Source organism: Maniola jurtina, chromosome 19 (assembly GCF_905333055.1).
Source record: "Maniola jurtina chromosome 19, ilManJurt1.1, whole genome shotgun sequence".
NCBI lineage: Eukaryota > Metazoa > Arthropoda > Insecta > Lepidoptera > Nymphalidae > Maniola > Maniola jurtina.
This window is the reverse complement of record NC_060047.1, coordinates 720,293-1,277,899: the sequence shown is the minus strand read 5'-3', so window position 1 is coordinate 1,277,899 and position 557,607 is coordinate 720,293. Positions and strand designations below refer to the sequence as shown.

General features: G+C 37.0%; 6 protein-coding genes and 4 long non-coding RNA genes across 15 annotated transcripts; 6 read left to right on the top strand and 4 right to left on the bottom strand.

The window, feature by feature from the left end:
- The first annotated feature begins 1,731 nt into the window (after positions 1 to 1,731).
- On the top strand, positions 1,732 to 3,087 carry LOC123875288. The gene is made up of 2 exons (XM_045921036.1): positions 1,732 to 1,990; positions 2,669 to 3,087. The coding sequence occupies exons 1-2, from the start codon at positions 1,732 to 1,734 to the stop codon at positions 3,085 to 3,087; spliced, it is 678 nt and encodes a 225-aa protein (XP_045776992.1).
- Positions 3,088 to 5,209: 2,122 nt separating this feature from the next.
- On the top strand, positions 5,210 to 6,865 carry LOC123875287. The gene is made up of 2 exons (XM_045921035.1): positions 5,210 to 5,752; positions 6,455 to 6,865. Exons 1-2 carry the CDS (start codon positions 5,210 to 5,212, stop codon positions 6,863 to 6,865), a joined length of 954 nt encoding a protein of 317 aa, XP_045776991.1.
- A 51,601-nt stretch (positions 6,866 to 58,466) lies between these two features.
- Positions 58,467 to 181,056, top strand: LOC123875351 (nephrin-like). 4 transcript variants are annotated; one of them, XM_045921130.1, is made up of 20 exons: positions 58,467 to 58,640; positions 74,199 to 74,448; positions 74,912 to 75,124; positions 107,626 to 107,749; positions 134,298 to 134,506; positions 135,336 to 135,449; positions 136,049 to 136,234; positions 137,147 to 137,295; positions 138,713 to 138,857; positions 156,161 to 156,297; positions 161,542 to 161,701; positions 162,589 to 162,746; positions 162,891 to 163,053; positions 163,921 to 164,078; positions 164,701 to 164,896; positions 165,295 to 165,472; positions 165,903 to 166,081; positions 166,575 to 166,685; positions 173,032 to 173,035; positions 181,033 to 181,056. In XM_045921130.1, the coding sequence occupies exons 3-18, from the start codon at positions 75,037 to 75,039 to the stop codon at positions 166,661 to 166,663; spliced, it is 2,433 nt and encodes an 810-aa protein (XP_045777086.1). In that variant the 5' UTR covers positions 58,467 to 58,640; positions 74,199 to 74,448; positions 74,912 to 75,036; the 3' UTR covers positions 166,664 to 166,685; positions 173,032 to 173,035; positions 181,033 to 181,056. The 4 variants fall into 4 exon arrangements, with proteins under 4 accessions (XP_045777086.1, XP_045777084.1, XP_045777088.1 ...); XM_045921128.1 differs by lacking the exons at positions 173,032 to 173,035; positions 181,033 to 181,056 and having other exon boundaries at positions 166,575 to 166,721; XM_045921132.1 differs by lacking the exons at positions 173,032 to 173,035; positions 181,033 to 181,056 and having other exon boundaries at positions 58,468 to 58,640; positions 74,199 to 74,335; positions 74,919 to 75,124; positions 166,575 to 166,721.
- Positions 106,941 to 116,322, bottom strand: LOC123875354. The gene is made up of 2 exons (XR_006798132.1): positions 116,149 to 116,322; positions 106,941 to 106,997 (listed from the first exon to the last, which is right to left on the bottom strand). It is a non-coding gene; the product is annotated as an uncharacterized LOC123875354 (long non-coding RNA).
- LOC123875353 lies at positions 112,307 to 116,311 on the top strand. Of its 3 annotated transcripts, XR_006798131.1 has the most exons (3): positions 112,315 to 112,348; positions 113,232 to 113,234; positions 116,139 to 116,311. It is a non-coding gene; the product is annotated as an uncharacterized LOC123875353 (long non-coding RNA). The 3 variants fall into 3 exon arrangements; XR_006798130.1 differs by lacking the exon at positions 113,232 to 113,234 and having other exon boundaries at positions 112,307 to 112,352; XR_006798129.1 differs by lacking the exons at positions 112,315 to 112,348; positions 113,232 to 113,234 and adding an exon at positions 115,642 to 115,682.
- A 2,742-nt stretch (positions 181,057 to 183,798) lies between the features above and the next one.
- On the bottom strand, positions 183,799 to 184,533 carry LOC123875286. The gene is made up of 2 exons (XM_045921034.1): positions 184,212 to 184,533; positions 183,799 to 183,965 (listed from the first exon to the last, which is right to left on the bottom strand). Exons 1-2 carry the CDS (start codon positions 184,531 to 184,533, stop codon positions 183,799 to 183,801), a joined length of 489 nt encoding a protein of 162 aa, XP_045776990.1.
- A 9,174-nt stretch (positions 184,534 to 193,707) lies between these two features.
- Positions 193,708 to 196,708, bottom strand: LOC123875352 (G protein-activated inward rectifier potassium channel 4-like). The gene is made up of 3 exons (XM_045921133.1): positions 196,620 to 196,708; positions 195,588 to 195,711; positions 193,708 to 195,303 (listed from the first exon to the last, which is right to left on the bottom strand). The coding sequence occupies exons 2-3, from the start codon at positions 195,700 to 195,702 to the stop codon at positions 194,192 to 194,194; spliced, it is 1,227 nt and encodes a 408-aa protein (XP_045777089.1). The 5' UTR covers positions 195,703 to 195,711; positions 196,620 to 196,708; the 3' UTR covers positions 193,708 to 194,191.
- Positions 196,709 to 232,278: 35,570 nt separating this feature from the next.
- On the top strand, positions 232,279 to 526,257 carry LOC123875350 (hemicentin-1-like). Its single transcript, XM_045921127.1, has 20 exons — positions 232,279 to 232,633; positions 267,111 to 267,134; positions 311,658 to 311,689; positions 342,853 to 343,040; positions 493,834 to 493,966; positions 494,324 to 494,532; positions 495,206 to 495,316; positions 502,687 to 502,890; positions 505,033 to 505,184; positions 506,252 to 506,393; positions 507,531 to 507,661; positions 509,415 to 509,574; positions 515,030 to 515,186; positions 516,016 to 516,155; positions 517,594 to 517,730; positions 518,277 to 518,442; positions 519,967 to 520,120; positions 522,444 to 522,565; positions 523,341 to 523,495; positions 525,570 to 526,257. The coding sequence occupies exons 4-20, from the start codon at positions 342,935 to 342,937 to the stop codon at positions 525,708 to 525,710; spliced, it is 2,520 nt and encodes an 839-aa protein (XP_045777083.1). The 5' UTR covers positions 232,279 to 232,633; positions 267,111 to 267,134; positions 311,658 to 311,689; positions 342,853 to 342,934; the 3' UTR covers positions 525,711 to 526,257.
- Positions 379,674 to 396,311, bottom strand: LOC123875355. Its single transcript, XR_006798133.1, has 3 exons — positions 396,280 to 396,311; positions 380,023 to 380,025; positions 379,674 to 379,715 (listed from the first exon to the last, which is right to left on the bottom strand). It is a non-coding gene; the product is annotated as an uncharacterized LOC123875355 (long non-coding RNA).
- LOC123875356 lies at positions 399,489 to 412,895 on the top strand. Its single transcript, XR_006798134.1, has 3 exons — positions 399,489 to 399,610; positions 403,710 to 403,714; positions 412,883 to 412,895. It is a non-coding gene; the product is annotated as an uncharacterized LOC123875356 (long non-coding RNA).
- Positions 526,258 to 557,607: the final 31,350 nt, after the last annotated feature.

Below are 557,607 nucleotides of genomic sequence, written 5' to 3'. Positions count from 1 at the left end.
AGTTTTCCTAAGACAATAGATATTGAATGTATGATCCCTCATTAATCCGATTGAACATGACTAATGTTTTAGAAAAAAATCAAGTCAATGTATGAATAATAATAATTGTTTGTTTCGACCACCCTCAATATGAAGTTGTTGTACAGTCAAGATTTGTTTGTGTAAAGCGATCAGATTTTGAAATAATAATACATTATGTAATTTACATCTTGATTGTTTTATTTGAACACCTTTTATAAAACCAAATAAGAGAAATCTACCCTGGCTCAACTTATGCCCGAAATTATTACCTAGTTAATTTATCGTAAACTTTTTATACTTAAGTTATTTTTGCTAGTATAAAAAGGCCATACAATTTTTGTCAAATAACGTTTCTATGTATCGAAAGATTACAGATTTGGCTATCAATTTCGGTCAAACATGTTTCACCCTTCCTTGTCTTCAATTCGACACAAGTAGGACTCTATAACGGTGGATTTTTGATTTGGAATACAGCACCGTGCAAACTTTAATTAGTAAGGCTCTCTTGAATAGTTGGATTGCAACAGAAAAAGCAGTGATCAAAAACGTATTAAAGGGAACTGCAGAACTAAAGGTCGCTACTTTAAATCATAGTCTAATGTCGATAATGACTTTGAACTTAAAGTAAAAGTGGTTAACAACTCTGAACTTTAAAAACAACAGTTCATGGCGATAGAGAATCGAAAATTATTTATTCCGTAACCTATTTACCGCTTCAAATGTCAATACAGTGAAACAAAATGGAAAGGTTAGAGATCGCCAACATAAAAATGCTTAGATTAAAACAAATGTAAATTAAAAATTATAACACCCCCGACAAGTGAAGGTTATAGTAACTAGAAAAGAGTTGATAACTTACAACCGGCTGAACCGATTTTCTTGGATCATAGCTAAGAACATTCTCGATCAAGCCACCTTTCAAACAAAAAAAAACTAAACCAAAATCGGTTCATTAGTTTAGGAGCTACAATGCCACGACATACTTAAGATCATGTCTACCCCACACTATGACACCCCAAGTTATAAGTAGTTAAAAAAAATGTTCTTAACCTCTGATGTTTAGCTTTCATGAAATTATAATCGCGTTACGTCTCACCTCTCCATATTTTCCTATTTTCTTAGCATCTACGGACAAGTCGACAATTCAAAATGAGGTCTAAGATTTTTGTGAAATATTTATTTTATTTCAATTTAATTTCAACAGCATCTAGTGAAAATCCGTTTCTCAATGCAACGGGTGATTTTGAAAAGTTTGAGAAAATAGCTGAATGTGTCTTACAATTGACTGCAAAATATTTTGTAGACAAAAAAGCACTAAGTGGTAACATCATTGTTGTAGATCTACATTCGCACGCTTCTCTTAGAGAAGGGACGATATTAAAAGCGATGCATGGTGGCAAAAAGTTTTCCATAATGATCAAAAATGGATTCCGCCCTCATGCCAATGCCACGCATTTTCGTGAAAAAGCCAAGAATTACATGATGATATTAAAAACTAAATTTGATCCTGAAATCCACTTAGGTCTACTGAGTCATCTGCCTACATGGAATCCTCTTGCTAAAGTAGTAGCTTTCTACCAGCTTAGACCTAAAGAAAATGGTGAAAAAGTTGCGATGCGGTTGACTAACGTATATCGAAGTTTTAAAATACTGAGATGCATTATTTTAATCCATTCGCCATTGGATGATATAGTTACCGCTTATTCTTGGATGCCTTACAGCGATGTCAATTGTGCTGGGAAATGTAAATCAGTATACATCTTAGACAAATGCAAAGATAATAAAGTTTTTGAGTTCGAGCCGGAAAGAGAAAAGTTCCCATTGAATTTGAACGGATGCCCTTTAGTCACATATGCAGTTATATCAGAACCGTACGTGCTGCCTCCAGAGAAAAAGGCTCATAATCCAATATGGAACGATGTTTATGATTTTCAAAAAGGCGGAGAGATTAATCTTGTTAAAACCATAAGTAAATTTACAAATATGAGTCTTGTTATTCGAATGTCAGAGGAGAAAGAAAATTGGGGAGTCATTGATGCAGATGGTAAGGCAACCGGAGCTTATGAGATACTAAGAAATGATTCTATTGATCTCGTTTTCGGGAATGTTGAAGTTACTAGAACTCTCCGTAAATGGTTCGATCCTACTGTAAGTTATACTCAAGATGAGATGACTTGGTGCGTACCGAAAGCCAAGAAAGCTGCAGCGTGGGACAATCTCATAAAAATTTTTCATTGGTCGACTTGGGTCGCGACTTTGGCTAGTGTAATAATAATGGGCACTATTTTCCATTTCATGTATTGCAGGGAGCATCAAAATGTGACGAAATGGCCTACGAATTCCATTTTGATGACACTGAATATGTTGCTTGGATCAGCTTCAAAATTAAATCCGAAATCTTCTAAGTTCCGTATTTTGGTTTTTGGTTGGCTCGCTTTCAGTTTAAACATGATAATAACGTATGAATCATTCCTGAGAAGCTCTTTAATGCATCCGCGATTCCAAAAGCAGATAAGTAGCGAATCGGATCTAATACAATCCGGAATTCCTTTGGGAGGTAGAGAGATTTACCGGTCCTATTTTGAGACTAATAATGCAAGCGGATTTTATTTGTATCGCAAATATAACTCGACAACGTTTTCTGAAGGGATCAAACGGGCGGCATTTGGCCGGAATTTTGCAGTTGTTTCATCGCGAAGGCAGGCCGAATATATGGATCAAAAATTGGGGAAAGGCGAGCCCTTAATTTATTGTTTCCCCGAAAGAAATAATCTTTATAAGTACGGTGTTGTTCTTTTGACTAGGCAATGGTTTCCTATGTTGGAAAGGTTCAATAATATTATACGCAGTGTTTCGGAGAATGGTCTGATAGATAAATGGAATCAGGAGTTGTTTATTCACAGGATCAACTCTGAAGGTACTACCGTGGTGCCGTTGGGTATTCAACATTTGCTGGGAGCTTTTGTGTTAACTGGCATCTTGTATGCTGTGACTATCATTGTTTTTATTGGAGAATTAATTATAGGTTTAATGAAAAGTAGAAAATGGCTTGTAAAATTACTGTAGTTAAATAAAAGTGTTGAAACTAAGTCGTAACTATTTATTCAGAGTTAACTTGATTTAAAATATGCGCCTTGTAATATTGAGTAGCCAATTGTTATTCAAATACATTTGCTTCTATTTTAGATCGATATAATTCGTCTAGTAAGACGTCCGCCTCCTACTCGGGTTTCGATCCCGGGTACGGACCTCTAATTTTTCGGAGATACGAATAGTCCGCGACAGATCGAGATGGCAATCTCCCGCACGTCATCCGCACTTTCCCGCACCGGGTTAACGCGGGAGGCGTGCGGGTCGTGTCTACCACGATTGCCATCTTGACCTGTCGCGTAATATACATTATAAGCAATTAAATATCACTTGCTATAACGGTGAAGGAAAACATCGTGAGGAAACCTGCATGCCTGAGAGTTCTCCATAATGTTCTCAAAGGTGTGTGAAGTCTGCCAATGCGCGATCCACACTTGGCCAGCATGGCGGATTTTGGACCTAAGCCGACTCATTCTGAGAGAAGACCCGTGGAGATGGGTGATGATAATCGAAGTCTATTAAATGTGGTGAACACAATTCGTTAGAAGAAGCAAAATATTTCTGACTAAAGATTATCGCGCCCTTTGAGTTGATAAAAATACGGTTTTGACCTATAAAATAAAGTTTGATTCATTAAAAAAAATAGGAGTCAATGTTTTTGTACGTTTTACTTAGGTATAAAGTGGTAACGACTACTCTAAGTAGGTAGGTACACAAGAAAATGGCGAGTATCGCAAATTTACTAATGATTGGCCAATTTAACTCTAAATGTCAACAAATAGCAAAACAACGATTAGATTATGAGCAGATATCATCAACAGTTTCATTTTTTGATAAAATATTAAAGCCTAGCAATCTTTAAAAATCGTGTCAAGAAACACTATCTGTCATTTGGAGTACCTATTTATGTTCAGCTATGTATTATTTATTTAACTATCCATGCTAATATCATAAATGCGAAAGTGTGTATGTCTGTCTGTTTGTCTGTCTGCTAGTTTTTCACGGCTCATCCGTTCAATCGATTTTATTGAAATTTCGTACATGGCCAGCTTGCATCCCGGGGAAGGGCATAAACTACTTTTTGTCCCGGAAAATCAAAGAGTTCCCACGGGAATTTTAAAAATCTTACTCCACGCGGGCGAAGCTGCGAGCATCATCTAGTACTATATATTGACATAATAATATATATTTATGCATATGTATTAATATGCGTACATATTATATATGTTTTAGTATGTACTTATTAGAGTGTATGTATCATTGTGGACGAGGCAAGCACGGGATAGACTCGTTTGGAAATGCCTGGAGGAGGCCTATGCGTCGGAGGATGCGCTGATCGCAAAATAACCAAAGTGCGAGACTTAAGTTAATTATTGTAAATGTATTCAGCAATAAAGGCTTTATTTATTTATTTATTAGAGTGTATGTATATGTAAACCTATGCATTTAATTGTATAGTTGCATTGCTACTCCCTGTCTTACAGTTCTATATGTTCTTAAGTATGGGTTGCCTGGAAGAGATCACTACAGTCATAACGATTCCTTTGTTTTTAAGTCTATCCTGTATTTTATTCTTGACTTGAAGCACCCATATTCTCTTATTAATATACCTTTATTAAAAGTGGAGGAGAAAACTGATACCGGAAGGGCCTCCCATATCCGATACTTTTACCTAGGTAGTAATTCTTGGTCACATTATTTATTTTTTCTACGAGTAGTAAGAATCCCCATGTGAAACATCCCTGCCCTCAATTTTTCCGAACTTGTAATCACGTTAAAATCTCGCTCCCTCGCGAAATATCGCTATTTTCTTAGTATCTTGTAGTGAGTCGAGATGTGCTCTCAGAAAATTATACCACTTTTGCTCCTCATACATTTCATCAACTTTGCACTTAGCGATAATCCGTTTTTATTCGGCACTGAGAGTTCTGCACAAAACACAAAGAGTGCGATTTGCGTTTTAAAACTTTCGGAGAAATACTTTGTAGAGAAGAAAGCTTTGAGAGGCAGTATCGTGATAATAAACATACAATCTTACACTTCGACTACTGAAGCATTACTGTTACAAACGCTACATAGTGGCAAAAAGTATTCCATTATGGTGAAGAATGGGTTCCGCCCACACGCTAATGCTTCCCACTTCCCAGAGAAAGCTAAGAATTACATGATGATTTTAGAGAACAAAACTGATCTAGTGATCCATTTGGATCAATTAAGATCATTGCCCTCGTGGAATCCACTAGCTAAATCCGTAGCTTACTATCAATTAAAATCACAAGAAGATAGCGAAAATGCAGCAATCGAATTAATAAACGCATTTCGTGGCTTCAAAATCCTTAAAACTATAATTTTAATAAACTCTCCCATAAACGATGACATAACCGCGTATTCCTGGTCTCCATACAGTGATGATAATTGCGCGAGTGAATGTAAATCCGTATACATTTTAGACACATGCAAAGATAACAATATAAAGCAATTTGAACCTCAAAGGGAGATGTTTCCATCAGACTTAAAAGGATGCCCTTTAATAACGTATGCCGTCATATCCGAACCGTATGTGATGCCTCCCGAAAGAAAAGTAACGAACACAATATGGAGCGACGCTTATGAATTTCAAAAGGGTGGGGAGATAAACCTTGTGAAGATTATAAGTCAATTCACAAACATGAGTCTTATTATTCGAGTTTCAGATAAAGAAGAGAACTGGGGCGTGATCTATCCGGACGGGAGGGCGACGGGTGCGTACGGTATGTTAAAAAATGATTCCGTAGATCTCGTCATTGGTAATATCGAAGTGACACAAACGATTCGTAAATGGTTTCATCCGACTGTAAGTTACACGCAAGATGAAATGACTTGGTGCGTGCCTAAAGCGAAACCGGCGGCAACTTGGGACAATTTCATTATTATTTTTCAATGGACAACGTGGGTGGCCACTGCAGTCAGTATTATTATAATGGGGAGTATTTTCCACTATCTATACTATAAGCAGCACAATGAGAAGATAACGAAGTGGCCGACCAATTCGATCTTGATGACATTTAGTATGTTACTCGGCTGGGGTGCGAGGTTTGAACCGAAATCGTCGGCGTTCCGAATTTTGATTTTCGTCTGGCTCTGCTTTAGCTTGAACATGGCGATTTCGTACGAGTCGTTCCTGAGGAGCTTTCTAATACACCCACGATTCGAGAAGCAGATAAGCACCGAATCGGATCTAATTCAGTCTGGAATTCCTTTGGGAGGTAGGGAGATTTACCGATCCTATTTTGAGACTAATAACGCCAGCGGATTTTATTTGTATCGCAAATATAATTCTACAACATTCTCAGAAGGGATAAAGCGGGCAGCTTTTGGCAGGAATTTCGCCGTTGTCTCGTCAAGAAGGCAGGCGGTGTATATGGATCAGAGATTGGGTAAAGGTACGCCTTTGATATATTGCTTTCCTGAGAGTGATAATCTGTACAAATATGGTGTGGTTCTGCTAGCGAGGCAATGGTTCCCGATGTTGGAAAGGTTCAACAATATTATACGAAGTGTTTCAGAGAACGGCTTGATAGATAAATGGAATGAGGAAATGTTTACAAACAATATGCACGACGGAACCAGTACCATACTGCCTTTAAGTACCCAACATTTACTAGGGGCTTTTATGCTGATTGGTATATTGTATGTTGTTAGTGCTGGGATCTTTATAGGGGAAATAGTGTTGGGTAATTTAAAACGTAGACACATTAACTGCAAGGAATTTTAAGATTAAGTCATCAAAGATACTCGTTCGTAAGAATGAGATGGCAACCAGTGCGCGTACTCTATCTACCTATCTTGACTGTGCACGTCGGGGATTATAATACCTACTGTAAGATTATTCTAAAGCACACTTCAGCACTTTTTGAGATTAGCAATCACACAAACAGACAGAATGCTGATTTTTACTTGTAATTGATACAAGAACTACAGTAATAATAATTATGCATCAGAAAATGTATTCTTTATTTTAATTAACTTTTATAATTCACCTAAAATAATAGACGAGACAATATATAATGTTCCATTCAACTCTCTCTTTGGGAATTTTGTGATTTGAACTAAACAATAATTTCGTTCGTAACTATTTATTTGACTATTCGTTTATTGAATTAATAGAACTGCAATATTAATTCTTAACATAAAGTAATAAGATTTAGTTCAGCTTAACAAATTCGAGCATGAAAGGTGATAAGGGTTGTTAACGAAACCATAATTTGGGAGCTAATTATCAACACATTACTACGTGGTCCACAAAATGTATGCAGTCCTGAAAGTTCATATTAACATTTAATCTTCAGTTAATAAGGTGCATTTTTGCATGAAATCTACTTTCACGATTGTAATTTTTGGAATGTTTTGATAATAATATGTCTGGGTATTAGGTGTTTAGGTGTTACTAATTGTGTTTTATGGTTTTTGGTTTAATTTAAGTATTTATATGATCATAAAAGACAAATGTGATGAGCTGAAACGTACAGACTTTAATTATTAATTCGACGCCTATTGTTAAACCTTCCCTTATTATCTAGATATTTCAGGGTCTAAGTAACTAGTCCTAGTTATTATCTAGCCTCCAAAATACTTACAAATCTTTCATATTCATCATTATCATTTCACTAACATTCCACTTCACTGACTGAAATTTTATGGAGACGTACGAAGATATTTGCCTCCTAGTTTCTAATTCGAACCACTAAAATATTGGACGCCTTTCTGCCATCAGTTTTTCCTTTCCACTTTAATATAGGTTTAAATTACTTCAACTCGAGAGCGAATAGGCATCTTCTAGGCAAGCGCAGTCCATCTTAGACTGCAACGTCACTTGCTAGCAGATCTGCTAGCAAATGACTGGTGATTTAAGAGGGGTCTCTCCGTCACTCGCTTCATACAAACGTAGTTCCAATTTCATTTGAATATTAAGCAACCAAAGTCCATGAAATTTTGCAGACATATTCTAGAAACTAATATCTATGTTTGTGGTTTTCCAGATTTCTGTTAAAATATGCAATTTCAAAGTTACGCGGTTTTAAAAATTTACATACAAATCTTTGAGCCCCTGTAATTTTAAAACTACAAATAAAAAAAAAATCTCAAACACCACAGACACAGATATTAGTTTCTAGAATATGTCTGCAAAATTTTATGGACTTTGGCTGCTTAATATTCAAATGAAATTGGAACTACGATTGTATGATGCGAGTGACGGAGAGAGCCCTGTTAATATTAGCCTTGTTCATCTACACTCACACTATCATATAAAGAAGTAAATTTGTAAGTTTGTTTGCAGGGGTAATCTCTGGAACTACTGAACCGATTTTTGAAATTCTTTCACCAGTAGAAAGCTACATTATTTATGAGTAACATATGCTATATTTTACTTTCAAAAAAATTAGAGATCCCTATAAAATATGTGATATGCTACTTGTGCGAAACCGGAGCCGGTCCTAATAAAAAACATCTTCCAAACGTAAATAACATTAAGTAGACCAACTGTAGACTGTACTGTAGACTATTAATCTCAAGTAAACGCTTGCGAGTGATGCGCGGAACATGTCAGCTATTTATAGGGTTGCCACTCGTCCGAATTTCCTTCGATTTGTTCTAGTTTGGAGGGTGCCTGTGGAGCCTCCGAACCGGATTTGGCGTACTGTCCGAAATACAAATTTTCTGAAGTTAAACCTTTATTACTTACTCAAATGGACATAATTAATGCTAGGACATGTATGCCATACACCAGATGACTTGTGGGCAAAATTTGGCAGGCCGAGGATAAAATTAGATAAAATAGTTAGGTGGCTTGAAGAGGTCAAATAGGGAGTTGTGGAAAAATGGAGGGAGACCTTTGCACAAATGTGGGTAACTTAGATAAGGAATTTAGATATTTATTTTCTTGAATGAATGAAAAAAAGAAAAAAAATGAGAAATAGAAAAAGGTGGTTTAATTTTAAAATGATATTATTTACAATGTATGGAGTTATGAAAACCCGTGGATCTAGAAAGAAGACATTTTGCACTAAAGTTTATTTTATAATATAGAAGACAAGGACAAAGGCTGAAATTGCTGAGATTCGCACGGGATAAAGAAGATTAATATTTTCACCAAGTGAATCCGCTGGCGGCCGCAAGTTAACAAATAAAAATAAATGATAATAATAATAATAATAATAATAATCCTTTATTTGCATAATGTGTGTTACAAGATGTTGGTAATTATTACATAGTTCAAACACATTAGCCGTATCGGCGTACAAATATTTTGAATGTTAATTATAAATGAAGTGATATAATCATTATTTCATAAATGTAGATTTGCATGCAGTTTATATGACATGCATTAATTTATTATTATTAGATACACTTGGATACAAATTGAACTAGATTTTAACAAAAAAAATAAAACAAATCAGATCAGATATTAAAGTTAAAACAGATAAGTAAACACATAATGAAGATAGTGTCAAATAATTAAAATGTCCGATTAAAAAATGAAAAAGCCAGTCATGAACATGGATCAATGTCATGAACTCATTAATAAATAAAATGTCGTAAAGATGTCAATCAAATCAAAATTGTTTTTTATCATGTTGGAAATATTCTTCTAAAGAATAGAAATTTTTTCCTTGCAGCCATTTTTTCAACTTTTGCGTAAATTGTTTTATTGGAAGTGATTTTATGTTTGATGGCAATTTATTAAAGATTTTAACTGCCATGGCGTAGCAGTTTTTGTTAAATAATATTGTCTTTGGTGCTCTTGTAAGAATTAGTTTATTAGGATATCTTAAAGATCGAGTTTGAGTTGTTTCGCACATGGTCTTGAAAATATGTTTGTTCAATTTGACAAATTTTGAAATTTCTAAAATGTACAAGCATGGCAGTGGCAATACTTTGAGCTTTAAAAATACCGGTTTGCATGAATCGTAGGGTGCCATGCTTAGAATTGCTCTAAGGCATTTTTTTTGGACAATGAATACCTTATTAACGTTTGGTGAATTTCCCCAAATAATAAGTCCATAGCGGAGTACAGAAGAAACATATCCATGGTACGCTGTAAGAGCTGTTTGAATACTAGCTGTAAGACTTAATCTGCGTAGTACATACACGAATCTGTTTAATCTATTACATATGTTACTGACATGGCTTTTCCAAGAGCAATGTTGGTCAATTTGTATACCTAGAAATTTGCATTCTTCTACTTCATTGATCTTTTCCCCTTTGTAGTTAATATTAAGATTAGCACGTTTTTTATTATAATTCCTAAATTGAATGAAGTTTGTTTTATTAATATTGATATGTAAATTATTGCTTTCTAACCATTCTATTATTAATTTTATAGTATTGTTAATGTCAGATTCAAATGTACAAATGTCATTATTATTGCATGTCAAAATTATAGATATATCGTCAGCGAAAAGTGTCATATTATGATTGGTAATGTCAGGTAAATCGTTAATATAAAACAGGAAGAGTAAAGGCCCTAGTACCGTACCTTGTGGTACTCCGTATTTATTAGTTTCGAAAGTCGATTTAATATTAACAAAGTCATTATTTTCATTTATATTTTCAATTGCAACACATTGTTTCCTGTCTGTTAAGAATGATTCAATCCATTTTAATGCTGGCCCTCTGATTCCAAAATTATCAAGTTTGTGTAATAGGATTTTGTGTGAGACGAAATCGAAAGCCTTAGTCATATCAATAAAAATGGCAACCGTAAGTTTCTTTGCGTCTATATTTTTAATTATTTGGTCAACTAAGTTAAAGCATGCTTGAGTTGTCGATTTTTTAGATTGAAAGCCGTATTGTTCTGTTCTAAAAATTTCTAATTTATTTGCAAACTCTGTTACGCGTTTGTACATGGCTTTTTCAAATATTTTAGACATAACTGACACCAGTGTTATGGGGCGATAGTTGCATATTTGGTCTCTATCACCTTTTTTATACAGTGGTTTAACAATAGATAGTTTTAACAAATTTGGAAAAGACCCTTGATAAAATGATTGATTTATTAGGTGTGTAAGTATTGGTGCTAGTTCCTGTTTGCAATATTTCAGTATTTTTGTTTTTATATCATCTGGCCCTACGGCATTAGTATTGTTTAGTGACGCTATGATTTGTTCAACTTCTTTCACCGCATAAGGCTTTAAAAATATGGTGCTGAGTATAGTTTTTTTGTTAGTATTGTTACATTTCGGATTTTCCTTGTTCGTAAGGTTTATATAGTAAGTATTGAAAATTTGAGCCATGTCGCGTGGATTAGTTATATTTTGCCCGTTAATAGTTATCTCTTTAATGTGATCTTTGGTTATATTTTTATTGGCACACTCTGCAATGATGTCCCATGATGCTTTACACTTGTTTTTAGCATTTGTTATATGTTTATAGTTATTATTTTTTTCAGCCAATCTAAAACATCGTCTTAACATTTGTGAGTAATGTGAGTAACCGTCCCTAGTGGTCTTGGTTTTATTTTTGTAATATTTGTTCTGTAATATCCTTTTTGTTTTGCAGCTAATTTTAAGTCCTTTGGTTATCCATTTTGGACCAGATGATTCATTTGATATTTTTATTCGCATCACTGGGAAACATAAATAATATAGTAATGTAAACATACTATAGAAGTCATCAAAACCCGCGTTAAAGTTATCGTTGCTATATACTTCTGAAAAGGATATGCTTTGCAAATATTTGCGGAATTTTTCAATGTTATCCTTACTGTAATCCCTATTATATAAAAAGTAATGTTTTATAGAGTTTTCTTTATTATTTACTGGTACAGTAAGCATCTGTGCAGTGTCGTGATCAGATAGCCCTAAATGTAATAGTTCACCAAAGGCATTAGGTAAATTGCTTATTATGTTATCGATGCATGTATTTTTTCGCGTAGGTTTGTCAATGTGGACTGTTAGATTATAATTTTTTGTTATGTCGAGTAAGCGACTCGTATCCTTATTATTATTTAAGATATTTATGTTCAGGTCACCTGTAAGAATTATTTTCTTGTTCTTAATTTTTGTTACTAAAGTATGCAAGGCATTATCTAGAATATCTAAGAATGAGAAGACATTAGAGTTAGGTGTTCTGTACAAACAAATAATAGTCACGTTATAGCTAGGGAGATCGATACCGCAACATTCAAAAATTCCATCCGAAATATAATCTTTCAATATGTTTAATGGCTTAAAATGTATGCCTTTTTTTGTCAAAATGCAGACACCGCCACGTTTTTGTTTTTTTGCTCTACAATATATAGACGCTAGGTTGTATTCACTTATACTTATGTTTAATTCGCTTCCTACCTCAACAAAAGTTTCGCTCAAACAAATTATATCAGGTTGTTTACTATCTTCCCTAATTGAGTAATCGCAACTTCTAGAGCATTTTTTTTGCTACAAATACTTGCAATATTTTGATGAAAAACTCTAAAGTATTTGTTTTTTTTAGTCTCGAAAAAATTTTTTACCATTACCTGCAGTGAGCTTTGAACTTGAAGGAGTGGAAGAAATATGTTTGTGTTGAATTTTAGGTTTGTTTGTTTTGGCATCATTGCTCACAGTATTTTTTTTAACTATGGGGAAGTAATATGGTATTGTGCCAATTTTAGGGCCTAACTCCCGTTTTGACTGCGTTTCATAATTATTATTGCCATTAATTTTTTTTTGTCTAATCGTATGTGGGGATTGTTTCATGAAACTTAAGTATTTTGAGTCATAGTAGATCTGATCAAGAACAGAACTGACTTTTTTACATAATTGGTATACATTATTCTGAAACTGTTCATTGTAATCCACAAAATAACAATTTTTGTCAGAATTTCTACATACTATTTTCAACATGTTATTCAATTTCCACTCGTTTAAATAAATATTACTATATACACTTAGAATTATAATAGGACACTTAAATTGAGCAGATTTGAGAAAAGCAGACAACTCCGTCATTATTTTTATAGGGTTAGAATCATGTTGCCCGACACATAAGATTATTTTATCCTCCTGTGTAACTGGAAAAAGATTCAATGTTTTTATGATTTCTTCAGTGCTCGCACCTGGCTTAATAAATGAATTGATTTGAATTTGTTCATAGGTGTTATTTACTCTAATTTTCCTGAGTGCCTCCGACATACCTATGCATTGACTGCCACCCACAATATATGCAGTTTTTTTGGAGGGTACATTATAGTTCTCCTGATGAATAGTTGGCTCAATTTTGTCAATATTTGGGGTTTCTAACGGGTTTTGCAACTGTATATTCTCACATGCATTAGATTGGTAACTTTCTGCTTGTGCTTCCCTCTCCATAAAGCTAGATTTTTTATTTGATGAGTGCTGAGTACAAGATTTCACCTTCTTATGCTTCTTACCGCTAAGAGGAGTTTTTAGTTGCGGGGAAATTGGACTCTTACATAATGATTTTAGGCAGTTTACTTGTAGACATAAGTCAGAAATTTGTTTTTTTAAGTCCCCGTTTTCCAAAATTACAGTTTCTAGTTCAGTTTGCGTACTTTCTAGCAATGATGATAAGTTAATAACTTTTTCCGTCATTTCTTGAATTTTGTTTGATTCCATAGTCGATAGATCCAGACTTTTATGTCCATAATCAGACAGGAGTGAACAGTAAGATATATTAGTAGTTTCGCTGTCTAAAGATTCACATGATCGTGACTTAAAAAGTTTTTTTGGTCTCATAGTAACGTTATTTATCTCATCCATGGTTGAACAGAATAAAATTACAAAATATATTCAAAACAAACAAAAACGAAAAGTCATTCAGAGATCAGGTACGGCATTGCCATCTCTTGCAGAATTCCTGAACTATTTCGTGTAGTATATGTATCAGGGATAATAATATAATATTATGTATTTTATATTAAAAATTACTGGCGATATTTCAATATTCAATGCAGGTCACTTCTTTTAAGAGAAAATTTCGATCTGAGTACGATTTATTTACTTCAGTACTGACGAAACTATTATGATCAATAGTACAATAGCGCCATCTCTTGTAGATGTATAGCTTTATTGACACCCAACGGTCACTTTATAATATGTTATTTTATTTCCACATTAAATAACTTTAACAGGTAATATGTCGTATATCATTTACATAAATTATCACAAGCGATATGATTTTAATGTTTTTAAATCACTTCCGTCAAGAAATTATGTATTATGTATTCGTTTTTCACCGTCAAAATTTACGTCACTTTTTTAGTGATATCTCAATAATCACTTATTAGTTTCTTTTAATAACACTCACACTGTTGATTTATAGTAATATGAATAGTTTCCGCGTATTTTTTTATATAAATTATAATGTTTTACTTTTTTTTGAAAAATCCGCTCTCGATCAATGTTTACTTCGGTGCGCCATCTAGCGCGATCTCATAGTAAAGACGTGATGATAATTTATAAAGTGATGATAATTTATACTTAAAATAAATAAGGGGTTTCAAGCTCCTAGTTTTTAAATTTCACAGATGGCAACCCTAGCCATTTAAAACGAGGATACAGTGACAGTGACATCTTAAACTTCCCCGTAACACTGTGAGAAATTAATTGGAGGGTTTACTGAACTATATAGTACACCCAGATTACCCTAAGTAGGTATAACTACCTCACCATGCTCAACCCATCACCGGCCCACTACTGAGCACGGGTCTCCTCTCAGAATAAGATGAAGAAGTCCGCCACGCTGACCATCCCTCTTTTACTTTGACTTTGCTTAGACTTAAGTTTCAGTTAAAACGAAACAGATTTATGCTAGTGGCATAACGCTGTCTCGTTTTAACTATGTCTTAAGTCTGAACAAAAGTCCAAGTACGCTCTAAAGGTCTCAGGAGCACGGGATTTTCGACTTTTTAACCCCCGACCCAAAAAGAGGGGTGTTAATAGTTTGACGTGTATATCTGTGTATCTGGCTGTGGCATCGTAGCTCCTACACTAATGAACCGATTTTAATTTAGTTTTTTTTGTTTGATAGGTGGCTTGATCGAGAGTGTTCTTAGCTATAATTCAAGAAAATCAGTTCAGCCGTTTGAAAGTTATCAGCTCTTTGCTAGTTACTGTAACCTTCACTTGTCGGGGGTGTTATAAACTTTTAATTTGCACTTGTTAGGCCTATAATAATGATCCGATAACAATTAATAAACAAACTAATGTACCTACGCGACTTCGTCTGCTTAGATTTTGGTTTTCTTGAAATTCCGTGGGAGCTCTTTTTCTGGGGGTTTTTCTGGGTGGGTTTTCTGGTTGATGGGCAATATTGCAATGATGGGTAGTGACTACTGACTAGTGATAACAACCGGGATACACGGCCTTAACATGTTCACGAATAGAAGGTATCTAATTATAGGTATAAGTAGGTAAGTAAGTTTAGCCAAAAGAGAACAAATATAATGAAACTTCTAACAGAATCTACAAAACAACAACAAAGAATTAACGTTAAAATTGTTTGTTTATAACGCGAAATCGTCTGAAAAGTCTAAAATTAAAAACTGGCCAAGTGCGTATCAGAACACGCATAAATTAGGGTCTGTAGCGATGCTACTTAAAAATATGTTAAGTATGTCCAAAAATTGTCTAGAGCTGATTTTTCAATCGCTGGTTAATGTTTAACTCATTAACCCCCGACCCAAAAAGAGGGGTGTTAGAAGTTTGACGTGTGTACCTGTGTGTCTGTGTATATGTCTGTGGCATCGTACGCAGCTCCTAAACGAAAAATCCGATTTTAATTTAGTTTTTTTTTTTGTTTGAAAGGTGGCTTGATCGAGAGTGTTCTTATCTATAATCGAAGAAAATCGGTTCAGCCGTTTGAAAGTTATCAGCTTTTTTCTAGTTGTCTTATAGAGGTTATTGTGTCGGGGGTTTTTCAAATTTTGAGTTATGAATTAATTTGACAGTGTATGCGCCACTACGTATTCGGAAGATCTATCCTGAAAAATAACATGCGGAGTTTTTAATGCTGTATAAACGGGGTGTTAGTGTTCATTGTTTTACTACGGATCCCTAAAAACACGATCCGTGATATACGGCGTAGAGGGGAGCGTCTGTCTGTCACGGACCACCTACAGAGACAGTATCATTCATCTTTATATCCCGAAAACCACCGTTTTGCACCTTCATCCAACTTTAACACAACGGGATAGGATCGATTTCATTCCGCTCAAGTGATAAGTTAACTTTGCAATGTCGAGATGTTTCCTAATTTATGACATGCATAGCTCTTAACGCGTCGGCGTAAAGGCGATATTTGTGTTGAATGAAATATGCATACTGGTAAGTAATGTGATGTTTTTGTTACGCACGGAAAGGGGGGACGTACGCGTCTTGTTAGGAAAGTGACACTTTATGTTTCACGTATGTTCTTTTTGCATTCGGGATTTGTTAATGAGTGATGGTGCTCACTTTGTTTTAAGACTAGATTTTACCGCGACTTTGTCTATGTGATATAGTTGAGGTAGCATTAGCAACTAGCATGCAACGCTGCCAAGGCTGGTAAACTCAAATGTGTTAAACTCTGATTCATGATCAATCCATTTCCGCCCCACTACTGAGTACGGGTCTCCTCTCAGAATGAGAAGGGTTTAGGCCATGGTCTGCCACGCTGGCCCAGTGCGGATTGGCAGACTTCACACACCTCTGAGAACATGGAGAACTCTCAGGCATGCAGGTTTCCTCACGTTTTTCCTTCACCGTTAAAGCAAGTGATATTTAATTGCTTAAAACGCACATAACTGAAAAGTTAGTGGTGCGTGCCCGGAATCGAACCCCCGACCTCCAATTGGGAGGCGGACGTTCTAACCACTAGGCTATCACAGCTTATGATTATGTAGTTTTTTTATATAGTAAATACTTAATAAGTTTTACGATCGAATCTGCACTTGGCGAGCGTGGTGGACTATGGCTATAAAATTCTTTACACTCTAAAAGGAGAACCGTGCTGTGCGTGATGAAGTTTTATGATATAAATTGACCTTATATAGAAAGGTACAAGTAAGCATAGCTGTAAGCAATAAGTAATATATCTGCTCACAAATTCATTGAGGCATTGAATATAGCAGGTACCCAAGAGAGCAGTTTGGGGAAATGGAAAGCAATATCTTAGTTCTAATAGGCATTCTGTATATATCTTGTATAGGTGCGGGGTGTAGTGCTGTCGGGATAAAAACGGTCGATCTTAGATAATGGAACTAGAATAGGCCAATCCATCTATACTGTACTAATTAATGAATATTGGATAGTTAATCATCAAACAGGTGGAACTTTGTGGAAGTCCATGATTACAAGAATTAAATGTAATACAAATTACAAATAGGAACACCATATTACAACCAACAATACTATCATAAAGTGATATAGTGTATTATTGATATTAGTGCTATCTTGGGTTGGGTGTGTTAGATTTCATCGGTTCACTAACCTATTCTAATCCTACCCTTAAATATTCAAAATACTAGAGAATGCCCGCGACTTCATCCGCGTGGATTTAGGTTTTTAAACATCCCGTTTGATTTTCCTTGATAAAAAGTTGCCTATGTTAATTACAGGGATGCAAGCTTCCTCGGTACCAAATTTCATACAAATTGGTTAAGCGGATGGGTTTTTGGGAATCCCGTGTGAACTCTTTGATTTTTCGGGATAAAAAGTAGCCTATGGTCGTCCCCGGGATATAAGCTAACCCTGTACTAAATTTCGTCAGAATCGGGCAAACTGTTGGGCCGTGAAAAGGTAGCAGACAGACAGACAGACAGACACACTTTCGCATTTATAATATTAGTATGGAAGTATGGATATTATGGCCAAAATGCATATGCAAATATGCAATTGGATATAATCCAGTATCTAGTCATTATAGTTACCTACCTATATCATATTATTAGAATGTAACAAGTTAATGAGAAAGCGTAGACTGTGGTGTGGAGATGTATGAAGAATTCGGTGTCACAATGCTCACAAAGGCATAGCGGGACCTGTTAGTACTCGTAGGAGCACTGTTTTCCTTTACCGGCTTTTTGGTATGGCACAAGTTATGAACGGAAGCGATGAAAAATTACACTAATTAATTATTTTTGTGTAATTTTTCACTGATTTTCATAAAGAATTCGTAGCCTTACCTTCCACTTTTAATATGGGTACCTTCAAGTCAAGAGTGAATAGGCAACCTCTAGACAAGCGCGCTCCATCTTAGGCTGCAGGCTTGATAGCAGGTCTGATTGCAGCCAAGCGCTAGTCTGTAAATTAAAAAAAAAAGTCTTAAATTATGTATAGAGCGCAGGACCATGAGCACAGTTCAAGGGAGACAGTACTCCAACTCCTTTAATCTCGTGAAAAATGACACCCACAACGACTCTGCCATATCGGTCACGGGGGCCATCTCGGGTCACTCCTTTACCGCACGATTCCTCTGTCTAGATGGCTTAGGTTAACATACTATACTTACTTTGTGACCATGAGTGTAGAGATGTATGAAGAATGTAACAATGCTCGTAGTATGAGTATTCGTAGGAGCGTCGTCCTTTACCGGCTTTTTGGTATGGCGCAAGTTATGAACGGAAGCAATTTTGATGAAAAGTTACACTGAATAATATGAATGTGTAATTTTTCATTATTTTATCACAGGAATTCGTTTTGTTATAACTTACAAATGTTTAAAGAAGTAGGAGCAGCATATAGCGCGTAAGACCATGAGAGGATTTGTAAGAACATTGGCTTTTTTTTATAAATTTTAAATTGAAGGAATTCAACATAAGTATTAATTAGAATTACATTAATTAATTGTGTAATTTTTCAAGAATTTCTACACAAATGGATACACTCAGGATTATGAGAGAATTTGTAAACGCATTGTTTTCTTTTACCGGCTTTGTGGTATGGCACAAGTTATAAATGGAATCAATTTTAAATGAAAAATTAAATCAAATAAAATTGATGTGTAATTTTTCATTAATTGTTCACAAAAATGCATTGTCACAACTCACAAATTGTTAAAAATGGAGGTACTAGATATTGTGTACCAACTTAGGTCTATGTGGAAGACTATAAAAGGATGTGTAAAAACAATATTTTCCTTTACGTACGAATTTTATAGTGTTACAATAGTATGGTGCAAATTATGAATTATTGAAGGAATTTACATGAATAATGACACAAATTAACTGTGTAGTTTTGCGGTAGCAGGGTATAAAGGAGCACTGTTCCTTTCTGGCTTGATTGTTGGGCGTGAGTCATGAGCTGACACGATTTTTGGTAAGTAATGTTTTTTTCAGGTTTATTTTCAATTGCCCGCGGCTTCATCCGCGTGGATTTAGATTTTTTGAAATCCCGTAAGAACATACTAGAGGATGCCCGCGACTTCGTCCGCGTGGATTTAGGTTTTTTGAAATCCCGTGGGAACTCTTTGATTTTCCGGGATAAAAAGTAGCCTGTGTGCTAATCCAGGATATTATCTGTATCATTTCAAATTTCAGCCAAATCCGTCCAGTGGTTTTTGCGTGAAGGAGTAACAAACATACACACACACACACACACACACACACACACACACACACACACACACACACACACACACACACACACACACACACACACACATACACACATACACACAAACTTTCGCCTTTATAATATTAGTGTGAAGTGTGATGTGAAGTGTGATTCAATGCAAGTCATAGGTGCGTGCGAGGGGTCAAACCTCAGACCTCCTAAATAGGAGGCCCAAGTCTAACCTTTAAATTAACATTTACTTAAAATTATTTCTGGCTTTTTCTATAATTACCTATCGTAGTTCCAAATTAACGCTTTTTCTTTCTTTCATATTAATTAATTGCTAATTTATTATGCCATATTATTAATGGCTATTTTATTGCGCCATACCGTGTGATTTTAATTCTATAGATCAAAAGATTTGCCTCTTGAAGTTTCATCATCGCTCGACGCTTGCCGTAAAACTGTTTGTGAAACTTTCAACTTTTTCAGGACGCGTGCAAAATTTTTGCTGGAAAGCGCACGTTTATCATATTCTTTAATTTTATTGTCATTAGTACTTTAGTAGAAGTAAAAACGACATGGAAAATTCAACTGCATTTTTGTTTCGAGAGAAATTTTTATTCTCATTTCTTTGTGGTCGTTTCTTTTCAAAAAATAGTTTTTTCGTTAAAAAAATTACTTGCTCTCTAAAATTGCAAAAGTTTTTAATTTTACATATATTATTATGGGCTTATTGAATAAGCGATAGTCTAATTAATAAGTGTGGTACGAGGATTGACAAAAACAAGAAGATTTAGAAAACAAAACCGGCTAAGTGCGAGTCGAACACGCGCACCGAGGGTTCCGTACTCGGGTATTTTTTCGACTTTTTGCACGATAAATCAAAAATTATTACCTATGCATAAAAATAAATAAAAATCTGTTTTAGGATGTACAGGTAAGGTCTTTTAATATGATATACCATTCGATATAATTATCTTACTTTTAAATTTCAAACCCCCGGTTTCCCACCTCATTTAATTAAACTATTTTTTTTAAATTAAACTAAAGTTATTTCTTGTACGATGGGTACGGAACCCTTCGTGAGAGGGTCCGAATCGCACTTGATCGGTTTTCCCTTATAACGTAGACATGAACTTGAAAACTAATTTACAAGATACATTATTATGTTTAAATCCCTCATCAAGACAGTTTCTGTACAAATTCTGACAATTTAGGGGAACTAGGTAACTACTACGGCATAATCCATTGTTATATTTTAACTATAGATTAACTATACAATTTCCACGCTCCAGGCGGTTCCAAGTATAAAGGTTAGGGTTCACGTGTAACATGCACCCTTTATCGTGTGCCTGAAAGATTTGAGGGTTAAAATTGTATTTATCATATGACTAGCTGATTAGCCCCGTCATTCCTTGGATAGGTACCTAGAAATTCTCCCATACCCGAAGAGTGCCGACGGGACCCTATTACTCTGATTTAAGGTAAATAAGTTCAGTAGGTACTGGAACTAAGAAAGAAGAAACACTAGTTAGCAGTTAGCACCGATTTTTTTCATCAAGCTATAAAAATATTTTTATTACGTATTACAATAATCAACGCACGCCCCTAAAACGCAGTTGCTCTCAACCCCCACCGTCCGTCGGTCCATCCATCCGTCCGTTTGTCTATCTGTGGCTGTATCTCATGAACCTTGATAGGTAGAGAGTTGAAATATTCACAGAATGTGTATTTCTATTGCCGCTTTAATTTAAACGAGCTACGAAAATGGTTGAATATTCAGTGAACCAAGAATAACTACTATTATAAACGCAATTGTGTGTTCGTTTGTTGATTTGTCCTTCAATCACGCTGTAATGGAGCAACGGATCGACGTGGTTTTTTTGCACGAATATAGCAACGTGGAGAGTTACATAGGCTACTTTTCACTGTGGAAAATCAAAGAGTTTTCATGGGACTTTAACAACTTAAAGCCACGAGGGTGAAATCGCGAGCATTGTTCTAATCTAGTGGTTAATATGGATATGAATGACGTGATCATAAACGGATTCCTTCGTCGGGTAATGACGTAGACGTGCGACCGCGTTATTAACGCCGTCTGATGGGTTTAATGGTCGTGGGGGAATGAGAGCGATCAAATTTAATATGTATAGAGTCATTCCCGTACAACTACGGGATGGTACTAAATATTAAGGATCATTATGACATATCTTTAAGCGAGCTATGAGTATGAGGATTAGGGCTTGAAAATCGAACTATTTTTCAGCTCCGGAGTCGGGTTTTGATGCTTGAGCGTTCAAAGTCCGGAGTTTCGAAACATTTTTTTTAATAGTAAAATATTGGATTGCGACGTCACAAATAATGATTTGACTTCTTTTTTGGTTTAATCGATAATTTAAAATGGTTATTACTCTTAAAACTAACAAAGGATTTTACGTACTTTTGAAGACCTCCTAGTTAATAATCACTGAGAAATAATTTATTTTTGACATAGGAAACATCCCTATTCTTGTTTTAGAAGTTGAAAAATAGTGAAACCCTTCGAGTTTTAATTTAAAGTTCGCGAAACATTCTGCCTCTACTCGAAGCAGGCGAGCATGTGACGCAATGTTACCAACTTTGCAAGACAAAAAGAGGAAGAGTGGCGCGGACATAAAAGTTAAACTCATCCTGGTGGTCAGCAAATAGCAAAGACTATTACGCAGAGGGGGCTATTCTATTATAATAAATATCTTTTATTCAGCCAAATTACATAAAAATGATATTTAAATTACAAACAGATAGGGCGCCATAGTCCCTGGGGAACCAAGGAGCCGACCAATGTCCATGCTCCCTGCCGGGCGATTCAGAACACTCGATTCGGTAAGTTACCGTTCGATAAGACGTATCTACTCTTCATTGAAAAATACGTCTTATCGAACGATAACTTACCGAATCGAGTGTTCTGAATCGCCCGGCTGGTTCCCTAAGACCCAGGCACCCACTTCTTAAAACTAGCTTAATCTATTTTGGCTGAACGCGCTGCCTCAGCTTAATGCGGCAGTCAGTTGACTGCAGCGCTGATACAATGCGCAAAAGAAAAACAATTTACACATGCAATTTAAAAGTCTGACTGAATTGAAACTCTGGTCTAGAACCTTGAGGTTTAAAACCGATTCACACGCGCGCACGTACACGTGACACTTGCTTGTGACGCGCGTGAATCCGTAGACATAACTGTACGCATTACGTCTACGCGTCTCATACAGTTCCATACATTGCAACGCAATGGCACGCGCTACGTCTACGCTTACGCGACGCATACGCGGCCTGTGTGGCCGGCGCTTTAACTAGTAGTTTCCCTAATAAGTAATTACCTTTAAGAATATTAAGGAATCCCACATGAAACCCTGCAGGCGTTATTGCTGAATTGAATTGATCGATGTTTACCATGTTCTCGAAGGCATGAATGAGACAGGTTGAGATCTACAGAGTGCACTTTAGTTTTATTCAGACACAAAGCACTGATAAAACAAGACAGCGTTATATTGCTGGCATTAATCTGTCTTGTTTTAATTGAATCTTGCCTATTCACTCTTGACTTGAAGATACCCATATTAAAAGTGGTTCCATATCCTAGTGGTTCGGTATAGAAAGTATTATACTTAAGTATAAGCAAGTATAAGTGGCTAAGTATAAGTAAGTATAAGTGGCTAAGTGAGCCTGGTTAGCTGTTAGTTCTGCAAGTGTTACTCTTTGCCCGTCCGGCTTATGCATGGCGGTAAAATGTAATGGCTCACAATAAAGCGCTGTAACTAAGTCTGCCGCTATAACTCGCGCACATCTGCTCACGGCATAAGGCCACGGCCAGTTATTGGTGCTTTTATTATTGCCGAATAAGCGCAGCCCATTTGCGATCGCCCATAAAACTGCGCTTTGATCTCGAATGGCCGTCGTAAATTGATAACTGGACTAATTTATAAGGAATCTAGACTGTAAATCGCATAATCTAAGGAGAAAGAAAAACAAAGCATAGAGATAACTAAAAAAATTAAATACATTTAAAGTTTACAAGTGTAAATTAAAAATTTATAACACCCCCGACAGAAGACTAGACTCTGACCCTATTTGTAAGACCTATTTAACCCGCATTTAAGTAAATAAAATAATTTGATTTGATTTGATTTGACAAGTGAAGGTTACAGTAACTAGAAAAGAGCTGATAACTTTCAAACGGCTGAACCGATTTTCTTGGATTATAGCTAAGAACACTCTCGCCACCTTTCAAACAAAAAAAACTAAATTAAAATCGGTTCATTAGTTTAGGTGCTACGATGCCACAGACAGATACACAGATACACAGACACACAGATACACAGATACACACGTCAAACTTATAACACCCCTCTTTTTGGGTTGGGGGTTAAAAAGTGTTGAAACACCAAAATTCAAGTCAAAATAATTGTTTTTTCTTATTGAAGTTGCAAGGGAGCGAAAAACTTGCTGTTTTCAGATGTTTGGATTGTTATGGGTTCCATGCAGTTGCTATGGTTTCATACCCGAAGGGCGTCTGTCTGTCTGTCTGTCTGTCTGTCAGTGAGCTGTATCTCGTGAACAGGGAGTTGAAATTTTCACAGGTGTATTTTTATTGCCGCTATAACAACAATCTAAGATCGTGAATTTTAAAATTGTCCGCCATGCTAATTAAAAAGTACCTACAATATGTTACATCTTTTATACGGGACCCTTGGTGTGCGAATTATACACGCACTTGACTGCTAAATGAATTAATCTAGCCTCATGTCATCCGGGTGCCATTTGGAGGCCAAAATGGCTGCAAAAAGTATTCAACACATTCGTAAAAGAGTAAATTCCTTCAAAATAAATAGGTTGTATAAATTGGACACGGATGTCCTAATTGTGGCGTGCAAACGGACGAGACGTTTGCACAACAAATTGCCTCGTCAACCACGCGTTGACTGTTTGTGTGTTTGTTTTAACCCCTCATTCGGGCTAGCTTTCAGATGTTTTAATTGCATTGTGGACAGTGACGGATTAAGACTACTTGGTGCCCTAAGCAATCCATGCCTGTGGGCCCCCCTATCCGCATGTCAACTAGAATCGGTCTTTAAACCTTTACCGCCTAAGAACATTAGTTTTTTGTAAAATAAGATGATGAGATGTAACGTACTTTAGAAGTGGAGTAGTTAGGTGCGACAACAATAAAAAAACCGGCCAAGTGCGAGTCGGACTCGCGCACCGAGGGTTCCGTACTCGGGTATTTTTTTGACATTTTGCTCGATAAATCAAAAACTATTATGCATAAAAATAAATAAAAATCTGTTTTAGAATATACAAAGCCCTTACATATTATGATACCCCACTTGGTATAGTTATCTTACTTTGAAAATTTAAACATATTTTAAGTTTTTGTGATGTATTAAAAAAAAACTGCTGACTAGATCTCGTTCAAACCAATTTTCGGTGGATGTTTGCATGGTAATGTACATCATATATTTTTTTAGTTTTATCATTCTCTTATTTTAGAAGTTAAAGGGGACACACACACACACACATATTTTACCACTTTGGAAGAGTCTCTCGCGCAAACTATTCAGTTTAGAAAAAAATGATGTTAAAAACCTTAATATCATTTTTGAAGAACTATTCATAGATACCCCACATGTATGGGTTTGATGAAAAAAAATATTTTGAGTTTCAGTTCTAAGTATGGGGACCCCAAAATTTATTGGTTTTTATTTCTAATTTCGTGTAAAAGTCTTAATGCGGTTCACAGAATAAATCTACTTAGGTACTAAGTTTCAACAGTATAGGTCTTATAGTTTCGGAAAATAGTGGCTGTGACATACGGACGGACAGACAGACAGACAGACAGACATGACGAATCTATAAGGGTTCCGTTTTTTGCCATTTGGCTACGGAACCCTAAAAAGCATAATTTATTTATTTATTGAAATGCGCCTTGCGGCTTTCGGGGGCATTCGAATCCTTAGGACGGATTTTTTTTGTGCTTCTTCTGGTGCCCCCTCAGACGTGATGCCCTAGGCAATTGCTTAATTTGATTAAGGGTTAATCCGTCACTGATTGTGGAGGGGGTGTGTGTGTGGGTTTTGTTAACTGAAATTTTGCCATCCATATTAGATCACTTAGCGTTCATGAGATACAGCCCACTGACAGACAGATATTCCAGCTTAAAAAACTAGCCATCATCCTCAACTGATATGGGTACATCTACCTACTTCTGGAAAAAAAGAAAAGAGAATGGAGGATCAATCAGAAAAAATATTGCCGAAAAAATTGCCGCATTTTATGGAAATTGTTGCAGATTGCTCCACTGGTTACTCCAGTATGATCCATACGTGGTGCCAAGCAATTATTGCTTAAAAAGTTGTCCATTTATTTACCTTTAGAGGGTAAAATAAGGGCAACTATTGAGTTGCAGATAACAAATCTTAATTAATTGGCAGTGGGAAATTAATCCTCGGAGGCCCGAAGCTTGAACTAGTGTAGTTACTAGTAAGGTACGAACATTTAATTGTAAGAGTAATTAAACATGCACGCTGTGTGCGGGATTTATTGGCGAAGTTTAACAAGAGGTCCACGACGACATGGCTTGCTTCGGGTTTACGGGCATATGGATATTTAGGTTTGTCTTATCAGTAAGGACCTTTGATCGAATCTATACCTTCTTATCTAAAAATAAATAATCATTATTATTACAGGGTATAACGAACCAGAACCAGGGTGAATCAATATCATACCTTGTCTTGTACTAGTTTTAGTGATTTAATATTTTTCAAACCCGCATTCTATAGCCTGCAAAACTCGGGCCAATGCTGCACCTACGACGCGGCATTGACTTCGAGTGACTTATTTACGGAACGTTCGTTGACCACTAACGTCAGTCAGATGTTTTATTTGCAAATTGCAATATATTGTAAACTTTTAAGCATACTGGATTTTTAAATAAAATTTTCGTAGAGGGATGGAACTTCGTGAGGTTTTTAGTCGGTAGGAGTCCAATATAACCACTGTACCACTGTGTTCCGCCGTGGCAGGTGGTATCCATGACAGATTTTCCTCACAAAAAACAAAAGGTCCCCACCAATAGGCTTTTCAGAAAAGCTACCCAAGCAAAGTCGGGTGGGTCAGCTAGTACGTCATAGCTTCTCAGTATCTAGGTATAGTCTATGGTCATTGTGGCTCTTGCATTACTCTAAAGTCTAGACGATCCATATTCCATTCATGTCCATTCGTTTACACCCTCAGTTGCCGCTGGAATATCTGCTGGCGAACCACGCATGCGAGCCTATGGCGCGATTGTCAAACGACAGTCGGAATCGGGTTGATAGGTGTATGGTTTGAAATACAAGCTTTAGCGTGACACGGCTTTTTTCTAACATTTTTACAAGCTCAATTATAATACATCAATCATCTCTACATGATTATTTTATTAGTGTGAATGATGATTTTTTAATCTGAAAGATAAGGCTACAATCTCATCTGATGGCACATGATGATGACATCTGGCTAGGAAGCGTTAATTACAATATCACAATCACAGCCATATCACAATCGCCCTGTTCATTTTTCAACGCTGTTAGTAGTGCGCCTACTGCTACAATACTGGTAAATACTAAAGTAAAATTTAAAGGGCATTCAACTTAGGTGCGTGTGTATTTGACATTAATTATACTTGAGCACTATAGATTTCAACTGAAAAAGTTTTGATGCATAGTGTTGCTGTGGTTTCAAATTCATGTTCGACGTGAATATGTTATAAAAACGCTATAAACTTGGGCCTTAAACTCTGAAACGGTCATGCCGATCCCGATCGCCGGATGACAATCGCCCGTTGATTGCACAATGCAATCGGCCCCGCAGCGTAAAGGGGCGCAATTTAAAGGGAAACAATAAGAATGTATTCGCGGCACGGAGACCAAAATTGAAGGTATTATTGTCACAACGTAAATACATGTAGGGAGATGAAGCCTTTGAGGCCTTTGAGGTTTGCGGGCGAGCTGACTTTGCGGTCATGGCTCGGATATTGCGGCTATATTAAGGTTAACGTCAACGCCCAACAACGCCATAATTATCCCGATAATTGGCTACACTTGATCGGTTAACGTCTAATGCCAATTGAATTGGGGTTAAATCGTCTAACGCCAAACAGCATTGTGAGTGCCATTGTACGTGGATCGTGGCCGTTTAACATCGCGTTGTTAGCAATTAATGTGGCCGGGCACTTACACGATGAATATGACTAAAGAATAACTTCGTCATGAAATAAAAGGAAAAGACGTGCTGATGTTCACAATCACACTTATATTATAAAGGAGAAAGTTTATATGTGTGTGTGTGTGTATGTTTGTTACTCCTTCACGCAAAAACTACTGGACGGATTGGGCTGAAATTTAGAATGGAGAATGGAAATAGATTGAACCTTGGATTAGCATATAGGCTACTTTTTATCCCGGAAAATCAAAGAGTTCCCACGGGAATTTTAAAAAACCTACATCCACGCGAACGAAGTCGCGGGCATCAGCTAGTACAAAATAAATTACAGAAAAGTTTGTTCCCGTGGACTTAGGTTTTAAATCCCATGGAAACTGTTTGATATTCCGGGATAAAAGTAGCCTATGTCATTCTTCAGGTCTTTGACTATACCCATGCAAAAATCACGTCGATTCGTTGCTCCGTTGCGACGCAAACCAACAGCCTTGCATTTATAATATGATATGACATGCCACACGAAGTTAGACGATGTATGGTGACACAGAAAAGGCGGATAGGGTTATATTTTTGTGTTCATTATTCCAAGAACTTTGTGATTTGTCGCGCACATGCTTAAAATGGTATGTAAATGTACTGAGAAATAAAAGAGTCGATTAGATTACTGTGAGAAGATAACTTGTTGTTTTATTTGGGGGTCCTAATGAGTGCGTCACATTAGAGATCCGTGTTGATGATATTTTTATCAATTTTACGGTGCCGTACCCGAAAGGCGCCAACTGGACCCCATTACTACTGTCTATTCGTCTATCTGTCAGCTGGCTGTATCTCATGAACAGTAATAGGTAGAGAGTTGAGTAGAATTTACGACAGTTATAGTACGCGACAGATCGAGATGGCAATCGGGGTAAGAGACGGGGGGACGCCCCGCACACTCGCACGTTACACGCGCTTTCCCACACCGGGTAAGCCCAAGGCCTGTGCGGGTGTGCGGATCGTTCCCATCCTGATTGCTACTATAGATAATTTGTAACAAACGTCGAGGTTTCGACGTCACTGGCAGGCGTCAAATATTCCTACATTTGACGCTAGGTAGCCTATCAACCGCCTATTTTTTTACCCTCGACCCAAAAAGACGGGTGTTATAAGTTTGACGTGTGTATCTGTGTATCAGTGGCATCGTAGCTCCTAAACTAATGAACTGATTTTAATTTCGTTTTGTTTTGTTTGAAACGTGGCTTGATCGAGAGTGTTCTTAGCTATAATCTAAGAAAATCGGTTCAGCCGTTTGAAAGTTATCAGCTCTTTTCTAGTTACTGTAACCTTCACTTGTCGGGGGTGTCATAAATTTTTAATTTACACTTGTCTTTGATTTCACGTCACGCTAGTCTAATACTTGACATATCGTCGGTTCAGGTTAAAATCGAGAGTTGCCTCACTCTAGTTCACTCTGGTAATAGGTAATCGAATGGTAATAGATGGACTGTATCAAAGTTATACGGAACCCGTACTACACTAACCATACTTCGTAACTGGTCGTTTTATTTTATTCTAAATCGTTTCCTAAAGTCAAGGCAAGATTTATAAACTTCAGAACAGAGACCGCCGAAAACACGTGTACGCATGCGTCCACATGTTTTGATAGAAACACATTACGAAATAGATCAAAACGGATCCAAGATAAAAATCGTATTTTTTAAATAGGCGCTTAGACTGGTAGTATGATGACGTTTTATAAGGCGGTAGTTTATTTATGAGGCTTTTTTTTAGAAATTCATTATTAAAATGGATAAGTACTTTTAAAAAAACTAGTTTTTTTTTTGTCATTTTTAACACAAATATTTATTTACTAACGTCACGCTGTACGGAAGGCGATTAATGACGTCACAAGGCGTATGGGACAAATATTTTTGAGTTTTTTAACATGAAAGATATTTTACCCCAGAAACTATTCTATTTTTAACCTACTTCAAAAAGGAAGAGGTTCTCAATTCGTCGGAATCTTTTTTATTTTAAACAGGTAAACAATGATTTTTAGGGTTTCGTACCCGAAAGGTGCAAACGGGATCCTATTACTAAGCCTCCACTGTCTGTCCGTTCGTCCGTCTGTCCGTCCAGCTGTCTACCTGTCTGGCTGTATCTCATAAACCGTAATAGGTAGAGAGTTCTAATTTTCACAGAGTAGTTTTCTGTTCTATTGCCGCTATATAAGTTACTTACAGTTAATCGATTTAATGAAAGAAATGGAAAAAATTAGTTTTTGTTACTTGGCGTTTTACAATAAAGTTTTATTTTAAGGCTTACCGTAAAAGCGAGTGCGAACTTCGAAAACGTTTTGAAAAACAAAATGCCCTGGTATTTAATCCTGTCCCGAGTGCAGTGTTAGAATAAATCCAATCCCACAGTTGTAAAGCTGTACACACATTGGCCCGTACCGCACATGCCGAACAAAACGATGTAAAATAAATATTGATTCACGCGACACACCTGCCGAAATTCCGTCGCCGAAAGTCAGCCTGAATATGCTCGCAATATGTTTAAAGCTACATAATATGACACATGATGTAATAAATTTACGTCGCGATTGGCGTAAATTCTGTTTTCCGTTATTTTGGTAATGTGCGATGGTAAGCTACAACAAAAAGCATTATGTGCCGTTAAAAACCCCTATGTATAGTTTAATCGCGTAGTTTTTGCTTTTTTTCACAAAAGTTGGCATATCATACCATGCCAACCAAACTACGTATACAATCCAAAGGATACACCTTTTTTATTCTTTGAATACTCTAAAAATTAATCAAAATGCGGTGCGTACGGTGTACGTAAATGTGCGATTACCCTTACATGCCAATCCTTGTAATATGATTTGGAACTGCGAGGCGCGTTGTTTGTAAAATCCTACGAGGGTTTTTGTGGCCTCGTTGGCGAGCTATTGGCGCTATTGGCTTTCGTTCCCTGATTGCGAGTTAGATGAAAAACCAATATAAAGATTTCCTCTAAGCTAATACCAAATACCATTCAGAGATCAGTTTTGAATGGGATTTTTAAATGCATCCTTTATGATGACTCCCTCCTATATTCAGGAGATCAAGAGTTCGATTCCGGGCACGCACCTCTTTTTCGGCGTAATGTGCGGCATTTGGCCAGCGTGGTAGACTGTGACCAAACCCATATTCTGAGACATGGCCCGTGCTCGTTTTAAGTAAGTAATTAAATAATACTTGCTTAAACGATGAAGAAAACCATCATGAGGAAACCTCCATGCCTGAAAGTTCTCCATAACGTTCTCCAAAGTAAAGCCTGCAAATTCGCACTTCGCCAGTGTGGTGGACAAACCCTTTCTCGATCTAAGACAACATCCGTGCGGCGGTAAGTTTAAATGTTGATATAAAAACCGGCCAATCGCACGTCAGACTCGCGCTCTGAGGGTTCCGTACTCGGGTATTTTTTCCAACATTTTGCACTATAAATCAAAAACTATTATATGCATAAAAATAAATAAAAATCTGTTTTAGAATGTACAGGTAAAGCCCTTTCATATGATACCCCACTTGGTATAGTGATCTTACTTTGAAAATTGACACACATTTTAATTTTTTTTTAAATGATGTAACCACAAATTCGCGGTGTTCAGATTTATTCCTGTATTTGTGCTATAAGACCTACCTACTTGCCAAATTTCAAGGACAACGGGAAGTACCCTATAGGTTTTCTTGACAGACACGACGGACAGACAGACAGACAACAAAGTGATCCTATAAGGATTCCGTTTTTCCTTTTGAGGTACAAAAAATTACAAAAATATCTTCTCTAACGTGGCAATTCGTGTAATATGATTTGGATCGCGAATATTATTTGAGCAGGGATATTTTCTCGGTGATTGGTTGGTATTCAATATGCGATCGCAGTTGGAGGGGGTTCCGTATACGAAACATGCATGACGCGGTGTTGTTATGCTAATCCGATGCGAACTTGTGTTTGGGAGTCGGGATTTTTCATCGCTGCGAATTTGGGAGATGGATTTGACAGTTCGATAATTTATTTTTTAATATAAATATGGCTTTGTAATTAAAATGATTACTTAAAATGCAGCTTTATACAATTGTAAATTAAAAATTTATAACACCCTCGACAAGTGTAGGTTACAGTAACTAGAAAAGAGCTGATAACTTTCAAACGGCTGAACCGATTTTCTCGGATTATAGCTAAGAACACTCTCGATCAAGCCACCTTTCAAACAAAAAAAAAACTAAATTAAAATCGGTTCATTAGTTTCGGAGCTACGATGCCACAGACAGATACACAGATACACACGTCAAACTTATAGCACCCCTCCTTTTGGGTCGGGGGTTAAAAATATCGTGAAAAAGCTTGCACGTCTGGAAATTCTCCATAATGTTCTCAAAAGTATGTGAAGAGACAACGAAGGGATCTATGGCACTCACTTTTTTATTTTTTTATTCAGATACAAGCTAGCCCTTGATTGCAATCTCACCTGGTGGCAAGTGACGATGCAGTCCTAAGATGGAAGCGGGCTAACGGTATGGCAGTTTTATTAAACCCGTACGCCTCTGGTTTCTTCACGGTATCATACCTGTTTATAATACATCTGTAAGTTGATTTGGTAAAAATAAAGGGATTAGGGTTCCAAAACGCGCCTTTCAAATACCTTTGTAAAGAGCGCACAGACACACAGAGATATATACACACAAATAAAGATAAACAAGATACACAAAAATTAGGAAACAATGTAAGTTGAGTGTTAACTTAACCATAGATAGTTGTTGACGGCCATAGACCTGTCAGAACGAGAGCGGTGAAGTTACGCGACGACGTTCAAGTTCACGTTACACATGTGTATTTTCTTAATATTATCCTTATATTATCATGATTTATCATCTAGATATTATAGTTGAATCTGTTCAAAGGTGCCAGTTATTTCTAAATAGTAGAATATTCAATAGATGTGAGGCACGTCAGGATTATTCTATTATATTGGAAATATGCGCGATTTCGCATTGTCATGCTAACACGTCCCGGAATTGTGTTTGGAAATGGGATTTTTTATCGATAACAATTGAAGTGATCGGTTTGACAGCTGTATTTTGTTGAGTATTTGTATTTTCTTTTTTTTTATATATTTGCGTAAAGCTGGCTTTTTATGTACGGATATCACCTACATAATAAAGCCCTTGACAGCGATCACACCTGATGGTAAGTGATGATGCAGTCCAAGATGGAAGCGTTCTAACTTGGAAGGGTTATGGCAGTTTCCTTAAACCTATGACATTGAACTACTACGGTTTCTACGCGGCATCGCACTGGAACGCTAAACCGCTTGGCGGCATGTCTTTGCCGTTAGGATGGTAACTAGCCACAGCCGAAGCCTCTCACCAGGCCAGACCAGAGACAATTTGGAAATTATTAATTCCCAAATAGCTCCTGCCAGGAATCGAATCCGGGACCCGAGACACTTATGAGACCATAGCCACCACTGCATCAGGCACGTCTTTAAAAATGATATATAAATAATAGGTATATAAATAAACTAATAAGCAAGGGTTTCCTCCCAGAATAAGAAAAGAGTAGGCCATAGTTCACTATTAGTTCAGTAGGTACTAGACAAGTGCTAGGACTGGCTTCTCACACCTTTGAGAACATTTTGGATAACTATCAGAGATGCAGGTTTCCTCACGATGTTTTCTTCATCATTAAGGCAATTAAAGCCAGAGAGAGCAAGAGAGACAAAGCTATCTAATATTATACGTATAACAAACACATTATCACACTTCAGACTAATATTATGAGGGCGAAAGTTTGTGTGTATGTACATACCTATGTGTGGTACATGTTTGTTACTCTTTCACAAAAACTACTGAACGGACTTGGTTGAGAATGGAGAATGAACACTGGGCTACTACCCTGGTAAAACATAGGCCATTTTTTATCTCGGAAAATCAAAGAGTTCCCACGGGATTTTTCAAAACCTCATCCACGCGAACGAAGTCGCGGGCATCAGCTAGTTTTCCAATAAAAGCTTTTTCATAATGAATCTAATCGTCACAGCATATTATCGCTGATCTGCAATATGCAGAGTGGCAGACATATTGAATTTTCATATTCAAATATAACGCATCTGTACGTATCACTTGCAATTAAATTGGAATGGATGAATATCGTTTTGGATTGAATACTGTATGTAACGTGCATGTAATATGGAAATTGATGAAGCTGCCTATAACTGTGGGAATGGCGACACTTTATGTGTATTTCAAATAGTGCAAGCTTGTTTTTAACATCCGTCCCAAAAAGGGGGGTGTTATCAGTTTAACGTGTGTATCTGTGTATGCTGTCTGTGGCATCGTAGCTCCTAAACTAATGCACCGATTTTAATTTAGTTTTTTTTTGCTTGAAAGGTGGCTTGATCGAGAGTTGTCTTAGCTATAATCCAAGGAAATCGGTTCAGCCGTTTGAAAGTTATCAGCTCTTTTCTAGTTACTGTAACCTTCACTTGTCGGGGGTGTTATAAGTTTTTTAGTTTACACTTGTAATGGAATGAAATGTGTTTATTTCATTTATGAATCGATAATTATGAATATGAGCCAAGTTACGAGAGAATTGGTAATGGGCCAACTAGAAATCGTAGGCTTTTAAACCTACTTTACGGCTATGTTGTATTTCAGGGTCTTTGAATTAATTTTACTATTTTTAACCCCCAACCCAAAAAGAGGGGTGTTATAAGTTTGACGTGTGTATCTGTCTGTGGCATCGTAGCTCCTAAACTAATTAAAAAAAAAACGATTTTAACTTAGTTTTTTTTGTTTGAAAGTTGGCTTGATCGCGAGTGTTCTTAGCTATAATCCAAAAAAATCGGTTCAGCCGTTTGAAATTTATCAGCTCTTTTCTAGTTACCTTCACTTGTCGGGGGTGTTATAAAATTTACATTTGTACATAAATGTTTTACATATCAAGACAAAAGCGGAATTTACATTACGAAATTAGTGGCACGAAATCAGTGAAACTAATTTCGTGTCACTAATTTCGTAATATAAATTCCGCTTAAGTATGTAGCTGAAAGAATTCTCTCAATTGATGACATAACTATATAAAGATTAAAAAGTGTTTTTACGCTGGACGTTGGTAGTTACTACAACACTTGCTTCTAATATTTCATTACCTACGTCCGAAATAGTGAGACCAATATTTTAAAAGAGTCATGAAAGTCATAAAAATGACGCATTTCTGAGTATTCATGACCTTGGAAACACGAATTTATAAAAACTACATTGAAAAAGTTTAGAGTCGTCATCTTTCAATCTACATTCATGTCCACAGCTGGACAAAGATTTCTCGCAAGGATCTCCACAGAATACGGCCTTGTTCTGCTTGAGTCCAGCGGACTTTCTTGACGTCCATATCACTAAAATTACATATCTATGCTAAAATTATGTTGTGTGGTTCCGTCAATCCGTGGTTCCTCTATCTTGTCCTATTGGTGAGTCTTCGGTATATAATATACCCGCGGTCCCACTGTTGGGTCTAAGGGATATCGCCGTGTACCTTATCATGGCCCTACTAGATAGGTATATGAGACAATTTTTTTAAATAAGTCACTTAGTTTGCCAATTTAAGAATAGTTTTATTCGTATACTATTGATGATCAAACGAACTTATCTTTGAAGATTTATCATAATTATAATGAGTCGCTTCGTTTGAAGATAGGTAGGCTTCATTCTACGAGTACATAGTGGTGTTCCGCAGTCCCACCAGTGGGACAGCAAGCACATGGTGTTATCCCTTATATCCAACAGTGAGACCACGGGTATAATGTTGGTAGTACACTGTAGACCTAATAGGATCCGTTACCTGCAGCGTTCCACTGTACGCTTTGGCAGCCGAGTCCCATAACTTATATAAATTCTTATGCAAGTTCGACATCCGACTGTGTGTGTCATCGAAATTGAATTAAACGATTTATTGTAGTTCCCAAATTTCATATGGCATTAGTTTGGCTGGCGTGCCTCCAGGTTCCAACTTTCTTATTCCTAATTGAAATTTTGCTATTGAATTGTGTTGGACATGATTTATTGGTGCTCTTGGTATGTAATTCTATGCCATTTCTTGCTTGGGTTGAATGAGTTAGGTATTAGAAATCAGGTCACTCTAGAAAATGACTGTTCCTAAACATGTCAGACTTCGCCGAGATATTATAGCATTGCAAAAGCAGATTGTTGAAATTACTGACCGATATTATTTATTTATTAATATCAACAATAGCGTATTGTTAAAATTACCGAATCCATGATTACCGAAACCTAGATAAAGTTAGCCTTATCTAACTACTGTACAAATCATGTCGACGTAAAATGATGCCAAGAGTACTGGCTTCATTTCCGCGCTGAATAGTCGGGCTACTTCTTCATGCAGAAAAGCCTTCGTGAGCTAGCCCTTCTGTCACCAGATGAAGCAATCAACAGCGGTGAAACGTCTCGTAAGAATTTTTTTGGATTAAGACTCCACGGTCTCAGAATGCCTACGAACCCAGCGTCTCCACCGACCACGGTCCAAGGGTCTCCAGGGCATTATTTTAATCTGTTTGTTAAGAGGGCTCTCTCCGTCACTCGTTTCATACAATCGTAGTTCCAATTTCATTTGAATATTAAGCAACCAAAGTCCATGAAATTTTGCAGACATATTTTAGAAACTAATATCTATGTCTGTGGTTTTCCAGATTTCTGTTAAAATATTCGGTTTCAAAGTTACGCGGTCTTAAAAATTTACATACAAATCTTTGAGCCCCTGTAACTTTAAAACTATATATTTTTAGAAAAATCTAAAACACCACAGACACAGATATGAGTTTCTAGAATAATTCTGCAAAATTTCATGGACTTTGGTTGCTTAATATTCAAATGAAATTGGAACTACCATTGTATGAAACGAGTGACGGAGAGAGCCCTGTTAAGGGTTTAAAACACTAGCGAACTAAGCTGTAGTAATTTCACTTACTAGGTAGGTAGGTACCTCGCGTGCATCCATGCTAAACAATATTTAGTTTATAAAGCTGTTCGAATTTACCCCGTTTTTAAACTTGCTTAAGGCACGTGTCCCACCGCCGTAGATTAGCGAGACAAAAGTTACGCTGAATAATCGAAACGAGTTAGCGTGCGACGAGAAGCGAGTGTGTAGTTGGGATAGTTAGTTGCTGGGATATGAGCGAGTGTGCAAGTGTGAAGGGTGATTACTTGCACTAAATCGCTCGGATTGGCGGCCAAGTATACATATTTTAAACCTTGAGCAAACTGCAAGATTATTTCAACCGTTATGAGAGCATCACTGAGCGATTTTTTTCCTTTGTAATATATTTATCTCTTTTATTGACACATCGTAGGTACATCGATCGTGCGGTTTTTAACCCCCGACCCAAAAAGAGGGGTGTTATAAGTTTAACGTGTGTATCAGTGTATCTGTGTATCTGTCTGTGGCATCGTAGCGCCTAAACGAATGAACCGATTTTAATTTAGTTTTTTTTGTTTAAAAGGTGGCTTTATCGAGAGTGTTCTTAGCTATAATCTAAAAAAATTGGTTCAGCCGTTTAAGAGTTATCAGCTTTTTTCTAGTTCTCTTGTAGAAAAGAAGGTTAGATAACCGTTAGGTTCATAATATTATGTCAATAGACAAATGTCAAGCTGTCAAGATGGACGTTGCCTAAATACATAATTATTTATTTGAAAATGATGTTTTGGAAAACTCAGATACTTTGGATCGTCGGGGGTGTTATAAATTTTTAATTTACACTTGTTTAAATCTTTAATTTAAGGAGTGTTTTCCTTTCGGTACATCGGACTTCATAAGGCATCTACATGTATTAAATTACAAACAATAAATTACTTTCGTAAGGCCTTCTTGTACAACTGCAATAGAGGCTCATCCGACAGAGGTTGGGATAGGGCGCCGTTACATCCGCCAATCTGGCGAAGCATAGGAAATCGTTTCACTAATAGATTGTGCGATTCTTGAGCGAGAAAGTAGAAGACAGCTAGTCGCTTCCTCGCCGACGCGGTGGGACAAGTGTCTAATAAAATAAAGCTCAATAAAGTTCGCTCACGTGATTAACGGCAGAAAAAGTAAATAATAAATCCATTCAGAAAGTGCAAGGCAAACGAGCGGATCGCATGTCACAAATGTGACCATCCTGTGTATTATACAGCGTGCTCCAATTATACACGTCACGATCCACGAACTCGTTTCTTTGACCCACTTACTTACAATCGTAACAATTTGTGTCAGTTAATCGATTTTCCTCATTTATGTCGTAAGTATTTCTGGCTAACTTCTAGTGTTTAGTTAACTGAAACTGATAAGTGTTTAGTTGGTGAATTAACCGAATATTTATTTTGTACTAGATCATGCCCGCGACTTCGACCGCGTGGGTTTAGGGTTTTCAAAAATCCCGTGGGAACTCTTTAATTTTCCGGGATAAAAAGGCTATGTCCGTCCCCGGGATGTAAGCTTTTGTAACAAATGTTATCAAAATTGGTTAAAAGCTAGCAGACAGATAGACACACGCATTTATAATATTAGTAGGGACTAGCTTTTGCCCGCGAGTTCGTCCGCGTGGACTACAAAAATTTCAAACCCCTGTTTTACCCTTGCAGGGGTTGAATTTTCATAAATCATTTCCTAGCTGATGTCTACGTCATAATAGCTATCTGCATGCCGAATTTTGGTCCAAAGTTTGAGCTGTGCATTGATAGATCAGTCAGTCAGTCAGATTTTCCTTTTATATCTATAGACTACCTACCTAATAGCTGTGACTTCGTCCGCGTTGATTAACAGTAGAAAAAGTCGCCTATGTTACGACCCCGGGATATACTTAAACTGTTTCTGTGCCAATAGGTTGGACGGATGTGCCGAGAAAAGGAGAGACAGACAGGCACAAATTTTGCACCGCATTGCAGAAGTCAGTACTCCCAAACATTTTTAAAACGTAAACCAGACAATGTGATAAATATATAATGTGATCACGAAAATTAACAAAAAATCTTTGTAAAAGTGATCGCACATCGCTACAATGACCTGTAGAGAAAGACTTACAAGGAGCGCAAGAGACGCATTTTCAAGTTCTGAAAACATAACTTTTTGTACCTCTTCTTCTTCTTTCTTAGCCTTTGTTAATCCATTGTTGGACATAGGCCTCCTCACGTGCACGCCATTCCTCTCGGTGTTGTGCGAGCCTCCTCCAAGTCTTTCCCGCCAGCTTGGTAATGTCGTCTGACCAACGGGAGGGCTGTCTTCCAACGTTCCTCCTTCCGGTGCGTGGCCTCCATTCCAGCAGCAAACGAGTCCATCGCTCGTCTGTAGTCCTACAGACATGCCCTGCCCATCTCCATTTCAACCTGGACACTTTCAAAACAATATCAGTTAGTCTCGTTCTTTTCCTGATTGTGGCGTTTGGCACACGGTCAATGAGCGATATACCCTACCTACCTTTTGTACCTACTACTACATTTTAAGTTTTCTTTTGTAACCTGCCTGTTTTGTGGTGCGATAAAGTAAATACATACTTACATACATAACCGGAATAATAAGGGACCAATCTAACTAACTATGGACCTCATCAGAAAGCTCAGATTCACTTAGCGGACGATTGAGAGAGCTATGCTTGGAGTTTCTCTACGTGATCAAATGAAGATATCCGTAGAAGAAGAACCAGAATAACTTTATACTCGGAGTTCCAAGAACTGATAGACGCTAGGGCCCCAAAAATGGCAGGCACAGCGTTGCCAGACCCTCCACTAAGTGGACAAATGACATCATATGAGTCGCAGAAAGGGCCAAGTGGTGCAAGATCATGTATTGCGGAAGTACCTACACGAGATTAAAAGACTAACCAGTCTAATATCAACCGGTAGAGGTCTGTCTCTATTGCTTGATGAAAACGTCAACCATGACGCAGATAAAGCGATCGCTTAGAATAAGATTTTGTATCTCGCTATCGTTGATAGTATCGAGCGTCGAAGCACTTCAGTGTTAAAGTAAAACTGACCTTAACAGCCTTGTTTTAATGCTCGATTTCATCCACATAAAATCTACACTCTACGTTCCAAGCGGAAACGTTGCGAAATAAAAATCGGTGGTATTCAATTTTAAACATTAAATCAAGGAGTATCAGGTTAATTTTAATTTGACGCAATTTTTTTTCCTAGCACGATTCTATCAACATTGGTGAGCTAAAAAATCTCATACTACGTTAAACTACACCTAACAGGGCTCTCTCCATCACTTACTCCAAACAATCGTAGTTCCAATTTCATTTGAGTATTAAGCGACCAAAGTCTATGAAATTTTGCAGACATATTCTAGAAACTAATATCTGTGCCTGTGGTGTTTTAGATTTTTCTAAAAATATGTAGTTTTAAAATTACAGGGGCTCCAAGATTTGTATTTAAATTAAGACCGCGTAACTTTGAAACCGAATATTTTAACAGAAATCTGGAAAACCGCAGATATAGATATTAGTTTCTAGAATATGTCTGCAAAATTTCATGGACTTTGGTTGCTTAATATTCAAATGAAATTGGAACTACGTTTGTATGAAGCGAGTGACGGAGAGACCCCTCTTAACGTGAAACTAACGATATACGATCACCTTTAGAAATGCGATGTCATTGGCCCCAATAAACCCCCTTCGAGACCAATACAATGTATAAATCTAAATACCTAAAACTACCCACATTGCTTCGTAACATAAACACAGCGCACGTCGCACCGAAATAACAATATAAATAACTTTAAAAGGCATTTCTTTGTACTGATCGCTGTACCGACTGATTTGTGAACGGTTTGAAGTCTGCCCATAGACACAGCAATCTCACAGATTCGCCAAAGCTAATTTAAAATAAAATAGGTAAGTAAAATTTCAAAAACACTACTACACCTACATGACTCTACAATCGGTTTAAACAATTCAATAACTTCAATAAGTTAGTTTTTAAACTGTATTATAGATCAAGGTAACGAATCATTATAGATGATGTCCGCGACTTAGTTCACGAGGATTTAGGTTTTTTAGAACTCTTCGTTTTTCCGGGATAAAATGTACCTAACCTGTATCCGTGTCCGAGATTCAACAAATCTCTGTATCAAATAAATGATGCTCGCGACTTCATCCACGTGGATGTAGGTGGTTTTAAAATCCCGTGAGAACTTTTCTATTTTCCCAAGACATAAAGGAGCCCATAGTTCGTCCCTGAGGTGAAAGCTCTCTCTGTACAAAATTTTGTAAAAATCAGTTAAACGGATTAAGCGTGAAAAGGCAGACAGCCACACACTTTTGCATGTATAATAAACTAGATGATATCCGCGCCTTCATCCGCGTGGATTTCAGTTTTCAAAGATGACGCAGGAACTCTTTACAAGCTACCTCTGTACCCATATGAATCAGTTAAACGATGGGCCTTTAATGATCCCGTGGAAACTCTTTGATTTTCCGAGATAAAATGAAGCCTATGTCCGTCCCCGGGATGTAAGCTACCTCTATACCAAATTTCATCAAAATCGATTTAACTTTGGGCCGTGAAAAGATAGCAGACAGACAGACAGACATAGTATGGATTAGTATGGATAATGTGGATTAGTTTGGGTCAGTATGGATTTTCACGTCATTTTTAATGCTCTGTCTGAAAATACCAAACTCTGTGAAATCTACGTATTTATAGCAATGTAGGAGCATTTCAGGATTATTATTGGCGCGCATCGCATGCGACGAGGATTGTCCTTGAACGCGCACGCGCGACATATTTACATGCGCTGTCGATACTTAGCTACCGGTTTCAGACATGTTTATGGTACAAGTATAAATTAAAAATTTATAACACCCCCGACAAAGTATCTGAGTTTTCCAAAACATCATTTTCAAATTATGTATCTAGGCAACGTCCATCTTGACAGCTTGACATTTGTCAATTGACATAATATTATGAACCTAACGGTTATCTAACCTTCTTTTCTACAAGAAAACTAGAAACGAGCTGATAACTCTTAAACGGCTGAACCAAATTTTTTGGATTGTAGCTAAGAACACTCTCGATCAAGCCACCTTTCAAACAAAAAAAGTAAATTAAAATCGGTTCATTCGTTTAGGCGCTACGATGCCACAGACAGATACACAGATACACAGACACACAGATACACAGATACACACGTCAAACTTATAACACCCCTCTTTTTGGGGTCGGGGGTTAATAAACAAGCAATTTGGACTAATGTTCATTTTACGAACAACATCAATACATGTAAACGCTGTAAAGGGAGCCGCTGGATTTAGGCATTCTGTGTCATCATCATGATCAACTAACTCATTGCCGGTCCACTACTAAGCTCAGGTCTTCTTTCAAAATGACCATAATCTGTCACGGAGACTTCACACACTTTTGAGAACATTACGGAGAACTCTCAGACATGCAGGTTTTCTCACGATGTTAGGTAGTTTCTACATTTTATTGCTTACTAGCTGATGCCCGCAGCTTCGCCCGCGTGGATTTAGGTTTGTCGAAATCCCGTGGGAACTCTTTGGTTTTCCGGGATGAAAAGTAGCCTATGTGCTAATCCAGGCTATTATCTATCTCCATTCCGAATTTCAGCCAAATCCATCCAGTACTTTTTGCGTGAAGGAGTAACAAACATACACACACACACACACACATACAAACTTTCACCTTTATAATATTAGTGTGAAAATGCACTTAACTCTGAAAAATTACAGGTCGTACTAGGGATAGAACCGCTGACCTCCTAAATTGAAGGCAGAGGTATTAAGGATTTCTTGTCTTTGTCACTTGTATGGAATTACGTAACAGAGAGAGCCCTATACTAACTTATATCTGTAGATACTCGTAGAGTGTAGCAATATCTACAATAGGTCGATGTAAACAGTAAACAGCACATGGCCGGTGTAAAACGACTAGTCGATTGTAAACGACTCGCACAAAGGGGCTGCTTCAAAATAGTAGCTAATAATGTTTTGCAAATTCGCTTCAAACTCTATACTTACGTATAAAAGGTATCTAACTTTGTACCTATATTCACTGATCGAAATTATGAACTTTAAGCTCATCCATACTAATCCATACTAATATGATAAATGTGAAAATGTGTCTGTCTGTCTGTCTGCTACCTTTTCACGGCCCAACAGTTTAACCGATTCTGATGAAAACTGGTACAGGGTTAGCTTATATCCCGTGGACGGACATAGGCTACTTTTTATCCCGGAAAATCAAAGAGTTCCCACGGGATTCCCAAAAACCCATCCGCTTAACCGATTTGTATGAAAGGTACCGAGGTAGCTTGCGTCCCTGTTATTGACATAGGCAACTTTTTATCCCGGAAAAACAAACAGCTCCCACGGGATCTTTAAAAACCTTAATCCACGCGGACGAAGTCGCGGGCATCCTCTAGTATTTCCATATGGGTACTAATAGTACAATTTAGGTACAATTATTTGAAAGATATTTCATCAATTTTCCAGCACTTCTGCGGCCATCCTTACGTTCACCAATTTCGCCAGAGTTTTTGGTTTCTTTGCTTAAAATAAATCCAAAAAGTTAAGGGTCGAATCCCGCAACTCCCCGGTACCCTTATTTTTCTCTCTCGTCTGGCTTTTACAATGATTAGCCAATGTCAAGTTTGTATTTATTTGTAACAAGTTAGCTAAACTATACAAGTATGGACCCCGTCTGTGCCGGCGCTCGCCGACATACGCACGGCAACCCCTTAGAGCGCTTTCCAGTCAGTTTTAACAAAAAAAACACTCCAATAAAAAAAAGTTGAAAAAACTATAACCCGACTACGGAAAAAATAAGACAACTTCAACCCGACTTGGTACAAGTAAAATAAACTAAAAAGAAAGAAACAAGATTGTGCTTAGTGCTATCATCGTCTTGATTGAGATTCAACACAAAGGCCGTGGTCGTGCGTTGTCGACAGCGTATTTCTTATCCTTGATTGACGGAATTCCCAGTGATTTTATTTGTCTACCAAATTAGAATATTTTTTTTCGCCTATGTCACCCGGGCCATTACAAAGAATCGATTGACACCTCATTCATCAAAATCGGCCCAGTAGTTTAGGCGCTACGGTGGAATACACAAAATCTGGATACAAACATACATACATATTTACATACATACATACATACATAGACTGCTAAAATCATAACCCTTCCTTTCGGCTTTGCCGTAGTCGGGTAAAAAGTCACAACACTCGCGCCAGCTAACGCCACCACAGACAAAGTCCTCCCCGGTACCTATATCTTAAACTCTTCATTAGGCTATCACTGCTAAATCAGCAAATCTATTATCCGTATTTCAATACTTTGTGCAAACAATTGCGAAGAAAATTACCAGATACACCCAGCTTGGCACAGGAACGTTTTGCTCTACATTTTTTCGACATCTACAAAGAATTTCGTCCATTCAAACGTACCGAAAAACACGTTCCGAATTACGGCTAACTAGTTGTCAAAGGATTCTCGCATCGCACGTGTTTCCTCTGTGTAGGGTAGCCACTGAGGTGGAGAAGTTAGGATAAGTCCTAACTTTAAAGTTAACCTTCAATGCAAATCATCAAAATCAGAGGGCATGGCAGTCCAAGACGAGCCAAACTACGTACTTTTTCTGGAATAGTTTCGTCGTATTTTCAAACCCTCATAGCTTCGGTCTGGATGACGCCAGTAAGCTGAAATTTTCAGTATAAGGTGTCCTCAGCAAACTTATTGTCTAGCTTTTGTGGTTTCACATTTGTTTATATTAATGATTATGTGTGTAATGAGTGTGATAAAAGGCATGGCAATAGATTTAGAATTTTCATTTTTAGTTAAGAAATAGTGTAAAATAGAATTAGGCACTACATCCAATTAAAATCTAAAATAGAATCGAAATGTGAAGCCAGGAAAATAAACTTAATGATAAAATATCGACTCGAGGTATCTCTAGAGGGTAGGATTTAAAACTTGAGACAATTTTTCACTATTTTCATTAAACTTTTCACGTCGGTTAGCGGCTCCCGTAGAAATCCAGCGATGTAGGGTTGTAGTTGCAATACATGTATTATTCAGACCGCCTCATTGGTCTAGTGGTTAGCATGTTCGATTGCGGATGAAAATATCCTAGATTCAATTCCCGGGCCATGCTGAAAATAGGTGTTGGGTTTCCTCATAAGGAAGCTCAGAATGGAGAGAGCTGCTGTTATGATAGGAAATTCTTTACGTGATCAAATCAGAAATGAGGAGATTGAAGCTGAAGTGGCTGAAGTGAATGGGCAGGACGCCTAGGCGATAGACATTGGTTTTTTTTTTAAAGAATATTAGCCGTGCTAATCACGACTAATGCTCCCCTTTCCCCCCCCCAATTAAGCATAAAACTTGTGCCAGGAGTGGGTACGACAATAGTGCAACGGCTGGGGTTTGAACTGCCGACCTTTCGGAATTCAGTCCGCTTTTCAACCGTTGAGCTATCGACGCTCTAAACAATTGGTGTCCCTAAGGGGTAGAATGGCAAGTGACGACCTCCCACTGTATAGCGCAGCGTTGGAAGACCCTCCACTAGGTGGATAGACGAGCCGCTGAAGTGTCTAGATGAGCGGCTGTTTGATCATGAAAATTATATAGCCTCAAGTTTTTGATTGGCTTTTAAAATCGTGTAAGACAGACAGACACATTTTCGCATTTATAATATTAGTATGGATATTAATGGCAGGAAACCTTTAATTTTAATTTTGCCTTTTAACATACATGACGACATAATTAGCAATACTGACTCGTTGTTCAAAAAGGAATCATCTCAGAAAAAGCCTAATCTATGGTCAGTATATCCGTATTCTACTAGCCTTTTGGTTACTGGGCGTTGACCTTATTGGTTTCGGCCTTTTTGGGCAGCCTTTTGACTTTCTTTTTGCGCCGTTTTTGAGCGACGCCGCGTGAAATTGAGGCCGCGATGTATGCATTTAGATGAAACGCCGAAATCGCCCGCTATGAGAATTTTTGCTTTGATTTCTGTCATTCCACACTATTTGCATTGCTCCACTAGTCACACTTTAATTTTGCGCAAAACATTTTTTGACTTTGGAGGAAAATTTCTAAACTAGTTTGTATCATAGTGTCGTGGGTTGCCAATACTTGGCAATGCATGACGTGATTTCTAATACCTACTATTCCGAAGAACATCACACTAATATTATAAAGGCGAAAGTTTGTATGTGTGTGTGTGTGTGTGTGTGTGTGTATGTTTGTTACTCCTTCACGCAAAAACTACTGGACGGATTTGGCTGAAATTTAGAATGGAGATAGATTATACCCTGGATTAGCACATAGGCTACTTTTTATCCCGGAAAATCAAAGAGTTCCCACGGGATTTTTAAAAAACCTACATCCACGCGAACAAAGTCGCGGGTATAAGCTAGTAAAAAAATAGATTTTATAATTTGACGTAAGATTTTTTACACCTTTATTAGCTGTTGCCTCCCAAAGCCACCAAGATCCAAACTTCATAGTCGCTTATCGTTCCTCCCTGTGTTGGGGACAATACGCAGATAAACTTTCAGCTTTTATAAAATAACGAAGGTCTGGCACGCACTGGCTCTTAGTCAATAATTTTGATAGTTTCAAGGAATACGATTTTTTCACGATGATCCGTTTAGTGCGTACCTAGTCACACTAAACCCAACACCTAACTATTTTTAGCCCAGCCCGGCAATCGAATCACACTAATATTATAAAGGAGAAAGTTTGTATGTGTGTGTGTGTGTGTATGTTTGTTACTCCTTCACGCAAAAACTACTTGACGGATTTGGCTGGGAATGGAGATAGATAATATCCTGGATTAGCACATAGGATACTTTTTATCCCGGAAAATCAAAGAGTTCCCACGGGATTTCGAAAAACCTAAATCCACGCGGGCGAAGTTGCGGGCATCGGCAAATCACACTAATATTATAAAGGCGAAAGTTTGTATGTGTGTGTGTGTGTGTGTGTGTGTGTGTGTGTGTGTGTTTGTTACTCCTTCACGCAAAAACTACTGGACGGATTTGGCTGAAATTTGGAATGGAGATAGATAATGTCCTGGATTAGCACATAGGCTACTTTTTATCTCGGAAAAGCGAAGAGTTCCCACGGGATTTGGAAAAACCTAAATCCGCGCGGGCGAAGTCGCGGGAATCGGCTAGTAAGTACATAAAAGTCGTTGCAACCGACAACTGCCAATATAGCAACAGGCACAATTCACCGCGAAAATAGATTTCCCCGAAGTCAAAGATAAATATTTTTTTCTATGAATCATTTGGTAACGCAATTTGTAGGTAGTTTTGTGCGTCCGTTTGTTATTTCAGCGTCTCGTGTTGCGTAAAACGTAATTTACCTATACTATGTGTTTTTAGTACCCTGACTATTAAATTTTATTATACTCGTGCTAGCCCATGGCTGCTTCAGTATAGAAACCCACCTATACCTACCTATCCCATCATGATTCATAGAAAAAGTCTTCCCCTTCACTTTTAATATGGCTAGGTATCTTTAACTCAAGAGTGAATAGGCATCTTCTAGGCATGCGCGCTCCGTCTAAGGCTGCATCATGATCCAGCAGGTCTGATTGCAGCCAAGCGCTAGTCTATCCATACCTACTAATATTATAAATGCGAAAGTGTGTCTGTCTGTCTGCTACCTTTTCACGGCCCAACAGTTTAACCGATTTTGACGAAATTTGGTACAGGGTTAGCTTATAATATCCCGGGGACGGACATAGGCTATGTGTATATGACATATGTGATGACGTATGGAGCAGAAACGTGGACACTGACAGTTGGCCTCGTCCACAAACTAAAGGTCGCTCAGCGCGCTATGGAGCGAGCTATGTTGGGTATCACACTCAGGGATAAAATCCGGAACGAGGAAATTCGCAGAAGAACAAAAGCGACCGACATAGCTCAAAGGATTAGCAAGCTGAAGTGGCAATGGGCAGGTCATGTCTGTCGCAGAACCGACGGCCGATGGGGCAGACGTGTTCTGGAGTGGAGACCGCGTACCGGTAAGCGCAATGTGGGACGACCTCCTGCCCGCTGGACCGATGACCTGAAGAAGGTGGCGGGGAGCGGGTGGATGAGGAAGGCGGAGGACCGTGTTTGGTGGCGCGCTCTTGGAAAGGCCTATGTCCAGCAGTGGACGCATACAGGCTGATGGATGGACATAGGCTAAGAGTTCCCACGGGATTCCCAAAGACCCATCCACTTAACCGATTTGTATGAAAGGTACCGAGGTAGCTTGCGTCTCTGTAATTGACATAGGCAACTTTTATCCCGGAAAATCAAACACTTCCCACGGGATCCTTAAAACCCCAAATCTAGTAAATTAATAAAAATCTACCGCAAATGAAGTCGCGGGCATCAGCTACTATTATAATGTTATCATCTTTAGCTTCAAATTGACTCCAACGTTTTATTATGGTTTCATTTCCGGATTGGCTTAATAATTCCAACTGAATATTCCAAAGAGCCAATAATATCAATTAGGGAAATTTCACATTAATTTCGTACCCACTCGTACAATCATCAATTATAATTAGATTCCAGTAAAATCGTCTTTTATGGCGCTCTCACAGACTAAAGAATTATACAGACTTAATTGTAAATGCGTTTTAAAAAGAATTACAGGTAAGTTAAGTGCTAACCGTAATCTCCTGAGTAGAATGTACTTTCTAAATTGGTGTGAGTTTTGACAAAAACTTTGATTATAGTGAAATAAAGATTAATTTGACAGACGAGATTCTAACGAACAAACTTGTTTAAAAAAGTGAAGCCAGCATGTTGGCTGATAACGCTTCCCCGTAAGATTTCCTAGATAAAGTCAACAAACATATTATGTATCATGCATCAAATGCATTCTATGAAGTCTGACACCACTTTCTGCGTCAATGTTTCTTGCGTCAGCATGTTTTTATCTACACTGCATGGCGACCATAATTATTATTTTGATTATTGTCAGGTAATGTTATATATAAATCTAAATATTTACAAAGTGTTAATTAAAATTTTATATCACCCCCGACAAATGAAGGTTACAGTAACTAGAAAAGAGCTGATAACTTTCAAACGGCTGAACCAATTTTCTTGGATTATAGCTAAGAACACTCTCGATCAAGCCACCTTTCAAATAAAAAAAAAACTAAATTGAAATCGGTTCATTAGTTTAGGAGCTACGATGCCACAGACAGATACACAGATACACACGTCAAACTTATAACACCCCTCTTTTTAGGTCGGGGGTTAAAAAGGAAAAGCTGACTGATTGACTAACAAACTGAACTATCAGCGCACAGTTCAATCTACTAGATGAATCGGAACTACCAGATGTAATGGAGAGTTCACGAAAAAAGTTTTACAAATTCATCAAAGATCGTGCAACTGAGGTTCGCAAAAGCATTTTTAACTGAGAACTCCTTTGGACCGACTACATTTATTGGCAGTCTAGCTACTGTCTATCAGTTTCCCTTATTCTGTGGGTACTCGTAAGAAATGTTCAGCAATTCATTTGAATTAATTACGTTTACTTAATATGTATTAATACCAACGTCGTTATATTTCGAGAGCGTTGCCCTATTTGACGTATGGAGTTTTGAACCTGATATCTTATTAATCACCCAAAACCCTGGCAAAGGCTTGCAATTACATGAAATATAATATTATTTGCTGAATATTGGTGAAAATAAGCTGCTCCTCAGAATATACCTATGTATAGTCCGTACAGTATGACTTTTCACGCGCCATGTTGACTCTATGGGTCAACTGTTATGTCAAAAGTACGGTTTATATATATATGACCAAAATGTACTCACTCTACCTACACTTTTGAATTTTCACCAGCACTCAGTTGGACACCTTACAAGTGACGGCATAGTGCTGAATCTTATTATTGCATGGTCTTATATCGTACTATATACGTCATCTGGTGGTTCATATGACCCATCCATTTTTGAACATGGGCCTGTAGTCTATTACCTTTTAAATAATGACTAAAAAAAATAAATATAAACTAACTGACTGTTCTGTCAACGCACAGCTCAAACAACTGGATGGATTGGACTGTTTGGCATACAGTTAGCTAATATTACGCAGACATCCGCTCAGAAGGGATTTTTGATTTAACTTCTAAGGGGGTGAAATAGGGGCTTGGCGTGGTCCGCGCGGACGAAGTCGCTTGTATAAGCTAGTATATTATGAAAGGAAAATTTGACTGACTATAATATATATCAAGGTATAGCTCAAACGGCTGGAGCTAAAAACTAAACATTTTGCATGTTAATTCTTTCTATACCATAGACCCCCCCGATATGAAAGGATTTTCAGAAATTATATCCGAATTCCGAACGAAGCCTGGGTATTCTACATGTTACTTTAATAATTTAATCAAAAGTTGTTGAGATGAATTTGAGTTATAAACCAAAGAAATTAAAAATTGAATTTTTTCGGCCAGTTTTTGTAAACAAAGCATTCTTAAAATTTATTAATTAGCTTTTTCCCATTGTTCATTTTTCAATAGAAACAACTTTTTGTTCCTTAACTTTTGTTTTTCCGGTTTCCTATTTAACCTAAATATATTTTTTAATTATTTACTGATAATATAATAATTGATAATTTTAACTGTGCATAGGCGTATTTAGAGTGTAGAGTCAATCAATGGGCTATGGAGAGAACCATGCTCGGAATTCGGATTATCTCTTGGTAACTCTATAATCTAGAAAGTACTTAATCATAATCAAAAATAAGAAGATCCGCAGAACAACCCGATAACCCGACATAGAAATGAGTCGCGAAATAGGTGGCAATGAGTGGGGCACATAATATCATTATTTATATTATCTTGCAGAACAACTTACACCACTTAATTACTTAATAACACTTCGATAAAAAAGGGCGGTCTTAAACTAGCTGTTCTGTTTGGCAAACATTTTAAATCACTATCCATATACCTCTACGTCCATATTAAGTGTGTTTGTTTGTTGGTTTTTCCTTCAATCACGTCACAACGTAGCAGGGGATCGAATTGATTTTTGCATGGGTTTGGGTATGGAGTGACATACATACCTGGAGAATGACATAGGATACTTTTTACCCCGGAAAATCAAAGGGTTCCCACGGGATTTTAAAAATCCTTAATCTACGCGGACGCGGGCATCAGCAAGCACAGATATTATATTCTTTTATAACATCTGAGTTACTTTCTCGACTTCGTCTGTGTTGGTGTTAGCTGGCGGGCGTGCTCTGCCTTTTTGGAGTGTTTTTTTGATAAAACTGACTGGAAAGCGCTCTAAAGGGGTGCCGTGCGTATGTCGGCGAGTGCCGGCACAGACGGGGTCCATACTTGTATAGTTTGACCAACTTATTACAAATAACTACAAACTTGACATTGGCTAATCTTTGTAAAGCCAGACGATAGAGGAGTTACTATCAAATCGCGCCTAAATAAGTTTTTCATCAAAAGCAATGGTAAGTATTAATTATATATGTCACAGCCAAAGTAATAAATCCTGATATTATATATATTATCTAGTCATTATTTATAATGTCTACCCAATTTAGATAAACTGATAATTGACACAGAATTAATCACATTAACTAGCTATTTTATATAATTTCTTCGAAGACTTGGATGATGTAATAAAACAAGTAGGTACTTACAGGTAAATATTATAAAATTATATTTCAATTTGCCTTATGCATACCTAACTATATGTGTAGCAATATTATACTGTTTTGAGACTTATTTCGTGGTTTAATGACATAATTATGTATTATAACGGGTACATAGGTTAGGTTAGGTTAGGTTAGGTTAGGTTAGGTTAGGTTAGGTTAGGTTAGGTTAGGTTAGGTTAGGTTAGGTTAGGTTAGGTTAGGTTAGGTTAGGTTAGGTTAGGTTCAAAGTTAGACCGTATTTATTACTTTGGCTAACTTTGAACCGCTATTATGAATAATATCCGGATAAAGTGATTAATTTATTACATTGTCTAGTCAATTTTGATATTATACATAATGACCAGTCATTATGTATAATAGCTATTTAATCACTATGACTGTAACATATACATATAATATTTTCTTATACCCGTTTCACATGTTCCCTTTGTATTTGGTTTATTTTAGTACCATAGTTGGGAAGAGTTATAAATAAGGTTGTACTTACGTTTCCAATAGGCATTATTCAATCTCACACTGAAGTATACTGTTCTACGATTTGACGCAGTAAAAGCCGTTGATGGTGCGTTATGGATGGCTGCCGTAATAATGTTACCCATGAGGTTACAGTAGGAATTTATTTTCATTTACTCAAACATACTTTCTAGTATCGAAAAAGCGAAGTGTGAGGAGTACTTTTTATAGCAATCATTTGTATAGCAAGCTGTGATAGCCTAGTGGTTAGAACGTCGGACTCAAAATCGGAAGTCGGGGGTTCGATCCCGGGCACGCACTTCTAACTTTTCAGTTATGTGCATTGCTTTACCGGTGAAGGAAAACATCGTGAGGAAACCTGCATGCCTGGGAGTTCTCCATGTTCTCAAACGCGTGTGAAATCTGCCAATCCGCATTGGGCTAGTGGCAGACTATGGCCTAAATCCTTCTCACTCTGAGAAGAGACCCGTGCTCAGTAGTGGGCTGGCAATGGGTTGATCATGATGATGATGATTTGTATAGTACGCGCCAGGTCGAGATGGCAATCGGGGTAAGAAGCGGGGGGATGCCTCACACACGTGCACGTCACTCGCGCTATCCCGCGCCAGGTTGGTGCAGGGGCTGTGCGGGTGTGCGGGGCGTCGTCACCCCGATTGCCATCTCGCCCTATCGCGTACCTACTATAGAAATATTTCTTAACCCCCGACCCAAAAAGAGGGTTGTTATAAGTTTGACGTGTGTATCTGTGAATCTGTCTGTGGCATTTTATATATAGCTCCTGAACGAATGAACCGATTTTCATTTCGTTTTTTTGTATGAAAGGTAGCTTGATCGAAAGAGTTCTTAGAATCGAAGAAAATCGGTTCAGCCGTTTGAAAGTTATCAGCTCTTTTCTATTTTTCTTATAGAGGTTTTTGTGTTGGGGGTTTTTTGAATTTTGAGTTATCATTGCAACTTATCGACTGTCACTTGGAAACACACGATTTGCAAAATAAAAAGTTTACTTCAATAAATAACCTTTTTATTTCTGAACCCTAAAAAGGTTGTCAATTCAGTTAAAACAACCAGACCCTGTTTATAATTCCGGAAACATGCTAGCACGGACAAGATGGTAATAAGTGTAAATGAAATTTAGAGTAACATACAAAAGTTAGTATATGGGTTGAACACATGAGGACAAAGCAAAAATTAAAATTCCGAACGTTACATGGTTCACACGTGGCATCATAGCAGCTCAGAGCTACCAAGTACCATATTGTTCTAATTTTAGATTCTATTCTACTGTTTACTACGGAGTACTATTTGTGACATATTTTCTTTGCTTACTATGTAGTACGTTTATGAAAGAACGCGTGAACAAAGCGTACCTATATCTAACCAAGGAAAACTAAGATGCGTCAATGGACAATTTCCTAGTGTATAAGATAATTTATAAGCTTAAGGTAAAGTTAAACTACTGATTAGCCATAAATTAGGCTAGATTGTAGAGCGATTAAGTAGCTTATTCACACTTATAATAAGAAAAAAAACTATGTATCCATACTTTTACATTTCACGGTCTATCCGTTTAAACAATTTTAACGTAAGGGACAGATATGTATAGTTTGCCCCCTGGGGTCTTATGCTACTTTTTATCCCGAAAAATCCCAAAACTTTTTTTTTTAAAAAAACCTCAATTCACTTAAACAAAATTACAAGCACCATCTATGTATTTCGTACAAGTACAGGGTTAGCTGGCATCTCTTAATTCGTATTAAAAAAAATTAAAAATCAGAAGAAAAAAAATTGCAGTCACTTTCCCTCGGGATAATGAAAAGATTCTAATGATATCCCATGCATCCAAATCTCTTCAGGTAGGTATTTAGAAGTCATAGTGGAATAAAGACACACACACAAACATACATGAACCCTGAAAACATTTTTTTTATGAGCAGGAAAACACTCCATACAGTCTTTATGACAGTGACCCTTGGCAGGGGGAGTGTGTTAAATTATTTCCCACATTCGTAAGAAAATATTGAATTTAATAAAATAGGCCATAAACTAAATTTGAAACCACAAAGGCGAGTCGTTCCCCATAAAAATTACGACCTATTTATAACCCAAGTGTTTTACCCCCCACAAATCGCTCCCCTTATGTGGTAATGTTCATGGTGCAGTTAAGTTCTCTATGGGAAACCATAAATATTTCCTTTTACAATGTCATTCGCACAACTGACGGTGGAGTTTTACACTGGCGCCACGCTCGATAGAAAAAATATCGTAGCGTGTTTTTGACGCCTGAAAAACTTGGTATCGAACGTTGTTTTTTGTATCTAATTTTTGCTCACTCACTAAAAACACTGTTGGCACTGGCCAAGTGCGGTCAGACTCGCGCACCGAGGGTTCCGTATTTAGGTATTTTTTCGACATTTTGCACGATAAATCAAAAACTACTATGCATTTCATATACCATTAAAACTCTTTCATGTAATTCCCCACTTGGTACATTAATCTTACTTTGAAAATTGAAAGTACTACTTAATTATTTGTTCATGAACATATTTTAATATTTTTTTTTTGTAATATCACCACAAATTCATGGTTTTTGGTTTTTCCTTTACTTTTGCTATAAGACCTACCTACCTGCCAAATTCATGATTCAAGGACAATGGGAAGTATAGGTTTATACTCGTAGGTTTTTTGACAGATACGACAGACGGACAGACGGACACACAGACAACAAAGTGTTCCTATAAGGGTTCCTTTTTTCTTTTTGAGGTTCGGAACCGTAAAAAACATCGAAAAGCTCCTGAGCACACTCTCCGTAATATATTCCATAACACACTGATAAGCCGGCAACATCACAGCGGTAATCGAGACTGAAGTTTTGTCGGATAACTCAAAATTTAAAAAATCCTCGAGAGAAAAACCTCTATAAGAAAACTATAAAAGAGCTGATAACTTTCAAACGGCTGAACCGATTTTCTTGGATTATAGCTAAGAGCACTCTCGATCAAGCCACCTTACAAACAAAAAAAAAACTTAATTAAAATGGGTTCATTCGTTTAGGAGCTACGATGCCACAGACAGATACACAGATACACACGTCAAACTTATAACAGCCCTCTTTTTGGGTTGGGGGTTAAAAAGGAGAGTCTTCGTATAATATATGTCTCCTAACTCAACGATCAAAAGAATCTAGAGACCTAGTTGGTTGGTACTTAGCGGAGACCTCATAGAGGTGACTCCAAATCACTTTTGTTCATTCGGTTTACAACGAAAATTAAATTTATTCAGACCTAAAGCACAAAACCCAAGCCCTAAAGTAAAGTAAGTATATTATAAAGTGTGCAAATTAATTTGAAACTCAACACTCATTACGGTAAAACTCCTAACAATATAAAGTAATACAACGCTGTATGAGTTAACTGGGAAATTTGTAGCACGTTTACACTTTCACGAACACGACAAAATATTTTTAGGAATAAGACTGGCGAGTTAACGCAAAGCTGCATACACACTGCATTCAAAGACAAATTCGATGAACTAAGTCTTAAAATTGCTCACTAATTGCAAGAATACGTATGTTTCATTTTTATCCATCAATCCGTTTGATTCAATCCATATAGATTACTACATTTGACATTATTAACTATGAGTTATGACATTACCAAATCATTTTCCTTTTATCGCGAAAGCTCTATTGAGAAAAGCGTTATGAAAATTAATTTTATGATGAACTAGCGATTATCTTCACTTCCATAGCAGTTTGGAAAAATTCAGCCTTTTCCTTGTTTATTTTATAAAGAAAACATTTGTGCAAAATTTTAGCTTTTTAAGCTTATAGGTTTGGGGCTGGGTATTGATAGGTCAATCAGTGAGTAACGGACTTTTCGTTTAATTGTTTAAATATAACTAATAGTACACAAGAAGCAACTATATCTATTCGATTGCCCTCTGTTACCAAAGCTGCATCGAATTTACAAAAAATACTCAACGGCATTGACCGGATTCAAAATTGAAAATTCAAATCATTTATACAAAATAGGCAATATTTACATTTTTTGATAGTCAGTTGTTGGATTTGTAAGGTGATAATATAGTGGTGATTTTATCGCAATATAGGTCGTACGGGCAAAATGTAAACGTCCCACTGGCGTATGAAGACATTATATTAGGCAACACGATACCAAACGATATTAATTCATCACAAAAGTTAGCAAAGCACTTGTGAATTAATTACTACAGAGGATGAATGATCGTCGAACCGACGCCGTGTGATGTACTCTCCTTACAGTGTGTGGCGTGTGTGGTGGTTTTGTTGCTAACTTTTAAAAGTATATGAGAATATTCTCCGAATATATTCTGAGAAGAATATTTAAGAGGGGCCTCTTCGTCACTCGGTCCATACAAACGTAGTTCCAATTTCATTTGAATATTAAGCAACCAAAGTCCATGGAATTTTGCAAGCATATTCTAAAAACGAATATCTATGCCTGTGGGTTTCCAGATTTCCGTTAAAATATTCGGTTTCAAAGTTACGCGGTCTTCAAAATTCACATACATATCTTTGATCCCTTGTAATTTAAAAAAAAATCTAAAACACCACAGGCACAGATATTAGTTTCTAGAATATGTCTGCAAAGTTTCGTGGACTTTGGTTGCTTAATATTCAAATGAAATGGAAACTACGATTGTATGGAGTAAGTGACGGAGAGCCCTGTTAATAGAGCATCAATTAGTTAATAATATTAGTATGGATTACGGTATGTATGTATAGTGATATTTTATCCTACCATGACTTCTAAATGCCTCAACTTCGAATGTAGGGGTATCGTTAGATTCTTTATAAATCATCCCGAGTGATGTATGGCGCTATTTTAAAATGTGTTTTTTTTAATTTATGGCAGGACAGCTGTTTTGTTAGGGTTCCGTACCTCAAAAGGAGAAACGGATCCCTTATAGGATCACTTTGTTGTCTGTAGGTCTGTCTATCTGTCCGTCTGTCCGTCCGTCTGTCGTGTCTGTCAAGAAAACCTATAGGTACTTCCCGATGACCTAGAATGATGAAATTTTGCAGGTAGGTAGGTCTTATAGTACAAGTACAGGAATAAATCTGAAAACCGCGAATTTGTGGTTACATCATTAAAAAAAAAATGAAAATGTGTTTAAATTTTCAAAGTAAGATAACTATACCAAGTAGGGTGTCCATATAAAAGGGCTTTACCTGTCCATTCCAAAACAGATTTTAATCTATTTTATGCACAATAGTTTTTGATTTATCGAGCAAATTGTCAAAAAAAAAAACTCGAGTACGGAACCCTCGGTGCACGAGTCCGACTCGCACTAGGTCGGTTTTTTAAATTACGACTTCTTTCAAAAGTCTTCGTCTAAAGGCGTTAGTGTAAAAGCGGACAGTCAAAAGAAACATTAAAGTGACATAACGTGGTAATTCAGGGGTTTATGAAGGTCCCCATAAACGCTGACCGCTGAGTTGGCGTATCTCAATTGACGTAATGATGGAGATAAAACAATAAGATCCTTGTTGAAAAAATATGGGTGATGTTTGAGTAGGACAGGAATTTTTGGGTGATTTCGAAAATTATTAGCTTTAACATTGAATTTCCAAAATTATTCAGTTTGAACGAACGTCTAAACGCTAACAATTACTTGTCGACGCGTCGGACAAGAAATACAAACACATTTGAGAGCAGTATTAGCATCTCAATGCATGCGGTAAACGGAAATTAGACTGAAACTTACTGGAAACCTATTAATAACCCAAAAGAAACCTTTTCCACATGATTTAAAGAATGTTTTAGATGCCATAATTTGAAATGGCAGTTTTGAGTTTTGGTTGACCTCTCTTGCGCATATTTTAAGAAGATAAATGACTCTGATTCTGTTGTCTTTCTCTTAACTGAATTTGATTTTCTGGGATAAAAAGAATCCTTTTATCCCTCTCCGGGATAAAACCAATCTTCGTACGAAATAAATGATGCCCGCAACTTAAATGTGGATTTAGGTTTTTAAAAAAATTCGTGGGAACTTTTTAATTTTTAAGGACAAAAGGTAGTCTATGCCTTTCTCCAGGCTTCAAGGGCTTCAAGCTAAGTATTTTTGTGCCAAGTTTCATCTAAATTTGGTTAAATGCATGGGCTATGAAAAGCTAACAGACAGACAGAATATGGACAAACTTTTGCATTTATAATATTAAAAAAGGTTTATGTTTCTGCGACGCAAAGTACGGTTACAAAAGCAAAATAAGTAAAAGGACTTAACTCAAAATATGTTAGTATGTGAAAATAGCCGGAAAATCCATAATTTTAGGCCGTATTGTGTGGGAACTGAAGAAATATTGTCCCTCGCTACACAAGCAGCAGAAAATGTGTTAAAGCAATTTATTTATAGTAAAACGCTCCTAATAATCGTAAACCCAGTAGTTGTGTTACGGACGCGGCGCGCGCGCTCGTGTGCGGTTAAAAATCCAAGATGGCGGTGTTCGAAATTTGAAATGTGACAGATTTGTGTTGGTGTGTCTAATTTGTTTATGCGTAATGGATGTTGCCAATTTATTGAAGCTACGAGGTAATTGTTTGTTTTAAATATATTAGCATAAAATTGTTTTTGTGCAAATTTTTTGGATGCTACGTTCGTAAATAAGTTTGTTTTAAACCTGTGATTCAAGAAAATATTTTGCATATTTTTTAAACGTTGATGAAAAATAATGATAACTAGTTTGTAAGTCACTTTTGTAAATACCGCGTATGTTATAAAAATTACGCACTTTTTTTTAAATTCAGAAAATTCAAAAAGTTCAGGAAAATAGGCAATGTAAGTAAAATATTTTTAGATTTCCGTAAACTTTGACAAAACTAAAAACAGTTTTCAATACCACAATCGCCAGCTCACTACTGAGAACGGGTCTCAAAATAAGAAGGGATGGGAAGAAGGTTGTGTTTCAGAATTTTTTGAAATTTCCTCCAGGGGACCAAAATATATATTAATAAGTAGTATATGTATAGGGGATGAAAGATTGTGTAAAAGTCCGTACCTACCTATTTTTTAAGTAATATTAATGAAAACATTTAAGCTATCGGACAAAAATGAAAAAGAAATTTGCAAAAAACTTGGAACAAGTAGGTTGATCCAAGTTTTTTGAAAATTCCACCCCCTCATTTCAAAAATTCCAATCGAGTGCCGGCCGAATTTAGTCACAATCATAACATAATATGACAGGCCGGATATCAGGCATTTGCAGCCCCAGACCGTAGTTTGGAAACCGCTGATCTAGATTATAGCAACAAGTTAGCCTGGATTTAGTACGATCGATGTATTTCAAGGGCTTAGCGACGTCGCGAGACTTAACTGTGCTTAACGCAAAAACCTAAATTAATACCTCTTCATATAAGCTTCGATAAGCGCTGCTTAAACACTAGACTTGATGAGTATTATGAGCTGTATTGAATTTTAGGATAATACTTGCTAGCTTTCACTGGGAACAACATCGTAAAATTTTCTTCATATCCTGCTTCTAGGATACGCATTTTGAAAAAAATATCCTTTGTTACGTCAAAAACCCTGATGGCTAGATTTAGAAGCTAACCGTTTTCTCGAAATTGGACCTACCTAGCTCGATGTATACCAGTTATATAATATAAGAAAAGCAGTATATTTTATTGTATCCTTATGATATTTTCCTTATCTTCATTTACCTACACTATTACACTAATCACTAAGAGAATCGCATCTTTGACCAGGTATATACTCGTCTACAATTTCAAGTGCAGATCTCTAAATGAATTCTGGATGGGACGGGACATGAGCATTAGACATGATTTTCGTATTCATGTTCCCACCTTTTAAGAAACTCTGCTAAGATCAACAAAAATTGCATTTAAATCTTCTAGAGCCTCTACAATAATGACTCCACATGACAATACAGAGCCTCAATAGCTCAACCGGTAAAGGAGTGGACTGAAAACCGAAAGGTCGACGGTTCAAACCCCGCCCGTTGCACTATTGTCGTACCTACTCCTAGCACAAGCCTGACGCTTAGTTGGAGAGGAAAGGGGAATATTAGTCATTTAACATGGCTAACATTCTTTTTTTTTTTTTAAAAAAATAAAAGAAGACTATGTCATCGACAAATCGACGGTGAGTGATGTACTGACCATTGACGTCAATGCAAAGTCCGTTCCAATCCAGAAGCTTAAAGAAATTTTCCAAATCAGCGGTAAAGAGTTTCGGGGAGATTACGTCTCCCTGTCGCATTCCCCATAGTGTAATCTAAACAAGCTAATAGATTCCAGTCTACTGTACCAATTCAATGAGCGATCATAAAAGCGCAATATATCATGTGATAACATGACAGGCTGCCTGTCACAGCTATGTCATAATGTGATGTATGGTAGGTATACATAGTAGACCTTAGACTGACCACTGCTGTTTTACTAAAGTCCTGTACGACTTTTTACGTAACAAGTGTAAATTAAAATTTTCAACACCCCCGACAAATCATTTTCAAATAAATAATTATGTATATCTAGGCAACGTCCATCTTGACAGCTTGACATTTGTCAATTGACACTTGAATATTATGAACCTAAGCGTTATCTAACCTTCTTTTCTACAAGAAAACTAGAAAATAGCTGATAACTTTTAAACGGCTGACCCAATTTTTTTGGATTATAGCTAAGAACACTCTCGATCAAGCCACCTTTCAAACAAAAAAAAGTAAATTAAAATCGGTTCATTCGTTTAGGCGCTACGATGCCACAGACAGATACACAGATACACACGTCAAACTTATAACACCCCTCTTTTGGGTTGGGGGTTAAAAACACACTCGAAGCTGCCTCTAGTATTATCGGATCGCCAACGAAGAGCGAGAAAGCGAGGTCCTTGTCTTTTAGTATTTTGCGTTTTTGGCGCTATGTAAGTTAAGTAAGCTTGCACTGTCGCAAGACGCCGCAATTTTCAATCAATCAATCAAATAAATCAATCATATATTCAGAGGAATTCACTAACATAACTACAACATAAATTCTTGGAGTTGGCTGCATTCATGGTATTCTTGGTGTGACAGTAGGTAAATTTGGTATTTTGCATTTTTAACCCCCGACCCAGCGTTGTTATAAGTTTGACGTGTGTATCTGTGTATCTATTTGTGGCATCGTAGCTCCTAAATTAATGAACCGATTTTAATTTAGTTTTTTTTTGTTTAAAAAGTGGCTTGATAGAGAGTGTTCTTAGCTATAATCCAAGAAAGTCAAGTTCAGCCATTTGAAAGTTATCAGCTCTTTTCTAGTTACTGTAACCTTCACTTGTCGGGGGTGTTATAATTAATTTAGACTTTTTGGCGTTGTGACGATTTCGGAAAAGTAAATCATTAATGGTACAAATCGAAATATCAAATACAAGTACAGGACCTCCTACAATACGAATTGCTAGTGATGTCGTTATATGACCCCTGTGTCAACATATCGATACATTGACACAATGCATCGTTACATTACATTAATCATACTCTTATCTGCCGTGTTTCCGCTTTCGTACGCACTTTATTGATATTAATTGTGAGGGGCATAAATCCTCATTGGTCCCCCGTTTCCCTTGGGCTTCGTTTGTCGAAATATTTTCGTTTCCCATGGATAATCCGTCCTACGGCCTACCATCTATCATATCCACATATATTATGTTTGAAGTAAAAATCCTTTATATATTTTTTAAACCCCGACCCAAATAGAGGGGTGTTATAAGTTTGACGTGTGTATCTGTGTATCTGTCTGTGGTATCGTAGCTCCTAAACTAATGAACCGATTTTAATTTAGTTATTTTTGTTTGAAAGGTGGCTTGATCGTGAGTGTTTTTAGCTATAATCCAAGAAAATCGGTTCAGCCGTTTAAAAATTGTCAGCTCTTTTTTAGTTATTACTGTAACCTCCACTTGTCGGGGGTGTTATAAATTTTTAATTTACACTTGTTTTGAAGTTTAACACGTATCATGTGAATTCTATTATTTGTGTCTATTTGTTTATGAGCGAATAAAAATAATTATTTTGACTTGTGAAAACTTTTGTATTATAAATGAAAAGTGTAGAAGCTAGGACGAGAAGAAAATACTAATAGATAAAGTGAAGTGTACCAACCTAGTTGTGATTAACAGCACAGAAGTAAAAGCATTAAAAATACTTAGCATGGCTTAAGTTTTAGGGTTCCGTTCCTGAAGCGTGCTAACGGGACCCTACAAATAACTAAGCCTCAGCTGTTAGTCAGTCCGTCCGATCGTGCGTCGCGTCTGTCAGCGGGCTGAATCTCGTAAGCCGTAAAAAGTAGGTAGAGAGTTGCAATTTTCACAGAATGTGTATTTCTATTGCCGCTATAACATCAAATACCTAATAAAAATTTCAAAATGGCCACCACAAATAAAGTATTATTTGTTTACAATGCTGCGGAACCTTCGTGTGCTAGTCCGTCTCGCACTTGACCGACTTTAATTAGTTTGCTAGGTAACAGAGTTATCTACTCAATAGTTTAACTTAAAACTTTGTTACCTAGCATAATATAATATCTACTCAAACTCTGGCGAACTGGCCTATATAATATTATATTATGTAAAAACATGCAAATACGAGGTTGCCAAATTAACAAATACCTACTCGTAGCAATCAAAAAAGAAAATTGTGGTAGGCAATTTTTCAAAAATAAAAATACGACAATCATGTAGGTATGCGGTTTAAAATAAATAACTTTTCACACATTTATTTTAGTGTAATGTTCCAGCTAGTAATTTTTTAGGGTTCTGTACCTCAAAAGGAAAAACGGAACCCTTATAAGATCACTTTGTTGTCTGTCTGTCTGTCTGTCCGTCTGTCCGTCGTGTCTGTCAAGAAACCTATAGGGTACTTCCCGTTGACCTAGAAGCATGAAATTTGGTAAGTAGGTAATTTGTGGTCAAATCATTTAAAAAAAAAAATGTGTTTCAATTTTGAAAGTAAGATAACTATACCAAGTGGGGTATCATATGAAAGGGCTTTACAAATACATTGTAAAATAGATTTTTATTTATTTTTTTGTTTAATAGTTTTTGATTTATCGTGCAAAATGTTGGAAATAATACCCGAGTACGGAACCCTCAGTGCGCGAGTTTGACTCGCACTTGGCTGGTTTTTTTTACTTGACCACGCAATATCGTGGGCGTGATCATAAAATGGCGAGATGAAACAAGTTTTTTTAAAGTAAACACTATCATTTTAATGACTCTTTTACCGAATGGTTATTTTTACAGACAACTGTGAGGAGAAAAAATAGAAATACATTACAAAAACCTTTTCAAGGTCCCTGCAATGAATGGAATCATCATCATCATCATCATTATGATCATCTCATCGCCACACTACTGAACACAGGTTTCTTCTCAGAATGAGAAGGGCTTAGGCCATAGTCTGCCACGCTTACAAGTGCGGATTGCCTGATTTCACTCTTCTTTGAGAAAATTATGGAGAACTCTCAGGTATGCAGGTTTCCTGACAATGCTTTCCTCCATCTTTAGAGCAAACGATCGTCGCTTCAGCACTAAGACAGACAGATACACAGATACACACGTCAAGTTTATAACACCCCCCTTTTTGTGTCTGGGGTTAAAAATATCGTCACTGGCAGCAAGCAAACCGACAGGCCACGGTTTGCTTGCTGCCAGAATTGCCAAATTTCAAAAATTAAAAATCATTATAGCGCACAAAACTCCGAAAAGTTAGAACTGCGTACCTGGGATCGAACAAAATAGACACTATTAGGCTATTACCCCTTCACGGGCGGTAGTAATCACTTAACATTAGGTGGCCCGCTTGCTCGTATGCTCGCTATTTATACTTACTATAAAACTGGTCAAGTGCTTATCAGAATTGTAAGGGTTCCGTAGGTTCAGGTTTGTAAAAACCAACGACCTCTATATTTTAATAGGTACCTACTTCCAAGCAAAAATTTTGATAGACAGATAGAGAAGCAAACAAAAAGACAGACAGACCTGCTTTCGCATTTATAATATTAGTATGGAAATATGGACGCATTTATGGATTTATCACATTCAATAAACTCGCACCTACCTATTTGCCATCCATACATCCACGTGATAAAGTTTAGTCTAAACGCGATCTGCATTCAAATAGAGCACGTACCCTGCCATAATTTATAAAGCCAACCTGCTCATGATATAGTCCACAGCCTATAGAAATACTTCATACAGTTGGTTGATGGAGATATCTAGAAAGTATAAGCAGGCGTTATTTTGCGGAAGTCCACGATATACAAGGAACCAAATGCTTAATTTGCTATAATCTACCAGACAAATCTATATGGTGCAACATGCAGCAGGCGACATGCAACGCCTGCCCTCCCACTGTTAACATGCAGGAAAAGCCAGACCTTACAATGTTGAATGTCGCAGTATCATCGCTGTGCATGCAAAATCCACTTGTATTTTTTAGGATTCTCGTTTTTGATGTCATATTGTTTGGTTTTAAAAAGTGTGTGTCGGTACATGTAGAAGCCCGTTCTTTAATATGTGTGCTATGTGTTTTTCATCTAATAGTAAAGCATATTTTTACAAAAAAACTAAGTCAAAGTCATATTTTATTCAAATTGGGTATTACTGTACACTTTGTGATTGACAAGCGATGATGTAGTGGTGATATAATTAATTACGTTAACTTAGAACTAAAGCTACGAGGGTTCCAAACGCGCCCAAGACGGGTTTAAAAGTCTCCTGAAACGTTGTGATTTTCCACATAGCGCAATTTTCATGCCAGCGACGGTGTGCTGCGTAGGCGCCACTGGCCGCTACAGCGTCACCGGGTAGGGTGATGAGCGCGGACCTGCTGTTTTACCTACTGTATATGTTTACTCTGTGACATAGTCTAAGCTAGACGCTGGGTGCCCCCTCTCTCACGCATGCAATCTACCTGCTAAACTCGAAACTTCCTCTGCCTAGCGGTTCGCAACGATGTAACTTTGATAGCCTATTTGGACGGATTATAAACTATGATTTGCAACGTGAAATAGCGTTCTGGTTACTCATAGTTCATACCGCATTTCAATTTTGTGTTTTGACCACGAAATCGTCAGTTAGCGAAGAGGACGTTATATTATGACAAGATGACGGTCAATCTTTATTTGAAGAGAGGCATGAAAAGATGATAGTAATTATTATTATACATCAGATGTTTGACATACTGAGTAAAATTAGGCACATTATACTAAAACCTAGAAAACCAGAATCAATAAGTACCATTGTATGTCATTGTACCATTGTATCCAACATACATGATTCTGGTGGCAACTAAATTTTAGAGTATTCGCATCTTTTTCTTAGCAATGTAATAAAAAAAGGACGGACAAACTTAATTGAATTTAAATCTGTCAAACCCTCGTGAGTTAGGTAGGTGCAGTGTTGGACATGGTGTTTAAATAAAATTAGCACAAGAGCACTAAGAGGCTTTAATTTAAAGTTCACTTTCCGTCCTTTTTTAGCAGTAGTAAAAAGAAAAAGATGCAGTAACTTTGAATTTAGTTTAGAGAAAGACCTCATAAACGCTAGTTATCTCTGTAAAAGATGTTGAATGAGTACATTTTCAGCTCGTATCCTTGTCGGAACCTTCGCAGCGATAAACAATTCTTTTATAATGCTAATAGGTACGTAGTTATTGTCATCTAAATCGGTCGTGCTCAGTTGTAAGTGCGTACACAATTGTGGAGTAGATGGCTAATCTTTGTCTTACGACACTAGGTAAGTATTACAAAAATATTGGTGTTATTTTTAGGTTTCTGCATCTCTAGAGAAAAAAAGCAACTCTCATAGGATCTCTTAGTTGTCTGTCTGTCGATACCGTTCAAGGGATCGAAACATGAGTATAATGCGTAAAATTTAACTTCTTACGCGCCAATTTTAACCCCCGACCCAAAAAGAGGGGTGTTATAAGTTTGACGTGTGTATCTGTGTATCGATGTATCTGTGTATCTGTGTATCTGGCACCGTAGCTCCTAAACTAATGAACCGATTTTAATTTAGTTTCTTTTGTTTGAAAGGTGGCTTGATCGAGAGTGTTCTTAGCTATAATCCAAGAAAATCGGTTCAGCCGTTTGAAAGCTATCAGCTCTTTTCTAGTTACTGTAACCTTCACTTGTCGGCGGTGTTATAAATTTTTAATTCATCAAGCCACCTTTCAAACAAAAAAAAAACTAAATTAAAATCGGTTCATTAGTTTAGGAGCTACGATGCCACAGACAGATACACAGATACACTCGTCAAACTTATAACACCCTTCTTTTTGGGTCGGGGGTTAAAAACAACAGTCAAACTAATGGGTTGAGTGGATGGTGGTATAAACTCCATGGTATTGTACAATGTTACTGCGATGTAACAAATTAAACTTTATCTGCAAGCGTAGGTATCAGGTTCCATCGTAAAACATTGGTATTAATTTACTAACACTCGCACTACATCTAGTACATCTCAAGGAATTGTCCTACACAAATAATTGTTTATATATCAACTATAGAAAAAGAGCTAGCTTCCATATTTTCCCAGAAAAGAAAACAACATAATCTCTAAACAAAAAAAAAAACAGATAAGTCTAAATGTATTTCTCTCCTTTTCACAATCCGGGTATCTTTAAAACAAGAGTGAATAGTCACCTTCTAGGTAAACGCGTCCCATCTTAGACCACATCATCACTTTCCATCAGGTGCAATTTTGGTCAAGCGCTTGCCTATAGTGAATAAAAAAAAACAATGCTCCCTCCGGAAAAGGAAAGCACTGGATTCAAACCTGTAATTTTAGTTTAATTTAGAAATAATGTAGGTACAATTAGCTCTATTTAACCAAATCCGAAAATAAATAAAATATGATTTTAGAAATTACCAAATAAATAAAATAAATATTGGGTAATTTGGAAACTGAATAAACACTCGTAACTACTTCTAATCTAAAAACATTGTGCAATTCAGTCGACTTAAGCCGAGTAAATAGATACTAGCTTTATTCAAGTATCTAAATAGAAATAAAATTAATAGGTACCTACATATTATTTTCACGCGTAGCGAAAAAGGAAGACCAGCTTGATTTTCCCTGCAAAAACTTTTTGCTAAAATTTTACAATTGTGTTGATAGACCCCGCAACACCAATATTGCCGTCCTATATCCAAAAAGCCGTTAACTGCAAAAAATAGCGTAAGAGTCATTGCCAAATACGAGTATATTGGAATTTAGAAAAACGGATGTTTCTAAAAAGTTTACAACGTAGGACCAAACTTAAAACTAAATAAAAATCTTAGCTCTATCTCCTACGTAGCGTTTTTTTGAAGCATTAGTTTTTGAGAATTCCCACGTTTTTTGAATTACTTAAAAACTATTTTTTGCAATTAACTGTTTTTTAAGACGGCAAATTACGTCTAAACACGACACAAAGTCCACCTCTGTGCAAAATTTCAGCTTTCTAGGTCCAATAGTTTGGTAGGATTTAACTTTAATGAGTCCGAGTCTCCTGGAAGAGATAAGACCGCCTATTTGTACCGACATTTTAAGTTTTCTCTTTTGTAACTTGTTATTTGTGTTTTGTGGTGCCATAAAGTACATACAGTAAGTACATACGTTGGAGCCGGAAAGTCCTTGAATGGAGACCGCTTTTAAGCAAGCGTAGTGTGGGACGCCCTCCAGCACGATGGACCGACGATATAAAGCGGCTGGTGGGAAGTGGCTGGATGAGGAAGGAAGGCTGAGTACCAGGTGTGGTGGTGCTCTTTATCGAAGGTCTATGTCCAACAGTGGACGTCCACAGGCTGATGATGATGAAAGTATATACATACATACATACTGCGGTGGTCTCCTAGACTAGTGCTGTTTATCAGGGTGACCTCGCGCGGTGCATCAATTGTGATGGATAGGCCCACGTCATCGGCCGAGCAACTCCACAGTAGATCCGGGGGTGTATCCCGACTACTATTATTCTATTCACATCTAGTAGGTGCTTACTGCTTGGCTGTATTTATTAGCTTTTTAAAAGAGTACTTCTGCTGAGTTTCTTGCCGGCTCTTCTCAGTAGAAGCTGCTTTCCGAACCAGTGGTAGAGTCTTGATATCACATCACACTTCACACTTATATTATTAAGGCGAAAGTTTGTGTGTATGTTTGTTACTCTTTCATGCCAAAACTACGTGAAGGATTTGGCTGAAATTTTGAATGGATATCTGCAGATTATACCCTGGATTAACACATAGGCTACTTTTTTCCAGGTAAATCTGGATAAAAAGTATTTGGATCTGTTTGCGTGGATTTTAATTATTTTAAGATCCCGTGGGAACTCTTAAACTTTTCTGGGATCTATTTTTTTTTCGAAACTAAAACTGAGAAGAAGATCGTCGTCGACCAATCAGACTTGTAGGTGATTGTGATCATGGCCACGATAAACTGCTATTTTTAACTGACTTCCAAAAAGGAGGTGAATTGATATTTTACGTATCAAGCAATGACCACTTGCACTAAAAAGCTTCCAAGTAAAAAAAAACCGACTTCAAAAACCACTACAAAGTAAAAAAATAATGTTTGTGTCTACACGTGTGTGTACTATGTATGAAGTCGGGCGAGCTTCGTGCTTAGATTCTTCTATTATCACGTCCGACTCCATACATACATGTGTAGAAACAAAAATTATTTGTTACTTTGTAGTGGTTTTAGAAGTCGGTTTTTTAATATTTTTTCAGTCGTTTCTAATTACATGCATAATAATAGTTTAGTTCAATTATAAAGCTAATTCCACATTCATCCCGTGTTGTGACACCAACGGACATTCCGTTTGACTCATCCCTCTGATCCTGGCCTAATTGCGATGGCGCCGACAATCCAAAGATCTCGTGTATATTTAAAACAGCCCACACGTTGGTTCCAAGAATCTAATTAATAGATCGAGGAAAAAAGATAACCTATATTTAAGTCTGTAAATACATTTCCCCTCCAATGAGCATAGATCTCTGTATGGCTTCGATTCATTCTATTATTTAAAAAAAAATTAAAGCCCTAGATAAATCCTAGAGAAATATTTTTGTACTTTGATGAAAAATGTATCTTTAAGGTTGATACTAGAACATAATATAAAAACTTGTGCTGACTGACTGACTGACCTACGGTTAGAAACTTGAAATTATGACAGTAAATTCCAAACATTTTTGGAGATTTCATTAGAGGTTTTAGAGGGCTCATTAGAGTGAGTATTAGAAACTAGGAAGCAAATCGCTTCGTAAGAGTTTGTGGGTTGCCAGACCGCAGACCTTGGCGATGCCTCACGGTATTCTGATCAAAATAGTCCACCCCTAAAAATATCAGTCTTCATTATCCTAATATCACTTTCAAGTTCATCGATCTATCATGTCACATTTTTTCTAATACATTCCACTGTAAAATATACTCTCCTCAGTTTACACATCATTAGCTTCGTCAGAGATATCTATAATTAGTATAACAATAACTCTCACAGTATGCCGCACTTCATTCTCAGCCACCGCAAGTGCTACTACAGTGGTCCAAGATTCCAGTGCCGCCAGACGTGACTTATTTTTGAGACACGGGTGGTTATGATGTTCGACTGTGGATGAGAGGGCCTGGTTTTGATTCTCGGGCCGGGTCAAAAATAGGTCTCTATTGGGGTTTTCTGCTAAGAAATTCTTAGTACTAGTGCCCCGAGTCACCCCCATGTCTTAGACTTAGAGAGTTCGTAAAGCCGTCGGTTCTGCGCCTGATCTCTCTTTGGTCGTATCGAATTTCCGTCCTATCTGGCTATGAGAGTTGCATATTTTATAATATTGTTATTAAATAATTAGTATTCAGTACCGTCAGACACTTTCCGTCGTGTCCGGAGCTTTAAAGCTTGCTATAAATAACACATGAAATAAAAAGTTTAATTACCGTTCGAGTCGTAATTTTCATATTATGATTCTCAAGAAATTACTATGCATAAAAATCAGAACTCAGACTTTTAGAAAAGCAATTATAATGTTTTAACGTAACGTAACGTTTAAATTGACTGTCGGCACAGGCTAGCAAATATACACACTACTCTATCACATACATTTTGTTGCTCAGAGAATCAGTAACGTCTGGCGTCACTGGGATCTTGGACCATGCTACCAGGCGAGGCAAATCATTTTTCAGTTTACAAAATGTCACTCAGATCAAAGGGTATACATCAAAAGCTACTGGTAATGAAGTGCAAAGTTATATCTTCACTTGCATCAACCACAATTTCTTTACTTACCAACACTTTTTCGATTTCACCAGCTGCATTACTATCTTTGTAAGGATACGCGTCGTTCAGATTTATGTTACCTTTTTTTAACTTGATGACAAACTTGGATACGTTTTCGAAGCCCCCTTTTTAATGATACTAGGAATGTTTAGACATTGACGTTAATTTCTTAAACGTGCCGTTTTGTTTTGGTTCTGTTGATGTAATAAATTCATCTGGTTCTAACTGTGGGGGTACATTTTTAGAACATTTTTTGAACCCTCCGTTTAGCTATAAAATGTCTTTTTTTCTTAATGTTTCCTTAGTAGAGTTGGTTATTGTAAGGACAAATTCAATTTTTGAAATTATATTGTAAAGATCCCAAATTACTGGCGCAATCCAGAATATGGCTACATCTTTTCTTATCTACTCCTCGTAAATTATTATACGACTTGAGTAATACTTTACTATGTTTTGAGGTTTTTGATGATTATTTGATAATTTAAAAAAATGCTATGATGGCACATGACTCTCAATTTACTTTCTTACTTAATACCTACTTTCTTTAAAGTAAAGTAGAGGACTTACTATCAAAAATGAGAATTTGAGTATAGTCAGGGGATTTCGTTAAAAATAAAATTACCTAACTTGATAATAATAAGTAATTAAACACACTTTAACTAGGTAGTTAAGTTAAATGGGATTTTTATTTTTCCTGACACAACATCATTCAAGATAATATTTTTTGAGTAAATAAGGAACCCCTATGGTCCTTATCACAGATTCTCTTCACTGATAGGGTAAGTGACAAATTGAAATGGGCTTCAATGTGAAATTATGTATTCTTGTTAATGGTGGTAGTTATTTGTGTAGCGTCATTGAATACCCTACAGGGGTGATAACTGGTTAAGACGTCGGTCTCATGTTCGGGGGGTCGCAGTTTCGATACCGGACACGCACCTCTAACTTTTCGGAGTTGAGTTTTAAGCAATTAACCTGCTTTGACGGCGAAGGAAAACATCGTGAGGAAACATTAATGCCTGAGAGTTCTCAAAGATGTGGGATTGGCAATCTGCATTTGGCCAGTGTGGTAGACTTTGGCCAAAATCCTTCTCATTCCGAGAGCTGTACTCAGTAGTGGGCTGGCGATAAGTTGATAATCACCAATCAGATTATTATAAATGCAGAGCTGTGTATAAAAATGAGGCAGTTTTCAATTCAATTCGTTTTTTATTATTTTTTAAAATTTGGTTTTATTGGTTTGTCCTTCAATCACGTTTCAATCAAATTGAGCAACGGATCGACGTGATTTTTGGCATGGGTAAGTTGAAACCCTAGAAGGTGACATAGGGCTTTTGACTTTTTGATATTGGACTTTTTGTTCTGGAAAATCAAAGAATTTCCACGAGGTTTTTAATAATGAGTCCACGCGGACGAAGCCGCGGGCATCGGCTAGTAAATTATAAAAACGAATAAAAATTGTTTTATACAATATTTTAATCATGGATCAACTTTTACTTTGACTTTTACGGCCGTTAAAGTTAAACTAACCACTCGTAGTACAGTCAAAAACGTAATTTCATTTAATTACCCGAACAGCGGTAATTGGATCGCCCGATTAATATTTTCAAGGCGAGGGAAGCGTCACATCCGGAGGGAGATGGTATTATTAGATCGACGGAAGTGCGACTGGAGGCCAAAATGTTCAGAGCCCTGTGGGCTTAGCATGAGATTATAGATACTTCTCGTCAACGTTGATGGAATTCGAGTGTCGAAACATTCGCTGTCATTTGGACGCTTCCAATCACTACCTTTATAATATTATTACTACCCATATCACCCATATTATAAATGCGAAATTGTATTTATTTATTAGTTAGTCCTTTAATCACGCTGCAACGAGGTAATGGATTGACGTAATTTTTTGGATGGTTAACCATAACTATTCAAAAACTCACGTTGATTATAACGACCTGGAGAGTGACATAGGCTACTTTTTATCCCGAAAAATCAAAGAGTTCCCATGTGATTTTTATAATATGTAATTCACGCGAATGAAGTTACGGGCTAGTGATAATGTATATTATGTAAATAGAAGTAAATTGTATTACATACGACTCTAAAGTGAAGACTTAAAACAAGGAACTTGGTTACACCCGAAGAGCGCTATCTCTTCTACTCCTATGCGTTTTTGTCTTCTATCTTACGCCATGTGTTCGTATTCTATCAACGTTAACGAGATGTAAAATATCGTACTAAGCCTTCCGTTTGTAATAGGTGTTGTAATGAAATTGCGTGGATAGACAGATCTTGGGTGAGTGGTTTGGGATATTTAATTGTTTCCGATTGGCGGTAAACAGACATCTATTGCAAATTGACAAACAATATTCTACGACGCTTTAATATTACATTACTATCCTTCGATTTTCGAGGTGCGATTTTATCCTGAAATCATGGTAACTGAAAATCACTACTTCACTACTTAATATCAGAAATTCGACATTGTTTCTTTTTTGGTTTGACCTTCAATCACCCTTTGGATATGGCACTCTAAAAATTGGTCAAGTGCGAGTCGGATTCGCACATGAAGGGTTCTGTACCATCCTACAAGTTTTTTTTTTTTTAATTTTCATTGTGGCCATTTTTATTTTTTGAATATTTTGTCATTATAGCGCCAATAGAACATAATATGATGTGAAAATTTCAACTCTCTACCTATTACAGTTCATGAGATACAGCCCGCTGACAGACAGACGGACAGCGCAGTCTTAGTAATATGGTCTAGTTGGCACCCTTGGGTAACAGACCCCTAAAAAGTATTTTTCTTTTCAACGTAAATCGCGATGACAACGCCAAGTGAAATCATGCTAATCTAAATTGAAAATAAACAACGGATAAGACTTACGCGAGTTTTTTATTTATGACATCCATTTTGAAATACACGTTTTATTCAGTGAAAATGATGGTGGGAATAGGCTGAGAGCTTGTGTGTGAATTTTGCAATTGCCATACGCTTTCTATTGCTTTTAATATCAAAAGTATATATAATAATATTTTAATTTACCTGCAAGGTGTAACCAAAACGCTAGCAAAGACGAAGACAGCTCGTGATAGTAGGTACTGATGATTACTGATGAATGATACCACAAAAAAAAAGCGAAAAAAATAATTGAAAAAACTGTAATTATTTTTAAAGTTCACAGCATATTGCAAATAAAACATCTGACTGACGCTAGAGGTCAATGAACATTACGTAAATAGACCACACTAAGTTAATGCCGCGTCGTCGTAGGTGGGACTCTGGCTTAACGTTTCGTTATGGAGAATTCATCATTATGGGGAATCCTGCAGATGCAGATTTCCTCGCGACTGTTTTCATAAACAAGTGATATTTAATTTCTAAAATGAACGTAATATTATTTTTGTTTGAGATGCGTGCCCAGGATCGAATCTGGGACCTGAAAGGAGGCCAACATCTTAACCACTAGGCTCTCACCACCTCTCACCGTTTAGTTGTTTAGATATTGAAGCAAACAAGCTAAAGTAAAACCAAGTAGACATCTATTCCCAAAATTCAATAATTGCGAGTCCCAAATGCAAGTTTTCTCACGGTGTTTTCCTTTGCTGTTAAAGCAATTGATCGGTATACATACATACATACATACATACATACATACATACATACTATGGCTCTGAGACTCTTTTTAGATAAATAATCATACTTTTACACATTCGTGGCTCTTAGGTGTACCATGCCAAGGCCACATGTTTATATAAACGAAAAGAGGTTATTTACAAAGTGATGTCTATAAATCTAATCCCGCAAAGACCAGTGTTTACATTGTTAAAAATAATATTATGCATCTTTTCAGGTCCCGAGTTCCGGACGCAAAAAATTTCATCAACGGAAAAAATATCTTGGACACCCTCCAAAAATTGTGACACTTTCACAGTGGAAAATAGATTTATATTCCTGGAGAGGGATTAGGAAATAGCCGCTGGAACCGAAGTTTGTGTGACATTTCATTTGGACCACGTGTAGCGACGGAAAAACACGAAAACACGATCGAAGTTTTCATAAAATACACAAACAATATTTTTAATTACGAAGCTAATATAAAAGTAGGTATAACTAAATAATCAAGGCAAACGCGCTCCATCTTAGGCTGCATCATCATTTCTAGCTAGCTAGCAGGTCTGATTGCAGCCAAGCGCTAGTCTATAAATTAAAAAAATATTTAAATTCAATAGTAATATCTAAAGAAATAGGTACCTACTCGGAGTTGATATATTTGGTGAAACTTACAATGATATTAGGTATTGACCTTTTGATAGACAGAGGTAAAAATATCGTTTATTTTTGGATGAGAAACCGATGACTTGTTTATAAGTTTTTATCGGAGTAAATATTTAAACACCCTTTAAGTAAAAAAAATTATGCACAGCAAAGCAAAGCCATAAGTAAAAATCTTTGAATTTTGAAAAGTTGACAAAGAATTTGTACATACCTAATAGTTTTGGATATTTATACCTTCGTAATTACTTAAATATTTAATACTAAATGATGAATATTTATTACCTTTAGGTACCAGATTAAATAGAATTCAAAACATAAACGGGTAGTCGACAGAATTAACAGATCAATGAGTTCTAAACCCGACTTGATAAAAGTGAAGTGCAGTGAAGTGGTTTGGATGGGAATCAGTGAAAATGGCGACAGATACGAATTTATGTGTGCTAGTGAAGTTAGCGCTGCTACTGAGCCTGATTAGGACCAGCGAGGAGATCGTGGAAGCGAGTAAGTAGTTTTTAACTTCAATTTTTAACGCGCGAGGGTGATGGACGGAAGAGACAAAGAACGACACCCTAAAAAAATCAAAAGAAAACCGACTTCAAAAACCATAAACACTAAAAAGCAATAAACATTTTTTGTTTCTACACGATTCGGTTTTTTTTTTGATTTTTTTTAAAGTATTTCTCAATTTTTAGTAGCCCCACTGTACTATAATATGCTATGCCCAGTTAAAACCCTACTGCTTATTAAGCTTTTACACTGATCGCGATCAATTTGCTCATATCCATTGAGGAGTTCTGATGAATCCGCGATCAGTGTTTCCTACCAATTACAATCCGGGTATCTTTAAAACAAGAGTGAATAGGCACCTTCTAGGTAAACGCGTCCCATCTTAGACCACATCATCACTTTCCATTAGGTGTGATTGTAGTCAAGCGCTTACCTATGGTGAATTAAAAAAAAAAATATCTTCACTAAATTTATATGAGACCACCTGTATAATATACAAACAAAAAAGAATCCAAATCGGTCCAGGAGTCTTTGAGTAATCGGGGAACATACATAAAAAAAAGATTCCGACGAATTGAGAACCTCCTCCTTTTTTTGAAGTCGGTTAAAAACAGCTGCCGTCCTGACGCAATGCCTCGTGCCATACCGGGAAGCCGTGAGCGGAGATGTCGAAGACTGGAGAAGGTTTTTAGTCAGTGGGTCACTGCGCAACACCTGCAGTGGAGTCGGACATGCCAGACGGTATCCGTGAGGATTTTACTCCTCCACATTAAAAAACCTCCTTTACAACCTCTCGCTGACTAAAAAGCGCTCTAAGGGGGTGCCGTGCGTATGTCGGCGAGCGGCGGCACAGACGGGGTCCATACTTGTATAGTTTAGCTAACTTGTTATAAATAACAACAAACTTGACATTGGCTAATCATTGTAAAAGACGAGAGAGAGGGTGGGTTCCCAGCGAGTAACACCAAAACGGGTAACAGTGTGACTCGTTGGGAATTTTTCGAAAATGTTCTCCCAACCAATCAATCACAAGGGTCACTGGTAGAGATTTCTTATAGAGATAAGTATTGCCCTGTCCACTTTTTCTTTCTTTTTCTGTTTATTGTTACAACTTTCTGGTACAAAAAAAGTAATTTTTAATCGCAATTTGTTTCCCCAATAGCTAACCCACGAGCTCTCTCATTCATCGGTACACTTACACTTATCCAGAGTAAATTCTAGAGTAGAATAGAATATATTTTTATTGAAGTAAACTTTTACAAGTGCTTTTGAGTCTTTAGGTATTGATTCCGTGTATCAGCTAAAAAACGAGTCATTAACAAACTTTTTTTTTACCAGTTACTTCCCTATTCTAAACGCGAGTAAAGAAGCTTGCTTGGAAAAAAAATTGTTTTCTGATAGTTCTCTGAAAACAAAGATATTCATTATACCTTTTATTTAATGCACTTTCTCTGAAAACAGTATGTGTTCTAGAGTAAACACTGCAGTACGGAATAAACGTCACATTAAGGTCATATTATTATTGCACAAAAGCAGTAACTTTCGGTTCAATGAATGAACTTTTAGTAGCCATCGCTGCAGGCTTCGCTGTCGCTGGCAGCTCGCCAATTGTGAAGCGAATATACTTGGACATTATCGGTATTTTTACGGCAACAGCTACCAATGAATATTTGGCATCAATACCGATACTAAGTACCGGTACTGAGTACCGATATTGAGTACCGATGTTAAAATGCTTTCTACAGTTTTTCGTGTTGTTTTAAATGATTATTATTAGCCATAGGTAATTATTTTGGCTATCAAATATTCCTCAAACCAATACAGTAAGTTTGTAAGTAGTCACTCGACATAGTGTTTTCGAAACAATTCGTAGTCCAATGTCTTACTGTGCAATGTATAAAAACAGATCTCAGCCGAGCTTATGTGATTGATTCTTAGACTATGATCTGTGCAAATCGCCATGATGCAACAGATTGGACTCGCGATATCGTTATTATAGTCGTTGCTAGCTATAACGATATCGATACGGTACGGTAACGGTATTATTTTTGCTATAGCGGGTACATGCCTAGAAGGGGATATATATAGGAGAATGTGTTCGCACGGACGTCTCTGTCACACGTGCTGGCGATTGTGTATTTTTGAATAAACTGGGTTATACGGGTGACTTTATGTAAATTATCAAAGGTTTCAACTTTGAAGTTTACTGGTTTAAATTTTTATCTCGGTCGGTGTAATTAAAGATGGATTTAACTAATAATATAAATGCGAAAGTGTGTTTGTTTATTGGTTTGTTAGTTTGTCCTATAATCACGCCACAACGCACACAGTGGATTAGATAGAGTTAAAAGCGGTTCCCACAAGATTACAACATGGGGTTATTGAAGGGGTGGACCAACAAATTCCTGAAAGGCCGGCAACGCGTCGGCGGTTCCTCTGGTGCTGCAAATGTTCATGGGCGGCGGTAATCACTTAACACCAGGTGACCCGCCTGCCCGTTTGTTCGCTATTTTCTGTTTTAAAAAAAACATAAATTGTACAGACATGGGCTATTGAGACAAAAATGGACTTAGATACATTTTTGCATTATCTTTTTGATAGTATCAACATAATCTTGTTCTATTTTAAGATAACATTTAGATAATATTAGAATTTGTCTGAATCTTTTGACCTGAATAGTAAAAAAGAGTAAGTTAATAAATTTAAAAAATGGTATATTTATTGTTCACATTCAGTTTACACAATGGCACATAAAAATCTGCAATTTCATGCAAGGCTCATTGCACTGAATTTAAACCGCTATTAATCGTTTAAAAACAAAAGTATGTGATGCAAAAGCAATAAAAACAATAATTCCGCCCAAATGGAGAGAAAGGGTAATATTTTATTTGTAGGGATTATGCAAGTCGGGTAGACTCGGGTTATCGGAGGACATTAAAGTAGTTTATAGATATCGTACGACACAGCGTTTGGTGTAAGTTTGCTTAACAAATACATATAATTATATTATATTGCAGTCTAATTTAGTGTACCTATAATAGGTATCATACTAATATAATAAAGCGAAAAGTTTGTATGTATGTTGTATGTGTGTGTATCTTTCTTACTCTTTCACGCAAAAACTACTGAACGTATTTGGCTGAAGTTTATAGTAAACTAGCCGATGCCCGCGACTTCGCCCATGTGGATTAGGGGTTTTTGGAATTCCCGTGGGAACTCTTTGATTTTCCGCAATAAACAGTAGCCTATGTGCTAATCCAGGATATTTTTTCAGCCAAATCCGTCTAGTAGTTTTTGCGTGAAGGAGTAAAAAACATACACACACACACACATACATACAAACTTTCGCCTTTATAATATTAATGAGATAATGAGATTAGTGTGAAGTGTGATAATAATTAGTAGGTAAGTATCGGTAATATTATTAGCAAGTATGTGCAAGTAAGTAAGCGTATAGTAAGATATATATTTTCCCACCAAATTCAACCATCTCACTAATGAAGTAAAGAAATACAGGTAGAATAGCGCAAGGAAATTTCACTAAGCCGAACGAATTTTTAATTCTCAACAGCAACCATAATTATTGTCCCAAAGTCTTCTAAATCAGTATTGGAGTAAATTCAAATGGCTTAGTTTGGCTGCGGATAGCTTTACGACCGGTTTTTAGTCGGCTTGGCCGGGTGAAATTGGATTTGGATCCGGTTTCATTAATTCTGTAACTTTTAAGCTCCGAATCGGGTATTGATTTCTATCCGGAAACGCCGAAACAGGGGCAGTGTTGTGATTGATTTGTGGATGTAAAAATAGACTGATAAATTTTTAGACTACATAGATAAATGTTTTATTTATTGCAGCTGTCTATAAAATACCTGTATTTTTTGACCCGTAATATGCATCACCACTAGGCTATGACTATGAGTGAAAACGGTGACTAGGTTATGCACAAACCTGGAACTTTTCGCTGTAATGTGCGTATTAAATTTTTTTTTTTTATGTATGTTTCGCTGGCAATCCTCCGACATGGACATATCGGAGACTTATCACTTACTTTGGGAAGGGAAATGACATGAGGAAACCCGAAAAGGCGTGGAATGGCCTACCAGCGTCCGTGTTTCCTACCAAGTGTATCTTGAATACCTTCAAGCCAAGAGTGAATAGGCACCTTCTAGGCATGCGCCCTCCAACCTAGAATTCATCATTCTCTGTTTCGCAGGCATGATTATCATCAAGCACAAGCTTGTACCACAATAAAAAACTGGCCAAGTGCGAGTCAGACTCGCGCACTGAGGGTTCCGTACTCGGGTATTTTTTCCAAGATTTTGCACGATAAATCAAAAACATTAAATTGGTTCAATAACTTTATCGGTTTATCAAACAGGCGGTCAAATCCTCTTGCCAGATCAGACCTGAGAAAATTCATAAATTTAAAAAGCTATAAGCTTCGGGTTTACTTAGCTACTACAAGATATTATAGTTATACTACACAGCTCTGTTGCATCGTGATTGAAAGACAAACTACAAACGAATACACTTTCACATTTATAAGTAAGTACCAATTAAAGTGTTAGTTGGATATTTTCAACCCCTGGCAATGTATGGGAGAAGAAAAAACACTTTGGTAAATAAATTTAAAATATACTTCAGTTATTTTAACGTCGTACATAATGAATACTAAAGCTTAATTCAGCCGGTCCCCGGATAAACCGGGTAAATAAACTCCACTAAGCCATTAGGATTTTTAAGACCTTACGAGCAGCGTAATTGTCCTAAAGAGATCTAAATAATCGTACTCGTGAGCTAAACTCTATTTAGCTCTATTGTGGATTTGCAAACATGTTTTTTTAACCTCCGACCCAAAAAGAGGGGTGTTATAAGTTTGCCGTGTGTATCTGTGTATCTGTCTGTGGCATCGTAGCTCCTAAACTAATGAACTGATTTTAATTTAGTTTTTTTTGTTTGAAAGGTGGCTTGATCGAGAGTGTTCTTAGCTATAATCCAAGAAAATCAGTACATCCGTTTGAAAGTTATCAGCTCTTTTCTAGTTACTGTAACCTTCACTTGTCGGGGCGGGGGTGTTATAAATTTTTAATTTACACTTGTTGGTAACAGTTACTAGGTACACCATTTGGAACTTCCAAAACCAATTATTTGAAACCAATTTTATTTGAATCTAAAAAACTGATCTTATTGATAATAATTTTAACAGTAGCTTGTTTTTTATCGAATTGAAGCTTAAAGTTAAATTTTAATAAGTCGATAAATTGAAATTGAAATGGAAAGATGCGTCTAGCATCCAGGAGACAAAAAAACGCGTTTTAATAAGATAGTACGGGATAATTTGGGAGAGCATAAAGTGGTGATAAATGAATGGCATCGGTCGCGCGTGCTAACGAGCTGGTTGGATCGCGTCCACGCTGACACCTGTTATTCGTGTGTAGCGTTGATGAAACGGGTCACTCTATATCTGTTTGTATGGAAACTGTTCAATTCTATTGTAAAAGGGAACAAACTAAGTTAGCGTAACAGAATAGGTGATAGTTGGTACCATCAAATATGACCTTTAAACAGAATACTAACTAAAAATGATATTCGAAATATATTAATTAAAATATCCTATTTTTGTAATATATTTTATCCATTACAAGTTAGCCTTTGACTGGAATCTCACCTGGTGGTAAGTGATGATACAGTCAAAGATGAAAGCGGGCTAACCTACAAGGGGAATGGCAGTTTTCATTAAACTCATCCTCCTTTGGTTTCTACACGGCATCGTACATACCGCTAGGTACGCTGAATGGCTTAGCGCTACGGCTTTGCCAGTAGGGTGGTAGCTAGCCACGGCCGAAGCCTACCACCAAGACCAGACCAGAGAAAATTTAGAAACTATAAAATTACGAACTTCCAATGCTGAGAATCGAACCCGAGACCTGATAACACCACAGCGCTCACCACCATGCCTAGGAAGTTGTCAGACAACTTTAGTAGAAAAGCACTCTGCGCCACAGAGGTAGCCAAAAGGAATAAATCAAAGCATTTCACACATAATCCCAACAGACAAACAGACGCGCACTATTATTACACCCCAGGTGCTCTGGTAGATCCTTGTTTGCACGGATATAGATAGCGTGGTGACAAATTAGTCGCCCGTTGCCAATCGGGCTAACGACCTGTAGATCTGAACTATATTTGACCGAAGAACACCAAAGGGATAAATCATATTGTGATACTTCAACTGAGTTAGTTTATTAACCCCCGACCCAAAAAGAGGGGTGTTATAAGTTTGACGTGTAGGTACTATCTGTGTATCTGTCTGTGGCATCGTAGCTCCTAAACGAATGAACTGATTTTAATTTAGTTTGTTTTTGTTTGAAAGGTGGCTTGATCGAGAGTGTTCTTAGCTATAAAAGAAGAAAATCGGTTCAGCCGTTTGAAAGTTCAGCTCTTTTCTAGTTTTCTTATAGAGGTTTTTGTGTTGGTGGTTTTTTAAATTTTAATATTTTAAATTATAAAATTATGTACATTGAAGTGGCTATGGGGGCAGGGGCACATAGTTCGAAACACTTATAGTCGCTGGCATCCCAAGGTGCTGGGCTGACGGCTCAAAGCGGAAAGCGCTAGCAGACCCCTCACTAGGTGGACTTACGACATCAAACGAATCACAGGGCTTCGTAGAAATCAGGCAGTGGAAGTTTCTACAAGACACTTGTGTCCAGTAGTGGGCGAGAATGATGATGATGTTAATATAAACCCCTTCCAGGTTAGCCCGCTTCCATCTTAGAGTGCATCATCACTTACCACCCGGTGAGATTGCAGTCAAGGGCTAACTTGTATCTGTATCTTGTAACTTGTATCTGAGGGTGTGCTAGAACCATTGATTTTAGAGCCACCTATTCTGAGGCTACATCTATTCTGAGGCTACATCTATTCTGAGGCTAGAACGAAGAGAAAATTACCTATCGTATAACTAGGAGCCCAAACCTCGAAGGAGTCAAGACTAGAAACAAACTTTTCTATAGTAAGACAGGTTAAATTTAAATCTCAGCTAGTCATCGGGATACTATCGCAGTTATCTGCCACGTGCGCTGTCCTATCTTGGACAGACTATTTCCGTTTTCTGGCAAGACGCCAGAGCTTGTCTAAATACTTCCTTCTTGGGTTTATTACTTAAAAGAGCTTTTCTTTGTCACCTATTGCCAATTTTGATTCGGAAAGTTGTGCCAAGAAATTAGAGGTTTGAAAATGGATTTAGACTAAGCACAACAATAATATTGAAGTTAATATTTATTTAAGTTACAACTCACAACAAATTACCAAGCAGAAGATTTAAGTTACATTTAATTTACTCATTCTCTTCGGCCTTTCGGTCTCTTTTACAGTCAATTTCATGAAATATATATTCAATTAAGTAGTCGTGTTTTAGTTTTTGTAAGTTCATTTGTCTACAAACAGTTTACAAAATATTTTGTAAAATATTATCATTTTCGAAATAAAAGTTTCAATAATAATTAATACCCACAGGTTCAAACTGTTCGGTTTAGTAGAAACTAAACTGGGTTTGATTACTGGTTTAATGCGTATACAACGTGGCATGGTAATAGTTCAAAACCGACCAAGTGCGAGTCGGACTCGCCCACGAAGGGTTCCGTAGCATCGTACTAGATATTATTATAACACTTCAATTTTTTTTTCAAATTTTCAAGTCAGTACAAGTGAAATACAAGTGAAAATTTCAACTCTCTACATACAGTTCATGCAATACAGCCCGCTGACAGACAGACAAACAGACATACCGACAAACTGACAGCGGAGGCTTAATAGAGCCCCATTTGGCATCCTTTAGGAAGGTACGGAACTCTAAAAAACGCACTCGATTTTAAAATAGTAGAGGTTTCACAGAGTGTATTAGTAGCTAATGATTGCGGCTTTTTATTGGGGTGGCGCTTAGGTCTCTCTAATTTTATCGTTGATCTTTGGCACGACGCCAGAACATGCCGATCCCTAAATAAAACTGACTGTCGCATGCAACTCTGAATTTAGGACGCTCTGATGGGGGAGAAAGGTATTTTGGGATCATGGTGGAATGGTTCCATACATCATAAGACTTTTTGTTAGCTTCAAGTCAAAGGCAACTTTGGCGACATAGTGAATGTAAATTGTTACGGAGTTGTTATTGATATATTCTGCGACAGCTTATACCTACTATAAAAAAACCAATCAAGTGCGAGTGGAAATCACGCTCGAAGGGTTCCGTATCATCATATAAGAATAAAAAAATATTTTTTGACACGTAACCACAAAATTCATGGTTTTCGGATGTTTCCCCTTACGCTACGTGTGGTATAAGACCTACCTACCTGCCCATGATATTATATAGCCGTAACTATCGCGATCGTCATAAAAATTACAGCATTAGCCCAGACGTAACAAATCTCTTTTTTTGAAGCCGTTAAAAAAATATGACTCAAAATAAAAAAGCAGAATTAGATTATACACAGTACGTACTAGATCGAGGAATACCAGCGTACTGTATAATTCAGTCGTTTCATAAAAAGGCGCATATATTTGGGGCGATGTATGGAACGAGGCTTCATGCTTCAGATGTCACTAACAGCCTCTTAAATTGGCTAAAATGAACATACGTACGAGTATAAAGAGTATAACCCAAAAAGCCTTGGCAGTTTAGATACTTTGCTTCAACCATGTTTCAACTTAGCTTTTGTTAATCATCATCATCGTTATCAACCGATAGACATCAACAGCTGGGCATAGGTCTCTTGTTGGGACTTCCACACGCCACGGTCTTGCGCCGCTTGAATTCAGCGGCTCCTTGCGACTCGTTTGATGTCGTCTGACAACCTAGAGCTCTTTCCGGTGCGAAGTCAAACACCGTGGGATCTATTGGTTTTTCAAATCATGTGCCCTGCTAATTACTAGGTACTTCAGCTTCGCAACCTGTTGAGCTACGTCGATTATTCTGGTTCTCCTACGGATGTTCTCATTTCTGTCTCATATCATTCAGATCACATAGAGAACTCCAAGCAAAGTTCTCTCCATCTCAGAGTCTCTCTGCTGAGTGACTCTGAGCATCGATGTCAGTGGCGTGCCAAGGGTTTAAAGCCAGGGTAAGCATTAAGGTATGAACTTATTTTCTGACAGGTTATCATGGAAAATAAGTGTCGAGTTTTTACAACTAGGGTAGGCAGTACTTTTATACCTCTATGAGCTGCACGTTACTAATCGATGTATAGCTTTCTTATGAGGCCAATAGTTTATGCCATCTCTGGCAATACGCACTGTTCGAAAATTTTGGTCTTCAAGCACTGCTTTGGTTAATAGTATGTCATAAAAAAAAAAGATTCCGACGAATTGAGAACCTCCTCCTTTTTTGGAAGTCGGTTAAAAATATAGTTCAACATTGTTAAAGTCTAAGTCAAAATCAATAATATTATAGTCGAAAGTGTCTACATATCCGCAAGTAAACGTTAAATGAAACACTACGCGCGCATTACATAAACACTTATTTTTGTAAAGCGCACTTATCAGAAGTGGTAAACTAACTATTTTATCAAAAGTATGGAACATAGAGGGGCTTTGCAATTTCTGTAACACACCCTTCGAAGCACGTGTCAACCTCCCCATATCGAGTTTCCTAAATAATTCATCCCGGAAACCTTTGTCATACAAAACAAAACACACGCGTATTTGGCGGGTAGTTGGAAAAAACTGGCTAATATTTCGGACCGGTCGTTATAGTCGGCTGGTCCGGGACGCCGCATACATAAAACATACAGACTCTTTGCCGCATCGCGCCGCTATGATCTAATAACGTGGTGCGTAGTACACGGCGCGTTTCCATTACTACGGGCGACACGAGTTTTATGACCTGTGTCTACCTTTATTTCAGGATTTTAAGACATTCTTTCTACATTACTAACATTTGAAATGTTAAAGTCAATATTTTGGTCAGATTTACACCTTTTGGTCAGGTTTTAAACCATGTAGTGAACATAAATGCTTGTATTTGTCGGGTAGTTGGAGAAAAATCGGCTAATATTTCGTACCGGTGGTTATAGTCGGCTGGTACGGGATGCCGCATACATAAACATATAGACATATTGGTTTCTACACAGCAGCCTACTGGAACGCTAAATCGCTTGGCGACACGGTTTTGCCGGTAGGGTGGTAACTAGCCACAGCCGTAGCCCACTAGACAAAATAATAATGTTATGTATTCTAAAGTAACAATGGAAACGCGCTCCACCTAACTCAATTCGAGGAGCTCTTGTCTTTTGATGTAATGCTGTCTAGAGTAAAGTCGGGCTAATGCTTTATAGTTTCTTGGCTTACCTGCTATATCCTGCTATATAATCTAACATTATGTTATTTTGAAACACAAAGTAAAAGCAGGAAATTAATGTTCAAAATCTTAGGAGTGAATTTCTCTCATCATCATCTTCATCATCTATTATGCCCAGTAGGTAGCACCCTCCCTTCAGAATGAGAAGAGCTTATGCCACAGTCCACCGCGCTGGCCAAGTACAAATCGGCAGATTTTGCACACCTTTAAGAACACTATGAAGAACTCTTGTACAGGGTGCTTTGAATTCGCATAATGAACAACTGTTATTATGGCACATCTTATCTAGCGTACTTGTAATGTATATATCTGTAGTACAGTCTGTATACAGGGTGTTTGGTAATTAGTATATAGTGACGACACGTACCCATGCTACTTTGATCTGATAAATACAATGCTGAAGTAAAAATATGACGAAATAAAATTATAAAAATTACCATACAAAATTTTAATTTTTTTAATGTCCAAGTTTTCATGGCCCTAACGTGCCCTAACTCACTGAGATCGTTGGCCTTGGCCTATCTAAAGATGGCCAACAATCTCAGTGAGTTAGGGCACGTTAGGGACATGAAAACTTTGAAATATTTTTTTTTAAATTTTGTATGAAAATTTTTGTAATTTTATTTCGTCATTTTACTTCATATACACCCTGTATAAATGCCCCTGAATCCTGCCCCTTTCGGTCGGGCAGCGGCAAAGGAAGCGGTTCATGGAAGCCGTAATCTCGTATAGCATCGGTCACACAAGTGCTCGCTCCGAATCGCACAATCTCCCAATTAGAATAAACACATGGACGCTTTATACCTAACTGTGAACGCGTGAACTTATGTTTTTAAAATCACGTGATAACGCTTTTCTCTGAATAAAAAGCATATTTTATAAATTTCCAAGTTGTTGACTATATTAATGTAAAACAACACGTTTATCTGTTGCTCCGTTACGAAAATGTTGAAAGGATACACTCTGTATATAAATGCCCGTAAATCCTGCCCCTTTCAGTCGGGCAGCGGCAAAGGAAGCGGTTCGTGGAAGCCGTAATCTCGTATAGCATCTGTCACACAAGTGCTCGCTCCGAATCGCACAATCTCCCAATTAGAATAAACACATGGACGCTTTATACCTAACTACATAATAATATGACGCTCGCGACACGTTTTTTAAAAATTATTCTTGTGAGCTTTTTTCCTAGAATAAAAATTAGCATAAAGCCACTCTCCGAGTCTCTGCTATACAAAAAACCATTCAGTACTATATACTTCATTTATTCTGTCAATTATTGTTACGTGATTGATCAAACATGCTGTATATTTCATCGTTAAATTGTAAATACGGTTAGGTTATTATCTATCTTACAAAATTGAGAGCTGCCGAAAGATTGTGAACTATTGTGAGATCTATGTCGTAGCGAAATGGCATAAACTGGGAGTTTGTTAAAACGACAACTCAATTAGACCATTTCACTAAACAAATCTAGTGATGTCTAGAATACTGAGCATGGACTTTGTCTGTGTTGGTGTTAGCTGGCGGGCGTGCTCTGCCTTTTTGGAGTGTTTTTTTTTTTGTGAAACTGACTGGAAAGCGCTCTAAGGAGGTGCCGTGCGTGTGTCGGCGAGCGCCGGCACAGACGGGGTTCATACTTGTATAGTTTAACTAACTTGTTACAAATAACTACAAACTTGACATTGGCTAATCTTCGTAAAGCCAGACGAGAGAGAAAAAAAAAAAGAATACTGAGCATTATTTATGAAATGTAACGACGCTACGATATATAGATCTCACAATAGAGAGGTTCACAATCTTTCGACATGTTATAATCTCGCAAGATACATTATAATATAACCGTATTTACAATTTCACGGTGGCATAAGTATATAAGATGAATTAGCACACTTCCCCGAAGTTTTTTAATGTAAACAATCGTGCGACTAACTTTTTGCTTAGTCATTCTTAGCTAAATACCACGTATGGCGATGATTGATGTCTTAATTAGCGTATTAATTGGAACAATTTGGATGTGCGTTGTCTATTCTGAGAATATAGACATCTTTGTGGTCATTAACACGGACATTTTGAAGATTTATGCGGACCAAGTCGATGATCTTTGGGTACAGATTTTAATATATAGAAAGATCAGTTTTTTTTTGAGAGACATATCTACCTACTATATCTAACGACACAAAATAGATAACTTAAAATAAACTAGTTGACAGAAATCATTCCTTCTTTACGTTCGTTCACAAAAATAGATAAGAGGTTATGTGGCGCTAGTCACTTAACACTTTTATTACACTATTGCGATTAAAAAAATAGCTTTCATCCCTTCATCCATACTAATATTATAAAATGCGAAAGTGTGTCTGTCTGTCTGTCTGCTACCTTGACACGGCCCAACAGGTGAATCGATTCTGACGAAAGGTACAGGGTTAGCTTATATCCCGGAAAATCAAAGGGTTCCCAAGGATTCCCAAATACCCATCCGATTAACCGATTTGTATGAAATTTGGCGTCCCTGTAATTGACATAGGCAACTTTTTATCCCGGAAAATCAAACAGTTCCCACGGGATCTTTGAAAACCTAAATCCACGCGGACTGAGTTGCAGGCATCCTCTAGTAAGACCTGTATGGCGTTATTAGTAGTACTAGTAGTAGTATAAACTTGGCTAATATTATTTAAAAAAAATAACAAAATGTACCTATATATAGAAGATTTCAAATAAATCAAAATATAATAATTATCATGCTATAGTAAACGATGTTTCACACGAATATAATTATAGTATAGCGCACCCATAAGAACCAGAGTCATGAATTATTAACACACTAAATACTTTGAAGCAATTATATTATATTTGATGAGAGAAGTAGGTACGTTTTAAGGCCAGAACAAACAGAAAGCCGTGCGATTAATATTAAACAGTCAGTAAATTAGCCAATTAAATTATTAGTATCCATTTTTTAAACTCATACACATACAAAAATTTATTCAAATTGGGTACCATTGTACTTTTTGATTTTCAATTTGATTTTAAGCCTCAATAGCTCAACGGTTATAGGAGCGGACTGAAATCTTAAAGGTCGGCAGTTCAAACCCCACAACCGTTGCACTATTGTCGTAACCCACTCCTAGCACAAGCTTTACGCTTAGTTGGAGGGGAAAGGGGAATGTTAGTCATGATTAAAATGGCTAATATTCTTTAAAAAAAAAAAATTTTTTTTGAATTTGTAAAATAATGATGTAATGATGATAATTAATTACGTAAACTTAAAACTATAGCTTCAAAACTCGAGCTTCTTCCAACTATAGCTTCTATGCCATGCTGCGTGCCTCAAGGGTTGGAAAGGTACCTACATATTATGTTCAGTGGAGATGAAGTACCCTTTGAGGCAAATCTGTTGTTTCAATGCCCAGGAAAATAGACTTCAAGAAAAGTTGCCAGGGAGATAAGTACCACTTAAACTCATCAATCCAGATACAACCATAATTCGGACAATACCCAGTGGCAACGTCTTCATTGTGCTTGACCTATCTTGCTTATCTTGAAATACAAATTACCTCCAATAAACTGTATTTCTTGGAGTGGCTGTGAACTGCTAGATTACATACAGGTACATACAGCGCGTCACTGCAACGTGGGGTACGTTGCCGCGACGCGTTGCATGTACCCAAGTCTTTAATAAAACGTATTCGAAGCGCGAAATTCTCCCCAGGCCCGGCTTGTTCTAAGGAAATTGCGAGATGGGTCGCAGTTCTCTATTAAATTTAAATTAATATCATGTAATTTTACGTAATTGGAATTCATTTTGATGCTTGGTTGGACGAATGGGATGATATTATAAATTATAATAATTTATTTAGCTATATTTATACACTGTTATTACTAGATTAAAAATTAATTGATATAAATGTAGGTATATACTTACTAAGTAGTTTTAAACATTTGTAAACTAGCGATTTTATTAACCAACACTATACAAAACATAACATATGAACACACACACATACAAAACACAATTGTAGGTACTTACTAACAAAACTATCATAAAATAAAGGTAAAAATTGTAGAATAAATAGCTAGATAGTTGTAAGAAAGCCTATTGTACTTAAAGATAAGGAGTAAATAAAGGCTTAGTAATAATATTAAAAATTACTAGATTATACACGCGACTTCAACCGCGTGGTAGCTATCTGGATGCCAAACGACTCTATCTGTCCAGTAGATCGAGCTGTGCGTTGATATTATAATATTAGTCCTTTTATACGATTTACACGCTTTATCTTCTAAATATACCTACTATTTAGAAGATTAGAAGTTTGATAAATCCATACTTCCAATATAACTACTAATATTTTTTTTTATACGAAAGTGTGTCTTTGTGTTAGCTTTTCACGGCCCATCCGCTTTACCTATTTTGACGTTTCGTACAAATATAGTTTGCATTCTGGAGCAGGCTATTTTTTTGTAAAAAATAGCGAACGAGCAGACGAGTCATCTGATGTTAAGTGATTACCGCCGCCCATGAAGATTTGCAGCACCAGAGGAACCGCCCGGTGCGTTGCCGGCCTTTCAGGAATTTGTTGGTCCGCCCCTTGAATAACTTCATGTTGTAATCTAATGGGAACACCGCCGATGGGAGTTGATTCCACGGTTTGCAGGTGCGTGGAAAAAAGGATCCGGCATAACGGTTGGTCGAAGTGCATCAGAGACACAAGTGGTGAGGGTGCCGTTGTAGAAAAGGGAGGGTGAAATGTATGTAAGGTATGAAAAGTAAGTTACCCCATTTCCACTGGATTAAAAAGAAAAACTAAATCCATGCCGACGAAGTCGCCGGCATAATTTAGTAGCAAACATACCTACCATCTCGGCAAAATATCTGTCCGGCAATCCATCCAGTTTTCTGAGCAAACAAAGAGAAAGGAACGCACGCATCCTGCAATTTCCGGCCTTCCTATCTCGCATATTCAGATTTTAGACTCGATTATCCACCACACCCCAAAAATGAACTTTAACAGACATGTTTTAAGGGTGAAAATCTATTTGCAAGATTTGTAGTGTCGATTCAAATTTTACAAGCGTGCGAACTGCGAAGAGGCTAGCCGTGTCAACTATTTCAACAGAATTTCGTTTTCAGGATCTAGAATTGTCATATTTGTGTTTATAATGTCGTTAGAAATATGTCATTTTAGGGTACACTTCTTACGTGCTTCTCTATACAAAAGTATGACGCCTAATTATTCTATTCTTTGTTGTTCTAGAACTAAGCCATATATCGATTTATCTCACCACTATCCACGCCTTTAAACGATTAATGTAGTAAAATTGTGTATTTACGTATTTCAAAGTTATAGCCCTTGAAAAATTCCTATTTTAGGGCAAATTTTGTGGCGTAATACGTACGCTTTATTCGTAAATAAACTATATAAAAAAAAACTAGAAAATTAAAACAACTTCATGTCACGCTTTGCTTCATAATTATTTGAAATGACTTTAGTTTGTGTAAAAAAATGTTTTCTTTTGCTGAAATTCCAAGCGTCAATTATTGTCAGATTTTTTGACTAAAAATCATGAATACCAAGCAAAATTCATTTACTTGGCCTTGAAAAAGTAACAGACAGATAGAAAGACAGACACACTTTCACATTTATAATATTAGTATGGATTACGAAAAAATATGAAGAAACCGGTCAAGTGCGATCCCGTTTCTATCTCCCTACATTACGGTTCATAAGATAATGAAGTACAGACAGACCGATGGACAGATGGACGGACGACAGTGAAGGCTTAGTAAAAGTGTCCAGTTGGCATCCTTCGGGAACCTTGAAATTTATGAAAAGCAAATAATAATAAAAATAATTCAAATGACTTTCTAATTTGGGTCAACGTTCTACACGAAAAACCAAAATTCAAGTTTTAAACTCATTTAGACGAGCTAGAGACGCGAACAGACAAACAGACAGACAGCATTCCGTTTTCACCGTTTGTGTACGGAACCCAAAAAAGCGTTTATCAGCAAACCGTCAGTATTATAACGAATATAAAGTAAGGTGAAGTATAAGCGTGAATTTCATTTTCGCTACGGATTTTTAATTATACAATACGCAGGAACACGGCTGTATATCAGATTTCAACCTATATTTTTACATGCAAATAAAAAGGCGTGTATTCAAAAATTTCGTAGCAGACAAAGCATTTTCGAGCAGAAATCGTCGGAAAACTGCCAAGTGGTAGGGCACAAGTGCGGGAGAAAAACAGGGCGTATTGTCCACGCTAGCGTCACTTTTATGCTGCCTTTAAACGAGAAGCTACTGGCGCGAATTAATAGGAAGTCATAATTCTATAGCAGACTAGCCGATGCCCGCGACTCCGCCCGCGTGGATTTAGGTTTCCCAAAATCCCGTGGAAACTCTTTGATTTTCCGGGACAAAAAGTAGCCTATGTGCTAATCCAGGATATCATCTATCTCCATTCCAAATTTCAGCCAAATCCGTCTAGTAGTTTGTGCGTGAAGGAGTAACAAACAAACACACACACACACATTGTGTGTTTTTTTTACAAGAATTTGAGCACATATCGTCAGAGAACTGCCAAGACAACAAGTGCACTAGCATCACTTTTATGCTGCGTTTGAACGGCGTTACTATTGGTCTGAGTCGTTCTTTATAAAGCTTACTTTCATAACATTAGAGGACTGCCTACGGACAGTTATAATGGGGGCAAAAATGGGGGAAATATGGCGTATTGACCGTCACTTCTATGCTGCCTTTGGATGACGTGGTTATTGGCTTGTTAGTGTTTTCTTAAGAAATCTTACTTACATACCTCCAGTGAACGGTGTAGTGTGTAAACGCAGCACGATACAGAAAAAGCTTGGATTTAATGACGCCTAAAATCTTTTGTCGTATCCACCCTAAACACTCCTAACTCGATTCACACGTTTGAGGAGGCGTGGATCAAACGGCCTTATGTCTTTTGTCTGTCTCAATCAAAAAGCATAGCCTTCACCACGCGGAAGAGAAGACTTAACGATTCGTTCTGACTTGCCAAAGTACAAGACCTGTAGGCCTAAGGTCTTTTTCTTCTTTATAACACTCTTGGCAGAACGGTGTGGCATGACATCTTTCCCTAAGGATGTTATTTGTCCTAAACAGAATGAAATAGAATAGAAATATTTGTATTCAAATAAACTTTCACAAGTACTTTTGAATCATCAAATGTATTTACCACTGGTAGTGTACCTCTTGTAAGCATTTGCCACTTCTCTCATCTGGCTGACATCCTGGTCACACGTGCAAGAAACCGCCAACAGCAGACTGAACTTGGTCAATTATTGTTATTGAATTGAATTGAATTGGTTATCTTACTTTGATAATTGAAACATATTTTTTTTTAATGATGTAACCACAAATTCACGGTTTCCAGATTTATTCCTTATTTGTGCTATAAGACCTACCTACCTGCCAAATTTCACGATTCTAGGTCAATCGGAAGTACCCTATAGGTTTTCTTGACAGACACAACGGACGCAGGGACGGACAGACAGACAGACACAACAGACAGACAAACAACAAAGTGATCCCAAAAGGGTTCCGTTTTTCCTTTTGAGGTATGGAACCCTAAAAACCGATATACGGTTGGGGTCCCAAGGTGCTAGAAATGTGACCTCACAACGGGAACCGTAGTGTTGGCAGGCCCTCCCATTCAAGACACATGACATCAATAAGTCGTAAGGAACCGCTGGATTCCGTGGCGCGTGGAAATTCCTACAAGGGGCCTATGCCCCCTATTCCTATTTGATCGCATAGTATCTTCACCTAGGCGTGTAGCTTGTTGGTCTCGTTATATTATGTCGGTGCAGTTTGGCACCCCACTACAGTCTCAACTCAATTATATATTTCCTCCCACATAGTCTTTTGTTGTCTTCCTTATTTATTTTTGCTTTAATCTCTAAACAAAAATGGAAAACCACGTTTTCGCAAGTTAAAAAGAGGCCCGATGGCTCAACGGTTCAGGAGCGGACTAAATTCCGAAAGGTCCGGTGGTTCAAACCCCACCCATTGCACTATTGTCGTATATCTACTCCTGGCACAAGCTTTACGCTTAATTGGAGGGGAAAGGGGAGTATTAGTCATGATTAGCATGGCTACTGTACTTGTGCTATAAGACCTACCCACGTACCAAATTTCATGATTCTAGGTCGGACGGACGGACGAACATACAGACAACAAAGTGATCCTATAAGGGTTCCGTTTTTCCTTTTGAGGTACGGAACCCTAAAAACCAACAAACAAACACATTTTTGAATTTATAATATGGGTAGTGAATAGGTAATATGGGTAGTGATAATTAAGTTTATCCATCTGTCTTTCAATCCGTACTTGGTCAGCCTGGTGGATCTATTTTATGGCTTTACTTGTCATTCTGAGACGAGACCCATGCTCAGTAGTGGGACAGCGACATGTTGAGATGATGGCGATGAATTAAGGTTTTCTAAAACCTTATGCCTCCAAACTTTGATATTTTCGTCTGAATCAATGATCATAGTAGTTATTACAAAAAATTAGCTAAAATTACCTACCTTCAAATAACACGAAAATAAACAACTTTTGTTAAAATAATGCCCATTATCACAAATGGAATTTTCCAGTGTAATTCCGTTCATTAATAATAAATCACAATGAATCAAAGCTAATTAATCATAACGAGTTTAATTTAATATTAAAATAGAAACATTCACTAAAGTAACGTTTATTTATTTGTTAAATTTATTAATAAATCAAAGCAATAATTATTATTAGAAGACGATCGCTGAAGATTTTATAAATAGGCTTTGACGTTCAATTTAACACTCAAATACTCAAGAGTAATTTTTAACCCCCGACCCAAAAAGAGGGTTGTTATAAGTTTGACGTATGTATTGTGTATCTGTCTGTGGCATCATAGCTCCTGAACTAATGAACAGATTTTAATTTAGTTTTTTTTTTTTATTTGAAAGGTGGCTTGATCGAGAGTGTACTTTTAGCTATAATCCAAGAAAATCGGTCCAGCCGTTTGAAAGTTATCAGCTCTTTTCTAGTTACTGTAACCTTCACTTGTGGGGGTGTTATAAATTTTTAATTTACACTTGTATTATTACGATACTATACTCTGTCCACGGAAAGAAGATAGCATAGCGCTCCTATTACAAATGTTAGAGCCAAAAATCTCAGTGGGCGTTAACCATTTTGAGTCACCACTCAACCAAAACCAAGAAACCAGAAACTGGTTTTTTTCTGGTGCCACTAAAATAAGGTAACATATATAAACTAGAATTAAAATGAGATGCGTGGTGTGTGGTACCAAAATGGACCCACTCAGCATTTTGCGTCTGTGTCGGGAACGCAGGCACAGCGCTGGTCTTCCGTGAAGCCAGAAGTTTCGGATAGTATATACGATAGGATATAAGTAAGTACAAAGAATGTGGTTAATAGGTAGGGTTAGGGAAACACAAACATGTTTTCAAAAAACATTCGAAATTCTTTTCTAAAACATAGTTTCATTTTCATTTGTGATTAGTTGGTGAGTGGTATCTCAAAATGCTTAACAGGGTTCTCTCCGTCACTCGTTTCATACAATAGTAGTTCCAATTTCATTTGAATATTAAGCAACCCAAGTCCATGAAATTTTGCAGACATATTCTAGAAACTAATATCTGTGTCTGTGGTGTTTTAGATTTTTCTAAAAATATGTAGTTTTAAAATTACAGGGGCTCAAAGATTTGTATGAAATTTTTTAAGACCGCGTAACTTTGAAACCGAATATTTTAACGGAAATCTGGAAAACCACAGACATAGATATTAGTTTCTGGAATATGTCTGCAAAATTTCATGGACTTTGGTTGCTTAATATTCAAATGAAATTGGAACTACGATTGTATGAAACGAGTGACGGAGAGAGCCCTCTTAACGCCCACTGAGATTTTTGTCTCTGTCATTTGTATGGGAATACATAACAGAGAGAGCGCTAAACTACTTTCCGTGGATAGAGTATAGCTGTTACTCGGGTCTTATTCACTCACTTGTGAGTATTGAAAGTGTTAAAGGTTATTAAGGTTTTATTACAAGCGGAGACAACACAAATTTTCAAAGGAAAATACCCTTGTCTAAAGTAATCTCTCGATTTATACAAGCACTGGAAAAATTGTAAACGAGCGCGCCATCTTTGTCCATTAATGAGCCCTAACAGAAATAAGAGGGTACTTAGCGATATTGTGGGGCAAGTTTCAAGAGACGAGCAATTTATTCAACATTTTTACCCGACTACGGCAAAGCCAAAAGGAAGGGTTATGATTTTAGCAGTCTATGTAGATATATATGTATGTATGTACGTAGTGCCGTAGTGCCTAAACTACTGGGCCGCTTTTGATGAATGAGGTGTCAATTGATTCGTTGTAAAGGTCCGGGTGACATAGGCTACATTTTATACGGAAAAAAAATCGACCTGACGGATGTTAGATCCAAAAAAGAGGCTCCAAAAACTTCTTTTGCTATTGTATCGAGTGGGATATCAAATGAAAGAAGAAAAAATTCTGAGTTCTTAATGATAACAAGTGGAAATTAAAAGTTTATAACACCCCCGACAAGTGAAGGTTACAGTAACTAGAAAGAGCTGTAACTTTCAAACGGCTGAACCGATTTTCTTGGATTAGGTATAGCGAAGAACACTCTCGATCAAGCCACCTTTCAAACAAAAAAAACTAAATTGAAATTAGTTCATTAGTTTAGGAGCTACGATGCCCCAGACAGATACACAGATACACACGTCAAACTTAATATAACACCCCTCTTTTTGGGTCGGGGGTTAAAAAGCGACAGAAAATTAATTTTATACTTTATCATCTATTGCTATCTATCGGCAGTTCGCGGGTAGTAGTCGGTTTTTAGTGCTGTATTAAATCACTAGCTTGATGCCCGCGACTTCGTTCGCGTGGATTTAGGTTTTTAAATCCCTTGGGAACTGTTTGATTTTCCGGGTTAGGGATCTTGGCTGAGATGATTGTCAGCAAAAAAAATTGAAAGAGTAGGGAAGTACATGATATAATTCTTGTACCACGCAACTATTATCTTCTTATCGCAATAATGAATATATATGGGTAGTTTCTGCGAAATGTTTATCTGATGTATGGGGGATGCGTCCGTGACTGAGGACCATACTATTTGTCCGTAATCGCCATCATATATCATAATGTATTTGATGTAGGTATCTTAAACCTTTCCTCTGTTTCGTGGCGGAAGTTATCTGCGATGTTTTCTTTTTATAGATAACTTAAAAACGCGTCAAGTGCGAGTCGTACTGCCACACGAAGGATTCTGTACCATCGGATGAAATATACCACTATGTAATTTGTTTTTATTAGCATGGCGGCCATTGTTAAATATGCCATTTTGGGTTTTTATTACTTGTTTGTTGTTAAAGCGGCAATAGACATAAATACACACTCTGTGAAAATTTCGACGTTCTACCTATTGCGATTCAAGAGATACAGCCGGCTGACAGACAGACGGACGGACAGATGAACGAATAGCAAGGGCTTAGGTAATAGGTCCCGTTGGCACTCTTATCCTGAAAAATATAAATATCTCACAAAATGTAAAATATTTAGAAGTGGGTCCTATTGACCCATGTCCTCTGTCAACACTTTTTAATTAAAAAAAAATGAGTCTCATTTTTGTTTCTCAAATAATATAATTTTAAGAGTCATATTATTTTCATGTAAAATAAGTAATGTCGAAATATTTGAAGAAAAATGTAACATTTATTTAGTAACGTTTATGTTACTTCGCGAAAAACCTTTTATATGACAGATGGACAGACACAAGAGTGATCTGAGGGTTATACTTACCTTTTTTTGAGATATGATAAAAAAGGGAAAAATATTCGATGGCATCTTTTGGTCTGTAGCTAGCTTTTGCCCTCGGATTTCCTCGCGTGACCTTTTGATGCAAGTTCCCGCTATACAACGGTAGGTAAAGGACATTATCGTGAGGAAAGCTGCACGCCTGAGAATTCTCCATAGTGTTTCTCCATTTGGTTAGCGTGATGCAGCACATGGAGAAAACCCTTCTCATTCTAAGAGAAGATCCGTGCTTAGTAGTGGGCTGGCGATGGGTTGATGATGAAGAAACCAGGGTGGGTCAGTTAATCTATACTCTATACTATACTATCTATACTAATAAATAAAATTGGAGTGTCTGTCTGTAATTTCGAAATAACTACCGCATATTAAGATCATATGGTTATTTGAACGATACTATAACTGAATCACACGTTTTTAAAATTTTTGTCTGTCTGTCTGTCTGTCTGTCTGTCTGTCTGTTTGAAAAGGCTAATCTTGGGAACGGCTGAACCGATTTGGACGGGATTTTCACAGACAAGTAGAGAATTGACCAGGAAGTAACATAGGCTACTTTTTTAACCGACTTTAAAAAAGGGAGTTGTGTTTTTCTACCTATGTACACCGAAATCTCCGAGATTTCTGAACCAATTTGCGTCATTTCTTTTTTAATCGATAAAGGAACTTTGCGACATTGTTTCATAAAAAATTTGGAGTCCAACTCCTCAATCCTGATGCTGCAGGGGATCTGACCAATCCACGCGGGCGAAGCTGCGGGCATCAGCTAGTCTAAATATATAAAAGGAAAAACTGCCTGACTGATCTATCAACGCACAGTTCGAACTACTGGACGGATCGGGCTGAAATTTCTAATACAGATAGTTATTATGACGTCAGCTTCACTAATATCTACAGGATTCCTGAAAATGCATATATTTGAAAACACCCTAAGGGGGTAAAATATGGATTTCTTTGTGTAGTCCACGCGGACGAAGTCGCGGAATTAAGCTAGATCACACTAATATTATAAAGGCGAAAGTTTGTATATGTGTGTGTGTGTGTGTGTGTGTGTGTGTGTGTGTGTGTGTGTGTGTGTGTATGTTTGTTACTCCTTCACGCAAAAACCACTGGATGGATTTGGCTGAAATTCAGAATGAAGATAGATAATATCCTGGATTAGCACATAGGCTACTTTTTATCCCGGAAAATCAAAGAGTTCCCACGGGATTATGAAAAACCTAAATCCACGCGGATGAAGTCGCGGGTGTCAGCTAGTCTATTTATATAAACGGGTCACACGCTAACAAAACAATGTCAACACAGTGCTAATCTGCGCGTATTCAAATAAAAGCAAGTTCTATTGACTCTTGCAATTGAGGAGCGCAAACTATTAACTGTGCCCATGGTGTCATGCAATTAAAATTTCAACGAGATGATTAATGTTCTCATTAACTGTGGTAGATAAGGGCCTATGACATCATTATTACCATCATATGAACGGCTACTGTTGGACAACGTTTCTGATACGAACCGCTAACGAATGCCTTTCCGGGGCCTGTGTTTCCTGAAAAGTATAACTTGAATAAATAGGCATCTTATAGGCTAGCGTGCTCCAATCTAGATCTCACCATTGCTCTGTTTCTCATGCAAACAGAAATGCTTACAGAAAAAACCGGCCAAGTGCGAGTCAGACTCGCGCACCGAGGGTTCCGTACTCGGGTACTTTTTTCAATATTTTTCACGATAAGTCAAAAACTGTTGTGCATAAAAATAAATAATTCTGTTTTAGGATGTACAGGTAAAGCCCTTTCATAAGATACCCCACTTGGTATAGTTATCTATACTTGTTGGAGCTAACCGTGACGTTTAAGCCGAATGGAAACAGTCCCACAGTGTCGGTTAACGAATCGTAACTTAAAACCGCAGTTAAATGGGTTCCATCACGCGAATTGAAATCAACTGGTCAAATATCAATCTGTACTAATCTTTTAAAGGGACGTCAACGCACTTTGTTAATTTAAGTTGCGGTCTGCACCCGTGCGTACTTACTCCAAATTCCACGGACGCGAACGAAAGGATTTGCCTCCTCGTTTATTCTATTTTATTTTATTGACAAGTGTAAATTAAAAATTTATAACACCCCCGACGACCCAAAGTATTTGAGTTTTCCAAAACATCATTTTCAAATAAATAATTAAGTATTTAGGCAACGTCCATCTTGACAGCTTGACATTTGTCTATTGACATAATATTATGAACCTAACGGTTATCTAACCTTCTTTTCTACAAGAAAACTAGAAAAGAGCTGATAAGTCTTAAACGGCTGAATCAATTTTTTTAGATTATAGCTAAGAACACTCTCGATCAAGCCACCTTTCAAACAAAAAAAACTAAATTAAATTCGGTTCATTCGTTTAGGCGCTACGATGCCACAGACAGATACACAGATACACAGACACACAGATACACAGATTCACAGATACACAGATACACACGTCAAACTTATAACACCCCTCTTTTTGGGTCGGGGGTTAAAAAAAAGGCACACAAAACAGGTTGCAACTCTAAACAGTCTAAACATAAAAACAAAAGGTCAAGTGACAACCCCTAATAGGTGTACACAGCAATACTATACCTAAATAAATAGATATATGCATTAAACAAGATATACACAGAATTTGTAAAATAAAGGGTTAATAAAAATTTACAATAATATTTACAATATAAAACGGTTTACCTATATGATTTTAAGTATTCAAATGACAAAATATGCATGGAAGTTAAATATTATAGAAAAACGAACAGTAATTAAAACAAAATGAAAGAGTTAAAAAGATGAAAAAAGTTGATGAAATTGTTTTTTAAATAAAATAGTAATATTATTGTTGTTTCTAATTGAAACGCCCCTCCAGCATCAATATACCCGCCCCCCCCCCCCCCCCCAATTTTGATACGGGTACTTTTGGAAGACTCTATTTAATAATAATCACTGAAAAAGAATTTATTTTTGACATAGGCAAATACTGTATTCTGTGTACAGGTCTTCAAAGCTTGAACTTACCCAGCTAATTCCATTCAAATCCGTGCTTTGATACCCTTTTCCCGAACGTAAGGGATTAGGCGTACGAGTTCGTATGTAAATTGTACCTGGACTTACACTAACAGTGAAATGTATGACTGTATTGAACACGTTTGATCCCTGCCCTCTACTAAGTTAATGTATGAGAAAATTTTATGATGTTGTAGCTAATACATTGCTGGTTTTTGAATAACGGAAGATTTCGGGCATGACTATCACACTATCACACTAATATTATAAAGGCGAAAGTTTGTGTGATAGTGTGTGTGTTTGTTACTCCTTCACGCGAAAACCATTGGACGGATTTGACTGTTTGGAATGGAGATAGATAATATTCTGGAGTAGCACATAGGCTACTTTTTATCCCGGAAAACCAAAGAGTTCCAACGGGATTTCGAAAAATCTAAATCCAAGCGAACAAAGTCGCGGGCGTCAGCTAGTAGCATATAAACCATTGGAGTATGTTAGTCTATTGTCGTCATCGTCGTCAACAAGTTATAGATGTCCATTGCTAGACGTTAATTCAGCGGCCCCCTGCGTCTCGTTCGATGTTTGTCCATTTAGAAGGAAGCCAGCTAGTAGACCGAAGAATCTAAAGTCAGTGTGGTTAGTATAATAGTCTCTTCTCAAAATGAGAAAAGTTTAGGCCATAGTTCGCTATGGTGGCCGAGTGCGAATTGGCAGACTTCACACACATTTGCGAATAGAAAACCCTCAGGAATGCAGGTTTCCTCGCGATGTTTTCGTTCACTGTTAAAATAAGTGATATTTAATTACTTAAAACGCACATAACTCCAAAATTGTATTTTTACTTAGGTGATTATATGTACGGGCGTGCACATCTATTAAGCAGTAATGTATACCAAACTATTCAAACAAATCGCTGATGTAAATAATTTTTCGTATCGGTTGGTTGGAGACCGTTCCAAATGAAATTACCATCGCAAAGTCCATTTTTAATCGAGGAAAAGTCCTCTGTTTTTGTTAATAAATTTATTTTACGCTCTTTTATGTTTCCCGACGTCATTTCACAGAAAAAATAACATTGGAATTGTATTGTTTGCGTAGCAGCGACGTCCAAGGGAAATTCATTTACTTAATTATTTCATGAAAAATTATTCGATGCGAGATTAACTGGACTGTGAAATTATTTACTATTCATAATATTATTAACGGATAATTCTTGCGATGTGTTTATTATAAATTCGAAATTATAGACGTACTTTTTTACTAGCCTAACAAGTGTAAATTTATAATACCCCCGATAAGTGAAGGTTACAGTAACTAGAAAAGAGCTGATAACTTTCAAAGGGCTGAACCGATTTTCTTGGATTATAGCTAAGAACATTACAGATCTCGATCAAGCCACCTTTCAAACAAAAAAACTAAATTAAAATCAGTTCATTAGTTTAGGAGCTACGATACCACAGACACACAGATACACACGTCAAACTTGTAACACCCGTCTTTTGGGTCGGGGGTTAAAAAGGCGGTAGAAAGGTAACCACCAAGTATGGACGGGTTTATTTATCCTCAGGATTATTAATCCTTAATCTAAGGATATACTCTAAACTTAGTACATATCTACATCTTTTTCTTTTTAATATTGCTGAAAAAGGACAAAACATAATTTTACATTTAGTACACGCTACTCGCGACTGCCAGCTAAAGCCACGAGGTTTGACAGCTCTAAATTAAAAAAACTTTGAAACTGTGTCTGTCCTTTTCACATTACATTAGTAAAAAGAGGATGCGAATACCTACTCTAAAATTTAGTTGAGCTCAGAATCAGTACCATTGTCACATAGTTAGCAAAGCAAACAATGTTATAATTAAGGAACAAACCACAGCGCCACGTGGTCGCTCGCCGTAATTTATCTCGTTAAGCCAGTGGCGCCCTCAAGGAGAAAATTACAGGCGACTGTTGGATGCAACTTAATTATATTTGCCTTTGGGACAACGCGTGTATGTATGGAGGTCTGTACACTAGGTACCAATCCTAGAAATGTTCTAAATTGCTTCTTAATTAGTTTGTTTTGGGTAACACACGGGTATTAAAATCGTTTTATGACCATCGCTAATGATTGCACTGGCCACTAAGGATGGTAGTCCACTGAAGTAGACCAGTGATGTTTTCAGAACCAGTCTTCTTAGAATGAGAGGTTTGGACCAAAGTCTTACCACAATGACCCAGTCCGGTTTTATTTTTTACTAGCTGACGCCCGCGACTTCATCCGCGTGGATTTAGGTTTTTCGAAATCCCGTGGGAACTCTTTGGTTTTCCGGGATAAAAAGTAGCCTATGTGCTAATCCAGGATATTATCTATCTCCATTCCGATTTTCAGCCAAATCCGTCCAGTAGTTTTTGCGTGAAGGAGTAACAAACATACACACACACACACACACACACACACACACACACACACATACAAACTTTCGCCTTTATAATATTAGTGTGATTTTTAGGCTAGCGCTTGGCTGCAATCAGACCTGCTAGCAAATGATGGTGCAGCCTAAGATGGAGCGCGTTTGCCTAGAAGTAGCCTATTCACTCTTGACTTGAATATACCCATAATAAAAGTGGAAGGGAAAATTGAAAACTGATAAACTTCACATACATTGCCAGTTGCCACAGGATCAAACTCCAAGTTCCCCAAATAGGATGTGGAAGTCTTAACAGGGCTCTCTCCGTCACTCCATACAATCGTAGTTCCAATTTCATTTGAATATTAAGCAACCAAAGTCCATGAAATTTTGCAGACATATTTTAGAAACTAATATCTGTGCCTGCGGTGTTTTAGATTTTTCTAAAAATATGTAGTTTTAAAATTACAGGGGCTCAAAGATTTGTATGTGAATTTTTAAGACCGCGTAACTTTGAAACCGAATAACAGAAATCTGGAAAACCACAGACATAGATATTAGTTTCTAGAATATGTCTGCAAAATTTCATGGACTTTAGTTGCTTAATATTCAAATGAAATTGGAAGTACGTTTGTATGGAGCGAGTGACGGAGAGACCCCTCTTAACCTCAAGGCTAACACCACTTCAGTTTAACTAGCCGAAAACCATTCTCATGAATTGACCAAATATGACAAGCAAATTGAAATGAAATGCAAGAGAAACATAAGGAGACAGCTAGTAATATTATAAGGCAACGAGCAGCGAGCAGTAATCTATAGGTATACGATGAGGTTCATTTACTGAGATAGCATTCAAACTTACTCTATAGTCGATATCTTTGTACCCGTAGAACATAGCGTTGGAATACTCATAGACATGTCCATTGTTTAGCTAATTCCGGGACATGCATGAGAAACATAAGGAGACAGCCAGTGATATTATAAGGCAACGAGTAGAGATCCATAGGTATACGATGAGGTACATTTACTGAGATAGACACGTTTACTCACACTCATAGACACATTTACTCTCCATTTTAATTTAAAAAATGGGGCGTGATCTTCTCTTATGTTTCCCTCCTTTTCAAAAGTGTAACAATGCGAATAATATCCATAGTAAAATGAACACCCGGCTGAGTTTGTTATGAGCTTTTCTCAGACGTGAAGAACCCGCGTAGCTCTAGTTTTAAGTTTACATAATAACCATTCACCAATCAAACACCATTCTCTTACAAATTTAACTAGAGGCAATTAAAAAGTGTACAGTAGTACCTATCCATTTCTAATTTGTCTTTTAAAAAAATCCTCGACTCTCATGCATATTGATTTTATTCCATGCGCCATATTTGTAAAATTATCATATATTTGTTTATCAATTAGCTCTGTTTGTATTGTATATAAACAGCGTGTGATTTTCTCGACGTTACGTATCTAATCGTACAAGGAACCAAAAGCTTAATTTGCTATAATCCGCCAAACCAATGAAATCTGTATGGTACGCAACACCACACCAATTCCAACACCACTCGAGGCGCGTTTCGCCCCGACACCGGAGCATCTTCAGATGTAGACCTTACAATGTCTAATTGCAAAGTATCTAATCGTCTGTAGGTCTATGGCAGGTCCCCGATACGGTTGTTGCAAGCACTTCAAGTTGCGCATTCTATTTGCATCCAACAATACTGCAACACTCATTTTTGCTCTTAACAGGGCTCTCTCCGTCACTCGTTTCATACAATCGTAGTTCCAATTTCATTTGAATATGAAGCAACCAAAGTCCATGAAATTTTGCAGACATATTCTAGAAACTAATATCTGTGTCTGTGGTGTTTTAGATTTTTCTAAAAATATGTAGTTTTAAAATTACAGGGGCTCAAAGATTTGTATGAAAATTTTTAAGACCGCCTAACTTTGAAACCGAATATTTTAACAGAAATCTGGAAAACCACAGACATAGATATTAGTTTCTAGAATATGTCTGCAAAATTTCATGGACTTTGGTTGCTTAATATTCAAATGAAATTGGAACTACGATTGTATGAAAAGAGTGACGGAGAGAGCCCTCTTAAGTGGGACATTTCAATGAAGCGCTGTTGAAACAGTGTATCGATTGTTGACGGCTTTGTTGGGAGCGGTCCCGTTTTGTTGACGCATTGTTTGCAATGTCGCTGCAAGTGACTTCTGTGCGCCGTTGTTGTGTTAGCACATTGTTGTTTGGTGAAACTTTGTCGTGGAATTTTCTCAACATTTTCGCGCTTTCTATTTTTTATTGTGAATCTGTACTTAATATTATGAATGCGCAAGTGTGTCCGTCTGTCAGCACCACAGTCCATCAACCATTTTTGACAAGGTACAAAGATAGGTTGTATACCAAGGAAGGGTATAACCTACTTTTTGTCCCAGTAAATCAAAGAGTCCGCACGGTATTCTTAAAAACCTAAATCTATGTAGAAGAAGTTGGGAAGTATCTATGTATATGGTATCAATTATACTGCAACACTCATTTTTGCTCTTAAATGGGGCATTTCAATGAAGCGCTGTTGAAACAGTGTATCGATTGTTGACGGCTTTGTTGGGAGCGGTCCCGTTTTGTTGACGCATTGTTTGCAATGTCACAGTGCAAGTGACTTCTGTGTGCCGTTGTTGGTGTCAGCACTTTTTGTTGCATTGCAACATTGTTATTGATGAAACTTTGTCCTACAATTTTTTTAACATTATTACTATGCGAAAAATTGGGTTCATTAAAAACAACAAAATGTGATTCAAAAGAGTTTATAAAAGTTTATTTGTTTAAACAAATCCTTATTTTTATTTCTACTTCTAAAATAGAGAAGGTAGGCCAGGATATTTGAAATCAAATGTCCTGACCTTCTTCTTCTTTGTCGTAACACTCTTGGCAGAGCGGTCGTGGTCATCACATAATAACGTTTTTGGGAGCAGATGTTATACGCCTCACGAGCATTCGCCACTTCTCCCTGCTGGCCGACAGTGTGGTACACTCATGCAAGGCACCGCCCACAGCGGACTTCAATTCAGTAATTTGGTCGATCCGTCGCGTATGTGACCTTCCTCGCCCTCTGGTACCCTCCACCTTGCTCTGCACTACAAGATGCTCAATGGAGTCACTCTCACGCCAGGACACATGTGCGAAGAACTTCAGTATGCGACTCTATACTAATGCCAAAACACTTGTTTAACACCGAGGCCACTCTATTTTTACCAAAAGTCGATAGGCGTATAACCTTTACCTAAGCCCAAAATGTTTATATTCAAGTGAGATACGAAAATACTCAGGTATTTTGGGTATTTAAATTCACAAAATCATGAAACCGTCACAGGCACGACCCGTGACTTTAATTAAAAATATATCACTAACCCACTCCGTTCTAAATTGGCCCTCCTTTTAAATCATTTAATCCTTTTTAAGCTAATTATAGGATCGCCGACGGGTACCTACGTTTAATTAAAATTTGTCCCCCACATATCGACTTAATTAATAGAAAATACCTGAGAGTTCCTTCGCTTGTTGAAGGTCGTGTTTAAAATGGATACGTGATCATATTTTTAACCCCCAACCCAAAAAGAGGGGTGTTATAAGTTTGACGTGTGTATCTGTGTATCTGTCTGTGGCATCGTAGCTCCTAAACTGATGAACCGATTTTAATTTCGTTTTTTTTGTTTGAAAGGTGGCTTGATTGAGGGTGTTCTTAGTTATAATCCAAGAAAATTGGTTCAGCCGTTTGAAAGTTATCAGCTCTTTTCTAGTTTCTGTAACCTTCACTTGTCCGGGGGTGTTATAAATTTTTAATTTACACCTGTGAATAAATGTTTTGAGTTTCAATTTACCCAAAGTCCTTCCCACTGCGCGAGGGAGGTACTAGTAGTCAAAATCCGAACTTATTATCTCAATAAAAGAATCTGATGGCGTCACAGCAGTCGCAGCCTCATTCAGTGGAATGATGAGATTGAATAAGAGCCGTCGCAATATGACTCCGGAGTCAATTTCCTCAAGCAGATGTGTGCGAACCGGGTTTATGGACTCGCAATATTATGCTGAGTTTATATCGTTTCTTCAACGAATAAAATATTAAGTTCATATTTTACTGGCTGATACCCGCTGATTACTGACTTCGTCCGCGTGGATTTAGGTTTTTAAAATCTCGTGGGAACTTTTTGATTTTACGGGATAAAAAGTAGCCTATGTCACCAGTCCCCAGCTGATCGATTGTGGAAAAACTTGATCAATCATTGTAACAATTTAAATTGTTGTGATTGGCTGAATTAACAGGGCCCTCTCCTTAACTTACCTACTCCATACAATCGAAGCCCCAATTTCATTAAAGCCCATGAAATTTTGCAGACTAATCTAGAAACTAATATCTGTGTCTGTGGTGTTTTAGATTTTTCTAAAAATATGTAGTTTTAAAATTACAGGGGCTCAAAGATTTGTATGTGAATTTTTAAGACCGCGTAACTTAGAAACCGAATATTTTAACGGAAATCTGGAAAACCACAGACATAGATATTAGTTCCTGGAACGTTTGTACAAAATTCCACTGAGTATGATTGGTTAGTATTCCAATGTGAGACCAACTACGTTTGTATGGAGCGAGTGACGGAGATACCCCTCTTATCTAATTGTCATTATGAGAAGAGACCCGTGTTTAGTAGCCGGCGATGGTTTGATCATGATGATAATGAGCAATGAAAAATGAAAAATAATGAAAATGAAAAATAATGAACTTGCATCGAAAAAAAGCTGCAATATATTCTCTTTTACTCCCCAGGTGTGATCCAGGTGTGGTCAGCCCCAGGCGCGCAGACTCGCCTGCCATGCGACCTGGCTGCTTCAGTTCACGAGGTCGCCATGACGATGTGGTTCAAGGATGGAGACAGGATGCCCATTTATACGTAAGTTACGTATATTTATTCGTATATTTATTAACCCCCGACCCAAAAAGAGGGATGTTATAAGTTTGACGTGTGTATCTGTGTATCTGGCTGTGGCATCGTAGCTCCTAAACGAATGAACCGATTTTAATTTAGTTTTTTTTTTGTTTGAAAGGTGGCTTTGATTTGATCTATAGTGTTTCTAGCTACAATCGAAGAAAATCGGTTCAGCCGTTTTTAAAGGTATCAGCTCTTATTATCTATAAAACCAAAAAGATTTCTTGAATGATATTATGTTCTTCCATTGTTCTGTAATGTGATTAAGATAAAAATTAGTTTAATACAGCACCTAAATAAAAAATATTTAGAACGTTGAACATCGAAACCCGACTACGGAGCTGAAAAATAGTCCGACTTTAGTGACTTAACACTAAAGAACGTTATGGCAGGGTTCACGACCCTCAAGAATGAGTTATACGACGCAGATAAACAGAGATAAGCAAAGTATCAAATGCATATCGGCAGCGTTCAAAATTGGGAATCAACCTAAGCTGAGCACTCACAGCCTTGGCGTTAATTAATAAGGCCATTGTTTCCGTCCCTGAATAGCTTAATCAGCGGACAATAGACCCGATACGTGCCTCCCCGGGTTGCAGCCGGCAAATGTGGACCAGCCTTAATGAACTGCATTCTGATATGAGTTGCTACAATTCAGGGATGCTCCTGAAATGGTAATGGAATTGCTATAATAATTGAGGGATTTTTCGTCTAAGCGCAATATTGCCACAATTTTGTACTTGTATTTTTGCAGTATTTTAAATTAGATTGTACAAAGCATGTTTTTCAGATAGTCATGAACTGACGTCAGTATGAATAAGGAACATAGATACCAAAACCAAAGTCCTAACGGTTAGGAAGCAGATCCAAAAGCCAAGTGCTGAAAATGGTTAAAAACCGTTAGTTATTAGTAGGATATCTACAAAGCATAGCTGTACCTGCTTCACGCACTCATTTTGCCCTTTATTGCCACGTTCATTTGTCTCATTTTTTGTCTTTTATAGATGAATAAATAGGAAGAGAGATAGAAGTAATATATTAAAATAATCAACGTAGATCGTTCATTTGAAATCAACCTAAGCTAAGCACTCACAGCCTTGGCGCTAATTAATAAGGCCATTGTTTCCGTCCCTGAATAGCTTAATCAGCGGACAATAGACCCGATACGTGCCTCCCCGGATTGCAGCCGGTATATGTGGACCAGCCTTAATGAACTGCATTCTGATATGTGTGGCTACTGGCTATGAATCAGGGATGCTCCTGAAATGGTCGTGGAATTATTATACTAACTGAGGGACTTTTCTCTTAATTTATACTGCCCTATGCGATATTTTGAATTATGGCAATGCTGCAAGGCTTTCGGACAGTCATGGGATTCTCAAATTTTGATTTATCAGAATAACTGGAAAATGCAAAACCCCCATTTTTGTGAATTTTGACCTTGAAAATTATTTTTTGCTGATGTGGGACGGACTTTTCACAATTCATTTATATTGATATTTTCAACATTCGTACCAATTTGTAGCTCTATGTTTAGAATCTATGAATTATTGTATCCTTGAAAGTCTATTTTGGGGGGACTATAATCCTACCAATAATATTATAAATGTGAAAGTGTGAATGTTTGGATGTATTACTCAATCACGCAAAAACGGCTAAACAGATTTGGATGAAATTTGGCATGCATGTATCTTTACATGGAAAAGAACATAGGCTACCTTTTATCCCGGAAAATCATAGAGCTCCCGCAGGATTTTGAAAAACGTAAATCCACGCGGACGAAGTCGTGGGCATCAGCTAGACACACTAATATTATAAAGGCGAAAGTTTGTGTGTATGTGTGTGTGTGTTTTGTTAGTCCTTCACGCAAAAACTACTATACGGATTGGGCTGTTTAGAATGGAGATAGATTAGCACATAGGCTACTTTTTATCCCGGAAAATTACAGAGTTCCCACGGGATTTTTGAAAAACCTACATCCACGCGAACGAAGTCGCGGGCATCAGCTAGTTTAATATATATCCTATAGTGAAAAATGAGCTTGGGCGTTACAAACTGGCAAAATATATGCGTGCATTAGTACACAAGCACTACTCTATCCCACACGTTTTGTTTCGCAGAGAAAGGAAGTCTGGTGGCAGTGGGATCTTGTTAGTCTTGAAATCATTAGTTTTTAATCCCCGACCCAAAAAGAGGGGTGTTATAAGTTTGACGTGTGTATCTGTGTATCTGTCTGTGGAATCGTAGCTCCTAAACTAATGAACCGATTTTAATTTAGTTTTTTTTTTGTTTCTGTTGAAAGTGTTCTTAGCAATAATCCAAGATCGCTTCAGCCGTTTGAAAGTTATTATCAGCTCTTTCCTAGTTACTGTGACCTTCACTTGTCGGGGGTGTTATAAATTTTTAATTTTCACTTGTCTTATCTTAAATCAGTAGGTATAAGTTTCCAACGTCCGGCAACAGGGCAGTGTTCATCACAACGCAGAATCGATGCTCATACATATTCAGCGCGCGGCCGCAATTAGCCGCCCCGTAGTTTTGAGCCACCAATTATATTTTGAGGGTGCTCCAGGCTTTTTGCTAGGAGACCGGCAATAATCGGAATAACCAAGTACTTATAGTTATTGGACACTGGACAGTATTATATCAATAATATTGTTTTAGGGTTGCATACCTCAAAAGGAAAAAAGGAACCCTTATAGGATCACTTTGTTGTTTGTTTGTTTGTCTGTCTGTCCGTTCGTTCATCCATCCATTCGTCCATCCGTACGTCTGTCCTCCGTCTGTTCGTCTGTCCTTTCGTCTATCCGTCTGTCCGTCTGTCGTGTCTGTCAAGAAAACCCATAGGACACTTCTCGTTGATCTAGAATCATGAAATTTGGCAGATAAAGGAAAAAATCCGAAAACCGTGAATTTGTGGTTTCATCACAAAAAAAAAATTAAAATGTGGTTCAATTTTTAAAGTAAAATAACTAAGTATGCCAAGTGGGATATTATATGAAAGGGCTTTACCTGTACATTCTAAAACATATTTTTATGCATAATAGTTTTTGATTTATCATGCAAAATGTCGAAGAAAATAACCGGGTACGGAACCCTCGGCTGTGTCCTCGGTGCGCGAATCGGATTCGCACTTGGCCGGTTTTTTTTTTAATTTAACATGTTTAAACATCCAATTTAAAAAAAACTTGTCTGTCACGAGATTGAGAAATTGAGTAGCGCAATGTCACAAAGCAGGTAATTAATTAATCCGACATCCGATGCTGACATCTGCCTGCGTGATTGATGGTCCACAACACTACACTACACATGCAGAACCCAGTTGATGAAACTGCTGAATTGTTATGATTTCCGCAACAGATCACTGTTATGCGTCAATCATGGAGTCAATTATAGTTAGCAGGCGGCTGTTGAGGGTATAGATTAGTATAGACAATAAAAAAATTCAATAAAATAGACATAGTCAAATAACTAAATATGATTAATATTAACTTTTATGTAAGAAATAAATAATAAAGGCTTTGGTAGTTATTGTGTGGGAAATATGTCAACACATCAAATTACCTAATTCATGAGTTAAATTCGATTGAACAAGTGAAAATTAAAAATTTATAACACCCCCGACAAGTGAAGGTTACAGTAACTAGACAAGAGCTGATAACTTTCAAACGGCTGAACCGATTTTCTTGGATTATAGCTAAGAACACTCTGGATCAAGCCACCTTTCAAACAAAAAAAACTAAATTAAAATTGGTTCATTAGCTTAGGAGCTACAATGCCACATACAGATACACACGTCAAACTTATAACACCCCTCTTTTTGGGTCGGGGGTTAAAAATCAGCTTTTTATGTCACTATCATCGTCATCATCATCAACTCATTGCCGGCTCACTACTGAGAACCGGTCTCGTCTCAGAATGAGAAGGGTTTAGGCCACAGTCTGCCACGTTGACCAAGTGCGGATCGATAGACTTCATAACTCCGAAAAGTTAGAGTGGCGTGCCCGGAATCTAAACCCTGACCTCACGAATATGAGGTGGACGTTTTAACTACACTATAGTAGGTACACATGCAGAACCAGTTGGTGAAACTGCTGAATTGTTATGATTTCCGCAACAGATCACTGTATGCTATGCGTCAATCATAAGTCATTGATAGCTTTTCATGGCCCATCTGTTTAACCGATTTTGACGAAAGGGACAGACATAATTTGATAGTTTGCACCCCGAGGAAGGACATAGGCTACTTTGTGTCCCGTAGATTGATCCCGTAATCCCGTGATTTGCTCTCTAGATGAAAGTTGGTTGGTATATTCAACTGGCTGATGCCCGGGACTTCGTTCGCGTGGACATGGGGTTTTTAGAAATCCCGTAGGAACGTTTTAAATTTCCGGGATAGAAAGTAGCCTATGTGTTAATCCAGGTTATAATCTATCTCCATTCTAAATTTCAGCCAAATCCATCCAGTAGTTTTTGAGTGAAAGAGTAACAAACATACACACATACACACAAACTTTCGCCTATAAAATACTAGCTGATGCCCGCGACTTCGTTCGCGTGAAAGTAGGTTTCTTAAAATTCCCGTGGGAATTCTTTGATTTTCCGGGATAAAATACTTTTTATTAGGCTACTGCCTATGTGCTAATCCAGGGTATAATCTATCTCCATTCTAAATTTCAGCGCAATCCGTCCAGTAGTTTTTGCGTGAAAGAGTAACAAACATACACACACACACACACACACACACATACAAACTTTCTCCTTTATAATATTAGTGTGATTAGTGTGATGTGAAGTGTGATGTGATGTGATGGCTTGATCAGAGATATTAATGATTTTGATTAATTCCAATATAACTAACTACAATATAATTACTATCCTATTTAATTTATAATCATTATGTTACATAACTCAGGTTCCCCAGTTTAATTGTGCGAGGTATTCACGTGAAATACAAACGGCCGGACAAAGCTGAGTAGGTTGCGAGCATGAATTTATGCACTGTCTACATGATGTAATTAGTGATAGTGCGGGACTGCAGCGTGAACGATATTGTGGAAGGACACGTACAGAATACCAGGTGGTGTGTCTTAACCCTTAATTCTCTGTGAACGATAGATTGCGGCATTGTCTTGGTGGTAAATGTAGCTGTGAATGAAAACTGTTTTGTAAACGATATTGTATAAGGCACTTCGGTTACCAGGTCATCATATGATCAACCCATCGCCGGGCCACTACTGAGCACGGTTAGATGGATTCCCAACGAGTCACACTGTTATACGATTTGGTGGGACTCATTGGGAACCCATCGTCTCCTATCAGAGTGAGAAAGGTTTAAGCTATAGTCTGTCGCGCTGGCGAGTGCAGATTAGCGTTCACACACCTTTGAGAAAATTATGGATTCTGACATGCAGGTTTCTTCAAATGTTTTCCTTCACCGTTAAAGTAAGTGATATTTGTTTGCCTTAAACGCACATAACTTCGAAAAATTAGAGGTGCGTGCCCGGGATCGAACCCTCGACCTCTAGAGTAAGAGGTGGATGCCTTTACCACTTGGCTATCACGGCCCATTATAATGGTTCCTCTTATGGGTAAGATTCATGGGAAACTTACCCATAAGAGGAACATGGCTATTTATTACCATTTTTCTCATATAACTTAGTTTCTAAAAGTAACAAGATTGTGTGCGGTCGGAAGCCTTTTATTATCGAAAAATATGTTACATAGCAACTATACCTAACGTATTATCCTAAAGGTCAGCACAAACAGACGGACGGATAGAACCGAGTTTTTCAAAAACAACTTCAACTCAGTTACATTACGTACGTTGACATACATTCCGATCCTTCGGAAGACAATAATCAAAGACACTCTAATTTCTTCAAAGTCAAAGCCAAACCATTTATTCAAATTGTACTATTGTACACTTTCTGATTGTCAAACAATAATGTAATGGTGATTTAAATTACGTAAACTTAAAACTAAAGCCACGAAGGTTCCAAACGCGCCCAGGTCTTAGAAGAGCCCACGACAAACTCAGCCAGGTATTCTTTTTTTTATTATCACCACTTTACATATAAAATAAATCAAATTTCTTTCAAATAAATCTTATCAACAAGTGTAAATTAATTTATAACACCTCCGACAAGTGAAGGTTACAGTAATTAGAAAAGAGCTATTAACTTTCAAACGCCTGAACCGATTTTCTTGGTTTACAGCTAAGAACACTCTCGATCTTTCAAACAAAAAAAACTTAATTAAAATCGGTTCATTAGTTTAGGAGCTACGATGCCACAGACAGATACACAGATACACACGTCAAACTTATAACACCCCTCTTTTTGGGTCGGGGATAAAAAGATTATCTGTTATCTGTAATTCCCCGTGCCCCGGCTCCACTCCGTTCTGCTGGTGTGTGTTGCACCTATGAGTATTGAGCTGGTTTAATAATAAAGTTATTAATCTAAGACCCTTGTATCATAAATTACTTTGGAGATAGGAGCGAAACAATATCAATAACATAACTCGGTATAGTGTCCAATAAAATGGGTCACCATAATTAATGGGGAGCAAGATTGACGTCCGTCCAAGATATGACAACAGATAGAGGAGACAAATCATTTAGAGCAAGGTATTTTTTTTTTCGCGAGGAAAACATCGTGGTTTTCAGTACTACGTACAAACAGCAACCGCCGACTTTTTTGCTGGTTCTTTTCCATCGGTTCGGTTCCATCTGTAAGCCATTGGTAGGAAAAGCATTTCAAACCAGTGGCAGATGGATTTGACGACTCGAAAGTGCTTGTCAAAGTTTATTTGAATAGAAATACTTTCTATTCCATTGTATAAATTTGCTACACGCACGCACACATTTTGCACGCCATGCTTGGCAGAATATGCGGTTCCACATAATATGAAAGACCAATGTACTTGTATATTATACCATATTCTAGCAAATAAACACTTCTTATTCTTATTCTTATTCTTATTCTTATGTTACATATTTACCGCCCGCCCTCCCACTGCTAAACATGCACGAAAAGCCACCCACTAGCACCACCAGTTTTTGTGTCTGAAATCTATCAGTTTAACACGCGTTCAACATTTGTTTAAGCTTTTTGGGATAGGGCCGTTTCAATTATCCGCTCTATCTTCATTAGATCTCTATGACATATTCGTCAGGGTTATCTCTTATCCCTCGAGACAAATAGAGGTCAAAGTTCCACTACACTTTCGCTTTGTGTCGATAGTTTTTCGATATAACGCGTTAAGCTGTACTTGAGGATTTCCTTAGAGGAATAGTTATGGGAAAGTTCGCAATGGAGTATGGTGGAATTGGAAAAAGTTACTTTCTTCAAAATAAAAGGAGTGGTGAGTATAATCACTTCTTCTTCTTTGTCGTTACACTCTTGGCAGAGTGGTCGTGGTCATCATGAAGTGACGTTTTGGGGGGCAGATGTTACACGCCTCACGAGCATTCGCCACTTCTCCCTGCTGGTGGTCTGGTACACTCGTGCACGGCACCGCCCACTCACTATAGTATATTAGTGGTATAATCACTTACCATGTTATAAAAGTCTAAAGGGGTGTAAACCATAGGGCGTGGGTTTAATAAAAACTGCCATACCCGTTCCATCATCACTTACCATCAGGTGAGATTGCAGTCAAGGGCTAAATTGTGTCTGAATAAAAAAAAGTGTGTTTGTTGGTCCTATTGTTTGTTGGTCCTTCAATCACGCTGTAACGGAGACCTACAGAGATACCGGCTCAACTAGATATTAGTACCTATTGTTTGTATGAAAACGTAACCATGTTAGTCAGTATATACTATACAGGATCAAATTACGAGACCAATAGACACAACTAACTGATTCCCACGACTTTGTCCGCGTGGATTTAGGTTATCAAAAATCTCGTGGGAACTCTTTGATTTTTTGGGATAAAAAGTAGCCTATGTCACTCTCCAGGTCTTTAACTATACCGGACCCATGCAAGAAATCTCGTCGATCCGTTGTTCCGTTGCGATGCGATTGAAGGACTAACCATAAAACAACAAATAAACACACTTTGGCATTTATTAACCCCCGACCCAAAAAGAGGGGTGTTATAAGTTTGACGTGTGTATCTGTCTGTGGCATCGTAGCTCCCAAACTAATGAACCGATTTTAGTTTGGTTTTTTTTGTTTGAAAGGTTGCTTGATCGAGAGTGTTCTTAGCTATAATCCAAGAAAATCAGTTCAGCCGTTTGAAAGTTATCAGCTCTTTTCTAGTTACTGTAACCTTTACTTGTCGGGGGTGTTATAAATTTTTAATTAACACTTGTAATTATAGGTACCTTGTGATTACGTAGATTTAGGTATTTAAACATCCCGTGGGAATTCTTTGATTTTTCGGGATAAAAAGTAGCCTATGTCACTCGCCAGGTCTTTATCTATACCCATGCAAGAAATCTCGTTGATCCGTTGTTCCGTTGCGATGCGATTGAAGGACTAACCAATAAACCAACAAACAAGCACACTTTCGCATTTATTGTTTACTAGCCGATGCCCGCGACTTCGTCCGCGTGGATTTAGGTTTTTCGAAATCTCGTGGGAACTCTTTGATTTATCGGAGTAAAAAGTAGCCTATGAATAATCCAGGATATTATCTGCATTCCAAACAGCCAAATCCGTCAAGCAGTTTTTGCGTGAAGAAGTAACAAACATACACACACACTCACACACATTTCTTTATTGCATCTTTGCATTTCACAAGTTAGGTACATAACACCCTGTAAAGGTATGGCAAAAAATATAGAAAATTGTTACATCAAAATTCACATAAGTAATTCGGTAATATCGGTATTGATTGTAGCAGCAAGTAGATTGGATAGTCGATCGCATCTCTGCACCTGTAATCTTGAATCTTATGTAAAACACCGTTTTATTTGCATACCGAGGGGCTATTTTATTACCAAACTGGACCCCAGTGTTTGTTAATCTACTAAGTGCTGTATCGGTGGCCCACATAGTTGGGAAGCTGTTTCACCAATATCAGGAGAGGTTGTTTGGAGGATTAAAAAAGTTTCGGACGCAAGTTTTTTTGGGGTGCAGTGATTGGGAAGAGAATTAAATTGAAAACTAAGGCTGAGGTTTAGAGGCCTTGTTACTGAGTAGTTCATAATCCTTGTTGTAACATTTGAACAGGCAATGCGACTCTAAGAAAACGTCATGAGGAAACCTGCATGCCTGAGAGCTCTCCATAATGTTCTCAAAGATGTGTGAAGTCAACCAATCCACACTGGGCCAGCGTGGCAGACTATGGCCTTGACCATTTTTCATTCTGAGAGGAGACCCGTGCTCAGTTGTGGACCGCCGAGGAGTTGATCATGAGGCTGATGATGAGTTAATATTCTGTGCTTTTGCAGTGAATGAATGAATTATTCGGTCGCCTTCAGGATTCGAGTAGCAATTCCACGAAACTATTGCATCAAAAAACCTGTCGCACTTATAACCTTTTTCTATACAAACACGTCGAACACATCTAACGCATGTGCATAACCGTACCACGCGAATAATTAGTCAAAGTCAAAAGTCAAAGTCAAAATCATTAAGGTGCTAAACGACTTAAGGTCTTTGACTGTACACCACAAAATTAGTACTTACAGAAAACAATGCTTCGCGGTCTGATAATAAACCAATTTATATAAACTTCCAATCTCCAATTATTCAGCAGCCTCTCAAGAGATCAAACAGCCAGTAAGGGCCAGTCTGGCGTTCGTCCAAAAACAAACAGAACTCCCCAAATACAGATAGCATTGGCTCGCGAATCCAATATTCTACATAATTACTGGTATTGTATTGTCAGGGGGACTTACTTTCTTTTCGAAATATCAAAGTACTGTAAAATTAATAATAATCTTTTTTTATTCCATCACAATTCACAAGTTATCTCTTGACTACGATCTCACCTAGTGGTAAGTGATAATGCAGTCAAAGGTGGAAGAGGGCTAACTTGGACGGGGTATAGCAGTTTTTATTAAACACATTTTCTATAGCCCCATAAACTACCGCTATAGAAAACATCATATCATTTTTAACCCCCGACCCAAAAAGAGGGGTGTTATAAGTTTGACGTGTGTATCTGTGTATCTATCTGTGGCATCGTAGCTCCTAAACTAATGAACCGATTTTAATTTAGTTTTTTTTCGTTTGAAAGGCGGCTTGATCGAGTGTTCTTAGCTATAATCCAAGAAAATCGGTTCAGCCGTTTGGAAGTTATCAGTTCTTTTCTAGTTACTGTAACCTTCACTTGTCGGGGGTGTTATTTTTTAATTTACACTTGTATTACTACAGTCCAAGACCCTATTTATAAGGCAAGCATTTTCCTTTGAACCGTGAACTAAATTTTGCTACCATCCCATAAAATATTAATTACTGCATCATTCTACAGCCTTCGAGATACCAAATTAAATTTCGACAGAGCTTTTGCAGCTTGCGTGCGCTTAATTGCAATTTGTCTCAGTTATTTTACTTTCCTATTATATTTAAGCTCCCTGGTGCAGTCGTCAGTGCTGTGGGAGGTCACAGGTTCGATTTCTAATAGGGACAGTTTGGGAATTTAAAAATTGATAGATCAGTCAGTCAGTCATTCATACATCTATTCCTTTTTCTATAATACTACCTTATGCCTGCGACTTTGTCCGCGTGAACTACAAATTTTCAACCCCTTTATTCTACCCTCTTATAAAATAAATTATCACTTTTTCAAAAATGATTTCTTAGCGGAGGTCTACGTCATAATAGCTATTTGCATGCCAAATTTTAACCCGATATGTCTAGTAGTTTGAGCTGTGCGTTGATAGATCAGTCTGTCAACTTTTATTTTTAACTTCCGCCAAAAAGGGGGGGTGTTATAAGTTTGACGTGTGTATCTGTGTTGTGTATCTGTGTATCTGTCTGTGGCATCGTAGCTCCTAAACTAATGAACCGATTTCAATTTAGTTTTTTTTTGTTTGAAAGGTGGCTTGATCGAGAGTGTTCTTAATCCAAATATAGTGCCTATAATCCAAGATAATCGGTTCAGGCGTTTGAAAGTTATCAGCTCTTTTCTAGTTATTGTAACCTTCACTTGTTGGGGGTGTTATAAATTTTTAATTGACACTTGTTATATAAGTAGGTAAATAGATAATAAAAATGAAGTCGCGGGCCTACAGATATCTCTTACCGCACTTTTATCCCATCTAGATCGTTTATCAAGACGCAACAGCTAACAAAGCTTAGAAGTTAGAGCTCTGTATCAGGTGATCGTTAAGAACCGGGCTGGCACCGAACCCGCCACCCGCTGGACGTGGGCCAAGTCGGCAATGTTTCAGCGTTGCCAATTTATTGGGCCTTTTGTTCTGGACCTTGTTATTTAGACATTCGCCTTATGAAATTATGAATATCATGTGAATGTTTTATTTATTCAGATACTCAAAGGTTATCCCCTGACTGCAATCTCACCTGGTGGTAAGTGATGATGCAGTTTAAGATGGAAGCGGGCTAACCTGGAAGGGGTATGGCAGTTTTTGTTAAACTCATACTCCTTTGGTTTCTACACGGCATCGTAGCGGAACGCTTTATCGCTTTGCGGTACGGCTTTGCCAGAAGGGTGGTAAGTGGTAACTAGCCCCGGCCGAAGCCTCCTATCAAAGATTTCAATGTGGATTATTCAAATGGCGGCTGTACGAATTTCTGAAAAGCACTAGTATTGGCGGTTCCTGTGATGCTACAAATGTTCATGGGCAGCGGCGATGACTTTCCATCAGGTGTTTCCCCCAGCTCGTTTCCTAGCTATCATCTTCATGATCTATCCATGAGCTGAGCACGAGTCTCCTCTCAGAATGAGAAGGGTTTGGACTTTAGTCATAATCTACGACACTAGTCAATTGCAAAGTATCAGATTTCACACACCTTTGAGAACATTATGGAGAAAATTTTAATTTCTCTTTATTATGATAAATACATATTTCGACCTCTCATAGTGGGACTCTGTCTAACAAAGACAACTGTCATGTTAACCTGCCTATTTGGGAAACTGTGTAAATGAAAGACCCTCTATAAGTGATAAATAATTCTAGGTCCCTAGAGTTTCACTGTATCTCCGAATCAATTGTGATACAAAGGATAAAATGTATTAGTACGTAACGGGTTTTATAGTAAGACAAAATATTTTTGCACGAAACTGGTTACGTAGTACTCATTAGTTTCGTAGGTGGCCGAAGGGGTCATCCCGATGATTCCAGTAGCCAGCAGGGAATATTGTACATAGACCTTTAGAAAAGATTTCGGCTTCGTAGAGGGTTGTCTCTGTCACTCATATATATTATATTATGTGACGTTTTGGAACGCTACTATAAATAAACCCCTGAAGAGCCTAAATTGGTTAGAGCTTCCTATTCGCATAATATGATATACTTAAGTCTATGCCTATTCGTCACTGCATGTAATTTAGCCGCCAGAAGTTGTTACTTGTAAGTTTAGAATTCATGTAAGCATCGGTGAACTTTGAAAATCTCGTATTAAGCGCCAAGTTTAGCTGGGTCCCAGCCAAGATAACTTGTGGTATATTATACATGAAATACTGCTTTTTTTCTTGACTCCAACTAAACATTATTTTATTTTATTTCAGACTATTTCAGAGTAATATTGTTTATTTATTTCTATGATTTTATAATAAACTAGCTTATTAATCTATACTAATATTATAAAGAGGAAACCTTTGTATTTTTGTATTTTTGTATGTTTGTATTGAATAGGCTCAAAAACTACTGGACCGATTTCAAAATTTCTTTTACCATTACTTAGAGGGATTCTTCCGAATCCGTATAGGCTATATTTTATCCCGGAAAATAGATAGGATTTTTCGTGGTAGTGAAAATTGTGGAGTAAGGCGTCGAAAAAACTGCCGTACGTTAACGATTCTCGCGAACGCTGCCTAAATGGTTAGAGATGTATGGTTGACTTCTATAGAAAAGTTGTAGAACTCAATAATGCCTACAAAAAAGTCCGCGATAGTATAAACCAAACATTTATATTTTAGCCATTATAACCACTTTTCTACAAAACAATTTTTTTTTTCAGAGAGCTTAAAAAATAAATGTCCACCCGTGCGAAGCCGGGGCGGGTCGCTAGTAGTCTATATATGCATTACAGCTCGATCCAATAGTTTGAGCTGTGCATTGATAGATTAGCCAGTCAGTCAGTCAGCTTTTTCTTAATTATATAGGTAACATTTAGATAATATATTTTGCAGTGTAATTTCTTTTTGTACTGGTATTTCTATTTAATTATCGTACATTGATCCTTCGTGGGTCTAGAATATTAGGTAAGTATCTAAACTTTAGATAGCTATTTTTTTTAATTCTTATAATCTCTATTCCATTGTTTATCTTCTAAATCTAGACTTTGTTAAGAAAGAGGCGCACCGCCTCTCGTCTTCTTGAACGAGGCTTTGCCCTAAGGGTTATTATTATTGCACTCCATATCGTAACGTACCAAAATCGCAAACAGTACGTATTAATAAAATTATTTAAGAGGGCTCTCTCCGTCACTCGTTTCATACAATCGTAGTTCCAATTTCATTTGAATATTAAGCGACCAAAGTCCATGAAATTTTGCAGACATATTCTAGAAACTAATATCTGTGTCTGTGGTTTTCCAGATTTCTGTTAAAATATTCGGTTTCAAAGTTACGCGGTCTTAAAAATTTTCATACAAATCTTTGAGCCCCTGTAATTTTAAAACTACATATTTTTAGAAAAATCTAAAACACCACAGACACAGATATTAGTTTCTAGAATATGTGTGCAAAATTTCATGGACTTTGTTCGCTTAATATTCAAATGAAATTGGAACTACGATTGTATGAAACGAGTGACGGAGAGAGCCCTGTTAAGCATGCTAAACGAAACCCTTGCTTTATAATTACGCAAAATTCGCACACTGGGCAAACATTTTGACAGACCAAATTTGCATAGTTGCGTCCAAATTATTTGCAATCCATAATTTAGAATCAGTGAATTTGCTGATGCATGGTAAACAATGTAATTATAAATGAAATTTAACACTGGCCCAGCTATGTATGACATTATAACGAGATAGCTTGTTTGTAGAATAGAATAGAATAGATTTTTATTCAAATAAACTTTTACAAGTGCTTTTGAATCGTCAAATAATTTACCACTGGTTCGGAATGCCGTTCCTACCGAGAAGAACCAGCAAGAAACTCGGCGGTTGCTCTTTTCAATTGTGCAATTTACAATAATATTTTATACTATACAAGCAATTGCAGACCCGCGCATTGCTGGAGCGAGTCAAATCCATGCTTTTTTATCATTTACATAATCTTCGATTGTGTAATATGCTTTTGCCAGGAGCATACTTTTAATGGATTTTTTAAACTTTGGTAAAGGCAAGTCTAATATTGACTGTGGAATTTTATTATAAAATATTACACTCATTCCCACAAATGACTTTCCCACTTTTCTGAGGCGGAGCGTAGGAGTTGCGAGCTTATTACGATTTCTAGTTGGCCTGTCATGGAAATCACCGATTTTTTTGTAGCTGAGGATGTTTTGTCGTACAAAAATTATATTATTGTAAATGTATTGAGAAGCTACTGTAAGAATACCTATTTCCTTAAATTTCTCTCGTAGTGAATCGCGCGGTTTTAAATTATAAATTGCGCGTATTGCCCTTTTTTGTAAAACGAAAATTTTTCCAATATCTGCCGCTTTACCCCATAGCAAGATTCCGTAAGACATAATACTGTGAAAATAGGCAAAATATACAATTTTTGCAGTTTCCACGTCAGTTATCTGTCGAATCTTTCTAACAGCGTAAGCAGCAGAGCTGAGTTTGCCAGCAAGTGTTGATATATGGGCGTTCCATTGAAGCTTTGCATCTAAAGTTATCCCCAGGAACACGGTGGTCTCCTCTACTTTCAACATATCATTATTTATCATTAATTTTATGTTATTTGTCGTCTTGGTATTGGGCAGTGCGAATTCGACACACTTGGTTTTCTTTGCATTTAAAAGCAAATTGTTAACAGTAAACCAGTGAGTGACCTGCGATATGGCTCTATTTACATCGTCATAATTATTCTCATTTCTATCTAATTTAAAAATCAAAGACGTATCATCAGCAAATAGTACAATATCGCAAGTATTTTGGACAAAATATGGTAGATCGTTTATATATACCAAGAACATGAAGGGACCTAGGATAGAGCCTTGAGGAACACCCATTAATGAGGCTGATCCGGATGACTTCACATCATTTACACATACTGTTTGTATACGATCACTGAGATAAGACGCAATAAGACTAAGCGCAGTGTCTTTGACTCCATAATAGCTCAATTTAGCTAAGAGAGTCTCGTGCTCAACGCAGTCGAATGCTTTAGACAAATCACAGAAAATTCCAACGGCATTCTGTGAGTTCTCCCACGCATCGAATATATGCTTTAAAAGCATTGCGCCCGCATCGATTGTTGATCGTCCTTTAGTAAAACCATACTGCTCCGAGTGAAGTAATTTATTCAAGTTAAAGTGCAGGAGCAGTTGGTTGAGCATAATTTTTTCAAATATCTTGCTAAAAGTCGGCAGAATCGAAATTGGCCTGTAATTATTTGGGTCACTTTTACTGCCCGATTTGAAAAGAGGAATCAATTTACTGTATTTCATAAGATCTGGAAAGGATCCTGACTCTACGGACTTATTAAAAATTAGAGCAAGATATGGAGCAACAATATCAATAATATTGCTGATTACTTTTACTGATATCCCCCATAAGTCTCCTGTTTTTTTGTACTGTAAAGATTTGAATACCTTAATAATATCATGTGGGGTAATTTGTTCAAACTTAAATAGTACACTGCACTCAGAAACATTGCCCCTAAGAAGATTATAGGCTTCTGTTGGCGACGAGTTAAGGGAACTAGTAGTGGTAACTGGGATGTTTCGGAAAAAGTCCTCAAATGTCTTTGCAATTTCTATGTCAGAGTCAGTAATGTGATTGTTAATTTTAAGTTCCAATTTATTATTATTTTCCATTTTATGTTTCCCAGTTTCATCTGTGATGATTTCCCAAGCTGCTTTTATTTTATTATCTGAATTAATAATTTTTCGTTTTATGTGAATTGACTTAGCTTGTATGCAAACATTTCTAAATAATTTTGAATAATTTCTTACATATTGAACAAAGGCTGGAGTAAAATTATATTGCTTTTCTGCATACAAGTCAAACAGCTTATTCCTACTTTTATAAATGCCAACAGTAGCCCACTCGCTAAATTTAAGATTTTTAAACAATCTTTTGTATTTGTAACTAATTAAATAATTATTTTATTATATATATATAATAATTATTATATTAATAAATATTTACTAATTATTTTCAATAATTTGTAACTAATTAAAAGCTTTTATTTGTCGCATCGGATGACTGGTCAGTTCCAATTACAAATCCACTATTTACTTATTTGCACTAATCATGATTCCAAATGGATTTTTGAAGTGAAAACTTTTTTACGGTTCAGTACCTCAAATGGAAAAAAGGAACCCTTATAGGATCACTTTGTTGCCTGTCTGTATGGCTTTCGGTCAAGAAAACTAATAGGGTAGGTACTTCCCGTTAACCCAGAATCATGAAATTTGACAGGTCTTATACCACAGGTAAAATAAAATATCCGAAAACCATGAATTCGTGGTTACATCACAAAAAAAAAATGTGTTTGTGAACAATAGTTTTTTAATTTTCAAATTATGATAACTATACCAAGTGGGGTATCATAATATGAAAGGGATTAACCTGTACATTCTAAAACAGATTTTATTTATTTTTATGCATAATAGTTTGCGATTTATCGTGCAAAGTGTCGGAAAAATACCCGAGTACAGAACCCTCGGATCGCGGGACTGTCTCGCACTTGGCAGGTTTTTTCTTATAGAACCTCAGACTCCACTAATAAGAGGCTGACGTCGTAACCACTGGGCTCTCACTACTATATTTAATTACTTTTATTAACTGTTTATTCTAACTGATAATAAAATAGATTAAGTACATATAAATTAAACACCCACTAATACACTGAGAGTTAACGGTCCAGTTCAGTGTTTTAAACGGGTCAAAGTTTAACTTTATAAAATGGGTAACTATGTTATTTTATATGGTAGAATATTTTGTCATGAAACGCTTTACACCACATCGTAGTGAAATTTATTAAAGCACCTATTATTTTAATAGCGCATTCAACAAGCTATGAACGTTGCTATTTTATTGAGATAGGCAGTGATAAACATTAGTTTAAATACGTTTAAAAAGACGTGCGGCTGGTTTTAATAGTGAAATTATTCCTCAGTTTTGTCTTATAATTTTAATAAAACTGTCATATTATTCTATGATTTAGGTATTTTAAAATTCTTGTGATCTCTTTGAATTACCGGGATAAAAAGTCGTGTATGTCTATCTACAAGTTTCAAGCTTTCTGTGATAGTTTCGTTAAAATTAGTTAAACGGAGGGACAGTAAAAAGGTATCAGATAATCAGGCAGATATCCTGCGCATTTATAATACTTTGCATTTGTAACTTTGTCCACGTGTTTTGTGTGTCTGTGTCTGAGTGGGTGTCCAAATTGTGTATGAATACTGATTTTCTTTTCAGGATAAAAAAGTATCTTATGTATGTACGTCTCTGGAGTTAAGGTATTTCTAAATAGTAAATTTTATAAAATCTATTAAACTGAAGGCCGAGGCCGTAGAAACGTAAAACCAAATAATAGTAATATAGAAGTATTGATGTAATCAATAAAATAAATATTTATTAAGATTGAAGACTAAACTTTTTTTTTTAATTTATTATTATTTTAATAGAGCTTTCAACAAACTATGGACGTTGCTATTTTATTGTGACAGGCGTAACAAATATTCTACCTATGTTTAAAAAAATGTAAGGATTGTTTTAGTAGTGCAATTATTGTCCTCACTTTTGTCTTGTAATTTTAATATGACTGTCTTATTATTTAAATAGAAAGTTTAGTCTGCTAATCAGGCATAAAAAGTTAGAAAAAACTTATTAACTCTTAGACTATAGGTAATAATACAGCAGGACAGTCGTAAAGGAGCCGCAATAAACTCGCTCAGGAAATAGAAGTTCTTCTTTAAAATTACTTGGACGTAGAAAGCTAGCTAGCTATAAAAGAGTTCATGTTTTTTGTAGAATCACGACTGATGGAACATAAAAGTTTTCTCTTTAAAATGTCTTTTTTTTAAGATTAAGATATGCACTGAATAGAGAATCAATCCTTTTCTAGAAAGAAGATCTGGTCTTCCAAAGCACCAATACTTATAAAATTACACAAAAAAAATGTTTGTCCATGAATAAAATATTCTTTTATTAATGTCCAACTATAGCAATTGGTATTCTACATTTTAGGGCCTTAGTTTTACTAAGGTACTGCTAGCTAATTTGTGATTTTACAAAGGGAGGATTTATCTAACTCGGTGCATATTTCTAACGTGCAAACTTTTCCCAGCATATTGAATAAAGGGAATGCACGATTTACTTTATGAGGGTTTCATGAAATATTTTTAGAGAATATTTTCATACGCTTAAACTGTTATGAGCTATATGAATTTTATATTGCCATACTATGAATATATGATAATAAATTTAAGCAGTAAACAAGTTTTATGAAAACTATTATGAACTGTGTCATGAAACTGAAATTGGTAGTTTCAAGATCATTTTGGTTACATGATTTTAATATGAATACCCAAGCATGGCATTAAACTGATCCTTACTAAATTTTCAATAATATTATACTATGGCATAAATAAATCATTCGGAGATGGTATGTGCACTTTTAGGCGATTTAAGCGTAAAGTAAAACATCACGAATAAACCTACTTGCAACAGAGTTTTTCATAAAATTTGATTTAAAGACCAGTGCTAATTATTATTATTGAACTTTCAATAAGTGAGACGATGGATGATTTATGACGGACAACAATCATAACAAATATAATGAATAAGTTTCATTACAAGATGTTTTATCTATGTAACATCAAACTTAAATCAATAAATGCCAGAGAGATATTATAAAGATGAAAACCGATTATAAAAATAATGTCACGGCAAAAGAAATCTTTGAATTTCTAGAATTTTTATTTCAATAGCTAAATATATTAAGTCAAGACAGCTTCATTCCATGCAGTTATAAACCAATGCAATTTAAAACAATTTTATTAAAAATATTACTATACCTTTTGTAGTTCATGGACCATAAGTTTTATATGAGTCATATTTTGCGAGAGAATATGAGAAGAGGAATATTAAATTTTTATGTTGGTATGGTAATTTTCCAGTTTAAGAGTAGCACAAATTCTATTTATGTTATTTTTAAAAATTTCGAGAATTATTAAAACGAATTTTGAAAATGATAATTTATACATTAATTTTATTTTCGTTTTAATGGCTTAATCTAGACTATTTGTTAAGAAAAAAATACCCGTTATTTAATAACTTACCCTACTTTTAATCCACTTTTAGATTATTCAATAGCTTAAATGTAATAAAACCTAGGATAATGCACAAAAATATTAAACTTTTTATGTGATACCTATCTGCGATAAAGTTATTACATATTTTCTGCATGGATTTATAGTTTCGTGAAATTTTTTAATTTGGCGGCAAACAACATAGCCTGTGTCACTCTTTAGAACGTTAATTTCGAAAATTCTTTTTTGATTTTTTTATTCGGATACAAGTTAGCCCTGGACTGAAATCTCACCTGGTGATAAGTGATGGCGCAGTTTAAGATGGAAGCGAGCTAACTTGGAAGAGGTTTGGCAGTTTTTATAAACCCATTCCCCTTTGGTTTCTACAGGGCATCATACCGGAACGCTAAATCGTTCGGCGGCACGGCTGTGCCGGTAAGGTGGTAACTAGCCAAGGCCGAAGCCTCTCACCAGACCAGACCATTGATTTACAAATTATAAAATTTCAAACCCTGCTGGGAATCGAACTCGGGACCTCCCACTAATAAGACCATAGCGCTTACTATTGCACCAGGGAGGTCGTCAAATGAGGTTTTCAAGCAAAAGAAATCACATTAATCTCTTACTCTGTCACGGTGTGATTGAAGGACAAACCCTATAAAACAAACACATTTACGCACGTATAATATTAGTAGTTATCCCTATTCCCATATCATTTATTTCAGTTTATCACTTAGTCCAAAGTTTTGGCGAGCTCTTTTATTTCACAATGCTACACCTAGAGAATTTAAATTGCATTTTAATACAGTTTAGCTTACGAATACAACTTTTGCTTTAGACAGTCCGTAACTCAGTCTGTAATGGACTAAGAGCCAGTGAGGACCAGACCATTGTTATTTTATGAACGCTAAAAACTTCTGTGCAACACAGGGTGGAAAGATCAGCGACTATGATTAGGATCATGGTGGCTTTAGCAGATAACAGATATAAAAACTTCCGTCAAAGTATAAAGCCTATTTGTTATTTTTTCTTCGAAATAGTATTAGGAATCATGTCACGCATTGCCAGACAGTATCGTGGCAAATGGCAATCCCCTGTCAGATACCCTTAAACTTTAATAAGTATATCTTGGGTGTCTGGCAGAGAGTTGCCAAGATACTGTCTGGCAATGTATAATCCACTTGCACTGCCAAGATCTCTTATAGAGATAAGTGATTCCCCGTCCACGTTTTCTTTCTTTTTAACCCCCGACCCAAAAGAGGGGTGTTATAAGTTTGACGTGTGTATCTGTGTATCTGTCTGTGGCATCGTAGCTCCTAAACTAATGAACCGATTTTAATTTAATTTTTTTTGTTCAAAAGGTGGCTTGATCGAGAGTGTTTTTAGCTATAATCCAAAAAAATCTGTTCAACCGTTTCAAAGTTATCAGATCTTTTCTAGTTACTGTAACCTTCACTTGTCGGGGGTGTTATAAATTTTTAATTTACACTCGTGTTATTTTTATTTATTTATTTATTTATTGAATGTTGCAGTGAAACCTCAATTTATTACACTTGCCGGGGGCGTTATAAATTTTTAATTTACACTTGTTCTCTTTATTGTTTCTGGTACAAATTAAAAAAAAAATCAATTTTCTAGTTGCTAATCGTTTTTCCCTATATTGGGGGAAATGGCGAATATAATGGGGAGAAACTTTCAACTTTTATAAATTAACGAAGGTCTGGTCCTCACAGGTTCTTTTTCTGTAAGATTGATTGGAGTCATAACACAGCATTGGCTAGCATCCAGGCAAGCTTGGCGTATAGCGAAAGAATCCCAGCGCTCAGCAATGCATACATGAATCCTTAACTTACGAAATAAGTCTGGACGGTTAAATTGCATGCAGTGAAAAACGGTGCACTTTAGACTAACTTTATTAAAAATGGTCTTGATTTTCATAAGTTTATAGCTTATGAGTGGTGAATTTTGTTATAATTCTGAGAGTAAGTATCACACTAATATTATAAAGGCGAAAGTTTGTATGTGTGTGCGTGTGTTGTGTGTGTGTGTGTGTGTGTGTGTATGTTTGTTACTCCTTCACGCAAAAACTACTGGACGGATTTGGCTGGGAATGAAGATAGATAATATCCTGGATTAGCACATAGGCTACTTTTTATCCCGGAAAATCAAAGAGTTCCCACGGGGTTTCGAAAAACGCTAATCCACGCGGGCGAAGTCGCGAACATCGGCTAGTATTTAATATTCCAAAAACTAACATAATTCAACCCCTAAGGGCCTAAAATAGGGGTTTGAATTTTTTCATACTTAGTCCAAGCGGACAAAGTCCACGACAAGTTCCACCTGTTGTGCGTTGATGGCTCTATAGCAGAAACATTCACATAAGTGCCGACAAAAAGTGTACAAAGTTTCAACTCAATCGGATGAATGATGCGCGAACGTGTAGTTAACGAAAAGATGCTACTCATTATAAATATAAAAGGTTATTTAATAAGTCGGTTATCCACTTCTACAAATGGGTCTTAAATTCCAAATGAAGTACTAACGTATTCATTTATCTCAGATAATATTCAGAGGAACAGAACTCAAAAATCTAAATTGCATTGTCTGGAACAAAAGCCTCAATAAATTGGAAACGCTGAAATATTAGCAGAGTCTTAGGTTCAGACCGCACTACTTATATGTTACATGACTAAAAGTTTTGTTTTTACATGCAAAACGAGACATATCACGAACCAATTCTACGTGAGGTAAGTCAAGATAATTGATAACGGCAAGACTAAGGATATGTTGTATAATATCCCATCTTCTCTTAATCAATGAGATAAGTTAGAATAATCGTCTGTCATCATGAGTGAGACATAATGTTGCAAACGATACCTATAGAAATCGATCAGGGCGTAAAACAGCAATATCTCCTAGTACTATCACCTTGATTTGAGGCAATTTAAGGTGAAATGAGATCGCAGATAATCGTAATTTTACCGTAATCTCAACTCTATGCCAGTCCACTACCGAGCACAGGTTTTCTATCAGAATGAGAGGGATTTTGGCCTTAGTTTACCCGCTGGCTAGATGCACATAGCCAGATTATGGAAACTCTTAGGCATACAGGTCTCTTCACGATATTTTGATGATTGGTTGATGATTGGATCCTGAACCTCTGAATGGCAGGCTGATGCCTAAACCTCTAGACTAACACTGCTGTTATAATGTACGTTGTGTTTAATGGTATCCAATATCCATACTAATATTATAAATGCGAAAGTGTGTCTGTCTGTCTGTTTGTCTGTCCGTCTGTTTGTCTGTCTGTCTTCTACCTTTTCTCGGCCCAATAGTTTAACCGATTCTGACGAAATTTGGTACAGAGTTAGCTTATATGCCGGGGACGGACATAGGCCACATTTTATCCTGGAAAAACAAAGAGTTCCCAAGAGATTCTTAAAGACCCATCCGCTCAACCGATTTGTATGAAATTTGGTACCAAGGCAGCTTGCGTAAGTCATCATCGTGTATCCTTAACGCACTGAAAATCGTTATACACTCGCCATCAACCCATCAACAAAAACTTGTCGCACTGAGTCGTTGTAGGTAGGTTAAGTTGTCTCTGGTCTGAACCCACCCTTTTTTGGCTTGCTGCCAGTTAGTGGCGAGTTAGTTGCCAGGGCAGTCCCTCCTAACGACCACCTGATATCTGGATTCTGGAGATCTAAGCTTTGTTAGCTCTTGTTGCAGCGTGAGATATGACCACTGTCGGAACTTGACTGGGTGATAAGATTTATGCTTCTACTAGCTGATACCCGCGACTTCGTTCGCGTGGATGTAGGTTTTTTAAAATTCACGTGAGAACTCTTTGATTTTCCGGAATAAAAAGTAGCCTATGTGCTAATCGAGGGTATAATCTATCTCCATTCTAAATTTCAGCCCAATCCGTCCAGTAGTTTTAGGAGTAACAAACATACACACACACACACACACATACACACACACACACATACAAACTTTCTCCTTTATAATATTAAGTGTTATTCTTTCAATCTCCCATTATTACTAGCTGATACTCGTGATTTCATTCGCGTGGGTATAGATTTTTTTTTAATCAAAGAGTTATCATGCTCTTTGATTTTCCGGCATAAAAAGTAGCCTATGTTTAATCCAGGGTATAATCTATCTCTATTCCAAATTTCAGCCAAATACGTCGAGTAATTTTTACGTGAAAGTGTAACATACACACACACACACACACCAATTTTCGCCTTTATAATATTAGTAATGTAATACTTTTACTAACTACCTTCCGTTGAATACATATAACAACAAAAATATAAAAATTACAATCTTCAAGTAAGAACTTATAGAATGAGGTAAAAAATTTGTAGCGCCTGTTAGTAGTTACTAAAGAAACTTAAAATTAACATTGCTATTTTATTTCACCTGGTAGTAATACGATAATTTATTAATTACGTTTCTACGTAATTAATAAATTATTATCTGGTAACGGTAGGTACAATAACGTGGCCATTTCTTAATACCCACGTTTACTATAATACACACAAAACCTTGTAAAGAATGCTAATATATTATGTATTTAGTGTTATTTTTATTGGAAGTCATCCAAATCTATTTCACACTAAATTAAAAGGGTCTCTCCGTTCACTTACTCTATACAATCGTAGTCCCAATTTCATTTGAATATTAAGCAACCAAAGTCCATGAAATTTTGCAGACATATTCTAGAAACTAATATCTGTGCCTGTGGTGTTTTTGATTTTTCTAAAAATATGTAGTTTTAAAATTACAGGGGCTCAAAGATTTGTATGTGAATTTTTAAGACCGCGTAACTTTGAAACCGAATATTTTAGCGGAAATCTGGAAAACCACAGGCATAGATATAAGTTCCCGGAATGTTTCTACAAAATTTCATTGAGTATGATTGGTTAGTATTTCAATGAGAGATGAACTACGTTTGTATGGAGCGAGTGAAGGAGAGACCCCTCTTAAGGCTTTTCGCTATGTCATGATAATCATCATAATCAGCACAGGGTCACTAATCAGTATGGGTCTCCTTTTCGGATTTGAGAATAAGAAAGGTTTACATGAAAAATCTTTAAGAACTCTAGAGAACTCGTATGTATGCAAATTCCCTCACTGTTGTTAATATTTTCCTTCAAGCAAGAAAGCAAACAACATTTACTTTTAAAGCGAACACAATACTCGCCTGGATTGCATACAGGCAGTAAGTAAATACGGTTATTGATTCCAAGTCGGATCTAAACAATATCTCTTTAGATACGGAACCAACTGGAGTTCGTCCAAACGGAAGGCTTTCTCCATTGCTTCCTTTCCAAGGAGTTGTTTAAACAGTTCTGAGTCAGCGCATCTGGATGTGAGCTCGATTTGGCACCGGTACTTGTGATGTTATGAATTGTATCCACTTGAGCGTGCTTTGTATCTTTTATTTATCTTTTTTAGCTTTACTGGAAAATATTGTAGCTAAAATTTCATGTTTAAAAAGTTCGCTTAGTATAGTTTATTCCCACGACTTCACAAATTCACCACTATCCTCGAGATCACCCCATCGCTGGGGCACTACTGTGAACGGATCTCCTTTCAGAATGAGAAAGGTTTAGGCCATAGACCACCGTGCTGGCCAAGCGTGGATTGGCAGATTTTTCGACCCTTTGAGAACATTATGGGGAACTCTAAGTCATGCAGATTTCTTCACATTTCCTAGGAGTTGTTTAAACAGTTTAGAGATAGCGCATCTGCATGTGAGCTCGATTTGGCACCGGTACTTGTGATGTTATGAATTGTATCCACTTGAGCGTGCTTTGTATCTTTTATTTATCTTTTTTAGCTTTACTGGAAAAGATTGTAGCACAATTTTCATGTTCAAAAAGTTTGCTTAGTATAGTGTATTCCCACGACTTCACAAATTCACCACTATCGTCGAGATCACCCCATCGCTGGGGCACTACTGTGGACGGATCTCATTTCAGAATGAGAAAGGTTTAGGCCATAGTCCACCGTGCTGGCCAAGCGTGGATTGGCAGATTTTTCGACCCTTTGAGAACATTATGGGGAACTCTCAGTCATGCAGGTTTCTTCACATTTCCTAGGCGTTGTTTAAACAGTTCTGAGATAGCGTGTCTGGATGTGAGCTCGATTTGGCACCGGTACTTGTAATGTTATGAATTGTATCCACTTGAGCGTGCTTTGTATCTTTTATTTATCTTTTTTAGCTTTACTGGAAAATATTTCAGTGCATTTTATTAATGTACCGTCTTTAACAGGGCTCTCTCCGTCACTCGTTTCATACAATCGTAGTTCCAATTTCATTTGAATATTAAGCAACCAAAGTTTATGAAATTTTGCAGACATATTTTAGAAACTAATATCTATATCTGTGGTTTTCCCGATTTCTGTTAAAATATTCAGTTTCAAAGTTATGCGGTCTTAAAAAATTTCATACAAATCTTTGAGCCCCTGTAATTTTAAAACTACATATTTTTAGAAAAATCTAAAACACCACAGACATAGATATTAGTTTCTAGAATATGTCTGCAAAATTTCATGGACTTTGGTTGCTTAATATTCAAATGAAATTGGAACTACGATTGTATGAAACGAGTGACGGAGAGAGCCCTGTTAAGATATTCACTTTATCTTTAGTACCTATAAAAATACCAATATCGAAAAAAAAAATAGATAGAATTATAATAAGTTCAAACAGTTCTACAATTATAAATATTGCTATTTCTGTAGCATATGCGTTATAAATACTACAGAAATAGCAATATTTATACTACTATATTAACTCTTTCGAGTTTTTTTTTTCAAAAGTAAAATAATACTTTTTATTCTCACCCTAAAAAACGTGTTACCAACTGTGGTCAACGTTGCTTTATTAGCTTATTGATGATATCCTCGTCAGAACCAGGCCATTTGTTCCTGAAACCTGAGAATCTGAACTGAACAATTTTTATTTGTCCACAGTGTCGACTTCAGAAACGGCCCGCCAGTACACTGGGCGATAGCCGGCGAGTTCGGCACCAGGACACACTTCGTGCTGAACGAGTCTGATCCATCATCAGCTCACCTCGCTGTGGACAAGGTGGCGCGGTACGATGAGGGCATCTACAGGTGCAGGATCGACTATATCAACTCTCCCACCAGGAATTATAGGGTCAACCTTACTGTGATTGGTGAGTTAAGATTTATAATTTTTTTTATTCAGATACAAGTTAGCCCTTGACTACATCTCACTGGGGAGTAAGTGATGATACAGTCTAAGGTGAAAGCGGACTAATCTGGAAAAGGTATGGCAGTTTGCATTAAACCCATACTCCTTTGGTTTCTACACGGCATCGTACTGGAACGCTAAATCGCTTAGCGGCGCGGCTTTGCCGTCGGTCATCTTACGGGGTCCTTTTTCAAAAGGCATGTGGACTCACACGTAAGGCGCCCTGTAAGGGGGCTGGCAAATAAAGGATAAAAAAAGGGGGGCTGGTGGGATGAGGAGGCTCCCAACATTTCATGGTTTCCTGTCCCAAGGATGATGACGTTGTGTTTGTTTCCCAAGTGTGCTTTGGGGGATCTGTGTGGTGTTACGTGGTAGTGGTGCGTATTGCTTGCTTAGTGGCTGGGTTTTCCCGCATGTTTAGCAGTGGGAGGGTGCAATATGCACCATATTGCACTCTGCATGTTGCACCATACAGATTTGTCCGTTTCAGCGGATTATAGCGAAGTAAGCTTGTGGTTTCTTGTATCCAAATAGTTCTTTAGAGGCGAAAATTTATCAGCCAGTCAAACTTATGAAAGTATGAGTTATATGTTTTTTGTTTGGATGCAGTAAAGACCTGGATGGGGAAACAGGTTACATTTTATCCCGGGAAATTAAAGGGTCCGCACTAGATTTTAGAAACGTAAATCCACACGGACGTAGTTACGGATATCATCAAGTAAACAAAAAATTCGTATCATAAAATTAATGCTCAGTAACTAACTACTCATACGGTTTATTTCTGTTTGCAGTTCCACCAGATTCACCTCGAATATACGATTCTGAAGGTCGAGAGATCCTGGGCTCAATAGCTGGACCATTCAGAGAAGGGCAAGATCTACTATTATCATGCCAAGCTTCGGGGGGTAAGTGTATCCTGAAATGTTCTGAATGATTGTAACCTGCATCGGTTCACCATTCATACAAATGTTTATAAATTATAATAATCTAAATATGACTATGAATAAACCTTTTTAGACACTTCCTCTTTCTATTGGTGAAAACTGTATGAATATCTGTACCTACAGTAGTTTTTGGGATTAGCCCAAATAGACACAAACTCAGAGCAGCGAGAGGCTTTAATTTATTAACCCCCGACCCAAAAAGAGGGGTGTTATAAGTTTGACGTGTGTATCTGTCTGTAGCATCGTAGCTTCTAAACTAATGAACCGATTTTAATTTAGTTTTTTCGTTTGAAAGGTGGCTTGATCGAGAGTGTTCTTAGCTATAATCCAAGAAAATCGGTTGAGCCGTTTGAAAGTTATCAGCTCTTTTCTAGTTACTGTAACTTCACTTGTCGGGGGTGCTATAAATTTTTAATTTACATTTGTTGATATTATGTAGTGGACTTATCACTCCTGTCGCATAACAAATACCTACAATAATACTTTAATTTGTCAAGATTTAGAATTTGTTAGTGCTGGTTTTATCATTTATCATAAACTAATTTCATTTAATTCCCCAGGTAAACCAGCACCGGACGTGTCTTGGTACCGTGGCAAGGAACGTCTAGCGATAACCAAAGCGGGCTCCGTCTGTCAGATACACTTGCCCGCTCTCTCGCGCGAGATGTCGGGGACGAAGCTCCAATGCAAGGTGGAGCCGCCACTACTGCAGCCGCAGATTAGAGACGTCACTCTTAAGTTGTATTGTAAGTACTGAACGGGATCCTTCGGACCACATCGTTCTTAGATTCCGGGCGCTTCTAATAATGCCAGTTTCTAACCTAAGGGGTATTAGTAAAGGTAATTTGAAACCTACATTTTAAAGTGCAATACTTAATTAGTGATATAAATTTCTACCTCTCCCACCCCCTCTCTCCCCCATCTCTCTCTCTCTCTCTCTCTCATTATGATTCCAAATTCATCCCGTCTGTCAGATATACTTACGCTCTTACAGATAGAAAATAGAAGATAGAATTTATAATATATATAACTTATAATATAATAATCAAAATTCCAATTTCTAACCCAAAGGGTTTTAGTCGGGTCAATCGGACATATTTTTACTGTTAGTGAAATATCTCTCTCCCTCCCTCTCTCTCACTCTCTGCCTCGTATTACAATTCCCAATTCAACCCATTTGTCAGATGCACTTGACCCCTGTCTTCAATTACTTTTATACATGGCATAATATTGTATATTAAACCTTTGAAGAGAGCAGCCGCCGAATTTCTTGCTGGTTCTTCTCGGTAGGAAAGGCACTCCGAACCAGTGGTAAACATTTGACGATTCAAAAGTACTCATAAAAGTTAAATTGAATCAAAAATATTTTTAAGCCCCGACCCAAAAAGAGGGGCGTTATAAGTTTGACGTGTGTATCTGTGTATCTGTCTGTGGCATCGTAGCTTCTAAACTAATGAACCGATTTTAATTTAGTTTTTTTTTGTTTGAAAGGTGGCTTGATCGAGAGTGTTCTTAGCTATAATCCAAGAAAATCGGTTCAGCCGTTTGAAAGTTATCAGCTCTTTTCTAGTTACTGTAACCTTCACTTGTCGGGGGTGCTATAAATTTTTAATTTACACTTGTGTCATTTTTATTTATTTATTTATTGAATGTTACAGTGAAACCTCAATTTATTCGAGTGACGGGTGGAGGTCCCACTCGGTCGGGCCATGAGCGGTCGTTCGTTTGCACCACACGGGGTTCCAAGCCAGCCCCCAATATAGACTGGTTCATCAATTCACAGCGAATGGATTCTGCTTTGACTCAGGTATAACAGGTGTCACTACTTTTTAACCCCTGACCCAAAAAGAGGGGTGTTATAAGTTTGACGTGTGTATCTGTGTATCTGTCTGTGGCATCGTAGCTCCTAAACTAATGAACCGATTTCAATTTAGTTTTTTTTTTGAAAGGTGGCTTGATCGAGAGTGTTCTTAGCTATAATCCAAGAAAATCGGTTCAGCCGTTTGAAAGTTATCAGCTCTTTTCTAGTTACTGTAACCTTCACTTGTCGAGGGTGTTATAAATTTTTAATTTACACTTGTTAAAATCTATCGTGATCAACCCATCAATGGCTTACTACTGAGTACGGGTGATAGTGTCAGAATAAGAAAAGTTTGACCATAGTCTGCCACGCTGTCAAGTGCGGATTGGCAAACCTTCCACACCTTATGAAGATCTCAGGCATGCAGGTTTTTCACGATGTTTTCCTTCACCGTTAAAGCAAGTGATATTTAAATGGTTGAAACGCAAATAACTCCAAAAAGTTAAAGGTGCGTGCCCGGGATCGAATCCTCTACCTCTCGAGTAGGAGGCGGCCATCATAACCATTGGGCCATCATGGCTTTTCAAAATCTTTATAAATATACAAAAATCGGTCATATCAAGTGCGAGTTGGGTTTACACACGAAGGGTTCCGTAACATTTTAAAAGATATAACACTACACTTTTTAATTTGCATGGCAGCCATTTTGAAATTCGCCATCTTAGAGTTTATTATTTATTGATATAGCGGCAATAGAAATACACACTCTGTGAAAATTTCAACTCTCTACCTATTACAGTTCATGAGGTACAGCCCGCTGATAGACGGACAGAGACGGACGGCGAAAGCTTAGTAATGGAGTCCCGTTGGCAGTTGGCACTCTTCGGGTGCGAAACCCTACAGACTGCGTACATTAAAGTCAAAGCCAAAATCAAAATCATTAATTCAAAGTAGGTACAATTGTACTCCTTTTGATGGTCGGAATTGTTTTTGTACGATATAATGTAGTGGTGATAATCAATTAATTACGTGACTTACAGGTGTAAATTAAAAATTTATAACACCCCCAACAAGTGAAGGTTACAAGTAACTAGAAAAGAGCTGATAACTTTCAAACGGCTGAACCCATTTTCTTAGATTATAGCTAAAAACACTCTCGATCAAGCCACCTTTCAAACAAAAACAAACTAAATTAAAATCGGTTCATTAGTTTAGGAGCTACGATGCCACAGATACACAGATACACACGTCAAACTTATAACACCCCTCTTTTTGGGTCGGGGGTTAAAAACTAAAACTAGGAGGGTTCCAAACGCGCCCAAGTCTGACGATAGTTAGACTATAATGTTTACCATCAGTTAAGAAGTTTTGAGATACTTTTACAATGGCCCATAAATCATAATTATATTATATCTTTTGATAGGTGGAAGTAGATGGTGAGGTCACAAAGAGTATCATGACGTGGCGAGTCCGAAGAGAAGACAGTGGTCGCCAGCTGGTCTGCCGCGTCTCCAACCCCTGGTTTCCCGCGTATACCCTGGAAGATTCCCTGACTTTGGAAGTTCTATGTGAGTACTTTAATACAGGGTGTAACCAAAACACTAGCAAGAACGAAGACAGGTGATAGTACTGATGATTACTCATAAGATACCCTGAAAAACAACGAAAAAAAAATTTAAAAAAAACCTGCAAATACTTTTTAAAAGTTCACAATATATTTCAAATAAAACATCTGACTGATGCTAGAAGTCAACGAACGTTCCGTAAATAGGTCACTCGCACTACGACGCAGCATTGACTCCAATGCTGCGTCGTAGGTGGGGCATTGACCCAAGTCTTGCACGCTATACAATGCGGGTTTGAAAAATACTAGATCACTATAACTACAAGATAAGGCAAATGGTTATTGGCATTGGATTTTGGTAAGGTAGTAAAATAATAACGCTAAGTTTTTGCTGTGCTGGTTCTATTCGGTATGTAACTTTTTATTTATTTATTTATTTATTTATTTATTTATTTATTTATTTATTTATTTATTTATTTATTTATTTATTTATTTATTGAAAAGGTACACAAAACAGGAAAATTAATTGAAAATGAAACTTAAAGCTAGCCTTATATGAATATTGTTCAAATCATGCCCGCGTGGAATAGTGCCAAGGATACTGGCTGCATTTCCACGCTGGACAGCCAGGCTGATCCTTTGTGCAAAAAATGAGCCAGCCTTTCTGTCACCAGATGAGGCTATTACCCGAAACCACATTAATTTTAGAGCTCCCTTAATAGAACCACAATTTCCTGTTCCTATTACAAGTATTAATGAACAAGTGCCGTAACAGTTGATAACATTTAAGAGGGGTCTCTCCGTCACTCGCTTCATACAAACGTAGTTCCAATTTCATTTGAATATTAAGCAACCAAAGTCCATGAAATTTTGCAGACATATTCTAGAAACTAATATCTATGTCTGTGGTTTTCCAGATTTCTGTTAAAATATTCGGTTTCAAAGTTACGCGGTCTTAAAAATTTACATACAAATCTTTGAGCCCCTGTAATTTTAAAACTACATATTTTTATAAAAATCTAAAACATCACAGACACAGATGTTAGTTTCTAGAATATGTCTGCAAAATTTCATGGACTTTGGTTGCTTAATATTCAAATGAAATTGGAACTACGATTGTATGAAACGAGTGACTGAGAGAGCCCTGCTAATAACGCAAAAGTTATTGCCGAACCCCCAGCTATGTCGAGTAGGTACGTCATGTTCGTATCACAACAGTTTTCGTTAAGTTGGCGTATATTATATGGCGCGGTGCCAAACGAGTGCATCGATTGTAGGGTGACCATAAAGAGGTCAGTGATCTCTAAAGAGTGATGCAGTCTAAGATGAAAGAAACTATCATGGTCAGTACGAACTCTATAGTACTCTACAGTATTCTATTCTATGGTAATAGACCAGTTGAATTGATGATGGGGATGAATGATGATTTTACTATAAATAAAAATAAAAAAGTCTTTTATTTCTTCACTAATTTTACAATAGGGATTATTAAATATAACATAAAGTACTAGATGATTAAAATATCTTAAATTTAGTCGGTACAATAATATTTTTATGAAGAACTCTTTTCAGTTCAAGGCCTCCTCCAGAGAACACCATTTTGCTTTGTCTTTGGCTTTGAGCATCCAGTTTGGTCCCGCCACTTTTTTATGTCATCGTCCCAACGATAATGCGGCCTTTCTCTACCACGTGTGCCTTTGGGGCCTGGCCAGCTCGTTACTCTCTTTGTCCACCGGTTGTCCGTGAGTCTAGAAATATGGCCGGCCCATTTACATTTCGATTTAAGTGTATAGGGATCCTACTATAAAATCTTTAAATTAAAAAGTTGGCACTTTCCTCAACAATCATTTAAGTTGGTCACAGTAGCCGATAGCAACCTTCGGTTCAAGTTTCATCAGTACATGGAAATGTTCGTAGAGTTTTTTAATCCAAATATAAAAATGTCGGAGATGAATAAAAAAACTTTTCCAATTTAATAATAATCTGGTACTATTTGAAATCTAGTAGTGAAGGATTGCGCATAGATAATATGAATGCCACTTTAACAACATATTACATCCATACTTTTAATATTATAAATGCGAAAGTGTGTCTGTCTGTCTGTTTGTCGGCCTGTCTGTCTGTCTGCTACCTTTTCACGGCCCAACAGTTTAACTGATTCTGACGAAATTTGGTGCAGGGTTAGCTTATATCCCGGGACGGACATAGACTACTTTTTATCCCGGAAAATCAAAGAGTTCCCACGGGATTTGTAAAGACCCATCCGCTTAACCGATTCGTATGTAATTTGGTACCGAGGTCGCTTGCGTCCCTGTAATTGACAATGGCAACTTTTTATCCCGGAAAATCAAACAGTTCCCACGATATATTTAAGACCTGAATCCACGCGGACGAAGTCTTGTTTATAAATCAGTCAGTCAGTCAGTCAGTGGTTTATAAATTAGAAAGTCGAGTGAAAATAGTATTTGCGTTTTAAATCCCCTAGGATTTGTACGCAGGTACGCACGTATTCCGAAGTGGTAAGTAAGTATTTATGCCCGGCACGTTTCCTTTCCGGAGCGCCAGACTGTGAATAAGCACTACTGACCGGTTTGAAAGAGGTTAGAGGGAATAAACCGGTTTAAACTGCTTCATATTTCTTGTCATAACACTCTGTTAATATTAAAGAGGGTGGTAATGTCGAAAAATCCATTCATGAGGTCGGAGGTTCATATTTCATACAAGGCTAGGTACCATCCATACTTATATATAATATTATAAATGCGTGTCTGTCTGTCTGTCTGTCTGTTACCTTTTCACGGCCCAACAGTTCAACCGATTCTGACAAAATTTGGAACAGGGTCAGCTTATATCCCGGGGCTATACATAGGCTACTTTTTATCCCGGAACATCAAAGCGTTCCCACGGGATTCCTAAAGATTCATCCAGTTAACTAATTTGTTTGAAATTTGATACCGAGGTAGCTTGCGTCCCTGTAATTGACATAAGCAATCAAACAGTTCCCACGGGATCTAAAAAAACCTAAATACACGTGGACGAAGTCGCGGGCATCCTCAAGCAAGTAAAAAATTCCAACTTTAAATTGCATCCGTGCGATAAAGTCAGTATTATCATTCTCTTCATCGTCACGAGCCTCAGTTCTAGTCAATGCGGAGTCATAATTTCATAAGCACTCGGGCGCGTCTTAATGAAGACGTTAAGATTCTTTCTAAATTCGTATAAATCTGAATGAATCTTTTAAGCCGTTGACTATTCAACGTCGTTGCGCCTTTATTCATCGCCTTTTCAAAAAAAATTGTAATTCTTTAGAAGATTTTTTAGCGTTCCGTGTCAATCAGTTAAAAACGGATTAGGTACTTATGGAGTCGTCGCAATCACTACCTATTTTATAAAATATGCGAAAGTTTGTTTGTTTGTTTGTTGGTCCTTCAATGTGTGAAAAGTGAACAGGCATCTTAGGCCACATCATCACTTTCCATCAGGTGTGATTGTTGTCAAGCGCTTGCTTATAATGAATAAAAAAATTAAAAAAAAAAAAACTGGTCACAAGCGAAGCAACGGATCGACACAGTAAAGTACAGTTGAAAACCTGGAGAGTGACATAGGTTACTTTTTATCCCGGAAAATCGAAGAATTCCCACGGGATTTTTAAAAATCTAAACCCACGAAGTCGCGGGGTTCAGCTAGATTTTTTTTTTTTGTTGAAAATATTACAATAAAACTTAAAGCTATCCTTATCTAATTACTATATAAATCATGCCCGCGTGAAATGGTACAAGAATACTAACTGCAGTTTTTTTTTGTATAAATTTTACCTTATTTTACTAACATTAAAAAGACAATCTAACACTCCTAGCATGGTTAAACCACGTAGACTTGGCTAGGTGCTGCATGTGTGGCTGCATAATTTCGTTGTCATTACGGAACACTAATTTGTCTAAGAAAAACTCGGACTTGTCCAGTTTTTTGCATTAAAGTACTCCTCAGTCCTCTATCGCGAGGAACACGGAGTCATTAATATCTGAAACTTTGAAGAGCATAAAAGGAAAATATAAGAGGACTCGGAGAAAGGGAGAAAATCTTTTTATTGCTTCGTAGCCAAATGGCAGAAATATTCTAATGAATGTGCAAATATCATTATGTGCACATAATAAGGTAAAGATCTTTATGAAGCTGTTTCAATACCGGTACTTTAGCTCTGTAATAATATAAAAAGAAAGAGTTTTTCCAATAAGAAAAATGCTTGCCGTAAAACAACAAAAAAAGACAAACTATTACTCTCTCTATGATATAATTTTTGTCTTGTCTTTTGTCCCGCGACTTTGTCCGCGTGGATTAAAGTTTTAAATCCCGTAGGAACTCTTTGATTTTCTGGGATAAAAAGTAACCAGTGTCACTCTCCAGATCTACAAAATTAGACATAGGAGACAAACGTTATCGCCTTTTGTATGAAAATTTACAACTAGATGATCTCTTTAAAGCCACCTCAGCGCACATTGTTCCACAACTATTAGCATAAAAAACTTAAGACTTCATCCCCAATTTGCTAAAATTGATTCATCAAAACTTTGCAGCAGTTGCCGAGTTGACAACTCCAAACATCGTGACACAGAACAGTTGTGTCGAGCTCGGGGTTGGGTGCGAACTTTGCGGGAGTTTATCTCACAGAATTTAAAATAAACTAATAGAAGTACCTAGTACAACCCTCGTAACTTTATTTTTAAGTTGATCTGAATATTTATCACAATTATCTCACTTCTTCTTACTTGTACCTAAATTAGAAATTACAGTGTACCGAATAGAACACTATATCGAAATTCAGTTTTGAGTTGATTGGTACAGTGTGTCGCCGATTTTTAGTAACTCGCTTAGTACAGAAATAATTCGATATATATAGGTAAGTAAGTAGGTAAGTACTCTCTAGCATCCAAGGCCAAATAATTTTAAAGAAAAGAAATAATAGATAAACTGTAGCGTACGAATTCCTACGTATTTTACAAAAACTATTGGGATTTTCATGAATGTTAATAGAATTAAAAAAAAGGTCAGGGACGCATATGATTACCACATGTTATCTTAAATCGAAAATGTTGTGATTGACGAAATTCACGGTATTTATGCAGCAACTGTTCATTTTTGCCAATAGTAAGAGTCTCAGACAATCAAATGATTGTGATCATCCCACTATAGCTGTCAAACGACAGTATGTCTCTGCGTGGCTAAAAACTCACGTTTTTTATCATTTCTCTACATATTCTGAATTCTATGGTTTATCTCATCAAGTTTAAATATTATCGTACACTGTCAGCCGGGGTTATTGCGTCCCTCTCCCTTGTGGCTATAACCGTAAGATCACATTAGCTACAAGACGCTATACTTACTTAAAAGTATTAAGGAAAAATTTCATTTAACAGCTTGATTTTTAGGGGTTCGTACCTAAAAAGGAACTTTTAATGGATCTGTCTTCGTTGTCTGTCTGTCTGTCGTGTTCTTCAATTTAAGGGAGTCAAAACCTATAGGGTAGATACTCCTCGTTGACCTAGAAGCAAGTCTTAGCAAGGAAAAGGAAGAATCCGAAAACCGTGATTTTGCGATTCCATCACATAAAAAATATAAATTAGTATTAAAGAAAGGACTTAGGTAGTAGTCCATTACGTGAAGTCTAGTGAAGTGTGTGAAGTCTGCCAATCTGCACTAAGTGCAGATTGGCAGACTTCACACACTTTTGAGAAATTATGAAGAACTCTCAGACATGCAGGTTTCCTTACGGTGTTTTCCTTCATCGTTAAAGCAAGATATTAATTGCTTAAAACGCACTTACCTAACTCCAAAAGGTTTGAGGTGCGTGCCCGGGACTGAACTCCCGACCTTCATAATTGCAGGCAGACGTCTTAACCTCTAGGGCCTAGGCTATCACCACTCTCTACCTACCATAGTGTATACCTACACTAACCTTGGATTCATCTGTTTTCTCAACTTTCACTCCTTGAACTTTAAGATATGCGCAGCATAAATTCGCGTCATATGCACGTGCCCTCTTGCTCCTTATTTAAGTTTTTAATATACACACACTTGTCTAAACGTCCTTTCAGACCGACCACAGCAAAAAACAGTCCCTGAAGTAGCGTTGCCACAACCACAAATTTGTCATCACCATCATCACAATCCATCGCCAGCCCTCTAATAAAATGGATCTCAGAATGAGAAGGGTTTAGTGTACCTATATTCAACCACACTGATCAAGTGCGGATTGGCAGAATGACACACCTTTGAGAACATTATGGAGAACTCTTAGGTAAACAAGTTTTGTCACCATGTTATCTGCAAGTGATATTCAATTGCAACCGCACATAACTCCAGATAATGTCCGCTCAATCAAACAGCTGCGGCCGGTCGCCAATCTCCAATATAGTGAAGTGGAAAATAATAATTTATCGTGCACGAGTAATGTGCGCAAACATAGCTGTAATCTCTATTACCTCATGCTCTCATAGACCTTCTAATTTTGGGCGTTGATTTTTTTGCAAGGATAATAACTAACCATTCAGTGGAGAAAGTGGTACGGATGTTCTAGCGCTGTTGTAATGTCGAAGTGTTGTAGCATATCTGAGGGGACTCCAAGTTTATAACACACACACACACACTCGGTCTTAGCTTTGTTTTTCTCTGTAACGAGATCTTATGCGTCGTGACTCAAAGACTTAGAATTTCTTCACAGAAAAACCATTCAGTGGTGAAAGTGGCTATGTGAACTATGGCTGTTGTGTTGTGAGAATTATTTGGCACGTCTGAAAGGACTCTAAGTTTGTAACACACACACAGACTCGGTATTAGCTTTGCATTTCTCTGTAACGAGATATTATGCGTCGTGACTCAAATCCAATCCAGACCACACGAGTAGATACTAGTGCTGAGAATTTCTTGATAGAAAAACCATTCCGTTGAGACAGCGCCCGTGGTATGGATGACTTATGAGAGTGTTGTGGCGCGTCCGAGTGGACTCTAAGTTTGTAACACACACACACTCGGTCTTAGCTTTGCATTTCTCTGTAACGAGATCTTATGCGTCGTGAGTCAACTCCAGCGGGGGCATTATACGGTTTGCTCGAGAAAACTTCCGTATAATTCCAGCTCGCTAGTATTTTTGGGAAGATTGTGTCAACAGCAATTTTGTTATACAACTTTATGGCTTTAAAACATTGACATCACAAAATAAAGACATTCATGGATTAGAATTTAATAATGATAATTTAGTTCATTTAATTTTATCTGATAATGATTGTTTTTTAAGTATTACGGTGTACTTAACACTTGCAATGCCCTAACAGGGCATTGCAAGTGTTAAGTACACCGTAATACTTAAAAACATTACATTATGGTGAATGTTTAAACGTAAGGATCTTACGTTTAAACATTCACCATAATGTACATCCACCATAAATTAATATTTTGAATATATTTTTTACTATTTTATTAGAAATATCCCGTCTTAGATCCATGCACTCGCTTTTAACTTTTTAGGACTAAGTGCATATTAAGCAATCAATCACTTGATTTAATTTAAAGGTGCATGCCTGAGAGTTCTCCATAATGTTCGTAAAGATGTGTGAATCTAGGCGTTGATGAGTCAGTCAGTCAGTCACATTTAGAGGACATAAAGTTTTATAAAAGTCTGAAAAAATATTATATCTTTGTGCTGTTTATATCAGTGGTTTTAATGCCTGGGTTTATGGACATTGTCGTGGCTTTTGTGAGTCTCTTTTTATGGTAACCACTCATTTTCAATCTGCTTACGTACTGTTTGTGTTGCGATGGTTTCAACTTGACTTGAAAAAGAGTACAATTGTACCTACTTTGAATAAATGATTTTGACTTTGACTTTGACTTTGACTTTAACGACTTCATGGCTTTAATGTTGTTAGGGTTCCGTACTAAATTTCGGCAAGTAAAAACCCTTATAGTTCTGTACAACAGTCCTTCAATCCATCTGTCTGTATAACTTACAAGGTATAAGAGCTATATGTTACAAATTAGGTATCAAAGAAAAATATCGCTACACAGACGCAATTTAAATTTTGGAAAAATGATATTATTTTTCAGAGTACTTTTATTTCTTAAACATGAAAGAATCAGTAAAAAAACTATCTAAATTATAAACTAATTTATCACTCGAGTGATGCCTTGTTAAATAGGTACCTATGTTAAAATCATTATGAGACTTTAAAAGTTTTTCTAAAAAACTTCCATTTACGAAACAATCATTGTCAAAGATGATGATTATTATCTAAGGAAACCAATTTCAGAACAGTATGTTTGTAAAAGTTAATACTTACTCCATTTAACTTTTAAAAAATAACAGCTAGCAAAATTATCAAGCGATGTTAGTGGAGTTTTTCAATTAACTTCTGGACAAAAAGTCATGACATCTAGTTAGCGGTTGTACAGTCGTGTCTTTGCCATTACGCTGTTCCTCTATTTTTGGTGTAGTAATAAAGCTATTTAACTCGGTCCCTGAATTATTTAAAGAGGAGCGAACGCTCGCGTAGTCTTTTGTAAGTGATTTTAAAGGACTTGAAAGACGACTTTCTGTTCAAAAGCCGTAATATCATACATTTTATGATGGTGGACTATTAAGTTACGTAAAAATGGTTTTAGGTGCAAAATATGATTTCTAATTCTTCAGAAAATTCGTTTTAATGTACCTGATCTCCTGAAAAGTTATCATTTACTTTATTCTTTAAATTTATTAGTTTCATTTTACTTTATATCTCTACTAGATGACTACTTTGTCTGTGTAGACTTAGGTTCTATAAATATTCCGTGGCAATTGTTTATTTTTACGAGATGCAAGCTTTCCCTGTATTAAATTTCGTCAAAATCGGTTGAACGAATGGGGCGTGAAAAGGCATCAAACATATTATAGACGCACTTATACTTAATATTAATATGGATTTATGTGCATGATTCTTCTTATTTGCTTTTTCCCATTTAAGCTTTTTTCTTTCTTATCAACTTCTGAACTATTTTTAATTCTCTATGAAAAATTGTAATGTTTATACTTTAAATTGTAATTAGAAATTAAAATTATTATATAAGTTTTCCTCCTACATAAAATAAATAAAGGAAAATTTCCAAATACTTGTCTAAGGTCCATAAAAATATTAAGTGTTTTAACACCAATAATTGAATTTCACTTTAACAGTGAACTTAGAACAAAGAAATGAATGGAAATGGATGTTTCAATTGAATTTATTGAAAACCAATTTAAAAGGAACAGAAAAACTAATGAAAACCAAAGGTTGCAAATAAAATAAACACAGTGGGGGTTTTCAATTAACTGCTGGACAAAAACTCGTGACTCGTGACATCTAGTTAGCGGACGCAACCGTGATTATAGCCGTTATACTTAGTTGTCTTTATTCCGCAGTGAAAAGAAGCTGTAGGTATAATTTAGTTGGTTATGAATTAAAAGCAAGAGTTGAAATAATTAAACTTCATTTTTATCATAACTTTTATTTTATTCACAGATTTTTTTTTAAATAAAACATCTTCAGGCGAGACTTGAAAGCGACCTACATCTATTTTCATATTAAAAATTAAAATAAGTGTAGGTACTATAAAAAATACTGTACTATACTGGCACCAGTTACAGTATTTAGTAACAGTGTACCTACTGTGTTTTAGAGAAAAAAAATGAACAAAGTCATTTGGCCTTAACCATAGATAACCTTAACCTAGATAATTCCCTATAGATATGAAGTATCGCATTTGCTTTAAAAATAATCTCCTGACAAATTACCATAATATTATTTTATTCTTTGGGATCGTTAAAAACCAGCCATAATCAAGATCCAATGTAAATTGGTTGAAATATCGACACCTAAATAAATTACAAATAAATTATTTATTTATCGTAGTACCTATAAACCTTATAAAACTATGGCCTTAAACCACGAAATAATTTTAAAATCGGTCAATAGGGACGTCTGGTATACTGCTTAAAAAACTAAGGCTTCCCACTTGTAAATTATATATTAATTCTTTTACTTTATATATTAATTACTTGTAAATTATATAGAGTAATTATATATTTTGTTGAGCTTTGTATGTGTTTTTTTGTACTAATTTTGTGGTGTACAATAAAAGTATATTCATTCATTCATTCATTCATTAATATCACAAGAAACAAGCACTCGATCTTACTCCAAGCATGTAAGTTAGCGTTTAATTGTGTGAGGAATTCGCGAGAAATACAAATGGCCTCGGTCTGGACAAGGGCGAGTGCATGTGAATTTATGTGCTGTATGTGTGGTGTTCTTAGTGATAGTGCGCGGTAAAGTTAGTTCCTATACCTAAAATTATCTGCATTACATGTGGCAAAGCAAGCCAAGTAGTATCAATTAATTAACCCCCGACCCAAAAAAGGGGTGTTATAAGTTTGAAGTGTGTATCTGTTTGTGGCATCGTAGCTCCTAAACTAATGAACCGATTTTAAGTTATTTTTTTGTTTGAAAGGTTGCTTGATCGAGAGTGTTCTTAGCTATAATCCAAGAAAATCGGTTCAGTCGTTTGAAAGTTATCAGCTGTTTTCTAGTTACTGTAACCTTCACTCGCCGGGGGCACGGTAATATTATCTATACAGTATTCTAACTCGGCCGTTTCTTTGAAATAAATACCTACAGTTGCGCGGTACGTAAACATGCGGTAGGGCTGCCCGCCTCCAGTAGTTTAATTACATTTGCCTACTTTGTGTTTCCATCTAGTTTTGTGATTGTAAATATACTTTTTTTATATAAACAAATAAAATACTTTGTGAATTGCATAGGAAATGTTTAATAAAAATGCGTGTTGTTTTTTGATTGGTAGATTTAATTAAAAAACCATGTTTATATTTGCGCCTCGACTGAGACGTAGGAAATTAAACGAACGTTACGAATTATTAAATTTTAAAGTTTAAAAAATCCGCATCCCTATAAAGCTTTTAATCAAAAATTGTTTTGGGGAACATGGGCAAGATAGAGAAAAAGGAATAAATATCTTTTACTTGGTTATAGACACCTGCAGCTACTTTACAATTTATATATTTGGTTTTAAATGAAGTTCGGAACATTTTCTCAATTTTTTTATATATTCCACAAAATCATCGCTGGGTACAATCAAAAAAGTTTGCGAAGTAATCTTATTGTAGTCCCGGTACCTTAAATACCGACATTCTGAGCTGAAATTGTGGCTTCTTTGATCGGGTTTCACGTACAACGAAAAAATCGCGCGGTTATTGTTAGAAAAACAAAACACCGCCCGTTCGTCACTGCGGCACAATCGCGACTGTCTGCATGTCGAGCGCCTGCCGACATCGAGGTGCGTAGGTATATATAGCTCGCGTTTCGTCCGTTTGTATGAAGTTGGAATACTGTACATACCATTACCGTGCCGGGGGTATTATAAATTTTTAATTTACTGTACTTGTTTGACTCAAAGGCCGATTCACACCAATTGCGTATGCAGCACGTACACGTGACACGTGCGTAGTGACGCTCGCGAACCCGTAGATGTAACTGATTACGATACGTCGTTCACGCCACGCAAGCGCAGCCTGTGTGAACGAGCTCAAAAATTTCGCGATGTTTTTAACCAACGTCTTCAAAAGTAGGAGGTTATTAGTGTTTAATTTGTGAGAAATTTTCGAGAAATTCAAATGGCTGCAGTTTGGACAGGGGCAAATGTATCGCGTTAGTTTATGTGCTATAATATGTGTATGGTTCTTAGTGATAGTGCCTGGTAATGTTAAAGTTCCTATACTTAAATAATAACAATTAATTTGTTTTTTTTTTTAATTCAGATACAAGTTAGACCTTTGACTGCAACCTCGTGTGGCAGTTTTTATAAACCCATAACCCCTTTGGTTTCTACACAGCATCGTACCGAAACGCTAAATCGCTTTGTCGCACGGCTTTGCCGGTAGGGTTGCAAACTAGTTACTAGCCATGGCCGAAGCCTCCCATCAGACAATTAAAAATAAAATGTTGCGTGGTTTTTTGTAGTAAAGCTACTTTGTCTGACTTAGGGCCAACGCAAACAGATGGAGTAGTGTGGAGTGGAGTATAGACATGCTTTTGAAATTGGTAAATAAGAAACCAGCCAAGTGCGAGTTGGATTCGCACACAAAGGGTTCCGTGCCATTTTACAAGATTGCATACTTTTTATCTATTTTAATATACTTGGCGGCCTTGGACTCACCAGTCACCACTCATGTGAAAAAAATCAATTAAAGTGCAAAATACCACATGGCTTGTAATTGTAATTGATTTTTAAGTGGTACTCGTATGCGTGCGCAAATGTACCGTAATGTAAACGATGAATTCATACTTCCATGCTAATATTATGAATGCGAAAGTGTGTCTGTCTGTCTGCTACGTTTTCACGGCTCAACCGCTGAACCGATTTTGATAAAATTTGGTACAGAGGTAGCTTACGCCCCGGAAATTGACTTCGGGACTTTTTATCCTGGAAAAGCAAGGAGTTTCCACGGGATTTAAAAAAACCTAAATCTACGCGGACGGAGTCGCGGGCAACATCTTGTTGGAAATAAAACGGCACGGCGGCGGTGCGGTCTAATTGACTTGGCCGTCCGTCTGTCTGCTTTCAGAGCTTATTATGGCTTTTATCGTTTTCAGCTGCGAAATATGCTAATAAAAAGCGTTCCAGAAAACCATTTGTTAAATATTGGCATCTGGATAGGGCTATATTGATCCAGGACGTATTATATACCTAAAGCATTCAAGAATAGGTACGAAAAGGAAATAGGAGCATTAGGATTTTAGGAAATTCCAAGGGGTTTTAAAGGGAGGTGACAGGTTATACAAGAAATGGCACATACAAGATTTTTGAGAACTTGATTCCACGCAGAAAAAGTCCTCAGAAATTACGAATACGACGCCGATAGAGAGAGAATGAGTTTAGCAATTAGGAGGGAAACAACAAACTTACACAAACACAAACACATACAAACTCCTAAACTATTAACTGTCTTAATAAGGTAAAAAGAGCAAAGTTTTCCAGTGTTTTTCTCTTCTTGACCAAAATTAAACACAGTAGGTAGGAATGTCGCAATGACGAAACTTGGATAAGTTTTTGGGATTCCGTAGCCAAAGGATGCCAACGGGACCTTATTACTAAACCTCCGCTATCCGTCCGTCCGTGTAAGCGGTCTGTATGTCAGGAACCGTAATTGAAAGGGTAAAAAAGTTGGCAGAGTTGAAATTTTCACAGAACATGTATTTCTATTGCCGATGTAACAACAAATAATAAAAATTTCAAAATGGCTGCCATGAAAAGTAAAAAAATTAAAAAGTTATTATGTAGGTCGAACTCCAGCCCGCTCGACCATTAACATGAAGAAGGTGACGGGAAGCGGGTGGATGAGGAAGGCGAAGGACCATGTTAGTGGCGCGCTTTTGGAAAGGCCTATGTCCAGCAGTGGACGCATACACGCCTACAGGCTGATGGAGTGAAACCCTTCGTATTCAGGTCCGACGCGAACTTGACCGATTTTCCGATCCCACAAATACCTAAAGAAAGTTCTCGACACTTTAGAAAGTCGAAGAAAAATGTTGTATGATTAATTTTGGTGAGACAAATTGCTTTTGGATTCCTTGAATTTCGCTCAAAAAACTTTTTCTACGCATTTATCGCTTTCACACAATTTGGTGAACGATTGGAATCTTTTTGATCTGATTATATTAAATTTCAGTTGTAATTTGAGTTGATCGAACATTTCTGGAAACCCAGCAGTCGTTTTTAATTATATTTTTGTGAAAATCGAAATCGCCTTGGGACTAAAACTTGAGATTGTGAATGGAATAGGTTTTCGCTATAACATAGACCCCTCATATTATTAGAAATGAGAATTATCTGAGTATAAATTTCACTGCGGTTAATTTAATAGCCTTATCTGGTGGCAGAAGGGCTGGTTCATTTATGCGCAAAGGATCAGTCTGGCTGTCCAACGCGGTAATGCATTAGTAGTGCATTAGTAGGTATTCTTAGCACCATTTCACGTGGACATTGATTCGTACAGTAATTAGATAAGGCTGTAAGTTTTATTGTCATATTTTCAATTAAAAAAAACTATAAGTAAATTAATTATGGAATATCTAGTAATTTTTCAAGGTCAAAAATCTCTTCTTAAATCCTGACATAATGACATGCTTTATTAAAATTTTCCTTAAATATAATATACCTACCTCATAATATGTCTCTTTAAGGTTAAGACCTAATTTCACCAAACAATTCTTAACAAGGCATTAGCAAAGAATAAAAAGCATAGATTGGCCATTAAGACCGCTAGTATGGTGTAGGTATATTGTACTTTGACCATTTTGTCTATACCTAACCAAAATTAAGACGGAACCCAGGATGGACAAAGACTCCGACCACTAACTGTATCGGAGGTCCTGAATATTAAAAAAACAAGGCATTAGCTAATCTTTTCAACAATAACAGTGCTGTTGTATTATATATATATACGTTTTATGAAATATTTTTGACAGACCATCAATAAATCAAGCATTTAATATTATATTAATTAGAAGGATATAACAAGTAAGTAGAACTTCGCTAACTTCTGACCGAAGTCTTTAAAAGTTAGAAATTCGGTTGAAATTTCGACAGTTACAAGTTTGTTTGGTGTTCATATTTCAATCCATAATATTATGTTGAGCGTTGATTATTCTACCTGTTCTATTGTATTCTATTCTATTCCTTCTTGGAATCCAAGTAATGAAATGAAATGAAATGAAATGAAATGAAATGAAATGAAATGAAAATTTATTTCCAAATTTAGATATACGCATTTCATGGAGTCCTGGCCCCTAAACTAGGACAGCCCGTATTATAGGGGCCAGTGCCTTCCCATACAATGTTTATAATTAATTGAAATAAATCTAATTATACGTTAAAAATACAAATATAAATTGTTATGTAAAGGTTGATGTGTGTGTGTGTGTGTGTGTGTGTGTGTGTGTGTGTATGTGTGTGTGTGTGTGTGTGTGTGTGTGTGTGTGTGTGTATGTGTGTGCGTATATGTCTATGATTTTGATCAGATTATATTTTGCGCAATGTATGTATTTAGTAGTTTTTCTGTTTCCTCGTAATTATATTTAGTTAGGTAGTTTTTTAGGCATTTTTTAAGACCATGTTTATTTAAATGGGTGATTTTAACTTTTTTGTTAATACACCTATACAAGTACGGCCCTAAATAGTTGAACTGTCGTCTGGCAAAATTGGTTTTGGTCCTAGGCAAAGCAATGTGAGTCTTTCTCCTTTTTTTATGTTCCGGTGACATAGGAGAGGGGTTGTTCGCATGATATCGTAGAATGGTATGCATGATATACACTTGTCGAACAGTCAGTAGTTGTGATTCCTTGAATAACAGTTCAGTTGGAAATCTACGCGGTTTCCGAAGCATAACTTTTATGATGGCTCTCTGTGCCCGTTCTATTTCTATCATATGATTTGTGGCAGCTCCTCCCCATGCTGGGATACAGTATGTTAGAATGGACTGAACAAGAGCGGTATAGACGTTATACAGTAGATCTGTGTCAACTATGTCCCGTAGGTTCTTAAATACATGTATTAAACGTTTGGCCACCGCTGATATCTGTGGTTGCCAATTTAAATTCTCATCTATAATCAAACCTAAGTATTTTATATATGATGCTTTTTCCAGGGTTTCACAAGTGCAAGAGTGTAGTCTATTTACTGCTGTATTGCAGGGATAGGTATGCAACTTAAGCTCAAAATTAAGCGGGGGTTGTGACGCTCGTGTAATACTAAAGCAGATATAATTCGTTTTTGATGCATTGACAGTTAGCAGATTTGTTTCTAGATTGTGGGTTATTTTGCGCACCCCTTCCTCAGCCGTTCTAAATGTTTCTTCCCACGTCGAACCATGAAATAGGATGGCGGTGTCATCCGCAAAAGCAAATACGTGACCGTTATTGATTTCTAGTTTACATATATTGTTTAGATAAGCTAGGAATAGCGTTGGACCTAGAGTACTGCCCTGAGGAATCCCGTGCGTTATTTTGTTGCTTTTGCTGCTGATACCCTCAACTTTCACTGTTTGGCTTCTGTCATTTAAGTAATCAGTGAACCAATCTAATGGAGTTCCCCGAATCCCTAACTCTTCTAGCTTAAAAAGTAGCAGTGGAATAGAAATTGTGTCGAATGCCTTTTTTAGGTCCAAAAATACTCCGACACATTTCTGTCCCTGATCCATATATCTTGAAAGAGTACTAGTCAAAGAAATTACGGCATCTTCAGTGGATTTTCTCATACGAAAGCCAAATTGATTGTTTGCTAAAAGATTCTGTTGTTCTAGATATTTAATCAATCGGGAGTTCACTATTTTTTCTAGTATTTTACTTAGTGTACTAAGCAAAGAGATTGGTCTATAATTCGATGCTGTTCCCTTCTCTCCACTTTTATATATAGGTATAACAACTGCTTGTTTAAAAACGTTTGGAAATATTCCGTTCATAAGACTTAAATTACAGAGGTGTTCAATTGGCTTGCAAAGAATGTCACGGTGCCTCTTAAGCAGATCTGTTGGAATATGGTCATGTCCTGGAGCACTTTTGCTTTTTAATTTAGATAAGATACTTTTAATTTCTATAACATTTGTGGGGTACATTGGCATCGAATGTAGTTGGCGAATGTCAGTTTTAGCTTCCTTGATTAGTTGTTCTTCACTTTTATTAAAGTAAATCAGCTTTTTCTGGGAAATGCGTTCCTTCTTTGAATTCAAAATCAATTTTCTTCGGAGAATTCTCACAATTCTTCTAAGATTTCTGACCGTTCAGGATTTGAATTCCACTGCTGTTTACCAGTCATGTTTCTTAAATGACAGTTAAGATGGAGAACTCTGAGGCGCGTAGGTTTCCTCACGATGTTTTCTTCGCCATTGAAGCAAGTGATATTTAGTATCTTAAAACGTACATATTATACGAGTAACTTTGTAAAAGTTAGAGATGCGAGCTCGCGATTGAACCCCCAACCTTCCGAATAGGAGGTGGATGTCTTAACAACTAGGCTATCACGGCTCAAAACCTTCTTCATCGTCGTAACACTTTTGGCAGAGCGGTCGTCATTACGAAGCAACGTGTTTGAGGGTAGGTGTTATACGCCTCACAAGCATTCGCTACTTTTCCCTGCTGGCCGACAGCCTGGGCATCCATCGAATGGGCGACCTTTCTTTCCCACTGGCTCATAACCTACAGTATTAGTAATAAATTATTCTTGTTCTAGACCCACCAGTTGCGCAGATCTCCCTAATAGAGCCCAAAGAGCCTCGTTTGCTGAGAGAAGATGAAGACGCAGAGCTCCTCTGTTCTGCTGACGCGTCTCCACCATCATACAACTTCACCTTCTATAAGGGAAATGAGGTAAGGATCAATTTAAAATAATAATATGATAGAACTAGCTGTTGCCTTCGACTTCGTTCACGTGGATTTAGGTTTTTAAAATACCCTTATATTTTCCGGGATAAAAGTAGCCTATATTATTACTCTCCGTCCTTACAACTATTTCTATACCAAAAATCAAGTCGATTGGTTGAAATATTGACCCAAACTCAGCACGCTGGTTCTCTCAGAATGAGAAGGGCTTAGACCATAGACCACCATGCAAGCCAGGTTCAGATGGGCAAACTCCGAGATGATGAGGAACAAAAGATTAGCACAGACACAATTTTTTAAAACTGCTATAACTTTATATTATATATATAGTATAATTAATATACTTACCTATTTAATTTACATCTAAAAACGAATTTGTGGAAATACGAACACGATATACTAAATTATAGTAAATGCTCTCAAGAAATATTTAAAGTTCTTAGTGGAATTTAATATCTGTGAAAGCGGATTTATAAGTACTGGGTATAACATATTAAAATATGATGCCCACGTTTTCGTCGTAGTGGGTTTATGGTTTTCAAAATCCCCATAAATTCCGGGATAAAAAGTAGCGTATGTCCGTCTCCGGGACGTATATCTGTGCAAAATACCTAGATGATGTTCGCGACTTCCTCCAGGATTTTGGTTTTTCAATTCCCGTGGCGACTTTGATTTTCCGAGACAAAACCCAGAGATGCGAGCTAAATGTCAAATTTTGGCAAATTTTGGCAAAATATTTTTGATTTGTCCTTAATCTTTAAAATACTACCCATCCGCGCGAAGCTTGGGTTAAACAGCGAGTAATATAATATAACATTTTCACGTAAACAAACTTAATTACTTCCTGAGAAAGGCTTCCTTCATGTAGCTAATTAATTACACCTATAAATTTCTTACAATAACCGTGGCTTTTATTAACTTTGTGATGAGAGAGCTTCAATGAGAATTTGATGGATATAAAGCATAGGCGTCGCCAGGTGGAAGCTATAAATATAAACCCTTTTACAATTTATAGCTTATAATTAAGATAAGGAACTTAATTAAGTTTATTTATCAAAAGAACATTATCAAATCACCTTTGATTTGGAGTATTCTGTACAGGGTGTAACCAGAACAATAGTACTTATTTCTTTTAAATCCTGTATTTTTAAAAGTTCACAATAATTTGCAAATAAAACATCTGACTGATGGTAGAGGTCAACGAAAGTTCTGTAAATAGGTCACCTCGAAGTCAGTACGTCGTCGTAGGGCATTGACGCGAGGTTTGCATGGTATACATTTGACGATTCAAAAGCACTTGTATAAATCTATTTGAATAAAAATCCATTCTATTCTATTCTACAATGCTGGTTTGAAAAATACTAAATCAGTGAAACTACAAGATAGGTATGGCAAAATATGGTTATTAGTATTGGATTGTGTTAAGGTAGTATAATAACCTAAGTTTTTGCTGGCGTTCTGGTTACGTCCTGTATACAGGGCCTATATACCAGAACGCTAGCAAAAACGAACGGATGGTGGGAGGTCCCGGGTTCGATTCCCGGCAGGGCTTAGAAATTTATAATTTCTAAATTTCTCCTTTGTTTCTTTTAAGTAGTAGGTTTACAATTTAATACTTTCGATAAAATGTCCCAAAACTATTTTGCAAAAGTTGAAAGTTATCGAAATAAAATAGAAATTGAGACCATTTATGTTTGTTTCAGACAGTTTCTAAGTGACAACGATCCCTATAGAGTTCCTTAGGCTCTTTGCGCACTGCATCTGATCCGTTTTTCGAAACCGTGAAATTCGGATAGTGCGTAAGTCGAATTCGGATCGAGGATTCTCGAATTCGGATCGCATGTAATGCGTCATCATCATCATTATTATCAACCGATAGAGTCTTGTAGGAACTCTATAGACGTCGGTTTTGCGCCGCCTGAATCCAGCGGCTCCCTGCGACTATTTTGATGTCATCTGTTCCCCTAGTGGTCTCTACGGTCAACCACCAGTTAGTTGGTTGGTCAGCCAGGTCGCCATTCTAGTAGCTTGAGATCCCAATGTCTATCATGTTTTTGAACTGTGTAGCCTATTTCCATTTCAGCGTTGCAATCCGTTGGGTTATGTCGATTACTCTGGTCCTCATACAGATCTTCTCACATCTGATTTTAAGCTTACTTCATGGTTTAACGACATTTTATATCGTAGATAACGGGTACATACCACCATTAATTTGGTGTTTTTAACAGCCGATGTTTCGACTCAGTTGCATGACTTGTCCCGTCATGACCACGACTCATGCAACTGAGTCAAAATAGCCCGCTGAGTGACTGTGCAGTGCGCAAAGAGCCTTATTACAACGTAAGCGCAAGTTGAACGAGAAAAACTTTATAAGTGAAAAAAATATAAAAGAACACCTACCACAAAATGTGTTTTCAATCTCCAAAAAAACCTAAGTTTGGGAAAGTTGACGTCAAAGTTCGTAGACACTGGGAACCGCCAATTACGTATTCACAGCGTTTTGCGATGGTCTTATTAAAAAAAATTGCGTTATGACTATGAATCTGTAATTAGAAATACCTACTTGGCGGTAATAACGTCCTATTCGGGGTATCATGGGTTCGATTCCGGCCACGCATTTAGCGTCTTGGATTTACGTACTCTATAAACAATTAAATATCGCTTGCTTAAACGAGTGAAGGAGTAAGTAAGAAAGGCTTAGGCCATAGTCGGCCACGCTTGTTCAGTGCGGATTCGGAGGCTTCGCATACCTTTGAGAAAATTATGGAGAACTCTCAGGCATGCAGGTTGTCTCGCAATGATTTTCCTAGCAAGTGATAATAAATTAATAGCTTAAAACGTAAAAGCTCCGAAAGAAAGGGATGAGAGTCTGGGATCGAACCCATATATTCTTAAAAGTCTTTATTAAAAAAAAAAAACTTTTTATCGGCATTATCAAAAAGTTCTCTAGAATTAAAAATCATCATCATCATGATCAGCCTGCGGACGTCCACTGTTGGACATAGGCCTTCCCTATAGAGCGCCACCACACCCGGTCCTCAACCTTCCTCAGAAAGGTTGAAGCTACAAGTGTAAATTAAAAATTTACAACACCCCCGACAAGTGAAGGTTACAGTAACTAGAAAAGAGCTGATAACTTTCAAACGGCTGAACCGATTTTCTTGGATTATAGCTAAGAACACTCTCGATCAAGCCACCTTTCAAACAAGCAAAACTATTAAAATCGGTTCATTAGTTTAGGAGCTACGATGCCACAGACAGATACACAGATATACACACGTCAAACTTATAACACCCCTCTTTTTGGGTCGAGGGTTAAGAAATAGAAGTTTCATGGGGTATTAATTAACTCCTTATTACCTGTCGCGTCCCGTCACGCCACAACAGAATTACACAAACTCCAAGCGACGTAAGTTTCAATTTGCGTGAAAGGTGTATTTAATCGCGGTCGCGAATAATTACCCTACATACATATGGTGGACATAAAAAGGTAATGTCACTTATGTTGACGTTATTAAGTGGTTATTTCACTTATTTGTAGTAAAATAAATTTATCTATATTATGTACTACTAGACTAGCCCGCGACTTCGTCCGCGTGGATTTAGGGTTTTAAAGATCCCGTGGGAACTGTTTGATTTTCCGGCATAAAAAGTTGCCAAGGTCAATTATAGGGACGCAAGCCACCTCGGTACCAAATTTCACACAAATTGGTTAAGCGGATGGGTTTTTGGGAATCCCGTGGGAACTCTTTGATTTTTCGGGATAAAAAGTAGCCTATGTCCGTCCCCGGGATATAAGCTAACTCTGTACCTTTCGTCAGAATCGGTTAAACTGTTGAGCCGTGAAAAGGTAGCAGACAGACAGACACACTTTCGCATTTATAAAATTATGTATGGAGTATGGATAAAAGCAGTTACGGATTGACTGATCTACAACTTTTTAGTAAAACCACAGGGTCAATAATTCAATTTTTGCATGATCTATGTATCGTACTCGTAAACTTCCAATAAGAAAGAATTTTCAGCAATCTTTAAACAACATAATATACTTATGCATGATGGTTGTCTGTATAGCGTAGACTTCTACTAATAAAGAATTTTCACGGATTCTAGTTACTTATTATAGACCACCTAGTTTTTTGACTATACCTATTATCAGTGATAAAAAAATTTATACAAGCTTGATAAAATATACCTGTTGATTTATTTCCTACAACATGCCATGACTACCATAAATTCTCAACTGATTTGCATCACTGAAAAACTAGTCCAACACAGCCCAGGCGATATAATGGGGCACCATTATAAAGTTATTCTTTTCGCGGCTGCAGATTGAATTTTCATAAAGTATTAATTAATACCTCATTTCTTGTCACGTCCTAACACGCTACATGGGAATTAAGTGAACTTTCTTCAACTCAAGTAGAATATTCACTAGCAATATATCTTGCAGAAGTCAGCTCCGGCAGGCCACTTGCACAGTTCCGTACAAGATATAACACCATAACATGTACTTGTAATTTATTTTTAATTCCTATGACAGACATTTTGAAATTCGCCATTTTGTTTTTACAATTTGTTGTTATAGTGGCAATAGGAATACATACCCACTCCATATAAATTTCAAGTCTCTACCTATTACGGTCATGAGACGGATGGAGCCAGACCGACAGACGGACAGCTTAGTAATGCTCCGTATAATGCTTAATAAGGCTCCGTTGGTACCGGCTGAAAAATCGGCCCTAAAACGTGCAGAAATTTACTTGACACTAACAAAATTGACATTGACTTCTGCAAGTTTTATTGCTGGTAGACACTAGACACTTGGCTTTAAGTTTCAAATTGCGTGAAATGTATATTAAACGTGATACCAAAAAATTAATTAAGATTTGAAAGCTAAAGTAGAAGAGAGTAAAGTAGAATCACAGAAATGATGGATGCTGAGACAGGCATATTGTTGAGTACAGTCAGCACTCAAAAAATACTAACTATTAGGTACTACATAAAGTAGTGACACTCAATCTCATGCTTGTAACTTAGGGGTACGCCTAGTAGTATCATTGAAGCGTTGTCCTTGTCGCTCGATTTGAATATAGCGCTGTCCTTGTCCATATTAGATGGTTTTTGTTCGCTTTTATGAAGTATGCACGAACTAGGTGTTCATAATATTTGTGTCAAGAATTTTTTTTGTTTCCATTTATTTTTATATTCATAATTCCAAATTGTTCCCAGAATCACCTCATCCGAGATGACCCAATTGGAGGGATAGCAGTGGAAGGCAACAAGCTGATTCTGCGGGGTCTAAGGAGGCACCACTCCTCAAGATACCGGTGTCGCGCCTGGAACTCTGAAGGCAGCGGTCTTAGTGAACCCCTCACTTTGAATGTTCTATGTAAGTTGCACCAAATATAGGTAATGCAAGATGATAGAGCGTTTAGTACACGACAGGTTGAGATGGCAATCGAGGTGGGGACACCCCGCAAAACCACACAGCCCCCGTGCTAAACCAATACAAGATAGCGCGGATGACGTGTGTAATAAGCTTTTGGTGCTATTCAGGCTACTAACTTCCCGTCAATTTTCAGTCTCCTGTAGGGGCTTCCATATGGCTATATAAGCAACTAGCGGCCCGCCCCGGCTTCGCACGGGTGCAAGTCAAAGTTATAATTTATCGTAAAACTAACGGAAAAGTGGTTATAATGGCTAAAATATAAATGTTTGGTTTATACTATCGCGGACTTTTTTGTAGGCATTATTGAGTTCTACAACTTTTCTACAGAAGTCAACCATACATCTCTAACCATTTAGGCAGCGTTCGCGAGAATCGTTAACGTACGGCAGTTTTTTCGACGCCTTACTCCACAATTTTCACTACCACGAAAAATCCTATCTATTTTCCGGGATAAAAATAGCCTATACGGATTCGGAAAAATCCCTCTAAGTAATGGTGAAAGAAATTTTGAAATCGGTCCAGTAGTTTTTGAGCCTATTCAATACAAACATACAAAAATACAAAGGTTTCCTCTTTATAATATTATAAGTAATAAGTAAATAAGTAAATAAGTAATAAGTATAGATTTAAGAACAGCATATTAAACTAACACAATATTTGTACGCCGCTACGGCTAATGTGTTGTACTATTATAATAATTTAACCATCTTTTTAACACACATTATTCAAATAAAGGATTTATTTATTTATTTATTTATTTATTTATTTGGGTAGCGCAAAAGTGGCAACCCTTGCTACTAACTACAAACTAACTTTATTATTTCTAGCTCGTCCAGAATGTTCTGCAGGAAGCGTGGTGCAGCAGATAGCAGGAGCTCCAGGGGGTGAGGTCAGAGCCCGGTGCTCTGTGTCAGCACCGTCGGCTAGGGATGCTGGGCCGTTGAGATTCTACTGGACTTACAATGGGACCAAGGATGTCTTACCTGTGGGTATACTGATATCATTATAATCATCAATCAATCGCCGGCTCACTACAGAGCACGAGTCTCCTCTCAGAATAAGAAGAGAATAATGATTGGTCATCTCAAAAAAGTTCACGATAAAAACCCTAATGATTTCAATTTCTTAGATACCACCATCCAACGTAACCATAATGGGTGCGACAAGTTCCGTTATCCACGGTCTGCCGTCACCAGATGATGAAGATGATGACTTGGGCTGGTTGGCTTGCTGGGCAAGCAACGATATTGGCAATCAGAGAGAGCCTTGCTTGTTCAGGATTATGCCGGCAGGTGAGTGTTGAACTGATAAAAATTTATTAGGAATTCTTTATAAAATACTAGAGGATGCCCGCTTCTTCGTCCGCGTGGATTCAGGATTTTAAAGATCCCGTGGGAACTGTTTGATTTTCCGGGATAAAATGCCTGTCAATTACAGGGGCGCAAGCTATCTCGGTACCTTTCATACAAATCGGTTAAGCGGATGGATTTTAGGAATCCCGTGGGAACTCCTTGATTTTCCGGGATAAAAAGTAGCCTATGTCCATCCTCGGGATATAAGCTAACCCTGTACCAAACGTCAGAATCGGTTAAACTGTTGGGCCGTGAAAAGATAGCAGATGGACAGACAGACAGACAGATAGATAGACACACTTTCGCATTTATCTATACATATAATAAAATTGTAGAAAAGTGGTGTCTGTACAATGGAAATATATATAAAAAAAAGTAGCAGGGGTTGTTATTATATCGATGCCGAACCCGAAATTGTAATTAATTTTTTTTTTGTCTGTTTGTCTGTTTGTCTGTTTGTCTGTTTGTCTGTGTGTTTGTGCACGCTAATCTCAGAAACGGCTTATTCGATTTAGATACGGTTTTCACTAATATATTGTAGTAAGCTTCACTTAGGATTCAGTGTTTATTTCATGTCAATCGGTTCATAAATAAAAAAGTTATGTCAATTTAAAGAATCACGGCGCCTCGCGCCTGAGCGTCCGTGGCTATATAAAGCGCGAAAAGTCACTATTCCACGCGAACGAAGTCGCGGGCACAGCTAGTAATATTAATATGGATTGATTGGAGCAGCCCACATTTTTTTTGAAACCCTAAAAAGCTTATACCTACAGTATGTCTAGAAACTTAGAAACTATTTTTCCCTAGCACTCCCCGAGCCTCCAAGCAACTGCGAGATAGAAGACGAATTCCTCCGCTGCGACCCTGGACACGACGGTGGCCTGCCTCAGCGATTCATCCTTGAGGCGCTGGAGGTACGCCAACAAGAACCCGCGATGGGCGATGACTCTACCATGAACGATCAGGTGAGCTTTTTTTTTTTTTATTCACTGTAGGCAAGCGCTTGACCACAATCACACCTGATGGAAAGTGATGATGTGGTCTAAGATGGGACGCGTTTACCTAGAAGGTGCCTATTCACTCTTGTTTTAAAGATACCCGGATTGTAATTGGTAGGAAACACAGATCGCGGGAGAGTATTCCAAACCTTAGCCATGCGTATGAGGAATGAAGACGCAAAACGTTTCGTGCGTGTAATGTCGACGACGAGCTGGCGGGTTATGACGAATGGCAGAATCACTTTTTATCACGGCAGTCTGTAGTTTGAGCTGGTTTGAGCCATTTCTGTTTAAATCACACTAATATTATAAAGGCGAAAGTTTGTGTGTATGTGTGTTTGTGTGTGTGTGCGTGTATGTTTGTTACTCCTTCACGCAAAAACTACTGGACGGATTTGGCTGAAAATTTGGAATGAAATCTGTGATGTTTGGCATCTCCTAGAACCATACTACTACCTATACCTATATTATATGAACCTTAATTTTATTTTCACATAAGTTTATTTTCATTTTCTTATAATATGCGTAGTTTTTTACATTATGTGTTTTTATTGTTTGAACTAAGCTTCTATTTAATTATTTTACTCAGGGGTTTTCTGGAAGAGGTCTATCAGAAGCAGTATACAGAGCCAGCAACGATGTGATGCCCCAGTTTCCTCTCGATGCTCTATCTCCTGGGCGATATACTTTCCTGGTTTACTCGGAAACTCCACGTGGAAGATCACAGCATCCAGCAGCCTTGCATAGCATACCTATTCGGACTAGCGATGATTTGGATGTACCAGGTTAGCATACTTTGACACCTTAACAACCACTTGAATATAATATTTATACCGCTCTGTTTGGTCTGAATCTTACTTTTCTTTACGTTTGCGATTTCGTCAATGTGGTATTTTTAGATGTATTTTTCTATTTTAATCCATTGGCATTTTTTCATGCTTCAAAATATCATTGGTGTTGCAAAATTTAAGTTTTTAATTTCTCTGATAGTAATATTTTGACTATCTTTAGTTACAATTTACTAAACAAACACAAAATTGCAAGCTGTGCTAATCTCCTTCTGTTTCTGTGGCGTTCATAGGCCTTAAGCCAAAACATGTTTCTTTTGCATTACACAATTACTGAAAATCTTTCTCTCCTTAACTGTTATTTCACAAATTATGCCATTCTTTATTTTTCTCAGGTTCACTCCAAACTATGACACCGATGCCTCCACAACCACCATCAAGTGATAACGGCGTGGCATTGCTCGTAGGAGCTTCGTTATCATTAGTGCTGCTTACAATACTGACGACTTTGTGCGTCACGCTTGTTGTGATTTGCAAGAAAAGACAAAGCCCGCAAAGAGATCCAGAACAAAAGTAAGTATTTTTAGAATTGCAAAACAGACTTGCGCTTGATGATGCTTGCTAGATGGAAAACGGAGGACAAGGAGGTCTAGGTTGAATTAAATTACAAGATAGGCTAGCGCTTGATGACGCTTGCTTAGTGAAAAACAATGAAGAGGTCTGGTTGGAATGCGCTTGTCTAGAGGATGCCTATTCACTCTTTTGCATTGAAGGTACTTACGTAAGTAATACGTAGCAGGAAACACGGACCCTGGAAGACGATGCCGAAGATGATAACAATATTGATTACTTTTTATACTCGGTTTCAAATCTTTATTTACTGTTTTTTTAGGTCATATGTGAAGTCAAAAATGTATTACTATTGGACCACTATAATAATGTTAATTTACTATTTATAGAGAGAATAAATATAATATTATAGTTACCAATTTTCATTTTGCAGTACAATCTTGCGTCGAAGCGTTGGAGTGTCAATGTACAGTGGGTCCTCAATTTCACCGAGCATAGTTCCAACAGTCGTTGTGAGAGGTCACAGAGGATCCAGAGTGCTGGCTGCTAGGTGGTCAGGAGTACTTGATGATACACCACTCGCTGTGCTGGCATTAGATACTAGACCTCATGGTATGTTTCCTGCAAAAATTAGCTTTTGAAAAGTTTTAGAATAAATCTTTGTTCACTGAGACTTTCGACCGAAATCAATGAAATCAGTCTATCTGTGATCTACCGATAAGTTAAGTCATTTGTTTATGACAAATTACAGCATTGCTATATAACTTATCGAGAGATTACAGGGTGCATCGGTATTATTATTAATTTTATGTTGTTAATAAAATTAAAAATTTTGATTAGCTATGTTTCCAGATTTTTGCACAATTCATGATGAAACTTTTAGGAAAACTCTTATCTATTTGTGATATTACGCATTAGAATTGTGTCATATATTATGGTACAATATGAGAGCAGAAATAAAACAATATTCTTTTCATATTTGAATTTTTTCAAGAGTTCTTTGATAGCACTAATTAAGCACAAATAATGATTAACAAAAGCATCAGAACATCACAAATTATCTAAGTTTTAGAACTGTTTATTACAATCGACATTCTTTTTACAGCTGATACAGATTCCGGTCACAGCGACGGTGAATTATTACAAGAAACAGATTTGTCAAGACATGATGATATGGAAACACAAACTGAGTGATACGAGGATACAAGACACAATGGTGATAATGTAAAAGATAAAATATAATGTGAGATAGCATAAATAACTTATTGCATTTGTAATCAAAGATAGAATAGATACAGACCTACTGAATTATATTTTCAAATATTAATATTAGTAAAATAGCAAAATTGATTATATACACAATACACATAGACTCTAGAGTAATTAAAATTCATAATTATGTAATTTGAAGTTTTCAGTTTTATACAATTAATTTTGAACTCCCAATTTTGGTGATGCGCGTAATATTTCAATTGGCATTAAAATCAAAATAAATAATTTAAAGATAGTCTAGCTTAGGAATGTAGTAGAAAATAAAGAGAAAGAAGGAGTCAGTTATGATGATAAATGAGTAGTTTGTCAATGATGATGTGTATGCATGCAGTATTACGTTAGTGATAATTTGTGGATAAGATAAAGTGAGTGCTATTTATATCGAGTTATAATTAGATTCTAGGTTATTATCTAATTCAAATATTTTTGAGACGTCAAAAGAAGTTTTTGAAAAACAGACAAAAAATAGTGTAAGTTCTATAATTTTAGTTTCTATAATCAATCAAAGATTATTATCTTTACTGAAGAAGCTTAGAATCAAATACATAAAATAAATTGGCCTTCTTTTCCACACAGAACTTTTTGTGAATAAGACAACAACATGAGATTAGTATGAATTTTGGCAACAAAGCACCAAATCCTTACTAAAAGGTTTTTACCCATAAACCAAGCGGCCAAAATAATATAAGATTCAGCAGTGTTGATAGTTATTATTAATTTGGAAATCGATGAATTTTTCCTCATCATGCAGAGTTTTGGAGTAAGATTATTATGTTGCCATAATATTTAACATATCGAAGGTATTAAGTCTTTATCTGATACGGGTATTAATGTAGACAGTGTAATACTTTTATGATGTATGTATTTGTATTGTAATTTTGATCCCACTTAATAGTGTTAGCTCTTAGACTAAAGTTAATTAAATGTATGGAAAGTTAAATATATTGAATTAGTGCACTACATGCCATGAAAGTTATAAAGTAAGCGATGTCATATTATAGAGCAAGCGCCCCGGGCGCTCAGACAAAACGTATGGCGCTCTATGGAATGTAGTGGGCATTTGTTGTATTTCGTTAAGTAGAGCGCCGTTTTACAAGAATCTCATAATTGTGGTAGAGTTTCCTGTATTTTTTTCAGTGTGGCGTCTTGATAATGCTTCACACAGTCACACACCATAATTTAATAGTTTATACATGGTGATGATTTCAATGATTAATATTTCAATAAAATGTATACGTTTTAGTATTACATTATTATAAAAATAATTATTTGATGAATGAAATAAACTTTATATTTTTATCATAATTATTGTCTGGTTTTATTTACATTATAGATAACTCTAATTAGCATGGATCTCCTCTTAGAATGAAAAGGGTTTAGCCTTGGCCAAGTGCGGATTGGCAAACTTCACACAACTTTGAAATCAGTATGAAAGGATATGTATATTTATTTCCTCACGATGTTTCCTTCACCGGTAAAACAATTAGTGACATTTAATTGCTTACAAGTGTAAATTAAAAATTTATAACACCCCCGACAAGTGAAGGTTACAGTAACTAGAAAAGAGCTGATAACTTTCAAACGACTGAACCGATTTTCTTGGATTATAGCTAAGAACACTCTCGATCAAGCCACCTTTCAAACAAAAAAAAAACTATATTAAAATCGGTTCATGGGTTTAGGAGCTACGATGCCACTGACAGATACACAGGTACATAGATACACGCGTCTAACTTATAACACCCCTTTTTTGGGTTGGGGGTTAAAAACGCACATATCTTCGAAAATTTCGAGGTGCCTGTGCGTTTTTTGAGAAAAATATTTTTATCTTAAATTGCACTAGGTAAGTAAGATTTTAGATGTGTATTCCTACCTACTTTGCAATGGGCAGGTCATGTCCGTCGTAGAACCGACGGCCGATGGGTCAGACGTCTTCAGAAGTGGACACCGCGTACGGGTAAGCGCAGTGTGGCCTGTGGGACGACCTCCAGCCCGCTGGACCGATGACCTGAAGAAGGTGGCGGGGAGCGGGTGGATGAGGAAGGCGGAGGCGCGCTCTTGGAAAGGCCTATGTCCAGCAGTGGACGCTAACAGGCTGATGGAATTCCTACCTATTTAATAATTTAAACTGCATATCATCGACTAAGTGAAACAAAATCCTCATTTTCTCAACATGAGAAAGCTTCAATTTCAAAATAAAATAACTTTTAACTCTTTCATAATATAACTAAGTACTTTAGTAATAACTTTCTTGAAATACTAAGTTTGAACCAATGCTATCAAGAATATTGGGGCCGAGTAACTTTTGAGTTCTTGTGTCAAACCGAGTTTCGCAAGTATGCTGACGTGATTCGATTTGATTATTTCTTTCTTGAATTTTCTTATTGCATTATGCATTCAACTATGTTATTGGGATTAATTGGTTTTTATAGTTATTAATTGACTAATAGTCGCGACTTCACCAACTTGGATTTAACAGGGCTCCCTCCGTCACTCGTTTTCACTCGTTTCATACAATCGTAGTTCCAATTTCATTTGAATGTTAAGCAACCAAAGTCCATGAAATTTTGCAGACATATTCTAGAAACTAATATCTGTGTCTGTGGTGTTTTAGATTTTTCTAAATATATGTAGTTTTAAAATTACAGGGGCTCAAAGATTTGTATGAAAATTTTAAGACCGCGTAACTTTGAAACCGAATATTTTAACAGAAATCTGGAAAACCACAGACATAGATATTAGTTTCTAGAATATATGTGCAAAATTTCATGGACTTTGGTTGCTTAATATTCAAATGAAATTGGAACTACGATTGTATGAAACGAGTGGAAACGAGTGACGGAGAGAGCCCTCTTAAGTTTAGAAAAATCCCATGGGAACTTTGATTTTCCGGGATAAAATGTCATTGTTAATGTCACTCTCGCGGTCTTTAACTACCTATGTCCATGCAAAAAATCACGTCGATCCGTTGCTCCGTTGCGGCGGTATTGAACGACAAACCAACAAACAAACACACTGTCGCATTTTTATGTAATATGATAGTGATTAAGTTATTAGCTGATTGCTCACGACTTAAGTTTAACAAAATCCTGTGGAAACTCTTTGATTCGAAATTTCCAAAATCCCGTGGGATCTCTTTGACTTTCCGGGATGAAAAGTAGCCTATGCCACTCTTCACGTCTCTAACTATGTCCTATTTTTGTGTGATAACATAAGCTTCTATATCCAGGTAAATTAAAGAGTTCCCACGGAGTTTTTAAGAGCCTAGTTCACGAAAACAAAGACGTGGTCAACGAGTAAAGGCTAGGCTAAATCAATAGGCTAGTAAAATTTACAATTGCAGTACAAACTAAAAGAAAATCCGACTTCAACAATAGTGTTGCCGCATTATTAACACCTAAATCACTTGAAAAGTTTCGAAGTTTTTAGAAATTGTTTTTCCCCTAGTATTTCTGGCACACATTACAAGAATATAAATCAGGGTTTAAATCTCACAGCACAAAGTTTCCGGCTAAGATTGTAACATTTGTTCTGTTTTAAGGGTACCGCATACCACGAAACGGCGCGGCGAGCAAAACCTGCTAGAGGCGCAAGAGCCGTAACAGGCGCAAATCCTGTTGCATCCGCAGCTAGACATAAGCTTTCGCGAGAGCGTGCCACCACACATGGTTCTCCGCCTTCCTCATCCATCAACTTCTCGCTGCCTTGTTATGGTGGTCAGTGCAGTGGGCTGGAGGTCTATAAAATGTCGTTAAACCACGAAATAAGCTTAAAATCATTGGTTTGGTACTTGATTATGGAGAAAAATCTTATGTAAAGTCACCTAAAAATCGACAAAGGACAGGACGAAGTGAAGGGCGATGACTCTCACATTTTTATTAATAGAAAATGCTCCAATTGCAACTTTTATGGCTCTTGCGGCCTTCATAACTTTTGCGGCTCTTGAGCCTTTTACGGGTTTTGCTGCCGTGTGCGAACTCCTTCAAGTTACAGCGGGAGCATTTTAACTACTAACCAAAGCCACTGCAAGCGAGAAGAAAATTATTGTTACTGTTATTGTTATAAGCTTTCTATTTCCTGTAGGTATTTAATAAGTTTTATGATAATATCAACAAAAACAATGACCAAGCAATTTTGTAAAAAAGCCATCCATCTACTGGATAAAAAACCGGAGAAGTGCGAGTCAGACTCGCGCACTGAGGGTTCCGTACTCAGATATTTTTACCGACATTTTGCACGATAAATCAAAAACTATTTAATTATGCATGAAAATAAACAAAAATCTGTTTACAATGTACAGCTAAAGCCCTTTCATATGATACCCCACTTGGTATAGTTGTCTTACTTTGAAAATCTTATCTTTCTTTGGGGGTCTCCAAAAAAATTTTCTTCTATTGTATCGAGTGGGATATCAAATGAAAGAGGAAAAATTCTGAGTTTACAAATATAGTAAGTACAATGTTAAAATACACCGAGCGACAGAAAAACAATTTTATTATCTATCGCTATCTATCGGCAGTTCGCGTAGTCGGGTTTAGTGCTGTTTAACTTTATCTTGTTCGCTATGAAACAGAAAACAGAGTCCCTTTCTAATACATTACTTAACTTAAGTTTACCTTCCAATAAATTCAATCTAACACCATAAACATTTACTCCTATACCCCCATTATAATAAGTTCCGCATCCAAGTTGAGTTGGTACAGTAAAGTGGATGCAACAATATGAGCGCTGCAACTTAAGTGCGCCCGCAGTAAAACTGCGCCGTAACTGTTTGTTTAGAGCATCCACTACGCTCCATATAGCGGTGCTCTAGACACAGACTAGTCTACTCATAGAGACACAATTTATTCGCAAACTGTAGGCCCACCAACATAACCTTCAAGGCCTTTACAAACGCTGTAGGCCGCGTCCGGCATGACGCTGTACGCCACCGATGACGTAAGCTAAGCTATACGTCATTATCTAATTCGTAACCTAACCTTACCCAATAATAAGTTCCGCTGCCAAGTTCAGTTGGTACAGTAAAGTGGAACTGCGCTGCTGTTTGTTTAGACTTTAGACTACTTTAGAACACTACACTTTATATAGCGGGTGCTCCAGGCATAAATTAGTTTACGCACAGACATTACTATTTTATTCGCAATTGTAGGCCCACCATTGAAATCATTATTAAAGAGAATAATTTTAAGAGAATTAAATTTTTAACATAACATTATTTATTAACGGCACGTAATACGTAAGGCGATTAATGACGTCACAAAGCGTAAACGACAAATATTTTTAAATTTTTTAACATGAAAATAGAGTAAATTGTGCAGGAAAATATTTTTATGTTAAAAAAAATTAAAAATATTTTTCGCTTATCGCCTTGTGTGACGTCGTTGAGCGCCTTTCGTACAGAGTGACGTTAATAATACCTAATAATAATTAAATCTATTTTTTTAATTATTTTCAATAATAATGAATTCTAACCCCATAAAATCCATAAACTACCTCTATACAAAACATCACATAATTTCATTATTACAGTCCAATACTCTATTTACTGTCACAGCCAGTGTGCAAAAATATTAACAGGGCTCTCTCCGTCACTCGTTTCATACAATCGTAGTTCCAATTTCATTTGAATATTAAGCAACCAAAGTCCATGAAATTCTGCAGACATATTCTAGAAACTAATATCTATGTTTGTGGTTTTCCAGATTTCTGTTAAAATATTCGGTTTCAAAGTTACGCGGTCTTAAAAATTTTCATACAAATCTTTGAGCCCCTGTAATTTTAAAACTACATATTTTTAGAAAAATCTAAAACACCACAGACACAGATATTAGTTTCTAGAATATGTTTGCAAAATTTCATGGACTTTGGTTGCTTAATATTCAAATGAAATTGGAACTACGATTGTATGAAGCGAGTGACGGTGAGAGCCCTGTTAAGGTTTTCATATGAATAGAAACGACAGTAATACAACGGGTAGAGTTCGAAGATGAGACATCAGCCATCTCATTAAGTATATAAAGCTAAATCCACACCAGTTTTAATTAAATACAACAGCTGACCGAAATAGAAGCATGCAAGCGCACCGTCATTTCATTCCAATTTATATACCTCTGCTCTGGCGCGAGTTAACCTGTGCGCTCAATATAGACAAAGTAAGTTTAGGGCCAAATGAAATGAACGATGCAGAATACCTGTCAAATGCAGCACGCCGAGTTTATTTCTGGTCCTCGAGATCTTTATTTTATTCATACTGGTCCATTTTAATTTATTGTGCTTGTCTCTTTAGTTAGATATGTTGCTGCTATTTTTAACCCCCGACCCAAAAAGAGGGGTGTTATAAGTTTGACTTGTGTATCTGTGTGTCTGTGTATCTGTGTATCTGTGTATCTGTCTGTGGCATCGTAGCTCCTAAACTGATGAACCGATTTTAATTTAGTTTTTTTTGTTTAAAAGGTGGTTGATCGAGAGTGTTCTTAGCTATAATCCAAGAAAATTGGTTCAGCCGTTTGAAAGTTATCAGCTCTTTTCTAGTTAATGTAACCTTCACTTGTCGGGGGTGTTATAAATTTTTAATTTACACTTGTACTACTTTGATTAATCCTCCAAACTTAATGTTATAAAGGCGAAAGTGTGTCTGTCTGTCTGTCTGTCTGTCGGTCTGTCTGCTACCTTTTCACGGCCCAACACTCAACAGTGTAACCGATTCTGACGAAATTTGGTACAGGGTTAGCTTATATCCCGGGGACGGACATAGGCTACTTTTTATCCCCGAAAATCAAAGAGTTCCTGCGGGATTCCTAAAGACCCATCCACTTAACCGATTTGTATGAAATTTGGTACCGAAGTAGCTTGCGTTCCTGTAATCGAATAACTTTTTATCCTGGAAAATCAAACAGTTCCCACGGGATCTTTAAAAATCTAAATCCACGTGGACGAAGTCGCGGGGATCCTCTAGTGATTAATAAGTGCCTTTTAGTTTTATACAGCAAACATATCAAAATTCTAAAAATAAATTAGGAAATATCACTCTTTATTGTCTACTAGCTGATACCCGCGACTTCGTTCGCGTGGATGTAGGTTTTTTAAAATTCCCGTGGGAACTCCTTAATTTTCCGGGATAAAAAGTAGCCTATGTGCTAATCCAGGGTATAATCTATCTCTATTCTAAATTTCAGCCCAATCCGTCCAGTAGTTTTTGCGTGAAGGAGTAACAAACATACACACACACACACACACACACACACACACACACACACACACACACACACACACACATACAAACTTTCTCCTTTATAATATGTGTGATTCTGTGTAAAATTCAGCCCAAAGTGATGCATGTTTTTGTTTTTTGTCATAAATTGAAAACTATCCATTTATTCCATTTTCCCACTGTAGCGCGACAAAACAACAAAAAAGATTGATTTGATTGTCCAAATGAAATTTGTTAGCGCTAGAAAATATTTCCCCTATTATTGTTCAATTTAGGTAGAGCATAAATTCTATAGGCCATAAGTTTCCTAAAAACCAGCCAAGTGCGAGTCAGACTCGCGCAATGAGGGTTCCGTACTCGGGTATTTTTCCAACATTTTGCACGATAAATCAAAAACTATTATACCTACATAAAAATAAATAAAAACCTGTTTTAGAATGTATAGGTTAAGCCCTTTCATAATAAGCCCTGCCAAATTTCATGATTCTAGGTCAACGAAAAGTACCCTATAGGTTTCTTGACAGACAGCGAAGTGATCCTATAAGGGTTCCGTTTTTCCTTTTGAGGTACGGAACCCTAAAATGTTTTATTTGGTTTGATCAAAATGTCTTCTGAAATTACAAGAGACTAGCCGATGCCCGCAACTTCGCCCGCGTGGCTTTAGATTTTTTGAAATCCCGTGGGAACTCTTTGATTTTCCGGGATAAAAGGTAGCCTATGTGCTAATCCAGGATATTATCTATCTGCATTCCAAATTTCAGCCAAATCCGTCCAGTAGTTTTTGCGTGAAGGAGTAACAAACATACACACACACACACACACACACACATACAAACTTTCTCCTTTATAATATTAGTGTGATTCATGTGACTGAAGCGGTGTGACCTAGTGATCAAATCTTCGGGCAACTGCATGCAGGTCTGATTGCAACCCAGCGCTAGTCTATAAAATAAAAAAAACATATCATGCTACACTTATAAGGAAATAAATGTAATGTATTCATTTTTTTATACCTAGATTCCTAGGACCTGGATGCCTGATGCACTTCGTTGTGTCAGATCCTTTTTTCCACTCACATGCAAACCGTGGAATCAATTCCTATCGGCGGTGTTCCCATTAAATTACATAGGGTTATTCAAAGGGCGGACCAACAAATTCGACGGTTCCTCTGGTTTGGCAAATTTTCATTGGCGGCGGTAACCACTTACCTAACATCAGCCTTGCTCGCTTGCTCGCTATTCTTTACTTAAAAAAAAAGATTATCGGACCAACTAATATTTATAGCATGACTAGCTGAAGCTCGCGACTTCGTTCGCGTGGATGTAGGTTTTTTAAAAATTCCCGTAGGAACTCTTTGATTTTCCGGGATAAAAAGTAGCCTATGTGCTAATCCAGGGTATAATCTATCTCCATTCTAAATTTCAGCCCAATCCGTCCAGTAGTTTTTGCGTGAAGGAGTAACAAACATACACACACAAACACATACACACACACATACAAACTTTCTCCTTTATAATATTAGTGTGATACAATCTATAGTCCATAAAAGTGTTCTTTAAGAACTTCACACCTTGTTCAAAGTTAAAACCAACATCACTCATTCAGCCAAAAGATTAATGTACCAACATCTTCACACTTTTATCCAAGTTAACTTGATCTAAAGAATTTCCCGCAGAAAGGAGCTTTCTAGAATATATCATGGTATCATCTTTCTAAGAATCTCGTCGCATGTAATAAAGGCTTGGACGCATACGAAACGTGACGACACGACGGATTAAATAGATACTTATAGGTACATTTTTTTATTCAGGTACAAGTTAACCCTTGACCACAATCTCACCTGGTGGTAAGTGATGATGAGTTTTAAATTATTATATCATGCTCAAGCCGCACTCTTGGTAACGTAACCCGATACAGCTGCTTACTTCTTTGATAGCTCTCCCGAAAGTCTTATCTCATGAGAGAGGAGTTTACATGATAGATAGAAGGCGTTTGTTAGAATGAATATAGACAGCAGCATTGTGCGAGCTAAATTTTACGTTGCCATTTAATTTAACTTTTTGAGGAAGGAGTCTACGTGTAAATTGACTAATAGGTATTTTATTCAGGTACTATTTTCTCGCTTTATATACCTATACAAATTAAGAAGTTTAGCAATTACCTGAAAAGTATTTTATGCCATATTGCCATTGTCATGCACCACTAATATGTTGCTCCGGCTAAATAAAGATTATGAGTCGCGTTTTCTTGACGCGTTGTATGTGTCTATCCTTAAAAGTCCCGCCGCATCCAATAAGCGTTATGTATGAGCGACAATGCGACGCAGTGAGTTTGTTCTGAAAGCTACTATTTATTCCCAGGCTAAAACCATACGTGATGCACTGCTAATATGACATTGGAATGGCGTTTGAGTTCACTTTTTAACCCCCGACCCAAAAAGAGGGGTGTTATAAGTTTGAAGTGTGTATTTGTGGCATCGTAGCGCCTAAACGAATGAACCGATTTTAATTTAGTTTTTTTTTGTTTGAAACGTGGCTTGATCGAGAGTGTTCTTAGCTATAATCCAAGAAAATCGGTTCAGCCGTTTGAAATTTATCAGCTCTTTTTTAGTTACTGTAACCTTCACTTGTCGGGGGTGATATAAATTTTTAATTTACACTTGTGAATTCATTTTCAAAATAGCCGGTGCCTGTGAATTTTTTGTATGGACGTTTTTGTTAGACGTTTTGTTTTTTGTTAGACGTTTTTAAATCCCGAATTATTTAGTTTTCCGGGGAAAATATTACCTATAGCTATGTCGTTTCAGGACTAAAACGGTTTAAAAAAAAATGAAAACAGGCAAAGAATATACCTATGTTTGGAATCTAAATACTATCTATATATTTAGACACTTTTGATTTTTCAAAAGTTGTTATTTAATTTTTCAAACATTTTTTATCTAAACTTTATTTTCTGCCGCGTTAAGTACCTACTTACTTAGCTAGGAAAAAATAAAACGAAACCTACAAATTATATCTTTATTGATTTATTACTAGTTACGGATTTACAAGGGATGAGTTTGATAAGTACATACTAAAAATACCTAAAAACTATAATTAAAGTACTAACAAACAGACGAACTGCAAAAATCTTAACCCTTCTGCAGCGGGTTAAAAAAGCGATCAATCAAAAATTAAAAACCGATTCCAACCCTTGATCACTCAGCTCAAAGCAAACAACATTAATATAACGTCTCCATACGTAAGCTTCGGCCATTCTTACGTCGTAAAAAACGAATATTTCCCTACTAAACCTTGCCATAAACACAATACATCAACATTATATTTTACCACCCACATAGACCCTAAGACTATATAAATAAAGTTCAGTTTCCAATGCACGGTAGCTCAAGATATCTTGGTATTACCCGTCTGTGTAACTCTCCCTAATTCCGCTATAAAAGTATGGGGCACTTTAGTTTATGACAATCTAAAGTTAATAACTTTGAAGATGGTTTATGCAAGCCCTTTGATGGTTTATGGGGTATTATTAACGTCTGTCCATACCTAAAGAGTTATTGCTTTACTTGTAAGGGTTGAAGGGGTTTTTGGTTGAAATCAGATGATTTTTACGACATGTTTTTTAGTAGACATGTTGAGTTTGATAGGGGATAGTTTTATGATCATGTAGTTTAATGTTTATTTCTATGGAGTCCATAAAGCAACGGTCGTGAGTAAAGTGTAGGCTACTTGGCAGCTATTCAATTTCTTAGAGCGCCTTTAAAAATATAATAGCAAGGTGTCTCACTCTATGATTTATTTGAATGCATTAATAAAATTACAGGCACTATATTTAAACATACACTTAAGCATTCTTCTTCCTAAGAGAATCTGAACTAATTTATATTTACAAAAAATTAAACAACAATTTCACATTGTTATTATGATTTTGAAAGTTTAGGTACAAAAGTCTCTTTTTAACCCCCGACCCAAAAAGAGGGGTGTTATAAGTTAGACGTGTGTATCTGTGTATCTATCTGTGGCATCGTAGATCCTAAACTAATAAACCGATTTTAATTAAGATTTTTTTTTGAAAGGTGGCTTGATCGTGAGTGTTCTTAACTATAATCGAAGAAAATCAGTTCAGCCGTTTGAAAGTTATCAGCTCTTTTCTAGTTACTGTAACCTTCACTTGTCGGGGGTGTTATAAATTTTTAATTTACACTTGTTTATTTTTAACAAGACTAAATAAGTTTCATTTCTCATTCAAATCTCTAGACCTTTTTTATTCTAACTTTGTCATCACCTCAGTTCCGTCTAGGCCGGTGAAGGCAAAGTTACCGTTCACAAAGCTATGTTAATATCCACTATTCGCCTGATGCGCCCAGGGGCAGGTCAAACGCTAGTTGCACTTTGTGCATTCGCTTTCACGAAAGTTTTAAATTTGCTGAACAGGTTGTGGATTGGACAACTTTCGTCTTTCAGTTGATTATGTAGCATACATAATCAACTGAAAGACGAAAGTGTAATTTGCATGGATTTCTGTGACACTATGTTGTTATTACTTGCTTGTTATCTACATTTATTACTTACTTAAGAGGACCAAAAACCATGAAATTTTGCAGACATATTCTAGAAACTAATATCTGTGCCTGTGGTGTTTTAGATTTATCTAAAAATATGTAGTTTTAAAATTACAGAAGGTCAAAGATTTGTATGGGAATTTTTAGGACCGCGTAACTTTGAAACCGAATAATTTAACATAAATCTGCAAAACCACAGGCATAGATATTAGTTTCTAGAATATGTCTGCAAAATTTCATGGACTTTGGTTGTTTAATATTCAAATGAAATTGGAACTACGTTTGTATGGAGCGAGTGACGGAGAGACCCCTCTTAATATTATCTACTTTTGATTTTAGCCTATGCTTTTGAAATATTATTAAATTATTATTTTAAATTCAGATTCTTTTATTTTTTAAATTCAGATGCAAGCTAGCCCTTGACTGCAATTTCGCCTGGTGGTAAGTGATGATGCAATCTAAGATGGAAGCAGGCGTACCTGGAAGGGGTATAGCTTTTTCATTAAATCCATACCTTTGATTTCTACACGGCATCGTACCGGAACGCTAAATCGCTTGGCGGCACGGCTTTGCCGGCAGGGTGGTAACTAGCCACGGCCGAAGCCTCCCACCAGATTATAGATCTGAGATCAGACTATAGAGGCAGACACTGAGATATCTTTTATTATTTGGTCACAACCATAGATTACTTAAAACTAAGTAAATTAATATTAAATATCCAAGTACCTACTATTTCCATTTGTTCATAGTCAAAAACGGGCTGTCTCACTTGTGGACAATTCCAAACTAACCAGCTCGTTGGAAAACTTAGACCACCGCAGAGATAAAGGCTCTCTTTTTGGGCATTCGACCATTAATTAAGCCATTCAGCCATCATGCCACATACCTGGTCGTAAAGCAGCTTAATATCTAAAATCGAAGAAAATTTGACCTCAAAAAATGCTATTCCACCAGCGTATTCCGTTTTTATTTATTTTTTATACCTTTTATCAGGTCGCATATAAGCAACGTATGTTTTATGATCGGCGCTACCCTCAGATGGGCGAAAGCTCTTACGTATCCTCGCCCGATACCGCCCCAATAATTCACAATCGCGTCTTCCTTACACAATAATCCCATATAGATGGGGGCATCGACGTTGCTGCTACGCACACTTACCGATATTTTTATTAAAAGACTGGCTTTTGACCAAAATTCCCCTGTTACTTTTGATGGTTTTAAATTGACTGAGTTCTGATCTGATCAGTTTTAACTGTGGCTATAGTTGTCACTGTTTTTAGGGTTCCATACATCAAAAGAATAAAAACGGAACCCTTATAGGATCACTTTGTTGTCTGTCTGTCTGTCCTGGAATCATGAAATTTGGCAGGTAGGTAGATCTTATACATATACAGGAATAAATCTGAAAACCGCGAATTTGTGGTTACAATATTAAAAAAAAATTAAAATTTGTTTCTAAAGCTACGATGTCTCAGACAAATACACAGATACACGCGTCAAACTTATAACACCCCTCTTTTTGGGTCGGGGGTTTCGACCAAGACCAATAATGCCTATTGGTCTTGGTCGAAATCACACCAAATAGTAGGTGACATACACCTAGCTATAGACGTTGTTCTATACTGTTCAATTAATTATTTAGTACCATTCGTTACTTTTATGTACATATTTCCCAGAATTACGATCACACAGGGTTGCTATAAACATAGTTGGATCGACACATTTGATTTGGCAAATTTTATTGAACAGCAAAACCGTCCCGATGTTAGTTCTACATAATGCTCGATTTTTAACCTCCGACCCAAAATGAGGGGTGTTATAAGTTTGACGTGTGTATCCGTGTATCTGTCTGTGGCATCGTAGCTCCTAAACTGATGAACCAATTTTAATTTAGTTTTTTTTTGTTTGAAAGGTGGCTTGATCGAGAGTGTTCTTAGTTTTACATAATTGAAGAAAATCGGTTCAACCGTTTGAAAGTTATCAGCTCTTTTCTAATTTTCTTATTGAGATTTTTGTGTCGTGGGTTTTTTTAAAATTTGAGTTATCATTTAAACCATCAGGATATATTCTAGCTCTGTGCATTGTTTAGCACAGCACTCTTTCCATCCAGCTTTGCCGATTAAAGCCAAACCGAGGTATGGTTGTATTATTATATGTGCAGGCAGTTCTAGCGACTATTATGTTGAATATTCGTGTATAAATATCGTTACTAATTGCCGCCCGCGACTGAAGTTTTTTAGACTTTTTAAAAATCTCGTGAGAACTCCTCGATTTTCCGAGCTAAATTCTATGCCGGTTTCCAGGATGCCAAGCTATCTCTGTGCTGAATTTCGTAAAGATTGGTTCAACGTGAAAAACAGACTGATTTCTACGCATTTATAATATTAGCATGGATATCTGATTCTATCTGCCGACTGTGGCGACTGCCAAGCCCACTATGTGTATAGCATCCCTATTGATGTATCAAGTAATACATTAACGTTTCTAATTAACAAGAATTTAATATTTACAAACAGCGAGTGAAACACAAAGAGACACGAAAGAGTGTCTTTGTTTACTGTTTCGCAAAGGGAGGCTGACGATTTTTTAATTAATTACTCCCACTGATGATGGGTTTTAATCCTGGTTTTACTTTAACTACGTTGGCAGTTTTATTGTGTAATGTGAATTGTGAATTGTTTGGTAACAGATATACCTCGATGTGTGCAAGTAAGTGTATAGTTTACGACAGGTCAAGATGACAATCGGGGTGGAGACGCCTTGCACACCCGCACACAGCCCGCACAGCCCCCGCGCTAACCCGGTGCGGGATAGCGCAGGTGACGTGCGGGTGTGTAGGAGCTACGATGCCACAGACAGATACACAGATACACACGTCAAACTTATAACACCCCTCTTTTTGAGCCTCCTCCTTTTTGGGAGTTTGCTCAAAATGTTTTTTTTTCTTTTAAAGGTGATAGTAGAAAACGTAAATTATTTTAACGAAATTAGGTATAAAAATATCAGAAAATCTTTATTTCCAGAAACCTTATATATAACCCAAATATTTATTTCACCTGCAGCACGTGTATACATATATCACTCACTGTGTGTGTCGGTAGGGAGGATGTTTATGGCGTGTATATTTCCACTCGTGTCGATTGTATACGCCACGGCACAGGACAGTTCCTGATTGATGGAGTGGACCCTGGATACGTACTGGTACGATCTAGATATACCTACGTGCTGATACGATCCTTTTGTGGAGTAACCTTTTAGTATTTTTAAAATTTTTTTTTTTCAAAAAAGGAGAAGTTTCTCAATTCGTTGGTTTTTTTTAATGTATGTTCCCCGATTACTCAAAGACCCCTGGACTGGTTTGTATTTTTTTTGTTTGAAAGGGTTTACTGTGCAAGTGGTCCAATATAAATTTGGTGAAGATCTGATGAATATCTTCGGAAATGGATAACAGAACTCCTCAATGGATAAGAGCAAAATGCTCGCGATCAATGTAATAGCCAAACAAAAATAATTTTTACTTCTTAGTGTTTGTGGTTTTTGAAGTCGGTTTTATTTTTAACCCCCGACCCAAAAAGAGGGGTGTTATAAGTTTGACGTGTGTATCTGTGTGTCTGTGTATCTGTCTGTGGCACCGTAGCGCCTAAACTAATGAACAACCGATTTTAATTTAGTTTTTTTTTTTGTTTGAAAGGTGGCTTGATCGAGAGTGTTCTTAGCTATAATCCAAGAAAATCGGTTCAGCCGTTTGATAGTTATCAGCTCTTTTCTAGTTACTGTAACCTTCACTTGTCGGGGGTGATATAAATTTTTAATTTAAACTTGTTATTTTTTAACTCACTACTTTTAACGATGAATTAAGACATCAAAAGTGTGTAGAGTCTGCCAATCCACAATTACTATAGCATGGTGGACTACAGCCTAATATTTCTCATTCAGAGAGGAGATCTGTGCTCAGTAGTTGGCTATCAGTTATCAGCTCTTTTCTAGTTACTCTAACCTTCACTTTTCGGGGGTGTTATAAATTTTTAATTTACACTTGTAGTATGTTGGAATCGGATGACAATGCAACATTAACTTGCTGTCTTGTTTACGCAAGGCACCATCCCTTAAGAAATAAACATCTTTCTAGTCTTCCATAGAAAGCTATTCAATTCCATTCAAGCAGTTTATATCTCAGGAGGTGAATCACTAAGGGCTTCGCTATAAAACGTATCAGCAGTAATTTATACGCGCGACACTAGGCACTAGGAATTGAAATCTGCACTTTCCTGTGCACTGTAAACTGATGTGCATTATTATATACCTTCCGTCCACGTTGGTAACTATTTATTTTCCGAATATTCCGATTTTTCGAACCGATTTTAATTTCCGAACTATTTATTTTAGGTACTACTTTGTCTTTTCGTATAAATGGTCATTAATCCATCCTATTATTATTATTATTATTAAGCCTTTATTTACTCCTTATCTTTACATACATACAAGTATAAAAGTTTTTCCTACAACTATCTAGTTATTTTATTTTACAATTTTTACCTTATCTTTATGTTAGTTTTATTAGTAAGTAGGTTTATTATTATGTGTATATTTTGTATGTGTATATGTGGTTTATATGTTGTGTTATGTACAGTGTTGGTTAATAAAATTGTTAGTTTACAAATGTTTCAAGCTTAAATTATTTATTGTTAGTTTACAAATTTATATTTATGTACCTACATCTATATCTATATCTATTGCTAATTTCTAATTTTGTCTAATTTTATTATTTATTAATTGAGTAGGTAGGTAATCACTATACAATATAGATAAGGATCCCATATTTGGGTATAAGGCCTCCCTCCGGTTCTCTTAATTTTTTGTATTTTTCCTCAATGCAAAATCTTGAAAAATCCGTAATAATTATATACATTAGGTAATTTTTTTTTTTTTTTTTTTTCATATTATTTCTTCCTTTGATTCCTCGCGTTAGTAATCAGTAGGTATTCCAAAATTTTCCTTTCATAAGTACATTCCGTTTTGTTCAATTATGTAAATAAATCCTGTTTCTATCCTATATGCATTTATCATAAAATTATTATTATTATATTATATGCATGGTATTTTAAATGGTGGTGATTGATATCTATTTTCGAACCGGGGGGGTTGTGGTCTTACTCCTCCACGGTGACCGGCCGTCTTGGAGGAGGAGGAGGGTGGCACCTTATATTGTAAGTAAATATTACATTAACTAAGCCTAACTGTTTGTACCTATGTTAAGGTGTTGCTGCAGCGTCTGGATTCATGTATTCATGCATTTGGGATGTCTTTGTTGGTCCAGTAAGATGTCAGGTTGTTGTTTTTATGAGGTTGAGTCGTCTTTTTGGGTTTCCTTGTATTTTTACCATGCTTATCGGGAGGAGTTTCAGAGAGATTGCGTTTATTTCCTCGTTTTGTGTTTTCACTTCTCTCTTTTTCTGGAACGATAATTAACTTATCATATATGATTATAACTTTTTTGCCTTTTTCCCGTTCTTCCTTCGCCATTTCTTGGAGTTGTTTTCTTTTCTGTAAAATTTTTGGTGGGTAGTCTTCTTTTATGTAGTAATTTAAATGTTCAAGTGATTTTTTGTTGCGTAAAATTTCAATTTTTCTCCTGTATGTCGAAAGTGTAACAATAACGGGTCTAGGTTTATCGCATTTTTTACCAATTCTTTTTATACCTTGTATTTCAAAACTAGTACAATCTATCTTCATAATATCACTGAATATCTTGAGAATATTATTATGTAAATCTTCGTAATTCTGTTCTTTTTCCTCGACACCAAAAATAACGATATTTCTCTCCCTGGCTTGTTTTTCGAGAAGGTCTAGTCGTTGTTCTTGTGAACTAACTGTGACCTCTAGATTTTGTAGTTTACTTTGGATGTCGTCAAATTTTTCGTCGATTTTGTTGAGTAAATTTATTTCGCTGATTTTGATACTATCTTTTGTTTCATTAATGTCTTCTTGTATCTTTTTCAATAATTGTACGATGTCTTCCATCTTTGAATATATTTTTTTTAAAAGCCAAAAAAAAAAAAATTAAAAAAAAAAAAAAAAGTTCACTCACTCTTCGGTGCCGGGGATCGATCTCGGTAATGTCGATATTTAGACCGGTGACGTTCGCATTAAGCCAACCTATCGTTACATTCTAGTGTTGAAATATGTAAGCGTAATCTGCAAAGCTGCGACGTATGCTTGTCTAACTATTTTTCAAACAACCCTCATCATTTCACTTTTTGATTTTTATTATTTTCGTTGAAAAATTATCTTTGTAATTCACTTTGTATGCTGAGTTCACTATTTATTTGCAGTAATATAAATAGGAAAATAGTTTTTAATTACTTTAGTCCAGTTTAATTGGATTTGCCTTTGTATTTTAGCACTTTTGTTTACAACACTTGAACTATTGATCGGTTGAAAGAAAATATTTTCATAAGCATTTTTTACAGTTTTCTTATGTTGTACGCCTTTGATAACATTTTCACTTGCGATTTGGATATAGTTTTACACTTTTTTCACAAAAACAACTGTAAATTTGTGATTTTCAGTTATAAAATTCACTTTAAACACGGACCCAGTACTTTCGCGCGCACTGCAGCCCTAATCTAATCCATCCTATACTAATTACTAATTACCAATATTACTAATTACTATTACTAAAACATACTCTCACCCTTATGGATCAAATAATATTTTTTTACAATTTAGGGCTTTAGTTAAAAGAATCCCTTTTCCTTTTTAACCCCCGACCCAAAAAAGGGGTGTTATAAGTTTAACGTGTGGATCTGTGTATCTGTCTGTGGCATCGTAGCTCCTAAACTAATGAACCGATTTTAATTTAGTTTTTTTTTTGTTTGAAAGGTGGCTTGATCGAAAGTGTTCTTAGCTATAATCCAAGAAAATCGGTTCAGCCGTTTGAAAGTTATCAGCTCTTTTCTAGTTACTGTAACCTTCACTTGTCGCGGGTGTTATAATTTTTTAATTTACACTTGTATTTTAATGTATTTTATAAAAGTTGGCCATAGGTGACTACCTTGTGGTACACCGGTTTATACTGATTACTTTAGGGGATATAAAAAGTAAGCGAAATGTAATTTCAATGAATCAAGAAACAGTAATGTACATCTAGTGTATTATTTGTTTCGTATAATTATTTCCAATTATTATTATTGAAAATATTGGATCATAAAATTTAATATCGACATTTAAAACGAATTGTATGGCGAACAATCGATGTGCCTAATTAATTTATCATGAAGCCTTTTATTCATGGACTGTGCACAATACAGTGCGACCTGTCAATGGACGGAATATTGTATGTTGTAATGATGACATTTCAACTGCCTGAAAATTTATTATAGGCAATGATCACCATTGTATAACCTAGAAGCAGACGTTAATTTGCGGAAGTCCATGATATAATATACCACCAAAAGCTTAATTTGCTATATCCGCTGAAACAAACAAATCTGTATCGTGCAATATGCAGCGCCGGCCCTCCCACTTCTAAACATGCAGGAAAAGTCAGCTGCCAAGCAAGCGCTACCCACCACCACGCAACACCACACATATCCACCAATACACACTCGACGTACGTTTCACTCCAACACCGGAACATCTTCAGGAGATGTAGACCTTACCTACCGAAACTAGTTGGACATACTCCGACTAATCACGCGAGTCATTTCATTTCATTTCGTCATTCTCTAGAAAGTTCAAAGGTTTAGCAAGAAACGAGCACATAGAAATCTTGCTGGTTTCAGTCAAGGAATATAAATTAATAATTCCGAGCTTTATTCGTGCTCCCAAACTTGTGGACTGTTTCAGCGAGATGTACACAGTACAGTATAGTCAAAATGTTATAGCGTTATAAGTTTTAAGTAGAAATAAGCGGTTTGGGCTCGCAACGTCTCGGAGGTCGCGATAACACGAGGAAACAGGAGCTCTACACTGTGGTACATGTTATAAGAGGTAGAGGAATATTGAAAGCATTTCAATCCATACTAATATTATAAATGCGAAAGTGTGTCTGTCTGTCTGCTACCTTTTCACGGCCCAACAGTTTAACCGATTCTGACGAAAGGTACAGAGTTAGCTTATATCCCGGTGACGGACATAGGCTACTTTTTATCCCGGTAAATCAGAGTTCCCACGAGATTCCTAAAGACCCATCCGCTCAAACGATTTGTATGTAATTTTGTACTTGGTAGTTTGCGTCCATGTTATTGACATCCACGCGGACGAAGTTGCGGGTATCCTCTCGTCCAATCAATAAATCCATCAGCCTGTATGAGTCCACTGCTGAATATAGGCCTTTTCAAGAGCGCACTGCTCTACTTTTTTCATTCACCCGCTTCCTGCCACGGGATGGAAGTCTTTCTACACTGCACTTACCAGTACTGAATCTCCACTCCAGAACCCATCCCACCCCATCGGCCGTCGGTTCTGCGACAGATATGATCTTCCCATTGCCACTTCAGCTTGCTACCAACGTCGCAAGCAGAAGAAAATAAATAAGCATTTAGCTAAGTTTCGTGCACTCAAACTTGTCTTGAGTATTCGTAGCTTCACAATTAAAATAGACGCCTTGATAAATTTCGATTCCAAGAATATCTAAGAATACTTTAAAAATGCAAACTTAAAATGTAACCACGCATTCTCTCGTAAATTGTCCCACCCAAAAACATTACCAACTAAAACTTTGAAAGTGATTTTGTGTAAAGTTTTCTTGGGAAATAACAATGTACTGATCTATTATAAGAGACGAATTTGTATATTATACTGTACTTACATGAAATATTGTCATTCATATTCATTTTGCATGATAAATCAAAAACGATTGTGCATAAAAATAAATAAAAATCTGTTTTGGAATGTACAGGTAAAGCCCTTTCATAAGATACCTCACTTGGTATAGTTTAACTTACTTTGAAAATTGAAACACATTTTAATTATTTTTGTGATGTTAGCACAAATTCAGGATATTCGGATTTATTCCCACTTGTGATATAATTCGTGTCCGTCAAGAAAACCTATAGCGTACTTCCCGTTGACCTACAATCAATGAAATTTGGCAGGTAGCTAGCTCTTATAGCACAAGTAAAGGAATAAATCCGAGAACCGTGAATTTTTAGTTACATCAATAACAAGTGTAAATTAAAAATTTATAACACCCCCGACAAGTCAAGGTTACAGTAACTAGAAAAGACCTGATAACTTTCAAAAGGCTGAACCGATTTTCTTTGACTATTCCGCGCGATCCAAAGTATCTGAGTTTTCCAAAACATCATTTTCAAATAAATAATTATGTATCAAGGCAACGTCCATCTTGACAGCTTGAGATTTGTCAATTGACATAATATTATGAACCTAATGGTTATATAACCTTCTTTTCTACAAGAAAACTAGAAAAGAGATGATAACTCTTAAACGGCTGAACCAATTTTTTTGGATTATAGCTAAGAACACTCTCGATCAAGCCACCTTTCAAACAAAAAAAAGTAAATTAAAATCGGTTCATTCGTTTAGGCGCTACGATGCCACAGACAGATACACAGATACACACGTCAAACTTATAACACCCCTCTTTTTGGGTCGGGGGTTAAAAACTAAATGTGTTTCAATTTTCAAAATAAGATAACTATACCAAGTGGGGTATCATATAAAAAGGCTTTACTTGTACATCCTAAAACAGATTTTTATTTATTTTTATGCATAATCGTTTTTGATTTATCGTGCAAAATGACCGAGTACGGGACCCTCGGTGCGCGAGTCTGACTCGCACTTGGCCGGGTTTTTTTCTAAAAAATTGCGTTTGTGTGGGTATTGTGAAGGTACCAGGTACCAGCCCTTGCTAACCGATCTGTATTATCTGGTATCGCGAATTACATCGGCATAGACACTATATATCATAACTATTCTGACATTGGAAGGAAACTATTCTCTAATGGGCATACCGAAGCAGAACTATGCGACAGTTTGATATTGTGCCGGATTCGATCGACGCTGAACGTGGACCGTTTTGTTTCACGGGTTACTGAAATACCTATTGAGATTAGTTTTACAGTCAGCTTAAGTTTGGCTTTGTTCTGTCTCTCTCGATGTAGTATGTGATCGTGATTTTAGAGTATGTAACTAATAGAGGGCTTATCAGGCATTAAGCTACGTTTTATCACGGAAAATTAAAAATAAGCTAAAACCAGGTACGGATGAATTAACGGACGGAACTTTACGTTCATAATATGTACAGTCAAAGGCCGTAAGTTATGCACTCGCGTTAGGTGTTTATAGAAAACGGTCATATTAAGTGCGACAGGTTTTTGATGCCATAGTTTCGCGAACTTGATACTCGAATTCTGAGGCCGGCCGTACCTAAGTACAATAATTAATTTGAACTGCAGCTCGCTCTAGCAATGCGCGGGACTTCAATTACTTTTATACATGGCATAATATTGTATATCAAATCTTTGAAAAGAGCAACCGTCGAGTTTCTTGCTGGTTCTTCTCGGTAGGAAAGGCATTCCCGGCATTCCGAACCAGTGGTAGATTTCTCTTGACAGTTCAAAAGTACTTGTAAATAAGAATATTTTGAATTTGAATGTACTTATGTAGTTCGGAAGTACATTCGAATCGAAAAGTGTGAAGTATTTCCTATATTTTATTTGTATTTGCAAGCATTTTTTAATCCCCGCATACAATGGCAGGTATATCGGTGTCACCGCGGCGCTCGCAATATTATACGTGACTGTACCGAATGCGCTGTCTTCGATCCCTGATTAAACTGGGATGAAGCAGGAACGGTCTCAATAAAGCATATTTCAATGCGGAGTAGGAAAAATATTCGAATTTGAATAAATATTTGTTGTTTAATATTTACCAGTCTTCCAACGCCCACTTCGGTACCTCAATGCAAATACCTAAAGGGTTTTTTCGAACTATGAGCATTATGCCCTGCCCATTGCCACTTTAGTAACTCCTCGCCGTGACCCCTTAACCATTAAACAAGCAATGGAGACTAAAAATGCTTAATTAGGCATAAATAATTGTATATAGAGATGGTGCTTTCCCAGTGAAACCTAGAGTATAATAACCTGTGCTTTTATTAAAACACATAACACACTCTCCAATACAACACAAAATTTGCGTAATGTGTGTAAGTGAAGGTGTTAAACCTAAGAAACATAGTTCAACAAATTAGCCATATCGGGATACAAATATGTTAGACAATTGAGTATTAAGATTACTATGAATAAAAAAAATAAAATACAGGGATATAAATAATGTGTGTTATTATCATGATAAGTTCCTACACGGCATCGTGTAGAATACTAGCATATGCCCGTGACTTTGTCCGTGTAAGCTACACTTTCAAACCCCAGAATTCCTTTCTTAGCGGATGCTTACGTCATAGTAGTTATCTGCATGCCAAATTTCAGCTCGATTCGTGCAGAAGTTGTGTGTTAATCGATCTGTCAGTCAGTCAGCTTTTCCTTTTATATAAATAGGAAAAGCTGGCTGACTGACTGACTGACTGATATATTTATTAACTTGGCTATAGACTTGCTAACATAGTGGTTCAAGGGTCTTGGCAAATAAATCTTAGAATGATTCTAGAAATCGTCCGTATTTTTAACGTCTAAAAATAAACAGTAACTTTTCGTTTGAATGTAAAAATTATAGTTGTAGAAATCGTTGTATTTTTAACGTTTGAATCATAATTTTTTCGAATTGTCACTTAAACTTTTCGAATTCTCGCCTTTTAATACAGTTGGTAAGTAAACCAAAAGTAATTTAAATTTTGATCATGATAACACATCGCGCAGGTTAACTTTGCGTAACAATAAAAACGAAATACGACATATTAAACATAACAATTCAAAAGGTGTAACGACTTTAGTACCGTGATCAGCAAAATATGTTTTAAAATAACTAATTTCGTTCACTTTATTGTAGCCTTTGTGGTGAATGTGATAAGGGGTATATTTGTGTGGGTTGGGGCGTAAGTTAGGTGGGATTTGTTATCGCCAGTGTTCGTTGTAGGAATTAGGCCAGGGATGAATCACGCTAGTAATATTGTACGTGACTGTACCTGGGTAACGCGTCACGTCTCCTGAGCGTTAGAAATTAAAACTGAAAGAACGATTCTGTAATGTCCATTAGGAAAGTTTAGAGCAAAAGGTATATCAAGAAAGTCTTTCAGTATCGTTTTATACGTACAACTAACATTATTTTCTTCTTTGTCTTTCATTACAACCTATACCATGACACGATCAAAAGGGCTCTTGCCACCATAGACGTTCCTGCGCTCATTGAGCCGACAGGGATTAGTCGGGATGTCGGGATGATGGCAAGAGACCTGATGGATTGACGCTGGTTCCCTGGGAACGGGGACGGGCGCTAATGTGGGACGCAACGTGCGTTGACACATTGGCCCCGTGTCATATCAGGGAGACAGTATCAAGACCGGGAGCCGCAGCAGAAATGGCTGAAAACGGCAAGCGGCGCAAGTATGCCTCTCTTATTGAGAGTTACATTTTTGTTCCGTTTGCCGTGGAGACCCTGGGGCCATGGAGTCTTAGTGCAAAAAAAATTTTACGAGACATTTCACCGCGTTTAATAGCCTCATCGGGTGACAGAAGAGCTGGCTCATTTTTTGCGCAACGGATCAGCCTGGCTGTCCAGCGCGGAAATGCAGCCAGTATTCTTGGCACCATTCCACGCGGGCGTGATTTGTATAGTAATTAGATAAGGCTAGCTTTAAGTTTTATTGTAATATTTTCTTTATTAAAAAACCTATAGGAGAACCTAATGGATTTCAGTAAGTAGGTACAATATTACCACCTGGTTAAGCTTTATGAAATCTTTGAAAAGAGCAACCGCCGAGATTCTTGGTGGCTCTTCTCGGTAGGAAAAGTACTCCGAATCAATGATAGACCGATGATGGTTGGTAATGTTAGATGGATGTATGGATGGTGGAATGGTAGAATAGATGGTACGAATTTGACAATTCCATAAATCTTCCTCAATCTATACATATAATAAAATTGTAGAAAAGTGGTGTCTGTACAATGGAAATATATAAAAAAAAGGCAGGGGTTGTTATTATATCGATGCCGAACCCGAAATTGTAATTAATTTTTTTTTGTCTGTTTGTCTGTTTGTCTGTGTGTTTGTGCACGCTAATATCAGAAACGGCTTATTCGATTTAGATACAGTTTTCACTAATATATTGTAGTAAGCTTCACTTAACATTTAGTGTTTATTTCATGTCAATCGGTTCATAAATAAAAAAGTTATGTCAATTTAAAGAATCACGCTGCCCGAAAAGTCACTATTCCACGCGAACGAAGTCGCGGGCACAGCTTGTCCTTAATAAATGCAAAGGTCATTAATTAATCTTACTTAATAATTTATCTTTATGATTTAGATATCAATATTGTTACTGTGTTGTGTTCCTTTACATGTGTTTTTGTGTGCAATAAAGTGTTCTATCTATCTATCTATCTATCAATATATATAAGCTTTCATGCATTCTCTTACAAGAAACTTCTAGACCTAGACATTCCCGAACAACAATTAAAGTCTAATATCTCGTCAAAATAATACACTAACCTTAACATGATACTACTCCGCGATATCGAGCGAGCTTCGACTCCATCCAACAATTAATTCCGAGACCTAGTCAAAACTTTTGCTAATTAATTGTAAGAGCTTTATCTTCGCCCTCGTTATAAGTTCTTCAGATTGTAGCCGGAGAACTTAACGGCTCTGTTTTATACTCGAAGATACGATTACGATACGACACGACTTCACGATATCACTACTGTTGGTTTATTGGTTTGTTGGTTTGACCTTTAATCAAGTCGCAGTGGAGCAACGAATCGACCTAATTTTTTGCATGGGTATAGTTAATAACGTGAAAAATAACATAGGCTTCTTTTTATCCCGGAAAATCACAGAGTTTCCACGGGATTTTTAAACTAAACCTCACGGATGAAATCGCGAGCATCAGCTAGTTTTGTGTATTTTAAAGTATAATATTTTGTTGTCAGTAGCCCATAGGGTTAGTATGAAATTTTACATCTAACCAACGTAGTATAAATGCGAGTGCCATCCGAGCGTTAAAACATAATAAGTTCAGAGTAAAATGGACCTAATGATAACTAAAATTAAAGTCAATTCAGCCTCTTCGCTTTTAATTTCACAAGATTCCTCTTGGAACGATGACTATTATAGATTGTACGAACTAACTTTAAAACAATGTATAAAGTCTATTTTACTTTAACTCTAACGTGTTTCGTCACTCGATTTCAATCAACATTGGTGGGATGTAAACTCCTCGCGATGTTTTCAACTTCGATATTTAAAACAAGGTATATTTTATTTAATTATGTAAACACACATACTTATAACTCTCCACACAATAAGAGGTACCTGCTATTATACATTGCCCATACCAGAGGTGATTCAAACTTTTATGTTCCATTTATTAACCCCCGGCCCAAAAAGAGGGGTGTTATAAGTTTGACGTGTGTGTCTGTGTATCTGTCTGTCCTGTACAGCATCGTAGCTCATAAATTAATGAACCGATTTTAATTTAGTTTGTTTTTGTTTGAAAGGTGGCTTGATCGAGAATGTTCTTAGCTATAATCCAAGAAAATCGGTTCAGCCGTTTGAAAGTTATCAGCTCTTTTCTAATTGCTGTAACCTTCACTTGTCGGGGGTGTTATAAATTTTTAATTTACACTTGTATCAACAAAATTGTAACATCAAGTAGATGTTAATTTTTTTTTTGACTTTAAATTTATATTTCATGAGTTATAAATAAGTACCAACTTGATAAAGTGTTTATTATAATACTACAGTTATTTACGTTTGTTGTTCAAAGTTAAAGATGGTCATAGGTTACCGTGAACTCAGTTAAAAACTTTTAAGTTGCCAAAATATGGTGGCTTTATTTTATTAGTTTCAAAACATGTTTATTTACGTATAAAAAACATATTAACATATATCTCCGGCAGATCAATATGATCTGTTTTGTTTACAATTAAATTATGGATTTAACATGTACTACTTACTAATTAAATGTAGTAGGTATTTTTGATTTTTTTTTGAATTGTATAAGTACACTAAACATAAATTAAAAGCAAAATCTTTTTTTATATTTCGCACATTGAAAACGGGAAAATCCATAAATGGCCGTTCTGAATTACAATGTTTCAGCTGTAATTCTACGGGACAAGTAGGTCCTTTATCTCTAGAAGAAGCCTAGAAGGCCTAGAAGTCATGAAGTCGTGATAACTTCTATGACCTATGATGACACTAGTGATACTTAATACTTTGCCGTTTGAAGCTCAATTAAATGACCATATTGAAAAATCGAGTTTTTGGGTTGAGCCACTTTTGTTTTCAATGTGCGATTTGTCTATTTCATATCTGTAGAAAAATAATACTTTACTTTAGTACTTTAATTATTATAAACATCGTGTAATAAAATTATGTTCAGTACTTATATAATAAGTTTCTTCAATAAAAATAGTTTAATAGTTCTATGTGAGTTGTTCAGTCTCTATTTTAGTATTGAGAGGTTTAAATGCACAAGTCTCATCAGCAAACGACATCCAACCTTTCATTGTTAGTCACTTTAGTCCTTAACACGTTAATTGTTCTGAGCAGTAGATGAGCTATCCTGATCTAGATTTTCATAACTTTCATCATTATCATAATCAGACACGGTCATTTTGTCTCCATATACAGCCAACAATCCATGATATTCACACGGCGAACAGAGAGGAGTATCCACTTGTTGTATTTCAGACAACTTGGAGAAATCAACATTGTACGTGCTTTTATCCAAATTGAAGCTTACCATCGACACAAATCTGTGGCCCCAAAGAATATCATATTCAGTGAAACTCGATCGAGCTTGCACAGGCTGACCTGTTGATTCTATCATACCTTCAAAAACGACAAGTATTTCTAATTTGCAACAAAGCAAATCAGCTGCAGATAATCTATACAAGGGACTTTTTTCATCAATAACATGTACAGCAGTTACGGGCCACAAAAAGAAGACCGATTCACATTCATCTATATCCACTTTTAATTCAGTTTGTTCCAAATTATGTTCTTCGTTGTCATCAGCAGAATATCTTATGACGTACGCTTTCGGTTTAATATTTAGTATTCTAGATGTCCTCATGTCACCAACTCGGAATATAAGACAGAATTTGTCGTTTCTCACATTTATAACAGCGTGTTTACTAAAGAGTATAGTCTGTGATCTTCCTCTTGGTCGTGTTAGTTTGGCGAATAGAATTCCAACCATTGTGGCTTGGAAAATAGAGCTGACAATGCATTGAAGGCACATTGCTGTTATTGTTTCTGGACACTCTAATGTGATAGCCCTTCGCCCATAAGCAACGGTCGTATGAACTTCGATACTAAACAAAAATGTTGAAGTAAATCCGTAAATATTTTTGATACAAGGTACGAAACCGGAAACGTTTTGGTTCGGTGGGAGATGGTTCTCACTAAAATCATCATGTTTGTAGGATATAAACCAGTAAATCATGGCGAAGAATAGCCAGATACACGTAAATGCAGAGAAAAAGTTTAACATTGTCCATCGCCATCTAGTTTCTACGAGCAGAAAGAAATAGTTTGAGAAGAGTTTCAGGTTTTTCGTTGTCGTTCTATCAATATTGAACTCTCCACTCTTGAATACAGCTCGCAGGTACTTCCTTCTTATACTTTTTGAGCGTACCATTTCTGAAAACATAAATGGGTATTTTTAGTTTTTAACTATGCCATTATCTTGGTGCTTTTTTTAATTGGAAGAAAAAGGCGTGAAAATAGTGTAATACCAGCCCGCAGGAAACGTTTGTTTAACGGGTTGAAAAATGGGATATTTCACTCTTCAAGTCTTTAGCTAGGTATATCCTTACAAAAAACCACGTCGATGCATTCCACGTTGTCCCAGCGTGCTTGAAGGACAAACCATCAAACAAATGCACTGGTTATTACAATACTGATAAAGTAGGTGAATTACTTACTGCTACTTTTTGGATGATATACACCAGGTTGCACCAAAGTGGTTTTGCAATCTACACCGCCTTCTGGATCAGTACAGGATTCGGAGCAACAGCATTGCTGTTTCTCTTTCTTCATCACTTTCTTCTACAAAATATACACATTAATGAATATCAAATTTCAACAAAACACAATTACAAACTTATTACATACCAAAATTAATAAAGTCTAGGATCGACTACGTATCAAATGGTTTAGGTAAGCTGATAACCTGATCAACCCATTTCCGCCCCACTACTGAATACTCCTTTCAGAGTGAGAAGGGTTTAGGCCATAGTCCACCACGCTGGCCCAATGCGGATAAGCAGACTTCACACACCTTTGAGAACATGGAGAACTCTTAGGCATGCAGGTTTCCTCACGATGTTTTGCTTCACCGTTAAAGCAAGTGATATTTAATTGCTTCATAACTGAAAAGTTAGTGGTGCGTGCTCGGGATCGAACCCTCGACTTCAGATTAGGAGGCGGACGTTCTAACCACTAGGCTATCACGAGCTTCAACAGCAACAACATGAAACGCTAAAGACCATGAAGACGAAGAAGTAGAAAAATGGTGGCTTGAACAAGTCAGAGTTTACAGTAAAGGACAAAAATATGGTCTGAACCTAAGCATGCCTTATGCAATCTGGCAACCGAATTTTAGCTTCAAAACTTTAGTTAATGATAGTAATAACTTTAAGTATACCTTAAATGTTTATTGACGAGATAACCTTTACCCTAATGGTCTGAAAAACAACCGACCCTAAAAATAACTTATTTTAAACAAAAATAGTAAAATAGAAATAGCTTATTTTGGGTTTGCAGGATATAATTACAATGATGTAGACAAATTGTGGGCAGATGACATCAAACGAATCACAGGGAGCCGTTGGATTTAGGCGGCGCAAGTGGAAGTCCCTACAAGAAACCGATGTCCAGTGGACGTCTATCGATTGTTGATAATGATGATGATGAAGACAAATATCTCTCGATGAAAGCAGGACGTGAAAAATTACCTTTTAAATCCAGTATACTTTGTAATAAATATCATTTAACTGTAGAATGTTCCAAATATGAGAGTAATGAAATATCCATTGTATATTACTTTGTCTGAATGTAGAGTTATACTGAACAATATTACGAGTAAATGTATTTAAACTTATAATACTGTAAATATACGATAAGATAATTCTGTATAGTGACGTAGCTTCGAAAATAATTTTAGATTCTTTAGCAAATAACGATTACAATATTTGCTGCAAAATTTTGCGTGTGGCGGTTGAATTCTAAAATAAATTCAATGACATGAAAATCACTAAGTACCAAAATTGCAAATGAGCCCTGATAGCTCAACGGTTGAGGTGCGGACTGAATTCCGAAAGGTCAGCGGTTCAAACCCAACCCGTTGCACTATTGTCGCACCCACTCATGGCACAAGCTTGGAAAGGGGACTATTAGTCATGATTAGCAGCATGGCTAATATTCTAAAAAAAAAAAGATCAATCTCTCTATTATTATCATCGATAAATAATTACTATAAGCGAATTACAAAAGTGTGGAGGTTTTTGACAATTAACAACAATATTCAGATCTTAATTTCTAAATCAAATTATGGGTAGTGAGAAAGACTTTGAATTTATTGCAATGGAATGCAAATAGAATGTAACTTGTATTAAATGTAAGTAAATAGTTCTTGTTTATTTTGTTAGGTTAAGAATTTAGTGTTTCTTTTATTTAATTAGATTATAATAGGGCTGAAATGTACATATAAAATGTATAGAATATACTAAATATATAAAAAGTATAAAAGCCCTTTAATAATAAAAAAAAACAATAGACGCCCCGCACACCCTCACAGTGACGAGTGGGTATGCGGGGCACCCAAAGTTTTGATTCTTTGACAGCATTAATCTGTTATGAAGATAATAAAAAACCGGCCAAGTGAGAGTAAGACTCGCGCACCGAGGGTTCTGTACTCGGTATTTTTTCGACATTTTGCACGATAAATAAAAAATATTATACATAAAAATAAATGAAAATCTGTTTTAAAATGTACCTACAGGTAAAGGCCCTTTCATATATGATAGGTACCCCATTTGGTATAGTTATATCATCTTATTTTGAAAATTAAAAATAGGAATTAATTAATTGTTTTTAGCACAAATTCACGGTTTTCGGATTTTTACTTTCACTTGTGATATAAAACATCTTACTGTCAAACATGATTCTAGGGCAACGGGAAGTACCCTATAGGTTTTCTTGACAGACACGACAGCTGACAGACCGACAGACAACGAAGGGAACTTAAAAGGGTTCTTTTTTTCCTTTTGAGGTACGGAACCCTAAAAAGATAAAAGTAAATAAACAGTAGCTGAAATAACAAGTGTAAATTAAAAATTTATAACGCCCCCGACAAGTGAAGGTTACAGTAACTAGAAAAGAGCGTATAACTTTCAAACGGCTGAACCGATTTTCTTGGATTATAGCTAGGAACACTCTCGATCAAGCCACCTTTCAAACAAAAAAAACTAAATTAAAATTGGTTCATTAGTTTAGGAGCTACGATGCCACAGACAGATACACAGATACACAGATACACACGTCAAACTTATAACACCCCTCTTTTTGGGTCGGGGGTTAAAAATAGAACATAACATAAATTGTAAACTATGTATTACATGTGTTATAATAATATGAAATGCGTAAATTTATTCTAAGCGGTATATTATTATCATCCTTCTTTAAACATAGTGCAGTTAGTCTATTGTCATAACTTCTCTAGCCTTAGCACAGTTAGATAAAACTACACTAGCGGCACGCTATGATGGCCGGTTTGACACATTACAATAGTGATGTGGAATGTCAATTTATTCTCGAACAAAAAACAATTAAGTTTTGTTTTTGTACCTGATTATATAGGTTTAATAAAACAAAAATGTATATGTTTATTTAATTTATTTGAACGAACTGAATATTTGAACGAAAATGAATATACATACTTTATATGCACACAAGAAACATATGAATACAAAAGATACCAAAAAAGGTGCCACAAAAGGCCATAATTAATCAGATTCGTCCATACTACTATTTTCACTGTCGTCACTGCTATCATCACATACATTAATAATTATATGTTCGTTTTCTATAATATTATCTATTTTCACATCTCTTTCATAATCTTCCCTTATTAATTTAACAGTTCTATTCACAACCTTTTCCCAGTCTCCTTTAGTCACATGTTCACAAGCTTCTTCTAATAATTTTAGCATTTTTTTTGTGGTAAATGGGGGTTCTGTATTGTGTCTTGCAGCATATCCCTTAATTTGAGCCCACACCAACTCAATCGCATTATACTCACAATGGTAAGGCGGTAACCGTATAACTCTGTGCCCATGTTCTAATGCTATTTCGTCAATGACGTATCGGATCTTGGTTGGTTTGTTTTCTTTTAAAAGACGTACTAATTCCGCTTTTAACATATTCATGTTTGCATCTACGCCATTTTTACGAAGCCATGCGACGATATCAGCTTTCTTTTGGGATTGGGCAGGTGGCTTGTCAATTTGCATCGAGTGGTATGGGGCGTTGTCCATAATTATAATAGATGGTTCAGGGAGGCTACACAACATTGAGGTAAACCATTCAGTAAACTTTTCTCCATTCATGTCTTCATGATAGTCTCCAGTGGTTTTTGACGCAAAAGCCATGAGAGAACCTTCGACAAACCCGTTGATGGTTCCGGCGTGACAAATTATAAGTCGCGATCCTTTTCCTACAGGAACTTTGGAAGTAGATGCTGCTGTGTCATCGTTCCAAGAACGGCCTACAGTATGGTTAGCATTAAGCCATGTTTCATCCAAGAACACAACATTTTGCCAATTTTTGATTTCTTTCACTTGCCGTAAAAAAGTATACCTTGCCATCGCTATATCAAATCTTTCCATCAATATTTTGCGTTTGTTACATTTTTTGTATCGAAATCCAATGGTCTTCAAAATCTTCGTTAAAGAACTTTCCCCACCGAAGAATAATCCAGCTTCCTTCAGTGAATGCACCAACTTTTTTCTTGTTGGATACTCCTTCTGTAAATAGTAGCCGTAAACATGTCTTCGGATAGCATCGGCATCAAAGCTATCGATGCCTACGACTGGTTTTGCTCGTTTTCTCTTTTTTGGTGTGTGAAGTTTATTTTCTTCTGTGCCAGTCTCGCCATATTTTTTTTTAGTTATCCGTCTAACAGTTCGTTGTCCAATATTAAGCGCATCAGCTACGCGTTCAACCACTGACGTTATAGGTAAAATTGGCCCTCCATTTTGAGCTTCACGATCGAAATAGTTACGAAGGCGTATTACGAACTCACGTGTCTGACTATTTAGAACAGTTCTCTGCGTACGTTCGGTCATATCGACGAAATCCACAACAAAGGGCTTGAACAGAGTCCAAATTAACGAGCAAGGGTCAACAGTAATGCAGTATCAATATTTGAAATCCAAAGCCAGGTCAAAACTATATCACAATCGCATTGCACTGACAGTTTATACTTTTCGAAGCAACGTCAATTCGAAACTGCTTTGTTTTGCATTGAGCATTGACGCGAGTTTGCCGGAGGTAGTAGTTGTGCTAGCCAGCGATCCTATGTGACGATCGTATTAGATTCCATTTTTAAAAATTTATTGATATTTTTTTGCGATTTCAGAGGTTTGTCCACATAGTGAAAATTGTTCATATTCACAAGTACATTCACCCCTTAAATGGTGCAAACTGATTTTTCTACACTTGTATACATTTAAGAAATCAATTTAATAAATAAATTTTGAGTCCTAAACCTAAAACTACATTCGATAAAATTTATGAATCTCTGCACATCACTATCGTCAATAAAGTAATACAATTATTTCCTTCAAAGTCGTTATCAATTAATACGGAACTTCATGAGCGGACAAACGTCAAACCGGCCATCATAGCGTGCCGCTAGTTTAGATGCTGTGATTATCATTGGTGTAGAATGAAGATGATTGATCGATAATATTAAATCTATACTAATCCATACTAATATTATTAATGCGAAAGTGTGTCTGTCTGTCTGTCTGCTACCTTTTCACGGCCCAACACTTTAACCGATTCTGACGTTTGGTACAGAGTTAGCTTAATATAATATCCTGGGGTCGGACATAGGCTACTTTTTATCCCGTAAAATCAAAGAGTTCCTAAAGACCCATCTGCTTAACCGATTTGTATGAAATTTGGTACCGGGGTAGTTTGCGTCCCTGTAATTGGCATAGACAACTTTTTATCCCGGAAAATCAAACAGTTCCCACGGGATCTTTAAAGACCTATATCCACGCGGACGAAGTCGCGGGCATCCTCTTGTACTATATAGAAGTAAAGTTTGTAAGTTTGTTTGGAAGTAATCTCTGGAACTACTGAACCAATTTTGAAAATTGTTTCACCAGTAGAAAGCCACATTATTCATGAACAACATAGGCAGTATTTTTTATTTTCTAAAAAATTAGAGATCCCTGCGAAAATTTTACAGCTTGGTTTTTAAATACTGAGAAATTTTGGACGAGAAGACATTTCGAAGCTTTACGAATGCTTTCTCAAAATTGGATCTACCTGGACATCAAGAAATAATAACACCAAAATCTTTGTTCTACAATTTTTAGGGTTCCGTAACTGAGGAGTGCCATCGGGACTCTATCACTACGCCTCCGCTATCCGTCCGCCGTCCGTCTGTCTGTCAACGAGCTGTACCTATCTCGTAAACCGTTTATAGGTAGAGAGTTGTCACAGAATGTGTCTATTGCCGCTATAACACACACATATATGTAATAAAAAACGGTCTGGTAAAAAAAAGTGTTTTTCTTGTATGATGGTACGGAAACCTTCGTGTGCGAGTCCAACTCGCACTGGACTGGTTTTTAGGGTTCCGTACCTCAAAAGGAAAAACAGAACCCTTATAGGATCACTCTGTTCTCTGTTTGTCTGTCTGTCAAGAAACCTATAGGATACTTCCCGTTGTCCTAGAATCATGAAATTTGGCAGGTAGGTAGTAGGCCTTATAGCATAAATACAGGAACAAATCTGAAAACTGCGAATTTGTGGTTACATCATTGAAAAAAAAATTTAAATGTGTTTCAATTTTCAAAGTAAGATAACTATACCAAGTGGGGTATCATGTATGGGGTACATTCTAAAACAGATTTTTATTTATTTTTATGTATAATAGTTTTTGATTTATCGTGCAAAATGGGAAAAATACCCGAGTACGGAACCCTCAGTGCGCGAGTCTGACTCGCACTTGCCCGGTTTTTATACAAAAGACGACTTCCTGCAACGGCAATCATGAAATTTTAATTCTCTGACGGAGATTTAGCGGCGGGTACCTAGTTTAATATTTAAGTAGAACCGCCATTTCATTTCCAAGGTTCAGATTAAACTCGAGATTCGCTCTGGACTCGGGAAGTTAAAGACTTACATAACTAAGTACCTACTAGCTGTTAACCACGACTTCATGAGCGCTGAGTTTAATTTCTTACATTCTCTCAAAACCTTGGAATTTATGAAAAACCTTTTCTCTTCTACTGAATTAAATGGTTTGAGTAGTTTTTTTAAATCTCAATCTTTTTTTTATATTTTCATAATATATTTTCTATTATATTTTTGCAGGCCGAGAAGCCATTCAAGGGTACCATTTTTACCATTTTGTTACGGGACCCTAAAAACAAGATCTCTTGACAGATCACTATCCACCCCTCCACATCGAGTGTTTGTCATTCTATTAGAAGAGAAAACACTAAGCAGTTTGCTATTCCTTGCTCCAATCGATTTAGGGTACGGTAGTAATTAAATTAAGTGCTCAAGGGTACTTTCCCGTAGCTGTAAGGTTAAAAATACTAGCTGTTTTATTGCTTTTATAGGTATCCCGTCTTCTAATCCGGTAGGCTGATAGCTGATACAGCTAATAAGCTGTTCAAGTTCGAGTCCGATTCACACACGAAGGGTTCCGTGCCGTTTTAGATGAAATAGCACTTTTTTTGGTGATTTAAGCACAAATTCACGATTTGCGGATTTTTCCCTTTACTTGTTCTATAAGACCTACCTACCTGCTAAATTTCATGATTCTACGTCAACGGGAAGTACCATATAGATTTTGACTCCTTTGACAGGTCTTGACAGACAGTTTGTTTGTTAGTTTATCCTTCAATCACACCGCAATGGAGCAACGGATCGACGTGATCTTTACACGGATAAAGACTGGGACAGTGGCATAGGCTACTTTTTATTTATTTTTATCTATAACTGATTATTAAAACGAAGTAATTTTTAGATTTGCCATTACACAAAAAACAATATGTATAACTTTAAAGATTTAAAAAACCCCCGTCACAAAAACCTCTATAAGAAAATTATAAAAGAGGTGATAACTTTCAAACTGCGTAACCGATTTTCTTCGATTATAGCTAAGAACACTCTCGATTAAGCCACCTTTCAAACAAAAACAAAACTAAATTAAAATCGGTTCATTCGTTTAGGATCTACGATGCCACAGACAGATACACAGATACATACGTCAAACTTATAGCACTCCTCTTTTGGGGTCGGGGGTTAAAAAAATTACAATTGATGAATTCTAGCAACCGGTTGAACTTTCAGTTGTCCATATGACAGTGTTTTACTTTGATAATATTGTAACTTTTATGATTTCTTTTATTTTTCTTGCAAACTCTTCTCAGTAGAGTTTCTTTCCGAACCTGTGGTAAAGTCCCAGATACTAATGGTTCTAAGTACATGAAATAAATTAACTTAGTGGCCATGGAAGTCAAGATCAAGGGAGACGAGTGGTCAAACATTGCCTCCGATAATATTTACTTAGGAACTGGACACACCGATGCAGGGACAAGATACGTCATACATTTATCTATTCCAATATTTTCCAAAAACACCGGCCAAGTGAGAGTCAGACACGTGCACCGAGTGTTCCGTGCTCGAGTATTTTTTTCGACATTTCGTACGATAAATCAAAAATTATTATGCATAAAAATGAATGAAAATCTGTTTTAGAATGTACAGGTCCTTTTCATATTATGATACCTACCCCACTTGGTAGAGCTATCTTACTTTGAAAATTGAAAATACTAATTATTTGTTCATGAACACATTTAAAAACTGACCTAACCACAAATTCACGGTTTTCGGATTTTTTCCTTTACTTGTGCTATAAAACCTACCTACCCATCGATTTTGGAGCGCCATATCTATTTGCCAAATATAATTCTAGGTCAACAGAAAGTACCCTAGATTTCTTGTCAGACACGACAGACAGACAAGAAAGTGATCCTATAAGGGTGCCGTTTTTCCTATTGAGGTATCATATCATAATCATTTATTTGCTCAAATATAGGTTAGCATAGATTTTACAATTTATTTTAGTGTCACTACACTTGCCATGTAATGGCGTGCAAATATTTTACATAAGCAATGTAAACGCCTGAACCGATTTTCGGTTCGGTAACCGATGGTACGGATAATGGAACCCTAAAAATATCTTTGAAGTCTTGTATCTCAGTTTGGTCTGGCTTTTCGCTACGATACACTGTGCCTGTGCTATTCATAGTAAGTACCTACTGGTTCCAATAGGGCAAGTCAGTAGAAATCTATACATAGCTCACACATACCCGGTAGCTACGATTGCTACGAACGAGTTACGATATCGGAGTTTATTGTACAGCTGATTGATCGCCCGGTATAACAGCTTCGATTCCCGCTTCGGACAAATAAAATGTTATTTTATAGTTCTTTATCGTGAAATGGATACATAAAAGTTACGGAAGCGGAAAAGGTATGGGGCATTTTGAGTCAAAAATAGACTTTTATATTTTAAATCGTCTTAAAAAGGTTTAGAAAGCATAAATTCAAATTCAAAATATTTTTATTAAATTAGACCTTTATAAGTACTTTTGAATCGTCAAGGGTATTTACCACTGGTTCGGATTGCCTTTCTATAAGATCAATATGAACTTATTTTTTAAATTCGTCGCGGTTAAGTCATAGAGTCTTGACTGTAATAATAAAATGATGTGATGTTTTGTATAGCGGTAGTTTATGGGGCTAGAATTCATTAGTAAAGAATATTAATGAATAATAATGAATTTAAAAAAAAATTAGATTTTTCGTGTTTTTTTTTCGAAATAATAAAGTTTATATTTTATGAGAAAAAACTATTATAAATACCCGTCGTTTCGACGGATGGTTAGTTTTAATGAGGTACGCCTGAAAGTTAGCTATCTAGGGTTAAAATGCTAACATAAAATAGGGATCTCCTTATAACAACACACCTTTTAGCAACTAGTGACTTCGGGCAATGTCCTAGTAAAAGCAATACCTAGTAAAGTTAGAATACTCCTGAAATAACAAGACCCGACCTCTGCAGAACGAGGTCGAACATCTGTAATTTGCCGTTTATGTAATTTGGGTAAAGGCTTTCGTATGTAGAACCTTCGTGTACCAACTTCAGTGTATCATGTTTTGTTTAAGTGTATTCGTAATTAATACTCTAGCTTTTTTAGGATTCTGTAGTAAAATAACTAAAATAACGTTGAACTATAGTTTTCATTATTCCATAACAAATTAGCTCGAAGTTAGTTTCGAGTACTAACTTAACTTAGTAGGAAATGTGTGTTACATTTCCTACTAATATTATAAATACAAAAGAGTATTGTTTGTTGATTTGTCCTTCAATCACGCCTTAACGGAGCAAGAATTGACGTGTTTTTTGCGTGGATATAGTTAAAGACTTGGTAAATAACATAGGTTTCCTACTTTTATCCCGGAGAATAAAAGAATTCGGTTGAGGTTTTTAAAAAAAATTAGTTATGCTTATAAACCTAATTGAAAACAGGGATCTCTTTATAACAACAACCTTTTAGGGACTAGAAACTTCGACCAGTGTCCGAGTAAAAACAATCGTAAAGTCAACATAGTTAGTATACCTCTGAAATAACAAGATCCGACCTTTGCAGAACGAGGTCGAACATCTGTAGTTTGCCGTTTATGTAATTTGAGTAAAGGGTTTCGTATGTAGAACCTTCGGGTACCAACTTCAGTGTTACATGTTTTGTTTAAGTATATTCGTAATTAATACTCTAGCTATTTTTAGGATTCCGTAGTAAAATAACTGTCTTCATCTTTATAGTTTTCATTATTCCATTACAAAGCTCTTGACGGCGATCTCACCTGATGGTAAGTGATGATGTTATCCAAGGTGGAAGCGGTTAACTTCTAAGGGGTACGGCAATTGTTACTAAACCTATACCTCTTATCGGGTTTTACATGACATTTCAAATTTTTTTGGACTTCTTACAATAGAAAATACACATTCTGTGAAAAAAAATTCAACTCTTTACATAGGTAAAGAGTTGAATTTTTTTTTTTTGTGAAGTGTTTTTTTTTTACGGTTCTGACAGACAGAGGACAGACAGATAGACAATGGAGTCTTATTAATAGGGTCTCGTTGGTAATCTTTAGGTACGGAACGATAAAAACTCCAATCGGTAAGTGTGTCAGACCTAAGATGATATAAGCAGAAAAATCTCCGGGATTTTTAAACGGTCTAAATATCTCAAAGTTTAGCAATAATATAGGTACTTTAGGGAAAATCTAGGTAAAAATAGAATAAAATGTTGTTAATACACTGAATTGTAAATAATATGATAGAAATGGGATCGCATATTATCAATTTTTCGCAACTATCTCACATAAAAATAATTCGAATAAAAATATCTCAAGCATGTAAATCAAATTAACTAAACTATAACCCTAAGTGTTAATAGCCTTGTGGATAAGAAATCAGCCTCCTATTCCGAGGATCCAGGGTGTAATTCCGGGTACGCACTTCCAACAATTCGGAGTTACATAATATATGCGGTGTTATGTGTATATCACTTGCATTAATAGTGAATTAAAACATTGTGAGGAAACCTGCACGCCGGAGAGTTCTCCATAATATTTTCAAACATGGGTACTTGGCCAGCATGGTTTAATATAGCCTAAATCCTTCTCATCTGAGAAGAGAGCCGTACTGAGAGAGGGCCGGCAATGGATTGAAAAGATGATGATAATGCCTATGAAAATACGTAACACAATTTTCACAATAATCAGTATTATAATAACTCATACTGATGTTTCACCAGACATCTGTCCGGCGAAACCCCAATATTTACCATTTCTTCACCCAACAATTCTGTATTCTATGGTTAATAAATATTTCTCTTCGAGATCCGAGTCACGGTAATTCAGCTTAACGTTTCAAGTTGAGGAAATCTTTTACGCACCTTTAGAGTCTTCATTGAGCACCGGAGACATCTAATATACCTACTTATTCACCTTTACGGAGAGTTTTTACTCACGAATTCGCCTAGAAAATGTTGGCAAAAGTAAATTTTGTAGAATAAATTCATTGAGAGAATGAGGAGATAAAAACTGTCAAAATTATTAAAAACCAGCCAAGTGCTAGTCAGACTCGCGCACTGAGGGTTCAGTACTCGGGTATTTCTTCCAACATTTTGCATGATAAATCAAAAACTATTATGCATAAAAATAAATAAATTTTAATTATTTTTTTAACCACAAATTCGGGGTTTTCTGATTTATTCCTGTACTTACTTGTGCTATAAGACCTACCTACCTGCCAAATTTCATGATTCTAGGTCAACGGGAAGTACCCGTTGGCGTAGGTTTCTTGACAGACAGACAGAAGACAGACAACAAAGTGATATAAGGGTTCCGTTTTTACTTTTGAGGTACGAAACCCTAAAAAAGGATAGTCGCCACATTAATTCTTCCAATCACCGGCCCACTACTGAACACTGGTCTACTCTCAGAATGAGAAGGGCTTGGTCATAGTTCACAAAGCCAAGTGCAGATTGCATGGCAGATTTTACATACCTTTGGCACCATTATGGAGAACTCTCACGCATGCAGGTTTCCTAACAATGTTTTCCTTTACCGTTAAAGCCAGTGATATTGAATTGCCTAAAATGCACATAACTCCGAAAATAAAATAAATGAATTTATTCCATTACTTGAATAAAGAGCACGTGGTTTAAAGAGCAAAGTATTCGTACACTAATATACTATAAAATATACAATACTATAATATGTAATATATAATACTCTCAATGAACTTTATATTCCCTTCAGCAGAAACGGCGTAGTAAGCCTCAATTAGTCTCAACGTTCCGCAAACTTAAACAACGGGCCGCGGTTCCGGAAAACTCCGCACTTTTGATCCAGTTCCAAAGACAAACTCAACTTGAACTGAAGTGTTGAAGACTTCTTGATTCTTGGAATCGATAATCGACAAGAGAGATCATTAGCTTGAGCGTTAATTTGAATTTGTGTTCGTTCCAAGTTATAAGGACTCCCTTATGCAATAGAGTGATTTTTCTAATACATGACAAAAAGCATTCTTTGCAAATAATATACACTTTATTGAAATCAATTTTATTACTTATAAAAAGTTGCAATATGAAAATATTCCACACATTTTTACATTAATTATACACATACCATGTACTTTCTTGTGATGTTGTGTTTTACTTGAAAAGAACAACACTCTAAACCGATCCCTTTAACTAAAGATCAGAGTATTTGTATAATCATGTACCAATACTCTCAATGAACTTTACTTTCCGTTCAGCGGAAACGGCGTAATAAGCCTCAAGTCTCAACGTTCCGCAAACTTAAACAACAGGCCGCGGTTCCGGAATATAAAGACTCCGCACTTTTGATCCAGTTCCGAAGACAAACTCAACTTGAACTGAAGAGTTGAAGACTTCTCGAGACTTGGAATCGATAATCAACAAGAGAGCTAGTTAGCGAGTGTTAATTATTTTAATTTGTATGCACAAGCTTTATACTGCACCCCTGCTTTTTTAACCCCCGACCCAAAAAGAGGGCTGTTATAAGTTTGACGTGTGTCTGTGTATCTGTGTATCTGTCTGTGCATCGTAGCTCCTAAACTAATGAACCGATTTTAATTTAGATTTTTTTGTTTGAAAGGTGCCGCCACAACTGAGCAATGACGGATCGGCGTGATTTTTCACGTTCATATAGGCAAAGACCTGGCGAGTGACAAAGGATACCTTTTATCCCGGAAAATCAAAGAGAGAGAGCCCACGGGATTCTAAGGACCTAAGTCCACGCAAGCTAGTATTCAATACAGTCTAATATAATCACAACGACGGACCTCTAAATGTAGTCATAAACACAAATATTTACTGTGCTAAATAAAGTTATATTATTATAAGCAATTAAACTCAAATTTGCCGGCCATATTTGCTCCGGCACTGGAACTTGTTAGTTTCCCACTCTGACATCCGCTCCACATATTGTACTCGGAATAAACTTGCAAACTTACTCTGAACCCTTTGTAAAGATCTACTAATATAATAGAACGAAATGGCCCTTCAAAACGTAATATGCTGTTTTATTAACCCCCACCCAAAAAGAGGGGTGTTATAAGTTTGACGTGTGTATATGTGTACTGTGTATATGTGTATCTGTCTGTGGCATCGTAGCTCCTAAACTAATGAACCGATTTTAGTTTAGTTTTTTTGTTGTTTGAAAGGTGGCTTGATCGAGAGTGTTCTTAGCTATACCTAATCCTAATCTAATAATAAAAATAGAAAATCGGTTCAGCCGTTTGAAAGTTATCTACTATACTACAGGCAACTATTAATAAGAAGAAATAATTTATAACAATATATTAAGTACTAGAGGATGCCCGCGACTTCGTCTGCGTGGATTAAGATTTGTATAGATCCCGTGGGAACTGTTTGATTTTCCGGGATAAAAAGTTGCCTATTTCGGTTACAGGGACGCAAGCTCCTACAAAATTTCATACAAATCAGCTAAGTGGATGGGTCTTTAGGAATCCCGCGGAAACTCTTTGATTTTCCGGGATAAAAAGTAGCCTGTGCCCGTCCCCGGGATATAAGCTAACCGTGTACCAAATTTCGTCAGAATCGGTTACACTGTTGGGCCGTGAAAAGGTAGCAGACAGACAGATAGACAGACATACTTTCGCATTTATAATATTAGTATGGATAATTAAATTTGAATTTCTAGAAACTTCCGAAACTATAGTTGAGCATTCCTACATTGCGCTATATTGGGCAGTACGGTTGAAGCCGGGCGCTGATTGTAACCGCAGCGAAAATCAACTTGCTCCGAGTTCGTCTGCACCGGGCTATATTTTGATTTTATTGACTGTAATACTACTACAGTTTCGTAAACCACAGGATATCTAACGACTAGATACCTTTAGTTGATGCTTGAGTTGATGTTGAGCTTGGAATTAAAAACCGGCCAAGTGCGAGTCAGACTCGCGCACTGAAGGTTCCGTATTTACTCGGGTATTGTTTCTAACATTTTGCACGATAAATCAAAAACTATTATGCATAAAAATAAATGAAAATCTGTTTTAGAATGTACAGGTAAAGCCCTTTCATATAATACCCCACTTGGTATAGTTATCTTACTTTGAAAATTGAAACATTTTTTTTTAAATGACGTGACCACAAATTCGCGGTCTTCAGATTTATTCCTGTACCTGTGCTATAAGACCTACCTACCTGCCATTCATGATTCTAGGTCAACAGGAAGTACCCTAGCAGTTTTCTCGACAGACGGACAGACAGACAGACAACAAAGTGATCATATAAGGGTTCCGTTTTTTTTGAATGGAACCCTAAAAATTGAAAATTCCTCACATTAAAAGTTAAACAAACAATTGCAATTACAAATATTTCCGTGTACAGCGAAGGGGTGGGAGGGTGAACAATTAAACTCGTATTTGTCGGCCATCTTTGCGACAGGCAGACAACTTGTTACAACCGACATCCGCTCTACATAATATGCTCAGAATATACTTCCCAACTTAGTTTATAAACTTGATCTATACTTATATATTATGCTTATCCAAAGTCTGGGTCTGTACTCTGTACAAAGAAAACAAAGAGTACAAGATAAAAACCCGACTACTACCAGCGCACTGCCCATAGACAGCGATAGATAGTACAATGGTTTTTCTGCTTTTCTGTCATTCGGTGTATACACGGTACTATTTTTTTTTTTTTTTTTTTTTTTTATTTATTATTTATTTAATTATTTAATTAGAACGGACCTCTTAAGTCCAATTACACTAATTAAATTAAGTAACACAATAAAAATAAATTTGTCAAAGTAATTAGAATTTGTAAGTTACACAATAAAGTCAATAATAATCAAATATGTCAACTACAAATTTTCACAAAAGTGCAGGATCTGACCTATGAGGTCAGCCCATTTGTCAGCAAATATGTCACAGCGAGGGGACTCCTTCAGCAGCGCGTTCAGCGCTGCCAAAGTGCGCGGTATGGGAGACCTGGCGCGCGCTACCGTGCGACTAAACGGACTCACGAAAAACTTGCGGCGGCGGCGGAGGTAGCTATAGTCAGTGGGTGCGTAAACGGAGCAGAGCTTGTTGTGCAGCTCAGAGCAGTCAGTCACACCCCTAAGGATTTTGCAAATTGTACCAATTTGATCGCACTCTCGTCGGGTTTTAAGCGAGTTGAAACCCAAGTGCCCTTGGAGAAATTTTGTGGGGTACATAAATGGGTAATACCCGTACAATCTCTTATATAAATACCTTAAAAAGGCTTTTTGGACCTTTTCAAGAAGCAAGATGTAAGTGCTTTCGTATGGATTCCAAATACAGGCGCTGGTTTCTAGCTTGGCACGAACCAAAGCATCAAATACTAGTTTTATCGTGTGACAATTTTGAAAATCTCGAGTATTTCGCAAAACAAATCCCAACCGTTTGAATGATTCGGAGGCGAGTGTAGAAATATGGTCATGGAATGTAAGTTTATGGTCAAATATTACTCCTAGGTCCTTTATATTAGTTTGTCTGGGCAACTGAACCCCGTTCATATTATAAGGGAAGTAAACTGGACACCTCTTGCGTCCAAAAGTCATAGCCGAACATTTATCGGTGTTGAACTCCATTCTGTTTTCGTCACTCCATTTGATGACAGCATCAATATCATTCTGAAGTTCAACACATTCAGCCTCAGATTTTATTTCCATAAACAATTTCAGGTCATCAGCGTATAGCAAACACTTGGCCCTTTCAAGCACTGATGGTAGGTCATTGATCATTATCAGGAAAAGGAGAGGGCCAAGAATCGAGCCTTGACTGACGCCTGAACGAGTGTGGTAGGATTTGGATTCATACAAGCCAAGCCGCACAAATTGTTTCCGGTCTTGAAGATAATTTGCCATAAGTTGTAAGAGGTTGGGAGCGAAGCCAATCTTACTCAACTTGGATAATAATATATCATTGTTGACCCTGTCGAACGCTTTCCGAAAGTCTAAGTAAAGGACATCCACTTGTCCGCCACGATCTAAGCATTCGGAAATGTAGTCGACCAATGTCAATAGGTTACTATTAACCGATCGCTTGCTCCTAAAGCCGTGCTGTTCGTCAGAGAGAAACACATTGACCTGCTTATAAATTATTTCATGTAGTATGCTCTCAAAAACTTTAGCCGGTGTAGACAGGATAGCTATAGGGCGGAAATCCTCAACAGCTACGGTATTACCAGTTTTAGGGATAGGCGTAACTCTTGACAGCTTCCATTGTGATGGGTAAGTACCAGATTTCAGAGATAGGTTAAATATATGGAAGAGGGGGAGTACAAAATAACTGGACTTCTTGAGTATAGACGGTGGAATTTCGTCCGGGCCTACAGAGCTATTAGGCTTCAACTTAGTAATACCACGCTTTACTTGCTGTGGAGAAAAATTCTGTACACATATCATATTACTGTTGCGGCTGTTATCAGAGCTATTTGCCTCCGAAGCATTCAGTGCTGGAACTTCGGGGAGAAATACGCTTGAGAAAAAGTTTGCAAAAGCTTCGGCTGCTTTGGTTCCCACCAGGCGCTCACCATTGGAATCCACTGCAGGTTCGAAACCACCTTTAGATCGCAGACCCGAGACGTGAGCCCAAAATTTTTGAGGATGCTTCCTGATGTTATGCTCGACATCTTTGATGTAAATTTTATAAGCAATGTTAATTCGATCATTAAGGCTGGACCTCATATCAGTGAATCTTTTGTAGTCTGAGTCCAACTGTGACTTTTTCCATATCCTATGTAATTTCAATTTACGTTCACAATCTCTGATTATGTCTTTTGTGAACCAAACCGGATAACGCCGAACTACCCTAGATCTTACCTTCTTGGGGATACAACTGTCAAATAAGTTATAGACGGTTTGATAAAAGTGGTGAACTGCAGTATCTACATTAGTTGAGTCGATAACATTACTCCAGGAGGTTTCACAAAGTAACTGTGATAATGCCTCATGATTGCATTTTTTAAAATTCCAATCCCTAGCCCTACCAATATTACTAGGTTCCATGCGATCTCTGGGACGTTGGGTTTCAAAACTGAATGAGATATCTAGGGGTGGATGATATGCATCTGGGTTGACCATGCCCTCTGAGGAGTTAACCGACACTGTGACATTTTTTGCAAGGACCCGAACTAATATGACGTCTAACATCGAACCATGTGTGTTTACAATGTGGTTTTTTTCGAAAAGATTACAGTATGACACAAAATAACCAAAATAGTTTTTAACATTTTGAGAGGCACTATTAAAATTTAAATCGCCTAAAATAATAATAAATCCATTCAAGTTATTAATAAATGATTCTACTTTGCAAAACCAATCAAAATAGTCAGAGTCACTTGCACTTGGCTTGATATAAACGACACAAACATAAACAGAACGATTGCGTAGCGTAAAGACCACCCAGAGGTCCTCACAGGCATCAGTCTCGAGGTCTCGTCGGCGGCGCATCAGAATGCCATGGCGCGCCAGGATCATTACGCCTCCACAAGGCGTGCGGCGATCTCGGCGCATGACACTCCAACCACCACATGCCACCTCCGAGTCCCCGACCGATTGGTCGAGGAACGTCTCCGTGGTTGCCACAATATCTACTGGTGTTTGCAATAGGTTGTTTCTCCAGACATTAAGTTTGGTCTTGATGCCACGCACGTTTTGATAGAACAGGCTAAGAGTGGTTCTATTGCCGGGAATTGTTTGGTCGGCGGGGGTCACGAAATGTCTGCTGGGACTGTGCTGCTGTGTCACGTAGGGAGTTGGAGGGTTTCCGAAGTTGTATCCATGGCTTTATTTTAGCATTGACGGGCCATACGCTTTGCGTGTAGCAGGTCTCATAGTCAGCCTCGGGCACCGTGATTTTGTAAGATTTGTAGTTACCTTTAGGCTTAAGCTCCTCCACAGCGCACGCTCCACTCGGACAAAGTTGTTGAAGGTACTTGAGAACATCATTTGCGTCGGATTCCATATTCCATAGGTGGAGGTATTTTCGTGGCTCAACGGCTTTTAGAGATGTTACTGACGGACCAGCTGTACCCCGAAGTGAAAGTGGTCGTACGCTTTTCCTGCTCCGGGCCACTGTACTCCACTCGCTTGCGGTGGTGTTATTTCCTAAATTCGACTGATGTTCACTGTCTGATATTCCGACCACGGCGGGCTCGGCACTCTCAATTAAAGTGTGGGAAGTAACTCCAGTATTTTGGGGGCGCGGGGCTGCCACTAAAGACTGCGAAGGGTTACATTTTGTAGTTATAGGTGTAGGTATATGTTGACCAGGAACGGATACAAGTGTGACGGAAGCATGCGGTTCAGCTGGCATATTTGGGTTTCCATTGATATTATGCACTTGCCCCTTGATAAACTTCTCGATTAAACTTGTTTGTGATGCGTAAAATTCCTCTAACTTACTTTGATAAACAGCAATTGTTGACGTCGCTTGATGTAATTGACTTTTTAATTCAGAAATTTCCTCCCGTAGGCCTTTAACTTCTAAGTGCAGATTTTTAATCGTAGTGTTATTTTGGATTTCACCGTCATTCGGGACCGCAGCGGGTCTTTTTCGGAACGTTATATTAGTGTCCTGCCTCCTGTGGGATCCAACTGGAGTGAGACTGTTGTCTCCGCCTCTTTTAGAGGAGCAAGCACAAGCAGGGCATATCCAAGAAGAAGCATTAGTCGAATCAATACTTTTTGCGCCACTGCATAAAACTATATATTTAACCCCCGACCTAAAAAGAGGGGTAAGTATCAGTGTATCTGTCTGTGGCATCGTAGCTCCTAAACTAATGAACCGATTTTAATTTAGGTTTTATTTTTGTTTGAATGGTGGCTTGATCGAGAGTGTTCTTAGCTACAATCCAAGAAAATCGGTTCAGCCGTTTGAAAGTTATTTACTTTTTAGGGAGTCTTGTGTCGGGGGTTTTTGAATTTTGAATTTATGTTATTCTGTCACTCAGTGTATTTTTAACCCCCGACCCAAAAAGAGGGGTGTTATAAGTTTGACGTGTGTATCTGTGTATCTGTGTGTCTGTGTATCTGTGTATCTGTCTGTGGCATCGTAGCGCCTAAACGAATGAACCGATTTTAATTTAGTTTTTTTTGTTTGAAAGGTGGCTTGATCGAGAGTGTTCTTAGCTATGATCTAAAAAAATTGGTTCAGCCGTTTAAGAGTTATCAGCTCTTTTCTAGTTTTCTTGTAGAAAAGAAGGTTAGATAACCGTTAGGTTCATAATATTATGTCAATAGACAAATGTCAAGCTGTCAAGATGGACGTTGCCTAAATACATAATTATTTATTTGAAAATGGTGTTTTGGAAAACTCAGATACTTTGGATCGTCGGGGGTGTTATAAATTTTTAATTTACACTTGTAACCATAAAGCTATTATTACGTCCATGATTTTAACACCGAATATTTCATCATAATATAAATATATTTTCCTTTCATTTGATATGCCACTCGATACATTAGCAAAATTTTTTTTTTTGAGACCACCCCCCCCCCCCCCCACCCTTTTTTTTTTTGGATGTCATATCCGTCAGGTCAACTTTATACATATAAAATGTTGCCTATGTAACCCAGACAGTAATAACGAATTGATTGACTACTCATTCATCAAAATCGGCCCAGTAATGTAGGTCCTACGGAATACACATAAATACAAACCTACATACATACATAGACTGCTAAAATCATAACCCTTCCTTTTGGCTTTGCCGTAGTTGGGTAAAAAAGAGACCGTTACCTACTCACGTCTACTCACGTTAGCGCGGATGCTGTGCGGGTGTGCAGGGCGTTCCCTTCCCGATTGCCATTTCAATCTGTCGTGTACTATTATACATACGAGTATATGCAAATCTTGAATTTTTCGTTTAGAAACTTTTCTTTACACCCATTTATACCGCCTATATTCCATTTTAAAGCCAGGAGAGCACGCTAGAGTGAGCAAGTGATATATATCTCTCTCCTGCGTTTAATGGCGCCGATTCTCAACTTGCGTGAAAAATCTTCTCAACTTCAACCGTAGATTACTGCGACAGCCACTCAAGTTCATACACTTGAACCGAATTATTTATTAACTTCACTTTATTGAGGTTAGGATTTTTCTTTATTGCGAGGTTTGAACCAAGGTCCCATTAAAAAAGTTTAAACGACAATTCATTCAAGAAGATTAGTTTTGTGTGCGATTTTCCTCTAGATTTGGCCATAGAGATCTATTGAGCGTTTGCAATAAATAAAAAACCGGCCAAGTGCGAGTCAGACTCGCGCACTGAGGGTTCCGTACTCGGGTATTTTTCCAACATTTTCCACGATAAATCAAAAACATTATACATAAAAATAAATAAAAATCTGTTTTAGAATGTACAGGTAAAGCCCTTTCATATAATACCCCACTTGGTATAGTTGTCTTACTTTGAAAATTGATACACGTTTTAATTTTTTTTTTAATGATGTGACCACAAATTTGCGGTTTTCAGATTTATTCCTGTACTTGTGCTATAAGACCTACCTACCTACCCTATTTCACGATTCTAGGTCAACGGAAAGTACCCTATAGGTTTCTTGACAGACACGACGAACGGACGGACAGACGGACAGACAGACAGACAGACAGACAATGAAGTGATCCTATAAGGGTTCCGTTTTTCCTTTTGAGGTATGGAACCCTAACAATTGAATTGAATTGAATTGAATTGAATACTTTGACTTTTGACGGCCTCCCTTTCGCAGTGGTAAGCGCTGTGGTAACGTCATCCAGGCTATCCTGGTTAGTGCGGGTGTGCGGGGCGTCCCCACCCCAATTGCCATCTCAACCTGTCGCGTACTATAGTTAGATAACAAGTAAGCCCTCGACTGTGGTCTCATCTGGTGGTAAGTGAGTATGCAGTATAAGATAGAAGCGGGCTAACTTGGAAGGGGTATGGTAGTTTTATTAAACCCTTACCCCTTATCGGTTTCTACACGGTATCGTACCGGAACGCTACATCACTTGGCAGCACGCCTTTGCTGGTATGATGGTAACTAGCCACGGTAGAAACCTCCCGGCAAAATTCAAAAAATTCATAATATTTTTAGCAATTAAATAGAAGTAGGCACTTTTGAATGGTCAAGTGCATCTAGTACTGGTTCAGAATGCCTTTCCTACCGAGAAGAACCAGCAAAAACTCGGCAGACTAGACCAGAAATAATTTAGAAATTATAAATTCTCAACTTCCCCTGCCGTGAATTGAACCTCCAACTTATAAGACCATAGCGCTCACCACTGTGCCAGGGTAGGTCGTCTGTTTGTATGTTAATATTACAGTATTTTTTGCAAAGGAATCCAATTCAAACTATGTTTGTTCAGATAAACGAAAATGTGTCGTATCTCGCCAAGAGATCGAAGGGTGTCCGAACTCTTCAGTAAATATTGGAAACTATGTTTGTTTGATGAGGTCTTGGACAAACACGACGCGTGGCGGTAGTGAAGCGTGATAGCATCAAGTTTAATGCAGCTCCTAGAAAATGTATGCCCTTGTATTTTTGTAACGAGGCAAACAGCATTATGCTGAGCTGTAACTTTTTTAGGTCGGGCCACAAACGACACGTATTCATATAGTATAACAAAGTAAATCATGCAATAGCTCTAAATTTAGTTAAAATAAAAGTTCAGAATCGAAAGTAGTTTACAGCAAATAAATCATTGATTGATTGGTTAATTGACTGAATGCAAACTTGTCCACAACAGTATCTGAAGATGGTTTTATCAATTCTTACGTATTTTATCGAAGTAAAAAGTGGAATTATTTAGTTTTATTTCATTTATTAATTATTGCACAAAACAGACCTTTCTTACACTTTGGTTATGATAGAATCAGTAACTTCTTCAATTTTTCTAAACAAGTCGCTGGTTAGTCTTGATGTGACAAATAGCAAAGTTAATGAAGAGTTCAAGCCTCATTTAAGGAACTGACTGTTCAGCATTCAAACTATGAGAAGTATTGAACACCGTTGCTATTCACACTTATTGTATGGCTTCACAAAGTTCCTTATTGCATGACAAATCATGGACGTATTTAGTTTGACTTTCTGCCCCGCTAGTGCGATTATACGCTGCTGCCGTCACGCTTTATGCTTGTCCAGACCCTTACTGAGTTATGGCAGTTATCAATTCTCTTATTTATCGTAACTTCGGGGCAGTTTGTCAAGTACAAGGACTGTTTGTTTGTTTTATTTGTGTAGCGAAAAACTGTAATCATTTGGTCGTTTGATATACTTTCGCTATGAAATTTTTATATCATATTTTCACTTAACCTGATCGGCCCATCGCCGGCTCACTACAGAGCACGGGTCTCCTCTCAGAGTGAGAAGGGTTTTGGCCAAGGTCTACCACGCTGGCCATGTGCGGATTGGCAGACTTCACACACCTTTTAGAACATAATGGAGAACTCTCAGGCATGCAGGTTTCCTCACGATGTTTTCCTTCACCGTTAAAGCAAGTGTTATTTAGATTATCACTTAACTCAGAAAAGTTAGAGGTGCGTGCCCGGGATCGAACCCCCGACCTTCGATTAGGAGGCGGACGTCCTAACCACTAGAGTCTAGACATCACAGCTAGGAAACCTGCATGCCTGAGAGTTCTCCATAATCATCTGCGTTGTAGACTATAACCAAAACCTTTCTCACTCTGAGAGGAGACCCGTCCTCTGTAGTGAGTCGGCGATGGGTGGATCAAGTCAAGTGAAAATTATAGTATGAAAATTTTATAGGGAAAGTATATCACCCTTCTCTTTCTTCCATTTGAGGTACGGAGATCTTCTTCCTTCTCTTTCTGAGTGCAGTGCCGTGCTCAGTTCAGGCGATGGGTAAAGCATAATGCTTGCTGGATGCTTTTTGGAGCGCGCTGTGAATAAACCCTTAAAAAGATTTCCTGATAAGCTATCAAATCTAAAATAGCGAGGAAGACGTTGGCAGCAGTGTCTATACATTGAATAATTAATGGAATATGGAATTTGCGGGATTTCTTACCCGCGCCTAACTGAAAACTCCTGTAACGGAATATTAAACACTTTAATAATGCATTAGTTATCGGATTAATTCGTAATAGGACTTTCACTGTAAGTAGGTAGGTACTTTTTATTTTTTTAATTTGCGTGGCGGCCATTTTGAAATTCACCACCTTAGTTTTTTAGTAGGTAGATACTTATTTGTTCTTATAGAATACTAGCTGATGCCTGCAGCTTCGCCCGCGTGGATTGGTCAGATCCCCTGCAGCATCAGGATTGAGGAGTTGGAATCCAATTTTTTTATGAAACAATGTGGCAAAGTTCCTCTATCGATTAAAAAAGAAATGACGCAAATCGGTTCAGAAATCTCGGAGATTTCGGTGTACATAGGTAGCAAAACACAACTCCCTTTTTGAAAGTCGGTTAAAAAAGTAGCCTATGTTACTCCCTGGTCAATACTCTACTTGTCTGTGAAAATCCCGTCAAGATCGGTTCAGCCATTCCGAGGATTAGCCTTTTCAAACAGACACACAGACAGACAGACAGACAAAAATTTTAAAAACGTGTGATTCAGTTATAGTATCGTTCAAATAACCATATGACCTGAATATGCGGTTGTTATTTCGAAATTACAGACAGACACTCCAATTTTATTTATTAGTATAGATATTATAGATAAAGGCAATAGAAATTCTGTGAAAAAGTTAACTCTCATTGATATAGTACAAAGTTAGTTGTTCGGTAGGTATAACTTTGATAGTGATAATTCTGAAACGCGTTGAACCATCAAAATACTAAGCCCTTGATGAACAAGTAAAGTTAGCGGTAACTGGAATCTAGTTAGTGAAGACTTAAGCACCGGAACAACATAGTTTGTAATATTTGTAAAGTAGTTGGGACACTTGGATCCCTTGACGAAATGGGACTCTCTTTATCCGATCAAATAACTCCTGAAATAGGTACTTTTAGTGCTTGGACAGACGGGCAAATATTTTATGTCTAATTCAGACTTTTTCGCATATTATACGGTTGATTTTTCCTGTAAAAATGTATGATAAGTATCGACCAAAACATTACAATTTTTAGGGTTCCGTACCTTAAAAGGAAAAACGGAACACTTATAGGATCACTTTGTTGTCTGTCTGTCTGTCCGTCGTGTCTGTCAAGAAACCTATAGGGTACTTCCCGTTGACCTAGAATCATGAAATTTGGCAGGCATGTAGGTCTTATAGTACAAATACCGGAATAAATCTTTTGTGGTTATATCATGAAAAAAAATATTAAAATTTGTTTCAATTTTCAAAATAAGATAACTATACCAAGTGGGGTATCATATTATGAAAGGACTTTACCTGAACATCCTAAAACAGATTTTTATTTATTTTTATGTATAATAGTTTTTGGTTTATCGTGCAAAATGTTGGAAAAAATACCCGAGTACTGAACCCTCAGTGCGCGAGTCTGTTTCGCACTTGGCCGGTTATTTCCATTATAATTTTTTTTTACTAAATCCATACTTCCATACTAATAATATTATAAATTCGCAAGTGTGTCTGTCTGTCTGCTACGTTTTCACGGCCCAACCGCTGAACCGATTTTAATGAAAGGGACAGACTTGGGATGCATTCCAGGGAAGGACATATGCTACTTCTTATCCCGAAAAATCAAAGAAATCCTACGAGATTAAAAAAAACCGAAATCTACGCGGGCAAAGCCGCGGGCATCGTCTAGCAATTTATATTTTGTTGACAACTTCCAAAATTTTGAGTTGCTTTACAAGTTTGGAATGTCTTACCAACTCGTTTTGAAAATAATATGAAAAGCTGCTAGTCTAAAGTCTTTTACGTAACTCTGTAGCTATGAAGACGAGTAGCAAAGTAGCCAGCTGTAGACGCGTTACTTTGTCAAATGGTAGCGTAGCTTTTCACATGACATTGTACTAACAGGAATATTGTGTACGAATACAAAGGACGGGACGCGTAACAAGTTTGTCCCAATCCTTCCTCTAATGTAACAGGACAGACTTTAATTGCACAAATTTCAACCTACCCTAACATAAAAAGAGGGGTGTTATAAGTTTGACGTGTGTATCTGTCTGTGGCATCGAAGCTCCTAAACTAATGAACCGATTTTAATTTAGTTTTTTTTTGCTTGAAAGCTGGCTTGATCGAGAGTGTTCTTAGCTATATAATTCAAGAATCATGAAATTTGGTAGGTAAGTAGTTCTTACAGCACAAGTATGTAGGAATAAATCTGAAAACCGCGAATTTGTGGTTACATCTTTAAAAAAAAAATTAAATGTGTTTCAATTTTCAAAGTAAGATAACTACACCAAGTCGGGTATCATTTGAAAGGGTTTTACGTAAGTATACATTCTAAAACAGATTTTTAATTATTTTTATGTAAGATAGTTTTTGATTTATCGTGCAAAATGTTGGAAAAAATACCTGAGTATGGAACCCTCAGTGCGCCAGTCTGACTCGCACTTGGCCGGTTTTTTTAACTTTAAATATACCGCGGAAATGAAATTCTTCGAGACAGTAAATAATATTTCGAATACCCATTTTTATGGACTAACTTTTCTATAATATAAACTTTTGTACTTTCAAATTTTTTCCTTTTCTTTCCTATTCTTTTTGCTTTTTACCCGTCTACGGCAAAGCCAAAAGGAAGGGTTATGATTAGCAGTATAAGTATGTATGTAGGTTTGTATTCATGTGTTCCACCGTAGCGAGTTCAATATTTCGATTTATTTTCGACGTTCCTCTACTTTAAACGTACCGCGGATATGAAATTCTTCGAGACAATGACTAATGTTTCGAATACCCGTCTTTATGGAAATGAAATTCTTCAGCTGTAACTTTGAACGGAGGAAGTAGGTACGTGTTCCATCAGTATTCGTGGCGAGCCTTGTGGTTGGATCGCTTATGTTCTCACTTTTGACTTTTCTATAATGTAAACTTTTGTTACTTTTTAATTCTTTTTCTTTTTAATATTCTTCGTCCCTCTTCTCCGATTTGTTTCCTATAGCTCTAGTCGTAACCGATTTTCAGTCAACGATCTATATGACACACACACAGACACTCACACACACACACACGCAAACTCGAACTCTTTGATTTTCTGGGATAAAATGTAAACTATGTGTTAATCGAGGGTTTAATCGATCGACATTCCAAATTTCAGCCAAATCCGTCCAGTAGTTTTTGTGTGAAACAGTAACACACACACACACACACACACACACACACACACACACACACACACACACACACACACGCACACACACACACCCACGCACACACATACAAATTTTCGCCTTTAAAACATTAGTGTGATGGCATCATCAGCAAAGTAAATAGATTGTTTCCACTTTTTAATGGAACAACAAGTGTAAATTAAAAATTTATAACACCCCCGACAAGTGAAGGTTACAGTAACTAGAAAAGAGCTGATAACTTTCAAACGGCTGAACCGATTTTCTTCGATTATAGCTAAGAACACTCTCGATCAAGGCACCTTTCAAACAAAAAAAACTAAATTAAAATCGGTTCATTCGTTTAGGCGCTACGATGCCATAGACAGATACACAGATACACACGTCAAACTTATAACACCCCTCTTTTTGGGTCGGGGGTTAAAAAGTAGAAATCGTAAAGAAACTCTTAGTATACTAGTAGCTCTCTCTATCTTCCACTGAGTGACTATCACTCAATGTAAGTATGTAAACTCAGCACTTCTACTACTTCATAGTGTTCAAATAATATAAGCACCAGAATAGAATAAGTGCATGTGTCTTATACGTCCTTATCTTATGCATGCTCCCCCAAGAATGAAAATGTATTTGTCAAGCAAGCGGTGCCTTTTCATCTTTCCTACAACTCTCCCAAGTTTCCCCCAACACCCTTATCGTGATAATTATGTACGCACAAACAGCATTAACGCTTAAACACATTAGATAAGTCGTTAAAAATCATGGCTACACGCCCCCAATTTTCTATACTAATAAAAGCATAACGATAACTCCTATTAGCTACGTCACAGTAAATCCCAGTTTTAGGGGGAAAGGGCACAAAATTTGTTTTCCCTCCCGCATTTAAAGGGAAGATAACGGGACAATTGCTGGAGCACAATTTGGAACGACCAGTAAAACGTTATCTTGTACTTGTTTTAAGAATATTTGAATATTTAATTTTATACAGCTCACTTCGGCATCACTATTATAATTTCAAATGCTCGGCTTGGTGGTGTTGAATCAGCTGGTTTTAAAATGCGTTTTTGTTTACTGAAACATAAATATAGAAAACCGGCCAAGTGCGAGTCGGACTCGCGCACCGAGGGTTCCGTACTCGAGTATTTTTTTGACATTTTGCTCGATAAATCAAAAAGTATTTTGCATAAAAATAAATAAAAATCTGTTTTAGAATATACAAGCAAAGCCCTTTCATATGATACCCCACTTGGTATGGTTATCTTACTTTGAAAATTTAAACATATATTAATTGTTTATAACGTATTAAAAAAAAACTACTGACTAGATCTCGTTCAAACCAATTTTCGGTGGAAGTTTGCATGGTAATGTACATCATATATTTTTTTTAGTTTGCTTGCTTATATACAGGCGAGTTTGCTCACGTGGATTAAAGTTTTTAAATATCCCGTGGGAACTCTACGATTTTCTGGGATACCAACTTATTAAATTAAAAATACCGGCCAAGTGCGAGTCAGACTCGCGCACTGAGGGTTCCGTACTCGGGTATTTTTTCGACACTTTGTACTATAACTCAAAAACTATTATGCATAAAAATAAATAAATATCTGTTTTAGAATGTACAGGTCCTTTCATATGAGACTCCACTTGGTATAGTTATCTTACTTTAAAGTTGTGGGCATCCTCCAGTGGAATCATAAATAAATAATAATAATTGAAAAAAACCAAAATGTAAAGCATAAGAATAATACGTAGATACTCGTAGGTACCATTATCACACAATTCCAAAGCAAAACGCGAGACCTACCAGAAATCGGGTAACCGTATAAAAGCAAATGTTATCGTGAAATTCGTCTGTATTTCTTAATCTCGTTGACGCTAACCCGGAAATTAAAATATTCATCGCTTGATGCCTACCATTTTCTATACCCTTGTTTTAGAAAAGAAATCTTTCACCTAACCTCGAATTTCAACTCTATTTAGAGTGCTCCTGAGTTGAAAATTGATTGCGCGATAAAGGTTTTTCTAAAAGAGTTGACGCGGTATGTTTGCACATAATCGTGAAAGTTGATGTACATTTTTTTAAAGGACGCGGTGGTTTTTAATATTTCTATGGAATGTTGTGTTTTGATTTAGTTATAGCAAAGGATTTCATTCTCATACATATTTTTGTATAATAAAAATAAAAAAGGAGTTTTTTACAGGACAGAATATAACGTATTACAATATTTAAAGAAGCGTAACTCCCCTCCCCTCGCAACCGCAACGTGGTTACGTCTAGTAGTATCTGTGGTAGTATTAGGAAATGTGTTGTCCTTGTCCCGCTCGATTTTTGTATAGCGCTATCTTTGTCAATAGTAGGGCCCAGATTAGTTATTTTATAAAAGCTGAAAGTTTATCTGCGCATGTTATTTCCAACACAGGGAAGAACGATCAGTGACTATGAAATTTGGATCATGGTGGCATACACTTGTAACCCCCTGTCAGATTAAACTTTAACCATAGAGCCGACCCAACCATAGACTCCTAGACAACTGTCATGGTCCTGTGTAGACTATCAAGAACTCTATCTAACACTATACAAAGGGAATAGACAATAGGTGGATTGAATGGACGGGAGCATAAGGCACAATAGACTCATCGAAAATCGAAGCCTATAACGTGAACGAGATCTGTATCCCTAGCACGAGTTTGCAGGTCTCGACGACGACGATAGATTTCGACTGACGAAAATAATCTAACGTCCAATTCAACTAATGAAGCTAACGGCCATAAGTTCAATTTTCAATTTTTTGCTTTATTTTTCTGGGCTGTTTATTTTGTCTAATTCACTAGGAAGACGGCGAAGATTTTGTCTTCGGGCATGGCGGCCATTTTAATTTTTTTATTATTTGTTGTTTTAGCGGCAATATAATTACACATATTGTGAAAACTTCAACTTTCTACCTATTTCAGGTCATGAAATACAGTCCACTAACAGACAAACAGACGGACGGACAGTGGAGGCTTAGTAATAGGGCGCCGTTAGCACCCTTTGAGAACGGGAGCAAGAAACATCATTTTTTTAAATTTATTTATTTATTTATTTCTTAACTTATAACTTGAATCTCACCAAACTGCACAGCAGTTTGTTGGCGAGTTAGCGCTCATAAAGGGTTACGCTGTTCCTTTATATTAACTATAGCTTCCTTTTAGAGTTTTAACCATTTTCCTTCATCTATAGTACTAATTAAGAAAAAATGGTGGAAAATGATTGAAGGATCGTAGATTAAAACTGGCTCATCGATTATCTTCGATAATAATAATGCAACATGTAATTAGCTAATCGTCAAATTTTCCGCCAGGGCTTGTCGTTATCGATTACAAGGAGTTTTCAGCGACATTGATCAATCGCCGCGAGCGGGAATTTTGCTGTAACCGGTGATATTTTTGCGGTGGTTTAAATTAAAGAAATTGACGATTTTAAGAGCAGAGGCAGAGTGAACTAGAGTGATAGAGCCCACGGGTTGATCCTGAACCCACATCTATAAAATACCGCGTATTTGAGCGGTAGGGGTGACGTGAAATCAAAGATCTAACAAGTGTAAAATAAAAATTTATAACACCCCCGACAAGTGAAGTTTACAGTAACTAGAAAAGAGCTGATAACTTACACAAAAAAACTAAATTAAAATCGGTTCTATAGTTTAGGAGTGACGATGCCACAGACAGATACACACGTCAAACTTATAACACCCCTCTTTTTGGGTCGGGCGTTAATAAACCGGATAGTGATAGCACAGTTTACGACAGTTAGGGAATTTCTAACAAAACGTCGAGGCTTCGAAGTCATTGAAAGCCGTCCAATACATGATGCAGGTAGCCCTATTTTTCTATGATTTCACGTCACCATAGTCGATTCCGGATCAAACCGAAAGTTTCCTCACTCTAGTTCACTCTGGTAATAGTGACTGTGGACATTATAAATCGCTGCCGCTTATGACTTGATGCCCAAGAAAGCCGACTTTCATTTAAGCACACTTGAAAGTAAATATGGCAGAGGAACTTTTCTATTACGTATGTTTGTTATTGGATAGGATTTCTTTACTTACTGACGTTGCAAAAATATTTTTCCAGCATCGATTTATTTTGCTCTCGTGTTTGCTTGGACCGCTTTGGCAACGGTAATGCAGATGTTTTTATTGGTCAATACCTCAAAAGGAACCCTTATTTACAGGATAACTTTGTTGTCTGTCTTTCTATCTTTCTCTCCGTCTGTCCGTATGTCGTGTCAGTGAAGAAAACCTATAGGGTACTTCCCGTTGACCTAGAATCATGAAATTTGGGCCGGCTAGCTAGTGAGTAGCTACGGACTAAAAAGTTACCTGACGAAGGCCACTACGCAATGCACACAAAATTGCGTAGTTTAAATGGCACACTTAGTTTACTTAGCTTATATTTACATTGGTCCAGTGTGGATACTGGCTCACCTGACCTTATGCAATTATGTACTCTAGAGGGCCACCGTAAACTAAATAAGGTACAACGAAATGTTATTTTAGCATTTATTTATGAGTTGAGACCTGTAACTTTATTCGGATGCATTAAGGTTTTTAAGAGGATCGTCTAGTTGTAAATTTTCATACAACAAGCGTTAACATAACGTTTTTATCCCCATAAGTGTAGTCTAATTTTAATGTTTCTTAGAAATAGTGTAGGTAGGTATAGTGAAGAATTACTATGATTGTATGTTTTAATTTTAAAGAAATATTGCTTATAGGTAGGTACTAAAAGTTATTTGCGTCTAGATATCCATATTTTTAACCCCCGACCCAAAAAGAGGGGTGTTATAAGTTTGACGTGTGTATCTGTGTATCTGTCTGTGGCATCGTAGCGCCTAAACGAATGAACCGATTTTAATTTAGTTTTTTTTTGTTTGAAAGGTGGCTTGATCGAGAGTGTTCTTAGCTATCATCCAAGAAAATCGGTTCAGCCGTTTGAAAGTTATCAGCTTTTTTCTAATTACTGTAACCTTCATTTGTCGGGGGTGTTATAAAATTTTAATTTACACTTGTATTTTTGACCTAAAAGCTTTATTATACTGAATCTAATGAGACCAAAATGACTAATTTTTTCAAGTTTTGGGTACCTTATCGCCCGAAACAATATTTCAAGAATAAATAAATGTAAGCTCATGCCTACTGGACTATGAAAAAATTCAGAAAAATTTACAAATATACTCTCTTAAAAATCCCATGGGGACTATTTGTTTTTCCGGGACAAAAATAGCCTGTCTGTCCCCGGGATGTAATACTCTATCTCTGCACTTTTCATCAATATCGGTAAAACTGTTACAATACGAGTCATATAAAGCTAGCAGACAGACAGACACACTTTCGCGTTTGATATAAAGAAAATACTGGCCCGTAATTTTTTACCAAAGAGTCTATGTACTATGTTCATTATAGCGTCATATTATGGAGGTACGTACCATCGTGCTATGTAGTCTGATTTAATAATGAGCGTTTTCCATGATAAATCATTAACGCTTGCAAAAAGTTAAAAAAAAGTAAAAAAAATTTAAATGTGTTATACATTAAATGTATTATATGTATCTCATAAACACCTAAACTTTAACGCAACATAACGCCGTCTAGCGCCATCTAGTACTTGAGCGAGAAATTAAATATTTTGCTATAACTTGATAACTAGCGCCGTAAGCCAAGATGGCGGGCCCTAGCCGGTGAAATCCCGGCTAAAAGATCACCACCAGGGTACAATGTTGCCCTGCGCCTCACCCGGGTAAGGAGGCCATGCCTCGAGGCCCGTACCCCCGTTTGGCCAAACGGAGAAGACCCGCACTCCCCTGATAACTGATACCACATGCCTTTCATTTTATATTACACTAGCTGATACCCGCGTCTTCGTTCGCGTGGATGTAGTTTTTTAAAATTCCCGTGGGAACTCTTTGATTTTCCGGGATAAAAAGTAGCCTATGTGCTAATCCAGGGTATAATCTATTGCCATTCTAAATTTCAGCCCAATCCGTCCAGTAGTTTTTGCGTGAAGGAGTAACAAACATACACACACACACACACACACATACAAACTTTCTCCTTTATAATATTAAGTGTGATGATTTTATTGTGAACAGGTAAAGTTGTACGTTCGTTTGAAGGGAGTAATCTCTGGAACTGCTGAACCAATTTTGAAAATTCTTTCACCAGTTACATTATTGCTGAGTAACATAGGCTATATTTTACTTTCAGAAAAATTACCTTAGTAATAATATTACGGAACCCTAAAAATGGTTATTTTTAAAAAAAGATTCTCCATCTTATAAGAACAGAATAACTATCTCAAGAAATCTTAGTTCAAGGACTTGAGGTTGAGGTGTGGGATATTACGTATTAGATAACCAAATTGACACCACCCAGGCCCTTTAAGAGGGGTCTCTCCGTCACTCGCTTCATACAAACGTAGTTCCAATTTCATTTGAATATTAAGCAACCAAAGTCCATGAAATTTTGGAGACATAATATTCTAGAAACTAATATCTATGCCTGTGGTTTTCCAGATTTCTGTTAAAATATTCGGTTTCAAAGTTACGCGGTCTTAAAAATTTACATACAAATCTTTGAGCCCCTGTAATTTTAAAACTACATATTTTTGGGAAAATTTAAAACACCACAGGCACAGATCAGATATTAGTTTCTAGAAAAATTTCATGGACTTTGGTTGCTTAATATTCAATTGAAATTGGAACTACGATTGTAAGGAGTAAGTGACGGAGAGAGCCCTGTTAAGACGTGCCTTCGCCTAAATAAATATTTTTATATTAGAAACAGGTCCCTTTTAGAATGTTTGTCACCTTGTTTGCATAATTCTGTGTAATGATGATGTGGTCAGGGTTAGGGTCGTTTTACACTGTACAATGTAATTAGTTAAGAAATTAGGTTAGAGCAATTTTATAAATTGTAATCTTACAATTTACCTGAGCCTCGATAGCTCAACGGTTGAGGAGCGGACTGAATTCCGAAAGGTCGGCGGTTCAAACCCCACCCGTTGCACTATTGTCGTAACCACTCCTGGCACAAGCTTTAAGCTTAATTGGAGGGGAAAGGGGGAGTATTAGTCATGATTAGTATGGCTAATATTCTAATAAGTAAAACCCTCATACTTCTAGTCTAGTCCTAACCTAATAATAATATTATAAACTAGCTGATGTTCGCGACTTCGTCCACGTGGATTTAGGTTTTTAAAATTCCCTGAGAAATGTTTGATTTTCCGGGATAAAAAGTAGCCTATATCAGTCTTTGACTATACCTAATCATACTAAAATCACGTCGATCCATTGCTTTATTGCGACGTGATTGAAAGACAAATCCACCAAGCAACAAACAAAATATACATTTTCGCATTTACGAGTACTTTATGGCCATTATGAGTGATGTGAAAGTTTGGATGTTTTTTACTTTTTCATGCCCCGATTTGGAGGAATGAAGGCTTATATAAAGCAAACGAAATAACTTAATATTATTATTTGTCATATTATTATCTCTATTTAATATTTATGAAAAATTTTATAAATACAAAGCAATTAGGTACAATGTACATAATATTAAAACATTACTCAATTGAGTTTCACCTCAATAATCGCAACGAAAAAATATTGCAGCAATAGAAGGAAAAAAACTCACCAAAGATCTGATCTTGGTAGGTTTCATTGTTTATTGATCGTAAGCTTGTAAAATTATCTTTTCTTAATAATCAATTACACGGCAATCAAACGATTTGTTTGTGATAATAAAATAATTACGCACGCTTGATTACAACATTCTTACTACTGACATACGCATGATTTATGATAGTGCCATAAAAAGAGTTGAATTTATTATTAATAGTATTAAGGACAGGTGTTCACAGCTGGATACACTATTGATCATTTTAACTATTAATAATGTAATAACTGTCTATTTTTAATTGGGTATTTTCCTACTTTTGAATTTGATATATGTTATTACTTTATTATAAACTAGGATAAAAATAATGACGTACGCTGAAAAAAATATTAAAATTCAACAAAGATTTACAAAGATACAGGCATTTTAATTTTGAAGTGGGAGGGTCTTCTATCCCTTTCTCGCAAAACGAAAATTTGTATCAAACCGCAGGAAGCTACTATGGTATTAGCACGGAGTGACGTCAAAATGCTATTATCGCTATCTCTGTCTAATCTGAAATATTTAAATGCTTATAACTTTTTTGTTATTTGATCGATTTAATTAGTTTTTTCAGTTTACGTCATTATTTTTATCTTAGTTTATAATAAAGTAATAAAAAAACTAGAGTAAAATACCCTATTGTATTTTTATGTAAATGTTTGCGAAACTTAAAATGTTCTGGTCAATAATAATGATCATCATGATCAACTTATCACACGCCCACTACTGAGCGTGGGACTACTCTCAAAATGAGGAGGATTTAGGTCCTAGTCCACCACGCAAAGTGAGGATTGGCATACTTCATACACTGTTAAGAAAATTATGGAGAACTCTCAGGTATACAGGTTAGCTCACGAGGTTTTCCTTTACCGTTAAAACAAATTACATATATCTAGTTGCTTAAAACGCGCATAAGTCTGGAAATATAGAGGTGCTTGCTCAAGATCGAACCCCCGAACGTCCTGATTAGGAGACTGACGTCTTAACCACTAAGCTATCATGGCTTCTTTTAAATGCAGAAATAATGCCGATTATTAACTATCTATATTTTATACATGTAAAAGAAGAAACTGACTGACTGACATCAATGTCAAGTTAATGCTTAATCCACAGGAACTTGAGGTAAGTAATTTGAGATAATACATGAAATTTCAAATTTTAAATGAACATTACCACTAAGAAAAACATACAAGAATTCCAGCCGAGTGAAATAGGAGCAAGTGAGCTAGTTAATAATATGACACAGTTGATAAAAAAGTTTTTTTTTTGACCTAAGAGTCTGCTTATGGGTAATTTGACGCCAAATGCTCTTCCAAACCTCCAAAATTGGTCACACATCATATTATGGTCACCAACCTGGATCAACGTTGTTATAGCAACCCCCGCTAAGAGAACTTTTCTTCAATTTCACTCAAGGGAAGCTGGTGTAGTTCAACAAGTAATTTAATATATAACAGTTCTAGTAGTCAACTGAAGAGGTAAAGAAAAGTTCAGCATAAATTAAATTCAAACTTCTTCTAAACAAGTGCGATTCAACTTTGACTTGGACTGTATCTCTTGTAACGCTACTCGTAGATTGTAGTCGAAATTAGAACTTAGTGTTGAAGAAAAATCTTGAATAATAATGATTGAGTAAAATGAGGTTAAACTAATTTATAAGTATGATGATAATAAAATGGTAAAATTATATTTTTCCAGTTGTAGAAATTAAATTTATAAAAGCTTTTATATCATAGAAAAACAACCTATATTATTGAATTCAAATCATTTATTTCTTATGATTTTGTACATTGCATACTCTTTGAATGACAAGTAGGTGAATTTTAATGGGTGACCTTAGTAATAATTACTGCTAAAAACTCAAATAACATCAAATTAAAATTAAACAAAGGGGTTCTAAACGTGCCCTGCTCTGAGAAGAATTATCTGTAAGAAGAATAAATACAAACCGAAACGTGTTAAGAACATCATAGGGGGCCCTATAAATAACTCCCTTTAATAAAGACGGGAAAAGGTATTCGTTTACATTAATTACTAAGAAGTAGAGCCATTGACGGGGCATAAGCATACTCGTTTTCATAAAACCTGAAACAAATTAGGAGCGACGCACTACTGCAGTATATCAGGTACTTACTGCACTGCGTGAATTAGGGATAAAAACCAGAAAAAAAGGCAGGACAAAAAGGAAAACAGTTCAACGCGTGAAGAGTGTACACCGAGCTTAAAATCGCTAGTATCCATGTGTGTGGGTTATACAGCTGTGTGCGTAACGTTGCAGGTATTGGGCCCTCAGTTCTCTTCAGGCTGCCGAGCTTGAAGCACGTCATAGAGGGGTTTGTTACTCTCTTATTCAAATCTCGAATTACGTCGCGAGCGAAATTCAATTTACAATTACAAAAAAAAATTAACAATAGCAAAAAATTGTTGCTGTGTCCTTACCCTAAGATTTGCATAGAGTTAGAAATAATTAAGACGGAGCAGTGCGGTTTAAAAAAATTAAAGTTTTTTTTTGTGTACTGATTTGTGAATGTGACATACCGAATTTGTGTAGTGATTTGAGTGTTGGTGATTTGGACTTGAGTGCTGTTTTCGGAATTTGGATTTCTGAAAGTTATTTTGTGAGTTGGAGGTCTTCTGATTGGCTCTACCTACGCAAAGTATAATAGAGCGTAAGTTGTTCAAGTTGTAGCGTTTAAAAAATTTTTTTTTTTCTCTTTCAAAATACTTAAGAGCTACGGACTTAAAAAAGGAGGATTTGAATTTCATGTGTAGTTTTTACCTAACCTTGAGCACATTGAGGCGCATTTATTTTTACAACTACAATAAAATACATATTTTAAAAAAAATGACGGAACACAGAACGATAAAATTATAGGTGCGGATTATTTATTATACTAATAGGTACGTAGGTATATTATTATAGCTAGTTTTATTTTCAGAACGTTACAGGATATGTACCAGGGTCCATTTATCTTGCAGGTTCGGATTAAAACCTACGTGCCAATAGCGTATTCTTAAAAGCTCAATGGCGTCTTCATGAGAGCTTTCGTACTAAAGGCTCTAATATAATTTTATACTTACTTATATTAGGAATAGTCAGCTTTTAAACATGTAAATAAGTGAGTAGGTATATCTTTACTTACATTCATAACCTAGGCGCTTAATTTTATTATTTAAGTAAGTATAGGTAGGCATTTAAATACCTAACTAAATAATAACACTAATATTTAAAACAAAATAAAAAATAATTTGAATATTAAAACCTTAGGTACTTACACAAAAAAAATCATTTTAAAGCTTTTCATCATTATCTTCAGAGGAGACTCTCAGAATGAGAAGTTTGGCCATAGTCCACGCTGGCCAAGTTCAGATTGCAAATTGAATATTTGAGAAAGCAGCCGCTGAGTTTTTTGCTGATTCTTCTCGGTAGGAAGGGCTTCCCAAACCAGTTGAAGATTCAATTATTAACAATTCAATAACACCTAAGTAAAAGCTTACTTGAATAAAAAATCTTTCTATTTTCATTTCCATCCAATCTGCGTATGATTAAAAAAATAGGCAATCTGCTAGGTACCTATATCTTTTATTGGTTTTAATGGACCGATTTGATAAAAATAAGTACCTATATAAAAATATTATTTAAAATAACAGCTCTATTTTTTACTTACTCTATGTATCAACCATTACGCACCTACATAGGTACTTAAAAAGAAAATGACCTTAACATGACCTTTTATAAAGGATATTTTTGGTAATTATAGCCTTAACCTACCTATTCTCAGCTACAAATGTCACATTTAATAAATGGGCGTCAATTTAGGCTAACACCTGCCTACTTGGAACAGAGGTAGGTATAGCTATTACCTAATTTATATCCATACTCCATACTAATGTTATAAATGCGAAAGTGTGTCTGTCTGTCTGCCAGCTTTTCACGGCCCAACAGTTCAACCGAAAGGTACAGAGTTAGCTTACATCCCAGGGAAGGACTTAAGGTACTTTTTATTCCGCAAAACCAAAGAGTTCCCACGGGATCCTAAAAGGCCCATCCATTTAACCGATTTATATGTTTGGTACAAAGGTAGGTTGCATCGATCGATGGTTGCATCCCGGAAATTGACTTGGGCAAACAAGGATGTGCGTTGTGGGCACGATGGGCATGCCCACAACTCTAATAGACTAATTACGTCATAGTTTCACGGTCAGCTTTAAACTTGTAAAGAAATCATCAAAATCAGTTTACTAAATAATAAAAATAGTTTATAGGATCCCTTCGGGATAGAGAATGGCAGTAGGGACTGAATCTGATCCTGTTTCGAAAATTATTTTTTCTGTACAAAAATCAGTCCATTCCAAACAGGAGTAAATAAGGTAACTAGGTATTTGTATTTTTGTATAACTAGGTACCTACTTAACTATTAATTAAAATTCTCAGAATTTTAGTAAGTTAGTTCGGGTGTTAACTGAGATAAAAGTGATTAATTGCTAGTTAAAAGTTAATGTAAAGAATGCTCTAACTTTATACGAACTTCCGGGTTTTAATGGAAATCATTTTAAAGATTTTCAGTCTAGAATCTTCTTGGACTTCCAATGAAAATTATAGTGGTAAATTTCCAGATTTCTGCAGGGCAATCGACTGAGCCATAACATTGGATGTCCACTGTTGGACATAGGCCTTCCCTAAAGAGCGCCACCACACCCGGTGCTCAGCCTTCTACATCTTCATATATTTTTTTTTCTTATTATGAGTGCCAATTACCTACTCAGTTGTACTACGATCTAGCCACATTTATGATTAATAGCTGATGCCCGCAGCTTCGCCCGCGTGGATTGGTCAGATCCCCTGCAGCATCAGGATTGAGGAGTTGGACTCCAAATTTTTTATGAAACAATGTCGCAAAGTTCCTCTATCGATTAAAAAAGAAATGACGCAAATCGGTTCAGAAATCTCGGAGATTTCTGTGTACATAGGTAGAAAAACACAACTCCCTTTTTGAAAGTCGGTTAAAAAAGTAGCCTATGTTACGCCCTGGTCAATCCTCTACTTGCCTGTGAAAGTCCCGTCAAAATCGGTTCAGCCGTTCCAAAGATTAGCCTTTTCAAACAGACAGACAGACAGACAGACAGACAGACAGACAGACAGAAAAAAATTTTAAAAACGTGTGATTCAGTTATGGTATCGTTCAAATAACCATATGAGCTTAATATGAGGTAGTTATTTCGAAATTACAGACAGACACTCCAATTTTATTTATTAGTATAGATAAGTAGTTTAATTTTAACCTAAGCTTATAAATTAATAATTATACCTGTGAAATTACTATGAGGATAAAAAAATCATCAAATGGAAATCATTTTATAGTAGCAAGAATGCCCATCTCTAGATCCAATAAAATATAATTTGATGACGAAGTTTGTACGTACATCATCTCGAAGCTCAGCGACATTTAAATTTCGATTGGAAACTTGTAGTCAAGAGGATGATATGAATATGGCCTACTTTTTAACACGATAAAGTTCAAAGACACAGAAAATGCCACACAAAATATCTAAGCTAAGATCTAGCTTCCTAGTCTTCTTTATGCGACCCACAAATAATGCTTTTTACGTAAAAAAACCGGCCAAGTGCGAGTTAGACTCGCGCACCGAGGATTCCGTACTCGGTTATTTTTTCTGACATTTTGTAAAAATAAATAAAAATCTGTTTTAGAATGCACAGGTAAAGCCTTTTCATATGATACTCTATTGGTACTTTGAAAATTGAAAATACTAATTCATATTTGTTTAACACATTTTCATTTTCTTTTTGTGATGTAGTACCTAACAACAAATTCACGGTTTTCGGGTTTTTCTTTTTAGTTGTGCTATAAGAACTACAGACAAACAGACAGATAGACAGACAGACAAACAAAAAAGAGAGGATCTGTTTTTTGTTTGTCTGTCTTTTCCTTTTCCTTTTTTCCTTTTGAGGCATGGAAAAAAGGAAAAGTAATAAATAGGTAGTTTGTTAACATATTTTACGATGTCAAGCCTACTCAAGCGTGGCCATCTAATGTTACAATAATAGATATATTATGTCTTATAATATCTCCATAATGGCAGTATTTCGAGATACTCACACAATAGCACTTTACATTGTACGTATTGTATCATTACAAGATATATCATTTACGGCCCGTTCACACATGGGAGTCCGTTTTACTGGTACGTTTTTAACGGATGCGTCATAAATTTATGCTGTGTTCACACATAGGAACCGTATAACGTTCAACGGATCCGTCATTACTGGATGCGATGTGTGAACAGAAAACTCGCAGTATACCGACGCTATTCTACAAGGATGGATCTATCCGTTAAAATTCTACGTATCCGTATATTTCCCTTCCGTTCGTCCAGTATTCGATGACAAAACGGAATGTAATTTTTTTACGGAACGATATTTTTTACTGTATACAGAATACTGTGCCATGTGTGAAGTCGCTCATACAACTACATACGCCATCAACGAAAAAAAAACGTACACGATAAAACGGAACAGTAAAACGGAGACATGTGTGAACCGGCCGGATGACAAGGACTGTCTGGCTTATTCGCATGACTTTGTCCGCGTGGGTTCAGATTAAAAAAAACCGGCCAAGTGCGAGTCAGACTCTCACACTGAGGGTTCCGTACCTTCATACAAGAAATAACACTTAATATTTTTTGTGATAGTTTTTGTTGGTGTTACAAACTTCGCAAGCTGCTGAACTATAACGGTTTATAATATTACTGTAGAATGTAGATGGATATATTTAGATTCATAAATCAATCTAGAAACATCAAATTAACCTCGTTTTCCCTTGTGTTCTATTAAAATGTACGAAAAAAGCTTGATTACGGATTATTCTAGCGTTATGTTTTCCTACTCTATACCCAATAATCGAGTGAAAATCTATTAATAGAGTTTGGTCCGTGATTGGAGCATTTTGACCTACTGAAAAGTCGATAACTCTGTTAGCTGAAGACATTGAGTTAGACTATGGAGGAGCTAACCATACATTAGGCATTAAAAATGTACTCATAAAAAAGCTTATTATACAATCAAAAATTATTTAAATGACAAAAAATCATGGATGTGACTCACTCCAGCAATGTGCTGCAATCCCTACTTGGTACAGTATGACAGTAATAATATAGTAAATTGAACATTTGAAAAGAGCAACCCCCGAGTTTTTTGGTGGTTCTTCTGGGTAGGAACTAGGAATGGCAGTCCGAATCAGCAGAGGTAGATTCTTTTGACGATTCAAAAGCACGTAAACGTTTATACTAGAATAGAATAGAAGTTTTTTTTCTATTCTATTCTATCAAAAAGGTACCTTATGGACAGAAAAAAAATGCATAAGTTGTATTTTAATTGGTCAAATAAAAATATTTTTTCGTTTTCATTTTTCATTCATCTATCTACTTTTTAAAAGGATAATAAACATTCAACTTAAACTGGATCTAGGAATTTAAGATTTGGCCAGTATTTGTAGGGTAAACCCAAAAAAGGATTTTACAAACCCAACTCGAAAAGAAGCCGAAACATTTAAATTTTTCAGTTTTGCCGAAAAGCAAAGAGGAAACGGAGAGGGCAAAGGGATTTCTTAAAACCTAAATCCACGATGAATGAAGTCATGGGCATCATCCAGTATCAATCAGGTTGTGTCCAATTTACGGGACACTTCTGTTCTTTTAACAATACGATAACTCCATTACCTGGATATATGAAAACATTTAGCTCCATACTGCATCCACGAGATATTCCATGAGGGTGAATTAGAGCGCAGTTAAGCATCCTTTTCATAAAGTGCGTACTCAGAGTTTCATTAGTAATTTTTTTAAATTTCAATAGGTCTTCTATGGGATATATTACCTATGTGTATTTTGGAGAGTATTCTCAGGACCTCGACGATCTTGTTGTTCCTTCAACATTCTACCAGAAAACACCGAGAAACCATAAGTGTCGGCATCCTTATGTGATCGATATCCAATCTTCTTGCTAAAAGTTGATGAACAGACAGACAGACAACAAAGTGATCCTATAGGGGTTCCGTTTTTCCTTTTGAGGTACGGAGCCCTAAAAAGGAAATAATTGTGATTGGATACTCGAAATAACTACAAATAAGTTACGTAACGCGGCCAAGGTGAAAGCCGATTGTGAAAAAAACAATGGTGGCATTAGCTTATACCTAATACCAATTTAATGGTAGAGTCAGAGTCGTTTGAAAATGTCCAAAACAAAGAACTATTTGTCGAGGTGACACGTAATTATCTAGTTGAATATACAGTCTATAATAGTGGTAATCTAGTTGAAAGTCACTATACATTTAATAGGATCTTGGACTGTAGTAATAAAATGATGTGATATTATGTATAGCGGTAGTTTATGGGGCTGGAATTAATTATTAAAAGAAAATCCATACTGATATTATAAATGCGAAAGTGTGTCTGTCTGTCTGTCTGTCTGCTACCTTTTCACAGCCCAACAGTTAAACCGATTCTGACGGGTACAGAGTTAGCTTATATCTCGGGGACAGACATAGGCTACTTTTTATCCCGGAAAATCAAAGAGTTCCCACGGGATTCCTAAAGACCCATCCGCTCAACCGATTTGTATGAAAGGTACCGAGGTAGCTTGCGTCCATGTTATTGACAAAGACAACATATCCCACGGGATCTTCAAAAACCTACATCCACGCGGACGAAGTCGCGGGCATCCTCTAGTAATTTAAATAAATTTGGTATTTTCGAAATTTTAATATAAAAATATTACAATACAATCACAATAAAATCCACGACCCTACTATATCCCATTCAAAATTCAATCATTTTCAAAAATTCTTTCTCAGGGGATGTCTACGTAGGTACCTACCTATCTGTATACCAAATTACAGACCGATCAGTCAGTCAGTCAGTCGCCTTTTTCCTTTTATATATTTAGATACGAAATATTATCTATTTTTTGATGTTGTTTAAAAAACAGCAATTAAGTAAGTACCTCACAAATTAAAAAGTCTTTCCTTTCAAGTATGATTGCAGATTAACATAAAAGCAAGGAGAGAATGAGCAAGAATTTAAATTAATAATGCTCTTCATATTTTTCGGAGCAAACAGAACAAACATTAAAAATCTCTCAAGTGTGAGTCGGTCTCGTACCCGTAGGGTTCCGTATCATCGCACAAGAAATATTACCTTAAATTCTTTTGTTTGTTGTGATGTAACAGAAATATACATTTTGTGAATATTTTAACTCTCTTCCTTCTTCACGAGGTACAGCCCGCTGACAGACGGACGGATGGACAGACGGATATGCGGAGACTTAGCAAACCATGGCACGTTGGCACCCATCTAATAAAAAAATCAAGTTATTTACACTTTTTGATTTTATAGGTAACTAGCTAACGACTTTGTCCGCGTGGATTTAGGTTTTTCGAAATTCCGTGAGAACTCTTGGATTTTCCAGGATAAAAAGTAGCTAATCTGTGCTAATCCAGGATATTATCTATCTCTACTCTGAATTTTAGCCAAATCCGTCCAGTGGTTTTTGCGTGAAGGAGTATCAAACATTCACACACACACACACACACACACACACACACACACACACACACACACACACACACACACACACACACACACACACACACACACACACACACACACACACACACACACACACACACACACACACACACACACACACACACACACACACACACATACTTTTGCCTTTATAATATTAGTGTGATTAGTATGAAGAGTGTGATAATATTAGTGTGATGTGATTGTTAAATTTGTAAGATAATTATGAAATTGTGATAATTAATTACGAACTAAAGCTACGAGGGTTCCCAGGTCAACCTTCGTATACGGAACCCTAAAAAGAGCAGATCCCAAAATGTTCATTATAAAGAAATCCTGCTAATTGTCGACGATTAATCTCTCAAGATTACCTCTGAGGAGTTGCTAATTACTTTTTTAAACACAGCTGGAACATTTTTCTGTGTGTCCTTGGTTCATATTTTTGGCGTTTCGCAAAGAAATTAATGTTTATAGGGTTCTGTACCTCAAAAGGAAAAAGGAACCTTCATAGGATCACTTTGTTGTCTATCTGTCTGTTAAGAAAACCTAAAGGGTACTTTCGGTTGACCTAGAATCATGAAATTTGTAGGTCTTATAACACAAGGATAGGAAAAAATCCGAAAACCATGAATTCGTGGTTACATCACAAAAAAATGTGTTCATGAAAAAATTTATTTACTGAATTACATTATATTATAGTATTATAGTCACAGTCCGTCATTAAGTTATTGTGCTCTATATCAAAGTATAGCTATACCTTGTACGATGGCACGGAACCCTTCGTGTGCGAATCCGACTGTTACTTGACTGGTTTTAACCCCCGACCCAAAAAGAGGGGTGTTATAAGTTTGACGTGTGTTACTATGTATCTGTCTGTGGCATCGTAGCTCCTAAACTAATGAACCGATTTTAATTTAGTTTTTTGTTTTTTGAAAAGTGGCTTGATCGAGAGTGTTCTTAGCTATAATCCAAGAAAATCGGTTCAGCCGTTTGAAAGTTATCAGCTCTTTTCTAGTTACTGTAACCTTTACTTGTCAGGGGTGTTATAAATTTTTAATTTACAGTTGTTCTAAAGTCCTTCTTTAGGGAGTAAGTACAGTATACATTTATATTCTCCAGTACCAAAGTTGGAGATTTATTAAATCGGATTTGCGTTTCACATGTTACAAGTCTTGAGGATCTCCCGTTCGATGCAAAGTACGGGAAGGTACGCCAATTAGCTGAGACCACTAAGTATTTAAGACTGCTTATGTTAGGAGTACTTAGTGTTTAACGACTTGGGTACTTAGCGGGGCAAGGATTTATGAGGCGATGCTACGCTTGGGTTTAGCTATATATAAGGGTTTGGAAGCAAAAATGTAAGAGCTGTAATGACTTTAAAAAGTTATATATAATGCTGGTAAAAATTTGGTAAAGGAAAGTATTGGAAAATGGCATCTTAAGATTTATTTCGAGATATCGCTAAAAGATAAGACCTTTGAATTGTACACCGTAAGTATGTCAAGAATTTTCGCATTTTTAGCTTAAAAATCATATCGTTGTCCGTCTACTCTGTCAAGACTCATGTTGTCTGGAATGCGTAGAAGTATCAAGTGGAAATCAAATTTTTTCCTTAGTTGTAAAAAAATCTCTACAATTGGTCCCACCAAGATTGTAGAGATTTTTTTTTACAACTAAGATGTTTTTAAAACTTGTATCTTAATATTTTTTTACAGAAAACTATGAAATATAATTTACTAAGAAACAGATGTTTTAAGTAATCGGTCTGTCCGTCTGAGATCTTTTATTCTAATCCTATTAAGAGGTAAGATTTCTTAAGGTTTCTTGTGTTTATTTGGATTTCTCGTGGACACTCAAAGCTTAGCTGAGATGATAAAACGAAGAAAATTCAGCCATCTTTACTCAAAAGCAGGTTTTATTTCAAGACAAGGACGCTGATAAAAATCTCTCTTGTTCTTTATCAAAGCTATAATAAAACTAGACGAACTGGTCTGGACTTCTCTAGGACATATTTTTTTTGTCTTTTGTAACTATTATCTTAATGTAAAACGAAAATAGGTAAATTTTTAAACTTCTATTTATACACTATACCTACTCCTTCCGGTAGTTTTTGCGTGAAAGAGTAACAAACATACACACAAACTTTCGCCTTTATAATATTACTTTAGATTTTGAAAGATCCCGTGGGAACTGTTTGATTTTCCGGAATAAAAAGTTGCCTATGTGAAATACATGGAAGCAAACTACCTCGGTACCTTTCATACAAACCGCTTGAGCGGATGGGTCTTTAGGAATCCCGCGGGAACTTTTTGATTTTCCGGGATAAAAAGTAGCCTATGCCCGTCCCCGGGATATAAACTAACTCTGTACCCGTCAGAGTGACGGAGAGTCACTCGTTTCATACAATCGTAGTTCCAATTTCATTTGAATATTAAGCAACCAAATTACATGAAATTTTGCAGACACATTCTAGAAACTAATATCTATGTCTGTGGTTTTCCAGATTTCTGTTAAAATATTCGGTTTCAAAGTTACGCGGTCTTAAAAATTTACATACAAATCTTTGAGCCCCTGTAATTTTAAAACTACATATTTTTTGAAAAATCTAAAACACCACAGACACATATATTAGTTTCTAGAATATGTCTGCAAAATTTCATGGACTTTGGTTGCTTAATATTCAAATGAAATTGGAACTACGATTGTATGAAACGAGTGACGGAGAGAGCCCTGTTAAACTGTTGAGCCGTGAAAAGGTAGCAGACAGACAGACACACTTTCGCATTTATAATATTAATATGGAAAAATGGATTGCTGTGATAGTGTAATTTAGTCTGATTAGTGTGATGTCTGTGATGTATATGATTAGTGTGATAGTGATGTTATATTTGTTGAAACAAAAGGACAGGTACGTGAAAATGAACCGGCCGATAATAAGCCGAATATAGTTAATATTCATGAGCTTATCCGACGTAGTGATTGTGATAACGATCACAAAATAGAAGCGGTCATAATTGTATTGTTTGTACATAATTGTACTGAAGGCTTGCACGAGGTAGTGTGAGACGTGATGTGGTTTCTGTTCCCAAAGAAAAAGATCTTAAAACTTTGGCAGACAAGTGTAAATTAAAAAATTATAACACCCCCGACAAGTGAAGGTTACAGTGATAACTAGAAAAGAGTTGATAACTTTCAAACGGCTGAACCGATTTTCTTGGATTATAGCTAAGAACACTCTCGATTAAGCCACCTTTCAAACAAAAAAAAACTAAATCAAAATCGGTTCATTAGTTTAGGAGCTACGATGCCACAGACAGATACACAGATACACACGTCAAACTTAAAACACCCCTCTTTTTGGGTCGGGGGTTAAAAATACACGATATCAGCTTCAATGTGTCATATTATTAGAGCCGTGATAGCCTATTGGGCAGGTTGTGGGTTCCATCCCGGGCATGCACCTCTAAATTTTCGGAGTTATGTGCGTTTAGTAATTAAATATCATGCACGAGAACGAAGTCGCGGGCATCAGCTAGTCTAGTAATACTTTAATATTAAATAGCCAAACCCAATTTGATAAAAATAACTCCGACACATTTTCTGATACTTAAAGAGTCGGCCGTTTTCCAAAAGGAATTTTCCTTTATCAGAACCAATTCGTTAATGGGATATCAAAATCAAATTAAGCTTCGAGGAAATTTTCAAATAATGAGTGAGTCGAGGAGGAAAGTGTCAAGCTGTCGAGGGCACTTCAGATTGGAAACGAACTGCTATTGACTAATGGCACGTGAAATAATGATCACAATCAACTTACGATTTGGGTGTTTCCTACCAATTACAATCCGGGTATCTTTAAAACAAGAGTAAATAGCCTGCTTCTAAGTAAACGCGTCCAATGTCAGGCCACATCATCACTTTCCATCAGGTGTGATTGTGGCCAAGCGCTTGGTAATGAATTAAAAAAAATGTGATACTAGATGAGTAGATGATGCCTGCGACTTAGTCCGCGTGGGTTTAGGTTTTGTAAATCCCGTGGGAACTATTTGCTTTATGGGATAAAAAGTTGCCTAGATCAATTTCTGGGACGCAATCTACCTCTGTACCTTTCGTATAAATCGGTTAAATGAATAGGCCTTTAAGAAACCCTTGGGAACTCTTTAATTTTCCGGAATAAAAAGCCTATGTCTGTGTTTTAAAATTACAGGGGCTCAAAGATTTGTATGAGAATTTTTAAGACCGCGTAACTTTAAAACCGAATATTTTAACAGAAATCTGGAAAACCACAGGCATAGATATTAGTTTCTAGAATATATCTGCAAAATTTCATGGACTTTGGTTGCGTAATATTCGAATGAAATTGGAACTACGTTTGTGTGGAGCGAGTGATGGAGAAACCCCTCTTAAGCATGAGATAAAACAAATCAGTAAGGAAAATGAAAAGGAAACTTTATTTTACGATCTGGTAAAATGAATTTGTAAAATTTTTCTTTTACATTTTTTTTATAATTGGATAAGTTTTACCCTATTTCATTTTTCAATATTGTTTTACAAACGATTCTGTAATCTTTCGAAGCTCCGGAGTTACGCCAAAACCGGAATTCCGGAGTTCAAGCCCTAATACGCACCCGTTATTTACATTATATGTTGTTAAACCACGATACAAGCCTAAAATCATTAGGTATCCAGTATCCACCCTTAATTTCTTATACGTCCCCTGTAAATGTTATTATTCCCCAAGGCGATCGATCGCATTAATTATGTTAATAAGCATAGATACCAATTAACTGGGTTATAAGATCATTTATGATTGACTTGTTACGAAACAGGGCGAAGTACGGAGGACCTCTTCTAGGGGACAACCGACTTTATTCTGGAAGAACTAAGGTTTAAAGTTGGTTGGGTTATGGTTATGAGATTAGACCTCACATAGTAACGCATATCAATGCTCGTATGCTAAGGATCAACACATTGTATTTATATCTCATTATGATGATAGGTTACCTAGCTTTTGCCAGTAACTTCGTCCGCGATACATACTATGAAAAGGTATACCTTTGATAGCGCTTGTAGCGCTCGGGTATAAATGCAGCTATCTGCCAGTGAAAAAATGTATAACACCCCCGACAAGTGAAGGTTACAGTAACTAGAAAAGAGCTGATAACTTAAAAAAAAAACTAAATTAAAATCGGTTCATTAGTTTAGGAGCTACGATGCTACAGACAGATACGCAGATACACACGTCAAACTTATAGCACCCCTTTTTGGGTCGGGGGTTAAAAACACACAGACGGACTGACGGACTGAACGAAACTGGGATTTCCTGTTTTTTTACTATAAAACCCTAAAAACTAAAAATCCCCGCAGGCTTAAAAGATACGGAAAAATAATTTCCATTTTTCTTGCCGTTCAAAAGATTTCTAACTGAAATATTTACATTAGAAATGGAGTTCGGAAGTTAATTTGCCCCAACAAAAACGGAATTTCGTCAATTTTAATTAAAACGCGTGTCCGAGAGAACCCGTTTCACCGTAATGTAGTACGTGACCTTAATTCCGTAATCAATTTTATTACGGCATTAAAACACGTATCAGGTATCAAGATTGTGGGCTTTGTTTGGGATATTGACACTTTGAATTGAACCCACGCGGTAATTTTAAACGGGTAAAAAAATCCTAGGATATCAAACAAGCCGTATTTAAAAAAAGCGGCCAAGTGCGAGTCAGACTCGCGCACTGAGAGTTCCGTACTCGGGTATTTTTTCCAACATTTTGCACGATAAATCAAAAACTATTTTACATAAAAATAAATAAAAATCTGTTTTAGAATGTACAAGTAAATCCCTTTCATATGATAGCCCACTTGGTATGTTATCTTACTTTGAAAATTGAAACACATTTTTTTTTAATGATGTAACCACAAATTCGCGGTTTTCAGATTTATTCCTGTATCTGTGCTATAAGACCTACCTACCTGCCTTTCATGATTCTAGGACAACGGGAAGTACCCTATAGGTTTCTTGACATATAAACGGACGGACGGATGAATGGACGGACGGACGGACAGACAGACAAACAGACAGGCAGACAACAAAGTGATCCTATAAGCCTATAACCCTAAAGATTACAAAACACCACTGCTCTGCCAAAAAAGAACTAAACAGAAAAATTGTATAAGCCATAAGAAAGCCTAAAAGAACGAGGCCCGACTCGCACTTGACCGGTTTTTAGGGTTCCGTACGCAAAGGGTAAAAACGGAGCCCTATTGATATGTCTCTGCTGTCCGTCTGTCTGTCCCCGTGTCACAGGTCTCTAATTCGTAGACTAAATGAGTTTCTAACCTGAAATTCTGGTATTTGGTGCAGGACGTTGACCCAAAACTAAATATTGAATCAAAAATTAAATTAAATTATTTTTGAGGGGGGCTCCCATACATGAAAAGAGAGCCGAATTTGTAAGCTGTGGCTAACACAAACGAACTTTATTGGGGCTTTCTTTCACGGTTTATTGCGATGTTCGGAATTATGTAAATACTTCATACACTCGAAATATGATGTACGGAGCCCTAAAAGAGTGAGGTATGACTAGCACTTGGCCGGTTTTTAATATTCTCTTTACGTTTCATTAAATCCCACTCAACAAAATAATATACATAATGATAAATATTCTTTCCGTAAAAGGAAAAATAAAGATAAACACCTATTTCATTCCGTCCGTTCTGTTTACTGAGACTGAATGTGTTTGTGTAAGGAAATAACTTTCTCAGCTTAAAGCGAAATCTTTGCCCACAAAACGCTTAGAAGAAAATCCATTTTGCGAAAATGTGGCTCAAAACAGTCTCTAGGATTAATTATAATTTAAAACAAGCATAGAAAAGTGCATCCTAAGGGTCTCTTCACCTGTAATCCATACTAATATTATAAATGCGAAAGTGTGTCTGTCTGTCTGTCTGCTGGCTTTGTACGGCCCAACAGTTTAACCGATTTTGATGTTTGATACAGAGTTAACTTACATCCCGAGGACGGACAAAGGCTACTTTTTATCCCGGAAAATCAAAAAGTTCCCACGGGATTCTTAAAAATCCATCCCTTTAACCGATTTATATTTTGATTCAGAGGTAGCTTGCGTCCCGGAAATTGACATAGGCCACTTTTTATCCCGGAAAATTAGAGTTACTGCGGGATTTTTACAAAACCTTAATCCATACGGACGAAGTTGCGGACATCATCTAGTAACGATATAATCTTACATCTTATCGTATCTTAATAATTAAGATTGACCTGGGCTAAACTATTCTGACATTGCGTATGATAAATAGTTTGGCCTAGGATAAACTGGCCTGAAATAGGTGTTATCGGTAAGCAAATACACTAAATAATTTGGCAACTGGCAGGATTCGAACCTACGCAGCGTCTCCCCTAGCATCCCGCCCGGAAATTTGGGATGATATGTATTTGTATGTATTAAAAAATTAGTAAGGAATTTCCAAAAGTGTGGGTAAAAAAATTATAAGCAGATACACTGTTTTTAGAGTTCCGTACCTTAAAAGGAAAAACGGAACCGTTATAGGATCACTTTGTTGTCTGTCCGTCTGTCTGTCTCTCTGTCTGTCTGTATGTCGTGTCTGTCAAGACCCATCAAGGGAATCAAAACCGATAGGGTACTTCCGTTGACCTAGAATCATAAAATTTAGCAGTTGGCAATGTCTTATAGCAACAAGTGTAAATTAAAAATTTATAACACCCCCGACGATCCAAAGTATTTGAGTTTTCCAAAACATCATTTTCAAATAAATAATTATGTATTTAGGCAACGTCCATCTTAACAGCTTGACATTTGTCTATTGACATAATATTATGAACCTAACGGTTATCTAACCTTCTTTTCTACAAGAAAACTAGAAAAGAGCTGATAACTCTTAAACGGCTGAACCAATTTTTTTAGATTATAGCTAAGAACACTCTCGATCAAGCCACCTTTCCAACAAAAAAACTAAATTAAAATCGGTTCATTCGTTTAGGCGCTACGATGCCACAGACAGATACACAGATACACAGACACACAGATACACACGTCAAACTTATAACACCCCTCTTTTTGGGTCGGGGGTTAAAAATAAAGGGAAAAATCTGAAAACTCAAACTTACCTGCTGGTCTTTCGTGTGAAGATGCCCTTAGTTGAGAAGATTAAAGTAATACTAGGAACATACGGGATAACAGACGTCGTTAAGTAGATTTAAAGTTGTTCCATTATACATTTGGCCGGAGCGGAAATTATTTGAAATGAGCACGAAATATTTTGGACCCTAAATTAGCATAATCCTTCGGGGTACGTTTGTCCCGGGAAACTTTCCCGGTAGTAACGTGATTATAAACTCTTGATTTTGGGGGGCGCCAATGAAATTATTGCGAATTAAATTAAACCGGCCAAGTGCGAGTCAGACTCGCGCACTGCGGGTTCCGTACTCGGGTTTATCGTTAAAATGTTGGAAAAAATTTCCAACATTTTTCACGATAAATCAAAAATTGTTGTAGATAAAAATAAATAAAAATCTGTTTTAAAATGTACAGGTAAAGCCCTTTCATATGATTTCCCACTTGGTATTGTTATCTTACATTGAAAATTGAAACACATTTTAATTTTTTTTAGTTATGTAACCACAAATTCGCGGTTTTCAGATTTATTCCTGTATTTGTGCTATAAGACCTAGCTATCTGTCAAATTTCGTGATTCTAGGTCAACGGGAAGTACCCTATAGGTTTTTTCGACAGACACGACGGACGGACGGACAGACAGACTGACAGACAGACAACAAAGTGATCCTATAAGGGTTCCGTTTTTCCTTTTGAGGCACGGAACACTAAAAATATATATAAATTCTTACTTAAATCGTCGTCATCAATCGATAGACGTCCACATTTGGACGGACATAGATCTCTTGTAAGGTCTTCTAAAAAATTATATTTTTTTTGGGTTCCGTACTTCTAGAAAAAAAGGAACCCTTTTAGAATCACTTTGTAATTTGTATCTGTATGTCTGTCTGTCGTGTCTGTCACGACCCGTCAAGAGAATCAAAACCTATAGAGTACTTCCGTTGACCTAGAATCATACAAGGAAAAGGGAAAAATCCGAAAACCTTGAATTTGTGTTTACATCTCAAAAAATGAAAAAGAGTTTTTTTCTTGTACGAAACCCATCATATGCAAGTCTAACTCGCACTTAACCGGTTTTATTTATCATCATCATCATCATCATCATCATCATCGCGTGCCTTCTTCGAAACGAAGTTTGGCGATCATCATACGAAAAGCTTCTCTATTAAAAGCCGCCTCTTTCAACTTCGGGTAACTAAGCCCTGTCCACCCCCTTATATCGTCCAACCATTTGCGTCTTTGGCGACCTTGAGCTCTTTTGCCTGCAATTCTCCCTTCCAACACTAATCTTGGGAATGAGAATTGTCCTCCTCTCTGTAAATGCCCAAAGAAAGCGAGCTTTTTGCGGTTTTGTGTCATCGCACAAAATCACGAAATTATGCCTCTTTGGTGTCTTCTTACAATTCCAATCCACATCCCTATAAAAAATGCGGAAATTGTCAGATGTATGCCTTTGGCTTCCGATTTCAATTCATACATTGTTTGCCCAATATTTTCATTTCTTTGTCTCCCAATACGATTCCTTGAAAAACCTCCATCCTCGGAAAACAATTTCTATTGTATCCATCTTGGTATCAGTCAGTCAAAATTTCATCCCACCTTGACTCGGGCGTAATAGAGCAAGATCCCAAAACCGCCAGACCTTACTTACTTTGTAAGAAAAATATGTGGGTAGAGATGTAATGTGCGCGTATCTGCTAACTTGTACGGTGTACCGTGGGCCAATTATAGATATGAGCTGGTAAATGTACCTATGTAATAACATTACGTTCACTTTTCTTAAAGTCTGAGTGTAGATTTGTATGTATGTTTTCTGAATCCATTCATACTTAATATTATAATAAATGCGAAAGTGTATCTGTCTGTCTGTCCGTCCGTCTGTCTGCTACCTTTTCACGGCTGAACAGTTTAACATTTTGACGAAAGCTACAGAGTTAGCTTTTATCCCGGGAATGGACACAGGCTACTTTTTCCCGGCAAATCAAAGAGTTCCCACGGGATTCCTGAATTCCCATCCGCTTAACCAATTTGAATATTTGGAACCGAGGTAGCTTACGTCCCTGCAATTGACATAGGCAACTTTTTATCCCGGAAAATCAAATAGTTCCCATGGGATCTTTAAAAACCGAAAGCCACGCGGATGAAGTCGCGGGCATCCTCTAGTAATAAATAATGAATATTCAATACTGCCAGACTGTCTCATTCTGTGAGGAGACCCGTGCTCAGTAGTGAGCCGGCAATGGCTTGATCATGATGACTGCCATGATGATGAAATATAATCTTACTTATTTGAGTGGTTATATTTATGTATTATGGAAATATACCTAAAAATCGTCACTCAGACTTTTAGAAAAGTGAGTAATTTTTTGACTAACCTTAACCAATTAATATCACACTAATATTATAAAGGCAACAGTTTGTGTGTTTGGCTGAATATGATGATGAATTTTGGAATGGAGATAGATAATATCCTGGATTAGCACATAGGCTACATTTTATCCCGAAAAATCAAAGAGTTCCCACGGGATTTCGAAAAACCTAAATCCACGCGGGCGAAGTCGCGGGCAATGGCTAGTTATGTTTAAATTGGTCTTCAACACAAGCTACCAACTATGCGTACGTTAAAAGTACGCACTAACACTACATTATCACAAACATTTCGTTTCTCAGAAAATAAGTAACGTCTGGTGACACTGGGATCTTGGGCCATAAAGTAAACAAAAAAAGGTTAAGTCCCAACCTTATGTAGGGCCATTCGTCAATATTTGCATGGATAGGGTAATTCTGCTGTTTGCATTTTATTTTCGATCTCCGCGAAATGAAGATTTCTTGTCTTTCTCTTGGTATTTGTCTTGGTTTTATTCGATCCGTATTACTTTCTATTTTTCTTTTGTTATTCTGAAAGGAGATTGAAAATACAAAAAAAAATATTATTAAAAATATTTTTTTTTATTGAAAATTTTTGTGGTGGACAACTTAAAAAGCATGTGTTTGTGTATCATATTCTTCATTTTATTACCTTTGACTTATATTTTGTATCCAAAAAAAGTCAAGTTTTATAAGTTCTTTAAGAAAATGGATAAAATTTTATACATATTTAAAGATTTATTATGACTTCATGACTTTATTTTGAAATAAATATATGTAACTTTAATCTAACAAGTTATATTGGCAATATTTTTGAAAATTATAGTTATGCTTCGCAGCGCATTATATTAGGTATATGCTTAAGACTTAAAAGGTTAGTAGGTAGTATTATTTTTTCTACTAAGTACATAAAGTGTAGGGTTGCCCAGTGAAAAATTATAAGCATTTTTATTGAACAGTAAAATTTGTTAATTTTTAACCCCCGACCCAAAAAGAGGGGTGTTATAAGTTTGACGTGTGTATCTGTGTATCTGTGTATCTGTGTATCTGTGTATCTGTCTGTGGCATCGTAGCGCCTAAACGAATGAACCGATTTCAATTTAGTTTTTTTTGTTTGAAAGGTGGCTTGATCGAGAGTGTTCTTAGCTATAATCTAAAAAAATTGGTTCAGCCGTTTAAGAGTTATCAGCTCTTTTCTAGTTTTCTTGTAGAAAAAAGGTTAGATAACCGTTAGGTTCATAATATTATGTCAATACACAAATGTCAAGCTGTCAAGATGGACGTTGCCTAAATGCATAATTATTTATTTGAAAATGATGTTTTGGAAAACTCAGATACTTTGGATCGTCGGGGGTGTTATAAATTTTTAATTTACACTTGTAATTAAAAATTTGTACCCAGACGCTTTTCAACGAATTACTTTTGTTAGAATTAATAATTTAATTACAGTAATAAAACATGTTTCGATTCAATTTATTGCGTGGAAATCATCCTAATTGTTTAACATACCTATGATATTTTTTCATTGCTGGATTTAGGCATAAAATCAATTCGGATTTTATCGTTTCCATTTAGGATCTGTTGTCACAAGCGTACAGTTTATTGTTTTTATATCCGATTAAAATTGCGTAGACCGGTATATCGGAAACTAATAACAATCGGATTATGTACGGTAATGAAAATAGAAGTTAGGTATAATATTTTATGCTTAACTTTTTTACTGATAACTCTAAATTTAAAAACCCCCGAAACAGAAACCTCTATAAGAAAACTACTAATAACTTTCAAACGGCTGAACCGATTTTCTTCGATTATAGCTAAGAATACTCTCGACCAAGCCACCTTTCAAACAAAAACAACTAAATTAAAATCGGTTCATTCGCTTAGAAGCTACGATGCCACTGACAGATACACAGATACACACGTCAAACTTATAACACCCTTCTTTTTGGGTCGTGGGTTAAAAAAACTGTATCAGATAAGCATTTTATATTGCCCAAGCTTCGAATTGATTAATCAGGTTTTTTTCTTTTGGGCATTTTTAGGTGCTAAGGCAGGTCTCGAAAATCATTTACTAAAATGTTTAACTGTTCAATGAATGTCATGTTTTATTTCATTCTATAATATTGGGTTGCATCTTAGTTTCTATTCTGCATCGAAACGTGAAACTTTTTCTTATTTCACCATTCTACAATGTATGTAGCATTTAACTTTTTCACTTGGTTCATATGTAAAAACGTTGATGTATAGTAGGTACAACATGCTACATGCGATATGCTCCACCTACCCTCCCACTACTAATTATACAGGAAAAGCAAGTAATAAGCCACACAACACACAAACCACACAAATCTTCAAAACATACTCAGCCTACATTTCACTGCGACACCGGAGCATGCTGAGGAGATGTGGATGGATTTTTTTTTTTTTTTTGCGACATTTACATAATGATCACGAGTTTTAGAGAGGCTCAATGTATTTGCGACAATACGAACAACATTCGTAATCAATCAACAACATAAGAATCACTTCAAAAAAAAAAAGAATTCCCTCTCTCTCATTATTTCACTCTCGATTTCCGCCCCCACATCATTACGTCGAATGTCAAAAGGCCTTGCATTAGAGTTGAATATTATAGGTCAAGAGCAAGCGATCAATTTATTCTAAGCATTTTATAATGATTTCAATAGGTACATATGTATAGTGCATACATTGTAAACTCTCGCCATTTTAGGTCTATGTATCAATTGTCATGTTAAAAAAAATTCAAATTCAAATTCAAATTATTTTTATTCAATTAAACTTTTACAAGTGCTTTTGAATCGTCAAAATAATCTACCACTGGTTCGGAATGCTGTTCCTACCGAGAAGAACCAGCAAGAAACTCGGCGGTTGCTCTTTTCAAATGTACAATTTACAATAATATGCCATACTTTATACAAGCAATTGCAGCGCCGTGTATTGCTGGAGCGAATCAAATCCAAGCTTTTTTGTCATTTACATAATCTTCGATTGTATAATAAGCTTTTTTCAGGAGCATACTTTTAATAGATTTTTTAAACATGTGTAAAGGCAAGTCTAAAATTGATTGTGGAATTTTATTATAAAATATTACACTCATTCCCACAAATGACTTTCCCACTTTCCTGAGGCGGAGCGTAGGATATGCGAGCCTATTACGGTTTCTAGTTTGCCGGTCGTGGAAATCACCGATTTTTTTGTAACTATGAATGTTTTGTCGTACAAAAATTATATTAGCGTAAATATATTGAGAAGCTACTGTAAGAATACCTATTTTCTTAAATTTCTCTCGTAGGGAATTGCGCGGTTTTAAATTATAGATTGCGCGTATTGCCCTTTTTTGTAATACGAAAATTTTTCCAATATCTGCCGCTTTACCCCATAGTAAGATTCCGACGAATTGAGAACCTCCTCCTTTTTTGGAAGTCGGTTAAAAAGTAGGTTTTAGCCCTTAATTTAAAGGTGAACCGTATTATCGACATGACAGTGGAGCTAAAATGGCGAGTAAGATATCATTTATGGATTATATTATAAGTATTACGTAGCACTTGGTAAATATTATATCAGAATCATGTGAATAATGTACTTTAGTTAAGGGCTATTTTTAACCCCCGACCCAAAAAGAGGGGTTATATATAAGTTTGACGTGTGTATCTGTGTATCTGTCTGTGGCATCGTAGCTCCTAAACTAATGAACCGATTTTAATTTAGTTTTTTTTTGTTTGAAAGGTAGTCACCGTTGATCGAGAGTGTTCTTAGCTATAATCCAAGAAAATCGGTTCAGGCGTTTGAAAGTTATCAGCTCTTTTCTAGTTACTGTAACCTTCACTTGTCGGGGGTGTTATAAATTTTTAATTTACACTTGTAACAGTTTTATCCTATATCAATCCGTAGGTACTAACTAATATTACAACTGTAAAAGTGTGTCTGTTTATGTGTCGGTCTGTTTCTTTCACGGTTTGACCAAAAGTAATAGCTTGTATCCTAGGTCTTATGTCATGACATGGATCTCTTGCAGGGATTTCCTCACTGAATCCATTGACTCCTTGCGACTATTTGATGTTGTCTGTCCACCTAGTGGAATATTATACTTTAAGCAAATAGTTCACCAGTTCTTGGTCTATATTCAAAACCATATTCAGTGGATATTTGTTACACAAATACAAATCATATTAAGTGCAAGCCGTTTTAGACCTTATCCGATTTTCAATAGGAGTGAGTAAATTATCCAGCTTCTGTATGTAAAATGTAGGTGGCCATAGAGTGAAAGGAATAACACTGGAAAGTTTTGCACTTATTTGATTTGATCTATGAGTTTATTTATGTCCAATGTATTATATAAAACCACAAAAGCTTGACAATTTGACAGCCAATCTAGCATCTACTAGTAGGTATGTGTTTGTATTTTTAGGTTTAAAGAGTTTATTTTCTCAAAAAGAACAATAGTTCACTTACACGAGAACGATGCTAGATATAAATATAGAAGAAAACATAATCTTTAAAGGTACGGTGACTTTATACAATAATAATAATTCAAAACGCGTTATATTTTAGTTAACAAACTTTTTTTTCTCTGTCATCTGGCTTTACAAAGATTAGCCAGTGTCAATATTGTAGTTATTTGTAACAAGTTAGTTAAACTATGCAAGTATGGACCCCGTCTGTGCCGGCGCCCGCCGAGTGCCGACATACGCACGGCACCCCCTTATCGCGCTTTTCAGTCAGTTTTAACAAAAAGAACACTCCAAAAAGGCAGAGCACGCCCACCAGCTAACACCAATACAGACGAAGTCCATTAACAAACTTATCTATATATTGTGTTTGACAGTGCTTTTTTAATTCAGCTTTAAATTTTGTAAAAGAAATGTATGTTCTGGCAAGTTATGGTAGCGCTCTCTTAAACTGTGTAGTTTTCCTTTATCACCTTTAGGTACAACCACAAACTTTGCATTATTATGGTCCACATAAACTAAATAGTCCCATTATTAGGAGCATAAACCCCCATTAAACGCACCATCTTAATTGAAATCATGGCTAAACTAAAGCGATTAGCATTTGAATCTGTCGGTCGTGCGTTCTGGACCTCTATTAATTAGGCGAAGGGCGTGATTAAAAGGTAACGGCGCTTTGCCGGAGCTTAGATGGGGCTTAGTTTTGTGTCATCCCCTTTACGGAGTGGCGTAGTCGCGTATTACATACGAGGCTTTGTAGCTTTTGAAATAAGAGAGTAGGTATTAGCACGTTCCGACGCGGTAACGACCGTATTTTGAAAAGTAGAGTGATAGTAAGGGCCGTCTATTTTCCAACTTTGTTTATATTATGAAGAGAGAGAGAGATAGAGAGAGAGAGAGAGAGAGAGAGAGAGAGAGAGGGAGAGAGAGAGTAGTCAAGATAGGGGCTTCTTTAGAGGACGATTCAGACAACATGGTGTCATATTCAACCTTTATGCAATTCATTAAGGACTAGCTGACGCCCGCGACTTCGTCCGCGTGGATTAAGGTTTTTCGAAATCCCGTGGGAACTCTTCGATTTTCTGTGATAAAAGTGGTCTATGTGCTAATCCAGGATATTACCTATCTCCGTTCCGAATTTTAGCCAAATCCATCCTGTGGTTTTTGCGTGAAGGAGTGACAAACATACACACATACACACAAACTTTCGCCTTTATAATATTAGTGTGATATGTCGTCTGAATCGTCCTCTTAAGAAGCCGCTACGTTAACTATGAATTCCGGTGTTAATCACTTGGCGTACTATTTGTTATGCGAAAAAAAATGGTCTGGCACAATTATTAAGCGGTCGATGTATATACCAAGCATTTGTATTGTCGTACATTACATCACATATTTACCCCATTTCCCAAAATGGAAAACCTACAGCAATAAAGGTGTGTAATTAAAAACCGATAAAACGCAAATATGTTTGCTTCGGCGTCGGCTTAATTTAATTCGCGCTTTATTTGATATTCGTATCACGGTGCGTTCGGGAAACGCTTTAGAAACGTTTTTATTGTGGTTTACGTGAAGAGAAACTGGCGATTTTATTAAACTACTTGATGAGTTCAAAGTCGCTTAGCGTGGTATGGAGCGGGCTATGTTGGGGATCTCTCTGAGGGACTTCGTAACGAAGAAATACGTAGAAGAACCAGAGTAACCGACATAACTCAGCGAATTAGCCAGCCGAAGTGGCAAGGAGCAGGCCACATCTGCCGCAGAGCTGATTACCGCTGGGGCAGAGGTGTTCTGGAGTGGAAACCGCGTATCAGCAAGCGCAGTGTGGGACGACCTCCAACCCGCTGGACTGAAGAAGATAGCGAGAAGTTGGTGGATGAGGAAGGTAGAGGATCGTATGTGGAAGCGCGCTCTTGGGAAGGCCTATGTACCATTTCAACATACCTAGTTTCTCCTTGCATCAAAGGTTGCCTGGTGGAGATTGCTCTGAGCAATTAGGCCGCGTTTGCATACAATTGTTTTTAGTTTTTTGTTTCTTCATTTTATCTTGAATATTCCATGTTTTGTGTGCAATAAAGTTTTTATCTAAGTATCTAACTTTTTATTTATTAACCCCCGACCCAAAAAGAGAGGTGTTATAAGACTTATTAATTTGACGTGTGTATCTGTGTATTAGTCTGTGGCATCGTAGCTCCTAAACTAATGAACCGATTTTAATTTAGTTTTTTTGTTTGAAAGGTGGCTTGATCGACAGTGTTCTTAGTTATAATCCAAGAAAATCAGTTCAGCCGTTTGAAAGTTATCAGCTCTTTTCTAGTTACTGAAACCTTCACTTGTCGGGGGTGTTATAAATTTTTAATTCACACTTGTATCAGATGTCATCGCTAGCGCCTTGTACCACACTCACGTTCACGTGGGCGTGGGCGTCACAAGTTGGGAGTTTTTATTGTATATTAATTTGCAGCTGAAAGAGCTTACAGGCTTCAATATTTCAGCCCAATGTTTCCCAGGTTGATAATGCGGCTAATTAAAATTTATTAATGTTAAATTATGGGTAATTTTCACCATAAATTCGCGCTTTTAAAGTGAGCAGAACTTTGGGGAAACAATTTTATTATTAACTGCTCGTGAGTCGCATAATCAAAACTCTATTATGTATGCAAGAGTGTGAAGATATAAACTGGTTAGAGTCTTACGATAATTTGCTATGGTACTAGCTTTTGCCCCTGAATTTATCCGCTTGGCTTAGTAAATTCCTCGGAGGAACTACTTTTTTTGGGGAGAAAAATTAGCCTTTGCTCTTAAATAAGGTGATCTGTGTCGCAAAAGAAAGCAGTTACCCGGTCAAGTACGAATTGGACTCGCACACAATGGGTTCCGTACCATCCTAAAAGATTAGTGATTACGTACTTTTATTTTATTTTTAACTTGCGATCCGCCCCGACTTCGCACTGGAGCTTATTACAATTTTCGTAGGGGTCGTTATTTTTTTGAAAATAAAATATAGCCTATATGCCACTCATGAATAATGTAGCTTTCTACTTGTGAAGTAATTTTGAAAATCGGTCTAGTAGTTACAGATATTACTTCCTACAGATAAACTTACAAACTTTACCTCTTTATAGTATGTAAGTATTAGTTTTTAATATGCATGCAGGTTATTTTGAATTTTGAATTATTTGTTGTTATAGGGGCCATAGAAATACATACTCTGTAAAAATTTCAACTCCCTACCTATTACAGACAGAGAGATAGAATGACGCACGGACAGCGGGGGCTTAGTGCTAGCATAGATTTACGATATACTATATCGTAAAACTGTGGTACTAGGGTACCATTAGCACTCATCGAATACGGAACCCTTTAAAACGAATATGTATTCTAAAGCCGCCTTTGCATCATATGCTAGCTTTTATAGCAAAATCCTCATAAGAGTTCTATCTTTAATCTGTTTTGTAAATGGTTCACTTTATATTTATAAGATACAATATTATGTATTCTAAGGCCGCCTTGGCATCTTTATATGCTAGGTTTTATAGCAAAATCCTCGTAAGAGTTCTATCTTTAATTTGTTTTGTTAATGGTTCACTTTGCATTTATCGGATACAATATTACGTAGGCTCAACTGACTATCTATTTAACACTGAAACTATTTCATCCAGAAAGGCCCATATAACGCCATAGCTATTTACACACAATGCCTGTTATATATTGTATAGTAAATAAGAGGGACAGCCTCATAAATTCCTACGTCCACAGCTAAAGGAGTGTTCACATTAACCGTGCAGTGTAGAGACGTGGCTAGGTTGTGACATACCATGATCATGATCATTGCTGGCTCACTACTGAGCACGGGTTGGTTCTCAAAATGAGAAGGGGTTGACCATAGTCTACGAGGCTGACTAATTGCGGATGGGCGGACTACACACATTTTTGAGACCATTATGGAGAACGCCCATACATGTTGGTTTCTTCACCATGTTTAACCTTCAGTTAAACAAGTTTTCGCACATAACTCGAAAAATTAGAGGTGTGTGCCAAGGTGTGGATTTTCGGTCGGTTTGATGTTGCTTGGTGACTGGCTTTTCCTGCATGTTTAGCTGTGGGCGGGCGGGTGGTGCATACAGTATGTTGCGCTATACAGATTTGTCTGCTTCAGCGGATTATAGGGAGTTACCCGACCATCTGTTGCCATCCAAGCCTCATTGGGCTGCAAAATTTCGACTCATTCGGACAATTGAAAGTATCCGAAACATCCGTCGCCAATTTCGAAGGAATGACAGTCGCAGCCACGTCGGTTCTGTGTAAACAGTCCCTAAAGCTCCTTGACACACACCCTCCACTATAACACGAGGAGGATAAGCCCACTTTGAAACAAGATACGGTACAAAAGGGGCCCCATCAAAATTCTGATGCCGTCAGAACCCATATTTATCATTTTCCGTAAAATTTTCACTCAAAGCGGCATATTAGTTGTAGTGGTGCAAGTGATAGGTTTAAAACTGTTTTCAATTATTAAAAAAATCACTACTTAAAACGAAATAAATGCGAGGATTTATTTGTTTATTGGTTTGTCCTTCAATCACGCCACAACGGGTCTACGGATTAACATGTTTTTTTACATACCTAGATATAGGCCTGGAAATTGACATGGGCTACTTTCAACCCCGGAAAATCAAGGAGTTCTCACGGGATTTTTAAAAATCTAAATCCACGCGGTCGAATCCGTGGGCATCAGCTTGTAGTTAATAATATGTCAGTATATAAATAGTTTCGATGTATTAGTAAACTAGAGGATGCCCGCGACTTCGTCCGCGTGGATTTAGGTTTTTAAAGATCCCGTGGGAACTGTTTGATTTTCTGGGATAAAATGTCTGTGTCAATTACATGGGATGCAAGCTACCTCGGTACCAAACATACAAATCGGTTAAGCGGATGGGTTTTTAGGAATCCCGTGGGAACTCTTTGATTTTCTGGGATAAAGGTAGCCTATGTCCGTTCCCGGGATATAAGCTCACCCTGTACCAAATTTCGTCAGAATCGGTTAAACTGTTGGGCCGTGAAAAGGTGACAGACAGACAGACGCACTTTCGCATTTATAATATTAGTATGGATTAGTAAGAATGACAAATTGAAATTGAGTTAACAGATCTACAATAAAAATTTGCGCCGAATCACATTCATGATTTTGACCTTTGAGAGGAACTTTCAACGTAATTTTCAAAGAAAAGTTTAACAATTTCCAGAGATAGTAACTTTCGCTTGTAACTTATACCACGGTCTAGTGTGTCATGAATCTCGAGTCATTCAATATTAATTCGCTCCACGGTAATGGTTTATGTACTTTATTGGCTCGATCACGGTTCATTCACATTCAAATTCGAAATACTCTTCTTCAAATAGGGTTTTACAAGCTCTTTTGATTTGAAAGCCTATCTAAAAAGGTGTATTGAAGTTAAAGGAAAATCGATTTTATGGAGACGGCAAGTAAAAAGTCATGGTTTTCTAACATCATTCATTTTTTGTGAATTTCGCATTGAATTTTATTGTACTTTTTCAAAAAATTGATCTAGTTGTTTTTACTTAACCAAAGCAAATAGTTATAAACAAAAACACAAATTGCATTTTTTTAAATTATATTATTTTCAGATTAACTTGATTTATCTAAATTAATTGTCATAGATTTTTATAAATAATTAATTAATAAGGCATTAGATATAGAGAATAAACAGTGCAAAACAAGCTAAAATTCATACGTGTTCTGATATTGAATTCATCATACTGATCCAATATTTAGCTATTCGTAAACGAACCGTGAAAATTACTGTTAATTCGAAAATTTGCTTCGGTAAACAAAGCAGCAAAATTGAACATAAAACTCGAGTTTATTTGAAATGTTCTTAAGAGGAGCATAAAAACACGTGAATACAAGTGTAAATTAAAAACTTATAACACCCCCGACAAGTGAAGGTTACAGTAATATAATTAGTAAAGAGCTAATAACTTTCAAACGGCTGAACCGATTTTCTTGGATAAAAACATTCTCGATCGAGCCACCTTTCAAACAAAAAAAACTAAATTAAAATCGGTTCATTAGTTTAGGAGCTACGATACCACAGACAGATACACAGATACACACGTCAAACTTATAACACCCCTCTTTTTGGGGTTAAAAAATGACGGAAAGGAGCTTATGTGAAACGTCCCTAAAAGGAACTAAAAAAACGCGTGAACAAAATTGCCAGCAAAAGTTCATTAAGCGTACCTTTTCAGATAGTGTCATAGAACAAGCATGCGTTAATAGCTCGTTAACGCTCCTTTCTTGTACAATATACCATCCAGGATACGAGAACGCCATTGATAGTTTACGCCTTATAAGACACTGCAGCCTTTGAGGCGAAAGGGGAGCACATTCAAAGGGGATAGTGGATGGTGAGGCTTCAACGGAAATTGTTATCTTGGAGCGTAAGCGGCTTATAAAGAGGAGTAGCTATTAGTGATATAATCTTATACTTTGCTTTGATGTTATTGGTTTTATTGTGATCATCGACCGTCAGCTCACTACTGAGCACGGGTCTCTTCTGAGAATAAGAAAGGTTTAGCCACAGTCCACCACACTGGCCAATTGCGGATTGGCAGACTTCACACACCTTTGAGAACTTTAATAAGAACTAGATGATGCCCGCGACTCCGTGCACGTGGATTTAGGTTTTTCAAAAATCCCGTGGGAACTCTTTGCTTTTCCGGAATAAAAAGTATCCTATGTCCTTAACTGATTTGTGAGGTAGCTTGCGTCCCTGTAATTGACGTAGGCATTTTATCCCGGAAAATCCAACAGTTCCTACGGGATCTTTAAAACCTAAATCCACGCGGACGAAGTTGCGGGCATCCTCTAGTTAATTATAATAAACATCAGAGTATTTGTTACTTATTCTCAGTGAAAATTAAGAAGTTTCACTGCCATAATAATATGCGTCATAGAAACAGTACAAAGTAAGTGGGATATCAACAAGGAATGTTCTAATTGAAGCCAGCCAGCCCCAGGATAATTTGCCGAGGGATTCACAAATAAACTGTCTAAGGGCCGGTCATTACTCAGACATTTCTTAGTCCTATTTATTTTTATTTCAATTTTTGCGCAAACAATCACCGAACATTCACAGCGACCCTACGACGGCTCCTGCGTAACTTTGATGTCATAGAGTGGAAGAGAGAAATAAGAATAAGAAATATCACGGGTGACCAGAGGTCTAGCAGTTACCTTGGTCAGCATATTAGTCTGGCCATTCAACGAGGTAACGCAGACAGCGTTCTGGGCACCCTGCCTCGTTACAGTGATTTGGATGACATTTTCGTTTTATAATTTTTGTATTTAAGCATTTTAGTATTTGTGAATTAATTATTATTTCATCATTAAAAAAAAGAATAAGAAATAAGAGTACACATGTACTCTTAGAAAGAGAGGCGTTTGTTAAATTTTAGATCGTAACGCTGTGCGATCTGAATTGCACTTTATTGTGTCTGAACAAGTTATATTTTAAACGTTTTGGAGTAAGTATTCTGTAGCTATAATGATTATCGAGTCTTAATACGAATTAAGAAGTTTCACTTCCTTAATAACCGTACTCATTAATAATAAAATAAGTGGAATGTCAACGTAAAGAATGTTTTAATTGAAACCAACTCTCTCCGGATAATTTACCAAGGGACTCGCAAATAAATTCCTCTAAGCGGACCGACCATTAGTCAGACATCCCTTAGTGGTTGTTTATTTTTATTTCACTTTTTGAGCAAACTATTACCAAGCCGGGCTGAGGGCTCATGTGACCCAAGAAATATACCCACCCCTTTGATGGCTCCTAGCTCTCTCTGTCTTTTATAAGGTAAGTCTTATCTCATAAGAGAGAGAGAGTTAAGAAATAAGAATTGTCGCCATAGAAAGAGAAACCTTTGTTAAATTTTAGAATGTGCGATCTAAATTGGACTTTATTGGTAACAAGAGTCGCTATTTGTTTAAATGCTCTGCGGAGCGAATCTTCTATACCTGTAATGACTACCAGTTATTTTATTAACTGTGTGCCCTCTCCTAACTCCTAACACCAATTAAGTTTCACTTCCTTATTAATGTACTCAAAACAGTTATATAAAGTAAGTGGGACATCAACGAAGACTGTTCCGATAACCGATTGAAACCAAGGATACCTACGTTGGCAGCGCGGCCTTTCGGGTTCTCCCGGCTCTATCTCTCTTTTATAATCAGAGAGAGAGAGAGTTAACAGATAAGAAATTACGCAATAGAAACAGAAGCGTCCGCTTCAGTTGAATTTTAGACCGTAGGTAATTTAGTGCGAGCTAAATTGAACTTCATTGCGTGGTAACAGAGTCGCTATTTATTTAAACATCTTTACAGAGTGAGCCTAAGTATCCGAGAGACGTAAATAAACTCCTCTAAGCGGACCGACCATTAGTCAAGCATCCCTTAGTAGTTGTTTATTTTTATTTCACTTTTTGCGCAAACTATTACTCATTTCATAGTTTACGAGACCATGAAAAAGGGTTAACCTTTAGTGGTAAATAAAAATTTCAGCAACCCTCGACATAAACTGTACCATTTTCTGGACTAAGGGGCTAAAAGCTGACGCATACAGACGGAGTGGACTGAAGCTAAATTAATACATGGAAAAGGACTATTTCGATCAAAATTCGCGTTCTATGAAACTGATAATTATTATTGACTAGCTGATGCCCGCGACTTCGTTCGCGTGGATGTAGGTTTTTAAAAATCCCGTGGGAACTCTTTAATTTTCCGGGATAAAAGCACATAGACTACTTTTTATCCCGGAAAATCAAAAAAGTCGCGGGCATCAGTTAGTAAAAAAAAGAAGAATTTAAATGTACACAAATCTTAAGATATTGTGTTAAATACCTCACCTATACACTTTCACCTTCACGCGAGTGCCTATTGTCATGCTTTGAGGTCAAATGACGCTTTAGAAATAAGTAAGTATGTTTTATTGGACAAATCTCTTAAAGCATCGATTTGCCGTCAAAATATTTATAGATAGAGTCACAGTCTCGGAGATATTTTGGATCAGAATTTATTTCTCCACATGTCACGACATGGGATTCTGGTGGTAGAGTACGGTGACAATATTTCTATGGCACTAAACAGAGGTAAAAGTCGTTATTGCAATAATTATAATTACAATTATTATTACGTAGGCATAGTTCAAGATAGACCTCTAGTATGATAAACCCACGTGGTTTAAGCTGGAGCCAGATTGTCAAGTATTATTTTTTTATTTTTTATTTGGACGGTAAATAAAAAAAAAAGCGACTGCTCCGCCAAAAACTACTTAAAAGTAAAAAAAGTAAAAATGTTCACATTTGCAAATAGACGTGTAAGGATTCAAACGATATCCTGTTCATCCAAATCTGTTCAGACATTTAGAAGTTATCGTGGAATAAAGAAAGTCACGTATTATATTCACCTAGGTATATTAATTAAAGAAGACTCATTCTATGTCTGTTTTTAATGTCGTACCTACTGATAATTATGATTTTTGAAAAACTACAGCAGAATCAGTTGATTTCATTCATATTGTGTCTGGAGATTTTTAGCTCTTAGAAAAGGCAACTCACGTATAAAAGTGACATGATTTTATCGGATACAGGAATATTCCGAGGAAATTTGAGACCTGGTAACCCTAGTTAGCACCCACTGAAGGCTTAGGCGGGATTATTGGGAATTCAGCTTTTAAAAGCCCAGCAAAAATGGCGCCATAAAAAAAAACTAAGGATAAATAAATACTTGAGCAACAATGTTAATACATTAAAAGTATAGATGCACATGCGAAACTGGTTTGTTGATTTTTCCTTCTATAACTTCGCAAAGGATTGATGATTGCTTGATGATGATGATTTTTTTGCATGGATATATAGTAAAAGTACTGGAGAATGACATAGGCTACTTTTTATCCCGGAAAATCAAAGAGTTCCCACGGGATTTTCCAAAACATAAATCCACTCTGACGACGTTGTCTGACGCTATTAAGGCACTAAAGCTATAATATACGAAAAAAATATTTAATACTTTACATTACGCAATTTTACACGCAAAATTCAAATTTTACACGCAAAAGTCCATTTTGCTGAACTAGCAGACAAAATCAAATTAAAAAACAAAATCTCACAAAGTTCAAAACTTTATTCATTAATCTTGAACACGAATTTCATAATAAAAAATTAAAAATCTTTATCACGCAAAACTTCAGCCATTAAATCCGATTATTTTAACTGTATTACCTTCGAGAAAATTCTCCGTGAACCGAATGGATAGACGCGGGCTAAGGAATTGGCCATTAAGAAATTTGCATCGACTGGAAGAAGGCTTTCTATTAAAATATCGTGTTACGAAATATTTTATACAGCGGAGAAAAAAAACCGGTCAAGTGCGAGTTGGACCTCGCTTTTTTGGGTTCCATACATATTTTTTTGCTATTTTTTAGCGTTCCGTACCTCAAAAGGAAAAACGGAACCCTTATATTATTATCACTTTGTTGTCTGTCTGTCTATTTGTCTGTCTGTCTGTCTGTCTGCCTGTCTGTCTGTCAAGAAATCTATGGAGTACTTCCCGTTGACCTAGAATCATGAAATTTGGTAGGTAGGTAGGTCTTATAGCACAAGTACAGGAATAAATCTGAAAACCGCGAATTTGTGGTCACATCATTTAAAAAAAATTTAATATGTTTCAATTTTCAAAGTAAGATAAGTATAACAAGTGGGGTATCATATAAAAGGGCTTTACCTGTACATCCTAGAACAGATTTATTTATTTTTATGTATTAGTTTTTGATTGATCGTGCAAAATGTTGGAAATAATACCCGAGTACGGAACCCTCAGTGCGCGAGTCTGACTCGCACTTAGCTGGTTTTTTATTCATTATATGCACACGTTTAATCACAATCGGTTTCCATCAGACCGATGTAGTTGTGGTGTGGTAAGATGATGTGGTCTTAGATGGGATGCGTATACCTTGACGATGCCTATTCATTCTTGTTTTAAAGATACGTGGACTAATTATGTTTTGGTTCCAACTTGCAAACTGCTTTATGAACCGTTGTTTTCAGTACAATATTTGTCGTTTAAAAACCGTATATTATGATTCATCACACTATCACACTAATATTATGCAGGCAAAAGTTTGTGTGTATGTGTGTGTGTGTGTGTATATATATTTGTTACTCCTTCACGCAAAACCACTAGACGGATTTCGCTGAAATTCGGAATGGAGATAGATAATATCCTGGATTAGCACATAGGCTACTTTTCATCCCGGACAATCAAAGAGTTCCCACGGGATTTCGAAAAACCTAAATCCACGCGGACGAAGTCGCGGGTGTCAGCTAGTAGTTTCATACTATGATTCATAGTATGAAATTTCTTATTCCTTAGTTTTTGAGATAGTAGTTCAGTTTTTTCCTCGTCACAAAAATGGTCTAGACACCTATGATGGCACCCCATTTCTTTATTTTTAAGAAAATAATAAAAATATAAGTGTACTCACTAAGTCCGGCTCCTTTTTCATGTATGGGTGGTAATTTCTAATTCAATATTTGGTTTCAGGCCATCAAAATTTCAACTCATCTGGGTCTAGGTCTGTAATTCATTTCGTATACGAGCTAGTCAGACAGACAAACAGACGGCAGAGGGACATTAATAGGGCTCCGTTTTAAGGTACCGGAACCCTAAAAATATCACCGGCGCAATTTACATAATGGACCCTGCTTTCAGCGTCTCAAAATGCTTCAAACTCAATGGAAGGCCTCAGGGACCAAAATATAATACCCTCTCCATCTACAGGGGCCCTATATTTCGAAGATAACGACAGATTAGTCTATGGTGTAGTGGTTCTTTTAATATGACCTTTGATGTAGGATTATACTCGGGATTTGAGAGTTAGACAGATCAGGTGGGTGTGCTTCGGACAGTTAAGCCTTCTGAAGGGGGCAAGGATAATGTAGAGGAGAATGGCTGGAACACAATAGCCTGATAACACGGGAGATTAGTTCTTTTAATAGATCTTTTTGATCCGTGGTTTTGACCTAAGTGTTCTTGGCCCTTGAACATTATCATTATTCCTAATACAATATCACTTATTATTTTATCAATTTGTTTATTTATCTCCTTACTGTTTTTGATTTAATTAAATCTCATACCTATTTTATGTACTTAAATTTCTTAATGGTGTTTCTTTTGTTTAGTTTAAGTAACTATTGTTTAAGCTAAATTTTGGTACCAAATATATTTTTCTTAGTTTTTTTTCTTTATTATCTTACTTTTTTTGTCTTTTATGTATTGCGTGCGTAACAAAAACAATTAGGTATGTGGTATCGATGGGGTGACGGGAAGTCAAAAACTCAATATAATAACCTTTGTTATGTTTGTTATTTAAAGGAAAAATCTACAATCGAGCTTCGAAAATATAGAATTAGTCATCGTCTTTTCGTTTATATTTGATTTAGATTTTTCATATATTTTCTTTTTGTTACAGATTTTAAAAAGCTGAGAAGATAATGTAAGTATTAATAAAATATCACTTCCTCCCTACATAGGTAGCTTTTCATAACATTGATTTATTATTGACTATTGAAAAGTGTATGATACATACATTATTATACTAAATATTTAATTACCTACTTAAAATTATATTTAAGCAATTGATTTAACCCTTAATGATTGCAATTAAAAATTATAAATATTTATTATAGAGCTACACAATTGTTTTATTCATGTTTATATAACTTAACTATTAAGCTATTAACTATAATAATTATTATCCATAAAGCTTTGTTTACAGTTAATCAAAAAACCATCAACTCAACATCGAGATATGAATCAAATCAATTGATAGCGCGCGGCCAAGCGCTTGGAAAATCAAATGAATGTTACAATATCTATACAAAGTTGACAAAAATGTTGATACAAGGAAACTTAATCCAAGCAAATATCGATCTTATTTGACCAATCAGAGAGATACAAAAATTGCTGCAATATACAGTTTAGTTTGACAATTTGGATGAGTGAATAATTGATTAGATACGATATTTTGTTTGCTTATAGGTGGTACATTTGGTCACGGTGCAATTTTATGTTATGGTAGGTCCAATTTAGGTGGTAAATAAAGAAATGTTGCATTCAAATTAGACATTAATACACTAAGATGGACAGTCATAAAAATTACTGTAAATAAATTTAGTCACGGTTAGTCTTAATTGCGTTGTATAAAGTCATTAGTATTATAGGTGTGGGATGTGTGAAATGATGATATTGATTTATAATGCTTATGTTAGTTGATTGCTACATATCTGAAATGAACACGTTTAGAAATTATAGAGTTATGAGTAAATTAATTATTAATAATAATAGGTATATTACTAACTGACGCACGCGACTTCATCCGTGTGGATTTAGGTTTTTCGAAATCCCGTGGGAACTCTGATTTTCCGGGATAAAAGTAGCCGATGTGCTAATCCAGGATATTATCTATCTCCATTCCGAATTTCAGCCAAATCCGTGCAGTGGTTTTTGCGTGAAGGAGTAACAAACATACACACACACACACACACACACACACACACACACACACACACACACACACACACACACACACACACACATACAAACTTTCGCCTTTATAATATTAGTGTGATGATCACTAGTAGAAACTACAGATTTATGAATAAATTATTAATCTATAGTAGGTAGTATATATTTATAGGCTTTTTTCATTCCATCAGCTTGTATGCATCCACTGCTGGACATAGGCCATTCCAGGAACGCGCCACCAAACATGATCCTCCGCCTTCCTCATCCACCCGCTTCCCGCCACCTTCTTCAGGACATCGGTCCAACGGGCTGGAGGCCGTCCCACACTGCGCTTACCGGTACGCGGTCTCCGCTCTAGAACACATAGGTCTTAAAACACATGGGTCAGTAAAATTATAAAAATGAAGTATAATTTTATTTTGGTACGAATTAGTGCTCCATCCACACTAACAAAGTTAACTATAAGTACTTATAAGTACATAATATATTCCATTCTAATACTATAAATGAAAATCTGTCTGTAATTTTTACGGCCTATTCGTCTAAGCGGCGTTGACGAGAAATAATTTTATCTCAGAAATCAAAGATTTCGAAACCACAGGATTTTTTGGTTGAAGTACATAGGAATCTTTTAGTTGCTATACAAATGCATAATCTACGTACAACTTTGTATTCAGAATCTTCATTAGTAGAAAGTAGATTACTAAAAACAAAAAGGGATTTTAAGGAATTCTAGATTTTAGCTAACTAGTCATTAACATAAAAGTCTATGTTATCTAAGTCTGTCCTATCTTCAAACGACCCGTCGCATTACCTGCTATTTTACCAGTATCCACAAAATTCAAAATGATTTAAATATTATTTTGTCGGAAAAATGATTCTTGGAAGCGCGAGCGTCAAAGCCATTAAGCGGTATTAAACCCCTGTTTTTACAGTTCCGTACCCAAAGGGTACACGGAGCCTTATTAATGTTACTGTGCTGTCTGTCTGTCTGTCAGTCCTCGTGTCACGGGTCTCGTAAACGACGACAAACCTGAAATTTGGATATTTGGTGTAAAACGTTGAATCAAAACTGTATATTGAATTAGAAAAACAATTACATTATTTTTCAGAGGGGCACCAAAAACAATTTTTTTGGCTTTTTGAAAAAGGAGCCGGGACTTTTCTTCCTATACTAACATGTAGGTTATCTTTGTCTAGAACTCATAGAGCATCAGTATTCTTTTTTATTTAAAAAAATAAAGAAATAGGTGGTCGTCAAAGTATAGTATGGCATAATATTATCGTAAATTGAACACTTGAAAAGAGCAATCACCGAGTTTCTTGCTGGTTCATCTCGGTAGGAACGGCATTCCGAACCAGTGGTAAATTATGGTAAATTATTTTGACGTTTCAAAACCACTTGTAAAAGTTTACTTTCAATAAAACATATTCTAATCTATTCTATTCTATGTACGGGACCCTTTTTTCCGCTGGTAAAAATGCAATTATGCATCCCGCTCAAATTCAAATTCAAATTCAAATTCAAATTATTTTTATTCAATTAAACTTTTACAAGTGCTTTTGAATCGTCAAAATAATCTACCACTGGTTCGGAATGCTGTTCCTACCGAGAAGAACCAGCAAGAAACTCGGCGGTTGCTCTTTTCAAATGTACAATTTACAATAATATGCCATACTGTATACAAGCAATTGCAGCGCCGTATATTGCTGGAGCGAATCAAATCCAAGCTTTTTTGTCATTTACATAATCTTCGATTGTATAATAAGCTTTTTCCAGGAGCATACTTTTAATAGATTTTTTAAACTTGTGTAAAGGCAAGTCTAAAATTGATTGTGGAATTTTATTATAAAATATTACACTCATTCCCACAAACGATTTTCCCACTTTCCTGAGGCGGAGCGTAAAAAGCAGGTATGTGGGGCTCACTAGCAATGCATTTGATGCTGCATTCATAAAGCATACCCACTAAAAACCCAGCGGTGCCGTCCACGTCAGGTTAGAGGCGTCTCAGGATATGTACGGGACCCTGAGCGAGGCCTGACTCGTGCTTGGCCAGTTTTTGTTAAATAATGCTGTAAAGGGGTGTACAACAGAAGCTAATTAAGGTAATAGGTTGACGATGACGCGGACCTCGGAATTCAAAACACAAAATAGGATGTACCCTATTTTGTGCCAGCATTTTAATCAGATAACGCGGGAGGTGTAGCGTCATATTTTCCCCTGCAAGGTCGCCGTATCTCGAAAGCTGTGGCAAAATATTTCCCTTGGTACTTTCGACCTTAATTCATGAGCTGAAGAGATTAAATGGCTGGCTTTTTAAAGTATAATTTCTTTAGGCGTAAGCATAACCATAGTGTTAGAAAGGACCGTCTTCTTTATTCCCTCCATTGTCCATCTCTCGTCGGCTCGCCGTGTTTCGATAATAATCGGTTAGGACTTAGGTAAGATCAGTGAAATGCAGATACTCCATAGTAAACTTTACTAAGTATAGTCTCTTAACATTAGGCCTCTACTAACACAATTAGGTACTTAGTTACTACTGATAATTATTATAATTATTCATCTTCCCGGCAAACCCCTTGTTGAATTCGACTCGCTCTCGTTTATTCCTGTTCCCGTCTGACGTCACGTTCTATCTGTCAGTCGTTTTTTGACACTCCGATGACATGCATTTCAGGGTTGCTAACAATAGGACCTATTCCACATATTAATGCACCTTACTCACAACCTGCAACAGGAAGCTGGAAGAAATCTCTGTTTAGAGATAAGCATTTTCTATGTACATAGCTTAATTTATTATAACTTTGTAACTACAATTTTGGTACATGAAAAATAAAAAAAATAAAAAAATAAATAACTTCATGTTGGCACCTTCAAAAGAAGAGTGAATAAGCACCTTCTAAGCAGGCGCGCTTTACCTTAGGTGGCATCATCTACTACTATTTGGTTGATTGCAGTCAAGCGCAAGCTAAAAAATATCTAGTTAAAAAGTATATAGTTTAAAAAAATTGGGTATATTTTCGGACGGTAGTCATACTTAAAATGGCCGCCAAATAGAACAGCTGTTTTAGCCACCATTTGTTATTGCGATGTTTTAAACTTTTAAAGTAAATAGCAGCTAATGCGATAGAATTAATTTATACTCTAGCTTTACACACTATATTTTTATTTAAGGGAACGAACATAATCTACATATTTATTATTAGTTCCACGTTTTATAAAACTAATTTATTTTTCCCTTCTTTACTTCTAGCTGACGGAAACATTACCAAGGACTGTATACTCATAACAATTTCATATTATCATGTACGCTGGAACGAAACCTATCGTGTTCGAATTTAACCAGTTATTTATCGCTTGCGCTTGTGCTATAGACTCCTCGTTATAATTACGACATGATTCTACGTTCATTACATTAATTAGTCAACGCAGGTTTAATTATGCCAAATTTTTACGGCGTTAATTTAGAAAACCTGAGGTTTTATTCACGTTTCCGTATTTTCCTCCCTGTATTTTTGTCAAATTACGTACAAATGGAAGCAGTAATTTGTGATTTAATATTATGTTACAATTTACGCAAGTTGATTTATGAACATGCTATTTCATAGGTAACAATTTCCGGACCTTTCTACTCAAGAGAAAGAGGCGCGATGTTTTTAACCCCCGACCCAAAAAGAGCGGTGTTATAAGTTTGACGTGTGTATCTGTGTTTCTGTCTGTGGCATCGTAGCTCCTAAACGAATGAACTGATTTTAATTTAGTTTTTTTTGTTTGAAAGGTGGCTTGATCGAGAGTGTTCTTAGCTATAATCCAAGAAAATCGGTTCAGCCGTTTGCAAGTTATCAGCTCTTTTCTAGTTACTGTAACCTTCACTTGTCGGGGGGTGTTATAAATTTTTTATTTACACTTGTACAGCATTACGTTATAATTTTGCAAAGCAATTTTTTCTTTAAGCAAAAAAAAATTATTAAAATTGTGAACTAATTGGTTAAATTTGATTTGAGTAAATCGACTGTTTACCAAAATTTGTATTTTAGTTAGTAACTATTAATGTGATTGTGTTTATCTGACCCTTCGTAACTCATGAACTAATTTTAATATTTCGATTGAAAGATAAGATATCGGCCCTTCCGAAGTCGAGGAAAAAGAAAACCCTTATAACTTCACGACCACAAGGGAACTTGTAGAAGCCTTAAGCGCTTGAGGTCGAGTGAACACTTTCTTACAAGGGTTTTTGAATAAGGGTTAAGTGGAAGAATAGGCAGCACGAAATTGAAATTTTGCTGAAAACCACTCCACCAGAAACAACCTGGGTAGATTATTGAAAATAATAAAATATTTAATCTTTTTAAATACCTGTCTACTTATTATTGGATTTAATTAGATAGTACCTAACCTTTTTGGGTTTTTTAGAGTTCTCAAAAGGATTAAAAATTTATAACACCCCCGACAAGTGAAGGTTACAGTAACTACAAAAGAGCTGATAACTTTCAAACAGCTGAACCGATTTTCTTGGATTATAACTAAGAACACTCTCGATCAAACCACCTTTCAAACAAAAAAAACTGAATTAAAATAGGTTCATTAGTTCAACTACGATGCCACAGAGATATACACAGATACACACGTCAAACTTATAACACCCCTCTTTTTGGGTCGGGGATTAAAAACAGAACCCTAAAGGATCACTTTGTCTGTGTGTCTGTCTGTCCGTCTGTTCCTCTAATTTTGTTCAAGAACACGTTTTTTCGTGAAATGACCACAAATTCATAGTTTTCGGTTTTTTCCTTTACGTGTACTAAAAGACCTACCTACCAGCCAAATTTTATGATTCTAGGTCAACGGGACCTATAGGTTTTCTGGACAAACACGAAACATGGACAGACAGACAGACAAAGAAGTAAGGCTTCCTTTTTTCCTTTATAGGTACGCAATCCTACAAATACAACTAACATAGCTGCCACTAAAACCATAACCCTGCCACATCAGATAAAAAGCCAAAACTGCCAGACAAGTTATGATCAAACTTTGCTAATTTTAATCATAGGGATTTCAATCTCAAAACCGCTCTTTTCCTTCAAGTTGTTGGTGAAGTTTTGCAGCACTAAAATATTCAGAGCCATCGGTTTTTGTTTTCGTGTCTACGTGAATTTATCTTAGCTGTTCCTTCAATATTTTATAAAGCTATCCGAGGAAATAAATTGAAGCATCTTGAGATTGAATTCACTTTTCAGTTTGTTTCTATTTTATTAACGGTATTCAATACGATAAAGATTTGTAAGAGAATTGATAGCTAGAACTGTTATACTACCTATTTGTGGCAAGTAATCTTTGGAACTACTCAACCGATTTTGAAAATCCTTTCACCAGTAGAAAGCTACATTATTCCTGAGTGGCATACGCTATATTTTATTTCCAAAAAAAATAGAGATCCCTACGAAAATTTTAAAAAGCTACCCGTGCGAAACCGGGGCGGGTTGCTAGTATAGTATACTCGCCGATGCCCGCGACTTCGCCCGCGTGGATTTAGATTTTTCGAAATCCCGTGGGAACTCTTTGATTTTCCGGGATAAAAAGTAGCCTATGTGCTAATCCAGGATATTATCTATCTCCATTCCAAATTTCAGCCAAATCCGTTCAGTAGTTTTTGCGTGAAGGAGTAACAAACACACACACACACACACACACACACACACACACACACACACACACACACACACACACACACACACACACACACACACACACACACACACACACACACACACACACACACACACACACACACACACATACAAACTTTCGCTTTTATAATATTAGTGTGAAGTGTTCTTGTTGCAATTAAGTAAATTCTGCTAGTTCATAAATTGTGCTACTATCTCACAAACGGCTCTTATGGCCATAACTTGTCGGCTAACTTCACTCGTGGCGGTAGCCTTTGTGAGGTTTCTGATTGCTTAGTTCCCGACGGACAGAGATTTGAATATATCATTAGAACTCTTTTTAGTGAAATATTTAAATTTCTGGTCTAGTCTTGTAGGACGCTTCGGCCGTGGCTAGCTACCACGCTACAAAGCCAAAATTTCTGCCCGATCGGTCCTGTTGTTTGAGCTGTCCGTTGATAGATCAATCAGTCAGTCAGCTCTTCCTTTGTACATACAGACTAGCTGATGCCAGCGACTTCGTTCCCGTGAATATAGGTCAACAAAAATCCCGTGGGAACTCATTGATTTTCCGGGATAAAAAGTAGCTTATGTGTTAATCTAGAATATCATCTATCTCCATTCCAAAATTTCAGCCAAATCCATCTAGTAGTTTTAGCGTGAAAGAGTAACAAACATCCATACATACACAACTAGCTGATGCCCGCGACTTCGTCCGCGTGGATTTAAGTTTTCCAAAATCCCGTGGGATTTCTTTGATTTTCCGGGATAAAAAGTAGCGTATGTGCTAATCCAGGATAATATCTACCTCAATTCCAAACAGCTAAATCCCTCCAGTAGTTTTTGCGTGAAGGAGTAACAAACATACACACACACATGAACACAAACTTTCGCCTTTATAATATTAGTGTGAGTGTGATAGTGTGATTTCGCGTTTATAATATGAGTAGAATAGTAGTAACCTTCGCGAGATTTCTGATTGCTCAGTTCCCGACGGGTAGAGATTTGAATATATCATTAGAACTCTTCTTGCTCCTAGCGCCCTGGTACTGAAATATTCAATGCTATCGGTTTTTGTTTACGGTACACCCGGTCTTGGTTTATGTTCCAACTTCCACGGTAATATTTTATTAGCTGTATCGCGGAATAAATTGCGGTGGAACGAAATTCAATCGGATATGTCATGCGCGTAATGTAAACCGGTTTCCGGTTATAATTTTTTTATGATTTGTAATCTAAGCTTAGATGGGCACAATTTTCAATGCTTAAGTAACAATATAAAAGTAATAAGAGTAAATTAAAAATTTATAACGCCCCCGACAAGTGAAGGTTACAGTAATAACTAGAAAAGAGCTGATAACTTTTAAACGGCTGAACCGATTTTCTTGGATTATAGCTAAGAACACTCTTGATCAAGTTGCCTTTTAAACAAAAAAAATTAAATTAAAATCGGTTCATTAGCTTAGGAGCTACGATGCCACAGACGATACACAGATACACACGTCAAACTTATAACACCCCTTTTTTTGTCGGGGGTTAAAAAGTAAGCACTATTCATTAGTGACAAATGAAATTTAAACCGGAGTGCCAATTGCCACCCTAGCGTAATGACACAGTATTTTTATAATTGTTTGGGGGCAGATAATAATCAACATTACTCCATAAACGATGTTGTCATCACTATTAAACCATCTAACCAGAGCAGTTACAAGTGTAAATTAAAAATTTATAACACCCCCGACGATCCAAAGTATTTGAGTTTTCCAAAACATCATTTTCAAATAAATAATTATGTATTTAGGCAACGTCCATCTTGACAGCTTGACATTTGTCTATTGACATAATATTAAGAACCTAACGGTTATCTAACCTTCTTTTCTACAAGAAAACTAGAAAAGAGCTCATAACTCTTAAACGGCTGAACCAATTTTTTTAGATTATAGCTAAGAACACTCTCGATCAAGCCACCTTTCAAACAAAAAAAACTAAATTAAAATCGGTTCATTCGTTTAGGCGCTACGATGCCACAGACAGATACACAGATACACAGATACACAGATACACAGATACACAGATACACAGACACACAGATACACAGACACACAGATACACAGATACACACGTCAAACTTATAACACCCCTCTTTTTGGGTCGGGGGTTAAAAAGCTGGCTGGTAGCTAAGGGCTATGACGAAACAGAAAATATTTTAAAAGTCAAGAAATAGCGCGCGAGCATACACACCGCACACACACACACACACACACACGCCCACACAAACAAACACAAGTGCACACACAAACAAACACAAGTGCACACAGACACACATACACAGTCATCTATAATTTTAGCCTAGTTAAGTTATAACTTTAGCCTAGTTTGAATATTAGAAATTAATTAAGAAAACTTTAAACTTTGTACTCCTACCTTCTGCAATACAGGTATTTCCTAGTGCAGAAGGTAGGAATCTCAATCTTGATATGTAACCCATGTATAAGTATCAAATAAAATTATTATTATTAAAATTATTATTAAAGTAATGTCGTCGCTTTAAGAGGAGTTTATTCGTAGTGTATTCCGTACAAACGTACTCGTAGCTTGGCTGTCATTTAAATACTAACTAATCTACCACACATGCGCCCCACAACATATTTTAGTTATTTAGATGTATGAGTGCAAATATCAATAACGACACTCCATCTGTATGGGAGCGTCGACTGTTCCGTCTGTCTATCAAAGTTACACGGTCTTAAGAACTTACATATTATACAAACTACGTTGGTATGGAGCCAGTGACGGAGAGACCACCGTTAAATGCACGGTTATTATAAAATAGTAATTAACTGACCTCGAGCAATAATTTTGTCGCAAGCATTATAATGGTTTAACCACATAGCGTGGTATATTAATATAATAATAGCCTATTAGTTATGACATCGACCTCTTATACGGAGCGTCCGAGGTTCGATCCCGGGCACGCATCTCCAACTTCCCGGAGTCAATATGCTTTATTGGTGAAGGAAAACATGGTGAAGAAACCTGCATGCCTGAGTGTTCTTCATAATGTTGGCACGCACATGATGGCTAGGGTGGTGGATTTATCGGGTTTCATTTGGTACTAGGTACATACCTCATTGACATTTTATAATTTGCTACTTAGCTATGCCCGCGACTTCGTCTGCGTGGACTACACAAATGAACCCCTAATTAACCCCCCTAGGGGTTTAATTTTCAATTTTAAAAATTTTCAAAATAAAAATAAAACCGACTTCAAAAACCAAAAACACTAAAAAGTAGAAAATAATTTTTGTTTAGCTACACATGTAATGTACCTAGGTATGAAGTCGAGCGAGCATATTAAAACAAAATTAGAAATCCAAGAGTGAAGCTCGCCCGACTTCATTCCTAGGTACATTACATGTGTAGCTAAACAAAAATTATTTTCTACTTTTTAGTGTTTTTGGTTTTTGAAGTCGGTTTTATTTTTCTTTTGAAAATTTTTTATTTCACAATTTTTAGTGGCCCCACTGTACTATAATATGCTATGCCCAGTTAAAACCCTACTGTTTACTAAGCTATTACACTGATCGCGAGCAATTTGCTCTTATCCATTGAGGAGTTCTGTTCTCCATCTCCGAAGATATTCATCAGATCTTCACCAAATTTATATGGGACCACCTGCACAGTATACCCTTTCAAACAAAAAAAAAATTTTCCAAATCGGTCCAGGGGTCTTTGAGTAATCGGGGAACATACATAAAAAATATAAAAAAAAAATAAAAAAAAAAAAAAAAAAAGATCCCGACGAATTGAGAACCTCCTCCTTTTTTGGAAGTCGGTTAATAATAGCTATCTACATGCCAAACAGCCTGAAAAGAGCAATAAGACCGTAGTTTGTATAGACTGCCTTTTTAACACTTGGTAAGATTGCTCTAAGTTTTTACCTTTTATAAAAAAAAGTTAGTAAACTTTTTATTAAATACCAACAAAAAGTCGCTCAATAAAATTGTCAAATCCCATCACATAGATGACTGGGAATCAAGAAAACGAATCGAAAAACAAGATTGCCCCAATCGCTTTACTTTTAAATTGGTACTACTTTGACCATAATTTAATGCTTTTTATTTAGATAATGGATTCTCGAATATATCACGTAACGAGATACATTTTGGAACTCATTATTATATTAGTATACTTTATAGTGGGTGGTTTATTTATGGTATACTGATTTCCGTTGTAGTTTCATTTCATAGAAACCGACTGTATTAAACCGAGTGATAGCCCCGTGGTAACGCCCTCCCACTGCTAAACATAAGGAAAAGCCAGCCACCAAGCAAGCAATACACACCACCACCACGCATCACCATGCAAATCCCAAAACCACTCGACGCACGTTTCGCCCCGACACCGGAGCATCCTCAGGAGATGTAGACCTTACAATGCACAATTGCAAAACAATTTTTTTAGTAAGCATATTGAGCAAAAGACCAGACCATAATTTGTAAAAGTTTCAACCTTCTATTACGGAAGAAAGATAATTTTCAATGATGCATGCATACTTATACTATAATCAAACATTGACCAATCTTGACATCTCATTATAATGATATTATAATATCGTAAGTCATTATTACTAGGCATTTGTCCGAACGCCGACGATAAGCGAGAAACGAGTTGAGCTAAGAACTAGAAACGAGTTAGCGAGTAACGAGAAGCGATTTTGTAGTTGGGTTAGTTTTGTCGCTTGGCTATGAGCAAGTGTGCGAGTGCGACGGGCAGTAATGACCCGTCATACAAATTCTTGCACAAACTAAGCGAGTGTTTTGATCGCCAAAACATCTGAGCGAGTTTTTCCTTTGATAGCTCTTGTCGCTGCGACATACCTACTGGTGGAGAGAGAGTTCTCGCCAGCAGTGTGTTAAATATTTATCGCTTTTATTGACACGGAATCCATCGATTGTACCTACCTATTCTTAAGCGAGAAAATAGTCGATAGCTAGTCGCTTGCTCGTCGATGGTGGGACAACTATCTAAGCTTGTATTATTGAAAGATGACAAAATTAAGTATGTCTTAATGATTCAATATAGAGCCGAAGACAGTTATTTCTCCAAGATCACATTATATTTGTGATTAACTAAATTGAACTTTATTCTCAAGAGTTTAAGGTGATTTTTGCTCGTTATGTTTTCTACGGATACTAATACATTTTTGGTAGAAGTTTATCTTCCATTAAACTATCAAGGCTTCACCGTAAATAAAACATGAAGACACATCGATTAGATTGTATTAAAATTTCATCTAAGGGTTCTTTCAGACGTGCCACATCCAAACAGTATCCAGGCACAGAAATGTTTGAAAAGCCTGATTGCATTGACACGTACCATTATTTGCATTTGTGGTTAATGACCATAGAGGTAAAGTTGTGTACTAAATTCTTTATAAAAAAGTTTGTCACTTGAGTTGAAATTTTCACTGAATGTGTATTTCTTTTGCCGGTATAATAGTAAACAATAACAATAAAAATTCCTAAATGGCTGCCACGACAATTTCAAAATTTTAAAAAGTGTTATTTCTTGTACGATGGTTCAGAGCCCTGAGCGTGCGAATCCAACTCGCAATGAACTCATTTTAGCTACGACAACTCGAATCCAGGCAGCTGCCGCGGGACATTTTCACACACTACCACTGCCTAATGATATTTTGGTACGATGGCGTGGTCCGACTGAATAGATACTAACATTTATTGGAATCGAGCATGTAATTGTGTTTTATTGGCCTGATTACATACAAAATGGTTCGGTGTCATCCAAATTTAAAAGCATTTCACTATACCGGTCTTATCTTGGCCCGTTATTGAAATTTATCGTGGGATTCTCGCCTCTATTGACAAAAGGATGAACAGCCCTTTAATATAACCTATCAGTATTGTATTAGTCGTTATTGATTATAGTTTTGTATTTTGTATGTTTTGGTCTTTTAAGTATAGTTGCTTTTGACTGATCTAGTCTGGTATTTAAATTTTCGGCTATAGTTTCGGTTTTCGATTTTTCGTTTTCGTCTTTGATATTATGCTCTTAATTCTAGTAAATTACGTATTAATTATAATTATTTTAATTGAAATGTTTATGATATGAGATATACCTAAGTACTCGTACTTAATAGTATTTGTACATTTTAGTTTTTGATATTACTTTTGTAATATATTTGGTATTAGTTTTTGGTATTAGTGAAAATATGGTCTAATTGAGTTGTCGTTTAACCTGCGACATAATATTATTATGTATGGACCTTACAATAGAGATTCTCACGAGATTAATCTAACTTTTATTCTAATCTAATATTTATCTACTTTTTTACTATCACTTATACCTATAACATATTTACGTATCATATCACCAAACCATCTTCCGTATATACATGTAAAATTATTCGCTCTTTATCGAACGAGCCGAAGCTTTTTATCGTCATGACATCTATCGGATATACGGTATCGATAGTTATGAACCCGGCCAAGTGCGAGTGCGACTCGCGCACCGAGGGTTCCGTACTCGGATATTTTTTTCGACATTTTGCACGATAAATTAAAAATTAATAAGAATTTAAAAACTGTTTTAGAACGTAAAAGTGAAGCTTTTTCATAAGATACCCCATTTGGTGTAATTATCTTACTTTGTAAATTGAAAATGCTAATTAATTTGTTCATGAACATATAAAATTTTTCACGGTTTTCGGTTTTTTTCCTTTACTTGTGCTATAAGACCTACCAACCTGCCAAATTTCATAATTTTGGGTCAACGGGAAGTACTTACCTTATAGGTTTTCTTGACAAACACGACAGATGGACAGACGGACAGACAAACAACAAACTGATTCTACAAGGGTTTCGTTTTACCTTTTGAAATACGGAACCCAAAAAAGCACATTTCGAAGTCACGCTACAATCATATAAAGCTCAGCTTATCAGCAATAAGCAGGGCAATCTAAGAATATAATGATACATCCAACGTTACATATTTTTCTTTACCAAAGATCGTAGTATTGATAAAGGTACGCGTATAAATAACTAACGGATCGCGTGTTCGCGTGTACGGTGGGCGAAATGATCTCTTTAAACATGTTTATTTGATTATAAACTTTATTATTTACGTCATAGAGGTTACATATGCGTGTATGGTATCAGTGGCGTGGTGCCTCCGCCAATTCCCATTCAGGATCGAAGGTTAAACGAAGCGTTCAGGTACTTCCTATCTTCGCTTCTGGGGGCCAGGAAATAGGCGAGAACCAATGCTGCAGAAAATCCCTGCACGTGATCCGTTCACTCGTTTACTGATATCCTTTTAGACTTTTACCCTTCGTTTACCAATGTAAGAGACGATATTATGAACATTATTTTTTTCTGCATTTACCATTATTCATATTGTCCTTCAGGCATGTATTTAAATTCTGACTGAGAATAACCAATAACAAACTGCGTAGCTTAAGTTAAGCTTGTAGAGTATTAAAATGCAACGAATAGGTTAGATCTATGACCATTCAGATCTGGATTCGTCATCTAACCTTTTAAGCTTAGTTTTCACAAAAATTTCGAAAATTCAATCCCTAAGGGGTTAAAATAGGGGTTTGAAATTTCTATAGTCCACCCGGGCGAAGTCACAGGCATAAACTAGTTGATATTATAAATTCGAAAGTGTGTCCGTCTGTCTATTGTTACCTTTTCACGTCGCGCCTCCATATACGACTTTGAATGATGAATTTTAATTAGTATTTTATGCGGCAATTCCAATTGTTCTATTTTATTTTTAAAGTGAGTCCCGCACATATTATTACCTGCCCGCTTTAGTGCAGGATGCGTGATTGCATTTTTACCAGCGGAAAAAAGGGACCTTACTTTAGAATTAACTTTGATGACATGGTAGATTCTCATAACATAGCCAACTATTTTAAACTAGAGGATGACCGCGACTTCGTCCGCGTGGATTTAGTTTTTTAAAGATCCCGTGGGAACTGTTTGATTTTCCGGGATAAATAGTTGCCTATGTCAATTGCAGGACGCAAGCTACCTCGGTACCTTTCATACAAATCGATCAAGCGGATGAGTATTTAGGAATCCCGCGGGAACTGGTTGTTTTTCCGGGATAAAAAGTTGTCTATGTCCTTCCCCGGAATGTATCCTAAGTTTGTACATTTCATTAAAATCGTTTCAGCGGTTGAGCCGTGAAAGTGTAGCAGACAGACAGACAGACACACTTTCGCATTTATAATATTAGTATGGATTCAAGCAACATGTTCAAGGGCCGTACCCACAACAATAATTTTTGCCGGTTTTTGTCCCATGACTCGACACGGCTTCGTCTTGAAGGCGTAATCATCACACGGTGGATCTTTACACCATGATTCATGATTGGATGAGAACGGCCGGAAGATTACAGTGGTTTAACTTGCTATCATGTAGGTATGAAGGTTACTTTAAACTGTCGGGTTCACCTACTCGGTTATTTGTATTCTCTATATACTTACCTTGCAGTTTAATATTGCCTAACAATCACACTTATCACACTTATAATATTATAAAGGCGAAAGGTTGTATGTTTGTATGTTTGTTTCTCCTTCACGCAAAAACTACTGGACGGATTTGCCTGAAATTTGGAATGGAGATAGATTATACCCTGGATTAGCACATAGGCTATTTTTTAAACCTACATCCACACGAACGAAGTCGCGGGCATCAGCTAGTGTGTAATACTATTGAAAAACTCCTCATTCTCAGAGGAGACCAGCTAGGACTGAATGATAGCCACCAAGGTTGCTTGGTTCTACATTGCTGCTTCACCGGATGATATAAAAATATATTTTCGTAGAAACCCTTCGATGGATTAAAAAATGTGCTCGGTGATTATCATTTAGTGCTCTAAGCGAATCATAGTACGGATGAGACCGTGAAATAGGTTGCAATGATGATGATGAAATAAAATAATGGATAATTACTATAATCTGTAATTATTATAACCGTTATTTTCTATGTTCTTAACAATATTCTTACCAATAAGTTTATTTTATCCGATACAGATTTATTGGGGCCATTGGGCTCGGCTCGAGCTCTTGAAGAAATTTCAAAAAGGGCTTTCAAGTCGACCGGAGACCCAAGACCCGACCCTAACCCGACCGACCCTAAACCAGACAAATCTATATGGTGCAACATGCAGCATGCGATATGCACTGCCCGCCCTCCCACTGATAAACATGCAGGAAAAGCCAGCCACCACGCAGCACCCAAGGCAGAGCACCACACAAATCCCAAAACCACTCGACGCACGTTTCGTCCCGAGACCGGCATCCTCGGGAGATGTAGACCTTACAATGCACAATTGCAAAGTCATTTAGCAATTCAAAAAAAGCAAAGTTATAAGCCAAGGCTGCTCAAATGAGAATAAAATTTAAGATGACCACATTACATCTTTTTTATAAGACAGTAATAAAACAGCGATAATGACTTTGGCTATTATTTCAAACGTTTATAGCGTAAAATAAATTCAAAGGTCAAAAAATACGGATCTTTTCATTGAGAAAAGTATAATAGATTCAAAAAAATCTTGTCCAACTGGCTTGTTTACACTAATTTACATAACCGGACGTGTCGAGTCGATAAGAGACGTAGTTAGTGCCTTAAGAGGGGTCTCTCCGTCATTCGCTTCATACAAACGTAGTTCCAATTTCATTTGAATATTAAGCAACCAAAGTCCATGAAATTTTGCAGACATATTCTAGAAACTAATATCTATGTTTGTGGTTTTCCAGATTTCTGTTAAAATATTCAATTTCAAAGTTACGCGGTCTTAAAAATTTACCTACAAATCTTTGAGACCCTGTAATTTTAAAACTACATATTTTTAGAAAAATCTAAAACACCACAGACACAGATATTAGTTTCTAGAATATGTCTGCAAAATTTCATGGACTTTGGTTGCTTAATATTCAAATGAAATTGGAACTACGATTGTATGAAGCGAGTGACGGAGAGAGCCCTGTTAAAAATAGTTGTTTTAATTTCGAAAATGTTAGCATGTAAATATTTTTAACTTAATGTTCAAATTTTATGTTTACAGTTAGCTAAAAGTTGTAAATTAGAAGCTATTTGCCGCCATTTAAGCAACAGACGCGTGTTTTTATGGAATGGAATTTACAATTAAATATAATCGTGAGATAACCTAGTGGCACAGATTACTAATAAGTTACTAATGACTGGCTAGTAGTTAAAAGTGTAGCTAACAAAATTAATTGAACAGCGGTCCGATATTTTCTAATCTTGTCATTTTAACCTTTTTTATTTTATCTTCTAGGTATTTTTGCTTTTTAATTAATATCTTCTTTCTATAAGACGCAAAAAAATCTTTAATCCCGCAAATACTAAGATTGAAAACTAACCGCGATGCATTCAACAAAAATTTCAAAATATATCAACCAATATCGAAGAAATTGATAAATTGACAACAAAGTAGTTAAAAAATCGGTCGAGTGCAAGTCAGACTAGCACAGGAAGGGTTCCGTACCGTCGTACAAGAAATAATACTTCTATTTCATAGCGGTCATTTTGAAATTCTTATTATTGTTGTTATAGCGACAATAGAAATACACGTTCTGTGAAAATTTCAACACTCTACCCATTACGGTTCACGAGATACAGCTCGCTGACAGACAGACGGACGGACGAATGGACAACGGAGTCCTAGTAGGTCCTGTTGGCACCCTTCAGATACGGAACCCTGAAAACGAGTCATAAATTCGATAAAGTGAAGATGGTCCCAAATAAGATTTCAACGATCAGGTTTTTATTGATATGAAACGAGTTAACTATTACGTGTGAGTTATATGTGATTGTATCATAATTCTTGGCATTTAAATAAATTGTTAATAATTTATAATGGCCTATAATTATTATTTATTATCGGTGTTTTTATTAACTTGTAACACCTTTACAACGTTGGGTCTAAGGTTATCTGCAGTGTTATTTAGATTCAATTAAGATTATGTTTTTGTGATACCTTCTTCAATGACAGATTTAAGTTTTTCATCATATCAGGTGAATGATAAAACAGTTCAAAAAATAAATTGTTAATATTATGATAAATATAGATGTTTATTTATATTTCCCAAATATTTAGAAATAAAGCTATGCATATTTTAAAACTTAACAAGGTATTTTCTTGATTATACATATTCATATGCGATTAATGTATTTCATTCAGTTTGTAATTTTTATCATCTAAATCATTACAACATTTTTTCATCCTCGATAACTATCTTTTGGATCCAAAAATGGCGTGATCAATTAGTAGGTAAGTATTTACCATAGGTAAGTATCAGTGTGCAGTATGTTCTCAATAAATAACGTCCTCAAAGGTGAACACACACACACACCTTTGAAAATCATTATGGAGAACTCTGTCAAACCCAGGTGGTTTGACAGAGTTCTCTTGAGAGAAAACAAAAAAAACTTAATTAAAATCGGTTTATTAGATTAGGAGCTACGATGCCACAAACAGATACACAGATATACACACGTCAAACTTATAACACCTCTCTTTTTGGCTCGGGGCTTTAAAATTTGCATTGGTGATAAAATATATAAGCTATTGTTTTAAATGATCATTTTATGATAAATATATTCATTTGGGTCATTATTTGAGTAAATGGTATATTATGATAATTTATTATAATAGATATTATGGTATAATTATAGACATTTTTATTACCAAGAAAATCGAAAGAGGTCTAAAGGTGACCGGCGGTTTGTCATATTGAATCAACGCCATTTTGATATCAATTTTTATTTTAAAACAATTAATAAAATTGTTTCTCAATTTTTATCAGACTCTTAACAGGGCTCTCTCCGTCACTCGTTTCATACAATCGTAGTTCCAATTTCATTTGAATATTAAGCAACCAAAGTCCATGAAATTTTACAGACATATTCTAGAAACTAACATCTGTATCTGCGGTGTTTTAGATTTTTCTAAAAATATGTAGTTTTAAAATTACAGGGGCTCAAAGATTTGTATGAAATTTTTTAAGACCGCGTAACTTTGAAACCGAATATTTTAACAGAAATCTGGAAAACCACAGACATAGATATTAGTTTCTAGAATATGTCTGCAAAATTTCATGGACTTTGGTTGCAAATTCAAATGAAATTGGAACTACGATTGTATGAAACGAGTGACGGAGAGAGCCCTCTTAAAATTGACTTACTGACACATAGATAGCTAACTGTGGCTATAATACGTGACAGGTCGAGATGGCAAGCTCGATTCTCGACCTGTCCATGACGCGTACTGTACATTATCCCCGAGTGCTATCCATACTGATATTATAAATGCGAAAGTGTGTCTGTCTGTCTGCTACCTTTTCACGGCCCAACAGTTTAACCGATTCTGACGAAATTTGGTACAGGGTTAGCTTATATCCCGGGGACGGACATAGGCTACTTTTTATCCCGGAAAATCAAACAGTTCCCAAGGGATCTTTAAAAACCTAAATCCACGCGGACGAAGTCGCGGGCATCCACTAGTAGATTATAAATTACATAATTATGTATCACGGAAGAAGTCGCGAGCGAAAGCTAATCGGATGAAATATTAAAGTTTCAAAATGAATAATCTTTCTGTGCGTTGGTTATTACTATCCTGTGAGTTGTGAGGTGCAATTCTTCTAGTAGATTGTTATCCCGGGCGATGAAATAGACAAACGAGATGCATGGCTGCTGCAGACAAATTAATTCTGTGATAATCACCGCGCTAACGAACCTATTTGTCCACTTCATTTGTAGATCATCCTTTAATATCGATTTCATTTTATTTATTCTATTCTATTATTATCTAAAGGCCATTATTCTACCTATTTGTACGAGTCTGTGGAATTTCTAGTGCGTAGAGATGCAGGCCTTTGCAATGCCTCGCAGTTCGATAGTAAAATAGCGAGGAGGAACTAAGTTGAACAGTTCCTAGTTCCGCGGACGCAGTCAGAAGCAAAAGCTAGTCTCACATGAAATTCTACTTTTTAATCAAGTTTCTTTATATTTGCGTTGATATATTTCAGTCTGTGAGTTGTGAGGTGCAATTCTTCTAGTAGATTGTTATCCCGGGCGATGAAATAGACAAACGAGATGCATGGCTGCTAATCTAAGCTAACGAACCTATTTGTCCACTTCATTTGTAGATCATCCTTTAATATCGATTTTATTTTCTCCGCTTTGGATTTCGTTTTTCGATTATAATGAGATCGCGATTACCCAAAATATTATTCCTGTAAACCAAATTCTATTATTTTCTAAAGGCCATTATTCTACCTATTTGTACGAGTCTGTGGAATTTCTGGTGCGTAGAGTTGCAGATATTTGCGATGCCTCGCAGTTCGATAGTAAAATAGCGAGTCGAGCTAAGTCCAACAGTTCCTAGTTCCGCGGACGAAGTCGGAAGCAAAAGCTAGTCTCACATGAAATTCTACTTTTTAATCAAGTTTCTTTATATATTTGCGTTGATATATTTCAGTCTGTGAGTTGTGAGGTGCAATTCTTGTAGTACGAGTAGATTGTTATCCCGGGCGATGAAATAGACAAACGAGATGCATGGCTGCTGCAGACTAATTAATTCTGTGATAATCACTGCGCTAACGAACCTATTTGTCCACTTCATTTGTAGATTCTTCATTATCGATTTTACTTTCAACCCTGTGTGGTCGCGCTTTGATTAGAATTTTGTTGCAATTACTATTAGTGGATGTAACCACTAGTTTATGGTTAACATCATTATTATGTTTAACTAGCTGATACCCGCGACTTCGTTCGCGTGGATGTAGGTTTTTTAAAATTCCCGTGGGAACTCTTTGATTTTCCGGGATAAAAAGTAGCTTATGTGCTAATCCAGGGTATAATCTATCTGCATTCTAAATTTCAGCCCAATCCGTCCAGTAGTTTTGCGTGAAGGAGTAACAAACATACACACACACACACACACACACACACACACACACACATACAAACTTTCTCCTTTATAATATTATTAGTGTGATACTAAGTACTAGTGTTAGTATATCGTTATTTATTCTTAAATTAAGCTTATTTTATTTTAATTTCAACCCATCTCTACGCTAGAATAACAAAAAAAGAATTTCACAATAATACAACATTCAAAATTTTATAGCTACAATAATAATTATATATGAAAATGATAAAACATTATAAAATGTTATTGTTATATTAATTCAAATAACACAAGAAAAATAGTGATAACTACAATATAATAAAATGTAATTAAACATAATATTGAAATATAACACTTTTAAACTTTTAAGGCTTTAAGCGCTTGCAAAAATACAAAATGAAATTACAAACCACCTATTTTCCCACGCTTTAATTATGTCAGTAAAATTATTATCAGTAAAACTATTTTACTGAATTATACTGACTAATAATATAAATTGCATGGTGACTAATTACATAAATAATTGTATCAACACCGGCAAAATTACATGCCATCAATATTTTATTAAAAACTAGCCGATGCCCGCGACTTCGCCCGCGTGGATTTAGGTGTTTCGAAATCTCGTGGGAACTCTTTGATTTTCCGGGATAAAAAATAGCCTATGTGCTAATCCAAGATATTATCTATATCCACTCCAAGTTTCAGCCTAATCCGTCTAGTAGTTTTTGCGTGAAGGAGTAACAAACATACACACACACACTCGCACATACACACAAATTTTCGCCTTTATAATATTATAGTGTGATTTAAAAGTTCCAATGCAAAATCATGCAGAACAGAAAATTAATAATTCAATAAGACAAAATGAATGAGTACCAGAGGATATTACAGTTCCCTTTTAAAGATATTAAAGAATCAAGCGCGATTGGCTGGCGGGGCATTTTTCTTGGGTCCTGCCAAACGGTGAACGTCAGCAATTGAGCCATCCTTTACTTCAATGGCTCGGAAGTACCATTTCTCTCGTGGGATTTTACAAAGCGTTCAGGAAAGCTACGGAATTGTGGATATATATTGACTTCATTGATTTATGAATTGGCTTCATTTGTTATTCTATTCCCTTCGATGTACTGAGTTTCGTACAAGTAAAACACGTTTCTAGGGTTCCGTACCTTAAAAGGAAAACGGAAACCTTATAGGATCACTTTGTTTTCGGTCTGTCTGTATATCTGTCCGTCCGTCGTGTCTGTCAAGAAAACCTATAGGGTACTTCCCGTTGACCTAGAATCATGAAAATTAACCCTAAAAACAGTATAACTAAAATCACACTAATATTATAAAGGCGAAAGTTTGTATGTGTGTGTGTGTGTGTGTGTGTGTGTGTGTGTGTGTGTGTGTGTATGTTTGTTACTCCTTCACGCAAAAACTACTGGACGGATTTGGCTGAAATTTAGAATGGAGATAGATAATATCCTGGATTAGCACATAGGCTACTTTTTATCCCGGAAAATCAAAGAGTTCCCACGGGATTTCGAAAAACCTAAATCCACGCGGGCGAAGTCGCGGGCATCGGCTAGTCCATTATATATTTCAAAATCAAAATAAAAGTGTTCTACTTGTAAATTACACGGCGCAAACGATAAATCCAATTCTAAAATCACTTAAAGAATTTTCAATAATGCAACATTTGGGAAGTCCAAAAGCGCCATTTCGCGACATATTTCAGCTGTCAAATCAGCATCTACAACACTCATTACGCCATCCATAAATGTATTGAAATTTTCTAACTTTAGCATTATAGCCTCTAATTGAATCGGTTAAGGCATAAATTGCAATGTGCATTTCGAGTAACACAGAGTTAGGCAGTTCTCTAACCGCCGACGATTAGCGAGCAAGTTGAGCTGAAAACTAGAAACGAGTTGGCGAACAACGAGCAGTAAGTGTGTAGTTGGGATGATCAAAAGCTTATTTTACTATAATCCGCTAAAAAAAGGCAAAACTGTATGGTACAACATGCAGCATGCGACATGCACCACCCGCCCTCCCACTGCTAAACATGCAGGAAAAGCCAGCCACAAAGCAAGCCCCAAGCACCACCACACAAATCTACCAGACACACTCGACGCCTGTTTCGCTCCAACACCGGAGCATCCTCAGGATATGTAGACCTTACAATGCACAATTGCAAAGTGACCATACAGGTTTGCCTTTTTTTAAAGGATTATAGCGAATTGAGCTTTCTCTTGATTCTTTGTATATCATGGACTTTCGCAAAGTAACGCCTGCTTCTATACAATACTAACCGATGCCCGCGACTTCGCCCGCGTGGATTTAGGTTTTTCAAAATCCCGTGGGGACCCTTTGATTTTCCGGGATAAAAAGTAGCCTGTGTGCTAATCCAAGATATTATCTATCTCCATTCCAAATTTCAGCCAAATCCGTGTAATAGTTTTTGCGTAAAGGAGTAACAAACATATACACACATGCACACAAACTCTCGCCTTTATAATATTAGTGTGATACACAAAGACAAGACAACATTTGAAACCATACACACCTACGCAACCACTGCACCAGCACGTATAGATTCGCGTCTCACACCCCGCATCATGACGCGCCGGTGTGGCCGTAGCTTTATACAGTACATGCACGAGTATGTTATAGACAAGATCATTAACAGGGATTCCGGCGTCGCGTTGCGTTGTCACTAATTTGTACCGGCCGAGTGACGGACGCACAAACGGACTGATTGACGGGCCTTCATTAGTGTGTACACTTTATTTGCTAAGTCGAATGCTGTTTTTATTCATACATGACGTGACAGCATCAAAAGCCCTTTGTGAGTATTTAGAAATTGTTTGTGCGTTTATTGAAACAGCATAAATTATTTAATGTTCAAGCATTTTAGGGGTCCGTACCTCAAAAGGAACAAGTGTAAATTAAAAACACCTCCGACAAGTGAAGGTTACATTAACTAGAAAAGAGCTGATAACTTTCAAACGACAAAACCGATTTTCTTGGATTATAGCTAAGAACACTCTCGATCAAGCCAACTTTTAAACAAAATAAAACTAAATTAAAATCGGTTCATTAGTTTAGGAGCTACGTTGCCACAAACAGATACACACGTCAAACTTATAACACCCCTCTTTTTGAATCGGGAGTTAAAAACGGACCCCTTATTGGATCACTTTGTCTGTTTGTCTGTCGTGTCTGTCAAGAAAACCTATAGGGTACTTCCCGTTGACCTAGAATCATGTTTGGCAGGTAGGTAGGTCTTATAGCACACATAAGGGGAAAAATTTGAAAACCGTGTCATTGTCATTTAATGACATAGTCAAGACAACGAAACCAATGTACTGAAAATAAAATAAATCGTTATGCGAATCTTTATTTTCGTATATACAGAGACCCGAGTTTATATTTGGATTGCAGCAGAATTAAATGGAAGCTATCCAGTGCAGGCTGAATTTAGTCGCGGCCAACACACAAACAAACTTGATTGACGTCGTCTGATTAGCGATCGGGCTGGGTGTAGGTATTGAGCTGGGGTGCACTGGGCTTTTCAATTTGTTTTAGATCAATTGAAAATGTATCGAATAGATTTTATTTAAAATTGATTTATTTGTCTGTTTAATTTTTTTGTGATATAACCACAAATTCACGGATTTTGGATTTTTCTCTGTACCTACTTGTGCTATAAGACCTACCCACCTGCCAAATTTCATGATTCTAGGTCAACGGGATACTACCCTATAGGTTTCTTGACAGACACGACGGACGGACGGATGGACGGACAGACAGACAGACAGACAACAAAGTGATCCTATAAGGGTTCCGTTTTTTCCTTTTGAGGTACGGAACCCTAAAAATATATCTACATCATCTATCTACAAAATCATCTTAACAGTGAAACAAAAGCTCGCAATATTGCATTCAGGAAAGGCCGTTGGAAATTAAAATAACTTAATTCAAGAAACTGTTGGCAAGGACACGAAGAGTAAACACTTAATTTTATTTGTCGGGAGACGTTTATTCAATTTTAAACAATTTCTCCGAGAAATATAGGATTTGTACCAAAAGGGGATGATATTTACATAACATTGTTTTAGGGTTTCAGCTGTTTTGGCTGTAAAAGGAGCTTTTGCTTGGGTTATCGCGTCTAGACAGGATAAGGCCACTGAAAGGGAGCTAAAAGTATATGTTGCGAACAAAATCTTTCAAACTTATAATATTATTCTACTAGTAGTAATACGTTCTTAGATATCTCCTTAGCTTTATAGTAATGAAAAATTCATCTGTGCTTGAAGACCAAAGTCTGTGTTACTGTGTTTTAATCATAAATATCTCCGTGAATATAGTATATTCGCCGCTAGCTAAAAATAAATCGAAAATTTTCCCAAAAAGAGTCCGGTCTCGTTATTATAAAAAACTAAAACAAGTTTAAACATAGTAACTGAAGTTACTGTGTTTTCAATAACGAGGGCAGTATATTGAAGTAGATTTATTTAGGTTATATTTAAAATCTTTCTGGAATATAGGTAAAAAACTACATAATTGCTTCGTAAAATCTGATGCTCCTGCTACTTTTTTTTTCATAAAGGTGGGTCACAGCAAGGATGTAAAGTATTTAGTGTTTCAATAGCTATACCTATTTTCTTATGTAATAATATGACTTAATACTTAACGGTAACAGACGTTATCAAAGGGACCAAGAACCCCTCTTATGTAGTTATTCATCTTTTTAATACGACATTCTTGGACAATTATTCACTCTGCAACCTTTTTGCGAAAAAATTTGGCTGAGGTCTAAGCTCCACTTATCAAGAAGGGTCTGGGATGTTATAAAAAAGGTAACTTATTAATTTTGCCTATAAATTCCCTTGAAGGGCTTTTCTCTAGTCGGTTCTTTGTTTGCGGCTATTCTTATTCAAGTTATGTTGCCCCTATACCTTTTTTTTTTTTTTTGTTGACGGGGGGGAAATCTTCACAAGATACCCTACCTCTTTGAGGAGAGATCGGGTTATGTGGGATTTGTACCCACTAAAACCCCCTCGATGGCCATCCTCAGCGCATATTAAGAGGCTCCGGGAACTCTTACGAACGTGCGCCGGTGCCTCCCCTGCGCGACGCCCAGTGGGCTCATCCTGAAAGATGCACTCCCCTGGCCTCTTGCACTTTGCATGTAGGCACGACAGCTTGCGCCCCCTATACCTACTTGCTTTGGTAAAATGGATGGGGTCTCAAATATATAAGACGAGACTATGAAGGTTGGATTAAAATATAGAGTGATATTTATCTCTTCAACAGTTCAAGACTTTTGTTATTTTTAAATGGTTTTACTTATTTTGCTTTGTTTGTGTCTGGCATGGATCTAATCTAATACCTAATTGAATTTTAACCCCTTTAGTTCTGATGACAATAAAATTCAGTATAACAATTTAGTATCATTGTAAATCCAAGATGGCCGACCGCCGACACAAAATGGCGGATTGAGTATTTTTTTTCACCCCCCTCAATAAGGGTAGCAAATGAAAAGAGCTTTTTTTTGAACCTTAAATAAATCTAAATAATAATACCTAAAAGGCAAAGGTAACTGACCGATCTATCAACGCACAGCTCAAACTACTGGACATATCAGGCTGAAAGGCTTGCAGTTAGATTTTATGACTTAGACATTCGTTAAGAAAGGATTTTTGTAAATTCATCCCCCAAGGGGATAAAATAGGTAGTTGTGCTTGTGTAGTCCACGTAGATGAAGTCGCGACCATAAGCCAGTTGTAAATAGTATATTATAATATCAAAATATGTGAGTTTTCTAGGAAACAATAGTGTATTTGTCATTGGGATTACACAGTCTGGAATAAACCGCTGTTGCGACTCGGCATTTTCTTTATTAAATTACAATGGCGCAGTCGGTAGGATTTTCTTTAATACATTACATTAGTATTATGTATTTACGACAACCATCCTTTAAACTCTAGAGCCAGATAGAGATGGCTATAATTTTATACGACAGACAAATCTCAAGCGTGAGTTTCTAACAAAAGCCAATTAGAGAGTGTGACTCATGCAAAAACACAGTCGGTTCACGATTGAAGGCACACACTGAAAGACAATACCGTACTGCATCAACTGACCCGAACGTTCGGGTTTATGTTCTTAATTGGTTATGAAGGTATACACTGAAAGACAATACGGTACGACATAAACTGACCTGAACGAGTGGGTTTATGTTCTTATTTGGCCTTAGTTGACCACGGTGGGTAGCCAGAGATGATCATGGCTGCGTAGCCAGCAACGTTGCCATGGCGTCCTAGTGTGTTAAGGCTCTTACGATAGACAAACCTCCATCGTACCTATGTTTGCAATAAAAGCCAATTAGAGAGTGCGACTCATGCAAACATAGTCGGTTCATGATTGAAGGCATACACTGAAAGACAATACCGTACTACATCGACTGACCCGAACGTTCGGGTTTAAACCAAATAACAGTTATTTGGTTTAACTGAGACGGAACTTTGATGCTCTGAACTGCAGCTTTTGCATCTCAAACAATAACATGCCACCAATATTTCTACTAAGTATTATTCGCTTCTTAACCATAAGGCCTATAGTTGAACAGCTTTTTGGGGATCTGTATGTCCAAATCTAGAAACAGAACCCTTATAGGATCACTCATGTGTCTCTCTGTCTGTGTGTCACTTCCAATTTGCTCCAAATGTATTGGATCGAAGAAGTTGCAATTTGGTATGTACATTTACGTACCTATTATTTTCTGGGACCCAAACTTTTGGGGGGCTACTTAAAAATGAAGTTTTGCAAACTACTCATATCGTACGGCATATAAAATGAAAGGACTTTTTGTGACTCTCATACTTATTGAAATTTAAAAATAACAGTTTTCAAGTTATTTAAGAAAATATATGAAAATTGACCATTTCCCTCCCATATCTCCAAAACTATTAAGGCTAAAAATTATATAATAATAAATTTAAAAAAAATTGGATTATTTATTATATGAGCCCATTTACAAAAGAAAACTATAAATTAAATCACAATATAATGTATATTACAAACGGTATCTTGATTTTAAGAAACGCTGTCTCGACTAATTTCTTTCTTTGGTCCGTACTGGCGAAACGAGCTGTAGCCGCGTATCTGACTTGTGCCCCTTTTCCTTACGACCACAGAATTTTGGAAAAAATACAGTCTTTTTTACTGTATAGATTACAGGAAAAGAAGTTTATGGTCTTAAATGGTAAATCTCTAATATTTTGCATAAAACTTACCTACATATTCATCGTACGGAACCTTCTGAGTTCAATCCGCACTTGCCCGGTTTTTCTTGTTACGCGAACCTTAACATTTCTACAATTTTTTGACCTTATTTGATCCACATCTTTTAGCTTACTTTTACATCATGCCATACCCTTCAAAAACTGATTCGTCATCTTCAATCAACCCATTTCTGATTTTGGGGCCGCCCGATATGACGAAATTTACTCCGAAATATAAGCTTTTTGGTCGATATATTTTTCTGAGTTACTTTATAAAGATTTCACCCAGGAAAAGGCCAGTTCACATTGGCCTAGATGGATTCGGCGAGTGCCGACCAATGTATACTTAAGCATTGCTTGTGAACTAAGATTCTTTGGTGTTTGTGCATATACTCGTAAGTAAATGAGATTAATGTTTGCATCAATGGATGTTGGTGTAATTCACTTACAGAGCCCACATTATGCCAGTGGGCCAGTGCTGTCCATTCGTGGAAATTATACGACAACTAGCCGAACGATTTAGTTTAATGTGTAGTAGGCTCTTTAATATTCATAATACAAAAACTATTGCGACAATTTTTTATTTTAAAATAATTTCATAATTTAATTTTATAGCATAAAAGTACTTTAATGCAGATTTTACTCTAGTTTTTGTTAAAAAATGCAAAAATATTTTCGTTTATCGTCTTGTGACGTCATTGATCGCCTTCCATACAGCGTGGCGTTTATTCTTAATTAATTATGTTAAAAATAAATACAAAACATTTTATTTATTTATTTATTTTCATTATTAATTGATTCTAGACCAATAAACTATCGCTATATAAATTATCACATTTTATTATTACAGTCTAAGGCCCTATTCTATACTCATTCTGCGGTCCATACAGACCAAGTAGCATTAGCAAGTATAAAAAAAATTACCATCTGGAACAACAAATATTGAACTGGTCGTCCAGTTTATAAATCGATTCGATTCTCAATTATATCAACACGATTCCATTTACGTTAAATACTAATTCCGAGGCAATTCCGTCGAATTTGCGCACCCTATCTACAATCGGGCCCATCGTATGATTATTGCTGTCCAGTACAAACATGGGCCCATGCATCGAGCTACACGCTTGAAAGCAGACCACTTTCAGCCAATGTGCGATCTAATATAAACAAAAGTGTAAATTAAAAATTTATAACACCCCCGACAAGTGAAGGTTACAGTAACTAGAAAATAGCTGATAACTTTCAAACGGCTGAACCGATTTTCTTGGATGATAGCTAAGAACACTCTCGATCAAGCCACCTTTCAAACAAAAAAAAAAACTAAATTAAAATCGGTTCATTCGTTTAGGCGCGACGATGCCACAGACAGATACACAGATACACACGTCAAACTTATAACACCCCTCTTTTTGGGCCAGGGGTTAAAAACCTTGATAAGACTTCGTTTTATACGACTTCCCAAAAAAGTAATTATTCTTTTCCGGGTTTCTGTATTTATATTGAAACTATACAGAATAGAAACCCCTCCTTAACTTAATGGCATTTCACGATCATCCTGAGTTCTCGTTAATTGTGCTCGGGTTCAGTGAAATTCTCTTCTCTAGAGCATGGGTCACAAACAATTCGATAAAAATACTGAATATTATGTTGACCAAGTGGTCCTCTACATTGACATAGAGAAACACATCGCGGAGCTTCTTCCCGGGACGTGCGGCTTATTGGTCCATCGCGTGGGGCACTAATTGCTGTCCCTGTAAATACAGATTAGGGACACCTCCTGACTTGATGGCACTCCACGACCATCATGGGTTCCCAGTAATCGGTAATTGTGTTTGGGTTCGGGGAAATTTGTTTACAGACTATATTTTTTTTTGACGACCGCCCGCGAGTTGTGGTAAGCGCTGTGGACCTATTAGCCCCGGATTCAGTTCCCGGCAGGGGTTTGGAACTTTATAATTTCTTGGTTTGGTAGGAGGCTTCGGCCGTGGCTAGTTATCACCCTTCCGGCAAAGCTGTGCCGCCAAGTGATTAGAATTCCAGTTCGATACTGACATACGTCGCTGGAGTCACAAACATTTCGTTCGACACGTTTCGTTCTTCGATACCAAAAAAATTATTGTCAAATTGCCACTATAAAATTTTATTTTCACTTATTTACATAATATTGGTATGGATTTTTATTAATAACTACAGTGGCCGCCATGAAAGTATTTTAACCCAATTATCAATTTCTACACCAACAGCTTTGCATATTTCTATCTCCCAGTATAACTCGATTTGGGTCGGCCTACAGCGCGGGGTAAACAATAAAATATATTCATTGCTAGTTTTCCATTCCGCGGCCTGGAGTGCTCCTCAAACGAAATTACTAATGAGTTTTATTTTATTCATATAAGTACAAGTTAGTCCTTGACTGCAATCTCACCTCACGTGATGATGCATTCCAAGATGGTAGCGGGCTAACCTGGAAGGGATATGGAAGTTTCATTATACCTACCCCTTTCTTACTTCTTCATAACTCGCTTGGTAACACGGCATTGCCGGTAGGTTGGTAACTAGCAACAGTCGAAGCCTCCCACAAGACTGGACCAAAGATAATTTTATAAAATATAAATTCCCAAATTACCTCTGCTAGAATTCGAACGCGGGACCTCTCACTTATGAGATCACAGTGCTTATTACTGCGTCAAAGAGGTCATCAAATTGTATGTTAATATTACAGTATTTCTCTCAAAAGGAATCCAATTCAAGCTATGGTTTTTTTAATTTCCACTCGTCGAAAGGGAAGGTCGTCGAAACCCTATTTTTTTAACCCAATTATTAAGTTCCACACCAACAGCTTTGCATATTTCTATCTCCCAGTATAACTCGGTTCGGCTCGGCCTACACCGCGGGGTAAATGCACGCGGGGTAAATAATAAATATTCATAGCTAGTTTTCCGGTCCGCGGCCTAGAGTGCTCCTCAAACAAAATTGCTAATGAGATTTTAGTAACACCATTTTAATATAACGTGCATGAGTATATACAGCCGGCGTTTTCCTTTCGCTCTTTTCATAATAATTATACAAAAATAACAGCAATGTTTTTAAACGTTGGGTAATAAAGGCGTTTCTGTGCGGAAGTATCCTGCAAACGGATTTATTTTGCTACAATTTGCAGGAAATACTTGAGTAAAGTAACTAAAGAAAAAGTAAGTTGTTTATTTTTAACCACAAATTCACGGTTTTTGGGTTTTTTCCTTTACTTGTGCTATAATACTAATAAGCTACCTGCCAAAGATAACCTGCCAACAGGAAATACCCTATGGGTTTTCTTGACAGACACGACAGACGGACAACAAAGCGATCCTGTAAGGTCTCTTTTTCCTTTTAAGGTTCCCGACCCTAAAAATACGCACCGAATGAAGAACCTCCCCTTTTTATGAAGTCAGTTAAAAAATAGCACAATAAATTGGAACCGAACATTTTTATTAGTTCCCCAATCGACCCGAACCCCTATTCAAAACATCCAAGTATAAGAAAGGCCCTTAAAATATCAAAGGTTTACACCCACTCTAAGCTTGAACCCTAAAACTCTCACCTATATAACAAGCTGTAAGCCCCTATTACGATGATAATCTTGAAAAGCGCCTTCCAATAATAATTCCCTATTCTAAATCCTTTATAGGGTTATGTACCGTGCGTTTCTTCTTTATAACTCTTTACCCTTTTCTTCTTATTGAAAACACTGATTTGGACTTTAATTGGTAGGTATTTATAGAAAGAGAGTCAGCGAGGGCCAGACCTTCGTTATTTTATAAAAGCTGCAAGCTTCTCTGCGTATTGTCCCCAAAAGAGAGGAACGATCAGCGACTATGAAGTTTGAATCATAGTAGCTTTGGGAGATAACAATAACTAGATATATACACACATTAGCTTAGACCTACATCTGTGCATTGATAGACAGTCAGTCATTCACGACAAGTCAGACTATATCGTTGGCGGTAGGAGATATGCTTCAGAGTTGTTCGAAATAAAAAAGAACCTGGAATATTGCGTCGGCGGTATTTTAGAATTTTAATTTCATCTCTTTCTTTTATTTCGCACGCTGCTATATTCAAAACATTTATAAAACTTTGTACTTCTTTGTTTTAATATTCAGTGCGGGATTTCCAAATTAATTTAGACTGCGTTCTCTAAAAGCTTAATTGCAGGATCCCCGGTTTCTCGTGAAAAGGCTAAATATTTTCATTGCTGTGATACTTATAACAACGAAATTTTAGCCAATACTATCTCTACACTAATAATAATATGTAATGAGGTAAAGTTTGTAAGTTTGGATATAGGGGGTAATCTCCGAAACTAATTAACCGATTCTGAAAATTTTTAAACTGTTAGATATACTTAGTTTATTATCCCCGAGTGCTATAAGCTATTAATTATGCGAAAGGTATATTGCGTTGTCTAAAATAAAATCATTAAGGTGAGTGCACACCTGATCATTTTGGCGATCAAGATCACGTTTCACGTAGCTTTCCTTTGTTAATTTTATTTAAAAGGTTCGGAAAACAGTGTTATTTACGTTTTGAATCATGTGTCATTTATTGCATCATTTGTTTTATCTTTACGTATTTTGTCTCTTTTTTGTTTGTATAATAATTTATCATTAATCAGCTAGTTAGTGTAAGTGGCACTGCCGTACCAATTAGATGTGAAATCATCACACTTCACACTAATATTATAAAGGTGAAAGTTTGTATGTGTGTGTGTGTGTGTGTATGTTTGTTACTCCTTCACGCAAATACTACTGGACGGATTTGGCTGTTTGGAATGGAGATAGATAATATCTAGGATTAGCACATAGGCTACTTTGTATCCTGGAAAATCAAAGAGTTCCCACGGGATTTCAATAAACTTAAATCCACGCGGACGAAGTCGCGGGCATCATCTAGTAATAAATAAAACGTCAGTAAGGTTTTTGGAGAGTTTACGCGATAGAAAGAGAGGTTTTTACTAAATTTTAGGCTGCAGTGCTGGGCTAGCTGAAATGCACTTCATAATCGCTAATTATATTTTTGAACATCTTTGCGTAGTGATGTTTCTATATCTGGAAGGTACTATTAAGATTTCTGTGCTTCCATGATGTTCGCAAGTAACAGATCGTCAATCACATCGGCGGATTTTGTCAAACCGAAATGATCGATAGTCAAAATCACGTCAATGGTACGCGATGAGCATTGTGTTTGCCGAAAATATCTAGTTCGGAGCCACTATTACACCACAGAGTAAGGGTATATTACATACTACATAGATGATGCCCGCAGCTTCGCTCGCGTGCATTGATCAGATCCCCTGCAGCATCAGGATTGAGGAGTTGGAACCCAAATTTTTTATGGAACAATGTCGCAAAGTTCCCTTAACGATTAAAAAAAATTACGCAAATCGGTTGAGAAATCTCGGAGATATCAGTGTACATAGGTAGAAAAACACAACTCCATTTTTCAAAGTTGGTTAAAAAAGCAGCCTATGTTACTCCTTAGTTAATCCTCTAGTAGTCTGTGAAAGTCCCGTCAAAATAGGTTTGGCCATTCCGAAGATTAGCTCGTTCAAACAGACACGACACTTTATTAGTATAGATAGAGGTTCGATGAAGCCGTCTAGGAGAGCAGTCATACGGTGCGTGTGGGATAAAAAAGCGACCCAAACCGGCCTATATGTAGTTAGGGCCCTTAAATGTTGGTAAATTATTTTGACCATTCAAAAGCACTTGTAAAAGTTTATTTGAATAAAAATCTAATCTCTTCGATTCTGTTCTATCCTATCCTATCCTATCCTATCTTATCCTATCCTATCTTATCCTATCCTATCCTATTCTATTTTTAGAAGGGCAGTCGTGGTCGCCATTTACCAGGAGATTAAAGGCGTCAAACTACTGTATACCTCTATACACAACGAAATTCCAGCCAATGCTTTTTCAGAAATTTCTTAAATTGCTAAAATTCACTCGCAAGTTTTAGAAGCTAACGAGACTCGAATGTGTGAGAACTTGTGCACAATTGCGTTCATTTTACGTGCTAAAAGAGGTTTTATGATGTATAATCGAGGAGGAAACTCGGCTTAATTTAATTTCAGCGCTATGCAGGTAGCGAACCGACTAGCGCACTATTCCGACGCATTTTCTGGATGAACTTCATGCTCCGTTTGCGAAATACCTTCATAATTATCCGAATTTTCAACTCTATCTTTGATCACTATGCTTGTACTCATGTAGGCGAAAGAGTGTTTACAATTCGGAGTGTACCCAAGAATTTTTTGACCTGGTTTGACCTTTACCTATCTGCCTGTCGTAGTGGCAGTGGTCGTAATGCCAGGCCATGCCTGTCGTAGTGTGACCGTTGGAGCCGGAAACTCCTTGAGTGGAGACCGTGTCTAAGCAAGCGAGTGTGGGACGTCTTCCAGCACGATGGACCGACGATATAAAGCGGCTGGCGGGAAGTTGCTAGATGAGGAAGGCTTAGGACCCGGTGTGGTTGCGCTCTTTGGGAAGGCCTATGTCCAACTGTGGACGTCCACAGGCTGATGATGATAATGATGTTTTTAGCAAAAAAGTTAGTATGACTTGTCATCAACCCTCATTAGCTAAAATCATGCAGCAGAATTTCCAAAATTGTTCCAAAACAGCATTTTGTGAACCAATACTCATTATCACGATGACCCTGTAGAGTGTAGAGTTTTCCGCAATCAATTACCCTAATGCCGGGCAAAAACTATAATTAATGGCTTCTAGTAGTCAATAGAGGTCAAGGACGAGTGGTTTAATGAAAGTGGTAATTTTACTCGTTTAAGGTTAGATTTTCACGTTGATTGAAGTTAAAAGGTATCGAGTAAAGTTGTTTTAGGGCTTCGTACCTCAAAAAGAAAAATGGAATCCTTAGGATCACTATGTTGTTTGTCTGTCTGTGCGTCCGTCCGTAGTATCTGTCAAGAAAACCTATAGGATACTTCCTGTTGACCTAGAATCACAAAATTTGTTAGGTTGATAGGTCTTATAGCGCAAGTAGAGGATGATATCCGAAAACCGTGAATTTGTGGTTTCATCACAAAAAAAAATTAAATGTGTTACAATTTTTAAAGTAGATAACTATGCCAAATGGAATATCATATGAAAGGGCTTTACCTACCTGTACATTCTAAAACAGATTTTTATTTATTTTAATGCGTACTAGTTTTTGAGTTATCGTGCAAAATGTCGAAAAAATACCCGAGTACGGACCCTCGGTGCGCGAGTCGGACTCGCACTTGGCCGTTTTTTTATTGCAAGATAGGAAAAACGAGCGACACCTGAGATTTTATCATATTTCCGTATAAAGTCACCCAGGAGAAGGCAAGGTTTATTCAGCTTCGCAAGATTACGCGAACTCTTTGATCAGGAGGGATGCTGCCGGGTCGTAACTTTTTACGCTCTGCCAAATCCACCCATTCCTTATATCGGAATTCCGGAAGGTTTTATTGCCGGAATAATGCCGTGGTTTGTTTGTTTCAGTCATATTCGTATCTCTGAAATATGAAATGTTTTCTTTTTTGTTTGGGATTGAAATCTCTATCCAACAAACGTCGCCCGAAGGTTTCCGTAGTAGTACTTATTATATTTTTTGATTTACATGGCGGCTGTTTTGCTATTTTTATTATTAACTTGTTGTTATAGCGGCAATAGAAAAGCACACTGTGAAAATTTCGACTTTCTACCTATCACAGTTCATGAGATACAGCCCGCTAACAGACAGACTAAAACGGTCGCGGTGGACTGATGGCATCACAAAAACAGCAGGCAAAAACTGGATGGGTCTTCGTAAGGAGAGAGAGCAATGGTAGAAGTTTGAGGAGGCCTTTACCCGAGAAGGGCCCATAACTCATAAACACACATTTTTATTTTATTTATATTTTTTTATAGATATAGGAATAAATGGGTTTTTATTTATTGTTTATTGAACAGACAGACAGATGTGCGCACGGACAGCAGAGGCTTGGTAATAGGGTCCTGTTGGCGGAACCCTAAAAAACCGGCCAAGTGCGAGTCGGATTCGCGCACCGAGGGTGCTCGAGTATTTTTTTGACATTTTGCACGATTAATCAAAAACTATTATTCATAAAAGTAAATAAAATTCTGTTTTAGAATGAACAAGTGAAGCCCTTTCATATGATACCCACTTGGTATAGTTATCTTACTTTGAATTTTTTTTAATTTTTTTTAATGATGTAACCACAAATCCACGGTTTTTGGATTTATTTCTTTACTTGTGCTATAAGACCTACCAACTTTTATGATTCTAGGTCAACGAAAAGTACCCTATAGGTTTTCTTGACAGACACGACGGACGGACGGCCGGACAGACAACAAAGTGATCCTATAAGGGTTCCGTTTTTCCTTTTGAGGTACTGAACCCTAGAAACGTGCCTGGGTCTCATAAACATACTTGAATACACACTATTTAAGTAAGTAGTTAACTAATACAAACTACTCAAACCCCCTCAATATTCCTCAAGCCTATCTTGAAAGCTTTAATAACTCAATAAGTGTTCGGGTAATGTTCAATAAATGTTATCTGATAGGCTTCCGTGTAATTCGACCAATCGATTAACCGCTCGAGGTCCGATTCTAATCGTGGACGAGATACCAACTCGTGACCACACGCGGCAGTTTTGTAAACATACTGCGTCTGTTTGGCGTTTAGAAACGCGCGTTTTTCGAATTGTCGTCTGTTTGGCGTTTAGAAACGCGCGTTTTTCGAATTGTCGTCTGTTTGGCGTTTAGAATCGCGCGTTTTTCGAATTGTCGTCTGTTTGGCGTTTAGAAACGCGCGTTTTTCAAATTATATTTAGATCACTAGGTAATGCCCGCGACTATATAGCTCGCGTGCATATAGGATTTTTAAAAATCCCGTAGAAAGTGTTTAATTTTTCTTGATAAAAGGTGACCCCCGAGTTAATCAATACAATCTACATATTTCTATTCTAAAGTTCAGCCAAATCCGGGCGGTAGTTTTTGCGTGAAAGAATAACAAACATACACATATACACACAAACTTTCGCTTTTATAATATTAAGTTGTATGATTTTCCGAGATAAAAATTCATCTGTTAATTCTGTACTAGCCGACAAGCTGATGACCGCGATCCTGTGAGAACTCCTTAATTTTCCGGGATTGAAAGAAGCCTATGACACTTTCCAGATCTTTAACTATATCTAAAATCACGTCAATCCATAGCTTAATTGAGGCGTAATTGAACGACAAACCAACAAATGAACACACTTTCGTATTTACACTTTGTATTTATAATAAATGCATTGATTTCAGAAAATTTCTCATGTTCTGTCTAATAAAAAAATAATGCTTATTATATTTACGGAAGGGACTTATTTTCACACAACAGCTGATGTTATTGTTAGTTTCATTAATACTTCCAGTTAATTCGAAAACTGGAAACCGTATTTAAAATTTTCTCCATTATGGAGCTCATTTCGTTGTATCAATTTTATCATTGAGAGAACTGCGTATAAAAACTAATAAATTCATTAAACGAATACCGTTTATAAATATTTCGAGATGAACATAATTTTGATGGAAACTTTACTTATTTAAAATACATATTATGTTTACTAAAGAACTTAAAGTATACCTGTATATAAAAAGTTAAGTTTAGGTATTCCGAACTAGTTTTACAAGTACTTTTGAATCTAGCATATTTTTACAAGTAAAAGTTACTTGTAAAAAATTATTCCAATAAAATCCTTTCTATTTTATTTCTATTCCTTTTTGTTTTACTATGAAAAAGTACTCTGGTTTGATATCAAATGATTTTATCATTAAATTAATTTTTGATCTATTTCTAAAGTCGATAAAATGACTGGCTTAGAATAGAAAGAAACTGGCACTATTTGAAAACGTATGTTTTCACTTTAATAACAACAATTAAAAATAGATGTTAATCTATCTAATAATTTAGTGAAAAACTCGATTATTACCTCAGAAATTAATGTTCATTTTTGTTTTGAAAAAAAAATATAAATCTGTCCGAGTTACATTTTTGTTTTGTTTGTCGTAGAGACGCTGGTACTAAACCAATGACTTTCTAAGCATATGGACACATCGTGGCATACAACACAAGAGCCAAAACATGGCACACGTTTCTAAATTCACTTTATGTAGCTTCAACTGCTCCATTTATACATTCCTGCTAACATTCAAGTCCTGTAAACTAACCTCAGTGATTAAGCCGCAATGTAAATCGATTATTGCACTCGAAGCTTCATAAGGTGATTTTAGAAGCAAACTTGAACAAAAAAGGAATGGAGTAGTGTAGCACTATTAATTTTTGTTATTTCTTTGAGAGATTTTTCGTTTTTGTAAATATGAAACTATTATACTATATCTATACTATATAACTATTATATTACATCTGCTCGTGCTGATTCACTGACTGACTGACTGACTGACTGACTGACTGACTGACTCATTTGATCACCTCTTTGTATGTTTTTTTTTTACCGATAGTTTCGTATAGAGGACAAAAAATGATTCGGAGGAAAAATATGGATAGAGCTGATGATTGAGGATTTCGGTGAGGAGCACGGTCAGGGTATTAAAGATAGGTGGGGGGTGCTCGAACACATTTGTTCGAGCACCCCCCACCTATCTTCAATAACTCAGAACTTCATCCAATAGACAGGGAGCTGAAAAATAAAATCAAAATGGCGGATTCAATATGGCGGCCATACAAATTTCGCCGGTGTCTATCTCGAAGATTATAAAAGATGGAAGAGTGGTTTCTTGGCAAAAAATGATCAGGACCCTAAATTCAACTTGATGAGCAGAAAAATTGCGGTCCGCTTGCGGGCCGCGAACTCACGCGCCCTACTAGTTATATGTATATGGTTTTACGTGGGATGATTTATATTAAAAAAAAAATTAAAAGCCCTAGATTGCAATCACACCTGGTGGAAAGTGATGATACAGTCTACGGTAGTAGCGGGCTAACTTGTAGGGGTGGGGTAAAATCCATACCCGTTATAGATGTTTCTATATGGCATCGTACCGGAACGTTAAATCGCTTGGCGGTAGAGTGGTAAGTAGCCACGGCCAAAGGCCTCCCACCAGCCGACCTAAACCAATTAAGCAAATCTCAATCGGCCCAGCCGGGAATCGAACCCGGGACCCTCGTCATACAAATCCACCGCGCTACCACTGCGCACCGGAGGTCGTCAAAAGATAATAAAATAAATGTGATACAATAATGGCCAATAGATTTTACATTGAACAAAAAAAAAGCTACTCCACAGTTTTGTTTTTCCGACATTCGTGACGCGCCCTTCCATCTGTCTCTTTCCGATGTGCGTGAGAGAAAGGAATGGGAACATTGTAAATAATTTTAGATATTTCTAGTGTTTTCAATGGTTTTACTAAGTATTTTACACTTTTTCGCATGTTATCTTACGTAAATAAAATTAACTTACCGGTGGTAAGTCACACCATCTCTTTTCTGCGTCGTTAACGTATTATTTCGGCACTTTTTGATCGCGCATTTAGGCATCTTGACAGCTTAGCAGTCAACATGCGACTAATGAAGAAAGTGTGCTTACACCGAGTATAAGCACACTTACTTGGTCCCTTGTTTTGCGCGCCAGTGCGATGTCCTTGCTTAGAAAGTCATTGTACTAAACAATTGATATCGTACAAGAAGTAACACTTTTGTTTTAATTTTCATGGCTGTAATTTTGAAATGTTATTTGCGGCAAAAGAAATACTGTGAAAATTTCAATTCTCTTACGGTTCACGTGATACAAGCCGCTGACAGACGGACGGACGGACGGACGGACAGCGGAGGTTTAGTAATAGGGTCCCGTTGGCACTCTTCGGGAACGGAACCCTAAAAATGTGCGGTGTTAATGCTGTGTAGACAGAGGCTTACTCTCAAAGCCTTTCAGTTGTCGAATCTTAAAAAAAAACCAGTTTGCTTAGTATGAGTATGACATTTAACAACGTTGATAGAATTCGATATCGAATGGCAATAACATACAACACAGCTATACCAAGCACAGCGCAGCTGGCTTTGTCTTTTAACGACCCGCTCCGGCTCTGCATGGGTGGCTACTGGCTTATTACAATAATTTTCGTCGAGATTTTTATTTTTTTGAAAATAAAACATAGCCTATGTCACTCAAAAATAATGAAGCTTTCTACTCGTGAAAGAGTTAAAAAAATTCAGTGTTCCAGAGATTACTTCCTACAAACAAACTTAAACACCTACAAACTTCACCTCTTCATAATATTTGTATTGAAGTATAGATAAGGAACGATAGAGCATAGCACACCACAGCGCAGCATAGCTCAGCGTTGATTGGTCACCCTTCGCTGAAGTGTTTTGACTTTCGAACTCTACCAACGTTGGTGTGTTGTAAAACTCGTGCTAAGCACACAGTAGCCTCCTCAAACACATAAAACATCATTGTTGGCAATTCATTTAAATAAATGTATCCCCAAAACGCCTATTCCGAATAAATTGTATTTTGCTTTATTTGAACAGGCCATCCAGATAAAAGCAGTGGCCATTTCATTTTAAAACGCTTTCCCAGTTGTTTTCCAAATTGATATTTATTTATATTTAAATTATTTAAGACTACGCGATACCCGCGACTTCATTCGCCTGATATAAGTTTTTAAAATCCCAAGGAAACTCTTTGATTTTACGAGATAAATAGTAGCCTATGTGCTAATCCAATTAATCTATCGCCATTCCACAGCCATATCCGTCCAGAAGTTTTACGTGAAAGAGTAACAGACACACACACACACATACATACAAATTTCCCCTTATAATAAATTAGCATGTCTAGCGTGATGAGCGTAACAAGATGATGTTCATGACTTCGTGTGGATTTAGATTTTTGATCCCAGGATTTTTTTCGATTTTTTGAGGTAAAAAGTAGCCTATATCCGCCTACGGTATGTAATCTGTCTCTATACCACATATGTAGATGATGCCCTATAAATCGCCCACGTGGAATTAGGTTTTTAAAAATCCTGCTGGAACTCACTGATTTTCCGGGACAAAAGTAGACTTGATTGTAATTTTTGAAAAGTACCTACTACAAATAAATTGAAACTCAAAAAAAAAATACTGTTATTTCATAGTTTTAAGATTTCATTTCTACTGACAGTCCGTGCCAATTTTTTTAAAGGGTGTACCGTCATAATATTCCATTTAAATCTTTTGGAGATGGATCAAGTACTAGATAGTTTCAATTTTTACGACCAGAGCCTCATAAGCTAAAATTTTATCACAGTTACATCTAAAAACACCCCTTAGAAGACCTATTAATAGATATTGAATTAATTGGAAGTTCATTTAGCAGAAGTCCAAATAATAAGATTAAAAAGCTGAAAGCTAAAGACTCCATTCCATCCGCAAAATAACAAGACTACCCGAGTGTAAACTTCGAGGCATTAGTATGGTAATGTGCCGTGCGAATTAGTTACTGAGCTAATACCTTTGTCTGAATACAGAATAATAGTTCTAAATACTCTCTTGCGTTTTTTTGATGCGTACATTAGCGCTTGGCAGACCTGCTAGCAAGTGATGATGCATCCCATAATGGAGCGCACTTGCCTAGAAGATGCTTATTCACTCTTGTCTTGAAGGTACCCGTGCCGTTGAATATGTTTATCTAAAAGTGTAAGCACAAGTAATTTTAATTACCATTATTTCGAATTCTCTTTTTATAAGAATCAAACCAATCAAACGATTGTAATAAGTCAATTTCCCGAACGTGCGCCTATAGCGCCAACAACGCTAAAAAAAACGACTGTTATTCTATCTGCACATTCAAACAAGTTGTTTATTTAGCAATAGTTCATATAATAGGACTCCATCCCATCCACAAAATAACAAGACTACCCGAGTGCAAACTGCGGAGAATTAGTATGGTAATGTGCCGTGCGAATTAGCTACTGAGCTAATACCTTTGTCACGACATCCATGTATTTCTGCAGCCTGAGCAAAAATAGTTCCTCATTCATCAAAATCGGCTCAGTAGTTTATTCGCTGCGGTGGAACACACATAAATACAAACCTACATACATACATACCAACATACATAGACTGCTAAAACCATAACCCTCCTTTTGGGGCCTTAGTCGGGTAAAAATGAAACTAATTATATATTATATATATACAATTACTTTTTTTAATGTTTATTAGTATATATATAAATCTTTTTAAAAAATTCCTTGCGACTTGGTACTATCCAACCCTAGAACTTCTCCTTTTAGCAAAGATTGCCTGGTAGAGATTGCTCCAAGCAATATGGCCGCCTTTGCACACAATTGTTTTTTCTGTTTTCTTCTCTCTGTGTTGTGATCCTTTACACGTGTTTTTGTGTGCAATAAAGTGTTTCTATCTATCTATCTACTGATGAACCTCCTTATAGAGGTCAAAAATGGTGAAGGGTATATTTTACCGAGTATCAACCGTTCATGTTCTAAATAGGGGTACATTTCAAACAGGGTTACTGTTGAAATAGCGAGCTTTGTTTGGAAGATGTTATGAAGTTATCATAGTAAAGAAAATACCAACATTCCATTTTCTAGCTAAAGGCTTTATTTCGGAGAAAATGAAACCATCCTACCTAAATACGAGCATAAAAGATAGAAATAATATATAAGAGATAACAGAGACAATACAATATTACAGTGCTCTTACTGAAAACCTAAAACATTTTTGATGTGGGACGTTTATTATGATTATAATGTTTCATGTTACAGCTAAAGTGCGTAAGCTAGTCAGATTTCATTTGAACTACTTGATAATCGCAGATTACATGAAAGAGTAATATGGTTCTGTTTTAGGGCCCCGTGGCTCAACAGGGAAAAAGGAACCCTCATAAGATCGCTTCTTTGTCTGTCTGTCTGCCTATGTATTATAGCGTATCTGCGTAAAAAATATAGTCTATGTCACCCGGACCTTTACAACGAATGAATTGACACCTCAATCATCAAAATCGGCCCAGTAGTTTAGGCACTACGGTGGAACACACAGAATCTGGATACAAACATACATACATATATACATTACATAGACTGCTAAAATCATAACCCTTCCTTTTAGCTTTGCCGCAGTCGGGTAAAAAATAACCTGACGGATGTTATATTAAAAAAATAGGGGTTTCCAAAATATTATTTTGCTTTTGTATTGAGTGGGATGTCAAATGAAGGAGAAGAAAATTTTGAGTTCATAAAATATAAATCTACTACAACATTAATATATACCAAGCGACAGAAAAACAATTTTACTCTAATATTTCAGCGTTTATTAAGACGATCGCAGTCGGGTTTTAGTTTTTAACTTTATCTTGTACTATTAATATAATATATTTACACTATTTAACTAAAACCTCTTTATAATATTAGGTAATAGGTATATAGATAGAAATATTAACGTACTAAATTCTCTCAAAATGGCCGACCGGTCTTCATAACCAATAAGTTACGTCCCTCCTTATTGAATAAGGGCGCGGTGCATTTTTCTAAATAAAATAGTTTAATAATAGACGCCATAGGGAAAATGCTCAGGAAAATGCCTGAAAGCGTCGTAAATTAAGTTTGCTATCGCTTTTTCCTTCCATATTATTCCGAGGAGTTTATTCGTGGCGAACTCCAGATAAACGTGGTTTATAGTTCATTCGAATATTAAACAAAGCTACTGTGTAGATATACCTTCTAATAAGCTGTGATAGCCTAGTGGTTAGGGCGTCCGCCTTCTAATTGCAGGTCGGGGGTTCGATCCCGGGCACGCACCTCTAACTTTAGAATCTCCGGGCCTTAGAATTAACTCTTGAGCCACTTTAATTTTGCGGCAATGTGCCTTGACCCTTAATACCGCATTAAAAATTAAACAGAAAACTCTTTTATAATTTTGTATGAAACGGAATCATCCATTTAAATTATTCGCGTCGCCACGGGAGACGAAAGTAAGGCTTTCGCGCGAAAAAGAAAATTGAAGGAAAAACAATTTAACTTTTTAAATTATATTTACATCCATGAGTTTATGGCGACCAAAAAAATTATATTTCTGTCCTGCGCAAATACAATATTACGAATTCATGAATGATACCTACTTTGGGAGCGACCAAATTTATTCAAGGAAATTTTGAAATTTGATTTCAATTTTCCAAGGTTTTTCGGGATTTAATCATATTTAATTACTAAGTCAATACAAATGCCTGCTTTGCAACTTAATTTCAACATTCCTTTACCTTAAAAAAAAGTTTCCAAATAACATGTTGATTATTATCTTTATAATTTAGGTTAGACAGCAAAAAAAAAAGCGGTGATGGTTCAGTGGTTAATAAGACGTCGGCTATTTGGAAAGTCCGGAGTTTGATCTGCTCTACCCCTTTCAGGTTAGGCTTCCATCTTAGACTGCTTCGTCACTTGCCACCAGGTGAGATTTCAGTCAAGAGCTAACTTGTATCTGAACAAAAAATAAAATAAAATGTCTTTTTGTTGTGTGATGATTAATTCCACTTAATTTTTGTTTCAGGTGGATGAAGATGTTCATCATAATGTAGAAATGTAAGTTGCAATAACCCACTTTAAAAAAAGGCGTTTCATACCTGGCTTACTCTACGTGATCAAATGAGGAGATCCGCAGGAGAACCAGAGTAACTGACATAGTTCAACGGGTTGCTAAGCTGATCTGGCAATGACCAGGGCACATAGTTTGAAAAACGTTTCTACACGGCATCATACTGGAACGCTAAATCGCTTGGAGGCACGGCTTTGTCAGTAGGATAGTAACTAGCCACGGCCGAAGCCTCCCACCAGACCAGACCAAAATTTATCATAACATTGTATAAAATATTATCAGAAAAAGTTAATTTTAAAGGAAGTTTTTGTCGTACTTGAGAAATAATTTTCTCTACTGTAACTTATTGAAATGTTAATTAGGCCTTTATGAAAATCGTAAGTCACAAATCAAAAGGGTATATTTCTGTAACCAACTTATCACAAGCACCCTTGGACCCCTGAACAATTAGCCCCCCATCCGAGGGTCCCAGAGAATGGGGCCGCAAAAACTCCAAATTACTTATGCTTGGTGAACTACTGACGGACTTAATTAGGGAAAGTTACCCCAAATGCCCAGTTTTTACCCTGGCCCTTTGATAGAATACCCCAAAATGAGTTTCACTAAATGCTCTATGTTCATACAAAACTATTTCCATAGCTATTTACCTATATAGTTGGAAATGAATTGACGTAATAATTATGATCATTATCATGATCATCGTTCTCTTGATTGAGTCTCCTCTCAGAATGATTAGGGTTTAGGCCATGTTACAGTCCACCGAGTGCGGATTAGCAGACTTCATACACTTTTGAGAAAATTATGAAAAATTCTCAGCCATGCAGGTTTTAAGGGGGTAAAATAGGATTTAAACTTCTTTTACCCATCTGTTGAAATACGAGTGATAACATTGATATTACATACCTACGTAGCTGTTGAAATCCTGAATGTAAGTTCCTAAACCCTAAACCATACCTAATAATAGGTATGTTTCTTCACAGTTAAGAAAAAAATCTAAATCATTTACGTTCAAATCAGACGGATAGCTTTGATAAAGAATTATATAGCGGTGGCTGGTAATATAAAATTAATTCTGAGATTGAAAATAATTTGGGTAGGTAAATAATATTTTCAAATTTCAAATCGTTGGAAAGTTGACAAATTAATAATTAATTAAGTCTCCTTTTAAGTTACTCTTAAAAGGGAAAGTTGCGAGACTAAATCGCTTGATTGCTTTCATGGAAAATAGATAAAAAAAATAACAACCGTCTCTATCACACTGCATCGCTTAGCTCTCCAATTGCATATAGCTCTGAAAAGTGCCTGGTGCACTTCAACGCCCGTTGTGCCAGACACAAAAACCTCTGATTTTCTTGGATTATAGCTAAGAACACTCTCGATCAAGCCACCTTTCAAACAAAACAAACTAAATCAAAATCGGTTCATTCGTTTAGGCGCTACGGTCACGGTGCCACAGACAGATACACAGATAAACACGTCAAACTTACAACACCCCTCTTTTTGGGTCGGGGGTTAAAAATAGAGTTTAGTTACCAGCTCCAGTTGCTAAAAGCTTGTGCGATTATTTGTCTTCAACAATAGTTTTTTTCATAAACTGTCAGAAACCAAAAAAAAATTTGATATATGCGAGCTAAAGGTCGCACACGCCCAGGTGCTAAAACTGCCTTGTTCTTATAGATTGTTATACCCCTGTAACAGGGGTTTGAATAGGGTACAACTGTTGTACCCGCTTAGGGATAGAATTTTTCAAAAATCCTTTCTTAGCGGATGTCTACGTCATATTAATTGCTATCTGCATGCCAAATTTCAGCCCTATCAGCCCAGTAGTTTGAGCTATGCATTGATAGATTAGTCAGTCAGTTAGCTTGTCCTTTTTTTATAGTATACAGATAATCCGAAAAGAACTAGGTATATCGTTCCTCCCAATCAAGAGACTCGAGTTTACACTGTACTAAAAAAATCAATCTCCATCAAATTAATTGAACAAAATGTAAATATCACAAAATGAATATCGATAAGGCTGTCATCGAAACTTGAATAAAATTGGTCATCATTTTTCGTCCTAATAAACTTCGGATTTCCGATCTGTTGAATATTGAAGAGGGGAATAAATTTTCTATAACACCGGTAGTTGGGAAATCGTCGCGTTTGCCCAAATTGGTAATTTACATTTGGAATTACTGAACTCTGCAAGTAATTGGCCGGTCTCATTGAATGCGAAATTTAATTGTATATTGACTGACTGATGATGTGTATTGCACATCATTTGCAATTCCGCAGGTACTTGTTGGAATTAAAGCTTCGATATTTTAATGGTGCTTACATTGTATGAAAAAATAAGTATTTTTTAGGGCTCTGTACCTCAAAAGGAAAAACGGAACCCTTATAGGATCACTTTGTTGTCTGTCTATCCGTCCGTCGTGTCTGTCAAGAAACCTATAGGGTACTTCCCGTTGACCTAGAATCATGAAATTTGGTAGGTAGGTAGGTCTTATAGCACAAGTACAGGAATAAATCTGAAAACCGCGAATTTGTGGTTACATAATTTAAAAAAAAATTAAAATGTGCTTCAATTCTCAAAATAAGATAACTATACCAAGTGGGGTATCATATGAAAGGGCTCTACCTGTACATCCTAAAACAGATTTTTACTTATTTTTATGTATAATAATAGTTTTTGATTTATCGTGCAAGAAAACGGAACCCTCAGTGCGCGAGTCTGACTCGCACTTGGTCGGTTTTTTTAAATATTAATCCCGATGCAAGTTAGCCCCTAACTTCTATCTCACATGGTGGCAAAGTGGGCTAATTTGGAAGAGGCATGTCAATTTCCCATGCTTGGTTTCTACACGGCATCATACCGAAACGCCGAAAAGCTTGGCGGTACGGCTTTATAGGTAGGGTGGTAACTAGTCACGGCCGTAGCCCACCAGATCAGGCCAGAGACAATTTAGAAAATTCCCACTGTCCAGCAGTGCATTCCTACCAATTACAATCCGGGTATCTTTAAAACAAGAGTGAATAGGCACCTTCTAGGTAAACGCGTCCCATCTTAGACCACATCATCACTTTCCATCAGGTGTGATTGTGGTCAAGCGCTTACCTATAGTGAATAAAAAAAAAGGGAAAGAAAAATAATCTTGTTTATTATAAGACGGTTCAAAATACTACTCAAACAAATTTAACTCTCGAAAAGAAGACTATATTAATATTTATGCGCGACCCTGTTGAAACAAAGGTTGAGTTTGTTTTTCTTATTAAAATTTCATGTTCCCTGTAAAGAGGCTTCACTTTCCAACTTGCCCTTAAGATGTGTTTTGTTTTTTTTTAATTCAGATTTGGATCTGAATTTAAATTTTGTTGGTGAGTGAATTGGAAAGTTTTATGGACTTGTTTGTGGGTAAAATTAAAGCTGAAAATTTTGGCTTCGTATTCAAATGATGAAACAAGTGTAAATTAAAAATTTATAACACCCCCGACAAGTGATGGTTACAGTAAGAACTAGAAAAGAGCTGATAACTTTCAAACGGCTGAACCGATTTTCTTGGATTATAGCTAAGAACACGCCACCTTTCAAACAAAAAAAAAACTAAATTAAAATCGGTTCATTAGCTTAGGAGCTACGATGCCACAGACAGATACACAGATACACACGTCAAACTTATAACACCCCTCTTTTTGGGTCGGGGGTTAAAAAAAACCTTATCTGACATTCAGACATCTAGGTCACTTAGTTAGTTATCTTTTAAAATACATTACTTACAATATACATTAAAACAATAGATTAAACCTAAAGCCTTACCTTTTCAATGCCCCCGAAGTTGTAACAAAGGTTGGCAAAGTTTGCTGTTATGAAAACTTGAACATTGCCCGCAAAGGAATTACACCGAATAGAAATTGAGTTTTAATGAAGAAACCGAGTCGCGGGGCAAATAGTTTGTTTTTATTACTGAAAGAGCTTGGCCTTGTCATAACAATCCCTTAGTATAATTAGGGTTCCATACCTCAAAAGAAAAAAGGATCTCTTATAGGATCACTTTGTTGTCTGTCTGTCTGTTGTGTCTGTCAATTCAAGGGAATCAGAGCCTATAGGGTAGGTACCTTAGAATTATGAAAATTGACAGGTAGCAATGTCATATAGCACAAACAGAGCGAACTAGCACAAGTAAAGGAGAAAATCCGTAAACCGTGAAATGCGATTACACCACAAAACTAATAAACTGTAACTGTTATTAAGCTATTGGAGCGATTTTTTATCATAGATAATGATTTGAAATTTCTTGTGCGATGGTACGGAACCATTCGTGTGCGAGTCCGACTAGCACTTGACCGGTTTTTAAGGTTCCGTACCTCAAAAGGAAAAACGGAACCCTTATAGGATCACTTTATTGTCTGTCTTGAGGTTTGAACACTAAAAATGTCATAAGTGCGACTAGTTTTTGATGCAATACTTACGCGGAATTGCTACTCCAATTCTGAGGCCGGCCGTACAGTTAAATCGTTTAAAAGATTTTTATCAACAGACAGATGAAGAAACAACAAAGTGACCTTAATAGGATTTAATTTTTACATTTAGAGGTACGGAACCCTAAAACATCGCTTGCTGGTACTTTTCAGTGTTTGATGAACTTTTTAGATTGTTCAGTGGTGCTGAAATTGATTCCCATTGTTCAGTATTAACAACCTTTCTTACCGTAAGTTGCTTTCAGGCCAATTTATATAAGAAAGAAGTTTGCTTTATTTTCCTAGTCGGTTGGTAATGAATCATTTTAATAATAACTAACTTATGCCCACGACTTCCACGTGGACTACTCTAATTTTAACCCCTATTTTTCCCCCTTAGGGGTTGAATTTTCAAAATTCCTTTCTTAACGGATGTCTACGTCATAATATTAGCTGTCTGCATGCCAAACAGCTCGATCCGTGCAGTGGTTTGAACTGTGTCAGTCAGTCAGTCAGTTACCTTTTCGTTTTATATACCTATTATTTTCATTTTAAAAATTGGCAGTCAGTGGGGATTTCCGATAGAAATGAAAACTTTAAATTATGAAAATAACAATGGTTTTTTTTTTTAGATTTTCAAATTAGTTGTAGTAATCGTGAAAAATTAGAATATCATAATTGTTTATTTGTAAATTAAAACTATTAACATTAGTTAAGTCCATCATCATCATCATTATCAACCCATCGCCATTCCAGCTCACTACTGAGAATGGGCCTTTTCTCAGAATCAGAAAGTTTGGCCATGGACACCAACTGACCAAGTGAGGACTTAATACACCTTTGAGGCCATTACGGAGAACGCTCAGGCATGCAGGTTACCTCACGGTGTTTTTCTTCACGGTAAAAGCAAGTAATTCTTGACCACATAATAGTTCCGAAAAGTTAGAGGTCGGGATCGAACCCCCAACTTCCCAAATAGGCGGACGTCTCATAACCACTAGGCTATGACGGTTTCTATATATAAGTTAGAAGATATTTAAATAGGCAGCTAACTATTTTGTTGTAGGCAGCTAGCTTCTACGTAACCTAGATTTTGCACGACTTCAGCACTTATACATCGGCCTTGTAAAGTCATTTGCGCTGAAACGTAGCAGGCTGATGTTCAAAGCCATTTTCAGGCACTTCATGTATAACAATGTTGTATATTTAACCAACTTTGAATAAGTAGGTACAACACGCGTATAATGTTTAAGAATGTACACGTAAAACCCTTTCATATGATACCCCACTTAGTATATTAATCTTACTCTGAAAGATGAAAATGCTTACTAATTATATTTGTCCATGAACAGATTTTTTTGTGATGTGACCACAATTTCGTGGTTTTCGGATTGTTTCCTTTACTTGTGCTATAAGACCTACCTACTTGCCAAGTTTCATGATACTAGGTCAACGAGAAGTACTCTATAGGTTTCTTGATAGACGCGACAGACAGCAGACGTATAGACAGTCAGGCAGACAGACAGATAACGAAGTGATCCTATAAGGGTTCCTTTTTTTCCTTATGAGATACGGAACCCTAATAGAATTGTGTTTTGTTATTACATGAAAATTTAATCGAAACATCGACAAAGTCCGTAAGTGGGCAGCCTTTTATAGCTTTGATCAATGAAATATGAGGTGTACTGGCCTCCTTTGATAGAACGACCAACTATACTAACTCGCCCACATTACCGCAAATTAACAGATTTATCCCAAATAAGAAAGTTAAGGATCTTTCGGGTTGAAGCTGGGTCCAAACGCACATTCTTCGCAAGTTTATTTATTTATTTATTTATTAGGACACCAGAAAATTATAATATCAATACATTCTTAAATCTATAAATACACACACACACGTTATTAGATACATAACTTATTAATTAGGTGTCACAACTTGTGCCAAAAGAAATTAAAAATTATAATTAAGTATTATTAAACAATAAAAAGTTTACAATGAACAAAAATGTCTTAAAATAAAATAAAAGTACTAATTAGTCATAATTAATAAAGAAAAAGAAAAAGGTAAAAGTAGGTAATATGAAATATGAATCAATTTATGAACTTAACAATCCTATTAGTTTAGTTTTAATACAAGCGTTTCTTTAAGAAATTGGCCAAGTGTGAGTTGGATTCGCACACAAATGGTTTCGCTTGTACAAGAAACAACACTTTTTAATTTTTATTGCGGCCACTTTGTCATTATTAACCCCCGACCCAAAAAGAGGAGTGTTATAAGTTTGACGTGGTGTATCTCTTTATCGGTCTGTGGCATTGTAGCTCCTAAACTAATGAACCGATTTTAGTTTAGTTTTTTTTTGTTTGAAAGGTGGCTTGATCGAGAGTGTTCTTAGCTATAATCCAAGAAAATCGGTTCAGCCGTTTGAAAGTTATCAACTCTTTTCTAGTTACTGTAACCTTCACTTATTGGGGGTGTTATAAATTTTTAACTTACACTTGTTTGTTGTTATAGGGACAATAGAAATAAATACACATTTGGTGAAAATTTCAACTCTCTATCTATTATGGTTCCCGAGACACAGCCTGCTGCCAGACAGACGGACGGACGGGCAGCGGACGCTTAGTAATAGGGTCCCGTACGTAGGTTTTACGGACCCTAAAAAATATCATTAGATAAGTTTAGTACTACTCGTACTCGAAAAATATAAGAATTAAAAATCGCTGTCCCAAAAATTTCCCGAAAGACAATCAGACTTAATGATAAGACAAAGGCCGAGTACATCTCTGAGAGGCTAATGAATTTTTTCATTATTCACTTTATGAATGTAGGTTTAGAGGCCGAGCACTAAAATATTGAAATAAACTCTCGTACCGAAAATAAACTGGATGTTTACCGCCCCCTGAAATTGTTTGTTTCAAGTAAACAAAGGCTTTATTAAATACTTAATTCCACTGTTAATAAGATTCGACTCTTTTTAACCCCCGACCCAAAAAGAGGGGTGTTATAAGTTTGACGTGGTGTATCTGTCTGTGGCATCGTAGCTCCTAAACTAATGAACCGATTTTAATATTTTTTTTTTGTTTGAAAGGTGGCTTGATCGAGTGTTCTTAGCTATAATCCAAGAAAATTGGTTCAGCCGTTTGAAAGTTATCAGCTCTTTTCTAGTTACTGTAACCTTCACTTGTCGGGGGTGTTATAAATTTTTAATTTACACTTGTTAATTTTTACGTTTTATTATTGAAACTAGGTAATGCCCGTGACTTTGTTCGCGTGGATTACACAAATTTCAAACCCTGGTTTTACGCCTTTAGGGATTGAATTTTCAAAAATCTTTTCCTAGCAAATGTCTACGGTATAATAGCCCGATCAGTTCATTGGTTTGAGCTGTTTGTTGATATATCAGTCAGTCAATGAATCAGATAGTCAGTCAGCTTTTCCGTTCATAGATATAGATTACTAGCTGATGCCCGCGACTTCGTTCGCGTGGATGTAGTTTTTTAAAAATCCCGTGGGAACTCTTTGATTTTCCGGGATAAAAAATAACCTATGTGCTAATCCAGAGTATAATCTATCTCCATTCTAAATTTCAGCCCAAACCGTCCAGTAGTTTTTGCGTGAAGGAGTAACAAACATACACACACACACACACACACACACACACACACACATACAAACTTTCGTCTTTATAATATTAAGTGTGACTAGCTGATGCCCGCGATTTCGTTCCCATGGATATAGATTTTCAAAAATCCGTGAGACCTCATTGATTTTCAGGGATAAAAAGTAGTCTTTGTGTTAATCTATCACCATTGCTTTCAGCCAAATACGTCCAGTAGTTTTTGCGTAAAAGAGTTACAAAAATCCATACATATCCATCTATACGTATACATACAAACTTTCGCGTTTATAGTATTAGTAGGATATTTTTCTTTGACGTAGGCTCTTTCGTAGCGGCACTACGGAAAATCGTAGATTAGTTTCTACGTCATATTGTGTCTTATGTAGGTGAGCCTCAAAGCCTCCTAAGCCGCAGACTCGACACACCTTTGAGAACATGGAGATAGAAAGTGATAACTAGGTAATTATTTAACGCACTTTTCTTTTTTGTGCAATCTTGACTCGCATAACATCGCATATCAATATTCATTAAAACTAATATTTAGATGTAGAAAACAAAATAAGATGAACAAAATTTTCAACTTTTGGATATTTAATTCCTCACAAAGTTACAATTTTTTGTTTCATTATTCTGATTGCCTGTTACTCGTTAAAAATGTATATTAAGAAATGTCAATTTCAAGGAAAATAAAAAGTTTCAACTCTCGAAAACTTTTCCAATTTAAAACTCAAATTGTGATGTTTCAATCCAAAGAATTGAAACTGAGTTAAATGGCTTTGTTTTATTTTCAGTTTTTAGAAATATTCCATTCGATTTGCTGATAGTCATATTTTAGAAAGAATAGCTATTTAGCATGTTAAATAGGTAATTGTTTCCACACTTTTTTATTTTCTAATTTCTCCTTAAGAGACCTAGCGCACTGGAACGCCATGGCAACGTCTCTGGCTACGTAGCCATGGCTCCCTCTGGCTACCTACCAAATGAGGTTGCCAAATAAGTGGCCACCACACTTTACAACTAGCTTGAGCGGCCCGCACCTGTAAGCACGTGGGCCACTCGCTTGAAGTAAAGCATCGAGTGGCTAGATACTCGTAGTGACGTTTTTTGCAAATTTTGTTGTTACTGTAAAATGTAAGAGCACGATTTTAACAGGGCTCTCTCCGTCACTTACTCCATACAATCGTAGCCCCAATTAAGCAACCAAACTCCATGAAATTTTGCAGACATATTCTAGAAACTAATATCTGTGCCTGTGGTGTTTTAAATTTTTCTAAAAATATGCAGTTTTAAAATTGCAGGGGCTCAAAGATTTGTATGTGAATTTTTAAGACCGCGTAACTTTGAAATCGAATATTTTAACGGAAATCTGGAAAACCGTAGGCATAGATATTAGTTTCCGGAACGTTTCTACAAAATTCCATTGAGTATGATTGGTTAGTATTCCAATGAGAGACGAACTACGTTTGTATGGAGCGAGTGACGGGGAGACCCCTCTTATATTTCAATGTTTATTCTTTTACCGTGTGAGAGCTGTGTCGTGTAAGTCAGCTACGACCTGTGTCTTTATATAAATTAAATAGTTCTCCACCTTTTCGCGAAAAGTGTAAAAAACCCCAGGTACTTTAACATTAAAACTGTATTATACAACTTCGTCCGATTCTATTGTTTTAAAGTTTCCGTCGAGTGAGTGAGGGAGAGCGGGTATCGTGTTTTTATTTCTGAAACCCGCTTTTAGTTGAGACTGAAGCTCATGAGAATATTTTAAGTTTTGTTATTTTTGCTTTCGTAATGTTTCCACTTTCCACTCCTGGGAGCTGGGAAAACCGAAGTTTTATATTTTATCTATAAACCAGGTGAAATACCTATTTATATACGTGTACTACTGTTATTTTAGGTCAATCCATTATGAATGCGAAAGTGTGTGTTCTCTTAAGAAGACGCCATATCTTCACGGGCGAGAGTAGCGCGGCGATAAACTCAAAATCATTTATTCAAAGTAGGTACTATTGTATTTCTTTTAATGGTCACAATTTTTTAGAATTGTAAGATGATCTAGTGGTGATAATTAATTACGTAAACTTAAAACTAGAGCTAGGAGGGTGCCAAACGCGCCCAGGGCTGAGAAGAGCCCACAACAAACTCAGCCGGGTATTCATATATTCATAGTCTCGCCGTGCCACCAAATTCGATACAAACAGAAAGTCGCGACGACACGCTGGTGGAAGGAATTATCGTTGTACCGTGGTGATTATCCGACGATAGTAGGACGGCCTCAGTCTGGCGATAAGATAATGGCGACAGTCTTTTGTCCATGGAGTCCGTCCTTATTGTTTCATGGCCCATTCTTTTAACCAATTTTGATGAAAGATACAGAGATATAAATCCATGTGGGTGAATCTATTTGGTACAGGATATCTTGTATTCATTAGGATATTACTCTAAAATCATTTAACGTGGACTGGCTAAGTAGTAAGTTGACATAGTCGTCATCCTGTAGCTCGATTCCGTAAAACCTGTATCAATCATTATTACAATCGCAATTGTTGTAGTTGGCAAAATTTATTCTATTCTTGTTGCAACAATGCATTGTAGCCAATAGTGAGCGAGCATCAACCAATCAGAGGTGATTGCGATCGTGAGATATCATGTGTTTCAAATGCAAATAAATTCATAGTCCAGATTTGATTTAAGGAATCTTATCAACAAAAAAAGCGCGTCAAAACTTTTTTTATTTAAGGTTACTTAAAAAATACTAAGTAGTCATAAGTTTATTAGAGTCACAGTGAAAAAAACAACAGCCATTAGACTTAAAGTTGAAGACATTCAAGTAATGGCGAAATAAACAACATCATTACTTATTAAGACAGCCATTTTGCTCTGGCATCTCGGCTTTTTGGATTTATCTGTTCGTAACTTTAAAGACAGACATCCATTATCTTCCATCGCCTGAAAAACTGCTTCTTTTTAATGGCCGTGTCCACAGTTCACGACAGTTAGGGAACTTGTAATCCAACGTCGCTTCAACGTCACTGGCAGGCGTCAAATGTCACCTGCATTTGACGCTAGGTAGGTTATGAAACGACTCGTGCAGGCTCCGATGAGGTTGTACCCTTGTCACTGCCCGACGCCCGTCCGTCTGTCACGACTGACGGCCCAAACCTGTGGGATCAAGAAGAAGAATAAATAATTAATAAAGAATAGAATAGATTTTTATTCAAATAAACTTTTACAAGTGCTTTTGAATCGTCAAATTATTTACCACTGGTTCGGAATGCCGTTCCTACTGAGAAGAACCAGCAAGAAACTCGGCGGTTGCTCTTTTCAAAGAAGAAGCATATATTATAAGCACCTTTGTTAAAATTATAGCAGCACTTCTGTCCAATCAAAGAATCTTTACAGATGTTCTATTTAACGAAGTCCATTTGGCTATGTTTGTGTGAGTGCACACCTACACATTGTTATAGTGTGCGTGGCGATCAGTTTCGACCGCAACACAGTTTACATTACGCACACAAATACGTTTACGCTTATTGGTACACTCACTACTACAACCAAATCTGAGCGGGCATCGTGAAATAGAACATGTACTAGAATCATCAGTACATACAGATTTATCTAGAATATTAGAATAGATAGAATATCATCTAGAATTGTTGAGGAGCGCGACTGAATTCCGAAAGGTCGCCGGTTCAAACCCCACCTGTTGCACTATTGTCGTACCCACTCCTGGAACAAGCTTTACGCTTAATTGGAGGGGAAAGGGAAATATTAGTCTTGTTTAGCTAATCATGGCTAATATTCTTTTAAATAAATAAATAAAATCTTTACCTATGTATGCAAGATTTTACTTTGGCATCTCGGCTTTGTGGAATGAATCTATATAACGTTAAGGGTGCGCTACTCGCTAGCACAGTCACGTTCAGGCTCCGATGAGGTTGGACCCTTGTCACTGCCCGTCCGTCCGTCTGTCACGACTGACGGCCCGAACCTGTGGGGTCACGTATACTTTATGGAATTTTCCTGAAAAAATCTTGTAAGGATTTTTTTTATTCTCCGGCATAAAAAGTATCTTTGCTGAGGTAGTTTTGTTTATTACGTTAAGAATTAATAATAATAATGTTTCCTAATCGAATTGTACACCTTTTTCTTTTTGAGAGGAGACCCGTTTGGCCCGATTTAACCCGATTTTAATCCGGAATAAGGTTTTTGAGTAATAATCATTTTCAGGCACGCAGCCAGTTCTGATAGCAACATTAGAGCATAAAGCTTTCCCAGCAAAAACTTCATTTGTATTCAAGTGTGGAGTCGCAATTCCCACGCTATTCCTGCGGATAGGGCCCAAATAATGGCTACGGCTTTTTTATCGCCCTCATGGTAAGTGATGAGTGATGACACAGTGTAAGATTAGAACGTGGAACTGGGAAAAGTTATAGCAGCATTACAAGTTGCTGTGCAGCTGTGTTTGATAAGCCGTGGCTATAATATGTGTCCATGTGTCTTGTTTATAATCCATACTTACTAATTTATAAATGTGAAAGTGTGTCCGTCTGTCTTTCCGCCTGTCTGCTATATCTTCGCGGCCCAACAGTTTAACCAATTTCGATGTTTCTCATCTAGTAAGTATTAAATGTATTTTGATTAATTCTAATTGTTTTATAATTGAATGAAAAATTATAATCCGATCAGGAATGAGGAGATCTGTAAGAGAACTGATACAACTCAATAGGTAGCGACTTGCGATGGTAAAGTGGCGACGACGGATTATTGGGGTCTCAAGGACCTGGCACCTGAAATCGCAGCATTGGCAGACCCCCACTAGGCGGACAGACGAGATCAAACGAGTAGTAGGGAGCCGCTGGATTCAGGCGGCGGCGCAAGACCTTGGCGTGTGGAACCACTACAACAGATCTATGCCAAGTAGTAGAAAACTAGTTCAACGGGAAGTACCCTATAGGTTTCTTGACAGACACGACGGACGGACAGACAGACAGACAGACAACAAAGTGATCCTATAAGGGTTCCGTTTTTCCTTTTGAGGTACGGAACTTAAAAAATAATGATGACTGTTAGGCTGAGATCTATAGAGCGCACTTGCTTAGACTTAAGTTTCAGTTAAAACGAGACAGACTTACGCCAGCGGTATAACGCTGTCTCATTTTAACAGTGTCTTAAATCTGAGCAAAGTCAAAGTGCTCTCTATAGATTTCAACCTTAGAGATTCGTAACTTACCATGAAATCCTTATTTTTGTGAGCCAAATTAGAAAACTTAATTCATAAAACTCACCCAAATTACGTAAGCTGTTCGCACTGACTTATTTCTTATGAATATAAAACAATAATTTACAAAGATTTCCATCTAGAACACCAATTTACTGGACCGGCGAGATAAATTATGTAATCTCCTTTGTCGCCTGAAAGTAACAACGATAACAGGAAAAAAGGAAGAATTTAAAAGGCAATAACTCACCCTCCACCCTCAGAATACCCTTTCAGTCATAGTTGAAGAGCTGGTGGAATTTTTCTAAACGGTGCTTAATTGAACCACAAAGTTAGTATGGGTCTTCTTCGTTGATTAAGTATAGAAATATATAGGCCTTTTAGTTGTGCCTCTGAGAATTTTAGTTGAGTTTAAATTGCGAGCAAAGTTTAGGTATTTGCGAGTTACAATTTCATTTTAAGGAACTATGAAACAGTCGTCATTTTTTTAGAGCACTTGGTCAAAACGACATACTAAAACACAAGTTAGCCTCTAAAATGAATATTGCATTCACAGTAGCTTTATTTTATCATATGTTTTCATATCCAGAGGCCTCTAACGTTCACTCGTTACATAAAGTTAATAAATGTTCAATTGAGAAAAGACTGACAAAGGTTGGGATTTAGAAGCTTCATGGTGGATTAATGTATTTCCTATGGTTTCATCAATACTTACACCGTGGCGGGAAGCCTAGTGGTTAAGACATCTGAAAATTTTGGATCAATCCTGGGGCCTCTAATTTTTCGGAGCTACATGCGAATTAAATATGCATGCTTTGACGATGAATAAAAGCATAGTGAGAAAACCTGCATGCCTGAGAGTTTTTAATAATGTTCTCAAAGGAAGTCTGCCAATACTCACTCGGCCAGCGTGGCGGATATGACTTTTCATTCTGAGAGGAGATCCGGCGATGATGATGATGGTGATGATGACATTCACAGGGGCACTGTTTAGAGAACTCTTCATTTTTGACTTTATGAAAGTAATGTATTCATTCATCTCATATCAAGCGCCTCTTCAAAACTGACCACGGTCTCTCATTCCATTAAAGGAGTTAACGAAAGGGTGAGAACATTGCAGACTTATAAATCATGGCGTTTCAATTATGTCTGCGCACCTAGGTATTTCGCGCAGACTGGCCCGCCTTTGTATTGAAAATTTTGATACAACGAATAAATCCCCAGTTTTTTTAAGTATAAAAATAGCGAGGAAACGAGAGATGGGTCACCTGATGTTAAGTGATTACCGCAGCCCATGAACATTTGCCGCACCAGAGGTACCGCTAATGCGTTGCCGGCCTTTCAGGAGTTTGTGGGTCCGCTCCTTGAATAACCCCATTTTGTAATCAAGTTGATTCGACAGTTCATCATAATTTAGTGATAACAGATAGATAGATATTATCAATCGGCCTGTATATTTAGTTTACTTAACAGGGCTCTCTCCGTCACTCGTTTCATACAATCGTAGTTCCAATTTCATTTGAATATTAAGCGACCAAAGTCCATAAAATTTTGCAGACATATTCTAGAAACTAATATCTGTGTCTGTGGTGTTTTATATTTTTCTAAAAATATGTAGTTTTTAAATTACAGGGGCTCAAAGATTTGTATGAAAATTTTTAAGACCGCGTAACTTTGAAACCGAATATTTTAACAGAAATCTGGAAAACCACAGACATAGATATTAGTTTTTAGAATATGTCTGCAAAATTTTATGGACTTTGGTTGCTTAATATTCAAATGAAATTGGAACTACGATTGTATGAAACGAGTGACGGAGAGAGCCCTCTTAAATCCAGCAAAAGTTTAGTAACTTCGATTGGTAGAGCATCTTGCTTGCAATAGTCTGAGGGTTTCCGGAAATTTTATAGTGGGCTCCGCAATAAAAATAATTTTATAGTAGCGGAAAATTCTCTAACAGCTTATGTACAAGTACCTAACGTACCACATTCACTGAACGATATGCTGGCACGCAGCCAGCTCGAGGCTTCGGAACTGCATTTAGTTTCACACAGCAGTTTCTATTTATATTTAAATTCCCATTTTAATTTAAAAATACGCATATAAATAACGTAATTGGTGTTTAGTTAAAGCCTTTGAGAGTGCGGCCTTGGTGGGAGCTTAGCAAAACATGAATACAGATTTCTCTGGAGGATCATGATCTTTGATAACAGAATTAGATCTACTCTTGAAAACTACTAGAGACGACGAAATGATAATACATGATCAAATAGGTATCTTAATTTTTTTACCAATTTTAATAGATATAACTTGAAAAATGACAAACTATAATAAACTTACACCTCTTATTTCCCAACAGGGTTGGTTGGGGATGATTTTTCAAAAAATCCTGAAAATTGCAAGTGTTTCTTTTTAGCCAGAAATCCAAAATACCAATTTCAATAAAAACTACAAAAATGACAGACTTTCATATAAACTTTATCCCCCCATATGCCTACAGCAAAAAGTTTTATTTATAACAAGAACTTAACCCCGTTAGGGATATCGAATTTCTAAAAACTTTTTCTTAGTGAGAGAACCTATATCATAAAAGAAACCTACTGTCATAATTTCAAGTTCCTAACTTTAGCGGTTTCAGCTGTGTGTTATTAGATCAGTCAGTTAGTCAGTCAGGACAAGTATTTTTGTATGCACCTATACAGATTATAATAACTAGAACGCTAGCAAATACTATATGGCGATAGTACTGATGAATACTGATACGACACCACAAAAAAAACGTGAAATAAAATTCTGTATTTTTAAATTTCACAATTTATTGCAAATAAAACATCTGACTGACGCTAGAGATCAACGAAAGCTGCGTAAGTAGGTCACTCGGAGTCAATGCCACGTCGTAGGTGGGCTATTGACTCGAATTTTGCACGCTATGCATTGCGGGTTTGAAAAATGCTAAATCACTGAAACTGCTAAATGAGGCAATTTATTTATTAAAGTAATTGGCGTTGGATTGTATTTAGGTAGTATAATAATAACACTACATTTTTGATAACCTTCTGGTTATAGATAGTAATTGAAAATAATCTTTTACGAAATATTAAAGAAAGAATGGAGGGACTTTTAACAGGGCTCTCTCCGTCACTCGTTTCATACAACCGTAGTTCCAATTTCATTTGAATATTAAGCAACCAAAGTCCATGAAATTTTGCAGACATATTCTAGAAACTAATATCTGTGTCTGTGGTGTTTTAGATTTTTCTAAAAATATGTAGTTTTAAAATTACAGGGGCTCAAAGATTTGTATGAAAATTTTTAAGACCGCGTAACTTTGAGACCGAATATATTAACAGAAATCTGGAAAACCACAGACACAGACATAGATATTAGTTTCTAGAATATGTCTGCAAAATTTCATGGACTTTGGTTGCTTAATATTCAAATGAAATTGGAACTACGTTTGTATGAAGCGAGTGACGGAGAGACCAATCTTATGAAAACGCAAGGCACCACGATTTATTTGATGTTGATTGTAGGTCAAAACTCAAAACATCGTAATCAACTTTAATGAATAAAAAATCTGTAAAGATTCAAAAACCCGCAAAACAAAAGAGCCTTGAAAAAAGGCCTCTGATATAAAATTAAAAGGAACCGCTCCTTTGACCAGAACCAACTTTATATTTAACCTCGGCCCTCCTAAATGTTTCCATTCTCCGTGAATATCAGAAGTCAGATCGGAATTTGGCTTCGGCGGAATTCTTTTTTGTGTAATCGAGATAGAACGTTTTATTGGTAAATATATTTGTTACATGCCAAACCTGATTTCAGACTAAACTCGTTTTGCCTAAACCAAACTAAATTATCCTGCAATATAATCAGATATAGGCGATGGTCGCTTGGAGCCGGAAAGTCCTTGAGTGGAGACCGCATTTAAGCAAGCGTAGTGTGGGACGCCCTCCAGCACGATGGACCGACGACATAAAACGGCTGGGGGAAGTGGCTGAATGAGGAAGGCTGACCGGGTGCGGTGGCGCTCTTTAAGGAAGGCCTACGTCCAACTGTGGACGTCCGCAGGCTGATGATGATGATGATGATAATCAGATCAGTTCAGTCTTCATGACTCTGAAAAGCTTTTATTCTACGAACATGAAAATTGTAGAGTTAAGTTCCTTCGGCGGTTTTCCCACTAAATTTCAACATGGTGATTTTGGGGCTTATCAAGAGATTCCTGAATAGCTGGTAACGCATTGGCATTTCCTCTGGTGCTGCAAATGTTCAAGGGCGGGGGTAACCAGTTAACCTCAGGTGATCACCATGATCGGTTGCTCGTTATTTTAAGTATATATAAACCGGCCAAGTGCGAGTGGATTCTCACACGAAGGGTTCTTGCTCTTATAGTGATAATAGAAATACTGTGAAAATTTCAAATCTCTACCTATTACGATTCATGAAATACAGCTCGCTGACAGACAAATCTTCTCATTTCTGATTTGTCCACGAAGAGAAACTCTGCACATAGCTCTTTCCATCGCCCTGTTATTGACTACATAGTTCAGGGTAAAACAAGTTTGTCCTAAAATCTGGTTTCACCGATAACATATATAACAAAGTTTCATTTCTACCTTTTATTTATTACATTTGGAGATCTACAAGAGTCGTATTGTCTCATAACATATTGCTTTCACAAATAAAATATCTTTTGTTAGTACTTCAACCGAAATTGGATACGTCTCAGAGATTTTTTGTTGGAAAATACTTTTTTCTTGGTAAATTAATAAAACTGTTACCTCCATTTTACCTGGTGATGTGTTTTGTGTTACGTTTTACGAGCAGTTGCGTGTTACGTCATCTGGGAATATGTTACACAATATAATATTTACTAAGCCTCGACCCAAAAAGAGGGGTGTTATAAGTTTGACCTGTATATCTGTCTGTGGCATCGTAGCTCCTAAACTAATGAACCGATTTTAATTTAGTTTTTTTTTGTTTGAAAGGTGGCTTGATCGAGAGTGTTCTTAGCTATAATCCAAGAAAATCGGTTCAGCGGTTTGAAAGTTATTAGCTTTTTTCTAGTTACTGTAACCTTCACTTGTCTTGTCGGGGGTGTTATAGGTAAATCTGGGGGCACGGCAGTGCCCCCGCCAAGACGAGCCAAACGGCGGCCGGGGCGCTACGTAGTACCTTTTTCTCGAAGTGTTTTGCCGTATTTTCGACCCGCCATAACTTCGGTCTGGATGACGATAGAAAGCTGAAATTTTCAGTATAAGGTGTCCTCAGCAAACTTACCAAATATACTAAGTATCAAATATCTAGCTTTTATGGTTACAGATTTATTGATACCTAAAATACGCCGTTTTCGTCCCTCACTGATGATCATCACAATTCATAGTCTGTAATTCTAGGGTACTTCCAGAAGTCCTAGAAGACTGAAATTTGGTATGTAGACTAGAAATTGCATACAAACTACAGGAAAATTAAGAAATTGGCAATGCCCCCCCCCTCTACGACTCTTATGGGAAAAGCAAATCTGTAAATTCTGTCGGTAGAATGCTGATATTTTCAGGATAAGATGTCCTTGCCAAATTGATTAAACGCATTGAGTATCAATTGTCTAGCTTTTATAGTTTCAGATTTATTGACAGTCAAAACTTCTAGTCTGTAATTCTAGGGTACTTCCCGAAGTCCTAGAAGGCTGAAATTTGGTATGTAGACTAGAAATTGCATACAAACTACAGGAAAATTAAGAAATTGGCAATGCCCCCCCTCTACGCCTCTTATGAGAAAAGCAAATCTGTAAATTCTGTTGCTAGAATGCTGATATTTTCAGGATAAGATGTCTTTGGCAGATTGATTAAACGCATTGAGTATCAATTGTCTAGCTTTTATAGTTTCAGATTTATTGACAGTCAAAACTTCTAGTCTGTAATTCTAGGGTACTTCCCGAAGTCCTAGAAGGCTGAAATTTGGTATGCAGACTAGAAATTGCATACAAACTACAGGAAAATTGAGAAATTTGAATTTCCCCCCTCTACGCCTCTTCTGAGAAAAGCAAATCTGTAAATTCTGTCGCTAGAATGCTGATATTTTCAGGATAAGATGTCTTTGGCAGATTGATTAAACGCATTGAGTATCAATTGTCTAGCTTTTATAGTTTCAGATTTATTGACAGTCAAAACTTCTAGTCTGTAATTCTAGGGTACTTCCCAAAGTCCTAGAAGACTGAAATTTGGTATGTAGACTAGAAATTGCATACAAACTACAAAAAAATTAAGAAATTGGAAATTTCACCCCTCTACGCCTCTGTATGGGGGAAGCAAATCTTTAAATTCTATCGCTAGAATGCTGATATTTTCAGGATAAGATGTCCTTGGCAGATTCATTAAACGTACTGAGTATCAATTGTTTAGCTTTTATAGTTTCAGATTTATCGACATTCAAAACCTCTAGTCACAAATTCTAGGGTACTTTCTGAAGTCCTAGAAGACTGAAATTTGGCATTAAGTAGGAATTTCAAGAATTATGAACAACAGATAAATTAAGAAATCGGGTCCCCCTTCATCCCCTCGTATATGAGATGCATATCTGTAAAATCTGTTGCTCGAATACTAAAGTTTACATGATAAGATGTCCGTGGCAGATTTATCAAACGTACCAAGTATCTGTGTTTCCTGAAGTCCTAAAAGACTGAAATTTGGTATATCTGCTTCAAAATTGAGTTGCAAGATTCCACCCGAACAAACATACTTACATACGAGTACATTGCAAGTTGAATAAAAGCTTTTAAAAAAAGAGGTAACGATAGAGAGTGGGCCATGAAAATGATGTACCTACAAGAAATAGATCCAAAAAAAATTTAGGGCACCTGCCAAAAAGAAATGAAATCCCACCAAAAACATTTCATGTAAAAAGTTAGCCAAGACTCACAAGTTCATAATGTTTTCACTGTTAAAAAGTTATGAGATCTCTAGTAGAGCCAAGCCCCTAGCTGAGCTTAGATTTGTGCTGGCCATGGGACCTATCCCAGGTCCAAAGTAATATAGCTCTTAAATGTTCTTGACTATATCACATTTATAACAATAAATAACAAATCACTCTACTTACAAGCTCTGATTCTACAAACCCTATATTTTGGTAAAAAAAGTACGGCTTGGCCGTTTAATGTTCGTAAAACTATTACATGACATAACATATTAAACGTTAAAAGTTATTAAACGGCCAAGCCGTCTTTTTTTTACCAAGATGTAGGGTTTGTAGAATCAGAGCTTGTAAGTAGAGTGATTTGTTATTTATTGTTATAAATGTGATATAGTCAAGAACATTTAAGAGCTATATTACTTTGGACCTGGGATAGGTCCCATGGCCAGCACAAATCTAAGCTCAGCTAGGGGCTTGGCTCTACTAGAGATCTCATAACTTTTTAACAGTGAAAACATTATGAACTTGTGAGTCTTGGCTAACTTTTTACATGAAATGTTTTTGGTGGGTTTTTAAATTACACTTGTGTCGCTGTTTGTACGTATTAATTAAATCAATGTGAAATATTCATTTCTATTACCAATTTTACCAACAGCTTACCTGAATAAGAACATCCAGGAATCATCTAACATCATATTTAATATTATCTAATATTAATGAGAAAGCATAATTTTTTTTTGTGTTTCTTTTTTTTATGGTGTTCAATAAAGCATACTTTAATTTCAATTTCACCTTTGAGAACATTACGGAGAACTCTCAGGGATGAACGCCCGGATGAACTTATATCATCATCTTATTGACTACATATTCATATAGCTACTACGTTTATACCCAAAATATTAATATCGTGAAACGTTAATGTATATGCTAATATTGCTGAGGTATATTGATATTTATTTGAGGTGTCATAACCGAGAGTTATTAGTCGGAAGCGCGGAGCACGGCCGGGTCTCTGGGCCGCTTCATTTTTCAATATTATAAATTTTTCGCAAGCGGAAATAATATTATGGAGCAAGCGAGAGATTTGTTCGTAGTCATATTTTTGCTTGCCCACAAGTCAAAGTCGCTCAGTGTTATGGAGCGGGCTATGCTAGATGTCTCTTTGAGGGACAAATACGTAACGAGGAAATCCGTAGCAGAACCAAAGTGAGCGACACAGCTCAAGGAAATAGTCATCTGAAGTGGCAGTGGACAGATCATGTCTGTCGCGGAAATGGCCGCTGGGGCAGATGTGTGGAGTGGAGACCGCGTATCAGTGAGCAGTGTGGGACGACTTCCAAACCGCTGCACTGGACCGACGACCTTAAGAAGGTAGTGGAAGTGGGTGGATCAGGAAAACGGAGGATCTTATGTGGTGGCATGCTCTTGGGAAGGCCTCGTCCAGCAGTGAACGCAAACAGTCTGATCGATTGATATTTTTGCTTATTAAGTCTTGGACTGCAACCAACTGACGATATTTAATGATGCAGCTCATGGCCTTGTTCAGGGAGACGCGAGGCCTTGGTCTGAGTACTGAGTACTGAGGACTTTAGTGAGGACTTTAGGACGAGACAACATCTGAAAGCTTCCAGAAAGCTGCCCAGGCAAGTTGGATTCGGTGGAAAGTGCAGCTTTGGACGATCCCCAACTTCTTAGGTGGACAGATGACATTAAAAGAGATGCAGGGTACCACTGGATCCAGGCGGTGCAAGACGTTAGCATATGGAGGTCCTTACAAGTGACCCTAGTCCTAGTGAGTCCTTATAATGTCCAGCAGTCGATGTCTACTGGTTGATAATGATGATGTCTATAGTCAGTGAAGTTACTTGAGTTTCAAATAGTATAAAGAACTCAACATAAATTTTAAACAGTACAAAATCAAAATAATCACATATGAAATTCATTGTGTGAACAATTTCTCAAAGTTAATTCGTAAGCTAACCACATCCAATAACGACGACATCGAAAAATTCCAGGAATCAGGACCGAAAATTATCAACCCCAAAGTTTCAGGAATATAACACTAAATATCGCATCGAGGACGCGGAAAAGGTCCACGCTGGACTGTGGAGCCAGAGTGAAAGGATTTCAGTAAAGCCGTTTATTACCATGGGGTTGCCATCTATAAAATCTATAAACTAGGGCAAAGAGTTCGTAGCCCCTGCATTTGCGAGCGTAAAATCAGTACACAATCATGTCAATTTTTAGGGTTCCGTACCTCAAAAGGAAAAATGGAACCCTTATAGGATCACTTTGTTGTCTGTCTGTCTGTCAAAAAACGTATAGGGTACTTCCCGTTGACCAAGAATCATGAAATTTGGCAGGCAGGTAGGTCTTATAGTACAAGTACAGGAATAAATCTGAAAACCGCGAATTTTTGGTTACATCATTAAAAAAAAAATTAAAATGTGTTTCAATTTTCAAAGTAAGAAAACCATACCAAGTGGGGTGGGTATCATATGAAAGGGCTTTGCCTGTACATTTTAAAACAGATTTTTATTTTATTTTTACGATTTATCGTGCAAAATGTTGGAAAAATACCCGAGCACGGAACCCTCAGTGCGCGAGTCAGACTCGCACTTGGCCAGTTTTTGTTTAATTGTTTTACTCAATTCAACTACTTTTTTCAGTGACTAGTTTTTTAGATATAGGACGTCCAGTTCATCCAAACGCTTCCCGCATGTTTTCCAAACTAGGACAAATCTGAGGAAACCAAGACGGATGGCTACCGTGTTACCACGGGTATTTTCCCGCCAAAACGCGTCGAGCTATTTCATTGAAATTCGAGTGGCAAATAAAATGGAGCGTAAATTTCTGATACTAATGCCGGGTTCACGGTCTGATTTGACGAGCTTAGTTTGTTTTTACGAGCTCACTTTGTAGCCGGCGTAACATCAGAGATTCTATATTCTGCTATCTCATCTATTCGGCAGATTGGTTTATAGTGTCCACTGGCTTGGATCATGCAAATTAAGCTGGAAATATTCTAGTAGCTCGTGTTGTAAAAAAAAAAACTGGTGAAGTACGAGTCAGACTCATACACGTAAGGTTCCGTACCGTCGTAACACTTAAATTTATGTGGGGAAGAAATAACACTTGAATTTTTATGGGGGCCCTTTTTTGATATTTTTAGTGTTCCGTACCTCAAAAGGAAAAACGGAACCCTTATAGGATCACTTTGTTGTCTGTCTGTCTGTCTATCTGTCCGTCCGTCCGTCCGTCTGTCCGTCTGTCCGTCTGTCCGTCCGTCCGTCGTGTCTGTCAAAAAAACCTATAGGGTACTCTCAATAATGGGGCGGAGATGGGTTGATCATGATGATGATGAAAGATTATAAATCGACCATTAGAAAGAGATAGTGATAATAAGCTTTGCTTTTGTAAAGCGTCTCTGTCGTTGAAACTGACAAATCAGCAACAAAACGTTACATAGGTATGAGTAACAGAGACGATGCTCTACAAAGCCGAAGCTGCCGAATATCTCTTTCTAAAGCTCGTTGTGTATTTACTGCCGGGTACGGTACGTGCTAGATTTATAGTTCCATTTGATGAGCTTACTTGGTTTTTACGACGACACTTTGTATTTAGTTGACGTCAGAGATTCAGTACTTTTGATACGACTTGAACATCGAAACACTATACGTAAAGTCAGAATATTGCTATAGCTACATATAATAGCTACTAGCTGATGCTAGTTGAGAAGAAGAAGATTGATCCTCTGGAGATGTGGTGGTGGAGGTGAATGCTAGGAGTCTCATAGACTGAATTTCGCACCAACGTCTCTATACTTCAAGAACTCGGCATTAAACAACGTCTTTCGGCGTTAGTACAGGGTCGCATACTAAAGTTCTTCGGACATGTCTCCCGGCGTGAGAGTGACTCCATTGAGCGTCTTGTGGTGCAGGGCAAGGTGGAGGGTACCAGAGGGCGAGGAAGGTCGCCTACGCGATGGACCGATCAAATTAAGTCCGCCGTGGGCGGTGCCGTGCACGAGTGTACCAGACTAACGACCAGCAGGGAGAAGTGGCGAATGAAGTGGCGGTAGATTACGAAACTTTGACGTAATGTTTCGATTCTCGAAATATACCAACGTTTTTGAGATGCTCTAAGCCTATTACTAAGTTCACAATGAAATTTTATAGCTTCATTGACGAAGGATCTCGTCCATTCGAGCTTCGAATTCCGAAAGTGCTCGATAACCTTGTTGAAGTAAATTTTAATAGGGTTTAGCACGCAAAATAACTTTGTAGTTTAGTTTAAGCGCTAACGAAGCAGATGCCTCGAATAACAATGTCTATGAGTCTAGAGAAATACGATGAGTTAATAAATAGTCTAACGCTTTTGTTTCAGAATAAAATAACTCTTAAGTATTTAGTTTTTTTTTTAAATAGAAATAGCGAGCCAACGTGCTGGTGGGTCACCTGTTGTTAAGTGATTACCGCCGCCCATGAACATTTGCAGCACCATAGGAACCGCCGATATGATGCCGGCCTTTCAGGAATTTGTTGGGCGCCAGAAGGACCACCAATGGGTTGTCGGTCTTTCAGGAATTTGTTGGTCCGCCCCTTGAATAACTCCATGTTGTAATGTAAAACACCGCAAAATGGAGTTGGCTCCACAGTTTGCATGTGCGTGGAAAAAAGGATCTGGCACAACGGGCGGTGCAGTGCACCAGGCACCCAGGTGGTGAGGGTGAAATTGCTTGCAGTGGCGTGCGGTGCGGTTGAAGAAAAAGGAAGGTGGAATGAGGTCAAACAGCTCTTTATTATACAATCGAAGATTATGTAAATGACAAAAAAGCTTGGATTTGACTCGCTCCAGCAATACACGGCGCTGCAATTGCTTGTATACAGTATGGCATATTATTGTAAATTGTACATTTGAAAAGAGCAACCGCCGAGTTTCTTGCTGGTTCTTCTCGGTAGGAACGGCATTCCGAACGAGTGGTAGATTATTTTGACGATTCAAAAGCACTTGTAAAAGTTTAATTGAATAAAAATAATTTGAATTTGAATTTTGAATTTTAGAGTACTTACTCCCCATTATAAAGACGAATTAACCCGCAAAGAGAGCTTAGATCTCTGCGGTGCTCCAGGCTTTCCTACAAGCCAGTTAATTTGGGATTGTCCACAAGTCGAACTTTGGATCCGATCAAATGAAAGGAATGGTACTGGGGTAAAGGTGAAAGCAGTACTCCACATCCAGTTTTCATAAGTAGGAAGAAATTACATATGGATGATGATACATAGGTTCACACCTAATTAATTGGGCTATCGCCTGAACAGGTATCTTTTTTAACCCCCGACCCAAAAAGAGGGGTGTTATAAGTTTGACGTGTGTATCTGTGTATCTGTCTGTGGCATCGTAGCTCCTAAACTAATGGACCGATTTTAATTTAGTTTTTTTTTTGTTTGAAAGGTGGCTTGATCGAGAGTGTTCTTAGCTATAGTCTAAGAAAATCGGTTCAGCCGTTTGAAAGTTATCAGCTCTTTTCTAGTTACTGTAACCTTCACTCGTCGGGAGTGTTATATACATGTAATTAAAAAAATCTAATATCAAATATCAAAGGTTAGTATGACAGGCCTTGTCCTTCCAAATTAATTTCGACTCGCTTTGAGGTTGACAAATACGTGGAGCCTCGACGCAAATAAGATGCTTTGATGAAAAATTCTAAATGAGCCATCAACAGACGAGATTAAATAAAGTTGGGTGCAAATAACTTTACCTGGTAATAATCATAAGACGCCATTTTATTTTATTTTTAACTCCCGACCCAAAAAGAGGGATGTTATAAGTTTGACGTGTGTATCTGTGTATCTGTCTGTGGCATCGTAGCTCCTAAACGAATGAACCGATTTTAATTTAGATTTTTTGTTTGAAAGGTGGCTTAATCGAGAGTATTCTTAGCTATAATCGAAGAAAATCGGTTCAGCCGTTTGAAAGTTATCAGCTCTTTTCTAGTTTTCTTATAGAGCTTTTTGTGTGGGGGGTTTTTAAACTTTGAGTTATTTAAATTTATATGATCTAGTATTTGTGTATTCTGTGATGATAGATCTGAGTAATTGATATTAGTTTCAATTTAAGACCTAGTTGACACCTCCACGCTGTTCCTGAGAAAACATTTTACGGAATTCCGATTTTTTTCAGATTTCAGAAGACCTATTTTGTAAGTAGGTAAGCGAAAGGTCGAAACTCATTGCAGGTATATAAATCATCCGATTTCAATTATGTCTGCGCGCCTATTTTGCGGCGAACGGATTCCCTTTTGAATTAGAAATTCTAATACACAGAATTCCAATTTGATTTATACAGAAATTATAAGGAGTTTTCGAGTAATAAATTATGTTTAACTGTGGTATTTAGTTGTTTAGGTTGAATCGATGTTTCTCGTCCGTTGCCATTCTTGTTATAGACAATAAGTAACTATGTAAATAATGTAATGCAAATTAAGTTCATAGATTTAATGTTCTAAACTAATAGGGAACAGTCTAGTCTGGACAATAATGTACTTAATAACATCTCATTGTAAACAAGTGTAAATTAAAAATTTATAACAGCCCCGACAAGTGAAGGTTACAGTAACTAGAAAAGAGCTGATAACTTTCAAACGGCTGAACCGATTTTCTTGGATTATAGGTAAGAACACTCGATCAAGCCACCTTTTAAACAAAAAAAACTAAATTAAAATCGGTTCATTCATTTAGGAGCTACGATGCCACAGACAGATACACAGATACACACGTCAAACTTATAACACCCCTCTTTTTGGGTCGGGGGTTAAAAATGTTTCTGCAAATAAAATTTTGAATTAGACTATAGACTGTTCAGACCACACACGAAAGTCGATTTTTAAAATAGTAATTTAAAAAATATAACAATAACAGACGAAAGACGACTGTCCATTAATTTAAACATCACATGAACCTAATCAGCAAATTATTATGATTCCTAAAATATGTTCGAATGATGATTGATGATTAATAGCCATCTTCTGCTAATTGAGCGGAAAATTCAATCATACCTACGGCAAATAAAAAGCGCAACCGGTTCCTCTCTCTTAAATAGGTATCTCTATTTAACATGCAAATTGATTTGGCTAATGTATAATTAAGATGGTCGTAAGTATATCTATATAATAAATATCTATAGTATAACTAATATTATAAATACGAAAGTGTGCCTGTCTGTCTGCTACCTGTTCACGTCCCAACACTTTAACCGATTCTAAAGAAATTTGGTACAGGGTTAGCTTATATCCCGGGGACGAACATAGGCTACTTTTTATCCCGGAAAATCAAAGAGTTCCCACGGGATTCCCAAAAACCCATCCCCTCAACTGATTTGTATGAAATTTTGTACCAAGGTAGCTTGCGTCCCTGTAATTGACATAGGCAACTTTTATCCCGGAAAATCAAATAGTTCCCAGGATCTTTAAAAACCTAAATCCACGCGGATGAAGTCGCGGGCATCCTCTAGTCTATAATAGAATCCATAATTATGCTATCCATTCAAATATATTAAATGCGAAAGTATGTCTGTCTGTCTGATACCTTTTCATGTTTAGTAACCAATTTGAACGAGTACAGCGATAGGTTGTATCTGGTTGAAATGACTTGTGACGCAAATTTCTTTCTGATTCCGTTTTTAATCCCCGATCCAAAATGAGGGGTGTTATAAGTTTGACGTGTGTATCTGTCTGTGGCATCGTAGGTTTTAAACTAATGAACCGATTTTAACTTAGTTTTTTTTTGTTTGAAAGTTGGCTTGATCGAGAGTGTTCTTAGCTATAATCCAAGAAAATCGGTTCAGCCGTTTGAAAGTTATCAGCTCTTTTCTAGTTAATGTAACCTCCACTTGTCGGGGGTGTTATTTTTTAATTTACACTTGTTAAAAACCTACATATTGGACGAAGTCGTGGGCATCATATAGAAAAATATAAATATAAGCTTTCGCAAACGATTCTTTTAGTTCATTTCGGGTTATACCTATTCCTGAATGTTTGCGCAGTATAATGTTGACGTTCAAAACGCCAAGGAAGTGAAAATATTCAATTAAATATACCCGGAACACTGAGGCACCGGAACTCTCTCCAACCCTCAAATAACACCGGCTCGCATAATACTGCATACATAATGTATGAACATGAATTGTAACCGGTTTTTTCGTTTGTTTGCTTGGTGTCGAATCATTCTCTTGTTTATCGACAAGAGCGAAATTTTTGAAACGAAAAACAGAGTTTTACCCACCGCGACCAGTCTGAATGAAAACGAAGTCTTTTTTTTTTTAAAAAAAGAATATTAACTATGTTAAATGACTAATATTCCCCTTTCCTCTCCAACTAAGCGTCAGGCTTGTGCTAGGAGTAGGTACGACAATAGTGCAACGGGCGGGGTTTGACCCGCCGACCTTTCGGTTTTCAGTCCACTCCTTTACCGGTTGAGCTATTGAGGCTCTATAGAAGTCTGACTCGCACTTGGTCGGTTTTTTGTGCGATTGACCAGGTTTTAAATAAAAGGTTTAATTTTTCGACAGGCATTAAAGCACTCAATTTCAATCATTAATGCACTTCATGCGAACAGTGCAGGGGTAATGGAATGCACATTCAATTACGAATACTGAAATTTCAATGCTGTATCAATAATGACTCTAAATTACACGGATAATGATATTTACAATACTTCAAAAGTACATATAATGAGAGAGCTTGATTGTATAATGAATTCTTAAAATGTATCAGCAGCATAAGTCTTAGCATATCGACCTTTATCTTGATACTCAAATAGATATTACGAATTTATTAAAAGCAATTTGCATGAAAGGGCTGAAAGTTTACCATTCCCCTATGGGTGCCTTTTTGCCTATCGCTTGGTAAGTAAACGTGACCCCACAGGTTCGGGCCGTCACTCGTGACAGACGGGCGTCGGGCACTGACAAGGGTTCTACCTCGTCGAATCCTGCACGTGATCGAGCCAGCGAGTAGAGCGCTCTTAAGGTTGACGACCTCCCTGGCACAGTGGTAAGCGCTGTAGTCTTATTAGTGGGAGGTGTGTGCACAAGAACTCTTTGACCTGAATCCTCCTTCACCTTTCTACCATTGTACCAAAGTCTGCATCCGTACGTAGTTGAAATTCCTCGGACACGTACGAAGCGATTTGCTTCCTCGTTTCTAATCCGAACCGCTAGGATAAGGAACGCTTTTCCAGCATCAATTTTTCCTTCCACTTACATCTCACAAGAGTGAATAGGTTACTTCTAGGCAAGCGCGCTCCATCTTAGGCTGCATCATCACTTGCTAGCAGGTCTGATTGCAGCCAAGCACTAGTCTAAAAATTAGAAAAAAGGTTCCAGGTTCAATTCACGGCAGAGATTTAGAATTTTATAATTTCTTAATTTCTGGTCTGATCTGGTGGAAGGCTTTGGCCGTGGCTAATTACCACCCTAACGACAAAGCCGTGCCGCTAAGCGATTAAGCGTTCCGGTACGATGTCGTGTAGAAATTGAAGGGGTATGGGTTTGATAAAAACTGCCATACCCTTTCCAGGTTAGCCCGCTTCCATCATAGACTGCATCATGATTCATGACTTACCACCAGGTGAGATTGCAGTCAAGGGCTAACTTGTATCTGAATAAAAAAATTAGACCTAATATTCATTCATTCGACTGTCTATCTGTATCTTTCCTCAGAGTGGTTTTTGTTGTTTTGTCAAAGAAACCTTTGTACTGGAACAGTGTTTATTCGCCTGCGCTTGGCATTTTTCACACAAAATAAAAGACGTTTGAAATGCTACCACAAGTAACCTTATAAAGTGGAAAAAAACCTAGAAAAAGCGTACATTTTCAACGGAAATGTCAACTTCAAAGCCCGCAGTCGTGTGGGGCGGAGTTTAAAGTACAAACAGAGGAAACTTTGTATTTGCATTCGTTTAACTGTGACTCCAAATGGGGTGGAACAATTCTATTCGACGTTGCTGAACGATAATTTATAAAAATCTGGTAAAGTGCGAGTCGGGCTCACACGAAAGGGTTCCGTATAAGAAATAACGCTTTTTAGGGTTCCTTACCTCAAAAGGGGAAAAAGGAACCCTTATAGGATCACTTCGTTGTCTGTCTGTCTGTCTGTTGTGTCTATCAAGAAAACCCATAGGATTCCTGTTGACATGTGTATTCTTAACCAGAGTTTTATTTATTTTTATGAATTTTAGTTTTTGATATATCGTGAAAAATATCAGAAAAATACCCGAGTACGGAACTCTGTCTGTCTGACTCGCACTTGACCGGTTTTTTTTAACTTTGTGTTTTTATGTGTGGATTTAGATCTTAAAAAATCCCGTGGAATTTTAAAACCTAAACCCACGCGCCCGAAGTCCGTACAGTACCTACTGTATAAAACTGACTAAACCGAAACTGTATAAACTGAGTTAAATTTTTTTTCGCGATAACTCAATACGGAAATGGAAACCTAACCTATTTCTATCAATAATAACAAACAATAGTATTAAGATCTGTAAACTAACCCAAATTCGTAATAAAGATAATAGAATTGAATTGCTGCGTTTAGCTAGATGAGAACTAGCATGTAAATCCATTTCTGGAAGCCTGAAACATTAATCTTAGGGTTCAGTATACTTGATACCTCAAGTGATAGTGAGAAGAAGGCCGTTGCGTTGAGACACATTAATCTCATAACATTTTTTTCGTTTTTAACCCTCGACCCAAAAAGAGGGGTGTTATAAGTTTGACGTGTTTATCTGTGTATCTGTGGCATCGTAGCTTCTAAACTAATGAATCGATTTTAATTTAGTTTGTTTTTGTTTGATCAAGAGTGTTCTTAGCTATAATCCAAGAAAATCGGTTCAGCCGTTTGAATTATGACGTGTGGAAACTTTAAACAATGACTGATGATTTTATTTCTTTGTTCCAGGTACAAACATCTCAAAGTGTTAGTCATAGAGACTTAGTGAGTGTAGTGTGAAGTGTAGTGATGTTGTCGTGAGGCCGAGGCCATGTGGAGGCCGTGCGGACCTGTGTCGTGGGCCTGGCTGTTGCTCGCGGGCCTCACCGCGGCCTACACCGACACCGAGGACTTCCTCAGCGATTTGGATAAGCCAGGTAAGATAATAGGTATTGTTTAGTAAGAAGTTTACACAAGAGCAAGTGAAGTGGTGTTGTCGTGAGGCCAAGGTCATATGGAGGCCTTGTGGGAATGTGTCGTTGGCCTGGCTGTTGCTCGCGGGCTTTACTGTGGCCTCAGTGATTTGGATAAGCCAGGAAAGAAGGCACCTTTTAAGAAATAAGTTTATACCAAAGCCACTATTCTTTAGGTATTAAAGTTAAAATTAGGCAAATAAATTGTGACCCCTTAAAATAGCTTTTACATTTAAGTCACATGGGCATTTAGTACATAATATTGACATTTAAGTGTGTCAGACAAAATAAAGAACCGGTTTTACGACAATCTGAACAGAATAAGGTAAAAAAAAATGCCGTGTTAGGCTATAACCATGTCGGAGGGTTGCCAGCAAAACATACATTAAAAAAAAGTTTGTCAGACAGACAGACAAACAAGTGATCCAATAAGTTTTTTCCGTTTTTTCATTCCAGCGTAGGGAACCCTAAAACAATAAACTCTATAAAGCATTTTCTTGTTGCATGCACTTATTTTTACAGATAATTTAATGATGTTTAGAAACCAAATTCTAATATCAAATACCAAGAACACGCAACAACCGTGAAGAAAAAATGAAACGCTACAAATAAAATAATAATAATTTAGTATCCGTAGGAATCCAAAACAATCAATCTTGGACTCTCTCTTTTATTATCCACTTAAAAGAAGAACAAAAACAATAACCAATACACAAACAAATAGAAACAATAAAAGCTATACAAAAACAATACAAGAAGGGCAATCAATATAAGCCTATATTGTAAAGGCTCGTTCACACTGCCAGCGGGCGCGAAGTTCGCGGGTAGAGTAGAATCTAATGGGGGACTTTTTACTTACAGAAAACTCGCTATAGTAGGTAACCGAACGATCTATAAACTTAACTTAGTTAACAGAATTAATGAATTGCTATCTCTTTTGCTTTGCTATTACTTTTAGATTTATTACCATTAAATTAAGGTATTGTAATAATCAGATGAACACCAATTTAGATTTTTTGTAATTTCTACCGTTTTATGTCATTACGCACAATTTCGTAAACAGTGTGAAGCAACCCTGAGCCGAAATCCTAAGCAATCACACGCTGAGAGGCTAAATTTAGTGGCCACAACGTCAATAAAACAGTTTCCCATGGCTCTTACAGTCTAACACCCCCTTTACTCGATAGCCTATGAATTATAAACAAGATATACGACTTCAATCCACCATTAAGTTACCTATAGCGTCAAGTTTATAACTTTATAGGTATTGTCCGTGAACTTACTTCCGAATTCATCATCATCTGATGATGATGAATATAGGATGAGGATTGAATATAGGATCATCCTATCATCACCTGATGATAGGATGATCCTATATCGCCGCTTCACTACTAAGCATTGGGTCATGAATGAAGAATGAGTCATAGTTGGCTAAGTGTGGATTGGCAGACTTCATACACTTTTGAGTATATCAAGAAGAACTCTCAGGCATGCAGGTTTCTTCGCGATGTTTTCCTTCACCGTTAAAGCAAGTGATTCTTAATTTCCTTGTATTAATGACGATTTATTCGTATTTACATGAAACAGAGATAGTGAACAGCTAGGCTAAATCTTTTGAATCATTCAAAACTTTTTACTTTACAAAGATTTATAAGTATTTTAATACTAGCTAATGGACAGTTCCCGTGGATATAGGTTTTTATAAATCCCGTGGGAACTCATTGATTTTCCGGGATAAAAAGTAGCCTATGTGTTAATCCAGGGTATAATCTATCTCCATTCCCAGTCAAATCGATCCAGTAGTTTTTACGTGAAAGAGTAACAAACATCCATACATCCATCCATACATACAAACTTTCGCGTTTATAATATTAGTAGTCTTAATTTGTCTATGGAATAGGTAGGATACCCGTGCGAAGTGGAGGTGGGACAGTTCAGTAAATAATTATATACATTTTATTTCATACATCGCGTTTGAAGGCATGACCTTGACCTTATAACGCCACTTTTCTATACACCGTGAGAAACCTAATTTACAAACCGTCATGTTAACAAAACACCATGGACCTTGGTAGTAACCATCGGACACCGTGTTTACCTTATAGGGTATGAATTATAGATAACACTAGCCCCGACCACTATGAACTTACGTTTCTGGGGAAGCCTTGAAACTTTAATACGAAATTAGACTTGTTTTAGGAATTTCTCACCAAAAGTTGCCTGGTGGATATTGCTTTAAGGCCGCCTTTACATACAATTGGTTTTAGTTTATAATTTCTTTGTGTTATTTTTTTTATTTGTGTGCAATAAAGTTTTCTATCAATGTAATATGGATACTTGGATAGTGATAAATGGATAAACTGAATAACTAATATATATTATAATACGTATTTATTACGATTTTATTTTAAAGGTTTCCCTTTTTCTAGTCTGGATGTGTGTGTAAAAATAAACGCATTATAAATCATTGTTAACAATATTATTCCCTTATCCAGATGACCAACCTTTTGTTTAATATACCACAACTTTTTTTATAAACAAACTCAAAAATCCTTTTATTCAAATCAAGCCCATAAATTCTAAATCCCCCGCTCCGTATAAATCATTGTACAATTAAATGAACATTTAAAGGAGAGAAAACATATTTAACCGTAAAATACAGGGCCGTTGACTGTCTAATGTTGTTAATAATGAATTATTATATTAATCTCAGAGAAAGCTGCTCACTCAGCACTCAGCAGGTGATGGGGAGAGCTATGCTTAGAGCTTCTCTTGATCAAATAAGAAACTGTAGATCCGTAGGAGAATCAGAGTAGCTCAACGGGTTCTGAAGTTGAAATGGCAATGGGCAGGGCGCCATAGTTTCAAAAAACGATAGGCATTGACTACCTCTATTGGAAAGCCTAGCTTAGGCAGCGTAAACAATGTATGCCATAACAACATCACACTAATATTATAAAGGCGAAAGTTTGTGTGTGTGTGTGTGTGTGTGTGTGTGTGTGTGTGTGTGTGTGTGTGTGTGTGTGTGTGTGTGTGTATGTTTGTTACTCCTTCACGCAAAAACTACTGAACGGATTTGGCTGAAATTTAGAATGGAGATAGATATAATATCCTGGATTAGCACATAGGCTACTTTTTATCCCGGAAAATCAAAGAGTTCCTACGGGATTTCAAAAAATCTAAATCCACGCGGGCGAAGTCGCGGGCATCGGCTAGTGTAGTAATAAAAGAGACACTTTGCAAACTTAATTAAAAAATGTGACACACTTTTTAAAAATTGTGATTAGAGCTCGTTCACACAGGCTGCGTAAGCGTAGACGTAGCGCCTACCAATGCATTGTAATGTATGAAACTATATGAAACATGGCATACCGCTTGCGTGGCGTGAGCGTTCACGTAGACATAATGCGTGCAGTTACGTCTACGCGCGTCACAAGCAAGCGTCACGTGTACGTGCTGCATACGCGATTGGTGTGAATCGGCCATTAAGTACAAGATTTCATTTCAAATTTTTTGTTTATGTTACTTTTTGTTTTATTTGACATCAATAAAATTAAGTAATCAATAATAATTAATTACCATACTAAAGAGACCGCTCTTTTATATTTATTTTTTCGCTCAAGAGTAATGTTATTTTCGATTCCACAAATTATATCCGGAACATAACATTGTGTCATCGGGGTTAACATATGAATACAAATATACTATAGCATGCATACCAAGACGTTACCTGCTTAATAGTAGAGACACAGCCATAACAAGGCATACAAAATATACGAACGGCTTATATCCGTGTAGCATTGGATTATTGGGTTTTGTCACGGAAATTATAGATGGAAATATTTTGGTATATTTTTTAGTATTGGTTCTGTACAAGGTGCTTCCGTAGCATCCTAGCATGCTGAGGTTAGGACCGATCTGAAGATTTACCAAAAAACATTTCTCATAGCGTCTGAATTAATGAATGAAATGAACGTCACTGAGCGATTTTTTCTTAGATAGCTCTTATGAGAGAGTTCTTGCTGATAATTTGCACACAGCGACTAACTATTAATATATCTATCTCTGTCAATGACTCGGTATCATACATAGACTGTACGTTTTTTGCACGAGAAAATAGTCGATAGCTAGGCGCTGCGATAAGACAAGTGCTTATGCTAATTGCTTAAATTGCTCTGTTACATGTAACATGTAACTAATCGGTTAAAACCTGGAAAATTCCAGATTACCACAAAGGGTATCAAAATCCCCCTGATATGGAATATTTCCAAACCTTTCATAGGTAGATATTTTGTAAAAGGAAATATTATACGGCTTAGTCTATCCCGGAATCCGCTTATCGCTTTTATTGCCGGCTAATGAACCCTAAAGCCCCCGTATGTGAGTTTTATTCCCAAAAATAACAATACATCAAAGGGTTTACGTAAGGACGAGTCAATACGATTGTTATAATACCACAGTAGGCTGCCCGCACATCCACTACTATCGCTTCATCGATATTCGCCCGTGCTTTTCGATTGTTTTTTTTGACGTGACAACGTCTTATAATTCGATAGAGCCGGCTGCACGCACGAAAAAAAATTGGTTGTCTGTAAAGTCGGTTTACAGACGATAGTTGAACGTGACAACAAAGGCCGATTGTGCTTCTTTGTCGCTCGCTCCGCGCTCTCGCTTGCACTTCAAGCCTTACATGGAACGCCTCAGAGCGAGGTAACGCCGCATGAGTCATGTTTTTTCCGTGCGTGCAGCCGGCTCTATCGAATTATAAGACGTTGTCACGTCAAAACATGAGTCATGCGGCGTTACCTCGCTCTGAGGCGTTCCATGTAAGGCTTGAAGTGCAAGCGAGAGCGCGGAACGAGCTACAAAGAAGCACAATCGGCCTTTGTTGTCACGTTCAACTATCGTCAGTAAACCGACTTTACAGACAACCAATTTTTTTTCTACTTCTATATTTTCGTTAACTCTGCTGCTTGAGTGACCATTCCGTTGTTCGAGCAACCACATTGAGTTTCGAACTGATCACTCAAGTAACTCGTGCTACTTATTGATTATCCCAGTCTCGTAGTTTGTGTGATTTTGTATGTATGTTAATTTAATTTGTATATGTTATAGCTAAGTATAAGAATTGATTTTACAAGCGAAATTAAAAAGTTTTGTGTGGAACATTTTGTGATGCGTGGTTATTCATTTTTGTGCAATTTTATTTAAATGAATGGAATTATGATAGTTTTTTAACTGTATGTGATGCAAATAGACTTAGAAAAGTAAAAATCAAATGTACGCATTATAGCTTCGGCAATCGATATTCACTATCGACTCAAGCGACCGTCGCGTCGTTCAAGCGCTAGTAGCGAATGTGTGGCCAGACTAACACTGCCATATTTTACCTCGACGGCCTTTTATTTGTTCTGAACATGATATGTGGAACAAAGTATATGTATTCTCTATTACGTATTGTCGTTCCGTACGCTTGGGTGGTACATGTTTTGATAGCTGAGGACAAATATTGTTTACAATTTTATTGTTACGTAAATGTGTCTTTTATAAGAATAGTAATGATAGCCTAGTGGTTAAGACGTCGGCTTTCTATTCGGAGGGTCGGGGGTTCGATTTCGGGCATCTCTAACTTTTCAGAGCTATGTGCGTTGCAAGCAACTATCTCCCAAAGCCACCATGATCCAATCTTCATAATCGCTGATCGTTCCTCCCTGTGTTGGGGACAATACGCAGAGAAACCTTCAGCTTTTATAAAATGACGAAGGTCTGGCACGCGCTGGCTCTTAGTCCATTATTTGTTGGTTTGTCCTTCAATCACGTCGCAACGGATCTGCGTCATTTTTTTGCATGGGTATGTATAGTTAAAGACCTGGAGAGTGACATTGGCTACTTTTTATCTCGGAAAATCAAAAAAGATTCTCACGAGATTTTTAAAAACATAAATCCACGCCGATAAAAAAGTGGCCATGAGCGAGTCGGTAATAATAATGCTTAAGTAAATTAAAGATAATTAAGTAAATAAGTTATTAAGTAAATTGAACGGAATTCATATAGTTACAGTTTTATTATAAGTATAGATTTAGAGTTCAATGATACAAACCAATACAATACAAAACTTGCCAATACAACTTTGAAACAAACACATCCACATAACCGCATTGAACCATAAACAGTGTTACAAATGCCCCAGAACTTTTCCTCGGGGTGTATAAAAATTGCTATTTAAGAGGCAGAAAGTAATTTACTCCATGAGACTCGAAGCTCTGCGGTTCAAGCAGTAATGAAACCAATTTCAAGTTATTTCAACACTAGGGAATGCCCGCGGCTTCGCCCGCGTGGATTTCGATTTTATTTTTCTTCTTGGTCTTTGGATTTCAAAGTAATCTGCTCCAAACTACGCAAAATACTTTATGTAAAGTATACCTACAGTATAGCTAAAACAACTTCCAACTGTCCAGAGTTCAGCTATCAAAACTGACCAATTGATGATAATTCCTAATATATCAATTGGATGCCTATATGTTTTGTACATCGTGTGGAGAACGCAAAAGTCAGTGCTTTAAAAAAAATTACAAGGAGATCGGTGGTCAAAGTTTGCCCTAAATAATTCTTAAAAGGCATCTTTTAAGCAAGCAGAAACAATACGGATTTGAAAGAAACACATAACCGCATTGAACCATAAACAGTGTTACAAATGCCCCAGAACTTTTCCTCGGGGTGTATAAAAATTGGTATTTAAGAGGCAGAAAGTAATTTTCTCCATGAGACTCGCAGCTCTGCGGTTGAAGCAGTAATGAAACCAATTTCACGCCATTGCCGACATCATGGTGCATTTCACGTCTGCCGTGAGGTTTCTGTTCGACTTTAATTACTGACAGCTTCGCGCCTTGCAACTAGGTGGCTTTCTAATGCACGTTCGCTCTAATTAAAAGGAATCTGTTTATTTTCCTTGGCGATGAGTGAAGTGAACAGTATTCAGTTTTCATAAATTCTGTTGCAGTGGAATTTTGAATAATGGAGTGAATTTTGAGAATCACTTTGTTTTTTAAACACGTTCTCAGTATTAATAAGCTGGGATTTTTAGCCCTATTAATGTCACTTTGCTGTCTATTTGTATGTCTGTCTGTCCCCGTGTTATGGGTTTATAAATTGTAGACGAAATGAGTTATACAACTGGACATTTGGTATTTGGCGTGGAAGGTTGACCAAAAACTGAATATTGTATTGGAAATTCAGTTAAAGTACTTTTAAATAAGCTCCCCCATACATAAAAAATGTGCTGGGTTTTTTTTCTTACTCTTACAAGTAAGGTGTCATTGTTAGAATTCGTTGAGAAGAGAAAACTGATAGCCTACAATTTTCATAGTTATTAAATTATGACGAAAATTTAAGAAGGATAGATCGCTTCTTTTTACTCTTTATTTTTAAATTCAGTCAAATTACATTACTTATTATTACAGAGATTCATGACAGTTAACTAAAAATTGCGGACGAAATATTTGAGTGAGATTCGGGCTCCAATCTTGCAGACATCCCAAGTATTTTCAACCTATCCCCTATTAGTCCGAGATGCCATTGCATAATTTGGGTACAAATTATTTCTAACTAGCTGATGCCCGTGACTTTGTTCGCGTGGATATAGGTTTTTTTTTAAATCCCGTAGGAAGGGTACAATCTATCTTCATTCTAAACAGTCAAATCCGTCGCGTAGTTTTTGCGTGAAAGAGTAACAAACATACACAAAAACTTTCGCCTTTATAATATTAGTGTGAAGTGTGATAGTGTGATATTATAAATTATTAAAAGGTTGAATATTCGTTACTCCTCCATGCGAAATACGACTGGACTATACCCGGACTTATAAATTAAATAGTTATAATTTGGATTTTGGTTATTAAAAATCCTGCGGGAACTCTGATTTTTCACGTTAAAAATTAGCCTATGTCGCCTATGTCTTGCAAGCAACGAAAGCTGTACCAAAATCGGTTAAACGGATCAGTCAGATAGACACACTTTCGTACACTCTTATAATATTACATGTACGAATTAGTATAAGTGCTTTTGTCAAACTAAATTCCATAAAAAAAATCTCAAACAATAAATTTTACCAACCTAAATAGAAAACGCAAGCGTTATGCTAAGCAACCTTGGCATAATAGTTTAGTCAGCCATAATTTTTACCACATGATGTATTAGGGACCTTTTTGTGTTAACATAAACTCTCTCTCACTTGGGATTTCCTCTCTTGCAAAATATTTAAGAGAAGAAAATGGACGAGCTCTCTGATGTGATCCTGATGTCCCTGTATGTACGCCATGTATATAAAAGTAACATGTCTATGGTATATGTGTCATTTCTTATTTGACATAGTGTTAAGTACTGTGGGAATGGGTATAATCTTTGGACTAGCCTTTACACAAGTTCAAAAAATCTATCAAAAATATATGCTCCTGAAAAAAGCATATTATACAATTGAAGATTATAAAATGATAAAAGAGCGTGGATTTGACCTGCAGCTCGCTCCAGCAATGCGCGGGACTTCAATTACTTTTCTTTTTAATTTATTCAATTACCTTTATACATACATAGTACATGGCATAAAATTGTACTTACATCAAATTTTGGAATAGAGCAACCGCCGAGTTTCTTGTTGGTTCTTCTTGGTAGGAAAGGCATTCTAAACCAATGTTAGATGCTTTTGACGATTCAAAAGTACTTGTAAAAGTTTAATTTATTAAAAGCATTCTTATTTATATATTTATTAATTATATGAAGCAAGCTACTGTTATAATATTGTTCAATAAAGGTTATGTTTAAATGTTTATGTCAGACAAGTGATGTCTTAAGAAGTTCATACAATGTGAGGGAGCCCTTAGGGTCCCTTTGAGGCGGTAAGCAAATTTGCAATGCGTATGACCGCAAAGGGCTATATATCACTGAGGCATTTAATATATTATTTGGTTTACTGAATATGTATGAGGTACCTATGTCGTAAAATGTCGAGCCTTTTTTCGTGGACTAAGTTTGTGGTTTTGAAAGATTGCGTTACTATAATAAATTATACGGCGTTGATAGCCTAGGGTCCGACGTTGACCTCCTATCAGGGGCTCAATACCGTAAAAGCACTCCTAACTTTTCCGAATTGATGAAGGAAAACATCGTGAGGAAACCTGCATATCTGAAAGCTCCCCATAATGTTCTCAAAAGGTCTGCCAATCTGCACTTGGCCAGGGTGGTGGACTATGGCTTAAAGAAGACGGGTCGTCTCAGCCCGGCTTCTCTCGGCAGAAAATTTGGAAATCTAGGCTACATATCATATAGGCTACTGTTAACGCTTTTTATTTATATACGTTAATTGTAATAAGTTGATAGCGTGTTCGCGGCCTATCGGAAGTATCGTGTAGATCGTACCTTAACTATATATGTCAACTGTCATATTTTATGAATTGTCAAAATGTCTACTTAAATACCTTCACTTGAAAAACCGTTGGAATACACTCACTACGCTGAAGATACTTAACTGGTTTTATTTGTTCCTTCCGGCGTTCCTAAAAATAGAAGATCTGCCCATCAGCTCTTCGGTGTTGGCTACAATAGCTAACATAGTGGCGACCGTGACAGGACGCCCGAAGAAGGAAAAGCCATCCAGCGTGAGAGCGTTGTCGCCAGCCGGGACGCCAATCGTCTCGCAGCATCAGGCACAGCGCAAGTCAACGTCGTTGCAGCCCGCCGGGACGCCTATCGTACCGCAGCATTAGGCGCAACGCAAGTCACCATCGTTGAAGCCAGCCGGCACGCCAATCGTACCGCAGCAAGGCGCAACGAGAAGACGTCTGAAGCCGTCGCCGGGACGCAAATCGGACCCGCAGCATTGGGCTCAGGCAGAGGGAGCACTTTTCTACGCCAGCAACAGCGAGGCCGTACCAACATTTCAGATAAGTGTCCTATCCCACATACAAACACAATACATTCATCCAAACATCCATAAATCCATTCTACAAACACCCAATTCATACATCCATCGCTCCATAACCATCCATATATCACGCACTATTCAAAAGGCCATCCCACTTTGCACAATCAATCACAAAATTCAAAATTTTGCACGTTGTCATATTTTCATCCATTACGCATTAGTCGTACCTACCTACTCACTTCATAATTCATACGATTTCAATTACTGGCGCGCGCACTCATTCGAGCTGCGCAAGAGACTGAAACCGGCTCATTAGCCGACGTCAACTGCAAGCGACGTGCATAGGTAAAACGCACCTAGTTATAGTTAGGTATAAGTTTAACTTATTCTTTGCAGCGATCTAGCGGCTGGCCGATAACAAACCAGTTTTTGTTCACCTACAGCTGTTAAATTAACTTTAATATGTCTCTAAAAGAATTAATTATAAAACGCAGCAGCGTTAAGGGTCGTGTTACCAAATTTAAGAACTATATCTCTAAGGTTAACAAGCTTTCAGTGTTAGATTCATTGGAATTAGGCGAATTAAAACTTAAATTAGGTAAAATTGAGTGCTTAGCTAGTGAGTTCAGTGACGTGCAGGGTCAGATTGAATCTTTAAGTGGGGACACATTAAATGCCGAACTAGATATTCGCGAGGAGATCGAAAATGAATTAGATAGTGTGACGGCGTTAGCTCAGGATATTCTGTCGCGCAATTCGAGGGTTCCGTGCTTTGAGGACGCGCACAGTAGTAATTCTTTAGGGCAAGGCGTCTCACAAGGTATTGGGTTCAAATTACCTCTAATTCAAATTTCGAAATTCGACGGAACGGTTTTCCGATGGCTAGAATTTCGAGATACGTTCCGGTCTCTCATTCATGATAACGAGCACATACTACCCATTTATAAATTTCATTATTTAAACTCGTATTTAGAGGGAGATGCCGCTCGCGTCATAGCCAATCTTGAAGTTTGTGCATTGAACTACAACAAGGCCTGGAGTTTATCATGTGAACGTTATGATAACAAGAGGCAGCTAATTACAAATCACCTCAACGCTTTATTCAATATCGAAACACTGTCCCGCGAATCGGAACAGTCATTGCGTTCATTAGTAGATAATGTAAATAAAAATTTGCGTGCGTTAGCTAGTCTTGGGCAGCCCACCGACAAATGGGATGCGTTAATTATTCATATGGTTAGTTCTAAATTAGACAGCCATACTAGTATGAAATGGGAAGAGCATCGGAATTCGTTAAGTGATACGCCAACTTTGGATGAATTTCATCAGTTTTTAAAGGAGCGTGCCGACGTTTTGGAATCATTTAATCGAAATAAAATCCAAAACAGTCGTGCTTCATCTAATGCCGCGCCAATCGTGAGCAATAGTAACATTAATAAAAATACGAGACAAAATAAATCTCATTCGTGTGCTGATCAATCGGCATACATTAATACAGAGGAGTCTGCTGCACCCACAGTTCAGAATTCCGTCGAAGAACTTAGTGTGAACCTATCTAGGCAATCAGCATCTCACGTTATGTTATCCACCGTTATGATAAAAGTTTCTAACCCTCTTAACTCCAAGACTGAAGTCATTCGAGCGCTTCTAGATTGTGAAAGCCAGTCTAGCTTTTTGACTAGGCGTATTAAAGAAAAATTAAGTTTAGAGACGATACCCACTAATCTTACCGTCGTAGGTATAGGTAGTAATTCAAATAATCATGTTACCGAGAGATGTTTTGTTCGGTTTAACTCATTACAAAACGATTATCACGCAAGTTTATCTTGTTTTATTATGCCCGAGTTAACAGCCAACATCCCGAAAATAAATATAGATTATAAATTATTCAATCTCCCCGAGAACATTCAGCTTGCGGACCCTGAGTTTTACAGCCCTGCGCCAGTAGATGCGCTAATAGGGGCCGATTTATTCTGGGATGTAATAGGTAACACCGTTAAATCTTTAGGTGATGGAAAACCATATCTGTGTAGCTCACAATTCGGGTGGGTTATTTCTGGTCCTATTTCATTAAATTGTGACCCTAAACAAACTAATTGCAATTTTGCATCAAGCGAGTCGTTCGATGATCGCTTAGATAATCAAATACTCAAAATTTGGGAACCTCAAAAAATATTATTAAATGATAGCGAGAAGGCTTGTGAGCAGCATTTCAAAATTCACACCACTCGCCTAGAATTAGGTCGATTTTGTGTCACATTGCCTCTTAAGGATTCATCCATGACCTTAAGTGACTCATTTAGTCAGGCTAAGAAGAGATTTTTTAATCTAGAAAAACGATTTTGCAAACAACCTGATCTAAATCAAGAGTATGTTGCCTTACTAAAGGAGTACCTAGACCTAGGCCCTCGTGCTGAACTTACTAGCCCAAATTCAGTGATTTTATTCATCATACAAATCCCGCGATATGTACCCTGTGGTAATCACATTAAGGTCGAACTTCTTTCGCCTTGCGACGCTTCTATGAGTGCGTATGACGCATGTATTTATTTAAAGACAATCGACGCGTTAGGTAGGTCGAGCGTTCATTTATTTTGCTCGAAGTTGAGGGTAGGACCGGCCGGGAAGTCTATGACGATTTCACGTCTAGAGTTATCCACGGCACAGCTCACTGCTAGGCGCAACATACCTACAGATTTAAAACCGGTAGAATTGTTCTCTGATAATGATCGAAATCTAGTATCTGCCGTTAAAGAAACTACTCAATTTTTAAAATCAAATTCCGTCACTTCTGACTTTCCAGTTGACGAACAAATCTTATCTATACCTGTATATTCAGGCGAAATTCAGGAGACTGGGATCAAATCCGATATAAATATTCTCCTTAAAATATATTTGGATCATAATCATTTTAGTCCCGAGGAATTCAGTAATATTATTTCGCAAGTGGGGGCTATACTGAATAGTCGCCCCTTATATCCCTTGTCTTCCTCTCCTGACGATCTTCTCTCTTTTTCCTCAGGACACTTCCTGATTGGACGGCCTCCAACTACGCTGCCGTCACCGAATATCGAAGACTTCAGTTCGAGCAGCCTGGACCGCTACTCGAAGCTTGAACTCGTGCTACTGCAAGAGGATAACGTCGCACCCCTCAACTGGCGCCTCGACTGGGTCACCGCTCTGTACCCAGAACTGATGGAGTTTCCAGTATCACCGATATCCAAACCGCGAGAGGAGTGGTGCGCAGGGCTTTGACTAGCATTTGCCCCTTGCTTCCCCAGATGGACTTTTTTCCTCTTAAACGACGTTTAAGAGGGGGGGAATTTATGTTAACGCTTTTTATTTATATACGTTAATTGTAATAAGTTGATAGCGTGTTCGCGGCCTATCGGAAGTATCGTGTAGATCGTACCTTAACTATATATGTCAACTGTCATATTTTATGAATTGTCAAAATGTCTACTTAAATACCTTCACTTGAAAAACCGTTGGAATACACTCACTACGCTGAAGATACTTAACTGGTTTTATTTGTTCCTTCCGGCGTTCCTAAAAATAGAAGATCTGCCCATCAGCTCTTCGGTGTTGGCTACAATAGCTAACAGCTACTTTTTACACCGAATATCAAAGAGTTCCCATAGGATTTTAAAAAACTTAGGTAGGTATATCACGGGCATAATCTAGATTATTTTTATATAAAAAAAGGAAAGAAATAGGTCACGGGACTTGTCAACTTATGACTTTTAGAACCGCACCATTGGTAAGGGTGCCAGTCAACTAAACCCAAGTGAAGCGGAGGTGTGTTTAATGAACCAATTAGATTTTTGAGAGATTTGAAATATAAGCATCTCTGATTTGAAAGTTGGGTGACCTCTACATCGCTTCAGTGGTCAAGCAACCTAAAAATCCACACTATTCACTTCAGCCACTAGGCCACCATGGTCGTTATAGTTTATTATTCTTCTTTATCTATCTTTACAATGCAACCTGTTAAAATTTACATCTTCAAACACCAAAGCTTGTAGGCTTTGTCTCAATCCGGTATCGCCTACAAATCATCTGATTATCTTTCGCTATATATCAGAACATCTCTACTAAAGCGGTCTAACCCACAGTTACTTAAAATTATTGTATAAATTGTAGTATCAATTTTCAGATTTTTTTTCTTTGGTTCTTCTCAGTTTATTTTGACAATTAGAACTAGTAAAGAGTGTATCTATCTCTGCCATAATAATAAACTGCTAAAAGTCACTGGTAGAGATTTCTTATTGAGATAAGTGCTTCCCTCTCCACTTATTTCGCTTGTTCTTTTTTTGGTACCAAAAAATAAAAAACAACGACATTTAAGCACAGTTAACAATTATTGCAAGTATCGCAATGGGATAACTATAGCTTTTTTATTAGTGCTACTGAATGTAGCGCTAATAAAAAGCTAGGTCTTAACTCTTAACCGTAGCTAGCTTTCGTCCTACTGAAAAAGTTGTAGCGGCATCACTAAACGATAGGCATCTATCTACAACATTCTGCTGTACATCTGCTGTACAATGTGAAATAAATGATTAGTATTTTGAATCTATGGAACTGGTATACCTACCTACTTTATGCTCCGTCTTCACGCTCCGACTTGCCTGCGAATCTGTGCAGTCAAGACCGAGAACTGCGCAGTTCAATCTTTAGCCAGTCGAACGGTTGCTCAAGCCACGCTTTTGGAACTGCGTGGGATACCGACTTGCCGTCGACATGCACAGCACAACTGGTTTGTGCAGGTAAGCTCATAGTTAAGATGGAGCGTGTAGCTGGAACTTTATTCTGACTAATGTATTTATATCAAAAATATAATAAGTATTAGGTAATTAAAAATCTATCATTTAAATAATAAAGTAGTTAGTTAGCTAAAATATAAATTTTAGCCATTTCTTGGGTTGGGCCACTTTTCTTTAAACTTACATAACTGTACCTTATCAGTAAGATAAGAATATTTGAAAATCAAAGATTTAGAGATCATGCCGCACACGACGAATATGATAATCTGTTATCTTTTTACAACTGAGTTAGGCATTCAGCCTGATTAAACTTGATTTAGACTCCTTTGGGATAAAATAAATAAATAATATAAATAAATAAATCTTTATTGACAAAGAAGTTTTACAGTCATTTTGCATTTGGCCTCCACACTAGGGAACCTTACACGTGGAAAAGAGAGAAGAGAGAAGAAAAGAGCGCGGATTTACTCCAGAAATGTGCAGGTCCTCAGTCCAGGTCCCAGGTCCAGCTTCTGGTAATCGGTCAAGCGATTACCAGAAGCTCTAGAATTGCAACTCTGCTCCATCGGCCGTCGGTTTTGCGAGAAGCGTGATTTGTCCAGAACACGTCAGCTTCTGTAATTGATTTAAACTTTGATGTTTGCTTATCTGTCTATCTATCTGTCTGTTAGCATTCACGACCCATCTGTTTGACCGTTTTTGACGAAAGGTACAGAGATAGAGCCTTGCTTCGCAAGGAAAGTCATAGGCTACTTTTGGTCTCGGAAAATCAAGGAGCTGCCACGAAATTTAAAAAATAAAAAAAAAAATTCACGTGGATGAAGTTGCAGGCTTCATATTATAGCAATATTATAAAAAAATGATATTGATGTTGGGTTTTGTAACCCCATAAAAAGTCATTTAGAAAATCAGTAAAATCCAGTAATAATAGGCTAAAAAATCAATTTCCTAATCAATGCGGAACTAATCATTTTACCACAAAAATAACAATGGAACATAATCACTGATCACAATTGCGCACAAAAAGCTATCTGTCGATTAATTGAAAGTGACACCATGACGCCTACGACCCGGATTCGACTCCTGGTCGAGTCAAGGTGAACCAACTAATTATTATTATTATACTAAACAAGATGATACCCGCGACTTCGTCCGCGTGGGTTTAGGTTTTTGAAACATCCAGTGGAAATTCTTTGCTTTTCCGGGATGAAAAGTTGCCTATGTTCATTTCCGGGACGCAAGCTACCTATGTATCAAATTTCAGGAAAGTAGCCTATGGTTTTCATGACAGACATGACAGACGGTCAGACAGACAGACAGACAACGAAGTGATCCTATAAGGTTTCCGTTTTTCCTTTTAAAAGTAGAAAGACCAGCAACAAGATTACAATAAATGAACGCAAAGAAGATATAAGGTTAATTTTACCTTCACCATTATAATGATTTTGATAACCCACGATGACTAACCTGTTTCATAGTATAAGCCTTAATAAGATTTACGACATATAATCGGCCCTTGCTTGTACCTAATTAATTTAAATTTAACCTTTAAGATCTACGCAATGATAAAAATGTCAAAATACTGTTTACCGTGGTAAAAATCCAATTAATAACATACCCATGTTTCTGTAATAAAAATTATAATTAATCAAATAGGTAAGTCTTGACGGTGGTCTTTCCATCACTTGCTCCATACTAACGTAGTTTCGCGAGTTTAGTACGCGACAGGTCGAGTTGGCAGTCGGGGTTGGGACTCCCCGCACACCCGCAAGGCCTCCGCGTTATCCGGTGCGGGTGTGCGGGACGACCCCCGCCTCGTACTCAATTGCCATCTCGATCTATCGCGTGCTATTATTACTTAGTTGTAGAAACATGAGATTTTGAAGATTCTCACGTGTTTTGGCGATAGCTCAAAAACTACTTTGTACAACTAACTGCTTATTTGAAAAAGGATAGCAGAATAAAAAGTTAAGCTTTATTTTATCGATCACAAGTTTTCGCTTGACTGCGATCTCACCTGGTGGCAAGTGATGATGCAGTCTAAGATGGAAGCGAGATAACTTGGTAAGGAAGTTTTTTATTAAACTCATACATACCCCTTATCGGTGTCTACACGGCAATGTACTGCAACGCTTAATCGCTTGGTGGCAGGGCCATTATAGCCTTCCACGGCCTACCAGCCCAAACCAGATAAAATCTAGAAATAATAAGTTGTCCTTAGTTGCTCTGTCGAAAATCGAACCCGGGACCTCCCGTTCACCACTGCACCAGGGAGGACGTCATAATCTACTCGATTTGGAACAAGAAACTACCCCTCAATACAAGCCAGGGTTAATTCACGAATCATTAGTGTTGCGGGCCATTTCCTACCCATTATATAATTTAATAACCCGCTGTAGAGCGCTCAGTGTTGAATATACGCACCTTGTGCTTTGACTTGATTATGGTAACCATAATTTACGTAAGACCATAACGTCCTCTACACGCAGGAAATAATATCCTAGTGCACAAATCTTAAATTAAATGGTGACTGACTGACTGATCTATCAACGCACAGCTCAAATTACTGGACAGTGGACGGATCATGCTGAAATTTGACATGCAGATAGCTATTATGATGAATCCACATCTGCTAAGAAAGAATTAAAAAAATCCCTTAACCAGGGCTCTCTCCGTCACTCGTTTCCACTCGTTTCATACAATCGTAGTTCCAATTTCATTTGAATATTAAGCAACCAAAGTCCATGAAATTTTGCAGACATATTCTAGAAACTAATATCTGTGTCTGTGTTGTTTCAGATTTTTCTAAAAATATGTAGTTTTAAAATTACAGGGGCTCAAAGATTTGTATGTAAATTTTAAAGACCGCGTAACTTTGAAACCGAATATTTTAACAGAAATCTGGAAAACCACAGACATAGATATTAGTTTCTAGAATATGTTTGCAAAATTTCATGGACTTTGGTTGCTTAATATTCAAATGAAATTGGAACTACGATTGTATGAGACGAGTGACGGAGAGAGCCCTCTTAAAGGCCTAAAATAGGGTTTGAAATTTGTATAGTCTATGCGGACGAAGTCACAGGCTTAAGCTAGTCTAAATATATAAAAGGAAAAAAGGTGACTGATCTATTAATGCACAGCTCAAACTACTGGACCATAGGCTGTTTGGTTTGCAGATGGCTATTATAATGTAGACGTTCGCTAAGAACGAATTTTAGAAAATCGAGTCGGATTTTCTAAAGGCTTAAAATAGGGTTTGTTTGTGAAGTTCATGCGGATGAATTCGCGGGCTTAAGCTAGTGAGTTATAAATTATTATGAATAATCGAAATTTCAGAGGAGCGCCACATCTGTGCGGATGAGGTGGCGAAAAAAAAATCCTGCTTGCGTTTTTTCGCTCGCCAAATTTTACCAGCTTTGTTTCTAGATTTAACCCGACATTTGATGATAGTTAACAAAAGTTTTATAAGAAGCTGTTTCTAGACATAATCTAGACTTTGTAAATAATAAATGCCTAAAGTGGAGATAAATAATAAATGTGAACCATTTTAAATATCAAAATCTGACGCTCCGAAAACTGATTTTAAAACAAGCTCTCGAAATGTTCATCTTTGAAACGGATAGCGTCCCAACTAAAAACTCCCACAACTTTGTGTACTTATACCCGCAAGTTTGAATTTATTAAAATTTGAGTTTCATTTCGGTCGAAAGTTTCGCCCGGGACAGGTATGAATGTAGGTATGAATTTATAGAAGAAAACTTTTAACTTTTAACTGAAACCGCTAGATCTCGTTAAGAATGCTCGCTTCGTTCGCGTGTGAAACCATGGTTGCCTTTTCTTGGCTTATATAGCATTGTGGTTTGGCTCCATTTTGTTTCTGTTGTGTGAATCCGTACAGGTGTTAAATAGCAATAAAACATACTGGTATACTGTACGAATTCTCGGTGCAATTGCTATATTCTATCTGTGCAGTCTATGTTATAGAAATTTTAAGAAAAACGGAACCCTCATATGATCACATTGTTGTCTGTCTGTCTGTCTAACCACCTGTCCGTCTGGCGTCTGGCCATTGCCATCAAACACTGCGTTAAACAAAATTTGTTAATCGGTTGAGGTTACATTACTACAAATGATGAATTTTTGCCGGCTCCTCAGTAGAATCTACTTTCCAAACCATTGGTAGAGTTCTGACAATCATAAGGGGCACAAGTTATTATACATTTAATGTTTCAATTTCATATCTTACAATTAATTTGCAATATTTAAATACATATTTTTTGGAAAGCTGTATTGTAATTTACTTAAAATATGTAATGTATATAGATATTTAAAAAAAATCTACTAAATTTTGAATGAGAAATCTTGACTTTATACCTACTGCAAAACTTTCTGCAAAGTCACTATTTTTGCATTAAGCTTGTATAAGTCCTTTTAACTGTTTCAAAAGTTTTATTGTCGAAATACGTTAATGCCATTTATTTGTATAATTAAACCTTTCTCATGGCTGTATATTCTAATTAGTAAGGGTCTTGTTCGTAAGCTTTAAGCCATTGTCACCCTACGTTGACTTATGACGCATTGCGGTTTGGATTTAAGCTGTTTTTGCTGTTACCAATTAGATGTAACACTTGTTTTAGCCATTATGTGTATTGTAATGTTATAACTTAATATATACTAGATGACGCCTACGACTTCCGCTTGGATACAGGTTTTATGAAAACTCCGCGGGAATTTTCCAGGATAAAAGTACCTAATGAATCTGTTAATACAGGGTATAAGCCACATCCAATCAAACTTTTAGCCAAACGGTTCAGTCAGTAGACTATGTCTGTTTTCACGATACAAGCTGTCTCTGTACTTAACGAAACTTAATATGTATTTTTTTGTGAAAATTGAAGAAAAATCACTAGGTAGCGGTAGAAAATTTTTATGACAGTGGAAATTGCAACTTTACAATCTTATTTTTTACAGACATACAGACGGACAGGACGAAACCTATAGAGTTCCTAGTTTTATTACGGAACCCTAAAATTATTTAAACATACCAACTGGGGAATGAAAATATCTGCGAGAAATGATATCTCATAAACATTTTTGTGGCAGTCTGACAGTAAAAAATGTACTTGCAAATTAAAATTGTTATATAAACAGTAAAATGCAGGTTTACATTTTAAAACAACAATTGTGTATAATGGAAGTACTTAATAATCGGTAATCACATTTAAAATTACACACATTATAGCAACACGCGATAACATTTGTATATTTTTCGAATGCGAGATATTTTCAGAGTATTTTGCGTAGTTATTTACAGAATTTATTTTGTAAAATTCATATACCTACAGCTTTCGCAACGAAAATTAAAGTGTACCTGGATTTTACAAAATAATTTGTAAAATTCATATATCGAGAACGATTTATAGCGTTAGTACTTACTCCAGATAAGTTGGCCTATATTTCTGGCTTAAAAAATATACTGCAATAATATTTTTGAGCCGTATCTCTCTATTGGTTTAGCTGTTAGAGGATTTTGGTCTTAATGGTCTTAGTGCCTACAAAAACTATTCTAGGGGGGTTAAAGTTTAACGTTACTTTAGTTTTTGTAACAAGGCTAAGTTTCTACTACTAGTTTTAGCCAATAAAATTCAAAAAAAAATTCAAAATTCAAAATATTTTTATTCAATTAAACTTTTACAAGTGCTTTTGAGTCGTCAAAATAATCTACCACTCGGTAGGAACGGAATGCCGTCGAGAAGAACCAGCAAGAAACTCGGCGGTTGCTCTTTTCATAATTTGAGACTGACGATGCGACTTCCGTAGGAGAATCAGGGAATCTGACGTTCAACAGTCAGTCAACCAGCTTTTCCTCTTATATATGTAGAAATATGGATAGGGATATTGTGATTTTTGTGGATATTAGTGTTTTGTGTGTTTTTATAATTTGTTTGTGTTACTTTGATTTCTAAATAAATCTGAAACACTTTAATAAACATTAAAAATTAGTTAATAACATTAATTTATGTTAAGCCGCTGATTACGTTTTTATATTATATTGTGACATATTAGATAAAAAACTCATTCGCTTTGAGGTCACTTTAATATTTGCCTGTTACAAAAACTGTGTCAGTTACGTAAATGACCTTCATTATCATCACCAACAACCCATCGCCGGTTCACTACTGAGCATGGGACTCCTTTCGGAACGAGAAGATTTTGGTCAAAGTCTATCACCCTGGTCAAGTCAAGTGGATTGGTGGACATGCAGCTTTTCTCACGATCACCGTTAAAGCATGTGATATTTACTTGGTTACTTTAACACATAACTCCGAAAAGGTAGAGGTGCGTGCCCGGTTTCGAACCACCCATCCGCCGAATAGAAAGCCGAAGTCTTAACCAATAGGTTTATTTTATTCAGATACAAGTTAGCCCTTGACAGCAATCTCACCTGGTGGTAAGTGATGATGCAGTCTAAGATGGAAGCGGGCACACCTAGAAGGAGCATAGCAGTTTTCACTAAACCCATACTCCTTTGGTTTCTACACGGCATTATACCGGAACACTTAATCGCTTGGCGGCACAAAGCGTCCCAACAGACCAGTTATAAAATTCCAAACCCCTGCCGGGAATCGAACCAGGGACCTCCCACTAATAAGACCACAGCACTTACAACTGTGCCAGAGAGCCTATCACCACTCAAATAACCTTCAAATAGATTTTAATTAATATGATATCTATTAGTTAATCTAAAAAGGTTAAACCGTTTATAGTATCAAAATTTAAACCGCTGTTACATTATCATAATTGACAGAGTGGGCGTAATAGTGCCAAACAATATAATAGAATATCAATATTCTTAAAATATATGATGTATTAGTTGTTGCCAGCGATCTCATTTGCGTGGGAGGAGTTTTAAAACGATTTTGAAGTGTCTATTTGTATACTAAATTGAAAATGTTATAGCTTTATAAAAATTTATCCTAAATTAATTATAATATTATTTACAACGATTGAAGTTGTTGTAAATAATATTATAATAAATTTGGCAACTGTAACAGGCTGCCATAAATATTTTGAAGAATGCATGTATGGTAATTATACAAGGTGTAACCAGAACGCTAGCAAAAAATTAGTGTTATTATTACACTACCTTAACACAATCCAATGCCAATAACCATTGGCCTTAGTTTTAGTGATTTAGTATTTTTTAAACCCGCATTGTAGAGCGTGCGAAACTAGGGTCAGATACCCCCTCCGACGCGGCACTGACTTTGAGTGACCTATTTACGGAACGTTCGTTGACCTCTTGCGTCAGTCAGATGTTTTATTTGCAGTATATTGTGAACTTTTAAATAATATAGGTTATTTTTTTTTGTGGTACCTTATCAGTATATATTATCAGTCTTTGTTTTTGCTAGCGTTCATCAGAACGCTCAGATAATCTGAATTTTAATTTGTAACATACATTTTGCAACATCAGTTGCAAAATGTATGTTACAAATTAAAATTCAGATTAACACTAACTTTTAAAATCATATTTAAGGGCGTTAAAGTACAAGCCACAAAACTAACCATACAACCTCTTTCAACATTCATGTACCAAGTAAAACTAGCCATTATACAAGCATAAAACACCGACAGGAACCTGATTTAAAATTCAATAGCATGACTTTAATGAAACAAGCGTCGACGGAAAATTCCACGCCTTATAAAACGACAGGATTGCTTTATAAGAGTTTCCCAAGCTTGGCTTCCTTGCGTACTTTTCGTACTATTGAGATTTCTCGATCGATTGCCCTTTTTACCCGACTACGGCAAAGCCAAAAAGGAAGGGTTATGATTTTAGCAGTCTATGTCGGTTTTTATTTATCTGTGTTCGTTCCACTGTAGCGGCTAAACTACTGGGACGGTTTTAATGAATGAGGTGTCAATTGATTAGTTGTAAAGGTCCGGGTGATACCTACTTCATAATGTTCTCAGAGGTGAAAAAAAAAAAAATAGAATTTTAGTAAAGCCTGGAAATCCAAAGCACCAAAATCAAGTAATAATACAGTGTCGGAGTAATAGTTTCCGAGGTTCCTATTGTAGTGCCGGATGTCAATCACTATTGTTTCGTATACCTAGTTAGTGTGATGTGTACCTAGTGCTGTGATGAACGTATAGTCGTTATAGCAAAATAGTGATTTCAAGTGATTGGAGACTTAGCTAATTGTGTGTGATTGTTTATTTGTAACACTTCATGCAAAAAGAAAAACCGGGCAAATTCGAGTCAGACTCGCGCACTGAGGGTTCCGTACTACAGTCGTATTTTTTTAATATTTTGCACGATAAATCAAAAACTATCACACTTCACACTAGTTTGTGTGTATATGTGTGTGTATGTTTGTTACTCCTTCACGCAAAAACTACTGGACGGATTTGGCTTAAATTTGCAATGGAGATAGATAATATACTGGATATACATAGGCTACTTCCCGGAAAATCAAAGAGTTCCCACGGGATTTTTAAAAACCTATTTCCACGCGGACGAAGTCGCGGGCATCGGCTAGTTATGTATAAAAATAAATAAAATCAGTTTTAGAATGCATAGGTAAAGCCCTTTCATATGGTACCCCACTTGGTATAATATCTTGAAAGTTGAATATTATTATTTGTTCATGAAGACATTTTTTTTTGTGATGTAATCACAAATTCACAGTTTCGGATTTTTACCCTTTAAGTGTGCTATAAGACCTACCTACCTACCAAATTTCATGATTCTAGGTCAACGCGAAGTACCAGACAGACAGACTGACAGGTCTGTCAATTCGTACGAGCCGTTGGATTCAGGGAACACCAGACCGTGGCGTATTATAAAAGTCCCCGAAAGAGACTTATGTCCAGCAGTGGACGTCTATCGATTGCGAATGATGATGGTGATGATGAAATACGTTGAAGATTATGACAAAATATCGATTTGATACTAATTATTTCTCGGTGAAAATACCTTTTATCGGCTTAATGACGGAATTTTTCGAAAAAACCTGTAAGCGAGTTTGAAATTCAGGCTGAAAGCTGAACAACACTCCACGAGTCACGTTTGAGATTAATTGAGATAATCAGAGACCGCCCAGCGTAAATACCTACTTCAATTTTTAGGATTCCGTACCAAAAGATAGAAATGGAACCCTTACGACTTTGCCCGTCCGTCTGTCGCGTTCGAATATTTCAGTTACTATTAAACCTAAATTTGGAATATTTGTTATTAATAGTAGCCAAAAATCATTCGAATAAAAAAAATCGAAAATTATTTGTAGTTTAATTAAAAAAGGAGAGGAAAATCGTGGCTGTGCAATTGCAGAGTAAGGTGACTTTATCGAGTGGAGTATCATATGAAAGGGCTTTATCTGTACATTCTAAAACAGATTTTTATTTATTTTTATGCATAATAGTCTTTGATTTATAGTGTAAAATGTCGAAAAAATACCATCCCCCTCTCCTTATCTCCAAAGTCAAAAATCTGAAATAATAGTGGTCAATAGAGGTTTATGTATATTTTCCGAAAAATAAAACCAATGCTTTTACTAGCATAGTTTTTGGATATTAAAAATAAACCTCTACAAACTACTAACCTCTACAAACAAAGTTAACTTTGCCTTTCGTTAACAAAAGTGATTTTTACCGGTTTAAGTACTCCTGTACTACGGAACCTTCGATGCACGAATCTGATTCGCACTTCACGGCTTTTTTGGTTCATTTGGGTCATATTTTTATACCGACTCAGATTCCCAATTTTTCAGATTTTGTCTGAGGAAAAAATGGTTTAAGCTCTTAATTAATTTTATTTCATTAATTGAAACGTAATTAATTTTTAATACAGGTATAATTTGAGTGTAAAAATGTTTTAAGCTTAGTGCAGACCATGTGGTGTTTTTCCATATTAAAATACTAGCTTATGCCCGCGACTTCGTCCGCGTGGACTATTTTCAAACTCCTATATTTCCTTCTTAGGGATTGAATTTTCGAAAATCCTTTATTAGCGGATGTCTACGTCATAATAGCTATATGTATGCCGAATTTCAGCCCGATCCGTCCAGTAGTTTGAGCTGCGCGTTGATAGATCAGTCAGTCATTGAGTCAATTAGTCACTTTCACTTGAAAAGCGGTTCCAATGGGGTCAAACAGGAAATATTATGATGTACTAGCTGACGCGCGCGACTTCGTCCGCGTGGATTTAGGTTTTTCGAAATCCCGCGGGAACTCTTCGGGTTTCCGGGATAAAAAGTAGCCTATGTGCTAATCCAGGATATTATCGATCTCCATTCCGAATTTCAGCCAAATCCGTCCAGTAGTTTTTGCGTGAAGGAGTAACAAACATACACACACACACACACACACACACACACATACACACACATACACACACATACAAACTTTCGCCTTTATAATATTAGTGTGACAAAAACTTCAAAGAGACTTCTAAAATACGCTATCCAACAAGCGGGCATATAACTTGAAATTTAAAAAGCCCCCGACAGAAAACCTCTATAAGAAAACCAGAAAAGAGCTGATAACTTTCGAACGGGTGAACCGATTTTCTTTGATTATAGCTAAGAACACTCTCGATCAAGCCATCTTTCAAACAAAAAAAAAACAAAATTAAAATCGGTTCATTAGTTTAGGAGCTACGATGCCACAGACAAATACACAGATACACACGTCAAACTTATAACACCCCTCTTTTTAGGTTGGGGCTTAAAAACTTCAAACAGACTTCTAAAATAGACTATCTACAAGTGTAAATTAAAAATTTATAACACCCCCGACGATCCAAAGTATCTGAGTTTTCCAAAACATCATTTTCAAATAAATAATTATGTATTTAGGCAACGTCCATCTTGACAGCTTGACATTTGTCTATTGACATAATATTATGAACCTAACGGTTATCTAACCTTCTTTTCTACAAGAAAACTAGAAAAGAGCTGATAACTCTTACGCGGCTGAACCAATTTTTTTAGATTATAGCTAAGAACACTCTCGATCAAGCCACCTTTCAAACAAAAAAAACTAAATTAAAATCGGTTCATTCGTTTAGGCGCTACGATGCCACAGACAGATACACAGATACACACGTCAAACTTATAACACCTCTCTTTTTAGGTCGGGACTTAAAAACTTCAAACAGACTTCTAAAATAGACTATCCAACGAAATAGGCATAAAATACAAACCACTTACCAGATTGCACGTTTCCACAATACCTACGCATAACGCCATACATTATACATAATAATATTTTTATGGCCTCAAAAGCGTACAGCCTTACAAAGTTAATTCGCCGCCAGCGCAGGCGGGACAATTTCAGCGGGACGCGATATAATGGCGAATTGAGTTCATATAAAGGCGCTGATTATGGTGTATGCCATGAGCTAATAGCGTCAAGAAAAACAATCCGTACTTAACCGGGCTCTCTCCGTCACTCGTTTCATACAATCGTAGTTCCAATTTCATCTGAATATTAAGCAACCAAAGTCTATGAAATTTTGCAGACATGTTCTAGAAACTAATATCTGTGTCTGTGGTGTTTTAGATTTTTCTAAAAATATGTAGTTTTAAAATTACAGGGGCTCAAATATTTGTATGAAAATTTTTAAGACCGCGTAACTTTGAAACCGAATATTTTAACAGAAATCTGGAAAACCACAGACATAGATATTAGTTTCTAGAATATGTCTGCAAAATTTCATAGACTTTGGTTGCTTAATATTCAAATGAAACTGGAACTACGATTGTATGAAACGAGTGACGGAGAGAGCCCTCTTAATGTTATATTTAATGTGAAAGTTTGTCTGTCTGACTGACAGTTACCTTTTCACTTCCTATCCACTTTATCGATTTTGACAAAATTTGGTGCACCCTCGAGACGTACAGAAATATATGCATCTTTTCCCCCACAAAATCAAAGAGTTCGTACTGAATTTAAAAAAAACACCTTAATCCGTGTTGATGACGTCGCAGGTCAGATTTAAGTTTTTTGAAAATCAATTATTTTCAAAAAATTTAAATCATTTGAATTATCTAGTGTAATACTATTTTAGTGGCCCCAAAAGCGTACAGTACAAAGTCAATTCGCCGCCAGCGCAGGCGGGACAATTTTAGCGGGACGCGGAACGCGAATTGAGTTCATATAAAGGCACTGATTATGGTGTATCCCATAAGCTTATAGCGTCAGAAAATTACAATCCCAATTTTACATTATAAATCGAATGTATGTCTGTGTGACTGTCAGTTTTGACGACCTGATCTTTTCAGGGTCCACCCGCTTCGTCGATTTTGGTGAAATTTAGTGAAGAGATACTTTGTATCCCGGAGGCAGATAGGAATAGGTTACTTTTAATCCCAGAAAATTAAAGGATTCCCACTGGATCTAAACAATCTAAATCAATGTTGCGGCTGTCTCTAGTGGAAATGTACATACAAAGCTTTTGACTTGTACCACATACAAAGCGAAGCGTGGAAGTTGCGTAATTTATTCATAGTCGGGTAATGACACTCGATTACTTTAGCGTTAACCGTTAACCCTTTACAACGCTTTCAAAAAGAGTTGTTTTTATTAAGCGCAAGAAAATTGACGCCGGTGGCCTTTAACGTCACCCCAATTGGGTCATTTTGTATAACATAATCTTTTTTTGAAGGAAAGTTCTTTGATGGGAAACGAGATTGGATTCATTCCGTCCTTTTTATCAGTGGATCTCTTTAAGTGACAGTTTTATGTCTATAAAATTATTTTTTTATAATATTATTTCGTTCAACGCAAAAATAGGGTTTGGGAGAGTTCTCAAATCAAAGAAAGATTTTTTACCTTACTAATCTTAAAAAAATATTATATTTTGGAAAGTATTGGGTCAATAGAATTTGTTTTTTAAATAGTGGTAAATAATACATTTTAAAAGGGCCTAATAGAAAATGTATTTTTGAAATTTCAATATTATTTTGAACGATTATTTCAATGTTTTGTATGTGTTTAGTCAGGTAGTAAAAATAAGTAAAATGATAATAAAAATCTGTTAATGAATAAAGTAAATGAAAATATTATAGTTACAACGCTGGTTTTATTTTACTAGTAAAAATAAATTATTTTATCAATGATATTATAGTTCCGTAGTATGCTAATTCCCGTATACACTATGTTTTTACTAAAATGAAATGTCTAAATGTACCTACATAGTATTACTATCCTTGTCACAATGTTCTCAACGGAAAAGGATAGCATTTTTAGACCTGTCTATTTCGTTTAGTTTTGAGACAGTATTCTAGAATTAGCCACACCATATCAAATCTAAAATGATGATAAATATCAATGCACTATACAGACAGATACACAGATATACAGATACACAGATACAAAGATACACACGTCAAACTTATAGCACCACTCTTTTTGGGTCGGGGATTAAAAACAAAGTTTCTAGAAGGTCTTATTTAAAAGTAAACAAAGCAGTAATATCCCAAGAAATTTAATACTTGCTCCTCGAATTGAATAGTGGTGCAGACTCTGCACTTGACAAACTTTATACTTAACTTCAATCTTATTAAAGGCAACGCCGTTAACGTTCAAGGTACTTTTTATTTTATAATTTTATTCAAAACAAAAGTGACTTAAATAGGTTAAAAGCAAGTTGAACTTCTTGTGGTCGTGTTACTTATAATCGTTATAAAGTTTGGAATACCGAATTCGTATTTTTAGATATCCATAGAAAGAAGGTCCCCTTATTTAGTATTTTTCAAACCCGCAATGTATAGTGTGCAAAACTCGGGTCAATGCCCCACCTACGACGCGGTATTGACTTCGAGTGACCTATTTACGGAACGTTAGTTCACTTCTAGATGTTTTATTTGCAATACATTGTGAACTTTTAAATATACAGGATTTAAAAAAAATTGGTAGTTTGTTTATGGTATCTTATCAGTAATCATCAGTATCATCACCCGTCTTCGGTTTTGCTAGCATTCTAGTTACACCCTGTATAATAACGGCCGAAGTCATCCATCAACCTGTATGCGTCCACTGCTGGACATAGGCCTTTCCAAGAGCGCGCCACCAAACACGGTCGTCCGCCTTCCTCATCCACCCGCTCCCCGCCATCTTCTTCAGGTCATCGGTCCAGCGGGCTGGAGGTCGTCCAAACGACCAAAGTACGGCCAAAGTACCTATTATAAAATCCCTACTCTGTTCTCAGGTCTTCCAAATAGAAGTGTAAAAAGAAAAGTAAAGCACAGTTACTGTTAAGATTGAGAGTACTTAGGAGTTATGAAAATAAAGGGCGGCATTCGATTGTTTGCGCAGATGGCGTCTTCCGTTAACTCAGCACAAAGTGTTTTCTTTAAATCGCGAGGAAACTTTTTAATAACAAAAAAGCGAAACATCTCGAAAGAATTGCTACTAGAAATGAAGATGCGGAGCGGAGGAAATTTAATATGGTGCCTACTTTGTATTTATGTTTTTTTTATCCTTCTTTGAAGTGTATTATCACACTAATATTATAAAGGCGAAAGTTTGTATGTGTGTGTGTGTGTGTGTGTGTGTGTGTGTATGTTTGTTACTCCTTCACGCAAAAACTACTGGACGGATTTGGCTGAAATTCAGAATGGAGATAGATAATATCCTGGATTAGCACATAGGCTACTTTTTATCCCGGAAAACCAAAGAGTTCCCACGGGATTTCGAAAAACCTAAATCCACGCGGACGAAGTCGCGGGCGTCAGCTAGTTTGTTTTATAATCACGCTCCAACTAAGACAAGCGCTCCGAGAGTTCCGTACTACATTCGTATTTTTAGGGTTCCGTACCTCAAAGGGTAAAACGGAACCCTTATAGGATCACTTCGTTGTCTGTCTGCCTGTCTGTCTGTCCGTCGTGTCAAGAAACCTATAGGGTACTTCCCGTTGACCTAGAATCATGAAATTTGGCAGGTAGGTAGGTCTTATAGCACAAGTACAGGAATAAATCTGAAAACCCCGAATTTGTGGTTACATCATTAAAAAAAATATTAAAACGTGTTTCAATTTTCAAAGTAAGATAGCTATACCAAGTGGGGTATCATAAGAAAGGGCCTGTACATTCTAAAACAGATTTTTATTTATTTTTATGCACGATAGTTTTTGATATATCGTGCAAAATGTCGGAAAAATAGCCGAGTACGGAACCCTAGGTGCGCGAGTCTGACTCGCACATGGCCGGTTTTTTTCTACATTTTGCACGATAAATAAAAAACTATAATTATAACTTTTAAAATAAAAAAAACCTGTTTTAGAATGCCTATTCATATGATAGCCCACTTGGTAGGTATAGTAAACTTAATTTGAAAGTTGAAAATACTAATTATTTATTTGTTCATGGACACATTTTGTGATATAAACACAAATTCCATATACTTACGTGCTATATGACCGACCAAATTTCATGATTCTAGATCAGCGGGAAGTATTCTATAGGTTTCCTTGACAGACACTACAGAAAGATGGACAGACAGATAGACAGACAACAAAGTAATCCTATAAGGGCTCCTTATTTTCCTTTTTAGGCGCAGAACCCTAAAAATCCAGTTTTCCTAGCTCTAAGTCAGAAAATATTCTTTAAAAACTAATCTGTTTGGAGGCGGAAAGTTTTAAGCTAAGCAAAATCGCGATAGGTGGCAAGTGTGCGGTTAGGCGCGGAGCCAGGAAGTGGCAGCCTTTATAGCTGTCGGCATGCTAAGATGCCTTTAAAAAAGATAAAGATACGTGGCGTAATGTGACCTCATTCCTGACCTCCTCGGCGGATACTTAAGACCTTATTAGGACCTTGTTTAGTTGAAAGATAATTTTTAACCCCCGACCCAAAAAGAGGGTTGTTATAAGTTTGACGTGTGTATCTGTGTATCTGTCTGTGGCATCGTAGCTCCTAAACTAATGAACCGATTTTAATTTAGTTTTTTTTTTGTTTGAAAGGTGGGGCTTGATCGAGAGCTAGAGATATAGAGAGATAGAAAGCTAGCTATAATCCAAGAAAATCGGTTCAGCCGTTTGAAAGTCATCAGCTCTTTTTTAGTTACTGTAACCTTCACTTGTCGAGGCTGTTATAAATTTTTAATTACACTTGTAAGTACTTAGTTACTATCTAATGCCCGCCACGTCATCCGCACCGACTTAGATTTTTCCGAGATAAAATCACACTAATATTATAAAGTCGAAAGTTTGTATGTGTGTGTGTGTGTGTGTGTGTGTGTGTGTGTATGTTTGTTACTCCTTCACGCAAAAACTACTGGACGGATTTGGCTGAAATTTAGAATGGAGATAGATAATATCCTGGATTAGCACATAGGCTACTTTATATCCCGGAAAATCAAAGAGTTCCCACGGGATTTCGAAAAACCTAAATCCGCGCGGGCGAAGTCGCGGGCATCGGCTAGTATAATATAATAATTCTATGCCGTTAACTACGATGCAAACTATTTGAATATGGTTTTCATAAAGATCTTACTAAGATTTTTATTAAATTACTCTTTGACTAGCTGACGCCCGCGACTTCGTCCGCGTGGATTTAGGTTTTTCGAAATCCCGTGGGAACTCTTTGATATTCCGGGATAAAAAGTAGCCTATGTGCTAATCCAGGATATTATCTATCTTCATTCTGAACTTCAGCCAAATCCGTCCAGTGGTTTTTGCGTGAAGGAGTAACAAACATACACACACACACGCACACACACACACACACATACACATACAAACTTTCGCCTTTATAATATTAGTGTGATTATAAAAGTAAAGGATAAATAAAAAGCTCAGGATTCTACATACTTGTTGTAAAATGTTGAAATGCCTTTTTTTTTATTCAGACTCCTGAGCGTCCCTGATTTAGAATCAATGATTCATTTTCAGGAAATTCCGTTGGTAAATTAAATATATCTGTAAGTTGATTTTCCAAGTCAATGAATCCATTGATTTACATAACGAACGTGTTTTACTTTTTAGGGTTCCGTTGGTACTCCAAGGATACCAACGGGGCCCCTTTTACCTACTAAGCCTCTGCCGTCCGTCCGTCCGCCCGTCTGCTCGTCCGTCTATTCGCGTAAACTGTGGTAGGTAGAAAATTAAAATTTTCACTCACGGTATATTTCTATTGCCGCAATAACAACAAATAATAAAATCAAGATGGCGAATATTCAATGGATGCCATGCGAATTTAAAAAAGTATAAATGTACATCTTGTACAATGCTACGGAACCCTTCATGTGCTAGTCCGACTCGTATTTGACCGGGTTTTAAACAAATATTTCCACTGCTTTTATAACTTTACCTTTTACAAAGTAACCAAATTGTTAACTCTTACAAAAATGTAAAGAACTCAACTCCTTTCAAGTAATGTTCCTTCCCCGATGCATCTTTTTCTTATAGCCATATAAGAACTTTTCTAATTTATTCATAACACTAAACACTGGGAACTTCTAAGGAGCTTCAACACTGTGGTATAGAAGTCTTTAGTAAATTTACACCTAGTGCTTTCATACAAAGTCTAGATATTTGCACGGAATTGTCACCAAGTCTGATGGGAAAAGAGCTCTAAGTAAAGTGAAAGGAAAGTGTGGGTTAATTTTGGATTTAACAATACTATTTCGATTGGCAATTAAAATGGGAATCACAGAGATTACATAAAACTCTGCTAAATCAATTCTTAAGTTTAAAAATCATTCATTATCAGACTAGTTGACTGGAGGGGAAAGGGGAGTATTAGCCATGATTGAAAAATAAAAGTACACCTTGTACGACCTTTGTAGGTGTTCTTACATTAGCCTTTTAGTAGATATACAACTATAAAATCCATACTAATATAATAATAATAATGTGAAAGTGTGTCTGTCTGTCTGCTACCTTTTCACGGCCCAACAGTTTAACCGTTTCTGACGAAATTGGTACGGGATTAGCTTATATCCCGGGGGCGGACATAGGCTACTTTTTAACCCGGAAAATGAAAGAGTTCCCACGGGATTCCCAAAAACCCATCCGCTTAACCGATTTGTATGTTTGGTACCGAGGTAGCTTCCGTTCCTGTTATTGATATAGGCAACTTTTTATTCCGGAAAATATGTTCCCAGGGGATCTTTAAAAACCTAAATCCACGCGGACGAAGTCGCTAGCATCCTCTGGTTTTTCTATATTCAAAAATCTGTCTATATTTCTATTTCACAAGCATATCACTGCTGCTGAAGGGTCGTACTGCTATCAGAATACACAACAAAGGGTTTCGAGAATCAATTCAGCATCTGTAATTGTTGGGAATGCCTATCTAAGGGAGATTGTGTTTTCAATTAAAACAATAGCATCTACTGCGAATTTATAGAAGGACCCGAGGTCTACGGTAACCCTCCGTTACGTGCCTGGGCTAATAGATGAGTTAGGTGCAATTTTTCTTTGTTAACTGTATGGGGTTTAATTGTTTTAGTTAATAACAATGTACGACCTATGGCACAGGAGAGCATGATAAGCCATCGAATCGAGCCCAGCAATGTAGGTATTACTAAGTATAGATGGGTCATGTCAAGTAATTACCAACCTACTATCTTATGTTGAAATACAAGTTTTTAACCCCCGACCCAAATAGAGGGGTGTTATAAGTTTGACGTGTGTATCTGTGTATTTGTCTGTGGCATCGTAGCTCCTAATTTTAATTTAGTTTTTTTGTTTGAAAGGTGGCTTGATCGGGAGTTTTCTTAGCTATAATCCAAGAAAATCGGTACAGCCGTTTGAAAGTTATCAGCTCTTTTCTAATTACTGTAACCTTCACTTATCGTGGGTGTTATAAATTTTTAATTTACACTTGTGTAATTACCTCTCCAAGAAACAAAATTGTTTTATACGAGTAAGTTACAATTTAAAAAAAGTCTCACTTGCAACGTTTAAGAAAATAATGTTTTCAAAGAAAATGTGAACGTTTGCAGGAATGGCATCTTTTGAAGGCACTTTCAGCTTTTATGATGGCTTTCTCGCGCCTCTCTCATTTAAAAGAATCTTGCTTTAGATACTCGGTTATACTGTAGACTGAGACTTACTGTTACACTGTATACTGAAGACTTAGCTGTTGTATAGTAGGAAGAAGTTTATTAGACAATCATATATTTTTAGGGAAAATAGTCAGGCTCAGTAACTAATAATAATCAACCCCCGACCCGAAAAGAGGGGTGTTTTAAGTTTGACATGTGTATCTGTGTATCTGTCTGTGGCATCGTAGCTCCTAAACTAATGAACTGATTCTAATTTAGTTTTTTTTTTTTGTTTGAAAGGTGGCTTGATCGAGAGTGTTCTTAGCTATAAAATCAAGAAAATCAGTTCAGCCGTTTGAAAGTTATCAGCTATTTTCTAGTTATTATTGTAACCTTCACTTGTCGGGAGTGTTATAAATTTTTAATTTACACTTGTTAATTTATAGACTAGCGCTTGGCTGCAATCAGACCAGTTAGCAAGTGATGATGCAGCCTAAGATGGAGCGCGTACATACAACTGAATTTAACCTTTCCTTTGTCGATTTAAATTACTTAGGAGAATTCACCGAATATAATATAGGTACGCTTATCGGGCCACCCCGGGATTATTAGTTTAAACACGTACCCCGGGACAGCCACGGTTAATGAGAGCTCGGAACTGGTCACACACGTACCTACCAGTTTAGTTTAGGTTCAAACACCCAGGTTTAGTCTTAATTAAAATTGACTGCTTTGGAAACCTTTGTGTTGGTAACTCGATTCTGTTAGCCACACTAATATTATAAAGGCTAAAGTTTGTATGTATGTATACAATTGAATTATGATTTTTTATAGTGCCTAATTAAAAATTAGTGGTTTTTTTTTCTTGGATTATATGTAAGAACACTCTCGATCTAGCCACCTTTCAAACAAAAAAATTAAATTAAAATCGGTTAATTAGTTTAAGAGCTACGATGCCACAGGCAGATACACCGATACACAGACACACAGATACACACGTCAAACTTATAACACCCATCTTTTTGGGTTGGGGGTTAAAAACTATTTTTCTGCCTTACTTCATCATATTATCAGAGTCTGAACAATGCCTTATTCTCAGACGTTTGTCAAAAACATTCCCTGATGTTTCCTAAGAGATAAATAATCAGAATTAGGTATAGATCTATCTATCTATTATTATAGATCCAACTAATGAAATCCAACAGCTTTTCAATTAAATCAGAATCGATCCCAACATTTTGTACACGATATTAGATAATGGCTCTCAAAATCCCTCAAACAATCCCAAATCCGAGGGACAGACATTACATGAACAATTACGATTCGATGAGGAATTAGATTAATGAAGCAAAAACATCCTCTAACGCTCCATAAGACAAAGCGCCCAAGGATTTAACTCGCCCAAGCGTTTTATTGTTTTCTAATACCACTCTGACATTTACGCCGCATTGTTTTTACACCAACCGCTGGCTTCCTATTTTTTTTTATAAAAATAGCGAGCAAATGAGCAGGCGACTCACCTGATGTTAAGTGATTACCGCCGCTCATCTACATTTGCAGTACCAGTGGAACCGCCGCCGATGGAAAGCAAGATAGGACTTAATCATTGTAATTTAGAGACTTTACTAATTATTTAATCAGTATTTTCAATTTTCAAAATAAGATAATTTTACCAAATGGGGTATCTTTCATATGAAAAGGCTTTACCAGTACATTCTAAAATAGATTTTCATTATTTTTATGCAATAGTTTTCTATTTATTGTGCAAAATGTCGGAAAAACACCCAAGTACGGAACACTCGGTGCGCGAGTCTGACTCGCACTTGGCCGGTTTTTTTGTAATAGATATTAAAAAGAAAGGGATGCAGATACTTTAATCTTAGTTTAGAAAAAGACAACAATAGCGACGCCAATGTATGTAACTATATACCAATAGGTACTCAAGCGTTGTAGGCACCGGGTGATGAAAACCTGAAAATACATCATAATAGTAATATTATTCATGAAACTATGGCGCTTAATTAATTATATTCGGATGTTGCCGTCCATACTCGCTAGAGTTCGGATCAGCGAAGCGTTTGATTGCTCGTAAGGGGTGTGTTATCTCCGAAGCGTTGTTGTGGTGAATATATTGCGCAATATGTACTCCTACTGTATATGAACATATATGTATAATATATCCCAGCAAAAAATGTTTCATATAAATTTGGTTGCTAAGACTCAAAAGTTCACAATGCTTGTGTGCGTGTGTGAGAGTGTGTGTGTGTGTGTGTGTGTGTGTATGTACGCGTGCGTGTATGTGTGTGTAACTTGAAATGTGGGGTGATTCGCTAACTTAGATATAACCTATTGAAGGTTTTATACGAAGAATTATTTGACTATCACTCAGCAAAACAGCAATGTAGAACCAACCAATGTCAAATGAGCTTAATGGCCATCATTTAGTGTTGATCCAGGAAGGAATAATGAAGTTATTAAAGCAATAATAAAACCGCTGCTGAATAGCGACATCCCGTAAAAGGGCAAAATATAACTCGCCGGAGAAAAAATTCTAAGAGCTTGACTTTTATTCTTTTCCCCTTTCATTTCAACATTAAAAACCCACAAGCATACCTATCTCATTAAATGAAAACTGGCCAAGTGCGAGTCGGACTCGCATACGATAGGTTCCGTACCATCGTACAAGATCACACTAATATTATAAAGGCGAAAGTTTGTGCGTGTGTGTTTATGTGTATGTTTGATACTTCTTTACGCAAAAACTACTTGACGGATTTGGTTGGAATGAAGATAGATAATATCCTGGATTAGCACATAGGCTACTTTTTATCCCGCAAAATCAAAGAGTTCCCACGGCATTTCGAAAAACCTAAATCCACGCGGGCGAAGTCGCGAGCATCAGCTACTATTTTAATATTTGCGCCATCTACATGTGATTTAGTCAATTAAGTTTTTCGTGAACTTATTTTTTTGTGGTGTAACGATAAGTTCTCTGTTTTCGGATTTATTCCTTTACTTGTGCAATAAGACCCAGCTACCTACCAAACTTCGTTACCCTATAGGTTTTCTTGACAGACATGACAGACGGACAGACAGTCAGACAGGCAACAAAGTATTCCTATAAGGGTTCCGCTTTTCCTTTTGAGGTACGGAACCCTAAAAAAATGCGTTCCGCGCAATGCGGAGTGAATAGGTTTATATTTTACATTTTCCGCATAATTTGTTTTCACAATACGCGGGTGTTGTTTTTGTTTTTTTTTTTCATTACCATCTTGAATATACATGATAATTTACTCACACATTTCGTTCATATCCAGGCTTTATTACTTTTTCATTCTGAATGTGCCTATTTGATAATTATGAACCCCCGACCAAAAAATTGGGGTGTTATAAGTTTGACGTGTGTATCTGTGTGTCTGTGTATCTGTCTGTGGCATCGTGGCTTCTAAACTAATGAACCGATTTTAATTTAGTTTTTTTGTTAGAAAGGTGGCTTGATCGGGATTGTTCTAAGCTATAATCCAAGAAAATCGGTTCAGCCGTTTGAAAGTTAGCTCTTTTCTAGTTTTCTTATGGAGGTTTTTGTGTCGGGGGTTTTTTGAATTTTGAGTTTTATTGAACTTATGGTATTATAAATAAGTATTATGAAAACCCCAGGCATCAAACGGTATTATTTTTGAAAATGCACTTACTAAACTCCTTCTTAAAATCCCTACATTTTCTTTCTGCAAAAATATCAATATTCTCTCGCCATAGTTTGCTCATCAATTTTATTAATTACGAGTGTGAATTAAAAAGTTACGCCCCCGACAAGTGAAGGTTACAGTAACTAGAAAAGAGCTGATAACTTTCAAACGGCTGAACCGATTTTATTTTATTTTATTTTATTTAATAGGAAGCCAACGGTATACAAAGAAAAGTGATTATGACGACTTATATAAACTTAGGACTATCAATGTATACTCACAGGCTAATTCAACATGCTTAATCTAAAACTTCTAAATAGTAAAACTTAACCTAAGACATTTTTTGCATAAAATCTATAATAATTAAATTAATTACTCAATAAGCCAAAAGTACTCTTAAAACTAACAATAAAAACTACAATTAAGACTAACAATAATACCCTACAATTTCAAAATTTTTCTTGGATTATAGCTAAGAACACTCTCGATCAAGCCACCTTTGAAACAAAAAAAAACTAAATTAAAATCGATTCATTAGTTTAGAAGCTGCGATGCCACAGACAGATACACATATACACACGTCAAACTTATAACACCCGTCTTTTTAACCCCCGACCCAAAAAGAGGGGTGTTATAAGTTTGACGTGTGTATCTGTGTATCTGTGTGTCTGTGTATCTGTGTATCTGTGTATCTGTCTGTGGCATCGTAGCGCCTAAACGAATGAACCGATTTTAATTTAGTTTTTTTTGTTTGAAAGGTGGCTTGATCGAGAGTGTTCTTAGCTATAATCTAAAAAAATCGGTTCAGCCGTTTAAGAGTTATCAGCTCTTTTCTAGTTTTCTTGTAGAAAAGAAGGTTAGATAACCGTTAGGTTCATAATATTAATATGTCAATAGACAAATGTCAAGCTGTCAAGATGGACGTTGCCTAAATACATAATTATTTATTTGAAAATGATGTAATAAACTCAAATACTTTGGATCGTCGGGGGTGTTATAAATTTTTAATTTACACTTGTTGTTTTGGGGGTTTAAAAGGCGATTGGCTTTTGGCTGTGGTATTTTTTTACCGAATCATTTGAATTCTTCGTCTATTTTCTAGTTAAACGCTCCGCTACACTCAAGTACGTAGGTAATGCATTTGATAAAAGGTATAAACCGCCATGTTAGTCAGCCGTTATCAGCCAATCTTGGCGTAATCCGCACCCAGATTGCGTTTCCTTGCAAAGAGCATTACACAGACCAAGAGCTGGTGTCGTTTTTGCTCCTACCAGTGTGCTTAGTATCAGATGTTGCGCCTAAGTTTGGCAGAATTCCAACGTCTAAACACAATAAGTTCATAATAAAATGACATCATCAACAACCCATCGCCGACCCACTACTGAGTACAGATCTCGCAGAATTAGACGGGTTTAGGCGGAACATTATGGAAAAACTTGTAGGCAGTCACGTTTTCTCATATATCCTTTCATCGTCGAAAAATCCAAAGAAAAACTAAAATGGCATCTCTTTGGGTTTTTCGAAAATTTGAAAACATTGACATGTGTGTTATAGGAAGGGTTTTTAAAGTACCTTGATTTCAAGTCAAAATTTCAGTACAACCGATTTTAGCTTCACAAGGAGCGCTGCCAGTAGACGTATGGATAAACTTGTGCTGTACACAGCGTGGTTATAGTTAGTCTATTTTACTTTAAATTGAAGGGTTTCGATGCTCGAATTCTATCTCCATTGGTGAGAAATCTCATACTAAGCATACCAGTGCTACAGAGATAAGGTAAGTTTACACCCAGGATTATAATATTTCTTGTACGGTTTAGTCTTGACTATGTTTCTTATCTGAGATCAGATGAAACTCGAATCTACGAAGCGAAACGTAGTTTAGGCACTGCGGCTTTTTAACAGGTTTTTAGGATTCCTTACTCGAAGGGTGCCATCGGGACACTATTACTAAGCTAGCGCTGCCCGTCTGTCTGTCTGTCAGTGGGCTGTCTCTCGTGAACGGTTATAGGTAGAGAGTTGAAATTTTTATAGGATTTGTGTTTAGTGCAATAACAAAAAATAATAAAAATATCAAAATGGCTGCAGTAAAAATAAATAAAAATATATTTCTAGTACGATAGTACAGAACCCTTCATTTGTGAATTCGACTCGCACTTGGCTGTTTTTTTTACACATTTATGGCATTTCGCTGCGGCATAATATAGATCTCACAATAGAACGGTTCACAATTTTTCAACAGTTTACAATCTCACGAGATTGATTCTGTTAGTTCTGTTGTATTCACAATTACACGGTGGCATATACTTAGAAAGTGATAGTTTTCCTTTATCAAAGCCGTCAGTAGTATCTTGCATTTTTTTTTGATTTCTTACACGTTGTATCTATCAAAGCAGTATAAACACCACCAGCTCTGGGGCTATACGTTTCAAGCGCAGTCGTCTTGAGTGAACACATTAGGTGTAGCCGCTTTCAACTGGTTGAGGGTTGAATAGATGAATAGATTGTGCAGCGCGGTTGCTTTGGTGTAAATTAAACAGGAATTGAAGGGGAGTTAACTATTTATCTATCCTTGATCTATTCCTGGTGCGCTTCTGATTAAGGCTCTTTACGCACTGTATCATCATCTTCATCTGAAAGATGTCCACTGCTGGACATAGGTATCTCTTGTAACAACTGTGTTTTCTACCAATTACAATCCGGGTATCTTTAAGACAAGAGTGAATGGGCACCTTCTAGGTAAGCGCGTCCCCACCACCACAGGTGGTTAGTGTGGTTTAGACCACATCATCACTTTCCATCAGGTGTGATTGTGGTCATGTGGTCAAGCGCTTGCCTATAGTGAATAAAAAAAAAAAAAAAACTTCCACATGCAACGGTCTTGGGCCGTCGCCATCCACTGGCTCCCTGCAACTCATCTGTCTATCTACAGGTCCTTGGAAGACCACCTCACTAGTAGTGACTAGTGAGGTGCATCGTCTGAGTGCTAGTGAGCACTCAGATGCTGCACATTCCAGTGCAAAATTGCCATTCTAGCAACTTAGGACCAGTGGCATGCAGATGGCAGATGATAGAAGCAAAAATACACTGCTTACCTAGGTGAAATAGCACAATGCTCATTTTTCAGTATTAGGTGGCCTGCAGGCCATAGAGACATACAAGAGGGACTAATGCCTATAGGATTCTATGCACGCCACTGCGAAGCCATCGTCTATCAGTTTTTCGAACTATATCCGCTGCTCATTGCCACTTCAGCTTCCAACCCAGTGAGCTATGTCAGCTACTGTTTCTGTTACGGATCTCCTTTTACCTGATTTCATCACGTGAAAAGCTAGTAAATAGACACACTTCCGCATATTTTTAACCTCCGACCCAAAAAGAGGGGTGTTATTAGTTTGACGTGTGTATCTGTGTATCTGTTTGTGGCATCGTAGCTCCTAAACTAATGAACCGATTTTAATTTAGTTTTTTTTGTTTGAAAGGTGGCGCTTGATCGAGAGTGTTCTTAGCTATAATTCAAGAAAATCGGTTCAGCCGTTTGAAAGTTATCAGCTCTTTTATAGTTACTGTAACCTTCACTTGTTGGGGGTGTACCTTATATCCGCGACTTCGTCCGCGTGGACTACACTTTCAAACCCCTATTTTGCACCCTTAGATGTTGAATTTTCAAAAGCCCTTTCTTAGTGGATGTCTACATTATAATAGCTATCTTCATACCAAATTTCAGCCCGATCCATCCAGAAATTTGAGCTGTGCGCTCATAGATCAGTCAGTCAGTTAACTTTTCCTTTTATGTATTTAGGTTATGGATGGGCAGTCCGATGAATACTGATGAACCTTAATAAAGTCTAGATCTGATACATTTGCCCCACCAATTATATTTATACCCCCTTGGTAAAATAGGCTCTATTATTTTAATTGTAAGCGTGACCCTTTGAGATTTATCGTCCTTTACAAACGCTATCGGTTACTGTTGTCGAATTGATTCCCAAAACCCTTTATTGGTTGTTCCGATAGCAATAGCGAACCGTCTATGGGGGAGTTTTATTGTGCCCCTTTCGCAAACAATTTGAGGCATTGTTTGGCTTTATTTTAGCCCCAAAAGTTGTAGCCCCTCGTGAACAGAGCTAGATCACTTCAGGGAACTTCTAAAAAAACTTCAAGGCTTCAACGACACTGGCAGGCGTCAAAATGTACGCAGGCAGCCCTAAAGTAGCCTTATTTTTTTTTATTTTATGTCACCATAGCCTAATATTAGAGATATCGTCGATTCAGGATCAAAACGAGAAGTAGGTACCCTATAGGTTTCTCGACAGATACAACAGACAGTCAGAGACTACAAAGTCACGGTAATATACCATTACCGTGACAAAGTGATCCTTTAAAGGTTCCGTTTTTCATTTTGATGTACGGAACCCTAATAAAAGACTGTTTTTCTTAAAGGTGTTACAGTTAGGGTATCTAGAAATCCCTTCAACATTTACCGACTTAGTGATTTAAGCCTTTCTTTGAGCGAGTCATAACCATTTGAGATTACAGGCGCCTAGTCGAAGGACGTGCCCAGTTATCTTCACTGATATAAAGCGACGCGCCTAGGAGTAGACCTAAGTATTATTAATAGATGACGATTTAAGTTTTTCTTAAAAGTTTCGTGGAAACTCTTTAATTTTCCGTGTTACAATAGCTTCTTTAAAATTTCCACGTTAGCTATGCAAGAAATCATGCTGACCCGTTGCTCCGTTGCAGCGTGATTGAAACACAAACTAATGCTGCCGGCGAGCATACGTTACGCTGATCTTGCTTACACTTTCATCGCATTGTATGAAGATGTATCATGTAACTGAACAAAACATCTTCTTCGTCCTGAACTTATCCCACAACACATCGGTCGGCAAAACATGTCTTCTTCTTCTACTCTCTTCTGTCATCTGAACAACTGAACAAAACATCAACAATTAATTATTCAATGACACAGATTTAAATTGTGATAGTACTGAATAAATACTTACTGAAATATTACATATACTTAAGTGAAATACAGAATGATATTTTGCTTTTCTAATGATCACATACTTTGGCAAACGGGTACTTTGCGCATATCTCCTCCCCCTGAGAAGTGGGGAAGGTCCTAGTTATCTCGCCAAAGGGACGTTTGCTTGGAAACAACCCGTAATCGTCCGACAAATGGACCCTAAGTACGCCTACCTACCTGAATAGTACCGCTTTTAGCGTCGGCCATTGTTTTTTGTTGCCTTGATTTTTATTGCGCAACTTTGGAAATTACGATTCGCTTTCTTTATTTTGTTTTCATTCTTTTTTTGCGTCTCAAGAAGATTTTCAATGTAATAGTCTAAGATCCTAAATAAACTCGATAAATATATACCAATCTGAGATATTTGAGTTCAAAATTGTTAATTTTTTACGGTTTTAAGCTCAAATATCTCAGAAAGTATGTCACTTACGACATTCTATCAATGAAAATAATTTTTTGATTGTAATTATTTAGCCTATCGATTCGTCGTCGTGTTTTATCACTGGTCGCTGTTATTCAAAATGGCGGACTTATAGGTATACCGGGTTCCTCACAAAATGTTGAAGCCCTTTTCAAACCCCTATTGTATCACCCTAGGGGTTGGGTTTTCAAAAATCCTTTCTTGGCAGATGTCTGCGTAGTACCTAATAGCTATATCTGCAGAATCCTTCTAGTCGTTTGAGCTGTGCGTTGATAGATCAGTCTCAGTCAGTCATATTTTCCTTTTGTGTAAGTACATATTTAGATATCATGATTCATGAAACTAATCTCGCAATGTAAATTAGGCTTTACATGTGAACGTAGCCTTATAGCGGAGATGCCATATGTTAGCGAAATGTATAGCGCTACCATTCATCCGGTTAAGTGGAGAATTGGATACTTGCATGTTTGCATTCGTGTAAATTAATACACGATGGTATTACATCAGTGTAAATTGGTACAAGTTGATACATGAAGCTGTTACATGCTGGTAATATATTGAAATGTTTGCTGCTTGACATTATGTCACCACTAAAACAGATAATACGTTCAGTATAGAATATATCTATAGTAATATTTGATTTGTATAATACGAACTAGAGAATGCCCGCGACTTCGTCCCCGTGGATTTAGGTTTTTAAAGATCCCGTGGGAACTGTTTGATTTTCCGGGATAAAAAGTTGCCTATGTTAATTACAGGGACGCAAGCTCCCTCGGTACCAAATTTCATACAAATCGGTTAAGCGGATGGGTTTTTGGGAATCCCGTGGGAACTCTTTAATTTTCCGGGATAAAAAATAGCATATGTCCGTCCCCGGGATCTAAGCTGACCCTGTACCAAATTTTGTCAGAATCGGTTAAACTGTTGGGGCGTGAAAAGGTAGCAGACAGACAGACACACTTTCGCATATTATAATACTAGAGGATGCCCGCGGCTTCGCCAGCGTTGATTTCGGTTTTTATGAAATCCCGTAGGAACTCTTTGATTTTCCGGGATGAAAAATAGCCTATGTCCTTCCCCGGGATGTATCCCAAGGCTGTACCAAATTTCATTAAAATCGATTCAGCGATTGGGCCGTGAAAACGTAGCAGACAGACAGATAGACAGACAGACAGACAGACAGACAGACAGACACACTTTCGCATTTATAATATTAGTATGGATTAAGTGTGGATTTATTATCTCATTCAATCGAAACATATCTGTTTCGGCATAAAATTATGTGTAGATTCCATGCAGATTATATGATTCAGAATACAAGCAATGTGAATGAAAATGAATTTAAAATGAAAGACTAACTTTTAGTGCTACTCTATTTAAACTCTATGCTCAAGACTGACACCTAAAGACTCGCAGTTTGACAGTTTTAAATTAAATTAAGTTTGTCTGTCCTTTTCTTATTACATTGGTAGTAGTTGGTACCTTATAAAAAGATGCAAGTACTATAAAATTAATAAACTTAAAAGTCCTCAGAAATTTAATAATATTATTTGCGTTAACGGTGAAGGAAAACATCGTGAGGAAACCTGTATGCCTGAGAGTTCTCCATAATGGCCAAACCGCACTTTGCCAGCGTGGTAGACTATGACCCAAATCCTTCTCATTCTGAGAGTTGACCCGTGCTCTGTAGTGAGCCGGCGATGAATTGATTATAATGAATCTAAAAGTTAATTGCCATCAGAATTAGTACCATTTATCGGTTTTGATAGCAACACTTGTTAAAGGGAACTTCCCTCTTTACTATCGAAACATCCAATAAAGGGTTTTGGGAATCAATTCAGCAGTAATTGTTGCCATTTGCGAGTGACTATAAATTTCCTGGGCTGGTGTTTACAATTAAAACAATGGACGCCCAGCGTGGATTTATGAATAAAGGAAACAGAGCTATGGTAGCCTTTGTTGGTACGTGCTCTGGATAGATGGATGAGATAGGTCCTGTAGAATTCTTTTATTAGTGCAAACCGTAATATATAATTAACAAGTGTAAATTATAACACCCCCGACAAGTGAAGGTTACACTAACTAGAAAAGAGCTGATAACTTTCAAACGGCTGAACCGATTTTCTTGGATTATAGCTAAGAACACTCTCGATCAAGCCACCTTTCAAACAAAAAAAAACTAAATTAAAATCGGTTCATTAGTTTAGGAGCTACGATGCCACAGACAGATACACAGATATAGAGATACACACGTCAAACTTATGATACCCCTCTTTTTGGGTCGGGGGTTAAAAAATGGATTAACACAGGATCTAGATTTGACAGGAAGGGAAAAACCCAGTCAAAAGCGAGACGGCTTTCACACGAAGGATTCCCTATCATCGTACACTTTTTTTTTTGTTGTGATATAACCACAATTGCACGATTTTCGGATCTTTTCCTTAATATATAAACATTCTAGGTCAACGGGAAGTACCCTATAGGTTTTGATTCCCTTCACGGGGCTTGACAAACACGAGAGACGGAAAGACAACGAAGTAATCCTATGAGGGTTCCTTTTATTCCCTACGGAACCCTAAAAGTCAGAAGGAATGTCAGAATATTGATATCAGTCAGTTGAAATTCTTCTAAATTCTCATGCCTTTCCAAAGCTTTGATACTTTAAACGGTTCGCGCAAACTTTAATCAAGTATTTAAATTTTTCACAAAATCGCCAATCGAAAAGGTTAACCATTTTGTTTGGTCCACATGACATGATTAAAACCGGACACGGTTATTTCGGAACTAAATTAAAACACGTACCTCTATGTGGTCAGTGGTATTTCATTAAAACCGGGTAGCACCGGGTTTTCTATGACGTAATAATCCCGGATTAACGCTAAGCGGATATTCGAAAACTCATTAAAATCGCCAAAGAACGATCCACGGTTATCTCCCGCTTCTATGTAAGGCCATTGGTTCCTAGTACGATTGAAATGACTAACTCCGAAAGTATCACAAAAAAATCTTCTTTTAGCTTTAAGTCCTAGAGTTATTTACTTTACATCTTAAATTACTTGTACTTACTGTTCAAAGAATCCTAGTATGCCTTTCTTCGGTTAGATTAAATTAGAAATGAGAAAATCCGTAAAAGAACCACAATAACTGACATAACCCAATTACCATCACCACTCCAGTTTTTAAACTCCTTAGTTTCGAAGACCCTAACGTCTAGCGATTTTTCGAACTATTTGTCCTACCCATCTACTACATACACTAGCTGACGCCCGCGACTTCGTCCGCGTGGATTTAGGTTTTTCGAAATCCCGTGGGAACTCTTTGGTTTTCCGGGATAAAAAGTAGCCTATGTGCTAATCCAGGATACTATCTATCTCCATTCCGAATTTCAGCCAAATCCGTCCAGTAGTTTTTGCGTGAAGGAGTAACAAACATACACACACACACACACACACACATACAAACAAACTTTCACCTGTATAATATTAGTGTAATGTAATCACACTAATATTATATTACATTTGGCTGGGAATGGAGATAGATAATATCCAGGATTAGCACATAGGCTATTTTTTATCCCGGAAAATCAAAGAGTTCCCACGGGATTTCAAAAAACTTAAATCCATGCGGACGAAGTCGCGGGCATCATCTAGTAATATTATAAATGCGAAAGTGTGCCTGTCTGTCTGTCTGCTACCTTTTCACGGCCCGACAGTTTAACCGATTCTGACGTGGTACAGTGTTAGCTTATATCCCGGGGACGTACATAGGCTACTTTTTATCCCGGAAAATCAAACAGTTCCCACGAGATCTTTAAAAACCTAAATTCACGCGGACGAAGTCGCGGGCATCCTCTAGTTGACAATAATTCAGCTTTGCCACCCTCTCAGCTATGTCGGTTACTCTGGTTCTACTACGGATCTCCGGATCTCCTAATTTCTGATTTGATCATGTAGAGTAACTCCAAGCATAGCACTCCATCGCTTGCTGAGTGCCTTGGACCTTTATTATGAGGTCCATGTTTAGCGACCATGGGCCTCACGCACTGTTCGAAGACCTTGGTCTTCACGAGGAATTTCGGATGGATTAATTGTAGTTCCTTGTGTTAATACTAGCTCTATATATCTTTAAGTTAATCTTACCAGTACAGGCTATCGATTACAAACTGCATTATCTCTAATAATGGAAATTACTCGTGAAGCTATTGCGTAATCAGTTTAATGCTCGAATATTCCAGTCTGTGTTCAGTAGACTTCGGATCACTGGAGCGTTTGATTTGTCTCTAAGGAGTTTGTTATGTCTCGAGCATTATTATATTATGCTGAGCTATTGCTGAAATATTATATAGCATATAGATAACTAATAAGAGAGCAATTTTACCCTCTCCACCTGGGTGCCTGGTGCACTTCGACCGCCCGTTGTGCCAGATCCTTTTTTCCACGCACATGCAAACTGTGGAATCAACTCTTTTCTGCGGTGTTTCCTTGATTACAACATGGGATTATTCAAGGGGCGGACCAACAAATTCCTGAAAGGCCGGCAACGCATTGGCGGTTCCTCTGGTACTGCAAATGTTCCTGGGTGGCAGTAATCACTTAACATCAGGTGACTCGCCTGCTTATTTGCTGGCCATTTCAAAAAAACTAGCCAAGTGCAAGTCAGACTCGCGTACCGGGGGTTCCGTACTCGATTTCATGTTTCTATGTCAACCGGAAGTACCCTATAGGTTTTCTTGACAGACAGAAAGACAAGGCGTTTTTCTAAAAAAGCATTCCAAGAGATATCGACGCATTTCGAGGAGCATGCCATTTTGTTTTTGTACGAGGATCATCATTGAAATTTCAATTTTATTGCAATACTAATAAGTTAAATTATTTCTATTTGTCGCACAAAATGCCTTGATGTGCAAACCCGAACTTAAACTCAAAATTATTTATTCAAAGTAGGTACCATTGTACCTTTTGATGATCCGAATTGATAGATTTGTAAGATGGTAACAGTAGTGATATAATTAATTACGTAAACTTAAAACTAAAGCTACGGGGTTCCAAACGCGCCCAGGTCTGAGAAGAGCCCACGACAAACTCAGCCGCGTATTTTTTACTATCACCACTTCATTGCGTGCCGTGCTGCTGGTGGGAACGGGTCCTAAAGTTGTTCTCTAGCGAATTATTATACTATATTAGGATAATATATGAATCCAGGGTAATCACATGCAAAATGCTAGATCGCAAGAGAAAGTAATTATTCGATGCTATAACATTCTCTATAACAGACCTCTGAGGACGAATCAAACGCTTCAGCGATCCGAGCCAACCTGCATATAGTCTGTAATATTAGAGCTCTAACTAAAGAAAAATGTAGAAGGAAAACTTGGCTTGAGATATGACACCAATTGTTACAAATTGGCTTCCTTACATTTATAATAGACCTATGAGGACGAATCAAACGCTTCAGCGATCCGAGTCAACCTGCATCGTCTGTAATATTAGAGCTCTGACTAAAGAAAAGTGTAGAAAAAAAATGGCTTTAGATATGAAGCCGATTTGTATATTATATAATAGATCTCTGAGGACGAATTAAAATTTTCAGCACTCCGAAACAACCTGCATGTAGTCTGTATTCTGTTATATCACAGCTTTGGCTAAAGAAAATATCTAGCGGTACTTAGCCGATGACATAAAGCCACTTTATAGGAGCCGAGTTTGACAAACGCCGCTTGCGTTCTAATAATGCATGTTATCTACTCTAACTGATAATATGGGCACACGCCTTGGAGCGAGTCGTGCTTGTTTCAACCGATAAGTTAATCATAGACGACGTGATAATTTTATAGAGTCTTTGTCAATAATAAATTGTATCGGTCTACTTGACTCTTCTCCGATCAGCTTTATGAATTCACAAGATGATACCCGCAATTTCGTCCGCGAAGATATAGTTTTTCTTAATCCAGTAGGAACTCTTTAATTTTCCGGGATAAAAAAAAGCCTATGTGTTAAGTCGGTTATTTAAGCTATCACCATTCCAAATTTCAGCCAAATTCATCCCGAAGTTTTACGTGAAAGACTAACAAATATACAAACACACATGCACTTGCACACATTCAAACTTTCGCCTTTATAATAGTAGTGCGATTTGCATTATAGCTCCCTCTATCCTCACTTTAGTCTGTGTATCAGAATATGAGCCATAAACCTGATTAAAGTAGTTTCATGAATAATTTTCCGTCTCTTTGGTAATTTTAATCTCTTTCGTACTAGATAGGATTCAGTTAGAATATTAAACTAAAGGTTTGGATAGTTCGAACGCGTAACTGAGATTCAAAACTCGTGTCGTGTAAAACTCGGCACTTAGAAGCTGTATACAGCGTAGAACGCTAGCAAAGACTAAGCGTTATTATCATACTACCTAAACACAATCCAATGCCAATAACCTTAATAAATAAATTGTCTTATTTTGTAGTTTTAGTGATTTAGTACGTATATTTTTCAAACCGGCATTATATAGCGTGTAAAACTCGGGTCGACCCCACCTACGACGCGGCATTGACTCTACGATACTATATACTATACACTATTGAGTGGCCTACTTATGCAACGTTCGTTGACCTCTAGCATCAATCAGATGTTTTATTTGCAATATATTGTGAACTTTAAAAAAATACAGGATTATTTCAATGATTATTTTTTTTCACCTGTCTTCGTTTTTGCTAGTGTTCTGGTTTCACCCTGTATAAAAGAACTTGTATTATAGAGAACTGCAAAAGCTGTATAGGTAGTGCTACAATGCCCAGGTAAAAAAGACCTGGTCCACCAAGTAACACCTAGGAGGGTCCATAAGGTAGACCTTAAAATATTGGGACTCTCGTGGAATCACGAAAAATTACAGATGTAGTCCTAGTACTATGCCGTCGTCTTGGTCAAGCGATTGACGTCCATTGCTGGGTATAAGTATTATGTAAGTCTCTTTTAGGGATTTCCCCATACCAAAGTCTTGCACGGTCTCCAGTAGTTCCCAGCAACTTGCTTGATATCGTCCACCCACCTAATGAGGGGTATACCGATGCTGCACTTTCCCGTACAAGATCGCCATCCCAGCATCTTTCTTAGACAAATCCATCCCCGGGATGCAACAAATCTCTGTACCAAACGTCAAAATCGGTTAAACGGATGGACCGTTAAACGCTAGCATACAGACACACTAATTATACTATTAGTATGGATTTATAAACATAAAATCTTTACAAAATCCCTCTTGAGTCCATAAATCTCATGATTAAATTTCTTGTTCCAGGTACGAGGACTAAGAGCCGGCGGCCAAAATTAACATTCAGCGCCACCTATGGTGATTGTAATAATTTCTCCGTAACTAAAATATTACAACCGTCGAATCCGAAGCAATTTGCATAATTTAATCTCCTCGAAGGACCCGATCCAGAAACTCTGACAGATGTTGGAACAATCCACGTACGTGTATGTAGATAAGCGTAGTAGTCTAAGAGACGACCGATAAATTTACCTAAGTAACAGTGACGACTGGATGATGGACAAATTTACGAAACCAGAAAATAAAATACTTTTTTTAAAATTCGGATTGTTTTCTTAACTTTCATAAAAACGAAGTTTCTGCTTTAAAAAAGTGGGGTTAGATTAGATAGCACTTTGGATTAATTAGTGCCACTGTCGTACTTAAACACCAAACCTGTAAGTTTTAGGGCCGATTTTTCAATCGTCAAATAACTTTAATCTGAGAAATAAATTAGAGTTTTGACAGTTTTCATATAGGAACTTGGCCAAAACGTCAAATCGACGATTGCAAAATCAGGCTTTAATATAATTTGACACACCTTACGGTTACCTTTGATCTTTCTCTGCCAATCAGTGCATCTATCATGTCAAACAACAAAAAAAACTTTTCACACGACGCACAGAATACAAAATAAATGAGGCTTTTTAGGGTGCCAACGGGACTCTATTACCAAGCCTTCACTGTTCATCCGTGTAGCTGGCCGTCCGTCCGTCTGTCTGTCTGTCCGTCTGTCTATCAGCGGGCTGTATCTCGTGAACCATAATAGTTAGAGTTGATATTTTCACAGAATGTGTAGGTAGTATTTCTAGTGCCGCTATGACAACAAATAAAATAAAAATAAGCAACTCATTGAAAATAATTAAAAAGTGTTATCTCTTGTAGGGTGGTGCGGAACCGTTGTTGTACGAGTCCGACTTGCACTTGGCTGATTATTATATACATAGATATATAACCAGTATAAAGACTTAAGTAAATCATCAACTGACTCTCGGTCCATAGAGCCTCGCACTATTCTCGTGTATAATAAGTTTGTAGATGTATTTCAAATTGCATAATGCAATTCAAACGTATCTTGCAGATTGTATGAAGTTTCATGCATTTTTAAAAGATTCTTGTATTATTTTTGTATTACTTATGTATTCCATTGCATTCCATCAGCCTATCCGTCCTCGGGATGTAAGCTAACTCTGTACCAATCATCAAAATCGGTTTAACAAAATATGATGACGCAAAACGTTTGGTGGGTGTACATGGATTGTCTCGGATCCTTATGGCAATTAAAAAGTAGTGGTGTATAAAAAAAATTAAAGTGTTATATGTAGGCAAAACTTTGTTGCATTTATGCAATACCAAAGCAATCTAGTTAACTAGTCACGTAGTTTGATACATATATTTTTCAAAAACATTTCTATTTTCTATTTGGAATTGATGCTGAAATTCCCCGTTAGCTTTCAACTCTGTAATAGGTATCTATGTTGGATTTGCCAAACAATTCAGTTTTACGTTTTCAAATTTTGTTTTTTGAATGCATCTGGTTTATTTCTTTTTTTGGAGGTATATTTTGTTTTATTGCATGCGGGGTTTACAAACACAATGCACTTAATTGTGATGGTGTATATTAATGGATATGAAATACAAACACACTATATTTATTTATAACAAAATATTGTAGTACTAACACCAAGTTATACACAACAATCAAAAAAATATTTTTAATGACTATAAATTAAAAAAAAACCCCGACACAAAAACCTCTATAAGAAAACTAAAAAAGAGCTGATAACGTAAAACACTTTAAACTTCGTATAAAACAATTTGTTTCTTGGAGAGGTAATTACACAAGTGTAAATTAAAAATTTATAACACCCTCGACAAGTGAAGGTTACAGTAACTAGAAAAGAGCTGATAACTTTCAAACGGCTGAACCGATTTTCTTCGATTATAAATAACTAAGAACACTTTCCATCAAGCCACCTTTCAAACAAAAAAAAAACTAAATTAAAATCGGTTCATTCGTTTAGGAGCTACGATGCCACAGACAGATACACAGATACACACGTCAAACTTATAACACCCCTCTTTTTGGGTCGGGGGTTAAAAAACAAAACAAATTCAAACAAACTTGACGAGCGCTTTTAAATTCAACTGAATCTGCCACAGGAGTTAGGAATGTCCTCAAATTCAGACATATACTTAATTAGATCCATCTATATCTATACATCCTTCAATCCAATCCAATAGCCTGAGACTGGGCTGCTTATAATTTACAAGTATAATGCCAGCCTAAACTGAATTTACAATTCCAAAGCCGTTGTTCATATAATCGAGTAATATCGCCAACCCATTTATCTGAACAAGACTTAATTATTATGGGGTGGATTCATCTAAATATCATTTCATTTCGAAATATGGATGGTTTATTGAAATTGTATTATAATGTACCTACCTAAGCCATTAAAAATGATTATAGGTTTTTATCGAAATTCATAAAGTATTTAAGTAAGTGCGTAATTATATTATAGGAAATAATTAGACTTATTAAAAAATGTATAGGTACGAATCTCAATACAATTATATTTTCATTTGAGTAATATTAAAATATTGTTCAGTGAAAATATGAATGTTCAGTGAAATCTTTAATTTTTTATAGCTTCTGCTTTAAACTCTTGGTTTTGAAAAGCGATTTCTATAATGCTTATAATGTTTTATAGTCTGTGTTAGTTGTTGCAAAACGAGAATGAATAAAAATAAAGTGAGATTCATAAAATTCGTATGGCATTTAACTAACTACCTACCCGGAGTAGCTAGAATAAAACTAATAACAAAAAACAATTTTATCTGTCCGATAAATAGTTAACGCAAAAGCAAACAATTGATTCGAATCAAAAAAAACCGGCCAAGTGCGAGTCAGGGTCGCGCACCGAGGGTTCCGTACTCGGGTATTTTTCCGCCATTTTGCACGATAAATCAAAAACTATTACGCTTAAAAATAAATAAATATCTGTTTTAGAATATACAAGTAAAACCCTTTCATATGATACCCCACTTGGTATAGTTATCTTATTACTTTGAAAATTAAAACACATTTTAATTTTTTTTTCTGTGATGTAACCACAAATTCACGGTTTTCAGATTTATTCCTTTACTTGTGCTATAAGACCTACTACCTGCCATATTTCATGATTCTAGGCAATTCTAGGTCAACGGAAAGTACCCTATAGGTTTTATTGACAGACACGACGGACGGACGGACGGACAGACAGGCAACAAAGTGATCCTATAAGGGTTCTATTTTTCCTTTTAAGGTACGGAACCCCAAAAAAAAACAATGAAAGCTAACAAAGCCTATAGAATAATATATTCCACTAGACTTCACCAGCCCAATTGACAACGATAAGGTATTGAAGTTCAAACTACAAAAGCACAAAAAAGCACTTGTTATTTACGAGGTAGTGAACAGAACGCCCACTCCACAGTTAGATAAATTAAATACAAAAAACGTGCAAAAGAGAAAAGGGAATTCAGCTATCATAATAGCCTGGGAGTTGGTGGTTTTTGAGGAAACCCTTGGTAAGAATTGTTCTTTTGAAAATACATCTTATCCGTAAAATAATAAAATAAACAGATATCCTTTTATTTAGGGCCATAGTGAAAAAAAAACACAGTATAAGATACAAAAACATACAGAAAACTGATCACAAATATTTAGCCATATATCGTAGATGTATTAAAATTGTTTCAGAAAACGGCCCAAGAAAAAATCTTTAGATTTAGTTAATTTATTGATATTAAGTTTTAAGTTAGGTTCAGCTACAATAGCATAAAAAAAGCACTTGTTATTTACGGGGTAGTAAACAGAACGCCCACTCTACAGTTAGATAAATTAAATACAAAAAACGTACAAAAGAGAAAAGGGAATTCAGCTATCATAGCCTGAGACCTGGTGGTATTTACGAAAGCACTTCATAAAAATTGTTTAGACATACGTCCCATTTTAGGCCACATCCTCACTTCATCACTGTCTATCAGGTGTGATAGTGGTCAAGCGTTTGCCTATAGTGAATAAAAAACCTGAGACATATACGGTATATCGTAGATGTATTAAATTGATTCAAAAAACGACCCAAGGGAATTGTTTTAGGTATACATAGTTTACTTAATTTATTGATATCTAATATTGAGTTAAAAGTAAAAATACTTTTTAAAGTAATTAAGTAAAAGCTTTTTAATGTTCTAAAAAGGATTGAAACTTAGTCTATCTAGGCTATTTCACCAATAATGCTATTAGAAAATTTCAGTACTCACCTTTCATCTCCACCATCAGGCATCAGTAATTGTTTTTTATTAGCTCGAAAGCGAGTTAATAAAATACAATTACTTTCGATGCATGATTTCTAAAACTATTTTGAAGAAAATATAAAAAAAATAGATTTTATGCTTTGACGGAAGATTTTTTACACCTTCATTGCCTGTTATCTCCCAAAGCCAACATGATCCAAACGTTTGGGCACAAAACCCATAGAAGCTTTTAGCTTTTATAAAATAACGAAGATCTGGCACGTGCTGGCTCGTAGTCCAATACTTCTACGTGATTCTGAGAAAAAGGGTATTGACAGACGGACAACGAAAATATGATCCTACTAGAGGATGCCCGCGGCTTCGCCCGCGTGGATTTTGTTTTTTAAATCCTGTAGGAACTCTTCGACTTTCCGGGATAAAAAGTAGCCTATGTCCTTCCCCGGGATGTACCTCAAGTCTGTACCAAATTTCATTAAAATCGGTTCAGCGGTTGGGCCGTGAAAACGTAGCAGACAGACAGACAGACAGACACACTTTCGCATTTATAATATTAGTATGGATAAGAGATCCTTTTATCCCTTGGAGGTAAGGAACCTTAAAAATTATCCACAATCTCTTGCAGCACATCAGCACAGCACTGTTTATCCATGTCAGTTACCACCCTACCCCGTAAATTACACCAGTCCGCTTCGCCTCCGCTTTCATACACAAAATGCTAACCAGCGAGCGGACAAAAGAGTTTTTATGGACTAATAATTACAATATTCATGACGCTTGCAGCTGCGACTCGTCGCGAATTGTTCATATATCGGTTTAATGACCATTTGTTACCACTGCCACCGTTAGGTTTTCTTTTACTACTCTATTTTTAACCCCCGACCCAAAAAAGAGCGGTGTTATAACTTTGACGTGTGTATGTGTGTATCTGTCTGTGGCATCGCAGCTCCTAAACTAATGAACCGATTTTAATTTAGTTTTTTTTTTGTTTCAAAGGTGGCTTGATCGAGATTGTTTTTCTTAGCTATAATCCTAGAAAATCGGTCAGCCGTTTGAAAGTTATCAGCTCTTTTCTAATTACTGTAACCTTCACTTGTCGGGGTTGTTATAAATTTTTGATTTACACTTGTTGATACTTATTTTTGTTTTCCTCTTAACTAGAAACAGTACTAATCGCAATTTTTTACAATCTTTTTATTAGGGTTCCGTTCTTGAAGGATTCCAACGTCCATCCGTCCGTCCGTCTGTCTCTCAGCGGGCTGTAACTCGTGAACCCACCACCTGACATGGCCCCACCAACCTCGCCTAAATAAAAGCCTTTATTTCGTCATATTGCTGTACCTATCTAAAAGGAGGCCATACAATTGAAGATTTCTGAAATCGTTCTAACTCGATCACGTTTTTCCGTCCGCGTCCCATTTTGCTCCATAAAATGTACTGCGGCACATTTTTTCGGTCAATAATATATCAATCCACTCGACGCGCCTCGACGTGTGTATGGAGTCTGCGAAAAGAATGATGGATGACGAAATAAAAAGCAATATTCCATATATTACGCGTTGTAAGTAAGTACGCACTGGGTTAATGTGAAAGGTTTTTTTATACCCTTTTCGACATTTTATCCGCCTCATCTAAATAATGATACTTCGGTGATATTGTACGTGGGATGTACCTATTCATATATTTTTAGGGTTCCGTGACCCAAAAGTAACCCTTAGGGTCCATATTTTCCTCTCTATCTCTTCTATCTGCGATCAGTCCTTGGACTATAGACAGATTTGGGATTTTTAATGTTCAAAATGCTTTGCATAGCCAGCCAAGGGACATTCCTTCAAGATGAGTATACTATAAGCTTGCCAATCTTATCCTCTTTAGGCGGATCTTGCTGTTATTGGCATCCAGAAGTTGGATAGGAAATAAAGAAGTTTTATGTGACAGTGACTGACTGACTGACTGACTTATCTATCAAGGCTCGCAATCAATCTAGCAACTTAAAGGATTGGGCTGAAATTTGGCATGCAGATAGCTATTATGACGTATACATCCGCTGAGCAAGTATTTTTGAAAATTCAATTTCTAAAGCGGCAAAACATGGGTTTGAAATTCGTGTAGTCCTCGCGTATGAAGTAGCGGGCATAAGCTAATCACAGTAATATTATAAAAACGAAAGTTTGTGTATATGTATGTGTGATTGTTACTCTTACACGCAAAAACTATTGGACGAATTTGACTATAATTTTGAATGGAGGTTAATTATACCATGGATTAACACATAGGCTACTTTTTAGCCTGGAAAATCAAAGAGCTATATCCACGCGAACGAAATCGCGGGCATCAGCTGGTTAAGTTAATAGGGCGACGACTTAGCGTGTTCTTTAAGCCCTAAGGCACATATCCATGTTCAAACTTCATAACTACATTAAAACAAAATAACACCATCAATTTGCAAGTAAACCTGACATAAAAGCGACAATCAGTAATTTACTAGCGGCTGATATGGTATCAACAAATAGCATCTACACACGGACGACACTTTTACAACTTTACTTAACGTGAACTAACTCAAAATTCAATATTCAACACGACATTTCGGTGTAAACGTCGCGTGACGGGGCTTGGAGGTGTGGAACAAGCCATAAACTTCGAGCTTTATTCAACTTGTTTGAAAATAACAGATCACACTAATATTATAAAGGCGAAAGTTTGTATGTGTGTGTGTGTGTGTGTGTGTGTGTGTGTGTGTGTGTGTGTGTGTGTGTGTGTGTGTGTGTGTGTGTGTGTGTGTGTGTGTGTGTGGGTGTGTGTGTGTGTGTGTGTATGTTTGTTACTCCTTCACGCAAAAACTACTGGACGGATTTGGCTGAAATTCAGAATGGAGATAGATAATATCCTGGATTAATACATAGGCTACTTTTTATCCCGGAAAACCAAAGAGTTCCCACGGGATTTCGAAAAACCTAAATCCACGCGGACGAAGTCGCGGGCGTCAGCTAGTTTTGGTATAAGGATAGAATGTAACGGCTATACTCACGTATTACGGCGCTGCAATGGCTTGTATACAGTATGGCATATTATTGTAAATTGAATACTTGAAAAGAGCAACCGCCGAGTTTCTTGCTGGTTCTTCTCGGTAGGAACGGCATTCCGAACCAGTGGTAGATTATTTTGACGATTCAAAAGTACTTGTAAAAGTCTAACTGAATAAAAATAATTTGAGTTTGAGACCGTTACATTCTATACTTAATACTTATAATGGAAACCACTCACGATAGTTTAAACAGATTTTGATATAAGTACTTTAGTAGCGAAAGTATTAAATGTTACTTACAACTTTTCGAAATCTATAACGCATTATTTTACTACAATTTGCTATTATAGCCAAACTTCCTTTCGCCTTTGCCGTAGTCGGGTGACACATTATAGCTGAAATCGGTGAAATGGATGGGCAAAGTTCATTAATGTGGTTATGAAAAAAATGTTAACAGAAAAAATAATTTTTGAACCCGCTTGATATAATATCTTGTACCGAATCCCCTGTTTTGTTGCGTCATTGATCATCTTCAAAGCTCGTCGCAGCGTTTGGGATATTACTTACGGGAACGTACTGCACATGTTGCTTCGCGAATATGTGAACTCTCAATTTGCAACGTTATTTATCTATCTCATCCGTCTGACTGACATTGATTCTGAATTGTACTGGGGAATTCTGATGTTACATATTTTGACGATAATCGTCATCGTCCTCACCTATGGAGCTGAAATATGGACACAGACAGACGCCCTTGTCAACAAATTCAAAGTCGCTCAGCGATCCATGGATCTATGAGGGAGGGCTATGTTAGGGAGTTTCCCAGAGGGATAAGATCCGAAATGAGGAGATCCGCAGGAGAACCAAGGTCACTGACATAGCCCATATTATTAACAAGCTGAAGTGGCAGTGGGCAGGCCATGCCTGTCATAGATGCGATGGCCGTTGGAGCCGGAAAGTCCTTGAGTGGAGATCACGTATAAGTAAGCGTAGTGTGGGACGCCCTACAGCACGATGGACTGACGATTTAGAGCGGCTGGCGGGAAGTGACTGTATGAAGATGGCTGAGGATAGGGTGTGATGGCCTATGTCCAACAGTGGTCATTCACAGGCTTATGATGATGATGAATCGTAATCGTCATCTTAATCAACCAGCTCACTAAAGAGTGCGGGTCTCCTCTCAGTATGGTGAAGCCTAAGATGGTAGCAGGTTAACTTGGAAGGGGAGTGGCGGTTTTATTACACCCGTACCCCTTATCTGTTTCTACACAAAATCGCTTGGCACGGTTTTGCCAGTAGGGTGGTAACTAGCCATGGCCGTAGCCTCCGGGAATTTACCAAATTACCCCTTCCGGGAATCGAACCTGGAGCCTCTCATTTATAAACACCTCACCACTGCACCAAGGAGGATAAAGATTGCAGATAGATAAAACAAGGCGCAAGGTCAAAGGGTCAGGTACGTATTGTTATCATATTTTTATGAAAAGGTCAGACGTCTGGAGTGTGGACCTACGCAAATACTGAAACCAATCTTGAAGTACCAATATTATGAGCGCTGAAGAACCATCGCTTTGTTCTGCGAAGCCTATTAACTTATTCCAGTGAGTAAACATTCAAAAGAGACAAAAAATCGTAATAGAAAACGCGAGAAAACGGGCCATCACGTTGGTTTCAATTTGATATCCCACTTGGTATCTTTCGTTGAAAATTGAAAACCCAATTACATATTTATGAACACATATTAATTTTTTTTTGGTGATGTAACTAAAAATTCACAGTTTTCGTATTTTTTCCTTTACTTGTGCTATAAGATCTACCTACCTGCCAAATCATGATTCTAGGTCAACGGCAAGTATCCTATAGGTTTTCTTGACTGATTGGCAGACAAACAGACAACGAAGTGATCCCATAAGGGTTCCGTTTTTCCTTTTGAGGTACGGAACCCTATTTACTAAGAATCAAAATATAGTAACAAAACAGCAGCAAGGTACGGCACTAACTTTTCCCGAATAAAGCTCCCGAACACGTAACGCTATACCTACATCACGTCTTCATAAAGTCATGCCAAAATGTGGTAATGTACGCGCGTTGTAGTGATGCGGAAGTAGCCATTCGATGTTATCGATACCAATATTGAATTATTTATTTTACGAGTTTAGGGACGATGCCTACTAGCACAGTTCACGACAGGGGAACTTTTAACAAAACGTCGATGCTTCGACATCACTAGCAGGTGACGAATGTTGCCTGCATTTTTTTTAAGTCACAATGGGCAAGCGCTTGACCATAATCACAACTGATGGGAAGTGATGATGTGGCCTAAGATGAGACGCGTTTACCTACAAGATGCTCATTCACTCTTGTTTGAAAGATACCCGGATTGTAATTGGTAGAAAATACAGATCGCAGAAGAGTATTCCAAACCTTAGTCATGCGTATGAGGAATGATGACGCAAAACTTTTCGTGCGTGTGGATGGAATTTGACGCTAGGTAGGCAATGAAACGACTATTTTTCTTTAATTTCACGTCACCCAAAACCTAATATTGATATATCGTCGATTTAGGATCCAATCGAGAGTTCCCTCACTCTATTTCACTCTGCTACGGGTCAAATCAGAAACTTTTTATGGGACGTCAAAAAGTTCACTTGGGAGGAGTAATTGCAAGTACTATTTTGTAAACAAATAATTCTATTACTTATTAACTAGAGGATGCCCGCGACTTCGTCCGCGTGGATTTAGGTTTTCAAAGATCCCGTGGGAACTGTTTGATTTTGCGGGATAAAATGCCTATGTCAATTACAGGAACGCAAGCTAGCTCGGTACCAAATTTCATACAAATTGGTTAAGCTGATGGGTTTTTAGGAATCCCGTGGGAACTCTTTGATTTTCCGAGATAAAAGTAGCCTATGTCCGTTCCCGGGCTATGAGCTAACCCTGTACCAAATTTCGCCAGAATCGATTACTGTAATCCAGAAACTAGTGGGCCGTGAAAAGGTAGCAGATAGATAGATAAACAGACAGACAAACAGACACACTTTCGCATTTATAATATTAGTATGGATTATCGAAAGCGCGTCACACTCGCATCCCTATGCCCATTATTTTTATGAGCCAACGGAGAAACACGTCAGTAAAGGGATGATGTTTTGACGGGGACGTAAAAAATGGAACAACCGAACGGGTACAGGGGTAGTAGGTACGCGAGGGAAATTTGAGGAAAAGTACAGCCGAAGGAAATTATGTTCTTGTTAGTTAGAGAAAATTACTTAAGGGCATATAGGGATTGTAAGCATCAGAACATAGTGGAGACTTTTTGTTTCACAACAACACTATACTTCACATCACACTATCACACTAATATTATAAAGGTGAAAGTATGTATGTTTGTTACTCCTTCACGCAAAAACCACTAGACGGATTTGGCTGAGGAATGGAGATAAATAATATTCTGGATTAGCACATAGGCTACTTTTTATCCCGGAAAATCAAAGAGTTCCTACGGGATTTTGAAAAACCTAAATCCACGCGGACGAAGTCGAATAATTTCGCAGTCGCAAGGATTATAACATAACCTATTTGGTGCTTTTGCTATCCTAATAGTAAGTAAAGCAATATTTTGCTAAGCGATATGACACAATCAGCGTGTAAAACACATAAGTAAGCGCAACTCCACAACAGTTTATTTAACTTTATCTGAAACACTAAAAAAAAACTAGGAAAAAAAAAGGCTCGCGATCCCATTTTCATACTAATATAGAATAGAAGAAGATGCTATTGAGATGACACAAATGGATTGTATATATAATTAGCTGTTTTACAAAACCACTAGCTGTTGTTTTACAAAACAGCTCCGATTCGTAAAACAGCTTAACGACGATCAACTGGATTATCAGTGCGTTGTGTTGCAATTGCGTTCAGCAATACTGAGTCAGAGTGAACTAGAATGAGGGTCTAGGGAACTCTCGATTTGATCCTAAATCGACGATATGCCAAATATTAGGCTATGGTGACGTAAAATCAAAGAAAAATACGGCTACTTTAGGGCTACCTGCGTCAAATGTACTAACATTTGATGCCTACCAGTAACGTAGAAGCCCCGACGTTTTGTAAGAAGTTCCCTAACTGTACGTGAACTGTAACTGAGTGTTATGACAGCAATAGTCTCCGAGTCTACGATCAATTGCCTGTTCTACTTAATGGAAAGGTAATGCCAAGTTATAATTGAACTTAGTTAAGCTGTTTAATATAACAGAGTTGAAAATCAACTGTAATATGCGCTATTAGATTTTATTACCAGACGCTTAGTTGGTTAAGAAAATACGTAACGAAAATTTCGTCATTGGAACTGAGGGGACCGTAGTAGTCTAGACGGAAAAGAGCTGTTTTACAAAACGACTACGTAGTAGTTTTGTAAAACAGCTGATTATACAATCTGTTTGCGACAGAGACAAACAGTTGCACGTGTGTATGTGCACTTAGAGGGAGTTACGTAAGGGTGTGTAAAGGTTCTATAAAGGGTGTTTGATGTTCTGTGTAGGTTTAGCGAGTTTAGCGTTTCTGTTTATGTTGGAGTATGTGTGGAATGTACGTAGCTTTGTCTTGGATTGCGAGTTATTTTGTGACAAAAATGTAGGACTCTGGCTCTTGAAATTATTATTGTACCCAGTTACATAGTTAATAGTTGGGCTTTTTGGTAAAGATTCGAAACCTATTTAGTGCGTGATAGGTTGAGTGCGGATGTGCGGGGCGTCCCCCGGCATCTTACTCCGATTGCCATCTCAACCTGTCGCGTACTATAGGGAATGAAGGGGGAGGGAGGGATAAAATCTGCGTTACGCAACAAAGGTTCCTTTCAAATAAAATAAAAAATTTAAATCTCGTTGTAATTTGATTCTCACCTTTTTTCAATTTAACCAGGAATCGTGTTACATAGTCCTCGAGGCGAAATGTTTTGTTTGTTTTTATTTCAGAGATGGTTCGTAAAAAATATCGTCACTGGGTGTAAAAAAACCGGCCAAGTGCGAGTGAAGACTCGCGCACCGAGGGTTCCGTACTCGGGTATCTTTTCCGACATTTTACAAGATAAATGAAAAACTGTTATGCATAAAAAATAAAAATAAATAAAAACCTGATTTAGAATGTACAGGTAAAGCCCTTTCATATGATACAACTTTAAAATTGGAAAATACGAATTATTTGTGCATGAACACATTTTAATTTTCTTTGTGATGTAACCACAAATTCACGGTTTTCGAATTTTTTTTTTTACTTGTGCTATAAGACCTATCTACTCGTACCTGCCAAATTTCATAATTCTAGGTCAACGGGAAGTACCATAAAGGTTTTCTTGACAGACACGACAGACGGACAGACATACAGACAACAAAGTGATCCAATAAGGGTTCCGTTTTTCTGTTTGCGGTACGGAACCCTAAAAAAGCTGACTGTGAAGTATTACTCAATACTTTAGAGTCAGCTTTTTTACGCCCAGTGACAGTAACCCTAAGCGATTTTCACGGTATCTGCTTTAACATTTATCAATATAAATTTGACAGATCGCTGACGTTTGTTATCATTATGTCAGGGCCGATATGAGGATATCAATTTTTGATTTATTGCCGATGTATAGTATACTAAGTATATAATAATATGTCGGAAGTTTCTATGTTTCGTCCTCGAAAATACGGATATTAAAAACTCGGACCGAACTCGGATATTGCTTACGCACTAAACCCGATCTCTTATCCACATCCAAGTGGACATCTTTGACGTACGTCTTATGTCCGATTTTAATCCGACGCACATCCGAGATATTTTCACGGATGACGGCAAGAACTCGGATGACGGAAGTCGGAGCTAGTACATAAGCTACCATGCAAATAGTTCAATGACTACTTCGGAACGTATTTTCGCGGATTCGGATCGGATGCAATGCGTAATCACCCTAATTCGGTGGCAAAAAGAAGAGTATGTAGTATATAAGAAGATCTGTGTCATTTCACATGCTTTTTTTGAGGAAAAGTCGTGTTTTTACACATATAGCTGCATGCATAAAAGTCTTACTTTTGTACAAGCAAATTGAATGCTACGTGTTAAAATATTAAAACAAAACTTTTTCCTATCCGAAAACAGCTAAGCATGCTTGTTTCAATCAAATTAACAAACCATTTTCAGCTCCGTGCCACTTTTTCCCCTTAGAAACGTATTTTCGTTCAAATTTCGACAGTCATGAAGGCCTATTTCGATTCGCATGAATAATAGCTTATGGGCCATAAAGAAAATCAGTGATCGCGTGATGTTGGGCAACTTACACGCGCCTTGTGATTAATTCCCGGCTAAAGGTACGCGAGTTACGTGGATGTGGAACGCGTCAGTCGAATTATTGTGATATACGGTTACATAAAACAGTTTCTGGTTAAGAAAATTTACTGCAGACTTGAAAAAGATCAAACTAAACTAATTTTTCTTTCAAAAACGTTGCTTATTCATCATTATCATCATGATGGACCCATTGCCAGCCCACTACTGAGTACGGATCACCTCTCAAAATGAGATACGGTTACATGAAACAGTCTACTGCAGACTGCAAAGTAAACTAATTAACCCCCGGCCCAAAAAGAGGGGTGTTATAACTTTGACCTGTGTATCTGTGTATCTGTCTGTGGCATCGTAGCTCCTAAACTAATGAACCAATTTAATTTAGTTTTTTTTTGGTTTGAAAGGTGGCTTGATCGAGAGTGTTCTTAGCTATAATCCAAGTAAATCGGTTCAGCCTCTTGAAAGTTATCAGCTCTTTTCTATTTACTGTATGTAACCTTCACTTGTCGGGGGTGTTATAAATTTTTAATTTACACTTGTTTTTCTTTGAAAAGACTACTTTGTATTTATAATTACCATCATGATGCCGGCCCACTAGGTACTGGGCACGGGTCCTCCTCTGAACATGAAAAGGTTTAGGCCATAGTCTGCCACGCTGCCCAGTGCAGATTGGCAGACTTCATATACCTTTGAGAATATTATGGAGAACTCTAAGGCATGTAGGTTTCCTCACGGGGGTGATATTTCTTTCGTATCGAGAGGAATGTCAAATGATAAAAATTATGAGTTCATAAATATGAATATGAATACAATATTATTATAATATACCAAGCAACGGAAAATCTTATATTTCAGTATTTATTAAGAGGATTAGTCGGGTTTCAGTTTTGAACTTTATCTTGTATAGACAATTGTATAGATATAAAATACTAATCAATTAACTAAATGCCATTGATATTCGGAAACACTAAAGTTTATTGTTTTTCCTAACAATAGCAATGCCCGTGTGTATCAATTGTTATTTCCCTCCGCCCTTTTATTGGTTATAACCAAGGACTTGGAGAATCTAGATACCGCAAGCCAATTGTCCACGCGTGCCCGAAATTTGAGCCAAGCGCCTATATTATTCTAATAAATACAATTCTCAACAAAATCACAATAGAGAATGAAAAAAAAAATGGAATTGTAGTATCATCGTCATCTGCTTGTGGATTTCCACTGTTGGCCATATACCTTTCCTAAAGAGCGCCACCACACCTGATTTTCAGCCTTCTTCATTCCTTCCCTCAGTCACTTTCCGCCAGCCGCTTTATATCGTCGGTCCATCGTGCTGGAGGGCATCCCACACTATGCTTGCTGATACGCGGTCTCCACTCTTGGAATTTTTGGCTCCAACAGCCATCGCCTATACGACAGGCATGACCTGCCCATTGCCACTTCAGCTTGTGTAGTTTAGGCTATGTTAGTGACCTTGGTTCTCCTGCAGATCTCACGATTTTGGATCTTGTTAGGGAAACTCCTAACATAGCCTCTTTACTCTATCCACAGATAAAAATTAGTTTTTTTTTTAAATTTATTATCAAAACAAAATACATACAAATAAAAGCTTAAACTAAAAACACCGAAAAAACCACAGAGGTCTGGCCTCGGTGCCTAGCTGCAACGAAGGGCTCTCTCTGTTACGCAATCCCATACAGATGGTAGGGATAAAAAACTCAGGCGTTAACCATTTTGAATGGCCAACCAATCACAAACATGTTTTCAAAAAACATTCGTAATTTAATTTGAAAATGGTTTCAGAAACATTCGAAATTCAATTCAAAAACATACGAATACTCGGTACTTCCATTTGTGATTAGATAGTGATTCAAAATTTTTAACACCCGTCTCTTGGAAGCTTTATTATTCCAGCTAACTATAAATGTGCATTTTTGGCGCGAACAACCACTAAATTTTTCATCTCTGTCATTTGTATGGAATTACGTACAGAGAGAGCCCAATACTAACTTGTCTCTGTGGATAGAGTATAGTTGGTTTTCATACTAAACATGCCGCATCTAGCCATTCCAAGTCTATGGTTGAACCGGAGTTCTTTACAAAGGTCGGGGAGGTGGAGCTGTTTCATTTTGTTACTTTCTAAGGGCTATAGGTGTATTCCGGTCTGTTGCTGCCAATTTTATTTACTTTCCTATTTACATTAACCTTTGAATGAAACTTGTTTACGGAGGGCTGTTGAATAAAACGTAAATGGGAACACGATTTGAATACAACTTCTAGTTGACATGGAAACTAATATCACAGGATCACCACCCATATTCCTTTGGACATCACCATATTATAGGTAAATGCCAAAGTGTGCTTGTTTCTTGGTTTGTCCTCTAATCACGCCGCAACAGAGCAATAGATCGCTGTAATTTTTCCTTATAGGCTACGAAAATGAGAGAAACATAGGCTACTTTTTATCTCGGAAAATTAAAGAGTTCCCATGCGATTGTAAAACCTAAATCCACGCGGACGAATTCGCGCGCATCAGCTAGTACTTACTAATATTAGCAATAACCATACTTTGCAATTGTGCTATGTCTACATCTCCTGAGGATGCTCCGGTGTCGAGGCGAAACGTGGATCAGTAATTTGTTGGTGCGTATTGCTTGCTCGGTGGCTGGTGTTTCCTGCATGTTTAGCAGTGGGAGGGCGGGTGGTTCATATCACATGCTGCATGTTGCACCATGCAGATTTGTCTGGTTTAACGGATTATAGCAAATTAAACTTTTGGTTCCTTGTATATCATGGACTTCCGCAAAGTGTAACGCAAAGTCTATACACCATTTGTTTTATTTGTACGGTTTTTGACTGAATAAAGGATATTAATTGTTATTACAAGTGTAAATTAAAAATTTTCAACACCCCCGACAAATCATTTTCAAATAAATAATTATGTATATCTAGGCAACGTCCATCTTGACAGCTTGACATTTGTCAATTGACACTTGAATATTATGAACCTAAGGGTTATCTAACCTTCTTTTCTACAAGAAAACTAGAAAATAGCTGATAACTTTTAAACTGCTGAACCAATTTTTTTGGATTATAGCTAAGAACACTCTCGATCAAGCCACCTTTCAAACAAAAAAAAGTAAATTAAAATCGGTTCATTCGTTTAGGTGCTACGATGCCACAGACAGATACACAGATACACAGATACACAGATACACAGACACACAGATACACACGTCAAACTTATAACACCCCTCTTTTTGGGTCGGGGGTTAAAAATGGAATTTCTTTTTCCGCTTTCACCTGAATAGAGTAACCAATGTATTCACATACAGTTTAGGATTACTGGAAGCTTTGTATCGCAAATATTGCAGATTTCGAGAGCTAATTACGAAATGAATGTCTATCCGGCAGGCAACCGGACCGTAAACACAATCTATAAATTTGAATGTAAGCGAAAAAAAATTCTAGCACAGAATACTTTTAATAGTATACATTCTGGGTACAGAAGAATCAATCCAAAAAGATCGTTTTCTATGCAGGTTGCTTACCAGTCGCTCTACTAATAAAATGTACGGATATTCACCTGGTCACAGTTAGGTTGCGCAACCTATTTGGTTGCGGCATTCGGGATTACCTACTGGTGGCGTAACCACTAATATATGCCAAGAGCTATTTGGTGTTTCTCGTCACTCGACCAGCTGTGCTACCAGGGACCAGGGACCCGTTATATTATGTTGACGAATGCTTGTTACCTTTACTAGAACGATCGGCTTAAAAAAGGATGAACCTGCTACGGTTTTTTTTTTTTAAACCTCCCCCCCCCCCCCCCCCCCCCCAAAAGAGGGGTGTTATAAGTTCGACGTGTGTATTTGTGTATGTTTGTGGCATCGTAGCTTCTAAACGAATGAACCGATTTTAATTTAGTTTTTTTTTGTTTGAAAGGTGGCTTGATCGAGAGTGTTCTTGGCTATCATCCAAGAAAATAGGTTGAAAGTTATCAGCTCTTTTCTAGTTTTTTATAGAGGTTTTTGTGTCGGGGCTTTTTAAATTTTAAGTGATTAGCTCAAGACACCACGATGGCGTGACCGGCGCGGTGGGTGCCACCATGGTATCTTAGTGAGATATTGGCCTAAATCATTAGGACTACACCTTTGACGGTACCGAAACTAGCCACGGCCGAAGCTTCCCAGACTTTAATAATTGCTTTGCGATAATGGGACTTATTAATCTCTACGGATATTGGAGACAAACATCAAAGCGGCCAATTACTTAGCCCAATAAATTAGTACCAGCAAAATATACCCAATACCTAATATTGCCGTGTTCACAAGTTGACATGGACGAAATGGTATTAAAACCGCTAATCGATGACAATATCGAATCCCCTAATAATCCCCTTCACGGCCATATTGGAACCGGCGACCAATTTGGAAATTGATTTCTTTGTAATGCAACTCCAATTCCATTTCAAAGGGATTGAAATTATTTTGTTTAGAAATGTAATCGGCTTTGTATATTGGTGTTTAGATTGTGTTAATTGAAACTATGTTGGTATTGCCAAATTGCTGAATGTACAAGTGTAAATTAAGAATTTATAACAGCCCTGACAAGTGAAGGTTACAGTAACTAGAAAAGAGCTGATAACTTTCAAACGGCTGAACCAATTTTCTTAGATTATAGCTAAGAACACTCTCGATCAAGCCACATTTCAAACAAAAAAAAAAGTAAATTAAAATCGGTTCATTAGTTTAGGAGCTACGATGCCACAGACAGATACACAGATACACACGTCAAACTTATAACACCCCTCTTTTTGGGTCGGGGGTTAAAAATGTAATTTGCTCTTCGAGGCACGGCTCTCTTACTAAAATGGGAATCGAACCATGGACTTCTAGTTTACTAGTCGACAGTAATACAGATTCACAGAAGCGTGGTTTTATAGCCATAGTAACATCTTTCACAATCATTAAACACACATTACAAAACAATAACCCTCAGCCTTCCACACGTAATTAAACCTTAAGTTTAATCACACAAGACTCAAATTCAGTTAATCCCGACCCTTCCATTATCCCTAATCCAGTAAGCGTAGCACTTATTTCACAGGACGTATGAACGGCTTAACAATGGATATACCTACAGTATAAATACATATAAGTAACCCCGTAGTATAGACCCCGCATAACACCGTTCCTTAAAATTTCTTTTTTAAATTATTCAATTCAGTAAATTCATTTTTTTAGATTAAATCTCTCGATAACTTCTATTCCGTTGTGGCCTATGTTCCTCGCGTATGGTTTGGGAGGACATTACAATTTTATTTGTAAAATATTGTTTTTAACCCCAGACCCAAAAAGATGGGTGTTATAAGTTTCACAATTGTATCTGAGTATCTGTGTATCTGTCTGTGGCATCGTAGCTCCTAAACTGATGAACCGATTTTAATTTAGTTTTTTTGTTTGAAAGGTGGCTTGATCGAGAGTGTTCTTAGCTATGATCCAAGAAAATCGGTTCAGCCGTTTGAAAGTTATCAGCTCTTTTCTAGTTACTGTAACCTTCACTTGTCGGGGGTGTTATAAATTAATTTACACTTGTATAATACTTACCTGAATGACGCCTTACAGTATGTTCCACTAAAGCAAAACAAACAATCGAGGAAAAGATGCATCATTGAACAAAAGGCAACAAAGAAGCAAGCGAAACAAGCGATGGCGCAAACTTTGTTTAACTGTCTATTATGAGATATACGCGAACAAAACACTATGCAAATATGTTATGGAGTACTCCTATACGTTGTTACATGCCGGGCAAAAGTTTGTGACGCACTGCGCTTGCAAACTTTGTGGTTCAAGTTACTAACTTCCAAAGTTTTAATTAAAATTTGATATGATTGAACTTTAAAATATTCAGTACTTGCCACCACCTGTTTTGCTAACGTGACTAAACTCGCACACTTAGAATTCCAACGCTTGGAAAATTAGAATGAGAGACTTCGTTTTATTATGAGACTGACTATATCAATACAGGTTTTATGTATGTGAGTTTCTTTATTCCACCATAACTTCCAAATGCCTGAACAGATTTACATATTTGGGGTATCGCTAGATTTTTTACATTATCTCAAGTGAAATTAGCTGGTTATTGAATACAATTCCATAATGGTGGCTGTATGGTGCTACATTAATTAATTATTTTGACTTGATAACCGCCAGATCTGATGCAGTGCAAACCACAGTTGGATTTCTGAAAACTTTTTTAGTTACTTGTTTATCATTTTGTTACGTAACCCTAAAAGAGTAACCGTCTCTACAAAAGGATGACTGAAAAGTTTCGCAAAGGTTAGACAGTGGAAAACTAAATATTGCTGAGAGTATGTCTATATTTTTGTTTACACTGAGGTTAGAAGAGGGAAAGGCCGTTCACCAACTAAAAGGTCTGACCATCTTAAAGAGTCCGATTTGTGCCAGTTCTATACCGTCAGATAGAAGGAAGGCTGACATTTTACCAAGACCACGATCTTCAGTAATGACGGGACAACCGGAGAGAAAGCAAGAGCGTTTTAAGTCAGAAACGCTATCTCTTGTGACTTAAAGCTCGACTTGAGTGACACAATAGGCGCAAATATGCCATGGAATTTATGTTGGATTCCCACAGAACAGACACAATGTATGTGCATTGTAGTGTACTATTACAGATAAGTGAACGTTTTACTTTATTTACAGTTGAGATTTTAATGTCACTTTATTCCATGCAGCAAAGGGACGTTCTTTACAGGAAACAACTTAAATTCAATATTGGATAGAATCAGGCGTTACTTTGCGGAAGTTCATGTTTAGCAAGAAACAGTTAAAAATTATTTTGCTATAATCCGCCAACAGAAAAATTTAAAGCCTAGCCTGTACGGTCAAGCTCACCGATTTTAAATATTGGATAGAATCAGGCGTTACTTTGCGGAATGTTTAGCAAGAAACAGTTAAAAATTATTTCTTATTATTTTTCTGTTGGCGGATTATAGCAAAATAATTTTTAACTGTTTCTTGCTAAACTTAAATTCATTTAAATGATTTTTTTTTATAACAAGTGTAAATTAAAAATTTATAACACCCCCGACAAGTGAAGGCATCTTGACAGCTTGACTTAAATTTGTCAATTGACATAATATTAAGAACCTAACGGTTATCTAACCTTCTTTTCTACAAGAAAACTAGAAAAGAGCTGATAATTCTTAAACGGCTGAACTAATTTTTTTGGATTATAGCTAAGAACACTCTCGATCGAGCCACCTTTCAAACAAAAAAAAAGTAAATTAAAATCGGTTCATTCGTTTAGGCGCTACGATGTCACAGACAGATACACAGATACACAGATACACACGTTAAACTTATAACACCCCTCTTTTTGGGTCGGGGGTTAAAAATAGTGAGCAAACGGGACTGGTAGATCACCTAATGTTAAGTGATTATCGCTGTAATTGCCAATGCGTTGCCGGCCATTCAGGAAATTGTTGATCCGCCCATGTTGTACCTAATCTAGTGGGGACACCGCCAAAGGGAGTTGGTTCCACAGTTTGCATGTGTGTGGAATAAAAATCGGTCGAAGAGCACCAGCTGATATTTTAAAGCAAGTCAAGAAGGAATAGGCAACTTCTAGGCAAGCGCGCTCCATAGGCTGCATCATCACTTGCTAGCAGGTCTGATTGCAGCTAAGCGCTAATAGGCGCTAGTCTGTAAATTAAAAAAAAAAAAGATGAATGAATGAAAAAACAAATAAGAGTCAGATCGAGAGCAGCTTTTTAAATCGCATCAAAAAGTGACATACGCTAACTGACGGAAAATCGTGTAGTATCCAGAATATGGTTTCCCCAATTTTTTCCGTATAAACTAATTGAACATGTCCAGATGTCTTTTCCAGAAATCTCGAAACAGTTTTAGGACATTAATGATGCATTGGTATTTGGCTCATGTATTCTACTTTCCAAGGATATTATGTAGACACGATATTTATTATTTATATTTTCAGGGTTCCGCGTAGTAAAACTAGGAATCCTTTTAGTTATGTCCAATCCGAATGTCCTGTTTCCGTCTGTCCGTCTGCGTTTGAGTTACAAGTTACAACTATTAAAGCGGTAAAGTTAAAATTTGGCAAAACTAAAAATTATAAATCTTTTAAAATTAAAAAAAAAGATTTTTCAGGCTACTTACTTACTAGGCTTACTTTTGGACATAAAAAATGAGAGCCATAATGACATAATATTAAAGCATTCAGATTACACTCTCAAATAATACCTCGTTAAATAGGCATGTTAACATTTAAAAAAAAAGTTACTTGGACAGTTTTCGACAAAAAAAAAATGTATACCGGCAATGTTTTTAACGAATAATATGGTTACGGAACCCTATCCTAGGCCTATTCTGACACGCACTTGACCAGTTTTTCAATACAAAGTAATAAATACAAAGCCAAAACAAAAATATTTAAAGTTGAATTGAGTTTGAACAACCTCCACATCAAACGCTAAACAAATTAAATCGGATATCGGAAAGAGTTTCAAAAACCCTAAACATTTTAAAATGGTTTCATTAAAAGGTCCGTAGACCACAAATTTTAAGCAATCCACTGTTTGAACATAAACTCTAAGAGCTGGCGAACTACATTATTATTTTATTATGCTTCTTCTTAGTTAAAAAAAAATTGTATGCTTGTTATCAGAGTCTTTTTAGCTTAGCACTAAATCTAGTGCTCTCCTTTTCCACAGGGAGCATCATAAAAGGGACAGCAACACACTTAGACCCGTGATCGTATTGTGCGTAAATGAGAAAAACCAAGGGATTAAAACCTTTATTTGCTATTAAAAAAAAAAACAAATCTTTATGGTAGCATGCAGCAGCGACATGCAGCGCCCGCCCTGCCACTGCTAAGCATACAGGAAAAGCCAGCCACCAAGCAAGCCCCGAACCACACTGTCTGTCAGTCGTGTCTGTCAAGAAAAGGTTCTCGACATACATGACACAACGAAGTGATCCTATAAGAGTTCCTTTTTTCCTTTGGAGGTACGGAACCCTAAAAATGGAGGATTTCAGCACAAAAAAAGTTATACCTAGATACTTACCTGAATACATTTACAGTCTTATTCATAAAAATTTGTAGAAGCTTTATTAGCTTGTTATAAGCAAAGTTCTCAAAAACATTATTCATAAACGTTCAATAGTGCTAAAAGTGCTCAATAGCGGCTCCATAACTTATAATAGGCTGCACCCTACTATAAACCCTTATTAAAGAACAAGATGGCCGCCGTCTTGTCTTAACAGCTGATAATTTGTTTGATATACGAGATTGAAGTGAGGTTATTTTGTTTTGGTTGATTGTAGTGTCATTGCATTGTAATTATTATTTAAGTACGTTATTTATTCTGGATTCGAGAGGCTGTGGTAATTGACCAGAGTTGCAAGTTTTAACTGCCATAAGATGCTAGAGACGTCGTAAAGTAGGTACCTAAAAGTTTCTACTTAATTTCGAAGTTTCTTTTCATGTAATCATTCCTTTACATAGGTAATTGAGTTCTTCTAACGTAAGAAATATGGCATTGATGCAGCTCAGAACCTAACTACATAAACCGAGAAGGATTTGGGTAAAAAAAGGGCTGGCTCATTTTTTGCGCAACGGATCAGCCTGGGTGTCCAGCGTGGAAATGCAGCCAGTATTCTTGGCACCATTCCACACGGGCATGATTTGTATAGTAATTAGATAAGGCTAGCTTTAAGTTTTGCTGTAATATTTTCAATTTAAAAAAAAAAGGATTTTATTCCATGAATGTCCAGGTACTGTATCTAACACATACTTTTACCTAATACATGTTTTCTTTAAATAGTATAATAAAATCTAACGCTAATTTCTAAATTCCTTTCTGTTTCCATTTTTAATTAAATAAATCGGAATAAAACTCCGAACGATAATACCTAACTATCCTCCAGAACTCAGACAATAAACCGAAAACAAATGTCACACCTGCGTCACTTCTCTGTGTTGAGCCCAGTTTTTTTGCAATTTTGTCTATGAATTCATCAGAACGACAACATAACAAAGCGAAACTAGCCTATAGCGAGAATTTAGTTGTGAGCGGTTTATTGAACCTTTATGAATAAAGAAAGTTATGAAACGTTTAATAGGCCTAATGAGCATTTTAGCTAATGAACGTTTTAAACCCATAATAAGGGATTTTTATGAATAAGACTGTTAGTTTTAAACAGTTCGTGAAAAAGAAGTCTTGTCCTCCATTTGGATACCATAAGCAACCCTAATTCGGGAAAAGTTTAAAAATAAACACAAGGGTAATTTTAAGATCACCGTTAATCATTTACCCACTCTCGGCTTAGAATAATACATTATAGGGCCGTGGAACTCAGAGGGCCGATAAATTAGGGTCGGTAGTCGTGTGATGTGTTTATTCCACGGAGGGCCTTTCCGGGCCCCTGTAAAAGGGCCCCTGATAAATTTGCTGTTTACGGTTTACCCGCTATTGATACTGGATAATTTTCAAATCGGTCCCTTCGGCTGTACCGCTCGTACTCGTAGATTTACGTAATTTCAGGTTCTTGGGGATTTTTAAGGACCCTTAGTGGACTTAGAGATTTTTTAAGAGCCTCTATTTTATTAATTTATTTTTATTTTTATTCAGATGCAATTTAGCCTTTGACTGCAATCTCACATTCCTGGTGGTAAGTGATGATGCAGTCTAAGATGGAAGCGGGTTAACCTGGAAGGGATATGGCAGTTTTTATTAAACCCCTTTGATTTCTACACGGCATCGAACCGGAACGCTAAATCGCTTGGCGGCACGGCTTTGCTGGTAGGGTGGTAACTAGCCACGGCCGAAATCTCCCACCAGACCAGACTAGTAATTTAGTAACTATAAAATTACAAACCCCTGTCGGGAATGAAACCCGGGAACTTCCCACTTATGAGAATAAGAATAAAATTAAAATGAATTGTGTATCTGTGTATCTGTCTGTGGCATCGTAGCTCCTAAACTAATAAACCGATTATAATTAATTTATTTTTGTTTGAAAGGTGGCTTGATCAAGACTGTTCTTAGCTATAATCCAAGAAAATCGGTTAAGCCGTTTGAAAGTTATCAGCTCTCTTCTAGTTACTGTAACCTTCACTTGTCGGGGGTGTTATAAATTTTTAATTTACACTTGTAAAAGTAAGATAACTATACCAAATGGGGTATCATATTATGAAAGGGCTTCATATTTCTATTATTTACTTCTGAGATAGTTTAGAAAATGCTTCTTAAAAAATAACTGCTATTGGTTCGGGTTGTTATGTTTTAGTTTATTTTCTATTTCCTCGTATATCGGCCATTTATGTCCACGTGGACGTTTCTCATATTGTGTTTGTTTCGGTCTATTTGAGCTAAAGCGTTTGTAGGCCAAGAGATGGTGGCTGTATTTATGAAATAAAAATACACGGAAAAATTGTTAAGTAACGAGTTATGAAACATGGTGATATGATGCTAGAGGTCCTAGAATCATAAAATTTGTTAGGAAGTATTTTTTTTTTTTTAATTATATAGACTAGCGCTTGGCTGCAATCAGACCTGCTAGCAAGTGATGATGCAGCCTAAGATGGAGCGCGCTTGCCTAGAAGTTGCCTATTCACTCTTGACTTGAAAGTACCCATATTATAGGTGGAAGGGAAAACTGACGCCGGAAGGGCGTTCCATATCCTAGCGGTTCGAATTAGGAAAGAGGAAGCAAATCGTATCGTACGTATTCGAGGAATTTCGACTACGTACGGATGCAGACCTTGACGATGCCTGGCAGTACGATGGTAGAAGTATTGTCTTATAGCCCAAATAAATGAAAACCGGTGAATTTGGGATTACATCACCAAACAAATTCAAAAGTGTTATTCCTTGAACTATGGCGCGGGACCCTTTGTGTGCGAGTCCGACTCGTACTTGACAGTTTTCGGAAATATGTGAGTTGAAGATCAAACGCCCAGCTCTTAGACTACGACTGTAACATGTCCCAAGAGCTTATTCGATGAAGTACATCGCAAACTACTTGAATTGCGATTGCGTAGTTACTGTGACAAACTTTGTTCTGAGTTTGAAACTAGAAAAATTCTACTAATAATACGTATTATTATTGTTTTTCGAATTATAACTTGTACCTATTTTAGAGACTTTAACCTTTTATGAGGTGTTCTATCTTGGGCAAGTATCTTTTACTTTTCGGAGTTGTGCGCCTTCTAAACATTTTAAATATCACTTGTTTTAACGGCGAACAAGAACCTGATTATCTAAAGCTCTATGATAATGTTCTCAAAAATGTATAAAGTCTGTCAATCATAGGTACTTGGCCATTCTGATGGATGATAACTATGCCTACTAGAATCAGTGATGCTTAATCAGTTTTGTTAGCACAAATTCCTGAAAGGCCGGCAACGCATTGGCAGTTCCTCTGGTGCTGCAAATATTCATGGGCGGCGGTAGCCACTTAACATCAGGTGATCCGCCGGTTTGCTCGCTATTTTTATTAAAAACTAGCTGATGCCCGCAGCTTCGCCCGCGTGGATTGGTCAGATCCCCTGCAGCATCAGGATTGAGGAGTTGGACTCCAAATTTTTTATGAAACAATGTCGCAAAGTTCCTCAATCGATTAAAAAAGAAATGACGCAAATCGGTTCAGAAATCTCGGAGATTTCGGTGTACATAGGTAGAAAAACACAACTCCCTTTTTGAAAGTCGGTTAAAAAAGTAGCCTATGTTACACCCTGGTCAATTCTCTACTTGCCTGTGAAAATCCCGTCAAAATCGGTTCAGCCGTTCCAAAGATTAGCCTTTTCAAACAGACAGACAGACAGACAGACAAAAATTTTAAAAACGTGTGATTCAGTGTTGGTATCGTTCAAATAACCATATGAGCTTAATATGAGGTAGTTATTTCGAAATTACAGACAGACACTCCAATTTTATTTATTAGTATAGAAAACTAAGTTCATATTTCAGTCCACCCTTTATCATTACAAAGGTTTATTTATCCAGCTACTTTAATATTTTTTGTTGCATAAAGAATGATTCTAAAGGAATAAAGGACAGGGACTACTTTGTGGAATTAGTTAGATGAAAAATAAAATATAACTTTGTCCTGCCGTTGAAAGTAGGGAAACAATTTTCTTCTTTCTACTCGAGTTTTTAAATGACAATGATTGTTGGGGGACAGTTAAGTATAATTTCGTGCTTTTGTTTGCTATATTGTGGATGCTTACAAAATAAATCCTTTACATAATCATACCATCGCCGGCTCAGTACTGAGCACGGGTCTTCTTTCAGAATGAGATATTTAGTCCACATTTAGATCTATTTATATAATTCAGAAAAAAACAATCAAACCTCTACGCTTTAATATCTATACTAATATTAAGTATAAAAAGGTTAAGTTAGTAAGTTTGTTTGTAAGAAGTAATCTCTGGAATTACTAAAACGATTTTGAAAATTGTTTCACCAGTAGAAAGCTACATTATTCCTGAGTGACAGAGGCTATATTATATTTTCATAAAAATTAGAGATCCCTACCATAATTATTGTAATAAGCTACCCGTGCGAAGCCGGGGCGGGTCACTAGTCGTTAAATAAATCTTCTACTGATTCATAATAATTAATAATCTTTCTACCGAGAAGATCTAGCAAGAAACTCGGCGGTTGCTCTTTTCAGTCTCGAGTTTAGAAATTGTGTTCAGAATTAGCCACAGTGTCAAAGTTTGTAATTTATAATGGTGTTTCTTGTTTCAGGTAAATGGAGTTCTAGTAGCACGTTGGTGTGTTAGTTCCAAAAGGTAACTTTTAGCTCTTAGACTATAGACAATAATCACTGAGGTATGATAACCCAACTCCGACAGGTAAATAAAATAGTAACGACATAATTCTCCATAATGTTCTCAAATGTCTGTGAAGTTCTAGTGATTATTTGGCGTCCAATGTGGTCTTACCTTATTTTATTCACAAACTAGCTGATGCCCGCGACTTCATTCGCGTGGATGTAGGTTTTTAAAAATCCCGTGGGAACTCTTTGATTTTCCGGAATTAAAAGTAGCCCATGTGCTAATCCAGGGTATAATCTATCTCTATGCGTGAAGGAGTAACACACACACACACACACACACACACACACACACACACACACACACACACACACACACACACACACACACACATACACACAAACTTTCGCCTTTATTATTAGTATTATGTGATTCGTGTGATGTGATGATTTTCCAACGTCATAAACTTACTGCAGAGTGCAGACTAGGTGCTTTCTGATATTCCCATCATCATCATCGTCATTACAAACCCATAGACGTCCACTGCTGTACATAGTCTCTTGTATCGACTTCCACGCACCACGCTCATGCGCTGCCTTGATGCAGTGGCTCCCTCTTTTGATGTCGTCTGTAAACCTATACCTATCCATAAAGACCTCCACGTTTTTATGCGCTGCGCTTTTTGGTGCTGGTTGCCATCCTAGCATCTTGGGACCCCAGCGTCTATCGGATTTTCGAACTATGTGCCCTGTCCATTGCCATTTCAGCTTCAGTTATGTTGGTTACTCTGGTTTTTCTACGGAATTACGAAGTACGAAAAACGGTTTCTCATTTCTGATTTGAACACGTAGAGAAACAAGCATAGGTTTCTCCATCACCCGTTGAGTGACTCTGAGCTTTATTATTCCCATAGCAGTAATAAAACACTCATTCAAAAACAATAAACGTATTAAATCTCCAAGCCCGGCCCTCATAAGTGATAATTCATACTTCACTTTTATTATCACTCGAATTTCCTTTCGAGATCCGAGGCTTCTGTCATAAGATATCAAATCCTGTATTATCTTTACGATCTCTCGCTGACGGAGTATTCAGTAGGGGAAACTAGAATGATTATGGGACGCAATCCATAGGCGACAGCGTTTTTGGTATTAATAATATCGTCTTTGCAATAAGACATTGTAAGGTCTACATCTCCTGCAGATGCTGCGGTGTCGGGGCGAAACCGGGCGTTGAGTGGTATTGGGATTTGTGTGGTACTGCGTACCATACAGATTTCTTTGGTTTGGCGGATCATAACAAATTGAACTTTTGGTTCCTTGAATAATAGCGTCATCGTTGTCTCTATAATATCTTCTCTTAACTGAATTAAAGGGTAAACAAGTCTCGCTGAAATGTTACCGTGAACTGACAATGAAATCATGATACGAGTGAGAAGGACTAAAGCGCCGGGCAAATCACGTCGCTTACGCGTTTCTCCAAGGTTTTTGCGATTTGTTTATTTTCTAAGTCAGCTTAGGAAAACTGAAGTATACTGATAAAGGTGAAATATTACTTCTCCATTCCACTCTCGGATCTTGTGCTGCTTGTGTCAGAGATTCCCTGCGAATTTTTGTACACCAAATTAATACCTACTCAATTTTATCAGGTACTTTTTAGTTTTAGTCATGCATCATTTAAAAATTTCAGATACATACTTTTTACATGTCATTAAACCACGAAATAAGCCTTAAATCTAAATTTTTGGAGAATACTTACCATGATAAACTTTTGACCAAATATTTCTCATTCTGAGAGGTTACCCGTGCTCAGTAGTGAGCCGGAGAAGGGTCGATGAGGATGGGGAGGATAAGTTCGAAATAATTTTCACACAGTCTTCTCCCGCCATTTGTTGATTCCGCTAATCGCTATATCAACCGCTTTTTTATCATCACTTGTACTAATACCACCGTCATAAAACGCTCTTCACTCATCACTTGGACCAGCATCACAGTCATAAAACGGGGTGAACGTTGAAAAAGACATCAGGCCGTGAGATTTCGGACTAGGTGTGAAGTCGGGTGGCATATGTGATTACCGTTTATGACTTAAGTGATTTATTCAACAGCGGCTCATTTGGTATCATCCTTTTTGAATGAACCTCTCTTCATGGTCTGGCGTAGTTGAGGCTTAATTGGGCAAATAAATATACATGTCTGTCGGTTGATATCACGTGTTAGTTGGAGAATGCCAGACTAGCGTCGAACTCCATCCAGGATCCTTTTCAATGGACCTCTGCTTGCGACGCGGTGCCAAGAAGACTGAGTCATGCGGGCCACGCAAGACCACGCAGGTCCAGAATCCAGATCATCTCTCTAAATCCTTTTTGAATGAACGTCTTCATGGACTGGTGTAGCTGAGGCTTAATAGGGCAATTATTACTGTTGTATTTTTAGTTTGTCTTTAAAGTTTTAGGTTGAAAGTTGTCAGCTAATATACTTTAGGTACTAGATGATACCCCACGACTTCGTTCGCGTGGATTTAGGTTTTTAAACATCCTGTGGGTAGTTACTCTTCGATTTTCCGAGATAAAAAGTAGCCTATACACGTTTTCATCGTTTCGCGTTAGAAAGAGATACGATAACATTTATTAAAATGAATAATGTAGCAAACGATGAATTTTGAACTTCGATTCGCTCCAGCAATGCGCAGGACTTCAATTGCTTTTATACATGGCGAAAGAACTCGTAAAAGTCTAATTGAATAAAAACATTTTGAATTTGAATTTGAATTTGAATAATTGAAAAATCATTTTCCGTGAAAAATCACCTGCGAAATCATTGTGAAGAAAAACAAAACACTAAGTGCAAATGATTGAAAAGTAGCAATGATGCCTATGTCTACTGTGAACCTATATCAAAGTCACAATACTGTCTTCGGAGACCCTGTGTTTCTGTTCTTTTCTTTGGGAAAGGAATAGGAATAAAAGTAATTGTACAAAGAGTCGTCTTTGAACAATTACATTTATGTCTTTTATATCTATTCTCTTCGTTTACTCTCTGAATTTATTGCTATTGTTGGAAATAGATCTAACTTTGGAAAAATATACCTCTTTTACTGTGTAACTAGCGAAGTTTCGCGGCTTCGCTCCCATGGGAAATTCTAAAAAATCCAGCCTTCATCGTTGTCTACATTATAAAGGGAAAATTTCAGCTCTCTAGGTTCAAGAGTTTGGGCTGGGCGTTGTATTCAGTCAGTGAATCACTACTTTACTTTTGTATGTAGATGTGTACTTATCATGTATTTTTTTCATGTACTGATTGAAATTAGAAAGTTCTGTATCATTAAGCTTAATTAAACGGAACGTCCACAAACTAAAGGTCGCTCAGCGCGCTATGGAGCAAGCTATGTTGGGTATCACTCTCAGGGATAAAATCCGGAACGAGGAAATTCGCAGAAGAACAAAAGCGACCGACATAGCTCAAAGGATTAGCAAGCTGAAGTGGCAATGGGCAGGTCATGTCTGTCGCAGAACCGACGGCCGATGGGGCAGACGTGTTCTGGAGTGGAGACCGCGTACCGGTAAGCGCAGTGTGGGACGACCTCCTGCCCGCTGGACCGATGACCTGAAGAAGGTGGCGGGGAGCGGGTGGATGAGGAAGGCGGAGGACCGTGTTTGGTGGCGCGCTCTTGGAAAGGCCTATGTCCAGCAGTGGACGCATACAGGCTGATGGAATGGAATGGAATGGAAACGGAATTAGCTTTAGCAATTGTTATTTTACAACTCTATGCTTAGCATATTTATCATTTTACTTTACTACTACCATCTCTAGTAGTAAAGTAGAGAAGTGGTAATAACCTAGTGAGTAAGACGTCGGCGTCCTATTTGGGTCCAAGGTTCGATCCCGGGCACATACCTCCAATTTTCCGGATTTTGTGCGCTTTAAGTAATTAATTAATATCACTAGTAAAAGCCGAAAGTTATCAGCTCTTTTCTAGTTACTAACCTTCACTTGTCGGGAGTGTTATAAATTTTTATTGAACACTTGTTCACACAAATCATCTACCTTTTCTTTGGTCATCCTCTCTTCTTTTTTCTTTTACATGTAGGTATGCGTATTTACAAAAGTTACCACAACAATTTGTTGTAAGAGAAATAATATTGTACTGTACTCGTATTCAATTCAATTTACTCCATTTTTATGCTCGAAACAGAACTAAAACCACAGAGCTTAATACGTGAGAACAGTTGCTCTCAATTAACACGTTACCCAAAATTTTGTAAAATTAAAAGTATTTGTTAATTTTCCACGGACAGAACATACGGAATTCTCTTCCTCATAGCATACGCCAAGCCGCAAGCGTTCTGTATTTCGAGTTGGTCAAATCACAGTCTAAGAGCTGTTGTACTAAGTTTGCGAGTATTTTAAAACGGTATTTGTACAAGAAAAACATCACCAAGAATCATTTTAGCAACATTTTTGTATATTTTCCCAAAGTTTCTGGACCTTGAGTAGTATACGTAGATGTCGATTTACATATTATAGTTCCTGCATATTAAAATTGTTTTATCTACTAGTTTTTTTCCTTCATATAAAAATTATGTACCAGATCTGTTTATATTGGTAGAACTACCAAATCCCAATCGCCAAAATAATATTTAACTGATGAACTTTGCCATTTTGACAGATTTCCAATACAAAAACTCCTAAAGTCTCAACTTTATTCACCAGTTAGACATTATTTAGTGATTGAGAAACCTATTCAGAGCACAAGTGTAAATTAAAAATTTATAACACCCCCAACAAGGGAAGGTTACAGTAACTAGATCTAAGAGCTGATAACTTTCAAACGGCTGAACCGATTTTCTTGGATGTTAGTTATGAACACTCTCGATTAAGCCACCTTTCAAACAAAAACCAAATAAATTAAAATGGGTTCATTAGTTTAGGAGCTACGATGCCACAGACACACACGTCAAACTTATAAAACCCCTCTTTTTGGGTCAGGGGTTAAAAATAAGCTTGCTCTTTCTTTACGCTTGAAGATACCAGCCAGCAGCTCTTAGCCTATAATTTTTGCAGTTAAATGTAAAACGTACAGTAGAGGCAGGAGGTCGTAAAAACGCAGTTAAGGGCAATAAAAACAAACATGACCCGGGAATGGACTGGAAGTGTCTGGAATGAACGACGTTTCTTACAATGTAACATTGTGTGTATTTTGCTCTTTTACTATTTACGATGTTTTTATATACGGGAGAATTTTTTAATACGCACACAACTGCGAAAAGTTAGAGATGCGTGCCCGGGATCGAACTTGTGAAATCCCGTAACGCGGACGTCTTAAGAGGGGTCTCTCCGTCACTCGCTCCATACAATCGTAGTTCGTCTCTATTGAAATACTAACCCATCGTACTCAATGGAATTTTGTAGAATCGTAAAAAAACTAATATCTATGTCTGTGGTTTTCCAGATTTCCGTTAAAATATTCGGTTTCAAAGTTACGCGGTCTTAAAAATTCACATACAAATTTTGAAATTTTTGAGCCCTGTAATTTTAAAACTACATATTTTTAGAAAAATCTAAAACACCACATGCACATATAATAGTTTCTAGAGAATATGTCTGCAAAATTTCATGCACTTTGGTTGCTTAATATTCAAATGAAATTGGGGCTACGATTGTATGGAGTAAGTGACGGAGAGAGCCCTGTTAACTACTAGGCCATCGCGGCTTACAATTGACAACAGTTTTAGAGGGTGAAAAACATTTTTAAAATTTCGAAGCCATATCTCAGTGCGGCGTCATTCTAAACTCGTTTTTGGCTGAAAAGCGACGCAGTTGTATTCCAACTTTTCTGAAACACGCCCGGTTTGAGCCGAATCCTTTTTTTTATCGTCACGGAATTCTCCTTGATCGAAACTGAATTTTTCCGCGCATTTTGCGTTCAATTTTTAAACTGAAATTTTTGTATTCTCTGAAAGCACCTACATAATATGACACCGTTATAGTAATTCTAGACAAATACCTAATACATACTTTTAAAAGTCTATTTTAAGTTAATCAATTTTATGTAGTTATTCCGTCGAAATCGGGAAATCGAATTAAAAAGTGTGTGCAGCCTGCCAATTCGCACTTGGCCAGCGTGGTAGAATATGGCTTAAATCTTTCTCATTCGGAGGAGAAACCCGTGCTCAGTAGTGAGACGGTAATCTATTTAAAGTAGACTTGCAACGAATAGTATATTCGGCAGTATACCGAATACCGAATATTCGGCGAGGCCCCTGACCGAATAGCCGAATATTCGGCAAAAGTATTCGGCCGGATTTTAGCGCCAAAAACTAATGTTTCGCGCTCCTTTGTTTTGTTCTAATGTACTCATCGCTCTGAAGTTGGGATGGTCTACGAGAAAAAAAGAAGTAAACTACTTCCTAAAAATGCAGAAAAGTTAGTCTTTCTGCACCATAACCTTCCCCTTCTAAATTTTGATTATGAAAATAATTCAAATGCATAGAAAAATTCTTAACTTGTTTAATACAGAAAATGATTAAATTATGTACCTGTTTTATGTACCAATGACTACTTAATAAATGATTATAAAAGAAATGAGAACCTTACCCTTCTAAATTTTGATTACCACAATAATTCAAATACATAGAATCCTCCATTTTTCCAATTCAGAAGATGATTATGTACCTGTGTTATGCAACAATGACTACTTAAATGAATATAACAGAAATGAAAATATGAATATATACGTAATCAATCGATTTTAATTTTTCATTTTACCAATTATTTCTCTACGACAAAATATATTATTTAAGTATTCGGTATTCGGCCGAATAATATGTAGATATTCGGTATTCGGCCGAATATAATAAAAGCAGCCGAATAGGCCGAATACCGAATAGTAACCGAATATTCGTTGCAAGTCTAATTTAAAGTAAGTAGTTTTTAACTTTTTGCAACAAAAATAATACAAAACGAGATACATGTACCAGACAACGATAACAATGATGGAGTTAACGCAGTGACAAATAAAGATAATATAAAAGTTTCCTCGCGGCCCATTTTTTCCGGTGGCTGCACAAAAGGCGAGCCCGGGAAGGCCCAAATTGCGGCACTCTATTTAATTGTCGAGATGCACTCTTAATTAACTCGATCATCGCTGGGATCATAGATAAAAGAAGCTGGGATAAAGTTTCCCGGATTACTAACTAAAGTTTAATTTTAGAGGAATCAAATTTTTGTTAGGGATGAGGACATAATAAGTTAATAGAATAAGTTTCGTTCCAAAATTGTTATAAAACGTACCAAGTCAATTAAAATGAAATATAAAAGTTCTAAGTACCACACAAGAAAACCGTCGAATGGAAATCTGCATGCCGAATTAAATTCTCAAATAGGTGCGTGAAGTCTACCAATCAGCATTTTTAAAGCGCAGTAGACTATGGCCTAAAAGTTTCTCATTCAGGAGAGGCCCGTACTCAGTAGTGAGCCGGCAATAGGTTGATCACACTTCACACTAATATTATAAAGGCGAAAGTTTTTGTGTATGTGTGTGTGTGTGTACGTGTGTGTGTGTGTGTGTGTGTGTGTGTGTGTGTGTGTGTGTGTGTGTGTGTGTGTGTATGTGTGTGGGTGTGTAAGTGTGTGTGTGAGTGTGTGAGTATGTGGGTGTGTTTGTTACTCTTTCACGCAAAAACGACTGGACGGATTTGGCTGTTTGGAATGGAGATAGAAAATATCCTGGATTAGCCCATAGGCTACTTTTTATCCCGGAAAATCAAAGAGTTCCCATGGGATTTCGAAAAACCTAAATCCACGCGAGCGAAGTCGCGGCCATCAGCTAGTGGAAAATAAAATTATGTTAAAGTAGTTTTAGCTCTATTACAATAAGGCATGGACCTATAAAATACTCAAGGATAAGTACCAGGCAACCATAACAATGATGGAGTTAACGCAGTGACAAATAAAGTAGATATAATATAAAAGTTTCCTCGTGGCCCATTTTTTCCGGCGGCCGCACAAAAGGCGAGCCCGGGAAGGCCCGAATTGCGGCACTCTATTGTCGAGATGCACTCGTTTGATGCTGAGCGATGAATCTTGATTAACTCCTACAAAACTAGAATGGAGTTTTCTATGTGGATGTTGTGAAAGGAATTTTGCTTTGAATACGTCTGGAATGGAATGAAAGAGATGACATACGTTCGTTACCAGTTTGAGAAGTATTTTTGTTACCATCGATGTGAAAGGAATCTAAAGTCAGTGTTTCCTGCCTGTTGTGTTCTTGTGTGTTTGTGTGTGTTTAGTGTGATATTACGGGTTTTAAACAAGAGTGAATAGGCACTTTCTAGGGCAAACGCATCCTATGTTAGGCGATATCACTTGCCATCAAGTGTGATCATAGTTGCGCCTATAGTGAATAAAAAAACGTTCGTAACTTTGGTAAACTTTAATTTTGTAACTTTGAAAACCTTTTCCGGCATCAGTTTTCCAATGTCACGATGTCCAAAAAAGAAGTGTAATGTTTTTAGGATTCATGACTACAATTATATATGGAAGTTTCTTTATTCCACCATAACTGCTATTCTGAATAGATTTGGATGTACGGGGTATCGATAGAATCTGTACAATGTACATCATCCCGAGTGAAACCAACTATAAATTAAAAAAAAAATTCAAAATGGCGACTGCATAGTACCATTTCCAAATGTAAAAAAAATACTTTTTAGTTCGTTTTTGGTGGGGCAGTTGTCATTTTTAATTGTTTTACAAAAGCGACTTGTTTACCATTTTGGTATGGAACCCTAAAACATGCCTAAAAATCGTTCTATTAAAAACGAGGAGTTTTTTTATCCCACGCTTCCCCCATACGCTTTATCAAAGTGATGGTTCTGGGATGGATTTATAGCTTGCCGTAAATTACATTGACGGTTATGGCCCGCCCGATACACAGGTGCTGCACGTTAGCCCGCAGTGGATCTTACTTGCCTAAATGAAATTATTAATTGGATCCTGCAATATAACGTACAATACAAATTCCATATTCAAAAAAATACCTAGGTAATTTTTATTTATTTTTCAACCCATGCATTTTTGATTCCATGCACACTTTTAAAATTTGCATAATAAGTAAATACAATTTTAACTAAACAAGTGTAGGTAAGTTAAAAATTTATAACACCCCCGACAAGTGAAGGTTACAGTAACTAGAAAAGAGCTGATAACTTTCAATCGGCTGAACCGATTTTCTTGGTTTATAGCTAAGAACACTCTCGATCAAGCCACCTTTCAAACAAAAAAAACTAAATTAAAATCGGTTCATTAGTTTAGGAGCTACGATTCCAGACAGATACACAGATACACTCGTCAACTTATCACGGCTCTTATATACACACTAGATGATGCCCGCGACTTCGTCCGCGTGGATTCAGGATAGTTAAAAATCCCGTGGGAACTCTGATCTTCCGGGCTGAAGTTTGCCTAAATTAATTTCCGGGATGCAAGCTACTTTTGCACCACATACAAATCGGTTAATGGATGGGTCTTTAAAAACCCCGTGGGAAATATTTGATTTTTCGGGATAAAAACTAGCCAAGTCCTTCCCCGGGATGTAAGCTAACTCTGTACCAAATTTCATCAAAATCGGTTAAACTGTTGGCCCGTGAAAAGTAAGCAAACAAATAGATAGAAACGGAGACAAACAGACAGAAACACTTCCGCATAATTTATAATATTAATTACATTAAGTGTATTTATGTATGGAATTATGGATTAATTGCGGAATATGTAGTGTTTGATTTCAATCATTTCAATGTAGCCCTACATTAAAAAAATATATGTAGGAAATACGAATAACAAATTCAATTAAAAGTAGCGAACGTGCACTACTCGTATTACAAGTGTAAATTAAAAATTTATAACACCCCCGACAAGTGAAGGTTACAGTAACTAGAAAAGAGCTGATAACTTTCAAACGGTTGAACCGATTTTCTTGGATTATAGCTAAGAACATTCTCGATCATGCCACCTTTCAAACAAAAAAAACTAAATTAGAATCGGTTCATTAGTTTAGGAGCTACGATGCCAGACAGATACACAGATACACTCGTCCACTTATAACACCCCTCTTTTTGGGTCGGGCGTTAAAAATACATCGCGTCAAATAACTACGAATATGGTGTTACTGTAAATTACATTGACAGTTATAGTCCATCTGAATGCAAAAGTTGCAGTTATTAATCTGCAATGGATAGGAAATAGCCCAAGAGTTTCCAGAACATATCGGCACATTGTATGACCCCGCAGACACTCCGAGTCCATTCACTCGATGTTTTAGAACGATTTATTGCTGTAGTAAATTACATCGAAGTTTATTGCTTTGTTAGATACACAGGTGATAGGTGCAAACACGCAATGGATGCCAAAAGAGATAGATTAAGACATAAAAGGCTGTTATAGGTACATTATGTACAATATAGGTATATTGGCGTCACTCAGAAAAGCAGGTATTATTTAAATATTTTTATCGAATTATTGGAATGTCCTCTCCAAAACCAACACAAAAAAACACAAGTTTAATGTGTAAGGTTATCCGAGAGTTTTAATCTAAACAAACTAATGCCAAAATAAATAATTTAATTAGAGCGTGATTGCTATCACAACATCTAATTATCCAGTTCACAATTCAAATACCGAAAATATGCGATATCGCTCCGAATCTCGGAAGGAGACTGAACTAAAACCTTCAAAACACCCGTATTTATGCAAGTTCAATCTTGTTGGCCACCTAGCAACAGATTGTATGACATCGAATGAGCCAAATATCGATTTTATCAAACTACCTGCATTAGGTAAATTAATAATTTTATATTATTTTTGACAACTCAACAACTTTTTAAAAATAACCTTACAGTTCGGCCGTCCTGAATTTAACACGCCCTCGTGTTTCTAAATAATCTTGTCATGTCAGTCGCGGGCTTCCTTGCCCTAAGTCAAATCCAAATCATGGGCTATCCTGCCCTCCGTCAAAACATTAAAACCTACCCCTGAACTGCCGAACTCTCAGTTTTAATATCAAGTCAACAATAAATCCAAACGACTAACTTCTCATTCGATGTATACAAATCTGAACCACTCATTGCAAATTACTTTCCAATTCACAAAAGACTAAATTATTAAAAAAAAAACTAAAAATTTTAATCACCAAATCAAACTCAATAAAAATTTTAATCAAATGTGGGTTGTTTACAAAAAGATACCAAAGCGAAATTAAGACAACGTGAGACACATCCCGCTTCTGAATTATTGGCGTCACTCAGAAAAGCAGGTATTATTTAAATATTTTTATCGAATTATTGGAATGTCCTCTCCAAAACCAACACAAAAAAACACAAGTTTAATGTGTAAGGTTATCCGAGAGTTTTAATCTAAACAAACTAATGCCAAAATAAATAATTTAATTAGAGCGTGATTGCTATCACAACATCTAATTATCCAGTTCACAATTCAAATACCGAAAATATGCGATATCGCTCCGAATCTCGGAAGGAGACTGAACTAAAACCTTCAAAACACCCGTATTTATGCAAGTTCAATCTTGTTGGCCACCTAGCAACAGATTGTATGACATCGAATGAGCCAAATATCGATTTTATCAAACTACCTGCATTAGGTAAATTAATAATTTTATATTATTTTTGACAACTCAACAACTTTTTAAAAATAACCTTACAGTTATATTACAATATTTACAATCAAATGCTAGAGAGATACCGATATCGACACCAATATTCATTTCAAACTTATTCCTACTTAATTTACAATTGAACCAGTTGCTTAGTTCGCTATTTTTAGGGTTCCGTACCTTAAAAGGAGAAACGGAACCCTTATAGGATCACTTTGTTGTCTGTCTGTCTGTCTGTCTGTCAAGAAACCTATAGGGTACTTCCCGTTGTTCTAGAATCGTGAAATTTGGCAGGTAGGTAGGTCTTATAGCACAAGTACTGTAAATAGTAGTAGTGTAAGTAAATCTGAAAACCGCGAATTTGTGATCACGGCATTTAAAAAAAAAATTAAAACATGTTTCAATTTTCAAAGTAAGATAACTGTACCAAGTGGGGTATCATATGAAAGAGCTTTACCTGTACATTCTAAAACAGATTTTTAGTTATTTTTATGTATAGTTTTTGAGTTATCGTGCAAAATGTTGGAAAAAATACCCGAGTACGGAACCCTCAGTGCGCGAGTCTGACTCGCACTTGGCCGGTTTTTACATCATTATATTACACTAGCTGACGCCCGCGACTTCGTCCGCGTGGATTTAGGTTTTTCGAAATCCCATGGGAACTCTTTGATTTTCCGGGATAAAAAGTAGCCTATGTGCTAATCCAGGATATTATCTATCTCCATTCCGAATTTCAGCCAAATCCGTGCAGTGGTTTTTGCATGAAGGAGTAACAAACATACACACACACACACACACACACACACACACACACACACACACACACACACACACACACACACACATACAAACTTTCGCCTTTATAATAAACAATCACACTAATGTGATTGTTTAACTTGTACCATAGTTTTCGGACGGGCAGTAGGTAATTAGCGCTTTAGTAAATATTTAATTTGCTCGAAAACGAACGCTTGTTGTTTAAGTTTCGACAGAGGGTTTAATATTTCAGTAGTAAATCTCAGAGTAAAGATTACGCTCAAACTTTAAGGGCAGTTGCATCACGGCCTGTAATCGTTATATAGTTATATATAGGTTACATGTAATTATTATCACAGTTTAACTTTTTACAAGAATTTGACAATAGGTATGCAATATGCATAGTAAATAAAATTTCAATTCTCCACCTATTACGGTTTACGAGAAACAGCCCGCTGACAGACAGACAGACAGCAGAGTAAATATGGTCCCGGTGATATCCTTTGGGTACGGATCCCTAAAAATAAGCCTTTAGCGAACAAGAACTTTAACAGTAACTTTATTAGTGCAACCGGGCGGTGTCCAAAAATGAAAATGTTTCAGAAAATGCGTGCTTTTTAAGCAATCCTTCCTTACACACTCCTTCCTTGATCACTTCCTTAAACATCAGGAGGAAACCTGCATGCTTGAGAGGGCTCCATAATGTTCTCAAAGGTGTGTGAAGTCTGCCAAACCGCACTGGCCAGCGTGGTAGACTATAAACTGACCACATTTCGTTCTATTGAGAGACCTAGGTTCTCAGTAGTGGGCCAGTTGTTATATTGATATTATGACGTCCAATCAAATACTGCAAATTAAACAAAATGTAATTAATTCGCTTACCTAACCATTTTTACATTTGGAAAAAGCAATTAATTAATAAAACAGTGGTTTAAAACTCATTTTGGTATTCGTATTTTGTACATCAATCTGCTGCAATGGAAATTAATTATTTAATTACTTAATTGAATCCAAATCCAACTCTATTGCGTTCTCAAATGTATCAAACCACTACCTCTGTGTAACAGCAAATTTTAAATTTTTACTTGCAAGCAAGAGGTCTTGAATTCGTTTTCTATCTTCCTAGAAAAATGATTTCAGGTATTGTTCAAAGACATTAAAAAACCCGGCCAAGTGCGAGTCGAACTCGCGCACCGAGGGTTCCGTACGCGGGCATTTTTTTTCGACATTTTGCACGATAAATCAAAGACATACAGACCGTAGTATAGCAAATTTATAAAGTTTGCTACGGAACTCTAAAAATGTTGGTCGGTCTTATGTACAGATAGATATACGGATATACGATGGATTAAAGTAAGAATTTTCGTCTAGTTACCTCATCCTTGGCAAAGTACCACCAAATGACTGTTCTAGAATATAAAAACTGCCACAACCTTTTTAGGCTAACGCCCAGTTTAATTACGCCAGAGTAATTTTGTTAAAAATATTGGAAAACTAGCTAAAGCCCGCGACTTTGTTCGCCTGGATGTAGGTTTTTTTTTTTAAATCCTGTACGAACTCTTTTATTATCCGGGATAAAAGTAGACTATGTCATTCTTCAGGTCTATGGCTTAGCTATACCATGCACCCCTGTTTTACCCCAAAGGAGTTGAATTTTCAAATATCCTTTCTTAGCAGATGTTTACCTCATAATAGCTATTTGCGTACCGAATTTCAGCCCGATCCGTCCAATAGCTTGAGCTGTGCGTTGATAGATCAGTCAGTCAGTCAGTTAACCGCCTTTTCTTTCTACATATTTAGATTTTTCATTATTTCTTATCTTTTGAACATAAAAAAATCTATTTGATCTTTGCCCGACCAAACAAACGGGGTTGGGAGATAAATTACAATTTTGTGGATTGGGTCCCTTCGACCCCAAAAGTAATCAATGTCCCACTGTGTGCTGTCCTCTTTACATAAAATACAGGGTTATACGCTCATTATAAAACAGAATTCCCGGACGGAATTGAAATATAGGGATTAGTGATCCAGTTTTTATCATTGTGATGATTAATTTTTTTTAATGAAACTTTTTTAAATGCGGTCATTAAAATTGTTGTTTGGAAATAAAAACATCAGAAGTAATCTTTCCTCTGTTATAGATTAATTAAAAATATTTTTTCATCTCACAAGCGTGGAAAGACTTTTTTATCGTTCAAAATCTGCTGGAAAAGTTATTTGTTAGGCAAGGCTGCAAAGTTGTTATTATGTCGCCGAGAGTTTGTATGGAATTCCGAGTCAGCGAAGTATTACCACGAGCGATGCTAGTGGTTTAAAAATAGAATAGTGAGCGTAGCGAGGAATTCAAGGCTCGAGCGCAAATAAATTTGCAGCCGTGCGAAATTTCAATACTTCTGACTAGTTTTTGAGATAGCCCCCGTCAAAAAACTGGTCTAAAACCTAAAACTGTCAATTTTGACGGGCCCCCATTTCCTTATTTTTTGTAAAGATAAAAATTAATAAAAAATACAAACGTACTCTACTCAGTCAGTTCTAAACAATGATACCCAGGTGATAGGGTGAGAAAAAAAGTTTTTCGGCTCCTCTTTTATTTGTGAGAGCACTCCTGAAAAATAATTTAATTGAATTTTTAATTCAATATTTGGTTTTGGATCAACGTACTACACCAAAAACCAAAAATTCAGGTTTGTAACTTATTTCGTCTACGAGCTAGAGACCTGTGACAAACAGACAGAGTTACATTAATAGGGGTCCATTTTTACCTTGTGGCTACGGAACTCTAAAAGCACCTCTCCACCTGTTCAAAACAAAAAAAAGGGGCACAAACTAACCCTGAACTTTTCCCGGTTAAAAAGGGCGAAACAAAATGAACTACATTTATCTGGAGCGTGAAAAATAACTTCGCCAATGGACCATTGAAAGAGCCTCATTTCACCCAAAAAAAAGCGAAATCCGAATTCAATAAAGCTGAACTTTGAGACCGATTGGCAAAGTTAAAAACTAACAAGTGCTAGTTGCTATTGCATAATCAGTGTTCCGTATAAAATAACTTCTTACTGTTGTGGCGGAATTAGGTACATACCTATCTATTCTATTTTTCTATCTTAACATCCTGGTCGGTTATAGGCTTCTAAGTTGGTAGACCTTCTATAGTTTCAATATTTTTGCTCTAATTTGAGTGTGCGTGGTATGTGTGTTTTAAGTAATTAAATAAATATTTCTTGCATATCGACATACCTGCATATCTGATGCCGATATCTATGGAGCGTACTTTGACTTGCTTAGACGTTAAAACGGGACAGATTTATGTCGGCGATATAACTCTGTCTCGTTTTAACAGTCTTAAGTCTGAGCAAACTATCACACTAATATTATAAAGGAGAAAGTTTGTATGTGTGTGTGTGTGTGTATGTTTGTTACTCCTTCACGCAAAAACTACTGGACGGATTGGGCTGAAATTTAGAATGGAGATAGATTATACCCTGGATTAGCACATAGGCTACTTTTTATCCCGGAAAATCAAAGAGTTCCCACGGGAATTTTAAAAAACCGACATCCACGCGAACGAAGTCGCGGGTATCAGCTAGTATTATATACTCATAGATGAACCTGAGAGTTTTCCATACGTCCAAAATGCTTCCAAAGGTGTGTAAAGTCTGTTAACCCGTACTTGGCCAGTGTGCTGCTCTATGGCCTAACTTAAACCCATCTCATTTTGAGAGAGGAGCCGTTTTCAGTATGGACCGATGATGGGTTCAATTGCACCCATTTTCAGCTTACAAATTTTGATAGATTGTGAATAGTGTACCGTTTTGTATTTTCGTCTACGGAACTCTAAAAAAAAGAAAAACAAGCCCCGGCCAATCGACGAAGTTTCAAATACACTTGTGCCTAAGCACCGTTGAGACAAACCATTGAAAAGGTTGTAAAATTAGAGACTGTTTCCATTGTTTGACGACGATTGTTTGTGGAAAATCTTTGAGGCTTGGGCACATTGAACGTGCAACGACACGGAAGGTGATGTGGCTGCAGTTTATTGTACTATATTAACAATATGTTATTATTATATTTCAATATATAAATATTTGTTTATTATAATATAATACATCATAACATCTATTAGGCTTTTTTCATGAAAATTTTCTACCTTTGTTGTACCTATTCTACTCCCTTTACAAACTCTCGCACTGCTAAGGCTCACTGGTAGAGAACTCTTATAGAGATAAGTGCTTACCTGACCACTTTTTTTCTTTTTCTCTTTATTGTTACAATTTTCTAGTACAAAAAAAAAAAATTTATAATAGGTATATGATTAAGATGGAATTATTTTATTTATTTCAAAGGTTCGATCTCGGGCACGCACCTCTAACCTTTCAGAGTTATGTGCATTTTAATTAATTAAATATCACTTGCTTTAACGGTGAAGGAAAACGTCGTGACGAAAACTGCATGCCTGAGAGTTCACCATACTGTTCTCAATGGTGTGTAAAGTTAGCCATTTCGTACTTGGCCAGCGTATAATTAAAAAAAGCTGGGTTAAACGCATGTCAGTCGTAGGTGACACATAACAACGTCTCGTCTCGCGTTGTGTATGTTGTAGCCTTTAAAAATCTTACAAATCGTAGCAGATTTGGCGAAAGTTAGTGTTTATCTTCCTCAATTGCCCCACTGCGAATAGGGAGGGCTTAAGGCTATCGTTGTCAACGATCCCCCGTCGATTTCCTACGTATGATATTATTGTTCTTATCTCTATCTGCCCTGGTTCGTGCATTCTCGGTTCCTAGATCGGTACATTTGTGATAACCAATTGAAATTGCTGTGATTGGCTGAATTTACCATGTTCTTGCTGCGACAGTGAGTTTTAGCCACTAGCGGAACAATGTTAGCCGGTCAGAAATGATTGCAATTAGTCAACCTGTTTGACGTCCGTGTTCTGTTTTCGATTACAAAAAAGAAAAAATTGTTGTTGCAATCATCAATTTTAGCAAATAGTGAAAGAGAGTCGGCCAATCAGAAGTCACAACTACCGTCACACTTTCTGTCACACTATGGCAGTAGGCATACCGAGTAATGAAAACAATTTTTAAATTCTGTCTAGGAAGTAGTAGGGTTGCCACCTGCCTCTTTTTGATTTACAGGCTACCACCATCAAAAATACGGGGTTTAGATTTGAAGAAATTTGAAAATTTGAAGTATTTAAAGAAATAGGCGGTGGTTCTCTCTGTAATGCATGAAAAGCCTATTTAGATATTTTAGTTTATTTGTAAGTTTTGTATTTTTTCTCCGTATGTTGCCGTGTCTTGATTAGTGAACTGTGTTTGCAATGTGGTTTTAAATAAAAGATTTATTTATTTAAATAGCTTTTAAAAACTCTTAAGTTTTGTAAAGCAAAATGTTATACATTTCATGCATACAATCTTTTCATTTTAACTTAAAATTACATTTAATTTGTAATTCCACCTTCACAGTATCAATACTATGGCCGTAGCCAGGAATCGATTGCGGGAGAGGTTTTATCAGGGCCGGAACTGAATCCTGTCATGAGGAAAAAAACATTCGCTCAACTTTATGGGCTAATTACCTGGTTAGTGAAATTTCACCTTTCAATTTGTCAGTGAGATAAAATACAACAATAAAAAAGCGCGAGCGCAGTGAGCGTAAGTGTTTTTGGTTCAATACAGAAAAAATTAAAGTGAAAGGGAAACGAGTTTAGCCATAGCAAGATTATATTTTTAAAGCTTCCTATCCATACTAATATTACGAATACGACAGTATATCTATTTGCCTATCTACCCTTTCACGGCCCATCTTCTTTACCAAAATTTTGGTACTTACTATTCAGAGGTAACTTGCATCCCAGACATTTTTTTTTAGGCGGCTTTTTAGCCCGGAAAATCCCCCACGGAATTTTTTAAAATCTAAATTCATGCAAACGAAATTGCGGAGTTTACACCAAGTAATACAAATTCAAAGCGCGAGTGAAGTGAGCGCGAAATGTTTGATATATTTCCAAAAAAAATTGGTAAGCAAATGCAAGAAATAGTGTAAGTATTATTTTAGGCTTAGGTTTTTGACGGATTCCCAGGCGCAGTCGCCATTTCTAAATTTCTGGTCTGATGGGAGGCTTCGGTCATGGCTAGTTATATGGTTACTATGGCCCTAACGGCCAAGAAATTAGACTGCATCATCACTTACCACTAGAAAAGATTAAAGTCACGGGCTAACTTGTATAAAAAAAGGCTTACATCCTCAAACCAAGCCCCGCTGCCTTGGCTACGACCATGATCAATATCGAGTGGGTTTCGGCTACGCATTACCGCAAAAGGAAAATATTCTTTCTACTGGACATAACGTCAGTGTTTGATTTCGCCAGCCAGGTTTCTGTATCCCGAAATACGGGGTAACCAGTAAAATACGGGGCCTCTGGCAACCCTATTCGGAAAACACTGTCACATTCAAGTTAATGTCAAATATTTTGTTTTCAATTACAGAAAGCTGCATCAATCATTATTACAATATTTTCTTTGTTGTGATTGGCTGAATTTTTGAGTTTGAGCCAATAAACAGACTGTTTGCCAATTAAACGTCATAACAATATAAATGCCAGAAAGTTTAACCAAATAAAACAAACTTAATGAGAACCTAGTGAGAATGCAAACGGCACACAATTTATAATACATATTATGTTAGTCGTATATAATAGATATTATAGTAGTCGTTCACTTTGGTAATAGTCAGATTGTCATCAGTAAAATTGATATTGGTTGATGTATCGTAAATTATTGTTTCGGTGACAAATATTTTTATTATCTATTTATCTTTGAACAGAATGGAATAGAATGAAATGGAATGGAATACAATGATAAATTTTTATTCCTGTAAACTTTTAGGTAAACTTCAAAGTGTTTTTGGATGGTCAGACAAATTTACCACTGGTTCGGAATGCCGTTCCTACGTTTTCTAGGGTTTCGTACCTCAAAATGAAAAACGGAACTCTTATAGGATCACTTTGTTGTCTATCTGTCTGTCTGTCGTATGTGTCAAGAAAACCTCTAGGGTACCCGTTGACTCAAAACCATGAAATTTGGCAGGTAACCTAACTGCGTAATTTTGGGTAGTTTTTTTAATCGATAAAGAAAGTTTGCGACATTGTTCAATAAAAAATTTGGATTCCAACTCCTCAATCCTGATGTTGCAGGGGACCTGACTACTAAAGCTAATGGGATTTAAAAAGTGTCGATTATTAATTGATATTGAAGGTATAGGATGCTGTAAGAAATTGCATTCCTAAATCCTGGTGATCCCTCGGGATTTGAAAAGGATCATCCGTTTAAATATTCTTACGTGATACAGAAACAAGTTGCATCCCGGGGACGGGCTATTACGGAGAGGCAACTTTTGTTCTGGGAAATGAAAGGATCGGGATTTTTAAAAACCTAAATCCACGCGAGCGAAGCTGTGGGCATTAGCTAGTTGTAAATATATTTAAAAGCTACTATAAGATAATAGATAAGGTACTTATTTCCTTATATTTTTATTGTATGGCAGCGCGCGGTTTTAAATTATAAATTGCACGTCCTGTCCTTTTCTGTAATACATTTTTTTTTCAATATCTACCGCTTTATCTCATAGCAAGAGTCCGTAAGACATAATACAGTGAAAATAGGCAAAATATACAATTTTTGCAGTTTCCACGTCAGTACCTGTCGAATTTTTCTAACAGTGTAAGCAGCAGAGCTGAGTTTACCATCAAGTGTTGATATGTGGGTGTTCCATAGAAGCTTTGCATCTAACATTATACCGAGAAACACGGGGTTCTCCTTTATTTTCAACATATGATTATTTATCAATGAAATTATGTCATTTAAGGTCCTGGTATTGGGCAGTGTGAATTCAACACACTTAGATTTCTTTGCATTTGGAAGTAAATTGTTAGCAATAAATCAGAGAGTGACCTGTGATATGGCATTACATATAGTATACATTGTCAAAAATTATAATATTAAAGCTGTGCGTATTGCGTGAGGAATAGGTTGCAAGAGAGTTGCAACTTGCAGGGTTTGATGCATGCGCTATTGCCAGCAAACATGAGACATATTTTTATCTACAGGCAACGTCTGAGTAGGTAACGCATACGTCTAACGCAAGTTGAAATGTACCAGTGTATTTAGTTAGACCTATCGACAAGTTTGGAGTTGGGTGCAGTCTAAATGTGGCCCGTGTGTTTAGACTGTCAGTTTCTGTCAGTTTCACGTGTCGTCCCCCGCACTTCACCACCCCGCTTGCACAAATCGAGACAGCACGAAATTTTCAAGATTTCTGGGTGTAATTTCTGGTTTTCGTAGTTCCCACACAATTATAACAATATAAAATATATAACGATAATTTTTTTACTACATAATATTCATTAAATTTTCTAGGTCTGTGGTTTTTCCAAATTTCATTAAATTGCTCCATTGTCTAGAAAAACGAGCACAAAGTTGGGCCTTTTTTTAAAGAAAAATACAAATCTTTGAGCCCCTGTAATTTTAAAACTACATATTATTAGAAAAATCTAAAACACCACAGACACAGATATTAGTTTCTAGACTATGTCTGCAAAATTTCATGGACTTTGGTTGCTTAATATTCAAATGAAATGGGAACTACGATTGTATGGAGTAAGTGATGGAGAGAGTCCTGTTAATATTATCTACGTCTTTAAAATTTTGTCCTCTCTAAGTAAAATCTTTCTGTAAGCGCTTAGCAAATACTTTGAGTCCCGGTCGGATCAATTTAGGAAATGTTTTTAACTAAATAGTCGCAGACTGGACATATTTTTAACCTCGACCCAAAAAGAGGGGTGTTATAAGTTTGACGTGTGTATCTGTCTGTGGCATCGCAGCTCCTAAACTAATGAACCGATTTTAATTTAGTTTTTTTTTGTTTGAAAGGTGGCTTAATCCAGAGTGTTCTTAGCTATAATCCAAGAAAATCGGTTCAGCCGTTTGAAAGTTATCAGCTCGTTTCTAGTCACTGTAACCTTCACTTTTCGGGGGTGTTATAAATTTTACACTTGCCACATGAGTAAATGAGAATTTTATTTTTCAGCCAATTAAAAGTTTGTTACATAAGATTATTAAAAAATTTTTTAAAGTACCTACCCATATCATTATACTGATCATTACTGGTAATTATTTATTATAAATGCGAAAGTTTCTACAGTTTATATCTGTTGGTTTATAGTCATCGTCGCTTAGTTTGAAAATGAAAGGTATCCTTAACAACAAACACAAACACTTTTAGATTTTATAATATTAGTAAGTATAGAGTGCATTAAGTACCTAATCTAATAATGGTTTTTGTTTATTTATTATAGTAGTGTCCAGAGATAAGGCTGTTACAAATGGGGACAGAGTCACTTTTCAAGATGGCCGGCGTCACAGCTAATTCCGTGAAGTTTACGGAATTAGCGTCACGCGGGAGACAGCTTTATGAAGAGTAATGTGATTTCGTCGAGGACTCTGTAAAAAACTAAGAGAAACTGTATCTGATGCTGCTACTCGGATTGAGCAGCCACATAAGAAGTTTTCATATGGCCAACCAAAAATTCCGACTTTAATATGAGTATAAAATGAAAACCGTTTAAAATAACATCCATATAAATGCGAAGGTGTGTCTGTCTGTCTGTCTGCTACCTTTTCACGGCCCAACAGTTTAACCGATTCTGACGAAAGGTACAGAGTGAGCTTATATCCCGGGGACGGACATAGGCTACTTTTTATCCCGGAAAATACTCGCGCACCGAGAGTTCCGTGCTCGGGTATTTTTTCCGACATTTTGCACGATAAATCAAAAACTATTAAGTATGCATAAAAATAAATAAAGTCTGTTTTAGAATGTTCAAGTTAAACCCTTTTATACGAAACCCCACTTGGTATAGTAATCTTACTTTGAAAAAAAATATAAGTACCAATTTTATTTGTCATGAACACATTTTCATTTTTTTTTTCGTGATATAACCGGTTTCCGGATTTTTCCTGTACTTGTGTTAATAAGATTTACCTAACTGCCTTTCATGATAATATAGGTCAACGGGAAGTACCCTATAGGTTTACTTGACAGACACGACAGACGGACAGACAGACAGACAACAAAGTGAAAGCCCTATAATCCTATTGAGGTACGGAACCCTAAAAACGTTGATTGCGCTTGGACACAAATTCCATTTGAGCCCATGGTACTTCATGGACTATTCAAAACATTTCTAGTAAAACGGAGAGCGCGGATGTTGTGTGTCCGCAAAAAAATTGAATCCCGAAAAAAAACAAAGCCCAAGTCGTGGTTCAGTGGCCAGTAACGAAAATAGGCCGGATTTGTACCCCGTTTATAAACAGTGGCCTAAAGCTTGATACACACACCCCGTATTATACAACACACACACACTCACTGAGGCAATTTTTTTTAATTTATTCGTACTAAGAACAAGTGTAAATAAAAAAATTATAACACCCCCGACATGTGAAGGTTACAGTAACTAGAAAAGAGCTGATAACTTTCAAACGGCTGAACCGATTTTCTTGGATTATAGCTAAGAACACTCTCGATTAAGCCACCTCTCAAACAAAAAAAAAACTAAATTAAAATCGGTTCATTAGTTTAGGCGCTACGGTGCCACAGACAGATACACATATACACACGTCAAACTTATTACACCCCTCTTTTTGGGTCGGGGGTTAATTAGTAGTAAGCAAATGTCGTCGGATAATGATCAGTAGTGTATCTACACCGTTTTGTACGTAGGCTCCTCTAAGTTCCTTGTAGGTAGGTACTATAGCTTCCACGGGGTGATTCGCTAACCACTGAATGATAACCACCAAGCTCATTTGACATTGATTCGTTCGACATTGCTGCTTCATTGAGTGATAGTAAAATAAATTGTCGTAGAAAACTTTCGATGGATTAAAAGTTAATGTCATATTATCTCGGTGGCTATCATACAGTGTCAGACACTGAGTTAGCTGGAAACCGCCTTAAGGTTCTAGCTCATTTACACGACACCGTTCCCACACAACACACGCACGCCTGAAATCGTATTAACCGCTAGTTGTCCATGCAACGACAGCTAGCAGTACGGGCGTCTTCCTACAGCGCACGTGACGCGTGGGCCGCTCGCTTGAAGTGCATGGTAAGTGATACGTCAACCATCAAGTGACTAGATCTAGGCTTTTGCTGCGCATTGCTTGTTGTCACTGTATGTACTTACAGAGTACGACTTTAAGCCCATAATTGAATGTTTATTATTTTACCGTGCGGGAGCTGTAAGTGAGCTACGACCTTTATCAAAACCATCTCGTGGCATGTGTATCCAAGCCTTAAAAAAAGCAAAAATCTAATAAAAGAAGAGAGGCTCTAAAATCGATGGAAACAAAATGCAACTTGATTGCTGGATTTTTACTGAATACCGCTAGTTTGTTGCGCGTTGGTTATTATCCGATACAAAAATATCGAATCCTGAAAGTTTTATATTTATTCAGTAAAAGCTTAGAGTGGATAGTTTGAACAGTTGGTCATCGGACAACGTACATGAACCGTTCATGCTATCATTGTCATCATCATCATCATCACCACCATTACCGTCCTAAAAATAAGCAAGGGTGTCCTTTCAGAATAAAAAGGATTTTGACCATAATCCACCATAATGGTTAACTGCGGATTGGTAGACTTCACACACTTTTGAGAATATTACAGAGAACTCTCAAGCATACAGATTTCCTCACGATGCTTTCCTTTGTCATTAAAACCATATTAAAATCACACTAATATTATAAAGGCGAAAGTTTGTATGCGTGTGTGTGTGTGTGTATGTTTGTTACTTCTTCACGCAAAAACTACTGGACGGATTGGGCTGAAATTTAGAATTTAGATAGATTATACTCTGGATTAGCACATAGGCTACTTTTATCCCGGAAAATCAAAGAGATCCTACGGGATTTTTAAAAAACTACATCCACGCGTACGAAGTCGCGGGCATCAGCTAGTACATAATTTTTAGCTGAAGCCTTGCCCACTGTACACTTTTTGACTATCAATATAATTATTGTGGACTTTGACAGTGATTGTGATAATTAATTCATCATCATCAATCCACGGGTCTCCTCTTAGAATGGAAAAGGTTTGGCCATGGTTTACTATGCCGACCAAGTGGAGATTAGCAGACTACATCCACTTTTAAGACATTATGAACTCTGAAGCATGCAGGTTTCCTCGCGATGTTTTTCTTCATTTTGAAGCAAATTTGGACCTTAAGTTCGAAAGTAAAGTAAGTGCGTGCCCGGGAACTATGGATCCCCGATGAATAGAAGATAGATAGATAAAAACTTTATTGCACACAAAGCATGAAATAACCAAGACAAAACAAGACACTAAAAACTAAATCAATTGTGTGCAAAGGCGGCCTTATTGCTCAGATTAGAAGGCCACAGTCCTGTTGCCACTTTTAAAAGACCGTTGAGGCTTGGTAAATAAATAACCTTAGATTAATTACCAAGAACACAGCTGCGTCGCTGAACAAACTCCCCAGCTTCATTTTAAGTGCTCTCAATTAGTACAAATACAAACCTAACCAGAACCGTGTTAACATACGGTGAACAGGACCACTTGTTTACAAGGATATAACGGATTACTGGGAACAAAGTTTTTATTCCAACACCAAGGACTATAGGTAAAAGATAGACAGAACGTTTGATAACGAACGGCGTTTAAATGAATTTACCGATAATTTTTTTGTGAATTTTTTTTAAGACTTATGTTTTACACTAGCGAATTAGGAACTATCCAAAAGCTATATGTATGTGTTGAAAAAGTATATATATTCGGGTAGTGTACGTACATTATTGTGACAAATAGGCATGATTTATGTAACCTTATTTAAGGCAGAATTATGCTGTGGTCGACCATTTTTTAATATGGTTCTGCCTGATACCTTATACAACTTTAAAATTCGGCTTCATATTTTAAGTGTTCTCAATTAGGACTAATACAAACCTAACCAGAATCGTGTTAACATACGGTGAACAGGATCACTTGTTTACAAGGATATGTAGGATTACTGGGATCAAAGTTTTTATTCCAACACCAAAGACTAATAAAAAGGTGGTAAGAGGGCAGAGATGTTTATTTTCAAGAAAATATGAATAATTTAAATATTCAAGTACATATTTGCTAATATGGGTGTCTATTTATAGATGTTACAATAACATAGTACCACCACAAATAGCCATATTGCAAGAAACAAATAAGCATAAAAACAACAAACAACATAGATGAGAGACAAAGTAGAATTTGGACTATAGAATAATTTAGACTAGAAATTTGGTCAACCGATAGTTAACTACGCAGCAAACTGTTTAGTTAAGTTTCAACTAAATTATAGCAAAGTGCCTTAGTATGAAAAAAGCTTTGCACGTAGCATAGCTATTTAGGATGATTAATTTAGTCGACTAAACTATCAGCCATAGCCGTTTGTAGTCCTCTGTAAAAGCTGTCTTTTTTATTAAAAAATTGGCTTATTTGGACCAAAGTCTGGCATAATTTTTGTCCTCCATTTTGTGTCTATCTTGCGTTTTAGTCTGTGTCCCAAACAAACTGTGTAAATAAATCCGGAGAGGATGAGAAAGGGGGTGTCAGATCTCGATCGGAAACCCGAACAAATCTCTGCTATCGACAGGCGGCCATCTTTAAACCACCAAACGAGCTTCGTCAGAAACATTGTATAAACAGACATACACCGAGAAAGACATTGAACAGCTGGCGTTTGTTTCACTTGTGACCGACAGGACGTACCAAAGTATATGTAACTAGCTGATGCATTCGACTTGGCCCATGTGGTTTTTTTAAATCTCGTGGAAATGTTCACTTTCCGGGATAAAAATAGCCTATGTCCGTTTCCTGGTCTTTAACTTTATTACCTCACTTCGGCAAAGCGAAAAGGAAGGACGCTTTTAGCAGTCTACATATGTATAATGACGAATCGATTGACGCCTCATCAAAATCGAGTAAGCAGTTTAGGCGCTACGGTGGAACACACATAAATACAAACCTAGATAGACTGCTAAATCATAACCCTTCCTTTTTTCTTTGCCGTAGTCGGGTATTATAATTAATCAGATAAATTAATCACAATAATAAAATAGTTTCAAAAATTCGATCTCAGTGAAGCCGGGATATAACAGCTAGTTTCTAAAACAAGCTGGATTTGCGAGGTTAAAGGAAACGCATAAACATACACACAGAAAAAGACACTGTACAGCTGGCCTTTGTTTCTGTAACTGACAGATGTACCGAAAGAATTTTTATAACCCAATTGTGGTATAAATCATGGCGTAAACTGTAAATCTTACTTGATGTACATATATTGTTGGTGTGTGTTTGCTAATCACACTAATCACACTAATATTATAAAGGCGAAAGTTTGTACGCGTGTGTGTGTGTGTGTGTGTGTGTGTGTATGTTTGTTACTCCTTCCCGCAAAAACCACTGGACGGATTTGGCTGAAATTTGGAATGGAGATAGATAACATCCTGGATTAGCACATAGGCTACTTTTTATCCCGGAAGATCGAAGAAATCCCACGGGATTTCGAAAAACCTAAATCCACGCGGGTGAAGTCGCGGGCATCGGCTAGTAGGACCATAAAATTCAAAGTTAGATTTAATAAAGCGTAATTTCGTAAACAAGAAGTCTATGCATAGTATTATGAAGGACTAGCTAACAAGGCTTCGGTGTTACAGGAATTTTTGACTCTTTGAAATTAATGTCACTGCCAGTAGGTATTTCTACTTACAACAAGTCATTTGTCGAGCAATTATGAAGATATTGGGAGCCTGTAGTTACGTCATAGACAAAAGAGCTGTTAATCTTAACAATCTGGCGACAGAATAAGAAAAAGTAAAATAATAATATTCATAAGAATCTCAAAAGCGTGGCGCAAATAACTTTTAAGTATTTTAATTAAAAAAAGTAAAGTAAAGGGAAATAGACAACGAAACGGCTCCTCTAGGGCCGTCTGTTTCCTGGGAAACATTCAGGAGCTGATGAATTTTCGGGAGAGGTCGCAATGGGAATAATAGGAATAGAAAAGTCCTTTGTAGGTGTTTCGATAGGTACAAACGTAGAGCGACGCGATTGTTCTGTAGAATGACACCGGGTACACAGCAACAGCATTGTGTTTACCGAATTGATCAAGTGATCAATTTGCGCATAAGCAGCGCTTGTAATAAACGTATTTTGGCTGATTTTTGAATATCAATCACACTTAATATTATAAAGGCGAAAGTTTGTATGTGTGTGTGTATGTTTGTTACTCTTTCACGCAAAAACTACTGAACGGATTTGGCTGAAATTAGGAATGGAGGTAGATATTATCCTGGATTAGCACATAGGCTGCTTTTTATCCCGGAAAATCAAAGAGTTCCCACGGGATTTTAGAAAACTTAAATCCACGCGCATGAAGTCGCTGGCGTCAGCGAGTTAACAATAATTTTAAAATAGAGATAACTCCTCCAGGTTGACTGAGATGCCATATTGGTGCATTAAGGATACAAGTATAGAGTAAAAAGAAATAAAATATCTAAACAAGATTTTTTCTTATATTATTTAGGCTTGAAGGCAATAAAATAGCTTTACCTTTCGATACCTCGATTTCTCGGCTCACAGACTCATTTAGTCATAAAATACGGAGTCATGATTTTCTTTTTGACCTGGATAATGAAATTGCATGTATACTCATGTAACAAGAATGTACTTTCCTACTCATTTTGTTTTTAGAACTTTTTCCGTCGAAGCAAGGATAACTTGAAGTAAGTAAGCAATATAAAGCAATATCTACGGCAAGCACCCTTCAATCTGTAGACATTATCATTGTTCTATCAAGCATGATTTTCATCATACGCTAGATTCTTGCATACAAAATAACTGGTGAAGTGTGCGTTGAAAACACAGTTATCGTAAGGTATATTGCTTACGCACTAATCCTATCTCTGACCCAAATCCAAGCTATTCAGTACACATCTTTGACATAATCACACTAATATTATATAGGAGAAAGTTTGTATGTGTGTGTGTGTGTGCGTGTGTGTGCATGTTTGTTACTCCTTCACGCAAAAACTACTGGATGGATTGGGCTGAAATTTAGAATGGAGATAGATTATACCCTGGATTAGCACATAGGCTACTTTTTATCCCGGAAAATCAAACAGTTCCCATGGGAATTTTAAAAAACAAACACGCAAACGAAGTCGCGTGGATGAAGGTTTATTTTGAAAAAAAAAAAACAATTTTTAGAATTCAAACTAACCGATGTTTTTGATGATACGATGTTACAAACAAAGATAACGATCACACAAAAAGGGAAACTTTAAGTGGAAGATAGCAATAACAAACCGCATATGTAACGTAAAAATAAACAGATCATTGTCTCAACACGGGTGCGCGCGCGCAGCTGCGGGGGATCACATTGAGGAGCAACTCAAAATCCTTTTGATTTTTTCCCTAACTAATTTCAAATCTTAGGGTGGTCGCCCACTGTAAACCTGCATGGCTGAGAGTTCTTCACATTTAGCTGCAATTTAGTTCGCTCAGCACTGAGGCCTAAAATTTAACAAACAACTTTTTTTTTAATTATATAGACTAGCGCTTGGCTGCAATCTTCTATTTTTATCTTCTACTTATTTTCTATCCTGTAAACTCTTTTTTATCTCTCTCAAAATAGATAGAGTTACGCAAGAGCGGTTGAAGGAATGCTCCGCGCCACACCTCTGTCACTACATACAAGTAATCCCATGGATCTAATCATCGACAGTGCTAAAATTAAATCGAGTGGGACAAGGACAACACTTTACATTATACTACTAGTCGTACTATTACGTTGTGTGCCCGGGGAGAGTTCGTGTCGCTTTACGTAATAGCACAGAACACTTTATATAGTAATGGTTGGTTTTTTTCTTGGCATCACCGTAGATACTTATAATTCTCGTCTATAATTGAGTCCAGCTTGACTTTACAAGTATCAAGGCTCGTAATTTTTTTGGACATGTCTTATGGGTGGCTACCTTTAGCGTCTCGCGATGTAAGAATTCCTTTTTGATGTTAAACGAGGTCGGTAGGTTTGTATATTGATTCTGGTTTCCATTAATTGGACGGTATTTTGGAATAGGTCTCTTTATGATTATGACCACTGTTTACTGTTATGTTATTCCTTTTGATGTGACTCCAGGGACTTTATTGATATTTTTAGGGTTCTGTACCCGAAAGGTGCCAACGGGGCCCTATTACTAAGCCTCTGCAGTATGTCTGTCTGTCAGCGGAGTGTAACTCGTGAAGCACAATAGCAGAGTTTTACGATGTACCGTAAAACTGTGACAATAGGTACAGAATTCTCATTGTGTTTTTCAAACAATAAAAAATTCAAAATGGCTGCCATGAAAATTTAATAATTCTAAATTCTGGTACGATGGTACGGAACTCTTCGTTTGCGAGACCAACTCGCACTTGACTGGGGTTTTAATGTTAAACTAGGTCGGTAGGTTTGTATACTGATTCCGGTTTCCATTAATTGGACGGTATTTTGGAATAGGTCTCTCTATGACCACTGTTTACTGTTATGTTATTCCTTTTGATGTGACTCCAGGAACTTTATTGATATTTGTATTTTGTACTACTGATTTGGAACGTTTTTACTGGTAGAAAGATTTGGTTTTCACCCGACTACGGCAAAGCCAAAAGGAAGGATTATGATTTTAGCATTCTATGTATGTATATAGATTTGTATTTGTATGTATTCCGCCGTAGCGCCTAAACTACTGGGCCGATTTTGATAAATGAAGTGTCAATCGATTCGTTGTTATGGTTCGGGTGATATAGGCTATATCAAAAAATTGTCCTGACGGATGTTACATCCAAAAAAGTGACGGTCTCCAAAATTATTTTTTGATAGCAAAAAAAAAATACCCTGCTATGATTTTTTCAAAGGTGTATGAAATCAGACAATTCACACTTGACCACTCCACATAATATGAATAAAGTCTTTTTCATTCTGATAGGAGAGCCGTGCTTAGTAGTGGGCTGGCGATGGGTTGAGACACATACCACTAAGATGTTATAACATAGGCCATAGGGTATAGAAGATTAAGAGCTCGTTCACACAGGCTGCGTAAGCGTAGACGTAGCGCGTACCATTGCGTTGTAATGTATGGAACTGTATGAAACATGACATACCACGTAGACGTAATGAGTGCAGTTACGTCTACGGGTTCACGCGCGTCACTACGCACGTGTCACGTATACGTGCTGCATACGCAATTGGTGTGAAACACCCATTAGTGTTGAGGTCACAAATATTTTATTGGTGAAGACATTTAAACGTGAAATATACTGTCTTTAATGAAATATAATAGCGAGGTATAATATAATGTTATGTGGGCGCTCACCCACGGATAGAATTTCGTGAGATGTTGATTAGTGAGGCGATAAGAATCTTTGTTTATCTACGATAACAATTAATTAACATAACAGTCCGTTTTTGACATTATTATAGTCACCTTCTTTTGCTTTTGTTGCTATTAATTGAGTCGTCGAAGTGTGAGAAGGTTTTTTTTTTTAAATTCTAATATTTTAAAGAGGCTTTTATAGGTTATATGCCAGCCCCATCGGTACAATCTAAATTAAAATTAAACTAGGTATATACCTAAAATTACAACAATTTGGAGAAGGTTTTAAAAACGTTATCACCCGAAACAATATTTCAAGAAAAAACTAGCTACTGGACTATGAAAACAATTTGGAAAAATTTACAGATAGATTATAAACCTGTTTCCAGGTTAGTCTCAGTATAATTTTAGACAAGGGTGGATAGGCATCTTCTAGGCAAGCGCGCTGTAACCTACACCTAATCTTTGCTCTTTAGCCTATTTCGCAATAAAAGGATAGATAAATAGATATATTATGTAGATTACGGATCGGGCTGAAATAGACATTCGCTAAGAATGGAATTTTGAAAATTCAACACCTAAGGGGGTAAAAAAGGGGCTTGAATATTATGTAGTCCAGCAGATGAAGCCGCGGGCATAAGCTAGTATTAAAAAAAAATCCATCAAAACAGCTCTATTATTTCGAAAAGGCAATTAACGCATATTAACATCCGCTATAGATCGTGGGTGGATATCGATTTACTATTTTTTATCACCTCTTTCTATTGTCACTAAATGCTAATATATTTATGACGCATATAAAATTATGTAGTATTATTGTAATCCCCAGCATACATGTACAACCTACGCTATTGTTAGCATTAAAACTTTATGACAACTTACTTTGGCCCGCGGTTACGCCTACGGGCTACGGCTTAGTTAGAGATTTAACTTTTGGATAATATTTTACTTTAATACTGGTTAATACTGGGCAAAGATCCTTCGTGTTTTATTTCGGAAATCAGATAATTACTTCATACACGGTGTAACCAGAAGTTTTCAAAAACTTAGGGTTTTTATTATACTACCTAAACACAAAATAATGCCAATAACCATTTGTCTTATCTTGTAGTTTTAGTTATTCAGTACTTTTCAAACCCTCAATGTACCTATAGCGTGCAAAACTCGCGGCAATGCCCCACCTACGACGCGACATTAACTCCGAGTGGCCTATTTTCGTTACGTTCGTTGACCTCTTTCGTCCAGCGTGGCGGACTTTAGCCTAAACCCTCCTTCTGAAAGCAGAATTTACTCAGTAGTGAGCCGGCCATGGGTTAACCATGATGATGGTGAACTAAAAAACCGAGTTAAGATACTCATAGTAGGTATAAAATTTAAATCATGCATTTTATAGCACAAGAGAAAAAAACAAGCTGATAGAATCCGGATTAGAATAGAAAAAAGCTTATAATAATGGAAAATGCTGAAGTGAAGGAGGAATTGGAACGTGGCCGACAATTGAATATCCGTGTCGGCATTTTATATTTCCTGTCGGCATTTTGCTTTCCAGTAATCCGCAATCTAATTTGATCTCCCGACAAACAGACAGACTAACTCCCTTTGTGAACTATATTAATCGAATGGGAAACCGAGCTCTTGCGCTATTTCTATTGTTCTTCCTGAAATGCTTGTTTAATTTCTCTCTTTTTGAAAAGAGCAATCGCCGAGTTTCATGCTAGTTCTTCTCGGTAGTATATCTATAATATCTCGCAGCAAAATGGCATAAACCGGGAGTTAGCCATATCCCTTAGGGATATCTTAAAAAGGTAAGAGTTTTTTTATGATAACAGCTTTGATTCCACTATCTCTTCCGATTCGCTACCTCAACTTTGAGGATCGTGGCTCTCCTTTGGATAACTAACATAACTCTGGATCTGGATATGATGATTCTATGTTACTGGAAAGAAAAAATCATACAAATATCATACAGAAGAAAAACCTAACACCTTTACTTTTTGAATACGATTAAAAAAGAAACCGCTAGCATCCACTTAACATGAAAGTTCTTGTCCAAACAATAAATTGCGACAAATATTTACCAAACTCGAAAGTCATGGTCGGTGCTGTCCAACTCAATGTTAACAAGGCACTTAAGCCCTGTCACAATACTCACATTTGTTACAGCTGTCACAGTGACACTTGTCATGTATGTAACAACACGGACCAACAAGAGCCCGCCTTTACAATGCTAATTGTTTCAACAGATACTTAAGAAGATTACGCTTATCTCGCGCAACTAAAATCGAATACCGAAACAGGTTAAATGCCATTGAGTTATATGCCATAGAGATGCAGACGTCATACAAAACTCGTCAAAAAAACGCCGCTACTAATGTCTTTTTATTTGTTGCTAGCCCTTATATTTTGCCCATTGTTGGACATAGACCTCTTCGTAGGTCATTCTTTCCTGTGTTAGGCGAGCCTCTTCCAAGTTTGGTGATGTTTTCGGACCAATGAGATGGTTGTCTTTCAAAGTTTCTCCATCCACCTGATATTTTACTGTCTTGCTATGGAGCGATTAAGTGATATCAATGCATCAACCTAATTTGCTTTAATAATATTTTTCTGCGCAGCACTAGAAAACTCCCATTAGGTGGACAAACCACATCAAATGAGTCATAGAGACTGGGGAGCCGCTGTATTCAAGCGGCGCAAGACCGTGGCTTGTTGAAGTCCCTACAAGAGACCTATATCCAGCTGTGGATATATGTCGGTTGATAATGATGATGATATATTACTGTATATTTTTTGTGTGATCAATAAAAGTGTATGACATTTATCACACTAATATTATAAAGGCGAAAGTTTGTATGTATGTGTGTGCGTATTTTTGTTACTCCTTCACGCAAAAACCACGGGACGGATTTGCTTGAAATTCGGAATGGAGATAGATAATATCCTGGATTAGCACATAGGTTACTTTTTATCCCGGAAAATCAAAGAGCTCCCACGGGATTTCAAAAAACCTAAATCCACGCGGACGAAGTCGCGGGCATCAGCTAGTTAATTATACATATTATTGAGTTGCTATTGTAACTTTTAGTTTTATTGTAAGATGATTATAAAAGGATATTCGCCTGAATTTTTCGTGGACTAAGTCGTCTAAGAACGACGCATTAGGAGCTAAAAGGGTAGCTTTATTTTAAGTTGATGTAAATAATTATCACATCCCGTAACAATACCATTAGGTACAGTAGTGTCATATACGTATAGAAAGCGAGTAAATCAGGTCCGGGTTAATTAATTATTAAATGGAAAAATGCCGACTACCAGTCAGGTAGAGACTGTTTTGCAGAACATTTCTACCTCTAGACCCTATCAACTCTCTGCCACAACATGTTAAAGGCATACAGATATTGTAAACGTTTTAATATCCTTATGTTGAAGATGTTTTGAAATTACACGCGTGATTGGAGATAAAAGATCAATTGAGATAGAACGGAATTGGAAATTGGTAATTGGCTTTAATTTGTTATTTATGTAACTATATACAGTTATAGGTATCTTTTGTAGATACTATAATATGGTTGAAACTTGAAAGTCTTATAGACTACTAGAGGATGCCCGCGACTTCGTCCGCGTGGATTTAGGTTTTTTAAGATTCCATGGGAACTGTTTGATTTTCCAGGATAAAAAGTAGCCTATGTTCGTACCCGGAATATAAGCTAACCCTGTACCTTTTGTCAGAATCGCTCAAACTGTTGGGCCGTGAAAAGGTAGCAGACAGGCAGACACACTTTCGCATTTATACTATTCGTATGGACTATGGATTACACTGATTGGGAGCACCTTTAGTTTGTACAGAGCATCGTACCGGAACGCTAAGTCGCTTGGTGGCAGGCTGGTTACCAGCCACGGCCAAAGCCTTCCACCAGACCAGACCAGAAATTTGAAAATTATAAAATTCGAAACTTCTGCCGTAAATCGAATCTGGGACCTCCCAGTTATAAGACCACACCGCTTACCACTACGCGAGGGAATTGATGGAAAAGTAGTACAATCTATCAAATGAAAAATAATTATTTAAATCAGATCATAAATATTTTGTCGGAGTGAAATAACATCGCAAAAAAAGCGCGTCGGATTAAGAACCTCCAGTTTTTTAAGTCCTTTAAAAACAAAGTACTTACCTACCCATATTGAATTCCTTCAGAAAAATGTAAAGAGAAGAACACAAAATTATGTTTATCTTATGCGGATCCAGCGCAAACGATGTCACGAGCTTTGAGTATGTATGTGGATGGTGGGCGTAGGTTCTCAGGCACATGAGTTATTCTTTTACTCCATTCATTTTTGTAAACAAAAAACATTTAGAAATTATTTTTGACGATCTCTTAGGGATCGAATTTTTTCAATACGTCATAATAGCAATCTGCATGCCAAATTTCAACCCGATTCGTCTAGTTTGATCTGTGCATTGATAGATCAGTCAGTTAGATACCTTTTCCTTTTATAATATACTAGCTGAAGCCCGTGCCTTCGTTCGCGTGGACAGAGGTTAGTTAAAAATCCCGTAGGAACTCGTTAATTTTCCAGGACAAAAAGTAATCTATGTGTTAATGCAGGGTTTAATCTATCTCTATTCTAAACTTCAGCAAAATTCGTCCAGTAGTTTAAGCGTAAAAGAGTAACAAACATACACAAATACACACAAACTTTCGCCTTTAAGATATTAGTGTGATTCAAACCCAAAACAGTGAGAAATGTAAATGAACCGCACAAAAGAGCTCATTTCATCCAAAAAAGAAAGCAACATCCGAACCCGATGAAGCAAGATAAAGCTGAAACTTCGAGAATGATCGGGAAAGTTTTTAAAAAAGTAAAAAAGGAAAACAGGGCAGCCAATCACCGAAGTTTCAAACACACTAGTCCCTAAGCACCGTGGAGACAAACGATTCAAAAGGTTGTAAAATTAGTAGAGATGGGCTTCTAAATCATTTTCATTTGGTGAAATTACCGGTTAGATGTAATATGTTAGCCCGGAAGTTCGTCCGATGTAGTAAAAAGGCAAAAATAACGCTCTTCAATGCTTACTGTCAAAACCTTTACACGGGAAGCTTGTGGGTCAACTTTTCGAAAAAGGTCATAGACACCCTAAGGGTGCATAATAATGATTTTAGGATGCTTTTGAGTTTATGTTCAGCCTCAGGTATGTTTGCAGATGAGCAGACTGATGACTTCTTTGCCATATTGCGGAAGAAGTCATCATCACTGCTGACAAGACTCCGCTCAGGTTCCAACAGCATCCTGAACATGTTTGCGAGCAAGATGGACTCACCAATGCTTAAACATTGTTCAAGTGTTGGTGAGGCCACCTTTGTGAATGTCAACAACAGACAGACAGACAGACAACAAAGTGGTACTTTAAGGGTTCCGTTTTTCCTTATGAGGCACGGAATCCTAATAAACAAACGTTGTCAGATTTTGCTACGTGATTTTTCACAGGCTAAGATGAGTTACGTAATTTATGAAAAGGCATTTCATATGATTTTTCACATGCTATCTATGAAATGGTTCATCTCTACCATGTCGAGACAAACGATTCAAAATGTTACAAAATTAGGCACCGTTCCCATTGTTCGGCGACGGTTGATTTCGAAAAACAAAATGTTATTGATGCTACTGAAATTGGTGTTGGAGTTGGATCAATGGGCTCTTTATAAAGTCTTATTCTATTCTTCTTTTTGATTTGGATTTGTGTTTTGGTATTGCTTTCTTCCAGTTAATTGGTGTTTCTCCTGTGTTATGTTCGTTATTTAGTTTCATAAAAGTCCATTATAATGGTTTTATAAATGCTGTATTTAAATTGACTGGTCGTACAATTTTAGAATTTATAGTTCTGATTTGTCAAGTACATCACTTACCTATGTTGCAAGACATTAAAATGAAATGAAATGGATTTATTAGCTATTTTACAATGTAAGACTTTGTGTGCTTTATGAGGTCAAGACTCTGCCACCGGTTAGTAAACTGATTCAACACAGAGCCGGCAGTACCTACTTTCAATAAATGATTTTAAGTTTTTTTTTTTTTAAGAATATTAGCCATACTATTCATGACTAATCTCTTTCACCTCCAATTAAACGTAAAGCTTGTGCCAAGAGTGGATACGACAATAGTGCAACGGGTGGGGTTTGAACCGCCGACCTTTCGGAATTCAGTCCGCTCCTTAACAATTGAGCTATCGAGGCTCTGTTTGTATTTGAGTTCGATTGGTTAATGATAATTTTGTACGTCCGGCAAAAATCCCGGCTAGTTGTACTCAATGGAGAACGTTACTGTCGCAGTGAAGTTCTGAAAATGGCGGGCAGGTGTCGCAGCCGGAGCCGTGAAGTTTGCGGAATTAGCGCCAGTCGGGAAGCGGTTTTATGAAGAATAATGCGATTTTGTCGGCGAAATAAAAAAGTTCAAAGGAGTTATATCTGCAATGGCACTTTTACAACTGTTACGAAACTCGGAATTGCATGCATTAAAATAAATGGAAAAACTCTCCTTCCATATTCATCATGGCGGTCCTGTTGACACGTTTAAGCCTGCGGGATTATTTCATACGGTTCAAAGCCTGATGAATCACTCTTGCGCTGACGTCGGTCGTGCGTATGAATAACTAGATGATGCCCGCGACTTCGTCCGAGTGGAATAATGTTTTTGAAAATCCCGTAGGAACTCTTTGTTTTCCGGGACAAAAAAATGCCTATGTCAATTTCCGGGATGCAAACTGCCTCTGTAACAAATATTATGTAAATCGGTTAAGCAGATCTGTGATTAAGAACGCTTTAATTTTCCAGGATAAAAAGTAGCCTATGTCCTTCCCCGGGATGTTAGCTAACTGTTAGCCTCAAAATCGGTTAAACTGTTGGGCTGTAAAACGCTAGCAGACAGACAGACACACTTTCGCTTTTATAATATTTGTATGGATATGGATGATATTGTCTTGCCGACCGACTTTCGACCACGGCGGTCAACCTGCATAGAAAGTAGGTAGCTGCGCAGGAGATATTGCAGTCCTCAAGTTTGTGCGCAAACACAGGTGCACTCTCTATTCCCTCACTTTCAATGATTCTCAATGATTTCTCAATGGGATGGAAATCCGACACAAATACTGATAAGTGTTTGTGCGATAACTATTTGTTATCTGTGTTATGGAGAACCTTCTTTTCATAAGAGGCGTTAAAATAGAAAGCTGTAAACTCCTGTAAACGACCAGATAAGATGCAAGAAAAGAAAAAAAACAGGGAAATTTAAATAACTCCAACAAAAGTACCTGTAAAGACTGTTAAAACTATTTAAATTTAAGAACTCCTAAAGAAACTTGTAATAGTTATGGCAAAATATTTAAAACAAACCTCAACTAACAATGAAAGCTGAGCTAAGTACAGTTGTTAAACTTTCGGACAAAATTGCACTGAAATTTGCGAAAATTTCCCGTTCACTTTGTAATTTTCATATCTTACGCAGGTACAAGACTTGCAGCGACTTAAAACCAAGTTTCTAGTTTAATGTATTGCTAAATACACAGAAATAGTCTAAGAGATGGCTTCAAATTTTTGTATTAAGTGAATACAAGCAGGCAAGTAAACTACCTAATTTTTTTAAACATCTGACTGTGGTTTGCACTGCAGTCTCATGTGTTTCATCTGTTTATAAACGTACAAAAATAATAATTAAAGATATGTTTTCACACATTTGAGAATCATGCCATTCAGCCATCATGTTGCATTTTTTCAAAAAAAAAATTATAGCCAGTGTCACTCGAGATGATGTAAGGATTCTAACAATATCCCATACATCCAAAGTTCAGGAATTTAGAAGTTATGGTGGAATGAACTCTGAAAACATTACACTATTTTTTTGGCAGTTGTGTAAAAATTCGACTACTTATATCATTACATGTAGTCACACTGCATAGGCGCGTATTTATGTAAAATGCGTAAAACAAGAAATAAAACACGCGGTTATTACTGATTACGTACAATATGTGCCTTCATAAAGTTCCTTTATTACAACTAAGTAAGAACCCCGGCAGTCTTAAAGAAATAGAGCTTACAATGATTATAATTATAATGTCTTGTTAAATATCATATCAAATGTAAACACGTTAAACATGACGTGATTATATACATTATCTGACATGGCATTAACATAATCTCCAAGATAAAGTTTCTAACATCTCGCCCTTCTCATCGTATAACTTATTTGTTTTATACATTTAATTGTTTTATTAATTCTTTAGATAGAATAAAGTCTTTTAGATAGAATATAAAATTGATTTTAATTTTTTTTCTATTTTCTCAGTCCTTTAAAAAATAAGCAAGAAATTACAGTCAAAATAATGGTGATTTTAGAGTAAACATGAATGGCTGGAGTGATAACATAAAAAGGGAGGGGAAAATGGGGGGGGATGACATTTCCAGAACGCCTAGAAAGAAAAAAGAAGAGCACGACATAAACCACGACATTTTTGTAGTCTCTGTTATTGAATAAATTCTTAGAAAAAGGGTTCCAACATTTTTGTATGGAACCTGGCATACCCACAAGTCCGCTATTTTGAAATGGTGGACTAGTAGGTATGCCAATGAGAGTCAATGCCCTTTCTGATGTTGTCAGACCACAAGAATCCTCACCATCGTCTCTTACACTAGAAGACAAGATAAACCGGTAAATGGCCTCTGAAATTTAGCCGTTGTATAGCGCGAACAACATAATTGTCAGCTTCCTTATCCGGTTTTGGGAACAAGTCAACCAACAAGTCCAACCATTTCAAAATTTCGGACTTGTAGGTATGCCAATGAGGTTCAATGCCTTTTTTTGACATCAGACCACAAGAATCCTACCCATCGTCTCTTGCACTAAAAGGCAAGATAAACCGGTAAATGGCCTCTCAAATTTAGCCGTTGTATAGCGCGAACAACATAATTGTCAGTTTCCTTATCCGGTTTTGGGAAATATGAGCGTGCACTGCTTAGTTTGGTTGTATTGTTTAACAGCTAATTTGAATATCTGGAATTCTGAACACAAAGTTTCGCACAGTTTCTTTTAAAACTTCCACAATGTAGTAACATTTTATTGGATGTGAAGTAAAGTTGGTTTTCCGTATTATTTGTATCGCTTTTGCATTTTTCTTTAATAAAATTCAAACTCAATCTTTTCTCTATAATATAGTAACACAAAGTTTGCAAGTCTCATTTGTCTGTGTATTTACCTATAATTTTTCTATATGGATTTTAATGTGTTTTTCAACATTTTTCCGAGTTATTTGTTGGTTTTTCTGATAGATATGGCATTCTTAAGCAGTAGTAGTTTCGTAAAAGTTTATTTTAGTGGAAATTCTTTCTATATCTATTAGATTTCACGTAATATATTCACGAAGGAAAACATCGTAAGAAAACCTACATACCTGAGAGCCATAATGTTCTCAAAGGTGTCTGAAGTCTTTTTATTTTACTTTGTTTTATTAAACCCATACCCCTTTTAGGATCTACGCGGCATCATACCAGAACGCTAAATCGGTTGGCACCACGCCTTTGCCGGTAGGGTGGTAACTAGCCACGGCCGAAGCCTCCCACCAGATCAGACCAGTGATTTAGAAATTGTAAAATTCCAAACTCTGCCTCCTGTTCAGTTTTGCCTTTTGAGGTACGGAACCCTAACATGCTCAATGCTCATTGTTCAGGTTTTTGATGTATTGGCAGCTCATTTTATCTTACGCAATAGAGCGCGTTAAATTACACTGATAAGTCACTTATTTTCTTGACAAGATTGACCTTTAGTGAAGATTAAATGACCTGCGCTGATTTGGCATGGTTGACCTTATGTATATAGGTATTTTCCAAGATAATGTATCTATTGGTCTCTCTGTTATTACTATGGGATTATCATGACGATGATTACATATCATAAACGGAATTGCGTGTCGTCCTTGTCAACAAATGAAGTCCACAGCTGGGCATAGGTCTCTTGTAAGGACTTCAATATATCGCGGTCTTGTATGTCTGAGAGAAAGTCATAGTAATATATTTGAAATGTATTTATTCCATGTGCCAGTTGAAATATTGTTATGTCATGATCCTATCGACGGTTTTAAAAGCAAATTCTATTGATATGAGAAGAGCTGCCAGGATACTTAGCAGTTAGTCTTTTAAAAAAGTGTTGTTAGTGTGATATGTTGATATGAAATACAATAGGAATGTAACTATTACCTATACTAATTTGTGACCTTGTGGACTGCTGTATGCTACTCGTAAGTCGATTGGAAAGTCGTCAGTTATATGTATATTAATATCAATATCGATAAATAATTAATATATTATGTAGAAAGATTTTTTTTTTTTGGTTGATGATTGGCAAAGTAATCATTTATATTTATGTATTTATTTATTTTAATGTATTAATATATATTAAATATCATACTTCATACTAATATTATAAAGGCGAAAGTTTGTATGTGTGTGTGTGTGTGTGTGTGTGTGTGTGTGTGTGTGTGTGTGTGTATGTTTGTTACTCCTTCACGCAAAAACTACTGGACGGATTTGGCTGAAATTTGGAATAGAGATAGATAATATCCTGGATTAGCACATAGGCTACTTTTCATCCCGGAAAACCAAAGAGTTCCCACGGGATTTCGAAAAACCTAAATCCACGCGGACTATGTCGCGGGCGTCAGCTAGTATTATATACTTGCACCACCTACCTCTTATATCAGCTATAATAATCCTTGCACCATTTTGGTTGCCTGGAAGAGTTCGCTAGATTAAGGCCGCCAAATTGTACCTACCTACCTTTATTTTGTTTTGCTATGTATATTAATTTTGTGGTGTACAATAAAAGTATATTCATTCATTCATTCATTTAAAGTTCTTCTTGGCCTTGTCTTTAAAGTCTTTCTTGACTTTAAAAGTGAAGAACCTCCTTTAACATCATAAACACGATTAATTCTACTGGTTTCATAAACAAGGTGCGCTTAAGATCCACAGTAAGATAGTAATGACCGTAAAATGCACTTCACTTAAGCTGGCGGTCTCTAGTATCTATTTCTATCTCAGTACTATAATCTTTTCAACCGATCTGTTTAAGTGCAAAGGTTGGTTGTTCCGATACCATCTTTAGCGGTTAAAGAGCTCCTTTGGAAGTTTCATCTGCTTTTACCCCGATTTTGAAATAGGGAAATCTGTGTATCTGTCTGTGGCATCGTAGCTCCTAAAGTAATGAACCGATTTAATTTAGTTTTTTTTTGTTTGATCGAGAGTGTTCATAGCTATAATCGAAGAAAATCGGTTCAGCCGTTTGAAAGTTATCAGCTCTTTTCTAGTTATTACTGTAAGCTTCACTTGTCGGGGGTGTTATAAATTTTTAATTTACACTTACAGTTTCTCTATAAACTCTTAGACATCCAATAGTGAGAACTACAAGATAATGCCCGCGACTTTGACTGCGTAAACTGTCTGACTGGCTTAAAAGTAGCCTATGTCCGTACGTGGGATGTAAGCTAATTCTATACCATATATCATCAAAATCAGTTAAACTGTTATGCTGTGAAAAGCTAGGAGACAGACGGACACACTTTCGCATTTATTATATTAGTAAGTATGGATATGCATTTATGATACTACATTGTAGCAATGTTCGTATTTACTTCATAGCAAGATTTGTAATTCAGACAACAATGTGCAAATTGAGACTGAACTGGCAATTACTCTTTCAATCCTTGCTTAGTGTGATTGCTATAATAAACTTTGATAAATAGTATAACACACCCATTGATAATTTTATGACAAATACACAATACTGGTATACAATTAGCACTTATTTTAAAGCCAATAAGGTTCAATGTTGCACTCTACAATCATAAAGGTTCAATAATGCGAAACACACTACAATTGATTCACATCTCGATGTCATCTTCAGTTCATTTTATCCCACAAGATTACTGTAATCTTGTAACAGTAGTATGACTCTGCAATTTAACAAGTAACGAGAATATCAAATTGCAGAAGATAATGCAGTAGAAAATTGGGGCGAATCGGCATTACCCCTCAATTTGCCGATAGAGTGCACCGATCGAGTTATTTTCACCCGGACCACTCGCATAACGGGGCACCGCATCTTTACAATAACCACAGAATAAAAATACCTTCTAGAAATAGAAGGATGACTCCCCAAAAACGTTCAAATAAATAGCGACTTTTGTTATAACGCAATAAAGTGCTATTCGTTTAGCGTTGCGCCCTAAAATTTTATGAACGCTTCTTTTCCTATCATGTAACTCTTATCTATTATCTTTCTCTTTCAAGGGATAAGAGTAATGGAAGTGCTATTCAAGGGGCGTGCTGCCGTAGATATATTTCTCAGATCACGTTACTAAGTAAGCACGGCCTGTTGCAAATCTCTATATAATTTTTCCAACAAAGCCTTCTATTAAATATCATTAGTATGTCACTGCATTGTAATAGGAGCTACATCGTCAAGTAACGAGCATATCAAATTACGGAAGATAATGCAGTAGAAAATTGGGGCGAATCGGCATTACCCCTCAATTTGTCGATAGAGTGCACCGATCGAGTTAGTTTCACCCGGACCACTCGCATAACGAGGTACCGCATCTTGATTAGAGAGTAGATCCCGAGTGCATTCTTAAGCTGTAATCTTGCTCTTTGAAAGGTCAGGGGTCTTCCGGGTTTTTGTGTGATCAAAGGAAGATAGCTCGTCTATCAAACTGAGATCAATTTGCATTGGAATGGAAAGAGAATAGGCACTTTTATTTTAAGCTATGCTTACTTTTTTTGTGTGAGTAAAACTTCTTTAAACTCGTCTTGAGAACTAAGATCTTTTTAGGGTTCCGTACCATAATAACGAATCGATTGACACCTCATTCGCCAAAACTAGCTCAGTAGTTTAGGCGCTACGGTGGAACACACATCAATACCGACCTACACACAGACATACATAGACTACTAAAATTATAACCCTTCCTTTTGGCTTTTCCGTAGGCGAGTAAACAAAATCTCGTCAAAATCCTGGGTCTGGAAACATGCTAGAACTAGAACAAAGAAACCATGCTACATATAAAAATACAAATACATTTTCCGTATTCTTATTAGAACAATGCTTGAAAACCGTTCTATTTCCTCGTAGAATACAGGATGATAATATACAGGATGCAACAAATAGAGCGTGCGGAAGAAAAATCGAAGGAGCATGTCATGTAATCGATGCTTGTAGCACACCCCGCTTGTGTGAAAGACATGTACATTTCGAACTTACACGGGGGTTTATCAAGTATTGTTTTTTTTTTTAATTTTAAATCTGGCTTTACTCTGATTAGCCAATGTCAAGTTTGTAGTTATGTACAAGTTAGGGAAACTATATGTGTAAGTATGGACTTCGTCTGTTCCGGCGCCCACCGACATACACGCGGCGCCCCTTTAGAGCGCTTCCCAGTCAGCTCCACCACCAATAAACACCAGCAGAACACAAAAACCGGCCACTTCTAACAAAAAAAAACACTCCAAAAAGTCACAACACGTGCGCCAGCAAACGCCACCACAGACGAAGTCCACCAAGTATTCTTTTTATTTTAATACCTGCAGTCCAAGTACAATTAACGCGACACATCTCTTTCGGTTTTCGCATTACCTTGTCGATGATAAGTCGCGAGAAATCATTTTCAAAACATTTATTGTGATTGGGTGTTCATGTGAACTCAGAATAAACATACTGTTGCCGTATCAAAATACAACTTCAGTATTCTTTATATTATTTCAATATTTTATACCTGAAAACAATTCTATTTTCTCATAGAGTATACAGAATGTGTCAAATAGAGCGTGCGGAAGAGAAATCGAAGGAATACGAGATGTAATCGATGCTTGTTTCACACCCCGCTTTTGTGAGAGTCATTGTTCAGTTTCAACTCACATCAGCTATTTTGCAAGCGTTGTCTTTATTTAAAAACCTGCTGTCCAAGTACAATTAATGCAACACGTTTCTTTCGCATCTTTCGCGACGATTTGTCGATGAAAAAGCCGCGGGAAAGTACCTACTGTCACATTGATCGTGCTTGGGCTGTCAGAAATCTAAATCATGTGAACTAAGTATATACTGATGTCCACGGACGTAATGAATAATTGCCTGGTAGAGATTGCTCTAAGCAATAAGGCCGCCTTTGCACACAATTGTTTTTTTCTGTTTTTCTTCTTTCTGTGTTGTATAATGTATTCCTTTACATGTGTTTTTTGTGTGCAATAAAGTCTTTCTGTCTATCTATCTAAATACAACCTGATGCCATATAAAACACAACCCTGCTATTCTTATTAAAAAAAAAACAGTACTTGAAAACTGAAAACCATTTTATTTTCTCATAGAATATACAGGGTGTCAAATAGAGCGTGCGGAAGAGAAATCGAAGGAACATGTCATGTAATCGATGCTTGTAGCACACCCCGCTTGTGTGAGAGACATATGTATTGTCGAACTCACAGGGGGTATTTTTCAAGCGTTGTCTTTATTTTTAAAATAGACATGGAAAAATAAATCCGGTTATTGTCTTTGAGGTGCTTTCCTAAACCTGAGATGGAAAGTTTTAGGATAATCGTCTTTGATGTGGTCATTATATTAATTTTTCTTTAGCGTCGAAGGAAGTAGCATTCAAATAGGTTTTTTTTTTCAATTAAATTGGCATGCGCTTAACTGTAATCACACCAAGTAGTAGTGTGATTTTTGTGTCATATTCATTATCTCAACTCATGGCCATATTTTGAGCACGGATATCTTTTTGGAATGAGAAGGGTTTATCTTTATAGTATAGTCATTACCAAGTGCAGATTAGCAGACTTAATACACCTTTGAGAACATTATGGAGAACTCTCAAGTATGCAGGTTTCCTCACGATGTTTACCTTTACCGTTAAAGCAAGTGATAGGGAAATGCTTAAACGATACATAATTTCAAAAAGTTACAGGTGCATGTCCGGAATCGAACTCCACCTTCAACCATGACTGATTAAGGCTATTATCATTTTTAGTAGACTTGCAACGAATAGTATATTCAGCAGTATACCGAATACCGAATATTCGGCGAGGCCCCTGACCGAATAGCCGAATATTAGGCAAAAGTATTCGGCTGGATTTTAGCGCCAAAAACTTGTACAGACGTGATTGTTTCGCGCTCCTTTGTTTTGTTCTAATGTACCTACTCATCGCTCGCGCGCCCGCTGTTGCTCTATATATACCACAATAATTCAAATACATAGAATCCTCCATTTTTCCAATCCAGAAGCCAAGTCCAGAAGATGATTATGTACCTGTGTTATGCACCAATGACTACTTAAATGATTATAACAGAAATGAAAATATGAATATATACGTAATCAATCGATTTTAATTTTTCATTTTACCAATTATTTCCTTATGTGGTATTATTGTGTGGTATTCGGCCGAATAATATGTAGATATTCGGTATTCGGCCGAATATAATAAAAGCAGCTGAATAGGCCGAATACCGAATAGTAACCGAATATTCGTTGCAAGTCTAATTTTTAGTCTATTTTCATAGTTCAGGGCGATTACGTACTGCATCCGATCCGAATCCGTAAACATAACGTATGTTATAGTAGTATGTATAGAAGTAGTCATAGAACTATGTAGCTTACACACTACATCCGACCGTCATCCGAGTACTCTCCGTCATCTGTGAGAATATCTCGGATGTTCCTCGGATTCAAATCGGACATATGTCAAAAATGCTAACTGAATAGCTTTACTTTAGATCAGAGATCGGATTAGTGCGTAAGCAATATCCGAACTCGGTCCGAGTTTTTTATATCCGTATTTTCGCGGACTCGAATCGGATGAGTGCGTAACCGCTCTAATAAAGAGTGTAACTTTATCTTTCCTGCCATTTACTTCAATGAATGCGTCAACAAAAGTCGCAAGCTAACAATATAAGCTGTTTGCATACGAAATAAAGTTTAAATGTTTACTCCAGCTACAAATTTCTGCGAGATGAGTGTACGTGTGCGCCACTACGAGTAGTGAGTGTGCTTCCAGTCGTGGACACATGTTTGCGTTGCTTGAGCATACACCTGCAAGTCTGCTACTATTTGCTCGCCCATTTGGACTGAAATACTTTGGTGATGATGTTTTGAGTTCATTTGTTTTAAACTTTAGTTTTGAATGGGCGTGAATTCTTGCAAAATAAACTTTTATTATTAATTTATTTTATCAAAAATTGCAGGTTAATCCCGGGATTTTAATTAAAACAAACATTTGCATTTAAGATGGTCGTTGTCTTTGTCAATAGACGTCCACTACTGGAAAAGTGGGCGTATTTTGTGATTTTTTTTTAATTTTTATTACTTATTAAACATCACAATAATATGTAGGTATGAAAACTGTCGGTTGAGCTGTATATTGAACTAACGTTTCTAGTATAGTATAGTATAGTATAGTATAGTATATATTTTTTAACTGGCATGTCAGCTGTTGACGAAATATGTTTGTGCTTCTCTATTTTGTCAAGATAATATAATGATTAGAGAAACTAAAGAATTTATTTATTTAATAACTTAACAACAACAAAGAGTTCAAAAAAGAATCTTTGTCTTGTAAAATTTGATCCGAAAAATCAAAGTATCCACATAATAATAGAGCCCCATCGATATACAGATAAGTAGATCGTTCTTTAAGATTTCGTGATCTTGCAAGCTTCGAGTGACATTAGTAGGTACGTAAAATTCGCTTGCGCAACACGCCTTGAGCCCTTGCTTGGTATATTCACATCTCACCAACGAGGATAGTATTCGAAAATTGAAACACTTTAGCGTCAAAGTCAAATTGGATCTTAAACACTTTGTTTTAAAGCTCAAGTTCGTCCATAGATCTAGAAGGAGCACTCCAAGCGGAAACTTTACAAAAATAAAATTAGTGGTAATGAATTTTCAACTGTAAATCAAGGGTATTTAGGTACGTTTTACTCTGTGGTTATGTATTCGACGTTCGATTTATATCAATGTTGGTGTGATGAAAAATCTCATACTAAGCGCACTTGACGGCTTTGTATGCAGCGAGAGCCTCTCGAAAACGTTTTGATTTCAAAATAAGATACGGTCCCACGACACGAGGCCCTTGTCCAACATTGTTATTGAATGCCATCGATGTACATAAAACCTACGATATTATTGTACTTCCAGAACTTTGTAGATCTAGATACCCCAATAAGTAACACTAAAATACCATACCATAATAATAGTAGGAACAGGCTTGTTCTAATTAACTTAAAATTAAAAAAAAAACCCCGACAAAAACCTCTATAAGAAAACTAGAAAAGAGCTGATAACTTTCAAACGGTTGAACCGACTTTAGGTGCGTGCCTGAATTCGATCCCCCAACCCCTCCGAATAGGAGGCCGAATCTTAACCACTGGACCATCACTGCTTTTCTATAGACAATATATAGTCATGTATTTACATGGTCAGCAATGGGTTGCGACTGGTCGTTAATTATAATCCACGTCATTGATTAGGTATTAGGTACGCAATAGCTGGCGCATAATGACTCATTCTAGCTTCAAGGTATATCGACGGTGTTGAGGGAAAACCTGGTAACTGACATTTCTTGCTTTAACTCACACATATTGAAACACTCACTTTTTCTCGCACTCAAATTTGCATCAGAAATTCGCGGGACTGTAAATTAATGAAATTAATTTATTTATTTCATGCATCAAAAGGATTTGTAAAAGTCTATTTGAATAAAAATCTAGTCTATTCTATTATATCTGTTCTACTCGTACTTATCATAGGTCAAGAACTCAAGAACTCAATGTTACAATAAGTAAATACGTGAATATAGCCGTAACAATCTATTCCTCATCATCATCGCCGGCACACCACTGAACACGGGTCTGCTCTCAAAATGAAAAGAGCTTGGCCATAGTCAGCCACGCTGGTCAAGTACGGATTGGCAGACTTCACACACGTCTGAGATCATTAACTCTCAGGTATGCAAGTTTCCTCACGATGTTTTCCTTCACCGTTAAAGCAAGTGATATTTAATTACTTAAAACGCACATAATCCAAAAAGTTAGAAGTGCGCGTCTGGGATTAAGCCCCTGATCTTCCGAACAGTGGGCGGACGTTTTAGCCACTAGGCTATCATGAATGGCAGTAATTACTCTACATCAGATGATCGCTCTCACTTTTATTTTCCAGGTAGGTAATATAAAAAATCATGATTTATGTCACTTACTTGGTTCCGAATCTCCGCCGACCGTATTCTAATGCCTTTCAAGTTCCAGCGCACCCTAATTACTGATTAATCCGCAGTTCCAGGAAATCAATGCCTTTAGACGTATCGAATTGTGCTACAAATTACAACAATATTAGTTGCAAGCTTGTAGAAATTCAAGCTAGTTTAATTCTAGAGCTTCTAATGGGTTTATAAATTGGGTAATTTGCTTATTTGCTCACGTCCTTCTCATCATCATGATCAATCAATAGTCCGTTACTATACTCTATCCACGGAGAGAAGTTAGCATACGGCTCTCCCTGTTACTTAATCCCATACAAACAACGAAGACAAAAAACTCTGTGGGCGTTTTGAGTCAAAACGAACGTATGTCTTCGAATTGAATTTCGAATGTTTTTTGATAGAGAAAGTTATTATCTTTCTTTTCAACCGCCGAGTTTCTCGCTGGTTCTTCTCGGTAGGAACGGCATTCCGAATCAGTGACAAATTATTTTGACGATTCAAAAGCACTTGTAAAAGTTTACTTGAATACATTCTATTTTAATAGAGTAAGAACGGAAAACATGGGTGTGTTTGCGAGATTGGTAGCCACTCATAATGGTTACTTGGGTTTTTGTCTTTCTCATTTGTATGGGATTACGCAACAGAGAAAACTCTATACTAACTTCTCTCCGTAGATATATTATGAGCATGAGTCACCTTTCTCTCCGGGACAGACTTAATTAAACAAACCATTAAGAGGGGTCTCTCCGTCACTCGCTTCATACAAACGTAGTTCCAATTTCATTTGAATATTAAGCAACCAAAGTCCAGGAAATTTTGCAGACATATTCTAGAAACTAATATCTATGTCTGTGGTTTTCCAGATTTCTGTTAAAATATTCGGTTTCAAAGTTACGCGGTCTTAAAAATTTACATACAAATCTGTGAGCCCCTGTAATTTTAAAACCACATATTTTTAGAAAAATCTAAAACACCACAGACACACATATTAGTTTCTAGAATATGTCTGCAAAATTTAATGGACTTTGGTTGCTTAATATTCAAATGAAATTGGAACTACGATTGTGTGAAGCGAGTGACGGAGAGAGCCCTGTTAATCGGCCAAATTGTTGGCAAATTAGTATTTGATTTAATAAAGGACTTATTTTGAGTTTTGAGAATTCGAACAATTTTACTTAAACCACTACAAACAAATTAATAACTAGGTACATAGGGATCGAACGCTCGAAGTAACCCGATCAAAGAGTCAAAGGTTAATTAAACTCCGATACCCCTGATATAACAGAAATTAATTGCATCGAGAATTTATATAAAGCTATTCTTCTTGTACATTGACAGGCGTTAGTCTTGGGCGTTGGTCTAATTTACAAGAGCACAGCGGCAAAATGTAGAGGCTTTGACGTCACTGACAAGCTAGGTAGCCTATGAATCGCCTGTTTTTCTTTGATTTCACGTTACTCATAGCCTAATATTTGACATATCGTTGCTTCAGGATCAAACCGAGAGTTCCCTCACTCTAGTTCACTCTAACAGCAGGTTCTAGGAGACCAGCGGGGTGATTCACTTACTCAGTGTCTAACACCGAATGATAGCCACCGAGGTTCTACATTGCTGCTTCACTGGGTGATAATAAAATATTTTTTCGTAAAAAACCTTCAATGAATTAAAAAATGAGCTCGGTGGCTAAAATTCAGTGTTAGACACTGAGTTTGTGAACCACCCCGCAGGAGTGTCCAACTAGATTGGATGGTCGAAATTCCAAGGACTCCCTACGAAGCGGTTGGCTTTCTCGTTTCTTATACGAAGTCCTAGAATATGGAATGCCCGTCCGTCTTCCGTTTTCTCCGTTAGCTGTAGTATTGGTAATTACAAAATATGAGTAATTAGGCATCTTCCAGGCAGAAGTAGGAAAAATTTCACAATGGCCGCTATACAGGGTGGTCAAAAAGTCGTGGATCAAATGAAATAGGGAGATAGAGGAGGTCATTTCTAGCAAAAAAAAATTCTACAGCATGGCCATATTTAAATTGCCCTAAGAGTTATGAATATTTTTGGGTTTTTTAACAAAATACCAGATTTTCTTAGAATTAGACCAATTAAAAAAAAATGAGATAAAAAACAATAAAACAAACGATGCTGTGTCATTACTAGATAATGTATCAGCACTACAAACTTTCTATTGAGGCTCTGGCTACCAAATTACAAGAGCAATTAATTTTTTTCCAAAACTTTTAAAGCGTTACCAAAAATTAAATGTCACTTTAAAAGCGCACTGTGAAAAAAAAATGTACTACGGTAAAGTGACCCTGTATCAGAAAAACTTGCTGATTTAATGCCAATTTAAATGAGGTATAACACATTATTCTTTGTTTCGTAATTCTGGTATTATAATCGTTTTTTCATATCAAGGTGCTTTCAGTAGATTAGTTTAATTCAAAATAATTTTGAAGATTATCATGCTGCTAGTTAAACTGCTAGTTTTTTGTACGTTGGAATGCTAGAAACATCACTGTGCTTATCGCACTTAAAATTTGTGAAAAGAACAGAAACTCTTCACTACCACCACGTATCAGAACTACCCAGAACGCCCTCTTTTCTAGAAAATAAAAGGATAAAAAACTATGCCTCTCTTTCACATCCTTCCTTATTCCAACAATGCAAATAGAAAGGATGATTAGTGTGAACGAGAGGCATAGTTTCTTTATCCTTTTGTTTTCTAGAAAAGATGAACTACTTGCAAGACGGGCGTTCTGGGTAGTTCTGGCAAGTGGTGGTAGTGAAGAGTTTCTGTTCTTTTCACAAATTTTAAGTATGACAAGCATATTGATGTTTCTAGCATTCCAACGTACAAAAAACTAGCAGTTTAACTAGCAGCATGATAATCTTCAAAATTATTTTGAAGTAAACTAATCTACTGAAATTTGCACCTTGATATGAAAAAACGATTATAATACCAGAATTACGAAACAAAGAATAATGTGTTATACCTCATTTAAATTGGCATTAAATCAGCAAATTTTTCTGATACAGGGTCACTTTACCGTAGTACATTTTTTTTTCACAGTGCGCTTTTAAAGTGACATTTAATTTTTGGTAACGCTTTAAAAGTTTTGGAAAAAAATTAATTGCTCTTGTAATTTGGTAGCCAGAGCCTCAATAGAAGGTTTGTAGTGCTGATACATTATCTAGTAATGACACAGCATCGTTTGTTTTATTGTTTTTTATCTCATTTTTTTTTAAATTGGTCTAATTGTAAGAGAATCTGGTATTTTGTCAAAAAACCCAAAAATATTCATAACTCTTAGGGCAATTTAAATATGGCCATGCTGTAGAATTTTTTTTTGCTAGAAATGACCTCCTCTATCTCCCTATTTCGTTTAATCCACGACTTTTTGACCACCCTGTATATATTAAAAAAAGTGTATAATCTTGTAGAGTTTTGGATCTATCGAACCCGAAAATGAAAGCGAGTCGCTCATTTGACCGGTTCTTTTGACCCCGTGGTCCGATATTTTCGATAGAGGGGAACGTTATGTATACCCTGTGGCCTATGGCTTTCAAAGGGAGCGGCCGCATTGCTTTTTGTACTAAACCATTAGATAAAGTAATAAACAAGGTACGTCAAAGTGTCGGCGAGGCCGGTTAATAAGATAAGTTTTAATTTATTCACGGCTATATATTAAGAGGACGTCGTTTGCTCAAGTTAAAGTGATTAGATAATGAAATAGCTAAACTGAGGTCATAAATAAAATAACTAGACGAGTTGAAAAAAAATAAGAAAATAAATTTAGATTTTGATAGCTATGCCTAGTCAGTGGTATGATATTTAATACCTAATAAACCGATCAAGTGCGTTGTAGATTCGCACACGAAGAGTTCCGTACCATTGTAAAACATATAACACTACGTACCTAATGTTATTTTTTTTTATTTTGCATGGCGTACGTTTGGAACATGCCACCTTTTTTTTATTACTGCATGTTGTTCTAGCGGCAATAGAAATTCCTACACATTTTGTGAAAACTTAAATTCTCTACTTACGGTACTAACGCTATTACAGTTCATGAGATACAGCCCGCTGACAGACAGACTTACGACCAGCGGGAGCTCAATAATAGGATCCTATTGGCACCCTTTGGTTTTGGAACCCTAAAAAGTACCTAGTTAAAACATTCACTTTTACATCTATTTAATAGTCACTCAGAGAGTTTTTTTTTAAATTCAGATACAAGTTAGCCCTTGACTGCAATCTCACCTGGTGGTGAGATGTGTAGATGAGAAGTAAAGATGCAGCCAAAACTAACCTAAAAGGGCAGTGGGCTATCCTGGAAGGGCAGTTCCATACTACGTTGCAGTTTCCATCACACTAATATTATAAAGGCGAAAGTTTGTATGTGTGTGTGTGTGTGTGTGTGTGTGTGTGTGTGTGTGTGTGTGTGTGTGTGTGTGTGTGTGTGTGTGTGTGTGTGTGTATGTTTGTTACTCCTTCACGCAAAAACTACTGGACGGATTTGGCTGAAATTTGGATTGGAGATAGATAATATCCTGGATTAGCACATAGGCTACTTTTTATCCCGGAAAATCAAAGAGTTCCCACGGGATTTCGAAAAACCTAAATCCACGCGGGCGAAGTCGCGGGCATCGGCTAGTATACCATAATATAACCCATACTCCTTTGGTTACAGTATGCTTACGCGTTTGGTTTAGTTGTAGTCTACAGTTAGAATACGTGTAACCTTAATACTGGTTTTCTCCTCTCGAAATCTATCATCGTAGGCTTAAAGTTGATCGCTATTCGTTCAAAACTTACACGCACCCCAAAGATATTGGATGCCAAAACCTTTATATCAGCGACTCGATAAAACATGTATAATGACGCGAGTGGGCGACCGATATGAAACTAGATCGATTACTATAATACGTGTTCATTCAGACGGACCACATTCTTAAACTATTATGCATATTATGCAATTAAATATCTCCTTGCTTTAATGATGAAGGAAAACATCATGAGGAAACCTGTAAGCCTGATACTTCCTGAGTTCCTGGTGGCTTCGACCGTGGCTAGTTACCACCCTACCGGCAAAAGCCGTGTCGCCAAGCAATTTAGCGTTTGTAGAAACCAAAGGTGTGTGGGTTTGATGAAAACTGTCATACCCCTTCCAGGTTAGCCCGCTTTTCTATCTTAGACTGCATCATCACTTACCAGGTGAGATTGCAGTCGAACGCTGACTTGTATCTGAATTTAAAAAAAAAAAAAACTGCCGCGTCATAGTTGCGTTGTGGGCGCGATGCGATCATTAGTATTAGTAGCCATTAATTGCAACTTTATGCCTGGTTACTATTCCCGCAGTAGTGTGGCTGTGGCACGTATTAAAGGACTTTAAGCTTGGAAAATTTCAGCTTATTTGTGATTAATAAATGAGCTTTGGAAATTTAAGTAATGAACTATGGGAACGTGGGTAGAAATCTTGATACTATCCGTCTAATTAGTAACTTGATTTGGAGCCTTTAAATAGATATAATTTGTTATATAACAACATCCATTTTGTTTAAAAGTTTTAGTTTTTTTTTTATTCACTATAGGTAAGCGCTTGACCACAATCACACCTGATGGAAAGTGATGATGTGGTCTAAGATGGGACGCGTTTACCTAGAAGGTGCCTATTCACTCTTGTATACCTTATTATTAGAGCCATAGAGTCTGAAAGGAAGGGTCCAATATAAAATATCACCGGAAGAACCATTTTTGACAAAAAAAAAAATAAGAATATGTCCAGAATTTCAACCTCCTTTTTGAAGTCGGTTAACTGCATGTTATCATAGACATACCTAATGATATACTGCCCTTGATATTTTAAAATAAATTAATATGAAATTTATAAATTCAATATGACGGAATATTAATAAAAATAAAAAAGAATTATAAAAAGGTCTATTTGAGGCAACTTCTGGGCAAAAATTAACATACAATTATTAAATACTTACCTATATAAAGTGTGCCAGTGTATAATAAAAATATCATCTTGTGTAGCAGTCGTCATCATCATAATCAATTCTTCAACGGCCCAATACTGAGCACAGGTCTCCTCTTAGATTGAAAAGGGTGAGGCCAAAATTCACCACACTGGCCAAGTATGGATTGACTGACTTCACACACCTTTAGAACATTATGGAGAACTCTCAGGCATGCAGATTTTCTCACGTTTTCCTTAGCAAAGCAAGTTTCGGAGTTATGGCTTAAAACGTACATAACTCCATAAAGTTAGAGGTGCGTGCCCGGGATCGAACCCCGAAGTACCCGACAAGGAGGCCAGCGTTTTAACAACTAAGATATCACCGCAAGACTTAAAATATTGCTTTATTATTATAACCCAGATCCAATGACTTCTATGTTTGCCCAGATCCACACCGCCCTGAATGTCTATCCAGTCTCAAATCACTTTATTATTAAGACCTAGATCCCGCGACCCGAAGGCGTGTTTCAGTTTGACAGACAACCCCCGTATTTTAATAGGTCGTGTACCACCTGCGACCCGTATAACGAAAGTTATGTTTCCAATTTTTCCCCGAACCGAAGAACTAGATCGTATTGCGTCCCGGCCATTGATATACTACACCGGAGATATATCGGACGCACGAAACGTTTTGCGTCTTCATTCCTCATACGCATGGCTAAGGTTTGTAATACTCTTCCGCGATCTGTGTTTCCTACCAATTACAATCCGGGTATCTTTAAAACAAGAGTGAATAGGCACCTTCTAAGTAAACGCGTCCCATCTTAGACCACATCATCACTTTCCATCAAGTGTGATTGTGGTCAAGCGCTTACCTATAGTGAATAAAAAAAAATATATAGTTTGGTTTGTTTGTCATAGATTATTTAGAGCTTTTTCGACTGAATCGTCACTTGTAGGTATTATTATTCATCATCATCATCATCTTCAATCGATAGACATCCACAATTGGGTATAGGGCTCTTGTAGAGATTTCCACAAATGGTCTTGCGCCACCACCTACATCCAGACTCCAGAGGCTCCATGCGATTCGTTTGATGTCGTCGGTTCACCAAGTGGGAGTCTTCCAATACTGCATCTTCCGGTCTGAGGTTCTTCATTCCAGCACATAAATCACCGCAAAAAAAATCATACAAAATACCCGAACGTCTTTTATATGATTTTTTTTACGGTTTCATTGTTTTTATGCAATATTTTTCAAGAGTATCTTTGGGGTTCTTGTATCAACGATTGCAGCATCCATTTTGCCCTTTGTGCCGGTAGAATCTCACATCTCTCGACGCGCGATATTGCATCGGCATCGATGAATTAAAATTTTCGAAAATCATGACATGACGCAATACAGAAATATCCGTTCAGACATTTCGGAATGCCTTTTTCATTTTATGAGATTTTGATTGTACGAGTCAAAGGGTTATATAGCTCGCGTTAAATTTTAAACTGAAAATATGAAATCTCATCGTTCTGATTGACAGTCTCTACCTGTTATTTTTTTGTTCAATATAAATTTTATTTGTTCAGGCGTATTCAGATTTCTGAGAAACAGTAGAATATAATAGATTTTTATTCAAATAGACTTTTACAAGAGCTTTTGAATCTTCAAATAATTTACCACTGGTTCGGAATGCCGTTCCTACCGAGAAGAACCAGCAAGAAACTCGGCGGTTGCTCTTTTCAATAAAATATCATGCATTATCTTGCATTTTTAATTAATCAAGGGTTATTTGACGATCGAAAAATCGGCTCTTAGTCGCTTATACCTACTTCTATATTATGATGAACTCTCATGCTTACAGGTCCACTTACAATTTTTCCTTCACTGTTAACGTCACTGATATTTTAATTCCGAAAAATTAGAGGTGCACCAAGGATCGAATTCCCCGACCCCGCGTTCGGGAAGTGGAGGTCTTAACCACTAGGCTATCAGGGCAGGTTAATATCATACCTACTAGCAATATAAGAATTATGGCCTAAACTAAATTCCTTCATGAATCCTGGACTCAGTATAGATTACTGGGCCGATGGTGGGATGAGGTGATGTATGCTAGTGTTCCCCTCCCCATGATAGTACTAGTAATATAATACCAGCATAAATAGTTATACAACCACAAGTCATAATACTTGGTGGACTGTGGTCAAGTGCAAACAATAAAAAAAAGAACTTTGTGAAGATCGAACCAGCGGGATAAATCTATAAAAAATCCCATTAACCTTCAAATATTCAACAATTGATAAACCAAAAACACAAAAACCCACAGTAGCCATTACAATCCAAACATAGACGCCGGAAACACGAAAAAAAATATAAACTATGGTATTGTTAAGGTATAAACCTCGACGTCTTAGAAATGTCCAATTATGAGATCAGTCTAACGCGTATACGGTGAAGCGGGTGGTGATTATTTTGTAAGTAAGACTTTTTGTAAGTGAGCATTTAAGTTTTTTAATTACAATGCAATTTCCCCAATCGCAATCACCAAAGCCAATTTATATTTTAGGCTTTATTGCTCATTATGTGGTATACAAATCAATTGTGCATTTCTTATGCCCGTCTCCGAGATACAAGCTACCCATCTCTGTACCGAAGTTCGTCAAAATTAGACAAACGGATAGAGGTGAAAAGTTTACAGATAGCCACACAGAGCTTTCATACACACTTTCGCACAGATATGGAGAAATAGGTGGACAGATCATCCATTAGATGAATCGCAGGGAGCCGCTGGATTCAGGCGGCGCCGACCAGTCCCAACAAGAGACCTATGTCCAGCAGTGGACATCTATTGGTTGACGTTGATGATAAAGTCGATGATAGATGTGGATATATTCGAAAATTGATATCAAAATGAAATTTTCATTCCAAGAACCTTTTTGTTTACATAACAGATTATTATTTGTCTGCTTTTCAGTTTAAAAAGTTTGTAATTTCTAATCAAACAGGCTTTAGATTGAATCGTCCGGACTATAAATATCCCTTCTCCACGGGTGGTCACACGTCTACGTCACAATGGCCGACCTTTCGGATAAGTCCGATTGTCGTCCGGACCCTTTTACAATGCTTTTTTATATGGCACCTTTCGCAATGGCTGGACCATCTTAATTTGTGACCCTCTTTGTTAGTGTTAGTCAAAGACAACAGAGTTCCAGCGTTCGCTCTAAGGTAATAGAGAATAGAGAAAGCCCCTGTGTTTAACACACAAGTGTGTATGGTGTGCACCATACACACATATTATTAGAACGATAGGAAAACCCGAGACAGGTGATAGTACTGATAAGATACAAAATTCAAAATAATTTTTTTCATTTAGACTTTTACAAGTTCTTACCATACCACAAAAACGCGAAAAAATAAATAAAAAATCTGTATTTCTAAAGTTCGCAATGTATTGCAAATGAAATCATCTGACTGACGCTAGAGGTCAACGAACGTTGCGTAGATATGTGCCGCAGGGCAGGGCATTGTCCCCGCGTAGTTTTGCACCCGGGATTTTAAATAAATGTTAGCTAGCAGTCCTGCATGCCACTGGCTAGGTAGATATACAATATTATTACAAAGTTAAAAATAGCGTTCGGAATCAGGAATCCCTGTACACAGAATTGTATTTGTTAAAGAACAATATCTGTGAGCGGAAGTCGCTGTAATAATACAGCCTTTGCATCGCAAATGCCTTCTCCCTACTCTGTTATTGGATTACTTCATCTCTTGTATATTCAACGGTAGTCTTCAGTAAATAGCTGAATGAGGTTTTCAATTTGAGTTGTGTAAGCTTGAATTTATTGTTATAATCTATTTTTAGAGCTCCCTACCTCAAAAAAGGCATTCCGAACCAGTGGTAGATGCTCTTGACGATTCATAAGTACTTGTAAAAGTCTAATTGAATAAAAATATTTTGAATTTGAATTTGAAAAGGAAAAACGGAACCCTTACAGGATCACTTTGTTGTCTGTCTGTCTGGCGTTTCTGTTAAGAAAACCTATAGGGTACTTCCCGTTGACCTAGAATCATGAAGGCAGGTAGGTAGATTTTATAGCATAAGAAAAGGGAAAAATCGGAAAACTGTGAATTAGTGGTTACATAATAAAAAAAATTAAGTGTTCTTGAACAAATAATTAGAATTTTCAAATTTCAAAGTAAGATAACTACACCAAGTGGCTTATCATATGAAAGGGTTTTACCTGTACATTCTAAACAGATTTTTATGTATTTTTATGTATAATAGTTTTTTGATTTATCGTGCAAAATGTCGGAAAAAATACCGGAGTACGGAACCCTCAGTGTGCGAGTCTGACTCGCACTTGGCTGGTTCTTTCTGACTCAGCGTGATGACTTCATGAACCCGGATGTCCATTACATCCTTGTTTAAGCACCAATTAGTTACGCAAATTCTTAAAGGTGTATTTTGATCTGATCTCACAGGTAAGTTATGTTTTATGTACAAGCTTATCTTTTTTAACCCCCAACCCAAAAAGAGGGGTGTTATAAGTTTGACGTGTGTATCTGTGTATCTGTGTATCTGTCTGTGGCATCGTAGCGCCTAAACGAATGAACCGATTTTAATTTACTTTTTTTTGTTTGAAAGGTGGCTTGGCTTGATCGAGAGTGTTCTTAGCTATAATCCAAAAAAACTGGTTCAGCCGTTTAAGAGTTATCAGCTCTTTTCTAGTTTTCTTGTAGAAAAGAAGGTTAGATAGTTCATAATATTATGTCAATTGACAAATGTCAAGCTGTCAAGATGGACGTTACCTAGATACATAATTATTTATTTGAAAATGATGTTTTGGAAAACTCAGATACTTTAGATCGTAGGCGCGGAATAGTCCAAGAAAATCAGTTCAGCCGTTTGAAAGTTATCAGGTCTTTTCGGTCTTTTCTAGTTACTGTAACCTTCACTTGTCGGGGGTGTTATAAATTTTTAATTTACACTTGTTATACCTATTAAATAGCGAGAAAACGAGTAGGCTGGTTACCTGTGATGCCACTGCCCATGAAGTGCCATGAACATTTGCAGCACCAGAGGAACCCGAATGCGTTGCCAGCTTTTCAGGAATTCGTTGAATAACCCTATATTCAAGGGCCGAATTGAACCAAAAACGAAATGTACACTTACAAAAAGCATTATGCGCTATGGCATTAGTTTTTATTAAAAAACTGTCAAAGTGCGAGTCGGATTCGCACACTAAGGATTCCGTACCATGGTACGAGATATATATACCTAACACTTTTATGTAGAATTACCTACTACTAAGTAATAATAACGGACTGCGCCATCTATATGCGATTTAGTAAATAAAATTTTACGTGAACACATTCAAATTTTTTTCGTGTGATATAACCACAAATTCAAGGTTTTCGGACTTTACCTTTACTTGTGCTACCTACCTACCAATTTTCATAATTCGAGGTCAACGGTAAGTACCCTATTTCTAAGGTTTTCTTGACAGACCCAACAGATGGACAGACAGACAACAAAGTGATCGTATAAGGGTTCCTTATTCCTTTTGAGTTGGGGAACCATGAAAACTGAAAAACTACACCTGAAAAGTTAGAGATGAGTTTTCGGGATCTAATTCTAGACCACCCCGAATAAGAGGCTATTCTTAACGACCATCACCGCTTGTCGTCATTAATGATCAGTCATCTTGAACTTGATTTCAAATTAGTTTTGGTGATTTTTATCTACCTAGTCTGCATAGGAGTAATTTTTTATAATGAGTTAGGATTAATTACTCACTGTTATTTAAAAGCGCGGTAGGCAGGTATGTAGGTTGTTTTAATCATCTCCTATTCATTAAAACTTTTTTGTTCACGAGCAAAAGTTGAAAAGGCCAGAAAGTCAAGGTGAAAACTATTGATTTTTTTTAAATAAGTTAAAAATAAAATTCTATCAAGTAATACAGTTGTTTATAATATGTTATGGTGTTCGGCTAGATTTAATAAATTAAATAAACAATACAATGCCCGCGTGGATAAGTTTTTTTTTTTAAATTTTGAAACAAGAATAAAGTAAGAGTAATGTATTTAATCACCCCGTCAAAATGCCGTAAGAACTCTTGGGATAAAAACTACTACCCATGTGAAAGTGTTTATTAACCGACTTCCAAAAAAGGAGGAGGTTCTCAATTCGTCGGAATCTTTTTTTTTGTTGGTTTGTCCTTCAATCACGTCGTAACGGAGCAACGGATCGACGTGATTTCTTGCATGGGTATAGTTAAAGAGCTAAAGAGTGACGTAGGCTACTTTTTATCCAGAAAAAATAGTAGTAGGCATCAGCCATCTAGAATAAAATAAAATAGAATTGATACATTTTTTATACAAATTAACTTTTACAAGTACTTTTGAATTGACACTGAATTTATTACTGAGTTGGTTTATTTTTGGTGTTCTTAATATAAAAATGAAATAAACGAAATAGGAATAAAGTAGGAGTGACGTATTTAATCACCCCGCCTATTTACGCTGGCAACACAGCTCCAGAGGGGCGCCGGGCGTGAATGAGAAACTCCGCAATGACCATAAAGTTGGGTAAACTCTAGACGAACTAGCACACTCAAGTTTTGTAATTATCCCGCGTAACTTCAGCCACGTAACGAGTTACCGGAGTGTCATATTTTTTTCATATTATTACTTACCTACTTCGTCTCTACGAAAAGTTTTATAAAAACTCTTGATTTTTTGGCATAAAAATCACTATCCATGCGAAAGTGCGTTTGTTTGATGGTTTATCCTTCAATCACGTCGTAACAGAGCAACGGATTGACATGTTTTTTTTTTACATAAGTATAGTTAAAGACTTCGCTCAGTTAATCATCCCAGCACTTTAATAAGTTAAACTAAAAAAATCACAACTAAATTAAATAAAATCTAGTTTCAATTCAATATTCACGCACTAGATAGGCTACTACTAAATATTGGAGCAATTCCGAAAAGTTTGCAGTATCAATTTATAAAAATGTCACAAATATGGCGGAACAAAAGCGGATATTCGCGTTCGCCAAACTCAATTTTAGACTTGCCAATGCAAAAATAATTTATGCTAATAATTTAAACTGAAAAACTAAATGAAATAAAAATATAGTTTCAATTCAATAATCACGCACTAGATACTACTAAATATTGGAGCAATTCCGAAAAGTTTGCAATATCAATTTATAAAAATGTCACAAATATGGTGGAATAAAAGCAGATATTCGCCGTCGCCAAACTCAAATTTAGACTTGCCAATGCAAAAATAATTTATGCTAATAATTTAAACTGAAACACTATCTGAAAAACTAAATGAAATAAAAATATAGTTTCAATTCAATAATCACGCACTAGACTAGATACTACTAAATATTGGAGCAATTCCGAAAAGTTTGCAATATCAATTGATAAAAGTGTCACAAATATGGCGCAATAAAAGCCGATGTTCGCGCTCGCCACAGAAGCATCAATTTAATGAGTGTCGCGGGAATAGACTATAAATTCTACGATCGTGATAACTCTTGAATATAAAATTCAAACTATTGCTTCTATTTTTCGAATACACACTACTTTTCAGAAGAATTAAGTCGTAGTGCAGTTCGGATAACAGTTGTTTAACTCTAATTTAAATACTAACCAATCAACGCTCTTGGCCAGCGTGATGGACTATGGTCTAAACCCTTCTCATTCTGAGAGAAAATCCGTGCTCAGTAGTGAAACAACGATGGGTTGATCATGACAGTGAATGGATACCGTCCACTCATAACTCTTGAATATGAATTTCAAACTATCGCATTTATTTTTCGCATGATGAACTGATTTGAACTTTTCATGTTAGAAGGTTTGCTTAGGTAATTTGTACAATCTCTGTAAGTATATAAAAAGAGAAGTCGTGACTCACGAACTGACTCATCAACGCCCAACCCACAAAAAACTCCACCTCTCCCTTGGAACTAAAAAAACCATCATTTTGCACAGCGGGTTTTTGAATTTTCGAAGTTCCCAATATTGTCATTGGTGAGGAAAATCGGGAAGCTGGAAGAGCTACCCATAATGTTAGCAGTGATTATTTGAAACGAGTAGGTAGGTACAACTCCTTTACGATGCCTCGTGGTCTGATGGTAAGTTCATGGGAAAATATATTAAAATGACAGACTCGCCTTTGTCATGGATGTGACGAAATTATGACCAACTTTCTTATCTCATAAGTTGTACTTATCTATAAAATATATTGTCAGTAATAGTTTTGAAATCTTAAGTTTATTGAAGCTTCAACATAAAGCCCCACAACTTAGCATGTCCAAATCCAATATTCGTGGGTTAAAGGAATTCCAATAACACCATCCGTGACTGAACTCCTTAGAGGAAAGTAACAAGACATTTCGTGTCCCGCCACGTTTGAACGCTGTTCAATTGGTGGCCATTTTGAAATTGGTGGCACGACACGGTGGCGTAACTACGACTTGTTACTGGTAATTTATCGCTTAATCTCCACTTATTAAGGTTCCCTACCTCAAAAGGAAAAACGAAACCCTTATAGGATCACTTTGTCGTCTGTCTGTCTGTCGTGTCTGTCAAGAAACCTATAGGGCACTTCCCGTTGACCTAGAATCATGAAATTTGGCAGGTAGGTAGGTCTTATAGCACAAGTACAGGAATAAATCTGAAAACCCCGAATTCGTGGTTACATCATTAAAAAAATAATTAAAATATGTTTTTATTTTCAAAGTAAGATAACTATACCAAGTGGGGTATCATATGAAAGAGCTTTCCCTGTTTATTTTTATGTATGTATAATAGTTTTTGATTTATCGTGCAAAATGTTGGAAAAATAACCTCGAGTACGGAACCCTCAGTGCGCGAGTCTGACTCGCACTTGGCCGGTTTTTTTTTAAAATTCAGATACAAGTTAGTCCTTAACTGTAATCTCACCTGGTGGCATGTAATGCTGCAGTCTAAGATACAAGCGAGCTAACCTGGAAGGGGTATGGCAGTTTTTATTAAGCCCATACCCATTTTGTTTCTAAACGGCGTCGTACCGGAATGCTAAATCACCTGGCGGCACGGCTTTGCCAGTGGGGTGGTAACCAGCCACGGCCGAAGCCTTTTGTGAAATTTTTAAAATACAGTTTTTTTTTTTTTTTTTTCGTGTTTTTTGTGGTATCTTATCATCAGTACTAACCTGTCTTTGTTTTTACTAGCCTTCTGGTTACACTTTGTATATGTACTTAGTAAAAATTCAAAATGGTTTTTATTTCTCATCTTTTATCGTCCTTTTCAAAGTACGATTAGGATAAAAAATTCAGGCAGGCATAATAAATCTCATCATAATTGTATTTCTAAAGATTAGAGTAATCCCCTAGAAGTAAAAAGTAAACACAAACCAAATTAATGCCGCTCTCGATAAAGCCTTCTTAAAAGTTTTTGCTTTTAGGATTATTTTTTCCCCTCCTTTTGTTGTTTTTAATCAACTGCCGAGGAAAATGGAATGATTTATGGACTGTTCACATTATACAAGTGGATCTTGTAAATTCAAATATGGAACTGACTGGATAGCGTGGTCTATTTTCTAGTAAGTATTTTTTTAATTGTTTCACATTATCCTAGTGGATCTTGTAATTTCAAATATGGAACTGACTGGATAGCGTGGTCTTCTAGTTAGTATTTTTTTAATTGTTTCACATTATCCTTGTGGATCTTGTAATTTCAAATATGGAACTGACTGGATAGCGTGGTCTTCTAGTTAGTATTTTTTTAATTGTTTCACATTATCCTTGTGGATCTTGTAATTTCAAATATGGAACTGACTGGATAGCGTGGTCTTCTAGTTAGTATTTTTTTAATTGTTTCACATTATCCTTGTGGATCTTGTAATTTCAAATATGGAACTGACTGGATAGCGTGGTCTATTTTCTAGCAAGTATTTTTTTAATTGTTTCACATTATCCTAGTGGATCTTGTAATTTCAAATATGGAACTGACTGGATAGCGTGGTCTATTTTCTAGTAAGTATTTTTTTAATTGTTTCACATTATCCTAGTGGATCTTGTAATTTCAAATATGGAACTGACTGGATAGCGTGGTCTATTTTCTAGTAAGTATTTTTTTAATTGTTTCACATTATCCTAGTGGATCTTGTAATTTCAAATATGGAACTGACTGGATAGCGTGGTCTATTTTCTAGTAAGTATTTTTTTAATTGTTTTATTCATCATAGGCACACGCTTGACCACAATCTCACCTGATGGAAAGTGATGATGTGGCCATAGATGGAACGCTAAAAGATGCTTGTTCTCGTTATAAAGATACCCGATTGTAATAAAGTTGAATTTTTACCCGACTTCGCGACAGCTAACAGGGTTACGTTTTTCGTCCCATCCTCCAGATAAACTTTATCTAACGGATAAAGACATTTTGAGAGATTCCCAATAGAGAAACTGTCATAACGTCGAATTTAATCTTTGGATAAAGTTTATCTGGAAGTGGTGAAACTGGCCCTTAACCATGCGATAATCATAGGTTAGGGTTAAAAAATAATAAAACCAGCCATGTGCGAGTCAGATTCGTTCACGAAGGGTTCCGTACCATTATAGGAAATTGTGTCATTTTTTTGTGATGTAAACACAAATTCACGATTTTTGGTTTTTTTTTCCTTTATTTGTGCTATAAGACCTACCTAACTGCCAAATTTTATGATTTTAGGTCAAAGGGAAGTACCCTAAGTATGGGTTTCTTGACAGACAGTTAACAAAGTGATCCTATAAGGGTTCCTTTATTCCTTTTCAGGTACGAAACCCTCAAAAGCCTATATTCACGCGAATGAAGTCGCGTGCATCAGCTTGTATCTATGGCATAAACATCAAAACTGTAAACGATAAAGAGCCATGCGTCCAAACATCTCAAATACAGAAATGCCATCATCATACATTTGGTAGACGTGACGGGATTTACAAACGAAAACGATCGCGGTTTCATTTGGAGCCGAATGTCACGTAATGTTATCCAATTTCCGATGTATAGGCCCGGTTTTATAAAAAAAACTAACTGACTTGTCCCGGATTCGCATGAATGAGCTAAAAAAAGTATTGTGTCTATAGAAAGATCTTTATTATAATTGTATTATTTTGATTTGTTCTACTCGTACATTGCTGCTTCACTAAGTGCTATTAAAATAAGTTTTCCTATAAAACCTTCAATGGATTAGAAATAAATGTCAAATGAGCTAAGTGGCCATCATTCAGTGTTGATCACTGAGCGAAACAACCCGCTCGCTGGCACCCTTTTGCCTTAAATTCTTCCTTCCGACACTAATCTTGGCAATGAGAATTGGATTCCTTTTTGTAAATGTCCAAAGAAAGCTAGCTTCCTTCGCATGATGGTGGACGAACTCATGTTTTTCTTTGTGGACGAATTCAAGTAACCTAGTTGTGGGCCAATTCAAGTAAGTGTTAAGTATAAAGCAGTACCAGACGGTATAATTGTGCAATTTTCTACAGTTGTACATTTTGAAAGTTTGCAGGCGGTTAGTTACTGCCTTTTTATTTAGAACCCAAGTTTTAGATACACAGATGTACAAAAATTCTGGCTTTTATATCGACAGCATCCCAACGCTTTATTTTAAGAAGATGCGTATAGTATCTTCCTTATCGCACGTAAAGAAAATTACTCTATAATGCCCGGATTTTATGTTAAAACTTCTGCACCTAATTCCAACTTTGGCGATTACAGCGTGGATAATTATTATCTTTATGGCGACATGGCTTAGTGGACAGGCTCGTTTTGAAAATCTTCTTAGTTGCTCAGGTTTAGAATCTTTTTTCGACTTTTTTTAGTGAGTGATATAATAGTTATCACTACCCATATCATTCAGTAACCATATTTTAACGCGAAAGCTGGTTTGTAGACTTTGTTTGTTTATTGGTTTGTCCTTCAATAACGTTACAACGGACCACCGGATCGACATTATTTCTTGCATGGGTATAGTCAAAGACCTGGCAAGTGGCATAGGCTACTTTTATGCCGGAAAATCAAAGAGTTCCCACGGAAATTTTAAAACCCTAAATCCACGCGGATGAAGTCGCGGGCATCAGCTAGTTTGTGTAATAAGGGGCCAAAGTGATATTTTGTTTCTCGAAAGTGTTATTTGATTTCGGAGCCAAGCCAAGTAAGAAAGCTCAAACTAGTGAGAACAATATGCACTTGGCATTCGTAAATGCGGATTGGCAGACTCTTGTTCTCTATCTTCTAAATACGGATTGGCAGAGTCTTGTCCCCTATTTTCCTCTTCAACCAATCAATCAATCAGCCTGTTTGCGTCCACTGCTGGACATAGGCGCCAACACACACGATCCTCCGCCTTCCTCATCCACCCACTTCCCGCTATCCTCTTAAGGTCAATCCAGCGGGTCGGAGGTCATCCCACACTGCGCTTGCTAATACGCGGTCTCCACTCCAGAATACATCTGCCCCAGCACCCATCAGTTCTGCGACAAGCATGGCCTGCCCACTGCCACTTCAGCTGGCTGAATGAAGAGTTTCTTGCTGGTTCTTCTCGGTAGGAACGGCATTCCGAACCAGTGGTAAATTATTTGACGATTCAAAAGCACTTGTAAAAGTCTATTTGCATAAAAATCTATTCTATTCTATTCTATAAATAACGAGGTCTCTTCATGAATCGTGACATATAGCAAAAATTTAAACAGCATTACCGTGACAGGATCCAATATTCATTCCGAAACACGGATTCCAATAAAACGTGCCGTGACGTGACTAAGTTCGTTACGGCCAATGACTTTCTAAGCAAGGACATCGCACTGGCGCGCATAACAAGGGACCAAGTAAGTGTGCTTATACTCGGTGTAAGCACACTTTCTTCATTAGTCGCATGTTGACTGCAAAGCTGTCAAGACGCCTAAATGCGCGATCAAAAAGTGCCAAAATAATACGTTAACGACGCAGAAAAGAGATGGTGTGACTTACCACCGGTAAGTTAATTTTATTTACGTAAGATAACATGCGAAAAATTGTAAAATATTTAGTAAAACCATTGAAAACACTAGAAATATCTAAAATTATTTACAATGTTCCCATTCCTTTCTCTCACGCACATCGGAAAGAGACAGATGGAAGGGCGCGTCACGAATGTCGGAAAAACAAAACTGTGGAGTAGCTTTTTTTTGTTCAATGTAAAATCTATTGGCCATTATTGTATCACATTTATTTTATTACTAGCTGTGCCCGCGACTTCGTTCGCGTGGAATAGCTCTCAGCGCGCTTTATATAGCCACGGACGCTCAGGCGCGAGGCGTGTATCTGTACGTTAAAAATGTTCGCCGTGATTCTTTAAATTGACATAACTTTTTTATTTATGAACCGATTGACATGAAATAAACACTAAATGTTAAGTGAAGCTTACTACAATATATTAGTGACAACCGTATCTAAATCGAATAAGCCGTTTCTGATATTAGCGTGCACAAACACACAGACAAACAGACAAAAAAAAATTAATTACAATTTCGGGTTCGGCATCGATAAAAAAAAAGTAGCAGGGGTTGTTATTATTAACAACCCCTGCTATTTTTTTATATATATTTCCATTGTACAGACACCACTTTTCTACAATTTTATTATATGTATAGATAGATCTTTTGACGACCTCCAGTGCGCAGTGGTAACGCGGTGGATTTGTATGACGAGGGTCCCGGGTTCGATTCCCGGCTGGGCCGATTGAGATTTTCTTAATTGGTTTAGGTCGGCTGGTGGGAGGCCTTTGGCCATCTTGATTCAAGGCCCATCTTGAATCCGCCATTTTGGTTTTATTTTTCAGCTCCCTGTCAATTGGATGAAGTTCTGAGTGATATTTGTTCGAGCACCCCCACCTATCTTCAATACCCTGGCCGTGCTCCTCACCAAAATCCTCAATCATCAGCTCTATCCATATTTTTCCTCCGAATCATTTTTTGTCCTCTATACGAAACCATCGGTAAAAAAAAAAACATACAAAATTTTACAGAAGAGGTGATCAAATGAGTCAGTCAGTCAGTCAGTCAGTCAGTGAATCAGCACGAGCAGAATAGTATATAGTAGATATAGATATAGTATAATAGTTTCATATTTACAAAAACGAAAAATCTCTCAAAGAAATAACAAAAATTAATAGTGCTACACTACTCCATTCCATTTTTTGTTCAAGTTTGCTTCTAAAATCACCTTATTCAGCTTCGAGTACAATAATCGATTTACATTGCGGCTTAATCACTGAGGTTAGTTTACAGGACTTGAATGTTAGCGGGAATGTATAAATGGAGCAGTTGAAGCTACATAGGGTGAATTTAGAAACGTGTGCCATGTTTGGGCTCTTGTGTTGTATGCCGTGATGTGTCCATGCTTAGAAAGTCATTGGTTACGGCAAAGTAACGGGCCATTCCGTGTCCCGCCACTTTTGATCGCCCGTCGAAACTGTAGTAACTCCACTGCGAAGACACGCCTTGACAGCCGCGCGTAAACTTGTCTGAACTCGAAATTTATGGCCGATGCTTTTTGCTTTCCCTTTCCCCTAAAAAAGTCAAGTACCCGGTCAAGTGCGAGTCGGGGCCCTGCTCTTTTAGGGTTCCGTACATGTATGAACATCATATTTTTGCTATAAGAAATATTTCTTTTCCTAGCTAAAACATCGCAGTAAACCGTGAAAGAAACACCTATCGCATTGATCGATAGTGATGAACACATCATTACACTTTTGCGCTACAAAGTCGGATAAAAAGGCCCGGACCTTGTCAGTTGTTAGGTTAAGCTTTACTTAGTAATTTAAAATTTATCGCTCGCTCGTTGCGAGTCAGAAAACGTAGTTTACTTTGCTTGTTAATTTTGTAGTACTAACATTGTTGATGCCGTTATTAATTTGTAAGGATTATGTTAAACTTATACCCACCTAACGGTTGTACCGTTTTTAGGGTTCCGGAACTTTTATAGGGTCAATTTGCTGTCTGTTGTGTGCCTGTTTGTCCGTCTGTCCGTCTATCGTGTCGGTCAAGAAAACCTATAGGATCCTTCCCGTTGATATAGAACCATGAAATTTGGCAGATAGGTTGGTCTTATAGCACAAGTAAAGGAAAAAAATCCCAAAACCGCGAATTTGTGGTTACAAACATTAGGAATGGGTACAATTTAAATGCTCACCAAAATAACTTTTAGACCAATTTGGTGAGCATTAATCCATTCTGGCAGGTATTTCCAGTACCAGCATATTTTCTTGGTAGTAAAATAGGTACTTTTCTGGTAGGCGTTTAAACATAAGCCATTAGGAATTAGGATTAGGTAGTGAATTGTCATTTTAGGTTTTTTTGTTAGAATTTAATTTATCGGTCATAATATGTGATAGGTATACCTTCTCGTACGGTACCTACTTAGCTCTTTCATTTTGTAGTGCTAATTTTGTTTACACCCTTATTAATTTGTAAGGGTTGTGGATTACGTAACGCTTCTGTTGACTCTTCTAATTGGGTTATACAAGCTAGTGCTTGTTCTTGTAGTTCGTGATTTATTAGCTACTAGCATTTTGGGTTGCGGCACGCCGCAGTACAAAGCCGAATCGATTACACAATTCATAATTATAAAACACTAGCTGATGCCCGTGACTTCGTCCGCGTGGACTTAGGTTTTTAAAAATCCCGTGATTTTCCAGGATAAAAGTAGCCTTTGTCACTCTCCAGATCTTTAACTATAACCATGCAAAAATCACGTCGATCCGTTGCGACGTGATTGGAGGACAAACCAAAAGAACAAACAAATCAGAACTATGCATTTTTATTTTATTTTTATACTAGCCGATGCCCGCGACTTCGCCCGCGTGATTTAGGTTTTTTGAAATCCCGTGGAAACTCTTTGATTTTCCGGGATAAAAAGTAGCCTATGTGCTAATCCAGGATATTATCTATCTCCATTCAAAATTTCAGCCAAATCCGTCCAGTAGTTTTTGCGTGAAGGAGTAACAAACACACACACACACACACACACACACTCACACACACACACACACACACACAGACACAGACACACACACACACACACACTCACACACTCACACACACACACACACACACACACACACAGACACACAGACACACACACACACACACACACACTCACACACACTCACACACACACACCCACACCCACACACACACACACACACACACACACACAAACACACACACACACACACACACACACACACACACACACACACACACACACATACAAACTTTCGCCTTTATAATATTAGTGTGATAACCATAAAGTACTGACAGCAGTACTTTATTAGGATTACAATCTAGCCTACGAGAAGCTAATAAGTATAAGTAATATTATGTTAACCTAAACTCATAAAAGTACTTATATCTAAGAGTCCGTCCATTGACATATTTCTTAGTTTATCGTTAGTTAATTAATAATAATTTTGTCTTAAAGCTAAATAAGTGTCGAACTGAAGAAACAGCACTTAATTGTTAATTATTAAAAATATGTACTCCTTTACAGAGAATCATAAAAAGCAAACGAATCAAGACGAAATTAAATATTTAGTTACCCTCAGCGGAATTCCTGAACAAGTTGCCGGATTTCGCGCTGCTCAAATATTTAAAACGGACCGCAATTCTTCGAATTACAAAGCAATGTCCTTTAGAGGTGTAAAAACATTGATGACAGTAATTTTTTCATAATACACAATAATGATAATAGATGGCGCTGTTTGGCATTATTGAGAAGCATTATTGCAAATTTCAACCACATCCAAAGACTGTTTAGCTCTTTTTGCATCTAATGTTAATAGTTAACTAATACAATGTATAGTTGTAACTATGTTATGGGAATTATGGTGTACGGCGAGGTCTCAGTTCGGGGCAAAGCACTAGTAATATAATTATTGATGAAAACACAACCACTCTTTTACACTGCGCGTAGAAAGCAAACGAATTAACAGGGCTCTCTCCTTCACTTACTCCATACAGTCGTAGTCCCAATTTCATTTGAATATTAAGCAACCAAAGTCCATGAAATTTTGCAGACATATTCTAGAAACTAATATCTATGCCTGTGGTGTTTTAGATTTTTCTAAAAATATGTAGTTTTAAAATTACAGGGGCTCAAAAATTTGTATGTGAATTTTTACGACCGCGTGACTTTGAAACCGAATATTTTAACGGAAATCTGGAAAACCACAGGCATAGTATTAGTTCCCGGAACTTTTCTACAAAATTCCATTGAGTATGATTGGTTAGTATTCCAATGAGAGACGAACTACGTTTGTATGGAGCGAGTGACGGAGAGACCCCTTTTAAGAAGGAAATCCACCTCAATAGGATTTATAAAGGAGTTGCCAGATTTCGCGCTGCTCAAATATTTAGACCGGACGGCGATTCTTCAAATTGCAGTCCTTTAGTTGTCGCATTAAGGCGCCTGCAATCCCTGTTAAAGCTTCTATATTTGTCAAAAGACGGATCCGGAGTTAAGCTGGCAGCTATTCGGGCACACTGCCACAATTTTCTTTTCCAGCTAGGTCTTGATTTTATTTCTCGATAGGAAATGCAGTGTCCCCTAGCGTTTGCTAATCTTTTTCTGGCTTTTAAATCTATTTCTATTGAACCAGTATTGATGTTTATCTTTGATTTCAATTTGTTGTCAAAAGTATTTCGATTTCAGCATATAATAATAGCATGAAAAATCTGTAACAGAACAAAATTTTCAACAACAAAATAAGCCTTAAGTACTGCTATTATAAATAGATAGTCTATCTGTCTGTCCATCGGTTTGTTAGCTCTTCACGGCACATTGAATGTTGGTACAGAGATAGCTTGCATCCCACGGATGGACATAGGTTACTTTTTGTCCCGAAAAATTAAAAAGTTCCTTTGGGAGCCAAAATCAACCAATACACCAACAAATTATCACATTTTTGCATTTTTAATATGGGTAGTGATTATTCAAAGACACTTAGTGGTATATTTTGTTCCAGTGCCAACATCAGACGTCCAAGGCGTGCTGGGGAAGAAGGCGTCTCTTCCCTGCGACATCCAGCCGCTGCACTCCGACGACGCTGTGGTCATGGTGCTGTGGTTCAAGGAGTCGGATGGAGAGCCGCTATACAGGTAGTATCTTATCAAATACCTAAGGAAACGACGCCTGACCTTGACGCTTAATGCAATCTAAGATGGCAGCCATCCCATTTAACCTACATCCCTTTCGAGTTTCTACTCGGCATTGTACTGGAATCTAAATCGCTTGGCGGTACAGCTTTGTCGGTACGGTGGTAGCTAGCCACGGCCGAAGCCTCCCACCAGACCAGACCAGAGATTTAGAAATCATAAAATTCCAAATTACTATCAGGAATCGAACCCGGGACCTCTCACATAAGTAACATAGACTGCTAAAATCAAAACCTTTCCTTTTGACTTTGCCGTAGTCGGGTAAAAAAGAAAACAGATTCCATAACGTCTTTTTTTCAGCTACGACATCCGAGGCCGCTCCTACAACCAGCCAAAGCTCTGGTCATCACCACTGGTCTTCGGCAACCGCGCGTACTTCAGAGGAGGAGCAACACCAGCAGTGCTGATGGTTGACAACGTGATGGCGGCTGATGCTGGCGTCTACAGATGCAGAGTAGACTTCAAGAACTCGCCCACTAGGAATCTGAAAGTCAATTTTACTGTTATAAGTAAGTTGAACTTGAATTTGGTAACTCATTTTTAGCGTTCCGTACTTCAAATGGCAAAAAGGAATACTTTTTTAGGGTTCCGTACGTCAAAAAGAAAAACGGAACCCTTATAGGATCACTTTGTTGTCTGTCTGTCTGTCTACCTGTCTGTCTGTCGTGTCTGTCAAGAAAACCTATAGGGTACTTCCCGTTGACCTAGAATCACGAAAAGCAGGTAGGTAGGTCTTACAGCACAAGCAAAGGAATAAATCTAAAAAACCGCGAATTTGTAGTTACGTCACAAAAAAAAATGTTTGTTAAAATTCAAAGTAATATAGAGCCCCATATACAATAATTATTTATACAGGATACTTCTATCTACTTAATAACCATTTGTTTTAAAGTTTTTCCTCAAAACTTGTTAGTATATTATAACCAAATTTTAATAATGATATAGCAATTTCAGCCTAAAACTTTTATAAAAAAGTATTTAATTATTTTCTTGGCTCGTCCATATTAATTAGTCAATTTAATTAATCAAATTAATTAATCCAATCCACCTTATTCTTTATTCCAAAAAGAAGTTTAGAAATAAGTTTTCTTAGTTTTTCTACTGTTCTCTACGTTCGCTAAGATAACTTCGAAATCCTATTAAGGAGTTTTCCACTAAAATGTTGTGTTTCTTTTATTTTAGTACCACCGAATCGGCCAACGATATACGATGCGAAAAGAAGAGATCGCACGAAATTAGTGGAGCCATATAATGAAGGATCTAATGTACTTCTTATTTGCGAAGTGGAAGGAGGTGAGTCGTTAAACGTATAACTAAATAATCGTTATTTGTTATGCAAGGCTGCAAAGTTGTTATTTTGGCGCGGGAGTTTCAAGTATTGAATTTCAAGCCAGCGAAGTATTCTAAGGTTAATTATTCAAAGGAAGGAGCGCAAATAAACTTGCAGCCGTGCGAAACACACGACTTTTCATCTCGCTACAGCGAGGAAAACGATAGATGCAAGAATCTTGCAAGAATACAAGAAAATTTTGAATAGTTTTTAAGGACGAACTGCGTTTCTAAACGTTTAATTATGTAGTGTTTTTAATTGAAAGGAAAAAAGTTAGGTACGCTCTTGGTAAGCCAACCAATGACTGCAGTTCGTCACGTTCGAATTTCAAATTAACTTTCCCCGCTAGCGGTTAAAATGGACTTTCCACGTAGATTTCGACTGACGAAAAAAAAGGCTTTCTGAACAAGTGAGATGGAAGGTAAATGATCTTTTTTATTTTGACCATCAAGGATCATACTGCTCATTAGTAACCCAGAATGAGAAGGGTTTAGACCACAGTCCACCACGCTGGCCAATTTGTATTGGTAGCCTTCACACACCTTGGAGAACATTATGGAGAACTCTCAGACTTGCAGGTTTTCTCACATTTTTTCCACCGCTAAACCATATTTTTAACTACCGACCCAAAAAGAGGGGTGTTATAAGTTTGACTGTGTTTGTCTGTGGCATCGTAGCTCCTAAACTAATGAACCGATTTTAATTTAGTTTTTTTTAGTTTGAAAGGTGGCTTGATCGAGAGTGTTCTTAGCTATAATCCAAGAAAATATGTTCAGCCGTTTGAAAGTTATCACCTCTTTTCTAGTTACTGTAACCTTCACTGTGTTATAAATTTTTAATTTACACTTGTTACTTGCTTAAAATGCGCATAACTCTGAAAAGTTAGAGGTGCGTGCGGGGATCAAACCCTTGACCCCCATAATCTTAACCACTAGTAAACTTATTACTGCTTTTATTTAAAAGAATTTTAGCCAAGTTTATTATGCTGACTAATATTCCCCATTCCCCTCCAATTAAGCGTTAAGCTTGTGCTGGGAGTAGGTACAACAATAGTGCAACCGGTGGGGTTTGAATCGGTGACCTATCGGTTTTCAATCCGCTCCTTTAACCGTTGAGCTATCGAGCTATTTTATGTTAGTAATGTTAAACATTTTAAACTAGGGTTTCGTATTTCTCTGTAATGAAAACCTTCACTATTTTCTCTAATAAATTAATTTTACTTACAAGAAAATCACTCAAGTGAAATCCCACAAGCTTTTGTTGGTTGAACTTGCTTTAAATTGCAAACTGGCAATAACTATGATTGACGAGCTGACGAGCAAAACGGTGTATTTTTCTTTGCTTATTTGATTCAGATAGAAGTAAGACCTTGACTTGATATAATATTGGTACCTTCAAAAAAAGAGTAAATAGGAACCTTCTGCACAGACGCTTGGCTGCATCATCTCCTATTTGATGAGATTGCAGTCAAGCGCAAAACTGTATAATATGTAGTTATAAATAAAAAAACAGCCAAGTGCGAGTCAGACTCGCGCACCGAGGGTTCCGTACTCGGATATTTTTCCCAACATTTTGCACGATAAATCAAAAACTATTATGAATAAAAATAAATTAAAATCTGTTTTAGAATAAACAGGTAAACCTCGTTCATAATATGATACCCCACTTGATATAGTTATCTTTCTTTGAAAATTCAAACACATTTAATTTTTTTTTTCTGTGATCTAACCACTTTACAGTTTTCGGATTAGAATAGAATAGAATAGAATAGATTTTTATTCAAGTAAACTTTTACAAGTGCTTTTGAATCGTCAAATAATTTACCACTGGTTCGGAATGCCGTTCCTTTACTTGTGCTTAAAGACCTACCCATCTGCCAAATTTCATGATTCTAGGTTTACGGGAAGTACCCTATAGGTTTATTGACAGACGGACAGACGGACAGACAGACCGACGTACAGACAGACAACAAAGAGTTCCATTTTTCCTTTTGAGTTACGGAACCTCAAAAATGACCGTAATTGAACCGTTTTGTTCGCGAGCTCCTCAATTATAATGATTACCAAAATTTAATTTCCATCACGGAAGCAATATTTCATACCTTCGAAACTGTCGAGTGGAGTTTTACACGAATCAATAATGTAGCCAGGCTTAACGGCCTCGCAATTAATGTCATTTGCGTTAACACCATCATCAATCTTGTTGACAACTTGTCATTTGTTGCAATGTGCTTTTACACGTCACTATCATTTTCCAGGTATATTAATTCGATATTTTGGACTTTAGGGCCTGTTTCGCAACCGTTCAACCTATTAAAATAATGAATTCATTTTGAGAGGCATCATGGCATATTATTGTAAATTGAATACTTGAAAAGAGCAAACGCCGAGTTTCTTGCTGGTTCTTCTCTGTAGGAACGGCATTCCGAACCAGTTGTAGATTATTTTGACGATTCAAAAGCACTTGTAAAAGTTTAATTGAATAAAAATATTTTGAATTTTAAATTTTAAATTTTAGAGATCCCAATACAAAAACTGTCATAACGTCATTCGATTGATAAACTTTGTCTAGCGGCAGGCCCTTAGTCGTTTCATATTATCCAGGAATATTAAATTAAAATCGTCCATGTCAAGCAAACTTAATTATTTGACATTTTATAGACAATTCACTTTTTCTTCTAAAAATCTCAAATTATTTAACCTACGAAGTATTATTTGAAAAACTTCGTTCAATTTTCTTAATTGCTGTAGGTAATTAAATAAAGCTATCCCAAAATTTGAAGTGTCGTCAAGAGAGCAATGTTTCCAAACCTAATTATTTTAAACTAGAGTTTTTCTGAATCAATAATGTAGCCGGGCTTAACGGCGTTACAATTAATGTCATTTGCGTTAAAACTTAACTTGTCATTTTGTTGCAATGTACTTTTACATGTCACTATTATTTCCCAGGTATATTCATGCAATATTATGGGCTTTTACTGCCAATATTAATAATCTGTCTATCTTAACCTGTTAGTTACTTAGCAATAATGTTATTGGTCAAACATGACTGTACAACTATTGGCAATGAATATCAACGTTGCTGTAACAACGTTTATTGAACCACAAATCCATACTAATATTATAAATACGAAAGTGTGTCTGTCTGTCTGTTTGCTACATTTTCACGGCCCAACTGCTGAACCGATTTTAATGTTTGGTACAGACTTGGGATACATCTCGGGGAAGGACATAGGCTACTTTTTATCCAGGAAAATCAAAGAGTTCCTACGGGATTTCATAAAACCGAACTGCAGGCGGGCGAAGCCGCGGGCATCCTCTAGTATTATCATATTATATTGGCAAAAATGTCTATCACACTAATATTATAAAGGTGAAAGTTTGTATGTGTGTGTGTGTGTGTGTGTTTGTTACTCCTTCACGCAAAAACTACTGGACGGATTTGGCTGAAATTCGGAATGGAGATAGATAATATCCTGGATTAGCACATAGGCTACTTTTTATCCCGGAAAACCAAAGAGTTCCCACGGGATTTCGAAAAACCTAAATCCACGCGGGCGAAGTCGCGGGCATCGGCTAGTGACTTATACATCTCAATTTGTGGTCTTCATAAATCAAACAAAGGTTATATTTTTAACACCTTCACCGTTATCGAGTCAATCTCCAAACATTAATTCAATATCACGAACAACAGATAGCGTGGGCCGAATATGATCTTTATCTATTTGAAGTATGTATTACGACCACCCGTACTCACTACCATTATGGTCTGATTTTCGTTTAAAATCAATTGCTTCAACTTTCAATTAAGTTTGAGACTCTATTGTTATAAATGAGGATATATTTTGAGATGGAATATTATTTTTGTTGTGCAACTTATAAGTGCAGTTGTGTGTACCATATCTTGACCATCATCAACATCATTCTCAACCGATAACGTCCACTGCTGGACATAGATCTTTTGTAGGGACTTTCACACGCCATGAGCTCGCTCATCGCCTTGTGCCGCCTGAATCCAGCGGCTTCCTTCGACTCTTGAGGTCGTCTGTCCACCAAGTGGAGTGCTCTTCCAACGCTACCCTTTCCGGTGCGGTCAATTTTTTTTTTTTTTTATATTAAAACATTTATTTTCTCTCCTTATACAAAACAATAATAATTATTATTAATTAGTTACTTATTCATTATTTAATTCATAATAAAAAAAATATAACAATATGTTACAAGTGAGGTATAGTCACTTACTGCCGAAATTATTAACCAATCTATCTTTAATCTATCGATAAGATATCGATATCAATATTTTTGTGACCATGATTGTTAATGCTCGGGCCACATTAAGTTTAACGTCAATGCCCAAAAACGCCATAATTATCGCAATAATCCCGCCAATAATCAACGCGTTAAACTGAGTTTGACTTAAACGGTTGACGTCTAATGCCAATTGAATTGGAATTAAAATCAACTTACGCCAAATGGCAATGTGAATGCCGTTGATCAAATTCTTCTTCTTCTTCTCTCCTCTCTGGGCTGGTTTCCGCACTTAAATTAAGTTGATCAAATTACCGCGTTGATCGTGGCTACGCCTACGGTTAACGGGAAACGCCATAAAAACGCGTTAAGCCGAAATTACGCTACGCATTTAGTGGCACGACATTAGTTTCGCGACATTATTAAGTGCACACTTGCACGTGTAAACGTCTAATTTCGTAATGCATGCATTACTTTCACGACACTAAAATATTTTCTTGCTCAACGCGATTTTTAGACGAAACTAGTGTCGTGCAACTAATTTCACAGTGTGAAAGTGGTGTTATAGCCGTCAAGGCAGTAAAAAGACCTTTATTCAATGGATTATACAAATAAACACTATACTGGGTCATCGTTAGATATTGCACAAGTGCTTCGTTTTAAAATTCATTGTCGATTGAAAATACGTAAAATATTTTTATTTCGATGAGCCTATGTTATGGAAACTTTCGAGCATCATCAAAAAGTTAAGAGGTGCTTCAACTTTTAACTGCTTTGCCATTTTTGTGTCCAAATATTTTAAATCTATACTAATAAATAAAATTGGAGTGTCTGTCTGTAATTTCGAAATAACTACCTCATATTAAGCTCATATGGTTATTTGAACGATACCATAACTGAATCACACGTTTTTAAAATTTTTGTCTGTCTGTCTGTCTGTCTGTCTGTCTGTTTGAAAAGGCTAATCTTTGGAACGGCTGAACCGATTTTGACGGGACTTTCACAGGCAAGTAGAGGATTGACAGAGAGCGTAAAATAGGCTACTTTTTTAACCGACTTTTAAAAAGAGAGTTGTGTTTTTCTACCTATGTACACCGAAATCTCCGAGATTTCTGAACCGATTTGCGTCATTTCTTTTTTAATCGATAGAGGAACTTTGCGACATTGTTTCATAAAAAATTTGGAGTCCAACTCCTCAATCCTGATGCTGCAGGGGATCTGACCAATCCACGCTGGCGAAGCTGCGGGCATCAGCTAGTATGAAAATAAAATTCGTTCGTTACGAAATTTATAAAACTACTAGCCGATGCCCGCGACTTCGCCCGCGTGGATTTAGATTTTTTGAAATCCCGCGGGAACTCTTTGATTTTCCGGGATAAATAGTAGCCTATGTGCTAATCTAGGATATTATCTATCTCCATTCCAAATTTCAGCCAAATCCGTGCAGTAGTTTTAGCGTGAAGGAGTAACAAACATACATACATACACACACACACACACACATACAAACTTTCGCCTTTATAATATTAGTGTGATGCATAGTCTACTAAGTTAAATACAAGCGAAATTGAGTAGAAAGATTAACTTTTACAATAATTTAGGTAGGTATATCAAATACATATTTAATTATTTACTTATTTACTTATTTAATTATGTACTGTGTAAAATCATGCATAAATGATATTGAGTTGTGTTGTAAATGATAAGTAAATATTTTTATATCTATGTATAATCGAATATTGTAGCCCTTATATTCAGCGGAATTTCTTATTTTGTATAATTTTTATTTAATGTAATAAGCGGTGATATCCTAGTGGTTAAGATTCCGGTTTGCTATTCAACAAGTCCTAGGTTTGGTCTCGGGTAGGATCTATTACTAAATTTGGAGTTATTTGCTTTCCAAGCATGATTTATATAATAATAATAATAATAAAAACCTTTTATTCAGCCAAATTTACAAATACAGACAGGTAGGGTGTCGTAGTCCCTGGAGAACCAAGGAGCCGACCAGTGTCCATGCTCCCTGGTTCCCCAAGACCCAGGCACCCACTTCTTAATACTAGCTTAATGTCTATCTTGGCCGAACGGGGCGCTGCCTCAGCTTATTGCTGCAGTCGGTCGACTGCAGCGCTGATTTTCGGGCATGGCCCCCAAGTGAATATCACGGGCCGATCGGGAGCGCGAACATACCGTGCCTCTTTTATATTGACATATGCCAAGTTACTTGGTGCTCTTTTGGTAGTAAATTGTTGTTAAATCTATTGAATATTATACATTTATATCTAATATGTCTACTTAACTATCTATTTTAACTATCTACATATATAATAAAATTATCCACTATCTATTTATAAGTCGCTAGGCGTTGTCCTGTAAAATTTGAAAAAAAAAAAAAAAAATTAGATGTCCAAAAATGCTGTGTTACCTCTTACAACTGTTTCTGTCTTTCTAGTAAAATTTTTTTTATGGTTTGTTTAAAAGAGTATAACGATTTCGCTAAACGGGCTGGGGGAGGCAAGTCATTCCAAATTTTACAGGCTGCATACTTAAATATATAACACTCTTTTACAACTAGAAAAACAAATCATGAGGAAACCTATATGCCTTAGAGTTTGTAATGTTCTCAAAGGTGTGAGAAGTTTGCCAATCCGTTGTTACATTGATATATAACTATAATATATAGCTACAGTGGTAACTTTTTAAGATTTGAAAAGAGTAACTGATGAGTTTATTTTCATCCCTTATTCATAGAATCTGCTTTCCATACCAGGAGCACTATACCAGACGTAGCATTAAGATACACTAGTTTTTTACATTTAAAACGAGCAGATGGGTCACCTGATGTTAAGTGACTACCGCCACCAACATTTGCAACACCAAAGGAACCACCAATCATTTCCGGCTTTTCAGAAACTTGTTTTTCCTCTCGAATAACTCCATGTTGTTGTTTTGAATGTAAGAAACATAGTTCAGAACATTGGCCATGTCGGGGAAATCCATGAATGTAGATAATGTAAATGTGTTAAAGTGTAATGAATGTAATGTAATCCTACATGAAATTTTGAATTTTGTTTTTCTGTTAACAGGTAGACCGCGGCCAAGAGTGACATGGTACCTCGAGAACGTAGTAATTGATGACTCCTACGACCAACGAGAAGACGGACTCACAGTCAACACCCTAACGTTTCCCAACGTTGGACGACAGCACCTCAACGCCAGACTCGTGTGTCAAGCCTCCAATACGAATTTAGCTACGCCAGAAACTAAAGTACTTATATTAGATATTAATTGTAAGTATTCCCAAATTACACATTACTAGCTTATTCCCGCGACTTTGTCCGCGTGGGCTAGACGAATTCCGAACCGCTATTTTACCTCCTTAGAGGTCAATCAAAAATCCTTTCTTAGCGGATGCTTACGTCATAATAGCTATGTTGTGCTAACACCATATAGCGTGGAATAAGGACTACAAGAAGAAGTTGGCTTACTAATCGAGTAGCTTAGAAGATAGCACTTTTAAATATACCGACCCGCTAAAATTGAATCTATACTTACTAATAAATAAAATTAAAGTGTCTGTCTGTTTGAACGGGCTAATCTCCGGAATGGCTAAAGCTATTTTGACGGGACTTTCACAGACAAGTAGAAGATTAACCAAGGAGTAACATAGGCTACTTTTTTAACCGAGTTTGAAAAATGGAGGATTTGTGTTTTTCTACCTATGTACACTGATATCTCCGAGATTTCCGAACCGATTTGCGTATTTTTTTTTTAAAATCGATAATTGAACTTTGCGACATTGTTCCATAAAAAATTTGGATTCCAACTTTTCAATTCTGATGCTGCAGGGGATCTGACCGATCCACGCGGGCGAAGCTGCGGGCATCATCTAGTTAAAAATAAGTACAATGAAAGTACGCAAATATTACAAAGCAAGTACTGAAACACGTGTTTCAGCATTTTACCAAAATACTATCACTGGGGAATGAAACGGTATAACAAAACTGACTTGATGAACAAAATATTTTGTAATTTGAAATCCCAACAGTATGGAGATCAAGCCTTTGTATGAATGAAAGATTTTTTCTCGTACAATAACTATACTATATTTCTAACTTGATAATGCTCGTGCCTTCTTTCACGTGGATTTAGATTTCTTAAAAACACCGTGGAAACTCTTTGATTATCCGGGGTAAAAAGGAGCCTATGTCCTTTCCCGGGATGTACCTTTCGTCAAAATCGGTTAAAAGGATGAGCCATGAAAAGTTAGCAGACAGACAGACACACTTTCGTATTTATAATATTAGTATAGATGACAAAGCAAAACGGTTTAAAACTGTGCTAAAATTAAGTCCAAGGTTCATCATTTCGATCACTGAATACAAACTTGAATTCATTTTTCGCGCAAAACGGTTTGAAATTGTGCTAAAATTGAGTTGATTTCGATCAAAACTGTACAATTAAGTGTAAAGTTTTAACAGTTTTCATTCAGTTTTTGTCCTCCTGTAAAATTTTATGTACACCGTTTTCTAGCTCCTCAAATAATATACAGTCAACTGATATCAAATAAAAATAAATACATATGACAAACTATGAGCGTCCCATTTCCTTTATAGGAAGCGACATTAAAGCAGAAGTACCAACTACCATCCAAACGAAATTTCTATAAATTCAATACGCAAACGTGGAGAGTAAATATTCTCTGCTCCCAAAATGTTATAGCCAGAGAGTTGGTAGAAATTTCTTTTTGGTGGGATAAGCGCAGATCCATCGTTATAAGGCATTACGCCTTAATAGACTTGTGACGTCATACTTTCACGGTCGGCTTTAAAGTTGTAAATATAATGCATCAAAATCGGTTTAGTAGTTAAGAGTGTAGTTAATGTGACACTGGAATGTGCAAACCAAGATACATTTTGTAATTTTTGTGAATGAAAAAAATAACATTTTACAGGTTTTATAATTTACAAGTATGTATTCCACGGCTTTGTCCATGGGGAACTATACACTGTACCTAATCTTGCGTCATATATTTGTAAACATCTTTGTAGGAATGCACTATGTCAATCATGACTGAGTTCATTCTCCAACTCGCACTTGGCCGATTTTCGGGTTATGTGCCCACAACCTTTTATGAGGTCTGGATTCGCACCTGGAGTGGGAACAGTGTAGAGTGTAGACATAGCTGATTTTATTTTGAAAATTTTCAAAGTTGAAAAAGTTAAAGTTAGAACTTAGTAATCAGATTAATTTTAGAAAATAATTTATACAAAAAAAAAAGCTATTTGCCAGAGCTCTGAATATGAAATTCACAAAATATAATACCTATTATCCCAGTGGATTAATTTTTGTCATCAGCTCCCTGTCTATGATTGTACACGAAGCGATACAAAACAACGAACATGGAACAATAAACCTCATTTCTTCCGCAGTGAAACCGATCACCGTGAGCATATTGACCAAGGAGAAGCAAGTATCAGCAGACAAAAGGTACGAAGTCGAATGCAAGACCACGGGGTCGCGGCCCGAAGCCACTGTCACTTGGTGGAAGAACAATAGACAACTGAAGCGGATGGCGAAAAACGTACGTCCTTTGTCCCCCCATGATCCTTTTGTCCTTTATGTCCTTTAATTAATAGATTCTTTTCAAGTTTGTCCCCGCCATAATGACTGTGTCCGCCATTCTTTCGGCTGTCGTATTTTTTTTTGTGAGACATTATTTTCGTATCTGTTTTGTTTTTCGCCTTTATGGTCTATAATTATGCGGTTGTATTCGGTTCTTTGATGGGGTTGGTTATTACTATTGTTATTGTTTTCCATTCCATCAGCCTGAATACGTCCACCGCTGGACATAGACCTTCCCAAGAGTTAGGCCTATGTCCAGTAGCAATAAAAAATACTGTGTAGCAGTTGACCTATTATAATAAATAAAAAAAAATTGAAATTATAGCCTTGCATTAAAAAAATTACGTTAAATATTCAAGGTTCAGCCGAGTAGAAAAAGTATTAACTTGTAAAAGAGTGGACGAAGAAGGAGTAAAGAAAACATTTATAACCCTTAAGTTGTAGAAAATAATACTTGCTTTTCAATATTATTATCTAGAAGTTTGTTATTCGAACAAAGGAAATTTTAGAGGTAGGTATTTTGTTTCTGTTTATCTCGTCAGTTTCCTCAAACGCCATGTTTATTATATTTCGTAAGCCTCTTATCGCAAATTTTGGAAAAACTCATTCCACTTTTCTAACAAGCGAGAAATAATTGCCTATTATATGTATTATTCCAATTAAATTTCCTCAAATGTACAGGGCCGAATTAATCAGGCCCCCTAGGCAATACACGTCATGGCCCCTGGCACATACCCTGGCCCTTTACCCTTTTCTTACCTCCTAAAATATATATTTTTTTCTACTACAGTGCAATTTTAAGAATTTCGTTACAGAGTAGTGATTGATATCTAATGGCCACCTAACTTTTAACCCCCGGCCCAAAAAAGGGTTGTTTTAAGTTTGACTGTGTATCTGTTTGTGGCATCGTAGCTCCTAGCAGGCTAGTGAATTATAATATCTACTTCGCCTGTACATCGTAGTCTAGACTACTGTCGCATTAGCCCTTGGGCCAACATTTGTGAAGTCTGTCATGTATTCACACAGTTCTCGGAGAACAACGAGACGCTCAGCGTGTTAAGCTTGGTGCCAAGCGTGGAAGACGACGGCAAATATTTGACTTGCCGCGCTGAGAACAAGCACATCCCAGACTCCGCGATAGAGGACAAGTGGAGACTCAACGTGCATTGTGAGTGTAGACATTACTTTATTTGCTCGGACAATTTCTAACTCGCTTTTGTTTAAATTTCATATCCCTATTTAGTCTCATTCTTGTCCCACGCTATGTGTGGTTAGTAAAGAACAAAAATTATTCTCAACTTTTTTAAATACTGAACTGAATGATGCCTGCGAATTCGTCTGCGTGGATTAAAGTTATCAAAAATCCCGTGGGAAATCTTTGATTTTCCGGGATACAAAGTTGCCTATGTCAATTTCCGGACCTCTGTACTCATATAAACAGATGGGTCTTTAAGGAACAAATAGTAGCGTATGTCCATCCCCGTGATGTAAGCTAAATCTGTACCAAATTTCAACAAAATCTGTTAAACTATTGGGCCGTGATAAGCTAGCAGAGAGACAAACAGACAGACAGACACACTTTCGCATTTATAATATTAGTATGGATGGATATGGATTTTGTTGTCATCAACAATTGCCAGTTTAGTCATATACGGTATAGTCTATTACGGCATTTTTCTTTTTGTATCAGCAACGCAATATATACCAAAGATCCCAAGAGGCGTGAAGGATTTTAATAAATCCTTCACTGTGGCATGCAGGTTGTAAATTTATTTCGTTGCTTACAAGATACTTGAACTCTTCATTATTCAAGAATCAAAAACCAAAGTGGTACAGTAAAAATGTTTTTAAAAAGGTGAACATTTATTTCACCTTTTTAAAATTTTTGTTACCAAGGTGATCTTGGTAACAAAAGTCGGAACCTATGAGTTTAATAAATTCTAACATAGTTTTCTATGAACAGATATGTTTTAACTTGTGATTCAATCATGATTAAACATCAAGATCACAATATTATGATTAGATTATGAAAAAATGTAACAACTTTAGTAACTTTATGGGGCTTTTGGATTATCCATATCCATACTAACTTAAAACTGTGCTAATATTATAAATGCGAAAGTGTGTCTGTCTGTTTGCTATCTTTTCATGGCCCAACAGTTTAACCGATTTTAATGAACTTTGGTACACAGTTATGTTACATCCTGGGGACCGACATAGGCTTTTTATCTTGGCATATCGAAGAGTTCCCTTTCGAAAATCGATGATATACTTTATACTTATGTTATTTTTATTTTTGTTCTAGATGTTCCTATCGTGGACCTCAAGATGGGCTCCAACTTAAACCCTGATGAGATAAAGGAAGGCGACGATGTATACTTCGAGTGCACGGTCAAAGCCAATCCGAAGACACATAGACTTGTTTGGTTTCATGATGTAAGTAATATCATTATCATCATCATCATCATCATCAGCCTGTGGGTGTCCACAGTTGGACATAGGCCTTCCCTAAAGAGCGCCACCACACCCAGTCCTCAGCCTTCCTCATCCAGCCACCTTCTGCCAACCTCTTTATATCGTCGGTCCATCGTGCTGGAGGGCGTCCGTTACTACGCTTGCTTATACGCGGTTTCCAGTCAAGGACTTTCCGGCTCCAACGGCTATCGTCTCTATGACAGACATGTACTACTCACTGCCACTTCAGCTTGCTAATAGTTTGAGCTATGTCAGTGACCTTGGTTCTCATGCGGATCTCCTGATTTCGGATCTTAAGAGGGCTCTCTCCGTCACTCGTTTCATACAATCGTAGTTCCAATTTCATTTGAATATTAAGCAACCAAAGTCCATGAAATTTTGCAAACATATATCTAATAATAATATCTAGTAATATATCTAATAAAAAGTAATACGTAAGTAACTAATATACCTCCTACTATAGGCATAACGCAATGAGTAGGTTCCTGCGGTAGTTTTTTAGGGTTCTTTATATTCTTCTCTGTGACTCTTCCATTCCACGTGACATTGGCGAAGTGCGTTGTGCTCGTATAGGAGTAATAAAAGCCATAGAGCAAATTAAGATGAAGAAGAAGAACATAAAATCAAGTGATATTTTAGTTTTAAACTATGAATGAAGTTATCACTCTAACAAATAAATACAATTCTTATTTTCTGAGAATATCCGTCCGTACTAATTAATTTGTTAGAGTTTACCAATTAAAAGTTTTAATATTCTTACCATGAGCTGCTATCCCGTTGGTCTCGTTGAGAGATAAGTTTTTCCTTCCAAATATAATTAGTCTTGATGACGATTGCTAAGGACTTATTAGCAGACTTCAGAAACTTTTGCAGATGATAAGTCCTTTGACGCTATCATAATTATTGCGGTATTATGGAGATTATTATCTTATTTCTATCTTTATAAGGAGAAATGATATTTCCATTTGCAAATAGTGTAGGTTGATTTTTCCATCTTTATTTATAACTATGTAGATATTATTTCTGTTAATTAAACGAGATGACGTACAGCACGTATTTTTAACCCCTGACCCAAAAAAAGGGTTGTTATAAGTTTGACGTGTGTATCTGTGTAGCTGTCTGTAGCATCGTAGCTCCTAAAGTAATGAACTAATTTTAATTTAGTTTTTTTTTTGTTTGAAAGGTGGTGATATAAATTGAAAATTTATAACACCCCCGACAAGTGAAGGTTACAGTAACAAGCCACCTTTCAAACAAATAACCTAAATTAAAATCGGTTCATTAGTTTAGGAGCTACGATGCCACAGACAGATACACAGATACAAACGTCAAACTTATAACACCCCTCTTTTTGGATCGGGGGTTAAAAAATAGAAAATATTTATCCTTTATCGTCTCGTTACGTCATTGATCGCTTTCCGTGGAGCGTGACGTTAATAATGAATTATGTTAACTATTAAAATATAAAAATCATGATTTGTATTTACCTATCACATAATTTTATTAGGTAGTACTGGTATCTTTAAAACTAGAGCAGATAAGCCTTCTAGAAGCTAAATTCCTGTAATTCTTTTTCATTCGTATCATGTAGCTTTATCATTATCTTTATCTTTATTATTATTATCTTGACAATACAGTATTTACAGACTTTAGTGTGAGGCCCTGCCTCCTGATGAAGTGAAAACTGTGTTTCATTAGTTATTACTTTATCCAGAACACAGAGATCTTCCACAACGAAGCTGCGGGGGTCATCCTCAGCGCCCAGAGCCTGGTCCTGCAGAGTGTCACCAGGGCTGCCGCAGGCGACTACACTTGTATGGCTGCAAACAGTGAAGGCAAAGGCACTAGCAACCCTGTATCTTTGTTAGTACGATGTAAGTACATATTTTTACTAGATAATACCCGCAACTTCATCCGCGTGGATTAAGATTTTTTAAATCCAATAGATTATCTTTGACTTTCCGTTGTAAAAAACGAAATTAAAATCGGTTCATTCGTTTAGACGCTACGATGCCACAAACAGATACACAGATACACACGTCAAACTTATAACACCCCTCCGTTGGGTCAAGTAACACCCCCGACAAGTGAAGGTTTACAGTAACTAGAAGGAGCTGATAACTTTTAAACGGCTGAACCGATTTTCTTGGATTATAGCTAAGAACACTCTCGATCCAGCCACCTTTCAAAAAAAAAATACTAAATTAAAATCGGTTCATTAGTTTAGGCGCTACGATGCCACAGACAGATACACAGATACACGTGTCAATCTTATAACACCCCTCTTTTTGGGTCGGGGGTTAAAGAGCGCTGTTATTAATCTGAAATACGGGCCATGAATATTCCATAACACTGATAATAATATTATAACGAAAATGCAATCGAGTTAAAAGTACATCTACACAGGTGTCATTTATAATCGTATAATAGTAAAGTATATATGCACTGGTGTCATTTATACACGTATAATAGTAAAGTATATATGCACGGGTGTCATTTATACACGTATAATAGGAAAGTGCAGTACCACGGACGTGTAATTCCGCCATTGGCGAGCCTCCAACAAAAGCCAGGCCATTGTGAGATTATTCCTATGCATTCAGTACTTCACTTGACTAGCGCCAGATGCTCTGATAAATAAATAGCTTTCGAATCTTTGGCGTAATTCGCTTCAGAGACCAGTCTATTATGGACTAAGCCACTAAAATACAGAATGTAACCAGAACGCAAGCAAAAACTCAGCGTTTTTAACCCCCGACCAAAAAAGAGGGGTGTTATAAGTTTGACGTGTGTATCTGTGTATCTGTCTGTGGCATCGTAGCTCCTAAACTAATGAACCGATTTTAATTTAGTTTTTTTTTGTTTGAAAGGTGGCTTGATCGAGAGTGTTCTTAGCTATAAACCAATAAAATCGGTTCAGCCGTTTGAAAGTTATCAGCTCTTTTCTAGTTACTGTAACCTTCAATTGTCGGGGGTGTTATATATTTTTAATTTACACATGTTTCGTTAATGAAAAGTCTTCAAATGCCTTTCCAGCTTTAAATATCAATAAGTATCTATGGAGATAAATAACAAAATTCCGTCATACTTGTACAAATAAACAACATTTTGGGACGGATATGCAAATATTTCAACCCACATTCAGTGGGAAATTGTTTGGACCCCTGATCTTCCTCAGAGAGCTTTATATTACCAGCTTTTAGCGTCCCAGATATATCGGTTGTAAAATTTTACAGCGCCCTTTGGGGGAGCGACCTAAAACGATTATTGCGAAATATTATGAACAGGCGCCATCTTGTGCGAATCGATATTACGAATCATACTCGTATTCTGTATCAGAATTGCTGCTATTGAAATAACTATGAATAAAAATTTTATTCCCACCCAATTGAGAACGGTTATTTCATACAGTTTTTTGCATTATGGCAAAAAAATTGTTTTGCAATTGAAAATAAAGTTCTTTGCTTTCATAGTAAAACTTGCTAACCTTATCTAATTACTGTACAAATCATGTATGCGTGAAATACTAGCTGCATTTCTGCGCTCGACAGCCAGGCTGATTCTTTGCGCAACAAATGAGCCAGCCCTTCTATCACTAGACGAGGCTATAAACCGCGGTGAAATGCCTCGTAAAAAGTTTTAAGTGCTAAGACCTCCCTTTTAAGTTTTAATTTAGATTAAAGTTTATTTTATAGTATTGTCAGTTATTTTAAATTCATTATGTACTTTACAAATTAAAAAAAAAACATAAAAAAGCTGCCTATTCATTCTTGCCTTGTGAAGGTATAATTTATACGTGGCAGGCAGGAAAAAAAAGATACGAAAAATACTTTATAACAGACATAGATTTTAGTAACGAAGCCATTCATTTCATTTGAACATGTTGATTGAATCACACTAATATTATAAAGGCGAAAGTTTGTATGTGTGTGTGTGTGTGTGTGTGTGTGTGTGTGTGTGTGTGTATGTTGTTACTCCTTCACGCAAAAACTACTGAACGGATTTGGCTGAAATTTAGAATGATAATATCCTGGATTAGCACATAGGCTACTTTTTATCCCGGAAAAGTAAAGAGTTCCCTCGGGATTCCGAAAAACCTAAATCCACGCGGACGAAGTCGCGGGCATCGGCTAGTAAGTAAATAAATACAAATTGGTTTAACCCATCTCTTAATCGCATTATAGAATAAATCACAACGTTTCAATGCAAAACGAATTTCCCCCATTGACTTTTGTAATATGCCACCGACGGACGGTAAGAGGAATCTCTCCGTCACTCGCTCCATACAATCGTAGTCCCAATTTCATTTGAATATTAAGCAACCAAAGTCCATGAAATTTTGCAGACATATTCTAGAAACTAATATCTGTGCCTGTGGGGTTTTAAAAATATGCAGTTTTAAAATTACAGACAGGGGCTCAACGATTTGTATGTGAATTTGTAAGACCGCGTAACTTTGAAACCGAATATTTTAACGGAAATCAGGAAAACCACAGGCATAGATATTAGTTCCCGGAACGTTTCTACAAAATTCCATTGATTATGATTGGTTAGTATTCCAATGAGAGACGAACTACCTTTGTATGAAGCGAGTGACGGAGAGACCACTCTTCGAGAGGAGCCCTGATATTCAGAATTCTTTCAACCGTCTGCCTTTACATTCAGCGTTATTACGGCCAAGGCAAATACAAAGTCCAAAATAACAGTTTTATTACTAATACCGAACTGTGATTGGATTATATGAATTGTAATTGGATTCTTGTTTTTATTCCCCTCAGCTGTTCTTTGATTTGATTTTTAGGGTTCGGCATCTCTAAAACATAGGATAATTTCATTGACTGCCTATGGTGTCTGTCAAGACCCGTTGAGGGAATCAAAAATGCAAAACCCTATAGGTACGTCCTGTTGACCTAGAATCATGAAATTTGGCAGGTAACAATGTCTTATAGCACAAGTAAATGTAGAAATACGACAGTGAATTTGTGATTACATCACACACACACACACACACACACACACACACACACACACACACACACACATACACACACACACACACACACACACACACACACACACACACACACACACACACACACACACACACACACACACACACACACACACACACATTAAAAAGTGTTAATTTTTTTGTGCGATGGTACGGAACCCTTCGTGAGCGAGTCAGACTCACACTTGACTGGTTTTTTTATATGATTATTCTTTCGTTGAAATAACATCTTCCCGTCTTGGAATTTTCAATTTATTGTTTCACAGAGAGATCTTTTTAATTCTTTTTCTATTATCACTCTCGATTTGTTTTTATCTACGTTCATCATTTTTTTCTTATTAGATTTTTAATATGTATAATGTTTTATTGCTATTATAAAATACTTAAAATACAGGGTGTAGTTACAATGCTAGCGAAAATTTTTCTAAATTAATTTACTACCTAAACACAATCGAATAGCAATAACCTTTCGCCACACTTGTAGTTTTAGTGATTTAATATTTTTCAAACCCGCAATGTATAGTGTGCAAAACCCGGGGTCAATACACCACCTACGATGCGGTATTGTCTTTGCGGCACCGATCTACGCAACGTTTGATGACCTCTAGCGTCAGTCAGATGTTTTATTTCCAATTCCTTTAAAAATTCTGACTTTTTAATTTTTAATTTCACGTTTTTTTTGTATCTTATCAGTTATCATCAGTACTATCACGTCCTGTTTTCGTTTTTGCTAGAGTTCTAATAACATCCTGTATAAAAGGAGCTTATTATATTTTTTCAGGTGTAATACTCATTTTATTTCATTGCTCATTGCAAAAAAAGAATATAAATTTCGTTTTGCTGGCACATAATTTGTTGTAATAAGATTTATAAGCCAATTTAGCAATTTAATTATCTACGAGACTGCACATAGACTTTACGCTTCGAAAAACTCGGTTCTTTCTTGATCCATACTAATATTATAAATGCGAAAGTGTGTCTTGTCTGTCTGTCTGTCTGCTACCTTTTCACGGTCCAACAGTTTAACCGATTCTGACGAAATTTGGTACAGGGTCAGCTTATATCCCGGGGACGGACATAGGCTACTTTTTATCGCGGAAAATCAAAGCGTTCTCACGGGATTCCTAAAGACCCATCCGCTTAACCGATTTGTATGAAATTTGGTACCGAGGTAGTTTGCTTCCTTTAATTTTTTGGTGATATAACCACAAATTCGCGGTTTTAGCATTTTATCCTTTTACTGGTGCTATAAGACATCGTTACCTGACTTTCACGATTCTAAGTCAAAGGGAAGTATCCTACAGGGTTTGATTCTTTAGGGTCTTGAAAGATACGATATCCAGACAGACATACAATCAAGAGATCCTATGAGGGTTCCTTTTTTCTCTAGAGATTTTCTTAGAAGGCTCTAATTACTGTGATATGCTGATACCGTTTGCATTCATGAATTCTCGTTAAAAATACCTGAAGATCAAAACCCCGGCGTAACTTCAGAACATAAACAAATTCTAAGTTATCAGTCTCTACTCGATAGTTCACTGTTGTTTCATCGGGAAACTTTCGTCCTTCTATTAAAACTGCGATCTTGCTTTATAATAACGATTTCTTCTACAAAGTTGTGAATTTTAACAGAAGAAAAATATGATCCCGTCTATATAACTTGGCAAGTTTTAATGAAATGTAAATTGAGATCGTGTCGCTTCGCAACTTTGTTTGCGTTTGTCAGTTATTAGATTTACGACCTTGTGTAATTGACATTCTACCTTCGTCCCTCAAATACGTACAAATCATCCCTGATGATACTTGCTGGCGTAGAGTCTTTTTGAAATGTACTTAACCTTTTTTCTTCTTCTATGAGGTAGGTACTTTTTAAATATAAACTCCAGTAATGCAATTTTATTCAACTTCTCCCTCATTTAAACTTGCATGCCTGAGAGTTTCCCATAATGTTGTATAGAAGCAGGCGTTATTTTGTGGAAATCCATGATATACAAGGAACCAAAAGCTTAATTTGCTATAATCCGCTAAATCAAACAAATCTATATGGTGCAAGATGCAAAATGCGAGATGCAACGCCGTATTGCTTGCTTGACGGCTGGCTTTTCCTGCATATTTATCAGTGGGAGGGTGGGCGGTGCATGTCGCATGCTGCATTTTGCTCCATACAGATTTGTTTTGATTAGCGGATTATAGCAAATTAAGCTTTTGGTTCCTTGTACCCCATAATGTTGTCTATAGCGAGCTCTTCTCATTCTGAGAGGAGACCCGTGCTCAGTAGTGAGCCGGCGATGGGTTGATCATGATGATTGTTCCTACAGATGCTCCAGTATGTGCAGAAAGAAGAGACAACGAGCTGTTTGGCGCTCTCAAGCACGAAACAGTGTCGTTGCACTGTTCTGTCGACGCTAATCCTGCTCTGGTCTCCTTTCATTGGACCTTCAATAACTCAGGGGAACAGACTGAAATACCTCCGAGGTAAGACCGGAATATTTAATTATTGACCTTGCGCACTAAAATAAGAAGATAAAATGTTAGGGCTTCCGCACTGAAATAGGAAAGTAAAATATAAGCTCTTCCGCACTGAAATAAGAAAGTGAAGTGTAAGCTCTTCCGCACTGAAATAGGAAAGTAAAATATAAGCTCTTCCGCACTGAAATAAGAAAGTGAAGTGTAAGCCCTTCCGCACTGAAATAGAAAAGTAGTAGTCCGTCGCTCACAGTATGGTATTCGAGTTGGTTGGCGTGCTGTGGTTCCGGCGTGCCTCTAACGAAGTTTGGGGGCACGTAGTGTCCCAGTGGTGGGTCTACTTCAGCGGACACCCACTGGCGGAGTAACAAGGAGTAGTTGGTCCCTTATACTCCGTCGTCAGCGGTGGGATAGAACTTCGTGAGGTTCTTAGTAGGTGAGGGTCCGACATAACCACTTTGCTCCCCCGTGGCCAGTTGTATCCATGATGGATTTTCCTGACAAAAAAAGAAAAGGTGATGTTTTAGGATAGTTAAGAGAAATAAGAACAGCTTTGAATTAATTAATTCTCCTGATGAGTTGTCAAACGCGTTTCGGGCACAACACCTAGAAGAGATGCAGGTTCGAATTCTGCCGGTTCGACGATTTTTATTTTTTGTTTTTTATTCATTAGGCATACGCTTGACCACAATAACACCTGATGGAAAGTGATGAAGTGGGAAAATGGGACGCGTTTACATAGAAGATGCCTATTCACTCTTGTTTTAAAGATACCCGGATTATAATTGCACCTATTTAAAATTATTTAGGATATTTCAATGTTATTCTTGATTTGCAGATTGTACAGCAGTCATGGCCACACGTCTACCTTGAACTACACTCCTACTACGGACATGGAGTATGGCACTCTGGCATGCTTTGGCGAGAATGCGGTGGGGCAACAGAAGGTGCCGTGTTTATTCCAGTTAGTGGCTGCGGGTAAGAATTCAGTTGTGTACGTTTGCTGGTTGCGGCCCTTAGCTTCAGTATAGGATTTGGATGATCTCATAGACATTTAGCTAGGGTCTAGGTGAACCACAGAATATTCTCTTTCTTTTATATCTTGCATCACATCACATCTTGCATTACATCAGGATGCCTGGATGTCGCATACCGCGCCTTGTCGCTAAGCGATTTAACGTTCCGGTACGATGCCGTGTAGAAAACAAAGGTTGGGTTTAATAAAAACTGCCATACCCCTTACAGGTTAGCCCGCTTCCATCTTAGACTGTATCATCACTTACTATCAGGTGAGATTTCAGTCAAGGGCTAACTTGTATCTGAATAAAAAAAAAACTTAAATCGATTGCTCTAATAAAAGGACAACTCTCTGCTACCGGTTATCCCTTTCATTCCCAAGTTAATCAATCGTAAACTTTTAAATGGAACGAGGAAAAACCGTGTTAATATCGCACAGCTGGGCAAATCTTTCTTTATACGCGGACCGGTAAGGAGCTTAGCCCACGCTTCCCCGGCAAGGATTACCCGGACTTGGAATTTCCCGGGATGTTTTAGACCTTTCTACCGGGATACATGTGAAAAGGATGTATTTCCTCACATTCTTTGCAAAGGCATAATGGAGGTCTTCGTGTGATTTTTTTTTATTTAGTGAAAGGGATGGGCGTTAATTAAGTATACAAACATAGGACGAATTTTCTTTATTGATTACATGTTGTCTTGAAAAACTACTTTCATTTTAAGATAGTTCTGTGAATAGAACAAATAATATATTAGACTATATAAAAAAAAATAAGAATATCTATTAAATAAATAATAAAAATAAAATAAATAAAGGTTTATTTAGCTCATATACAGAATCACACACAAAAACAAAAAAACAAGAATAAAAATAAAAATACAATTAAACTTGAATATTAATTAATCTTAAAACTAGAAAATACTATTATACTATTGTTGTGTCTGTGAGCTAAAAGGGCTCTGCCTCAGCAAGATGCTGCAGTATTTGACTACTGCAGCGCTGATTTTCAGGCAGAGCCCTGGTGTCAGGGTGTTTTTTTTTTTCTTTATTTATTTAAGGGCTTTGATACATTAAAGTACATGTCAGCCCTATTATAATCTAATTAAATACAACAATACAACAAAATTCTTAATCTAACAAAATAAGTCTTTCTCACTATCCATAATTTGATTTAGAAAGCAGTCATGTGCAGATGTCATTATTACTTTAAGGTTTTTAATTTTAAATCACTAGGTAGTCATAATATTAGGTATAAATGGGAAAATGTTGCTTGTTGTCGCTTTATTGATAATTTCTCGAGGCATTTTCATCTTCAAAGAATTGTTAAAGCCGCGAGAGATATGGGTTCAATTTAACAAAAATGATTTTTCACGTGATTTTTTTTTATTGTTTGCATAGGTCGTCCATTTCATCTACAAAACTGCACGGTGGCGAATCAAAGCCTGGACTCCTTGTACGTTGAATGCGTCGAGAACTTTGACGGAGGACTTCCACAGACCTTCTTGATGGAGTTACTGGAATTGCCGTCACTTAAGGTAATTATCAGGATTTTTTTTTAATGAAAGTGTATTTCGTAGAGGACAACTTGTACCACTTATGATAGGTCGGAGACTGTTCTAGGTCAGTACTATCATTGATTGATATGATATGATATGATAACTTATAAATATTTTGGCTTCCGTCCGTCTGTCAGCGAGCTGTATCTCATGAACCGTAATAGAGATGAAATTTTCAAAGAGTGTAATTTTTTTTCTGCTATCATATAACAAAAAATAATAAATACCTATTCTGAAATGACTGCCGTGAAAATTAAAAATTATTATTTCTAATACGATGGTACAGAACTATTTGTGTGCCAGTCTGGCTCGCTCTTGACCGATTTTTATTAAATGACAAGTCTCTGCCACCTGTAAGTACAAGGGAGTACTACAGTACTATCTGAGAGGGTAAAATTCAAAATTCAAAATCAGAGGGTATCATTTTAAGCATCATTATTGGAAAGTGATCACTTTCCGACGGTGCAACGACCACTTTTACGACTAAGGTAATATTTAGAACTAACACATAATATCACTTGCCAGGTACGCTACAACGTGTCCACCAATCGGACGCCCCCTTACTTTGAAGTGCGTGGCCTTCCACCGGGTGTCAGCTACAGGATCGACCTGTACGCCGTCAACGCCAAGGGCCGGAGTGATGTGTCCACCATAGAGACCGTCACTTTGAAGGGACAAGCTAAATTCACCGGTGAGTGTTACTCGTACCAACCTAAGATTACACCGGTCATATCATTTTAAAAGGACACGCCAGATATGTCTCTTTTAAATGACTAGTTCACAGGTAGGTTAAGAAAATACTACTTATATAACAGACAGATACTTTTAAACTTGACAGGGTCAAGTTTAAAAGTAAAACAAGTAAGTATATGGAAAGTAGTACCACACTTAAATAGGTAGATAGATATGTTTCGTATAGAATAATGTCACTTTAAAAGGCCCAGTTAACAGATAAGTGTAGAAAAAGAAATTCAAACTCAAGATGTACTTAAATGCACTTTATTTATTTAGACATCTTTACTGCAAACAAATATATACTTAGAGGAAAACAATATAAGATACAGTAGAGACTATGTAAAAAGGTGCAAAAGCGGCCTTATTGCTAAAGCAATGTCTTGCATTTTTTTGCAGTTTGAAAGATTCTTTTTTCGATAAACAAATAATCAAAAATCAGAAGCAGAGTAACAGACAGACTCAATGTGTTTTCAGATTCAACTGATACCTACTGGTTATCAAAAGGTTAAAACAATTTTTTAAGGTACCTATATGAAAAACATGAAACCTAACCTGAAAATATGAAACTTAAATGCGGCATGCCCTGTCCCAGTTAACTTAAACCGAGCTATTTCTATGGGCGGTTGATTCTCTATAGCAAAAATTTAACACCTTTGCCGGTGAATAAAATTCTCAGCAATATTACCATTCCAAGCAATTTATATGAAAAAAACCTCATTTCTATGGAAAAAACCCTGTCTGAATTAAGTCGTTCTTTATTCAGCAATATGGCGTGACTAGCTAGCCTAGAATTTGGATTATTAGTCATATTTGCAGGTTTAATATCGGGTACACAATATAAATTTTAGTACTAGGCTCCTAATTCTATGTACATTCCATACAATTTGAATAATAGATTAGTGTAACAAAGGTTAGGAGACTGAAATCGTTTTCTTTGAATTTAGTGTTTGTAATACCTATCTTCATTAATATACTTACGTATGAATTGGTGATAACTTCGTCGGTGATAAACAAAGACTACAAGCCTTAATTCAGGGGTCCGGGTTCGATTCCAGGCACCGTACCTTTAACATTTGGGAGTTATGTGCGTTCTACGGTGAACAAAAACATCATAATTAAATCTGCATGCCTGAAAACTCTCCGTAATGTTCTCGTCTGAAATCTGCTAATTTTCAGATGCTGATTTTGAGCTGCATCCCGGATTATAATAAAAAATGTTTTTATTCTATTCTATAAATATACTAGCTGATGCCCGCGACTTCGTTCGCTTGGTCATAGGTTTTTTTGAAAATCCCGCAGGAACGCTTAAATTTTCCGGGAAAAAAGTAGCTTATGTGTTAATCCAGAGTATAATCTCTCCATTCTAAATATCAGCCAAATCGGTCGAATAGTTTTTGCGTGAAAGAGTAACAGACATACACACATACACACAAACTTTCGCCTTTATAATATTAGTGTGATGTGATTTTTCTTTGTGCAGGTGAGAGCAACTCCCTGGGAATGTCTCCAGTGCTAGCGTCTATAGCAGCAATGTCAGCTCTCCTAGCGGCGGCGGTGTGCGGCGTGCTGGCGGTTCTGTACAAACGTCACGCAAACAGACATAGGCATCTGCCTGCGAAACATGCTCCCTTGAGGTTGGTATTCCTAATATTTTTGACTTGGTACTATCTAACCCTAGCTTCTCCTTTCAGCTAAGGTTGCCTGGTAGAGATTGCTCTAAGCAATAAGGCCGCCTTTGCACACAATCGTTTTTTCTGTTTTTTCTCCTTTCTGTGTTGTGTTCCTTCACATGTGTTTTTGTGTGCAAAAAAGACTTTCTATCTATCTATTTCTAAGGAGTATTATTAGCCATGTTGTGTGTTAATTATGACCTATATTCCCCTTTCCACTCCAACTAAGCGTAAAGCTTGTGCTAGGAATTGGTACGACATCGACTGTCGATGTCTACTGTCTATTATGAATTTGAAATAATATGTCTGTCGGTCTGTTACCCTTTTGCCGCAGACTAGCTCATAGCGCAGCGACACAACTATCCCAACTGCACCTTTGCTTTTCAATTCTCATTGCTCGTCATATTCACCATTTATATATTTAAAAAATATCTATCACCTAGCGGTCATTAGTTCAAGTAGTGGAGCCATTATATGAAATCTACAGACAGACACACTTCCGAAAAACAAATACAAGCAGATATACAATGGCAACGAGTCAAATGAATACCTTCCATATTCTAGTGGTTCTCTAACAAACAACTGCAGCAGTTGCACACCCCAATACATTATTGCTTCTACCCAAATTGTACACAGATTGCAGCGGGGATGATAACCGTGGTAACGACTTGCCTGAAAGCCTGAACAGATTAAGAGGGCTCTCTCCGTCACTCGTTTCATACAATCGTAGTTCCAATTTCATTTGAATATTAAGCAACCTAAGTCCATGAAATTTTGCAGACATATTCTAGAAACTAATATCTATATCTGTGGTTTTCCAGATTTCTGTTGAAATATTCGGTTTCAAAGTTACGCGGTCTTAAAAATTTTCATACAAATCTTTGAGCCCCTGTAATTTTAAAACTACATATTTTTAGAAAAATCTAAAACACCACAGACACAGATATTAGTTTCTAGAATACGTCTGCAAAATTTCATGGACTTTGGTTGCTTAATATTCAAATGAAATTGGAACTACGATTGTATGAAACGAGTGACGGAGAGAGCCCTGTTAAAGGATTTGTTATTTGCCTCGCCTAACACATTCAGAGTTGCACGTCTGTTTTGTTCTGTTCATTTTCTACTAGAAAATAATAATATTATTATAATTATCAAGTATTATATAATTAATTAAGCCTCGATAGCTCAATGGTTAAGGGAGCGGACTGAAAACCGAAAGGTCGCCGGTTCAAACCCCACCCGTTGCACTATTGTCGTACCTACTCCACAAGCACAAGCAAGCAAGCTTTACCCTATAGGTTTTTTTGACGGACGGACGAGCGGACGGACAGACAGACAGACAGACAACAAACTGATCCTATAAGGGTTCCGTTTTTCCTTTTCACGTACGGAACCCTAAAATAGTAAGAACCCTAAAATAGTAAACTGAATTCAAAAACTCTGAAAGGTATTAAATAAATACAGATTTCAGTACTAGGTACTTTTTAACGTAACAATACGGAGGCGGGAATAACTAAGCTTCTCCACTCTCGTAAAAAAATGTAATAAAAACAGAACAGGATGAGGTAGATAGGACCATCAAAAATGAACATCGCAAAACAGACGTGAACAACTGAGAGTGAGCTTGGTGAGGCGAGTAACAAATCTTTTAATCGGCTCAGGCTTTCCATCGACTTGTTTTACTCTGTTCCTTGTTCCGATTGGGTTGTCCAATTTAGGTTTTACTATTGTATTGAAAGTATGCTTATCTGTTTCTCTCTTTCTCTCCATCCCTCTGTCTTTCTCTGGACGTATCTCTTACGTAATCACAAAAAGGTGGAGGTTTTCTCTGGATAACAATGCGGTGGCCTTCCACATTCTTCCGCATACGACTTGAAATCTCTCTGTTTCTCTCTCTGCATCTTATCCATAATTGCCCATATTTGTAAAAACGGAGCCCTAATAATGTCACTCTGCTGTCTGTCTGTCTGTCCGTCCAGCTGTCTCTCCATCCTCATGTCACAGGTCTCTAGCTCGAAGTCTAAATGAGTTACAAACCTGAAATTTTTGTGTTTGGTGTAGAACGTTGACCCAAAACCAAATATTGAATTAAAAAATCAATTAAATTATTCTTCCCTACATGAAAAAGGCGCCGAAAAAAACAACTGTTTTCTTGCATGTGCTGTATCATTGTTTAGGGCTCATTGAGTAGAGTACTAGGTAGTAATATTATACTTAGTGTACACAGGTAGTACATGAGTACTAAGTTGAGTAGAGTAACTTGACTAACCTTCCTTCAATCCCACAGTGAAGCAATGTATGCAGAGCGCAATGCGCAATGCAGCACGCCGGTGAAGGCGGAGGTGCGAACCGTACCCGATCCGGACCCGGCGGACGACGCGGATCCGGACATTATACCTAACTTATATGGTAAATATGATCAATCCATTGCCCGCCCACTACTGAACACGGGTCTCTTCTCAGAGTGAGAAGGCAATAGTCTGCCACGCTAGCCCAATGCGGATTGGCAGACTTCACATACCTTTGAGAATACGCAAAACTCTCAGGCATGCAGGTTTTCCTTCACCGTTAAACCAAGTGATATTTAATTGCTTAAAACGTACATAAGTGAAAAGTTAGAGGTGCGTGCCCGGGATCAAACCCACGACTTCAGATTAGGAGCCGGACGTTTTAACCACTAGGCTATCACATCTTTCGGTATTTGGTAAATATACGAGATACATGTCCATGTCCTCCCTGGTGGTAAGCGCTACGGTCTTAAATAGTAGAAGGTCGCGGGTGCGATTCCCGCCTGGCCTGGTGGGAGGCTTCGGCCGTGGCTAGTTCCCACACTACCGGCTAAACCGTACCGCCAAGCGATTTGGCGTTCCGATACGATTCCGTGAAGGAATGTGGGTTTAAGGAAAACTACCATATCCCTTCCAGGTTATCCCGCTTCCACCTTAGACTAGATCATCACTTAAGTACTACCAGGTAAGATTGCAGTCAAGGTCCCACCAGATCAGACCATTTAGTTAATTATAAAATTCTAAATCCCTGCCGGGTTTACTAATAAGACCACAGCGCTTACAACTGTGCCAGGGAGGTCGTCAATCTTGTATGATGGTACGGAACCCTTCGTGTACGAGACCGTTTCGCACTTGACCGGATTTTTTGTGAATAATATACTATTTTTGTCAACCAGAGAGGAGGCCGGTATCAAACGGCTACATGAGCTTACAGCGGCCGCCATCCACCACCAAGATCCGAGAGCTAGGGGAAGATGCGCGCTCGGAACCCGACGGGGGAGGGTACTATGCTGACTTCAGGAAGAAGGACTATAAGATGCCTTTGACCAGCGTGAGTTACTCCTAACTTAATTTTTTTTAATAAAAATTGCAAGCAAACGTGTAGGCGGGTCGCCTATGTGTCTACCGGTGCCTATGAACCAGACCAGAGCGATGCTGGATTTTCAGGTATTTGTTGGTCCGCCCCTTGAATAATCTCATGTTGTAATTAGGGATTGCAATCCAGCGGCATTTTCAATCCAGCTGGATTTTTGCTGGATCGAAGCAAATCCAGCGCGGATCCAGCACTTATCGATTTTTCAAAGAAATGCATTTTTTTTATGTTTTAACTCTAGAAACTTTAATAACTAACTACTTATATTTGTTTGTACTTATGTTATGAGGTCCTTACCTATGAAAAAAGCGTTTTATATGGAAAAAAAGAAAAACATTTTAAACATTTAGAAATTAGATATGTATTTAATCAATCGAAGTATGTACCATTTATTTATTCAGACTTGAGCTATGTTATAGTTTTTTTTTTTACTTTTCTGAATGACATTCAATGGTTTTTGCGAGAAAATAAACTTAGTTAGTTGATTTTAGCTGATTACGGATCCGCACTGCTGGATCCAGCGTCAGATGCTGGATCCAGCAAGCACCAAAAACGTGCTGGATCCAGCTGGATTGCTGGATTGCTGGATTGCGGATCCAGCATTGCAATCCCTAGTTGTAATCTAATGGGTACACTGCAGAAGGAAGGATTCCACAGTTTGCATGTGCGTGGAAAAAAGGGTCTGGCACAACGGGCAATTTAAGTCGCCAAGACTTCAGGGCGCTAAGAATTCAATGTAAATAGTTTTAGAATATTGTAAAAAAAAAAAAAAATGCCCTAAAGTGTCACAAGTGCACCAGGCACCCAGGTGTTGAGCGTGAATTTCCTTGTTTAGTTTTAAAGAACTCTGCTGGCGCCTCATCCTTTTAAAATTACTTAGAAAGTCCATACTTGGCTTTGTCTCCTCTTTTCTATATTACTTGGCCAGCAATTGCTTTATTTCCGGCCTGGATAGTAATGTCCTATTACAAATTTTACAGTTTTCGATCCAATCAACATGACTTCACCTGCGCATTAATTTCGTACACGTGAACTAAACGGCACAGCCTGTAGAAAACGCTTAAGGCCACACAAAACACCGTCGTTATTTCAAAGTGGTGTTACCGCATCATTAAGCAAAGTTGCACTTTCAAAAAAAACTGCTCTAGAAAAAAAGTCGGAAGTCATTTAAACGCTGTCCCATATAACACTAATTGTGGCGGGAAAATGAATGTTGACCTACTCCCGTTCTGGATAAGTGAGCACGGAATATATTGTATTTGCGCCCGGTTCGCGCCCCATTGTGTCCAACATAAAGATCACCTCATTGTAGATGAAAACTCGCTTCGCAGACTACTATAGTATAATAGTACTCATATAATTGCACTTTGTTAAACTGCGGATGAGAAAAACGCTACCATTTTCAAGAACTCATTCGTTATTCTGTTTTGTTGGAATCCCAAATTAAAATACCATCATTCTCGTTTCGTAGCGTTTATTTTCGTGAATTAATTTTAGTGCAAGCTTACTTTGCTATAAATCAGCGAGCAAGAGAAAATGTTAAGGGAACAACTGAATAATATTATACATATAAAAAAAAACATCAACAGATCTTGACTAAACACTAGGGAACTTGCTTAAAAATAATACTTCTATTTATTGGCTTTGTAAAATTGTGGATAGCCAAGCAAAGGTCGTTTCTAGATTTTGATAGAAACACAGCTTTTTGCCTATGGATTCTATACTTTTAGTGTTATTTTGGACTGTTAAATTATTTCTGGTTTCAAATGCTCTCTACACACTTAAATGAGATTAATTTAAAATGAAAATTTCAGAAATTGAATTTGAAATTGGTGATACTGAAATGTTGCACATCCGCTTAACCAATTTTGACGGAATTTGATAGTTTTGCATCCCAGGCTACTTTTGTGCCGGAAAATCAGACTTTTTACAGGATTTTTCAAAAGCCTTGTCATAGTTCAAATCTAGTCATCTAGTCTCATATTACACACAGCTGCGATAAGAGAGGTATTGACTTGAATTTTTGTTTCAGTCCTACCACAGCCTTAACCGCGTGAACAAGGGCGTGAACGCGTGCAGTCCCAGCGGTGGGGTGACGTCATCGCTCACGGCGCACCGGCTCCGACCCGAGGTCGTCACGACATCGCATCGGGTGCAAGAGAGTTGTATATAAACTAGGAATAGAAATAGAGGGAGCATTGTGATGATTTAAAATTAATGTTATTTTATTCTATATTTATATTATGTTATGATTATACTGTCTTTATTCCACCATAATTTCTAAATGCTGAAAACTTTGGATGTATAATATCATTAGAATCCTTATATGATCCCGAGTTGATCCCTAGTTGAATTTGAAAAAATTCAATATGGTGACTTTATGGTGCCATTTTCAAATGCCAATATTGTTTTTGGCCGGCAATCGATTTTTTTTTTGTTTGAATCAATATATAACATTTTTATTCTGCCTTAAAATGCTTATACTTGCTCGATTTTTGAAAATCGATCATTTTGTGTAGTTTGGAACGACCTGTCTATACCCTATCCGTGGAATGAAGTATAGCATAGCATAACGCTCTCTGTTACGTAATCCGATATAAATGATAAAGATAAAATCTCAGGGGCGCTAACTATTTAGAGTAACCAACCAACTACAAACGAAACTATGTTTATATATTGAATTTCGAATGTTTTTGAACACATGTTTGTGATTGATGGGTGGCTCAAAATTGTTAACGCCCACTGAGATTTCTGTCTCTATCATTTGTATGAGATTACGTGATAGAGACAACGCTATATTAACTTCACTGCGTGGATAAGGTGTAGTGCATACTGCATAGTACTACAGAGAGGTCGTTGAATTTATCATGCTGATGACTTTTATTTTTTATTTGTTAATGACTATTATTATCGTTGCAATGCTCTAAAACAACTCCAGTGTAAATACTATCAATAGTGTAAGTACTGACTGTGTTCCTTTCAATAGTTATAAACCCAGTGTTGCCAATTTAACGACATTGTTTTTTCAATTTTAGCCACAAAAAAAAACAGTTAGCGACTTTTCTAGTCATTCATTTTGTATTGATTTTCTATTCTGATTTCAACGATTTAAAGCGAGTTTTAACATTTTTATATCTGGCGACATCAAGCGTATCTTCGAAGGCGTTTTAGCAAACGATTTTATAGAGTTGGCAACACTGTATAAACCTCTGTAAATCAACCTTTTTACTATTTGTGTACGAATTTAATGTAAGGATAACACTTGTTAGTAATCAACTTTGCTTGAAAATTGTATGAGAGTGTTTGAATGTATCATAATCATCAACATCATCAACTGATAGGAGTTGAATACTCGACATATCATCAACTGACAGAAGTTGAATACTGGACATAGGTTTCTTGAAGCTCACGCATGACACAGTTTATTCCGACGCTTCCTTTGCTTGAGGCATGTTGGCTTTAATGCTCTTGTGGAGGAAGTGACTCTTAGTTATAAGTGTGATGAAAAAATAACGTGTTTTTCTTTCTTTCCTTTTTGAACGGACTTCCACACGCCACGGTCATGCGCCACTTGAATCCAGCTGCTTCTTGTGAGCGAGTTAGCTCTTGTTGTTGCGACAAACTAGTCGAGTGGAGAGAGAGTTCTCACCGGCAATGTGGACAGTCAGCGATCAGCTATTTTTATATTTGGCGTTATTATTCTATGACATTTTTATCTCTTTTATTGACACGGTATCATACATCAATTGTCTCTTTCTTGAACGAGAAAATTGCTGATAGCTATATAGTTATTTTATCCGCGGAAAGAAATCAGTATAGCGGTTTCTCTTTTACGTAATTCCATACAAGTGATAGAGACAAAATCTCAGTGGGCGCTAACCACTTTCAATCACCAACCAATCACAAAAATGTTTTAAAAAAACATTCCAAAATGTTGTGAAAACATTCGAAATTCAATTAGAAAACATAGTTTCGTTTGTGATTAGTTGGTGACTCATAATGGTTACCACCACTAAGATAAGAAGATAAGATTTTGTCTCTATCATTTCTATGGGATTAGGTACGTAACAGAGAGAGCGCTATGCTAACTTATTTCCAAGGATAGAGTAACTGCTTTCTCGTCGGCGATGGGACAGCTGCCTTACAGTCGAATTTCCTTCTCCATGATTCTTAAACTTTAAGAGACTAGTTAGATTTTTATGACAAGGCCAATTGGATGAGAAATCGACTTCAGTCCGCGTGGGAACTTGAAAGCAAACTGTCCATACAATGTGATTGTGACGGCATTATAACAATTGGTTTCCTCGAAATTCAGCGGCTAAATTTACCACTTGTATGTAGAATGTCGAATAAATATTGACTCATGATTAATACTGGGAATGGTTGGATGCTAGCGCGCATTTGTCGTTCGGTCTGGGAGAAATTGAGTGAGGCTACGAAATGCGAGGCGCTATTTCTTGCTGTAAGGACCGACTGTTTTTTTTTCTCGATCGTAAAGTGTTGGCAGCAGCACTCTACTAAAATTACAATCTAGTCTATTAGTAAAGCTAATGAGTAATATTACACTAACCTAAATTTATAAAAATACATAAAAGTGTGACGCGGTGTATGCCGAATGCAGAATAGTGTGATTTGATGCGATTTTGCAGCGTCTTGCTGCCATGATTCAGATAACTTTTCGGAAATCGATGTAACGATTGAGCGCTCCACTCCACACACATTCAATCCAGTCACAGCAATCAAGTCGATTTATTTACTACTTCAATACAAAGATGAAAGGTAGAAAATCGTCAAAATGCGATATAGCATCGAACCAGTCGCTAAAACGAATGATTTCAATACTGTGATCTAATCCAAAAAGACGTCAAAACGCGATGCAGCATCAATGTCACTAGTTGTAATATCGCCAATCGCTGATACTAAAAGCATCGTGTTTGATAGGAGGTCTTTAAGTCTAATTAATATTATCAACCAAAAAATCTAAGCTTTATTTCAGCGTAATAATATGAATTTCGGCCAAAAGCTGTTTATTTCTTTCAGTAAAACTCTCTTAGATCAGATTAGGTACCGTTTGACCGCCCATTTCATAGCTCAACGGAAAGTGTCGTTAAATAGAACGACAACATTTATCCACAGTTAGCACCGCCATAGTTCTTCTACGTGGCTCGTTCAAAATTGATCCAATTTAAAGCCAATTCAAAATGAGCGAGATTTGAGCGCTTACTTATATTTTAAGAGCTACTTATATCTCCAGTGTAATAATGCATTTTTAGGGTTCCGTACCTCAAAGGAAAAACCCTTATAGGATCACTTTGTTGTATATCTGTCTGTCTGTCAAGAAACCTATAGGGTACTTCCCGTTGACCTAGAATCATGATATTTGGTAGGTAGGTAGGTCTTATAGTACAAGTGCAGGAATAAATCTGAAAACCGCGAATTTGTGGTTACATCATTAAAATAAATTTAAATAAATTTAAATTTTCAAAATAAGAAAACTATACCCAGTGGAGTATTATATGAAAGGGCTTTACCTGTACATTCTAAAACAGATTTTTATTTATTTTTATGTATAATAGTTTTTGATTTATCGTGCAAAATGTTGGAAAAAATACCCGAGTACGGAACCCTCAGTGCGCGAGTCTGACTCGCACTTGGCCGGTTTTTTAGGGTTCCGTATCTCCAAGGAAAAACCCTCACATACTCTTCTGTTTCACTAGCAGCGTAAAGTTCATAGGCAGGCCCTTAGTGGCTTCCAGAGGTGCTGAATTTGTTTAAGAAATCAATTTTATAATGGAGACAAACGAAATAACATTTTTTTCAACTAATTATACTGATTGAAGGAATTTCACCAAATGAATAATTACTTAACTGACTATTCTCATAATCCTATATTTATTTTAAATATGTGCGTGAATGAACACACTGAAAATGTTTATATTTATTAAGTAAAAACGTTTCGCTCAAAGTTTGAAAGGTTGTAAAAATAGTAAACTGTTATGAACATAATTTTATCATTATGTTAATTTTAACAAGTTAATTATTGTGGTATATTCTCATGCCGTTTTAAATTTAAATTTAACAAGGGTTATTAAAAATTGCTAGCATTCAATGTTATTGGATGTAAAATTGAAAATACCGTTTTTAATACAAGTGTTATGTTGTATAAAAGTATTTATAAAATATTCTAAACATTTATATTTTATATTATATTTTATTAGATAGAATCTTAAACACTTTCATAGATTTGTGTTTGTGTGTCTCTTGTTTAAAAACTGATTTCAATGTGTGTGTAAAAAATGTTCTAGGATAGATAATCTAAACCTTTACTAGTTACTTAGCAACCAAAAGTCCAAATGTTTGCCTGTATCTTTCTTCTGTATAAAAATTTCTTATTTAAGAGGTTCTTGTGTAACTCTAAGTATTTGAAGTTTAATCAAATCTGTCGCCATATTTACGTATAACTACATGCAAAAAATTTAGTATAGGCTGATTTTTAATTCCATAGAATTCTGATGTTACCAGAGATGAAAAATCCTACAAATAAATTCAAATAAAATTGGCTATGCATTCTGGGGATTAAATTAATAAAGGCATAAGAAATTAATTTTTAATTATTATTAATAGAATACTATTTCAATTACCAGTAATACAATTTATTGAATATCGAAAAAATTAATGTGGGAGAAAAAATCAACAGGCCAGGCCAAGGTACAATGCAAAATTAATAAACCCTTTGAGGGTTTCCACTTGTAAAGAAATCCTTAATGTAACCTTAGGTACAGGTTATGACTTTTTTATGAATACGGGCTAAAACCGGTGGTAACCATGTTTTTCATACATCCGCCCAATGACATCTGTCAGAATTCCACCGAATTTAAAATCAGACTATAGAGTCAAATCGCGACATTTGTCCATCCATACAATACAGACTTGCGTTAACGCACGTGTCAACTTTTTAAACTTAAAATAATACACTAATGCTCTATAAAATACTTAGTTCTTTTGTTACTTACAAGTACTATTATAAATCAATGAATGTATGGAGTTTCAAGCGTGAATAACATTTTTTTATATATTTCTTTACTACTAGATAATTAAATGTGTAAATAAAATGTACATTTTGTAAATACAGAATTCTATATTGAAATTATGAAATCTAGTCTAATTTAGTTCTAACGGTGCTAAGAATTGTATATTAATTAAGGCCGGCTATCCACTGAAACGCGCTTTAGTAAACGAAACAAAAGCATGAAAAATGAGGTATGTATTAGTTACGAGTACATGGAAATTGTGTTACTTATTCATATTTTTTAAATCTTACCAGCCAACCCCGTTAGAGAAAATATAATCACACTAATAAGGCGAAAGTTTGTGTGTTTGTGTGTGTGTATGTTTCACGCAAAACCTATTGGACGGATGCGGCTAAAATTTGGAACGGAGATAGATTATTAGATTAAAACATACTCGTATGCTACTTTTTATCCTGGAAAATCAAAGAGTTCCCACGGGGTTTTGAAGAACCTAAATCCACGTGGACGAAATCACGAACATCAGCTAGTTAATAATAACTAAGGTTTTTTCAACAATGTAATTGTACCACTATACACGATTGCCTAAAAAAGGAGTAGGTACCTACAATGTTTTCCGGATTCACGTAGGTATGTAAGTTTTTTTATTCCACAATAACTTCTAAAACGGAATTTACATTACAAAATCAGTGGCACGAAATTAGTTTCACGACATTAAATGCATTACGAAATTAGACGTTTACACGTGCAATTAATAGTGAAATTAATGTCGTGAAACTAATTTGGTGCCACTAATTTCGTTATGTAAATTGTATGTGAATTTATGTAAATTCCGCTTAAATGTCTGTACTCTGAACTGATTTAAGTGTATGGGGTATTATTAGAATCCTTACATTATCCCAAGTAGCACACGCTATAATTTTTTTGAATAAAGTAATAATATGGCGGCTGTATTGCACCATTTTCAGAAGTGAATTTTTTCACTTTTTAGTTCGTTTCTTGGCAGAGCAGTTGTGTTTTTAATTTTATAAATAACTGCCTATCATCTGTAACACATCAGTCAGGTTAATAAGCTTTAGGTAACGTAAAAGTGACGTATCAGTGGACAGTAGGGCTGTAGCATAGCGTCAGGTCCCGGCGCCGCACGTGGTGCGGACTTGTTGAAAGAGGACACGCAATTGTTTCTTGTAAATGTTTCCAAAATACAATGTCGAGCATTTATGCCTGTGTTTTATTTTATCGCCAAAAACTGTTTTATTTTAAATTTTTATCAAAAAAAAATTTGAATAGTGTGCGAGCATCATTATCAACGTCATGATCAACCCATCACGCATTTCTCATAGTCAGTAATGGGCCACTACTGAGTATGAGTTTCTTCTTAGAATGAGAAGGGTGTACGACATAGTCTGCTACGCTGGCTAAATGCGGATTAGCAGACTTGCACTGATTAGCAAACACCGTGAAAATTGAGAACTCTGAAGCACTCCTCACAATGTTTCGTATACCTACCGTTAAATCAAGTAATATTTAATTTTTCAAACGCACGTGATTCCAAAAATTTAGAAGTGCGTGGCCAGAATCGAACCCCCTGGAGCCTATTCAAGGTTTTTTGATACTTATATAATATTTTTGTATGAAAATAGCGAGCAAATGAGCAGGGGAGGCACCGGATGTTAAGTGATTACCACCGCCCATAAACATTTGCAGCACCAGAGGAACTGCAAATGCGTTGCCTGCATTTCAGGAATTTGTTGATCCACCCGAGCGATGGTTTGTTGATTGGTTAATTACTGCAATTTACTATTACTATCTCAATAATATTATGGAGGCGATAGTTTGTGTGCGTGTATGTGTGTATGTTTGTTACTCTTTCACGCAAAAACTACTGGACGCATTTGTCTGAAATTTGGAATGAAGATAGATTGTGCCCTGAATTAACACATAAGCTACTTTTTATCCCGGAAAATTAATGAGTTCCCACGGGATTTTTAAAAACCTATATCACGCTACCGAAGTCGCGAGCAGTTTCTTTCGAGTTTCTTGCTGGTTCTTCTCGGTAGGAACGGCATTCCGAACCAGTGGTAGATAATTTTGACGATTCAAAAGCACTTGTAAAAGTTTCATTGAATAAAAATAATTTGAATTTGAATGAGCTAGTAACAAATAGTAATAAATATGTATAGTTACCTAATTTGCCACCGAAAATGATTGAGTGCTCTATGAAATAACATCCGTTGGTATTCGGTTCGTTTGATTCTATATTCTATGCTAAACAAACAATCCGCAGACCACAGACCGCAGCCAACCAATTTTACACGTTAGGGTGACACCACACTAACATTTTTATGCGATGCTGTACAGTGGATGAAGTAAAGGGATTTACATTAGAGAAATTAGTGGCACGAAATTAGTTTCACGCCATTAATAAAGTAAACATCTAATTTCGTGATTTGTCGTGAAACTGTAATAATTTCGTGCCACTAATTTCGTAATGTAAGTTCCGCTTAAGGTATAGCTATAGTACGCGACGGGTCGAGATGGCAATCGGGGTGTAGAAATTATAAAATTCCAGAACCTACCGGGTATCGAACCCGGGACTTTTCACTAATAAGACCATACCGCTTACCACTACACCAGGAAGGTCGTAAAATTTTGTGTGGGAGCCTAATTTCATCAAAATACGGTATATAACCACAGCTATGACACAGCGTGTAACCCTTGTGTAACCACATGGCACTAAACACACAAAACACAATAAACAAAAGTAAACACAAAACGGAAACATGTCTGCGATTACAATTCAATTCCCACCGTGAGTTATAGTTACAAAATCCACATCAAATTGTATGCGTTCTCACTGGTATCAAAATATAGGTAAATTGATTAAAGTGGGATCGGTATATGCTCAAAGGGTTCCGCAGTATTAAGTTTTTCTCTCTATGTACAGTCATCAACAAAGCTAGGTTTACACCCGCAAGTACCGACTATGGACGGGTGCAAACCCAAATAACTAAATCTATGCCAACGAAGTTGCAGTTATCTATACTAATCTATACTAATAAATAAAATTGGAGTGTCTGTCTGTAAATTCGAAATAACTACCTCATATTAAGCTCATATGGTTATTTGAACGATACCAACACTGAATCACACGTTTTTAAAATTTTTGTCTGTCTGTCTGTCTGTCTGTCTGTTTGAAAAGGCTAATCTTCGGAACGGCTGGACCGATTTTGACGGGGTTTTCACAGACAAGTAGAGAATTGACCAGGGAGTAACATAGGCTACTTTTTTAACCGACTTTCAAAAAGGGAGTTGTGTTTTTTTACCTATGTACACCGAAATCTCCGAGATTTCTGAACCGATTTGCGTTGTGACGATGAGTCACAAACAGCCTACATGCCGGCCGGCGTAGAAGCATCGAGAATCTTCCACGACAGCAACGCGTGATCGACTCAGCAACCCGACCGGCCAATCAGCAAGCTCCGCGACTGCCGCGCGTTGATCACGCCACCGGTTAGGCTCCGCCCATTCCCCAGTGTATAAATACGGCAGCAGCCGCCAGATCAGCAGAGTCGCTCGGCTTCTTCGCCCCGCATAGGTCGGTGTGATCTTTAACATCGCTGCTCGACCTGGGGGAAGGAGTCCAGCGACACAGGTAGCGTTGAAAGCAACCAGGCCCTCTGCTTGGTGGCACAACAATACCGCACGTCCCGCCCGCGCGTTCACCCCTCCTCCGGTCTCCGTCCATAAAGCGATCCTCGTTACGTACCGACATAGGTCGCCCGTGCAACCCCGTCTATAGTCCGACCCGAATTGCCCGCGTCGTTGTGAAACCCTCCGCGAAGGGTAGAAGTATCTTGTGTTGTTAATAACGGCGGTCAGTAAAACTCCATGTACAGTAGATATAAGATTTAGACGTAAATAAATAGATAACGGTTTGTGTGTGATCATTGTTTTTCTTAGCTGACAAGTCAGGCAGGGTCCCCTATCCTTTATGTACGTAGTAAGGACGTTGCACACCCCAGCCTCCTTGCTACGTTACATTGGCGCCCAACGAAAAAACCCATTTATCCGTCCGTATAAAACCCGCGCCGCGTAAAGAAACTCGCGCCGCGTCCGTAAAGTATAAAAATCCGTACCGAAGCATAGGGAACTTGACAAATTTGTTACACCCGCATATTTTACGAAAGAAAACAGATACAAACCCTCACATGTCGGTGTGATCTCCATCGCTGCTCGAATTGTGAGAGTGAATATCTGACCCGTGTGTAGCTTACACAAGTACAAAATCGAAGATCTTGAAATAAAACGGATATAAACCCTCACATGTCGGTGTGATCTCCATCGCTGCTCGAACTGTGAGAGTGAATATCCGATCCGCGTACAAAAGCACCACACCACATAGAAAAACCACACATAAAAAAAAAAACCAACGCGAAATAGATGTTAATCCTTAGCCACCAAGCCAAAGGAGAAACATCTCATCGTCGGAATACAAAATAACTAACACACTAGAAAACACAGAAAATAACCAATAATTAACCGTATGAAATAAACGAGAGGGGAACGCATAAGAACCGAACTTAAAAGACATCCGTATCCACCGTAAACAATTTTACCGTACCTACCGAAATAAATTTTATCGCTTATCTAAAAAGGGAACATTAGACGCAGCGATCCGATTCCGATCCGACACCGATACGACACGTTCGTTCCGACATCGATCCGATATTAGTCGCAATCCTACATCAATTCGTTTTGAACTAGGAATCGTAAACGCGACAATCCGTTAAATAATCTAATCATCCGCGGAAACAAAACCTAAATAAATCAACCGAACACGGCAATGCCCACGGCTTGGATTTATACACTGAATAAACAAGAATTAAGCGCCGAATTAGAAAAGAGAAGTATACAAATCGCGGCCACAAGTACGGTCGACGAATTACGCAAACAACTAGCCCAAATAATCAAAGAGGAAGACAAAATAATACAAAACAATACAATGTCGAACGAAAACGAAACGAAGGAATTCGACAAGGCCATTTCTCGATGGAAGATACAGTTCGATACAACAGGCGACGCCGTAGAATTCCTAGAGCGAATAGAAGAACTAGCCGAAACATTAGGCGTCAACAAAGACAAAATAATACATGTGATTCCGAGATGTCTAACGGGAAAAGCCTCATTATGGTATAGAAATAATAACCAAGGATGGAAAACTTGGGAGGACTTTACAGATAACTTCAAATTATTCTACTATCCAAGAAACTATGAGAAAAATCTTCTAGAAACAATTATAAACAGGAGGCAACAATTCCGAGAAAATTTCATACAGTATCTAACCGACATGCAAACTTTATTGAGAAGATATGGGAAATTAACCCCAGAACAACAGTTAGAAAGAATCTACGATAATATGAGACCAAACTATCAATACTATATAAAAAGAAAAGATTTTAGTACAACTGCAGAACTAATACAACTAGCAGGCGACTATGAAAAAATAAATACAGACCGATTCAGAGAAACAACAAGAAAACCAATGTACCAACGGAAAGAAAACACGCCAAATCCCATAGAAAAACCCACCGGAACCCTAAAACCCGAAGACCACAAGATAGAAAGAAAACAAATACACGCAAATTATGATCCACAATCTTGTTGTTGGAAGTGCGGCAAGAGAAACCACACAACGCGGGAATGCAAAAACCAACAAGTAATTTTCTGTAGCAGATGCGGGTTGATGGGGAAACTGACACGGGACTGCTGTAAGAAAACAGGCGAGGCCAACTACAGAAGGAAACCACAAGCATACACGGCAGACGCCCAGAATAAGGGAGATAACAGAGTGTTTATAGAAGTCAAGATATACGGGAAAAGGTTCAGGGCATTGGTAGACACAGGGTCAACAAACACATATATAAACAAAGAGATCATGGATCAAATTCAGGATAATATTAAAGGAATTACAGAAAAGCAGAACACGATAAAATTAGCCGACGGATCTCGAATAAAAACAAATAAAGTAATCAATATTAACATAGAAGCAAATGGGAAGAAATTAACACACCAAGTCATATATTTACCAGCAACTACAGTAATGATCATGGGAATGGATTTGCTAACAAGAATAGGGCTATCCATAGGGTGGAAAGAAACAACATGTGAACAAATCAGCACAGAAAAACCAGAAAAAGAATCCAGTAGTACAAATACTTTAACAGCCGAACAAGAAAAACAGCTGCAAACCTTCCTCAACGAAGAATTCGAAAAGTCTGATAAAAGTCCGAAAGGAAATACATGGGTGGAACACACTATAAAATTGAAACATAAAGAACCAATCAAACAAAGGTATTATCCGAGAAACCCTAAGATGCAAGAAAAGATTAATGAACACGTGGACAAGATGCTAGCTGACGGAGTCATTGAGAAGTCTAGCAGCCCATACAGCTCACCGATAGTAATGGCCAAGAAGGAAAATGGTCAATACAGATTCTGCATAGATTTCAGGAAGATAAACGAAATAACCGAGAAGGATGCATACCCAATACCTCAAATAGACGACACCTTGGAAAAATTAAATAAAGGGAAATACTTCTCTAAATTCGACCTGAAAAATGGATATTGGAACGTGAAACTAAATGAAGCGAGCAAGCCAATTACAGCTTTCACAGTACCGGGAAGAGGCCTATTCCAATTCAAGGTGATGCCATTTGGACTACACTCGAGCGGTGCAACATTCCAGAGACTACTAGACAGAGTAATAGGACCAGAACTGGAACCAAACGCATACGTATACTTGGACGACATAATAGTTTGTAGCAAAACGTTCGAAGAACACATAATTCACTTGAGGGACATATTTAAAAGAATACGGGAAGCAGGCCTTAGAATAAACAAAGAAAAGTGCGAATTCGCCCGACATCAAGTAGAATACTTAGGTCACGTGGTAACGAAAGAAGGTCTCAAAATGAATGAAGGGAAAATTCAAGCAATAAAGCAACTTAAAGCACCAGAAAATATCAAAGATGTAAAACGATTCATAGGGATGACATCGTGGTACAGAAAGTTTATTCCAAATTACGCAGAATTAACCTCACCATTAGCACAATTATTAAAAAAGGACACAAAATTTAACTGGGGAGAAAAACAGCAACGACACTTTGAAAAAATAAAATCATTATTAATAGAAGATCCAATCCTAACTCGAGCAGACTTTTCCAAGCCATTCATACTGCAAACAGACGCGAGCGATACAGGTCTAGGAGCCGTTTTAATGCAGGGAAATGAAGGGAAAGAAAAGGTTATAATGTACGCGAGCCGCACACTACAACCACCGGAAACCAGGTACACAACCACGGAAAAAGAATGTCTAGCGGTGATATGGGGTATAAGAAAAATGAGACCATTTTTAGAAGGATACCATTTCACCATCATAACAGACCATCAAGCACTCAAATGGCTAAACACCTTAAAAAACCCTTCAGGCAGGCTAGCGAGGTGGGCACTAGAACTACAACAATATAGCTTCGATATTGTGTACAGACCGGGAAAACAAAACGTAATTGCAGACGAACTATCGAGAAACCCCGTATATACCACAACAACGGAAGAAAAAGAGTGGTACACAAAGAAATTGGAGATAACAAGCAAAAATCCGGAGTCGGACCCCGATTATTGTATAAAAGACGGAAAACTGTATAAAAAAGTGATTAATCCGAAATATGGAGGAAAACTCGACCCCACTACGGAGTGGAAACTATGCGTGAGAACCTCGGAAAAAGAAAATATTATCAAACAAAACCACGACGAACCGGACGCGGGCCATTTGGGAACGTCAAAAACGTTCAACAAGGTAGCTCAACGCTATTATTGGCCAGGCATATTCAGAGACGTAGCGAAATACGTAAACAAATGCGAAGTCTGTCAAAAACACAAGCCGTCACAAGAGAAAAAACCAGGACTCATGCATATAAAAAACGCCGAACAACCATGGGAGGTAGTAACAACGGACCTCATAGGCCCACTACCTCGTTCGTCAAAGGGATACCAGTGGATAATCGTATTTCACGACAAGTTCACCAAATGGTCTGAAATAAAACCCTTACGAACGGCAACCGCCAACACGGTCGCAAGTGCACTCAAAGAATGCATATTAAATAGATATGGCGGAATTAAAACACTTCTCAGCGACAACGCGAGAATATTCACCAGTAAAGTCTTTAAGGACACATTAACAAAGTATAAAATAGAACAGAAATTTACCGCACCGTACACCCCACAGTGCAATCCAACCGAACGAGTAAATAGAACACTAGAAACTATGATATCCGCATATATAGAAAAAAGCCATAAAAAATGGGACGAGTATCTAGGCGAGTTCAACTTGGCGTTGAACACATCGGTACACGAAACGACTAAATACACCCCGGCGTTCCTACTATTTGGCAGAGAACTACGAAATTTCCGGGACGGCAACCAATTTCCCACCCCGGCGCTCAGAGAAAACCAAAAACTCGAAGAAATTTATGAGATAGTACGAAATAATCAAAATTTAGCATCAGCCCAACAGAAAAAGTATTATGATAAATCAAGACGAAACTGGAAACCACAAAGAAATGAACTCGTACTAAAAAGGGAATACACGCTATCAAATGCAAACAAGCAGTTTTGTGCAAAATTAGCCCCTAAGTACTCCGGCCCACATAAAATAATCGAACAAAAATCGCCAGTAATATACCTACTACAAGCGGTAAAAGGTGGCAAAGTGTGCACCGCACACATAAAAGACTTAAAAGTATTTCATTACTAAACAATCGGAGTGAACAAAAATACCTACGATAACAACCGGATCGCGACACCGAGCCAGAACAATGATATCCATTGACCATAGATACGACATCGCCCGATACCTAAATAAGAAAAAGAAACCAAGTTCAAGATGGAAAACGCACATTAAGAGAAGAGTGTAGCTAATCCCCGAGTAAAGCAAAAAGGAGTAAAACCCAAATCGACAAGGAAAAGAGGTGTATATGTAACAATATCGCGCTGAAAAAGAGAAGAAGACCGAAAAGTTAGATACAAATTGGAATCCGAACAAAAGGGTATAACGGTGCAAACCCATCACATAAATAGGATGAGGAAAAAGGGGTTAACTACATAAAGAGGGAACCGAGAGAAAACTTTTAAAAAGCAGGGACGGCATGTCTCAACAAATAGTATATCAATGACCTGTCATAAAATACCTAGGCGAACATACAGAAAAAAATAAAAGACCACAGAGAAGAAGAAGAAAAATCAGTAAGTTTTTCCAGTTAATCCAGTGATTTTTTCCTTGCAGAAAAAATCTTCAAACGGAGGAGGGGAGTGTGACGATGAGTCACAAACAGCCTACATGCCGGCCGGCGTAGAAGCATCGAGAATCTTCCACGACAGCAACGCGTGATCGACTCAGCAACCCGACCGGCCAATCAGCAAGCTCCGCGACTGCCGCGCGTTGATCACGCCACCGGTTAGGCTCCGCCCATTCCCCAGTGTATAAATACGGCAGCAGCCGCCAGATCAGCAGAGTCGCTCGGCTTCTTCGCCCCGCATAGGTCGGTGTGATCTTTAACATCGCTGCTCGATCTGGGGGAAGGAGTCCAGCGACACAGGTAGCGTTGAAAGCAACCAGGCCCTCTGCTTGGTGGCACAACAATACCGCACGTCCCGCCCGCGCGTTCACCCCTCCTCCGGTCTCCGTCCATAAAGCGATCCTCGTTACGTACCGACATAGGTCGCCCGTGCAACCCCGTCTATAGTCCGACCCGAATTGCCCGCGTCGTTGTGAAACCCTCCGCGAAGGGTAGAAGTATCTTGTGTTGTTAATAACGGCGGTCAGTAAAACTCCATGTACAGTAGATATAAGATTTAGACGTAAATAAATAGATAACGGTTTGTGTGTGATCATTGTTTTTCTTAGCTGACAAGTCAGGCAGGGTCCCCTATCCTTTATGTACGTAGTAAGGACGTTGCACACCCCAGCCTCCTTGCTACGTTACAGCGTCATTTCTTTTTTAATCGATAGAGGAACTTCGCGACATTGTTTCATAAAAAAATTGGAGTCCAACTCCTCAATCCTGATGCTGCAGGGGATCTGACCAATCCACGCGGGCGAAGCTGCGGGCATCAGCTAGTCATCAATTAATTTCATAGTGGCAAGGTTTTCTTACTCGACGACGCGTCCGGCTTGCAGTCTTCAACCATGACGCACAGCGAGCTGAGTCCCTATGAAAATGACAATACATCAGGCTGGCAAAATGGGCTTACAAATGTTCCAGCGAACCCTAAAATTACTATAATCCATATTTCAGTTACATAAGTACCATAATTGCGTAACATTTTATTCTTTACTATCGTACACGCTTCATTTCACTTAGTTACTTCATTTGTGTACACTCAAACTTGAACCCTAAGGCTAAGGCCACAAGGTCTGGTTTTCAACGATGTTTCAACAGAATGACGTCGAGTTTTATAACATCCCCCGTTGATATCCTGTGGCTTGATTTTATGACGTACGAGACAGTGTGGAATATATTGAGACCTTTTACGATCTCGTTAAATTGATAAATTCTATCTCCAGTGTGTAGCACTAGCTTTATTTTAAAATGTCAGCTGTCAGCATTATACTGAATTTATATCAAGGACGTAGTATATACCAAGATTATAAAACACATTGCCGGCTCACTACTAAGTACGGATCTCTTCTCAGGAGGACAAGGGTTTGTCTAATAGTACACCACGACGCGACGGCCAAGTGTAGATTGGCAGATATCAATCAGACTTTGAGAACATTAGGGAGAACTCTCAGATATACCTACAGGTTTCCAATCACTATTAAAGCAAGTGATATTTAATTGGTTAAAACACATTAAAACGAAAAGTTAACAGGGCTCTCTCCGTCACTCGCTTCATAGAATCGTAGTTCCAATTTCATTTGAATATTAAGCAACCAAAGTCCATGAAATTTTGCAGACATTCTAGAAACTAATATCTGTGTCTGTGGTGTTTTAGATTTTTCTAAAAAATATGTAGTTTTAAAATTACAGGGGCTCAAAGATTTGTATGTAAATTTTTAAGATCGCGTAACTTTGAAACCGAATATTTTAATAGAAATCTGGAAAACCACAGACATAGATATTAGTTTCTAGAATATGTCTGCAAAATTTCATGGACTTTGGTTGGTTAATATTCAAATGAAATTAGAACTACGATTGTATGAAGCGAGTGACGGAGACAGCCCTCTTAAAGCAAGTGATATTTAATTGGTTAAAACGCATTAACTCCGAAAAGTTAATCACGTAGAGTAGACATAAAGTAATGAGTAATAAAAAGAAATATCGAAAACAATAGTCGAAAGAAAAGAAAAAGTAAAATAATGGAATTCCATTTCTGAAAAGCAGTCCGGACTGAATACGGAATTAGCATTTTATCGGGCCGGAAGTTGTATATTCCGGATGGATACTTCCTGTGGACTTAATTAGGGAAGCCGAACCGAATTTATCGGAGAACAACCTCAGCGGGAGGCTTCAAGAGTCATTGTTTGGACTAATTCTCATATTACTATGGACCAAAGGACCAATAGGTCCAATACTCTATCCACGGAAAGAAGATAGTATAACGCTCTTTTTTTTACGTAATCTTATACAAAATACAGTGACCAGAACGCTACAAAAACTTAGCGTTATTAATACTACCTAAACACAATCCAATGCCAATAACCATTTGCCTTATCTAGTAGTTATAGTGATTTAGTATATTTCAAACCCGCAATGTATAGCGTGCAAAAACCTACGACGCGGCATTAGCCTCGAGTGGCCTACTTACGCAACGTTCGTTGACATCTAGCGTCAGCGAGATGTTTTATTTGCAATATATTATAGTGAACTTTTTGAAAATAGATTTTAAAAAAAACGTGTTTTTTTGTGATACCTTATTGGTTATCATCAGTGCTATCATCTGCCTTCGTTTTGCTAGCGTCCTAATTATACCTTGTATACTGAAAGGTTACAATATTATCTTTAATTATTTAAGACTAATTTGGTTCATGCCCGCCACTTTTGGCAAAGCGGGTCAGATTATGACCTTTAAACGAAATTTCATTGTATTCAATTGCGAATTTGCGCAAAAAGTTACAGGTAGCTAGAGCCAACAACCCGATATGTTTACACGACCCGACTCCGTAAAATAAACATTTTCGTTTTAAACAAAACACATTAAATTACAATCAACTGTCGGATAAGGTTAACCGAAATTAATTGTTTCCAAAACGCCTTTTTTCAAATGGTACCTATTACAAAACAATTTTTCTACAGCCAATTAGACTTGCAAATAACTTCCACAATTTCATACAATTTGCAAACTTGTAGATAGCTTGCGTCTCGTATATAATAATACTAGATAATGCTCGCGTGGATATAATATGTTTAAAATATCCCACGGAAACCATAGATTTTTACGGGATAGAAAGTAGCCTATGTTAATCCAAGGTAATCTATATGTCCATTCCCAATTTTAGCCAATTCCATTTAGAAGTTTTGGTGGGAAAGAGTGATAACAAACACCCACACACGCTCACACATACAATCAAACTTTTGCCTTTATAATATTAGTGTGTTATGTAGTTATGGACGAAGAATTTTTTTTCCGTGTCTAAAGAGCGGTTACGCCATAAAGATAGTATAATAGGTCCACGGGTTACGCTCTCATCCAATCCGAGTCCGTGAAAATACAGATATAAATAAGCATCTTTGACATAATATTATCTATGTCATACATCCGATTTGAATCCGATGCACATCCGAGATATTCTCGCGGATGACGGACAGAACTCGGATGACGGAAGTCGGAACTAGTGCGTAAGCTAATATACAACGGGTCTATGACTACTTCGGATCGTATTTTCACGGATTCGGATCGGATGCAATGCATAATCGCCCTAATGTTCAAATTTTAGAAGCGCTGGGATAAACTAACCCGTAGCTTAGGTATAATGGATGGCCAGGCTTTCAAAAAAATCTTTCTTTCTTTCTTTCTAAGAGTGTTGAATGAAAATATGCATCTGCAAGCTTATACTAGATTCCATCATAATGATATATGGATACCGTATATACCAGTAACTACTTATACTAGTCGGAGGTTGTTCTCGTGGAAATTGCGCAGTAATTTCTCTCCCGTACGTCATGAATTTTCAAAAACTTGCTCTCGAGGATTAGCTGTTCTTTTCCGCGGCCATATTTTTTGTGTATTTTAAATATTTTATAGCCTGCAGAAGCCTATAATTCACTCCGTTTCAATGTGAGTTGTGTACTTCTTGTAGAAATAGCAGCGATAGCCTAATGGTAATGTAGTGCAAATTAGATTTTATTTATTTATTTTTTATTTGTACCACAAAGTTGTAACAATAAAGAGAAAAAGAAAGAAAAAGTGGACAGAGAATTATACTTTGACGTAAGATTTTTTTACACCTTTAAGACCTGTTATCTTCCAAAGCCACCGTGATCCAAACTTCGTAGTCATTGATCGTCCCTCCCTGTATTGGGGACAATACGCAGAGAAACTTTCAGTTTTTGGTTTTATAAAATAACAGAGGTCTGGCACGCGCTGGATCTCTAACTATAAAGTAGAAACTAAATAGCTATTTGTAATAATTCCACCGAGTAAAGCCGGAGCGGGTTAGCTAACTCTTTTAAAATTTCGAGAGTATCTTAAATCTTATTCTTATACAGGCGCGTTAAATCTCTGCCTGTAAAAAGAAAGGACATAAAAGTATTGAAGTTCGCTTTTTACAAACTTTTCTTTCTTACGGAGGCTCTTTCGTAATCACATTATCGTTTCTTTTTTGTTTACAAAGTCTTTCGTAACTCGCGAAATGACAATGGAGTTGGTCTCAGTCCGTGCTTTTTGGGTTCTTTGTTTTAATTTTAGTTTTTATATTTATGTACGTCACGCTTTCTGTTGTACTCTTTCTTTAAGAGTTTTTTTTTTGGGTTTTTTTAAATAGAGTATGTCAAGATTACTTTTAGCTCACACATAATATTCTTATTTGTATTTCTAGTTTTAAGTTTAGTTGTTATTTAGTAGTATTAACATCAATTGTATTTTTTTTATTCTTATTCTTTATTGTGCTTTTGTTGAGCTAAATAAACTTTTATTTAATTATGTATTTATTTATTTTAGTCAGTCAGGACGTCCATCAGTTGATATTGATGATGAGGATACATTCTTCTCAGAGGAGTAAAACTATCCTTGTTAAGAAGACTTCCTTCTTTCTTCTTCTTCTTACTATAATAATACCACTAGACATAACCATAACAATTGTGAATATATAGAAATAAAGTTGAAAACTAAAACCCGACTGCGATCGTCTTAATAAACGCTGAAATATTATAGTAAAATAGTTTTTCTTTCGCTTGGTATATTTTAATGTTGTAGTACATTTATATTTATGAACTCAGAATTTTCTCCTCTTTTATTTGATACCCTACTCGATACAATAGCAAAAAAAATTTTTGGAGACCCCACTTTGTTTCATGTAATATCCGTTAGGTCAATTTTTTCGTATAAAATGTAGCCTGTCACCCGGACCTTTACGACGAATCGATTGACACCTCATTCATCAAAATCGGCCCAGTAGTTTAGGCGCTACGGTGGAACACACAGAATCTGGACACAAACATACACATATACATTATACACACATATTACATACATACATAGACTGCTAAAATCATAACCCTTCCTTTTGGCTTTGCCGCAGTCGGGTAAAAATAAACTAAGCTTAGTCGAAAATCCAGCTGCTTGAGTGACCAAGCGATACAGTAAAGGAAGCACAAGCAATTTTAATTGTAGGCAACTTTTGCATAAGAAAGAAAGAAGGCAAGAAATTATTCGCACTCCCTTTTACAAAGTAGCCTTACTTATGAAAGCTCTTGCTTAATCACATTAAATGTTTTTGCTGGAACACTCGCTTGTAGAAATGACAATGGCCTTCCGCTCTGCTTTTTTGCCTGAGTGTGTTTTTAACGAGTTTATTAGCACAATATTTGCACTTAATTATATCAGTTGAATTTTAACAAGCATCTAGATTTTATTTTATTTTATATTTTGTTATAAATTAGCCCATGACTTCGAATTTACCTGCTGGTAAGTGATTTTGCGGTCCAAGATGATAGCGTGCTAACTTGGAAAGGCTGTCCGTACCTCAAAAGGAAAAACGGAACCCTTATAGGATCACTTTGTTGTCTGTTTGTCTATCTGTCTGTCTGTCCGTCTATTGTCTGTCAAGAAAACCTATAGGATACATCCCCGTTGATCGAAAATTAAGAAATTTGGCAGTTAGGTAGGTCTTATAGCACAAGTAAAGGAAAAAAATCCAAACACCGTGAACTTATGGTTATATCACAAAAACAATGAAAATGTGTTCATGAACAAATAATTAGTATTTTCAATTTTTAAAGCAAGATAACTATACCAAGTGGAGTCATCATACCTGTACATTCTAAAAAACAGATTTTTATTTAGTTAATGATACTGATGTTATTCTAATGACTAAATAAAGTTGATGAAGTGAATTCGATTCATCGAATTATAATTTTAAATACAATAAATACTTAAATATAAAAATCTCAAATAATGAACAAATAATTAGCAAAATTAAAATTACTACTAGTTATACCTAGTCGTCAAAAAGACCACCCCTGGTTGCCCCTGGGCCAAAAGTGCCCATCAAGCTGGCAGCATTGCCCCGTTGAATGGCGATGGACAACCTTTGGACCAGGTAGGCCCCAGAGCGTGGATCGCAGCCTCTTTCTCTTAGACGACGGCCAATGTCGCGCACAAAGCCCCGCGCCTCCTCACCCCAGCAGCCCATCGTCTCCACCGCCAAAGGGACGAAGAAGTATTTGGGTATGAGTGGGGCGTATTTAGTGTTTTTACGCGAGGCAGCGGAGTCCGCGGCGGCGCCGGCAACTCGCGACGTTCGGCTGAGATGGCTTGGCGCGAAGGTGCAAGAGCACGTCGCAACCCACAGCAGGCATTTGCCATTTTGCCATGGGACGAGCGTCAAGCCATCAGGACGCTTGCCGTCTGTGCGACTCAGCCCACTCAGTTTTTTATTTAGGTATTTTTGTGCATTAAAGTTTTTGATTTATCGAGCAAAATGTCGGAAAAAATACCCGAGTACGGAACCCTGGATGCGCAAGTCTGACTCGCACTTGACCGGCTTTTTTTAAATTACCTATAGTTTTTATTCATTATCGTGGAAACACTTGCAAAGATGTCCAGCGGTGGACATGAACGTTCATCGGATGTAAAGACAAGGTGAAAACAGTCAAATACAATTTTATTTACAAACCTTTTACTACTAAATAGAGAACGTGCAAATAATACACAATGGATGAAGTAAGAGACCATTTTCGAAATAGCAGCAATTTTCTCAACAAAAACTTTTATGCCATTTCCAAAGAAAACGTTAGCTCGTAAGCAATTCTAAAAATAAAACTGTTAAAACCAAAAGTTTATATAACGGACACTTGCTTCGAAGATGACTCTCCTTTTAGACTTCATCTTTGGCGACAAAGAATAATACTCAGACTATGCGAATTGTATTTTGAAGATGTTTTTGTTAAGGTGCGCTAAAGTTACCAACCTAGTGCAGATCTAGGATAGTACGCGACAGGTCGAGATGGCAATCGGGTTAAAAGGCGGGCGGATGCCCCGCACACCCGCACTTCTTTCTCTCTTCTTTCTGGGCTGGTTTCCGCACTTAAACGCTCACCCGCACGTCACCCGTGCTATCCCGCACTGGGCTAGTGCGGAGGTTGTGTGGGCGTGCCCCCCCCCCCCCCCGCGATTGCCATCTCGACCTGTCGCATAAAATTTTTGGTTTTTCAGGATCTGAAATTTGATTTTAGTGCGTAAGTCATAAATTATTACTGAAATCCCGTTTTTCTAAGACTTAAACTTTTTGAAGGCATTAAAAATCGGACCAATCAATGATAATCTCTAAAAATGCGTCGGCAACATTTAGCTTACGTACACTAAGGGGAAACAATTCTGCAGCAATACTCTATCTACGAACAATCGATTGAGCTGTCCGACACGGCCGATATCGATGGTGAAGGAAAACATCGTGAGGAAACCTGTATGCCTGAGTTCCATTATGTTCTCAAAGGTGTATGAAGTCTGCCAATCCGCACTTGGCCAAAACCATTCTGAGAGACGACCCGTGCTCAGTAGTGCACCGACGATGGGTTCATCATAATAATGATGATGATAAATAAATTATGACTGAAATACCATTTTCTTACATTATCAAGAACTTTGAAGGCATTAAAATCGGACAAATAAAAGCTATGATAATCTCCAGAAAGTGCCGAGGCAACGTTTAGCTCACGTACATTAAAGGCGAGCAATTCTGCAACAATACTCTTTGTACGAACAATCGATTGAGCTGTCGGCACTCTCGATATCGCAACGGAAAATGTTTAAAAAACATCTCGAGAATCGAGTGCTCCGAGAGCAGATGCTCTAGTTCTGTTATTTGTACGTGGCTTAGCGCGTGAGATGTAGCGACATTTCCTTTATGAAAAATAACTCTGACTTTAAATTCTTACAGCATGGTTTTGACTCGCTCCAGCAATGCGCGGGGCTGCCACTGCTTGTATTGCATATTATTGTAAATTGAACAGAGCAACCGCCGAGTTTCTTGCTGGTTCTTCTCGGTAGGAACGGCATTCGGCGATTTGAAAGCACTCGTAAAAGTTTATTTGAATAAAAATCTATTCTATTCTATTATTGTATTATTAATTAGTTTCTGATACGAACCGCTAAGGGCAATTACGTACTGCATCCGATCCGAATCCGTTAAAATACGTTGTAGTCATAGAACTATTTGTATGGTAGCTTATGCACTAGCTCTAACTTCCGTCATCCAAGTTCTCTCCGACATCCGTGAAAATGTCTCGGATTTAAATCGGACGTATGATGTAGATTACCACTGAATAGCTTAGATTTGGATCAGAGATCGAAATAGTGCGTAAGCAATATACGATTTCGGTTCGAGTTTTTTATTTCTCGTAATCATCGCTTGTTAACGTTACGTTTTTCATCAATGTCCAACCTATGACCGGCCTACTAATAGGTATCCTCTCAGAATGAGAAGGATTTCGGTCCACTCTATTAAAATTTGATAACTCTTATTAATTAGATGCTTTTAAATCATTTTTCGCTGTGTCTTGTCACTTGGACCGTACGCCAATTCCCCCGGCTAGCAGTTCGTTTAAACATTTCCAGGCCCCGATATTTGATCTGTAATTAAAATCAAAATTGTCTCCTGATATACGAAATAAGTAAACGTTCTAAATAAATATAGCCTCTTTGAAATTGAAGATAAAAATAAACTTTGATACTGAATTGGAAGTTACTTAATAATAAATTGGAATGATAAGTTTTGATTGTGATTATACTATAATATACTATTATTGTATGTTGCATATTTATACAGGTTTAGTTCCATGACAGGTGGTTAAATTTAAATTACGGTTACCGTTAAACTTTTACCATCAATTAACGCGCAAAATAGGGTTGTACAAGTCAGTGTTTACCTTTTTTTTTCATGTAACATCTGACTGATTTTGTTCATATAAAATGTAGCAGAGTTAACTAAAATGTACCTAGTGAGGGAGTTCTCGATTTGATCCTGACGATATGTCAAAAATATGGCTATGGCCGTGAATGACGTGAAATCAAACAAAAATAGGCGATTCATAGACTATCTAGCGTCAAATGTATGTAACATTTGACGCCTGCCAGTGACGTCGTGGTTTCGACGTCTCGTTACGCCATAATTGTCGTGAACTGTGTATGTAGGCTGTCACCCGGACCATAGTAATGAATCGATGGATCGATTCATCAAAATCAACTCAGTAGTTTAAGCGCTACTGTAGAACATACGTAAATACATACATACATACACAGACTGCTAAAATCATAACCTTTCCTATGTGAAAAAACTCGCAGGAAAATCTAGTTTTCCCATAGAATAACTATGAAAAATGGAAAACTAAATCTCACACAATAGGTAACAATACGACACACATAACTGAATTTTTTCATCTCAACAGAGATATCTGCATGTGACCCAGTTCAGCCGTTTACCGAGAAAACTGATTCTCGAACTATTTTCATAAAAAGTTTCCCCACACTATTTTTTATCACAAATTTGTTACAATACAAAGTTTTGCGCGAACTTCAAAATGTTTTTACAGACGTAAAGATGGATAGGCAAAATATAAGAATGTCATTGTGTTAGCCTCAATCAGCTTAAAACTTTTAATTCTCGTCGTTAGGGTTCCGTACCTCAAAAGGAAAAAACGGAACCCTTATAGGATCACTTTGTTGTCTGTCTGTCTGTCTGTCTGTCGGGTACTTTCCGTTGACCTAAAATCATGTTTGGTAGGTAGGTCTTATAGCACAAGTACAGGAATAAATCTGAAAACCGCAAATTTGTGGTTACATCATTTAAAAGAAATTAACATGTGTTTCAATTTTCAAAGTGAGATATACCAAGTAACCCTACTTGGTCATCAATCATAATATGAAAGGGCTTTACCTGTACATTCTAAAACGGATTTTTGTTTATTTTTATGTATTATAGTTTTACCCGAAGTACCCGAATTTTTAAATACCCGAGTACGGAACCCTCAGTGCGCGATACTGACTCGCACTTGGCCGGTTTTTTCTTTTATAGATATTTGGTCTCTAAAGATATTTGGTTAATTCAGATGCTTTTAGCCTTCAGAAAGTTCTTATATAGTTATCTAATTTGCTAGTTACTTTTGTTCGTGGTGTCTAAACTTTATCTTTATTGGAAGCAAGACATTACCCGTCACAGTATACTTTGTAGTTTGATGGGCACGTCAGTTCGAGCTTTTATTAGTTGGCGAGGAGCATTAGGTGAGACGACTTTTCTGAAAATCGTACGTCGTGTCGTATAAGATCTAAGAACTCATTATTTCTGAGACATAATCATGAGCTATTTCTGTGAAGAGCTATACGGCATACGATATAGTGTAGAGAGATCAATTATACGACGTGTATATCGTGCCGTGACGTATAAAACAATGTTTCCTTCACTTCAACGATCTAATCAACTTTCAAATAAAATGTTTAAACCGTAATAGGCGGTGGGTGTTATTGTTATTTATGTAAGTATTTTAATGGGATTAATGACAAATTTTATTGCATCTTCATGTGGGGTACTCGCATTACTCGTGATATGTTGGGCAATGTCCGTACGAACGGACCGTAATGGTATAATGTTTTACAATTAAACATTTTATTGTTATCGTCAAAGCACGCAATGTTAATAGTTTTAATACAAAATCTCAAACTGTTTAAGGCTTTTATGTTATTATGTCATGTTTATAAACATTATACCTGCGTGCCTTCTTTGTGTGCATTTTTGGTAGTGTAGGTGAAACCCATCGATTTGCCTACTGAGTTACTCTGTAACTGAGGTAAGATGATGAAAAGTAAAGAGATATTAAGAGCACTAGGAGTTTTCCCAGCGCATTCCATACAAACGTAGTTTGGTTTTCATTTGAATAATAACCGACCAAATTCAATGTGTAGGTGCATGTTCTAGAAACAAATATCTGTTTCTGTGGTTTTTTTTTTTTTCAGATTTCTGTAAAAATATGCAGCTTTAAAGTTACAAATATTTACATACAAATCTTTGAGCCGTGTTCTTTGAAACTATAGTACGATAACTAGAACTATAGTAGAACTATAGTAGTATAGTATAGATGGCAACCGGGGTATGTGGGGGGGGGGGGGGGGGGGGGGGGGGGTTCGTTCTGTTGAATCAAATTACACCAACTACACATAGGGTGCATCCCAATCTGTTCTGGAATTTCATAGTTGTAGTGGAACAAAGTAACTCACATACATATACAAAATGAACCTGAACAAAGAACAAAGAAACACTTCTTTTTATGTAAAAAGGAATTATAATCAAATGATACTTAGGTGCTTTTCACACCAATTAACACCATTGAAACCCCGAACAAGCGTCTATTTCAAACAATCGGGGAGCAGTCTTTAATCAAGAACTACTTTAGTAAAAAAAGCTCCACATCTCGTTACGTGGAGACTCTCACCCGCATCTCTAGTGTTTGATCAGAATTACACGACCCTCGACACACTTATCGATCTCATTCCTATTTGTACGGGGAAAAACACGGGCTTATGTTGCTACGAGTAGCTACGTTCAACGTTGAACTAGTTTTGAAAACATAACGCTGCCGACGGACGGACGGACGGACAGGCAGACGGACGGACAGACAGACAGACAACAAAGTGATCCTATAAGGGTTCCGTTTTTCCTTTTGAGGTACGGAATCCTAAAAACTTACATGCAAAATCTCAATTTTTGAGACTCAGCAGCGGTTTCTCAGTCAATTTATATAGCTATTTATATTGCCTACTAGTTGTGCCCGCGACTTCGTTCGCGTGGAATAGTGACTTTTTGGGCAGCATGTACCTACGTTAAAAATGTTCGCCGTGATTCTTTAAATTGACATAACTTTTTTATTTATGAACCGATTAACATGAAATAAACACTAAATGTTAAGTGAAGCTTACTACAATATATTAGTGAAAACCATATCTAAATCGAATAAGCCGTTTCTGATATTAGCGTGCACAAACACACAGACAAACAGACAAAAAAAAATTATTACAATTTCGGGTTCGGCATCGATATAATAACAACCCCTGCTACTTTTTTTATATATTTCCATTGTACAGACACCACTTTTCTACAATTTTATTATATCTTTTTATATCATCTTTAGAGGCAAATTTTCAACAAAATAACCCGGATTGTGCGAATTATAAAGCAGAATTTGTTTTTTCATACTTAGATGATTTAATAATAGCTAGCGAAAATAGTTCGCTCCACGAAAAACATTTAGAGGCCGTTTTTGAAAGACTACAACAAGTTGGGCTAACTATTAATTTAGCAAAGTGTGCGTTTTCGCAGGATAAAGTTGAGTTTCTGGGTCATGAGGTCTCAGCCAGTGGCTTAAGGCCGTTGCCAAGCAAGGTCCAAGCCATTGTAGACTTTCCCAGACCGAAAACGGTAGAGGAACTTCGTAGATTTCTAGGCATGGTAAATTTCTATAGAAGTCATTTGCGTCAGGCAGCCGAATATCAAGCTGAATTAAATAAGTATCTTCACGGAGCAAAGAAACGTGACAAAAGTAGTATAGTGTGGACAGAAAGTGCTATTCAAGCTTTCGAACAATGCAAGTTGAATTTACAGAACGCTGCTTTGTTAGCGTATCCGATAACAGGTCAAGTGCTTGCTATAATGGCAGACGCGTCAAATACTTGCGTTGGAGGCACATTGCAACAAAGAGTAAATAACGAATGGGTTCCGTTAGGTTATTTTTCAAAAAAATTGACTGACACGCAACAAAAGTACAGTACCTACGACAGGGAGTTACTTTCGCTTTATTTGTCAGTGCAATATTTTAGGAACATGTTCGAAGGTAGAGATCTCGTTTTGTATACAGATCATAAGCCGTTAACGTTTGCGTTTAAAAAGCTAAGTAGTAGTAAAGAAACGCCGCGAAGGACCCGTCAGTTATTATTTATTAGTGAGTTCACGACGGATATACGCTATACAAAAGGCGAAGAGAACGCGCCTGCGGACGCGTTATCGCGCGTTGAAACAATTTCGTGCCCGTCTGTACTTGACTTCACAGAAGTGGCTATTGCGCAAGCGAACGACACAGAGCTCACAGAATTGTTAGGAACAAGAAACGGTAATACGAGACTAATAAAAATAGACTTGCCGAGTGTAAATAAGCCGATTGTTTGTAACTTGCGAGGCGATAAGGCTAGGCCTTACTTACCAAAACAGTTTAGGCGTATCGCATACGAAACAATACATAACCTAAGCCATCCTGGCATTAGAACAACAAGGAAAATGGTAACTAATAATTATTTTTGGCCTGGGATGAATAAAGATGTAGGTATTTGGGCTAGGTCGTGCATAGAGTGTCAAAAAGCAAAGGTTCACAGACACACTATGTCACCTTTAGGGCAATTTGCAAAAGTAGATAGAATGTGTCATTTACACATTGACATTACAGGTCCATTCACTATTTCAGAAGAAGGGTACAGGTATTGTCTTACAATGATCGATAGGGAAACAGGTTGGCCGGAAGCATTTCCAATTAAAGATATTTGTGCGAAGACAGTAGCCAAACTCGTGTATGAAGGATGGATTACTAGACATGGGTGTTTTATTAATTTGAGCTCGGATCAAGGAAAGCAATTTGAAAGCAGTCTCTTTAGACAGTTAATGAAATATTTAGGGGTTCATAAGTTTAGGACGACACCGTACCATCCACAAAGTAATGGCATGATCGAACGATGGCATCGTAGTTTTAAGGCCGCCTTAATGGCGAGATTAAAGGACAATAGATCGTGGGTTGAAGAAATGCACACCATTATGATGGGACTGCGTGCAGCACCACGCAGTGACACAGGGGTAAGTGCCGCGGAATTAACCTTCGGGCGAACTCTGAGGCTCCCTGGAGAATTTTTCGAACCATCGGATAGTAAGATAACGGACGGTGAGGAGTACCTAAAGCAGTTGAAACAGGTGATTAGTAATTTAAGACCGAAACCCGAGACACAGAGAGACTCTCGGACTATTTTTGTACACCCTGCCTTAAAAGACTGTAAAAAAGTTTTTGTTAGAAACGATGTAATGCGTAAGTGTCTACAACCACCGTATGACGGTCCCTATGACGTCATAAAGCGGTTGGAAAAAGCATACTTAGTACAGTTACCCAATAGACAAGCACTTATTTCAATTGACAGGTTAAAACCGGCTTTTGTCCTGGATATCAAAAATCCACGACAGACGCCGGATGAAACGACATGTAAGAAAAAATGTAGATTTAGTGACGATGATGTTTTGCCGACTCATACAATCCGTACTACTCGGAGTGGGAGAGTCAGCAAAACGCCCGTTAGGTATCAGTAGAATAATTTGAGTATCAACTAGCAATTAAGCAATAAGTATTGTAAAATGGCCCCGATCCGCATATATTATTTTTTATTTTATTCATGTATTATTTTTTATTAGAAGTCATAACTAAACCTTATTATTGAGAGTGTTAGAGTGGTTGACGATTGTTATAGTTTATTGGATAGTGTGTAAATGTAAAATGTAATGTAACAAACATTCGAAGCGTTGAGTGCAACGAAGGCTGGATGGCGTGGGAATAGCAACAATTGTAAGTGGACTTGCCACAGCGACCCCGTCGCCACCCGCTCAAGTTCTAGTGACCTCATCTCAAGCATGATGTGTTAAAAGATGTACCATGCATCGAATCAAAGGAACACTTTAACTGGGTGACGTGTTTAAATTATGATTTGTTGGGTAAGCGGATCGGAAACATTGTTAGGGTTGTCGAAAAATGAAGAACGAATATTGTGAAATAAAATTAAGGTTGCGGAAATTTGTATTTGTTTAATTTTTATCAAGATAAAAATTTGGGGTGGTGTGATGTAGAGGCACTAGCGAGTAATCATTTTAGAGGCTACGCGTGCGACGACGTAGCGTAATTCGTTAGTTGCCCCTAGCCTCTTGTAGCGTGTTGTTGTTGTTTCCAAAGAAATTGTAACTTTAAATAGTGAATTATAATATATATTTTTTTAGTGTTCATTTCTTTTGTTTTTATTACTACCCTGGTAGAGAACACGGCGCTATATATACATCAAATATCTGTACAAATATACCTGTACAGTATGTATAGATATATTTTATTGTACATACATGCTAGTCGCTATGTGTCTCATTTTAAAAAGCTCAGAGTCACTCATCGGGCAATGGAGAGAGATATTCTTGGAGTTTCTCTACGTGACCAAGTCAGAAATGAGGAATCCACATAAGCCACGATAGCTCAACGGTTGAGGAGCGGACTGAATCCCGAAGGGTCGGCGGTTCACACCTCACCCGTTGCACTATTGTCGTACCCACTCCTGGCACAAGCTTTACGCTTAATTGGAGGGGAAAGGGAAGTATTAGTTATGATTAGCATGGCTAATATTTTACGGTAAAAAAAAAAGTTTCTGAACCAATTTGCTTAATTTTTTTTTAATCGATGAGAAACTTTGCTAAATTGTTCCGTAGAAGATTTGGATTCCAACTCTTCAATCCTGATGCTGATGGGACATGCACATGACGCACGGGATTTTTTTTAAAGTATATAATATTATTTTGTGCTATAATATTCAAAGTTCATAATAATCTGTCATTGGTCAATAAAAATTTAGAACTTTTTAAATAAAACGTCAGTTCATTTTAATTTATTGTGTAATTGGCTCGCAACGCGTAAACGGAGGTTCGCGGGGATTTTCACAGTCGCGCCACGTTCCTGCAAGATTACAAACGTTGTATCGATGGCATTGTGGGAATTTTTCTTCCCACATTCATTTACCCTTTTCATTGTTTTGAAGTTAATTTCATTAAAAGATTTTTGACGGTTAGTTTTATCGCATATCAGTACATTTGACGCTAGGTAGCCTAGAGGGAGCCTATGAAACGCCTATTTTCTTTGATTTCACGTCACCCATAGCCCTAGCAGGTACTGTAACGCACGCCACTGCAATCAATTTCACCTTCACCACCTGGGTGCCTGGTGCACTTCGACCGTCCGTTGGCCAGATCATTTTTCCACGCACATGAAAACTGTGGAATCAACTCTCATCAGCGGTGTTCCCACTAGATTACAAAATGGAGTTATGCAAGGGGTGGACCAACAAATTCCTGAAAGGCCGACAACGCATCGGCGGTTCCTCTGGTGCTGGTTTTGATTCCCTTGACGGGTCTTTGCAGACACGACAGAATGAGCGACAACGAACTCATCCTACAGGGTTTTTATTCAATGGAGGTGAAGAACCCAAAGCAAACAGCTTCCAAGTTGACAGCACGGGCGCCATTCAAAAAAAATAGCGCTTGTTTACGATCAACTATATTTCATCCCACCACAAAACAACTCCCACATTAAACAGTTATTACGTGAATAAATAAGAAAGGCGCGATTAACATTTTATTTTATTATAATGTATACGATTACAGAGATTTATCCGTTTATCATTACGGTCGAAGATATTGTGAGAAAGATTAATGTGATCGTTGCCCACGGCGCGGCGCGCACTTATTCTGGAAAGTGATACGTCATTCTCAAGTAGTTTGAAAAAGATTTTCAAGTTTCAATCAGCAGAGCACACTGCACAATAAAAGATGTAGCTGATTAAAGAAAAAATTTTGTTCGGCGTACTAATTTATTTTTGTTGAAATCGTAAACTGAAATTTGTAAAAAAATATTGCTTCATTGCTTGTATGTGTGTTTATTTTATTTCATTGATTTGGCAATCAAAACAGATTACAATATGTATTATAATTCTAACCTAATTCCTTAATCACTACATTTTGTTCCTATAGTAATCCTAGAGGGTCGCACAGCATCTTTTTAAAGATAATCATGTGTCCTTTTAAAGATAATACTTATCATTTATTAATTTCATAATGACACTTTGATCATTCTTTTTTTTATATCCATGAGATATTTTCCATAAACAAGCTATTTATATTGTGTGGCTGTTAGTTTTGTGCTACTTTGTCCGAATTTTACTGAACGGTTATTGGTATTTTAACTATCTATGTTATTCTTGAACCGTTTTCTTGGAGTTCAGAATAGTGCCACCAGACGCATCCTAAACCAGTTCCATAAAGTTTCGATGACTCAAGGCATTGTATCCGTAGTTCGTGATCTATGAGTAATGTGCAGTTACCAAAATGGCGCCCTTTTACCTTTGTCCGAGTTTTTTTGAAAAGTTATTGGTATTTTAAACTAAAATCTTACTCTTGGGCCATTTCCTATTTATCTGCTATCAGTTGCATTACCTACTAGC

Coding starts and splice junctions, on each gene's coding strand:
- LOC123875286 (XM_045921034.1), bottom strand. CDS start 184,533: ATGGAAGACATCGTACAATTATTGAAAAAGATACAAGAAGACATTAAT. Junction 183,966..184,211: donor TACTAGTTTTGAAATACAAG/GTATAAAAAGAA, acceptor TTATCGTTCCAG/AAAAAGAGAGAAGTGAAAAC.
- LOC123875287 (XM_045921035.1), top strand. CDS start 5,210: ATGGTGAAGAATGGGTTCCGCCCACACGCTAATGCTTCCCACTTCCCA. Junction 5,753..6,454: donor AGGGTGGGGAGATAAACCTT/GTGAAGATTATA, acceptor GAAGGGATAAAG/CGGGCAGCTTTTGGCAGGAA.
- LOC123875352 (XM_045921133.1), bottom strand. CDS start 195,702: ATGAAGAAAGAGAAACAGCAATGCTGTTGCTCCGAATCCTGTACTGAT. Junction 195,304..195,587: donor ATATCATCCAAAAAGTAGCA/GTAAGTAATTCA, acceptor TTATGTTTTCAG/AAATGGTACGCTCAAAAAGT.
- LOC123875350 (XM_045921127.1), top strand. CDS start 342,935: ATGTGGAGGCCGTGCGGACCTGTGTCGTGGGCCTGGCTGTTGCTCGCG. Junction 494,533..495,205: donor AGTCAATTTTACTGTTATAA/GTAAGTTGAACT, acceptor CTTTTATTTTAG/TACCACCGAATCGGCCAACG. Junction 507,662..509,414: donor GACTTGTTTGGTTTCATGAT/GTAAGTAATATC, acceptor TACTTTATCCAG/AACACAGAGATCTTCCACAA.
- LOC123875288 (XM_045921036.1), top strand. CDS start 1,732: ATGCCTTACAGCGATGTCAATTGTGCTGGGAAATGTAAATCAGTATAC. Junction 1,991..2,668: donor TAATCTTGTTAAAACCATAA/GTAAATTTACAA, acceptor CGTTTTCTGAAG/GGATCAAACGGGCGGCATTT.
- LOC123875351 (XM_045921130.1), top strand. CDS start 75,037: ATGGCGACAGATACGAATTTATGTGTGCTAGTGAAGTTAGCGCTGCTA. Junction 134,507..135,335: donor GGTCAACCTTACTGTGATTG/GTGAGTTAAGAT, acceptor TTCTGTTTGCAG/TTCCACCAGATTCACCTCGA. Junction 156,298..161,541: donor CCTTCTATAAGGGAAATGAG/GTAAGGATCAAT, acceptor AATTGTTCCCAG/AATCACCTCATCCGAGATGA.